Source organism: Caretta caretta, chromosome 11, assembly GCF_965140235.1.
Source record: "Caretta caretta isolate rCarCar2 chromosome 11, rCarCar1.hap1, whole genome shotgun sequence".
Taxonomy (NCBI): domain Eukaryota; kingdom Metazoa; phylum Chordata; order Testudines; family Cheloniidae; genus Caretta; species Caretta caretta.
Window position 1 is genome coordinate 45,249,916 of NC_134216.1, and position 495,953 is coordinate 45,745,868.

Sequence of the window (495,953 nt, forward strand, 5' to 3'; positions counted from 1 at the left end):
GGGAGGCTGTTGCAAACAGAAGGTGCATTTGCTCTCTACCTTCATGCGGCTAACTAGAGTCAATGCTTGAGGCTTAGGTGTTCCCTGGGAACCAGGCATTGGTGTTGTGGCTGAGAGTCCTGAAAGACAGGAATGCCTGTGTGAATACCACTGTTCAAGTTATATTAAGGAACCCCTCCTCCCCCATTCCTGCAGCCGTAATCTTTTTCCTCCCCAAAATAAGGCGGCTGCAAGGCCCTGAAAGCTGCTACTGTGACAGTGTAAGATGTGGCTTCTCCTGGTCTCTGTCATAATCATATAATTGGCTAAATAAATTTGGAAACCAAATGCACTGAAGAAAGCCCTTCCCGCCTGTAGCGGTTTACCTCATCCTACCCTAGCAGATAAACAAGGTGTGTTTAGAGAGGAACAAAGCAGGCCGGCCACACTGGGGGACTCTGTCCTGGGAAGCAATGATTGAAAAAGATTTTGGAGGGGCATGGTGGATAATCAGCTGAACATGAGTGCCCACTGTCGCCAAAAGCACTAATGTGATCCTAGAGAGGCATAAACGGGAATCTGGACTAAAAGCAGAGCAGTTATTTTACCTCTGTGTGCCTTAAGTGCCTATAAGGCATGTTTTTTTAATCCTTTAATTATTCCCTAGTTCTCCTCTGAACTTCCTTTATCAACATCCCTCTTGAATTGTGGACACCAGCACAGGCCACATTAGTCGAGCAGTTGCACCAGTAGCAAATATAATTTATTTATCTTAATAAAGAGAAGGGTGACTTGAGGAAAATGTATTTAATAAGGGGCTCTTCAATTTAGCAGAGAAAGGTATAACATGATCCAGTGGCTGGAACCTGAAGGTAGACAAATTCAGTCTGGAAATAAGGTGTAAATTTCTAGCAGTGAGAGTAATTAACCACTGGAATAATTTACCAAAGGTCATGGTGGATTTTTTTTTTATGAAGATACGCTCTAGGAATTATTTTGGGGAAGTTCTGTAGCCTGTGTTATAAAGGAGGTCAGACTAGTTGATCACAATGGTCCCTTCTGGCCTTGGAATCTGCAGCCTTGATCTCACCAATCTCCCCTCCTCCTTCTCTGTTAAAAGATGTGTGTGTGCTGGGAGGGGATGGGTATAATAATGAAGGAAAGTGGGCTATGATCAGAAAGAGAGAAGAATCTGAATTGTTTGTTTCCTCTCCTTTAAATCTATTTCTGGGGTTTAACTGTAAAGACCAAATGACAAGAAATCACACATTGTAAAGTGCAGGTAGCATGCTTTATTTCAAATGAACAATACTATCTCAAGGAGGTTCAACAAATACAGCTAACAATAAAATTGACTACTATGTTAAGAGAACTAAATCAAATTGAAGGTGAGGGCACTATTGTGGTCTTAGCAACAGTTCTTTGGATTTTTTTTAAAACTGTGGTTCAGTGCTTAGTTGCTTGGCAATTACAATACGTAATAGATTTCTAATACTACCACACAAGCTCACAATCATTGCACCTCGGAACCTCCGAGAGGCTGTACTGCTGCTGCACTTGAGTACCTAAACAACTTCGTTGAAGGAGGGAATGGCCAGGTGATGTTACTTCTTAAAAGCTATTCAGGTAGTCAATATGCCAGAAACAGCACTCAAACAGTGAGTGAACAAAGTGCTGGCCGCTTGCACTTTGCTCAAAATATTGTAAGTCAGTCCGGAAATAAAAATTAGCGTGACAATCAGAGTCAATGTAAAACATTAAAGTGCTGATTACAGGAGGGTAGATGCAAACATCACCAATGCCTTACACTTCTGATTCAACATATATATTCGTGCACGTATAAGTACAATGCACAGTATCATTTCTTAGGTGTATGCAGTCTTCAACAGGGAGCCTCTCTACCTGTTGAGGCATTCTTAGACATCAACACTGTGTTGAGGCACAAAAATTAGTTAAATGTTGAGCAGGGTATTCGTTTCCTTAGAAACTTTCTCCTACCAACCGTTAGTTCCAAAAATTACATTTTAAAAGTCGTAAAATAAATGGTACAAAACTCCATAACCGTTAACTTCGGCTATATACAGTATGTACATGTCATTGAAAAATGTTTAAAATTCATAGGTCAAATAATAACTATAAGTCAATGTATATCTTTGAACTTTGTCTCATTCAGGTAGGTACAAAAATATGTTTTTCCTATTTACAGATCAGATATTTTAGTCTATATGACACTTGTAAAAAGTCAAGTGTAAATAAAACAGATAAGCCCTCTAAACTGATCGAATATTAATATTCACAGTGGCAGAATCAGTACCGAATTCATTTCCTAAATTCAGTGTATAAAGTCCGCCATCATTCTTCTGGACATCCATGATGATAAGAGTGGTTAGATCTTCACTAGTTTCAATATGAAATCTGCCTTGCTGTTCCTGACTAGTAATTTTTTCCCCTTTGCAGTACCATGTTACTTCAGGAGCCGGTTCACCCGAAAAGGCACAGGATACTGTGAGAACCTTTCCTTCATCAATGCTGATATCAGATGGAAGAGCTTCAATTTTGGGTGGTACTCCTTTGCAAAATGGGAAAGTAAGTTTCAAGTTAGTTATTTTCATTAAGAACTATCTCCCTGCAGCAGAGGTATTCTAAGTAGTACTCCCGGGTATTTGATATTCTAATTCTACCAGTAATTCTATTGCTCACCTCTCAAACCGGATTGAATCATTCTACTAGCTGAACTCTCCAGTTGTGTCAGACTAGATTTTCCCATAATACGGCTGGAGCTCATCTCTACAAAGGATTCTTTCATGGAAGAGGCCATGCTTTGGGCAGACATGCTTGCGAATTTCATTTCGGTCATGCTACTACTGCTGAACGAAGCCTCTTGTTTAGAAGCAGACATTTGAAATGACTGAGAAGAGAAACTTTCCTGCATGCTTGCATCACCACTTGTCCTCAATACTACCTCTTTTGGAGGTTCTTCAATTAGAGCTGTGGAGCAGAGCAAACATAAAAGGAAAAAGCTATGTCATCTCCTTAACTGGTCAAGTAATGTGATCCTATGTTGACTTCACAGAAGGGAGAAAAGAGTAAGGGAGAAAGGAAAACTTCAATGGACCATAAAAATGTTGCCAACTACTTGATCAAATCATGGCTAAATCACTAATAATAATTTATATAATGAAACAGGAAGCAGACATTTTATTAGCCTATGACATGTATGAAGAAAGGAAAATTACAGCTGCGGCCAGAGATATAATTCTGCTGCTTTTTAAAGAAGTTTAGTATTTTTTTCTGGCAGTGGGTATTTTGATTTGGTTTTTGATTCCTTTTCAGACTAACCAGAAAACGCCACCCAAAATGTACCTAAGAAGAGCTATGGGAACTCCTTGCTATTCCTTCAGTCTCTAGCTGCAGCTCTTACTTGCCAATTTTAAGACATATCATCCGAAAGCGTTTCTTGTCAGATTTATCACTAGAATCATAGAGCAAGAGATTATGCATTTGCCTAGTTCATATCAGTAGAAATTCTGAAACATTTTCAGGTACTTTTAAATACTGTTTTATAATTTCTCTTTGTTTGACCTCTGGTTAAGTGAATTGTTCTGTAGTCATCTAACAAGTAGTAAATATCACAGCTGCTTTCTCTTTAACATAAGCACAAACATACATCAGCAGCAAAAATACAATAACCCCTTGATTCCAGGAATCAAGATATTCTTGAATTGCTAATACTTGAACTAAATTCTTTTGCTGGCAGTTCAATACATTTTTAATGGTAGAGTAATACACTTTTTTAAAATGAACTACTTTGATGTTCGATGAAACAGTGATCACAGGCACCCAGAGGGTAATGGCAAGATCACAGTTAAGAATGTTCACTGCTTGCTATTGACACTCATCTGGTAGGAAACTGAACACACTTAAATAGGTATTCAAATAGCATAAAAGATCCCTCATATTTGTAAAATATAAATTATATTGTACTTTGTATAACAAAAATAGAAATGTGTTAAAATGTGTAAATCAGCACCACTCTACAGATTTTGTTGCATCTAATTCTACCAGGCGAGAGTTCTAGTCATTCAAAACAATAAGAATTAAACAACAAACTTACTGAGTACAGTCAGGGATGCTGTAGCAGAGCATTGTCCATGGTAATTTTTAGCTTTGACTGTGTATTTTCCACTGTCACTCACTGCAGCATTTTGAATATTAAGAGAATATATGGTATTGGAGCGACTTACATTGATTTTGGATGACATAGCAATCTGAGGGGCAAAAAAAGATTTTTGATTATGATCAACTTTAACAAGAATTTTTAATGCAATTTTTAAAGCTAATATGTAAGCGATTACTTACAGGTTGGTTATTCTTAAACCACTCAATTTCAGGAGAAGGATCCCCAGAGATTTCACAAGTCAACAATACATCTTGTCCTTCATCAATGTTTTGAGATTTGGGCTGTGTGATGAAGGCTGGTGCATTTGAGCGCTCAGGAGAAAAGGTCATATCAAACTGGCATCTGACAATGCCTTCGTCAGTTTTACCTTCACAGGTAAGTATTCCTTCATCTTTATGACTAGCTTTTTTGATGGTTAGAGTGTGATCACTTCCAGATACACCATATCTGTAATCTTCTGAGTTAGGTAGCTCTATTCCATTCAGCACCCATTTCACTTCAGTTGCACCATCAATGTTAGCTTTCACAGTAACTTTCTGACCATCAGACACAGTCATTTTAGTGGAGGAAGCTTTAATTTCTGCATGTGATCTTTTGGCTTCTTCAGAAACTACTGACTTTTTAACAATTTCTTCTTGGACCACTGCTTTTTCTTGAGTTATCACTGCTGATTTCTTCTGGGTAGAAATTTTAAGTGCCTCAGCCTCTTTCTCAACTGATTTAGACTTTTCAGTCATGCTTGACACTTGGGAATGGATACTTTTAAAAACTTGGCCAACAAATTGGAAGTTAGTTTTAGATACACCACCTTCCCCAGTGATTTCACAGGTATATGCACCTTGATCAGACTCTGTAAGGTTATGGATTTTGAGTTCATAGGTGCCATCTGCTGAATAATGAAACATGAAATGGCTGTCTTCTTTCAGTTTGTTGCCATCTTTATACCAGGATACTTCTCTGACACTTAAGATACTGCTTTCAGCTGCACAGGAAAACCTTACCTTATCTCCACACGCTTCCACTTTCAGCTGCTGAGTTATCCTGGGAGGAGCAACAGTTGGTAACTGCACTTTCTCCACTGGAGTTGTCCTGCCTTCTGCTGCTGATTTAGCTTTTGCATGAGCAGTAGGTGGTTCAGGGGATTTTACACGTTTAGGTGATTTAACTGGCTCTGGAGACTTCACACGAAGCTCAGGAGATTTGACTTTTGGGGGTGATGTAATTGCTTTTTCAGGAACCCTTGCACTTTGTACAGTCAAAGTAAAGTGTGCTTCCTGTCTTCCTTCAGAGTTTTCTACCACCAAAATGTAACTTCCTTCATCTGATGTCTGGACAGAAGAAATCTCAAAAGTAGATTTGTATTGTGTTCGTGTAACTTGGAAGCGCCTGGAAGAAACAATGGCTTGACCTGCACGTAACCATGTTACTGTTGGTGTTGGTTCACCATCAATATCACAAGAAAATCTTGCAGTTTCCCCTTCAGAGACAGTGATGGATCGTGGTTTTGTTAATATTGTTGCTGGAAGAGTGGTCTTAAACTTCTTGAGTGAAGCCCTTTCCTCCAATGATTTTTCTTCAGCTGCAGTGATTTTCTTTTCAGCAGAAGCATAGCGTTCGTATGACGAGAGTGATTCTCTAGTCTCTGTCATTTCTGATTTGACCTCTCTTACTGAAGAACTAGCCTCTATTGCAGATGTTTTCTTAAAAGAGGAAACAGCATAAGCCTCTGTCTTTGTCAAGTCAGGAAAAACTGGTCTTGGTACTTCCTCATCTCTGCGCTGGGAAGAGTAGGTAGTATAATCTCCTCCCGTAACATCTAATGTCGCATAGTCAGAACATTCTCCTTTGTAGTTTGTGCATACAACACGATATGTTCCACTGTCATCAATATGGCAGTCAAGAATCTCCAAGGTTAACACACCACTGGTATTAGTGAAATGTATCTTACTGCTCTCTTGGATTTCAATACCATTATGGTACCATTTCACTTCAGCTGTTGGTTTCGACTGGACGTTCAGAATGAACCTGGTATTATGATTGCATGGCACACGATGAGAGCGCATTCTCAGAGTGATGCGAGGGGTGTGGTCCAAAGTGAAAGGCTGCTGAGTCAGAACTTCGTATTTCCTTTCCATTGTTTTCTGAGTTTTCAAAGCAGCTTTTATGGAGTCATACCTGGAGAAGATATCAAATCTGGCCATCCTTTCGAATCGAGAGAGTGATCTTTCACTAGTCACCGGGCTTGGTGAGCGTGGCCGAGTTCTCTCTGGGGTAGGGGATCTCCTTTCAGTTTCTTCTGCAGGCCGTGAATGGGGCCGAATTAATTCAGATACTGGGCGCATTAATTCAATATAAGTTGGAGAAAGAGATCTTCTCCTCCTTAATAGCCTTGAGGGTGGTGAAAATTCCCTGTGAACACGTTCCACCATTTTTATTTCTTCTTCTTCTTCTGATGTAATCTCCGTTATTTCTCTCTGTCTCCTCCTCACTCTGCTCTCTTCCTCCTGTGCCATACGCTCAAGCTCGCTCTTGTATTCAGAGAGTCGCTGAGTTGTGATAACTGGACGAAGCAATTCTTCATCCTCTCTTTCATCCATTATTCTCTGTCTTTGCTTTGGTGGCCTATAGACAGCCCTGTCATGGCGTTGACGAAGTTCTGCATAACTTGCTCCAGTTTCAGCTTTAGATGGGATGTGATAGGTTGAGTACCTCAGCTCTCTTTTTCTGGCTTCCTCTGTACTGATCTGCTCCCCTGCTGAAGAATAACGAAGGGCAGACAGCTCAAAACGTGGAGGGCTTCTGCTTGGTGGTGAAGCAGAAAAGCCTAACTCAAGTTCTTCTTCAAGACGCAGTCTTTCCTCTTCAATTCTCTTCATGGCTAAATAGTCATCAATAGGTAGGAGTAATTCCTCATCTGATAGGTCACTGAGTGATCGCCTTCTTGGTCTGTAATAAAGCTCATAATCAGGAGATGGTGTTCGACGGCGTGCTGGTCTCACAGTTTCAAGGTCATCTTGTGACAGCTTTGGTATGCGCCATTTAGGTTTATACTGATCAGAAATGCGTGGGAGTGGCATCACATAGAACTGTTCCCATCTAGACAGGCGAATGCGCTTTGGCCGTTTCTGAACAATTCTGTCCAGTTTTCCTGGCATTTCATACTGGTCTCGCAGCTTCTTGTACCACTTCATATCTGACATAGGCACAAACTGTTTAATTGTCTGATCTTCTTCAAGAGCAGTGCGTACATGCCTGCGAGGCTCTGGTATCTCGTACGGCATGCGAAGTCTCCTTTCTTCCTTTATTTCTTCCTTCTGAATTTCATATACACCTTTAACAGTCTTAGTACTCACCGCTGGCTTATACAGCGTGGCAGCTTCTCTTAGAGCTTCCTGTGCAGCTTGTGTTAGTGGAACAGTTTCAGTCCCAGAAAGGATTTCTGCCATTCTTAGTGTCTTGTCAATTTGTTTTTGTACATGCTTTTCCCGCTCTTCTTCTGTCTTGTACTCGTGCTTGACATATGTCAAGCGTTCTACTTTCAGGTAAGCCTGACAACTTGCAGATCCAGCACTGTTTGTAGCAGTAACTCTATAATAACCACTGTCTTCTGGTAAAGTATCTCTGATGTGCAAAGCATAATAGTCCAAGCCTTCATAAACAACTTCAATGTTGGGACCACATGACAGAGGTTGACCATCTTTCTCCCATTTCAATGTTGGTTTTGGTACACCAGATATTCTTATCTCAAAGCACACACTTTGGCCTTCTTGGCACTCTGCATTTGCTAATAGTCTTTTGAACATCGGTCTTAATGTGGTGTCTGCTGGAGGTGGGTGTGGAATTACAGTCAGCTTAGCTTTGCAACTGTCTTCACCATATTTGTTGCGTGCCAAAACACTATACTCAGCATCATCGTCCTCAGTAAGTTTATGGATGGTAAGTTGATAAAGACCTTTGTCTGATTCAAAAGTATACTTCCTATCGTCATCACCTGGTTTGATTTTCTGACCTGATTTGAACCATGTTACTCGAGGTTCTGGGTGGACAGTTATAGTTACTCCAAACCTGACATTTTCATCAACATAGGCAGTGTGGTTATACAGAGGCAGAGTAAATTCTGGTGGCCTCTCTAGAAGTCTCATAGTATCCACTCGGCGTTTCACTTTCTTAACTGTTCTGTATCTATAATACTCAGAAACTTCTCTCACACCTTTCACAAATAGTTCTGCATAGGAACTATCTTCACCATAGTCATTTACTACCTTGCATCTATAGGTACCATCATCTGATTTAGTAATGTCTTTGACATACATGGTTGCCACTCCTTCCTGGTAGCTGATTTCATACTTCCCATTGTTCTCCAGTTGCCTGATACCAAAGTACCAAGTCACTTGTGTGGACTGATCGTAATTTTCAATCTTACATGTGTATTTGGCATGCCCTCCTTCTTCTACAACAGCATGCATTATCTGCCCAGAAATGGGGCCAATGTCAATTGATGCAACTTTTACTTTGGCAACTGTAACCCCTTTCTGAGATCTAATTGCACCACCACAGGAAATGCGAGCTACTGACACAACCATATTCCACTCTTTCTTCACCAGGGTCTGGTAGTACCGCCTATGTCTTAATGTTTTGATGACTTTAGTGCTTATCTTTTCCGTCCTCTGTTTCAGCCACGGATGACTAAGTGCTTCTGCTGCAGTCATACGACCTTTCCTTTCCTTTACTAGTAGGCGATCAACAAAGTCCATGGCCTCAATGCTTATATCTTTGAATGCTTCATCATCAAAGTTGTATTCAGCACTGATGATATTTTCAATAGTCTGTTGGTTTGTTTCAGCAATGAAAGGATTAATACCACTTAGAAGTATATATACCAGGGCACCAAGTGACCACATATCAGTAGCTGTGCTGACCACATCATGTTGATGTACTTCAGGTCCATAATATTCAGGAGAAGTAAACTGAAGTCTGAAGTTGTCACCAGGCTTCAGCTGTCTAGCCTGACCAAACTCAATAATTTTAATTGTGGAGCTTCTTCTTGTGAAGTAAATGATATTCTCTGGCCTGATATCAAAATGTCCAATGTTATGACTGTGTAAGAATTCAAGTGCTTCACAGACCTGATGTACATAGTTTACTATTTCTCTTTCACTCAGTTCAAATGAGGTTGTACTAATTCTTTCAAAGATGTCAACTCCAGATATGAACTCAAAGATCATGACTAATTCTTCTAGGCTTTCAAATGATTCGTGAAGATACAAGATATTTCTATGCCTAGCAATGTTTAGGATGGAAATCTCTTTCTTTACTGAAACTTGGTCAGCTCCCTTTACTTTAACAAATTTGGCCAGGAAGGTCTTCTTGGAAACTGTTTCAACACAGCGGTGAACAATTCCAAAATGCCCACGCCCAAGCTCTTCAGCAATCATATATTTATCATAGAGTTCCTTTGTGGAAGAGTGAGATGCTTTAACTGTGGTGACTTCTCTGGTCTCATCAACTTCTTCATCATAGTTCAGCATTCTTGTCTTATCTTCCTGTGTTATAATTGGCTCTGTAGGTTCAGAAGGCTGACTTTGCCCAAATTTATTTTCTGCAATTACACGGAACTGGTAGCTTGTCTTGCCAAATAGGTTTACCACAGTGTATCGGGTATCACGAGCTTGTGCAACACGAATCCATCTCTCTGCTGTAGTAGCACGTTTCTCAATGATGTAGTTTGTGACTCTGCTTCCACCATCAGCTGCTGGAGCAGTCCAGATCAAGTTAACTGAATCCCTTGAAATGTCACTTACTTTCAGACCCCTTGGTGGATCAGGTACATCAGCCACATCTAATTCAACTGTTTTTTGATCAATGCCAAATCTATTTTTAGCACAAACAATGTAGAAACCTGCATCTTTTCTGTCCACACCATTTGGAAAAACTAGAGAGGTGAATGATCTTGTAACAATAACTTGGTAGTGTCCATTGTTATCAATGAGATCTTGTCCTTTCTGCCATGTGATCACTGGATCCGGCTTGCCACTGAATGGAATCTTGATGCTGACCACTTCACCTCGGAGAGCGTGAACAGCTCCCATACCTTCAAGATTTTTGGGCAAGTGAATCTTAGCAGGAACTGTAGCAGAAAGAAAGAAAGATCCCATCAGTACAAACAATATTTTAACTAAAACACAGCAGGAGAATTCTAAACTTTGGAAAGTTAAATAAGAATTTGACTAAAGCATCAAAACACTTTATTCACCTTCAACATCCAAAGAGGCAGTGCCAGAGACAGATCCTCCCTGATTGGTAGCTCTAACTTGGTAGACAGTGGCATCATCGTCTGTTGCATTTGTAATGACCAGCTGGTGATATCCACCTTTAAATTCTTGTATCTTAACCTTTTCACCATCTGGCAAGATCTCTTTACCCTGTCTAAACCATTTAACAATAGGCTTAGGTTGACCGGTGACTTTGCAAACAAATGTGGCAGTGGCTCTGAATTTCACATTCAAGTTTCTTAGTTCTTCCTTGAAATGTGGTGCTTGAATTGGTACATCAGATTTTGGAATGACTGGTTGTGATACTTCACTCCATTCACTTTCACCTCCTAGATTTTCACATTTTACACGGAATTCATATTCAAGGCCTTCAACAAGACTTTTCACAGAATAGACTGTTTCACGAATTTCTTCTGTTGTTACTGCAATCCATTTGTTTTGTTTCTTTTCACGTTTCTCGAGGTAGTAATTTCTGATCTTTGCACCTCCATCACTAGCTGGTGGTTTCCAGGACACAACACAAGAGTCCTTTGTAACAGCAGTTACTACAGGTTGACTAGGTTGCCCTGGTTTTTCTGTAAAGAATAAAAAGATTCAAAACGTTAAATGAAGTTAGCTTAGTAATTCGCAGATATATGTAAACTCGTATTTTGGTGCACACTTACCAAATGGACTTTTGATAACAACAACTGATGAAACCTCTAGTGCTTTGCTAATGCCATACGTATTCTGAGCAGACACACGGAAATAATATCCTGCATTTTCAGTTAGGTTAACAATTCTGCACGTCGTGCTTGAAATGCTTGAAGATACCAGTTGCCACTCTGTGCCTTCCTTAGCTTCACGTTTCTCTACCACATAGTTTGTTATCAAAGCACCTCCATCATCCTCAGGTGGCTTCCAGCTGATTACCACAGAATTTTTCAGTAGGGCTTCCACAACAATTGGCCCTGTTGGTTGATCTGGTTTATCTATAAAAGGAAAACATAGTATTTTAGTTATCTGCCAGTAAATATTTTAGAGAATATTATTCAGCAGAATTATTGGAAATAGATTAAATACCTTGTATTTCCACATTAAGTACAGTGTCAACTGTTCCAAATATGTTGCTTAGTTGCACTTTATACTTCCCAGCATGGGTCTTATGCTGGACATTCTTAATGACAAGATGAGTATAATGCTCTGTGTTCTCAATAGTAACATTTTCTGAGTCTCTCAAAGGTTTCTTATCATGGAACCAAGTGATAGCAGGTACTGGGCGACCAATGTATACAATATGGAGGCGAAGGGTGCCACCCACACCTGCATAATATTTCTCTTTCAGTGGGAAGCCAGAGTGGAACTGAGGAGGAGCCTGCAGGAGTAGCTTGCCACTAGTTTCAGTCTCTCCAACATCATTGGTAGCCATGCAAGTGTAAACACCTTCATCTTCTTGTTCTTCTGTTATTACAGTCAGTGTATGGGTGCGTCCATCTGATGACATTCTGTATTTTCGGCTTTGTACCAGTTCTTTGCCAAAACGATACCATTTAATGTCAGGAAGAGGTCTCCCAACAATCTGGCATGTCAACTGAGCTGCTTCCCCCAGTTTAGTTGTAACATCCTTCATTGCTTGTCTTATGCCTGGTGCTTCTCCAGCTATAACATTGAAAGGTTAAAGATAAGAAAATTATTAAATGTTCCTCCACTATTACTTTATCTATACACATCCTTCACGTATACCTGTCACCAATTTACATTTAAACTTGCAGGCTTATTCTTTAAGACCATATAGCCAATATATAATGTTCATGAGCACAACATCATAGTTTACCAGGACATAAAATACCATTTAATCTGTCACATAAATTATAGTGACTAGGATAGTACATCTAAACTTACATGTTAATTTAGTCTTTACTGTCATAGCTGTTCTTCGAGGTCTGCTGACTCCAGTCTCATTTTCTGCAAAAACCCTGAATTCATATTCTGTTGCCTCCAGTAAACCTCCCACTGTGAATTGTCTGTCTTTGATACGTTCTTTATTGCACTTTTTCCATGCACTGTCTCCAGACTGACGATATTCAATCCAGTATCCCAGGATATCTTTTCCACCATCACATTCAGGCCGTTCCCATTCTAAAGTAATGCTATCCTTAGATGTAGAAGTGATCTCAATTTCTCCAGGTTGACTTGGTTTGTCTATAAATTACAGAGTATTTACAAAAGTTAAATTTCACTTCTCTAAGAACTTCACTAAATTGCTTTCCAAAATGTCAACTAATTCAAAGAGTTTTCTTACCAAATGGATCTTTGCACACCACTGGTTCAGAAGCAGGGCTTGGTTCACTCTCACCAATGTCATTTTGGGCAATGATGCGGAACTGATATTCAGCATCTGGAACAAGTCCTGTGACTGTGAACATTGTAGTTGTGATTTGAGTCTTGTTATGCCTGACCCATTTCTCTGTAGATGTCTCTTTACGGTCAACATAGTAGCCAGTGACACGAGAACCACCATCATCTTTAGGTCTGGACCAGAATAAGCTAACAGAGCTCTTTGTGACATCAAGCACTTCTGGTGGATTGTTTGGAGGCTCTGGAGGATCTGTTAAAAATAACATAATAACCATGTATTTTTAAAGCTCGTGTGTGTGTGTGTGTGTGTGATTGTACTTTTACAAACATAAGAGATGATAATTAAAACAGGAAGTTGATTGTACAAAAATCTACTCACTCAAAGGTGTCTTTGGTACAACTGGTTCTTCAGATTTCAGGGACTTGCTAATACCAAACTGGTTTTCAGCAGAAACACGGAAGTGATACTCCACATTTTCTTTGAGTCCTTTCACGACTAATGATGTTCCCCTCACTCTGGAGTCAACAGTGTACCAGGCAGTCTTAGGTACTTCTCGCCTCTCAATGATGTAACCAATAATATCCGCCCCACCATCGTCAGTAGGAGGTCTCCAGCTTACTCTGACTGAGCGAGTCTGTATGTCATCATACTCAAGTGGCCCTTCAGGTGGATTTGGAATTCCAATCACTCTGACCTGTATATAAACAGCCTTCTTTGCACATTTGTTTTCAAGTGCCAAATCATAGGTACCAGAATCTTCTCTTTCTGCATCTTTGATCACAAGTTCAGTGTGTGTCTCAGAAGTTGCTATCATTGCTCTCTTGCTGATGTCATGGCCTTCTTTAGTCCATTTGCATATCGGTATGGGTTTACCCTTAATTGGTACTGTAAGCCTGATAACTCCACCTTGTCTCACAAACAGACCTTCCTGGTATTTTTCAAGATCACAATCAGGATATTCTGAAAATAAACCCAACATGTTATGTTACATCTATTTTACAGATATTCTGTTATATCTGTTTTATGCAAAACAATTGCTTATGTCTATTTCAGCAAGAACTAAGACCTAAAACATCTTACCAAGCATTTCTGTTACTTTGATTGTTCCCGGCACATCAGCAGGTTCTCCAGGCCCACCAGCATTACAGGCCATCACACGGAATCTATACTCTGCGCCTTGTGGTAGATGTGTCAAGGTGTATTCATGTATCTTGGTTGGAGTGGTGTTACATTTGGTCCATTCAAACTGATCAACCTTTTGCATTTCAAGCAGGTAGCCAGTGACTTTAGAACCTCCTTCTTCTTCCGGTGGACTCCAGGCCAGGGACACTGATGTTCTTGTAGTATCAGTAACTCTTGGGTTCTGAGGTTTACCTGGGGGAGCTGGAATAGAAGATCAGATAGCAGGTAAATATATTTTAAGATAGTTCTATGTTTAGTTTGAATATGTAAAAGGCAAAGCAAAATGTTAACATGCACCATTTGATAAGTATTTAGTAATAGTGATGTTTACACAGGAAATTAATGAAGAAAAAAGATTTTAAAAATATTATTTGTATATCAATTTAATTAAAATATCTGCTGCAGTACATTAAGCTATCCAGATGAAAAATTTTAGTTTGTTAAACATAACAGCAGGTCTTAACAGTGACATTCCCCTCTGCCTCAAATGTTCTTTTCTCCATGTAGGAAATTATTTACCAATTGGATCCATAGCAACAGCAGATTTGGAAGGACGGCTTGGTTTGCCTGTGCCTCTGGCATTGATAGCTGTGACACGGTGTTCATATTCTAGTCCTTCAATCAGTCCAGTGGAGCGATAACGTGTCATAGTCACTGGAATTTTATTTACACGGACCCATCTATCTGCTCTGACTTCTTTGCGTTCCACAATATAACCAGAGATCTGTGAGCCACCATCATCTTCTGGCGGATGCCAGATAAGTGTCATGCCTTCGCGAGAGACATCTGACACTTGTAGAGTGTCAGGAGGACCAGGAAGACCTGAAACAAAAAGACACAGAATTAAGAAAGAAAATATGAGAATGCATTTACAAATGTAGCTTCTGGGGACTAATCCATAATACATGCTACCTACCACCTGCAGTGCTTTTCATCACCAGATCACAAAGGAGAAAGCTGAGGCTGAGAGAGGTGAAGCGATTTCCCTAAGCTCACCCAGCAGGCCAGTGCGTACACCTGGGAGTAGAACCTAGGTCTCCAGAGTCATAGTCCAATACTCTATCCAGAGCATGTATATTATGCATATACAGGGCAACATATTAGTTTTAGATGTGGCATTTTTCTCCACAAGTATAACATGATTAGTATACATGAGAGTATAGTGTGTTATTTGGGCAAAGAAAATAATAGGATATATTCTAGGGGATCTAGCCCTGTTGTATCAATACATAGGCCCATGTAAACTGTTCTCCATTTTTAAATGTAGAGAATTGGAGAAAATGTAGACTTACTGATTCTACTCTTGCATTCTATAATGTCAGACTGAAGGTATGATCCAATTCCAAAGCGGTTTGTAGCAGCCACACGGAACACATATTCAGAACTTTCAATGAGTCTAGTGAACTTAAAGGTTGTCCTTGTTACAGATTCAGAAACTGGTAGCCATCCAGGACGGTGTGCATCACGCTGCTCCACCACATAACCACTTAGTGCAGCTCCACCATCCAGCTCAGGTTGTTCCCAGGAGATAGTAACAGAAGTTGAATCAATATCATCAATTCTGATAGGTCCAGTAGGTGGTCCAGGTTTGTCTAGAAAAATTAAAAAGGACATAAGTTACTGTTTTAAAAAAGAAGCTGGGTTGCCATTGTGATAAATTTCATGATGAAGGAGGAAGGATTGTGGACAATCATATCTTAATAATAAATCCTTACCAAGAATGATAACTTTTATAGTCTCAACAGCAGTTCCAGTTGTGTTCTTCAGTTCAAGTGTGTACTCCCCAGTGTCATGTATTGTGGTCTCACGCACACTTAATTTAGCTACTTTGGCTTCAGTTTCAATCTTGGTGCGTTCTGATTCTCTTAGCTTAGAACCAGCGAAGAACCAAGATACAGCTGGAGGTGGTCGGCCACCAATTGGAATAGCTAACTCTATGGGTCTGCCAGCTGGCACATGAACTGTCTTTTGAGTTATTCCAGCAAGATCAATTGTGGGTAACACTATTAAAAAAACAAAACAAAACCTTTTTAATATCCATTTTATAAATAAAATGTCACATATTTTGAGTAGTCCTCAACCTGTCCTTTTAACTATTATACCTACCTTTTTGGTCTTGTACGGTTACTGCTGTGACAATCTCTCTTGGTTCCGACACACCCTTCTGATTTTGTGCTCTGACTCTGAACAAATACTGTTCACCTTCATTTAGTGAGATGATTATGTGCTCATAGACTGTAGGCTTCAGTGTCACAACCTTCATCCACTTCTCTGTTCCAGCTTTGCTGGCCTCAATAACATAGCCAGTCAGTCTGCTGCCCCCATCATGTTGTGGTTTCTCCCATGCAAGAGTTACAGTTGATTTAGTGATGTCAACTACCTCCAGTTTCTGAGGCACCATAGGAACATCCGACACCAGTACTGCATCAGATGTTTCACAAGGTTCACCAATACCATAAATATTTTCTGGCAGCACTCTGAAATAGTACATAGCTCCTTCTATAAGTCCTGTAAGTCTATAAAATGTTTTGCTGCATTTGGTAGTTACTGTCTTGTATGCTCTCATGGTAGCCTCACGTTTCTCAATTATATAATTGTTAACTGGTGCTCCACCATCAATAGTAGGAATTTCCCAAGAAATTGTCACGGAATCTTTCGACACCTCTTTAACCCTCACTGTGGCAGATGGGCCAGGTGTATCTAAACGCAAAATCAAAATGGATTATTTCCTATTTGCTCTTTTCCTGATTTGGGTAATTACTGAATTTTGGCTAAGTAAAGACATCAGGATTTGAACTTCATAGATGAACTCATCCTTTAGAAACATATTTCTCTTTGATTTCTACTGTATCTCTTCCTTCCTCCTCCTCCCCTCCTCTCCCACCTCACCCGCCATGGTCTTTTATCATTATTTTCTGGGTTCTACTTAAATTGTAAACTCCTTTCAGCAAACACCTTTTTCCTTCTGTCTGTAAAACACCATGTTTAAGTACAGTGCAATATCAATATGTAATAGTAACAATACTCACCATATACTTTAACAACGACTGTTGCGGATTTCTTGCCTGATTGATTTTCAGCCTCAACCACATATTTGCCAGCATCATACCGATTAACTTTATCCACAATAAGCAGAGTGTAGCTCTCTGTAGTGTCTATAATAGACCGATTTACAAGGTCAACACCCTCTTTGCTCCATGTAATTTCTGGAGGTGGTCTGCCAGATACAGACACCATTAGGCGCAAAGAACCACCAGCTCTGACAGTGACAGTCTTCTTTAGATCATCAGCAAGTTCAAGGTTTGGTATTTCTGATGGGGAGAGGAGAGAAATACAGAATGAATTCATCTTTGAATAGTTTTAAAGAAAAATATAACCTCTCCATAAAAAAAATGTGGGTTTTCAAATTACCTATTCTTTCTACAGGTTCGATTTCAGCTGATGATTCACTGAATTCACTCATACCATTCACATTTGTGGCAGCAACTCTGAAACTGTATTTCTGGCTTGTTTTAAGAGCAGTCACTGTGAATTCAGCATTCCTTAAGGTGGTGGTAGTGTGTGGTCTGTACCACTGTTCAGTGCCTTCTTCTTTCATTTCAAGAACATAGCCTAAGAGGTCAGCACCACCATCATACATGGGCTTTGTCCATGCCAAGCTTATGCTGTGCCTAGTAGTATCCACAACTCTTGGAGCTGAAGGAGGTGCAGGAGTGTCTTTGGAATAGAGGAACACACATTTCATATTATTGCAGGGAACATTTTACAGTTTAAAAGACCTTATTTAGTAACAATATTCTAAATAATTAGTGATTAGAAATTTATCTGAAATTAACTATAATCACTTTTATTTTAAATTCATTGCAATGCTGGTGATCATAATGAATTCAAATATTCTTTTGGATCCCTTATTTGGAATGTCATTGTGGTTAATTATGAGGCACTATGTTTAATAAGTATTAAAAATATATTTTGAATTTAACTACTTACATGATGGCTCCTTGCACAGGATAGATTGAGAAGCGTCACTCGGCTCACTGTTCCCAGCAGCATTCACTGCAGTGACACGGAACTGATATTCATTATGTTCCATTAGACCTGTAACTTTCAGTCTGGTATCATAAACAGTGTAATCTCTGTTGACTCGTGTCCAGCGTAGACTTCTCTTTTCACGTTTGTCTACAAGATAGTTGCTAATCTCACTGCCACCATCTGATTCTGGTTGCAGCCACTGAATAATGATGTGTTCCTTGCCAATACCCACTGCTTCAGGTGCACCGGGTTGTGATGGAATAGCTGTTGGTGTTCAAAAATATGAAAAAAATCAGATTTTTTTTCAAATATGAGAAAACTCCATAAATGCTGGAGCTAAAAGATGAAAGCACTTACTGAAAGAGTTTCTAGCAACAATGGCTTCTGTTTCAAGTGGAACACCTGACCCATACTTATTGACAGCTCTCACACGGAAGATGTATTCATTATTTTTAATAAGTCTTGTCACCACGCATGATAATGTTTGGCATTCAGCCTCAATAATAACCCAGTTGAGCCTGCTGGTTTCACGTCTTTCTACAATGTAGTGGGTGATTTCTGCACCTCCATCTTCATGTGGAACATTCCATGCCAGAGTGCACTTCTCTTCGGTTACTCTGCTAATTGTGATTTTGCCTGCACATGGACCAGGTGAATCTGAGTAGGGATGAACAAAGGTGTAATTATAGTAGTCAGAGAAAAGCTTCTCTCTCTTTTTTTGTAACTATAATTGTGAAATCTAATGAATGTTCACAGCAAACCATTATCTATGAAATACATACCAAGCACTTTGACAAGGACTGAAACTTTCTTTGTTCCACTGGCATTTTTAACTGTTAGTGTGTATTTTCCGCTATCACTTCTGTCACAATACTTGATAACTGCAATGGCCCGTTTGCTGGTGTACTGCAGAGAGATCTTTTCACACAGGTCCAATTCTTTGTCACCTTTGGACCAGAAGACCTTTGGTTCTGGTTTCCCACCAATGGCTGCATCAAGAACAAGATCAGACCCAGCCCTTATGGTCACAATTTCTCCTTGCAATCTGGCATCCAGCTCAGCCTTTGGTGGTGCTATCATAAAGAGATAAAAACATTAATATTATAGTATTAAAACTGCAAGCTATACAATATTTTAAATGACCCAGGAGAATGTTTCTTACAATATTCATCTTTGCAAGTGACAGCACCAGTAGATTCAGATCCTCTGCTGATTACACCAGCTGCATTCTTGGCTAATATACGGAATTCATATTCTTCTCCTTCACTAAGAGCTGTCACAGTAAAGCAGTTTTCTGAGACAATGGTATAGTTGCATTTCAGCCAGCGTCCATCTCCAGCTTCGTTATATGGTTTGCGTTCTATAATATACCCAATAATTTTGCTGCCGCCATCATAAAGTGGCGGAGACCAGCTCAATGACACTGTAGACCTTGTGACATCTGTTACTTCTGGTCTGCCTGGTGGATCTGAAAGAGACAATGTAAAATGAAAAATCTAATTCCGTTGTTGCTTAAATAGTAAAGAACAAATATACTCTAAAAGATACACTTACCAACTGGGTTTTGAGCCACTACTGGTCTGGAAGCTTCACTAGCTTTGCTCACACCAGCAGCATTTAGGGCATAAACTCTGAATTGATATTCCAGACCTTCCACTAGTGCTGTGACTTTGTAGTTGCATTCAAAGAATGGCACGTTGTTTTCCTTCACCCAAAGAATGGTATTGCGCTCTTTCTTTTCAATCCAGTATCCAGTGATTTTGCTGCCACCATCATGATATGGTTCCTCCCAGCGAATGGCCATGGCATTGGCAGACACAGAATAGACCTCTGGCCTGGTAGGTGGACTTGGTGGGACTGATTGTAAAAACCAAGAGAAAAAAGTTAGATATTGCCACTAATTACATAAACCAGAAAAAATAATTTCTTAAAATATGTATGTGTGTATGTTTGTTTTTACCGAATGGATGCTCAGCAACTATTGGTGTGGATTCCACGGGCTTGCTGACACCAAATCTGTTTTCTGAACTGACCCGGAAAGCATATTCCATGTATTTAGTGAGATGAGTGACTTTGATCTGTGTACGTTTGACACTGGAATTTATCAGCTGCCATGCTGTTGTACCAGATTCCCGTTTCTCAACTATGTAGTTTGTAATATCAGTGCCACCATCATCTTCAGGTTCTTTCCATGACAATACACAGGATTCAGCAGAAATGGATGATATTTCAATAGGGCCAGTAACTGCACCTGGCCTTCCGATGACAACCACTGTGACAGCAAATGTTTTCACACCGGCTGTGTTCTCAAGTGTCAAATAATATTTGCCAGAGTCACCTCTCATGCTGTCCTTCACAATCAATGTAGTTCTATCCTTTGTTATCTTGATGGTCACTCTATCAGTTTCCTTGAGTCTCATTTCTTCAAGTTTCCATGTTACTTTTGGAGTTGGTCGCCCACTAATTGGTATATCAATAGCAAAGGTGCTTCCAGCTTTGCAAGTTATAAGTTGTCCAGTTATTCCACTAAGATCTGCTGTTGGTTCAATCTGAGGCTCTTTAATAATAACAGAAGAGAAAGCTTCTCTTGGCTCACTGTAGCCTGCATCATTCCTTGCCCTGACCCGGAACTCATATTCATTGTTCTCTAGAAGACCTTCAACTGTGAAAGTAAGTTGTTTAGTTTGACCAGCTTCAACCCAATAGTCAGATCCCTTTTGTTTCATCTCAAGAAGATATCCAGTGACACGGCTTCCACCATCATGGTCAGGTTTCAGCCAAGCTAATACTGCAGAAGATTTGGTAGTATCAATAATATCTAGTCTCTTTGGTGGAGCAGGCTCCTCGGTGGCTACAACTGGATCTGTTAATTCACATGGTTCGCCTACACCATATTCATTTTCTGCTGAAACACGGTAGTAGAATGGCACACCTTCTGAAAGATCAGTGACCTTAAAGATTTGACGGGTACATTTTGAACTCACTACCTGCCAACTACGACGGCTTGCTTCCCGCTTTTCCACAATGTAGTGATGGATGCGGGCACCTCCATCCAAAACAGGAGCATCCCACATTAAAGTAATAGAACCCCTGGTCACATCCTTAAAGGTAATAGGACCTGGTGGGCCGGGAGTGTCCAGTACCTTGACAGTAAATGTAATAGATTTGCTACCACTGATGTTTTCTACAGTAAAGACGTATTTGCCAGCATCATTTCTATTGCAGTTCTCCACAGTCAACGTGCTGAATGAGTCAGTTATGTGAATGTCAGCACGCAGGCTAAGGTCTGAGTCTGCTTTAGACCATGTAGCAGTAGGAACAGGTTTGCCTAAAAAGGCAATAAACAGCCGAATAGTTGCACCTGCTCTGACAATGTGAGTCTGCTTGAAGTTTGCATCAATATCAATTTCAGGTGAAGACAGTCTGTCAGTTGTTTGGATTGTAGCAGGAACTTCACAGCTTTCTCCCTTGCCTGCACCATTGACAGCACTCACTCGAAATTTATAATGTTCACCTGCCTCTAAGTCGGTGACAGTATATTTGGTAGCAATACAAGTCTCTGCATTGACTTTATGCCACTCTCCTAAGTCAGCTTTACACATTTCAATGATGTAGCCAATTATTTCCATGCCCCCGTCAAAAACTGGCTTGGTCCATTCCAAGCTTACACTTGTCTTTGATGTATCTGTCACTTTTACAACAGTAGGCGCACTTGGTGGGTTTACTGGCTCTCTACATTTAATCAGCCTTGAGACAGCACTTGGAGGTCCTACTCCTGCAGCGTTTTCAGCCATAACTTGGAATTCATATTCATTGCCTTCAGTCAGGCCAGTTACTCTGTATCTTGTCTCAGCAATGGCTCTCTTACTGGATACTTTGACCCAGCGGACACTCTTTTTTTCTCTTCTTTCCAGGATATACTGGTTGATCTCATTTCCACCATCGGATTTTGGCCTAGCCCATGTGAGTGTGATACTGTCTCCCGTTACATGGGTAGGCTCTGGCATACCTGGTGCATCAGGAACAGCTGCAAAATGAAAAACAGCTTAGAAAACATGCAACAAAAGTTGGTATTTGCGTAATTTGTTCAAGACATAAAGGAAACTTACTGTATGGTATTTGTGCTATAATTGGATCAGATTCTAGTGGCCTGCCAACACCAAACTTGTTAACTGCAGAGACACGGAACTGGTATTCATTGCCCTTTATTAATTTAAGTGCTGTGTAACTGGAGGCTTCACAGTTATCTTCAACTAATGCCCAGGCAATCCTACTGGTTTCACGTTTTTCAATCACATAGTGGGTAATGGCAGCACAGCCATCATTAGCTGGAGGCTCCCACCATAATGTCATCTTCTCTCCAGTAACATTTGTGAATCGTATTGGTCCACCAACTTTTCCTGGGGTATCTGTGATAATAAAGCATCAGAGTTATAATTTACTTGTGCTGCCACTTACAATGTAAATATTTAAGAATAGCTTACTAAAAATATCTACAAAGTACCTTGTACTCTGATTGTAATGTCTGCTTTTTTGGTGCCTGATGCATTCTTGGCTTCTACGGTGTATATACCACGATGGTCCCGAGTGGCATCTCTAACAAAGATAGTGCTATATCCAATAACGTTTGTTATTTCAATATTCATCTTCTTTTCAATCTCCTTTCCATCCTTAAACCAAGTCACTTGAGGTACTGGACGGCCTTTGATAAGAACCTTAAGTCTAATGCTCTCTCTAGCTTTAACAGTAAGGCCTTCAAAGTGCTCAGCACCGAATTCAATTGTTGGAGGAACTAAGAAGAAAGATAAAATAAAGTATATACATTCAGTCATATTTATCAAGGTATTCATTCCTACTAAACAAACAATAATAAAGGCATATATAGACTCTCTCTTCTGATTAGAAAATTCAGAATTTTTAAAATGTAGGGATCAATATTATATTGTAAACTGTCCTATCTGAAATTTTATATCCTAGGAATTATTTTTTCTATGTTAATCCACTCGCCATCATATTAAACCATAGGTTAAAATATTAATTGAAATGTGTTGGTGCAACATGCTGAGCTATTTTAGCAATTTGCATTTCTAAATTCTGCATAGCAACAAAACCATTACCTAACCTAAGACAGACATATCTTTGCAGCTGCCACTTGTAAACCACAGAACCTCAAATTAAGACCTTTGGCTCTATTTTAAAGTTATCTTTAGTCCCTGTATTCAGGCTTAATTACTGTGAACACCTGTAAGGCACCACAGCTGTTAGAAGCTCCTGCCTGACTCAAAAGGGAAGAGGAATTGCAAACCCCTATCCACAGTGGCTCAGTCAAACCTCTGAGGTTACTCAAACTCACCCCGTGAGTGATCTAATCCCGGCCTACACCCATTCTCAAATGTGTCAAAATGTTTTGGAGCAATGGCTAAAACAACACAATATTTCTGCAATAGACTACTGCCAAAGTTGCAACAAAGAAAAATAGCGAAACCATAACTAAATGTTAATACAGTAGCATAGACAGAGCAGGACCCCACTGTGAATTCCAAGATGCATTCAATAGCAGAGGAAGGCAAACAACTCCTCATAAAATGCTTAAGGAAAAACTCCTGTGTGGCCCCAAATGTAGCAACTGGTTAAATCCTATGGATCCCTGCTGGATGCTGGTCTTGCGTCTAACTCTGCTCTACCTCTGCGTGGAGTGGGAGGGAGAGGTGGGGAAAGCCTGTTGCTCCTGGGAGGAGTGGAATATACTCCCTCTCCAGTCAGCAGCTCATATACCAATATAAGCTAAAAGGTGCCAGCCAGGTGCTTAGCTGGATTTAGAACCTACCATATAAAAATGCAAGTGTAACATACTAAAATATTAATAAATAATGCTTACCACATTCATCTCTGGTCATGATATAGCCTGAAGATTGTGATGGTGGGCTGACTGTTCCGACAGCATTTCTTGCAATCACTCTGAATTCATATCGGTCACCTGGGCTAAGTCCTGTAACTGTATATTGACATTCACTGATATCAATAAAATTGCATCTGAGCCAGCGGTCATCACTTCCTTGCCGTTTCTCGATGCTGTAGGCCACAATCTTACTGCCTCCATCATGCAGTGGTGCAGTCCATTTAAGGGTGACAGTTTCTCTGGTGATATCAATATAATCAGGAGTGCCAGGTGGGTCTGAAAGGAAAATAATTGCATACAGGATTATTTTTATTATAAACCTTCATGATGGCTAACAATATATGACAATATATACATTGTCTTAGTGAAGTGCATGTTTACTCACCTACTGGAGACACAGCCAAGGTAAATTTGCTTGGCTCGCTAACTGGGCTTACACCAGCAGAATTTTCAGCATATGCACGGAATTGGTAATCCAGGCCCTCAATCAATCCAGTAATTCTGTATTCTTTACCAGATATTGGTGAAACATTAACTTTCTGCCATAAGATGCTATTTCTTTCTTTCTTTTCAACATGGTATCCAGTAATTTCTGAACCTCCATCATAAACTGGAGCATCCCAAGATATTGTCATTCCATCAGCCGTTACATTGTACACAATAGGTTTGCCTGGTGGGCCTGGTGGTCTGAACTGGTGTTTTGCTACAACATCTGTTGAGACAAGTGGTGGGCTTACTCCATATCTGTTTTCAGCACGAACTCTAAACTGATATTCAGTGTCTTTAACTAGGTTAGGAACTTTGAAAGTTGTCCTAGCAACACTAGAACACACCATTTTCCAATTGGTTTGTGAAGTTTCTCTCTTCTCAATGCTGTAGGAAGTGATTTCTCCTCCTCCATTGTCTTCAGGAGCCTCCCATGACATAACAACACTGTCTGCTTTGATTTCATCTAGTCTTATGGGTCCTTTGGGTTTTGATGGAGGACCAAGAGTTATGACTGTGATGGTAAATGACTTTCTGCAAACTGAATTATCAAGAATTAAGGTGTATTTGCCACCATTGTCTTTTTTCACATTCTTGATACTTAAACTTATTTTGTTTTCCGTTTTCTTGAAGCGAACTTGTTCACTTTCTTTAAGAGGGATGCTGTCCTTGAGCCAGCTCATAGTTGGTCTGGGTTTACCTTTATATGGCAATTCAATGTGCATATTATGGCCAATTCTTACAGCAATTTGTCCTCCAAAGATATCAGAAAGGTCAGCTTCAGGTGTTATTACAAAGTCTTTTACTGTAATGGGTCCAACAGTAACAGCATCGCTCAATCCTTTTTCGTTTTTAGCAGATACTCTGAATTCCATGACAGAAAGCTCCTTAAGTTTTTCAACTTCAAATTCACATGTCTTACCTATGCCTGCATGTGACCATTCTTTTTCTTCAATCATTTTCTTTTCAATAACATAGTCTGATATAATGCTACCACCATCGAAGTCAGGTTTGCTCCACTGTAAGGTAACAGAAGTCTTTGTAGAATCTTTCATGGCCAGATCCTTTACAGGTCCAGGTACTTCCGCAGGTTTCACTGGTTCTGAAGTCTCACAAGGTTCTCCCAATCCATTTTCATTTTCTGCAAGAACTCGAAAGAAGAATGCAGTCTTCTCTGATAGGTTAGTTACCTTAAATGTTGTATGAGAACACTTTGTTGTAATAGTAGACCAGGCTCTTTTGGTGGCATCTCTTTTTTCAATGACATAATTTGTTATTTCAGAACCACCATTAATGAGCGGTGGCTCCCATATAAGTGTAACAGTGCCACGAGAAACATGTTTAAGCTGCAGTTTCTGGCAGGCTGATGGTGTATCAAGTACTTTAACATTCACAAATGAAGATTTTGGTTCACCAACTCCATTCTCGATTGTGAGAATGTATTTTCCTGTATCATTCCGAGTAACTTGAGGAATAGTAAGTAATGTGGATGATTCTGTGTTCTGAATGTTGTATCTTTCATCAGTTCCAAGATTCTTTTCACCCTTTCTCCATATGACAGTTGGAGGAGGTCTCCCTTTGAATGGAATCATTATCTGTACATCTTCACCTGCTTTAGCTACAATGGAGGTTCTGAGAGCAACATCCAGGTCAATCTCTGGCTCCTCTGCAGAAATAAATAATAATAAAATATGAATAATCTGGAAAACAAAATATAAAATTATTTGAAATACCAAAACCCTAAAAAATGATAATTAAATCAATTAAAGGTACATACCAAGTATATCTTTAGCTTGTACATATTCTGTCATTTCAATAGGCTCTCCTTGCCCAGCACAATTTATAGCAGACACACGGAAATAATAATTGACTGCAGGTTGAAGCTGGGATACAACATACTCAGTTGTTCTCACTTCTCCTCTAGCACTGACTACAGACCATTCTTCCTGCTCTCCTTCTCTCTTTTCCACTGCATAGCTGGTAATTGCACTTCCTCCATCATAGGCAGGCTTAGTCCAGCCCAGGGTGACAGATGTCTTAGTAGTATCCACAACCTTTAGCTTAACTGGTGGCCCTGGTTTGTCTGTAAAATATATTAAAATTCAATCATAACATTTATCCTCAGTTATTCCCAGACAATCCCATGAAAGTCCGTCCATTATAACTTACTTGGCCCTTAAACAATGAGATGTGTGTGTCTAAGTTATTTCTTACCAATAGGATCTGCAGCTTTGTAGAAGTCAGAAGCTTCAGAGAATGGACCTTGTCCAGCTGCATTGACAGCACAAACTCGGAAATGATATTCACTGTTTTCAGTTAGTCCTGTTACTTTCTGTCTGGTGTCACGGATAGTTTCTTTAATAACCTTGAACCAACTTAGACTCTTCTTGTCACGTTTCTCAAGGTAATATCCACTTATTTCACTACCTCCATCTACAGTTGGCCTGTTCCAGACAACTGTCATTGAATGCTTGGTTATCATAGTGACCTCTGGTACACTAGGTGGTCCAGGAGTAACTGAAAAAAAAAAAAGAGAGAAAAAATGACAGTAGTTCAATACCATTAAAACTAAAACATTCAGTACTATTCAGTTGTATTAGTTAATATACATGTTTCTCACCAAATGTATTTTTAGCTATAACTGGTTCAGATTCCAGTGGATCACCAACTCCAAACTTGTTCACACCTCGCACACGGAACACATACTCATTTCCTTTGATGAGTTTTGTGGTAGTGATGACACATTCCTCTAGTTTTTCAGAAATTAAAGACCATACTACCCGACTTGTCTCACGTTTTTCAACAATGTAGTGTGTTACAGTTGCACCACCATCATCTACTGGAGGTTCCCACATTATGGTAATTTTTTCAGCAGTGACTGTCTTGAACTGTATAGGCCCACCTGGAGGTCCTGGCTTGTCTGTTGAGGACAGGAGAAATGAGTCATATACATAGATACATACATACATACATACATATAAATTACATTTTAGTTTAATACAATAATACTATTATTCTAATTCAGTACATACCAAGTATTTGCACTCTAATGTGAGCTGATGCTGAACCCATGGCATTCTTTAATTTTAATTCATAGTTTCCGCTGTTAAAACGAATTGCATCTTTGATGAGTATTGATGCAAAGTCTGTTGTGTTTTCAATAGACACTTGTGCACTGGTTTGTATCTCTTTGCCATTTTTGAACCATTCAATTGTAGGTATAGGCTTTCCTGAGATGCCAAGTTTCAGCTTAACTGCAGTACCTGCTTTGTATTTCACCACATCTGTGTATTCTGGTTGTACATCAATTTCAGGTGCACCTTAAAAGAGGAACAAAAAAAATCAAAATGGTATAAAGATTTCAAACCACTCAGAGGACTCAAAACCATACCAATATTTTTATTAAGCAATAATAATAGTGTTAATTAATATAAGGCATTGTGTAATATACACTGTGCAAAACTTGGCAGTGCCTAGATACTATGGTCATAGGTGTTTTAGATATGCAGATAGGAAAAAAAAAGACAGGTCATAGCTATATGTCACATTTCAGTCCAAAAAATTCTCAAACTCTTTGCAAGTTAAATAATACATTAATTACATCACTACTAAAAATCATCCACATCTCTGGGGGAGGACTGCAGGTAGGAGGACAAATGGTGCAGCAAACACTGCACAACATTTGGGGGAAAGGACATTTTAGCCAAGGACACTGGGGCAAACCTCTGCTCCTATGAAAAGTGTCACGATCTTTAATGTCCACACACAGCAAAAACAATCTCAATTTCTCAGGTCTTGTCCAAGTGGCCCAAACACAGTCAATTGTATGGAACTCAAGTTATCTACATTGGGAAGATGAAGGGCTCAATCAGCTCTGTTCAGATTGAATCTTTGTCCAGAGAGGCTAGATAATGCAAACCCAGTGCTTAGAGCATTATGCTAGCCCTCCAGTTTTTAAACTCAGCTTCTTACAATTGTTTTCTAAAGACTAGGATTCAAGCACTAGTTATACGAAACAATTCTGACTTTAAGCCCTGAAGTATCACAAAATATTATTATGTAATTGCAAAACTCTTACCATATGTATCAACACATGTGATAGGACCTAAAACATCTGATGGATTGCTAATGGAACCAACAGCATTCTTAGAACAGACACGGAATTCATACTGAGAATTTTGCGTTAGTCCAGATACAGTAAACTGAGTCTCAATGACATTGGTGAAACTGCCCTTTGTCCATCTGCCATTTGGAAGATCACGTTTCTCGACAATATAACCAGTGATCTTACTACCGCCATCATAGGATGGTTTTGTCCAAGAAAGACTGACAGAAGTCTTGGAAATATCTGTGACACGAACATTTCTTGGGGGTTCTACAGTAAGAAAAAACAACAGTATTAATAATTAAAAGCAGTACTAGCATTGTCTGTTGGCTTACTGTATAGGAAAGAACATTAAGTGAAAACATTACTGAAAATGTTGATTTCCCCCCCTACAAAGTACACACCACAAGCATCAATTGCAAGAACTGGATCAGAAGGATGGCTTGCTTTTCCAATGCCAGCTGCATTTTCTGCATAAACCCTGAATTCATAGATAAGTCCAGCGCTGATGGTGGTGACTTTAAAGTGAGTTGTGCGAATAAGGGTCTTGTTAGCCTTCTGCCATAAAATACTGTTCCTATCTTTCATTTCCAAATGGTATCCAATGACTGCACTGCCTCCATTAGTGACTGGTTCATGCCATCCAACAGTGATGCTCTCTCGGGTGACATTGGTGACCCATGGTGTGGAAGGTTGTCCAGGTGTTGCTAGAGACATTAAAAGAAGCAGTTAATATATCATTTCAAAAAAATTAAAAGCAACAACAAAATGTTATGTGAGAAACTGATGACTTACTGTATGGGAGCTTAACAGTTACACATTGTGAATCAATGTGGTCACTGATTCCAAAGCGGTTTTCAGCTTTGATACGGAATTGGTATTCTTCTCCTGTTGTTAGCTTCATTACTTTAATAATGCTTCTAGCAACTGTTGCAGACACCTCAGACCAAGCAGCAGTACTTGTTTCTCTTTTCAGTACAATATAGTTGGTAACTTGACTTCCACCATCATTATGCGGTGGCTGCCATTTGAGAGTTACGCTTTCTTCAGTGATATCACTAACAACAACAGGACCAACAGGAGGACCTGGTCTGTCTAGCACTACAATGTTAATGAATGATTTAGTGGTTCCACTGGAGTTGGCAGCAGTGATGTCATATCTACCAGCATCACCAGCCATACTTTCTTTAAGGTTAATGATGATACTTTCTGCTGTGGTTTCTGTATTAAACCTCATGGTTGCTTTCAATGGAACACCATCTCTGGCTAATGTCATCTTTGGCAATGGTTTTCCAGAAATTGGAATTTCAACCTTTAGGTTCGATCCCGCTCTAATGTACACAGTGTTATGTGGGAAGCCCTTCATATCAATCTCAGGAGATTCTGAAAAACAAAACGTTTCCAAAACATTACAAATGTGAGGTTTTAAAATTGATTTTTTTTAATGTGGGCAAACATTTCATCATGTGTTTTAATGTCAGCAGACTTACCCAGTTGTTCTCTCACTGTAATAGGGAGCAGGAGTTCTTTAGGATCACTTAGACCAGCTTGATTTTCTGCAGACACTCTGAAGAAATAGTCAACATTCTCTTTGAGACCGTGGACAACATGATGAGTTGTCTTTACAACTGCACATTTAACCCATTTTTGCTGTCCTTTCTCAAGAGCTTCAATGAGGTAGCTCACAATTCTGCTTCCACCATCATGTTCTGGTTTCAGCCATGACAGAGAAATGCTGTCTTTAGTGACACCAGTTACTCCAAGCTTTTCTGGTGGGCTTGGTTTTTCTAAGATAAAAAAGATTCAACATAACAGGATAATTAATACAACATACATTTTCTTTTTTACTTTGGCAAGAATGTCATTTGAATTGAGAAAAGTATATATTTTACTTGGAATCTATATGCATAGATTTTTTAATACTTAGATAATTGCAATATTTAAAGTATAAATTATTAATGGTTTTCTCTTATATTTGTAAAACCCTTAAGAACATCTTTGGTGCTGTATAAACATTAACAACTTCAAAGTAATTATTACAACTAATAATTATTTTATGTTAAATATTTTAAGCATATATATGTAATTTATGCTATAAGTATTTTTATTGTTGAAACAAACCTGTTATTTTAACTCCTTCTTTGGTCTCAGTGGATACTCCAACACCAAATTCATTTTCTCCAGAGACTCTGAAGTAGTAAACAGCACCTTCTTGAAGACTGGTAACTTTGTAGGAAAGGCGATGGCAATTGTTGGTTATAGTGACCCAAGCCTTCTTGCTAGCCTCTCGTTTTTCAATGTAATAGTTCTTCACAAGAGCACCGCCATCATTCTCAGGAACATCCCAGGATAACACTGCAGATTCTTTTGTTACATCTTTTACAGCAATATTAGATGGAGGTCCAGGGGAATCAAGAACTTTGACAACTAAGGTCAAGGTAGCTGTGCTCAGGATATTTTGTAATGTTAATGCATATTTTCCAGAATCATTTCTTGTTGCTTTCTCAATGGTCAGTGAGGTACAATAATCTGAAGAATCAATAGACGCTCGTGTACGGAGATCTGTCTCTGGTTTATTCCACATTACATTTGGGACTGGTTTTCCCCTGAAAGGTACGGTCATTGTAAAAGATTCACCAGCCTTTACAATTAAAGTCTTTCGCATTTCACTATCAATATCAAAGGCAGGTTCTTCCTCTCTTTCCTTTGCTACCTGAGGTTCTGAGACATCACTTGGATCACTAGCACCAACTTTGTTGATAGATCTTACTCTGAAGACATATTCAGACCCTGATGTTAGCCCAATTACAGTGTACTCTGTGCCTCTTAAATTTTGAATAGCTATTGACCAGTCAGTTTCATCAGTTTTCTTGTATTCCACTGTGTACCCAGTAACTGGGGCACCTCCATCAAATAATGGCTTTGTCCATCCAATTGTTATATTTGATCTTGTTGAGTCCAGAATCTTAGGTTTAGATGGAGGAGATGGTATGAAAACTGGATCTTCTGCCCGAATCAATGGTGAAGTGTCACTTGGAAGACTGAGACCAGCAGCATTTTCTGCATAAACCCGATATTCATATTCACATCCGTCTCGAAGACCTAATGACTTAACTCTTAGATCATAAACTGGTTTTTTGTTTACACGGATCCATCGTAGGCTATTTTTCTCACGTCTTTCAATTATGTATCCAGAGATCTCATTTCCTCCATCACTGTCGGGCCTTGCCCAGCACAGGGTCATGGAATCCTTTGTCACACTGGTTATCTCTAAAGATTTAGGTGGATTTGGAACTGTAAATGGATCTAGGGCCTTGACTGCATAGCTCTCCAAAGCTTCACCAACACCATATTTGTTAACTCCCATCACTCTGAAGATGTATTCGTTTCCTTTAAGTAGTTTTGTTACTTTACAGGATGTTGTTCTAAGCTCTCCTTCACAAAGTGTCCATGCAATTCTACTGGTCTCACGTTTTTCTACAATATAATAATCAATATCTGCACCTCCATTTTCTTGGGGTGGTCCCCATGACAGGTGACACTTTTCAGCAGTAAGGCCAGTTATTTCTAATGGGCCTGCAGGTGGGCCGGGTCTATCAAGTACTTTGCAGTTAACAGCCAAAGATCTTGTTCCTGCAACATTTTGTAGTGTTAATACATACTGACCCGAATCCCGTCGAATGCAATCCTTCACAGTTATCGCAGTAGTGTGATCTGTTGAGACTATTTCAACTCTTGCTTTTTCCTCAATCTCTTTGCCATCCTTTGTCCATGAAATCACAGGTGAAGGTCGTCCTGCAATATCAGCATTGATTTTAAGGACCTCTCCAGCTTTAACAACAACAACGTCCCTAAATTTGACATCCATCATGATTCTTGGAGCATCAACATCATCTTTTACAGTCACAGGTCCAGTTGATTCAGATGGCTCACTAAAGAGTCCAGCAGCGTTCTTTGCAATAACATGGAATTCATATCGCTGATCTTCTGTAAGTCCAGTCACATCAAAGAAAGTTTCTTGTATGTTTGTGAAATTGCATTTTAGCCAACGGCCATCTGGTAGCTCTCTGCGCTCAATAATATATCCTGTAATCTTAGCTCCACCATCATATTCTGGTTTGGACCATGACAATGAGACACATGTTCTTGTAATATTAGTAACTTCTGGCTGACCAGGAGGATCACATGGATCTCTTGCAGCAGCAGGTTCACATGATTTACTGCATTTGCCTATTCCTGCAATATTTTCAGCATACACACGATATTCATACATTAGTCCTTCTTCAAGGCCAGTGACCTTCATTTGTGTATCACTTATGAGGCTTTTGTTTACTTTTGTCCAAAGAATGCTGCTTCTTTCTTTCCTTTCAAGATGATATCCAATTACTTTGCTACCTCCGTCATTGACTGGTTCCTGCCAACTTACAGTCATGAAAGTTTTAGCTGCATGTACTACTTGAGGAGTTCCAGGTGGACCAGGTGGCTTAAATGGATACTCTGCAACAACAAAGGGAGACTCAACATAGGTGCTCCTACCATAGCGGTTTTCTGCACACACACGGAACTGATATTCAGATCCTGTGGTTAGACGCACTACTTTAATCGATGTTCTTGCAACTGCTGCAGACACTACATCCCATATTGTTGTGGTAGTTTCTCGCTTCTCCACAATGTAATTGCTAATATGGCAGCCACCATCATACACTGGAGGTTTCCAAGATAAAGTTACATTATCTGCGCTAACACTGTCAATATGTACATCAGATGGAGGTCCTGGTCTGTCAAGAACAATTACAGTGATAGAAAATGTTGTAGATCCAGCACTGTTGGAAATACATAATTCATAATTTCCAACATCGTCCTTTGAAGCTTCCTTGAAGGTCAGCAAAGTTGAAGTCTTTGATGTTTGAACATTTACCCTAGTTGTCTCTTTTAAGGTCTGTCCATCTTTCCTCCAGCTAGCTGTTGGTGGAGGCCTACCTCTGATCGGCACATCAATCTTAAGATCATCTCCAGCTTTAACACTGAAAGTATTGAAAAGAAGTTCAGCAGAAGGCTGGATTTCAATATCTTTTGCAACTACTGGAACTCCAAGTTGTCTTGGATCACTCTTCCCTTTTTCATTTACAGCAATCACTCTGAAAGTGTATTCCTCTCCCTTACTTAAGCCTGTTATTGTTGCTTCTAGTGTCTTAACTTGGGTACAAGTGCTCCATTTTTCACTTCCTTTAGTTTGCATTTCCACTATATAACCAGTAATTTTACTGCCACCATCACTCTCTGGTTTCTCCCATGTAATCGTAGCAGTGTTGCGAGTCACATCTACAAGAGTTACTTTTCCAGGTGGATACGGTGGTTCAGAAACCTTAACTGGTTCAGCTGTTTCTGCTGGCAAACCAACCCCATATTCATTTGCTGCCAAGACACGGAAGTAGTAAATGCATCCTTCCTGTAGTTGATCAATTTTGAAAGTATTTTTAGTGCAGTTATTTGTAACAGTGGCATATGCCTTTCTAGTAGATTCTCGCTTTTCAATGATGTAGTTTGTAATTTTAGCTCCACCATCAATAAGTGGTGGTTCCCAGGCTAATGCTACTGAATCTCTCTTAACTTCTCTGATTGTCAAGTTAACAGGTGCACTGGGGGAATCAAGGACTCTGACATTAACAAAAGCTGATTTTTTGCCACTATTATTTTCTAAAGTCAGGTTGTATCTACCACTGTCAAATCTGTTTACATTATCAATGACCAGCATTGTATATGAACTGGTAACCTCAATCTGAGCTCGGTCACTAATGGTGCCTTCTGCTTTTTCCCATTTGACTTCAGGTTCTGGTCTTCCTTTGATGGTAACAAACAGACGTAATGTACCACTCGCACGTACAGTGACTACTTTTCTGAGATCCGCATCTAGTTCGATTTCAGGAGGTTCTATTTTGTCAGCTGCAATGACTGTACCAGGTATAGTTGCAGGTTCCCCGACTCCTTCAGAGTTAATGGCACAGATGCGGAAATTGTATTGATGGTTTTCTTTAAGTTTTGTTACAGTGAACTGTTTTCCTTGTAGTCCTGTTGGTGGTGTGCAAGTAATCCATTCATCAGCAGTATCTTCTTTTACTTCCACAACATATCCCTTAATGGGAGCACCACCATCATAAATAGGCTTGTTCCATGCAAGTGACACTGATGATCTGGAAGTGTCTGTCACCTTTGGATTACTTGGTGGGCCTGGTGGATACAGTGCATCACATGCACGATAGAAAATGGATGGCTCACTAGACTCACCTACACCAGCTGCATTTTCAGCAGAAACCCTGAATTCATAGAAATGCCCATCTGTAAGTCCAGTTACTCTGAACCGCAAGTCTGTTAGCCTTTTCTTATGGCACTTGGTCCATCGAATACCATCTTTGTCTCGCTTTTCAAGTATGTAACCTTCAATTTCAGCTCCACCATTGTCTGTTGGACGACCCCATGTTACAATCATAGAATCTTTTGTGATTGCTGAAACGTCTGGCACTGAAGGAGGACCCGGAGGTTTGTATGGATTACAAGCCACAACAGGCTCAGATTCCAGTGGTTCTCCAATTCCAAATTTGTTCACAGCCATTACACGGAAAATATATTCATTGCCTGGAAGGAGTTTGGTTACTTTGTGGTTAAGAGCTTGCACATCAGATGCCACTAGTGTCCAGGAAAGTCTGCTTGTCTCTCTCTTCTCAATGATGTAATGTGAGATGCTAGAACCGCCATCATGTAAAGGTGGGGCCCATGCCAAGTAACATTTTTCTGCAGTGACACCTGTAATCTTCAAAGGACCCTCTGGAGGTCCTGGCCTGTCAAGCACTTTTACTGTGATTGGTATAGATTTTGTACCCCCAACATTGCTGAGTTTAAGTGAGTAGTGACCTCCATCAATTCTTACACAGTCTTTGACCGTGAGAGTTGTTCTCTGAAGTGTAGATTTAATTTCCATTCTTGCAGTTGTTTCTTCAAGCTCTTTTCCATCTTTTGACCATGTAATGTCAGGAATAGGTTTACCATGGATGTCAGCCTCAAGAACAAAGGTTTCTCCAGCATGAACAACAATGACATCTTTGTATTTTGGATCCAATGACGCTCTTGGTGCTTCAATTTCGTCTCTAGCAGTAATTGGCCCTGTGCTTTCAGATGGTTCACTCAAGCTACCAGCTGCATTTCTTGCGATTACTCTAAATTCATATATTTGGTTTTCAACAAGACCAGTTACTGTAAATTCTGTTTCCAGTACATTTGTAAAGCTGGCTTTCATCCAACGACCTTCAGGTAGTTCTTTCTTTTCTACAATATATCCAGTTATTTTGCTACCACCATCATACTCAGGTTTTTTCCAGTTCATTGTGACATAATTTCTTGTAATAACAACGGGATCTGGGCGGCCAGGTGGATCACATGGATCACGGGCAGCATACAGTTCAGATACTTTGCTAACTTTACCAATGCCAACAATGTTTTCAGCAGAAACTCTGAACTCATATTCAAGACCTTCTTCAAGGCCATCTGTTTTATATTTGGTGTCTGGAATGAGGGCCTTGTTCAACTTTGTCCAAAGAATGCTGTTTTTATCTTTACGCTCAAGATGGTAGCCAAGAACCTTGCTTCCTCCATCATTAACTGGTTCGTTCCACTGTACAATCATATGGTCTTTGGAAGCTGATGTAACAAATGGCGTTCCAGGTGCCCCAGGTTCTTTATATGGGTATTGCACAACAACTGCCTTAGAATCCAGTGGAGGGCTCTTTCCATATCTGTTTTCAGCACAAATTCTAAACTGGTATTCAGAACTTGTTTTAAGATTTGCCACTTTGATTGTTGTTCTTGCAACTGTTGCTGATACCATCTGCCAGGTGGTAGTGGTTGTGTCACGTTTCTCTACTATGTAGTTGGTTATCTGGCAGCCTCCATTATAATCTGGTGCGTCCCATGATAAGACAACAAAGTTTGCGCTAACTTCATCAAAGCGAACAGGTCCTCGTGGAGAGCCTGGCTTTTCAAGTACAATTATGCTCAGGTGCTCTGTAGCCGTGCCTGCTGTGTTTGATGCTGTTACTGTATATTTGCCAAAGTCATCCTTATTGCTTTCTTTAATATGTAAGATAGTGGATGTTGGTGTGTCATGGACATTTAACCTGGTTGTCTGTTTAAGTGACTGCTCATCTTTTGTCCAAGTAATCTTAGGGGTGGGTCGGCCTATAAATGGTACTTCTATCTTAAGATCTTCTCCAGCCTGGACACTGTAAGTATTAAACATCAGCTTGAAACTTGGCTCAATTGTCAAATCTTTAGCTATCACAGGAATTGCAAGTGCTCTGGGATCACTTTTGCCTTTTTCATTGTAGGCTATCACACGGAACTGATATTCTTGATCTGAACTCAAACCGGGTACAACTACACTGCACACTTTGGTCTCAGTGACAACACTCCATTTTTCTATTCCTTTAGGCTGCATTTCAACTATGTACCCCAAAATTCTGCTACCTCCATCATGTTCAGGTTTCTCCCACATAAGTGATGCACTTGTGTGAGTCACATCAGTGAGACTGACTTTCCCAGGAGGCAAAGGTGGCTCTGAGGCTTTCATAGCATCTATAGTTTCAGCTGGAATACCAATTCCAAATTCATTTTCAGCCATAACTCTGAAATAATAAGTTGCTCCTTCTGTAAGGTTTTCAACTTTAAAGCTTGTTTTGCCACATTTAGCACTCACATTTGCATATGCCTTTCTGGTTGACTCACGTTTGTCAATCACGTAATTCTTTATTTTTGCACCACCATCATTAGCGGGTAGTTCCCAGGATAGTACTGCATGATTTTTCTTAACATCTTTTACTACTAAATTTTGTGGTGGTCCTGGTGTGTCAAGGACTTTTACTGTAACAAATGCAGACTTCGATCCACTGCTGTTCTCTAACTTAAGAATGTACTTTCCAGTATCATTTCTATCACAGTTATCGATGGATAGTTGTGTGTAGTTTATGCCTTTTTCAATTTGAACCTTATCTGTAAATTCACCTTCTTCCCGAGACCATGTGATTTCAGGTGTTGGTCGTCCTCTGAATGGTATGTGAATCCTAGCAGATCCACCAGCTCTAACCAATATTCCTTTCCTTAGTTCTGAATCAATATCAAGTTCAGGAGCTTCAAGCTTGTCTTCTGGTTTAACAGTTCCAGGAACTGATGCAGCCTCTCCTACACCAACTTTATTGAGGGCACACACTCGTACTTTATATTCCTGATGTTCAATAAGTTTTCTAATCTCAAATCGAGTGACACGCAGCCCAGTCTGTGGAGTAGCTACTGTCCATTCTTCTTCCTCTGCTTTACAGAGCTCCACAATGTATCCTTGGATTTCACTACCACCATCATAAATAGGTTTACCCCAACCAAGTGTAATTGAATTTTTGGTGGTATCTACAACATGAGCATTAGTGGGTGGACCAGGTTTGAACACAGGGTCACAAGCTTTAAAATAAGGAGAAGCTTGGCTCGGTTCACCAGTTCCAGCAGCATTTTCAGCAGATACTCTGAATTCATACTCATGATCTTCTGTTAGTCCAGTGACTCTTAATCGCAAATCTGTAATTCTGCGTTTATTACATTTTGTCCATCTGATGCCAGCTCTGTCTCTCTTTTCTACAATGTAACCAATAATTTCACTGCCTCCATCACTATCTGGCCTGCTCCAGCAGACAGTCATGGAATCCTTTGTGATGTTAGTAATTTCCAGTGCCTTTGGTGGACCAGGAACCACAAATGGATTTTTCATAAGTACTGGAATAGACTCCAGAGGCTCACCAACACCATATTTGTTAACTGCCATTATACGGAAAATATACTCATTACCTTCCAAAAGTTTTGTTACTTTCAGCATTGTGGCTACAGCATCTGAAGCAACAACAGTCCAGGCAAGGCGGCTAGTTTCTCTCTTCTCAACAATGTAATGAGAAATGTCACTACCACCGTCATGGAGTGGTGGATTCCATGACAATGAACATTTTTCAGAAGTAATTCCAGTAACCTGAACTGGGCCTTCTGGCGGACCTGGTCTGTCCAATACTTTTACATTTATGGGTACTGACTTTGTTCCTGCAATGTTAGAGGCTTGTAAAATGTACTGTCCACCATCAACTCTAATGGCATCTTTTACAATAACTAATGCCTTGAAATCAGTGTTCTTTATCTCACATCTAGCAGTTTCTTCAAGTTCCTTATCGCCTTTGAACCACTTAATGGTAGGTAGTGGCTTTCCATGGACATCAGCCTCAAGTTTGAACATTTCTCCAGCATTTACAACAACTGTATCTTTGTATTGTGGATCCATTGAGATTCTTGGAAGCTCAACTTCATCCTTTGCTGTTATTGGTCCTGTACTATCAGAGGGTTTGCTTATTGCACCTGCAGCATTCTTTGCAATGACTCTAAATTCATATCTTTGATCTTCAGTAAGCCCTGTTACGGTGAACTGAGTTTCAATGACATTTGTGAAGCTAGCTTTCATCCAGCGACCATCAGGCAAGTCACGTTTTTCTACAATATAACCAGTAATCTTGCTACCTCCATCATATTCTGGTTTGATCCATTGTAGAGTAATTGAGCTTCTTTTAACAATTATGGCTTCTGGGCATCCTGGAGGATCACAGGGGTCTCGGGCTACATAGCACTCTGAAACTTTGCTTGCTTTTCCTACACCAACAATATTTTCTGCAGAAACCCTAAATTCATATTCAATGCTTTCTTCAAGGTTAGTTGTTTTATAATGCGTGTCTTGGATAATGGTCTTATTTATTTTTGTCCATAAAATGCTGTTTCTTTCCTTTCTCTCAAGATGGTAACCCAAAACTTTACTTCCACCATCATTAATTGGTTCATGCCACTGTACAACCATAGAGTCTTTTGTTACTGTTGTCACAAATGGTGTGCCAGGAGGACCGGGTTCTTTATAGGGGTACTGAGCTACAACTGGTTCAGATTCCAAGGCAAAGCTCTGTCCATACCTGTTTTCAGCAAATATTCTAAACTGATATTCTGAGCCAGTTTTCAGTTTAGTCACTTTTAGGGTAGTTCTTGCAACAGCAGCTGAAACCGTTTCCCATACAGTGGTTGTTGTATCTCTCTTATGAACAATGTAGTTGGTGATTTGGCAGCCACCTGTATACAGTGGAGGATTCCATGATACTGTAATGCTTTCAGCACTAATATCATCAAACTTTACAGGCCCTCTTGGAGGATCAGGCTTGTCTAGTGTTATAATTTCAACAGATGCAGACTTTTGTCCAATAACATTAGCAACTGTGATTCCATACATGCCACTGTCCTCTTTGTGTGTTTCTTTAATATTCAGTACAGTGAGATTAGGCAAATCATTAATATTAACTCTTGTTGTCTGCTTTAACAGTTGGCCATCTTTTGTCCAAGTAACAGTTGGTGTAGGTCGACCAGAAATTGGTATTTCTACTTTTAGATCTTGTCCCACCTGGATACTGTAACTGTGGAATGCAGGTCTTACATCTGGTTCAATAACAAGGTCTTTGGCGACCACTGGAACCGCAAGAGATCGTGGATCACTCTTGCCTTTTTCATTTACAGCTATTACTCTAAATAGATATTCTTCTCCTTGAGTTAGGTTAGTAATCAGTGCTTCAAGTGCTTTTACACATGCACATTCTGACCATTTGTCACTGCCCTTAACTTGCATCTCAACAATATATTGTAAGATTTTGCTACCGCCATCATGTTCCGGCTTTGACCAGTTTAGCGATACACTATTTCTTGTGACATCATCAACTGTTATTTTCCCTGGAGGTTGAGGAACTTCAGCAACCTTAATTGGGTCAATGGTTTCTGCAGGAAGGCCAATTCCAAATTCATTCTCAGCAGTGACTCTGAAGTAGTAATTGCTGCCCTCCTGAAGTTGGTCTACTTTCCATGAGGTCTTGTGGCAATTTGTTGCAACAGCTGCATAGGCCTTTCTTGTTGCTTCACGCTTTTCAACAATATAATTTTTTATTTTAGCGCCACCATCCAGTAAAGGAGGTTCCCATGAAAGTGAAACAGAGTCTTTGGTGATCTCCTTAATTTTTAGGTTAACAGGTGGACTTGGGGTATCCAGTACCCTTACACTGACAAAGGCAGACTTTATTCCACTACTGTTTTCTAAAGTAAGAATGTATTTTCCAGTATCAAATCTGTTAACATTGTCAAGAACAAGGGAAGTGAAGCTGCTAGTAATGTCAATAATAGCTGCCTCTCTGATCTCACCATCCATTTTACCCCATTTTACTTCAGGGGTTGGACGCCCTCTAATAGGAACAAATAATCTTAAGGAACCACCTGCCCTTACATTTACAATTTTCCTTAAGTCTAGGTCAAGATCAAGGTCTGGAGCTTCCAATTTTTCTTCAACAATAACAGAACCAGGAACATCAGCATGCTCTCCAACTCCAGCTTTATTAACAGCACAGATACGGAATTTATATTCATGTTTTTCTAATAAATTTTCTACTTCCATATTTGTTTTCTTGATTCCAGTTGGTGGGGTACAAATTGTCCAGTCACCAACACTTACATCACATTTTTCAACAATGTATCCCTGGATTTCACTGCCACCATCATAGATTGGTTTGCCCCATGAAAGGAAAACTGAAGATCTTGTCACATCTATAGCTTTGGGATTATTAGGCGGACCTGGCTTGTAAATAGGATCACAAGCCTTATAGTAAGTGGAAGGTAGGCTTGGTTCACTAAGACCAGCAGCATTTTCAGCTGATACTCTGTACTCATAGTCATGGTTCTCTATAAGTCCAGTCACCCTGTATCTCAGTTCACTAACCAAACGCTTGTTGCATCTTGTCCAGCGAATGCCTTCTTTATCTCGTTTTTCAAGAACATAGCCCAGAATTTCACTACCACCATCTGAGGCTGGCCTTTCCCATACAACAATCATTGAATCTTTGGTAACGGCTGAGACTTCTGGGGCATTTGGTGGAAGTGGGACAACAAATGGGTTCTTTGCAATTACTGGTTCAGATTCAAGAGATTCACCAACACCATATTTGTTTACAGCCATGATACGGAAGACATATTCATTTCCTTCCAAAAGTTTTGTAATTTTGCAACTAAGGGCTTGCACACTGGAGTCCACTACAGTCCAAACTAAGCGGCTGGTTTCTCTTCTTTCAACAATGTAGTGTGAAATGTTACTACCACCATCCTGTAGTGGGGGTTTCCAAGCTAACACACATTTTTCAGCAGTAACTCCTGTTATATCAACAGGCCCTTCAGGTGGCCCAGGTCTATCAAGAACTTTGACATGAACAGAAGCTGTTTTTTCACCTGCAACGTTCTTTGCCAGCAATACATAATGACCACTATCAACACGAATGGCTTCTTTTACACTGAGGCTTGTTGCAAAATCTGTGCTTTTTATTTCCAAATGAACCGTGTTTGCTAATTTGTGATCACCTTTTAGCCAGTGAATGGAAGGTAATGGTTTGCCATAAACATCAGCATCAATCTTGAATGACTCACCAGCATTTACTATAATTGTTTCTTTATATTTTGGATCCATACTTATACGAGGTGGCTCTACTTCGTCTTTGACTGTGATTGCCCCTGAGCTTTCAGATGGTTCACTGAAAACACCTGCAGCATTTCTTGCTATGACACGGAACTCATACCTCTGATTTTCTGCTAGGCCAGTTACTGCAAACTGAGTCTCAATGACATTTGTAAAGCTTGCTTTCATCCAGCGACCATCTGGTAACTCCTTCTTTTCAACAATGTAGCCTGTGATTTTGCTTCCACCATCATATTCAGGTTTCTTCCACTGAAGGGTTACTGAGTTCCTTGTGACAATTACTGGTTCTGGACGACCTGGAGGATCACATGGGTCATGTGCTGTATAACATTCAGATACTTTACTTGCCTTTCCAATACCCACTATATTTTCTGCGTAAACTCTGAACTCATATTCAAGTCCCTCTTCAAGGCCAGTTGTCTTAAATTTAGTGTCAGGAATAGATGTTTTGTTTAGTTTAACCCAGAGGATGCTATTTCGTTCTTTGCGTTCCAAATGGTACCCAATGATCTTGCTACCTCCATCATTGACTGGTTCATGCCACTGTACCACCATGCTATCTTTTGAGTGAACCGATACAAAAGGTGTTCCAGGTGGACCAGGAACTTTGAATGGATATTGGGCTACAACAGACTCTGATGTGAGATATGTACTCTTTCCATATCTGTTCTCAGCTGCAATTCTGAACTGATATTCACTTCCAGTCTTTAATCTACAGGCTTTTATTGTTGTTCTGGCAACAGTAGCTGACACAATGTGCCAGACAGTAGTAGAAGTGTCCCGTTTTTCTACAATATAATTGTTGATAGAGCTGCCACCATCATATATTGGTGGTTCCCAGGAAATGGTGATACTATCTGCTGTTACTTCATCTACCTTTACTGGTCCAGTTGGAGGCCCTGGTTTATCAAGGACAACAATATTAAGAGTTTCAGTAACTTCACCTGCAGAATTTGTAAGTTTGACTAAATATAGTCCAACGTCATCTTTGCAGGCTTCTTTTATTGTTAGCAATGTGCTGTTTTCTGAACTTTCTGCATTTACTCTAGTAGTCTGTTTCAGTGGCACATTGTCTTTATGCCATAATACAGCTGGTTTGGGTCGCCCAACAAATGGGACGTCAACCTTTAAGTCCTCTCCTGCTAGGACACTGAAAGTGGTGAACAACAATTTGAAAGCTGGTGGAATCACAAGATCTTTTGCAACCACAGGTATGCCCAGTTGTCGAGGATCGCTGATACCTTTTTCATTCTGAGCTGAAACACGGAAGGAATATTCCTCCCCTTGTATCAGTCCAGTTATAGTGGCTTCAGTAACTTTTACCGTAGCACAAATTGCCCACTTTTCACTGCCTTTGCTTTGCATTTCTACAATATAACCCAGAATTCTGCTACCTCCATCATGTTCAGGTTTTTCCCATGACAAGGATACACTATTTCTTGTCACATCTAGCAAAGTTATCTTTCCTGGTGGCAGTGGTCTTTCTGACACTTTCACCGATTCTGGAGTTTCAACTGGAAGGCCTATTCCATACTCATTTTCAGCTAGGACTCTGAAATAATAGTTGCAACCTTCCTGCAGGTTGTCTACTTTCCAGCTGGTCTTGTGGCAATTGGCAATAACAGTTGAATAAGCTTTTCTTGTTGATTCACGCTTTTCAACGATATAATTTTTTATTTTTGAACCTCCATCTATGAGAGGAGGCTCCCATGTGAGTGTAACAGATGATTTCGTTACTTCTTTTATTTTTAAATCTTGTGGTGCTCCAGGTGTATCAAGAACCCTGACATTTACAAATGCTGATTTACTGCCTGAACTATTTTCTATTGTCAATATATACTTGCCACTATCAAATCTGTTTACATTTCCAACAGTAAGTAGAGTATAAGAGCTTGTTGATTCAATGGTAGCTTTATCTAAAGACTCTCCATGTTCTCTTGTCCATTTCACTTCAGGTGCTGGTCTTCCTTTGATTGGGACAAAAAGTCTTAAAGTACAGCAGGCTCTGATATTGACAACTTTACGTAGTTCTGCATCCAGTTCAATCTCTGGAGGTAGCATTCTTTCTTCAGCCTTTGGTGATCCAGGAACAAGGGCAGGTTCTCCAATGCCTTCAGAGTTCATGGCATATATTCGGATTTTATACTCCTGGTTTTCTTTGAGATCCGTGATGGTAAAGGAAGTAGCCTTCAGTCCTGCTGATGGAGTTACAATTTTCCATTCATCTTCTTCAGGTAGTGCTATCTCAACCATATAACCCGTGATTTCTGAGCCACCATCATAAATTGGTTTATTCCAAGCTATTGTAATTGAGGACTTGCTAGTGTCTAAAACACGAGGATTACCTGGTGGACCGGGCTTGAACACAGTATCACAAGCTTTATAGAATTGACTGGTTGGACTTGGTTCACTAATTCCAGCAGCATTTTCAGCCATTATTCTATATTCATACTCATGACCCTCTGTCAGTCCAGATACTTTATAGCGTAAGTCCGTAACAACCCGTTTGTTACATTTCACCCAGCGTAGTCCAGCTCTGTCACGGCGTTCTACAATGTAATTGGTTATTGGGCTTCCACCATCAGAATCAGGACGTCCCCAACAGACAATCATAGAATCTTTTGTAATTGCTGTAACTTCAGGTGTTTTGGGTGGATCAGGTGGCACATATGGATTTACTGCAAGAATAGGCTCTGATTCCAGGACCTCGCCAACCCCATATTTGTTAACAGCCATGACACGGAACACATATTCGTTGCCTTTTAATAGGTTAGTGACCTTCTGTTTAGTTACTGGAACTTCTGAGGCCACGTTTGTCCATGCTAGTCTGCTTGTTTCTCGTTTTTCAACCACATAGTGGTCAATCTTTGCTCCTCCATCATCCAGTGGTGGTAACCATGAGAGTAGGCATTTTTCACTTGTAACCTCAGACACAGCCAAAGGCCCTTCGGGTGGACCAGGTCTATCAAGAACTTTAACATTGAAGATATGCTTTGCAAAGCCACCAGGATTAGAAGCAGTAAGTGTATATGCACCGCCATCTCTTCTGGCAGAATCTTTGTTGATCACAACAGTAGAGAAATCTGCCTTTTTTATTTCTAATTTTGCTGTGTCTTCTAGCTCTTTTTCATCTTTTGTCCATGTCAGGGTTGGTGGAGGTCGACCTGCAACATCAGCCTCAAGTCTGAAAACTTCACCTGCTTTCAGTACTAAAGTGTCCTTGTATTTGGCATCCACCATTATCCTTGGTGCTTCAATGTCATCTCTGCATGTTATTGCATCTGATGGCTCAGATGGCTGGCTAACTGCACCAGCAGCATTTCTGGCAATCACACGGAATTCATAAGCAGCATCTTCTGTCAGACCACTGACAGTGAAATCTGTCTCTAGTATATTGCTAAAGTTAGCCTTTAGCCAGCGACCATTAGGAAGGTCTCTCTTTTCAACAGTGTAACCAGTTATCTTAAAACCTCCATCATATTCTGGTTTAGTCCACTTAAGTGTTACTGCATGTCTTGTAATGTTGAGAGGTATTGGTTTACCAGGTGGATCTATAGGGTCCAGAGCAAACACTGGATCAGATGGTTTGCTTGGTTTACTTTTGCCAGCCATATTTTCTGCTATAACACGGAATTCATATGCAATGCCATCAGTAAGTCCACTTGATTTAAAGATATTGCCTACCACCAATGCTTTACTTACAGTCTGCCAAAGAATGCTATTTCGTTCTTTTCTTTCAACATGATATCCCAAAATTGGACTTCCACCATCAGTAATAGGCTCATTCCAGCTAATGGTCATTGACTCTTTTGTGACTGCAATCACCTGAGGAGTACCTGGAGGCCCAGGAACCTTAAATGGATAGTTGGCAATTACAGGCTCTGAAGAAATGGCTGGTCCCGTTCCATATCTGTTTTGAGCTTTAACACGGAATTGATACTCAACTCCAGTAGTAAGATGAGTAGCTTTAAACATGGTACGTATAACAGTGGTTGCTAACTCAGTCCATGTGGTACTGTCAGTCTGACGCATTTCTACAACATAATTACTTATTGGTACCCCTCCATCATTCTGAGGAGGTTCCCATGAGAAAATTACAAAGTCAGATGAAACTTCATCATATTTGATTGGTCCCATAGGAGGGCCAGGAATATCATGAACCTGGACAGTGATCACATCACTAACTTCTCCAACAATATTTTTAGCTGATAGGGGATAGCGGCCACTGTCATTTCTTGTGCATTCATTGATGGTTAGTATGGTCGCAGTTGCAGTGTTTTCAAAGTTTACCCTTTGTGTCTGCTTAAGCAGCTGGTCTTCTTTTTTCCATGTCACAATTGGTCTTGGACGACCAAGCACAGGGATCTCAATTTTGATGTTGTCACCAGCTCTGGCAATTACTGATTTCTGGTAAATTCCACGGAGGTCAAATTCAGGAAGCATCATCTGCTCTTTAACAACAACTGGTCTGCTTTCTCTTGGATCACTTCTTCCAGCACTATTAACTGCCATAACCTGGAAAGTATATTCCTCATTTTCAGTTAGATTCTTCACGACATAGTCTAATGTTTTCACAGTTGTGATGTGTGTCCACTGAGTGGAACCTTTTTTCTGTGCTTCAATTATATAACCAGTGATCTTGCTACCACCATCATGTTCTGGCTTTGGCCAAGCCAGGCTAACTGTGCTCTTTGTTATATCCATAATATTGAGGCTCTCAGGTGGTGATGGTGCTTCAGAGGCTCTTACAGGTTCTGCAGTTTCAGCTGGTTCACCAATCCCGAACTCATTTTCAGCCAGCACTCTGAAGTAATATTCACATCCTTCAACCAAATTAGGAATCCTAAGGGAACATTTCTGGCAGTTGGTGGTGACGGTTGAATATGACTTTCGTGTTGCTTCCCGTTTTTCAACAATATAATTTGTTATACGTGAGCCACCATCTAATAGAGGCATATCCCAGTGCAGGATGATGCTGTCTTTAGTTATTTCCCTAGGCTTAAGATTTATTGGTGGTCCTGGTGTATCCAAGACTTTTACATTTACAAAGCCAGTTTTCTTACCAGCAGCATTTTCAAGGGTCATTACATATTTTCCAGCATCGTATCTATTACATTCTGTCATAATAAGTAGAGTAAAAGAGTCTGTATTTTCAATGTTGGCACGTGCTTTAAGTGGGATATCATCTTTCGTCCATGTAACTTCAGGAGTTGGGCGACCTTTAATTGGCACAAATATCCGAATACTCAATCCAGCTCTAACAACAAGTGTTCTTCTCAGCTCAGCATCTAATTCAAAATCAGGAACCATTTCCCGATCTTTGATTTCAACGCTTGGAATCTGTGCTGGTTCACCAGCACCCACAGCATTGATGGCAATGATTCTAAAATTGTATTTGGCTCCTGGCTGGAGATTAGCAACAACAAATTCAGTGATTCTTAAAGCAGTTCCTGTTGTGTCTTTTACCCATTCTTCTTCTCCTTCCTTTTGATGCTCTACTGTGTAGCCAATGATGTCAAGTCCACCATCATAATGAGGCTTGCCCCATGTTAAAGAAGCACTGGTCTTTGTAGTATCAATCACTCGTGGGTTTGAAGGTGGACCTGGTGGATCTGTAGTAATGAAAAAAAGACAAAATCCCCACATTATATTAGACATGAGTTTTTATAGGTAACCAAAATATTAATACTCTATGGTGAACTCTGCAGTAAAGACATGATACTAACATGCAGCATCTTTAATTAGTACTGGGTTTGAAGCATCACTTGGTGGTCCAACCCCTGCTCTATTTTCTGCACTGACGCGGAATTCATATTCATTTCCTTCTTGGAGTCCAGTCACTTTGCATCTAAGGTCTGAAACTGGTTTCTTCGTTACTCTGACCCATCTCAAACCTTTCTTTTCTTTCCTTTCCACGTAGTAGCCTGTGATCTCACTACCACCGTCATCAATTGGCCTTTTCCAGGTAACAGCTGCACTATTTTTAGTTACATTTGTTACTTCTGGTTTTCCAGGAGGACCTGGGGGACCTAATAGGGAAAAAATACAGAGTTTTTGAAACATACATGAGCCTTGAAATACTATAATGAGCACTTGGTTAAAATGTTAACCTTTTCTACTTACCAAATCTATCCACCATTTTAACTGGTTCTGACTGTACTGGTTCACCCTTGCCGTACTGGTTCACAGCTGAGACACGGAAGATGTATTCATTTCCTTGAATGAGCTTGCTAACAACATGCCTGCAAGTTTCAATATTTTCAGCAATTAAAGTCCACAGGAGTCGGCTAGTTTCTCTCTTTTCAAGTACATAAGACTTGATGGGTGATCCACCATCTTCTGCAGGAGCTGACCACGTAAGAGTAGCTTTTTCAGCTGAGACGTTGCTGACCTCAATAGGCCCAGGGGGTCCAGGTACATCTAAAACTTTCACATGCACATGCTCCTGTTTAGTTCCAAAAGGATTGCTTGCAGTGATTGTGTATTCACCAGAATCTTTCCTGGCTGCATATTTGACATTAAGTGTGGAGGAAGTTGGAGTTGTTTCAATGTGTACAATATCTGAAGGCTTATAGTCTTTTCCTGCTTTGGACCATGCTGAAGTTGGAAGTGGTTTGCCACGGATGCTAATAGCAGACATTGTAATGGTATCTCCTGCTTTGACAATCAAGCCTTCTTTCAAAGTAGGATCAATAACAATAGTTGGTGCCTCTGTAAAAGAAAAGCACGTTTGTCAGAAAAGAGAGCAAGAGAGTATGTTTTAAACAATAATTTAACAAACCAACCGACTCCCCTATATTTTTGATAGGGTCTACGCACCATACTCATCCTTGCATATTATGGTTCCTGTAGGTTCTGATGGAGGACTGATAGCACCAGCAGTGTTCTTTGCTCTAATTCTGAACTCATACTTCCCACCTTCAAAAAGGTCAGTTACAGTAAATGCACAGTCTGGAACATTCACATGATTAGCTTTTGTCCAAGACTTTGAAGGCAAGTCACGTTTTTCAACTATGTAGCCAATTAACTTATGTCCACCATCATACTTCGGTTCTGTCCAAATGAGAGTTACTGAGTTCCTAGTTATAGTGATAACTTCAGGTTTCCCAGGAGGATCTTAAAAAAAATCAAAATAAAACAATAGTAAAACAAACGCCAATTTTTTCAACCCGCAGAATTTTCTTTTTTCTTCTGATGACTTACCAATGGGATCAAGTGCCACGATTGGTTCAGATGGCAGGCTTGGTTTACCTACTCCTGCCAGGTTGATTGCCATCACTCTGAATTCGTACTCCAGACCTTCAGTTAACCCTGTTACTCTGAAGTCTTTCATCCTTAATGGAGTCTTGTTAGCTCTCTTCCACAGAAGGCTATTTCTTTCTTTAAATTCAAGGTGATAACCTACAAAGATGAATAGTAAAATGGAAAATAGCAGGTAATATTATAAAAATTTTCATTTTCACAGTCAACTGCCCACCATACTATGCTGTATCTGTATGAAAGATTGGATCAGCTACTGTTGCAAGAACATTTAAAGGTAGATTAAGGAATAGATATGAATGTAAATTATATATATATATGCAGTTACATGATTTGTGAATGCAAATGCTAATTTATGCATGCAAATATGAATTTATATAGGTGCACCTATTGTCCCTTCCTTACAAGATTTGGCCATATGCGCATGAAACAGCTATAATGTCACAAGTCCTCTTTTTTTTTTTTCTAACTTTCACTGAATCTTAATTTTTTTATTATTATTTTAAAAACAAGCATATATACTAAAAGAATGAAAAAGAAGTATAATTCTAAAAATATATAAGTAAGGGGTACATTAAAACAAATAAAGTAATAGTTTTATTTTACTTTTCAATAAGAAGAAAGAAGAGCTAGAGGGAAAAATGGTGAGAAGGTTTTAAGGCAAATACCTGTGATTGGTGAGCCGCCAGTTTTCTTTGGGTCAGTCCAAGTTAGAGATGCAGAATCATGCCTAACATCAACAATTTTGGGTGGTGGAGGAGCATCTGGCACATCTAGAAAATATGTTAAAAATAAATTAGCATAAAAAGGAAATATCAAGATTATATCATTTTTAATGAAAAAGATTATAACTTATGATTACCAAATGGATGTCTTGCAACCACAGGGTCAGATTTAAGGCCTTCACCTACTCCATATTTATTTTCAGCACTGATCCTGAAAGTATATTCATTTCCCTCATGAAGTCTTGAAACTCTAAATGTAGTTTTCTGGACAGCAGAAGCACATGTCACCCATTTATTGTTTATATTATCTCTCTTCTCTATGATATAATTAGTGATTTCTGAGCCACCATCATCTTTTGGAGGTCCCCATTTTAAGGTTATAGCATCAGCTGTGACTTCTTCAAATTTCACAGGTCCTGTTGGGATGCCAGGTTTGCCAACAACTTTTATGGAAATAGTGCCTTCCTTACTGCCAGCACTGTTCTTCAGAGTGATTGTGTATTTTCCAGCATCACCTTTCTGGCAGTCACGTACCAAAAGACTGGTGTTAACTGCTGTAGACTCAAAGGCAACTCTTCCAGTCTCAGTGAGTACCTGGTCTTCACCTTTCTTCCATGTTACAGTTGGGGCAGGTTTTCCTTTAATTGGGATTTTAAGATGGAAACTACTACCTTCTTTAGCTAAATAGCACAAATCAGGTAGAGCTCTTAAATCAAGATCGGGTGCCACTGCAAAATAAAAAGTTATCAGTTATTCTTTTGAGCATAAAAACCTTTATTTTAAAATGTTAATTCAGTTCTAAACTAAACTGATATGTATACATGCATGATGGGCACTATGTATAAAGCATCATATAATTTGGATAAATGAAAGAGAGTAGTCATGAATTTGGAGAAATACTTACCAACATCATCTCTTGCCACAACTGTAATCTCACTTGGAGTTCCATATCCAGCATCATTCTGTGCTCTTACTCTGAAAGTATACTCCTTCCCTTCCGTCAAGTCTTTCGTTGAAAACTGGAGGTTCTTTGACCTCATAACTTCTTGCCATGAATCATCAGAAGTCATAATCTCAACACTGTATGCAATGATACGGCTTCCACCATCACTGATAGGCTTTTTCCAGGCTAGACTGCAGGATGACTTTGTTACAGCCAAAGCTTTTAGGTCAACAACTGGGCCGGGTGTTTCTAGAAGGAATAAAAACATTGGTAAGTCTCAATTACAAATTAAAAACAAGCTCATTTTAAAAGTAAAGTAGGAAAACAATATTCAGTTTTCTCACCAGAAGCTTTAATAGCATCCCGAGTTTCACAGGGGTCACCAATGCCGTATTCATTTTCAGCGAGCACCCTGAAAAAGTATGATTTCCCTTCCTCTAAATTAGTTATCCTGAAACTTGTCTTTGGGCATTCCGTTGAAACTGTGGACCATGATTTTCTCTCCGCATCTCGTTTTTCAACAATATAGTTTGTGACTGGACTGCCACCATCAATTAAAGGAGGCTCCCAGGAAATAAAGGCAGAGTCCTTAGATGCTTCTTTTACAATCAGATTAATTGGAGGTCCGGGAGTATCTATATGAATGCAAAATAAATATTTGATTTAATAATCAAAATACAGAAAATATTAACTGGTATTACATTAATTTTAAAAATAACTAATACTTAAGATTAGTAATAATTCTGGCACTTACCAAGTACTTTCACAACCATGGTGTATGATTTTTTGCCACTGCTGTTCTCTAGACTCAAGACATATTTTCCAGCATCATATTTGTTTACATTTTCACAGCGTAGGAAAGTGTCAAAATCAGTTGACTTGATATCTAGCCCTTTCCTGTCTCTTATGTTGGCATTCACTTTAGACCAATTAATCTTTGGAGGTGGACGTCCTCTTACTGGCACATAAATCCTCATTGTGACTCCAGCACGTAATATAAGTACTTTCCTCAGTTCTGCATCAAGATCTCCCTCAGGAGGAACTGCATTGGTAATTAAAGATGCATACATTATAAATTCAATATTTAAATGTAGCACTAAAATTGCTGTGAGCAGAAGTCCCAGTTTCCTGGCATTGTACTTGATTGGAAGGCCTGTTCCTGTGTCTCAGCTGGTGTTATTTAAACGGTGGTTTTGACCTAGATTCAAGATAATTGATAGACTGAACTCCTTCTGCAGTGCTTCCTCCTCCTCTCATCAACTACATCTCTTTTTCCCCCCACCCATCATGTGAATCAGTCCCTCTTCCTCCTTATCTTGAAAGAACTTGTAACTCAGCTGCCTGTCCTGTACTTTTTAACCCTGCACAAGCGTAACTATTACTGGGTGGTGCTACATTTTTGCTTCATTTAGTTGTGTATGATGAAGTAGCCTGAATGTCAATGGGAGACAACAGCCCCATACAATTAAATCAGGCAAGATGCCCCAGAAAACCACAAGGTCTTAGTATAGGCAGCTGGGCTCCAAATTCCTTGAAAGGTAGGAGATACTGAAGGCCTGAGGAAGAGGAGAGAGAGATCTGGATAGTCTGAATGAGGGCTGGGTGGAAAAGGGAAAAATCTTGAAGACCCAAGAAGGTGGCAGAATTACTGGTGAGGAGACAGGAAGAGCAGGCACTACCTGCCCTAAAAAATGACTCCAATCTCATTCCTCTTCTGTTGCCAATCTTCCCACACTCTGTAAAACAAGCTCTCTCAGGCTCCTAGATACCAGACCGTCCTGTGTTCTCTTGCTACAAGCTGTGACAAGCCCCTCCTTTAAGCTTCTAAATCTACTTCATAAATCTTCACTGAAAGCAGCAAGTTCATTTATTTTCCAGAATACTTACTTAAAATGTCTTTGGCAAGGTGTTTGTCAGGTACATCACTTGGGTCACTGTATCCAATCTTATTGACAGCATAAATACGGAACTGATATTCTGTATTTTCTGACAGTCCAGTTACCATGTAATGGGTATCCTGTAGGTTTTTCGGCAGATTGCATCTGACCCAGTTATCTGTGTCAGCTCTTTTTACTTCAACTAGATAACCAATAATGGGGCTTCCGCCATCATATGCTGGTTTACTCCAAGACAGGCTTATAGAATTGCGGGTTGTGTCAACCACTTTTGGGAAGGCCGGAGGGCCAGGAGGATCTGAGAATGAAAACAATAGGAAGTTACATAGAATATATTAAACAATAATACTGAGCAAAAGCATTTGGACATTTCAGAAGAAAATCAAAATAAATGTTTTTAACTTACACTGAGGATCACGAGCATATGCTGCCTTAGATGGTCCACTAGGTTTGCCTGGTCCAGCCTTATTCAGTGCTGTCACTCTGTACTCATACTCCGTTCCTTCTTGGAGTCCAGTGGCCTTTACAGTTCTTTCTATGACAGGCTTCCTGTTTACCTTTGTCCAGTTAACAGTCTTAGTTTCACGTTTTTCAAGTATGTATCCAGTCACAGGGGACCCACCATCATCAGCTGGTGGCTTCCAGCTAACAGTCATAAAATCCTTTGTTATATTACTAATTACAGGTGGATCGCAAGGCCCAGGTACATCTGTAAAGATTTATTGAAAATTATTTTCATATTCTTAAATGTGCATAAAAACAATTAATCACAAAACCATGCTGAGCAACAAGCTTACCATATGGATTTTTAGCAACTGTTGGCTCAGTGAAGATGGGATCTCCCACACCGTATTTGTTTTCAGCACAAATGCGGAACTGATATTCATGTCCTTCTATCAGTTTTTCTACACTGCAGCTCGTAATTGGTACATTGGCAGTGACTTGGGCCCAATTTGGTCTGCTTGTTTCACGCTTGTCAACAATATAGTTAGTAATTTCTGAACCTCCATCTTCAAGAGGAGGCTCCCAAGAAAGCATTGCACGATCTGCCCACATATTGGTGATTTTAACTGAGGCAGGAGGACCAGGCTTATCTGGAAAAATTAATGATCAATAGTTATATCTCTAGCTTTTGCTATATTATCCAAGTTATAAATATGGACTAATAAATAATCTTTAACCTACCAAGTACTTTAAGCTTAATGGTTGCTGATCTGGAACCACTTGCATTTTCAGCGGTAATAGTATAGTCTCCTGTCTGCTTCCTGTTAACACTGAACAACTCCACAGTGGACAGATTTCTTTTAGTGGTGATCTTAATGCCTTCAGCTGGTTTTAAAACTTCTCCTTCTTTCTTCCAAGTAATTATTGGCATAGGTTTGCCATACACATTAGCTTCAAGACAAACATTAGTTCCAGCTTTTACTGTAAGCAATGATTTCATAGATACATCTAGTTCTATTCTGGGAGGAACTGAAAAGAAACAAAAAGAAGAGAACTTACCAACCTAAAAGATTTAAACATATCATATGAATACCAGGTAAAAAAGCATGATTGAACATTATCAGAGTTTGCAAATACTTCACAAGTATACATTCCTTACCATTTTCTGCCTGAATGGTCACTGGGTCAGAAGGCTCAGAAGGCCAGCTAATGTTAATTGCTGTCTTGGCAATTGCTCTAAATTGATATTGAGCATTTTCTTCCAAATCAGTAGCAGTGTATTCTTCTTGAGGAATTTGATGCGGAGTAGAATTGCATCGTACCCACTTATCACCAGGCAGTTTGCAGGCTTCAACAAAGTAGCCAATAATTTTGCTTCCACCATCATGCTTTGGTCTTGTCCATACAAGTGACACAGTACTCTTAGTGACATCAATAACTTCAGGTTTACCAGGAGGATCTAAAAACAAAGAAGACCATCATAAGCTTACCCTCATCAAAACATTTGTACATTTCAGAAAAATATTTTACAGTGGTGGATGGTATTCATAGCACATCCCTCTAAAAAACCACAAAAATGCTAGATTACACAATATGTAGATACAGTGTATTCATATTGCATATAAAACATTAAAGAAATGGGAAAAGTGATGATTATAAAGTTGCAATTATTATTAAAGTAAATGTATTACTACTAGTTGTAAGTAAAATTAAATAACGTAAATTGACCATAAATATTAATGACATATAACAAATCATTTAAATGTTTTGCTTACCAACTGGGGATCTTGCCGTAACAAAATCAGTTGGCTTGCTAGGTTTGCTTGCTCCAGCTTTGTTCAGGGCATAAATTCTGAAAGTATACTCGAGACCTTCAATTAGACCTGCACAAGGATACTCTGTAGAACGCACAAGTGTATCATTAGCCTTCACCCACAGCAAACTATTTCTTTCTTTACGCTCTATGAGGTAACCAGTAATTGGACTGCCTCCATCACTGTCTGGTTTGTCCCAAGCCACAAAAATACAGTCCTTGTTGACCTTGGTAACATGCGCATTCTTTGGTTGACTTGGAACATCTGTGGAAAAACAAATCAGATAACATTACCGGTTCTTTTACTGTTAGAAGAATTAAAATCAGAGAAATGCCATCATTTAAAACTGACATACCAAATGGGAACCTTGCAACCATCTTGTCAGATGTGAGTGGCTCAGAAATGCCAAAACGATTTTCAGCACGAACACGGAACATATACTCTTGTCCAGGGATCAGTTTTCCAACTCTGCAGCTTGTCTTTGTGACAGAAGCTACAGCTGTTATCCAGTCTCCCCGACTTACATCACACTTTTCAACCACATAGTTTGTAATGTTACTGCCACCATCTTCGAGAGGCATATGCCATGCAAGTGTGCAAGCATCCGCATCTATATCAGAAATGTCAAATGGAGGCTGTGGTGGACCCGGGGCATCTGCATAAAGATGTAAGGTGAAAAATTTAAGAAAATAGTAGAGCATGAAATATCTTGTATCTAGCTGTGTAGAAAGTTAGGTTAAAAATGAAAGTTACCCATGACTACCACTCTGATTCTTTGAGTGGCAATACCCGAGCTGTTTTCTGCAGTAAGGGTATAGTAATCACTGTCTTTCCTAGTCACATCCTTAATGATGAGAACAGAAGAGTTTTCTGCTTTATGCACAGCCAGACGACTGGATGTAAATACATCTTGTTCTCCTTTCATCCATTTACAGATTGGCTGAGGTTTCCCATAGACATATGCTTCAATTCTGAGTTTCTGCCCAGCTTTAATATTAACATGATCTGGCATCAGGATCTTAGGTGGCACTAAAAAAGACAAACAAACACAAATATTTGTAACTCCCTGTGAAAAATTATTTTATTTTGTCATGCAAGTGTCCTCTGCATGTCTGCTGGAGCCCTGAGGATTTTATAGATAGTATCCTTAGTCTCAGTTCAGTAGGGATGTTTTAATAGTCTGAACTACAGATCTGAATGATGTAAACACCCCTGAAAACAGATGCTCCATAGCTGTCGGTGTAAACGCTGACTTTCTATCTTTATATTCTGATTTAGAAGGTAAGTGAATGTTTTTGTGTTCAGATTGTCTTCTCATATATTTGAACAGTGCCTAAGACACTAGCAGCACTTAAAAACCATTATCATCCTTTTAGCCAAGGGTAACTGGATGGCAATCTTTGGAGCATAGCTATGCCACTTAATCATCAGGAAGGGTCACTGTGAAGTGACATGACACACACTCTCTGACAGGGGGTTGAGTATGCTGCTTTCCTGATGCCATCTTCAAATCATAGAAATTTGAGAGCTGGAAAGGACCTCAAGAGAACACCTAGTCTATCGCTCCATGCTGAGGCAAGACTAAGTATACCTAGTCCACCCCAACAGATGTTTGTGTAACTTGTTCTTAAAAACATCTTAGACTTCCTGGGATTCAGGAGACTGGTGACTTAAAGTTTGATCTTCTACAGAAGTGCAGAAGAGATCATTTAAAAATTGATTTCCTAGGACTCCATCAACCAAAAACCTTGTTCATTTCATTATTAAAATAGATTTTAAATGGTATATATAGTAATAATTAGTTACTTACTGAGTTGTTCTTTAATTTCAAACATTCCTTCAGTTTCTCTTGGCAAACTTACTCCCACAGCATTTCTAGCTGCCACTCTAAATTGGTATTTCTTTCCTTCTTTCAGGCCAGCTACAACAATGTTCAGATCTTTGACAATGGAATATTGTGTCCAGCGATCCTCAGGTTGTTCTTCTTCTTTGTAGCTAATAATGTATCCATCAATTTTAGAGCCTCCATCACGCAGTGGTGGCAACCAGCCTAAAGTTGCACTGTTCTTTGTAATTTCAGTAACTTCAAGTTTTCTTGGTGGATCAGGCTCACCTTAAGAAAAAACAAAGCAGATATATTACAACATCATCACTTTAACTGGGCATGCTTTGGTAGAATTACTAAGAATTCTGATTGCTTAATTCAAAAAGGACTTTATTTAAAAGAGACATTTTTTTGATTTAGAAAACATGTCACATTAGAAACTACCAGAGTGATTAAATTAATATAGAGTTACAATAAGTATTCAGGGTTTTAATTTTTATTCAGCAAACATATCTGCACAGGAATATTTATTCCACTGTCATTGAGAGGTTAGCAGCAATACAGAATTTAGACACATCCACATTCATGAAAAATCAGAAGCTTACTGGAGATTAAAGCAAATAAAGATGCAAGAATAAAAGATCTACATTAAAAAATACTTACTTAGTGGATCTGATGCCAAGATTGGTTTTGGTGCTTCTGTTGGAACACCTGGACCATATTCATTGACAGCAGTTACTCTAAAGTAGTATTCATTTCCAGGTACAAGGTTAGCTACTTTGAAACTAGTTTTCTTTACATCTGCAATGATTGTTGACCAGGTCTTTCTGTCAGCCTCACGTTTCTCCAGGATGTAGTGAGTTACTGGACTACCACCATCATTCTCAGGCGGTACCCATGAAAGCTGACATGACATTTTTGTGACATCTGAAACACTGAACTTGGCCACAGGTCCAGGAGTATCTATAATGAAACATTAATTCATATATCAGTCCTCTCTTAAAAATCCTTATTAAATTACAATGAAAGTTTGGTTAATGACTTCCTATACATGTGGAATTAATATTAGCCATGTACAGTGATACTCAAATGATATTGTGAAAGGAGCCATAAAAATCCCTGTAATAAATAATTAAAGAATAATAAAACTGATGTGTTTACAAAATTGTTTGTGGCGACTCACCAAGGACTCTGACATTCACAAATACGGCCTTTTCTCCAGCTGGGTTAACAACTGTCAAAGAATATTTTCCTGAATCATCACGTGTAGAATTGGGGATGACAAGGAAGGCCATAGTGTCAACCAGATCAACCTGTCCTTTTCTGACCACATTATCAATACCCACTCTCCTCCAGGTGACTTTAGGTGCTGGTCGCCCTCTAACAATGCCAAATAGTCTAATGGGACATCCTGCTCTGACTGTGACTAATTTTCTTAGGCTTGCATCCAAATCAATCTCAGGAGGTTCTGAAACAAACGTTAAAGAAAAACAACAACAAAAGTTCAGAATGTGAAATAAAATCTAAATATAGCAAATAAATGATGCATGAATTCATAGATAAGATAGAAAAAAATCACCAAGTATTTCTTTAGGAGACACTGCTTCCTTCAATTCAGCTGGTCGGCCAATGCCAACCTGGTTTTGGGCACAAACCCGGAACTCATATAGTTGTTTCTCATCCAGGCTGGTAACTGTAAATTCTGTATGAATAACTTGTGCAGTAACATTACATCGTTTCCATCCTACATCAGGAGCTGCACTTTCAACTTTTGGTCTCATTTCCACAACATATCCAATAATTGGTGCACCACCATCATAAACTGGTTTTCCCCATCCGAGAGTGATGGAACTCTTTGTGCTGTCAACCACCTTCAGATTAATTGGAGGACCAGGAGGTTCTGAAAGACACGATAAAGGGCAGGAAGAAGAATGCATCTAAGCAACTAAGCAACCTGTTAATTAAATGTTTTATTTTAATAACAGTAAAATATATCACTACAGTACCTATTGGGTCTTTTGCCACTACCGGTCTCGATGGCAAGCTTGGTTCTCCAAGACCAATTTCATTTTCAGCCTTAACACGGAATTGATATTCATGTCCTGGAATGAGATCTGTAACCTTCTTGCGTCTCTCTGGGATTGCACTCTTAGTAACAGGAACCCATCTTAATGCTCGTTTCTCTTTCTTCTCTAATATATATCCTGTAATTGATTTGCCACCATCATATTCTGGTGGGTTCCAAACTACAGTCATCTCATTTTTACTGACTTTAGTGACTTCGGGGGGATCAGGACGGCCAGGTCTGTCATACTTTGTTTTTGCAATAATTGGTTTTGTTTCTGTTGGAGGGCCAGTGCCCATCTTATTCTCTGCTCGAACCCTGAAGATATACTCATTGCCTTCTATGAGGCGTGTCACATTTGCATGACTTGTTAGAACAGCGGCAGAGTATGTAGACCAAACCATACGCTTGCTCTCACATTTTTCTAAGATGTAGTTTTGTATTTCACAACCGCCATCATCTTGAGGTGGGTCCCAGTTGACAGTACACCTATCACTTGAAATGTCAGAGATCTTCAGATTTCTTACAGGACCAGGTTTATCCAAAACATTAACAGTAGCATAAGCTACAAAACTACCAGCTGCATTAGTTGCAGTAATCACATATTTACCACCATCACTACGCTTAGATTTTGTGAGAACAAATTTAGATGAATTAGAAGTTGTTTCAATTGTGACTCTTGGAGATTTGGTTAAATCTGTGGCATCTCTGTCCTTTGTCCATACCACTTCTGGTTGTGGCTTGCCTTTAAGTCCGGCCTCAAGTCTAATAGAGTCACCTGCTTTTACAGTTAGCACACCACTTAACTTCAGATCAAGGACTGGTTTCTGCAGTTCTTCCTTCACAACAACTTCACTTGTCTTCACCCAGTCACTTTCACCTCCCTCATTCTTGGTCTGAACTCTGAATTGATATATTTTATTTTCAATGCATTTATCAACCATGTACTGTGTTTCCTTAATACTGCCCTTGTGCACCCTTTCCCATTCATCTGAATCCTTCAGTTTTCTTTCAACGTGGTAAGATAAATTGGGGCTTCCACCATCATAATCTGGTCTTCTCCATTTCAGATACACAAATGTCTTTCCTGTTTCTGCAATGTGAAGGTTTTCTGGTGGACCAGGCCTATCGACAGGATTAATGGCAAGGATAGGAGTCTTGGTCTCAATGACAGGGCCTGGCCCTACTTTGTTTTCTGCACAAACTCTGAAGAAGTATTCATGGTTTTCTATGAGACTTGCCTTTACTAATCGTTTGGTAACATTAGAAGAGAGAATTGACCATCCTTTCTGGTTTGGCTCACGATACTCTACTATGTAATTTGTAATTTCTGAGCCACCGTTATCTACTGGGTTTTCCCAAGTGAGCATACAAGAATCTTTTGTAACATAGCTTATCTTCAAGTTCTGGCATGGTCCAGGTCTGTCAAGTACATTAACAAGGGCAAATGCTTGAGCATGTCCACTGCTGTTCTTTGCTGAAATGATGTATTTTCCATGATCGTCTCTTGTGGCTTCTTTCACCTGCAGTTCAATGCGAGGGAATTCATGAACCATCTCAACACGCTTATCTTGGACTAATACTTTGCCATCCTTAGACCATGTTATGTCAGGGTCTGGTCTGCCTTTTACTCTACCAGTAATATGGATTGTTTGGCCTACTCTGATGGTGATTAAGTCACGACAGGTCAGATCTAGATCTATTTCTGGAGGAGAATGAATATCCTTTACAAGAACAGTTTCTGGCAGTTCTCTGGGCTCTCCTTCTCCAACGATGTTAGCAGCTTTTATACGGAATCTATATTCATTTCCTTCAATTAGCCCAGGTACCCTGAAGGCACACTGTTGAATGAGTTCATCTTTATTAATCCTATTCCACTGTGTAGTTCCAGTTTTCTGACATTCCACAACATATCCCAAAATAGGGCTGCCACCATCTTTGAGAGGCTTTGTCCACACCAGGTCAGCTGTTTCTCTGGTCTTGTCTTTTAGTTTTGGATTAATGGGAGGTCCAGGTGGTCTAATAGGGCGTGAAACTTTTACTGGGTCAGAAACTGGGGATGGTTGGCTTATGCCAACCATGTTTTCTGCAAAAACTCGGAATTCGTATGTGTTGCCCTCAAAAAGACCGGTGGCTCTGAACTTCAGTTGAAGCACTGGTGTCTTGTTGACACGTACCCATTTGCCAGATATTTCCCGACGCTCAAGAATGTATCCAGTTATTGGACTTCCGCCATCGGATTTTGGTAGGGTCCAAGACACTGTTGCAGCATTTTCTGTAATATCTGAAACCACTGGTTTACCAGGTGGGGATGGTGGATCAAACATATGTTTAGCAACTGTTGGTGTTGAATCGAGGGGTGCACCAATGCCTATCTTATTCTCTGCACGGACACGGAAAATATATTCACAACCTTTCTGTAGACGTGGAACCTTAAGTTTTGTTTGATTGATTCCTGAACAGACCACTCCCCAAGATTCTTTTTTGGATTCTCGCTTCTCAACAATGTAGTTCAGCACAGGGCTTCCACCATCATCTTTAGGAGGACGCCAGGAAATAATCATGTGTTCCGGTGTGACTTCAAGAATATTAATGGGGCCAGTGGGTGGACCAGGAACATCCAAAACAGTAAGATGAAGACCAACAGTTTTGCTGCCAGCTGCATTAGACACTGTGAGAAGATATTCTCCAGTATCTTTTCTTACACAGTCTTTAATGGTAAGTACTGTTGAATAATTGTCAGTATCAATTTTGTAGTTGCCTTCTGTTTTAATTTCATTGCCATCAGTTACCCATTTTGCAGTGGGCACAGGTACACCTCTCATGATTGCAGGAAGTCTGACTGTGCTACCAGCTTTAACAACAAGACCTTCCATTAACTTCACATCTAGTTCCACATATGGAGGTACTGGAATTAGAAAAAAATATAGAAATTACAATATGATTTTTTCATGGTGAACACTAAAAGTAAGAAATGAAAGAAATCATACAAATTAAAAAGGTACCTAGTTTTTCTTGACACTCTATTGGTATAGTTGTATCTGGAAGACTAAGACCCGCGATATTCTGTGCTTTCACACGGAATTTGTAAGTCTTTCCTTGCTGTAGACCAGTTACAACACACTCTAGCATGGGTACAGTCTTGAACTTAATCCATTCCTCTGCACCTTCTTCTTGATACTCCACCAAATATCCATTGATTTCAGCACCACCATCACGATCTGGCCTATTCCAAACAAGGGAAATTTCTGTTTTGTCAACATCTACATGGTGCAGATTCTTTGGTGGCCCTGGAGGATCTTTTAAGAGCAAAAAACAAGAAGTGTAATAGGGTGAACAACCTACGCCCAATCAACACACATACACTATATTGTATTTGTACTAACAAGATCAGTTAATCAAAGTTCAAAAAAGACTCAAAATAAAACTCATCAATGAAAAATACTTACATAGTGGGTCCATAGCCTTGATTGGCTTGAGACAGTCAACATATGGACCTCGCCCATACTGGTTCTCAGCAGCAACACGGAAGAGATACTGAGTGCCTTCCATAAGATGTTTAGCCAGATGACTGTGTTTCTTGGAAGATGATGAGATGGGTACCCACTGGGCAGCAGCTACATCTTTCTTTTCCACCACATAGTTGGTAATGACAGAACCACCATTGTCCTCTGGTTCCTTCCAAGTGAGATAGCAAGAATCTTTTCTAACTTCACTTACTTGCAGATTTCTAGGTGGGCCGGGTTTATCTAATATTTTTTTTAAAAGTAAAGAATATTTATTTAATAAACAAAACTAATTTTACAAAATTTAGCACATTTCAATAGAAAGGAAATTTTTACTAAAAGTACTGCTTGTCATTTACAGTCCTTTTCTCATACAGCTCTTATATTATGTTTCTTTATTATTGATAATTTCTGCATTGAAATTATTCATTTGTTCTCTGCAGATCCAATTTCTTTGATCGCCAATAAAATAATAAAAAGCATACAGTATAAACAAAGTCAAAAAATAATTACCTAGTACAATGACTTTTACTGAAACAGTCTTTGAACCAACGGGATTCTCAACAGTCAAAGAGTAAATTCCACCATCTTCATGGACAGTGTTACGAATTTCCAGCTTACTGCCAACTCCCGTAACCTCAATATCTGCTTTGGGTGAAACCTCTTGTCCTTCTTTCTTCCATGACACTTTTGGGAATGGAATTCCTTTAATTACAGCACTAAGTCTTAGTGTATTTCCAGCTTTTATGTGTTGCTCCCGTGCCATATTAGCATCAAGTATCAGCTCTGGAGGTTCTGGGAGAAAGATTCCAGTTTTAGTAAACAAGCACATTTTGACAATATGTTTTATTCATAAACTTATCTGAGTTTATTTCACTTACCAAGCCTGTCCTTTACTTCTATTGGATCAGGAACATAAGCTGGTTCTGATTCACCTGCTGCATTGACTGCCATGACTCTGAACTTATAGGTCATACCCTCAGTAAGACCAGTGACCTTGTATTTTGTTTCAGGGCAGGAGTCTGCTGTAAGATTGGCCTTCTTCCAATCTTCATCTCCAACTTTCTGATACTCAACGAGATAGCCAATGATCTTGCCTTTGCCATCATGCCGTGGTGGTTGCCAAGACAAATCAACTGAGTTTTTTGTTTTATCCACTGCTTCAGGGTTAATAGGTGGACTTGGTTTGACTATTAAAAAAATCAGAAACCATTAAAACCTATCTGAAAAAGATTTTCAGGAACACACAGAATATGAATGGATTTTGTTTTATACTTTACCAATTGGATCTTTAGCGAAGACTGGCTTTGAAGGTGGGCTAGGATCACCAACACCAATTTCATTTGCTGCTGATACACGGAATTCATATTCACAGCCTTCAAGGAGATCAGGTACCCTGAACTGAGTTTCTGGGAAAATCGGATCTTTGGTGACTCTGGCCCATCGATTAGACATTGTTTCCTTCTTTTCCAAAATATAAGTAGTTATTGGCTTGCCTCCATCATGTGGTCTGTTCCAAATTACTATGGCAGAATTTTTGGTAACATCTTTAATGATGGGTTGCTCCGGTGCAGAAGGAACACCTGAAGAAATAATATTTTTAAATGAATTTATAGTATAACAAGCATTCTGATGGTTAAATTATTAAAATAAAGTAGCAGATAAATAACATACTGAAACGATCCTTGGCCTTCATTTCATCAGATACTAGGGGATCACTTATGCCATAAAGATTTTCAGCATAAATTCGTACAACATACTCTTTTCCCTCAAGCAGTTTAGGAATTTTGCATGTTGTCTTGACATTGGCAGATGTTACTGGCATCCAGAGATCCCTGTGTGCATCTTTCTTCTCAATAATATAATTTGTAATTTCACTGCCACCATCATCTAATGGAGGTTTCCAGGAGACGATCATATGATCTTTATGAACTTCATCAAAAATAACTGGACCTACTGGAGGCTGAGGGCGATCTGTTAAAAGAAACAATGAACAGAAAAACCCGACAATACACAGATTGAACAGTGTCACTATTCTACTGTAAATATAACTTGGAATAACCTAATTGTTAGAACAAAGAACTGGGAATCAGGACACCAACGTTCTATTCTTGGCTCTGCTGTTCTCTCACTATGTGATATTGAGCAAATCACTTTCCTTTAGTTTACCCATCTGTAAAATGAGACTAATACCTATCTTATTGGGCTTAATTAATTAATGCTTACAAAGTGCTTTATCATCTTGCATTGAAATTTGCTAAAATAGTGCAAAATATTATTATTAGAGCGTGTCAAATTATTCATTGTAAATAAACTTAAACCAGCAATTAATTGAATACTCAAAATCAATGAATAACATATCACAAATAATAAAGGAGTGAATTCACAGTATTTCTATAAATAACTCATTTTAATATTCACTCTTTCTTCTATTTGATCAGTTCTAATTATTATTAAAAGCAAGCATTCTTATGGCTCCGTTACACTTACCAACAACAGTGACTTGACAAAGACCTTTTCTTGATCCGGCGCTGTTCTCTATGATCACACAATATTTGCCTGAATCTTCTCGGATAGATTTTAATATCCCCAAGCAAAGGGTTGTTGGAGTGGTCTGAATCTTTGTGCGCTTATCTTCTTTAACTGTAATTTCATCCTTTAACCAAGTCACCTTTGGTGCAGGCTTCCCTGAGTAACGTCCGGTGAGGCTGAAAGCTTCACCAACCCGAACAATTAGCTTGTCTCTACAATCAAGTTCAAGTGTTGGAGGAGCTAAAAGATATCATTGGGGAAAAAAAAGGTAAGTAGCAATATTAATAAAAAAATTATATACCCAAAAATTGTTTTCAAACTGAATTATGAAAAATAGAACCATACCAATTTCATCCTTGCATGTGATTGGTTTTGTGCAGAAAGATGGTTTTCCTTGTCCCACAATATTGCAAGCACTCACACGATATTCGTAAGTGTCACCTTCTTTCAGTCCTTCAACAGTGTATTTCCGATCAAGCATTTTCTCCTTTGTAACCCTGTGGAATTTCTCTTTTCCAATGAGACGGCTTTCTAGGACATACATAGTTATGTCGGAACCTCCATTATATTTAGGTGGGTTCCAAGTCAATGTAACAGAATCCTTGGTAATGGCTTTTACCTCCAGATCTTCTGGACGCTCAGGTACAGCTGTAAATAAACATAAACAATGTGGTGAATACATTTTTTTTTGCCAATCTCCCTTCTATTACAATAATCTATAAAACAAAAATGTACTTACATATTGGTTCTCTGATGACCAGCTCTTTTGTTGTCTCAACGAATGGGCCCATGCCAATAATATTCTCAGGTGCAATTCGGAAAAAGTATGCCTTGCCTTCAATCAGCCCTTGAACAGTAGCATTCTGTCTTGTGACTGTATAGGTTACTGGGGTCCAAGCTTTACGGTCAGCTTCACGCTTTTCAATAATATAGTTGGTGATAGGAGAACCACCATCATCCTCTGGAGAAAACCATGTCAGTTTGCAAGAGTCATTGGTTAGGTTCTCAGTAAGGAATGGAACACCAACTGGCCCTGGTACATCTAAGATGGAAAGAAAAAGTATACATTTAGTTTTATGTACTGGATTTTATGAAACCATATTTTTAGAACAAAATTGTATGCAAATTCTGAACTTCCGATTTACCTAACACATCAACAATAATAGTCTTCTTCCGTTCTCCACCTGCATTTTTGGCAAAAAGAGTGTAGAGGCCTTGGTAACTTCTCTTGCAGTTCTTAATAACCAGAGAAGAGCTGATGGCTGTTTCTTCAATTTTAGCTTCTTCCGGTAAAGCTCTTTCATCCCTGCTCCATGTGACTGTTGGAGGTGGCTTTCCTGAGACGTAAGCTATGATCCGGATCACTCCCCCAGCATGAACAACAATTCTGTCTCTGACACTAGCATCCAAGTGAAGATCAGGGGGGACTGTAAGAAATAAACAAAATGATTCAATATATTTTCTGTTTGTTCACTTTGATTGGTAAAAATGTTAAAAATAAAAATTGTAAAATACCAATTCTATCCTTCATTTCAATAACTTCTGTAACTTCGCCAGGCTCTCCGATACCAGCAGCATTTATTGCTCTAACTCTAAATCTGTAGAAACTTCCTTCTTTTAATCCTGTCACAACAAACTTGGTTCCTCTTATTTCTCTATCTTTTACCTGGAAAAAGATTATAACATCAGTCAATATCAGAAAATCACAAACACCACAAAGGAATTGGCTATTGGTGGCACTCATGCATCCGAAACAACTGTTATGGTATAACTGTCCAACATCCACAAGTACAGCAGGCTCTAAATGCAGTGACACCAGCACTGTTCAAATACAAGGAATGGGCATTCCACAGAGAAGGCATTCAGGACATCCTGGTGCACATGAGTGATATGCGGATTGAAGGGAACATTGTGAGGGGAATATAGGGTAATGGAAATGCAGGAGAGTGACTTGGAGATGTACTATCATGCAGATTCATCAGTTTGAACAATTCCTCTAACTAGGGAGTCATAAAGGAGCCATAGCAGTTACAACAGAGTCCATGATCTGAGGCAGACGAATGGCTGCATAGGGTTCCTGTACACCAAAATGCCAGTTTGGAGGTGAAAGGAGGAAAAGTGGGAAAAAATCCCTTTCTCATGAGCCTTTCTGGATCTCTTGTGCATAGCCTGTTTACATGGATTTTATGCACAGGTTGGGGCAGCATTTGGCTTATAGCAAATATGTGAAGAGGTGCAAAAGTAGGCATACTGGACAAGTGGCATGTATTTATGACCAAATTGCTGGTTGGGAAACATTAACTTCTGTTCTATATGCACCAGTGAGATTTTCAGTAATGTATTATTGAAAAGCAGTAGGAGAACGTGGAGGCATTGTTTGCAAAGTAACTAGGAATAATTTGACATTCCATTGGCTCCTTTACTTATGTACCTAATATCCACTTTCACATGAACCTTCTGCTCCTTTATTGATAACTATAAACATACTTTGCTGCACAGAACTGTGAAGTTTAGAGAACCTGAGTTTAGGAAAATACTGAGGTATCTTAGACACCACAGTGTGGCAAATATTAACTTTTGAATTTGGCCATATATTTTAAAACTACGAAGATAATTATTGTACAAAGAAGACATGATAATTTGTCCCATATAGTTGGTGTAATGAGAATATGTACAAATATACATTAGCGAAAAATATTGTTTAAAGATAGAGGAAACCCAAATCCTATAATAGTATTTCACCTACCTTTTCCCATTCTTCCTTTCCTTCCTCTTTATATTCAACTATGTAACCAGTGATCTTAGAACCACCATCCTTTAATGGTGGAGCCCATTCCAGATCAACAGATGACTTTGTCCAGTCAGTAACTTTTGGAATTGGCGGACCAGGGGGGGCTGGAAAATAATATGATATCATTACATTATAACAATACATTTTTTCTTCTCAATGGAACATTTTCAATATGAAAAATATAAATTTAACATATTTACCAATAGGGTCTCTAGCAATTGCTGGGTCAGATGGCATGCTTGGTGGACCAACACCAGCTGCATTAATAGCCAATACACGGAACTGATATTCTGAACCTTCAATAAGACCAGTTACTTTGTAAGAAATGCCTAGGGTCATAGGTTTGATAGGATCACGGTTAACCCTTGTCCATCTCTTTCCAGTGGTCTCTTTACGCTCTAGCCAGTAACCTGTTACAGGAGAGCCTCCATCATATTCTGGTTCCTCCCAGTTGACAATCATGGAGTCATATGTTATGCTGCTAACCGTTGGCTTGTCGCATGGTCCAGGAACACCTGGAAAAAAAGTTACACAAATTTTGTAACAAAATGTTAAAATATAAAATGTCTGTGTCTCATTTAACTGTCAAGGTTAACATTCACTTGCCCTCTGTGTACCTTTCTGTGGCCAGTGTGTGTAGGAAAAGTTTGTAATATAGTCTTCTTTTCTCAGACCTAGCATTCCCTTTCTGTTAGACCAGCAACTAAGAAGCTAACTCCCTTATTCTTTATTGTCTTTTTCCATAACTCAAGTTAAGGAAATAACTCTTCCATAATGGTAAGGTCAGTATTATCCCAAATATAACTGTATGATCCAGTCCAGTTTCAATAAAACCAAATATAGCTGTATTTTAAGATATAGCAAAGAAAAGAGACAAAACATTAACATTTTAAACGTTAACTACCTAACAGGATATCTATGGTAAAAATCTTTCAAACTATTCTAGAAATTTCAGATATGTGGTAGACATAAAAGCAATTGGTAATTTACAGCTTTGCCATAATAGATGAGCTGATTCTTTAGACTCTGCATTGTCAAAGTCACTACAAAGCATGAGAACAACTAACATTTGAACACAATATCATACTTACTGAAAAGGTTTCTTGCTGTTTGTGGTTCACTATCAAGAGGCTCCCCAATGCCAAATTTATTTTGTGCCATGATGCGGAACATATATTCATGGCCTTCCAGCAATTTGGGCACAGTGAAGATGCATTCCTTTGGCTCGTTGGTAACAGGTACCCATGTTCTTCTATTAGCTTCCCTTTTTTCAATAACATAGTTTGTAATCTTAGAACCACCATCATCTTTAGGAGGAAGCCAAGACAAGGTCATCTGATCAGTTGAAATGGATTCAAATTTAATGGGTCCCTCTGGTGGTCCAGGACGTCCTGAAAGTTAAATTTTAAGAATTATGAATGCATAATTAAAATACATTTAAAATAAAGTATCATATTCACAGAATCAACACATGCAATTGTACAAAACCCCTTGATAGTTACCAAGAACATTCAGCCTCATCTCCTTTGAAGCAGTTCCCAGATTATTTACAGCAGTTAAAGTGTACAAGCCTGTATCTCTTCTGCGAGACTGTTGGATTAGTAAGGTGCAAGTATCTTCGCTCACAACCTTATTGACATGTTGATCATACAGTACTGGTGTTTTGTCATCAGGTTTCTTTGGAGTAGCTTTAAACCACGTTAATGTGGGGAATGGCACACCCTTTATCTTGGCTATAATGTTAATATCTGTTCCCTCCTCAACCTCCATAAATTCTTTGAGTTCAATTGATGGTGGACCTAGTATGAAACACAAAAAACATAAATTGCCATTAAAAGGGATACAAAAGCAAATATACTTTTAAAGTTGTATAATGAAATGTTCTGTTTTCCAGCATTGTTCAGTACTTACATGTTTGGTCTTTGACAACAATTGGGCCAACTGTAGCAGATGGTCTGCTGGGACCCGCTTCATTTACAGCTTTGACCCTGAATTCATATTCTTCACCTTCTTTCAGGTCCTCAACAGTAAACTTTGTTTCCTCTACATCACGTCTATTGCACTGTTTCCAAGACTCTTTCCCTTCCCCAGTACGATCCCAGTGAAGACACTCAATATTATAATGTGTAACAGGGGCACCACCATCATTCTTTGGAGGTTTCCATGTCAAGCTAACAGTGTTTTTAGTTACAAGACCAATCTTGAGTTTGATAGGTGGATCAGGAGGATCTTTAAAAATCAAATAAAAATTGGAATCAACCGACATTATAGTAGCATTTGGTTATCAAAGGAGATGTTCCATTTTGATTTAACTTACGGATTGGATCCCTGGCTGTGGTCCGTTGGATTGTGTCTGCAGGCGGCCCAATACCAAAGCGGTTTTCTGCACGTACACGGAAGAAATATTGTTGCCCGGCTATGAGATCAGGTACAATGAAGGAAGTGCTTCCACAGTCTGGATTAACTTTTGTCCAGGCCTTCCCTTCAACAGTCCTCTTCTCTATAACATAGCCTTTGATTCTGTCTCCACCGTCATTGTCTGGCATCTTCCATGAAAGTTTGCAACTACATCTTGCTATATCACTCACTTTCAGGTCTTTTGGTGGCCCTGGCACATCTGTTAGCATAAAAGCACAACAGAAGCAGTTTTAGATAAATACCTAGAAAACATGAAAAATTCTATATGAATACTCCAACATGTATATGACGTACCAAGGACGTTAACTCTAACGTTTACAGTTTTCTGTCCTGCTTTATTCTTTGCTGTAATGCTGTATCTTCCAGAATGGCCTCTGTTACATTCTGGGATAGTAATTATTGAAGTAGTATTGGTTACTTCCAGCTGCAAATAAAAAGAAATATATATTGGTTATAAATAATTACAAAATGAAAAATTTAGCAATATAGAAACAATTTAATTTTTTTACATTACCTGAGCATCTTCAGGTATATTATTGACTCCATCCTATAAATAAAGAAGAAAAAGTAAACGTAACAGAGATTTCTTTAAATAGTTAGCAACAGATTAAAAGAACAGAAAGAACAGAAAAGAACAGAAAGTAATCAGTTCTTTTAATAACCTTTATTGCCTTCTTGGCTTCTCCTTCAAATTCCCAAGATGTTTTTGGAACTGGACGCCCCTTTATAATGGCTGGGATCTTAATTGTTGTACCAGAACGAACAGAGAGAAAATCTTGTGCTCCAATATCAATAAAAACTTCTGGTTCCTCTGCAAAAAGATTTAGAAATATAATTGTTAGATGACTTATTGAAATTAAAATTCAGCCAGCTATGCACGAAAACCTCATGATACATTCCAAAGCATGCACAGTATACATCAGGACAGTGGCTCTTAACCTGGGGTGCGAGATGCCCTTTCTGGGGGTGCGAGACATGCCGGATTTTTTTAGAAGGTAAATCATCGAAAACACAAATTAAGCACAGGCATGTAGGTACAACTACTTTGTTTAATCAAATCTATGTATTTATTAACATTAGACATTTTTAACTATTACTGTAATATACAAACAAAAATATATCTAGGTTTGAAGAACTGACCTACTTCAATGATTTTTGATAACGGCTGCAAGAATATATTTTGAGAACCAAAGGGGCACAGGCTGCAGTAAAGATTAAGAACCACTGCATCAGGAGGACCCCAATGCTCTGTGGGGCACTTGTTGCTGTTGCTTTTTCATTGGGCACAATGTAACCTTTATGTCTAGTTATAACGCTTGTCAGATTTCTGGTTGGTGATATCCTATTCAAGGTCACCAGGTCACTTTCTTAGATTTCCAGCTTCTTTGTTGATGTTCTTGAATAATTCTGTGTACTGGGCTAGGTCTACCATGGTGGGCCCTGCTGTTTGAACTTGGTCTTTACCCCTCTTTGTCTCCTAATGCACATGCACAGCAAACGGTAGGATTTATCTCTAAATATCTAAATTAATTCCAAGACTCTTACCTAGAATTTCCTTGACAGGTATTTCTGATGTTGGAAGACTTGGTTCAGATTCCCCAGCAGCATTTACAGCTTTCACTCTAAATCTGTACTTTCTAAGTTCTTTCAAGCTGGGTACAACACATTCGCAAGTAGGGAATAGTTTGTCTAGTTCATTCACCTTCTTCCAGTCGGTACTACCTTCTTCTTGCATTTCAACAATGTATCCTTTTATAGGACTGCCACCATCTTTTTGTGGCGGTTTCCATTTAAGAGATATAGTGGATTTGGTTCTATCTGTGACCTCTGGGCATGATGGTGCACCAGGTACAACTTGTAAGAAAATGCAAAAAGTTTTGGCTGGGAGTTAGTGTCTATGTATTTTCAATTTTACATTTTAAAATGCTGTAATGTCAGCAAAAGAAGTATTTTTCTATACATTTGTCAAAAAGAATGGTAGTAAAAATTGAGAATACTGCAAATATGTATATTTACAAACATGTTATGTATATGACATATATTATATGTGAAATTGTTATACATGTTTTTTATATTTACAACACATATAACAATTATACATACACTTAAAGCAAAAAATATAAACATTATTCTACTGTAATAATATTTAACAACAAAGAAGAATAAATCACTGATTCTGAACTCGCTTACACCAGCTTAAACAGGAGTAGTCCATTGAAATCATTGGAGTTAAACTGATGTAAAAGTATGGCACGTGAGATCAGAATTAATTATCTGAACTAAAATAAAAATAATTAATAGTTAATCAGAAAATCATTACACTGAAAACAGAATGGCATTATGTAGGCCCCAGTCCTGCAAACATTTCATCAGTCTAGTCCCACTGAATTCAACATCAATAAGGGTTACAGAATGTAGTTTTTATGTATTATAACCTTTAAAGCAACTCATAAAAACTGTATACTTACATATAGGATCTGCTGCTAATGCAGGATCTGATGGTTCACTGGGAGGGCCAATTCCAGCAATATTTACAGCCATTGCTCTAAACTGGTATTCAACGCCTTCTATCAACCGCAAGACATTAAATTCCAGCCCTTTCATTACTGGTTTTGTTACTGGAGCTCTGTTAACACGTGACCAATAGACACCTCCGACTTCTCTCTTCTCCAACCAATACCCAGTGATTGGGGCTCCACCATTGTCCAAAGGAGGCTCCCAAGTCACCAGCATTGATGACCTAGTGTGATCTAAAACTTTTGGTTTTCCAGGAGGTCCAGGAAGGCCATATGGATCCTTAATGACCACTTTCTCTGAGAGGCACTCATCACTTGTCCCATATTTGTTTACTGCCCTGACTCTAAACTGGTATTCACCATTTGTTGCAAGTTTCCACACCTGAAAAACAAGATTTAAATTAATAAATAACTGTTTCCAAAATAAGTATATGTTAAATTTTCCCTCTTTTGATGCTGTTTAATTAAACTCTTCCTTAGTTATCCCAGTGAATGGCTACAAGTACCTCTATATGCTGCACCATAGAAACTTGTATATCATGCACACAGAGCCAAGATTCAGAGTAACAGCCGTGTTAGTCTGTACTCGCAAAAAGAAAAGGAGTACTTGTGGCACCTTAGAGACTAACCAATTTATTTGAGCATGAGCTTTCGTGAGCTACAGCTCACTTCATCGGATGCATACCGTGGAAACTGCAGCAGACTTTATATACACACAGAGAATATGAAACAATACCTCCTCCCACCCCACTGTCCTGCTGGTAATAGCTTATCTAAAGTGATCATCAAGTTGGGCCATTTCCAGCACAAATCCAGGTTTTCTCACCCTCCCCCCCTCCCCCCCACAAACTCACTCTCCTGCTGGTGATAGCCCATCCAAAGTGACAACTCTCTACACAATGTGCATGATAATCAAGTTGGGCCATTTCCTGCACCAATCCAGGTTCTCTCACCCGGGTGTGAGAGAACCTGGATTTGTGCAGGAAATGGCCCAACTTGATTATCATGCACATTGTGTAGAGAGTTGTCACTTTGGATGGGCTATCACCAGCAGGAGAGTGAATTTGTGTGGGGGGGTGGAGGGTGAGAAAACCTGGATTTGTGCTGGAAATGGCCCAACTTGATGATCACTTTAGATAAGCTATTACCAGCAGGACAGTGGGGTGGGAGGAGGTATTGTTTCATATTCTCTGTGTGTATATAAAGTCTGCTGCAGTTTCCACGGTATGCATCCGATGAAGTGAGCTGTAGCTCACGAAAGCTCATGCTCAAATAAATTGGTTAGTCTCTAAGGTGCCACAAGTACTCCTTTTCTTTTTACAGAGCCAAGAGTGAATGAGAATGTCATAATGCTCTTGGTCTTTGAGGTAGGTGCAGACATCAATCCACTTATTTGTTCCTACCATTTGGGCTGTTTGCCCTTTCAGCAAGAGGGCAATATACTGGAGGGAAGCTGGAGGCTAGTGCTACTAAGAGATACAGCAGCAGGTCAGAACAGCAGGGTAAGCAAAAAACCTAACAAAATTGACCAAATTGCCAAGTGGTCACATACTTTTGTCAGTGTCTTAAGTTAGTGAGAATTACTCTGACGTATATCAGTATGATTAAGTTTTAAAGGAGGGTGAGAATGAATCCTCACTGAGATGCTTATAACAATTCAAAAGCAAAACTGGAAAAACAATTAATAAAAGAACCACTGGATTTAAAATGTCTGTATAGTGATTTTTTCAAAATGAGAGAACTTGTCAGCTACTGTACCTCTACTGGGTCATATGAAATTGTGATCACCCTTACTCTCTAAATACAAAATTATATTTCTGATATAAATTAACCTAGACGACACAAAAGGGATACATCTCCTTAATTCAGATATTAACTTCTTTATAAAATAAATGACATAACTGAATATATTATTTTCTTTTTGGGATTTAAGGAAAATACACAATGGCAATAGCGATTATCTAGAAATTCTGGTCATGGTCAGTGTACCACCTGCTCAGATAACTATGTGTTCTGTAATTTTTCATTGTATTGATAATTCATTTTATTTCAGTATTGTACGTGTGTTATTTGTGTTATTTAAGCATGTTGAATTACATAATAAAGACACTTTGTAAAGTACAGAAAAGTTTTCAGATAACTTTACCCCAAATCGTCTGTCAACTACTGTGCTGGAGACCTCCTCCCATTCAGATTTCTTCCTACTGGCATCACGTTTTTCAATAATGTAATGAGTAATTTCACTGCCACCATTATCAAGGGGGACATCCCAGGTCAAATAGCATGATTCTGCTTTAATGTCAGAAACGGCAAGATTTCTTGGTGGAGAAGGACGATCTAAATAAAAACAATACAATATAATATTATGTTATGGAAAAGGCAAAAACATATTTGCTTTTGTCATTTCATTAAAATAAATCAGATCCTTACCATACACTTCAACATAAGCATTGCGATACGCTGTGCCGAGACGATTGGTAGCTGTGACCGTGTAAGTGCCTTTATCGTCCCTAAGTGCAGCAGGCATACTAAGTTCAGTTTTTGCTTCAGATCTAGATATTTCTTGTTTGGTTATCTTAAGTGCATCTGATGGTTTGTCAATTAAAACTTCATTTTTGGCCCATTCAATCTTTGGCATTGGTAGACCTGTGACATCAGCTGGAATATTAACTGGCTCTCCTGCCCTCACTTTGATAGTATCTCCTCTGACAGCCAGACGTAATGTGACAGTTGGAGGTACTGTAAAACAAAACAAAACAAAAATAAAAGAATGAAGGCGGTAACAAAAAGCAAAGAAACTAGCTAACAGAGTTTTGAAAGCCGTTGTACGTGTTTCTAATAAACAGGTGTACCTTCATCATCTTGTATAACTACGTTAAGTGGTAGTGATGGTTCACTTTCACCAATAGCATTGACTGCTTTGACACGGAATTCATACATATGAAGCTCAGCAAGATTGTCTACAAGAAGAGATGTAGTTGGACAGAGTTGCTGGTTAACTCTTTCAAACACATTTGAGTCATGTCTTCTCTTATCAACGATGTATCCTATGACAGGACTGCCACCATCATTACGGGGAGGCTTCCAGTCAAGTGTAATGGTTGACTTTGTCCTCTCTGTGTACATGAACCTCTCAGGTGCTGTTGGAGGACCTATTATCACAAGTAATTCACAATGAAAAATATAAGTCATACATATACTTAAAGTTTTGTTTCATTTCTTATCCTATTAAATAAAATAGATTTGGCATTTTTAAAGCAGCATCTTTCATATGCAAGGTATCCAAATTATTATAATGTAGTGTGAAGTTTCTCTGATAGTGAAGTGACTATGTTGGCAACAGGGCAACAATTAGTGTCTCAACAATAGTTTAAACACAGACTTGGCAATGGAAGCTGCCTGACTGAAAGAAGGAGAGACAAAGTGGTTATCTCCTACTCCTTTTCAGAAATGGTCATGGTAATTTTACATAAGTGAGAGATCTAACTTCAACAGTTACTCTGCTGAAGGTCTGAAGCCTTAACTCTGTAGCAGGTAAGTATGAAAACTAAAAACCCCCATTAATATGTCTATGTACATTGAATATACAGTGTGCCATCTCAGCATTAATTAAATAACTGTGCAGTGATCTAGATCTCCCTTTATTTAATAATTGACATAAGCAAACGAATAGTTATTTTACCTAATGGGTCAACTGCAAGAATTGGTCCAATGTCAACAGGTGGACCACAGCCAAACTTATTCTTGGCAATAACACGAAACATATATTCCTGTCCTTCAACGAGACCTGTAATATCACACTTAGATCTCTCAGTATCTATACACTGTCTCCAAGTATGCATTTTGGCATCTTTGCGTTCAACAAGGAAGCCAGTGATATCACTTCCTCCATCATCTTCAGGATCAGACCAGTTAAGCAGACACATCTTTCTGTTCACAACCACAGGTTTTAGGTCAAGCACTGGCCCAGGAACATCTGAAAAAGAGAACATGTTGTATAAGAAAAAAACAAAGATTTCTTGTATCTAGGTATACTTGACAATTGGTTTCACAGCATGTAATATTTCTTACCAAAAACTTCTACTCTGGTTGCTGCAAATTTGGAACCACTCTCATTGGTTGCAGTAATCACATATCTTCCGTGGTCTTTTCTCAATGCATTCTGAATAGTTAGTTCTGATCTGGTGCCAACATTTTCAATAACAACCCGCTCTTTGTCTAATTCACCTTCCTCCACAGTCCACACAATTGTAGGTGTAGGGCGCCCAGTTACAGTAGCAGGAATTTTAAGAGTTTTCCCAGCCATTATCTGAATGCCTGCTTTGACAGAAACATCCAATTCAACATGAGGAGGCTCTGCAGAAAAATAGAAATTGTGTGTTAGTTTAAGGGAGATAAAAGAGTCTAACATGCCATACTGGCTACTATATGTTAAATGACATTTGCACAACAACAGTACCTTGAGGTTCTGAAACTGTTATAGGTTCAGTTTCACCAGGTGGTCCTTCCCCGGCTGCATTAACAGCGGTAACACGGAGTTTATAGTCAGCACCTTCTCTAATTTCTTTAACAGTGTATTTTCTAATCTTAATGGATTTCTCTGTGCAGCGTGACCATTCATTTATGCCCACCAGTTGTTTGTAAATGAAATAACCGATGATATCACCACCACCATTGAATGCTGGAGGTTCCCATTCTAGCTCAATAGCAGTTGAGCTTGTATCAACAACTCTTGGAATTGGTGGACCAGGTGGCACTAAAGAAATAAAAAAGTGTAAATCAAAATTCATGGATACTTAACCTACTCTTGTCAGCCTCCAACCATTATCTTCTATTAAAATACTTACATATTGGGTCCTGAGCAGTTTTTGGATCTGAAGGTGGACTAAATTTGCCAGGGCCAGCTGCATTTTCAGCACACACTCTAAAGATATAGTTAAGTCCTTCCAAAAGTCCATCGGCTCTTATTTCTAGGGTGTTCAGGAGGCTTCTGTTGACACGAGCCCAGTGAGTACTATTGATTTCACGTTTTTCAATCCAATAACCCAAGATGGGGCTACCGTTGTCTTTTGGTTCTTTCCATTTAACCAACATACTATTACTGGTAACATCCTCCACTTCAGGTTTATCAGGTGCATCCGGTGGAGCTAAAAAAATTAAAAAGAAAGAGAAAAATGAAATTTTGGCATCTATGATTTCTTATCCAGATCTCAAATTTAATTTTATGTATGTAGTGAGGCATTATGGCCTAGTGGACTAAGCATGGGGAAATAACCTGTTCTAACTGCAGCTCTATCATTTTCTTTCTGTGTGATTTTGGACAAGTCGGTTAAACTTACTGTGATTTAGTTTATTAATCTGTAAAACAGAGATAATAATGTGGAACTCCTTCACATGGGCCATGATTAATTTGTTAATATTTTAAAGCGAAAAGTACTATATAAAAGAGTGCATTGTAATACATTTGGCCTTTGTTGCTATCTTCAAGGTACTCAGTGGGTTGGGCCCAGGATATCTAAAAACTGGGATAAAGACTGTGGTCAGCAACTCCTCTGGCACAATGGGACTTTCCAACATAAGGATAAAGCTTGTCTGTGCTGGAGACAGAGCTCTCTGAGGGACTAATCCGAGACTGTAGTATGAACCCCTACAGGAACTAAGGACCAATACAAACCTCATCGCCTTCTGCTCCAAGCAGAAGGTGCAATTCTTCAACCTTGCATTTTCTTACATAAACATACAGTCGCATGTACATTAAAAAAAAACCCGAACCCCAAACAACACCCTGCCAAAACAAAACACGATACTCCACATACAATTTCTCCCCTAACAGGGGGACAAGATAAAAAAAAATGAACCACATTTGATAGATGCTAGTTACATTGCTTAATGCACTTCTGGAATGCATTCAGATACTAGTGATGCGGATAGTATAAAAAACCCCATATAGAATAGAATTTCTCCAAAAGTATTGTGTTTAAATATCAACATAAGACTTACTGAATGGATCTTTGGCTACCAGTGGTTTGGAAACACATGGTGGTCCAGGTCCTAACCGATTTTCAGCTGATACACGGAAAAGGTATTCCTTTCCTTCAATCAATTTTAGCACGTGGTATTTGCAATGCCTGAGTGTTGAAGTGACAGTAACCCAGCCTATTTCAGCTTTTGAGTTGTCTTTCTTTTCCAGGACATAGTTCAGGATTTCACTTCCACCATCATCAAGAGGAGGCTCCCACTTGCAAACAACAGAATGTTTTCTAACATCTTCAAATGTAAAGTTGATAGGAGGTCCAGGCGTATCTATTTTTTAAAACACCAGTAAAAAATTATTAGTGTCTTCTGGTGAGCATCTGCTCTGACATTTTAAACAATAAACTGTTTAAGCACATACCTAATACGTTTACTTCACATGAGGCTTTTGCAACACCATGATCATTTTCAACTCTGATTGTAAATGTGCCATGGTCAGGTCTAAGTGAGTCACGAACGGCTAACAAGGACTCTCCAGGTGTGTGGTTGTCAATATTCAAACGTTCTGGCAGTGAAAGGTAGAATGGCTCCTCTTCTTCAACTTCACCCTTCCTTCTCCTAGTAAACTTTGTTACTCTCTTTTTTATTTCCTGTGGCCTAATAGTTTCATCATTCCTTAACCATGTAATAGATGGGTACGGTGCTCCTGAAATATGTGCTTCCAGTGCAATTTCATCACCGCGCCTCACCTCAAGGCCAGCCTGCAGATTAGCACTAAGGAAGACTTTTGGAGCCTCTGTAATAACAAGAAATGTATTTTTAAGCTGCATTTAGAAATGAAGTTAAAAGTAGTATTTTCTGGTAGGTTTAAGAATTGATGGTAGTAAGAAAAATAAGCAATCATACCAATGGGATCAACAGCTTTCACTAATGGAGTGATACGAGAAGGTTCACTGACACCTGCAGCATTCTCTGCACGAGCACGGAATTGGTATTCCTTGCCCTCCTCAAGACCTTTTACTGTGTAAGTCAAAACAGGTATCAAAAATTCATTGCACCTTTCCCACTCGTCTTGACCCTTAGCAATCTTTTCTAAGATATAGCCCATAATCTTGCATCCTCCGTCATACAAAGGTGGCTTCCATGTAAGTGTTACTGACTTGGATGTTGTATTAGAAATCTCAAGATCAACAGGTGGATCTGGACGCTCTGTAGAATAATAACAAAAATAGAATTTAAACAAATAGAAGATATAGAGAAATTATTTTAAAATTTATCTAGTCGATTATCCATTGATATAAGAACTTACGCTTTGGATCTTCAGCAATGACTGGGTTCCTTAGTTCAATGTATTCACCTCCTCCAATTTTATTGACAGCCTTAACACGGAAGTAATATTCACCATTTGGTATAAGATCCTTGACATTCCACGAGAGTTTGTTCTCACCAGACATCACTGGAATATATGTTCTCCGACCAGCTTCTCTACGTTCCAGGACATAATGTAAGATGGGAGTGCCACCATCATACTCTGGAGGTTCCCACGATATCTTACATGAATTTTTAGTCACTTCACTTGCTTTAATGTTTTTGCATTGTCCAGGCAGACCTGTTTCAAATAATAATTTTTATATAATTACCCTAACAACAACAAGAAACTAGGAAACTGCTTTAGTACAAATGTGAAATTACATTGTATTTTTTACTTCTGTTTTGCACAAAGCAGACCAAAAGGACAAATATTGGTTGCACAACATAGACATGAATTTACATTTCCTTATGGCAGTAGACATGAGACTGTTGACTTAGTTTATTTGTTTTATTCTCCATACTAATTGGCTTATTAAGGGATTACAGATCTATTAAAGTGTCAAAATTGATCTTTCTTTGAGATTTTATGCTTAATTAATATTTTAAATATAAATAGTTGGCAATACTGTACAGGTTTCAGAGTAACAGCCGTGTTAGTCTGTATTCACAAAAAGAAAAGGAGTACTTGTGGCACCTTAGAGACTAACCAATTTATTTGAGCATGAGCTTTCGTGAGCTACAGCTCACTTCATCGGATGCATACCATGGAAACTGCAGCAGACTTTATATACAATGGTCACATAAACACCACCCTATACCGGAAACCTACTGACCGCTATTCCTACCTACATGCCTCCAGCTTTCACCCTGACCACACCACACGATCCATCGTCTACAGCCAAGCTCTGCGATACAACCGCATTTGCTCCAACCCCTCAGACAGAGACAAACACCTACAAGATCTCTGTCAAGCTTTCTTACAACTACAATACCCACCTGCGGAAGTGAAGAAACAGATTGATAGAGCCAGAAGAGTTCCCAGAAGTTACCTACTACAGGACAGGCCTAACAAAGAAAATAACAGAACACCACTTGCCGTCACCTTCAGCCCCCAACTAAAACCCCTCCAACGCATTATTAAGGATCTACAACCTATCCTAAAGGATGACCCAACACTCTCACAAATCTTGGGAGACAGGCCAGTCCTTGCCTACAGACAGCCCCGCAACCTGAAGCAAATACTCACCAACAACCACATACCACACAACAGAACCACTAACCCAGGAACTTATCCTTGCAACAAAGCCCGTTGCCAACTGTGCCCACATATCTATTCAGGGGACACCATCACAGGGACTAATAACATCAGCCACACTATCAGAGGCTTGTCCACCTGCACATCCACCAATGTGATATATGCCATCATGTGCCAGCAGTGCCCCTCTGCCATTTACATTGGTCAAACTGGACAGTCTCTACTTAAAGAATAAATGGACACAAATCAGATGTCAAGAATTATAACATTCATAAACCAGTCGGAGAACACTTCAATCTCTCTGGTCACGCAATCACAGACATGAAGGTCGCTATCTTAAAACAAAAAAACTTCAAATCCAGACTCCAGCGAGAAACTGCTGAATTGGAATTCATTTGCAAATTGGATACTATTAATTTAGGCTTAAATAGAGACTGGGAGTGGCTAAGTCATTATGCAAGATAGCCTATTTCCCCTTGTTTTTTCCTACCCCACCCCCCAGACGTTCTGGTTAAACTTGGATTTAAACTTGGAGAGTGGTCAGTTTGGATGAGCTATTGCCAGCAGGAGAGTGAGTTTGTGTGTGTGTGTGTGTGTCCCCGGGAAAAAAAAGAAAAAGGGGGGGTGGGGTGAGAAAGCCTGGATTTGTGCTGGACATGGCCCACTTTGATTACCATGCACATTGTAGGGAGAGTGGTCACTTTGGATGAGCTATTACCAGCAGGAGAGTGAGTTTGTGTGTGTATGGGGGTGGGGGGGTGAGAAAACCTGGATTTGTGCTGCTGGAAATGGCCCACCTTGATTATCATGCACATTGTAGGGAGAGTGGTCACTTTGGATGAGCTATTACCAGCAGGATAGTGAGTTTGTGTGTGTGTTTTTTGGAGTGGGGTGAGGGGGTGAGAGAACCTGGATTTGTGCAGGAAATGGCCCACCTTGATTATCATGCACATTGTGTAGAGAGTTGTCACTTTGGATGGGCTATTACCAGCAGGAGAGTGAGTTTGTGTGTGGGGGGGTAGAGGGTGAGAAAACCTGGATTTGTGCTGGAAATGGCCCAACTTGATGATCACTTTAGATAAGCTATTACCAGCAGGACAGTGGGGTGGGAGGAGATATTGTTTCATATTCTCTGTGTGTATATAAAGTCTGCTGCAGTTTCCACGGTATGCATCCGATGAAGTGAGCTGTAGCTCACGAAAGCTCATGCTCAAATAAATTGGTTAGTCTCTAAGGTGCCACAAGTACTCCTTTTCTTTTTGCCAATACTGTACAGTTATAGTGCATATTTATATTATTTTAGAATGGGTATAAAGGGTAAAATTCTGTGCTATGCCTCTGACAGAAACAGCATGCAACTTGTAGCCCAGGGGAAAGGGGGCTATGATGGCTTTAAGTCACCTTTGTATTCTCCAGCTCCAGGGCTATTCTGGGGAGTGGGAGGCCTCCAGTGCAAGTCAACAGCCTTGAGGGCTTGATTACGTTTTGGCAATCTCAGTGAGTTTCCTTGGGCGCCACAGTGCCACCTAGAGTCTCTGAAGTGTTGTGTGCTAGGGCCCTAACATATACCTCCCTCCACCAAATCCTTCCCCTGGGATGCCTCCTATATCATGGCTCACAATGGGTCCTTGAGATATAACCTTATATCTGTCTCCTGAGTGCCTGCACCAGGGGAATCCTCCTTGGCCAGATATGGGACTTTCATTGTGATTTTATGCCATCAATGGCCCAAAACAGGGGTAAGCATCTCACCCAAAGAGTTTACCATCAAAAAAAGTTTTGTTACCTATGACTTTGACATTGACTGAGCCAGTTGTTGAGCCCAGTTTGTTCTCCAGGGTGATAGTGTAAACACCTGCATCAGCATGAACACTGTTTGTGACTTCAAGCAATGCAGATGTGTAATCGCTCTTCATTGTTGTTCTGTCCCCTGCTTTAACCTCCTTGCCACCTTTATGCCATGTAATGGTTGGTGATGGAACAGCTCGAAAGGGTACAGGGATACTTAACTTCTTTCCTTCAATAACAACAATGTCTTGAGTCTTTAGGTCAATAGTAGGATTGCCTGTAAAAGTATCAGTATATTATTATTAAAAAGCTTCAAAATGCCCAAATCCTTTTGCATTTATAAATTACAAATAGTTTTTAAAAGAAATATATTCTTACAGTCTGGATCTTTAACAACAACATTTTCTGATATGTCTGATGGATCACTAGCTCCAATAGCATTGACAGCTCTGACTCTCAGCACATACTCCTTGTCAGGAACAATTCCCTCTTCCACTTTGTATTTCAAGTCTTTTACTGCACGAGAATTGATTCGCATCCATTTTTCTGTTCCTGCTTCACACAGCTCAACATTGTATCCAATAATAGGGCTACCACCATTTTTCTCTGGTGGTTTCCATGCAATGGAAATGTGCTTTCTGCTTGCATCTGTCACATGTAAATCAAGAGGAGGTGATGGAGGGCCTGCAAAAATGCAAAAGTATTACAGTACTTTTTGCAATATCAGTCCATCAATATAGTATTTTGACTGCATATTTCATACTTTAATTATTATATTATGACTTACTTGTTGGGTCTTCAATAGCAAGGAGGTCAGTTGGTTCACTTGGATGACCACAACCAGCTTCATTTTCTGCACGGACCTGGAACTGTACCTCTGTACCTTCAATAACATCAGTCACTCTGAAATGACAGTCAGGTCCAGCTGTCTTTCCAGCTTTCACCCAGCGTGTGCCTAATTTTTCTTTCTTTTCAATAACATATCTATGTAAACAAGAAAACATACCATTAGAAATATGGAATCATAGGACATTCACAATTTCATACTAACTGAAAATAGGTAAAGAGATATTAAAACAAAAACAAATAAAAACAGCATATCTGTATATCTACACATCACCTAGCATGCAGCTAGTGCTATACAAATCTGTAATCATCTTACCTTTGAATTGGTCTGCCACCATCATTCTTAGGTGGTTCCCATTTTAGGTCAACATGTCTCTTTGTCACTTCAACCACTGCAAGAGCATATGGTGGTCCAGGAGTAGCTAAAAACAAAATATCCGTATTAGGAGAAAAGGAGTTCAAAAACTATGTCTTTGTGTATACTAACTTCTAAACATGCAAATGTGAAAACTTACTGAAGGTATCTTTAGCAAGAACTGAATCTTCAATTTCACAATAGTCACTTTGTCCAACTGCATTTTCGGCAGCCACACGGAACACATAGAGAGAGCCTTCAGTGAGTGGGGTCACTGTGTATTTAGTGTCTTTTACTGTTGTATCAACTGTTTGCCAGCCTTTCCGTCTCACATCTCTCTTTTCAACAATGTAGTTGGTAATTGGGGAGCCCCCATCTTTTTCTGGTACCGTCCATTTAAGATCCGCAGTGTTCTTAGTAATGTTAATAACCTCAAGCCATCGAGGTGGTGAAGGAGGGTCTGTAAAAATAGTAAAACAAAGAAAAACAGTTTTATCTGTTTATCCTCTCAGATGCATAGAAGACAGAGAATAACATGGGGCTTATTAAAAGGTTACATTTTTACAGTGAATGTGGGATAGATTTCAATGTTTTATAAGCTTACAAAAGTTTACTTGTTGGCTAAACATACAGGCATGGTTTAGACTGTTTTAGTTTATATTTTAAAATTGTAAAATATGTATTTTAGTAATATATTTTAAATGCTACTCACGCAGTCTCTCTTTGCATAGCACAGGGTCACTGGGCTCACTAGGCTCGCTCTCCCCAGCCTTGTTCACAGCTCTTATGCGGAATGAGTATTCTTGTTTCTCCATAAGCCCCTTGAGGAAATGTTCAGTCAAGGGAATGCCCTCAGCCACTCTTACCCACTCATCTGTTCCGGTTTTTAGTAACTCAATGACATAAGACTCAATCTTTGCACCTCCATCATGTTCTGGCTTTGTCCACTGCAGGAATAATGATGTTTTGGCAACATCTTTCACAGTTGGCTTGCCAGGGGGCCATGGAGGATCTAGACACAAATTAAATAACAATTTAGATTTTAGAACAAATTATTTCCTTGGTTTTATTTTAAATTAAATTGTGAAAGAAATGTATTCATAATACCAATAGGATCCTTCACTAGGATTGGCTCTGTCTCCTTGCTTGGTTTTCCAGGTCCTGCAAGATTCTCTGCCAAGACACGGAACTTGTACTTCTTCTTGTTGGTAAGACCTTTAACTCTGTTAATTGGGAATAAAATATTTAGTAATAAAGCCAAACCCACACATTTATGCATGCTTAGCATTGTGTTTTTTAAGTCATTATACTGCTACATATGCAAAAAAAACCCAAATTCCTAGCTACTGATAAATATGTTATATTAAATGGGATTGATTTAAGATACTAAATGGTATACTGGCAATAGCATCATAGACATGTAGGACTGAAAGGGACCTTGAGAGGCATCAAGTCTAGTCCCCTGTGCTGAGGGAGGACCAAGTAAACCTAGACCATCCCTGACAGGTGTTTGTCCAGCCTGCTCTTATAAACCTCCAATGATGGGGATTCCACAACCTCCCTTGGAAGCCTATTCCAGAGTTTAACTATCCTTACAGTTAGAAAGTTTTTCCTAATATCCAACCTAAATCTTTCTTGCTGCAGATTAAGCCCATTACTACTTTTCCTACCTTAAATGGACACAGAGAACAATTGATCCTGGTCATATTTATAGTAGCCCTTAACATATTTAAAGACTGTCAGGTTTCCCCCACCTTCCCAGTCTTCTTTTCTCTGGACTAAAAATACCCAGTTTTTTTAACCTTTCCTCATAGGTCAGGTTTTCTAAAACTTTTTTTTATTTTTGCTGCTCTCCTCTGGACTCTTTCCAATTTGTCTACATCTTTCCTAAAATGTGGCACCCTGAACTGGTCACAGTACTCTGGCTGAGACCTCACTAGGGCAGAGTAGAGTGGGACAATAACCTCCTGTGTCTTAGATATGACATTCCTTTTAATACCCCCAGTATGATATTAGCCTCTTTCGCAGCTGCATCATACCGTTGAGTCATATTCAATTTGTGATCCACTATAATCCCCAGATCCTTTTCAGCAGTGCTACCACCTAGCCAGTTATTCCCCATTTTGTAGTTGTGCATTTGATTTTTCCTTCCTAAGTGTGGTACTGTACACAGTCTTTATTAAACTTCATCTTGTTGAATTCAGACCATTTCTCCAATTTGTCAAGGTCATTTTGAATTCTAATCCTGTCCTTCAAAGTAAACCCCCCAGCTTTGTGTCACCTGCAAATTTTATAAGCATACTTTCCACTTCATTATCCAAGTTACTAATGAAAATATTGAATAATACCGGAACCAGGACTGACCCCTGCAGAACCCCACTAGATACACCCTCTCAATTTGATGGTGAACTATTGATAACTACTCTTTGAGTACAGTCTTTAAACCAGTTGTACATCTACCTTATCGTAATTTAATCTAGTCCCCATTTCCCAAGTTTACTTACGAGAATGTCATGTATGACTGTATCAAAACACTTACTAAAATCAAGATATATTACATCTACTGCTTCACTCCACCCCTCCTATCCACTAGCCCAGTAACCCTGTCAAAGAAGGAAATTAGGTTGGCTTGGGAGGATTTGTTCTTGCCAAATCCATGCTGGGTATTTCTTATAACCCTATTATTCTCTGTGTGTTTACAAATTGATCATTAATAATTTGTTCCAGTATCTTTCCAGGTATCGAAGTTAGGCTGATTCATTTATAATTCCTTGGGTTCTCTGTTTCCCTTTTTCAACATAAGTACTACCTTTGCCCTTCTCCAGTCCCCTCGAACTGGCATGAGTTTTCAAAGATAATTGGTAATGGTTCTGAGATTGCTTCAGCTAGTTCCTTAAATACCCTAGGATGAATTTTGTCAAGTCCTGCCAACTTGAATACATCCAACTTTGCTAAATATTCTTTAACTTGTTCTTTCCCTATTTTGACTTACATTCTTTCCCCCTCAGTGTTTATTAATTGTATCGATTATCTGGTAACCATTAACCTTTTAAATGAAGACTCAAGCAAAATAGGTATTGAATACTTCAGCCTTCTTGAGTTAATATCTCTGCTTCCCTGCTAAGTACAGAATCTACACTTTCCTTTGTCTTTCTCTTGCTTCTAATATATTTAAAGACCTGCTTCTTGTTGCCTTTTATGTTCTTTGCTGGGTGTAACTGATTTTGTGCATTAGCCTTTCTAATTTTGTCCCTACATGCTTGTGCTATTCTTCTGTACTCCTCCTTAGCAACAGCAGAATGTTATACTATCATACAGAAGACTAATGTTGGAGATCTGCCGAATGCTTTTGCTACCTGGATTGGAAGATTGTTATCTACATACAAGTGTTGACAAAATGCCTGTGTCGTGACCTAATGCATGGAATGGCAATGGCACCAACTTTGAGAATACTCATTGGCAATCACAGAGAGTGTCCAGGGATGCAGCAGAGAAAGTCACTATTCTATTCAGGGGGGAAAGGAAAAAGAATATAAGACTCTTAGTCTTCCATAAAGAAATTCTTGATTAAAATTAGGTATTGAAAGAGAAAGCATGCCATCAGACATTAGTTTGTTCTACATTTAGAACAGCAAAAAAGAGAACAAGAAAATGATATATGTTGAAAAGGCCAGTGCTACATTTATCTGTATTTATAGCCCCATTTACAAGCTAAATTGATAGTAGTCATACTTGAATACTGTATCTGTCACTGGTATCTTATTGCATCTTATCCATTTATCGTGATCAGGATCATATCTCTCAACCCAATAACCAGTGATTGGACTGCCACCATCTTCATCTGGTTCAGACCATGTTAAGGTCACAGAATCTTTCGTGACTTCAGAAGGTGTGACACCTGTCGGAGGCCCTGGTGGATCTGTACAAATTTATAATTATAAATTTAAATATATATACACACACACACATTTGTATATTTATACATTTTCTGTAAAAGTACACAGTAAACTGAGCATCAAATTAATTAGCTTACCAAAGGAATATTTAGCAATGATGGGGCTGTGTTGAACTGGCTCCCCAACACCATACATGTTTTCAGCACTGACTCGGAAGATGTATTCTTTATGAGGGGTTAAGTTCGTCGCTTTGAAGTTTGTTCCCTTAATAGTCGATGACATCTTGTGCCATACTTCACTGTCTGTAGCTCTTCTCTCAACAACATAGTTTGTGATTTTAGATCCACCATCATCTCGAGGAGGATTCCATGTCAGGAAGCAGGATTCATTTGTAATATCCGATATATCAAATGCAGCTGGGGGACCTGGCTTATCTATTGATGACATAGATGAATATTAATTTCTGACACTTATATGGTTGGCTACATTTATGTTGATTTAAAATAAATATAATAAACCTAATATACCTAAAACATTAACTTCAACAACAGCAGTAGCACGCCCACTGGAATTTACAGCTTCAATAATATAGCTACCGCTGTCACTTCTCTTGCTGTCTGTAATCGTGACTCTGGAATGCTTAGGTTTGGTTTCAACTGTAATTCTGTCGTCAGGTTTCAGGACTTTATCAGCCTTGGTCCAAGTAATCCGAGGCTCAGGCCTTCCTTTTATTGTAGCTGGTAGCTCTATTTTAGTTCCAGCTTTTACAGTCAGTCCAGCAAGAAGTTTCACATCTAGGAAAATTTCTGGGGCCTCTGATTTATGAAAAAATTAAAACATTGTTACAAAAACAGTGTTATGAAGAATGTCAGAAAGAATATAATGGACTTAATTCATTCATTTAAATAATTACCCTTTGTATCCACGGCCTGGATCTCGTCCGTTGGCTTGCTTGGTTTGCTTGCTCCATGTTTATTCAAAGCCTTAACCCGGTATGAGTACCATTCACCTTCTTTAAGTTTTGGTACTTCCATTCTGTTAATTATAACACAATTCAGATATTTAAAATGGCAAGAATCGAATATTTTATTTAATTAAAATGACAGTCCTTCTGATTTTCGTGCTTAAAATGCTTACTTTGTTTCAGCAACAGGTTCGCCACAGGGCTCCCACTTATCAGTACCACGTTGGCATTTTTCTACCAGATAACCCTTGATGCGTGAACCACCATCAGACTTAGGTGGATCCCATGTTAGGAAGATGCTTTTAGATGTTGGATCTCTCCATTTCACATTCTCTGGTGGATCAGGCACCGCTGTAAAAACAAGAGATATAGAGGATCTTAGAAACCAATCGGAGAGACAGATTTTTTTCAAAAATTATATAAAAGCAAAAGCAGTAAAATAATACAAACATAAAGATGAGTACTTACTTGTTGGTGCTGACATATTTACAGGTTCATCAATATATGCAGGCTCTCCTGGTCCACATTTGTTGCGTGCTGAAACTCTAAACAAATATTCTTTTCCTTGGATGAGGTCAGGTACAGTGAACTCTTGGTCAACAACATAATCCAGAACCTGAGAAAAAGAAATGTTCTAATTTATTTCTAGAATTCCTTCCCAAAGCAGCAAATGACCAAACTTCTGCGGTACAAACGGAAACAATATAGAAAGTGACAACAAACTGTAATCACAAAAACAAAACAAAAAACTTACTTTGGTCCATGTTTTCCGGCTTATATCACGTTTTTCAATAAGATAGCCAGTCACTGGACTTCCTCCATCATTTTCTGGTGCTTCCCATGTCAATTGCACTGTGTTCCTGCTCATGTCTATCACTTTTAGTTCTCTTGGTGCACTTGGGCGAGCTGGAAGTGACACATATTGCATTAATTTGTCTTTCCATCAGTAGTTTGCCATATTTTCTATTCCATCTATTTATTAAAAGACTGGGGCTACTTAGACCCTCTCCCCTAAATTATGAACTGTAGGATACTGAAAACTGTAAGACCACCACAGATGGACTTCAGTAAAGTTATTTTTGTTAGAATTATTGTTAAATATACCTCATTTGCTGAATGTTATATGGTTTCTCATAGTATAATGATCTAAAGATTTTTTGCCAGATATTGGTTAGAAGTTATTGCTATAATTTAAATACCCAAAAGGAGGTTTGTGCCTGCTTACCAATGACATTAACATCAATTTCTCCTGAAACAGATGACACAGGGTTTTCTAATTTCAAGGTATAAATGCCCTTGTCTGGACGTTCACTTGGAGTAATAACAAGCTCTGCAAAGGCTGCAGTAGTCACTATTTTCACACGATCACCCTTTTCTAAGATTTTATCACCAACAGACCACGTTGCAGTTGGCACAGGGTAGCCCGTGATAGGAACACGGATCTTGAGTGGCTCTGGGACAATAACTTCCAGTCCATCTTTAAATGCACTTAAGTCCATTGTCGGTCCAACTGAAAAAGGGGAAAAATTGATTCCATTAAATACTTTCAGATTTTTTGATTTTTGTATTGTTGTTAATAATACTGCAATTGGCAGACTGCTACTTGACTCCACTTCCACCAGCAGCAGCCAGTTGGGAGCCACCTGGGCCTGGCTGCAGCAGCTCACTCCTGCCCTCTATCTACCAGTGTGCTCTTTAGAAACCCTTAAGATATCTAGTTAGCTAAACAATAACAGGTGGGACGTTTAACTTCCATCGATAGTAAATGTTTAAATGTATTTTTAAAAGTTTTGGGCCCCATTCTGTAGGTGGCTAGTTAAAAGACCATCCTCCCTCTTCAACAAAACTGCTTATGCTGTTGTTCAATGGGTCTCCCAACAGTAGAGCTAGCCCACCTGCAGAGATGGTTGTAGTAAAGAATTTATCTGGGTTAGAGGCCCTGGCTGTTGGCACTCAGTGCTGATATCATAGGTCTGATGGAGCCATGCACAGTAACACTGACAGCTAGTACTGTCATGAAAGCCTGAACAGATGCAGCTTTATGTCTTACCTGATTAACTAAACTAAAAAGAAAACTGCTTACCGTGAGTGTCATCTGCAGTCAGTGGCCCAATAGCCTCAGCTGGATCTGATACACCAGCTGCATTTTCTGCAGAGACTCTGTAGTAGTAACTGGCTCCTGGTTTCAATCCAGTTACCTAAAAAGGAACAAATAACCATTTGCAAATTAAAAATCATGTTAAAAATTGTAAACACAGTGACATTGCACTCCATATGTTTTATGGAAATATGCTAATGAGCGTGAATATAATGTAACTGGAATATGCTTCATGCAAAAGATCTCTTGTCAGGTATCACTACAAAACTTATAATCTACTGATTATAATCTACATCCTATTTGTATGTATGTATTATTCTTGTATCTAAAACTAGAAATACGATGTATTACTCTGAAGTCCTATTGTAATTATGAGAAGTGTGAGCCATTAATGGTGGTTTAGAATCTTGATGACTCCCATTGACTAGGACAATTGGTTGTAAATAGCTCTGTTTACTTGCAAACCTTCCTGCATTTCTGTGAGTCAGGCCCAGATGAATGGAGGCTTGGGGTCTCACAGGACATGTGACCATGTCACCTGGTAATGGAATCCATCTTAAACCTGGTGCTTTTCTATTTAGAAGGAGGGGTGGGGACCCAGAGAGACAAAAGATTCCCGCCTTGTGCCAAAGCTATAAAAGGGGGTGGAACAGAACAACGGGGGCTGCCAGTCATGAGAAATCCCCTAGTTACCACCTGTCCTGGAACTAACAAGGACTGTACCAGGGGAAAGGATTGGGCCCAGACTAGGAAGGAGTCTAGTCTGTGAAAGAAGCTTATTGCAACATTTCTTAGGGTGAGATTTATCTGTAAACGGTTTCTTAATGTATTAGGCTTAGACTTGTGTGTTTTGTTTTATTTTGCTAGGTAACTTACTTTGTTTTGTCTGTTATTACTTGGAAACCACTTAAATCCTACTTTTTATACTTCTTAAAATCACTTTTGTTTATTAATTAACCCAGAGTAAGTGATTAATACCTGTGGGAGCAAACAGCTGTGCATATCTCTCTATCAGTGTTATAGAGGGCAGACAATTTATGCGTTTACCCTATATAAGCTTTATACAGAATAAAACGGATTTATTTGGGGTTTGGATCCCATGGGGAGCTGGGTGTCTGGGTGCTAGAGACAGGAGTACTTCCTGAGCAGTTTTCAGTTAAGTCTGCAGCTTTGGGGGCATGGTTCAGACCCTGGGTCTGTGTTGCAGCAGGCTAGCATGTCTGGCTCAACAAGGCAGGGTTCTGGAGTCCCAAGCTGGCAAAGAAAATGGGCTCAGAGGTAGCTTCAGCACATTGGGTGACAGTCCCGGGGGGGTCTCTGTGACCGAACCTTTCACAAACACATACTGAATATTTCATTTAAGAATGAACCACCTTACCTTATAAGTAAGATTAGGGACAAGTCTTGGATTACAACGGATCCAGTTATCTGTTCCCTCTTCACGTCTTTCAATAATATAACCCATTATTGGACTTCCTCCATCTTTCAGAGGAGGCTCCCATGTAAGCTGCACGGATGACTTAGTTTGGTCTGAATGACTGAGGTTAATGGGAGGACTTGGTTTTTCTGAAAAGAATTTGAAGAACTTAGACATTATCAACTGGAAAAGGAGATTTGGTTTTACTATATGTAAGTTGAACTGTATCATCCATTGATACCTTAAATATTATCTAATTTATTTTCCGGTAGTCCTACTAAACAATTTTTTTTAAAAAAGAGATTGGTTCCTGTAGCAGGGTGGTCACCCGCTTCTGCCTCAAAAGGCTTAAAATAGCCCAGGGAGAGGGCTGTGGCAGGGAAGGAAAAGAGGCGCTGACTGGGAGAAGCAGCCTCAGCTGGGGGCCATGCCCCAATCGGGCCGCAGCTGGCTTAATCAGGGCCCAGCTGGCCCTTATAAGAGGGCAGTGGGCCAGAGCACAGAGAGTCTCCTCTAGCTGTGGAGAGAGATGGGCCTGGCTGCTGGGGACTGTACCAGGGCACCTGAGGTGAAGCAGGGCTGGGGAAGGCCAGAGGACCTGGGAGGCTCCAGACTGGAAATGCCCCAGGCTGCAGGCCTGGCAGACAGCCTAAGACAGGGTACTGAGGTTGCAACAGGGCAGCCCAAGGGTAGGCGGAGGCAGCAGATCCAAACCCCCCTTGCTTATGATGACTGGCTTATACAGACTGCAGTCGGCCCCAGTGAAAGGGGACTAAATTGTGACTGTCAGTAGCCCATAGGCTGAAGCAAGGTGGGGATGGGGGGGGTCCCCCGGGGAGGGCAGACCCAGATCTGTGGTGTATTGCCTGGAGGGGCAGCACCCCAAGTAAAAGGGCACCAGGGTCCAGGAGGGACACTGGGTCCAGTGACGGCGAGATACCAGCAGAAGGCACTCCGGAGCTGGTAAAAAGAGCTAATTCCCAGACAGCCAGCAGGAGGCGCAGCTGGGTGAGTCTGCGCCTCATTACAATTCCCAATTTCAGAGCAGAATTATTTGGAAGAAGCTCTGTCATTGTTCTTAAGAGTGACTAATTTACCGAATGATCGCAAAATATTGCTGATGAATTCAAAGAAGAAAAGTAGGAAAAGCTAACTTGGCTTACACTACTTTCTCCCCACACATCTCACCCCTCTCTACTCCACTCCTGGTCTTTTCTGTACATATGCTGTACGAATGATCACAATTTCCTTATATTATAAAACAATCAACACTGCTAAAACTTTCATACTCACCAATTGGGTCCATAATTTTAACAGCTCGAGTAGCAGCACTTGGTTTGCCAACTCCAATCTGGTTTTGTGCTCTGACTCTGAAGTAGTATTCTTTGTTTTCCACAACATCAGTCATGGTAGCAGCTAATTCATGTGCTCCGGTGGTCATGGCTGGCTCCCACCTGATTGAACCTTTGTCACGCAATTCAACAATGTAGCCAGTAATTGGAGAGCCTCCATCATACTCTGGTGGCTCCCAGGTAAGTGAGGCACCAAATCTGTTCACATCAATAACTTCTACATTCAGAGGAGGACCAGGAACATCTGCATTTTATTTTTTGTGGGGTGGGGAGAGAACAATAATGTATGTTGGGAGAAAAAAATGCAAAAACTAACTAAAAACATTATTTTGAAATATTTTTCAAAATTGTGGCTTACCAAATTTGCTCTTTGCTTCAACAGGGGTGTCCGTTTCCACTGGTTCCCCAGTGCCCACTCTGTTTTTAGCACTCACTCGGAAGAGGTACTCAACTCCTCCCCTCTGAAGTCCAGTAACGGTATATTCACAACTGTCAGCATGGTCAGTGGCCAAAATCCAGGTTTTACGTTTGATATCACGTCGTTCAACGACATAGCCAATGATTTTACTTCCACCATCACTTTCTGGTTCCTCCCAGGCAAGGCTAACTTCACCATCATATGTTTCAGTGACTTCTAAGTTTCTAACTGGACCTGGAACATCTGAAATTTATGTGAAAAGTATTTTTAGTATACCTCATCTTTGTTTTTACTTTGACCTACAAACAAAGAGTAAGCTGCAATAGGTTACGAATTGCACTGAGGTAGCTTATTCCTGCTTGATATGAGGGTAAAACTCCACCATTGCAAATGATGGCATTTTCTTTCCTCATGTTCCATATAGCTAAACTGCTATATTATAGCAATAGCTGTAAACAGAGCAAAATGTAGACAAGGCCTTAATAAATGAAGAGCTTACCAATAACATCTACATTGATGTGTGCTTCAGCTTTGCCATGTTTGTTTTGGAGTATAATCTTGTATCTTCCTTTATCGGATTTCTTTGCTTCCAAAATTTTGAAGGTGGTGCTGTCAGCTGTTGTATCAATTGTGTGTGTTGGCAGGCTTTCATCCTCTTTTAACCAATCGGCTTCTGCTTTTGGGTAGGCATCATATGGAACAACCATGGTCAAAGGCTTCCCAACATCAACCACAAGGTTCTGGTCAGCAGTCTTGATTCTTGGGGCAGCTAAAGACGACCAGCGAAGCAAATAAGCATTTAATGTTTTCAAAACTATTTGATATACTTCTTGCATATTCAATACATATTCTAACTTGGAAAAAGTAATGGGAGTGGCATATGAATCTGAAACAAACTATTAATGTATTCATGGGGTTGCCCCAAAGGGACAAATTCACGCTGGCCAGTGTACATTGAGCACCTGATCCTGCACTCAAGTCAATATGAGATTTACCACTGATTTCAATGGGCACAGGACCAAGACCTGGCTGAGTATAAGGGAGAAACTGTCCTGCATATATCTGGCTCACCCAAAACACAAAGAGGTCACTGCAGAGGCCTCCCCAATAACAACCACAGAAGTATATTACAAGAGGGGACTAAAGGCCACAAGGCAAAATTCATGTATTTTTGCATGGTACCCTGAAATGCACAAAGTAATAACAACAGCTAGTTCTCATATGGACGTTTATTTAGTAGATCTCAAAACACTTTACAAAGGAGGTCAATATTGTTATCCACATTTTACATCTGGGGAAACTGAAGTACAGCTGTGAAATGACTTGCTCAAAGTCACCCAGCAGACCAGTGACAGAGCCTAAAATAGAACCAGAGCTCCTGAGTCCCAATAGTCCCAACAGTTCTCTATCCATTTGGCCATACTGATGTGTGTGTTTGTGTGTGTGTGTATGTATATAAAAGTAGGGAGAAGGGGGCTGCTGTTGGGCATTAACTCAATGCACTTTCATGGTCTGATGCTGCAAACTGGCAAATGAGCAACTTTACTCAAGTAAGTAACCCCACTGAAATGACGACTTTTTTTTTTTTTAAGAGAACTGCAGCAGCACACTATGTATGTTCCAGGTGGTCTTTACGGCATAATTCTTTCTTTTCTTTGGAAAAAAACTGTGTACGTTTTTCATAAACAAATAGAAACTTCAGTTTGGCAATTTTATTTTTTGACTGAATTATAATCCCAGTGGTCATGGAAAAATCGTTTAATGAGATTCCAGATTGTCTCCACTTTACTACACATTCTAATCCAACCTTCTGAAAAGGTATATGAAATGTTACATAGCTAGTGACAATATCTTTATTAACCCTAATCTCAGATTTTATAAAATATATACAATAAAGTAGATGACTTACCAGCCAATTCAAGTTTAGCTCTAGCTTCTTTATCTTTGGCAATAAATCTGTATTCGCCTTGGTCACGAGGCCTTATCTCGCATACCTGCAGCCTATGGACTTTTCCTTCACTCATCATCTGATGTTTGTCACCCTGGACTACAATCATGTTATTTCTTAACCACTTGACTTCCACTCCATCTTTATTCAACTCAGCCATGAAGATGACATCAGAGCCTGGAGCTTCATAAATATCTTGTGGCGGTCGGATGATCTCAATAGGGATTTCTGAAATAAATACCCATTAATTTGAAGAGTGTTTAATCTTTCTTCTGATAACTAAGAACTGGCAGAAACTCCTTTTTAATTTTACATTTACCTTCAACAAAAAGTCTTGCCCTTGATTTCCTGTCATCTACTCCACAGGAATATTCACATTCGTCCTCTAGTCTACAGTCTTTTATAATTAACCTGTGCAAATTTCCATCCTTCTCAAACAGATACCTTATGGGGATAAAGGATGGTGAGAGAAATAAGTGAATTAAAACACAGAACAAACACCAAAACATGACAAACACATTTTGAAGCTTAACAAGAGAAGTGTGATAAAATGTGCATACTTTTTGCCTTCTCTGATTTCTCGTCCATTTTTGTACCATTTTACACTTGCTTTCTCTTTGGAAAGCTGGCAGGTAAAAACAGCATCATCAAATTCAGTGACAGTCTGGTCCTGTAGATGCTCAATGAAATCTGCAGGTGCTTCTGTGATAAGGAGTTCTGCAACAGATTTGTCTTGTCCAGCAGTGACTGTGTATTCACCTTCATCTATAAACCCGCAGTCTTTAATGATAAGTGAGTGTTTGTATTTGTCAACTTTGTACAAAATGCGTCTGTCAAATGTAACTTCCTCGCCATTCTTTGTCCACTGAAGGGTTACATTGAGACGATTGACTTTGCACCAGAATGTGACAGATTTCTTCTCCATTGTCTCAATATCTTCAAGAGGCACAACAATTCTGAGATCCTCCTCTGTTAAAATGAAAAATAAAATATGGTTCATTTACATCCTTATTTAAATCAGCAGTTGACATGATTAAACGTCTAACTTTTAAAATGCAAGTTACTTACCCAGTACTGTTAAGGCAGCAGAGCTCTTGACGTGTTCCCCTCTGGCATTTGATAGTGAGACAGTGTAGGTGGCTTGATCTGCAAAGTGTGCATCTCTGATTCTGAGAGTGTAAACTAAATCCTTGTGGACCATGATGGATTTTGCACTATCGAATATTGGCTCCTCATTTTTGTACCATTTAGCTTTGGCACCTTCTGTATTGACCTCACAGTTAAAGACAAGTTCTTCTCCCTCTTTAACTACTTGATCCTTAAGTGGAGTTATAATCCTGAGTTTTTCTGAAATTGCGAAAAAATATTGCATCTTTCATACTATAAAAGAATAAAATAAAATGTGCACACACACCTTACTAAAATAAACAGAAGCTTACCAATCACTTTTAAGTGTGCTGTTGCTTTGATTCCACCAACCATGATGGAATACTTTCCTTCATCTCCCAAAATAGAGTCCTTAATGACAAGTAATCTCTTTTTGCCATCTGAAATGATGTCATACTTATCACCAGCCTCAAGTACCTTATTACCCCTCAGCCACTGTACTTCAAAGCCATCTTTGGATATTGAGCAGACAAATTCAGCTTTTTGTCCTTCTAGTACTTCAACATTTTGTGGTCGGGTAATAAATTCTGCTGCAATTTCTGTAAAAATAAATGTTAAACATATATTTATTTTTTCTGTATAAACAGAGCAAAAGAAAATTGTATACCTTTGTCTACCTGATTTTTCTATGAAAAAATATACCAGAGTAATTCTCTTACCATGTACTTTGAGGTTGCCAGTTGTACGAGTACTTGGAAGCCTACAGCTGTATTCGCTAGCGTCGTCAAGGCGAGCATTATGAATGACAAGAATTCTCTTACGGCCATCATCAATTTGTTCATATCTACCACCTTCAGGTAATTCCTTATCTCCTTTAAACCAAGTTACTTCAGCCCCAGGCTTAGAGACTTCACAAATGAATTTCACAGTGTCAGTTTCATTTACTTCGATATTGGGAAGATTTTTGGTGAAAACAGCTTCCTCCTCTAAAATAAGAAATTTAGAAGCATTCGATTAAAACAAAATGATCAAGCAATTCTTTTTTCACATGAAGTATATTTAAGAGTAGATTTAGTTTTACCTATAACTGTTAGGATGCCCGAGGTTCTAGCTGTTTTTGCTTCACATGCATATTCTGCTTCATCTTCAAATAGACATTTGTTGACCACAAGAATACGCTGGGCACCTTTGGAAATTATGTCATACTTTTTGCCCTTTCTTATTTCAATGCCATCCTTAAACCACCGTACCTGTTTTTAAAGCAAATTGACATTGTAGTACTGTTAGTTATGTTAATGCATTGCATCATTAATCTTAGCATTGTGTTACTTAACAATAACATAAGATTGAGATTTAAAAAAAAACAACAACCTCACATTAAAGTGTTATTTAGATAATAAGAACATGATATTACAGACCGTGACATTTGGGCGCGAAATTTCACATTCAAACCGAGCAATCTCTTTTTCTTTCACTTCAAGATCAGTAAGGGGCTTTGTAAAGTCAACACGAAGAGCTATAAGAAAAAAATATACATACATGTAAATATCTCAAAGTTTTTAGAATAACCATAGTTATGCAAGAATAAATCATTACAGATGATAGCATTATTAATAATCATATTAATATAAACAAAGAGGTTAAATTACACGACTTACGTTCCACATTCAAGAAGCAAGAGGTCTTGAAATCCTTAGCATCACAGGTATATGTTCTAGCATCATCTAATGTGCAGCCACGTATGATCAGTTTTCTGACCCTGCCCTCAGCTATGATATTGTGCTTTTTTGTTTTGTGAATTTCATGTCCATTCTTGAACCATTTCACCTCTGCATTCTCTCTGGATACTTCACATTCCAGTACTGCAGTGGCTTCCTCCTCTACTGTCTGGTCCTCAAGTGGTTTAGTAAATTCAACTGGGGGTTCTAAAAGAATCATAGAAATTACAGATGCAGAACACCATAATTTTAGCCATCCAGCAATCAATACAGGATTATTCCCTACAATACATTCCTGAGTGCTATGTCTAATCTAGTTTTAAATTACTCTCAAGTGATGTGACTGCGACAATAATCCACAAGGATAAAAGATTATGCTGTTGGAAAATTCTTCACTATATTCAGTTTATTTGTTCATTTTTTCAGTTTTAGCCTATTACAGTTGTAAGAACATAAATGAGGATAAACAATTTCCTTGTCTCCTTGGTGCTTACAGTTTTAGATACTTGTAAATCATTATCACAAGCCCCTGTACCTTAATTAGTTTAGCCAAGCTGTATATATGTATTGTAGTTTTCATCTTTTCTTATAAGTAATTCCCTGCAATCATTGCAATTGTTTTTGTGTCTTTTCTCTGAATTTACTCCAGTTTATCAACTCCTTTCCAGTACTGAGATAACTAGAAGTGTATGCAGTATTTTAGGTATGATCTAACCAGTTTAATATAAAGAGTGTCCATAGACTTCCTAATCCATGATGGAATAATAATCACCAGACAGATGTAATTATGCTAATCAGTTTACCTTTTACAAAAAGATTTGCTTGTGTTCTGAAATCCTTTGCAGTCAGTGAGACTTCTCCAGCATCTGTTAACTTGACATCTCTGAGAGTAAGCGAGTGTACTCTTCCTTCAGCACGTGTGACAACCTAATTAAACAAAAAAGCATTTTGTAAGTATCTACACTTGAACTATATGAAGACTCTTCAATTCAATGTCATCTATTCTTTATTATTTTTATTGGGTACATATTTAGGACAATTTCCTCCTACATATGCATAGTGGATCAAGGACACTTTCAAGATTTTTGAGATATATATATATATTTCCCCCTCTTATCTACATAGGCGCTGGTATTTAAGTACTCCCACATGTTCCAATGGGAGGAAGTATATGTCAAAATCTAAAGAAATTACATCATATATATAATAATAACTTAAAAATATATGTTTCAGAGTGGTAGCCATGTTAGTCTGTTTCAGCAAAAACAATGAGGAGTCCTTGTGGCACCTTAGAGACTAACACATTTATTTTGGCATAAGCTTTCATGGGCTAAAACCCACTTCATCAGATGCATGGAGTGGAAAATACAGTAGGCAGGTATAAATACACAGCATATGAAAAGATGGGAGTTGCCTTACCAAGTGGGGGGTCAGTGCTAACGAGCCAATTCAATTAAGGTGGAAGTGGCCTGTTCTCAACACTTGACAAGAAGGGTGAATACCAAGGGAGGGAAAAAATCACTTTTGTAGTGCTAATGAGGCCAATGTGATCAAGGTGGCCCATTTCAAACAGTTGATAAGAAGGTGTGCGTATCAACAGAAGGAAATTAGTTTTTGTAGTGACCCATCCACTCCCAGTCTTTATTCAGGCCTAATTTGATGGTGTCCATTTGCAAATTAATTCCAGTTCTGCAGTTTCTCATTGGAGTCTGTTTTTGAAGCTTTTTGTCGAATTGCCACTTTTAAGTCTGTTATTGAGTGTCCAGGGAGATTGAAGTGTTCTCCTACTGGTTTTTGAATGTTGTAATTCTTGATATCTGATTTGTGTCCATTTATTCTTTTGTGTAGAGACTGTCTGGTTTGGCAATGTACATGGCATATATATGCCACCATGTGCCAGCAATGCCCCTCTGCCATGTACAGTGGCCAAACCGGACAGTCTCTACTCAGAATAATAAATGGACACAAAGTGTCTCCTAAAGAATTATTTTTAATTATTTGTAGGAAAGTACAAAGTCAAGCAATAGAAGTAGTTCTGGTAAGGTGAAGGCAAATGGGAAGTCTAAAGTGAGAAGAAAAACAGAGGAGATGAAGTTGTTTCTGAGCATACTCATTATGCCCAAAATAAATATTTATGTCCTTGAAACATTTCGTTGAAAGAAGTTCAGATGAAGTAATAAATTTGGTTTGCCAAGATAGTTTAAGGTAAAGAATAGTCAAACCTCAAATCCCATTTTCTTGTAGAGTCTGTTTGACTCTTGGAAACAATGATAACAGCGTTTAAAGAGGTTATTTTAGAGGAAGTGATGAATCAATTAAACTTGGAGCACCTGAACGTGTATTCCTGTGCAACCAAATATTTTGCTGAAGCCAATAGGAGCTGTGAGTGTGTAGGGGAAATCAAAATTAAGGTATAAAATCTCATTAAGAAGTTGAAATGAGTCAAAGTGGCCCAAATGGACAAGAATAAGATGATATCCCTTAATGTTTAATACTGAAGTTTCAATATCTCTTACTATATTTTGCAAGTCAGTAATCATGATAATCCACTTCATTGACTCAAATCCTTGCACATTTTTATTTCAAAATATGAAAGTGAATTTTACCTTGGTTTATTAAACCTCTAATTGGCAGAATTTCAATTCTATTTACAGATCTTTATGAAAAGCAATATGGATGACAATTCTGAGTTTGGTTAAACTGAGTAAAACTCAGAAAGGTCTCACTGAAAACAAGAATCCTCTTATTAATATATGAAAAAGCTATAGTAAAAATTAAACTAAACTTCAATTTGAATTAAAGAAACATCTACCAGCATTATTACAAATTCTGAAATTTCATTAACTTGTGTAATTCCTTAGACATTTACTTGCGTTTCCCTACAAGGCAGCTCTATTTCGCTAGAGATCTGAAGGCATTACACACAAAATGAGTACCTAATAAAGAATGCATCCGAATAACTGCATCTTAAAAATTGTAACATACATTTTATATTATTTATAATATATTCCCTACTGTTGGCAAACTTCAAATATTCAATTAACCACATTCCAGGCAGCTCAAATCTCAGCGCTAAGAGCCAGCACTTGAAGAAGGGTTAAAAATAGCTAGTGAGAAATGCTTGGCAAGCAAACCTGCCTAGAAAGTTATCTGGAAAGCCTGATCAAATGCCTGAAATGGAATTTCAATCTTCTTAATCCCCATATATGCAGAACTGGACGGCAGCTCTGCATTCAGTGGAAAGAATCAGGAACTTCATTTATTCACAAAACTCACTCAAACTGCAACACACCTTAGCAGGAACCATTTCATATCCCTTGTGGCTGCGATTGCCAACAATTCAGGCACAAAAAGCTTTACTCTTGTGGCCAGTGTTTTGAGACTTTTAAACTTTTCTTTGTGTGATAAATACACATGCTATTTCAGATCCACTTTATTTACAGAAAAATACAAATTTATGTTTAAGTGAGAACACTTTATAACTTAAAATAGAAGCAGCGCATTCTTGTGTCTTAGTGCTTCTGCTGCTGGAAGGAGGGAGGTAAGACATAAAGGAGAGGGGGGAGAAAGTGGGGAGGAAAGGAAGAAAGGGGGAAATGAGGAGTGGAAGAAAGCAGGTGGCTAGAAGTCTCTTTACCTTGTCACTCGGTTCCAGTTTCTGTCCACGCAAGAACCACTCCACCACGATTCCCTCATAGGAGAGCTCACAGTCAAAGGTGGCTGATTCACCAGCTGTCACTGTTACATCCTTGAGCGGTCTGAGCAGGCCAATTACTCGTGCTTGGCGAGGGGGAGAAATCATCTTCACATTAGTCACTTCACTCAAGAGAGGGCTTCTGCCCTACCCACTAATCTTTACGGTGGCTTCTCCCAAGAGAGAGAGACATGGTAATGCAAAGCTATTTAAATTCCCTAACTAGAAGGGGGCCACTTGGGTTTCTTAGGGGAAGGGTTGGGCACTGGAGAGTCCCTGTTTGCAGAGCCTGTTTCTTTAAAATGAACAAGGTCAGCAGGAAAGTTGCAGTGCATCTGTCTCCCTGCCAAGCCCTGCGTGCCTCTTGCTAGATAAGGCATGTGCCTTCCAAAATAGCGAGTGCTAGGATTGGAGGGAGAGACAAGTGGTCTCCAACCATGTGCTCTGTCCCTGTCCATCAAGAGCTTAGTTCTTTCCCCAAATGTTAGTGTGGTGGCATCCCAGCAACTGAAAGCAGAAATGTCAGCACAACAAAGCTTTTGCTTGTAATACTTCAGTTGCATAACAACTGATGATGCAAGACCACCCAGAAGCCTGAAAGTCAATGTCCTTTTTCTTGTGCTCTAATAAAAAGAAACTATAAAAATTATGTTTAAAAAAATTCTTAAACTAACAGGGATCAAGGTCATCGGTGTCACCGATACTTCAGAATCACTGTCCCTTCAAGGAGTGACCATGGGCTTGGTGCAGTTTAGTGATTTAGCCACTCATTCCAAACAATCAGCTGTGTGATGTAATGATTCAGTTAATTTCATTTTAATTCATTTCTTCTAGTTTTAAAGACACGGCATTAACTATCTATTCATTCGTATACTAATAAGACACTTACGTTTCACTCGAAGGTGAGCACTGGATTTGGCATTTGCTGCTTGGAAGTCGACTCCACCAGCTTGGTCCAAACGTACATTGTACAATACGAGGAAGTGCTTTTTGCCTTCCTCCTTAATTTCACACTCCTTCAAGAAGGAAAACAACAAAGTATAGAAGTAGTGAGCTGCATTTATAGAATTTCTGCAGACACACAAAGGATATACTGTGTGTAAAACACCACTCATGTGCAGAATATTTTTTAGAGATATATGTAGCCTTGTTAACACCTTTCTCTCTATATTATTTCTAAAATATCCATAATGTCTAGGCAATAGATACTTTTGAAATCTGAACTGCTACTAAATTGCCTAGTACAGCCAACAATTCAAATGCTGTGCTTGCTCATAAATCCACTTAAGGACTATTTCCATTAGCTCTGCTGAAGATATAAATTTATTCATGAACAATGCACTGACAAAGTGGGATGTTGGGAAGAACTTAGATATATTGAAGACACTGGCTTGTAAGCACTAGCAATAGCAGGTGTCTGGCAATGCTAATGAACATATCAGCGGTCTCTCATTACAAAAGATGGTCCTCATTTTAGATCCACATTTCTTTCTCTCTCTCTTGCAGACACACAGACTTACAACTATCTCACTTTTCCTATTGTTTATTTATTTCCATCAGGACTGCTGAATTCAGAGTTGCCTACTCTTAGGTTTTTATAGTTAGTCTCTCAATATTTGGTGGGTTTTTTTAAATCACCAAGAGCCATGCAAATATGTAAGACTTTCAGCCTCAGTTTTGTTTTTAAAAAGTAAGTTTCTAGCCTTCCTGGTTGTGGAGAAAAACTAAAAAATCAGAATCAAGTGCACCTAAAATCTCAAAAGTTAGAAGATAAGTTAAAAGAGTATAAAATGTATTTTTTTATCTCATAGTTGTTATGAATCTCTATCCACACAGAAGTCTGGGCTTGATCAGCATTATGCTTACAGGTGATTGGTTCAGGGTTTCTCCTTTTAGTTTCCAGCTGGCGTGGACATCTTCCTCAGAGATTTCAGTATCAAAGCGGGCAGTCTCTGTCTCAATTACCTCCACACTGTACAGGTGGCGCACGATCTTAATATCCCGCTCTGAGAGGTGAGAAAAACAAAGGAACATTTGATGCCATCAGCCTTCAACAGAAACTCACAAGAAGAGTTTTACAACAGAGAGGCACTGACAAAACTACAGTACCTTCAATGTTGAGTTTGGCAGAGGTTTGGTCAGTGCCACAATCACAGGTGTATGTTCCAATGTCTTTCTTCAAAGCTTTCTTGAGGATTAGGATTCTCTTTTTGCCATCAGCCTTGATAACAACATTTTTTGATGGAGTTATTTCTTTGCCATCTTTCATCCATTTCACAGGAGCATCTGCTTTGCTAATTTCACATTGTAAGATCACTTCATCTCTCTCTACAGCAGTATAATCTTGAAGCTTTGAAGTAAAGTAAGGATCACCCTCTGCAAATACAATTTGAGATAAGCATATGACAGTTTTAATTGTTTTAAAAGCACAAAAAGCACAGGTCTTTTTATAAAGTTTGTACCATCTTAGGCCATGCACAATACATAAGGCATATTCTTAAAGCTTTTCATTCCTGTGAAGTGTCTGAACAGAGGAATAACAACAATAAAAAGTATAACTGTTATTTTTCTGAGTGTCCCAACATTTTGCTATATATTAATATTGGATGTGGTGGTTTGATTACAAAAACCAGCAAAAACCTATTAGCATAGCTATTCAAAAATAGCACAGGAAGAAGTACATTCAGAGTAATAATTGCTAACTTCACTGGAAAATATTGTGTTGGCTCTCCAAAGAATATAAAATGCTTAACAGCTACAAAGCACTGTACACATATTAATCAACGAATCCTCACAACAGTTCTGAGAAGTTTTTAAATAATTAGTATTATCTTTGTAAACATAGAAATGGAGACACAAAGAGATTCAGGTGATTTGTCAAGAGCACACAGTGAGTTTGTGGCAGAGCAGGGATTTGTAAACAAGACTTTCTGATTCCCAATAGTGTGTTCTTTTTTTAGGAATATATAAAATATCCAACATGTGAATTCATACTGAATAAAAGTAAGATACACTTACCAATAACTGTGAGTTTAGCTTCAGAAGATTTGCTCATAGCTTCTGCTCTGATCTGAGAAGTGTCATCAATAGAGAGATCTTTAAATGTGAGTGTATGGAATTTGCCATCGTCTTTCATTGAAACCACCTTACTGGTATGCAGTCGTTGGTCATTCTTGAACCAAGCAACAGGGATATTATCATGAGACAGTTCTACAGTAAACTCTGCAGTCTCACGCTCCTTTGCTGTTACATCTTTGAGAGGAGTAATGAATTTCAGACGAATGCCTAAACAAACAATGTGTCTCATTAATGATTACATTTATGTAAAAAACAATTGAAAGACAATTATCAAGTGCATTATCCATAGAAGCATCAAGTCAAACAAACCTTCAATGATCAGCTTGGCACTTGTTCTTTTATCTTCAGCTTCAAACATATATTTAGCTTCATCCTCAAATGCAACTGTCTTAATTACCAGGGCATGTCTTGTGCCCTCTGAGATAATTTCAAACTTCTCATCACCCATGATCTCTTGTGTTCCTTTCAACCAACGGAAAGTCTTGGGTTCCCTAGACACCTCACATTCAAACTTTGCCTCATCCTTCTCAAAGACCTTGACATCACTGAGTGGAGTGATAAAGATGAGAGGTAATTCTGAAATCAGAGCAGATCATTATAAGTTCAGAGATGCATTTATGCTGGCTTTTTTATTGGTAGATTTAATAAGAAAGTTTTGTATGCACGGAGAATGTTGCCACTATACCTTTCACTTTCAGATTAGCTGCACTTTTAGCATTTGCAGCCTGGAAGGACACTTCTCCAGTCATATCCAGTTTGCAATTATAAAGGATAAGAACATGCTTCTTCCCATCTTCAATTATTTCACAGTTCTGGTTTGAAGGGGGAAATAAATATAATTTTTCTAAGCCATCATCCATCACAGGTTACGCTGGGGAATTTTTATTTTTAAAATTATACACTGTGATTTTAAAAATAATGAAAGAGCCTTACAGGTGAAGGTGTTAAAGTTTCTCCCTTTAACTTCCATAGGGGGTGGACATCGGGCTCAGAGATTTCAACCTCAAAACGAGCTGTTTCACCAACAAATACCTCCACTCCATACAGGGGGCGCTCCACTTTTATTATACGAGCTGGAAGCACAGAAACACAGGTCAACTTTGCTGTATTAAGCTATATGTTACAAGGTTTTCAGCTGGGGTCCAGTTGGGAAGGCGTGGCCACTTACGCTCAATGTGAACATTAGCTTTTGTCTTGTCAGTTCCACAGTCACACTCATAGTTGCCCTTATCACCATCTTCAATCTTCTTGATTTTTAGGATACGGCGCGTGCCCTCAGCCTTTATAGAGATTCTCTTGGAAGCTGTAAGCTCTTGGCCATCTTTGTACCATTTCACTGGTACATCTTTGCTAAGTTCGCACTCCAGAATGACATCATCTTTCTCTATAGCAGAGTAGTCTTGTAATTTCACGGTGAAGTATGGATCGGCCTCTACAAATGGCATGTTGGTTGTGAAACAGTTAGTAAACTTGAAATCAATATATAATTAAAGGCATATTGAAATGTAAAAAGTTATTAAAACAAATGTTTTGTCACTGTTCCTTTAAGAAATTGTTTATATTAAGTGGTGGTAATACTTTACCTAAGACTTGGAGCTTAGCACGAGTGTGCAAGCCCTTGACTTCAGCCTTTATCTCAGAGATATCATCAAGTGTTACTTCTCTCATTTCTAATTTGTGAGTCTTGCCTTCTGCATGAATCAGAACCGTTCTGCTTGTGTGGAGTTTTTTGTCATTTTTGAACCAGGTCACTAGCATATCTTCATGAGAAAGCTCGAACTCAAAGTGAGCCGTTTCCCCTTCTTTCACTGTTTGGTCTTTTAGAGGTGTGATGAACTTCAACCTGACACCTATAATGAAACACTGCTCATCAGTACCTTAACATTACGCTAGTGAAGTTCTAGAAGATGTGCTCTTTAATAATCTTCACATAGTCTCTGCTCATAATGAGATACTTACCTTCCACAAACAATCTTGCTGTACTCTTCTTCCCTTCCACTTCAGCAGTGTATTCTCCTTCATCATCAAACTCTGAATCATTGATTACAAGGATATGTTTCTTTCCATCTGCAATGATATCGAATTTGTCTCCAACTTTGATGATGTCAGTGCCCTTAGACCATATAACATTGGCTTCCCGGGTGAGAACACATTCAAATCGAGCCTGACGCTTCTCAGGAACAGTGACATCTTTCAGAGGCACAGCAAAGTCAAGTTCAATTTCTAGAAACAAAACAGAATTAATTTTTTTCAAGCACTCAATGTGAACTTGGACTAAGTGATACTATTCTCTATTTGCTAGTATAGTGTACCTTTCACTGTCAGGATGGCTGTAGTAAGCGCATTGAGTGCTTGGTAGAGGATTTCACCAGCCTGTTCCAACTTGACTTTGTGTAAAGTTAGGAAGCGTTTTCCTCCTTCAGCTTTGATTTCACAAGTCTGAAAAAATTACGTTTTTAGTAAGGAAACTGGTATTCTAAATACACAATATTGGACTCTGTTCATAAAAAAGAAACACTCCAAATCTTGTTTTACACACACAGGGAATAGTTGCCTGTTAGAGAACAGTATTGCTACCAAATCAAAATGATTTTATTCTAAAGGAAATCTTAAAGTAAAATAAAATACATTTCCTTAACGCTCAACTCCTATTTTTAACTTAGGCGCCACTCTAGCAATTTACATGGGCCTGGATATTTTTGTTGTGATATGAAGCCTTGCAAATTATTTTATGTTATTTGCTGTGAAACATAGTTCCTTGAGGAGGACCACATTTTTAATCATCATAAAACTTAACCTCTCTAATTTCTGTGCCGGAGCACTGGATGACTGCAGAGATAAACAGACCAGCAAAAATTTTACAGTGTGACTAACATAAGTTTGTAGAACTTGCTCACAGTATTCTCATTTTAAATGAACTGCATTTTTAAATGGGAGGATGCTTACAGGTGAGGGCCTCAGGATTTCTCCTTTCAGTTTCCATTCTCCAGGAACATCTTCCTCAGAAATTTCTGTGTCGAAGTTTGCTGTTTGTTTCTCATAAACTGTAACATCCTCCAGCGGTTTAAGCAGCTCAACCTCACGCTCTGAGATGCACAAACAAACATGTGTAACATAGTCAATGAAAGTTTTGATACAACTTTACAGCAGTTCAAGTTTTGAATATTCTTGTTTTGAAAGGGTTGAAAATACTGGCATATACAATAATTACATATAATGTTCAGAAAACCTTCCTTACCTCCAAGGGTCAGTTTAGCTGCATATCTGCGACCTTCAACTTCCACTGCATATTCACCAATATCTTCAGGTGCAGCATTCTTAATTTTGAGGTAAATGAGATTTCCTTCTTTCAAGATTTCTGTCTTTTCAGTTGGTTTAGCTGGAATTTCTTCATCTCCCTTGTACCATTTAAAATTTGGCGTCTCCTTGGCAAGATTGCAAACGAAAGTAGCTGTACCCTTTGGTTTCACATGCTGGTCTCTTATAGGTTTCACCAACCAGTCTCTTATCACTTCTGCATGAGAAAAAGTTAAATAAAAATTAGGGTTCGTAGGTTATTAATACATATAAGTGGGTTCATAAATGAGAGAAATAAGGGCTTCTGAAATTTAGTTTATTCCACTCTTTGAAAAGACAAAGCCTATAAAAAAACGACTTGCCAGTTTATATTGGTTTATAACTTGAAATGAGCACACATGATTCACAGGAATCACTGTAATAATAGAAGTTGTCATATGCAACCAGAGTAGAACATTTCCCAAAGACTTGTTTGCAATTTATGGAGGGCAGATGGCTAGGAGTTTCTATATCAGGATCGCCAAAAAAACAAAGGCCCTCCAATAAATCATAGCAACTTAGCAGGGAGCTGAGAGCAATCCATACATTTGCCAAAATTATCTACTAATATTCAGCAGATAAAATCCCCCAAATGGGAGTCTACTTCTAACAATATTGATGAAATCTGGTTAATTCTGGCATAGTATTTTGAGCACTACTCCCCACTGATCCTGACTGGGAGTTCCACATGAGGATCAATATGACCCTAATCCTATAAATGGTAATTCTGATTCATCCCCCTTTGAGTAGCAGCTTTTCCTATAACTTCAGTGGGAGTTAGGCCCTAAAATACCAAGAGTGAACATTTCAAAATGTGTTAAACAAAGGTGAAGAATAATGAACCCATTACCTAAGGAATAAAAACACGGTGACCACCCTTTTGTGCTCCTTTTCAGGTACCAATCAAGTCAAACTTTCCTTATTTTAAAGCACCCCAAACATGCACACAAATTCAAAGGAGAGAAATTAGAGTTTTATTCTGATTGCTTACCTATTACTTGAACAACAGAGTCACATTTGAGGTCAGTATCTTCCACTGTCACAGTATAAGTGCCAGCATCAGTGTCATCTGCATTCATGATGGTGAGGGCTCGTTGCAAACCAATAATATTCAGAGCGTACTTTCCAGGCTTGTCTTTTATGATCTTTCCATCCTTCCTCCACACCACATCTCTCTCTTTGTTCAGCTCACAGCTCAGATAAAATGGCTGCCCTTTGACCACTGTGACTTGTTCCTCAAGAGTTTTCACAAAACGCACTGGTATTTCTGGGGGAAGAGGGAACCATATTTTGATGCATTTTATTTTTTATACAGCATAGAGACGCACTGCATACAGAATGAAAATATGAAATGATCAATGGAAATGACGATAATTACTGAAAACTCGCAATATACAAACATATTTAACACTGTAAATTATAGCTATTCTTTAAGTTGCTGAAGAATCTAAAGCATATTCAGGGTGCAAGGAAATACCTTCAACAATGAGTTTAGCTGTCGAGGTCTTTTCTTTGTTTCCCAGACGTAGCACACAAGTGTACTCGCCGGAGTCTGAAAGCTGGACATCAATAATATGCAGCTTCCTGTCTTTGCCATCTGCAATAAACCTGTGCTTTGGGCTCTCTCGGATGTTATTTCCATCTTTCATCCAGCTGGTACTTGCAGTAGAGGGAGAGATAAGAACCTCAAAGATTGCAGAAGAGCCAATAGATTCAGCTTCTTTCAGCACTATGTCCTTCATTTCTTTAACAAACTTGAGTGGCACAGCTTTAAGTTGGTAGGTGAATGGTGGCTCTTCAGGAGGTTTTTCACCACCACTGCCTGGCCTTAGTTTCCTCCTCTCCAGTTCTGCAGGGGATGGTGTCTTCTTGGCTATAAGTCAGATGTAGAGATGAATAAACTCATCCCAATTTAGAGTTTTGCTTGTTTGCATGCTGTAGCAACTGGGCTGAATGAGGTTCATGAGCCAGACGCTTAGTTGCCAATTTGACAAAATTTACAGTGATGCAATTAGAGCACAAAAACTGCACAATCAAGCCTAGATTAAAGAATTAGTCCACAATTCTACCTGGACCATGTTAAAAGCTGGGGTGCCGTGCAGTTTTTCATGCTCAAAGTCTCAACTGGGTTAAAGCATCCATTCACTTTTGTTATGTCTAAAACACCCATACTGAGATTTGATATGCCCTCCTTTACAGTTTTCCTCTTTGATTACAATGTATTCATAGTAAATCTTAATTTGCTTTGTCCAGAATGAGTCAGAACATAATCAGAATCGTAAGTCTATTTATTTAATCTGAATGGCAACATTTTAGAGATATTTTATTTAAAGTTTAATATTAATCTCTATTCTAAATTTGTCCATTGTTTGAGTCAAATATGATAATATAAGCAAGGTTAAGTTTCATATCTTGTGTTAGTGGCTGAATCAGATGGATTTTTAAAGATGATTTCATTAAAAATGTAACTTCAGAAATAGGAACAGCCATTCCTTTTAACAAATATTGTCTTGGCAAAAAAAAAAAAGGCAGTTTAGATTAAACTTTAGCTAATCCTTGTCATTCTAAGTCATATTTGGGAAGTCTGCTGTCCAATAATTTACACCACAGAAAGCTGAAAGCATTCATTATAATTAGGATTTTACACATGCAAACTTTGCACTGTTTGTATTTTATGATCATTTCTCTTACCTTTAATAGGAGTTTTAACCTTGCCAGGTTCCTCTTTTGATGCTTTTGGCTCTGCAGTAAAACAGCAATAGTATTAGCAATGTATTAAGTCTCGGTAAGTAGATGTATGTATTAACATTAAGATAAAAATCTTTCTAATAGTGACATTTTCTCTTTCTTCTGTCTCCATACATACATATACTCATACAGCAAGGAGAAGGGTGTAAGCATATACATTTTTATACAACATATACTGTCAATAGTTAGATTGACATTGAATATTTTGAAATATAGCATCTAAAACTGCATATCCTGTGGTAGATATTAAAAAGTGGAGCTTAGGAACCCTCCCTTTATCAATATTTTGTTCTGCCAAAACTCTGTTATTTTTTAAGACTCGCTGTGAAGTAGCCATTCACTAAGCCTAAGCTCCCAGTTACGGGTTTTTTAATTAAATATAATCAAAAAAGCTGTAAATGATAATAAAAATGGTAATCATCAGTTTTGGGCAAAACAATGAAACTTTGTAAAATGATGATTTCTCAAAGGACAGTAGTGGAAGAAACTGCCACTTAGCATGCTAGAACCTGTCTTTCCTGTTCTAGTGAGGCACTACACAGAAGTGTAAGTCTAAATACCACTTAACAAGAGACATACATAAACTACTTCATGACTACCCAACCACCAATTGAAACGAAGGCCATGTCAAAAAAATCACAGCCCACACAAATGTCACTGCCTCCAAAGAACACGGATACCTTGACTATTGAGTACCAATAATAAAAAGCCATGTATGACCCACCCACCAGTAAATTGGGGTAGCAAAGCTCTCTTTTTCTACCTGTTTTGACAGCTTTTAAAAGGTAACACACATACTGTAAAAACCAAACCAAGAAATATATTAAGCTATTCATGAAATACATGTTCAAAGGCAGAGGGCTATGCTCAAGAGTTAGGGATTATTTATCATAATTCATATGTGTTTCTGCTTCACTCTGCCATTCAAGAACTATTGTTTGCAGTGTTGTTGTAGCCATGCTGGTCCCAGGATATGAGAGAGACAAGGCGGGTGAGGTAATATCTTTTATTAGACAGAAGTTGGTCTCCCCCACCTTGTCTCATTCATAAATTATGAGAGGTCGCCCCTCACTTTTCAAAATATTTCCCACATCACACTTCCTATTATCCTGCATTCTGTATATGTGTGTACAAAGACTGTTTTATATGGTTGAGCGATATGAAATGCAGGACACAGAATGCAAGAAATGATAAAAAAGAGGTGTACATATGAAAAATCTGTGTGAACCTCTCTGCAATTTTACAGTAACAACATATAGATGATTTAAACTACCATTTAAAAATAATGTAAAAATAATACAATGAACACAAAAGTATGTTCAGATGATACACACACAGGAAGACAAACTAGTGACAGATGTTTGAATGCCTATTCAGAGAATTGATGCATTAGATGGAGATACAAATAGTACTGAAGGATACAAGCAGACTGACAAATAAACACAAGCAGATAATGATGAGAAATGGTGTTTTCTTCCAAAGCTTATATGATGAGCTCTCTGAGGAGGAGTTTGGCAGCAGCCTTCTCACCTTTCCACCAGACATTCCACAGCTTCTTTCAGCTCCTCAAATTAATCCAATTGCCAGTCATCTTCTGAAACTCTACCATGCTCATCGAGATCCAGTCCCCAGACTTCTTTCTCTTCTGTAATGGAGTGATAACTTTACCTAGGCTTTTGGAGACTGGGACATCTTCTTTGCTGGGCATTCTATTGCAAGACAGCTTTTGGTTCAAAGGCTTTGTTTTCTTCTCTGTTTTCTTGGTGACAGGAGTAAATTTTTTACTGCCACATTATGTTGCTATTTTATCTGACGTCTTCTACAACAGAGAATTCTCTTCCAGAAAGCTTGAGTTCCTCTATATTTAAAGGAGATTTATGTCTTTCAGTTTAAGATTTGCTCACTGTTTTTAAGAGCTAGGGTTTCTCTTTTGGGAGATAACTTTTTAATATTGTTTTTTGCCCTCATTCTTTGACATCTAACAGGACTTTCCTTTACTGATTCAGTTCCATCACTTTTTTCAAATTGGGCTATTTTGTCAAGGTCTCCTAAGGAAATCTCAGTGTCTCTGCCATTTCCTGGAATCACCATTTCGAATTCTTTTCCTACAGACAGCTTTTCAGGGGTTTTAGTCTGTATCTTTGTCTTTATCTAAGAAGGTCCTAGAAGGCATTTTAACTTTCTTAACTGGCATAATCCTTTTTCCTGCTTGCCATTTAAAGTTGTCTGTTCCATCACTGATACTTCTGAATCTCTCTCCTCATATGGGTTTCAGTGGACTCTCTTTAGCCTGCAAAATTTTTTCCTTCTATTTTCATTTCTGCATCCTGTGGCTTGAGAACTGAATCTGTAAAGATTCTATTAGCCTTTTTGTGGGAATCACCTCATCTTCAATGAATTTTCCAATGCCCCCATCATTTCTCACTACTACCCCAGTATCCTCAGAGGATTCCTGGGAACCTTATTCTGCCATTTTACAGTCAAGATTTTTGTTAATCTCTTCTTTTTGAAAGATATCTATTTTCTTTACTTGTTTGGTGGGAACCATGATTTCTTCAGCAGTAGGAACATCAGCTTTCTTGAAACTGAATTTCCCCACTTTCTGAGTTTTCTTGTTTATGTCATGAATTTACCCAAAGGGACTTTTTCAGACCTCTTCAGAGTAACATCTTTCTTCTCTCCCTCACTTGTTATCAGAGGTATTTCAGGTACTACTTCTTCAGTGGCTTCTGTAGTATCCATCACATAATCTTTTATGGCAATTTCTTCAGTTTGCAAACTTATTTTATCTTTTTGGAACATCTCTCTTCTTCTGAATCAAGATATCAGACTTTCTTGGGGCATCTTCAAGGAGAAAAATTAATGCACTTCCCTTTTTCTTTTTCATATGTAGGAATCTTTCCCCTTCTTTGGATGGAATGCTAGACTCTTCAGGGAATCTCTCATTTTCATCCATCCTATGAACCTCTAATTTAATTGTATTCTTCTTTTCTTCTCTGGTACTTCTTTCAATGTGTTCAGATGCTATATAAATGGGCTTTGGTTCCTCATGGGGTGTTCTTATTTTAGCCTTTTCAAAGGCAACCTGACCTATTGCAGGCTCTCTCTCCTCATCTTTAACCGTAGGATTCTTCCTTGAAACTACAGTTATTACTTTTGGTTCAGTTTCTTGGGCAACCATCCCAAATTGTTTAAGAACCTCTGTCTCTTGTTTATCTTCCTCTGGTTTTAATATTCTATCAACTGTTTCATCTGAGATGTTTAGCTCAAATGCTTCTTCTGCTCAAATGTCCCTGCAGCTGCCTTGTGGCTCATACTATCTTTTACATGGATGTGTTTCTCATCGGTAGCAGACACTTTCAACACAGGGGATTTAATCTTGCCTTTTTCCACAGGTGGCATTTGACCTTTACAACACAGGGTCCTAGTTATCTCAAGAGTTGGTGATGGGCAATGGAGTCTTTTGCCTTTAGGTTGCCAGTTCAAATCCAACCCACACTAGCAGTAGCTGAAAATTGTTATTCTGTGATGATGCCTGGCAACCTACGTGGAGTTTTTGAATAGCTGTCCACATCACCAAACCAATATCACAATGGACACTGATTGCATGCTTCACAAGTGTTCGAGGATTGAATAAAGAGAATTAACTGCACTCTCATTTTAGAATGGGTCCCCTCTGGGTCATGGTTGGGACACAAAGTGATGGGGAAGATTGTGTTGCTGCTGCTGCTTGTGCTATAGCCGTTCCATGGATGAAGCTCCTAACCTGTAAGCATGTCAGAAAGGGACAGACTATTCCGATGTGGCTGTACACAATGGGTCCCTGACTCTGGCTGAAGCCGCTGGATGCCACCCTATATGAATACTAAACAACAACAGTAGTGCCAGAGAGCTTCAGTGCTCTTGGCACCTTTGCCAGCACTCAGCAGATAGAAAACAAACCCCAAAACAGCGAACAAAACAACACCGTCATCCCTTCCCAATATGTACAACATAAATATATTTTTTGCAATACACATAATATAACAGGCATACAACATATACAGATGAATGTCTGAACATACAGAACAAATATCAAGAAATTAACAGAATACATACATTTAATTAGACATGTTAAGTACGTCTCATCTCCCACACTGAAGAGCATAGACTAAACCCCAATTGTATAGCTTTGGGGCAGGAATTATCTTATTATGTGTGTGCATCAGTGCCTAGTACAATGAGAGCCTGATCCCCCCAATGAGGGGGGGGAGGCTTTAAGTATCTGGGAAATAATAAATGATAAGATCCCACAGCCCTTAGGTGTCATGTTGTCTTCAGTGTGTATAGTCACGTGAGAAATGGCTGCAGGATGGTACTGCAAATTAGCAAACACTCTACAGAATCAATGTTAATACCTGCTTTCTTTCCAACCACTGGAGTTGTCACTGGAGCAGCAACAGGGGCTGGTTCGGCTGGTGGTTTGGGAGATTTTAGAGCTGTAGAAAGAATTAAAATGTATTAATTAATTGATTTTTTGTATATGTTTATTAAAACTTATTATGCAGCACTTTCTCAAGTGCCCTATAAAGCATACATTTACTAGATCCTCACTCACAACAAATATTCAGAAAATATCCTTCACTCCTGGTAGCATGAAAAGTTAGCTGAGATATTTGCTTAACACGCTTTTAACCGGAACCAACTCAATGGTAAAAGGCAAGATGTACAGGGAAATGTGTGTACAGTTATTCATGTTGAGAGGTCTCTTACCTACTGCGGGTTTTGGTTCAGGAAGTGGGATAGCTGCTGGCTTAGGTTCTGGCACTTTAAACACACAATAACCAATAGGTTAGTATAAATATTTTATAACCTTATTTAAAAATAGAGAAAAATCATAAAGGAGAAGTGCAAAATGTTAGTGAAACTTTAAAACACAGACAATTAATAGAAGACCGGCTTTTTAATTTTATTTTTTTAACTTGCAAAATACACTGATGAAAGACAGCAGGGGCAAACACATATACAGCAAGATGCAGAGATCTCAATGGAAGAGAGTTGAATTCTTTAAGCACTGAAGAACTAAAGAGGAAATAAGACCCAGAAGAATGCAAAGAGGCTAAAAAAGGACACTTTTTATGGCTGAATGATATTAATGAATTAGTTTAGCCTACATAAAACGGTGTTTACTGATGGATGCAGTTTAGTTGCAGGAATAAGGAAAAGAGAACCACACATTTGGTACCTTTCTCTGGTTCAGGCTCAGGTTTCTCCTCTTTTTTTGTGACAGGTGGTATCTCAATTTTCTTCTTGGGAACTTCTGGCTCTTTAAAAATATTATTTTTATTTTGGAATATATGTTTAAATTCCTTGACTACCCAGATACATTAACTGAAGTAATTTTAATATAACTAGAGTGGTTTAATATGACATTAGAAATTTAGTCAAGTTCTGTATATGTGATTAAGATTTTCAGTTGACCTTAGGTTTAAGGTATATATATATTGTTAGCAATCACACTTAGATAAAACTAGAAACAGAAAACAGACAGTAGGACATGCAGTTACAAGACCATAACTGAAAGGATAAGTGGATCAACCATGGTTTATGCTTTGTTACTTTTTAGTTTACATTATAAAACATTTTAAAAGTTCTCTTTTACATAAAATGAAGACTCAGAAAGAGAAATAGCCACCAAGGTTCACAATTCCAATCTGGACCTAGATTTTCCCAAAATTTGGGTATATTTTTAGTAGAAACTTAAACTCAGCATATTACAGGCGTGGAGGACATTTACACAATTCTGATCTTGAATCCAGGTTTAGATACTAAGCCGAATAAATTGCTAATCAGAAGTAGGATTTCGGTTTGGGTCTCTCCATAATCAGAAGCAAATGAATGTGATCTTGACTTGTACCTTCAGGTTTCTTTTTCTTTTCTACTGGTTTAGGTTCTGGTTTAGTTTCTACTTTAGGTTCTTTCTCTGGTTTCGGTTTTTCCTCTTCAGGTGTTTTTCTAGGAACTTTGAAAGAGAAATAATTTCAGTTTTTAAAGCCCTATCTGGATGAAGATGATGGTAATTAAGATAAAGATTTAATAATTATCTGAACAGAGAATATATATATGAAACACCCAGCATATTGTACAGGAATATAGCTTTTATGTCATTATTATGGTTATTATCATAAAGGCAATTTTACATTGTCACTTGGAGCAAAAAAAATGCTTTAATTTAAAGTGGTCCATCTGCTGGAAAATGTATATTTTAACATTCAGACTTAGAATAAAATTAGTTATTTAGATCATTTGAATTAAAAAGCCACTGAATTTACACAGAACTATAATCCAAGAATATTTTAGAACTCAATATAATAATGAAGACTTGTAAGATCTTCAGTTTGAATAAATCTATACATCAAGTAAAACATCTGTTAATAATGAAATTACATATCAAGATAATTTTAGTCTTTCCCATAACAATGACATATTGGATCACAAATGTTTTATCAGTAACAGATAATTTATTTTTGGAGACATAAGAGAGAAGCTTTTAGGAATCCTTCATGACATTTCTGGTATTCTGAATATATAATAGATTCACCAACTGAAAGCCACACTACCAGTTAATTTTCAACATTTTTTGGTGAAGTACCTAAACTACCCTGTAAATGCTTACTGTACTTGATAATTTGAATTACGGTATTAATGCCAACATTTCTTGTGAGCACAAAAATGATGTATTATGAGTTATTTTTAAATGATGAATTAGAGTGGATAATTATGCACTAACACCTGAAATTACAAACGAATTTCCGGGCCAAAATGGTAGATTCTGGACCAAACTCCAATTTACTTCAAAAAGAGCAGGTTTGAGCTATTTTGTTGTTACCTTTTGCAAGGTAAATTGTATATCTTATAGATCATTTTTAGTCTACTCGTTTTTAGTCTACCATAAGTAAAAATATCTCTTATAATCATTACCTAAAGAGCTAGAGACTTTTAAAAAAGAATTATACATCTGAAATTCCACTTTGATTTCAGTTAATATAAAACAGCAGGAAAGATAATTCAGTGGAGCTATTGGTTCCCCTCTGTATAGCATGCTAAAAAGCAAATGAGTGCATTGGGAAAGCCCCAGTCTTTGCATGAAAGGAGTGGCCAGTGCTGCCTGCCCTTCTGAGACCATGGAATGACCCCAATATGAACTCTGCATGGTCAGATATTCACAGGACTGGAAAAGAGTGCCAGACTGGAATAGGAAATAATTGATCAGGCCAGCTTCCCTCCAACACAGTGGATATCCAAGCAGAAGTCCCATTGGGGAAGGCCAATCAGTCATTGGTTGCTAGGTAGCCACCCACAACATGGCTCCTGAATTAGTGCTACTGTCAAGATGGAGGGAATGGGGTCCAGAGAACAGCATGAAGAGGAAGAGTCTCCCAGGGGATGTCCTGATATTCTCAGTGTTTTGCTCTGCTTTCCCTGTAGATCCTTTGGATCTACTGGATTTTCAACCTATTCCTCCTGCATGCACCCACAAACTCCTTCACCAGGAAATGAGCCTCAGGCAGCATTTAGCTCATGTAATTTCTCATATAAGTTTCTCTGGGAGGGCATAATGCAGTCCTAGCGCAGTGTTCCTTTGGAATACTTAGGGAATGGATTTGTGTGCTTATATCATGACCAATTACTGTACCTTTTTTAAGAACAACTTCTTCCTTTGGTGGAGGGGTAACTTCAGGAAGTATTCTGCGGCCTTTCTTTTCAACTCCGGGCACTTAAAAGAACATCATTTCAAAATAAGTTCATAGCAGTAATAGCAGCCATCCAAATACACAAACCAAATGCTGCTTTACAATAGAACATTCAAAACAGAAGATAAAACAACTGAAATGGATGCAGATTGTTTTACTTAATCTTTTTTCCTGGAATATCTGTATATGCTTGTTTTATGGATCCAAGACTAGTAAGAGATTTTCACAAAAATAACAAAATAAATGTACGAGTCTGAGAAACCCACAAAAGCTAAGAAATTCAAAGTTAAGGGTTAAAGGTAAAATTCTTCTCTCTGTCAACACCATGGATCTCATCCCTGATATTCTACACTCCCTACAGTTGCAGGTCCTCCTTACCTATCTACCTGGACTGTCTGTCTATGGTATTTTTATAAGATGCCTGCCACCTTAATTTCTAAGCTCTGAATAAATTTAGGAGGAAGAAAAAGAGCCCAATTTTTTTTTCTCTCACGTTCTCTTGCAGAGATTTCACTTTTGGCACTGTACCTTTTAATTTCTGTTTCACTAACTTCTTCATTTTTGTGTAGTCCCCCTTTCTGAAATTAAATGCTATGGTGTTGGGCAGCTGTATGGTTTTCCCTGCCACAAGGAGTCAAATTTAATTATATTATGGTCACTATTACCAAGTGGTCCAGCTATATTCAGATCTTGGACCAGATCCTGTGCTCCACTTAGGACTAAGTCAAGAATTGCCTCTTCTCTTGTGGATTACAGGACTAGCTGCTCCAAGAAGCAGTCATTTAAGGTGTCAAGAAACTTTATCTCTGCATCCTGCACTGAGGTGACATGTACCCAGCCAATATAGGGATGTTGAAATCCCCCATTATTATTGAATTTTTTATTTTTATAGCCTCTTTAATCTCCTTAAGCATTTCACAGTCATCATCATCATCATCCTGGTCAGTAATATATCACTATTTTTATTACCAGAGCATGGAATCACTATCCATAGAGATTCTATGGTACAGTTCGGTTCATTTAAGATTTTACTTCATTTGATTCTAACTTTATTTCCCATATAGTGCCACTCCCCCACCAGCATGACATGTTCAGTCCTTCTGATATATTTGTACCCTGGTATTACTGTGTTCCATTGATTATCTTCATTTCACCAAGTTTGTGTGATGCCTATTATCTCAATATTCTCATTTAATATGAGGCACTCTAGTTCATCCATCTTATTACTTAGACTTCTAGCATTTATATATAAGCACTTTAAAAACGTGTCACTTTTTAGCTGTCTGCCATTACATGACGTAATTTAATGGGACTCTTTTTCATTTGACTGTTTCTCATCAGATCCTACCCGCATTTTATCATCTTCCACCCTCTCCTCCTTACTAGGACATCTTCATTAAAAGATCCTCCCCTAAGGGATGTCTGTGTCTGAAACACGTTCCTCTGCACCTGTTGGCTTTCCCCCAGCCCTTAGTTTAAAAACTGTTCTACGACCTTTTTAATTTTAAGTGCCAGCAATCTGGTTCCATTTTGGCTTAGGTGGAACCCATCCTTCCTGTATAGGCTCCCCCTTTCCCAAAAGTTTCCCCAGTTCCTAATAAATCTAAACCCTTCCTCCCTACCATTGTCTCATCCACGCATTGAGAACCTGCAGTTCTGCCTGTCTAACTGGCCCTGCGTGTGGAACTGGAAGCATTTCAGAGAATGCTACCATGGAGATCCTAGACTTCAATCTCTTACATAGTAGCCTAAATTTGGCCTCCAGAACCTCTCTCTTACCCTTCCCTATGTCGTTGTACCATGACCACCGGCTTCCAGTGGTGAAACACTGGAATGCGTTACCTAGGGAGGTGGTAGAATCTCCTTCCTTAGAGGTTTTTAAGGTCAGGCTTGACAAAGCCCTGGCTGGGATGATTTAACTGGGAATTGGTCCTGCTTTGAGCAGGGGGTTGGACTAGATGACCTTCTGGGGTCCCTTCCAACCCTGATATTCTATGATTCTATGATTCCTCCCCAGCACTACACATAAGTCTATCTAGAAGTCTCAAGAGATCTGCAACCTTCACACCAGGCAGGCAAGTCATTGTACGGTTCTCCTGGTCATCGCAAACACAGCTATCTATGTTTCTTATTTATTTCAACTGCAGTAGAGCTTTATACCCCAAATAGAGTAGTGTGGATCCCCATAATTAATCCCACTTTAATATCCTTCCCTAACACAGCTATCTAGCACATCCACCAGCTCCTGAATTTCACAGTGGGAAAGGAAGGTGCAATTAAATCTAGCAAAACGAAAGACATTGAACACAGAACAACAAAGACAGATGACATCTGGACAACATCTTCCAAACATTTAAAAGAGAAGTTCTTAGGAGCGTACTACAGAAGATGAATTTCAAGAACTACAATCTAGTGCCCACCAGAGACAGGAATGAGAAAATATGATTCCCCTCCCTCTCCGACCCGTATACTAGATACCTTTAGCAGGGGTGAGCTCCACTTTCTCTGGAGCCTCAACAGGTTTTTCAGGCACAACTTTCTTCCTTGGTGTGGGAGCTTTAAAGAAGACGACAGTTTGATTTTTACTACCTACATCCTTAGAATGAAACTAATTTAAAATGAGAAAAAGAAAAAATCCTTGTGCTAAAACCCACCAAACACCCCACCACCAAATAACTGATTAACACTAGCAACATAACAAAAGAAAACAATGGACACAAACTACAGAGTTCTTTCTAAGCAGCTGTTCCAAAGGTGTAATGGGATCTTTAATGACCACATTTGTATAACAGCTCCAGCAACATACTACCCTCGAGAACCATGGTGGGGATAAGAACATAAGAACAGCTATACTGGGTCAGACCAAAGGTCCGTCTAGCCTAGTATCCTGTCTTCTCACAGCAGCCAATGCCAGGTGCCCCAGAGGGAATGAACAGGACAGGTAATCACCAAGTGTCGCCCATTCCCAGCTTCTGGCAAACAGAGGCTAGGGACACCATCCCTGCCCATCCTGGCAAATAGCCATGGATGGACCTATTCTCCATGAATTTATCTAATTCTTTTTTGAATCCTGTTAGTGTCTTGGCCTTCACAACATCCTATGGCAGAGTTCCAGAGGTTGACTGTGTGTTCTGTGAAAAAATACTTCCTTTTGTTTGTTTTAAACCTGCTGCCTACTAATTTCCTTTGGTGACCCCTTTTTTTCAGTGTGAAATAATGTACAAATATGTTATCATATTGTGCTAAGATCTTTTTCAAAGATTAGAACAATTTAAAATAAAGCAACTTTTTCATAAATTTCTTCATATTAACTGAAAACCACACAAACTGACTGGACAGATATTTCTGAAAGCTAATAACAGATAAACAATTAGTAAGGAACATCATTAGACTGAAAACAACAGAAACAAGCCCTGAGTTAGGCTAAAAGTAATATATTAAAAAGCCCACTTTTCAAGAGGAGCAAATTATAATTAAAATGCGTTATATTGAAGCATTCAGTAAAACTGTTAATACTGATTTCAGTAGCTTCTTATACCTTTCAGTTGAACTTTTTCCATCTTAAATTCCTCTTTTGGTGGAATAGGTACCCGTGGCTTTGGTTTTTCAGGAATCTTCTTTTCAGGTTCTGGCTCTTGAAATAATATTGTGGCAGATTTAGAATACATCTACTATCATAAAGTCATATGAAGAACATATAATGTACCAAAACCTCCATTCTGCTTCCATGGCAAAACTCTCATTGATTTAAATGGAAGCATAAAAAGCCCTAAATAAATGTTTGTTGCTTGCACATAACGTGAATGTCCAGTATGAATTATAAAAGCACACTACTAACACGGGAACAAAAATACATGAGGAAAACTGAATAACGGGAAGACTATTATAATTAAATTACAATGAATTGAGAATTTAGAACATATTCACACATACAACAACACAAGGAGAAAAACTGGGACTTAATACAAATACAACATGGTTGTGGAGAACTATGAAGCAAGATGTGCACAATTTTGAAACGAAGGTGTGCATTTGACTATGGCTACTGTATATACCTTTGGCTGGTAAAACCTCTTCTACTACAGAGAGCTCTTCTTCTGCTGGAGAGAGCTCTTCTTCTGCTGGAGAGAGCTCTTCTTCTGCTGGAGAGAGCTCTTCTATTTCTGAAATAGAAGCAGGTTCTGTTTCTTCAGGTTCAATCTTCATGGTGACTTCAGGGACTTTAGAGAATATTGACAACTAGTATAAGACTACCGTTTAAGACTCGGTCATATGAAGAATTATACAAATATCACAAAGATACATACGGCAGGAAAACTACTTCAACATACGCATTCACAGAGATACAGACACACGCACTTCAAACTAAGTACATGTACAATATTTGTTCCATGGTTAATTTGGCTGTTTATACATTTCTTTTTAAATTACTGGTGCAGTCATGTCTTAGTGAATGATCTGTGTGGGAGGGAAGATTTTGATCTCTAAATAATCTGGGATTAGTTATGGCTCTCAGAAGAATTTTGGTGCACATTTCTGCTTCTGAGTAGCAGCCGTGTTAGTCTGTATCCACAAAAAGAAAAGGAGTACTTGTGGCACCTTAGAGACTAACAAATTTTAAATTTGTTAGTCTCTAAGGTGCCACAAGTACTCCTTTTCTTATTTCTGCCTCTGTATAATGACAGTTTTATGTAACATTACATTGGCAGGTGATTTGTTGTTGTCGTCACTGGAAAAAAATGAAGAATTCTGAACTAGATAGGACACAAGAGCAAGAAATAACTTCATGTTTGCAAGACAAAGAAATAACAAAAATGAGAATTGGAATGCTGCCAGCATACAATGTTGTTAATGATAGTTTTTATGAATGGACAGATTGCATCTTTATTGGGGGGACCTTCTTTTTTAGCCATCATTAAGAATGCTTTTTCTTCAACAACAACTTCCTTAGGTACATTTGCCACTTGAAAAATATTTAGTAATTTTTATTATGACTGATATTTCACTGTGACAAATGCAACTATCACAGCTGATACAGAAAATGCACAGAACATGTTTACTTCAAATTGCACAGAGTACAATTTACAAATCTCATAACATATTTTGTTCTATCCTTTTTCTGTTAAATGCACTGCTCAAGAGAACAAGACAGATTCCTCTTCATGATGATGTCGATTATTACCATGTACCTGTAGATGGTGCAGGTTCTGGCATTTTAAGTACAGCAACAGATATTTTCTCTTCTGGGGCAGATTCCTTTGGCACATCAGGCACTTTAAAGGTATTAGTATCTTTTACTTGCATGAATATTAAGGATATGAACAAAACATTAAAAAGAACAATGAAACATAGGACACTGGGATATCAAACATTCAGATATTATAGTCTCTCTCTCTCTCTGTAACTAACACACACACATGTATAATTTACATGACAAAGATTCTTCTTTATGAAGATGTCAGTGATGACAGTACCTTTAGCAGGTGCAGGTTCTGTTTTTTTAGGCACAGCAACAGGTACTTTCTCTTCTGGGACAGCTTTCTTGGGCACCTCAGGCACTTTAAAGATATTAGTTCTGTTTACTTTTATGATTGTTAAAGATGTGTATGAAACATTAAGGAGAAATATTACACAAAAGTCATGGATATCAAAATGCATTTACGATGTAACATTCAAACACTGATTAGCTACTTACACAACAAACTTTCATACACACTACAGTTCACATGAAGATGACACTTTACATACCTCAGACAGCTGATAACAGACAGGAAAAAGTATGTTAAAATGCTGTTTGAGAAGAAGATGAAGAAGAAGAAGAAAAGGTTCTATTACTGATCTGTACCTTTTGCTGGCGGAGGTGCTGGTTTCTTTGGCACAGCAGTAGGTTTTGGTTTTTTAGGCACAGGTACTTTCTCTTCTGGGACAGCTTTCTTGGGCACCTCAGGCACTTTAAAGATATTGGGTCTGTTTACTTACATGACTATCAAGAATATGTACAAAACATGAAAGAGAATGATGAAACAGAGGACACTGAGACATTAATGATGGCCTCAATGTTCAGATACTATAGAGCCTCTCTCTCACACACACACACACATTCTGTATCAATTACACAATGAGTACAAAGTCCATAACTGAAAAAAGGACAGGACACAATATATTAAAGAATGTTCAAAAAAAGAGGACAAAGATTCTTCCTCATGATGACGTCGACGATGACATGTACCTTTAGCTGGCAGAGGTGCTGGTTTCTTCCGCACACCGATAGGTTCTGTTTTTTTAGGCACAGGCACTTTTTCTTCTGGGACAGTTTCCCTGGGCGTCTCAGGCACTTTAAAGACAATATTTCTGTTTACTTTTATAATTGTTAAAGATGTGTACAAAACAGTAAGAAGAACAAATAAACAAAAGTCACGAATATCAAAATGTATTTAAGAAGCAACATTCAAATACTGATTAGTCACTTAACATAACACACACGTACACACAGTACAGTTCACATGATGAATACACTTTACATATCTCAGATAGCTGATCACAGAAAGGAAAAAAGGTGTTAAAATACTGTTCAAGAAGAAAAAAGTAGTAATACTGATCTATCTGTACTTTTAGCTGGTGGAGGTTCTGTTTTATTAGGCGCAGTAATCGGTTCTCTCTCTTCTGGGGCAGCTCTTTCCAGTATCTCAGGTATTTTAAAGATATTAGTTTGCTTTGTATTAGAGTATTCAACATATGTACAAAACATTAAGAACAATGAAACATAGAAGATGAGATATCAAAAACATTAGAGATTCAATATTCAAACTTTGATTAGTCACTCACACTCTGACACTCAGCACGATCTACTCAATGAGTACAATTTCCAAATCTCAGATAGGAGAAAATGTCAGTGTTAAAATTAATATGTTAACATAATGCTCAAGAAAATAAGACTAAGATTTTCTTCATGATGACATTGAGGATGACATGTACCTTTAGCTGGGGAAGGTTCTGGTTTTTTAGGCACAGCAATAGGCATTTTCTCTTCTGGGACAGTTTTCTTGGACACCTCAGGCACTTTAAAGATATGAGGATCTTTTACTTTTATGAATGTTAAAGTTGTGTATTTTGCAGAGAAGACAAACAATGAAACATAAAATATGGACATATCCAATACATTAATGAGGTCATGTTCAAACAAGGAGTCTCTTTCTCTTTCTCTCTCTCTCTGTCTCACACACACGGTACAACAAGGGTATCAAAGGCATTTTGTGAAAAAGCTGAACTGCATTTTTAATTATGATACCTCTGTCTGGGTATGAATTAAGGTACATCTACCCAGTCTATGCACAGCAGTACTCAGATTGGAAGGGACTGCTCAAATATCAATCGTGAAATCTGACCTTTATGCTGTAAATAAACTTTAGTTATCAGCATTCACTGCGCACTAATCTGTCTACACATTCCACATGGGAGTGGGGGAATAGAGGACATTCTACACTCCCTTATTTCTGCCCTTTCTTTCTATTCCTTCTATATCTATCTCTGTCTCATTCTTTTCTTGTCTTTGGATGTCTCCTCTTTTCTTCCCACTGCATTTCCTTCCCTGTATAAACTTCCAGTTTCATTGCTATCCGTTAGACTTCACTATCACCCTTTCCTCATTACATCCATTAAAATGAAAATTGCTACATTAATGTGTCATCATTATGCTTTAGAATTAATGCCGAGAGACTTCAACTGTGTATGTGTGTGTGCAGAGGGAGCAGGAGAGGAGAAGGAGTTAATACCTCTCAGATACATTGCTTCAGGCTATCAGCAGACTCACAAAGAGAGCACAGCAGAAGTTAAGGGCATGTCTACATTTCCCTGCAGTTTGGACTAGGGGGAGTGGGTCGCAGTGCAGACCAAAGTGCTGCACTGTAACTCCCCTGTGTGGACACTGCAGACGTGGACTTAAAAGTCTTGAGTTCACATAGTGCAAACTCAGGACCTTTAAGTTTGCGCCTGCAGCTTCAATACCGGGGAGTTACAGCTCAGAACTTTGGTACATACTTCTACTCTTATCCCCTAGTCTGAACTGTGGGGCAGTGTAGACACACCCTTAAACTGAGTTCAAATTTGGCAAGTTTTTCTCATAACAATATTTTCACTTTTTAAAAACACAAAATCTTAGATTCTGGGCAATCTGAATACGTGAAGCAGACCAGAAAAATATTTCCTGTGACCAGATACAGTAAATGAAGCACGTATTTGACACCCCAGCCGTACAATTCAAACAAGTAGAATTTTCAAATCTCCGGTGGCAGAAAATGGACAGGAAAAAGTATGTGAAAAGTAATGATGGTCAAGAAAATGAGACAAAGATTTTTGATGACCTGTACCTTTCGCTGGCGGAAGTTCTGTTTTTAGAGGGACTTCCTCTTCTGGGACAGTTGTCTCAGGCATCTCAGGTACTTTAAAGATATTAGTTTGTTTCATTTTACAGTTATCAAAATGTGTGCAAAACATTAAGAAGAATGAAACACAGAAGACAGAGATATTAAAAACATTGATGATGCAATATTCAGGCTTTGATTACTCATTCACACTCTTATACTAAGCACTGTTTGTTCAGTGAGTACACTTTACAGATCTCAGATAGGAAAAAGTGGACTAGACAAAAATGTTAAGATAAAGCTAAAGAAAATAAGACAAAGATTCTTCTTTAAGATGATATCCATGATAACATGTACCTCTAGCTGGTGGAGGTTCTGGTATTTTTGGTACAGCAACAGGTACTTTCTCTTCTGGGACAGCTTTCTTGGGCACCTCAGGCACTTTAAAGATATTAGTAACTTTTACTTTTATGAACGTCAAAGTTGTTTATAAAACAATAAGATGAATAATGAAACAAAACAAGGATGTATTCAAGACATTAACAAGTTCATATTCAAACCACATTTAGTCTCTCTCTCTCTTTCTCTCTCTCTCGCATACACACACACGCACACAGAGCATAGCAAGGGTATCAAACACATTGTGTGAGGAAGCTAAATTCCATTTTTATGTCTGATCCCTATGTCAAGGTACAAATGTAAGAATCTATGCCTCTCTCTACACAATGGGTAACTCCCAAATGGAGGATGAACACAGATCAGTCATGGAATCTGACCTTTATGTCGTAACTAAATTCTTAATTATAATTATTCAGAGTTTTTTCAGTACTCTGTAATTACATTCAGCATCACATGGGGGAAAATAAACTCCCCTTTAGGATTATCACTATTTCTACCCTTTGTTTCTATTCTGTTCATGTCCCTCTACCATTGTTTTGGTGAGACTCCTCTTTTCTTCCACCTGTAATTCCTTTCCTGCATTGCCTTCCCTACTCATTGGGCTTCCCTCTCACCCCATTCCTCATTTCATCTGCTACAATGACCCCTGATTAAATAATTAATTATTTTATTAAATAGCTACCATTGGGTTTTGGTCTTAATGCTCAAGTCAATGGAGGATAGGGAGGACAGAGTTGTTTACATCTCTCTGATCTATTACTTTAGACTGCCAGCAGACTCAGAAAGACAGCACTGCATTAGTTTACATTGGGTTCACATTTAGAAAGTTTTCTGCACAATCATAAGTTTTTTTAAAAATATCAGGCCTTGAGTGTTTTGAATATGTAAACAATCATGACAAAAAATATCAAATGGCTAGATATATTCAGTGGACCGGATGTTTGACACCCCTGGATTACATCTCACACACTGAGTAGAATCAACAAATCTCAGATATTAGAAAATGGACTGGACAGTCAGCTAAAAATTAGGTTTACGAGGACAAGACTAATGCTCTTCCTTATGACGATATCGCTGAGCACTTGTACCTTTAGCTGGTGGAGGTTCTGTTTTTTTAGGTACAGCAACTGGTACTTTCTCTTCTGGGACCCCTTTCCTGGGCACCTCAGGCACTTTAAAGATATTAGTGTCTATTATTTGTATGAATTTCAAAGATATGTTTGAAATTTTAAGAACATTAAGGAAACATAAAACTCAGGGACATCAAAAACATCGATGATGTCAGATCTAAGCATCAATTTCTCTTTCATTTCCTCCATGAAATTTCCCCTGTGCATTGGTCTTCTTCTGGAGCTCTGTGCGTGGCTGAATTTCATCCTCTTTCTATTCCCACCCCCAACACATACCACAGCTTACACAACAAGAACAATTTACATATCTCATAGCAGAAAGAGAACTGTATGTTCAAACAGTACTCCAGAAAATAAGAAAGATTATTTATGATTTCATCAGTGATGACATGTACCTTTAGCTGGTGGAGGTTCCGGTTTCTCAGGCTCTTCAACTGGTACTTTGTCTTCAATAACAACTTTCTTTGGCACCTCAGGCACTTTAAAATATTAATATTAATACCTTTCACTATGAGAAATTTCACAAATACGTTCAAAGTATTAAGAACAGAAAAACATAAAACACAGAGAGCTCAACAATGTTAAAGAACCTACCATATTCCACAATCAGTTTGTCTCACTTACATGTAATAAGTAGGTTTTACAAATCTCAGCCAACAGCAAGAGACCAGAGAAAGGTCTTTGCTGTTGTCTTTAAATAATGTTCAGAAGAAAAAGACTATGATTTCCTGCTATTGTTTTTTTTTCTTCCCATAATGACAGTACCTTTAGCTGGTGGAGGTTCTGGTTTTTTAGGCACTGCAACTGGTATTTTCTCCTCTGGAACCACTTTCTTTGGTACCTCAGGCACTTTAAAAATATTAATTTATTTTTCTGTTAAGAATGTCAAGTATACATACAAAGAGTTAAGAACAGAAAAGCTGCAATAAAAACACGAAACAGCATCAATGATGCCTGGCTTAAAAGTCTGATCTTACAGTACACATAGTACATGTTACACTACTTTACTCCACTGTTGAATGAGAATGATTTAAGTATAAAGAGGAGATGAGAATTCCCCCAAAACAAAAGGTAGAAAATTGCAGATTACAGTGGGGAAAAAGATGGCTCAAAATTAATATTTAAAAAGTTACAACAGAAGGAACAAGATAAATTCTTTCCATGATTTTATCATTGACAATGTGTACCTTTAGCTGGTGGAGCTTCTGGTTTTTTAGGCACAGCAACTGGTACTTTTTTCTCTTCGGGGACAGCTTTCTTGGGCACCTCAGGCACTTTAAAGAAAGAATATTTGTTTTGGTTATTATAAGGAATTTTACAGATACATATAAAATGTTAAAACTAAGAAGAAAACACAAATTATGGAGATCATCAACGAAGCCATCAGTTTGACACACATTTATTGGCATTATCCTCCCTTCCACTAATATAAGCATTTTTCACTGTTATACCCTGTACTCTTCAGTACTTGCTGGATTTTCTTCTCTTTCTTGGTTAAATTATTCTGTCATTTTAGATTGCCATTTGGCTATGGCTGACATTGTCCATTCCACATATCTGCCCTTTCCCCCTAACATTTCTTATCTCCACAACTTCTTTCCATCCACACATTGTGGGCCTCATCCTACCCCGACTGAAGCCACTTGGGCCTCGGTCATTCAGCATGTGCCTTGAGATTCTTTAAATCCTCTTTTGATCTGACCCTCTACTTGACATCAGAATTTCAGAGACAGTCGTCAGAGTCTTCCTGGAAACTTCTAATGTTTCTAATGCCTCAAGTTCCACCCTCTTGCCTATTTTGTTCAGCAAATATCCTTAACAACCATTAACACTGATGAGAGGTTTTTTTAAACAACAAAGAGATTAGAGCCCTCAAATGAATAGGTTTCTCACAATAAAAAATAAATAAGGCATGGTGATGCTTACTTAACATATAACATTTGCAAGAACATGGCAAAGGTCATTTTCTTCCCCACCCCCTGTTGTTTTAGCTGTGATGAGATGTACCTTTGGCTGGCGGAGCTTCTGGTTTTTTAGGCACAGCAATGGGTACTTTCTCTTTTGGGACTTCCTTGGGCATCTCAGGCACTTTAAAGAAACAGCATTACTTTCTGTTACATTTCAAAATTTCCAGGGTATGCAAATTATTAAGAACAAAAAGAGCAATCATAAAAGCATATCAGGAACATTAGCAGTGTCAAAGAGTGATTTGTTATACACATATGCAGCGTGTTACTTCTATTTAAGAAATCTTTAAATGAGAAAGAAAAAAAAAACCCAGCAACCATTAATTTCCAAGAGAAGAAGATATTTTTTCTTTATAACATCCCCACTGTTAATATGTACCTTTAGCTGGTGGAGGTTCTGGCTTTTTAGCAACTGGTATTTTCTCTTCTGGGACAGCTTTCTTGGGCACCTCAGGCACTTTAAAGATATTAGTGTCTTTTACTTTTACGAATTCCAAAGATACATATAAAATATTGTGAACAGAAAAGTAACAAAAAACAAGTGGACATGAAAGAACATTAAAGATGCTAAATATAAATACCAGTTGTTAACACAAACATTCTGTACAAATTACAAAGAGATGTTTTCATCACAAAATTTTCATTGGCCCATCATTCTTACTCGCCAAGGCCTGGTTGCCAGAGCTATTCACAGGAACTTCAGTTGTTCTTAGTTAGCCAGTTCGTGGCACACCATCCAAATTGGCAACTCCAGAGACTCTCAATTGACTGGAGGAATCATAGCAACTGGCCCAAGGGTCTTCTGTTGCTCCCATGCAAATCAATAACCAAATATTCACTAATATCAATGTGAGCATTATCAAATGGGAACTTTGCAATATTATGATCTGCTGGTTGTGGATGGATTTGATGGACCTTGTGAAGGTATTTACAATGACTGTTGTTGGGGTACCATTAAAAACAACTAAATAGCAAATCCGTAAAATTGAGGCACCCCTTGAAATACAACACAGGAAAATTTGTAATGAAGTTTTTGAGTTATGAGTCACAAACAAAACCGGACTCTAGATGAAAAAGGCCTTTGAAAATACATGTTTAAAAAAAGATAAGAAATGCTGACATTAAAGAATCATTGTGTTTTCCATAACTCCCCCGACTTAATAGATTAAGTTCAGGGGACGATAACATACATGTTCTGACATGATACTGAAAAATAAAAATGAAGAATTGTTAAATGGTAAGATTAAAAGATTTATTTGCTATATTAGAATGATTTGTAATTAAGGATAGTGAATGAGTATAGATAAGATGACAAACACTTAGCACAACACCTTGCTTGTCATAAATGGGGTTTTGCCAATTACTATTTTACATAGAATTTCTGATTTGTTTAAAATGATATTATTGCTGGCACAATAAATAATATGTTTTGTTGGAAGATATAAATCAGAGGTACACAAACATGTAATGATAAATAAAAACATCCTTCTTCTGGTAAGGCTAGGAACAGGGTGACACAGAACCACATGACCTAGAAATTACAAAACCAGCAGAAAAAATGCAGAAGTTGGGTAATTGAAGCTTGGGCATGCGTAACCTATGATTTACATAAAAAAATAAAGGGTTTATGTGGTAAAAGCCAATTGGATAAAGGTTAAATAATCTGGAATGTGGAAATGTATAAAAAAAACTCAAGAGAACAAGCCTGAAATTGGAGAAACACTGGACCAGAAACTGAAAAACAGGAATGAATGACGAGACCAGGAGATCAGCGGAGGTGACAACCATGATGGAAGGGGAAGAACTTCCTAGTGCTCCGGAATGTGGTAACTTGGGCCACTACTAATTCTGTCTTGTCTGTTATTGTCTGGCATAAACATATGTTCAGACACTATAAGTGACAATAATTCTATCTAAAATTGTACAAATAAAGGAAAAAAATTGATTAAGCCTAAACTGACTTGTGACTCAGTTTCCCTATTTAAGCCCCAGTAGCTGTGATATTCATTTGGTGGGAGTATTTGCACTGTAAGGATTGCCTGTGTGTGGGCTTAGCTTATTTTTTATTGTTTATGGTATTTAATACAATTTCATCCCTTTCTTTTTCAGCCAGTTGTCTGACATCCTTTTTTATGTCTTGGGAATGGGAGTTATGCTTGCATATCTAGGGGACAAGAAACTGGCAAATGAAAAGACTTTAATGACTATATGATGAGAAAAAAAAGAAAGAACAGGACAGGACAAACTTCAGGAAAAAATAATGATTACAGGAGAAAAAGAAAAGGTTATTTTTCTTCATGATTTCATTTATGATGCTTTATACCTTTAGCTAGTGGAGCTTCTGGCTTTTTTGGTACAGCAACAGGTACTTTCTCTTCTGGGACAGCTTTCTTGGGCACCTCAGGCACTTTAAAGATATTCATTTATTTTAATTTAGGAATTTAGAAATTCCAAAGACATATGCAAACAATTAAGAATAGTAAAGAAACATAAGAAAGGGACATACATAACATGAATGATGCCAAATCCTGACGACAGTTTGACACACAGAATTTACAAATTACCAAATGATTACAATTTATGAATAAAGTCCTAGACAAAGAAGATTTTTTTTTCTCAGCAAAACAAGACTCTTTATAAAAACTGCAATTTTATCAGTTAACATATACCTTTGGCTGGTGGAGGTTCTGGTTTTTTAGGCACAGCAAGGGGTTCTGGTTTTTTAGGCACAGCAATTTGCACTTTTTCTTCTGGGACATCTTTCTTAGACACCTCAGGCACTTTAAAGATATTAGGTGGTTTTAAGAATTTATAACATATAAGGAACAGAGATGCAACATAAAACAAAGAGACAAACTGGTAAAACAAGCAAGGAGCAATTAGAACCAACACAATGACTGAACATATTGAACATGAATTAAACCATGTGCATTAATAATTGTATTTTTCTGGAATTCATTCCTTTGTAAATTCCTTGAAGAGGTGATGTACCTTTGGCTGGTGGAGATTCCTCTTTTCTAGGAATAGCAGCAGAAACTTTTTCTTCTGGGGGAATTTCCTCATAAACCTCAGGTACTTTAAAGATATTAGTTTTCTTTTAGAAGTTTCATAATTACTTACAACATCTTAGAACAAAAAGACAACATGACAAACAACAAATGTAAGGCCCTATCTTGCAGTGGGATTCACAAAGCTGCTCTCTACTGCTTTGCAGAAGTAGGCCAATTGCCAGTAGGTTACCCCATGAAACAAAGTCTACTGTCTGGCTATACCAAAAGAAGGACAGGAGACACCTGATATGGATTAAATCAGGCTTTACTATACTGTACTATACTTTACTATATAGATTTCTGGGACTACCTGGCAGATAAAGGGAACAGTGCAGGTAAATCCATGTTTATTCCAAATAACTACCTGGGGCTTATTTTCCATCCAGGTCCCCCAGCCAACCCATGCCTTGCACCTTACCATCCACCCTCCCTTGTAGGAGGGTTAAGGTGGCCTATAAGAAAGAGGGCTTGGCTCCCTGCCATACCAATCATAGGAGTCCCCAACTCCCCTCCCCCTTTCTGATCCTTTATCCAGCACCTCCTTTTAAGTCCTTTACCAGGCCATTTATTTGGTTACTGGATGCCTTCCCTATGGAGTACCTGCACTGGACATCTGCCCCACACTTACAAAATAAGTGGTGACATATAGCCTACCACTTTTTCTCCTCACCAGAAAAGGTCCTCATTGACACCCGCTGTGGAAAAGGCAAAAAAACCTCCCTCCACCACAGCCAACATGGTGGTGAGGGAAAAAACCCTTCCCCCTCCCCCCAAAAAGGAGCTACTAGTGCAATGGCCACAGCAGGGTTTATATCAGACAGAACATTAATTACACATTAAAAGAGGTTAGAAAACAATAAATGAAGAGATTTTTCTGTCCTTGAAATTCCAGTCAAAGGTTCATGTACCTTTAAAAGGTGGAGCTTCTTCTCTGGGTGCAGCAATATGTACTTTCTTTTTGGGGACAGCTTTCTTTGGCATCTCAGGCACTTTAAAGATATTAGTTTGTTTAGGAATTTTAAAAATATCTATATAGAGAATTAAGAAACAAAATACACAGCTTTTATAAAATAACAAAAAGTTAATAGAACAAAAACCTAAATGAATGATATTAAACTATGAAGAATAGTGACTCAAATTTTCTGGAATTCACTGCTTTATAATTCCAATGAAGAGTTGATGTACCCTCAGCTGGCAGAGCTTCTCCTTTCCTTGGGACAACTCTAGGTACTTTTTCTTGGGGGACAGTTCTTTCAGGAACCTCAGGCACTTAAAGATATTAGTTTTCCTTTAGACAATTCAAAATTCTTACAAAATCCTTAGACAAAAGCCAAACACAAACTACAAACTATGAACAAAAACAATACTAACAAAACACAATATTATCCAAGGTTCCTAGCATTCTGTAATACTGGAATTTTATTGTTGCAGAATCATAGAACCATAGGACAGGAGGGGACCTCGAGAGGTCATCTAGTCCAGTCCTCTGCACTCATGGCAGGACTAAATATTATCTAGACCATCCCTGAGAGGTGTTTGTCTAACCTGCTCTTAAAAAACTCCAGTGATAGATTCCACAACCTCCCTAGGCGATTTATTCCAGTGCTTAATCACCCTGACAGTTAGGAAGTTTTTCCTAATGTCCAACCTAAACTGCCCTTGCTGCAATGTAAGCCAATTGCTTCTTGTCCTGTCCTCTGACATTAAGGGGAACAATTTTTCTCCCTCCTCCTTGTCACAATCTTTTATGTACTTGAAAACTGTTATCATGTCTCCTCTCAGTCTTCTCTTCTCCAGACTAAACAAACCCAGTTTTTTCAATCTTTCCTCATAGGTCATGTTTTCTAGACCTTTAATCATTTTTGTTGCTCTTCTCTGGACTTTCTCCAATTTATCCACATCCTTCCTGAAATGTGGTGCCCAGAATTGGACACAATACTCCAACTGAGGTCTAATCAGTGTGGAGTAGAGCAGAAGAATTACTTCTTGTGTTTTGCTTACAACACTCCTGCTAATACATACCAGAATGATGTTCACTTTTTTTTTTACAGCCGTGTTACATTGTTGACTCATATTTAGCTTGTCATGCTCTATAACCCCCAGATCCCTTTCCGCAGTCCTCCTTCCTAGGCATTCATTTCCCATTTTGTATGTGTGCAACTGATTGTTCCTTCCTAAGTGGAGTACTTTGCATTTGTCCTTATTGAATTTCATCCTTTTTTTTTCCAGACCATCTCTCCAGTTTGTCCACATCATTTTGAATTATAGTTCTATCCTCCAAAGCACTTGGAACCCCTTACAGCTTGGTATCGTCCTCAAACTTTATAAGTGTACTTACTCTCTCTGCCATTATTCAAGTCATTGATGAAGGTATTGAATAGAGTCGGACCCAGCACAGATCCTAGGATACCACTCAATATGCCCTTCCAGCTTGACTGTGAATACTGATAACTACTCTCTAGGAACAGTTTTCCAACCAGTTATGCACCCACTTTCAAATATGTTACGATTACAGAATTTGTTTTTTTAGGTCTGACCCTGTATTACTCATTCATACAAAGCATAAGGGTTTGCGGCAAAAATCAATTATACCAGAGAATGAACTTGTTGCAGTAGCTTGTACCTCAGAATTGTATCACTATAGAGTCTACCTCTAAGCCAGTGCAGTAAACTGGGGCCTGGGATATCTCACACTGAACATTAAATCAACTTTAAAAGAGGCTAAAACAGAATATGGTGAAGATATCTTTTCTTTCATTAAAATTTCAGTCTGAGCTCATGTACCTGTAATTGGTGGAGCTTCTTCTTTAGGTATGGCAGCAGGTATTTTCTTTTGCTGAACAGCTTTCTTTGGCACTGCAGGCACTTTAAAGATATTAGTTTCTTTTAAGAATTTATAAAATACAAAATGTAAAGAACAGAAGGGCAATGGAAGACACAGACGGACAAGACAATCAAGGAGAAGTTAGAACGAACACATGAATTATTTGCATGAAACCTGATACGTATCATGAGGATGAGTAACAAATGTACTGGAGCTCTTTGCTTTATGAATTGCTTGAAGATGTGATATACCTTTAGTTGGTGGAACTTCCTGTTTTGTAGGAGCAACAGGAACTTTTTCTTCAGGGAGAATGTCTTCATAAACTTCAGGCTCTTTAAAGATATTAGTTCATTTTAGACGTTTCAAAAATATTTGCAAAACAAAGATTAGAAAGACAATTTATAATGCAAACGTACAGACTTGTAAAGCAACATAATTCTCTGAACACATGCATAAATTAAGGAGACATCGTCAATTTAAATGGCACACTTCTATCTGAATTTTTTTTTACCTACTGTTGCTGCAATACCAATTAAGATTACTAAAAAAAGAGTGTGTGAGTGTGTGTTTGTGTGTGTGTGTGTGTGTATATAAGGTTATAGGGTATATATATATTCCTCTGCTTTTCCAGTTATTTTAGTTTTTATATTGGACAGCACTCTTGTATAGTCAATTTCACAGTTTCTCCTGTGTATTCAGTTATGCCCAATAAAGCACAGAGCACTACTCAAGACAGCATTTAAGCTGCACCTACTCAAGTCCCATCAAAGTTAAAAATTGCATAAATGCTTTCCTGAATCAGAACCTGAGCCTATTTCTTTGTGGGTCTTTCCCAGAAAGTAACATGGCAGAGAAGAAGATTTTAAAAATAGAAAAATATGATTGGAAACAAAACGGCATAGAGACTCAAGAGTGGTGATGGGGATGTATTGAAAATAATTGTAAATCATTTTTCTTTAAATTTAAATTTGACAATGTCCTTCTGATTATATTGAAAATAGACTGCACTATGAAGCTGATTGACTAATTCTCTGTATTTCATTGCTTTATAACTTTAGTGAAGAGTTGATGTACCTTCATATGGAGGAGCTTCCTCTTTTCTAGGAATAACAGTAGGTACTTTTTCTTCAGGGACAACTCTTTCAGGAACCTCAGGCACTTTAAAGATATTAGCTTTCTTTTAAAACTCTCAAAATTATTTGCAAATAATTTTGAAATAAAAACCCAACATAAACAAAGACAACAAAGAATAACTAATAAAAAAAGTACTGCCAAAGTCTCCAGTACGCTGCAGTTCTGTAGGAACTGATATTATTCAATTACAGAATTAATACCACAGATTTAAATGACTTGAAGATTTTTAAAATATTTGCTTTCATTTTGTGCGGTCCCATATGGAATAGATTCCATTCACTCTTTTCCATTTGCCCTCCTTTCTTCCCAAGATACAAGGGACTACCTTGAATTATTTCACCTTGATATCTGTGGCACAACCAGTTTTAAATAAATATTGAAATGCCTTCTTTACAAATATTGTGTATAAGTTATTCTCTAACATTTTCAACTTAAACAAAATTCACTTATATATTTCTAGAACTAAAAAGTTGGGGGCCTAATATACTTCTAGCACTAAAAAGTTGGGGACCCCTTCCCCCTTAATTTTAAGAGAGTAAAGTTCAGTTACTTTCCAGTTCACTTGCGTCATGTAAGTGAAGTGTTTTGACTCAGAATTTCTTACTCCTCATTACAGAATCTAAGGTGCTGCAGGATACTAGGGACCTTGGCTATATCACAAAGAACATGAATTGCACTTTAAAGGATGTTAGTTAGGAGTGAGATAAAGATGAAGTCTTTCCATAAAATTCCAGTCAAAGGTTCCTCTACCTTTCATTGGTGGAACTTGTATTTCAGGAGTAGGAGTGGGTAGTTTTTCTTCAGGGACAGCTCTCTTGGGTACAGCAGGCACTTTAAAGACATTTTTTAACTTTTAGAACTTTTAAAGTTACTTAGAGGAAGTCAGAAAAAAGAAGAACAAAACCCAGAAAGACACGCTTGTAAAACAAGCGAGAATTAAATGCTTCTTGCAGGACATTCATGCTAATGAAGATATGAGAGAACAATAGGTCTGTTAACTATAGTTTTCATGTACCTTTAGCTGGTGGAGGCTCCTTCCTTTTAGGAACAGCCACAGTTACTTTCTCTTCCTGTACAGCTCTCTTATGTACTTCAGGCACTTTAAAGATATAGCATTTTTTTAGGAATCTTACATATACAACTTCATAAATCATTACGAACAGAAAAGCTACGTGAGACACAGGATCATACTTAATTAGGACAAACAAAGAATCACTGAGACAAAGTATATTTCTGTCTTACGCAACAAACAATGGAAGATCAAAGACTTAAGTAAGAGTTCATTGTTCTCTAATGACAACAAAGAATAGATATACCTTTAACTGGGGGAGCCACTTCTTTTTTAGGAACAACGACAGGTACTTTTTCTTCTGGGACTGGTTTCTTACGCAGTGCAGGAACTTTAAAGACATTGCTTTCTTTTAGGAATTTTGAAATATTTATATTATTTAAGAATAAAGGTGACACAAGAAACCAAACATAAAACTTTAATTCAACAGAAAAATCATAGAAATTAAAAGAACATGAGCACAGAGCATCCTACATCACATTTATTAACTTGTGACCTGGCTGGCCATGCTTCTGCTTCCTGATTCTTGGTGTTCAATCTCCTTTCAATACACATGACCAACTCCTTATTGAATTAATTTCAAATTGGGATGGACTTTTAAATAGTCCTTTTAGATAGATTATGAAATATTGCATGAACTAAGAAGTTGTACCCTCCTATTTATATGCAAGCAAAACTCCCATTCAACTTTAGGAGGCAAATCCTACACTCTTAGTTTTGGCCTCAATTTGGCCCCATTAAAGTTAATTGAGAGACTCTCAGTGACTTCAATGAAAGCTGGATTCAAGCCCTAAATCCTTATCCAAAAATGCCTCTCACTGACTTCAATAGGATAATTTGTATGAATAAAGACTAGCAGATTTGGCACAGAGGGTGTTTTGTACAAATACGGCCCTATAGTGAGAACAATATAGAGCTCTGGTCTACAGCAGAAAGTATGCTACCCTGCCAATGGCAGTACTATCCATGACCTTCTACTGTATTAGTAAAGCATGATATAGGGAACAGAATAGAAGTGAAATCCTGTTCCCATTGACTTCAATGGGGCCAGGTTTCCCCCCTAGAATTATAGCTATAGTTGAGAAAGATCATCACTGTTTTTGAAGATATGGGTAGAAACTGTTCATTCATTTGACATGAAGACGGGAGGGGAAAAAAGAGGCTTATCAGATTGGAGGTTATTCATCGGCAAGAAATAGCTGAGTGGACCCTTGTTTCAATAAATTCCCTACCATTTTCAATAGGTTATGTTTATAAATCTCAATAAATAAATAAAAGTAATTCCATTCCTTATATGTCATACAAGGATCCAGAGGAAAATTGCCTTTTGAGAAAGGAGATGCAGGGCTTTGTGTTTTAAAAGAAATATTGTTGATTTGGTATCTTAATCCTAATTGTTACTCAATTGGCAAATAAAAACTCCAGTCTTAATGGTCAAATAATAGGAAGGACCTTCATTACTGGAAGCTGAGATTCTGGGGAGATAGAGGGCTTCAGTTTTAAATGTATCCAGTAGCTGATGTACCTTTAGCTGGCGGAGCTTCTTTTTTAGGAACAGCAACAGGTACTTTTTCTTCTGGCACAGCTCTCTTAGGCACTTCAGGCACTTTAAAGACATTTTATTAGGGAGTTTTTAAGTTACTTGCAAAGAAATAGGATCAATATAAGACATGAAGAGCAAAGATCACATATTTGTAGAACTTATCACACACACAAAGATAGACGAGAACAATTACTGTGCTCAAAGTTATGTAAGCAACTGAAAGCTGAGGAAGATCCTTTTTCAGCAGGATGGGGAATGATCATTGTCAAAGCACCATCTGCCTGGTATGGAGAATTTTAAATTATAATGATGGGAAGAAAGGTCCTAACTAAGTTTTAACTGCTCTGTTGTTGAAAATTATCATGGGGCAAAATGTTTCTTAAAAGGAAATAATGCTGCCACCCATAATTATACTGGATGTAGACCATAGTTGAATTGCATCAGAAGGCTGCCATTTATGCAATGTGAAAATTGCTCTAGTTACAGTGAAACAAAGTTGTCTTTGCTTTTGAAGGATCAGTGGGAGTCTTCTCATCCTACCCCCAAATAGGTTTTCTGAGGGAGGGGAAATGGTTCTCAAGTTGATTATCACCATCAATTACAGACGCAGAAAGGAGGACTGAAGACAGGAAAAACACAGACTTGAGCACTGAAAGGAGGACTGAGCATGAGGGGGAAACTTGACACACATAGTTAAGAATGAAAAAATCATGAGCTGGTGTACCTATAGCTGGTGTGACCTCATAAGCCTCCTCATAGATCTCTTCAGCCTTCTTAACCTCCTCATGCTTCTCATAGACCTCTTCAATCACCTGCACCTCCTCATATTTCTCATAGACCTCTTCAGGCTCTGGAACCTCCTCATACTCCTCAATCTCTTCAGGCTCCAGAACCTCCTCATAGATCTCTTCAGGCTCCGGAACCTCCTCATAGATTTCTTCAGGCTCTGGAACCTCCTCATACTCAATCTCTTCATGCTCTGGAACCTCAAACTCTTCTATAGCCTCATAGGTCTCATACTTCTCATACTCCTCATACTCATATTCATACTCCTTTACTGCAGGAACAGGGGGAGCAGCAGGAACAGGCACTCTCTCTTCCCGGGTGGGTTTCTTAGGTACCTCAGGAACTTGGAAGATAGTATTATTACTGTTACTACCTTTAAAGTATTGGAAATGACTTGTACAGAGTAAGACAAAAAGAGTCAACAGAAAACTACATCTTATAAATACAACAGCAAGAAGTTTTTATAAAAAGGAAGAGAGATTCTATGAAAAGTGATCACATTCCAAAATATTTTAGGAACAAGTAAGAGGAATAGATATTTTGAAGAAATTCAGTAAGGCATGTCTCTACCTTTGGCTGGAGGAACTTCCTTTGGTTTAGGAACAGCAGCTGGCACTTTTTCTTCAGGAACAGATCTCTTACGTACCTCAGGGACTTTAAAGATATGGCTTTCTTTTAGGGATTTTAAATGGTTTAACAAAGCAATACAAATAAGAAAGCAATACAAAACACAGTCTCACGATTTTATAGTGCAACAATTAATCTTTGAGACAAGAATACACAGAAATTTGACAGAACAGTCAGAAAACGCTGGTGTTAGAAAGAATAAGATCAACTATTTTAACATATATGATAGCTGTCAAGAATGCATGTACCTTTCACAGCTGGAGGCTCCACTTTTTTAGGAGGAGCAACAGGTATCTTCTCTTCAGGAATAACTTTCTTAGACACCTTAGGCACTTTAAAGACATTACCTGGTTTTAGTATTTTTGTTACACAATATCAAAACCAACGTCCAAGTACATAAATTTACAGACAACAGAAATATAAACCCACAAACAAATATCAAAACACAGAAGTAACACAAGGCACATATATTAAAATGCTTTGTACTAAGAAGTTGAACAATTCACATTAATTAGTGTCAGTGTTCATATTTTCATTATTAAACTATTGTACCTTTAACTGTTGGAGCCTCAACCTTTTTAGGAACAGGTACTTTCTCTTCAGGGACAGGTTTCTTAGGCACTTCTTGCACTTTAAAAGACATTTGATTTTTAAAATTTCATTTTCAAGCAACATCAGAAAAAGAAAGAGGACATAAAATGCCAGGACACAGTGAAAGCAAGAACTGAACTAAAGAACATACTGTAAGTGTTTTTAAGCTGGAATCAGGTTACAAACAACAGACACTTTCTCTACAGGGACAGATTTTTCAGGCAACTCAAACACTTTGCAGATGTTATCTTATGTTAGCAATTTGAGAAATTGTATACATCAGAAACAGAAGGGCAACACAGACAAAAGAATACAAATGCATAGGACAAAATTATAACTGTATCTTGTAAGGCCTACTCCCAGTGAAGTCAATTTCAAAACTTCAGTGGATTCAGGCTCAGCCTCAGATTGGATGTTAGTGCGGTTATTGAAAATGTAAGGGAATAATAACACTGTTTATTCGCCTTGCAATTAATTCATGTACCTTTCGCTGGTGGAGGCTCCATTTTTTTAGGAATGTCTACAGATATTTTTTCTTCTGGGACAGGTTTCTTTGGCACCTCGGGCACTTTAAAGATATTATTTCATTTTAAGAATTTCATTTTCAAGCAACATCAGAAAGAAAAACACAACATAAAACACAAGGACACAAACTTGCACAACAATAACCACTGATATAAAGATTATTCTGTATGTGTATTTCATGGTAACGTTACAGTGGAATTGGGATGTAAGGATCAGCTTGGGCAACTTTCCCGCTGATGGTTATCTACGACACATAATTACCAATCAAACACTATTTGCAACACATATTCACATATTACAAAAAGGGAGTACATAGAAACCCCTTTGGCATCTTATTTTGCATACTAAGAGCTACCAGTGTGTTTGCTTTCTAGTTCAGTTGTAAACCACTCTGCTGAATGGGCATAAAGTTCAGCATCATCGGGTGCTGTCTGTACTCAGTTGCCTTCATTTCTGTTTCTACACAGTTAGGATTTGAGTTCTTGTTACCCAGGCAGATGTGTTTGTACCTTTTTCTGTAGTAGATTTAGCAGTGCATGCTGTGAGATATTAGAATGTACTTCAAATCTCTCAGGCTAAGTATCGGAGATTCTTCAGGGCACAGATCATACCACATCCTTGCCCAAGGGAAAATCAAAGAGAATTCTACCAGACATTTTGTTTAAAAGACACTTTATGCCACACAAACACTATGTGCAGGACACTGCTGCTTTGATTAGCATACAAAAAGCCTCTTAGTTTTGTTCTTGGCAGATCATTATAATTGGAAACCAGTTAATCATTAAAGGTCTGATTCTGAGCCCATTGAAGTCAGTGCCAAAGCTCCCATTGATTTCAATGCTGCAGGATCAAGCCCTGTCTGAGCCCTACTATTCCTTAATAATGAACACTGGGGTATGGAAATGAGGATCTAAATTGTGATCGCCACAACCAAATTCCACTGAAATGTCAACGTCCAAATGACAGAACACTCACTTCCATATACCCCAAAATGATGTACCTTTAGCTGGCGGAGCTTTCTTTACTTTAGGAACAGCAACAGGTACTTTCTCTTCTGGGACAGCTTTCTTGGGCACCTCAGGCACTTTAAAGATATTTTGTTTGAACAAATTTAATTTTTGTACAACATCAGAAACAGAAAACAGAAGATAGCAAACACTTAAAACAACACATAAGAAGGGAATTACACAAATTTATCTGGGTGTGAAAGATTCAATGGAACAAAAAGCTGTATATTATACAAACCCATGCACACACACATATATACACATGTAAACAGTAAGTGTATACACACACACACACACACTTTGAATATGTATAATTACTCTCAATTTGAAGGTGATATACCTTTAGGTGGTGGAGGTTCTGGTTTTTTAGGTGCAGGGATGGGTTCTGTTTTTTTAGGCCCAGCAACAGGAACTTTCTCTTCGGGAACAGCTTTTTTCGGGACAGCAGGCACTTTAAGAAATATTATTTTGATTTATGAATAATTGTTATCCTTTCCACGGCTCCAAAATAGAAAGACAACTTAAAACATAAGGTACAAATGTGTAAAGCAAAAACCAGTTTTCTAAACGCTGCATTATAAGAAACATTCACAGTGTGGGGCTTGATCCTGAACCCAGTGAAATCAATGAGCGGTTTTGCTATTGAGTTCTTTTGGAACAGGATCAGACCCCCTTACTTGTAATGTTCCATATGTGAGCAAGCAATGACAGAATTGCGTGGATGCGTCGCAAACTGATGTACCTTTAGCTGGCGGAGCCTCCACTTTTTTAGGCACTGGAATGGGCACTTCCTCTTCTGGGACAGCTTTCTTGGGCACCTCAGGCACTTTAAAGATATTATTGTACATTGAGAATTTCACTTTTGAACCATAAGATACAGAACAGTGACATGAAGCATAAGACCACAGAATAACAATTCGCAAGAACAGAAATATGTTTCTCCTCATGATGCCCTGAATGATGAAAAGGCGAGTGAAGGGTGAAAGATCAGGATGCACACATTGAATCACACACGGTTGTACCTTTGGCTGGTGGAGCTTCCTTTCTTTCGGGCACGGGAACAGGCACTTTTTCTTCTGGCACAGGTTTCTGTGGCACCTCTGGCACTTTAAAACATGATTTTGGTTGAGAATACCTCCCACATGCCATTCCAAACAGAAAAGCAAAAAGACATGCTCACAAAGATTTCAAATGAAGATATGCCTCCCGAAGAACAAGATAATAAATGTTTATATCAAACATACAACAAAAACACCCTATCACTCCTGGGCAAACACTTTTCAAATCACTTCATATCTTCATGAGCTTGGGAGATTAAATTCATAACTTTACTAGATACTAAAAATCATGGACTCAATTAAGACACTGGATTTATGGCTCATTACAACAATTTGTAACCCGCTAACCCTCCTTTGTCCTACAACTCCAGAGATGCTAATTGCTCATATCACCTTGAATGGTCTCCTCCAACATGTGTTAACTCCTTATGCTCAACTCCTTATGTTCTACCTTATATTTAGCTGTGACACACTGAGTACCTTTTCCAGACTTGAAGAAGAGTTCTGTGTAAGCAAAAAAGCTTGTCTCTTTCACCAACAGAAGTTGGTCAAATAAAGGATATTACCTCACCCACCCCATATCTCTAATATCCTAGGACCAACATGGCTACAACTACGCAGCAAATATACAAGAAGTAGTAAAGTTAATTAAATATTAAACAAAGTTTGATAACTTCAGAGAAGAGGTGATGTACCTTTCACTGGAGGAGCTTCTTTTCTCTTGGGAACAGGTACTTTTTCCTCTGGGATAGGTCTCTTAGGCACCTCAGGCACTTTAAAAATACCATTTTTGTTTTAGGAATTTACTTACAAAACAACAGGAACATAAAGTACAAGAACTCAATTGTAATGCAAGAAAGTTACTCCAGCACAAACAGGTAACACTCAACATCAATTTAATATTAAAAAGACAGGAAACAGCACAATAAAGGGATGTGTTTATTTGTAATGAGCCAAATCCTGCAGTTCTTACTCAGCCATTGATCTGGCAAGGCAAATTTATCTTAATGTCAATGTGGTTTTGCCTTATCCAAGTCTGTAAAGACCACATGGTCTGGCCCTTAAAACTAGGTTATTACAGCTGGTCAGAAATGGCGGTGGTAATGAGGAAATTTGGGGAAAAAATCAATTTTTGGTCAAAATTTAAAAAATTGATGAAAAATTTAGCGCCAATTACTATATCAAGTATCTTTCAGTTGTGATTCTTCTTTTCCTGGTACTAGTATTTTTTTCCTGAGACTACTTTCTTACACTTATTAGGCACTTAATACATTAAATTTAAGATGCTGAATGGCCAGATTTAGAATATATATTAAAGGTTCCATTCTTTTTTCAGAAATTTTGAGTATATTGCTAGTACTCTCTACATGACAAGAAAACATAGGATTTTATCAACTACCTTGCTCACAAACTGGAACTCTTAGCTAATTAGAAGCATCTACAAATTTAATGGTGAACAGCAGAATGTACCAAGACCATTTTCTTCAACGACAAAGGATAAAATTCTGGCGCTATTGAAGGTCAGTGACAGTTTTCTCTTTGGAGCAAAGATTTCACCCAAAGAGTTTCTTTAAAAAAATTGTATTCAACAACCCTGAAACCTCAATACAAATTGAATGATGGGATACTTGGTAGACTGGAAGAAATCACTGACCACCTCCCTGGGTAGGGTAACTGGCCTTGTCATACATTGATTTTCACACATGCTTAACTTTAAGCAAGAGAATAATCCCATTGGCTTGGTCTAGATTAGGAAAAGAGGTCAAAATAAAAGGGAAGTTAACTCCAACATAACAATTTTTTCATGAGTAAAGGCAAGCAGCAACTTTTAGCTTCGTTTAGATGGTCAAGGTAGATATTAAGTAACCTCAGTCTTTTTTCCTAATCTAGACAAACCATATATTTATTTTCAGAGAGCATAGGCTGACCTAGTTTTCACAAGGAAAAAGGCATATTTGTAAAATGTGTTTACTAATGTGTTGAAATCCTTGTGTAGACAATTCAAAGTGTAGTTTTGATATGTATTAGCTGATCAAAGTAAACCCTAAATTCACCTTTAGGGTGGAGCCACTATTGGTAAAATATAAAACAAGAATTTTGATAAGTCCTTAACTTCCTTTTGAAATTCGGATTTCTCCTAAATCACTCAGGCAGTTCTGGATTTTACCCTTTGTCTTTGTGTTATGATGTAAGGTGCTGGACATAGAGTTGGATGGGGAAAGGTTTTTCTGTCCTATGAGAAATGTTGAGAGTTTGAAAAATTTCCCGTCCTCAAATTAGGGCAAAATGTTGAAATCTCAAAAATGTTGATGAACCAACCATTTTAAACAGATGGATTAAGTTGATTACAATGTTTAATGTCAATTTCAACCTTTTAAAATAAAATTTTTAGTATAAATTAACTAACATCTTTTAAAAAGTTGTTTCAAACCAAACATTGAAAATTTTTGTTTTGAAAGTGTCAAAACAGGACAGTTTGAAACTTTTTTTTTTAATATTAGGATTGGGAGATTAGTGGAAGCCTAACATTTTCTGTGAACGGTTTCAGAATCAACAAATAGGTATATTCTTACAATACAATGTTTTGTTGAGAAGTTATGACCTGATTACCCTGTCAGTGGAGATTAATATGTGAGGGTGATGGAGACTTCCAAGCATCCTCACCAACTGTTCTCCCTATGAAAATATTTAAACACTCTGAGAGATGGACTGGATAATCTAATCAGCCCTTTCCATTTCTGGCTTCTGTGATGTTAAAAAAATCCCACAGATGATTTAGGATTTTCCAAAATGCCAAAGTGAAAGTCAATAGGATTTGTGTTCCTAAATCACTTAGGTGCTTTTCGCCACTTAGGCTACCCATCATCAGGATACAAATGCCTTTTCTTGTGATTGTGGACTTGCACTAAGTCAACGGGAATTTAAAATATGGACTGATAACAAGATAAGGCCCCAAACCAGCATGAGATAAAACTGACTGGAACGTTCATTGCCTTATCTGATTACACAGACTCCTTATGCTGCCAATTGCTTATTTACAACATGGAACACTGATTATAGTTACAAAAAATTTTAATGAACAGTAAGCATTCAAACATGCAACACACTTTGAAACACACACCAATAATTAATTATCATAACAAAGGAAAAATAATGTACTGGAGTAATTAAAAGAAAATCATATTTGCAAAACAGAAGAGTTCTATTCTGATTTTATCCCAAAATTTCATTATACCTTTCACTGGTGGGGGAGCCTCTTCTTCATACTGGGGAACTTCCTCCTCCTCCTCTTCCTCGTATTGAGGAACTTCCTCTTCATATTGGGTAACATCCTCCTCCTCATAGTGGGTGACTTCCTCTTCATAGTGGGTAACTTCCTCTTCCTCCTCATAGTGGGTGACCTCTTCTTCATAGTGGGTGACCTCTTCTTCTTCCTCTTCATATTGGGGAACTTCAACATATATTTTTTCTTTTTGGACAACTGTCTTACGTTCTTCAGGCACTTTGAAAAGATATCAATTTAAAGAATTTTAAAAGCCATCACAAAAATACTCATGAACAGAACTATAAAGCTATGAAGCATTGTAATGTAAGAACTAAATCAAATCAAGAATGTTCAGTAAAAATACAAGGCAGAATTCACGGCACATTTACAACACTGACATGCAAAGAACATATGTTTTAATACTACAGAACTATACTACAGTATCTAATGCTATATCCAATGTACCTTTAGCTGGTGGCCTCTTCACTTTTTTAGTAATAGAAATCGGTAATTTTTCTTCTATGACTACTTTCTCAGGAACATCAGCCACTTTAACGATACAGAATATTTACATTTAAAAACTTCAAAAAACACAAACACTAGAGGCAAGAAGCACAAACACTAGAGGCAAGAAGAAAGATATATAAAAAAGGGTATCTAACATAAACATGGCTCACATATCGCCAAGGCAACTGTGCAGCCTGACAATGGAAACATTAAACCATAGTTTTATACAACAACAAAAAAGACATATCATGTCTCAACAAATACATATGAGCAGATGCTCTTTGCTGTACCCACTTCTGCCAACAGTGCATTTATACACATTCCAGGTCAGAGCTCTGGTACAAAATCCAATCAAATCCTGAGAAAATTCAGCCCCTATGTGACCTCAGTGACTGTCTCCTTCCATATGAGGAGAGCAGGGTCCTTCACACAAATATGCCTCTGTGGCTCTCTTTGAGCTTCTCCAGTAAAATCCAGCAAGAGCCCTCTGACAGCCGCTTGAAACAAAGAATTTGTACAGAACAGATAAACGTTCCAACCTCATCGTCCTTGTGTAAGATGGGAGAGAGGGTACAAACAAGCCACTTGCACAGATGGAAGTAGACAGTGATCTTGTGCTTGCAGTAAATTAGAAGTAACTCATGTCCACATGTAGAAAATGACAAGATTTTAACTGAAAAGACTCCAAAAAGCTTATTATGTAAATTATGTTCAGTTTTGCAGATTCATCCAGGAGAGAGTGCACACTTTGTTGGTGGAGTTTCTTCTCTTTTTGAAACAGTACTGGGTATTTTTTTCCTTCTGACTCTGAAATTGCTGGTTATTAGTGTGTGAAGTCATCCAGGAAAAACTACAGTGTGCCCTGGCATTTGGATGACCTTTTAGGATCTCTGAAATAGCAAAGAAGTTGGGAATTTTCTTCTTGGTAGATGGAATCTACTTGGCAGTAATAGGTCTAAGTATTTCTACCTGCATTCTGCAAAGAACAACCTAATCTTTGCTTGTCGCAGCAATTTGCTGTGAGGGTCTAGTTCAAGCAAGTGGATGCTTTTTTTAGATGCCTGAAGCCACAGCCTGAGAAACTCCCACTTCTGGTAACAAGTGTTCTTTTTAGGGCTGTGTGAAATATGCCTAGTATCTTTGTAACTTTCTGGCAGGGCTGGTGCATAAATTTTCAGTGCCTCAAACTTTAATCTTAAGTGTCAGGTAAGTTCAGGTAAATTCAGGTAAGTCTGAACCCATAAACTCAAGATGAAATTGATTGAGCCTGGCAACTTTCATTGGTTTGATTACAAAACCAGCCACATTTGGCCCAAATTGCCCCAGCCAGGAGACTCTGCTGCCCAAGAAAGCTCTGTCCCACTTGCTGCACTTCTACTTGCCTTCTCGGGGAGGCCTGCAGACCTTGACCTCCTCTCCCTTTGGGGACAGCTGGCTCACTCTTCCTTCACAGGCTTTTCTCCGAACTGCAGGCTGGTCTTCTCCCCCATCCTGTTATTTGGGAGGCCAGCAAGGAGCCTCTCCTGCAGTTCTCCCCTTCTCACAGCTCCAAGTGCAGGTGTCCTGTCCATCCTACCAGTTATACTGCTGCACTGAGGCCAAGTCTCACTGCTGTGGCTCTACAAGCCTCTTAATTCACCCAGGGCTGAAACACCCAGAGTGCTCAACAATGGGGTTTCTCAATAGCTTGGAGCACTCTGGGTTCTCTCAGCCCCAGAGTGAGTTCAAGTACTCACAGGGCAGCAGAGGAAGGGCCAGAGGAGCCTTTCCTGTATCACTACTTCCGGATGTGCTGGCTTCCCATAGGAGAGGCAGAAAGGAGGACAGACAGCACAGAAGAGGAAAGCACTTGCGTATTTAGTAGGGAGTTGGCCAGGAAGTTTCCCCTCAGAGGGCAGAGAAAGACAGGCAGCACACTGGTTGCATCCAAGAGAGGAGCTAATTAAATAACCGAGGCCACGTCTATGCTTACTGGGGATCGACACTGCTGCAATCGATGTAGTGGGGATTAATTTAGTGAATCTAGTGAAGACCCACTAAATTGACAGCAGAGCACTCTCTGGTCGACTCCAGTACTCCAGCTCACCAAGAAGAGTAAGGTAAGTCGACGGGAGAGGATCTCCTGTTGATGCAGTGTGGTGTAGACACCCGGGTAAGCTGACCTAAGTGATGTTGACTCCAGGTACGTTATTGACATAGCTGGAGTAGCATAACTTAGGTCAAATTATCCTGGTAGTGTAGACATGGCCAAAGCTTCCCCCAGGAAAACAAAAGAAGTCAGGAATCTCAGGATGGAAGATTTAAGCCTCTTGAGAGCAGAGAAATTCAAAGGGCTTCACTTTCAGGAAAAACATTGGCCTGCCCCAGGTGTAATACAAACTTTTAATCTACACTCATCTTGAAATCCTGAGTTTTGCTTGCAAAACAAAATAGATTTAAAAAAATGGTGGCAAAACTAAAAGATTTCATTCAGGCCTGAAACTCTTTTAGTTTAGTTCATACCTGTGTATGAAACCTCCTCCTCTGTGTGAAGAGAGATGGACATTTCCTCTGACAAAGCCCAATGCTCTTCCACTGTTGGTACATTAAAGATAGAGTCTAGTTTTAGTATTGTTCCTCTGAAACAATATTTGGGGTAGAGGTTATACATTCCCTATCCATTCAATGTGGTTGTTACAGAAATATGACATTTTAATTGCTTTCCTGCCACCTCTGACACCAGATAAAATTGAGGGAAATGCACCCCTACGGCTGCCACTGTATCCCTTAAGGTTCCTAGGATTTTGGTGGAATGTCAGAATTCAAGAGAAGTTACTGTGGCAATATAGTAGTCAGACTGGAGGACCAAGAGCCAGGCAATTATTTCTTTTATAATTTATTCTATGGATGTGGGTACCTTTTGCTGGTGGAGCTGCTTTTCTTTTTGGAACAGCAATGGACACTCTTTCTTCTGTGATAACTGTCTTTGGAACTTCTGGTACTTTAAAAATAATAATTGTAAGAATACTAAATTGCAAAATTCAGATGCTCTCTGTTAATTTATGCTCATGTTAAAGAATTATGGATGAACAAGTACAAAATAAATGCACATTTACAACGTAAGCTTGTGTGTTTAAAAATAGACATGGACTTGAAACCAAACAACAAGCAAACAAGAATTTAAGTTCACAAAGACAACAGGATATGCATTTGGCTTGTGGAATATATATTTTCTGAAGAATAATACCAGATATTTTTCTTCATGGTAAGCTCCTTATGAATTTCAGACATTTTAAATTATTGTGCTGTTTTAGTAACAGCAATGATATTAATAAAAGCATGAAAAGAAAAACAGAAAGAGACATATGCACATAAAAAAGAATGACTAAAAGATATTTACATGACACATTAAGGGCTCTAGAATTTAATTGTTCAGTGTTGCTGGCACCTTCCAGTACATGTAATTTAACTACAAAATTTCACACACCGAAAAAAGATAAAAGAGTTTTTTAAGCCCAAAAGAAAATGAAAGAAGTTAAGGACACAAAGGCATCTTTGAAATAAAAATGCTGATGATGTGAAAAGTCATTGACACTTTTTTAAAGAGAAGACACAGTGAGCTTCTGCATATGAATGATGCTCAATTTATCAAAATTAGTGTGCACCCAAAACAATGATTGCAATTAATAACAGTTTTGAATACACAAGAAATGCAGGGGATCAGCTGTTTTACATAATTTTCTAAATTTTTTGCAGGGCAGAAACCGAAATTCCTTTTAATTTATAACCAAATTAGTATAAACTGTTTGTTTTATTTTAATTAAACCATTCCCAGGTTCAAGGCCTTCTGGTTCCCACTGATTTCTGATATTTGGCAGCCTCCTGTATCACCAGAAAAGAGCTGATTTACCTTTAGCTGGGGGAGCCACCACTTTTTTGTGGACCGGAACGGGCACTTTCTCTTCCGGCACAGCTTTCTTGGGAACTTCTGGCACTTTAAAGAGATTTTTTACTTTTAGGAGATTTGAATTACACACAAACAGTAAAAACAATCAGGCAACAAAAGTACAAGCACAGAGACCTGACATTTTTGTAAGTTAAATAAGGAAACAAAAGCATACACCAGAATCTACATTTTATGTAATGGAACTAAACTATTCTAGATACAAGACATTAATAACAGACAAGCATCTATTGCATAGTTTGAAAAGGCAATGTACCTCTTTTTCGTGGAGCCTCCTCCTTTTCAGAGATGGCTACTTTTTCTTCGGTGATAATTTTCCTGTGCACTTCAGTCACTTTAAAAATATCAAACGTAGGAATATTTAATTGCAATATTTGGAAGGTGCTTTAATAATAAGCAGCTAGAAATAAATCTTTTTAATCTTAATTGATTTTTGATGAAAGAAAATATACATGAAATTTCACTGAATACAAAAATGAGATAGTAAAAGAAGAAGGAACAATTTACAAAAACAGTATAAAGGACACAAGTGATAGTTTATACATAGTGAAGATCTAGACAGAGGTTACTGTCACTAAAACACAAAATATCTACATGAAAAACATTTGAAACGAACAAACAAACAAACATAAGGTGTAAGATAAAGCAACAGATAAAGACATCTAGAGAATATTATTTTCATTAGTTTACCTTTGGTGAATTGAGGTTCTTCTATTTCAACAGCAACAGGAGGTATCCATTCTTCTGGTGGTTTTTTCTTAAGTACTTTAAAAATATTGTGTAATTTTAGAAAATTGGAATGATTTCAATACTAAACTAAAAAGAAAAAAAGCAACATAGAAATCTCACTATGAATACAACTGGCAATGGACACAAACAGGCACATGTACTTGTGTAATGCTAAAAAATTAAAAGCATCTAAACTACATTTTACTCAACAAGGTAAGAAGTTAAAGACTGAAATTGAAAGAAAGACATTTTTCCAAGTTATAGGAAGCAAAAAACTGATGTACCTCTAGCTGGCGGGGCCTCTGCCTTTTTAGGAACAGGGACAGGCACTTTCTCCTCAGGAACAGCTTTCTTACGAACTTCAGGCACTTTAGAAAGAAGAGTTTTAAGAATATTGATCTCTAGTATTCTGAATATATTTTGTATGTAACATTAGTGTTTCCTTCGTTTAATAATAACCAAAGTGTTTATGTAAGGAAAAACAAATAATAGTATACAGAACACACCGTTGTAATGCAAACAGTCAGACTGTGATTTATAAGAAACTCACATTTTTATTAACAGACACTAAAACCAAGAACATGAGAAGAGAAGACCTGTGTCATGTCTTTCAAGGTAAGGAAGAATCATTTTAATTAGTAACTTATACCTTTCACTGGTGGAGCTTCCTCAATTTTAGGAGCAGCAGGAACTTTTGGTGGTGGGACAACTTTCTTAGGCTTCTCAGGCACTTAAAAATATTACAGTGTATAGTTTAAGAAATAGGAAAAGTATCAAAACAGTAAGGAAACACTTGGTTAGTCAAAAGAGAAGTTTGTAACACACATGTAATAGGGACATACATCAAAAACAACAAAATCAGAAACACTGAGATGTAGAACAATTGACATTTGATATTTAAGAGTTGATGTACCTTTAGCAGGTGGGACTTCCACTTTTTTGGGAACAGGGACAGGTACTTCCTCCTCTACATAGAAAGGCTCTTCTTCAGTCACTTTAAAGATATTAATGTTAAAGATACAGAATTGATGTATTTGGCATGTTTGATCTAGTCCTTGGTTAGTGTATCTATGGAATGCTTGATTTAGGAAATCTAATTAACCCAGTCTCACCTGCACTAGGAGTACTGCCTATCCCCAAAATAGTAGCAAGATCCAAACTGTGTAGCAATTTACTGATATCTGAGAACCGGGACATACAATAAACACAGCGGGTGTGCCTCTGTGAGTGTAAAATGGAGTCTTAGATGGAGAGACCAGTTCGTAGATTTGGGTTTGGGATGTAGACATTTATGTCAAGCAGTAGTCTTTTGTGGTGAGCCAAATCCTTTCTTATATTATAGTCTCTGTTGAATTTGTTTTAGATAAACATTAGGTGGTTGAAGGAAAGGTAGCTAATTTACTGAAAGGTTTGGCTCAGATTTCAAAACATGGTTTTCATTTGCCATATATTTTAAAGTCAGTGCTGTCATTTTCTAGGAACTCTGAACAAAAAGATTGGGAAGAAAATCACATCAGGCTAATGTTAGCTTCTTTTTCATGATGCCTTCTCCTTTTGGACACAATCCTGCAAAGGGCTGAGCTACTGTAGGTATGAAGTGCCCTCAAAGACTGATCCAACTCCCCCGGAAGTCAATGGAGTCACTGTCAATGACTTAAGTGGGAAATGGACCAGGCCTGAACACTCAATACTGCTAGGAGATGCTCAGTGCTTTGCAGGGCTAGATCTAATGCCCACTGAAGCTAGTTGAAAGTCTCCCATTGACCTGAGTGAGACACTAGGAATACATAAATCTCACTGGAATTTGTCATCTTGAGAATTCAGCTGGATACAGACAGATTCAACATGTCACGTGCAGAGGGAATTCAGGCAATGGCTTTGTGTTCTTTGCTCTATGCAGTGTGAAGTTACCTGTGTTACAGATCCACCAGTATATTTTTAAAGGTTACAGGTGTCTCCATAAGTTTGCTCATTCTCACAAAACAACAAACAAACAAGAATTTAAGTTAACAGAGCCAACAGAGCAACTTAAACTTTAATGCACCAACAGCGGGATGTATATTTGGCTTGCAGAATTTCTACTTTTTGGAGAGTAGTAGCATGTTTCCTTTTCTTTTGGGTAAGCTCCCTAGGCACTTCACTTTATATTATTGTGCAGTTTTAGTAATAGCAAAGATATTTATAAAAGCATGAAAAGAAAAACAGAAAGAGACATATGCACACACAAAAAAAGAATGTCTAAAGCATATATACATGACACAGTAAGGACTCTAGAATTTGAATGTAAGATTTTTCAGCATTCCTGGTATTTTCCATTACATGTAATTTAATTAAAAAATTTTACACACAGAAAAAACATAAGAGACAGCATATTAAATCCACAAGAAAATGACAGATGTTAAGGACACAAGACCATCTTTCAAAAAAATGCTGATGATCTGAAAAGACGTTGATACTTTCTTTTCAGAAGAGACAATGAGCTTCTTCATATGATTGATGCTCAGTTTATGAAAATTAGCGTGTACCCAAAACAACTACGCATTCATAGCAGTTTTGAATGCACAAGAAATGCAGGAGACTGACCGTTTTATATAATTTTCTGCATTTTTTTGCAGGGCAGAAACAATCAAAATTCTATTTAATTTATGATCAAGAAAGTATAAGCTTTTTTTTCAAAAAAAAAATCAAACAATTCCCAGGTTCAAGGCCTGCCGGTTCCCACTGATTTCTGATATGTAGAAGCCTCTTATTTCACCAGAAACAGCTTATGTACCTTTAGTTGGTGGAGCCACCACTTTTTTGTGGACCGGAACGGGCACTTTCTCTTCTGGCACAGCTTTCTTGGGAACTTCTGGCACTTTAAAGATATTGTTCATTTTTAGGTGTTTTGAATTACTCACAAATGGCAAAAATAATAGGCAACAAAAATACAAACACAGAGGCCTGATACTTGTGTAAGTCAAATAAGGAAATTAAAGCATAAACCAGAATCTATATTTTATGCAACATAATTAGGCAGTTCAGGACACAAGACAATATTAAGAGAGAAACATCTGCTGCATGGCTTCAAAAGGCAATGTACCTCTCTTTGGTGGAGCTTCCTCCTTTTCAGTGACAGCTACTTTTTCTTGGGTGATAATTTTCCTGTGCATTTCAGTCACTTTAAAAATATCAAACGTAGGAATAGTTAATTGTAATATGTGGAATGCACTTTAATAATAGGCAGCTAGAAATAAGTCTTTCTAATCTTGACTGATTTTTGTTGAAAGAAAATATACATGAAATTTCACTGAATACAAAAATGAGACAGAAGAAGAAGGAACAATTTAGAAAAACAGTACAAAGGACACAAGTGATAGTCTATATACAATGAAGATCCAAACAGAAGTTACTGTCACTAAAACACAAAATATCTACATGAAAAACATTTGAAACAAATAAACAACAAAATGTGTAAGATAAAGAAAAAGATTAAGACATCTAGAGAATATCAATTTTCATTAGTTTACCTTTGGTGAATTGAGGTTCTTCTATTTCAATAGCAACCGGGGGTATCCATTCTTCTGGTGGTTTTTTCTTAAGTACTTTAAAAATATTGTGTAATTTTAGAAAATTGGAATGATTTCAATACCAAAGAAACCAAAAGAAAAAGGAACACACAAATCTCAGTATAAATACACTGGCAATTGACACAAACAGGCACATGTACTTGTTTAATGCTAAAAAAATTAAAAGTATCTAAGCTATATTTTACTGATCAAGATAAGATTGAAAAGATTAAAGATTGAAATTGAAAGAAAGACATTTTTCTGTGTTATAGGACGCAAAGAAAGAATATACCTTTAGCTGGTGGGGCTTCCACTTTTTTAGGAGCAGGTACAAGTACTTCCTCCTCTATGTAGTAAGGCTCTTCTTCACACACTTTAAAGATATTAATGTTAAGAATACAGAAGTGACCTATTCGGTATATTTGGTCTATTATTGCATATATTACCTTCACAAGTAATGAAATGATTAAAAAAGAATAACCAACAAAGAGTACTGACACCCACAACACATATATTTGCTGCTTCGTTTTCCAGATTGTTTCCTTGATAACACTTGTAAACTTTCAGAAAAACTATGGTGTGAAAAAGACAAATGGAGTCCTTGGTTAGTGTATCTATGGAATGCTTGATTTAGAAAATTTAATTCACCCAGTCTTCACTTGCACTAGGAGTACTGCCTATCCCCCAAATAGTAGCAAGATCCAAACTGTGTAGCAATTTACTGATATCTGAGAACCAGGACATACAATAAACTCTAAGGGTGTGGCTGCTTAAATGTGAAATGGAGTCTTAAGGTATATTTACAGTGCAAAACCCAAACAAACAAAACCCGTAGGAAGGAGTCTCAAGGCTTGGTTACACTTGCGAGTTAGAGTGCATTAAAGCAGCCCCAGGCGCCCTAGCTCACTACCCTTCCACACTGGCAAAGCACGTAGAGCGCTCTGACTCCACGGCTAGAGCTAGACACACGGCTCCGCCTTGGTGAGAAGATTAACGCTATTGCGCCTTGGCTGAAACGCCCGGGCGTCAGTGTGAAAGAGGTGTTGCATTACTGTGCTCTGATCAGCCTCTGGAAACGTACCATAATCCCCTTAAGTCAAGTGACCACTCTTCCCAATGTTTTGAACTCACTGTAGAAATGCGGATATGCCGTCTGAAAGCTCCATTTCCGACAGCCGGCTGCTTATCTGCTCCGAGACAAAGCAACCATTAGTGTGGAATGTTGTGTGTGAGAGAGAGAGAGGCGGGGGGGGGGTCTGCTGCTATCTGAACTTACAAGACAGCATGCTGACATGCTCTCAGCTCCCCCCAAAGCCCACTCTCTCTTCCCCCACATACACACAACACACTCCCTGTCACACTCAACCCCACCCCTGCCCATTTGAAAAGAACATTGCAGCCACTTGCCTGCTGGAATAGCTACCACAATGCACTGCTCTCTGTGGCCATTGCAAAAGCTGCTAATGTGGCCACACCAGTGTGATTGTAGCTGTCAGGGTAGACAGACTGCAGTGCTTTCCTTACTGCGCTCTCCGAAGGCTGGTTTAACTCAAAGCACTCTACATCTGCAAGTGTAGCCATGCCTTCAGAGTCAGGGTCAACATACGTGGATTCTCACTACAGGGATTTAAAATAGCAGTTTAGACGTTCCTCCTTGGGCTGGAGCTCAGAAACCAGTGATGGGAGGGGTCTCAAAGCCTGGGCTCCAACCTGAGCAGAATGTTTACACTTGTATTTTTAGTGCTGTAGCCTGACCCTCACAAACCAGAGTTAGTTGACCCAGACTTTGAAACTCACTTTTTTTTTTGTTTTTTGTTTTTTTTTGCAGTGTTGATGTACAACAAGATAGTTTCTAGCCGCAACAGGGAAATGGGCAGACCACCTGGTAGAGTTAGGTTGGGGATATATGCATTTAATTCAAGCGGAAATAGTTGTGCTGAGCCAAGTCCTTTCTTTTATTACAGCCTCTGCTGAATTTGTTTTAGAGAAATACTGGCTGGACAAAGGAAAGTAGGCTAATTTACTGGACGGTTTTAGCTCAGATTTCAAAATATAATTTTCATTTGTCATATAACTTAAGATTAGTGCTACCATTTTCTGCAAAGTCTTAACAAAAAGACTAGGAAGGAAATCACATCACAATAATGTAAGATACTTTTTTTAAGGTGCCTCCTGCCTCTGGACATGATCCTGCAACACGCTGAGCTACTGTAGGTATGAAGGGCCCTCAGAAACTGATTTAACTTCCCCAGTGTCAATGACTGATTTAACTTCCCCAGTGTCAATGACTCAATGACTTATTTGGGAATTGGGTCAGTCCAGAACACTCAGTACCTCCAGGAGTTGCTCAGCACTTTGCAGGGCTAGATATAATGCCCCCTCAAATCAATTGAAGGTTTCCCATTGACCTCAGTGAGACCCTAGGAACACATAGATCTCACTGGAATTTGTCATCTTGAGAATTCAGCTGGATACAGGCAGACTCAACATGTCACATGCAGAGGGAATTCAGGCAATGGTTTTGTACTTGCTGCTCTTTGTTACCTGTGTTATCTGTGGTACAGATCCACCAGTATATTTTTAAAGGTTACAGGTGTCTCCATAAGTTTGCTCATTCTCACAAAACAACAAGCAAACGTGAATTTCAGTTAACAGAGACAGCAGAGCAACTTAAATTTTAATGCACCAATAGCTGGACATATATTTGTTTTGCAGAATTTATACTTTTGGAGAGTAGTAGCATGTTTCCTTTTCTTTTGGGTAAACTTGCTAGGCACTTCAGACATTTTAAATTATTGTGTAGGTTTAGTAACAGCAACATGAAATCAAGAACATTCAGTAAAAACACAAGGCAGAATTCATGGCACATTTACAGCACAGACATACAAAGAACATTATATGTTGGATCAAATGCTATATCCAATGTACCTTTAGCTGGTGGCTTCTTCACTTTTTTAGTAATAGAAATTGGTAATATTTCTTCTATGACTACTCTCTCGGGAACATCAGGCACTTTAAAGATACAGAATATTTACATTTAAAAACTTTAAAAAACAATGTACAGAAGCATAAATGCTAGAGGCAAGATGTAGAACACAAATACACAATGGTGTAATTCAATAATACAGAAGAAAAATATATAAAAAAGGGTAACATAATTATATGTGGCTCACAGATCACCAAGGCAACTGCAGATTGGCGAGGTATTATGGAAGCATTAGACCATAATTTAATACAACAACAAAAAGACATATCATGTCTCAACATATACATATAAGCAGATGCTCTTTGCTGTACCCACTTCTCCCAACACTGCATTTATACACATTCCAGGTCAGAGTTCTGGTACAAAATCCAATCAAATCCTGAAAAAATTCAGGCCCTCTGTGACTTCAGTGATTGCCCCTTTCCGTATGAGGAGAGCAGGGTCCTTCATACAAATGTGCCTCTGTGGCTTCTCCAGTAAATACAGCAAGAGCCCTCTGACAGCCACTTGAGACAAAGAATTTGTACAGAACAGATAAACATTCCAATCCCATCGTTCTAGCGTAAGATGGGAGAGTGGGTACAAACAAGCCAGTTGCACAGATGGAAGTAGACAGTGATCTTGTGCTTGCAGTAAATTAGAAGTAACCCATGTCTACATGTAGAAAATGACAAGATTTTAACTGTAAAGACTCCAAAAAGCTTATTATGTAGATTATGTTCAGTTTTGCAGATTCATCCAGGAGAGAGTGCACACTTTGTTGGTGGAGTTTCTTCTCTTTTTGAAACAGTACTGGGTATTTTTTTCCTTCTGACTCTGAAATTGCTGGTTATTAGTGTGTGAAGTCATCCAGGAAAAACTACAGTGTGCCCTGGCATTTGGATGACCTTTTAGGATCTCTGAAATAGCAAAGAAGTTGGGAATTTTCTTCTTGGTAGATGGAATCTACTTGGCAATAATAGGTCTAAGTATTTCTACCTACATTCTGCAAGGAACAACCTAATCTTTGCTTCTAGAACCAATTTGCTGTGAAGGTCTAGTTCAAGCAGGTGGATGCTTTTTTTAGATACCTGAAGCCACAGCCTGCAAATCTCCCTCTTCTGGTAACAAGTGTTCTTTTTAGGCTGTGTGAAATAAGCCCAGTTTCTTTGTAACTTTCTGGCAGGACTGGTGCATAAATTTTCAGCGCCACACCTTTAATCTTAAGTGTCAGGTAAGTCTGAACCCATAAACTCAAGATGAAATTGATTGAGCCTGGCAACTTTCATTGGTTTGATTACAAAACCAGCCACATTTGCCCCAAATTGCCCCAGCCAGGAGACTCTGCTGCCCAAGAAAGCTCTGTCCCACTCGCTGCACTTCTACTTGCCTTCTCAGGGAGGCCTGTAGACCTTGACCTCCTCTCCCTTTGGGGACAGCTGGCTCACTCTTCCTTCACAGGCTCTTCTCCGAACTGCTGAAACACCCAGAGTGCTCAACAATGGGGTTTCTCAATAGCTTGGAGCACTCTGGGTTCTCTCAGCCCCAGAGTGAGTTCAAGTACTCACAGGGCAGCAGAGGAAGGGCCAGAGGAGCCTTTCCTGTATCACTACTTCCGGATGTGCTGGCTTCCCATAGGAGTGGCAGAAAGGAGGACAGACAGCACAGAAGAGGAAAGCACTTGCGTATTTAGTAGGGAGTTGGCCAGGAAGTTTCCCCTCAGAGGGCAGAGAAAGACAGGCAGCACACTGGTTGCATCCAAGAGAGGAGCTAATTAAATAACCGAGGCCACGTCTATGCTTACTGGGGATCGACACTGCTGCAATCGATGTAGTGGGGATTAATTTAGTGAATCTAGTGAAGACCCACTAAATTGACAGCAGAGCACTCTCTGGTCGACTCCAGTACTCCAGCTCACCAAGAAGAGTAAGGTAAGTCGACGGGAGAGGATCTCCTGTTGATGCAGTGTGGTGTAGACACCCGGGTAAGCTGACCTAAGTGATGTTGACTCCAGGTACGTTATTGACATAGCTGGAGTAGCATAACTTAGGTCAAATTATCCTGGTAGTGTAGACATGGCCAAAGCTTCCCCCAGGAAAACAAAAGAAGTCAGGAATCTCAGGATGGAAGATTTAAGCCTCTTGAGAGCAGAGAAATTCAAAGGGCTTCACTTTCAGGAAAAACATTGGCCTGCCCCAGGTGTAATACAAACTTTTAATCTACACTCATCTTGAAATCCTGAGTTTTGCTTGCAAAACAAAATAGATTTAAAAAAATGGTGGCAAAACTAAAAGATTTCATTCAGGCCTGAAACTCTTTTAGTTTAGTTCATACCTGTGTATGAAACCTCCTCCTCTGTGTGAAGAGAGATGGACATTTCCTCTGACAAAGCCCAGTGCTCTTCCACTGTTGGTACATTAAAGATAGAGTCTAGTTTTAGTATTGTTCCTCTGAAACAATATTTGGGGTAGAGGTTATACATTCCCTATCCACTCAATGTGGTTGTTACAGAAATATGACATTTTAATTGCTTTCCTGCCACCTCTGACACCAGATAAAATGGAGGGAAATGCACCCCTACGGCTGCCACTGTATCCCTTAAGGTTCCTAGGATTTTGGTGGAATGTCAGAATTCAAGAGAAGTTACTGTGGCAATATAGTAGTCAGACTGGAGGACCAAGAGCCAGGCAATTATTTCTTTTATAATTTATTCTATGTATGTGGGTACCTTTTGCTGGTGGAGCTGCTTTTCTTTTTGGAACAGCAATGGACACTCTTTCTTCTGTGATAACTGTCTTTGGAACTTCTGGTACTTTAAAAATAGCAATTGCAAGAATAGAAAGAGACATATGTACATTAAAAAGAATGACTAAAGCATATGTACATGACACAGTAATAGAATTTGAATGTAAGATTCTTCAGCATTGCTGGCACTTTCCATTACATGTAATTTAACTACAAAATTTCATAAACAATAAAAACATAAAAGATAACATTTTAAACACACAGGAAAATGACAGATGTTAAGGACACAAAGGCATCTTTGAAAAAAATGCTAATGATCTGAAAAGACTGATAGTTTTTATTGTTAAGAAGAGACAGTGAGCTTCTGCATATCAGTGATACTCAGTTTATGAAAATTAGTGTGCACCCAAAACAACTATGCAATTCATAGCAGTTTTGAATACACAAGAAATGCAGGAGTGTGACTGTTTTACTTGATTCTCTGTATTTTTTTAGAGGGCAGAATCAAAATTCCTTTTAATTCATAACAAAAAGTGAATATAAACTGTTTTTTAAAATCAAATAATTCACAGGTTCAAGGCCTGCTGCGTTCCACTGATTTCTGATATGCAGAAACCTCCTGTATCCCCAGAAAGAGCGGAAGTAATTTTAGCCGGTGGAGCCACCACTTTTTGGTGGACTGGAACAGGCACTTTCTCTTCCGGCACAGCTTTTTGGGGCCCTTCTGGTACTTTAAAGATATTGTTCGTTTTTAGGAGTTTTGAATTACTCACAAATGGCAAAAATAATAGGCAACAAAAATACAAACACAGAGGCCTGACATTTGTGTAAGTCAAATAAGGAAATGAAAGCACACACCAGAATCTATATTTTATGCAACATAATTAGACAGAGATACAAGACAAGATATAAATATCTGTTGCGTAGCTTCAAAAGGCAATGTACCTCTTTTTGGTGGAGCCTCCTCCTTTTCAGAGATGGCTACTTTTTCTTCGGTGATAATTTTCCTGTGCACTTCAGTCACTTTAAAGGTATTAAGTGTAGGAATAGTTAATTTTAATATTCGGAATGAACTTTAATAATAAGCAGCTAGAAATAAATATTTTTAATCTTGACTGATTTTTGTTGAAAGAAAATATACATGAAATTTCATTGAATCCAAAAGTTAGACAGTAAAAGAAGAAGGAACAATTAACAAAAACAATACAAAAAACACAAGTAATAGTTAATACACGGTGAAGTATCAGACAGAGGTTACTGTCACTAAAACACAAAATATCTACATGAAAAGTATTCGAAACAAACACAAACAAACAAAATGTGTGAAATAAAGGAACAGATAAAGACATCTAGAGAATATCATTTTCATTAATTTACCTTTGGTGAATTGAGGTTCTTCTATTTCAATAGCAACCGGGGGTATCCATTCTTCTAATGGTTCTTTCTTAAGCACTTTAAAAATATTGTGTGATTTTAGGAAATTTCAAAACAAGAGAAACCAAAAGAAAAAGCAACACACAATCTCACTATGAATTCACTGACAATAGATAGGTGTTTCTGTGGGTTTGCTTGTTCTCATACGTAATGGAATTGTCTAAGGAAGTCCACAGAATGTCATTATTGATCTCTGAGTTGGTCAGTCAAACAACAGGAAAGGAGGAATAATATTCTCAGAAACAAAATCTGCATAAACACTGAGGGACAGAGGATCCTCTTGATATTTAAGATTAGATTGATGCTTTTCACCTGTTTTCTGTAAGCAACCAACTATGCTGTTTTGTAGTGGGTTGGGCTGAAGACTGATCGTAAGAAGTGGCAGAGCTGTTTAGTAGTGGCAAAATGTCATAATATATGAAACTTTACCAGCATTTAAACAAATGGTGTAATGAAAAATGTTCATCTACACACTGAGGAAAAACTTGATTTTTTTTTTTTATAAAAACCAAAAAATTATTTCAAAAATAGCAAGATTCCGAGATAGTTTTTATTTTAGTCTACACTCCTTGAATTGTGGTTGTACCTGTAACTGATGAAATCTCCTCTTCTCTGTGAACAGAAATGATTGCTTCCTCTTCCTCTTCTTCTATCCATTCTTCCAGTGTTGGTTCTTTAAAGACAGGTTCAGTTTTAATGTTTTTTGTGGAACAATGGTTATGGCAGAGGTATAACAATTCTGATAAAATCAATGCGACAACTACAGCCATAGACAGGAAACATAAAATGCTTTGTATGTGTATGTTTGCCTTGCATTAAATTCTGTTCCTTGCCCATGTGCTAGGGACAGGGGTCAAATTACATCTATGGTAACTCTCAGAGTTCAACTGTGTTTTCAGTGGAGTGCCACAGCTTCCCAAACATCCCATCACAGCAGCTACAATGGAGGGCCAGCAATAAAGTAGTTAAATAATTCTTTTTACTCTTTTGGTGGGTGGTAAAGAAAGACTAGTACAAAATAAGAGGGCAGGTTATGTGCTGGACAAATAAACTGAGAAACCAGCATATTCTTTAGAACTGTGTCAGGGAAAACTCAGCTTGTGATGGGGCAAGAGGCCAATTTGCCTAGGTACAAGCAGAAAGGAACATGTTTACATGAACAAATACCTTTCCGCATATTCATATTTCATAGGGGTAACTTAGGTGTTGACTTTAGGAATTTTGGCCCTTTTGTTGTTATCTTAAATATGTGTTAACTATCCCAATCTGACTGACTATTCATTAATGTATTACACAAGTGGGGAATCTTGGCTTGGAACACTATGGGGGAGATCCTTAACTGGCATAAATTGTTATAACTCCATTGAAGTCAGTCTCCATTCAAGCTGAGAATCTGCCCCAGAATGGTAATAAGTTATAGTGCAAAAGCAAGTCAGTGTTTCTCATCTGTAGCACAATGAATAGTTCTTTTGTATGTGGGGAAGGAAGTGATGGATACAACCCTCATGTGTGTACCCATACCTCATGGGCCAGATCCCTCAAGGTGCTTACTATCCAATTATCCTTAACTTTCATTGTGTCTTCATTAGGAGTCTGATCGAAAGCCCACTGCAATCAATGAGAATCTTTCCATCCACTTCAATGGGTTTTGTATCAGGGATTAAAAGTACAAGGGCTGGGCACCCACCCCACAGAAAGCTCTGAGCAACTGGGAAGTTATGGGCTCTACATGTAAAAAGTTGTAATGCAAAACCTCACATATTACAACCAAGGCACATTTCTGTATTAGGAATTATGCCTTTAAACAACAGATTTGCACTCTAAGACAACAAGAACAATCTACAGAATTGATGTTTCTCACATGTATCACTACTTGCAATATATTTTCAGGTGGTGGGACATCACTCCTTTAGAGATTATAACAGATACTCTTTCTTCTGTAATATAGACTTTTTCTCCTAAAACTGCTTTCTGATATACCTCAGGCACTTTGAAAGGTACTAATATAAAATTTATGAATTTCTAATTGCAATGTGTAGATAATATCCCATATTGCTATGACTAAGTTTTTGAAGATTTAAGAACACTGATGCTATATAACAAGAGCACAAATAGTAGATGACAGAGTACTACACAATACACACAAAATAAACTCATGATCCTCTGTCAATAACACAGTACACTAACAGATAACTCCCAACAGCAACACAAATCTTACAAATACAGTAAGAGGCCAATAACAAAACAGAAGATAAGAACAGATGCTATTTAAGAATCAGCATGATCTGTCACTCCATCGGGAAGTGTACCTTTAGCTGGGGGAGCCTCCACTCTTTTAGGAACAGCAACAGGTGATTTTTCTTCAGGGACAACTCTCTTAGGCACTGCAGGCACTTTGAAGATATTATTTCATTTTAGGACTTACAAAATGGAAAAAGCAACACATACACAAATGGAGACTTTAAAGACGAGATTACATCCAGACACACATTTCCACAACACAATCAAAACACTAAAGGACAGTCTTTTACACAGTAAACTACAAGGTAATGTACCTTTTGCTGGTGGAGCTTCTTCTCTTTTAGGAGCAGCAACTTCTTCTTTTGGGACAGGTCTTTTAGGCACCTCAGGCACTTCAAAAATATCAAATAGAATACTGAATGCTAGTTTTGAAAAGGATTACTGGGTACGTTACTATAGAAGTGCATTCATCCATTCATCTGAGGAAGATAAGCCATTTAACACACAAACTGTACACCTTAACGTACAGAGATGGGTTACCGAAAGAAAAGGTGTCTTTGAAGAAATCAGACCCGAACTCTGACATTTGGAATATGCACACAAGTATTTTAAGACTGCATTCTTTAAGTCAAGAAACTAGAATTGTTGCTAGTTAGCATTAAGTGGTGTTATATAAAACATACAGTTATGATGCACAAATAATCATTGTCATTGAAACACAAATCTATTTACATATACACTGCATGAAAGACATTTAAAACAGCAGCATTAAAGAGGTGCATATAGAATGCAATCTACTATTTGATATACTTCTAGCAGATGGAGGTACGACTTTATTGGGAATGGGAACTTGAACAGGTTTTGTAGGCACTTCAAGAACTTTGAGGATATTAAAAACAGATTTAAATAATCTTTCTAAAAAGATTTTGAGAACTACATAGACAAAGAACAGACAAACAATAGACTGCATATAAAAGTATATATAACATATTGTTAGATTTAGAAGTAATCAAAAATTATTAAGACAAACATATTGTTAATGTTCACACTCGAAAGGTGATGTACCTTTAGCTGGAGGAGTTACTTCTTTCTTGGGAACAGCAACAGGTACTTTCTTCTCTGGCACAGGTTTCTTAGGCATTTCAGGCACTTTAAAGACATCATTGTCAAAACGGTGGTGTTTTAGTTTTTGGAACACTTATTCAGAGTACAGTGCTCGAAGAGTCCTTTATAGAACCCATACAGTTATCCAGTACAGCTAAGGATGTGAGCACTGCAGCACGTCACAACGTGTAGCTATATAATATTAAGATATGTAGATAACTATTTATAAATTACTGACAGGTAAGCACAGTGCATTGTTATATTATTAATATAGCACTATACATTTCCATGGTAATTCACAGAAGTAAAAAAAAAAAAAAAGGCCAGCCCCTTTTCGCCAAAGAACATACAATTTAAATACAGATAGAAAAAGGAAAGGCTAAGAAAAGGAAGGACAAAGTTTAAAACAAATAAAGTGATTATGGGCTGTGTTCCAGCAAAAATGATCCTTGAATAAATCAACGTAGTATGTAGCAGATAAAGATAACACAAAAACAAAGCTGTATAGTTAATCCACAAATGTATTTAAGACAACAACAAAAATAAGATAACAAAAACCAAAAAGATCTTGCTTTTCTCATGATAGCTGGAGTACCTTTAGCTGGTGGAGCTTCTACTTTTTTAGGGACAGGAACCGGTTCCTTCTTTTCTGGGACAGTTTTCTTTGGCACCTCAGGCACTTTAAAGATACAGAGTTGTGAACATTTAGGAGGTCACTAAATTATTTAGTAAAACACTGAAGACAAGTTTCAACATGTACATATACAAATACTAAGGAATCAAAAAAGTTTATCTATGTTATTAAACATACATTATATATTTTGTGCATATCAAAGAACATACAAACTACTTATCATTTAAATAGTTAAGAATATGGCTTAGCTTGAGAGAGAGACTCATGTTTGTGTACTTGTATGAGAGCACATAACTTCTGAGGATGTAGCCATTAGTTGAAGAAATCTGAGCAAGTCTGGCATTCTAACCTGTGGTGAGAGGATAGACACCTGAACACCGGGGCACAGATTTTATTTACCTTTAACTGGAGGAGCCTCCACCTTTTGGGGAACAGCAACAGGTATTTTTTCTTCTTTTCTCTTACGTGCCTCAGGAACTTTAAAGATATTAAATGTAGGGATATTAAATGGTAATGTTCATAGTAGTTCTGAAGTTATTTTAAGAATACTGTATGTGTATGCAAACTGTCTAAAATACATATATAAGCACATTCAGAAATTTGGAGCATAATCTGAAGAGGTGAAGAGTACTCATAATGAATAGGATTATATTTTTAATAATTAAGAATTAAAGGTTAATAAATATATAAGATTTTAAAAATCTACCTTTAGCTGGGGGAGCCTCAGGAATTTCAACATGTACTCTTTCTTCTATGACAGTTTTCTCATGTACTTTTGGCTCTTTAAATAAAATCATTTTAATAATGTTGTCATGTCGTATTCAAAGTTTGTCTCTCAAAGAATATCAAAGCAATGGAACACAACAACAACAAAGAAGCAATGTAATATGAAACATAAATGTACAATGTGTTTAAAATACATAATTTGTCAAAAAAAGTCTATAAAAAGAAACTAGTAAGATTGAAATGTTTTCATTTGGGTTTACAACTTTTTCATTTTGTACATACCTGTAACATAAGAATATTCTTCTTCTGCTTGAACAGAAACAGACATCTTTTCTTCTGAAATAGTCCACATTTCTACTGTCGGTACTTTAAAAATAGGATTTCATTTTAGCAGTGTTTTTCTGAACCCATATTTGTGGTAGACAATGTATCAGTCTTTATCAAATCAGTAAGTCTATTGTACATTTAAGTCTTAAAGCACAGAATTAGAGACTTAGTATGTATGTGCTAAAATAGTAAACATGAAAGTAATAAACATGAATTTAGTATCTATTAGAGGTCAACGAGATAGACAGTGCAAAAAGCTCTTTAAAACAAAAGAGCATGTAGCCTTTTAAAAATATTACACAGAAGGAGCACATAGAATTTGCCTTCCCAAAGAAATTGCAGGATGCTAAGACCATTCATCTTTAGATATAAGCCAGCAAGCAGAATACATGAAGGAAGAGCCACATCACACTGCAATACCATGAACAGAATTTAAACATTTGAAAGCTACCCACAGAAACCATTCAACACAAAACCAAATTCTATGCTACTCTGTAACAGAACAAATTAAACGTGAAAGTATGCATGTTACATACTACTAATTAAACAATGAGAGCGGTCACTGCTGGGCAATGTGAAATTGACACAAATACTAGACACATATATATCCACAGGCAGCACAATGATACATGCGCTGGAAAGAGTGGAATAAGTAATTGAGAGGTCAAGATCTGTACCTTTCTTTCTCATAACTTTCTCCTCCTCGACTGGCACCCGGGTAGGTTTTGGTGGCGGAACCTTCTTGGGAACTGCTGGCACTTTAGAAATATGAATTGTGAGTCCCGTATGTAGTGAGAATACCAAATTAATATTACAGTTAGTTAATGTTTGCAGCACACTTTGAAAATGTAACAGACAAGACAAATGTACTATGATCCAGTCCTGCAGCTGTGCTAAGCTTGCATGGGACAGCACAAAATGATATAAGGACAGTGGATGTTTCTTTAGATCCCCTACCACAGTCCATATCTTATTAGGGGGTTATGAAATTTGTGACCACTGCTGCATGGATGTTCATGACCTCCTCATTCTGTTGAGTTTTAGAATCCAGGTGAAAACAACAAGGAGTCCTTGTGACACCTTAGAGACTAAAATTTATTTGGGCATAAGCTTTTGTGGGCTAGAACCCACTTCATCATCCACAAAAGTTTATGCCCAAATAAATTTGTTAGTCTCTAAGGTGCCACAAGGATGCCTAGTTGTTTTTTCTGATATAGACTAACATGGCTACCACTCAGAATCCAGGCGAGTCACTCCCATTATAGAATAGAAAATGCTGAACTGGAGGGGCCCAATCAGCATAAATTTTAAGCATAAATAAAAGGAGCTGGGATGCATATGTATCCATAAGCCTAAACAATGGTGAAGATACCCTGGTTGATAAACCAGTATGGAGAATTGGAGGTCAGACATGAGTGGGTAAGGGTGAAGGAGATACTCCTCTCCAAATGTAGTTTATCAGCACTCCCTACCCTCAAGTATTAGGTGTTAGCTCTACAGGCTCATGTATTTCTCAGAAACTGCTGCTTTTATCTTCCTTTCACTGCAGCTGGGCAATGGTTGTTACCATCATTGTCTCAAAGATTGAAAATTGGTCAGATCTATGTTAAATGTAGTACATTTGTTTCTGAAAACACATAAAGTGGCAATATTCCAACTACTTTCATGTCATAGTGGCGTTAAAATCATGCAGTAGGTGGCAGTACCTTTAGGCAGTCTGACTTCTTCCTCCTCAAGCCTTTGAGTGGTTACCTCAACTTCTTCAGCTACAGGTTTCCTAACAACTGCAGGTGATTAAAAGACATTTCACAACATTTAGACAACCTGGCAAATGATCACTCAGATAAAAATTGGTCAGAGCTGGGAGCTGTAGCATTTAATGCAACTTTGATATGTTTTAATCTTTGCCAGGATTCCCTCTTGCACATCCATTCATATGGTTCACTGGTGGTGGTGACCCCTGTGGAATGAGCCATACAGCTTGCACCCAAACCTGGTGGATCTCCAGGGGCCCACTGAGAGCCAGGGGGATCCTTATGAAGGACCTGGTGACTACCACTTCCTAGTAGTGCAGCTCCATTGCTCTACCAAGGACTTCACCTGGTCACAGCTGTTTGAGGACTGGTGCATGGTGGGGGAAGGAAGATAACAAAACCTTTGCCTGAATGATGTTTGCCCAAGAATCTCTGCAGTATCCCTCAACCCTCCCAGTCTCTATTTTATTGCACAGGGAAGACCCCAGTCTTCCTGAGCACCCTGACCTTATGCATTCTGCCGGAGTGGGAAGATAGGCATGCAGTGATCTGGGGGAGGATCCCACTGTCTAGATTTACATCAGCGTGAGAGAGATCTGAAACTTGCTCAGTGTAACCATGACTCTAGTTATACAGATATGTCTCAGTCCTGTACTTTTATGTATGGTCACTTCTTTCTTTTCAGCTGTAATTGCTGGTGTTATATGCTCAGGCATGGGCTTCTGAGGAACTCCAATCACTTTGATAAAAACAGCATCTCATTTAATGAAGAGGAAATACACACCCTGAAGAAGTACACCTTACCTCAGGGTGGGACAGGCCAACATTAGGTGATGATATAATATTTCACAAATAAAACACACAATTGTGAACATTCAACAGTTGTCATGGGGGATTCTGTTCATTTCCGGTTTTGTTGCTAACCCATTGACTTTAGGACAAAATTCTGTCTCGGCTACATACGCACTTCTCCCACTGAAATAATTGGGAGGCATGCTCTTGACATATATGACTCTTAACGCTCCAGAAAGATTTGTGGAACATTCCACCCAAATCAGCCTTGTCTGGGGGAAATGCAGGGGAAATCCTCTCAAATAATTAAAAACATGCAACTGTCTAAACTATGGCTAGTTCATGGTGCATTTGAAAAGCTCCCAAACTTCAAACTCCACAAATTAATAATCACACTATAATGTGTCACTTTGAGCTGTGTCCATAATATCCTAGCCCTGCTCGATGATGGGCCATGATTTGCCACTGATTTGCAATCATAACTCCCCTGTACTTTATTTGGGAAGTTCTACGTACAGATTGATAGCACAATATTCCCCAAAGTACTGTAATAGAAAATCTCAACATGTACCAATTGGGGAGAAAATAAAGAGAGACCAGGGCTTACTTCTGAACACAGAGGAAAAATACATAAAGAAACAATATAGATTAAATAAGGAATAACTGCTACTGTCAAACTCAAAATCCTGAAAAGCTACTCTAAACCTTATACTACAAGACTAGTTGGGATAGGTCTCACAGACTGCAGCTGTAATGCACCTGGATAAATGGAAATTTATTACATTACAGCTGACTTTAGATCCCTGACAAAGATAAATGTGGATGTACAGTGAGTGGGCTTGAGTCTTCCTTCCCTATATGCTCATTTCTCCTTTTATACAGGCAGCCACAAGCTGCTTGGTGCCTGATCTTGCTTTCATTGAAGTCAATAGCAAAACTTCCATTAAATCAGCAGTGCAGGTTCAGTTCCATAGAGAGTAGAAGTGGGGATGAAGAAGACCTGCCCCACCCCACTGCAGCATGTGAAGCTATATACACACTGTATACACATGTATACACACTGGAAACCCCATGTATCCTTGTTATGAAAGCGTCCCAAAATGAAAAAAAAGTTTTGTTTGTCCTTAGAAAATCCTGGTGGCTGTGGAAATGTTAGCTCTTGTACATCACGGCCTCTTTAATAGGTAATTCTAAGATAACAGGTCAAGAAAATGGCACAAAATACTAATTGTAATTTCAATATTTATATTCCATTGTATTCGGCAGTAACATTTTTATACATCCCAAACCAAATGGATTATACTGAGTATGGCCAAGAGAGTAGAGAGATGGAGAAAGTGAAGGGGGAAAAAAGAGGGAAAAAAGATTAATAAAATCAAGAAATTCTAATATACCTTCTTCATGATAAACATGTTTTTCTTCATAAGTTTCCCATTCCTCTTCCCCTTCTTCATAACCTTCTTCCCTTTCATAATATTCCTGTTCTCCTCCATAATCTTCTTCCCATTCTTCATAAGGTTCTTTTTGTTCTTCATAAATTTCTTCTTTTTGTTCATAAACCTCTTCTCTTTCTTCATATATTTCCTCCTTTTCATGAACTTCTTCCCTTCTTGCTACAGAAGTCACTTCGATCTCTTGTGGCTTCCTTGGCACTTTGGGAACTTTAAAAGATTGCTCATATTAAAATATAGAGTTTGCAAGGCATAATGGATGTATATAATTTAAGAAATATACCTATTTATGGAATTCAAGTAGCATATTAAACATTTTACACAGTAGTATTAGATTGCTACTTTATTGTTTTTTGCTACTCTTGATATTGTCCAAACTTGGTTTGTCTCATGCAGACACAGTTATTCAATTTACCAATAGATTAGCTAGGTCAGAGCTATCACCTCAATATATAACTATGATATTATTATTTTGGGTTATAGGACCCATATTTCAATGGCAATTTTATCATATTTGTTCACTGGAAGACCACCACATTGAGTTCATTATATATCAACAGCAAGAGAAAGTTGGAAAAGAAAAAAAAATTCAAATTAGTATCATCAGCACATGCTGGTACCAGGGTGAAATCTGTCTAATGAAGTTAAGATGAATGAAAGAAAAATTAAGAATGAATCTGTATTCTTCTGATGCAGATTACCACAGGGTAGGAAAACTGAGTGGCCTATTCCTCCACAATGGATTATTTTCTCAGTATACATGTTTTATACAACTTCTTTTGTTGAAATAATATCCTGTTATTTTGGGGGCTGGGGCCAGGATGCTGGTTTCTTTACAACCTCTGAAACTTTAGAAACGTTATGTTTAGCATTCTAATCTCTCCTTGATATGCACACATAGCTCCTTGATATGCACACATAGTCACACTATAAAGGCAGATATAGATGCATATTGAAGCGGTATATATCCTTGACCAACCTCTAGATGGTAGGCACACTGTCCCAGATTTTCTCACCCATTGAAGTCAAGTGCAAAACTCTCATTAATTTAAAACATCACAGGATCAGTTCTAATATTACCCTCAGAAAAAGGAGAAATGGAGCATGAAGAAATTAGCACCTTTCCTAAATTCTGCATTTAAGGCCCAGTCCAACCCCCACTGAAGTCCTTAGTGCATTGTCATAAGCCCACTGATGTCAAAGGATGGAATCCCATTGGGAGTTTTTTTCCAGGTTGCATACTGTCTACATACTCATTTTTTCTAGATAGAAATAAAGAACTAGCATCTTGAAAATATGTTATTTTACCCAAGATGTTTTTATTCCTGACAAAGTTTAACAAAATAAAATAAAATGAAATAAAATAAAGTAAAATAAAGTAATAATAATATTCACATAAAATTAATTTAAAGAGAGGTTTTTACATATGCCTCATCAAAGCTGCTGATAGCAATGTTTTTTAGATATATGCTAGCATGATGAGAAAAACACTGAAAAGACTACTGATTCTAACTGATATAATCTACAAGATCAAGGCCTTTGGGTTGACTAAGCAAGAAGCTACAGTGTTCTCTACATCTTTTTAAAGCTGCATCCCACAATTTCATAAAATGACACTATAAGAGAACAGTCACAAGTTTACAGAGTAGCTTTTGTCTTTGTTTTGCTTGTCTTTTTACTATGTTTTTATTATTTTTATCTTCAGAACTTAGATTCTTGTATGCTAGTTAATGCTCATTTTTTCAATCTTTATCTTGTATCACTAGGTTACAACCTTTAACTAGGATCACGTGAGAAATTACTTCTGCCTCGATAATCAGTGTTCCAGAACATATTTTTGAAATATCCTAATGAATGAGAATTTGGGCTTTAAATATGCATATTTATAACTTTAAAATAAAAAAGTCAAACACAAAAACCTCTCATCATTCCACATTAAATAAAATTACTTTCTTAAAAATACCTCTTAAAAAAATAATGTAAAAATCCATTTTACCTTTAGGTGGAGCAATTTCTTCAGGAGCTTTTGAAACCACCTTTCTGGAGACTTTCTTTACAAGAACTTTCTTGGTCTCTGAAAAAAAAAAATATATATATATTTGCATTTAATAGCTACCGGAAAAAAGTTGGATTTAACATAGTGCATTCTGTTTGACAACATTTTCAGTTTTAAATCTATAAGCTTTTACCTTTCTTCTCTTCTGGTGGTGGAACAGCAAAAGGCAGCAAAACAGGAATAGGAATATCTTAGAAAAATAATGAATATATTTTATTACAAATATTTCAATGCTACATTCTTAATAATATGTAAAAAAATTCCTAATATGCTTTGCATACAGGCATATAAAATGACTGTATTACAATTAAAAAATCAAAAGTAACTTGTGGTTGGGGTTGGAGCAGTCAAGAGCAGTCATAGTACTTTTCATGGGTGGGAACTGCAAATCCATCCTAATGTAAGGGGGCTGTTGGCCTCCTTCTGAAAATTAGTGCGGGTTTTTTTTTTGTTGGCCCTCTCCCAATATCAGGGAAAGGGGGAAGGGCCAAAGAGAAATCAGGATCCTGAGACTGACAGTTCCCAAGGCCAATGCTCTAAGTCTGCGAATTGACAGGGTAGGCAGGTCAATGAGGGAGTCTAGAGCATGGGGCTCATCTTCCATGTGAGCTGGAGCTGCCTGAGTTAAAGTAGGGCAGGGGCAGAGCTAAGGAGAAAGCAGCAGCCAGAGTGGAGCTGGGGAAAGAGCAGGAGTCCAGAGACAGAGAAGGCAGAGCTAGGCTGGAAGAGGAGCAGCAGCCAGAGCTGGTCTGGGAGGCAGAGCAGCAGCACTGAGACAGAATAGCCAGAGTTGGGGAACTGGAGCAGCCCAGAGCTGGGGAGCTGGAGCAGTGGAGACCAGCCACGCCGACAGTGAGCCAGGCCTGAGCTACTTCAGGGAGCTGCAGGGCCAGAGCCGGGGTGTGGATGCCTTCTGTGCTACAAGTAATACTGCAGCCAAGAGTGGTGAGCAGCTGGGGAGAGGGAGGTGGGGACCCTAGGCAGCGAAGGCCCAGTGGAGGGAGATGTCACCAGGCAAGAGGGCCTTGGAGGCTGGACTCAAGGGGCGAGGGAAACGGGGCCCTCTACCACAGGAGGGCCAATGCTGTGGAGAAGGGTCCTGCCACCTATAGTTAGAGAGCATGTAGCTTCCATCTGAGTAGGTGTTTTACCCACTGTATCACCATAGCACAGCCAGATCCTGGGCAGGAGGCCTGGGGCATGTGAAGAATAGGCTGTGAACTTTTCTTAAGTAGCTGAAACTGCTGTTTGTGATATTCCCTATCCCCAAAGGGGGGGCCCCTTGTTCCTTTAACCTTTTCCACACACACCCCCATTTTTTTTAACGTTGCTGTTTAATAAGTTGTATTTGGTTTAAGCTTAAAGTAGCGATCAGTGGGTCAGGGAAGTGGCCAGTGTAGAGAGAGTACCCTGGAGTGGGGACACCCAGATTCCTGTCCTAAGTGACCCTGCCTTATTGGGGTTATGAGGACTGCTGCACAGGAGAGTGGAAGAGGAGTCCTTGAGGTCAGGCAGGCATCTGGGCAAAGGGAGTTAGAGCAAGGACACATCTTTTCTCTGCCTGATTCCCCCAGGGTAGTGCAAAAGCCAGGAAAGTTCCCCATGATGGTGGGACCATTCCCTCGCTCATACTTACTTGACCAGTCTACCCTGACAATCAGTGGGTGCTATTGGACACCCAGCACCAGAACCAACAGTGCCACTGCCTCCCCCAGAAAACCCTGATCATTCAAGCTTTGCACAGAGAGGGGTGAATTTGAACACTGCTCAGTCCTAGATTTTTTCTGAGGTTCCCGAATCTCCAAAATTCCCACTGCACCTTTGCCTAGAATCTAAAGAGAAATCCCATTATAAAAATCTGGTTATTCATATTACCTTCAGTTGGTGCTTCAATTGGAACTGCAACTCTGGCATCAGGAACATCTGGAAAGTCAAAATATATAGAAATGTATAAAGTAGAAATTCTGATGAACTTGTCCAATCCCTAGGACTGGGTGACAGTATTTTCTAAGGAATAATTTTAAACTACTCAAGAGATGGGACCTTCACCTCTTCCCATAGGACACTGTTCTACAGGCTGTTACTCCTCAGCATTGGGAAACATTCAGACTATATCTCCTCTCTTCAGTTTCACCCATTACACCTGTTTAAATCCTCTTGGACCACCTTGTGCAATTTTTCCTTCTCTTTTGATTTAACATCATAGAAATACATATGGATCATTATCATGTCCTCCTCCTGAGTCATAGTTTAGCCAAGTTACACACACCTAATTCTATTACCATTTTAATTGCATCAAACCCTAAATCCTTATATTCTGGTGTGTTTCTTTTTAATTAGATTCTAGTATTTAGACGGTTCTCTCTCTCTGATATATCCCCCCCCCCACACACACACACAGAAAGGAAGATTATTAAGTATAATTAGAATGATCACTTTCCTTGTCTATGATATGTTGTTTGTCTATTTGATTGGTTGTTTTTTTACCTCTTCCCTAATCTTCACTATATTGCATTGGAAGTCCATGCCCAATTAACTGTCCACTCTCAGCCCCAAGGAAAGAGGGGAAGTTGGCTTCCCTTAATGTGCAAGAGGACCCCAGGCCCAGAAATTCCTCACTAATTGTGGAATCGTCACAACATTCACAATTGCTGCCTATGGGAATAATCTTCCTTTATAGATCTGGAAATTCCTTCTCAGCATATTAGCCTTGGTGTACTAAAACCAAATCCAGAAATAAGGGTTTCAAAAGCAAAAAATAAAGGAGGACACAAAATTAAATCAGTGCCAGATGATTCATAAATATGTTCTCAATTTTTTCTTTACCTGGTGGCTTCACTTCCAGTTTCATTTCTGCAAAAAAACAATAGATTTGTATTTAGAATGTTTTCGCTCTCCAGCACACAATTTCAGCTCTTGTCCATAGCTACACTCTCAAACCTGTTTACTACATGCACTAACCTTTGGTTGTCAGATAGAGCTCTGCAGTGCTTCTTGCTTCACCTCTTGGTTCAAGACGAGCAATTACAGAATACACACCTGGAATATGAAAGCATTTTGATATATACCTCATGTTGATCATTAAAAAACACAAACAATGAGAAAAAACAGTGACAATGGAAACATCCCATTAAGGTTACCTTCATCTTGTGCAGTGACATTGTGGATAGTCATATAATGACAGCGACCTTCACTTCTAAAGCTGTATTTACGACTCTCCCTCAGTTCAATGGAGCCTTTGTACCATGTCACAACTGCGTCATCAAATGAAACCTCACACTCAAAGGTTGCAGACTGGTGTTCACTCACCACTATATTCTGTATGCTCTTTGTGAACTGAATGGGCTCAGCTGGTTTGGAAACAAAACAAAAATATATTAGTTAGCCTTGTTGCAATAGACCTTTGTTTGTACAGTAACTCCTCGCTTAATTTTGTAGTTATGTTCCTGAAAAATGCGACTTTAAGCAAAACGATGTTAAGAGAACCCAGTTTCCCCATAAGAATTAATATAAATGTGGGGGTTAGGTTCCAGGGAATTTTTTTCCACCAGACAAAAGACTCTCTCTCTCTCTCTCTCTATATATATATACATATACGCGCGCGTGCACACACACACACAGTATAAGTTTTAAACAAACAATTTAAATACTGTACACAGCAACGATGATTGTGAAGTGTGGTTGAGATGGTGAAGTCAGAGGGTGGAAGAGGGTGGGATATTTCCCAGGGAATGCCTTACTGCTAAATGATGAACAAGCAGTTGGCTGAACCCTCAAGGGTTAACACATTGTTGTTAATGTAGCCTCACACTCTACAAGGCAGCACAATTGGAGGGAGGGGAGACAGCATGTCAGACAGAGACAGAGACACAGACTCACACCCTTGTGTGTGTGAGAGAGATGTGCATTGCCCCTTTAAGTACTCTGACCCCACTCTAAGTACATTGCCTTTTTAAGTAGATCAACAAGTTGAGACAGCAGCTGCTGCTAGCAAGCTCCCTCCGTCCTGAGCCCTGTCGTGTTCCCCACTGCTGTATGGAGATGGGGTAAGTGGGAGGCAGGAGCAGGGGGGAGGGGGACACCCTCATCCCCCCCCTGCATAGCAAGTAGGAGGCTCCCGGGAGCAGCTCCAAGGCAGAGTGCAGGAGCAGCACAGGGCAGTGGTGGGAGGGACAGCTGAACTGCCTGCAATTGATAGTCTGCTGGGCGGCTGCTGCACAGGGAATTTAGGGGAGTCGGGAGCTGATGGGGGGCTGCCGGTCCATCCTGGTTCCAAGCCCCCACCAGCTAGCTCCAACAGGCTGCTCTTTCTGCAAGCAGTGGACAAAGCAGGTGGCTGCCAAACAACATTATAAGGGAGCATTGCATAACTTTAAATGAGCATGTTCCCTAATTGATCAGCAATGTAACAACGAAATAACATTAATGGGGCGACTATAAGTGAGGAGTTAATGTATATAATATTCTGTAAAACAAACAACAGACACCTACTAGGATACTGAAAAAGGAAATGAAGAAAAAAGAAATACAAAGAAATGTGTATTCATCATTCTATCTCCTGTGAAGTGCTCCATTTAGGAGTGAAGTTAAGAAGACACAAGAGTATTGCCACAACACGATTATTGTGAGAAGTATTCAAGAGAAGTCATTAAAGCAATTAAGAAAAGATAAAGAATGCTTGGTGTATAGGCATATTGGAAGTTTGAAATCTCAGGAAAATATGAACATCTCAGAAAGAGGAGACTAAAGAGGATAAACATAACTCAGATCTAAGTGTTTCAGAGTAATGGGTCATATTAATTACACAGATAAAATATTATTAGGTTATCCTGGCAGTGGTATCTCCTTCAAAGGAATGGATCAGCAGAATTTCCCATCAGGTCCATCTTCTGTTAACGGAGCATCCAGAAACTCTTTCAAGAAACCATAAAATAGAGATTTCCATCTGTTTACAAACCTTCAATGGTTAGATCTGCAGTTGTTTCTATATTGTGAAGCTTGCAGGTATACTGTCCTTGGTCTTCTGTTCTAACATCCTTGATGATTAGTTTGTGGATTTTCTCTGAGACTTGTGTTGAGTATCTTCCTCCTATCTTAATGGCTTTTCCATTTCTATACCACTGAGATTTGGCATTTGGGATAGAGAACTGACAAATCAGGGTGCATGTGCGTCCTTCCTTGAAAGCAGTATCATGAAGATTCCGTTCAACTGCAGGTGCTGTTAGCATGTTAAAATACATATTTTAGCAGATATCTGAGTGTTAAATTAAAGAGGATAAAATACTTTCAAATAGAAACTTTAAATGTACACTTACCAATCACAGTTAGCTTTGCATTAGCAATATGTGGACCACAGACAACTCTGAAATTCCCCTGATCTGCAGGTTGGCAGTTCCTGATTCTGAGTGTGTGCCGATCACCTTTAATTTTTATTTCATACTTGTTACTAGAATCCAATTTTTGAGTTCCTTTGTACCAGGAGAGTTTGATTTCTGGATAATTAATCTTAATTTCACATTCAAAGACAGCGTCCTCATCTGCTAAAATGGTCTGGTTTTCAATATCCCTGATGAGTGTGATAGGCTGAAAAATATGAATTTAAAAGGTTAAGTCATCATTCCAAGATCACACTTCCTATTATGTGATTAAATACTTGACTATCAAGTCAAAGCCATCATGTCACCTCTGTCTGTGTGACTCTTTGATGAATAAACGATACAAGTTCGTCAAATTCCTGGTCTCCTTTTCGAACTCTCTCTGTGATTTCAGTTTCCTGTGGAAAGACATGACATGATTTAACATGAAGTAACACTATTGGGAAATAGCTAGGATCCATGTGTTTATATCTGTCCCTCCCTCCCTGATAACAAATCTGGAGAGTCGTGTGTCTCTCTAACTGAACCTTCTGCAAACCCATAGCTCACTTTAACCTCCTCACCAGCCCATCTTACAGGTTCCGTGTCACCAAGATCCTCTGGGCAAAGAGATGGGGACAGGACTTACTTGGACAGAAGGGTCAATGTTGGTAGCAACACTGCCTCTCCCAGTGCTTGAGCATGCTGGGAGTTCGGAGAGTGAGACAAGATAGAATTGGAATCTGAATCTCTTATGCATACAGCAATGTCACAGCTAGGATATCAAGCCTGTTGCCAGAAACCATGTTACTCTTAACATTCCCAATGCCACAGTCTGACTAGGTCTTACCAATCTATGACTTTCTTCCTCTTGGCTTTGCTTTAGCAGCTCAAAGGCTTGCAGGAGGCCACGGAAATCTGTAATTCCATACATGCGAGCATACTTCTCATATTCTTTGGGATCAACATTTTTGAGAAGTTCCATGATATTAATGGGCTTCTCTTCCTCCTCTTCTTTCTTTTTGGTTGGAGTACTATTTAAGTAAGGAGAATAATTAGAAAACATGCACAATATTTCTTCTTTCTAGGAGAATCCCTTGGGTAACCAAGTCTGCTTAAAATCGTTTGAGCCTTCAGGTTAGCGCTGGAGGGGCTTTATCCGACAAACTATTAGGCACACAAGTGCTCGCTGCTCATGACTTCAAGGGGATTCTTAGTGACTGAAAGACTACTGATATGAATAAGTCTTGGTAGGATCCTTGGTAGGATCCTTGGTAGGATCAAGGCCTATATATAAATGGTGTCAATCTGTTCAATATGTTGTAAATATTAATTAATTGCCTCTAGATCAGAGATACAATTGCATCCCCTACTGTAGAGACTACAGAGTGATCGAGAAAAGGTTCTTATGCCTACCTCTTCAGTTTTGCTCTCAGATCTCCTTCAATTACTTCTTCCTTTCTTCGTTCTTCAACTTGAAGTTCAACGCTGGTCTCAATTTCACCATGTTCATTAAAAGCTACACATCTGTACATTCCAGAATCAGTTTTTGTTGCATCCTTTATTTCTAGTTTGGCTTCGTCTCCTCTCTGCTGGATGAAAATACGACCTCCCTGGTTGAGTTGTCTCCACTTTCCCTTAGTCCATTTAACATTTGGGATTGGATCACCTCCAACTTTAGCAAGAAACGTTGCAACACTCTCTATAGAAAAATACAAAATCAAGCAGCTCATCTTTCACATGTGTAAGACAGCAGGAGATATCGTCATACAACTAATACAACAAATAGAGAAGATGACATATTTTTGGAAGAACAAGCTTACTTTCCATAACTTTGAGATTCTGAGGCTCTGAGATAAAGTACAGCTTTCCATCCACTGGTGCTTTCTTAGCTGCTGGTGCAGCTGCTGGTTTTTCTGGAAAATAGGTTTAAGGAATTAAGATTTTTCAGTCCCCTGAATGGGAATATTTTTTATTGTAGCTGAATCCATTTACTAAAGCAGCATATGCAGTGCATGTATGAAAGAAAAAATGCCAAGTACTTTCCGTTGACTTTCAATAAGTTATCATCTGATTTCCTAAGATGGAAGCAGACACTGTAAGGCTTATTCTTATCTCTGTCACACCGTGTAAAATTTATATGGAAGTAAACATAATCAGAATCAGACTTTAAGATTTTCAAAAATGGATGACTTTAATTTAGGCTCTTAAATCCACAGCTGGACACATAAATAAGTGGCCTGATTTTCAAAAGTTCTCATCAGCTATTATCCAGCAGCTTCCACACAGGACAGTAACAAGGGGCTTCTCTTTGGTGTTCATTTCTTCAAGGCCTGGTCTACAAGGTGTCTTAGTTTTATCATCAGCCTACAGCTAGAAGATTAAAGTGTCTGAGCGACTTCTAGGCCCACTGCTGCCTCTGTTCCAGGGGTGGTGCTACCTTAATATGTTAATTACTGTGAAGAACTCAGATGCAATAGTGATGGGGGTATAAATATTTGAGAGAGAGAGTCTCATCCCCAAACTGTATTAATTTCAATTGAGTGAGGGGGCAGTGTGGGTTGAAGCTGAGATAGCCCAGCCCAATTAATTGCACTGCTGCCTCTCAGCTGGGCAAAGAATTTGTTCTTAATGCGCTCCCCAGCCTTCTTCCTTACTGTACTATCTTTCTGGCTGGCTCACTCCAGACTTTGCTGTATCTTATGGTGACACATAGACCTGGAGCACTCTCCCTGACAATATACCAAATTCCCTTAGTAATGTCCTACAAGACATACCTAAACCCCCATCTTCCTCATGGAGCATGCATGGTCTAGGGACTGTGGCCCACTCTTTCAGCTTGGTCTTGCCTCAAAGGCTGTGTTTTGTCTGCAAGGTGTGACAGGGTCGGGCCAGATGGCTATAAGAGAGTGATAGAAGGCCGATATATCAGCCGCAGGTTGAGTAGGTCCCTTTTCCCTGGGTAAGGTAACAGGGAAGGTTCCAGAACTATTAGGAACTTTCTGGAAACAATTAAGACAGACAGGCTGATTAGAACACCTGCAGCCAATCAAGAAGCTGCTAGAATCAATTAAGGCTGGCTAATCAGGGCACCTGAGTTTAAAAAGGAGCTCACTTCAGTTTGTGGCGCGTATGCTCTGGGAGCAAGAGGCACTAGGAGCTGAGAGTGAGAAGGCGTACTGCTGGAGAACTGAGGAGTAAAAGCATTATCAGACACCAGGAGGAAGGTCCTATGGTGAGGATAAAGAAGGTGTTGGGAGGAGGCCAAGGGGAAGTAGCCCAGGGAGTTGTAGCTGTCGCAGAGCTGTTCCAGGAGGCACTCTAGACAGCTGCATTCCACAGGGCCCTGGGCTGGAACCCAGAGTAGAGGGCGGGCCCGGGTTCCCCCCAAACCTCCCAACTACTGATCAGACACAGGAAGATTTGACCTGGACTGTGGGTTCACAAAAACGGCCAAACTGAGGGCTGCTGTGAATCTCTGAGGTGAGCAAATCCGCCAATAAGCGCAAGACCCCCCAAGGTAGAGGAGGAACTTTGTCACAAAGCTTAAATTCTAAATCCTCAGGGTGGGGATCTACTGTTCATTTGACACAGGCTCCCTAATGTATACATTGTATATTTGTGGTGTTATATTAATTATCATTAAATATAATGCTACAATTAGGCCAGTATTTCAGATTATGTAATATTTTATGAAGTAACATAGACACTGGTTATTTTCTATTTGATTATGAACCACTTAATTCACAGAAACCAAAGGTGTGATCATTGTAGTTTTGGTTTGAATTGCCATCGCAAGCTGATTTTTCTCTTTTACTGTACCTTTCACTGCCACTTTTGACTTGCAAGAGTCACTTCCAGCTACATTTGTAGCTTTGCACACATATTCGCCTGCGTCAGTCTTAGTAACTGCTGTGAGTTCCACAACAGCTGTTCCATTAGCAAAGCTAAAGCTGCATTTATCTGAAGCTCTTATTTCTCTCCCAGCCTTCAGCCACTGAATCCTGATTGGCTGTGATCCCTGGACGTGGCAGCTGAGCTGCAAAATATCTCCTTCCGCTATTGTCGTGGGTCTAAGAGGTTGGTCAAACACTGGTGGCTTTTTTGGTTCTGGAATTGGAAAATATTTTAGTAAATAATCAAGAAAGAAATGTGTGTTATGAACATGAGAGAGAAACACAAGAAATAAATGAAATCTTGACTCTAACAAGTCAGTCATATGTACAAATAAGAGAATGATAATCTACGTGTGTTGATACATACAGGTCTGGTTTCAGAGAATACTAATACTACATAGTATTAGAAAAGATAGTATGGAAAATGTACTTTTTCACAAGCATGCAAGAAGAGGGTTTTTCTGTATTCCATCTTCTTTCAAAGCAGTAGTTTAAATTTGTACTCCTTCTTTAAAGGATACTAAAGCAACTAAAGCACCACTGCTATTCTTCAAATATTGCATAAGCACTTTTTATAAGACCAAACAATGCAATATACTACAAAAGTAATGATTGCTCAACTCATTTTACCACAGCAAACTGCCCTGGCTGTACAAATTTAGATATAGATTCATTTGTTCTGAACCTTCCAACAATGAAGGAAAAGCTGCACATCTTGCATCGCAAAACTGCCATAACATGAAAAGAAAATGAGTAGAGATTTGACGGATATTACGGGACCTCACATTTTTATATCACTAAATGTTCAGGCTGATCTGTTTTTACAATCTGAATTCATAGTTCACACCAGATATAACTAGTTACCTCATCATCGTCAAAATCTTAAAGCAACATTAATCTGACTTTAAGCTAGAAAGTCAAATTAATTACTTGCTTTTGTGGTTTAACTCAATCCCATCCTGGATGCACTCAACTGCAAGAGTGTGGACCAGTGACGATCAGTTTGGTGGAAAAGATACGAGAGCAAATTTATTGCCATTAATGTAGGCAAAAAGAAACCAGTATTACAGGTTTTAAATTTCTACTGTCTGTTAAATGTATGTCTTGGGTGACATCACATAATATCTCACAATATTGTTTGACATAATATAAAAGGCAAAATAATGGGAAGAGTAGAAGATCAATCCATCCTGATCTTATACATTAGCAGATGAGTTTGGAAAATCAGGATTGCAAATACAGGAAGATAAAATGGCCTGAGGTATTTTTGGCCCCAACTAGAGATCAGCCACATGTAACTTGGCTACTCCTCAGTTTGGTTGTCCTATTTGTCAGGGACAGAAGGTTTATCCCTATGGCTCCTGATGTATGGAGGAGCTGAGCACCCACGATTCCATATGAAATCACCAGGCAATGCAGGTTCTCAGCACCTTTGAAAACCAAGCCAGGGTGTTGGACCCACTAAAATATTTCTTTGCTTAGGGGTAGGCAATCATGCATTTGCAGAGCATGTGTGTCACAACTCTGCCCTCAGGTAGGCATGAACAAAATAGTTAGTTTTAGTGAGAGTTGCACAGGTGTAAATATGGGCCAAAACGAAACCATCTCATGCACATTTTACTTTGCTCATTCCATGCAGCTCCCTGCAAAACCCCAATGGAGATTCAAACGAAGTGTCAGCATAGGCTCATTTTTATGAGTAATCTAGATATTACTATTTAAAGTATGACACACATCATATTGCATGAGGGAAAAGAGGAAAAAAACAAAAGTACAAGAAAAAGACATACAATGGAGTAGACAGTGTGTTTGCACGACACTTGTTAAGAGCTAGATAAATAATTCACAACATGCTTTCTAAACACATTATGTACTATGCTCAGAATGCATATTAAGGGTATGGACTTCCAAAGATATATGATAAATCAGGATTATGTATGCAAAATAGGTCCCAAAGGACAGTATGCAAAAAGTAAAAAACAACAAAACCCCCCCAAAAGGTTCTGGCTCTTGCATTAATAACTAAATATTTTCAGCTATTTTTGAGAAGTGTTGACATTGTCCCCCAAAAAAATCTGTCACACTTTAGAGAACAAATATTCCAGGTGTGGTCTGGAATTTGTTTAATTACCAGGAATTATGTAAAAACGTAAAAAAATTATGTTAAAAAAAGGTAAAAAATGGCATATTGCAAACCTCTAACCATTCATAGCATGCACAGTGTTGGGTTATTATTTGCAACAAATATGTATTGATAACAGCAAGGTTTGTGTAATACTGTTCTCTAAATAAAATATAGAAAGCTACAGGAAAGCAGTCACTATTTTGTTGTATACTATTTGTGCTGTATTCTAAGGTGAAAGGAATAGAAACACTATGCCCAAATTCTATCCTGAAATACAGAGCTCAGAGTTGTGCTTGTGTATCTAAAGCAGGAATTGGGGCCATTATATCATTGTGTAAACTGTACTGAATTAATATTGTTCAAACACAATTATATATGGCCTAAAGACTCCTAGAGAGAATTATCTGATTAGCTACGGAAGGCATATTTTGACAGCTAACATGTTGATAAAGAAAACTAACACCACAGTGAGGCAAAATATGAAATTAACTAACCTTTAATAACAACGGAAGATGTACACAATACACTTCCTGCTTCATTGGACACTTTGCAGGTATATAAGCCAGCATCTGCCTGCCGTGTGCTCTTAATTTGCAGAAGTATGGTGTTGTTTAGGAATGATATTTCACAATTAGGACTCTGATAGATCTCTTGATTGTTTTTATACCAAGCAACGGTCAGAGGCTGAGAACCAGAAACACGGCCCTCAAGTTTAAGGATGTTCCCTTCTGTTTCTTCTACTATTTCAGATAGCTTCTTTGTAAAACTAGGTGGAATTTTTCGTTCTGCAAGAAATGAACATACTCCTTAAATTAAAAAAATAAATTTTAAGATCAAATATTCAGTAGAAGACTTTTCAAGAAATACCTTTAATTGCTATATGTTGTTAAAAAAAAACCAGTCTGCATACACAAACAGTGCTTTTTTTTTTTTTTTTTTTTTTTTTTTTTAACAGAAAGTATGCAGAGAACACCATTCTTGGAACAGGAAAATACCACACTGTGTAAATGGATGTAGAGTTTTACTATTTAAAAAGTTATAAAAAAAATACTTGTACTGCTTTTAAGAAAAATGCCTTTTTTAAACAAAATCAGGACCCTATATATAAGTTACAAGGAGCAAAGCAGATTTTGTACAAACCATTTAAAATGAAAAGGTCTGTAAACTTTCAAAGAAAAGTAGACTAAAGAAAACATTATCTCCTCTCCACAATTCTCCCCACACTTTCTTTCAAAGACCTTTCAATTCCTCCAAATAGATACTTCAATATACATTTTCTAATCCATATATTGAAAAGATGGTCTCAAACTTATCTAGCAACAAGATGACTTATTTATTTTAGATATAAAGGAATTCATACACATGGATCAGGCAATACCTTTAATACTAAGTTGAGCTGCGCAAGAGTCCTTTCCAACTTCATTGCTAGCATGGCATGTATAGGTTCCAGAATCTGCACTGTCAATGTTCAGAACTGTCAAATAAGCTATGTTGTCTACATAACTAATCTGGTACTTTCGTCCAGTCCGTATCTCTTGGTTATTTTTTGCCCAAGTGACCTTAATTGGTTGTGTTCCTGATACGTGGCACTCAAAGTCAACACTTTCCCCAGCAAAACCATCCACTGGTGCAATTGGGATGTCAAACAATGGAGGATTCTTCCCCTCTAAGGATGAAAGAAACACAAAAACATGTATAGCTTTTAAAAGCTCAATTAGTTTAAACCATATTGTTAAACAAATGTTGCACTTATTGTTTCAAGTTAAGATGGAAATTTTAAATGACCTGGTGACATTAAAGGGAAATTATTTCATAACCAACCAACCTGTAAGCACGAGCCTGGCACTGGAAGAAACAGTTCCAATAGCATTGGAAGCTGTACAAGTGTATTGCCCGGCAAGGCTCTTGTCAGTCTGCAAAAACTGGAGAGTTGCTACATTATTTAAGAAGGAGGTTTGCACATTGTAGCCATCTCGGATATGTACACCATCTTTAGACCAGGATACTTCAATAGGTTCTGAGCCAGTTATGCCACAATCAAATGTAACTGGTAAACCAATAGTTTCATGAATGTCTCTCAATGTTCGAGTAAATGAAGGAGGAAATTTACGCTCTGCAAGGAAAGAAGTATTACACAATGAAAGCTTTGGGAAGTTATCTAGCTTTGGTGAACACTCCAGTAAGCACTGCCTAAGAAGATACTCTATTGTGATTTAGTTTGGGTAGATTTGCAAGACGACACTGGACCATCCAGTTATTGTGTTTAACCAACTTGCCTAATATAAAACAGTAAGAGGCCCACAAAAGATCAAAGAGATTATATGCTAGACCATTTAGTTTGGGGATTGGTGTGAAGAGAGGATTCTGCCCAGGGATGCTAGTAAGAGTACAACCACTTGCACCCTTCCTGTCTCATTGAAGTCCATGTTCCGAAGTTGTAAATGAAGGCAGAACTTAGGCTTAATGTTTGAACAATGGTCTCACATTTTCTACATTGTAAAGAGCTAGAAGAATAACTCGGGACATGCCCTAAACTGAAAGGGAAGACACAGACGCCTCTATGTCTTAGAGAGAGCACAGGATAATTTCATGGGAATTTCTTCCCAGCCAGTCCTTTGCTACTGAAAGCTAATAAATGCTGCAGGGCCTCTTGACATGGGTAGTTTCTAACTGGCCGTGTAAAGGCACTGGGTGTTTCTGAAAAAAGACTTTTCTTTCCTGAAATACCACACCCAAAGAAAGTAAACTTTTATACTTTAACATGAAATATTCACCTTGAACAGAAAGCAAAGCTGATGAAGAAGCCTCTCCAACACTATTTTCTGCTTTGCAGGTATACTTCCCGCTATCACCACTATCCACCTGGCTGAAAACCAAAGTGGCAACGTTGTTCTTAAAGTACATTTTAGAGGTAGGAGTTGCTCTTAGTTTTGTATCGCCTTTGTACCATGATACAATAATTTCTGGTGTGCCAGCAACTTGACATTGTAATGATGCAGAATCCCCAACTGTCACCTGAACAGGTTCCAAGCGTGTAACAAAATAAGGTTGTTCTAAAGAACAAAGACACATCATTAGTAACAAAATTTAAATACCACAATGACCATTAGTATAAAAAAGATTCTTTGTGGAATGAGGACACACCTAATACTGAGACTGCAGCATGACAATTATCTTGCCCAGAATCATTCTCAATGTGGCAAGTGTACTGCCCCTGATCTTCTATTTTACTTCTGGGAAATTCCAGAATGGCAGATGTTTCTGTGGTGGTGATGCTGCATTTTGCAGAATGAACTACTTTGTATCCATTTTTCTTCCATAAGACTGCAATCGGAGGGGTACCAGAGTATGTGCATTCCAGAATTAATGGTTTTCCTTTCTCCACATTGAGATTATTCATTTTTTTCACAAATTTGGCTGGTTCTATAGTGAATGATATGAAGATAAATGTTAAAAGATGACACCAAGAGATTTTTTTAGAGGAACGTGTGAAATTTCCAGCCTGACAAACCTTTTACAAAGAGCTGTGTTGTGCAAGAAATTTTGCCAGCCTCATTAGTAACCAGACAGGTGTAATCTCCACTTTGTAGTGGCTGTACATCAAACAGCTCCAGTTCTGCAACCAAATTTTCCAAGGAGATGTTGCATCTATGTCCTGGTACTAGCTCAATGCTACCTTTGAACCATTTAACATCTAGTGGAGGGGTGCCTTTTAGGATACTGGTAAAAGTTATATTTGCCCCAGATAAAACTTGCAGGGGATCAGGTTTCTTCATGAAAGAAGGAGGTTCTAAAGACAAACATAAAAGAGAAGTGCACTTTGATGAAGCGTAAAATATTCCTGTACAAAATATCGGTGGTTAGAATCATGTGACAGAGCCAAAAACATAAATTGCCAGCAAAGAAAGTATTTTATATCTTAAACCTCCATCTTGTCCTGGATACTAACCTCTAACAGTCAAATATGCACTGCATTCATCAGATCCAGCTATATTAGTAGCTGTGCATGAATAAGTTCCCATATCGGATTCCTCTAATGTGTTCACTTTCAAAGAGCAAGTATTGTCTGTAAGGGTCGTCTGATACTTGTCTCCACTAGCAATCTCATGTCCGTCATGGAACCAGGAAACAGAAATAGGTGGTGACCCAGACACTTTGCAATCCAGCACAACAGAAGAACCAGAGAGACCATTAACTTCTTTCAGTTTTCTTGTGAAAGAAGGCGGTATAATGCGATCTGTATAGGATAAAACACAGCTATAAATATTACAGCATTATAACTTAAAAAGAAGATGGTTTCCAGGCATCTAGCAGAAACATCACAGTTTCCTTTCACACATCTGAATTGGTGTCAGCGAATACTAAGAAGCGTATAGTCCACACCCCGCTCCCCCCTCCCCCCAAGACCTGAGGTACTGAGAGAAGATAAGAACGGGTTGGAGGATACTCTCTAAAGCTGTTGCTTACCCCTTTTGAGGGTCACCTCTCTCCTTTTAATTTTTTCAATACTTCCTCATAAGGAGAAGAACAGTACTGCACCATCTGGGACAGGCAGACTCAGTTGATGAGACTGAGCCCAAGCCACAGCCTCCTCTTCGTGACGGGTGAAAAATGGTTCAACCGACTCCCTGCCTCCATGATCTCCACAACATTAGCGGGCCCACATAGGGTGCCTAAGGTCATATTAGCAGTGAGTCTTCCCAGAGTGGCAGCAGCATGACATGACACCGAAGGAGGCAGCGTGCTGTGTAATACGTTTTAAAGAAATTGTAAGAATCGAAGATAATTCACATATTAATCAACTAACCTGAAACACGCACTGAAGCTGTGCACCTGCTTTGACCAACACTGTTTTTCACCTCAAAAGTATACTCCCCACTGTCTTCTACTCTTGCATTGAGGATCTTAAGCCCAGACACTTTGTTGAAGAAGCTAATTTTGTATTTCTGATTAGTAGACAGCTCTTTCCCATTCTTAAACCACCTAGTAGTAAGCTCCGGTGTGCCGTCCACTGTGCATTCTAGAGTACAAGAGTCTCCAGAGGTGACTTTCATTGCGCCGGGCTTCTCTACAATGACTGCAGGTTCTGAAATGAGATGCAAATCACAGCCATGTTTGATGACAGGACAGGAGATGCAATCAGTTTGTTAAGTGAGGTTAAAATATCATTCTGTATTGTTTTGTTTCCTTGTTACCAACCTAGAACTGACAGAGTGGCAAAGCACTCCTGAACTCCAGCGTCATTTTTGATCTGACAGATGTATATTCCAGCACTGGCTGGTTCCACATTTCCAATCTGTAGAGTTGCAATGTTTTCTGAATAGGAAATCCAAAGATTTTCGCTTTCTCTAATGATTTCCCCTTTGTCTTTCAGCCACAGAACAGAAATGGGCTGGGATCCTTCTAATGTGGCCTGCAGCTCAACTGGGTCTCCAACTACAGCAGTGAAATCACTGAGCTTCTTCACAAAAATGGGTGGTGCTGGTGAAGAGAAGATACGTCATGTTAAAACCACAAGGAGAGTGCGGAGAATGAGAGGATGCTAGGAATATAACTGATGTGTAAATCATTATACCAACCTTTTAGAGTTATAAAGCCAATGCAAGTGTCACTTCCCACATCATTTACAGCCTTACACTGATATTCGCCTACATCTGCGGCATCCACGCTAAGGATGTGAATACTAGCAAGGTAGTTCTCAGACATGATTTTGTACTTCTTGCTACTTTTAATTTCTCTTTTGTCCTTATACCAGGAAATCTGGAACGGAGGAGTGCCCCGAAGTTCACACTCAAGATGGACATCTGAACCTTTCAAAGTCTCAACTGGATGGGGTTTCTTGCTGAAAGCAGGGGGTGCTATGAAAACAGAAATTTGGGTTTCTGTTAATTCAGTTCAGGACATAATAGAGAAAAGAACATTTAAACAGTAAATTGTATCACTATGTTGGACTGATAATGGAAGAGTAAAGATATGAGTCACAATAAGAGATGGCTTTCATGTCATAGCACACTGCTAAGATATGTTTCCTGCATTCCGAGATGTTTGTATTCACCTATCTGACTAAAGATAATAATTTTACTCTGTAACCGCAAGTAAAGTGGAGAAATCATAGACAGAAAGACAGACAGAGGTTCTGACCTTTCACTTTTAATGAGGTACTGGTGCTTGCACTACCCGCTGCATTGCGAGCTTCACAAATGTAGTCACCACTGTCTTCTACACGGAGATTGTGCATTTCAATGACTGCCATGGAATCAATGAAGGACATTCTGTATTTTTCACCATCATGGATTTCAGTTTCATCTTTGTACCAGGTGACTTTGATTTCTGGAGAGCCGCCTATTTTGCATTCATATCTAGAGGAATCATGCTGTTTCACAACTCTAGAGGAGTCTAGCTTTGTTATAATGCTTGGTGGTTCTATAAAACCAAAGAAAAGGATAAACATGATACATAAAATTGCACTGATCCATTAAAATGCTTAAATGAATGAACTATCTAATCAAAAGCACAGACTTTGGGGTGTGGCGAGTGGTAGAAATATCTACAAAATGTGAATTTACAGTAGCCAGTGATGTACGTGGTAGCAGCATGACAAAAATGAAAACATAGCTTGAAAAAGAGAGTATTTTAGAAAACAATCAAGAAAGAAAATTGTGTTGTGAATGCAAACAAAGAAGGTAAGAAATCTGAGACTTGTATTGAGTATCTCCCTCCTATCTTAATGGCTTTTCCATTTCTATACCACTGAGATTTGGCATTTGGGATAGAGAACTGACAAATCAGGGTGCATGTGCGTCCTTCCTTGAAAGCAGAATCATGAAGATTCCGTTCAACTGCAGGGTCTATTAGCAGGTTAAAATATATATTTTAGTAGGCATCAGATTAAACTAAGAGTGTAAATTACTTTCAAATAGAAACTTTAAATGTACACTTACCAATCACAGTTAGCTTGGCACTTGCAATATGTGGACCACAGACAACTCTGAAATTCCCCTGATCTGCAGGTTGGCAGTTCCTGATTCTGAGTGTGTGCCGATCACCTTTAATTTTTATTTCATACTTGTTACTAGAATCCAATTTTTGAGTTCCTTTGTACCAGGAGAGTTTGATTTCTGGATAATTAATCTTAATTTCACATTTAAAGACAGCGTCCTCATCTGCTAAAATGGTCTGGTTTTCAATATCCCTGATGAGTGTGATAGGCTGAAAAATATGAATTTAAAAGGTTAAGTCATCATTCCAAGATCACACTTCCTATTATGTGATTAAATACTTGACTATCAAGTCAAAGCCATCATGTCACCTCTGTCTGTGTGAGTCTTTGTTGAATAAATGATACAAGTTCATCAAATTCCTGTTCTTCTTTGCGAGCTCTCTCTGTGACCTCAATTTCCTGTGGAAAGACATGACATGATTTAACATGAAGTAACACTATTGGGAAATAGCTAGGATCCATGTGTTTATATCTGTCCCTCCCTCCCTGATAACAAATCTGGAGAGTCGTGTGTCTCTCTAACTGAACCTTCTGCAAACCCATAGCTCACTTTAACCTCCTCACCAGCCCATCTTACAGGTTCCATGTCACCAAGATCCTTTGGGCAAAGAGATGGGGACAGGACTTACTTGGACAGAAGGGTCAATGTTGGTAGGAACGCTGCCTCACCCAGTGCTTGAGCATGCTGGGAGTTCGGAGAGTGAGACAAGATAGAATTGGAATCTGAATCTCTTATGCATACAGCAATGTCACAGCTAGGATATCAAGCCTGTTGCCAGAAACCATGTTACTCTTAACATTCCCAATGCCACAGTCTGACTAGGTCTTACCAATCTATGACTTTCTTCCTCTTGGCTTTGCTTTAGCAGCTCAAAGGCTTGCAGGAGGCCACGGAAATCTGTAATTCCATACATGCGAGCATACTTCTCATATTCTTTGGGATCAACATTTTTGAGAAGTTCCATGATATCAATAGGCTTCTCTTCCTCCTCTTCTTTCTTTTTGGTTGGAGTACTATTTAAGTAAGGAGAATAATTAGAAAACATGCACAATATTTCTTCTTTCTAGGAGAATCCTTTGGGTAACCAAGTCTGCTTAAAATTGTTTGGTGTAGAGCGAGCCTTCAGGTTAGTGCTGGAGGGGCTTTGTCCGACAAACTATTAGGCACATAAGTGCTCGCTACTCATGACTCAAGGGGATTTTTAGCTAACTGGAAGACTACTGATATGAGTAAGTCTTGGTGGGATTAAGGCCTATATATAATTGGTGTCAACCTGTTCAATATATTATGAATACTAATAATTACATCTGGATCAGAGATATAATTAAAGTATCCCCCGCTGCAGAGACTACAGAGTGATCTAGAAAAGATTCTTATGCCTACCTCTTCAGTTTTGCTCTCAGATCTCCTTCAATTACTTCTTGCCTTCGTTCTTCAACTTGTAGGTTGGCACTGCTCTCAATTTCACCATGTTCATTAAAAGCTACACATCTGTACATTCCAGAATCAGTTTTTGTTGCATCCTTTATTTCTAGTTTGGCTTCGTCTCCTCTCTGCTGGATGAAAATACGACCTCCCTGGTTGAGTTGTCTCCACTTTCCCTTAGTCCATTTAACATTTGGGATTGGATCACCTCCAACTTTAGCAAGAAACGTTGCAACACTCTCTATAGAAAAATACAAAATCAAGCAGCTCATCTTTCACATGTGTAAGACAGCAGGAGATATCGTCATACAACTAATACAACAAATAGAGAAGATGACATATTTTTGGAAGAACAAGCTTACTTTCCATAACTTTGAGATTCTGAGGCTCTGAGATAAAGTACAGCTTTCCATCCACTGGTGCTTTCTTAGCTGCTGGTGCAGCTGCTGGTTTTTCTGGAAAATAGGTTTAAGGAATTAAGATTTTTCAGTCCCCTGAATGGGAATATTTTTTATTGTAGCTGAATCCATTTACTAAAGCAGCATATGCAGTGCATGTATGAAAGAAAAAATGCCAAGTACTTTCCGTTGACTTTCAATAAGTTATCATCTGATTTCCTAAGATGGAAGCAGACACTGTAAGGCTTATTCTTATCTCTGTCACACCGTGTAAAATTTATATGGAAGTAAACATAATCAGAATCAGACTTTAAGATTTTCAAAAATGGATGACTTTAATTTAGGCTCTTAAATCCACAGCTGGACACATAAATAAGTGGCCTGATTTTCAAAAGTTCTCATCAGCTATTATCCAGCAGCTTCCACACAGGACAGTAACAAGGGGCTTCTCTTTGGTGTTCATTTCTTCAAGGCCTGGTCTACAAGGTGTCTTAGTTTTATCATCAGCCTACAGCTAGAAGATTAAAGTGTCTGAGCGACTTCTAGGCCCACTGCTGCCTCTGTTCCAGGGGTGGTGCTATCTTAATATGTTGATTACTGTGAAGAGCTCAGATGCAATAGTGATGGGGGTATAAATATTTGAGAGAGAGAGTCTCATCGCCAAACTGTATTAGTTTCAATTGAGTGAGAGGGCAGTGTGGGTTGAAGCTGAGATAGCCCAGCCCAACTAATTTCACTGCTGCCTCTGAGCTGGGCAAAGAATTTGTTCTTAATGCGCTCCCCAGCCTTCTTCCTTACTGTACTATCTTTCTGGCTGGCTCACTCCAGACTTTGCTGTATCTTATGGTGACACATAGACCTGGAGCACTCTCCCTGACAATATACCAAATTCCCTTAGTAATGTCCTACAAGACATGCCTAGACCCCCATCTTCCCCATGGAGCATGCATGCTCTAGAGACTGGAGCCTACTCTGTCAGCTTGGTCTTGCCTCAAAGGCTTTGTTTTATCTGCAAGGTTAAATTCTAAACCCTCAGGGTGGGGTTCATTTGACACAGGCTGTTAGGATATAGATATTCGGGCCTGTCTGTAAAGGCCTATACTCTAAGAATTTAGGTGTATTCTTATCACTTAGCTAGTTATAGAGGTATAAAAGAAAGAATCAAAATCACTGTCTGATGGTGTAAGGGTCTTCTCTTACTGTGACAGTCTGAGGCCCTGTTCTTAGGCTAAGATCTCTGGCTAAGCGGCAGAGGCAGCCATAAGCTGGGAAGCGAATGGTCACATCCTCACATTCCAAAGTAGTCACATTGAAATAAGGCCATCTGGGGCTGTTAGAAAGGTGATCTGATCTATCACCTCCAGAGAAAGGGAAGAGCCTAGAGGATGTTTAGTTTGATAGTTTTCTGTTCGCTAAGAACTCACTTATCAATAGACACAGCTGGGAAACCCGTATGTCTTTATAGATGTAGTTGTGAAATCCTCACTTCTGTATTGTTTTGTCATTATAGTTCCCCCTTTGCTATTGTTTATTTGCATGGTCTCTGTCTGGTTCTGTGATTGTTTCTGTCTGCTGTATAATTAATTTTGCTGGGTGTAAACTAATTAAGGTGGTGGGATATAATTGGTTAAATAATCATGTTACAATATGTTAGGATTGGTTAGTTAAATTTCAGGAAAGTGATTGGTTAAGGTATAGCTAAACAGAACTCAAGTTTTACTATATAGTCTGCAGTCAATCAGGAAGTAAGGAGGGTGGGAATGGGAACAGGCAATGGGAGTGGGGAAATTGGAATCATGTTTTGCTAAGCGGGGGGGGGGGGAATGGGAACAGGGACACAGGTAAGGCTCTGTGGTGTCAGAGCTGGAAAGGGGGACACTAAGGAAGGAAACTGGAATCATGCTTGCTGGAAGTTCACCCCAATAAACATAGAATTGTTTGCACCTTTGGACTTCGGGTATTGTTGCTCTCTGTTCATGCGAGAAGGACCAGGGAAATGAGAGGATGAAGGAATAAGCCCTCTAACACAGGCCCCCTAATGTATACATTGTATATTTATGGTGTTATATTAATTATCATTAAATATAATGCTACAATTAGGCCAGTATTTCAGATTATGTAATATTTTATGAAGTAACATAGACACTGGTTATTTTCTATTTGATTATGAACCACTTAATTCACAGAAACCAAAGGTGTGATCATTGTAGTTTTGGTTTGAATTGCCATCGCAAGCTGATTTTTCTCTTTTACTGTACCTTTCACTGCCACTTTTGACTTGCAAGAGTCACTTCCAGCTACATTTGTAGCTTTGCACACATATTCGCCTGCGTCAGTCTTAGTAACTGCTGTGAGTTCCACAACAGCTGTTCCATTAGCAAAGCTAAAGCTGCATTTATCTGAAGCTCTTATTTCTCTCCCAGCCTTCAGCCACTGAATCCTGATTGGCTGTGATCCCTGGACGTGGCAGCTGAGCTGCAAAATATCTCCTTCCGCTATTGTCGTGGGTCTAAGAGGTTGGTCAAACACTGGTGGCTTTTTTGGTTCTGGAATTGGAAAATATTTTAGTAAATAATCAAGAAAGAAATGTGTGTTATGAACATGAGAGAGAAACACAAGAAATAAATGAAATCTTGACTCTAACAAGTCAGTCATATGTACAAATAAGAGAATGATAATCTACGTGTGTTGATACATACAGGTCTGGTTTCAGAGAATACTAATGCTGCATAGTATTAGAAAATAAAATAGTATGAAGAAAGTACTTTTTCACAAGCATGCAAGAAAAGAACTTTATGTATTCCATCTTCTATCAATGCAGTAATTATTTGGCACTCATTCTTGAAGAATATTAAAATAACTAAAGCACAGGAGCTAAGACTTCAATAAAAGCAGACTTCAACAAAAAACTTAGAGTACTGGTCGGTATGGTCTTATGGGAAGAATATCCAGGGGAAAAAAGAGTTGAGGAGAAATGGCAGTTTCTCAGGGAGACAATATTGAAGGCACAACTTCAAACTATCCTGATGCGAAGGAAATATAGGAAGAATAGTAAGAGGTCAGTATGGCTCCATTCAGAGCTCTTTAATGATCTGAAAATCAAAAAGGAATCATACAAAAAGTAGAAACCTGGACAAATTGCTAAAAGGATAGCAGAAACATATAGGAACAAAATCAGAAAGGCTAAGTCAAAAAATGAGTTACACCTAGGAAGAGATATCGGTTCTATAAGAGGAGAATAATTAATAATTTAGGATCAAGAGAAAGAAAAAGGAAAGTGTGAGTCTTTGAGAACTCCTGGAGGATTTGTGAGGTCCTAGAAGACTAGAGAAAGGCAAACATACTCCTTATCTTTAAAAAGGGAATAATGAGAACCTGGGGTATTATAGACCTGTCAGCCTAACTTTGATACCTGGAAAGATAATAGAACAATTATTAAACAATCAATTTGTAAGCCCTTGGAAAATAATAGGGTTATGAGGAATGGATTTTTTAAGAACAAATCATGCCAATACCAGCCTAATTTCCTTCTTTGACAGAGTTACTGGGCTAGTGGATGGGGAGAAGCAGTAGATGTGATACATCTTGATTTTATTTGATTGATTTGATACAGTCACACATGATATTCTCCTAATCAAACCAGGGAAATGTGGTCTAGATGCACTTACAATAAGGTGAGAGCACACCTTACTCAAGACCAAACTCAAGAAGTAGTTATCAGTGGTTCACTGTCAAATGGGGAAGGCCTATCTAGTGGGGCCTGCAGGGGTCAATCCTGGGCCCAGTACTATTAAATATTTTCATTTATGACTTGGATAAAGGAGTGGAGAATATGCTTATAAAATTTTCAGATGACACCTGGGGAGGAGTTGCAAACACTTTGAAGGACAGGATAAGAATTCAAAACAACCTTGACAATTTGGAGGAATGGTCTGAATTCAGCAAGATAACATTCAATAAAGACAAGTGCAAAGCACTTCAATTAAGAATGAAAAATCTAATATGCAACTACAAAATGGGAATTAACTGAGTAGATGATACTACTGCTAAAAGGGATCTGAGGATTATAGGGGATCACACATTAAATATGAGTCAACAATCTGATGCAGCTGCAAAAAAGACTAATATTCTGGGGTTTATTAACAGGAGTGTCCTATGTAAAACCTGGGACCTAATTGTCCCATTCTATGGGACACTGGTGAGGCCTCAGCTAGAGTAGTGTGTCCAGTTCTGGGCATCAGACTTTAGGAAAGATGTGGGCAAATTGGAGAGAGTGGGATGAGAGCAACAAAAATAATAAAAGGTTTAGAAAACCTGACCTATGAGGAAATTTTTTTTAAAAATGGGCAAGTTTAGTCTTGAAAAAGAAGACTGAGGAAGAACCTGATAGTAGTCTTCAAATATGCTCAGAGCTGTTATAAAGAGGACAGTGATCAATTGTTCTCCATGTCCACTGAGGGTAGAACAAGAAGTAATGGGCTTAAGTTGCAGCAATGAATATTTAGGGTAGATATTAGGAGAAACTTTGTAGCTATAAAAGTAGGTAAGCTGTGGACGAGGCTTCCAAGGGAGGTTGTGGAATCTCCATCACTGGAGAGTTTTAAGAACAGACTGAACAAGTACCGGTCACGGATGGTCAAGATTTACCTGTTCCTGCCACAGCACAGGGTGCTGGAATTGATGATGTCTCAAGGTCCCTTCCAGCCCTAAATTGCTATGATTCTGTTCTACAACAACAATTACTGCCCAATCCCAAACTACCACAGCAAACTTCTCTCACTGTACAAATTTAGATATAGATAGATTTGTTCTGATCCTTCCAACAATAAAAGGAAAAGCTGCACTCTTTGCATAGCAAAACTGCCACAACTTGAAAAGACGAGTAAATATTTGATGAATATAATGGAACATCATATATTTATACCACTAAAGGTTTGGCCAGAACACTTTTTCATTGTTAAAAACTTTAATTCTCATTTTTATGAGTAATCTAGTCATTACTATTACTTTAACATAGGACACACATCAAATTACAGTGTGGAAAAGAGAAAAGAAACACAAACACAGAGAAACACATGCAATGGAGTAGGGAATGTATTTGCACTAGGTTTGCTAAAAGCTAAATAAATTATTCAAAAAAATACATTTTAAGCAGTAAAATGCTAGGAATGCATATTAAGGATATGGACTTCCACAGACATCTAATTAATCAGAATTAGGCATACAAGATAAGCAAGAAAAGATCCCAAAGGACAGTAAAGAGAAACTCTTGCATTAGTAGCTAAATGTTTTCAGCTATTTTTGAAAAATGCTGACATTGTCCTGGAAAAATCTGTCACACTTTAGTAAACAAATATTCTGAGTATGGTCTCAAATTTATATAATTGCCATAGCATGTACAGCCTCGGGTTATTATTTGCTACTAATATGTATTGATAGCAACAAATTTTCTGTACTACTGTTCTAAAGGAAATGTAGATGTCTGCAGGAAATCATCACTATTTTGTATTATATTATTAGTTTTAAGTTGAAAGCAATAGACCTATTGGGCTCAATTCTGTCCTGAGATACAAAACTCACATTTCAGAGTAGCAGCCGTGTTATTCTGTACCCGCAAAAAGAAAAGGAGTACTTGTGGCACCTTAGAGACTAAGAAATTTATTGAGCATAAACTTTCTTGAGCTACAGCTCACTTCATCGGATGCATGTAGTGGAAAATACAGTGGGGAGATTTTATATACATAGAGAACATGAAACAATGGGTGTTACCATACACACTGTAACAAGAGTGATCAGATAAGGTGAGCTACTACCAGCAGGAGAGCCGGGCTGGGGGGCGGGGGAATCTTTTGTAGTGATAATCAAGGTGGGCCATTACCAGCAGTTGACAAGAACGTGTGAGGAATAGTAGCTCACACTGAAACTCATGAGAGTTCTGCCTGAGTATCTAAAGGAGAAGTAGCTGCCATTATCTCGTGTAGGCTGTACAGAATTTAATATTGTTTCAACACAATTACCCATGGCCTAAACATAAGACTCCTAGAATGAATTATTTGATTAGCTGTGGAAGACATATATTGCCAGCTAACATGCTGATAAAGAAAACTAACACCACAGTGAGGCAAAACATTAAATTAGCTAACCTTTAATAACAACGGAAGACGTACACAATACACTTCCTGCTTCATTGGACACTTTGCAGGTATATAAGCCAGCATCTGCCTGCCCTGCGCTCTTAATTTGCAGAAGTATGGTGTTGTTTAGGAATGATATTTCGCAATTAGGACTCTGATAGATCTCTTGATTGTTTTTATACCAAGCAACGGTCAGAGGCTGAGAACCAGAAACATGGCCCTCAAGTTTAAGGATGTTCCCTTCTGTTTCTTCTACTGTTTCAGATAGTTTCTTTGTAAACCCAGGTGGAGTTTTTCGTTCTGCAAGAAATGAACGTACTCCTTAAATTGTAAAATTAAATTTTAAGATCAAATATTCAGTAGAAGACTTTTCAAGAAATACCTTATATGACTATATGTTGTTAAAAAACTGTTTGCGTACCTTTAAACAAGATTCTATTTTTTACAAAAAGTACACAGAGGGTAGCACTCTTAGAACAGCAAAACATGACACTTTAAATGGATGTAGAGTTTTACTAGTTACAAAGTAATTAAAATATCACTTATCTTATACTGCTTGTAAGAAAAATGCCTTTAACAAATGAACAATTTATGTATAAACAAGGAACAAACTAGAATTTTCTGTAAACCATTTAAGATGACAAAGTCTGTAAAGTTTTAAAGAAAAGAAGATTGAAGAAAACATTATCTTCACTCCTTAATTCTCCCCTCACATTCCTTCTAATAGCTTTAGATATTCCCTGACAGAGATTTCAATACACATTTTCTAATCCATATATTAAAAAGACGGTCTCCAATTTATATAGCAACAAGATGACTTATTTCTTTCAGATATAAAGGAATTCAATGTGCACATCATACACCAGAATCAGGCAATACCTTTAATACTAAGCTGAGCTGCGCAAGAGTCCTTTCCAACTTCATTGCTAGCATGGCACGTATACATTCCAGAGTCTGCATTGTTAGCACTCAGAATTGTCAAATGGGCTATGTTTTCTACATAACTGATCTGGTATTTTCCTCCAGTCCGTATCTCTTGTTTATTTTTCGCCCAAGTGATCTTAATTGGTTGTGTTCCAGATATGTGGCATTCGAAGTCAGCACTATCCCCAGCAAAAGCATCCACGGGTACAATTGGGATGTCAAACAATGGAGGATTCTTCCCTTCTACAGAGTGAAAGAAACAGAAAAACGCGAAAAGCTTTTAAGAGCTCCATTAGTTTAAAGCATATTGTTAAATAAATAAATGTTGCACCTATAGTTTTAAGTTGAGATGGAAATGAAAAAATGACCTGGTGACGTTAAAGGGAAATTATTTCATAACCAACCAACCTGTAAGCACGAGCCTGGCACTGGAAGAAACAGTTCCAATAGCATTGGAAGCTGTACAAGTGTATTGCCCAGCAAGGCTCTTGTCAGTCTGCAAAAACTGGAGAGTTGCTACATTATTTAAGAAGGAGGTCTGCACATTGTAGCCATCTCGGATAGGTACGCCATCTTTAGACCAGGATACTTCAATAGGTTCTGAGCCAGTTATGCCGCAATCAAATGTAACTGGTAAACCAATAGTTTCATGAATGTCTCTCAAAGTTCGTGTGAATGAAGGAGGAAGTTTACGCTCTGCAAGAAAAGTATTGAACAACGAAAGTTTTGGGAAGTTATCTAGCTTTGGTGAATTCTCCAATAAGCACTGACTAAGAGGACACTGTATTGTGGTATAGATTGGGCAGATTTACAAGAAGATACACTGGAAGATCCAGTCATTATTTTCAACCAACTTGCACGATAAAAAACAGTAAGAGGCCCACAAAGAATCAAGGAGATTATTTGTTAGATCATTTAGCTTGGGGGCTGTGTGAAGGGAGAGCTCTGCCAAGAGGTGGACTACCAGTCAATGTGGCTACAAAGTTATACAAGAGGGCTGAAATTTGCCCTAACATTTGATTTATAATCTCACTTTTTCTGCACTGGGAAGAGCTGGAAGAATAACCATATTCATGACTGCCCTATTCTGAAGGGGAAGAATCAGAAGCCTGTCTCCCTTAGAGAGCGTGCTGGTTAACTAAAGATTGGCATTAGGAATGAATTTCCAGCCAGACTTTCACTGGTGGAAGGTAATTAATGATTAAGGGATTCTAGACAGGGGTGATCTCTAACTGGTCAGTTAGAAGAACAGAATGTTCCTAAGAAAATACTTTTCTTTACTGAAAAAAACAACCCTTTAGTTATGAAACCATTTAAATGTGTTAACATGAATTATTCACCTTGAGCAGAAAGCAAAGCTGATGAACAAGCCTTTCCAACACTGTTTTCTGCTTTGCAGATATACTCCCCACTATCACCACTATCCACCTGGCTGAAAACCAAAGTGGCAACGTTGTTCTTAAAGTACATTTTAGATGTAGGAGTTGCTCTTAGTTTTGTATCGCCTTTGTACCATGATACAATAATTTCTGGTGTGCCAGCAACTTGGCATTGTAATGATGCAGAATCCCCAACTGTCACCTGAACAGGTTCCAAGCGTGTAACAAAATAAGGTTGTTCTAAAGAACAAAGACACATCATTAGCAACAAAATTTAAATACCATACCAAATGACCATTAGTATATAAAAGATTCTTTGTGGAATGAGGACACACCTAATACTGAGACTGCAGCATGACAATTATCTTGCCCAGAATCATTCTCAATGTGGCAAGTGTACTGCCCCTGATCTTCTATTTTACTTCTGGGAAATTCCAGTATGGCAGAGGTTTCTGTGGTGGTGATGCTGCATTTGGCAGAATGAGCTACTTCAACTCCATTTTTCTTCCACAAGACTGCAATTGGCGGGGTACCAGAGTATGTGCATTCCAGAATTAATGGTTTTCCTTTCTCCACATTGAGATTATTCATTTTTTTCACAAATTTGGCTGGTTCTATAGTGAATGATATGAAGATAAATGTTAAAAGATGACACCAAGAGATTTTTTTAGAGGAACGTGTGAAATTTCCAGCCTGACAAACCTTTTACAAAGAGCTGTGTTGTGCAAGAAATTTTGCCAGCCTCATTAGTGACCAGACAGGTGTAGTCTCCACTTTGGAGTGGCTGTACATCAAACAACTCCAGTTCTGCAACCGAATTTTCCAAGGAGATGTTGCATCTATGTCCTGGTACTAGTTCAATGCTACCTCTGAACCATTTAACATCTAGTGGAGGGGTGCCTTTTAGGATACTGGTAAAAGTTATATTTGCCCCAGATAAAACTTGCAGGGGATCAGGTTTCTTCACGAAAGAAGGAGGTTCTAAAGACAAACATAAAAGAGAAGTGCACTTTGATGGAGAGTAAAATATTCCCATACGAAACAAAGGCGATTAGACTCTCATAAACAGACCCAAAAATGTAAGCAACCCACAAAGAAAGTAGTTTATATCTGGAAGCCCTGCCTTGTTCTAGATACTAACCTCTAACAGTCAAATATGCACTGCATTCATCAGATCCAGCTATATTAGTAGCTGTGCATGAATAATTTCCCATATCGGATTCCTCTAATGTGTTCACTTTCAAAGTGCAAGTATTGTCTGTGAGAGTCGTCTGATACTTGTCTCCACTAGTGACCTCAAGTCCGTCATGGAACCAGGAAACAGAAATAGGTGGTGACCCAGACACTTTACAATCCAGGACAACATGCGACCCCAAGAGACCACTGGCTTCTTTCAGTTTTCTCGTGAAAGAAGGAGGTAAAATGCGATCTGTATAGGATAAAACACAGCTATTTACAACTCTATAACTTAAAAGAGAGATTTCAGAGGAACAGCCGTGTTAGTCTGTATTCGCAAAAAGAAAAGGAGTACTTGTGGCACCTTAGAGACTAACCAATTTATTTGAGCATGAGCTTTCGTGAGCTAGGTAAACATCTGATGAAGTGAGCTGTAGCTCACGAAAGCTCATGCTCAAATAAATTGGTTAGTCTCTAAGGTGCCACAAGTACTCCTTTTTTTTAAAAGAGAGATGGTTCCCAGGCATTTAGCAGAAACATGGCACTTTTCTCTGGCACACCTGCGTTTGCATGGGAGAATCCAAAGCAAGCCTGCAGTTCAAAACATTGAAGCCTGAGGTACTGAGAGAATATAAAAAGGATTGTAGGATACTCTCAAAATCTGTCAGCTCACCCCTTCTGAGGATCACCTTTCTCCTTTTATTTTTTCAATAATTCCTCATAAGGAGAATATCAGTACTGCACCAGCTGGGACATGCAGACTAAGTTGATGAGACTGACCCCAAGAAACAGCCTCATCTTTCTGATGGCTGTAAAATGTGATGCAGGCTTCAACCTATGCACCCCGTCCATGATCCCCGCAACACTTGTGGGCCCACATAGGGTGCCTAAGGTCACATTAGCAGTGAGTCTTCCCAGAGTGGCAGCAGCATGATGTGACACCAAAGGAAGTGGCGTGGCGTGTAACACGTTTTAAAGAAATTGTAAGAATCGAAGATAATTCACATATTAATCAACTAACCTGAAACACGCACTGAAGCTGTGCACCTGCTTTGACCAACACTGTTTTTCACCTCAAAAGTATACTCCCCACTGTCTTCTACTCTTGCATTGAGGATCTTAAGCCCAGACACTTTGTTGAAGAAGCTAATTTTGTATTTCTGATTAGTAGACAGCTCTTTCCCATTCTTAAACCACCTAGTAGTAAGCTCCGGTGTGCCGTCCACTGTGCATTCTAGAGTACAAGAGTCTCCAGAGGTGACTTTCATTGCGCCGGGCTTCTCTACAATGACTGCAGGTTCTGAAATGAGATGCAAATCACAGCCATATTTGATGACAGGACAGGAGATGCAATCAGTTTGTTAAGTGAGGTTAAAATATCATTCTATATTGTTTTGTTTCCTTGTTACCAACCTAGAACTGACAGAGTGGCAAAACACTCCTGAACTCCAGCGTCATTTTTGATCTGACAGATGTATTTTCCAGCACTGGCTGGTTCTGCTTTTCCAATCCGTAGAGTTGCAACGTTTTCTGAATAGGAAATCCAAAGATTTTCACTTTCTCTAACGATTTCTCCTTTGTCTTTCAGCCACAGAACAGAAATGGGCTGGGATCCTCCTACTGTGGCCTGCAGTTCAACTGGGTCTCCAACTACAGCAGTGAAATCACTGAGCTTCTTCACAAAAATGGGTGGTGCTGATGAAGAGAAGATACGTCATGTTAAAACCGCAAGGAGAGTGCACGAGGAGTGTGACGAGAATGACACCATGCTGGGAATATAGCTGATGTGTAAATCATTAAACAAACCTCTTAGCGTTATAGAGGAAATGCAAGTGTCACTTCCTACATCATTCACGGCCTTACAGTGATATTCGCCGACATCTGAGTCACCCAGGCTAAGGATGTGAATGCTAGCAAGGTAGTTCTCAGACATGATTTTGTACTTCTTGCTACTTTTAATTTCTCTTTTGTCCTTATACCAGGAAATTTGGAACGGAGGAGTGCCGCAAAGCTCACACTCAAGATGGACATCAGAACCTTTCAAAGTCTCAACTGGATGGGGTTTCTTGCTGAAAACAGGGGGTTCTATGAAAAGAAGAAGTTTGAGTTTCTGTTAATTCAGTTGGGGACATAACAGAGAAACGAACATTTAAACAGTAAACTTTATCACTATGTTGGACTGACATGGAAGAGTAAAGACACAAGTCACAATAAGAGCCATGTCATAGAACTCTGGTAAAATCCATAGTCTGCGTTCTCAGAAGGCAGCACTCGCCTATCTGACTGAAGAGAAGATTTATTAACCTTCCACGGCAGATTAAACGAAGGAACCGACAAAAACGGGAGGAGCAGGGTTCTGACCTTTCACTTTCAACGAAGTACTGGTGTTTGCAGCCCCTGCTGCATTGCGAGCTTCACAAGTGTAGTCTCCACTGTCTTCCACACTGAGATTGTGCATTTCAATGACTGCCATAGACTCGACGAAGGACATTCTGTATTTTTCGCTGTCGTGGATTTCAGTTTCATCTTTGTACCAGGTGACTTTGATTTCTGGAGAGCCGCCTATTTTGCATTCATATCTAGTGGAATCATGCTGTTTCACAACTCTAGAGGAGTCTAGCTTCTTAATAAACCGTGGTGGTTCTATGAAACCAAAGGACAAGAGTAAACAAGATTATTCACTAAACTGCAGATTCATTAAAGTGATGAAATCAGTGAAATATCTAACCGACAGCGTATACTTTTTTGCGTGGTGGGGGAAGAGTACAAACATCTACAGAAAGTGAATTTGCACCAGCCGGTGATATGTCTGGTAACAGCATGACAAAAACGAACACATAGCATACATAACAAACAAAAGCAGGGGAGTTTCTTTGAACGCCTTTGCCAGTGGTCTGTGTTATATGTAGAATGATTTCCTGAGTTCCTTGCAAAGATTCGGACATATTTATTTTGCAGGAAGATTATTGCTTACTAAATTGCCATATATATAACTTACAAGAGCATTTAGATATAAGAATTACCCTCAGCTACAATTCAGTAATTTATATATCATGTACCGAGACTTTCAAACAGCTACTGCAGACAAAACTAGATATATATTGACTGGATTCACTGAAATATTCAACTCTTACTGTGCAAGACAGCATCTTAAAATGCCAAATTTACATCGGAAATTTTCTCTTTGGAAGTTCCATGCTAGATTTCAGCTGATCTGTGACCTTGACTATGATAGAAATTTATATTGAATTCTGTCCATGTTATATGTATGGAAGAGAATTTATATATTTGCTATATTTAGTGTATAGATCCCTGGTGTGTATGTGCATGCTGTGTAGTTTAGTCCTAGCATATATATATATATATATATATATATATATAGCTAAAGTCTGTTCCCTGATTGACCTTTTGGGCAAAAGTGTATGTATAAAGTATTTATGTTTAAAGTCTATGTTTAAGCTTTTTACATTTACCAGTGTTTAGCACATGTGGCATGTAAATACCTTGCAATGCCGGCTACAACCGTGCCATGTGAACACGTGTTCTCACTTTCATGTGACATTGTGAATAAGAAGCAGGCAGCATTAGCTCCCTTAACTGTAAACAAACTTGTTTGTCTTAGTGATTGGCCAAACAAGACGCAGGACTGAGTGGACTTGTAGGCTCTGAAGTTTTACATTGTTTTGTTTTTGAGTGCAGTTATGTGAAAAAAATAATTCTACATTTGTAAGGTGGACTTTCACAATAAAGAGATAGCACTACATTATTCCTAAGAGGTGATGCTATTTATTTTATCTTTTTTTACAGTGTAAATATTTGTAATAAAAATAATATACAGTGAGCACTGCACACTCTGTATTCTGTGTTGTAATTGAAATCAATATATTTGAAAACAGAGAAAAACATCCAAAATATTTATAATAAATTTAAATTGGTATTCTATTATTGTTTAACAGTTCGGTTAAAACTGCAATTAATCAGGTCTATTTTTTAAAAACCAAGTTAATTTCTTATGTGTTAATCACTTGAGTTAACTGCAATTAATTAAGAGCCCTAACAAATAAGCACATGTTAATACTATCTACAATTATATTTAAGGGGAAAAGGCACACACTTTTCAGAGGCTTATCCTACACTCATCCTGTTTAAGAACCAATGGGAATTACAGAGCCATAACAACTGTTATAAACACAAAGGCCCTGCCCACATAAAGGAAATCGCAATGGTGAAAATCCCTAATGTACCAGTGTAGTTTACACCAGGGTAGATTATTCTGATCATAAAATGTGGAGATACATAGGTTGAAGAATCCACATACTATACTATGAGCAGAGTGCTGGTGGGGAAAAAATGTGTGTGCCCCAGGCTACCGTCAGCTGCTCAAATTTCATATTCTAATAGACTCTCGGTGTGGGAGAGGAGAATTTGCCTTTAGGAGGTAAAGGAATTTTGTTCAGCCATCGCGTCAGCGATCAAGATGCAATATGATTAAGTCATAAAATAACCATCAAGGTGAAAATTACTGCTGTCAAAATCCTGGACAACGAGTTTGCTCTACCTCATCACATTGGGAAAACAAAAGGGTCTCATTTTAAGTCGATTGAATGCCTTCAGTTTTATATCGTTTCAAAGATAGAAGAAAAAGCTTGGCATGTTTTGTTTCTTTAACATGGTAAAACGCTTAGCTGGAAGACGACAAAGCATTGCATTTCTTAAATACCTTTCACACTTAGCTGGGCGGCGCAAGAATCCTTTCCAGCATTGTTGCTCGCAGAACAAGTGTATAGTCCAGAGTCTCCTTTGCCTACTTTTAGAACCGTCAAGCTGGCTGTATTTTCCACCAGGGTGATCTTGTAGTTGCCCCCAGGACGGATATCTCTGTTCTCTTTTGCCCAAGTGACTTTTAGTGGCGCCGATCCGGTGACGTGGCATTTAAAGGAACCACTTGCTCCAAGAGCCACCTCAATAGGTTCAGGTTTCACATCAAAGACAGGAGGTCTCAGACGCTCTAAAATGGAAAGAAACAACATAACTCTCACAGCTGCTGCTTCACCGCCACGGAATCCTATCGTTTGGCATTACGCAACAACGCAGGGTCTTCTGCTTCTTTACAGCCAATGGCCAGGACAAGATTTAGCAGCTACCAACCTGTGAGAAGGAGCTTGGCACTGGAAGAAGCAGTGCCAAGAGCATTGTGAGCTGAGCACGAGTATTGGCCGCAGTGAGCCATGTCGGTCTGCAAGATCTGAAGAGTCGCTACGTTATTTAAGAATGTTGCTTGCACGTTATCATCATCGTGTAATAGCACCCCATCCTTATGCCATGACACCTGAATAGGTTCCGAGCCATTTATGCGACAATCAAAGGTAACGGGGGAACCAACAGTTTCCTGAATGTCTTTTAGTTTTCTTGCAAAGGTCGGTGGAAACTTACGGTCTGCAAGAAAATAAGTAGGAGATAAGGCATCCTGCCAACCTGGAAACAATTTGCATTTACGATAAGCTTGTTACTATAAAGAGTCATTACAGAAATATCTGAAATGAACCCATCACCTTTAACAGTGAGCAGAGCTGTGGAAGAAGCAAAGCCAACACTGTTTTCTGCTTTGCAGACGTATTCTCCAAGGTCACTGCTCTCCACCCGGCTGAAAACTAGCGTGGCCACATTATTTTTGAAGTACATTTTATAAGTAGGAGTCGATTTTAGTTTTGTATCTTCTTTGTACCAGGAGACTTTGATTTCCGGGGTCCCAGCAATTTGGCACTGAAAAGATGCGGGCTTCCCGACTGTCACCTCCACACGTTCCAAGTGTGTAACAAAATAAGGCGGTTCTAAAGCACAAATGATCGCAATCAGCATCACAGAAAAGAGAGCAAGTCTTATAATGACCATTATTAATACAAGAGTGGTTATGGAATCTGAGATAGCAACACACCTAGGATTGATATTTGTCCCTGGCAAATATCTGCTCCAGCATCATTGGCAACCTCGCATGTGTATTGCCCTTCATCATCTTTTGTGCTGTTAGGAATTTCCAGTATGCCCGATTTTTCGGTAGTAGTTATACTACATCTCGGGGACTGTGTTATGTGGAAGCCATTCTTCTTCCATGTCACTGAAATAGGAGGAGTTCCTTTGTACGTGCTTTCCAGAAGTATGGATTTCCCTTGCTCTACACTGAAATCGCTTAATTTCTTCACAAAGGTCGCTGGCTCTACAAAATGGAAGGCAAAAAGTCAAATAGAAGAGGGGGGAAATATTCACAAATCTTTGCGCGCGCACACACAAATACATAAGAATAAGACCAATAGCAGCAATCGAGACAAACCTTTTACAAAAAGATGAGTGGTACAAGACACACTGCCAGCATCATTAGTGACTCGACAGGTGTAATCTCCACTGTGGAGTGGTTCTACTTCATACAATTCCAGTTCTGCAACTGTATCCTCCAAAGAGATGTTGCAGGTACTATCTGACACAAGTTCCCTGATGCCTCTAAACCAGTTAACTTTGAACGGAGCCGTTCCTTTTATGAGACTTGTGAATGTTACACTCGTCCCAGGTAGAACTTCCACGGGATCGGGTGTCTTCGCAAATGAGGGTGGTTCTACATATACATAAAGAAGTTAAGATACAGAGACAAATTAGTATGCCCGTTACGTTTGAAGATGAAAACCAAATCAGCGTTTGGCTGAAGATTTATAGGCGACCCGAAAATTGCGAAGGAAGAAATAGCAGCAGATGGAGGAAGCATTTTGCCTACGGCACCTTGGCCATCTTTTACTGACCTTGTACGATCAAAAAGGCACTGCATTCATCAGATCCAGCGGCATTTGCCGCGGCACAGGTGTAAGGTCCGGTATCTGATGAGTCCAGTGCATTCAGTTTCAAACCACAGACGTCGTCTGAAAAGGAGACTTCATATTTGTCTCCAGTAACAATCTCATTTCCATCTTGGAACCAGGCAACTGAAATGGGTGGTGAGCCAGAAACTTTGCACTCCAGCAGCGCTGAGGAACCCAGCACCCCGCATGTTTCCTTTAACTTCCTTGTGAAAAAAGGAGGGACAATGCGATCTGCGTAGAAAAAGGCGACAAAACCACGGGTTGGTTGGTTGGTTTTTAATTAAAAAGGGAAAGGTCTATTAAAAGAGAAGACAGCACTAAGTGACAACGAAGGTAGTAGCCAGCTAACCTGAAACATCAACCGAAGAGGTACAGCTACTTTCACCAACTTCGTTTTTCACTTCAAATGTATACAGTCCCCTATCTCCCACGTCCGCAGAAAGAACTTTCAGTGTAGCTACTTTGTTGGAAAAGGTGATTTGATATTTGCGGCCGCTCTGTAGTTCTCTTCCATCCTTAAACCACTTTGTAATGAGTTCCGGTGTTCCACCCACTGTGCACTCTAATGTAAAAGAATCCCCAGCCGTAACTGACATCGGTTCTGGCTTCTCTAAAATTAATGCTGGTTCTGAAAGAAAAAAAAACCCGTCTAATCGGTTAAATCTAATTGTAAAGTCGAGAGAACAGAACAGGAAAATATTTAGTAAATAATCAAGAAAGAAACGTGTATCATGAATATAAGAGAAAGGCAATAGATTAATAAATTCTTAACTCTAACAAGGAAGTTAAATCTACAAGCAAACAATGATCAACAATTTATGTTAATACATACAGGTCTGGTTTCCGGGAATACCAATTGCACACAGTTTGGGGAAATAAAAATAGTACTAAAAGAATACTTTTTCACAAGCATGCGCGAAGAAATCTAGACGTATGCTATCTTCTCCCAATGCACTAGTTATATTTGCACTCCTTCTTAAAGAGAATTAAAATTAAAGCACAACTGCCATTCTGCAAAAATGGTTTAAGTAGCTTTTAAAAGATCTAATATGCAATACACTACCAAAGCAATTAACCGCTAAACCCAGTGCTACCACAGCACATTGCCCCAGCTGTGCAAATTTAGATGTAGATAGATTTGTTCTGATCCTTCCAAAAGTGAAGGAAAAGCTGCACATCTTGCATAGCAAAACTGCGACTCCATGAAAAGAAATTTAGTAGAGATTTGATGGATATTATGGGAAGTCACATTTTTATATCTCTAAAGATATGAAACCTGTTCTGTTTTTACAACCTTAATTCATAGTTCAAACCAGATGCCACTGTTTACATCATCAGTCATCATCACAAATCTTAAAGCAACTTTTAGTCTGACTTGAACCCATATGAAATGAATTTCTTGCTTCTGTGTTTCAGCTCGAGTCTTGATCCCATCCTGGTTGCCCACAGACAGCAAGGATGAGGGACAGAGAGGATGCGATTGGTGGAAAAGGCAAAAGAGCAAAGTTATTGACATTAATGTAGGTAAAAAAATACAAACGTTAAATGTTTCAAATCCCTGCTGTGTTTTAAATGCAAGTCTGGGGTCAAGAAGAGCACACCATAGGCATAATATAAAAGATAAAATAACGTGGAGTGCAGGGACTCAATCCATTTTTATGAATAATGTAGTCTTTACTATTACTTTAACGTATGACACACGTCATATTACAGTAGGCGAAAGAGGAGAGAAAAACAAATGCTAAAGAAAGAGAAAGATATGCAATGAAGTAGACAATGTGTTTGCACTAGGCGTGATAACAGCTAGATTATGATAAATAATTAACAAACTATGTTCTAAGCATATTATATAATATGCTAGGAATGCCTATTAAGGGTATCGACTTTCACAGACATATGGTTACACAGAATAATGTATGCAATATAAGCAAGAATAGATCCCAAAGGACAATATGCAAAAAGTAATAAAATAATATAAAATAAAATAAAAATAGATTATGTGACTCTTGCATTAGTAGCTAAAGAGTTTTCAGCTGGTTTTGAAAAATGCTGACGTTGTCCTGGAAAAATCTGTCACACTTTAGTAAGCAAATATTACCGGTGCTGTCCTGAAATTGTTAAATTGGCAGGAAAATTAATGGCTTATTGTCGAGATCTAGCCACTCATAACATGCACAGCGTCGGGTTATTATTTGCTATGAATACGTATTGAAAGCAGCAAGATTTGTATAAAACCATTCGATAAACGAAATGTAGAATTCTGCAGGAAATATTAGTATGGCGTTCTAATTAGTAGAAAGGAATAGACATATTGTGCTCAATTCTCTCCTGAGATACAGAAGTCCCTGAGTATCTAAAGGAGAAATAGCTGCCGTTATCTCATTGTGTGTGCTGTACTGAATTTAATATTGTTCACACACAATTATATATGGCCTAAAATAAGATTGACTGTGAGAAATATTTGATTAGCTATGGAAGGCGTATATTGACAACTAACACGCTGATAAAAAAGCTAACACCACAGATAGGCAAAACATGAAATTAACTAACCTTTAATAACAACGGAAGAAGTACACAATACACTTCCTGCTTCATTGGACACTTTGCAGGTATATAAGCCAGCATCAGCCTGCCCTGCGCCCTTAATTTGCAGAAGTATGGTGTTGTTCAGGAAAGATATTTCACAATTAGGACTCTGATAGATCTCTTGATTGTTTTTATACCAAGCAACTGTCAGAGGCTGAGAACCAGAAACACTGCCCTCAAGTTTAAGGGTGTTCCCTTCCGTTTCTTCTACCGTTTCAGAAAGTTTCCTTGTAAAACTAGGTGGAATTTTTCGTTCTGCAAGAAATGAACGTAATCCTTAAATTGTAAAAATAAATTTTAAAATAAAAAATTAAAAGACTTCTCAAGAAATACATTTATGACGATATGTTGTTTAAAAAACTGCTTACATTTTAAAAAGGGCTCTATTGTTTACAAAAAGTACACAGAGGACACCACTCTTAGAACAGCAAAACACCACACTGTGTAAATGGATGTGGAGTTTCACTAGTTAAGAAAAATGTCCTTTTTTAAAGAAATCAGGACTTTAGGTATAAGCAACAAGAAACAAACTGGAATTTTGTATTAATCATTTAGGATGGCAAAGTCTGCAAAGTTGCAAAGAAAATAAGATTGAAGAAAACATTATGTCCGCTCATCAATTCTCCCTACACTATCCTTCAAAAAACTTTCGGTTTCGACCAATCTTTTAAAATGCATATATTCCTAATCCACAGATGGAAAAGACGGTCTCCAATTTATATAGCAACAAGATGACTTATTTCTTTCAGATATAAAGGAATTCAATGTGCACATCATACACCAGAATCAGGCAATACCTTTAATACTAAGCTGAGCTGCGCAAGAGTCCTTTCCAACTTCATTGCTAGCATGGCACGTATACATTCCAGAGTCTGCATTGTCAGCACTCAGAATTGTCAAATGGGCTATGTTTTCTACATAACTGATCTGGTATTTTCCTCCAGTCCGTATCTCTTGTTTATTTTTCGCCCAAGTGATCTTAATTGGTTGTGTTCCAGATATGTGGCATTCGAAGTCAGCACTATCCCCAGCAAAAGCATCCACGGGTACAATTGGGATGTCAAACAATGGAGGATTCTTCCCTTCTACAGAGTGAAAGAAACAGAAAAATGCGTATAGCTTTTAAGAGCTCCATTAGTTTAAAGCATATTGTTAAATAAATAAATGTTGCACCTATAGTTTTAAGTTGAGATGGAAATGAAAAAACGACCTGGTGACGTTAAAGGGAAATTATTTCATAACCAACCAACCTGTAAGCACGAGCCTGGCAGTGGAAGAAGCAGTTCCAATAGCATTGGAAGCTGTACAAGTGTATTGCCCAGCAAGGCTCTTGTCAGTCTGCAAAAACTGGAGAGTTGCTACATTATTTAAGAAGGAGGTCTGCACATTGTAGCCATCTCGGATAGGTACGCCATCTTTAGACCAGGATACTTCAATAGGTTCTGAGCCAGTTATGCCGCAATCAAATGTAACTGGTAAACCAATAGTTTCATGAATGTCTCTCAAAGTTTGTGTGAATGAAGGAGGAAGTTTACGCTCTGCAAGGAAAGAAGTATTGCACAATGAAAGTTTGGGGAAGTTATCCAGCTTTGGTGAATTCTCCAGTTGGCACTGCCTAAGAAGACACTGTATTGTCGTATAGATCGGGCAGATTTACAAGAAGATACACTGGAAGATCCAGTCATTATTTTCAACCAACTTGCACAATAAAAAACAGTAAGAGGCCCACAAAGAATCAAGGAGACTATTTGTTAGATCATTTCGCTTGGGGGTTGGAGTCAAGCGAGAGCTCTGGACGACCGGTCAATCTGGTTTTAAAGTTTTGATTAATAGTCTCACATTTTTTACATTGGAAAGGTCTGGAAGAATGCCCTGTTCTGAAGGGGAAGAATCAGAAGCCTGTATCTGTTAGAGAGAGCGCTGGTTAAAGCTGGTTAACTAAAGATTGGTATTGAGAATGACTTTCCAGCCAGACTTTCACAAGTGGAAGATAATCAATGCTGAGGGAATTTTAGACAAAAGTGGTCTCTAGCTGGTCAGGTAGAGGTACAGAATGTCCCTAAGAACCTTTTAAATGTGTTAACATGAATTATTCACCTTGAACAGAAAGCAAAGCTGATGAAGAAGCTTCTCCAACACTGTTTTCTGCTTTGCAGATATATTCCCCGCTATCACCGCTATCCACCTGGCCGAAAACCAAAGTGGCAACGTTGTTCTTAAAGTGCATTTTAGAGGTAGGAGTTGCTCTTAGTTTTGTATCGCCTTTGTACCATGATACAATAATTTCCGGTGTGCCAGCAACTTGGCATTGTAATGACGCAGAATCCCCAACTGTCACCTGAGCAGGTTCCAAGGGTGTAACAAAATAAGGTGGTTCTAAAGAACAAAGACACGTGATTAATTCCAAAATTTAAATGTCACAATGACTAGTAGAATAAAAAGGACCTTTTGGGAATGAGGACACACCTAATACTGAGACCTCAGCTTGACAAAGATCTCGTCCAGAATCATTCTCAATGTGGCAAGTGTACTGCCCCTGATCTTCTATTTTACTACTGGGAGCTTCCAGTAGGGCGGATGTGTCCGTGGTGGTGATGATGCATTTTTCAGAATGAGCTACTTCGAATCCGTTTTTCTTCCACCAGACTGCAATCGGAGGGGTACCAGAGTACGTGCATTCCAGAATTATTGGCTTTCCTTTCTCTACACTGAGATTATTCATTTTTTTCACAAATTTGGCTGGTTCTATAGTGAACATTATGAAGATAAAAGTTAAAAGTTGACACCAAGAGATTTTTTTTTAAGAAATGTATGTAATTGCAAGCCGGACAAACCTTTTACAAAGAGTTGTGTTGTACAAGAAACTTTGCCAGCCTCATTAGTGACCAGACAGGTGTAGTCTCCACTTTGGAGTGGCTGTACGTCAAACAGCTCCAGCTGTGCAACTGAATTTTCTAAGGAGATGTTGCATCTATGTCCCGGTACTAGCTCAACGCTACCTTTGAACCATTTAACATCCAGCGGAGGGGTGCCCTTTAGGATGCTGGTAAAAGTTATATTTGTCCCAGATAAAACTTGCAGGGGATCAGGTTTCTTCACGAAAGAAGGAGGTTCTGAAGACACACATAAAAGAGAAGTGCACTTTGAGGGAGAGTAAAATATTCCCATAGGAAACACACGCTATTAGACTCTCATAAACAGACCCAAAAATGTAAGCAACCCACAAAGAAAGTAGTTTATATCTGGAAGCCCTGCTTTGTCCTAGATACTAACCTCTAACAGTCAAATATGCACTGCATTCATCGGATCCGGCTATATTAGTAGCTGTGCATGAATAAGTTCCCATATCAGATTCCTTTAGTGCATTCACTTTCAAAGAGCAAGCATTGTCTGTAAGGGTCGTCTGATACTTGTCTCCACTGGTGAGCTCATATCCGTCATGGAACCAGGAAACAGAAATAGGTGGTGACCCATATACTTTGCACTCCAGAACAACAGAGGAACCCAACAGACCATTGGTTTCTTTCAGTTTTCTTGTGAAAGAAGGCGGTATAATGCGATCTGTATAGGATAAAACACAGCTATTTATAACTCTATAACTTAAAAGGGAGATGGTTTCCAGGCATCTAGCAGAAACACCGCACTTTCCTCTGGCACACCTACTTTGGCTTGGGAGAGTCCAAAACAGGCCTACAATTCAACCCACTGGGGCCTGAGGTACTGAGAGAAGATAAGAACGTGTTGGAGGCTACTTTCTTATGCTGTCGCTCACGCGCTCTGAGGGTCGCCTCTCTGCTTTTATTTTTTCAATACTTCCTCATAAGGAGAAGAACAGTACTGCACCATCTGGGACAGGAAGACTCGGTTGACCAGACTGAGCCCAAGCCACAGCCTCATCTTCGTGACGGGTGAAAAATGGTTCAACCGACTCCCTGCCTTCATGATCTCCACAACACTAGCGGGCCCACGTGGGGTGCCTAAGGTCACATTAGCCATGAGTCTTCCCAGAGTGGCAGCAGCCTGACGTAACACTGAAGGAAGCAGCGTGTTGTGTAAGGCATTGTGATAAATAAAGGGGGGGGGCAGCTTCCTTTTATGGACACCCAGCTAGCCAATTAGCTATAAAATCCCTGTTAGTAGCTGTTCTTCCTTTACCTGTAAAGGGATAACAAGTCCACAGGTAAAAGGAAGAGAGTGGGCACCTGACCAAAAGAGCCAATGGGAGGACTAGAACTTTTTATAATTGGAAAAACTTTCCCTTTGTCTATCTGTGGTTGTTCTCTGGAGAGAGGAGCAGCAATGCTATAGCAAGCTTTAAGCTAGGTATGAAAAATCATCAGCTCATACCTAGAACTACTTATTTGAAACCGCAGATATGTAAGTAGATCAGGAAATGTTTAGGAAACATGATTAGGTTTATTTCTTTTATTTTGTAAGGCTCCTGGGCTCCCCTGAGCTAACCCCAGGTGCTTTTGTTTTGCTTGTAACCTTTAAGTTGGACCTCAAGAAAGTTATTTTGATGCTTAATCTTTATAAGTGGTTCTTTTCAAATCTAGCAAAAAGCCTAAATTCCAAATGTATTTTCTTCTTTTTTGTTTTTAATAAAATGTACCTTTTAAAGAAAAGAATTGAATTTTTATGTACTAAGAGGTGTGCCTAAGTTCTTTAATTAGCTGGTGGCAACAGCTGATTTCCTTTGTTTTCTTTCTCAGTTCTTCCTGGGGTAGGGGAGGGGAAGGACTTGAGGGTACCCCACAGGGAGGAATTTCCAAGTGGGCCTTTCTGGATCCCAAGGGGTTTTTTTGCACTTGAGTGGTGGCAGCATCTACCTATCCAAAGTCAGAGAGAAGCTGTAACCTTGGGAGTTTAATACTAATTTAATAATAATAATACTAGTTTAATAATAATTTTTAAAATCCTTGGGGGTCCCCCACCTTCTGCATTCCAAATGCCAGAGTGGGGAATGATCAGCCTTGACGCCTTCTAAAGAAATTGTAAGAATCAAAGATAATTCACATATTAATCAACTAACCTGAAACACGCACTGAAGCTGTGCACCTGCTTTGACCAACACTGTTTTTCACCTCAAAAGTATACTCCCCACTGTCTTCTACTCTTGCATTGAGGATCTTAAGCCCAGACACTTTGTTGAAGAAGCTAATTTTGTATTTGTGATCAGTAGACAGCTCATTCCCATCCTTAAACCACCTAGTAGTAAGCTCCGGTGTGCCGTCCACTGTGCATTCTAGAGTACAAGAGTCTCCAGAGGTGACTTTCATTGCGCCGGGCTTCTCTACAATGACTGCAGGTTCTGAAATGAGATGCAAATCACAGCCATATTTGATGACAGGACAGGAGATGCAATCAGTTTGTTAAGTGAGGTTAAAATATCATTCTATATTGTTTTGTTTCCTTGTTACCAACCTAGAACTGACAGAGTGGCAAAACACTCCTGAACTCCAGCGTCATTTTTGATCTGACAGATGTATTTTCCAGCACTGGCTGGTTCCGCATTTCCAATCTGTAGAGTTGCAACGTTTTCTGAATAGGAAATCCAAAGATTTTCACTTTCTCTAACGATTTCTCCTTTGTCTTTCAGCCACAGAACAGAAATGGGCTGGGCACCTTCTACTGTGGCCTGCAGTTCAACTGGGTCTCCAACTACAGCAGTGAAATCACTGAGCTTCTTCACAAAAATGGGTGGTGCTGGTGAAGAGAAGATATGTCATGTTAAAACCGCAAGGAGAGTGCACGAGGAGTGTGACGAGAATGACACCATGCTGGGAATATAGCTGATGTGTAAATCATTAAACAAACCTCTTAGCGTTATAGAGGAAATGCAAGTGTCACTTCCTACATCATTCACGGCCTTACAGTGATATTCGCCGACATCTGAGTCACCCAGGCTAAGGATGTGAATGCTAGCAAGGTAGTTCTCAGACATGATTTTGTACTTCTTGCTACTTTTAATTTCTCTTTTGTCCTTATACCAGGAAATTTGGAACGGAGGAGTGCCGCAAAGCTCACACTCAAGATGGACATCAGAACCTTTCAAAGTCTCAACTGGATGGGGTTTCTTGCTGAAAACAGGGGGTTCTATGAAAAGAAGAAGTTTGAGTTTCTGTTAATTCAGTTGGGGACATAACAGAGAAACGAACATTTAAACAGTAAACTTTATCACTATGTTGGACTGACATGGAAGAGTAAAGACACAAGTCACAATAAGAGCCATGTCATAGAACTCTGGTAAAATCCATAGTCTGCGTTCTCAGAAGGCAGCACTCGCCTATCTGACTGAAGAGAAGATTTATTAACCTTCCACGGCAGATTAAACGAAGGAACCGACAAAAACGGGAGGAGCAGGGTTCTGACCTTTCACTTTCAACGAAGTACTGGTGTTTGCAGCCCCTGCTGCATTGCGAGCTTCACAAGTGTAGTCTCCACTGTCTTCCACACTGAGATTGTGCATTTCAATGACTGCCATAGACTCGACGAAGGACATTCTGTATTTTTCGCTGTCGTGGATTTCAGTTTCATCTTTGTACCAGATGACTTTGATTTCTGGAGAGCCGCCTATTTTGCATTCATATCTAGTGGAATCATGCTGTTTCACAACTCTAGAGGAGTCTAGCTTCTTAATAAACCGTGGTGGTTCTATGAAACCAAAGGACAACAAGATGTTTCACTAAACTGCACTGATCCATTAAAATATTCCCTCAGTGAAATATCTAACCAACAGCGTACACTATTTTGGGTTGTGGGGGAAGAGTAGAAATTTCTACAGAATTTGAATTTACACTAGCCTGTGATATATCTGGTATCACCATGACAAAAACGAACACATGGCATACATAACAAACAAAAGCAGGGAAGTTTCTTTGTGCGTCTTTGCCAATGGTTTGTGTACGTAGAATGATGTCCCGAGTTCCTTGGAGAGATTACTACATATTTATTTTACACAAAAATTATTGTTTATTGAATTGCCATATATGTAACTTACAATAGGCTATATATCACATAACCAGACTTTCAAACAGCTACTGCAGGAAAACTACATGTATATTGACGTGATTCACTGAAATATTCAACTCTTACTGTGGGTGACAGCGTCTTAAAATGCCAAATTTGCAGCTAAGTCTGCTCTTCGGAAGTTCCATACTAGATTTCAGTTGATTTGTGACCTTGACCATGGCAGAAATTTATATCGAATTCTGTCTACGTTATATGTATGGAAGGGAATTCTATATCCGTTTCTGCTATATTATTTAGTATATCGATACCTGGCGTGTATGTGTATGCTGTGTAGCTTAGTCCTAGCGTATATGTATATGGCTAACCTCGGTTTCTTGATCTGCCTTTCGGGCAAAAGTACATTAATTCTGTATAAAGCCTCTGTTTAAGCTTTCACATTTAGTTTATCTTATTTTACTTTTCTGCTATCGGTCTCTTTCTGCCGCTTTTGTACAAAACTGATTTGTAAGTAATGATTAGAGCTATGAGGGCAAGAAAATAAATGTGCAAGAGACGCAACGTGTTCGAAACAACTAAGCTAACACCTATTATTAAGACAGGTGTTTGCACTAAATGGCAATTGACCAAGATATTTATATCTTATTAATTCTGATGCCATCGCTATATTGTGTAGGGAATTCAGCATGTATATCAAAGACGTGTCTATTAATATAAATACATTTCAGCAATACATGTATTTAACCAATCTTTATTGCAAAATTTAGAGGGTGGTAATGTTTCTGTTCATGGTAGCCGTCTCGGCAAATGGAAATAAATAATGCGCTTTGTCTGCAGAGTGTTTAACACTTGGTGTAAAAGAAGAACACTATCAGTATTAAGGACCTGAGTCAACAAAGGTCGAGCAAAGGTCAAGAATGTGAGTTTCACTGAATGCGCCTGTTTAAATTTAGACATTCTCTTGCGCTCCTGGTTGAACTGGGGCTTATATTTGCCATATAACAATGCATTTTCCTGTATGATTGTTATTCATTCCTTGAAAATTATAAATCAAAATAATGTCATTGTGTGGTAGTTTTGATCACAGAGGAGTTTCAGTTACTCATTCTGCAACCAGATGTAAATTCACTAAAGTGCCTTCCAGATACACATTTTTAAGGCAGAAGATTAGAACTAATTACTTGTTAATACTATCTAAAATTATCTTTAAGGAAAAAAATACAACGTCCTTATGAAGACACACGAGAATCTAAACTCATCCTGTCTAAGGATCAATGGGAATTACAGATCCAGAACATAAACCCAAAGGCCCTGCCCACATGAAGGAAATCGTAGCGGTAAAAATCCCTAATGTACCGGTGTAGTTTCCACCAGGGTAGATTATTCTGATCATAAAATGTGGAGATACATAGGTTGAAGAATCCACATACTATACTATGAGCAGAGTGCTGGTGGGGAAAAAATGTGTGTGCCCCAGGCTACTGTCAGCTGCTCAATTTTTCATATTGAGACTCTCGGTGTGGGAGAGGAGAATTTGCCTTTAGGAAGTAAAGGGATTTTGCTCAGCCATCGGCGTCAGTGATCAAGATGCAATATGATTCAATCCTAAAAAAATATCAAGGTGAAAATTAGGAAAACAAAGGGTCTCATTTTAAGTCGATTGAATGCCTTCAGTTTTGCACAGTTTCAAAGATAGAAGAAGAAGCTTGGCATTGTTTTGTTTCTTTAACATGGTAAAACGCTGAGCAGGAAGACGACAAAGCATTGCATTTCTTAAATACCTTTCACACTTAGCTGGGCGGCGCAAGAATCCTTTCCAGCATTGTTGCTCGCAGAACAAGTGTATAGTCCAGAGTCTCCTTTGCCTACTTTTAGAACCGTCAAGCTGGCTGTATTTTCCACCAGGGTGATCTTGTAGTTGCCCCCAGGACGGATATCTCTGTTCTCTTTTGCCCAAGTGACTTTTAGTGGCGCCGATCCGGTGACGTGGCATTTAAAGGAACCACTTGCTCCAAGAGCCACCTCAATAGGTTCAGGTTTCACATCAAAGACAGGAGGTCTCAGATGCTCTAAAAATGGAAAGAAACAACATAACTCTCACAGCTGCTGCTTCACCGCCACGGAATCCTATTGTTTGGCATTACGCAACAACGCAGGGTCTTCTGCTTCTTTACAGCCAATGGCCAGGACAAGATTTAGCAGCTACCAACCTGTGAGAAGGAGCTTGGCACTGGAAGAAGCAGTGCCAAGAGCATTGTGAGCTGAGCACGAGTATTGGCCGCAGTGAGCCATGTCGGTCTGCAAGATCTGAAGAGTCGCTACGTTATTTAAGAATGTTGCTTGCACGTTATCATCATCGTGTAATAGCACCCCATCCTTATGCCATGACACCTGAATAGGTTCCGAGCCATTTATGCGACAATCAAAGGTAACGGGGGAACCAACAGTTTCCTGAATGTCTTTTAGTTTTCTTGCAAAGGTCGGTGGAAACTTACGGTCTGCAAGAAAATAAGTAGGAGATAAGGCATCCTGCCAACCTGGAAACAATTTGCATTTACGATAAGCTTGTTACTATAAAGAGTCATTACAGAAATATCTGAAATGAACCCATCACCTTTAACAGTGAGCAGAGCTGTGGAAGAAGCAAAGCCAACACTGTTTTCTGCTTTGCAGACGTATTCTCCAAGGTCACTGCTCTCCACCCGGCTGAAAACTAGCGTGGCCACATTATTTTTGAAGTACATTTTATAAGCAGGGGTCGATCTTAATTTTGTATCTTCTTTGTACCAGGAGACTTTGATTTCCGGGGTCCCAGCAATTTGGCACTGAAAAGATGCGGACTCCCCGACTGTCACCTCCACACGTTCCAAGTGTGTAACAAAATAAGGCGGTTCTAAAGCACAAATGATCGCAATCAGCATCACAGAAAAGAGAGCAAGTCTTATAATGACCATTATTAATACAAGAGTGGTTATGGAATCTGAGATAGCAACACACCTAGGATTGATATTTGTCCCTGGCAAATATCTGCTCCAGCATCATTGGCAACCTCGCATGTGTATTGCCCTTCATCATCTTTTGTGCTGTTAGGAATTTCCAGTATGCCCGATTTTTCGGTAGTAGTTATACTACATCTCGGGGACTGTGTTATGTGGAAGCCATTCTTCTTCCATGTCACTGAAATAGGAGGAGTTCCTTTGTACGTGCTTTCCAGAAGTATGGATTTCCCTTGCTCTACACTGAAATCGCTTAATTTCTTCACAAAGGTCGCTGGCTCTACAAAATGGAAGGCAAAAAGTCAAATAGAAGAGGGGGGAAATATTCACAAATCTTTGCGCGCTCACACACAAATACATAAGAATAAGACCAATAGCAGCAATCGAGACAAACCTTTTACAAAAAGATGAGTGGTACAAGACACACTGCCAGCATCATTAGTGACTCGACAGGTGTAATCTCCACTGTGGAGTGGTTCTACTTCATACAATTCCAGTTCTGCAACTGTATCCTCCAAAGAGATGTTGCAGGTACTATCTGACACAAGTTCCCTGATGCCTCTAAACCAGTTAACTTTGAACGGAGCCGTTCCTTTTATGAGACTTGTGAATGTTACACTCGTCCCAGGTAGAACTTCCACGGGATCGGGTGTCTTCGCAAATGAGGGTGGTTCTACATATACATAAAGAAGTTAAGACACAGAGACAAATTAGTATGCCTGTTACGTTTGAAGATGAAAACCAAATCAGCGTTTGGCTGAAGATTTATAGGCCGCCCGAAAATTGCGAAGGAAGAAATAGCAGCAGATGGAGGAAGCATTTTGCCTACGGCACCTTGGCCATCTTTTACTGACCTTGTACGATCAAAAAGGCACTGCATTCATCAGATCCAGCGGCATTTGCCGCGGCACAGGTGTAAGGTCCGGTATCTGATGAGTCCAGTGCATTCAGTTTCAAACCACAGACGTCGTCTGAAAAGGAGACTTCATATTTGTCTCCAGTAACAATCTCATTTCCATCTTGGAACCAGGCAACTGAAATGGGTGGTGAGCCAGAAACTTTGCACTCCAGCAGCGCTGAGGAACCCAGCACCCCGCATGTTTCCTTTAACTTCCTTGTGAAAAAAGGAGGGACAATGCGATCTGCGCAGAAAAAGGCGACAATACCACGGGTTGGTTGGTTGGTTTTTAATTAAAAAGGGTAAGGTCTATTAAAAGAGAAGACAGCACTAAGTGACAACGAGGGTAGTAGCCAGCTAACCTGAAACATCAACCGAAGAGGTACAGCTACTTTCACCAACTTCGTTTTTCACTTCAAATGTATACAGTCCCCTGTCTCCCGCGTCCGCAGAAGGAACTTTCAGTGTAGCTACTTTGTTGGAAAAGGTGATTTGATATTTGCGGCCGCTCTGTAGTTCTCTTCCATCCTTAAACCACTTTGTAATGAGTTCCGGTGTTCCACCCACTGTGCACTCTAATGTAAAAGAATTCCCAGCCGTAACTGACATCGGTTCTGGCTTCTCTAAAATTACTGCTGGTTCTGAAAGAAGAAAAAGCCGTCTAATCGGTAAAATCTCATGGTAAAGGCGAAAATTCATAATGAAATAGCAAATTATCGAAAGCTGCTTTTATGTCCGGGAAGTATGATTACACGGAGCACACGATTTTATTTTTTATTGTGGGCTAGAAGCTTTTACCAACCTAATACTTGTAAAAATGCCGAGCACTCCCTCATCCCTGCGTCATTTTTGATCTGGCAGATGTACTTTCCAACATTGGCTCCCTCCGTGGTTGCGAGCTCTAGGGTAGCAATATTATCCATAAAGGAAATCTGGATATTTTCGCTTTCTCTGATGATTTCGCCTTTATCCTTAAGCCACAGAACCGAAATAGGTTGAGAGCCTTCCACCATAGCCTGCAGGGCGGTCGGTTCCCCCACAAAGGCTACAGTATCACTTAACTTCTGAACAAATCTCGGAGGTTCTAATGATGGGAAGAGAGTCATAGTAAATATGTCAGTCAGCTTGAGAGAGAAATAGCTACAATGCCAAGAAAAGAAAACGTGAATGCTGCGTCTGCTCCTTTATACAAACCTTTGAATTTCACAGCGCAAACACAAGTGTCACTTCCCACCTCATTCATGGCTTTGCATTGGTACTCCCCAGTGTCTGAAGCTTCAAGGTTAAGAATGTGAACGCTGGCTGTGAAGTCTTTAGATGTAACTTTGAACTTCTTACTGCTTCTGACTTGCCTCCTGTCTTTGAACCAGGCTACTTCAAATGGTGGGGTTCCCGAAATTTCACACTGAATGACAACGTCCGAACCTTTAAGTGTGTCTACTGGGGTAGGTTTCTTGCTAAAAACAGGAGGTTCTATAAAAAAAGAATAACATCAGAGCCTATAGTGTGTCCGGATAGGTTTCTCGTTAACAACAGGAGCAAAGATTTTCAGAAATAGGAGCCTAAAAGGTTATGCTCGTAAAGTCATATTTAAACCTCTAAAAGTGGCCTAGCTTTCCAAAGTGCTGAGCGGCTAACAGTTCACATTGAGGTCATATCTATTTCTGCATCTGTAAATTCCTAGTATAGAAATTTGATACCTATGCAAATACTTTGAATTCAGAAATCCTATTCAGTTTCCCAAACAGAGGATGTTAATAAGGATGGGCTTGTCTTAGCCTGACCTTCAAGACACTTCACATCAGCCCGCCCTACGATCGGATCTATTAACTTTGTTCACTGCAGCTTCCTCTCTTCTAGAATTTCTGGACCTTGCTGCCAGTCCGCCTCTCCCAGCCACGCCTACGTTCTTTCCCATACTGCCCTGATGCATGACACAGCTCCCCAAAATTGATAAATCCGCTACCCCGTGAATGCCTACTCACATTCCATTTCTGCCACGATACTCTCACAACTCTGACCGCTTACAGAGAGTAGGTAGAGAGCTGGCTACGAGGAATACCCAACTACTTTACACCAAAACAACGTGGTGGTCCTACTCCTGTTTTTTTCTCCTCCTTGTCCTATCATCTCATCTATCTGTTCGTTCCATTCACCTGTTGCATCTTGTCATTAGCCAAGGATCGAAGGTCTTTATGGAAGAGACTGTCTTCTTACTGAGTGTTTATACAGCCCCTTGCACTATGTGCCCCCGACTGGGTTCTCTAAATACTGCAGCTACTAATACCACCAATGTGTGATACACACAGTCATTTGGGTTAGGATGGGATCTTGCTCCAAGTGTTTTGCTATTTACTGCGATGGAAGCAGGACTGAGCAATCTTTTGAAGCCGTTCTTTAGATTGATTTTACTATTACAGGGTGCACAGTAGCTTAGGTAAAGGCGCTGCGTAAGAATGGAAGGAAATAAGAAAAGAAAAGTGAAATAAAGGCTTCTAACCTTTTACTGTGACGACAGTACTGCAGCTTGCAGTACCAGCAGAATTGTGGGCTTCACAAATGTAATCGCCACTGTCTTCAACGTTCGCATCAGTAATGGTGAGAACTGCCACAGAGTCACTGAATGACATCCTGTATTTCTCACTAGCGTGGATCTGAGTGTCATTCCTGTACCACACAACTTTGATTTCAGGGGAGCCACTTATTTTACATTCAAGTTGAACTGAATCCCCCTGTTTCACGAATCTTGAAGCTTCTAGTTTCTTAACAAACTTTGGCGCTTCTATAAACGAAATCAATAAATATAAATAAACAACAACGTTCAACATTCAGTTTTTCTCATTTGTCAAAAGGATTGTGCAGAATAAGCGCCCTGGAGAGGATAAGAATTTTGTAACTTGCTAGAATACCATAGGGACAAAAGTAAATTAGGCTTGCCTTCCAATGATTAAAGGAAGGGAGAAGAAGATAGAAACAATATCTAGAGCTAAATTATGTTCCCAGCTACACAGGTGGAAATGCGGAAACACTCCACTGAGCCCAAAGGAGATGCTCCAAAGCATGAACGACATCTGAGGTGAAAATCCAGGCCGCAATGAAGTCAATGGGAATTTTGTCATTGGCTTCAGCGGGGCCAAAATTTATGTGAATATAAACGTGCAGGCTCTCCCTCTGTATACATATCTACACAATTTTAAACCTAAAAATAATTCCATGCAGGTTTTGGGGTGAAGAGCCTGGATGGTTCATACTCCAGTGTAGTTCACCCATCCATAAAAGGTAAGTGAAATATCCCATTAAAGTTGAAGACTTAACTGGCGACCATTTACTGCCCTAAAATATAAAATAAAAATGACACTACCTTTTTTTAATTTCTATGTTTTATCAGTTTGCTATTTTATCTACAAAAATATTCCAAACATCGCTACATAAAAGTGTCACCATATTCTAGATTAAAAATGAAATCAATAATCAAAGAACTCCATCAAACTTAGAAAAAGAACACGGAAGATAATAGGTAAAACTACATGTAACATGTATAATATCAAGAGGAATTAAGGGAGAAATTAACGCGTTTGCATATATACAAAATTTACGCTCTCACACATTGCAGCATGAAGAACAAGATGAAGACTTAAAATCTATGATAGCCACAGTTTAACGTTTGTAGTTTGAAAAGATCCTCTCAGTTTACCTCCAACATCTGAAGACTCAGAAGGTATAAAAATAAAAAAATCAACCACTTTTCTCCCAAGAAAACCACACTAATAAGGCCTACTTGATACCAGTACCTTTGACGCTAAGTTGGGCCGAGCAAAAGTTTTTTCCCACTTCGTTGCTAGCTTGGCAGGTATACTGGCCAGAGTCTCCTTTGCCTGCTCTCAGAATTCTCAGGTGAGCTGTGTTTGCTATAAAGGTAATATTATAGTTTCCTCCTGTTCGGATCTCTCTGCCATCTTTTGCCCAGGTGACATTGATTGGTTGGGCTCCAGTAACATGACATTCAAAATCAGCACTTTCTCCAATAGGAACTTCCATGGATGCAGGTGTTATATCAAAGAAGGGAGGTTGCTTGGGTTCTAGAAATTAAAGGTAACAATAGAATACGGATTGCTTTGTATTCCAACGGAAAGAGTCATCAAACATTGTCGATATCAGTTCACGTACAAAGAACAAAAAATTAGACCGTGCTTTAAATATTAAAAGATTCAAGAGCAAACGAACCTGAGACTGTGAGCCTAGCGCTAGAGGTAGCAGTTCCAACGGCATTGGTAGCTGTGCAAGAGTATTGTGCCGTGTGACTCATCTCAGTCTGAGACAGCTGGAGAATCGCTACATTATCTACGAATGAGCTTTGCACATTGTGGTCATCTCTTAAAGGTACACCATTTTTATACCAAGTCACGCTAATAGGTTCTGAGCCATTTAGACGACAGGTAAATTTAACTGGTAAGCCAACCGTTTGTTCAATGTCCTTTAATTTCCTTGCAAAAGAAGGCGGAAGTTTGCGCGCTGTAAAAAAACCCAAGTATGTTATAAATATGCTTTGTGTGATATTTTTCTATACTTAAAGTTTTGCAAGAAAGAGCTAAAAAAGAGTAGTTTTGAACAAGCTAACATAATAATCATCACCTTGAACTGTTAAGACAGACTTTGTAGTTGCAGTTCCTACACTGTTTTCTGCTTTGCAGATATATTCTCCACTGTCATTGTTATCCACTTTGTTAAAAACTAGAGTAGCAACATTGTCTTTAAAGAACATTTTATACTCAGGAGTAGATCTTAGTTTTGTATCTCCTTTGTACCAAGACACTGTAATTTCGGGTGTTCCAGCAACTTGGCAATGTAAAGTTGTATAATCTCCAACTGACACTTCCAGAGGTCCCAAGTGTGTAACAAAATAAGGAGGTTCTAAAAAAAACAAATAGAATGAGTAAGGAACATTTATACCTTAGAAGCGACGCTCTGTTAAGAATGATGAAGAAAATTTAAATAACGTGGTAACACACCTAATGTAGACACTAGTGCTTCACAAACATCCCCTCCCGCCTCGTTCTCAACATGGCAAATGTATTCTCCTTCGTCATCTTTTGTACTATTGAGAATTTCCAGAATGCAAGATTTCTCCGTTGTGATGATGCTGCATTTTTCAGACTGAGTTATAGTTTTGCCATTCTTCTTCCATACAACCGAGATTGGGAGGCTACCAGTGTATGTGCTTTCCAGAACTATGGACTTTCCTGGCTCAACACAGTGATCGCTCAATTTCTTCACAAACACTGCGGGTTCTGATGAGCAATAAGAAGTCGAAAATATTGAGTGCAACTGCACGAAGATGTATATATTTTAGAGGAAAAAAAGGGAATTTTCAATCTGTACAAACCTTTTACAGAAAGATGTGCTGTACAGGATGCTTTTCCAGCATCGTTAGTCACTAGGCAAGTATAATCTCCGCTTTGAAGAGGACCAATATCAAACAACTCCAGTTCTGCAACCGAATCCTCCAAATACATGTTACATTTATCCCCCAGCACCAGTTCATTGACCCCTCTAAACCAGTTCACCTTCAATGGAGGGGTTCCTCTGATAACGCTTGTGAAAGTTACGCTTGTGCCTGGTAAAACATCCAAGGGTTCGGGCTTCTTCACAAAAGAGGGTGGTTCTAAATAAATATATATTTTTTTAAAAAAATCAAGTTAATATCAAATAAACTTGATATTTACATGTACAATTTGAAGATGGAGAGCAAAACATTTTATGTTCGAATGAAAAATTTTCCCCAAAATATGCTCAGAAAAGAAGAGGCATTTCCAAGAAAGAAGGACTGTTATATAGAAGAAGATTTACGGCAAAGTGCTAATTGGCCATCACATACTGACCTTGTACGTTTAATACGGCTCTGCATTCATCAGACCCGGCTACATTAGTAGCTTTACAGGTGTAACTTCCCGTATCTGATGAGTTCAGTGAATTCAGTTGCAAAACACAGAGGTTATCCGAAAACGTGGTTTGATGTTTTTCTCCACTAACTATCTTATTTCCATCTTGAAACCAAGCGACTGAAATAGGTGGCGATCCAGACACTTTGCACTCCAGAAGCACCGAAGAACCCAGCACACCATTTGTTTCTTTTAATTTTCTTGTGAAAGAAGGCGGAATGATTCGATCTGTGTAAGAAAACGTAACAAATCCACAACGGTTTAAAAGGCAGGAACATTTCCTAAAGAAAAGCTTGGCGAAATGCAGAAGAAAAACTACCGAACCAACCTAATACATCAACTGAGGCTGTGCAGCTGCTTTTCCCAACATCGTTCTGCACGGCAAAAGTGTATAATCCGCTGTCTCCCTTTTCCGAATCGAGAATTTTAAGCGTAGATACTTTGTTGTGGACGGTAATTTTGTATTTGTGGCTGCTTGTCAGTTCTTTCCCATCCTTAAACCAGCCAACTGAAAGTTCGGGAGTGCCCGCCACTTTGCACTCTAAAGTGCAAACATCTCCCACCGTCACTCTCATTGGTTCTGCCTTCTCTACAATGATTGCCGGCTCTGGAAGGAGATGTGAGCAACCGTCATTGTAAACAACTCATTTTACTCGCTAGCTTTCTATACATTGTACCACCGCATTAGTACAAATAACTGTTTTGACTGCATTTAATAGAAATTGAACTGCAACCTATTGAGTCAGGGGAGTTTATGAAACTTTTTTTCTCCCACCGTTTGTCTGTCTTACACTGTAAGTTTGGGGGCAAGGACTATTTCTTACTATGCGTCTGTGCAGCGCCCAACCCAATGAGGATCTTGGTTCAGGACTTTAGGTGCTGTCCTAATATAAATAAAATAAATAAATACAGAGGAAAAGAATAGTATGGACTCCACATCTAACCATATGTGTAAAACAAAGCGGTGACATTTTCTCCCCTCGTTTTCAGCAGTGTCTCTCTCTCTCTCTCTCTCAGCTGGAATGAGCAGAGGATAAAAGTTCAGAATGGTGCCAAATTTTGAAGTGGTTTCCTGACCAATAATAGCTGGGGACAAAGAGGAGGTCACTTTCATTTCAGTTTTAAAAATCACACTCAGAAAGGTGTGTTGACCCCACATGTCACCTAGCACCTTGAACTTTATAAAGAGGGGCAGGGGATGCATAATTTGAGGATTACCTGTTCTGTTCATTCCCTCTGAAGCACTTGGCATTGGCCACTGTCAGAAGACAGGATACTGAGCTAGATGGACCTTTGGTCTGACCCCCTATGGCACTTCTTATGTTCTTAAAAGGATGCAGGTATCCTCCCAACCCCCACGCTCCCCACCATCACCTTTGTTACCAACCTAGAACTGTTAAGGTAGCCATGCACTCCCGAGTTCCTGCATCATTGCTGATCTGACAGATATACTTTCCAGCGCTGCCTGGTTCTGCATTTGCCAGCTGTAGAGTTGCAACGTTGACCGCAAATGTAATCCTCGTGTTTTCACTTTCTCTAACTACATCTTCCCTGTCTTTAAGCCACTGGACAGAAATTGGCTGAGAGCCTTCCACTGTTGCTTGTAATTCTACTGGTTCACCAACCACAACGGAGATACTGTTTATTTTCGTCACGAATTTTGGTGGTTCTGAACAAGAAACATGTGATTGTAGTAAAGATCTCCAGCATTCGCGTAAGAAAGCATCAATAAGCGTCTTCTATGCGGGACCTGTCACAGATTCTACGCAAATAAACTCACCTTTCAGTTTTACAGTGCAAATGCAAGAGTCACTCCCGACCTCGTTCTGTGCTTTGCATTGGTATTCGCCAATGTCTGAGGCGTCGACATTAAGAATGTGAATACTCGCATGGTAATTTTTGGATGTCACCTTATACTTTTTACTGCTGCGGATTTGTCGCTTATCTTTGTACCATGTGACTTCGAATGGGGGCGTTCCAGAAATTTCACATTCAAGACTCACATCAGTACCTTTGAGCATGTCTACTGGGGAAGGCTTCCTGCTAAAAACAGGAGGTTCTACAAAAAGAAAAGCAGTTGGCATTGTTATAAAGTTATTTGGCTATACGTAAGAAACATTAAAAGGATTCTTACAAAGCTACCACAGTAGCAGCAAGATTATGGTTTATGGGGAAAATCCGTGTAGTGGATTTGTATTCTCCGGATTTTCTGGGCACATACTGTAATGAGTTCTGTCTATTTTGGAGGCTGATAAGCAGACAGATACTTGCTTTTATAGCAACTCTTTTAGCGAGTGTAAACAAAGGAAACAACAGAATTACAGAGTAGGAGCTACTTCCATATGGCTGAACGCAGAAACACCAAATACTGTTGTGTAAAATTAAAAATAATCAGATTTCTATTTCTCGTCCTGAAAATTTCTGCGCCATGAGGCAGCAAATTTTAGGATTCTGAGAGCCAGGTTGCAACTGAAGGAGTAACTTAGGAATAGCCTCCACATCCGTGAAGGATGGTGCAAGGGATACATCTTTAAAAAGTCTTGCCCATGCCCCGATGAAATACGGTAGAACATGGGGAAAACTGGACAGGAAGAAAAAGACTGCCCCACAAAAAGAAACAAGCAACGTTCACTTGTGAATGTCTGAGTGGAGAATCACAGAAAATTAAGTACAAACTAGTACGGGGAAGAGTGATTTCTAACCTTTCACTATAACCTTAGTACTGCAGCTCGCCCTGCCAGCAGGATTGTAAGCTTCACATATGTAATCCCCACTGTCTTCAGTACTGAGATGGTTCATTTCAATCACCGCCACAGAATCACTGAAAGACATCCTGAATTTTTCACTGGCAATGATTTCATTGTCATTTCTGTACCATACCACTCGGATTTCTGGAGAGCCACTTATTTTGCATTCAAATCGTGCTGCGTCGCCGCGTTTTACTACTTTTGATGCTTCTAGCTTCTTAACAAACTTTGGAGGTTCTATGAAACAAAACAAAAAAAAAAGAAAAAAGAAAAAAAAAGAAAAAGAAAGTGGAATAAATAGGGCAGAAAAAAGAGTGATTTCAGAATATTGAAAAATAAAGAGAGAGAGAGAAAAAAGAACAAATGAAAGAAATCCGATACTAAACATGAGTTAAGAGTTTCTAAAATCAAGAAAGCACAAAAAGAATGAACTTGGAACTATTTATAAGAACAATACTTGGGATCGACAAAAGACAGACGAGAAGAGAGCAGCATAAAACAAGTAAATGTGCACACCTGTTACCAGCAAGGTTGCAGTACAAGAATCGCTACCAACGTCATTGGAAACTTGGCAAGTATAGTGTCCACTCTTTGAAATATCCACCGAATAGAGAGTTAAGAAACCTGTTGATCCTTCTATCCCAATAAAACAATTAGCTCCAGATACAAGTTCCAAATCTTCTTTAAACCACTTTATTGCAAAAGGAGGCGTCCCTTTCAACACAGCCTTAAACTCCACCATAGAATTCGGGACGGCTTGCTGGTTTTCAGGTTTTACTAGGAAGCTTGCTGGCTCTACAGTTTTCAAGGGAAAGAAATATGTAGTTAAATCCTTGGAAGAAAGAATGTTTGAAAACCAAAGTGAACAATCAAGAACACTAAGAATTCTAAGTACTCAGAGAAAATGATGGGTCACATAAAGAGCAAAAAAATACATGGTAACTTTTCGCAATATTATTCAAAGACGTAAGATGGCAATTATTTTTTAAAAGATGTATTTTTCAATATCTACTACAGTTAAGAGAAGACGTAAAGAGTTCCAAACCTTTCACTGTTAAGACGGCGCTGCAAGAGTCACTCCCAGCAACGTTAGTCACGCTACATGTGTAATTTGCAGTATCTGTCAACTCTAGATTAGAAACCTCCATTGATACGGTATTTTCATGGCATAGGCTCCTGTATTTTGCACTATCATATATTTCTTTTCCATCCTTGTACCATTTAGCAGTAATGGGGAGTGAGCCAGAAACCTTACACTCCATATGAATAGATGATCCCAGAACTTGATCTAGTTTCGTTAACTTTTTGGTAAATGATGGAGGGATTGTTTGATCTGCCCAACAAAATGGCAAAAACATAACAGTTAACGTCGTGCACCTCCAATTGCCTCCCGGAATTTGTGAAGCTATTCCTCCCTCCCCCCCCCCCAAAGAAAGCAAAATGCAATGAAACAAAATACAAACCTAAAACTGTCAAAACAGCTTCACAGGTGCTGCTTCCAAAATCATTTTCAACCTTAAAAGCATATGTACCACTGTCCTCTTTCATTACCGATTCAATCCTGAAACTGGCCACGTTACTGTCAAAGCTCATGGTGTAATATCTACTGGGCAGAAGCTGTTTGCCATCTTTAAACCATTTCATTTTGAGTTCTGGTGTTCCAGCCACAGTACATTCCAAGGTCACTGGGTCTTTTTCAGTCCCTTTAACTGATTTAGTCTTTTCAATGATCTGAGCGGGTTCTGCAGTAAGAATTAAAGTGTAGATTCGTTATAGTTCTCTCTACCGGTGGGCACGTGTCTTTTAAACTACTTCTACGAAATAGGCTTGAAAGTGCATAGCTCACAAACCTTGTACTAAGAGCAAGGCAAAGCATTTTTCAACTCCTGACTCATTCTTTGCCTGGCAGGTGTACCTCCCCCTGTGACCGATATCGATACGTTTTATTTTCAGTGTGGCCACATTGTCCTCGAAAGTAATATGGAAGTTCTCATCTTCCTCGATAATTTTTTCATCTTTTATCCATGACACTGATAAAGGGTGAGCACCCGCCACCGTGCATTGAAAAACAGCGGGACTTTTCAAAACGGTAGCGACGTTTTCTATCTTCTTTATGAAGGAAGGTGGCTCTGGGTTTTACAAAAAGAAGCCATGACAAAATATATTGTTTTATCCTTGTTAAGCTACTAAAAAGTAGTTAAGAAACTGAATGTTTGGAGTTTTCCCCCCTATCTTGGTAACTGAACTGACCTTTCAAACTGACTCTTGTGCTGCAAGAACAACTACCCCCATCATTGGATATAATGCACTGGTATTCCCCAGCATCTGAAAAATCGCAGTTGGTTACGACAAGGGTGAATACCGATTCCCTGTCGCTCATGGCGTATTTTTTGCTGCTGCGAATCTCCTTGTTATTCTTCAGCCATGTCACTTCAAATGGAGGAGTACCGGAGACTTCACATTCCAACATGGCATCAAAACCCTTCACTACTTCAGCAGGTTTCAACTCCCTTATGAATGTGGGAGGTTCTATTAAAAAAAATCAGGAGGAAAAAACATAGCAGCTTAGTAAAACACAAAAAGAAAAAAACCGCGCATGACTGTGCGGGAAAAAAAAAAAAGAGGTGGGTGGGAAGACTAATAACTAACCTTTCACTTTCAGTTCAATGCTGCAGCTCTCACTACCTGCGTGGTTGTGAGCTTCACAAACATAAATCCCACTATCCTCTATTTTCGCACTGGCTACTTTGAAAGTGGCAAAACCGTCTACGAACGCAATGCCATATTTAGAGGGGTCAGTGACTTCATTCCCATCCATGTACCATGTAACTTGGATTGCGGGCGTGCCTACTACTTGGCATTCGAAACTGGTGGATTGTCCTTTTCTCAAAACTACTACGGGGCTAGGCTTCTGAATAAACCTGGGTGGTTCTAAATATGAACAAAAAGGCAAGGCTTTATTTACTCAGTTTACATTCGAGAAATATTTTTTCTAATAAAAAAGAAACAGAATCCAAGAGATTAAGGGCATAAAAATGCACACCTTTCACAAACAGGTTTGCTTTGCAAGTTGCTGTCCCAACATCGTTGCTTATTTGACAGGTATAGTTCCCTGAATCAGAAGTCTTTGCTGAAAACAGCTCTAGCACACTTGACGTATCATCCTTCCAGACAGAGCGAGTGGCTCCTGAGAGAAGTTCTTTGCTGTCTTTAAACCACTTTATCTGCATAGGAGTGGTACCATTCACAAGAGCTTTGAACAGAACTCTAGCATTGGGTATAACATCTTGTGACTGTGGTTTTTCAACAAAATACGGGGGTTCTACAAAGAGTAAAGGAGAGGAGGAAAGAGAAGGGTAGGAGAAGAATCATTTTATGATCAAAAAGTCCAAAATAATAAATTGAAGGTCTTGTTCTTGGGAAGGAATAAGAAGCTCCAACCTTTGACTGTTAGATATCCACTGCACTGGTTACTTCCTGCTTTATTTGTTGCCGCACAAGTATAAGATCCACTGTCTGAACCTTCCAGCTGGTTGATTTCCAGGAATGCAGTGTTATCATGGAAAGAATATTTGTATTTTTCACTAGCTGGTATCTCTTGGTCATCCTTGTGCCACTGGATACTTATGGGATGTGAACCAGACACTATGCACTCTAAGTGAATGAAAGAACCCTTAATGCTGTCCATTTTCTTTAGCTTTTTTGTGAACTTGGGCGGTATGATAAGATCTATCCAACACAGTAAAAACAAAGTGTCAGCTCATTTGGCCATACTGCTAGTTCTGGTATCAAAAAGTAAAGCACAAATATAATTTAACCTCCCCCCCCGCCGGAAGAGAGAGACAATACAAACCTAGCACATTAATGCTAGCGGTACAGCTGCTGAGTCCAACATCATTTTGAACCTCAAAAGTGTATTCTCCACTATCTTTCTTTTCCGTATGAACTATCTTTAAGACGGAGACTTGATCCGTAATGCTGATTTTATATTTCGGGCCCAAAGTCAACGCCTTTCCATCTTTGAACCATTTGGCTGCAATGTCTTTGGTGCCTGAAAATCTACACTGCAAGGTTGCTGGGTCTCCCTCAGTGACGTCAATTGACACGGCCTTGTCAGTTATTGTTGCGGGTTCTGTGATAAATAAAGGCATACATACGTGTATGTCAAGTGTATTTTAAAATATTCACCGTACACATTAAAATGAGATTGTTCTCATTCTCTGAAAACATTCAGTGCTGGACCAACCTTTCACTGTTAGTAAAGCAGAGCATCTTTGAAGTCCCGCATCATTTTTAGCCTGACAGAAATATTTCCCGTCATGCTTCACTTCAATAGACCTGACAAGGAGCGTTGCCATGTTGTTCACAAATGTCATTTTGATATTGTTATCTTCAATGATGTCATCGTTATCTTTCAACCAAGACACTGTGATCGGCCAAGAACCCTTCAAGGCGGCCTGAAACACAGCGCTGCCTCCTCTTAGAGAGCTAATGTTTTCAATCTTCTTCACAAATTGCGGGGGTTCTATCGGGAAAAAAAACAGACTCTTGGTAAGTTTCAGCTGGAGGGCAGAACGGTGTAAGGTAGAAGAACATACTTCAGCTCTATTTCCCCCACTGATACCAACCTTTTAGGGTCACCCCAGCGCTACAGACGCAGCTTCCTACCGCGTTAGTTACTCTGCACTGGTATTCACCAACATCTGAGGCATCAAACCTGAAAACGTGGAGGCTAATCAATGAATCCTCAATGCTTATTCTGTGCCTCCTACTGCTTCTCACGGGCTTGCTGTCCTTCAACCAAAATACTTCAAATGGAGGCGTACCCAACACCTCGCACTCCAACGCAACATCAGAATCCTTCAGTACTTCCATGGGTTCAAACTCCTTGCTAAAATAAGGTGACTCTATAGCGCAAGAGAGAGATTGTGGTTTGTATTAATTAAGCTTTGGCACCTTTTAATGATGCAACTAACTTGGAGCGGGAATTGGGGCTGGGGAAATTCGACACAAACCTTGGACTGTGACAACACTACTACAAATATCTTTGCCGGCATCATTTTTTGCCTCACAGATATATTCCCCACTGTCTTCAATCGCCACACCCATAAGTGTGAGAGTCACCTTGGAACCCACGAAGGACATCTTGTATTTGGCACTTTCCTGAATTTCCCGGTCCCCTTTGAACCAGGTGATTTTTATTTGAGGGGTGCCCGTTACTTGGCAATCTAATTGCGCGTAATCTCCTTTCTTTAACAGTTGTGATGGCTCTGGCTTCTGGACGAAGGTAGCAGGTTCTAAGGATTTAAGAGAGGCATTAAGAATACAGAAAGAGGTGAAGAGTTTAAAAGGCAACAATGGGCCAACTTCTCAGTTCACCGGCACCTTGAAGGCTGCGCCAGTGTGACTGAGAGCAGCCCAATAACTCAAAGATGTCAATAAAGAAAGGGAATGCAAACCTTTCACAAACAAGTTTGCACTGCACGCAACTGAACCAGCCACGTTGCTGACTTTGCAAATGTAGTCCCCTGAGTCAGACGGCTTTACTGCGAAGAGTTCCAAGTAACTCGCTAAAGCTTCAGTCATAATATAGCAGGCTCCGCCGGTTTCCAGCTCACTGGCACCCTTAAACCACTGTATTGTGAGTGGCGGTGTTCCTTTTAAGGAACTCTTCAAACGCACCGTCGATCCGGGTGCCACTTCTTGGGACTCTGGTTCTACAACGAAGCTGGGTGGCTCTAAATGGGCGTTTAAAAGAAATAATTGCAAAGAGTAAAAAGTGTGACCTGCGTGGTGGGGAAGAATGAATCATTAAATGACACGTCAAGAAGAAAATACAAAACGATCCGCCAAACCTTTTACAACCAAAGTGCTACTGCTCTCTTTACTGCCCGCAGAGTTTGTGGCCCTGCAAGTGTAAATGCCAGAATCGTTCGTGTCTAGATGTTTTATTGCCAAAGACGCAGAACCTTCCGCAAATACTACTGTGTATTTGGCACTGGTGGTTAGCTCGCCGTCATGCTTAAACCAGGAAACACTCATTGGAAGGGAGCCAGAGATTTTGCAGTCCAGGAGGCAGGAGGCGCTAACTACGCTGTCAACATTCCTCAATGGTTTAACAAAGAACGGAGCAATGGCTCGGTCTGTTCAGTACACAAAAAAGAAAAAAAACAAACAAACAATACGTGCAATGAGCATTTCAAGGTGCAGCCTGATTTCTGCCCTATCTGGGCTTTAAATCTGAACAGTGTTGTCCTTTGCAAAGAGCAAGATACCAACCTAACACAGTGAACGTGGTGGAGCACGAACTGCGGCCAACATCGTTCGCAATCTCGAACGTGTACTCTCCACTGTCCTGCATTTCGGCGCTATAAAACTTTAACTGGGCAACGTTATTCTTAAAACTGAATCTGTACTTTTTACTGGAAGCCAGAGGTCTGCCATCTTTGAACCATCTCGTTTTTAACTCTGGAGTGCCTGCAACAGTATATTCCAAAACGGCTGGGTCTCCTGCAGTCACCTCAATCAACTCAGGTTTCTCAGTAATTTGGGCAGGTTCTATAACAGAATTACACAGTGGTTATTAGGGTCAGAATGGAATCGCTTTCCTTTATGTGTGGAACGCTGCGAAGGTAAAGTGTTCCTACACGGACCTTTGACTGCTAATTCTCCAAAACACGTCTGACTTCCGGCATCGTTCTCCGCCACACATGTATACTTGCCACCAGAACTGATCTGGAGACCCGTGATCTGCAGCGTTGCAAGACCATTTTCAAAGGTCACTTTGACTTTGTTATCTTCTTTAATAATGTCTTTTCCCTTCATCCACGTTATAGAAATAGGAGCGGACCCTTTCACAACGGACTGTAAGGTGACTGTGTCTCCAACAAGTGCAGTAACATTTTCGACTTTCTTAATAAAAGATGGTGGTTCTAATTCGAAAGAAAAAAACCTTACTTTACTACATCTTTCCCATATTCATTGTTATTTTAAAAATCAACTTGCCTAGTATACAGCATCAATGCACTGGTTAATTAGCTACAGCAGAAGGGCCATTTTGGGATGGGTGGGGGAAATGTATTTCCAAGCTGGATAAGCGAAGGTTTGAACACATCACTGGCCATAACGTGTTCAGCCACCATGTTGGTGAGGGTGAATGGTAACTGAATTTCTGTCACTTCTTGCAGCCTAGTATAAGAGTTTGCACTGGTAGCAATTCTAGTAAAAATTTGCCTTCTGCTTTCCCTTCCAAATTCAGAAGCACGATGGCAGATACACACAAGATATAATGGTACATTAAAGAGAATAAGAAAATAGAGGGGAAAACAATTAAGAAGCAGGTTTTTAAGAGACAAGATTTCTTCTACCTCTACAGTATGTTAGGAGAGAGTTTTCCTTTGCTCACTGACCTTTCAGTATGAACGTTGCACCGCAGAAGCATTTACCAACTTCGTTAGCTACAACGCACTCATATTCACCAACATCTGCACTATTAAAGGAAGAGATCTCCAGAAAAACAAGAGATTTCTGAGAGATCAATCTGTATTTTTTACTGCTGCGAATCTGCTTCTTGTCTTTAAACCAGCTAATTTCGAATGGTCCAGTACCAGCAACCTCACACTGAAGTATAGCGTTTGTTCCTTTCACTATCTCTGCCGGTTCAAGTGTTTTGATGAAAGAAGGAGGTTCTATAAAAGTATTAAAGCACCAATAAAAAATTAGTTACTGACACCAAAACAGAAAGTCATTTCTCAAATAAAATTGCCAGAGAGTGTCAGAACAAACCTTTGACAACTATTTCAGAGCTGCAGCTATCACTGCCAGCATCATTAACTGCTTCACAAGAGTAACTTCCACTGTCTTCAACTTTCGCGTCGGAAATATCTAGCACAGCTACAGAGCTGACAAATGACATTCTGTACGTGTTACTCTCTCTAATTTCTTTGTTATTCTTGAACCAAGTAACTTGGATTTCAGGAGACCCTTTGATTTTGCACTGAAGGTGTGCTGACTCTCCCGGTGTCAGTAAATAAGATGGATCCACCTTCTTCAAAAATGATGGTGGCTCTAAAGAAAGATTTCAAAAAGAAAGAAACCTGAAATCTGAAGCTCTGAAAGATTGATTAAACACATTAACATTTAGAGGTGCTAAGAGGAATCTCAACCAAGCCACAGTACTAGTGATTCCTGTAAAATAAATAAAATAAAATAAATAAATAAATAAATAAATGCTTATGTAAACAAATTGAGATTACTTGTTCCCCACCCCGGAATAAACTAAATAACTTCTTGGTGAATATGCATGTTTATTTAAACAAACAAACAAAGAAAGATTAAAAAACCCAGGAATAAACTTAAGAATTTCTTGGTAAAAAGAAATATTAGGCGACACGGAATACACTGAGAGCTAAAAAAGGAACATTCATTAATAACAGTCACAATAGGTTCAATAGAGACAGGAACGCGGAGTACATACAGTGTACTCTAAACAGAATCCTGAGAGCAAGACTGAGGAAGAACAGTCTACCTGTCATCCTATGCATTCTATCTCCTGTATTTCTAGCCTGCGGAGATTTAATAGCTATTTCAAGAATTATAACGTTCAAAATACAGTAGATGAACAACTTTCTTACCTCTGATTGTGACAGTTGCAGAACAGGAGCTGCTTCCAGCCTCATTCGAAACAGTGCACACATAATTTCCTGAATCTTTAAGTTTAGCCAGGGGGATTTCAAGTGATGCTATTTTGTCTTCAAAATAAATTTTATAATCTTTTCCTGGGGGTATTTTCTTCCCATCTTTATTCCACGCTACGATTACTTTCCTATCTTCATCTACTTGGCACTCCAGACGTATCTTCTTGTTGACAGCAGACTGCACCGACTGTAACTCCTTAATGAAATGTGGCTTATCAATAATTACCATTTCCCCCTGGCAGGTGTCGGCTCCAAACTTGTTTGAGGCTTTGCAAGTGTAAACTCCTCGGTCGTTTACTGTAACATGTTTAATCTCTAAAATATGCTTATTATCAACGGTTGAAATCTTGTGGTGTTCTGAAGAAGAGATGGCAGCGCCGTCTCTCTGCCATACCGTGTCGATCACCGGAGTGCCTGACACTGTACATAGGAACCTGGCACTTTTACCCACAAAAGTAGTGATCGATTCGGGTCTGGTTAGAAAGGTTGGAGGAAACGCTTCTGCAAAAAGAAATGATTTCATGGTTATATTGGGCTGGCACCAAAGCCACTCTTGTCTCTATGTCTGCCAAGGGCAGAGAAAAGGAGAAGCATAGTTGGTCTTCGGACACACGTTTCAAACTTGTTTAAGCTAAGGGTTGAACAATAAAGAAACTGGAAAGTGGGAAAAGAATGAAAACATTTTGACCGTCTGAACCGATATACAGCAATGATCATTGTAGAGCCAAAAACCAGTATTTCATTTAGCAAGACTGGCCAGAATGCCAAATGCTTGTGATTCTGTTATTAATTTATGCTGCGTTCATAATTTAACCAGTAATGACTGATCCAATAAGGAAAGGAAACCGAAAACCAAAAACCCGGTACATTTAAACCACAGCAAAATATAGGGGGAAAACACAGAAGATTATATATATGTTGTTTTTAACATGTTCATAAAATCGCGTGTATTGAGATATGCCTGTAAACAGCTTTTATTCACGACACGATCACTCTACCCAACCATTCAGTAATTACTGTCCAAGCACAGTGCTTGAAAGTTAAATAAAACAGAGTACAACTAGAAAATGAATGAAGGTAAGTATATACTGAGCACTACATCGAAGAAGCTGGATCCGATACAAATCTTCAAGACGACTGTTGTCATATATTAAAAATAATTTGAAATTCTTCTCCCAGGGCTGAAGACACTGAATTCTTGCTCGACAGCTCAGAGACCACAGTGACTAAACAAATTAATTGGCATTTAAAAAAAATGTATATCCACCTATAATTATTTTCTGGAGGTTAAATTATGTCATCAAATAATATTATCGGTTTAAAGTGGATTTGTTTCCCCTTCCCCACCCCATGACGTCTCGAAATCCTTTGAATCGATTACCAACTGGTAGATGGTTTTTCCTTCGCTGGATGCAGAAAACAAGGGGGAAAAAAACAAACAAAAATCCCTGACACTGGTGTTGCCAACATTCACTTCTTTGCCGTCTTCAGGCCTGTCAGATGAAAAGACTAGCTATCTGGGCCCGTGTGCAATATAACAACAACTCGTCATCCTAAAATAAGCATTTTAAAATGATAAAACAGTGAAACAATCAGAGGATGTTAATGCAAAAATAAAATGAGCATTAAGATGCCGTACTTACCAGTCACCGTTAAAACAGCTGTAGAGCTTACACTACCATACTGGTTGGAAGCTTTGCAACTGTATTCTCCACAGTCAACTACTTGAGGTCTTGGGATTTCCAGCGTGGACACGTATTTAGTGGTGCGTATGGAGTACTTGTCGCTGTCATATATTTCTCGGCCAGCTCTGTACCACTGGAATCTTACATTAGGAGCAGTCTCAATCTCACAGCTAAACTTGGCCAGGTGGTTCACAGCTACTTCCTGCGACTCGAGTCTCCTCCTCAGTATGGGCGCAACTAGAATTGGAAGCATAAATTAATTCGAACAGCCGCTCCTCAGTATAGGTACCCCAAATAACTGTTAATGACCAACTGAAATTAGGTGGGTGATTTACTAGCAATCCAAGGAAAGTGACTGTAAAGAAAACAAAATGACTGTCAAAAATGGAAGCAGACGATAAGCAGTGCTAAACCTAGTGAATGGACTACATTGCAGTGCGTAATGAAATCAGAAAAAGTGCTAAGAGGTGATACTACTAGACATGCGTAACAATGTGATATAGAAATATACCACGTTGTACTGGAAGAGTGGAAAACGAAACAGTGTGTGCTAAAAATGGTGCAATGATTATAAAGACCTGTTGCAATGATGAGAAGGATAAAAACAAGAAAACCGATCGCCGCTTTGTGGATAAGGGGATGAAAGTGTCGATGCATGCGCTGTTAAGAAATTCTGATGCAAGCAGAAGTGTAGTCGACGCTATTACACGGGATTGGGTTTTTATCATTTATGAGACGAAATCAAAAAGGCAACTAACTGTATTACAGAAAAGTGAAAAAGTGCGAATCACTTTAGGGAAAAAAGTGGGAAGGAAAAACGAATAATTGACAGAATGTCAAAAAGGACATGGGAAGTGGAGAAAGAATAGGGGAAAACTATGGTTAGTTCTGTGATTACATTCATGAAGTCTAATTACTTTTCATATCCGTATCGATATGGAGATACAGATATATATGTTCTATTTAATTAGAAAATTAGTGAATATTAGGAGGCAATATTTTATCCCCATAATCCAACCTCTTTTTACAACTGTGAGTTTCGCTGATGTTGTTGTTTTTCCACCTTCATTCAGTGCCTCACAGGCATACTCTCCTTGATGCACTTCCTTGTGTACTTTGTTGATTACTAGTGTGTATGTGTCATGATCTTGTAAACACTTGAACTGTTTGCCTGAAGACACCAGTTTACCCTCAAAATACCAATTCACCTTTTTGACGTTTGTTATAATTGATATAAGACTTAAGCTATCACCTTCCTCGACAACAGTGTCTACAAGGTTTCTGTGAATGACGGGATAATCTTCTCTAACTAGCCTGTCCTCTGGCTTCCCTGCCTGAGTTATGAGACCCTCTCCACCATCTTCCTCAGGTATTTCTTCCTTTTTCTGTTTCATTGTCAGTGTCTGCACTGGTTTCTCCAATGGCACAGCTGCTAACGCAACGTCGGCAGTGACTGCGGTTGCACCGACATCTCTGATCTGACTTTTGACAGCAACGGTGCTGACTGCTGGAGCAGGCAAAAGCCGATCCAGCTGCGCTTTGGATTCTGTGGTTATTTCAGCCTGCTGAGGCTCCAGCGCATCAGAAATAGGACTCGCGGATTCCCGCTGCACTGGCTTATCAGCTACAGTAGCAGATGAGATTTCTGCGAAAGGTGCATGAGTGATAAACAACTTCTGAGGCTCAGTTACTGACATAGCTCTGGGTTGTTCTGCGATCAAAATATGTTTTTCTTCGTAAATAATCGAATACAAAGCAGCCTTTAGTTCAGTTTTCAAACCAGCTGTCTGAGGGTATATTTTTTCTAGAGAGACCGTTATTTCTATGGGACTGGAACTCCCTGTGGTTATAAGGTAGGTGCACATTGTATATTTAGGTTCCTTGTTGACTTTCACTGTCTTTACTTCAATATTTTTTATATCACCCAACCGTTCGGAAGACAAGAGATGTTGTTCACTCGTCATTGCAGCTTTCAGGGCACTTTTGATCTGAGTCTTTATGTCTAAGCTACAGCCCTTGGGAACTTGAACAACAAACTGGTTTTCTTTGGAAAGGACTTCTCTTTCTTGGATTTCATGTACGCTCAGAGTCTCCTTTGGTTGCTTCTCTACCTTTACAGTTCCAGTTTCTGGCCTCGTTAGTTCGACTGCATATTCTTCCTTGAGAGGCTGCTTTTCTTCCAGTATTAATGGAAGCCTCACTGACTGTCCTTCTTGAATTCTTGCAGCAAAATCGTGTTCTGCGGCTTCTAACACATTTGCACTCTCTAGTGGAACACTTCCTTCCTCGGTGCAAACAGATTCTGAAAGGAATCTGGGTTCAGATTTCACCTCACTGCTCACAGTCTGAATCTCCTCAAATGTTTCAACGTGACCCAGGTCTAAGGCCCTGCTCTCAGTCACGTTCGATAGTTGCATAACTGTTTGAGAGTCTTCTTTTCTCAGGGCAGCTTTCTGCTCCTTTTCTGCCGCACTGATAATTTGTTCTTTTGGCAGAGGTATATCCTCAGCCACAGCGGTAAGACAGGTCGGTAGCTGAGGTTCAACTGTAGCTGTGGAGTGTAATCCTTCGGTACTGCTCCGAAAAGCGTCCAGTTGTTCTGCAAATAACCTGCTCTTCTCTTCTGTTGTTGCTGCCCGATTAAACATTTTTTCTTCTCTCTGGAAAGCCACGTGGGATACAGGTTTTTGAAAAGCCAGCATGTCTTCCTTAGGCAACACATGCTCTGTCTGGGTTGTCTGGAGATGGAGGGCGGAAGGGGGCTCTTTGACAGGCTGAATGCTAACCGCCCCATCCAGGGCAGGAAACTGACTAGTGCTTTCATAAGAGAGGGGGGTTTGTTCTTCTGAGACTAAAGCGTGAAGCAACATTGGGGTTTTCCTAGAGACTGCTTGATCCTCGGGCAGCGCCACAAAACTAAAATGTTCTTCTCTAGGGAGTGTTGTTTGCCCATGTACCACCGGCAAATTCAATAGCTTTGCGCCTTCATTTTGGGTTTCTACAGTTACTGTCCTGTCTGGTCCGGGGACTTGCTGCGCGTGCTCACCCGCGAGCTGCTGCTTTTCTTCTGTAACGAGAGCAGCTTTTACAGCTCTCTCCTGCACCAATGCACCCTTTTGCTGAGCTGCTGAGGGGACATCAAAGGCGCCCTCTTTTGGAAGCATCCTTTGGGAATCAGTTATAGGCATGTGTAATTCCGCTGGCAATTCCAGTATTGGTTTCGCTTCCGCAGGTAAATCCAGGGCGTCTAGCTCCTTGGCATGAGCTTCGCCTATTTGCTGCTGTTCTACAGCTAAGGCCAGTTGAAATACCTTCTTCTCGCCTTCCAGCATCTGGAGACCCTTCTGGCGCGTCGGCGTTTCTAGCGCGAAGGAAGTTTCTTTAGGCAGCTCCTGGATATCTTCAACTCTGGGGGTGTGTAACACCTGCGGGGGTTCGCGGACTGAGGTCCCTGCCTCAGTCTCTGCGCGCGGAAGAGGCACAGCTGTGCTAGCGGTCACTGCAAGCTGCTCTTCAGCCAGGGCAGAGAGAAAGGTAGATTTCTCTTCTCGGGCCGCCTGCAGAGCTATCCTCTCCGGAGGGTGAATCTGCAGTTCTTTTTCTTTGTCCTCTTGGCTGCTTTCTTCTATTAGTGGCAAACAAACAGTGGGGCCCACGTGGAGTTCAGGACCAGGCAACTCAGCTACTGGAGGGCTTTTAATTGGCTCAACACATTGCTCCAGCAGGCTCGGGTGCTCCCGAACCTCATTCGTAGTGAAAGCTGCTAGAGGAAGCAGCTTTGCTGATGACACCCCCGCTTCTGCAGCATGAGGAGAAACATCGAGGCTCTCCGAAGCCGCACGAGACTCCAGTACGGCCGCTTGCTGAGTAAGAACCGGCTCCGTCTGCATGCTAGCGGCTGAGTGAGAAACCTCAAGCAACGAGTCCACCTCTTCGCTATGTACCGAGGGCCTGCCCTCTGTCCCGATTGTATACAACACTTGCGGGTCCCGCTGCCCACCCTCGCCTGGCAATTTACCAGCATATAAACGAGACTCGGTAGTCTGCTCACTGACGGTTTCTTTGTCCGATTTCGTAAGATGTTTCTGAACGACTTTCTGTTCCTGATACCGAAACACAGCAGCGGTGTCCAGCGCAAGCAGTTCTGCAGAGCAAGTGGCTTCCCCCAGGGGATTTATGGCTTTACAGGTATATAACCCACCATCATCTCTCTGACATTGATGGAGCGTTAATGAACCCGACCCGTCAGGATTATGAACCGTAGTGTAGTCTACATTAGAGAAAATCTGGTGATTTCCCTTAAACCATTGCACCTCGGGTACAGGTTCTCCAAGCACTGTATACTCAAATACAACAGGGAGACCTCTAACACCCTGAACAGGTTCCAGTTTCTTCAGAAAGCAAGGGGGGTAGGGGTTTATTTTCTTTTCTAAGGGTTTCTCCACCTCTAGTTCTACAACCGATTTTTTGTAGACTTCTCCAGTCTCGTTTGGCTTCACCTTTAGATAGGCACTACATGCAGTCTCTCCATACTTATTACTGGCGATGCATGTGTACTCACCGTCATCTTCAGATTTTGTATAGAGAATGATAAGACTATAATCACTACCATCAAATACAAATTTGTGATCCGCGGAAGAGGTTAACTTTACTCCATTAAAAAACCACTGGATTTTAGGTTTTGGACTGCCAGTAACAGTAACTGAGAGCCTAGCTACATCTCCTAGACTTATTTCAACATTTGAAACGTGTTTGAGGAAAACTGGGACGCTGCCCTCCTCCGTTTTCATCTCTAATTTGCTGGAGTAAACTGAATTTTCAGGCATAAATTCAAGTGTTTTATCTCTGTCAGACAATTGAAGGCCGCTGCTGTAACTTTCGGTTCTTTCTTCCTCAGTAGACACAACAACAGAACTAGAAAAGTCTGTATGGGAAAAAATTAATTATTTAGATTTACTAAAACGTTTTGCTGAAAACTTCCATTTAGTAATCACTAGAGAACATGAATAAACCAGGTCTGTTAGTGTAGTTATTTTTTGTATACCTTCTAGCATTCTCAATACCATACAACAGCTAAACAATGAACCTGAACTCCTTTTTCTGTCATAACTCAAACTATATAATTCCACTAAATTGAGAGCCATATCATGCTATTAATTTTTATGGGGAGAATTGTTAAAAAGCTGATGGAACCATATGGCCCAAATATTTTTGTACAATTCATTTAATTTAGAAAATATTAATATGAATATTTCAGTTATTTATGCATTTTAACAAGTAGAATCAAAGTTGTGCGTGTTTATGCATATTTTGCATATTACAGATTAATAAACAATTACATAAAATTTATGAAGAGAGTCTAATTAATCCACCCACTAAGAAACCTTATACTCTGGTCTCAATACATTGGCTTAACTGGGAGCCATATGGGACACTGCCTTTGATTGTTTCCTGTTAGGCCTAGATACTTCCAAGGATACAATAACGCTATGATGCTAAGTGTCACAGTTCCTTCAATATCTGGAGAGAAGGCTAACTCTGTTTCCTGGGTTTTGTGGATTAAAGAAGATCCCTCGTGTTAATTTAATGTTTATGTTATGTTGTACTTTGTTTTAGTGGTGGTTTAAAAAACGAGAGGAAGAAGATCTTCAGAGAAACCTCTGTTGCTCTTTGTGGACACAAAAGGCAGTAATGGAACCTTTGTTACAGCGAGGTTGTTTATCGGGAATATTTCCCTTCCCCCCAGCAGAATTTTCAAGCTAGTCAGAAACAGTGCAACATCTAGAGAGTTTGGAAACCAAATCCTGCAGTCCTTACCAGGCAAAACTTCCACTGAATTCTGTGTAAGATCTGCAGTATTTGGCCCTAGAAAAACTTGGGATGTTTCAACAAAATCAAAAGCAGTTAGTAGAAAAATATCTCCTGGTTGTCTAATAATTAATTAGATGTTCACAGTTATATGAGTTAAGTAAAAAAAATCTGAGAAAATACTGCATTCCAACCACAAAGCAAAAAAGCAGCAATAAAATGCTCCTTCAGATTCATTCATATCCCTAGAAGTTACTAATCTTCTCCCAAATCAAAAATGAAATAACATTTTAAAAATCGCAGGAGGAGACAGGTAGACTAAAAAGTATTACAAGCATTAGAAAAACATTCATGCCGTTATTTAAATATTTTCATCTTTTAAAAAGGAGCGTATACTGTACAATTTGTGAGTTTTTCTGTAAGAAGGGTGCTATAGTCCTGATGTCCCATAAACTGCTATGGCCAGTACCTTGAAGGGGACCGATTTTGCCACCTTTACTATCGTTGAAAATTACCCTTAAATCCCATAGCAATCAAAGGGCCTGCTCCCTTAGTAAGGTGCTAGTCAATGTGAGTACAGGTGCCCCTTAGACTCTGTGAAGACTACAGTAGAATTTCAATCCACAGGATCAGCTACAGTGATAATCACAGGAAAGTTACAAATATATTTTGTCTGCTTACTTCCAAAGTGTATTCCTTTGGGAAAAAAGGAAAAGTTATATTATAAATATCTGAGAAGGCTTTGCACCTTGGCTTTGAGACTGTGTGTCTGTGTGTGTGTGTGTGTGTGTGTTGAAAACCACCGAACAAAATTGTAAACCCTGTAGATGATGGAAACTTCAAGCCAGGGGGTGCTGCCAGACCCTCAGCACTCCTAGTTCCAGCACTCCTAGCTTTGCATAAAGGAATACAATAGAATTCATGCAGTTTTGTGTGTTTCAGGATCGTAAATTTTACAGGAAATCCACAAAAACCGTGTTTAAAATACTTTACCAACACACAAATAGCAAATTACTAGAAACAACAAATGTAAATATTTACATGTTTATTTCACAAATATCATCTACATTAATATTTAAAATATAATATTGATTACAAGTAAACATCAATTACCCTCTTTTTAAAATACCTTGTCTTTATGAATGAAAAAAGACATTTCACTTGACAATGAAATTACTATTTTTCTTAATTTCTATTTAAGATCTACCTTTAAAGGATATAGGGTCAAATACTGATTATAGTTACACCAGTAATTCCGGAATAACTTTACTGAAATCAAGAATAGCTCCGGATTTATGTTAGTGTAACTTAAGTCATACCCTGCCACATAATATTTTTATTTTAGTGTCTCTAGCCAAAGTCATACAGTGCATGAAACTGACAATTTAAATAACACTTTTTATTTTATATTTATTTTACTGCTTGTATATATAAGCAGTAAAAGTAGAGAGAGACTCTGAGCTATAAAGTTCAGATCTGGATTTGAACTTTCCCAGAGTTTGGATGGTTTGAATCTAAGGTTTCAATTTGAGCCAATTTCTACCAGAAGAAGTATGCCAGATTAACATATTTAACACCTAGGATAATTGTTTAGGTTCCTATATAAAGTTTATTAAAGTCAACAGGGCCCATTCCTTTCAACGGGCTTTGGATCAGGCCTTTAACATCCTATTTAATCAATATATTTCATGCAAACTTCTCTAGGGAGCTCTGCTGTCAAATAAATCAGTAAATGCTATGCATCTGTACAGGGAATGAATATGGGCACAGCACAAAACCATTCCTAGCCAGCTCAATGTTGGAACAAACACTCTCATTTCTCTTATCCTCCAGCATTTTCAACAGAAACTGGTTTAATGACAATGACACTTACTACTTAAATACATATGTACTTTAATGTGTACTCATATTTATTTTGTGGTCATCAGTGGTAATAATAAAAATAATTTTACATAATACTTAGCAGGGTTTAGCTAAGGAAAGTGACACCGTAATGGACTTCATCCACTCGGTTTCATTTCTGAAGGTGCCAACTCATCACTACTTGGCACCTGCACTGTGTAATGGTAAGTAAGGCTTTCCAAACTGCAGCACAGTCAGGGATATAATTTGTCGATAATAATATCAAATATTTTATTGAATATATTCCGAATTTGTAATGCGTGACTCTCAAAAGGTTTGTAAATTTGGTTCAGCTAAGCACCAAAAGGTCTAATTCCCTTATGGACACCATCTAAGCAAACCGAGTCTATAAAATGAGTTTGGAAACAACACAAAAATAGTTTGACTTGTGAGATTTCCAATACTTCCTGTTTCGTGTTGGACAGGAAATACCATGAGAATAAATAATCTCTCTCTTCAAGTATTTTGCCACTTCTGTTTCTGGTCTAAACAGAATAAGGAAGCGCAGTTATTAATGCAATGGAGAATTTTTAAAAAAATTAATCAACATTTTCCAAACCTCAAAAAAATTGATTTTTTTCTTTAAATCCAAGTCCTTTGTCCTATTCCCATTTAAAATCTGCATTAATAGCAGTGCTGATGGGAGAACTTTCCAAGGACGATTGTCCTTGTCTCTCTGTGAGAGAAGAGCCACACAGAATCACTGCCACAAACAGTCAAGCTTTAAAAATGGAAATATTTTATAAACACTTCAGTAAATCCTCATGTGTGGCACTCTGCCGATTTTCTTTACCATCTTTGAGGGCATCACCAAAATATTGAAGGATTTCAGTCGAAGCATGCCCACCTATTAGGAGATGTGTCTATTGAAACATCCTCATGTCTTCAATAATATTTGCAGAGCAAATACTGCTGTTTGATTTAATGGAGATTTAATAAAAATGGATTTTTAAGTTTTCCCATATGCGCTATAGGTTTTTAAGACGAGTACCACTGGACCCAATTTTCTTGGGTACATTAGGATTCTCTGAGAATGCTGAGTTCAGAATGAATCCCTACTAATGCAGTGACACTGAATAGCTTCTGTGGTGCCTACATCAACATTTTGAGAGTACAGAAACCATACAAGAATACATGTCAATCACAGAAATAAGAACGTGCGTGAAAACAATTGACTACACAAAAGCATTATTTCGTTTAAGTTTAAAATAATCATGCCTCTTAAAACATTTTGAAAGTCGAGTGACAAAAATTAATAAGTAGCCTTAGCATTGTGTAAAGAGGAAGCAAAACAATAATTATTCATCTTCAAAACAACAGTCCAGGGTTGCTGAATTTAGGGTTTCATCTAAATTCACATGTATATATTTGTGTAACCAGAAAGCACTCACATACATTATAGGGTTTTCCCTCTTTTTCTACAAATGAATTATTAAATGTAGTAAAATTTAAAAATAATTGTTTTGTTTTTATCAGTGCGTACATTTTTGTGTAAGCTAGATAAGCTTAGGTCTGAACTGATCACTTCACCCTGAATTGACTCTTCCATCTAAATATTTTTTTATCTTTCTTAGTTCAGACCCTAAAATATTTGATTGCATAAAAAACAATTAATCTAAAGGACAATAGCTGTGCTTATACTGAAAAAAAAAAGCTTCATATAGAGTCTGAATCCATTTGTTTCTGTCAGTTCAGTATTTAACATTATATGTTGCTGGTAGAACGATGACTGACAGAAGAAAAACGAATCCCTGGAGACTTAGTTCTAATCTTAAAATGAAAATGTTCAGTGAAAGTCTCCTGCTTTCTTACTGCTGTGTATTTTTTTATTCACAGCACAAAAGTACAGGGAAAGAGAGATTTTATTCTTATAGTTTTATAGTTACATTCTGTCTATTGATTTATTGAATGCCTCATCTTTTCCTCTAACTCTTAAAGGTACAGTACACAATATATTTATATCCATGCTTATTACAAATCCTGAAGTCCCTACTCAGTCTTTACTGCGGGAAAACTTTAACTGGGTCTGTCTGATTCTGATCTCACTTGCATTGCTTTTGCAACAGAGTAACCCCATCGACTTCAGTGAAGTTATTCTTGGTTTACCATCAAGCTCAGTCAATGGCCATTTTTCTGGAATAAGTACTGTATAAAATAGAGATAAGGTGCATGAGGTAATATCTTTTACTGAACCAACTTCTGTTGGTGAAAGAAACAAGCTTTCCATCTACACAGATCTCTTCTTCAGGTCTAGGATAGGTGGAAAGGTTAAAAATTTGTAAGCACTTCAGGATTTGACTGAAAGGTGTACTGTGTTCAGACTAAAAGAAAAGGAGTACTTGTGGCACTTTAGAGACTAACACATTTATTTGAGCATTTATTTGTAGCTCAGGAAAGCTTATGCTCAAATAAATTTGTTAGTCTCTAAGATGCCACAAGTACTCCTTTTCTTTTTGCGGATACAGACTAACACGGCTGCTACTCTGATACCTGTGTTCAGACTGAAACGTATGTCTAAAGTAGTACTCCATACACTTAAGTTACAAGAGCACCGCGGATTTCATATTTCAAGATGGTTGCTAGGCCCTTTTAACACAAAGATGATTGCACTTTTAAATAACACAAGTATATATACGCGCATAGGAAACGGACAAATGAGTTCTACCCACGTGAATAACAGCGATAAAAAGGATGTGCAGAATGTACAAGGAATGAAATTCCACCCTGTGCAGAACGCCTGCACAAGCCTTCTGCACCGCTTAACTCTCTCGCGTTCCTAAAATAGGGCATGTGGGTCTCGAGGGGTGTCTGCCCCTTGTGAATTTCACTTCTCAATGAGCATTAAAATATAGGAAGCACCTAAAGTGAATGATACATGTTTACAAACAGAATTTAGGGACAATGCAAACCTATTGTGTGTTTAATCCAAACATGTATTTGGAACTCAAACTTGGAAATTTAACATATGTTTAACACAGCGCTTGTATCAGCAGTTCCTGCTCTGTTTGCAGCTACACATCTGTATTCCCCTTCATCGTTTTGGATTAAATTTCCAATAATTAGATTATAATAGCCCATCTGCCTTTCCTCCATACAGTACCTATCCCCTTCAAGCAGTATCCCATCTTTGTACCAACTGATACTCGGGTTTGGAGCGCCAACTACAAGGCACTGGAAACACGCAGAAGCACCTACTGAGGAAGTGCAGTCAAAAATATGTTTGATAAACTTTGGGGGGGCTTCTGTGACTTGGAATTCAAAGGAACAACTATCTGAGCTCTCCGCTTTAAATTCTATCTCCTCTTCTTTGGATGGCTCAGCGAATACATCAAAATTAATATTGACACATTTCTCCCCTTCCTCTTCACACTCTTGTTCTGTGACAGCTACCAACTTGACAGCTTTCTGAGAATCATCAGTGTCGCGCTCAAATTCAAACTCCAGCTCTATTTCGGTCTGGTTGCCATTTGGAAGAGTACTGTCTACAAGCAAATCAAACTTCTGTGGCCTACCCGTAGCGCTGCCTAGAACTAGACCAGTCATTCCATCCCCACTCCTGCTAGAAAGGGCTCTCTGTGAATCTAGCACAATTAGAGAACTTTTGCATACAGCTTCTCCGACACTATTCGCTGCTTTGCACTGATATGTGCCACTATCAGAATGACCTACATTCTGAATTTTAAGACTATGACTTCCTTTCTCAGCAGTCACAATGTAGCTCCCGACATCTGCGGTAATGCAGGTATGTTCTTTAAACCACTGTACTTGGGGAGTAGGGGAACCTGTCACTGTACATTCAAACACTGCCTCTGAATTTTCTAGAATTTCCAAATCAAAAAGGGGAGTGGTAAAGCGCGGGGGCATTTCAGTGACTTCAAAGTCAATTTTCACATCTTCATCTCCTTTTGCAGTCAAGCCAGTGGTTTGCTCCACCAGAGCGAAAGGGAGGACATCAAGAAAAACAATCATACATTTGTTGTCAGGTGTAAATTCCGGAATTGTGACTATTTTGACCTGCTTCTCGAATTCCTTAACCTCATTTTCGTCCAACTCTACTTCCAGAAGTATTTCTTGAGGAGAAGGAGAGCTCGAATTTTTATTTTGTTCCAAGTCAAACTCTATAACATGCTGATGTGTTACTGGAGGAGGTAAGGCCAAAGACCTTCCATCTTGAGGCAAAACTTCTACTTGGGTGATACTTTTAGCTTCCCCTATGATGTTTACTGCATGGCATATGTATTCTCCTTCTTCCGATTTCAGAACATTATGGATTTCCAAAATACATTTATCACCCTCTTTTTCTATTCTGACTCTTTGATCTGGTTCAAGCAACGACTTATTTCGATACCATTTCACATCAGGAACAGGGAGGCCTATAACTTCAGCAATTAAACCCAATGAACTGTTTTCATAGATCTTCCTCTTGGGCAAGGGTTTGATAAATGCGGGAGGCATTTCATTTCCCTTTGGTTCCACTGCTTCACAAGGTGTGCCAAACATCTCTGAGCGCTGCTCTTCGTAAGGCGACCTCCTTTCTTGGAAAGGAGAAGGTAATGTTCCGGGTTCAGGATATTCACTGGTGGGGGTTGTGTAGCGCTCTCGTGGTGTGCCGTCCCTTACCAAATCGGAAGGGGACTTTCTGTTGAAGGATGGTTCCTCGGAAGGTGTTGAGTACCGTTCAGGTGTGCCAGCTGGAGTGTGGTAAGATTCAAAAGACATGGGAGATTCAAAATTCTCAACTGACGATGGAGGTGTATAGAATCGCTCAGATTCTGCCAATTCATCCCCGCTTGTGCTTGTGATTTCTATTGACATTTCTGATTCAGGAGAAAGTGGACGGGTCAGCAGCTCCTGCTGCTGGTTATAATAGTCGTAAACGGTGCTGAAAGTGACGTCTTCAACTTCCAAAGAAGTGATACATTCCTTCTGGTCAAAGGCCTGGAAAATGGTATCTTTGAAATCTGGAACCTCCTGCTGTCCGGCTGAGAGTAAATACTTTGAGAGAGACACACATGGATCAGGTTCTGAAACTTGAGCAGCGTTCAGCTCTTGAAATTGCAAAACATTTTGTGATAGGCCCTTTTCATCCAGATTTCCTTCAGCAGCATTTACAATGTCTTTAGTCTGAAATGAAATTTCATTTTCAAGCTGATCTTCTAAATTACACTTTTGTTTCTTCAAGGCAATTAATTCTTCTCTTGATTGCCTTTCCTGGACTATGGATTCTTCATTTCTTAACGAACGAAGGAACTGTGCAAAAGAAATGTCCCTGTCCTGTGTATCTGATTCCCGCTGAATAGCATGATGGTCTTCAGGAATTACTTTGGTACAACACACAGTTTCAGTTTTACTTCCATTAAAAGTAGACCTGCTTATTTCTTTCATTGTGACTTGCTCTACCTGAAGAACGTGTGTTTGTTCTTGCTCCAGTTTACATGCAGTGGGTTCTTTCTCCTTTGCAGCTTTTTTCAAGTCTGTTATGAAGTTGTCTGTTTTGGAGTCTATTCTCTCTAGCGATTCCACACCCTCAGAAACATCTGTTTCTTGCACTACATTTTGAAAATATTGACTTACAGACATTTTGGATTCTGCAGAAGGCCTACGCTCAGTCTGCCCCAATATCAAGTCTTTAATTTGTTCCTTAAATGATTCTTCCACACAAACATTTTTCTCAAATTCATCAATTCCTTTTGCAGGTGATCGCTGTTCACTAGAAAGAGGAATGTCAGCTAGGTCCCTTTTAAATATTTGCATTTCAGCCACTCCAGTTTCTGTTGACAGAGTCCGTTCTTGAACATAAACTCCCTCCAGTTGCACCTTGTAATTATGACGAAGTTCTTCACTTAAAGAAATTTCTTCTACAAGTGCGTGATGTCTTTGTAGATGGTTTATGGAGCTTTCGGTTTCTGTTTCCATGATCTCGGGAGATAACACTCGGTTTAAGGAACATATTTCTTCCGGTGATATGCTGCCAGTCTCTTTGGAAACGAATTCTTCTGAGAAAATCACTGAATGCTGTTTTAGATTAAATGCTAATCCCTGGATTTGGGGTTCTACTTTTTCTAGAGATAATTCTTGAGAATTATCATCTTTGTCCTTTATAGCTTCACTCTCTTTGGAAAACTCTTGACAGGAATAAATTCCTTGTCCTGTAGGTGATGTAGTTTTCTGTACATTTTCTTCCATGTGGCCTGTATCAGGTTCCATTCGTTCAGAAGCAGAATGTTGATCTTTGAAATACATTTCATTCTGCAGCAGCCTCTCTTGTTCTTGATCAAGATTTTGTATAGCAGAGTAAACTTGTTTCAAATCAAATACAATATTGGCTGTATCAGGTTCAGAGGCCGGATATTGGCCTTTTAAATGTGTTTCTTCTTGTTGCCTCCTAATTTGTTCTTGAAAATTCTGATCTACATTTTCTATTACAGAAGGAGCTTGTTTTAAATCAAATAAAATGTTGTACGTTTCAGGTTCTATTTTTCCTAATGTTTGTTCATTCTGATAGGTTTCCTTCTGTTCTCTCTCTCCAAAGTCAGATAATTTTTTATCATGAAGAAAGACATTTTCCTCTATGCCATGCGCAAAGCTTCTGTAATTTTGTTCATTTCCTTCTATGTTTTTTTCTTGTTGCTCTAGGTGTTGTTCTTGCTGAATTACTTTATTTGGATCATAAAACCCAAGTTGTTCTAATTCAGGTGTACCTTTGAATTCATCACTTATCGCATGCGAATTGGGCGCATCTTTCTCTTCTATGGCAGTTGAATCTCGAAATGTCCTATTTAAGTTGGTGTCACATATGTCCTTGTCAGACAGATCTCTATCTTCTTGTACCATCGTGGATATAGGACTGAAAAAACTATGATCCTCAGATTCTTTCCTCTTTGCACTCAGCTCCTGCCCGAAGACATGGATCTGATAATTTACATTTCTAAATGGTGTATCTAAATTGTCAGTGAAAGAACATGCCAGAGGTGGTGTTCCAAGAGTTCGCTCAAGAGCAGGACTCTCTTGCTCGGGCTCTAATTTCCCTGAAAAATGCCCTGTGCCCTTGATTTCCATTTCATTACCGTTACTAAACGATTTGCTTGGCGTGCTTCCCCTGTCAAGATGGGGCAGATCAGTAACACCATTGCTAAAGTTATATTCTTCTCGACCTGTTTTTTTCAAGTACTGCTTCTTCTCAAAAGCAAAATCTTTATCCTTCACACTCTCTACTTCACCATCTGTGTCCTGACCTGCAGGAATTTCTATATTAATACATGTAGCTTTCTCAGTATGGCTTTCAATGATCTTTTCAAGTTGGTTCCTAGATGTAAACTCTGTGGTTGTAATTTCCGTTTTTATTTCATCTGTTTTGTCAGGCTGATCGCTTAGCTCTTCAGAGAGTGGAACCTGGTTGAGATCTCGAAGAGAAGCGAGTACTTCAGCTTCTTTTATCTTTGACTCTACTTGTTCACCCACGTTTATTTTCTCTTCTACTTCACTCGGGAGCTGGAAATCTGGACTTTCAATTATAGACTCATTCTCAGGGCGTGGAACCTGGTTTAAATTGCGAACGAAAGCAAATACTTCGGCTTCTATCTTTGACTCTACTTGTTCATTCACTTTTATCATCTCTTCTTTTTCAATCTGGTGCCGAAAATCTGGGCTTTCCAGTATTAACGGTTCTTCAGGGAGTGGAACCTGACTTAAATCACCAACAGAAGCAGGTACATCAGCTTCTTCTATCTTTGACTTCACTTGTTCACTCACATGTATTTTCTCTTCCTTTAGAATCGAGAGCTGGAAATCTGGGTTTTCAGATATTGATGGTTCTTCAGGGTGTGAAACCTGTCTTAAATCACTAACAAAAGTGAATAATTTGGCTTCGTCTATCTTTGACTCTACTTGTTCATTCACGTTTATTTTATTTTCTAGCTCACTCGGGAGCTGGAAATCTGGGCTTTCAATTATTGGCTCATCCTCAGTTTGTGGAACCTGGCTTGAAGCACCAACAGAAACAGGTACATTAGCTTCTATCTTTGGCTTCACTTGTTCGCTCACATTTATTTTTTCTTCTGTTAGAATCGAGAGCTGGAAATCTGGGTTTTCAGATATTGGTGGTTCTTCAGGGTGTGAAAACTGGCTTAAATCGCTAACAAAAGTGAATGTCTTAGGTTCTTCCATCTTTGACTCCACTTGTTCACTAACATTTACCGTCTCTTCTTTTTCAATCTGCTGCTGGAAATCTGGGGTTTCAGTTATTGGATGATCCTCAGTAACTATGGACTTTCTAACGTCACACATAAATCTTGGGAGTTTGGATTCTGTTTCTTTGGAGGATGTATTTTGTTCCTTTTCCGTGAGCGCTACCTGCCTCAGAGTACTGAGGTTATGAAAATATTGACTTACGGAATATTCTCTATCATTAAGCTTGCCAGCAACTGAGGATTCATAAAGATTGTGCAACGGTTCCTTTGCAACTTCTTTCTGGATTTGTACACTCTGACCTTGAACAGTTTCTTCTTCAACATCACTAATTTGTTCTACGTGGCTATAAAAGCTCTGCACACCAGACTCTACTGTAAGATTGGAAACAGTTTCTATTACTCCTACTGTGTTCTCAGCAACACATTTGTATGTGCCAGCATCTGACACAGAAACTTCATCAATATGTAACCTGTAGCTACCATCCTCTTCCTCCTCAAATTGAAACTTCTCAGTAGGAGTTAAGATTTTGCCATTTCGAAACCAAGTTACAATCGGTTGAGGTTCACCAGATATTGAGCACTCCAGCACGACAGAATTCCCTTCTCTACAATTAATATATTTTTGTGTTTCTTTCACAATTTTTGGTGGTTCATTTACCGCAAAGGAAAATTTAAATTTATGTTTTATTGCCTCAGAAACTTGGTCCTGAGGTGGTGGCTCAGGTACAAATTCAGCAGGTTGAACTGTTTCCTTCAGTTCTTCATCTTGTTCTAGAGTCGGAGTAGGAGCAGTTACTTTGATTTCTACAGGAAATGAAAGCCGGTCTGAGTCAGAAACACAGGGTACGGGCAGTTTACTCTGAGGAACGCGAAGGGTGGCTCTACTTTCACTACTGAAAGCTGGTTGATTTTCTTTCATTTTGTCAAACAGAAAACTAAGTTCTTCTTCCTCTTCTGTGTCATTCTTTAACAGTTCAGCTTCATCGGTGGTGAATGGTTCAGCCTCAATCCTCTCTTTAATCTTCACTTTGAGCATGCCTGATGTTGTGGCAGTTCCGTATTCATTAAATATCACGCAGGTGATGGAGCCTTCGTGCTGAGGGAGAACAGAGCGGAAAGTTAGGGTGGACCGGCTCCCTGCCGTGTGAATGGCATAGTCCTCCTGGTTACGAGATATGGGTTTGTCATTGTTATACCAAGTGACAATAGGTTGCGGATGGCCACGGAAATGACAGCCAAATATGCAACTCTCTCCTTCCTTTGCTTCCCGAGATTCAATTTCATGAACAAACAAAGGGGGGCCCGGTTCCAGAAGCTTTAGAATAGGGCTCTCAGACCTGGCAGGCTTTTCCTTTATTTCACAGACTTCTACCAATACAGACTCTCTGATTTCTGCCGAGTCTTCCAGTCCTAACATTGCATTGTCTTCACCCTTTTCTGTTTGGGTGCCTTCATAAGTATCAACAGGCTCATTGATGTTTATTGTGATTGTCTCGGACAACACATTCTCCAATTTCCTAGTTTCGCTTAATCCGTCGCAGAGAAGCACATAGATTATAGATTCAGGGCTTTTCTTCTTGGCTGTCATTGCTTGGAACTCCTCCAGCTGTTCGTTTGGCTGTGTACCTATTCTTGATTCCTGTGGTTCCTTGTGTGTATAACTATGGCCGATGTAGGTAGCTTTGGCAATTGGCTCTGGCTGCGCTACTGGAGGGTCTCCCAGAAACTGCTCTCTCGTTGGTTCTTCCAGTGTTATTACTGATTTTGTTTGGAATGTTTCTGCCTCGATGCTTCCTTCAGGAAACTCCCGAGGACTCCGGGAGGGTTTGGAAAGCCCCAGGATTCGTTCCATTCGCAGGTGAAAGTCCGCCGGCATCTTAACAGGCTCTGGTTTAGGATGATGCGGGGCACCCTCCTCACCGCTTGGCATTTTGGGTGAAGAGGTGCATGTATGGATTGGCTTTATTATCTGGAAGTCAGAGCGTATCGCCTCACTCTCAATTGCCCAATGGACTGGAGAGGTCCCTAGGTCTTTACCACCTCTAAAGTCTGTGGTTCGCACCGATTCAAGGACTGATTCAGTGTCTCTCTGTGACGGGCGCAGTTTCTTCTTTTCCAGCATGGTTCTTTTGGCCTCCCGCAGTCGTTGCAGCTTAATTTTTATTTCCTCATCAAGCAAAGCATCACTGCCATGATCCCTGTCCCTTGCGGTGCGTTTGCTACCTACCTGGTCTTTATCGTACGCGAACTCCGGTCTCCTTAGGAGTTTTGGAAAGCTTATGGTTCGCACCATCCCCTTTGCAGGGGGCAAATCTCTTAACATCTTTTCAGTCTCCTGCCTTTTATCGAAAGGAGAGCCAGTGCACCGCAGGTAAACCTTCAGCCTATCTTCTTTCCTCTTCTGAACCAGACATTCAACACTCTCATGGGTTCGTTTGGACTTTCTCAGGAAATCTAAATATTTTGCATTTTGCTCCTCTCGCTGTGCAACTAGCAGCGAAGCGGTTGACTCAGCTGAACCCTCACTATTAATGGCAAACACTTTATAGCTCCCAGAATCCCTCTCCCGAACATCTCTTACCTCTAGGCTGGAGCTGTGAATATGCATATCACTCTCTGTCTTTATTATTCTACGCAGATCTTTAGGGACAGGCCTATTATTATGAAACCATGTCATTGCGGGGGTTGGACAGGCAACGAGTTTACACTGGAAAACTGCGGGATCCCCCTCTAAAACAGATTTAAATTTCAGCTTTTGAGTGAAAGAAGGTTTAAGAGTCTCAGACCAAGACGAGGTTCTACTTGCAGATCTCTGCGCAGACACAAATCCATGGTCTAAGTAGTCTTCAGAATCGGAGAAAGCGTCTCGCGTCTCGCTCTGCTTTTCAGGACACCCAGGCTCTTCACTGAAGAACAGTTCTGTAAGAGAACAACATTACATTACAGCGTACTCTGTTGCTTCTCTCATACGTTTGAAAAATGAAAAGAAATGAAATGGCAAGATATTAAATTAAATTGGGGACATGCTACAGATTTCATCACAAATCCAGAAAAAAAATTCACTCACCATATTTGTTCGAATAAACGCAATGCCTTGCTCTGTTTTAAAGATTCTGACACGAAAATCGTTCGTTGTCTGTTCTTTCTTCAAACTGTGGACATTTCTTCTTGAACAAGCAAAAATGAATTTCAAAATAACATGTTCCTGGGGGTGTATGGTTTTGCTGCCCGAAAAGCTTTGTGTCTTTTGTTGGCAAAGAAGAAAATCTTACCTGACTTGCAGACAGTAGAATAAACGCCCTTTCTGATCCCTTTGATTATGGTAAAATGTTCAAACAATTGAGAAAAAATATTTTGAAAAATATATAAAAAGGTAGCTGTAAGTAATTAGCTAAAATGAAATGAGAAGGCGTTTATTCGAACTAATACAGCCACTAACTTCACAACGTTATGCAAAAAAAGCAAGCAACATGGACCACATATGCTATCTGCAAGCCAGTGTAAGAAATGTATAGTGACGAATTAATGTATGTACATGAAGTGCGAGGATACAATGGGAATGTGTAGCTTTCACATGTCCTAAATAACATTCATTTTCTATTATATTCCATTCTTTGAATGATTGTTAGGTTGCTTACTAGTTTAAAAATCATTTCATTAAGATTTTTATATCTTCGTTTTGATTTAAACCATCGCATGCACTAACAAGAGAGTTTAACAAATAAAAGCTCACGCAGTAAACAGCTGCATAGCATGAAGTAGAAGTTAAAAGTACAGCTGCATAATTATAAATGTAAAGTTTTAAACTGATTTTAAAACTTAAACCTTGTAATGTGGGTAACCCTTAGCATATTAAAACAAAACATGCAGCATATTCAAATATGCTCCAAAGTGTGTTTTACTTTTGCTGTCATAGGCTGTATGTAAGCAAATAAAAGTTTCTAACGATTTACTAATTTTTTATGATAAATCAGTGCTTCAGCGTAACATCCATTTGTGACTGTACCTTTCACTTCCATTTCAATCTGTTTTTTTATCTTCTCTTGAAGAACTTTTTCTGGAGCTAGAATAAAATAGAGATTATTGTGATCAATTAACGCATCAATTAATGGGTTGTGAGGTTGAAACTATGAATATCTGTTGCAAAAAATACGCACACACATACATGAGTACATGCCACAACAACTCAAACACCTGATAAATTTGTCGAAACAGTGATCAGATGCTTCAAAACCTATTTGTATTGTATACGTGTCTACAACTTTTTATGATTTTTGCCTGTAATTTACCATGCCTTTAACATGCCTGGAACACCGGGAGGCAAACATTCAACAATCCACAGACAAATGACATTTTTCTTTCTTTACTGTTTCCCATGGGCTGAATGTACTTGAATGCAATGATGGTATGCAGGAGGAATTTAGGTTTGGAAAGAACATGCAGTTGCCAACCTGTCACTCTCAGATGAGTGCTGCACTCGGCTTGTCCTGCAGAGTTAACTATTCTGCACTTGTATATACCCCTCTGATTCTGAACAACTTTGAGTAATTTTAAACTGCACAGTGGCCCATTGTGTTTTAAGGAACATAATGCAGACTCCTCAACTATTAGCTGATTGTACAGCCAAATCACACAAGGAGTAGGCACACCCTTTATTAGACAAAAGAGTGACACATCATCTCCTTCTTTTACAATAGTTTCTGGGAGCAGCGTTTCAAGAAATACTGGTACTTTGGCACCAGTTTCTATGCTCTCTTCGCATGGCACAACATCAGGGTAGTAGTCTCCGTTCCTTTGTTTTTCAGTTCCTTGTGATCTTTGAGCTGAAGTGATTAACATTCTTGATGTTTCCTTTGAAGACTCTTCCTTAACTTCGGAGGTTGTTTGAATCTGAGACTCTTTGACTGTTTTAGTGCTTTTAGTGTCTGAGTCAAGCGTAATTTTTGTTACTGCTTTGGCGTGTGCTTCTTTAGCTAGGTAAGAATAAAGTTAGGAAAAGCATTAGATTAGATGGTTGGCAGGAATAAAACACCCTTATACGTAGAGAAATAAAAATAAAGGGTTTAGTATGGAAAAGGAATGTTCAGCATGTTAGTGCTCAAACTAAAAATATACTATGAAATATATGGGTTATGACACATTTTAGGGCTCTATTCATGCTAGGCTAAAAGAAGGTCCCAATTAAGTCAGTAGGCTGTTTACCATTGACTTAAGTGGGACTAAGACTTGGTCTGTAATGACTAACACAAGCAAGCACATCTTTAATTTTAATTAGGGCTGTCAAATGATTAAAAATAATCACAATCACAAGATTAAAAAAATAGTTGCGATTAATCTCAGTTTTAATCTTGCTATTTAAATTGGTATTCTATTGTTTCTGTAAAAATTTTGGATGTTTTTCTACATTTTCAAATATATTGATTTCAATTACAACACAGAATACAAAGAGTACAGTGCTCAAGTCTAAGCATGAAGGGACATATGAATTTTTAGCATATCTGGCACATAAATACCTTGCAACACAGTCTACAACAATGCCATGAAAACACCTATTCTCACTTTCAGGTGACATTGTAAATAAGAAGCCGGCAGCATCATCTCCCATAAATGTAAACAAACTGTCTTAGCGATTGGCTGAACAAGAAGTAGGACTGAGTGGACTTGTAGACTCTAAAGTTTTACATTGTTTGAGTGCAGTTATACGAAAAAAATAATTCTACATTTGTAAATTGCACTTTCACGATACAGAGATTGCACTACACTACTTGCAAGAGGTGAATTGAAAAATACTATTAATTTTGTTTACGTTTTTCACAGTGCAAATATTTGTAATAAAATAATAATATAAAGTGAGCACTGTACACATTGTATTCTGTGTTGTAATTGAAATCAATATTTGAAAATGTAGAAAAAACATCAAAATATTTATAATAAATTTAAATTGGTATTCAATTATTTAACAGTGCAATTGAAACTGTGATTAATCGTGACTTTTAAAAATCTAGTTAATTTATTTTTGCATTAATTGCTTATGATTGACAGCCCTAATTTAAATCAAAGCTATTTCCCTTTAATGTTGAAGGTAACTGCAGAAGATCATGTAGAGACAACACTTAACGTAGATCGACAGCAAAGAAAGGACTTAACTCGTGTGTAAGAGCCTGATAAATGGTGCATAGCAAATTGCTTCATGGAAGAGCATGAGACAGTTTTATCTTATGTTCATGCTGCTATTGCTCCTGCGTCATCTGAGTTAATAAAAGCAGCTATCACATTATCTAAGGTGAGCAGTGCCAAAAGAACAAGAGGCCCATTCTGGGTCTACAGGAGTCAAGGATATCAATGTCTATACGCCAAAGATGTTATTACATGTGCAGAAACTGCTGATATTTTAATGCACTGGAATAATGGCAAGGGGGAAAGGAATTCTACAAATAAAAAACAATCCACAGGTATGGAGGAAGACTGTGTAGGTCATTAATATAGTCTTGGGAAAGAGAGGCTCCTAAATCCAATAGACAAGTTAGGATTTTATAGCACTGAACGAACAGACGTGTTCAGGAGTAAAAAACAGACTTGTATTTAGGGTGTTTGAAGAAAACATGCAAATAAACTGCTTAAAATATTAACCCTTGCAAATATGTAGCACCTTTTGTGTCACTCAAGATGTAGTCAGATTGAGTTATTGACAGCATGTGGCCCTGTGCAAGCTGGGATGGCCTAGACTCTGGGTTAATTTGCTCATCTAACGTTACCCCCTTTCCTTTATTTAAAAATAACTCTTTCAAATTCCAACTTCAGAATTCTTCATAAAGTGCAAAATTAAATTGGTTCCTTCTGTCCTGTTCTTTGTTTTGTTCCAAGTGGACACTTCCCACCAAGTCAGTGTCTCACTGCATATCAGTGGCTTACATTGATAAATTGATGAGTACAAATTCCATTTGGCTGCAACTTGCTGGGAAGAGCCATGATACACTTCTCAAGCAAGCTATAAAACTCCCTGCCTGGTGCTGCAAAAGTCATTTATGAATAGAGTCCTAAATGTGAAAAAGAACTTAAAATATAGCTTTCTAAATTAAATACCAGTGTTAGGAAATGTGAGTGAGCTATACACAGAGATGATTAGGTTGAAATGAGGTAAGTCATAATGTTAAAAATCAAATAACCACCTTCTACTGTTAGTACAGCAGCAGTTGTCGTCTTTCCATGATCATTACGCACAGTGCATCTGTATAGTCCTTGATCTAATAGTTGGACGTTTATAATTGTGAGTAATAGGATAGTTCCATTTTGTGATAGCTTCACTCGTTTTGACTCTTTTATCCTTTCACCTTCATGGGTCCACAGAACCTCTAAAAAGTGTTCGCTTTCTAAAGCACAAATGAACTGTGCAGTATCTCCACATTTCACAGTTTGGTCACGGAGTTCCAGGAGAATATTTGGGGAAGCCTTTCTCATTTCCTGAACAGAAGCAGCGGATACTTTCATTGTGCTTTGTGATGTTTGTGAAAGGACTGTTGTATGGAAGGTTTCTGTTTCTTTCACTGATGTAGCTTTCATGGTTAAACTTTCTGATAGAGTTTCCAAAACCTGCACACCCAGTTGGTACGATGGTTCTTGCACTGTTTTAATTTCTTTTTTATAAGCCTGGGTCTCCTTCTTTGCGAAAGGGGAAGCAACATGAACTTCTGATATTGCCTGTGACTGGATAGACTCTTTTACATCTTTCCCAGAACTTTGCCTATCTATGGCTTGCACTGTGTAATCAAGTAACAAAAAAATAACAATATTAACAAATAATGTACTTTAATGGGCCAACTTAAGAACAAAATAAAATGGTAGGGATAATGAGAATGAAAGATATCTTCATGGGAAAACTGAGCATGCCAGATGCATTATGCTCTTGACACAAAAGAAAATTCATTCATGTAGATGAATGGAAAATGACTTGTACTCATGCAGTTGATACACAGCTGATGTTCGTCTCTTCTTTTCACCGAAGCTGTCCATTCCAATATCAAATAATCTGTTATGATACTGTTTAAGGATGTATTTTCTGTTAGCTTTTACAGCCCAGTGTTGAGTATATGAGACAATGGTGTGACTATCACCAGCTCTCTGGTTTAAAGCGTGTACTTGCTTAGTGTAGTAAAATGTCTATATTTTCTATATATAGGACACAGTTTTGTGAGATTTGAAATTATATGACATTTTAAAGTAAAGGAAATGACAGTGGTTTATTGGTTACAGCTAATACTACCAACATTAGTGAACTAGCTGCTAACTAAAAGGTGTGAAAAGAGGAAAGGAGGTAATTAGTAACAGTGGTATACAACAAACTGAATCCCTTTGAACAAAAATGGGGCTTTACCTTCGGCTGTCACTGTAAGTGTAGCTGTGCAAGTTGCTTCTCCAGCACTATTTCCTGCTTTGCAAGAGTATTGGCCAGCGTGCTCTAAAAAAGCATCTACTATTATCAGCATAGCTGTGCCTGTAGACTCATCAAAATGGAAAACTATATCTTTTGTTGGCAACATTAGCTGTTGGTTATGAAACCATTGGATTTCTGGTTTTGGCATGCCAGAGACCCTGGCTTGAAATCTGACTGATTCCCCGCTGCATACCCTGCAGCTTGAAATAGGCTGGATAAAGGTGGGCCTTTGGCCAACAGGCTCCTTCTTAAGTGAAACTGATGAAGAAACATGCCATTGGGACTTTGATGTAACTTCTTCAACCTTTTTAAATCCTGAAAAGAAGCATGCCAACTTTTAATTTCTTACCCTATGCTACAATCAAAGTTCTCTCTCCTCATTTTTTTTTCTTTTTGGCCTGGCAATTTTACAATATGAATCACTAATTCCATAGTTTATAAATTATGTTGCAAAAATAAAAAATAAATATATTTCTGGTTAAACAACACTAAGAACCGCAAGATTAAAATAACAAACCCTCTAGACCATTTTCTGTTCTGAAATTTGTGATCAATATTTTCAGAATGCATAATAGTGCAAATTTATTTTCTCATTTGCACAAATCTGGGGCATGCCCTTGTTTAAGATTTTCTAATGTTTCTTAAATGAAAACATTTTATCAATACCAAAACTCTTTAGAGATCTTTACAAGGCAAAGGCTTGTTAACGGAATAAAAATCTGTTTAATAGACTTAGGTTAGGGACAAGGAGTCTACCTTGTTTGAGGCATGCCGGATGCTGCTAATGAAAAGAATTGAAAGGTGAAGTGCATGGAACGTTGAAAAACTGTGAAAGAAACTTCACTGTGCATAACCTATGTCTTGGAGATGCAAGTGGATGTTGTGGACATTGTAAGATGATACTGATTAATTGAATTAAAGACATGACATGACAGTGACTCACATATATTTATTAATGAATATTAGTATGGGCACACAACTGGTTTTAAAACATCATTTATTTTTTAATTGCACATTGTACCTTCCAACTTCAAGTTAGCAGTACTTGTCACTTGGCCTATAGAATTACTAGCAACAAAGGTATAAATTCCTTCATCTTCTGGATAGGCTTCTGAAATCTCCAACTGGCAAGTGTCTTCAAAATGAGTCATTCTAAAGAAACGGGATGGCTTGATCTCCTTATCTTTGCAATACCAAGAGATTTTCAGATCTGATCAAATAAAATAAAAAAAGAAATGTAAGATTAAGATTCGTCTGTAGGTAAATACTTTAAAAATACATAAAGTACAAATCACTTATATCACAGCTTTTTGAAGTTGAATATTCCTTGATAATGTACAATAAGGCTAGTTTAAAGACCTGTAGTTTATTGGTTATTTTATAGTTCCGGCTGGGTAGTACGTATGAGGGAAAACTTATTTTGTGACTGCGACATTCAGTGATTAACTGGAAATCTCGCTCTCTCTTTCTCCCTCTGGATACCTTTGAAATAGCAGAGGCAGAGTAGGCTTTCAATGTTGTCAGTGAGTATGAAAAATGAAAGATCCTAGCAACTATATCTTGGCATCACATTTTAAGTAGAACTCTCCATTGAGAATTCATCTGTGAGGATAGGTGAAGAAATATGGAAGGATCAGCTCAGATGCAGGAGCTTAGCTGATGGCTGTAGGAGCATGAGGGACAGCAGAGGTGCTGTACATAAGAGGAGGGTAGCTTCGAGTCCGTGCCTGGGAGCGGGGTGAAGAGGTCTGGTGGCTGCTGGAGGTGACTGAGGAGGGGATGAGTTGGATACTGGCGTAGGGAAGGAGCAGAGGAAGTTGTAGGGAGTCCATTTCCCTTTCATTTCCAAGCATGCCCCATTTTGCAGAATTCGATGCACGCTAAGGCACATGAATATAGGTGGCTTTTTAGGGCTGCATCCACAGTATCCTGGATAATTTCACTGTATTTTGTTTTTTTAAAAAGTGCCACAGCTATTAATTATTATTATTAATGGAGAACTGATTTTATTTTATATTTATCTTAAATCTCAAATTCCCATTTAAAACTGATCATCTAGTAGGCTACAAAATGACTCAGCTGATCCAAACAATCCAAACAAATGACCATAGTAATCTGTTTTCTGAGGAGGGGAGTGCATGGCTTATTTTTCTACCCGAGTTCTGAGAAGCCTCCAGGTTTTATATCCCTAAATATCTAGACCATTGGTTCTCAAACTTTTGTACTGGTGACCCCTTTCACACAGCAAGCCTCTGAGTGCGACCCCCCCGCCTTATAAATTAAAAACACTTTTAAATATATTTAACACCATTATAAATGCTGGAAGGAAAGCAGGGTTTGGGGTGAAGGCTCACAGCTCGCGACCCTCCAAGTAATAACCTCGCAACCCCCTCAGGGGTCCCGCCCCCCAGTTTGAGAACCCCTGCTCTAGACCTTAAGGCCAGATCCTTAGATGGTGGAAATCATCATAGCTAAGGATCTGTTTTAGTTGTACTGGCCTGTGTGACGCTTATTAATGTCCGTCCTTAACTGACAAGAAAGGTCACTGTTGAGTCCAGTGAGACACTTTCTTGTCTCATGCATGAAGCCTGCTGTTCTTTCCAGATATCATACACCTTGCCAGCTTGGGGAAGAAGAGGTCAGCGCCAGTCATCAAACCTGGCAGTGAACTACATCACTAACCACACTGATCTGGCATATATAAATTATTTTAATTGTTTTTGCTGCTGTCCTAATAAAGATACAATGTTTTCAGGAAACAGTAATGTAGTGTAAAGAATTTGAAAATATATTTTCAATGCTAGTATATTAGCTAAGCTAGTATAAAATATTTTCATGCTGTATTTTAGAAATATCCAAATTCATTCATATACAATACGAAAAGAACGGGAACTGCAGGGATAACGCCCCATGTGCTGTGCTGCAAAGGTACCCCACAGTGATCAACATGAACATAGAGATAATGTATGCACACTCACACACAAAACTGTGTCATGCTTTGCATAGCTGTAATTAAGATGTCGATAGTTCCAGTATAAACTCCCATGTGTATTTTCTGAGTCTTACCACAATTTTTATCATGGAAGCAGATTTGTTTTCTAATCTTTTTCCAATTCAAGAATTTCTCTTTTAAGTGATAGGAATGCAAAAGAGTAGATGCTACTCATTTCATGCACACTTTTGCATTTCTATAACCCTCAAATGATTTAAATCTGGACTTTGGTCTGCCTATAATCCAGGGGTTCTCAACCCTTTTCTTTCTGAGCCCCTCCCCCAGCATGCTATAAAAACTCCACGACCCACCAGTGCTACAATAACTGGTTTTCTGCATATAAAAGCCAGGGCTGGCATTTGGGGGTAGCAAGCAGAGCAGTTGCATGGGGTCCCATGCCACAGGGGTCCCTGCAAAGCTAGGCACTAGGTATCTCTACAGTAATATGTGAATATTTTATTATTATTAACAGTTCCCAAGACTATGTGGGGTAATAATAATAATACTGTAGTTTAATTTATCAAACGAATTACTATGGTGTCATGGGCAAAAATTTTAGTTATAAGATGGTATTTATTTAATTAAAACATGGTAAATTTATATAAGGAAAGTCTATTTCAAATAAGTATAAATTAAAAAAATCTCTGATACTGGGATAAAACAAAAATGCTAATTTTGATATAATATTTTTAGTTTAATGTTTCCATGAATGGCATTGAAAATGGTACATTCTGGGGATATTAAGGGCTTTGAGGTGAAAGTCAGGGCAGATTTTTGACCTGTATCTTTAAAATGGTGTGTCAGTAGGTGGCACCAGAAGCTTTGTTCATTGTTCATGCTCATTTATAGGACAATGCTTTCTCCAGCATTGCAGTTAGGGCTTCAAAGCTCTGCCATATCACTGCACTGACAGTTTTAAACTTCACGTAGTAGTCAGTACTCTGAAAAGCATTATAAAGGTTCACATCTGATTAAAAATGTAAGAACTACTGAGCCCATGACCACCTATTAAAAAATTGCTTAGCATTAGGGGACTCCTAAATTTCATGTCTGCTGGCAGCTATGAGATAGTTTTTAAAATTGCTAGCTGCCAGTCAATTATACAGCCAACACTACTTCGTACATATATCTGATAGTTACACAATCCTCAGAAAGACTGATTTCAGCTCATGTGCTATTAGATTTGCTTTGAGTATCAGCTGAACAATTCTGATATAACAAAAATTGTATATAATTTCATTAAACTAACCTGTCCCTGTAACTCTGCACTGAAAACAAGCAGATTGTCCCTCAGAAGTAACAACATCTTGAAGTGGTGTTATAAGAGTAGGTGGATAAACTGGCACTTCTAGATCAGGAGAAACAACTTCTGGGACTAAAGAAAGAGACCAAAAGGTTAGACCATATGGAAGAGCGCACATCACAAAATACTGACAATACCATTTCAAATACACTTTAAGGAACTTGGGAAACTTACCTTCCACTGAAAGCGAAGCTGAAGTAGTGGCAACTCCATAGTCATTCTTCGCTTCACACGTATAAACTGCTGCATCTTCAGGGAAAGTCTCAATCAACAATAGAGTGTATTCTTGTGCATCATGAAGAAACTTGCATTTAAAGCCTGCAGAAAGCTGCTGCTCATCTTTATACCAGGAAATTTTGGGCTGGGGTCTACCTGATATTACAGCACAAAAGCGGGCGGGTTTACCAGATTCCACGGTGGTGGGCTGAAGCTCCTGAATAATATGGGGTGGCTCTGGAGCTGCAGATTTAAAAAAAAGGATCTAAGTATGTGTTGCTTATTGAAATTATTAAAAATTTAGTAAGATCTCTTACTCTGCCAAACAAAAATACTATTGCCAAAAGTGGTCAGAATCCACAGTCCTTATTCATGCAAAGTTCCCAGTGACTGAAGATCCAGTTCAGTATTTCTCACACACAACTTGACTGGGGGATTTTCTTGGTCAAGGAATACTGAATTGGGGCTGGAATAAAGACGGCTCAAGAAAAATTGTTTTCGAACAAATAGCTGTTTTAGTGTATAAGATTTTTTGAAAGATGAAATTGTAAAAAACATCTCTGAAAACTGTTAGGTTGATCCCTCCGATACTAAATATTTGAGATATCAAAGTTAAGGGACTACTTTATTTACTTTACTTAGAAGTAAGAGGGTTGACTGGCTTAGGTAGATGTAGATATAAAAAGTGCTATAACATTTTAATCAGTTATCCGTTTCAATGGAAAGAGTGGACAGGAAGCAGTGATGTAGAACAAGCAGCCCCAACTGTTCCAGGGTTCTCTCTCTGAAGTTATGCCAAATTTACAGTATTATAATGCCAAGAAGTTTTCACAGAGATACAGAAAACACAGGATAGGAAATGCAATAATGAGCAAAATGAGTGTCCACGCATACCATTAGAGGCGCAAAGTGGGTGAGGTAATATTTTTGTCTCTGTCTCACCAACAGAATTTGGTCCAATAAAAGATATTGCCTCATCTACCTTCTCTCTCTAATATCCTGGGACCAAACACGGCTACACCAATATTGCAAACATACGTACCGTTAACATAGAGAATAATAGAGCTTCTGTTTCTTCCTGCTACAAAGGTGTATTCCCCAGCATCGTTATATCTTGTTTCAGTGATGCTCATCTGGTGGATTCTTCTTTCCACGACATATTGATATCTTTCCTCAATCTGGAAATTGATCTCAATGCCATCCTTATACCAGTGAGCATCAACATCATCTTCATTGACTTCAAATTCAACTACAGCTCGTTGTCTTTCAATGACCTTTTGCCAAGTAGAATAAATATTACAAATAGCACCTGCTTTTACAGCTGCCCTCCTGCTTTACTAAACCTTAAGGGGGAAAACTCAGGACGCTCTGAATTCTGTCTCTGCAGCAGGACACAGGATGGCCTACCACTTAGTGCACTGACTCAAAGTAACTATATAGGCCTGAGAGCTGCAGATGTGGTCTCCTCCTCCCACTTATTAACGTCCTATTTGGATCAATGAGAAGAAAGTTAACTGTCTGGTGAGAAGTATGTGTCTTTGGAATCCCTAAGGCCTATACCATGGTGATGGGGTTGGCCCATCAGAACATGGTGGGAGGCCCTGACTGCACGACTATTGCTGGGGTTTTTGGGGGGCGGGGCGGGGATTATCTTAAATAGTTTAGGTACGCTCTTACCCCTGGCTCAATATATCCCATTCATAAGCTATTGCTCCTTCGAATGGTAAAACAACAGAACTATCAAGAATTTATTCCCTATGTATATACAGTACCTGAACATCTTTATGGACACTTCTAATACGAATATCACGACCTTCCACAACTAAGTTAGCACTGGACATGTTTCCTCCTGCTACTACAGTGTACTGTCCAGCATCAGACATCTTTGTGGAAGGAATGAGGAGGCGATGGACAAATCTCTCCCTCTGAACTTTCATTCTAAAGACAACAGAAAGACAATGAACAGAGCTACTTTTCTGAAAAAAATATAAGGAATACTAGCGTCTTGTTCTGGAGAAAAAGATTACCTGTCACCAAGCTGGAGTTCCTGGCCATCCTTCATCCACTGCACTGAAATGTCAGGTTCTGAGATTTCACATTCAAAAATGGCTCGTTTCTTCTCTACAACCTTAATGTCTTTAATGTGCTTCCTAAATTCAATGTGACGAGCTAGGGAAATACCATGGATATACGATGAGCACTGTAAACATATATCAGGAGGGCCATTAACATTCCTTAAATATACAGACTATGACAACAAATACCTTCCACATATAAAGTGGCTGAAGAAACAGCTTTCCCAGCAACAAAACTGTATTCTGCAGCATCACCAAAGTGGACATTCCTTATGGCAAGAGAATGTGTAAGCTTTTTAGTTCTTATCTGGCACCTGTCAGTTGATTTTATCTCCACCCCATTCTTTAACCACTTGTATGTGATGCCTTCGTAGTTGACAGTTACTTCAAATGTTATTGTATCTTTCTCTTCAGCATTGATGTCTTTCAACATGGATGTAATCAAGATAGCTAAAAGAAAAGAAATAGCGATATGATATGTCTTAACAGGAACCTGAATTGCTTCACAATCCTTTAATCAGATTGCATTTAAACTAAGGTCCTTCCCTCATTGCTTTTTGCAAAATATTATAAAATAAGCCATTAATTGAAAACTGGACTTCTTGCATTTAGCACAAAAATTACCAAAAAGAGAGTGGCCTTTTCAGCATTTTATTTGGAAGTTACCACTTTTTAATAAGAAGTGTCTTTGTTTTTATTACATATTGTTGTGAAATCAGTAAGAAAAAATAGATACAAAGTGACCTGAATAATCTTATTTTCTGGAACAAAAAAAAAGTTTAAAACTCAAAAACCAAACGCCAAAAACAAACCATATCATTCTGTAGTTGTATAGAGTCTTTCATTCAAGGATCTCAAAATAATTTAGAAAAGGGAATATTCCCATTTTATAGATGGTGAAACTGAGACACAGAGCAGCTAAATGACTTGTGCAATGTCAATGAGGCATTCTGTGTCAGAGTCAAGATTCGAGAATCGAATCTAGGAATAACATTTTCAAATGTTTCTAAATAATTTAAGAGACTAAGTCCCATTTTCAAAATGTGATCTAGCCACTTAGAAGCCTAAGCCTTAATAAAAATCAAAGGGACTTTGAGCTCATAAGTGCCTCAATCTCTTTTGAAAATGGGATTTAGGCTCCTTAGGTACTTCTTTTGAGAATTTTACCCCATGTCTCCTGATTCCCATATTCCCACTCTAACCAGTAGATGGGGTGTGTTTCAGTTTATATTGAACACAAAGAAGCTTTAATCATATATTAATATCATAACTATTTTGGTAATAGAAAACACTTTGGTTAATTTTTATTTTCACTTACGGTTTACTGTCAGAGTTGCACTGACTCTGTCATTCCCACAGACAAATGTATATTCTGCAGAATCTTCACTGCTTGTGTTAATGATATTGAGCTGATGGAGTTTCCCCTGAACCACTATTTTAAACTTTTGACTCATTTCAATTTCCACCCCATTTTTTAGCCATACAGCAGGTACATTGAAATGAGATACTTCACACTGAAAGGAGGCAGTTTTGGTCTCAGGAACCTCAATACTTTTCATGGTCTTTGTAATATGTACGGCTATGAAAAAGCAAGAGAATGAAAAAAAATCAGATAGTATTGTCTTTTAAATTCTGTTTATAAAATTGGAAATGCAAAGAGTAACAGATCATCCTGTGTAAGGACTAGTTATAATACATGAGCTAGTGTTTCATGAAATACTTACTTTCCACAAACAGCTTTGCTTTGCACTCCAGCTGTCCTACTACAGCTGTGTATTCTCCAGCATCAGAGGGAGATATATTCTGCAGCATCAGCTTGTGAACTTTCCTTTGAGAGATCATACTGTACTTGTCACTTGACTTAATCTCAACATTTTTGTGGAACCATTTGATCGGTACGGTATCATGGGAAACACTCAATTCAAAGGAAACAGTGGCATTTTCCAAAGCAGTCACATCCTTTGGCTTTTTGATTATCTTAACAGCTTAAGGAAGAGAATCACAACAGTTTATTCATACTTGTGATTTAAATTCTAAATCAGTCATTAGACTAATTGCTGAAATGATCACAAATTGACTTACTTTCAACGTGGAGTCTGGCATTGGCACCTAACCTTCCAAGCTTAAAACTGTAAACGGACTCATCAGTGATAACACAATTTTTCACTTTCAGTGTGTAAACAGTTCCCTTCACTGTAATCTCATATTTGTCATCTGATTTAAGTTCAATGCCATTTTTGATCCACTGAACTCCTTTAACATCAGAATGGGTAAGTTCCACAGAAAAAACTGCATCTTGTGTTTCTGTTACAGTTAGGTTCTTTAGTGTCTTCTTTATTTTAACAGCTAGAAAAACAATGACCAATAAAGCTGAAAAAGCAAACTGAAACTCAAAGAAAGTTAAACATGGTCATTTTACAAAACATGTTATGATCCTCTTTTATTTTAAGATCCAAAGACATACACTTTACACACATCTCATGGTCACCAATGCCTCCGCCTCCACTAACCCCACCCCCCAAAACAAAACAGCATTTCCCAGCAGCTATCAGTATCTAAGATTAACATAGTTTTTCTATATTTAAAATGCTACTACACAATTGGCAAATGTTGACTTTTTAATGGCTTACAGCATACACCAAATATGTTTTTATCAAAATATTACCGTTATGTTAAATTCTAACATGGAACATCCAAAAATTGTATCCATTTATCGCCTCAATTTTAAATACAAAAGACAGTTTGTAATAATGATGACGTATATCATACTTAGGGCCTGAGCAAAAGGTGAATCAAGCCCTTAAACATATCAAATCAGGACAGAATTACTGACCTTCAACGTTCAATTTGGCCGATGTTTTTGAGGATGCCACTTTGTAGGTATATTCACCCATATCATCTAGCTTGGTGACTGGAATATTAAGTCTCCTCTTTAAACCATCTGATTCGCTTTGGAGGTGATCGGTCATAGATAATGGTTTACCATTCTTCAACCACTGACCATCAGAATCAGGATTTGCCACTTCGCATTCAAAAACAGCTTCTTGGGATTCAGCCACTGTTAGATCGCTGAGAGGCTTTGCAATGGCACCACCTGTTGGGAAGCAAAAGCACGAGTTATTTGTTCAGTGTTTCAGCTCTCTCATTAGATTATTTTTTCCCCTATCCTGAAATGCAGCTTTGCTGAAATCCACCAGCTACGCAGATTCTGAGGACAACATACTACCTTCATTTGTGCATCATTCTACATTATGGTCCCGATTTAACAAAGCATTTAAACACCCACCTAAGAGCTGCTGAATCAAAGCCAAAAAGAAGACAGAAAAAATAAGATCGAGAAGGAGAGACAAACCTCAGGAAAAAGGAGAGAAAAGAAAAGAGTGGAGAAAGGTATAGCAAGAGCAAAATTGCCAGGTGCTGCTTCGAAATATGTAAATTGCTTATTATATTGGGCACATTTTTTTAAAATCAAAGTCAGACTCTTTTTGGGATTTAAGCCTACTAACCTGCTACTATAAGCTTCCCAGATGTTTTCTTTTCTCCGGCGTAAAATGTGTATTCACCTTCATCATCTTTCATCATGGTGACCACTGTCAGTTTATATATTTTGCCACATGCTTCGATTTTGTATTTAGGACTAGGCTTGAGCTCTTGGTCTTTGAAGTGCCATAAAACATCAATACCTGCATGAGATAGCTCAACCTCAAAGGACACATTCTGAGTTTCAGTGCATGTGATGTCATGAAGGCCTCTAATAATCTGAATTTCTGTAAAACAAGTTCATTAGAAATATTAGTCATGACCACTTTGTTATATTAGCAAGAAGTGTTTTAAGAAGTACTGTGCATCTTAACGAATACCTACTTTCAACTGTAAGATTGCAACTGGTTTCAACTTTGCCAACCATCAGTTTGTACTGTCCTTCATCTGATGCATGGGTCCTAGTAAGCACTAGCCTTTGTTTAGTGCCTTTGCAGACAGCTTGCATACGGTCATCAGGCTTTATCTGTTGATCGTTTAGGTACCATTTGGACGAAGACACATCAGGGACTGAAACTTTGCATTCAAAGACAGCTTTTGTTCCTTCAATAGTGTGAACATCTTTTAGTGGCACCACTATGTCCACACCTGGCAAGTCACAAAAATATTAATGTAAAAACCCCCTTAAATTAACAAGAAATAAAGCAAACAAATGACCACCCATGCCTTTGAAAAAACATTGGACTGGCTAACAATAGTCACTTACTATAAACAGAGACTCGTCCAGTGGTTGAAAGAAGAAGACTGGGAATATTAAAGGAATAATTGCCACTATCTTCCTTTGTTACATCTTCAACTAACAACATATGTGACTGCTTGTCCAGCACAATGTGCACACGGTCATTTGGCTGAATTTCGATACCATCCTTCATCCAGACACCTTCAACATTTTCTAGGGAGACTTTAACTTCAAGTTGCACAATATCACCCTCGCAGACTTTCTGATCAGTAAGTCCTTGAAGAATGGTCACAGGACGAGCTACGAAATAAGAAAGAAAAACAAATTAATCCTCACAACAGATAAACAAAATAATTATTATTAAAGCTGTAGGAAAGAAGGGATATGTGATTAGAAAGGCTTACGCTTCATCTTCAGTTTGCAACTGGTCTTTTTGCCATCTACAACAAAGCTGTACTCTCCTTGGTCTTCCTTACTAACATCTTTAACAGTGAGAATTTGGCGACCACGCCGGGACGTAATCATGTATTTACTATTGGATGTGAGCTCCACGTCGCCACAATACCATTTCCCCTCCACATCTTCAGGGGAAATCTCACATTCAAGCTCGCCTGAGAACGACTCTGGGACTTCAATATCCTCAAGTTCTTTAACAAACTCAATAACAGCACCTGCATTAGAACATATATACATTCACAAATGATTTTTTAAAGAGTTTTATGAAACATTTCTTATAAAAATATTTGGTTTTAAAGAAACAAACTTGCATCTAAATTAAATATTATTTTCAAACCCTGAACATAAAATAATTTTCAGGCTTTCATGTTGCATTAAAAAAATATAAACATCAGTGTAAACATTTCTGCAATGTTCTATACAGCAAAATGCATGCTGCTATGTTCATTGGTGATAGCTGATTTCTTCCTGGAAGATTTTACTATAAAAACATTGAGTGATAATAAAGCTTGCATTCCTACCTTCAACAATAAGCTTAGCAGTTGTTTTTACAGTTTCATCTTCTACCAATGCACAGCTGTAGTCCTCAGCATCTAACATGTCAATCATTAGCACAGAAAGAAAGTGACCTTTTCTGTCAGAGTGCATCCTGTATTTGTCTCCGGAAAATATTTCGATTCCATTTTTATACCATTTCACTTTGATAAAGGGTTCTGAGGTTTCACATTCAAAGGTTGCCATGGAATCTCTCTCTTTAGCAACAACATCTTGTAAATTTTGCGTGAAATTTATCAATTGTTTGGCTGCAAAATAAAAAAAAATATTGAGAGTTGATAACCTGTGGACTACAAAGACAAACACATTTTGTTAATGAACAGGATACATTAAAGGGATTTACACATTACCTTGTACTAGCAAGAAAGCATGGCTTGAAGTTTCACCAGCTATATTGATTGCTTTCACCATGATGCTGGCAGAGTCCTCAGCTGTTACATCCCTGATGACCAATTCACAAACATTATCTTCAGGCCAGTACCAATATATCCGATCAGACCGGTCAATCTGTATACCATTTCTGAACCATTGGCATTCAGGGTCTGGTTTCCCTACTACTCTAACACGGAAATGTGCATCACTACCTTGGGCTACTGTCCGGCTTTGAATTCGTTCAAGTATCTTAGGAGCCTCCATACTTGGACTAAGCTCAAGCCTCTCTGGTTTGATAGCTGGAATGGTGAGTTCGCCTTCAGCAAGAAGCACTTTCTTCTCTTCCTCAGTTAAGTCTTTGGTCCAGTGAAGAAGTTCCTCTTTTGTCTTTTTAAGCATTTCTTCATATGATTCATCTTTTTTACGAGACTTAAGCTCCACAGCAGTAATGGCTTCATAATAGCCCTCCTCTGTCCTACGCTTGAATTTACTGCGCAGCTCTTCAGTCTCTTCCGTTAGCTTCTCGTGAGTAATTCTTTCAGCCCTTTTTAGCTTCACCACCTCTTTGGTAGTTGTCTCAGCAGGCTTGTCTACCTTTTGTACTGCAAAGAGAAGTTTGCCAGGCTCTGTTGCTGCTGGCTCGTGCCTGGGTTCGGGTGCCCGGCGAAGGACAGACCTGAAATCTTCCCTCTGCTGGATCTCAAGTTTCACTTTGTGTTCCGTTACTCCCTCTGGATTTTCTGCCATAACCTTCACTTCACCTGTATCGTATGATTTGCAGTCCACGATGTCCAGGTAGTAGATACCATCATAGCGGAGTCTAAATCTTTTGCTTTTACGAATGAGCTGCCCGTTGAGATACCAATTGACTTTGGGCTGTGGATAGCCAGTAACACGGCAGCGGAACCGCGCAGTTTCACCCTCCAGAACTCTTGCAGGCTCAGGGACCAAAACAATATCTGGCGTTTGCTTCTCTTTTTGATCCTCTGTTACTCCAGCAAGGGCTCCCTCATGGGCCATTCTTTCCATCTCTTCAATTCGCTGTAGTCCCTTCCTGCCTTCTGGCAACTGAGTTTCTTCCACAAGGCTTTTCTCATCTTTTACTATAAGGGTAGCTGATGTGTGGTCAGTACCGTATTTGTTACTTGCTCTGCAAGTGATCACTCCACTGTCTCTAGGATAGGCTACTCCATAATCCAGACTGCAGTATCCAAATTCATTAATCATACGTAGTCTATTGGCTGCCTCCAGGGGCTTGCCATCATGTAGCCAGTCGACCACCATAGTGGGGTCACCAATTGGTGTCAGTCTGCAGTCAAAATGAGCTGGTCCAAAGCGCTTGAGCCTTAATGAAGTGAGTTTCTTCTTAAAGAATGGCTTTTGTTGTTTTTCTTTGTCATAAAGGTCTCCCTCCTCCCATTGCTCTTGACCATAACGCAAATGGAGAGGCTCAAGCTCAGGTGCTGCAATCTCCTTTGCTCTGTATGTTCCCCTTGGAATGATTAATTTCCTTTCTGGTTCAGGTTCTGCAAACTCCACTTCAACATTTACCTTGCACCGTGTAGTGTCGCGCCCCGCTTTATTGATGGCAGTAGCGGTATACCATGCAGCATCATGCTTGACAGTGGACTCAATTTTAAGTGCAGCTTCTCCTTTAGTTCCCTCAATTCTGAAATATTAAAAAAAAATATACATTATTTTCTCACATATCTCCTTCACAATTAGGTCCCATCCCTATAACCTTTAAGCAGGCAAACTTCTGGTGGAATCAAAAATAATACTTAATCATGGTAGTGCCTAACGACCAACCAAGAATGTGGCCTCATTGTGCAAGGCACTGTATAAACACAAAGTAGCAATCTTTAGTGGTCTTGAAATCAGTACAAATTTCATCTACTAGAGGACTGCAGATACAGAAAGCTAATGGAGGTTCTTTTACAATTTGGTTTTAAGTTTTATTGAAACTTACATAATAAACATGTACAGAAACATGCAAAAGGCAGGCCTGAGCCTGTAAGTTATTGCACACTTTTAGGGCCAGATCCAATCCCCATTGAAGTCAGTGGAAAAACTCCCATAGTCTTCAAAGGCCATGGGATCAGGCCCCTAGTTCCCATTGTTCCCACTCTCAATTCTCATCTACTACATTTTTGAGGAGTTGGAGACACTCAGCAAACACTAGGAGGCACTTAGTACCTTGCAGGACCAGGCTTATTGAAATCTTTACTGTTTTTACCCATTATCTTTTTAGGAAGCACTTACTTGATCTTTGGGTATTTATGAGGTACAATGATATCACTGTTCTTCAACCATACAATATCAGGATTAGGGTTACCAGTAGCTTTCACTGACATTTTCAGTTTAGTACCCTCCTTGACACTAACATTCTTCAGCCTTTCTACAAAATGTGGTTTCACTAGATGTTCTTGAGCTGAAAGAGCAAGAAAAAAGTGGTCCGACACAGAAATTGAAATAACTGTTTCTATACATAATAATGATGGAGTTTTTTCCAAAATGTGCAGAGTAAATACCTTCCACTGTCAAGGTCATAGAGATCGTAGTTTTGCCTGCCCTGTTCTGAGCAACGACAGTCCATTCACCAGAATCATCAGGACTAGCATGGACAATGATCATTGACTGTGTGCCATCTTCTTTAACTACTATTTTATGAGTATAGTCATTAACAACTTGTTGACCTGCAGAAATAGACAATTTTGTTTACACCCAGTACTGTTTCCTGACATGGAAAATACTATATTTTTTCTAAATAATTATATTATGAAAATAAATTGAGATACCATTATGAAACCAGTATGTTTCTGGCATGGGTCTGCCAACTACTTTTAGGTCAAATCTCGCCGTCTGCCCCTCTGCACATTTAAAGGAACTAGGTTTCAACACAAAAACTGGCTTATACAATCTCTCCAGTTGTCCTTCATCAGTTTCATCTAGTCTGCGAGCAGGAGAACGAGACGGAGAACTACGGGCTGGAGAACGACTTGGGGAACGGGGAGAAAGAGACCTGAGGGAGGGACAAAAAAGCTGTGCTGTAGCAATGACTCCTAGAACCAGGCTAAAAGCAATACATAATTCATCTCCTGTGCCTAGTATTTTAAAACAGGTTAAAATCAATTTACCTAGGGGAAAAGGTGAGGTAAAATTATTATTTGTAGTTTGTTTCCTGTTGTCTAATCAATATGAAGAATCTGTGCAATGTCAAATAATATTACAGTTCTCTATACTTACAGAAATATGTATTTTTCACATACACACAGAGTATCTATCTATAACTGGATGAGTTCTCTGACCACTGAAATGTAGCAATCTCTGTGGTGGAAAGCAAAAGCTGTTTAACAGTGCAGCGCACAATAGGTAAAATCCCAAGTGAGGAGCAATACATTCTCTAAATTGAGAGGACTAAACCAATACCTTGTTTACACCTATCATCTAGAAGGTGATACCTTCAGAATCACATTGCCCTGTAGCAATGGGGATTTGGTTCATAGTGAGCCACAGAACAGAGTGCCACTTACTGAATCAACATCAGCATGGAGGTATGCCAGGACTGATGGTCTAAACTTGTTTAGCTTGGACTACATGATGGGATCACTGGACACTGTTTATTTGTAGTGGACTGGAACGAACACAAGACTTGCATATTACCCTGTACTTACCGATATCTTTTCATAACATCTGGTGCTGGCATATAACCTGGAGCTCCAACTGGTGCAACAGGTTCAATGTATAGCTTTGCAGAGCAAATGGCATTTCCTTTAACATTGCTGGCAAAGACTGTATAAATTCCTTCATCTTCAGGCAACACAACAGGTAAATGTAGACTAGCGCTGCCATCTTGCAGAACTTCCATGTGGTAGCGCTCTCCATGCTTAATGCGTTTACCATCCTTGTACCACGCAATCTGCACAAATAGTAAAAAGTAGAGTGAACCCTCATGGAGATTTGAATACAGTATTGTGTACCCATGTATGTTACTTAAAACTCTGCTAGGTCTTTCCCACTACTTTTCAACTATTGCATGGCCATAACCAACATGTAGTTGGCAAACAATTTTACCTGAAATAAGTAAGAGTAAAAAACAGCTTTTTGCAGATATGAAAATCAGTATCCAATATAAAATTCAGCATTATGATACATAAAGAATGAAACAGAAACAAGCCAGATTCACTACTATATGACCGCTTCTCTGTGACGCATGAGTAGTGCAATACTTTGCCATAGCGTATTGGTGAATCTAGCACATTTCCTTATCCAGGACTATTGTACAAATCTACAAAATGGAAACTCAGCTTGATGGGAGAACAAAGGACTGAAAAATGTACATTGTTTTTGGAATTTGTGGTTTTCTAGCTGAGTAGGATAAAGAAGGGGTTCTCTGGCAGTGAGCTACCACATCCAGTAAGTTTCCACATATAGAAGCAGGCCTGTTTCATAGGTAGATATAATTAAAAACAATATCTGTATGGTTTATATTATACATTTATAGATGTTGGTATACCTTGGGTAATGGATATCCAGTCATTTTACAATGGAAAGTAACAGCCATTCCCTCAAAGATTCTATAATTCTTTAATCTTAAATCAAATCCTGCTTCAACTGTTTCAGATTCAGGAATATCAACCACCATCTCTTCTCTGTCTTCCTCCAAGAGTTCTTCTAGGGTGGTCTTAATAATTCTGTATTCAATTTCTTTGATAAGTCTTTCTTCAAAGGAAGAAATGTGGAATTCCTATACAAAAAGAAAACAGTTTTGTGATAGATTTTGTAGAACAGACTTTACAGAGTTTGTAGAATAACTGACTTCTTACATTTGTGAAAATAAATAAAAAGACTTGAACTGCTCCCATCACAATTTAAAATGACAGAAATACTTACGTGTTCATCTACAAAAGTCCGGATCTGCACAGTGTCTTTTGCCATTTTCTTCCTAATTAGAGCTTGTTCTTTTTCATATTCTTTTTCATAGTCAGCATATACAATAGCTGGGGCTATCTCAGCCACTTTAGGTTCTTGTACATATGCAGTCACCTGAGTTTGGTACATCATTTCTTGTTGCGATTTTATGTAGACCTCATAATCAGCTAGGAGTTAAGCACAAATTCTGATAAGTCACTGTCCATTTTTACTGGCATAAATATAGAAATAAGCTGCAGAAGTTATCAGTTAGTAGGTATTATTTTAAACAGCGTTTCAGATGGTTGTGGAACAGGTGCATATCCTGATGCTCTGTGAGAATCATTACAACAGATAGACACTCCGCCCAGTCTTGATTAAAATGTCATAATTTATATGTTCTAGAACAGGTTTTCTTAAGTACGGACCACTTCTAAAGAGAGAGCTCATCAGCTCTCAGCCTCCTAACCATACCTTCACACCTTCTCTCTGGGAACTATTGTACTTGATGAATATCTACGTGGATGAATATCTAGTCTAAATTAGTTTCTTTTTCTAAAGCACATATCCCAGCTCCTTAGTTAGTTTCCTTTCCCCAGAACCCCAATGCCAAACTTCAAAGGTCATATACTGTGCAGAGCATTAAGAGCTCTCCAAGAGGAGAGGCTCCTGTAGCTATGCTGAATAGGAGATTCTAAACTCTGCATGAGCCTATGGTTAAATATTCTCTCCCTCCTGCAGAAATCCTCAGTGCCACAGAAAAGTAGCTGTAGGCACTCTTCCTCCTGCAGAGCTCCCAGTACCTTCTCTTTCTCTGGGGTAAGGAGAGGAGTGTGGAAGGGAGCTAGGCCTTTGTACCATTCCTTACCATGTGCTTCTATAGAAGTGAACACTTTGGGTGAAATCCTGGCCCCACTGGAATCAAAGGGAAGCCAGGATTTCACCCTGTGACCTGCAAGTGGTTCTGTACATCATCGTGGTTTGACAACTGCTATGAAAATGCCCACAGATTCATGACCTCCTTTAAGAGACTCACTTAAAAGAAGAATGCTTCCATTTTGAAACTAGTTAATGGCTCAGAAAGAAAAAGAAGCTACTGCAATACCTCATCGACCATTGTGACCAGTCGGTTTTTATTATATCAAACAGAGTGGCACCAATTTGCTAATCTTAAAGCAAGTTAAAGAAACTCCAGTCTTATTCTTCCATATTTTTATCACTGACTTTTTTGTTAATCCCTCCTCCCCCATTATCCATGCACCTACATATACCTTCTTCCAGTAAAGAGGCTGATGCAGAAGCTTCTCCATGCTTATTGCGAATAACAATAGTGTATTCTCCGGCGTCATCAGCAAAGGTCATCGAAATTTCAAGTCTGCATTCCCCAGTCTCTTTTTTGTAACTCAGTTTGTGTCTTTAAGAACATAGAAAACACAAATTCTCCATAATTCTGATCAGCAGAACTCTTCACTTATTTACTTTTTGAAAGATCTATGACTATTACTCCTTGAAAAAGCCAATGCTTTGATAATTTTTTAGGCCAATATCAACTCAGTGGAATAGTAGAACAGCATAAGAGAAATAACAATACTGCAACCAGAGCTCAATTATTCCCTATATCTATAATAATAATTGAACTCAGAGACAAAAGGCAGTACTGAAGTCTTGAGGATTCCATTATCATATACAATGTAACCTTCCCAATATCAGAATTTTTATATTCAGGGAGCTTTATGCCTGGAAACATCATTTCCATCATTTTCTATAGGTGATTATATCATGATACATTTCAAGAATGCCAGAAAACGTACTCAGATGGCTCCTTCACTAAATATTTCCTCAATTCTACAGAACACTGCAGAGAAAATTCAAACCAAAGTCTCTCTCTCTCTATATATATAAATTAATGTGTATGTCGATTTTTAGTTCAACCTTGTATTTATAATTGCTTTTCTAGCCTTTTAAAATATACATTTTATAACCCACCAGAGCAAACATTGCATCCCATAACAGAGAAGAACAGCCAGATGGGTTCAAATACCTATATGTTCAGAAACTTCGGGCCATATTAATTCCTGATGACACCCCACTGAAATCAGTGGGGTTACACTAGGGATAGATTTAGTCCAAAGCAGATAACTGAATTCTAATGTGTGTCAAATCTATGGAAGTATCATTTGCACATCAGAGAAAGAACAATGTTTAAGTAACTTATATACCTGTAGCCAGTAGTAAGAGGTACCCCAGCTTTTTTCCAGTAGATGTGTGGCTTTGGGTTGCCCCCAATTTGGCACTCAAAAATTACACTTCCACCTTCAACTAACTTCTGAATTATAGGTTTGGTTATAAAAAAAGGAGCTGCAGCTTCTCCAAACACTTCTTGTTCTGCAATAGTGGTATCTACCATTACCACATCTTTTGACTCCATATAGCTGGAAGAAGATTTCAAAGAAGGCAAATGAGCTGATGCAGAAGGAAATCACAAATAAATAAAATGGAAGTAACTAATAATCACAGTACAAGCAGTCTTTCTGCTTAGAAAAGTAACATTACCGTTTCTCTTCTGTGACAGCCTTCACAGAAACGGCTTCTCGGCTTTCAATCTCCTCAGAAACTGTAAGAAAAGTATGATAATGTTGATGCCAAAATATTTTAAAAGTGGACAAAGCACCTAAGAGGGAGGGTAGTTTTGCTGGCTGAATTTAAGGGTCAGGTACTTGCACTGGGACAGTGAATCAGGAATCTTAGCTTGCTCATAACTGGCAACCAGGTGACGTGGGATGTCTCCTTCCTGGCCTCTTCAAACCAGCCTAGCTGTATTAGTCATAATCAAATGTTCCTGAGCTATTTAGTACCCTTCACCTTTAATGTTTTTCTCTCTTGCATATTATTGGGCTGTGCCGTTGTTGTTTCTGTGGTATTTGCCAATCTGATAGGACCTATATGGCCACTTGCCCTAGTGGGGCACGGGATGTTGGGTGTGCCGTAATGTTCCTTTGGTATGTGGGTTTTGAATAGTCTTGAATATAGCTCAGTAACAAAGCAAAGTCTCTCTCCCCCTCTCAGATACTTGTGATGATCCTTGAGTATGTTCATAGGGGCCCTTACCATTTATTCCTTCCATGTAGGATTGCATTTTTAGGACACTTACTAGTGCATGATGGTCTTGACACTGGAGGCTGAAATATTTCTCACTGATAGGAGTAGGGGGACCCCAGAATAGTAGGGAGATGGGGAACATGTCCATATCTTCCTCAAAATAGGCATCAACTGAGCCATTATCTGTACTGATAGGACTAATGTGAAGGGTGGAAAGCCCACGTATCTCTGAGTGAAAACAGGGATGGGGGATGTTGCAGGTAGTGTACAATACTAATGGATAGTCCTTGATTTTTGCCCTAGGCAACACAAATCTTTTATTAGGTGAAGAGACTAGGTGGGAGTTGCTGGCAGGTTTAGCAGCCCTGGAGGCTGCCATGGGTAAATCAAGACACCTGCAGCTGCCAGAAATACTAGCTCTTGGGTATAGAGAAGTTGTAATGAAGCCATTTTGACTAAGCAAACTGTTCGTATTCTTGTTGTGAGAAATCTACTTGCCCTGCACATGTAAGTGGCATGAAGTGCTAACAGTTCCAGCTGCATTGGTAGCAGTGCAAGTAAATCTTCCACTGTCTTCTGCAAAGGCTTCACGAATCACAAGGCGAGCAACTCCTGCTTTGAAGGTAATCTGGAAGTCTATGGAACTCTCAATCTGATAGTCTTCTCTGTACCATGACACAGTCGGGGCTGGATGGCCAGAGATGTAGCACTCCAAAGTGACAGATTCGCCTTCAATAACAGTCATGTTTTTTAGACCCTGTATCACACAAAAGTATTTATACAATGAATATGACTCTTCACTAGTAAATAAATCATTTCAACCGTACAATAAAACAGTCCTGAAACTTACAATTCAGCATCTGTATCAAAATGAGGCACTGATGTGCAGTGCCCCAAATAAATCAGAGAGAAGAGACATTTTCAAACTACAGCTTTTGAAGCTGGAGTTGGGCTGTCTGAATATGTTACTCTTCACAGGGAAAATCTAGAGGGAATTTGATCTTTGTGAGATACTTGTGAGAATTCACTTGTTCAGTTCAGCAAAGATCATTCTGATAGGTCACACAGCTACAGAGACTGGCAACTGACAACAGACATGAGAGATGGTGTCAGAGCTCCAGAGAGCAACTGAATGTATTAAATACATGACAAAAAGGGGGTGAAACAAAGCGTATCTTAAAAGGAATGAAAGGCAAAACAATGTAACCTTTATCTATATTTTCACTACTTACAGAGACTAAGGTTGGTGGGGTAGCAGGGACTTCTGCTGGCTCAGGAACTCTAGCCATTTCTGTTACCTATGACATTTAAAGCAGAGTTACTAAACATCCCACAAAGTGAAGGAAATAAATGGCAGACACACCATAATTGATGTAGGAAAATGTTTCCTTGCAGACAGTGACTGCTGCTTGCTGTGACAAAGTGATGTTAGGATCTTAGAAATGCTTGTGCTACTTGTTTTGCACAACCTACGACAGACAAAGCTCAGCAGGGATATTTTAAAAGAATAAGCTTGTAATGGGGGGGAAGAACTGTAAACACATTGGGTTACTCTCTATTGTTTCTAAGATGTAAGTCAATCAAGATGATTTTGGAATTCACTTAATGACAAACCTTTGCTTCACCTTCTTGCATTAATTCAATGTGTTCTTCCCGTACCACACCACCTGTAATGCTCACACTTATGTCTCTTTTGGTCTCAACATCATAACGGCTCTTATAGGCATCTGCTGCCTCTCCAAAGGGAAATTGTGGAGAGATAACCTTCTCTGCCATCACTCTGGTTTCAGGTGGCTTTACTTGTGGTGATTTCACAGGTCTCGTGATCTTTTGAACAGAAGTTGCTGATAACTCTTTTTCCAGGGTAGCCATAGCAGATCCTGCTATTGAAACCTAACCAATCCAAGAGAAAGAAAGTTACAGTTGTGTTACTCTTATTTTCAAAAGATGCACTATGTATTTCCCAAGCAAGTCAGTATGACAAATTACATAATAGTCTGTTACTTCCTTATTCGCATATTAGATAAGCTACATAAAGCTACATAAGACACTTTCAACCCTCCTATGCTGTAAAATAACATAGTTTTTAAAATATATATACTTGTATGCAGACTTAAAGTTGTATATAGCATTTGAAAGTGTTCTATTATATTGTGTTAGAATTATGGTCTTTAAATAGCAACATAGCTCTTAAAGGGAATGTGCTCTGTTGCTTTCTAGGCTTGAACTTAGATTTTCACTAAGGTATCACAGAACTAATTATATGCCAGGAAGTGATTAAAATACCTGAAGAGATTTCAAAGTGCAACCTTTATGCATAACTAAGTTGGATTGTGTCCCTAATTTAAAAAAAAAAAAGATGAAAAAAACTCCTCAAACAGTAGAAAGGAAAAAATAACATGAAATGAATACAAACACACATGGTTCTTTATGAGGCCATAAAATATAGTTTGGATTAGGGATGTAGAGCATGTTCATTCCTGAACTGGTTTAGTATGCAGTAAAACAACTGCAAAGAAAGAAAAAAAAGTACTGCTACTGAAGTATTTCTTTAATGCGAGATGTTGAGCACGAATCAGGATTTTTTCCTACCCTTTAAACAGGGTGAAGGTGTATGCCAGGCATGTAGCATTTTATTGTAAATACCACATGTTTTAGCTGCATTCCAAATATATGAAATGGTTGGGGTTTTAAAAAAACCCCAACAAAATCACGTTTTGGCAGGATTTCACAAATAAAGGGCATACATTTATCTGCACTATTATATTTTATTTACTAGGGAATAGGGCAACACAAATCAAAGATAGCACAACCTCTTCCCCCACTTGGGAGTAACACAGTATTGTATGGGGAGGGGGAAGGAGGGGCATCAATATAGAAAAAATGAGGTATCAGTTATTTTGACTGAGCTTGCTGTTTGCCCAGCACCCTTCCTCCGCTCTTACCTCATAAGTATGATCTGGTTTAGGAACAGTAATTTTTGAAACTGTAAAATGAGGACTTGCTGTCCGGGGACGTGTGTGTTCCACAAGGGCTGCTTTTTCAGTTCTGGTTTCTTCTGTTCTTTTAATCTACATTAACCAAGAAAATGTTTGGTGAGTATGTTGTGCTAGTCACCAAACTGCAAAATAAAAAGTTTCATTTAAAAAAAAAAAAAAACAAGACAGCCAGAGAAAGAGTGCAATGTAAACCAAGTCTAACCTGTGTTGATATATGCATTCCCATTTTTTCAGTGGTAGAAACTTTTGTTTCAGAAGGAACATGTACTGGTTTGGTGACAACATGACGTTCGGCTGGCACCTCAACAATGTGACCTGTCATAGTACGCTCTTTATATCCATATTCCAAAGCTGTCTGCTCAGCATAGCCTTCTTCATCATGCTCTAGCTCCCAGGGCTCTCTAACACGTGCCTGATCAACTGCAGCAACAACTGTAGCTACAGCTTCAGCCTTTTTGTAAGCTCCAATCTAAAGATAACATTTACAGAATTCATACAAATACCCATGGTGATGACAAAGATTTGTCTATCTGGCAAATACAGAGTACATACAAGTTAGAGAGAGACAGAAAATGTACATACATTATATAGTATGGAAAATATGCAGACTGTATTTATCCACATGTGCATTTCATAGTCACTCGCTGTAAATATATATTTATACTGAATAGATATGTATACACATTGTGCACATGCATATTTCTACATATAGTACACAATGTATATTAAATACTTTGCTGGCACATTTGTGACTATGATACGGTATGTATAATATTTAAAAAGCTGTAATTTCTGACAGCTGCACATTATTCTATATCAGACATTACTAAGAGAAATGGTCAAAGTATGTATATGATGTTTGACGTGCAAACACTGCATGGTCCATTTGCACACAATGAGCCTTAGTAAATATACAGCTGTAACTTCAATGCAAGGAAAAATTGTGCTAATGTATTTTACAAGTTCTTAATAGGGAAGGATAACTGAAAGAGTGTTTTGGTAAAAAGGAAGTGGTGCTTTTGTGCCAGGATGTAATTTGTTTTTAACTTCCTGATCCATAATTGGTTTCACATTTGATGTCAGTACAGTTTGTCCATTATCAAGCTCTGGCTTTGTCAGGAGCAGATATTTGAGTAGTGACTGCTGCTGTTTTTTCAGTATTATAATTTACCTGGATACAGTATATAGTAAAAGAGCATGTGAAAAAATTAACACTTTTAAATAATAAATTGCCTTCCTTCACTCAGTTTACATACAGCTTTAAAAATAGTTCACCACGTGAAGTAATATCTCTAAGCTAGGTCAGACAGATTGTCTGCAAAAGTTTGTTTTACTATTGATAAGGCTTTGCACTCTAAGGACTATATTATTCAATGCTAGTGCTAACTTCAAAGGAAGTGCTTATGGCCATAAATTCACACACCAAAGAACTGTGAACTCTGTACACACTGAACCCTTGGTGTGTATTTTATCTGATTTTGCTTTTTCCATTGAAAATTAATCAAAACATTTTGTAAACATACCAGTGATGTTTTCAATTAATTAATTACATTAAGAAAAAAGTGGACCATATCCTGTAGTTCACAATTATGTTACTCTCTCACTGATGATAGGACTCAGCCCTATTACATTAGAATCCTCTTAACTGGCATAGATACCAGTGGAAACAGAAACAAACAATGTTCCCCTTTATCAGAGGCTTATAAGAATATACTGGGTGGAACTGAATTGTTTTAAACGTATGCATTGTACGAAGAACAAAAACAATACAAATCCTGATAAAGTGAGATCAGCTGGTCAATTAACCATAAAATTAAAGGGGAAATAGCCTATATACTAAATGATTTCAGATACAGAAATTTACATAAGCAAACACCAGTTCAGCGTTATCTACTGAGACCAGGCTTTCAAAGACAATCATAGGTGGCTCCAGTTAAAGTGATTTTTTATAAATGGATGGGCCATTCGTTAATTTTCTAGAATTATTGAGATTCATTACACTGAATCTGTTCCTTGTCAAATCACCTCAATCAAGCAAGCACATTAAGGGGAATGCAGTTGAGTGGATTCTAGTGTACACAAGTAGCTCTTAACTGATGGTGAAGCATAAGGAGGCTCGCAGAGAAAGTAAGGTGGAACAGTGTATTTCATATCTGCAACAGCTGTATTCACCTGATCACGAATTAGATGCATTTGTTCTTGTTTGGTAGTAATTCCTTCTCTGGTTCTTGGTATTGTTACTGGTTCCTTGGATTTATCAGTGGCAATTACTGTCGGAACTACAGTAATTTTTTCAGCTTCCTTTCTTATCTGATTATTATGGTAGAAACAAAAAAAGTTTCAATTACATATGGTCTTATGAAAAAAAAAAGCATTGGAATGGGGGAAAGGGTTAAGGTTTTAGATCCCTGTACACTGCAGTCTCCGAGTGACTCTGTATTAGCTAGCTATTGATAGGCATTAGGATGTAACAATACTCATTTAAATAAAATATATTATTTAAAAAAAGTTAAAATGCTCTTTACTGCAAAGAAATCAAAGTCAGTCAAAAGAGAGTTATGGATATCTTATTAATGCCAACTATTAGGAGTGAAGGACAAAGTGGGAAGAACTAGATACTAATTCATAGTTGATACAAGTTTCTAGTTGGAGTAAGTTTTAGAAAAAAAACAAACCTGGAAATATATAGTTAGTATTTGTAGGAGAAGTATTAGTGTGCAAAGGGAGTATCACAGGAGAGTGAATATCACATTTATAACAGTTCTATTCACCTTTTCATCAGTTACTCGTACTTGTTCTTGTTTGGTAGCAACTTCTTCTCTAGTTCTCGATACTCTGACTGGTACTTTAGGTTTATCGGTGGTAATTACTACCTTAGGCACAGAAGGTTTCACAGTTTCCTTTCTTATCTGTTTTTTATGATAAAAAAAGTTTCAATTATATTTGTTCTCAAACCAAATTACATGGCTTTTCAGGACAGCGGGACAGGTTGATGGAATGTTATGTAGACAAGACAGTGGCAGAGCTAGGAGTGGAAATTTGGGAGGGTCCCAACTTTTGGGTGGACAGGCAATGACAGACTGTGCTAGCTCAGCTTCTCCCCTGACGCCATGCCCTCTTCTTAGTCCTGGTGCCCCCAGACATAGGGCTTCACCTGCCGAGCTGAGCATGTGCATGGGGCGGCTCAGAAAATGGGAAGGCAGAGCTGCCAGAGCGTAGCTTTCTGAAGAGTGGGTGCATCACTCCGTTCTGGATTTCAGGTGTCTGAGTGATGTTCCGGGCTGCTGTGGCAGCACTACACCCCTGCTTAGATTTGAGTGGGCCTGGATGCTAAGTGGGGGACGCTAAGTAGGGTCTGGATGCTAAGCTGAGGCCCACTCAAGCCCACCCATGGCTACACCCCTATGACAAGGGGAAAGAAAGGAAGATGAAATGCCACTTATAGAGTGTAATGACCATTGTATGTAAGCCAACTTCCATTCCATTTTACACACTTTGCAACTCAGTTAAATTCAGTAGAGTTACACTGTGTGAGAAAGAATCAGGGAAGAATTTGGTCCCCTATTGGTTACATTTAAATGATCATCATTGTATCCTCCGGATATAAACTCCTTCTAGCAGCTGCGTAGAAATGAGTATTACTATGACCTAACATTTACTCTCATTAGTCAGTGGGGATACTCAGTTAAATAAGGGCTACTCAGTGTGAGTAAGGGCTCCAAAATCATCTGATATTAGCTGTGAGACCGATTAGACAGTTTGTGATCCAGCAAAACTTCAGCAAACCTCATTGGCTCAAACCCTTTATGGAAGTCATTATTATTCTGATGGCTAACTGAATAAAAACTCTTTAAAAGGTTCTCTTAAAATCCACCTTCATACATCAAGTAAAGGTCACTAATCATCAAATGAGAATTATGAGCATGTTAGTAATGACAACCACAATACTTAAATAACTGATGTTAAGAGCTCAGTCTTGCAGTTCCTGACTAGTCAGAACTCCTATTAAAGTCAGTGGGAGTTTTGCCTGGAACTGTAACACCGGGCCTCTTTATGGAACAGTTACTTTATAAATGTTTCTATTGTTGGAGCCTGCAGCTCATAAAAAACCAAAGGCAAAGTACATAAGGAGCATTTGATAGAGATTGTTAATGAAAAAGGGTGTATCGGTGAGCTACATCTATAACAGCTGTATTCACCTTTTCATGAGTGATGTGAATTTGCTCTCGTTTTGTAGAAATTTCTTCTCTAGCTCTTGATACTTTTTCTTGTTCTTTGGCTTTATCAGCAGCAATTATTACCTTGGGTATAGGAGCTTTCTCTGGTTCCTTTCTTATCTGATTTTTACAGTAAAAAAGTCTCAATTACATATAATCTCAAATACAAATTACATGACTTTTATATAACATTGGAGAAGAGGCTGGTCTAGTGGAGGGAAAGGAGGTTAAATTTCACTGGAGGTCTTTGTAGAAGGAAGTAATTGTGAGTCATTCTGTTTGTACCCTGCAGTCACTGTATACAGGTGAATATCATTGTTTCATGATGCCTACTCTTAGGAAAACTCCAGTGTTTTATATAGATTTTAAAAATTGATTAGACTGGCAACAGCAGCATCTGAACTTCTTTTATGAAATATACAGTGAGAAGAAAAATAAAATAACTTACTCCATAGACTCTGTCATTTTCCTACTAAAAGGCAGTATGTAACAGATACTGGAACAGGAAGAAATTTATCTGCATTACTATCAATGGGGGAAAAGCCATGATTTTGAATGCATATTTTTTGGTAAATTTCACTCTATCCAGGAGGTTCAGATGAAAATACAGAACATGCTCCTCCCCGTGTAATGGCAGTTTTCTGATTTCCATCCCTCAGTATGGTAAAGTTAAATTACTCCTCCCCTTGCCCAGACTATTTCTCACCTTGAACCTTGATATTTCACTCTAGATTCCATCGTCAGGATTAGACTCAACCTTAACTTGGATTTAGACCCACCTACCCTCACAACTAGATTCCTTTTTACCCTCTCAATTTGAAACCTGACCTCAGCACTTGACTGATCTACTTTCTGGAGGAGTAGTTTGGTCTGGATAAGCTGTAAAGGGTGGTGGACTGCAGAAATGTACCATTTCTACGGGAGGGAGGCATAAATTACTCTAACTTGGTATGAAACTCCTGGGGACCATCCAGAAATAGAATGAAGAAATACCAACAGGCCCTGATCCCGCAAACACTTGCACATTTGGTTAACTTTGCTCATTTGAATAACCCCACTGACTGTAATAGATCTACTTATGAGTAAGGTTAAGCATATGCGTATTTGCCTGAAGAATCAGGGCTTAAGTTAAAATAAATGTATCTGAAAATTAAAAACAAAACATATGCTGAAAGTTATCTGAAATTCAGTCACCACTATTTTGTTTCACATTGTTTTCAGTGCAGAATGTTCTTCTTAATGTATCTTGCCTCCTATTTGTTAACAGGAAAATGCCACGTGTATGGAATAAGCTCAGAAACAGCCACAGAAAAATGGAAAATCCAAGAAGAGGCGTGTGGGTGGTTTTTTGTTTGTTTGTTTGTTTTTTTTAAACAAACACGTTTGGGCTATTATCTAGCTATACAACAAATGGTAGGAAAACAATGGCATTTTTCCTGGAAGTCATTTTTTCAAAAATTTCACTTTAATCTATCTATAATATTCATAGACTACTAGCCACAGTAGTATCTAAGTATCTTATGCAAAACGGTCAGTCATCAAGAGAGAATTATGAAAATGCTAGTATTGAAAACCCTGGTGAGCAAGTGAGTTATATAGTGACACTTTGTATTGCTGGGCTTTTCAGTTCATAAGTTACAAAAAGAAAAGGAAAGAAAAATATATACATAGTTTGTCTTTAAAGTAGAGTTCAACTGTGAATATTACATCCGTAACAACTGTATTCACCTTCTCATGAGCGATGTGTACTTCTTGTTTGGTAGCAATTCCTTCTCTAGTTCTTGATATTATTGCCTGTTCTTTGGATTTATCAGTAGTAACTACTACCATAGCTTCCTTTCTTATCTGATTTTTATAGGAGGGGAAAAAACAACAACCTTAAAATACATCTCAACACATAGTAAAGATCAGTTATCAAAAGAAAGTAGTATAAATTAAGGGGAAAATGCTGGGGAATAGTTATTTTAAGCTCAGCTGGGAACATTCAAGTTAAATATTAGGAAATTTTTTGTCAGTATAAGAACAACAATAGGTAATGGAATAAGCTGCCAAGGGACATTATGGGATCACTTTCACTGGAGTTAATAAAAACAAGACATGATACCCATTCCTCAGGAATGGTGTAAGAATAATTAAGTCAATTCAGTCATGATGTGAGGTGATTGATGAGATGACCACGAGCAGTCCCTTACAGTCCAGATGCTTCTGCACCAATAACGCATGCTTATATGAAGCACTTAGTATCTTGTTAATTTTGCACTATGAAATACATGCTTTGTTTGCATGTAGGATCAGGGGGTAAGGAGGAAATTATATAAAAGCTGTGTTTTACTTCTACCTGCTCCTGAACAGGTTGAATGTGTACCGCGGTCATTGCTGTCCTTTTAGAAATCTGCTCTACAGGGCTTGGAACTGGTTCTCTCACTCTAGCCAGGTCAACTGCAGCCACTACAGTAGCAACAGCTGCTGTTTTATCAGCATCCTGTAGGACCAAAATTAGTCACATTAGAAGATATTGTTTTATAGGGTGCATACACAGAATAAGCATATGACAAATACATGCACAGAATATTGCTGTCAAAGGTCAATTTAAACATTTCCAGGGGAACTCCCTAAATAGCTGTTGTAAGCAAGTGTTTACATGCAAACTCTCAAATTACATTTAGCGGCTCTCTCAGCATAAGCAATGTTCTTTCCAAATTTAAAGACTCTTTACCTCTTTAGCACCAGCAGCTATACCAGCAACAGCAACACCAGCAGCAGCACCACTGATGGTCACCTGGTCTTGGACACCATATCTTCCTTCCCATCTTTCTTCTGTCCTTATCTGGGTACCGCTTGTAGTTACTCTAGTTTCCTGCATCCGTGCCTCGGCTGCAGAGACATAACCTTCCAGTTTCCAAGGAGGAACAACCTCAGCAGCAGTGGCTACCGTTGCCTGTGCTTTACGGATCAGCACTGGAGATTTCACAGGCCTAATAGGTGAAGTGGAGAGTCTTCCAGCAGGAGATACTGACCTAATGAATAAACATAATATTACTGGTATTAAATTTAGCATCACCTAATAAAATAACCACACAAGTAACTTCACACAGGATTGACATTCATTTCCTGTTTACGGTACGATCAATACCTGGACACTGAGCTAAATGAAAAACCAACAAAAACCAAAACAAACCAACTATCCCCTTTCTTGTCCCTCTCCCCCCAGTTGGAAAATTTTGAATTTTTTTGACCAAACTTTACTTATAAACTCCAGGGCTACAAGAAACCAACCTACTAATAGCGATAGGCAGCATGGCAGTTGGGAACACTGGATTTATTTATTTAGAAAAGGAAAGCAAAAGTTCTAGTTGATTTGTTACCTTAAAATTGTGTAAATGGTTAGATTGTGTGATCTGCTTACCATTCCTCTATTCTCTTCCTTCCTTCCTATTGTTTGTTACACTCACTTGTTCTCTCATTTGAAATTATGCTCCTCAAACAGTCTTTCTATGTGTTTGTACAGCTCCCAATACAGTGGGGCCCTGATCCTGACTGGGTCTTTTGGATGCTATCACAATGTAAATAATAAATAGGAAAGGAGATCTCATTGTTTTATTATTTATTTACTGAACGCCATCAATGTGCTTGACACTGCAAGAAGGAAAGGACTTGAGGAGCTTTCCTCCTCTTGTAGGTTTGTCCGATCCTTAAATTATTGAAGGATTTTTAATGACTTAATTAGCTTTACAATGAAGACATTAAAGAGAACACCACAATGTATTTCACTCAAGAATGTACATTTAATATAAAAGTACCAGCAATGGTAAGTTCACATTGGGTCAGAGACTATATTCTTTACTCAGATAATGGGAGTTTTGAGAAAGGACTATTGGATCAGGGTCATTATGTATTAAATTAGGCCCCAATTCTGCAATGAGCCCCACTGAATTCAGTGCAGTGTCATGTGGGGGCACAGAAGTCTGCCTTTGATCCGTTCATTTCAGGATTGGGGCCTAATTTCCTTTTACCAATTACAGTAGCATTAATTGGTGTCTGCTGTTACAGTGATAAACAGAACTTTTAGAAAGACTGACATTTTAAAAATTAATTGAGAGTATTAATATGTAGTTTTAAAGCACTTTCCAAGTTGCTACAACACCACGACTAAATACATCTTTTTCCCCCAAGTTCTGGTATATCAAATTTCTAGCACCATGCAAATGTTTTAACATTGCCACATTCTGAACCATTGCAGCATTAGTGGTGGTCACCAGCAATATACTTTTATTTTTTACATTTATTTTCACATCTAATTTAGATGTAAATGTTATTTTTGAGTCAATAATGTATTTCACGCAGGTCTACCTAGAGGATAACATTTTTAGCGCATTATGCCCTCTAGATGGCACTATTGTATTATCCTTGCATTTACACAAGTGCTCATAGATTAATTATCCTTGTAAATTATTACATTACTACCAATCCATTGCTCCTTCTTGAATATACAGCAATAGCTGTTTTCACTGTGATGAAATTCACCACAAAGCAGAGCTGCCACAAAGGTTTAAATGGGGCCTCATTCAGCTCAGAGACATTTCGCTTTTCTGGCCCAGTGCTTGGTGCAGTCGGGAGCAGAGGCAGCAGAGCCAGAAGAGCCTAATAACTCTTCATCAGTGCCTCAGTGCAAATGAATTTAGCTCTGCCACACCACAGCTGTGGACCCTGCACTTCAAATCACTCCCTTTCCCTCCTGAGGCCCTACACATATCAGAGCTAAACCCTCATTTCCCCATAACCATGCTCATTTTTCTTGCCTCCACAGCCTTAACTCTGGAATCATTACCCACATGTCCAAATATACCCATGTCCACAGATATATGCAGTCATTTTTCTATTGATCCTTCCATTCTGCATGCAACTCACCAAATGCTCTTTTCTTTTCCCATACAGTAATTACCAAAGGCCAGATTCTGATTGAAATTAATCACGTATAGCTGGAGCAAAAAAAGTGTTACTCCAGCTTTGTGTGGCAGAACACAGTGCAGAATCTGACCCTACACATTTTCTAACAATTTCCTAAACCTATCTCAGAGGATGGAGCATTTGCAGACGGCTGCCAAAAACCTCCTCCTGAACTTTGACAACTATACACAACCAACAGTCAGAACAAGTCCATGTTCTTCCATTCTATGTTGGGCTTTCAGTTCACATCATCACCATTTCATTTTCTCATTTTACTGGTGGGAATGACTCAAAATTCAATATTTCCTTGATAGTTAATATGATTTACCTGACTGGTGATGGTGTTGGTGCTCTAACATGTCTCACAGGTGACAGTGACTGTCTAATGGGAGATGGTGACTGCTGTCGTGCCATTTGTACTTTTGCTGCACTTATTGGTGGAGTTGGTGATTTTGATGTAGGTTTAGGAGGCATTCTTGGAGGTGCCTTGTGTGGGAGCTGTTGTCCTGTGGCACTCTCTATGGACATTTCAATAGTTGTAAGTGATCTGGCATCAAAGTGGGCTTCTATTTTCTATAATGAAAGAAAGAACAATGGTGAGACACTGCAATGCCAAGAATCAATATCTAAAGTTTTTAACACCATTAGCTTTGAAAAAATGTACCTTTTCAATTCTGGCTTGTCTTGTTTGCGAAATCTGAGCAGTCGAAACAATCGTCTTTGTCTTTTTAGCGGGTACTACTTCTTCCTCGCCTATTAGAAGGTATAAAATGAATAGTCAGGAGAATTATATGTGGTAAAAAACAATAATAGCTTTTTAGAAGGAACTAAACATGCAATGCCAATTGTATATCAGCATGTGTAAACACCAGAGAAAGAATTAATCAGCCATCTGTTTTTCTTGCAGTATCTATAGGCAAATAATTGTGGAACCAGTTGATATAAGATTAGCCTTTTTGTGTAACTATGTAATTAGGCCAAAAAATTTAAAAGCATATTAATTATACAAGACTTTGAATGCCTGCTTCAGAATCATTCCAATCTGGTGAGCCAAGAAAGGTTGTCTTGGCTATAATGGCATTATGAGTATGATTGAAAGGGCTCCATTCAACCCGAAACTGCCTTCATAGCTACTGGGCTCATTCTCATCTGCACTCTCAACAAGGAGTCTACCCTCTCTTGTGAGGGGGTATTGCTTCCAAGAAATGGCTGCATAATGCCAATTACAGCCTTATACAGATGACCAAACTTCTATTAATCCTTTCCCCATGATTAAAGTCTGTGACCTTACTTCAGCCATGTATGGCTTGCACAGACTAGAAGGGCTCATATATTTTAGTCTGGTCAGGGCCCTAAGTATATAATGTTGTTGTAGCAGGAATAGTAAAAGCCCTTTATTGTCTTTATTTATTATTTGAATTTTAAACTTTAATGTCTGGGTAGTTTTCAATTTAAAAATATACAGTAAATGAAGTCCAGACTCCTCTACATATGTGTATGTGAGGAATAAGCTGATCAAAAAGGGCAATTCTGCTGTGCCTCATTCTGGGCTACTCCCATATTCTTGGAGTTCACACTCTGCAGATGCGTTGTGAGAACAGAGGCCTGAAGTTAGTGAGCACTGATTTGTGAATGTCAACATGAACATTCTGCCATTCGTTTGCTGTGTGTGTCTCACAAATTCCTCTAGTGAGAGAAAGTTCTGATGGGGCACAGAAATGGGGCCACGTTAATGTTGTTCTTGCAGTATTAGCATATACCCATCTTACTGCAAAAATCAAATTGTGCCTTAATCTGATTTTGCAATGACAAATAATCATTTAGCAAATTAAAAACAGTCCTGTTCCTACTACAGTCAATAAGAGTTTTGCTCACTTAAGAACTGCAGAATGTGGCCCAACAGCAGTAGATAAAAGGCCTTGGTTTTAAAATTTAATTTTTTAATAATTCTGCAAGAGCAAAACAAAACAACCTCTCACAAAAAAACAAAACAAAACCAAACAAACAAAAACAAAAAAAATTACCCTTTTGTGATGCCTATACTGTACTTAGATAATTCAAAGAAGTCCAACTGAGGGAATTGTTTTATGTTGAAAATGTACTTTTTGTTACCAGCCTGGAGCCTTTTATGACATGTTTCAGCTTGGAACGCATTTTTACAACCAGTTTACAAACGCTTGAGAAATGGGTTATTAATGAAATTGCTGATCAACATTAATTGCAGCAGTGCCCTTTATACCACAACAAGAATGTACATGTTCTTATTTTCATGGCTTACAACCTCAACTCCATTACCTTGAACCAGCAATTCGGCTGTTGAAGTAGCTCGTCCCACGCTATTTGTGGCATTTACTGAATAGGTTCCGGAGTCTTCAGGATAAGCTTCTGCAATTATTAAACTGTAGAGGTCTCCTTCTTGTGAAATTTGAAAATCGAGGGAGCTTTGAATTTCTGCTCCATCCCGATAGAACTTCACCACAGGTGTAGGGATTCCAGTCACTCTAACATCAAGTCGAACTTGCTTTCCTTGCCTTATAGTTATGCTCTGTAGACGTTGTGTAAAGTTTGGTGGTGCTGTTTCAGCTACAATTTAATTAGAAAAATTAAAGTTCAATCAGTAAAGACAACTTCATAAGTCCTAAATATTTCCAATTCTAGAAGCATTCACAGCCTTTAAATTCTTTACAAATACCCTTTATAAATAAACTACGATCTCCTTATTTATCTCCCAGTTGCTATTGATTTAGAAGAGGGCCACCTTGTCTAACATTAAAATAAATTAAGGCCTCCTTCCTGCAAACACATATACATGTTGTTAACTTTACCCACATGAGTAAAGCCCTGATCCAGCAAATGCTTACACACATACTTAACTTCATGTGAGTATTTCCATTGCTGTCAATGGGACTACTCACATGAACAAAGTTGAACATGTGCATAAGAGTTCGCAGAGTCAGGGCCTATATTGGTAAGAAAGGGCCAGATCCATTCTATATTCATGTGAGTACAGTGCTACTGAAGTTAATAAGAACCCTATCCTTCAAACCCTTATTCACAGGAATAATCTTTACTTACATGACTAATTCCATTGAAGTTGGTGGTGCTACTTGTGTGAGTAAAGATTACTCTTGAATAAAGGCTTGTAGTGTTAGGACAGGCATCTGGAAGGACTATACTCGTAAGTGTTTGTACAGTCTGGTTTATACTGCTGAAGACTGTTGTAATAGTAATACTTGAAAATTCACCATGAAGCGATGAAGAATCCTATCTACATCTATAAGGAATCTAAGTATATATTGGAGTTTTTTTGGGGAAAAAAATCTAGCTCGCTTTACTAGTCAGGAATTTAATTTGTTGTTGCTATCTTGTATGGTGTTTCCATCTCATATTTTTGTGTTATTTTTATCCAAGTTTCATACTTATCCAAGTATATATGTATAATTTTTATTTTAGCTCCCTCACCTCTGGTGACAAGGGGAAGTGCCAATAGTTTGCTGTCCCTCCTTAACAATACTGTACCTGTGACAAGTAGCTCAACAGTACTAGTTGCTTGCCCAGATCTATTGGTGGCTTGTATGCTGTATCTTCCACTGTTGTCTGCTGTCACGGCGGGGATCACGAGTTTAGCGCGGCCATCGCTAAATGAGATCTGCACGCCGGGCAGAGTTGCAGCGGAGATAACCTGGCCATCCCGAAACCAGCTCACCTCAGGAACTGGGGAACCTACAGAAAGCGGTAGATAAAGAAAGCAATTTCAGCATCACTATAGACCAGGAGCCCCAAAATACTTCTGCTAATTAAAAAATACGTATGGCAGTTTTCAACCATCTGATGGAATTGCGGCGTGTGCACAGGTCTGCAATTACACCAGTAGCATAAAATCACAACATTCAAGGTATTTCCCTGATGCAGATGTCTTGACAATACATAGGGTTTTAGTGTAATTCACAGGCTGCTAGATTAAGAAATTCCTCAAACAGTGTCCTGTGCCATTTGAAAGCCCTGTTAAGGGAGTTGACGTTAGTCTCATTTAAGAATTATATGAAAGATTGAGAAATTCATGGTGGTCAGCCTTTGATTCATTCACTAGTATAAAAAAAATAAAGTACAGTTTCCTTGTAATGAAATTATATAATCCAAGCATTAGGCAACAAGAAGTAAATTGAAAATGCAGCCTGAATTACAGTATTTCCGCTAATAATGAATTTATTAAATAAGCTACCACTGAAAGTGATTGTAGCAAAAAGTAAAATCAAGAGTTATCTTTATATCTTTCTGGAGAGGATGATGGCAAAGCCTCATAGAAGTGAATGAATGAGGGATTCGTATAAATTAGCAGAGAGCAGCCACATTGGATCAGATATTTTACTGTTCAAATATATTATGTTCTTAGGAGCCAATCCCTCAGGCAAAAACTCCCACTTTCAGTATAGACTCCATGTATAGTCATAATTGGCCTCCAACTTCAAATGGTAATTTAAACATGACAGGGAAAATCCTCTTCCAGTACTCAGACGGCCAAGAGGAATCCTTGTGAAGGGAGAAGAATCCTACTACCCATGTCACAGAGCAGGAGACAAGTGGCTCTGTGGGGCCTATTCCAGCAGAGAGGATTCTTTTTGGTCCCAGGAGACCCCTTTTCTAAGATGGAGGGACCCAACTATCTGTTAAGTGGTGGATCTCCATCCTCACCCATGTCTCTCCATCCACCCCTCCATTTCCCCGAATCCCTTTTATGAACAGCCATGCAGAAGCCCCATAATGTTGGGTTCTATTCATGGCAAGGTTGTGAAGTTATGTATGACCTCTTCCAATAATGCCCAACTGCAGAAGTGGACCAGTTCCATTGCGAAAAGGCCCTTTATAGCCTCAGGAGGCAGCCCTGAGGCTGCACTAGTAGAGTTGCCCTACAGCTGCTACTACAGTCTCAAAAGTCTCTACCTTTGTGTGCGCCAAAGGCCCTAAGGCTGCAGAATTCTGCCCCCTAACACTTTCAAAGACTCCCTAAAGAACCCAGTTACTTATTTGAACTCTATATGAGGCCAAGAATATGATGGTATGAGAATACAGGCTGTGAGGGAGAATGCAATCACTCTAGACTTGTTTCAAAAAGTTGCAGATTTTGCTATTTTTCGTGGCCAAAAAAATAAGCTGGAGTTATTTTGTTTTATATTTATATATAAAAATCAAATAATTCAGACATTATATATAAAAGTATGTGACCAGTCTGGGAAAGAGAGAGACTTTTCAAACCAAAAATAGAAACACCACATTTAGGTGCTTATAGTTTCATAGATGTAGCTAAGCAAATACCAAGGATTAGGGGGTTGCTCAGTTTTCAAGGGACCAGTTTGAGACGCTTTGGGTCTGAGTTTCACAAGCATAGAGCATACCAAGAGTGAAGCCTGTAAATGCAGGCTTGCTGTTGCTCAGTATTTGGAAGGGAATAACCCAAATAAACTAACAGGAGTGCAAGCTAAATCTTTATTAATGAATGCAAAATCCAGATAATACTGTGGAAACAGACACACACACACACAAGCAATTCACAGTATGGTTCACATGTATAATTTAGTTTATTTACTCTAGTGTTATAGGCTGCATCCTGTAGTGTTTATTAAGCACACTTTTAGTGCTCTCAGATTAATTGTGCTCTTCTTATTCAATCTAGAATTATATATAATATTTGACTTGTATATAAAATGGCTTTATTCAAAGGTAAAGACAAGGATTGAATTTAATATGCACAATGATTGATAAAAGAGACCACTATCCGGTGACAAAAATAAAGTTACACTGTCCGTGATTGAGAAGGTCAGATTCCAGGAAATAAAATCTTCACAATTTGTTGTACGTTAGAAAAACAGAATACTGAATCACTGCCAGAACTGTCAGACCTGATGAGTGGCTTTGGGGAGGGAGGGATGTTCCAGTATCCCACAACATGAATAAGAGCTAAGAAAATATTGGTTCACATAAGGTTTGGGCCTAAAATAAAAGAATGGTACATGCAGTTATAAAACTGATGTGTCTCTTATCAGTATTAAATTAAGTCGCACTCACAAATATTACAGGCTATTATAAATGAAAAGAAAATAGCTGAAATCATCCATTCATCAAGAACTTCAGCATCATAACTGGTTTTAATGATACATTTATCTATTTTACTTTTATGGTTAATGGATTTATTACAAGGATGATTTTCCTCAGCATATCTATATAACTTCATATGAAACCTACATCAAACAAAAATTCCGCCCTGTTACAGAAGGCTGGGATGGCTAACACTGGAGTAGTGGATCAAACCCTGAAAAGTGGGTACAAAATAATCCACAGATGTAAATGGGCGTATGGAGGTGTTCATATCATCCTATGTTAATCAAAGGGTCCAAAATGTTGGTATAGGTCTGGGTGCAAAAGTATGATTGGCAGCCACACTTTGGACCAGGGCAATGATCATCAGCCACAGCAAATGTCAAAGGTGGCTACGGTGCTGGACAGACAACATATCTGCCAGGGGGTAATTGTACAACTTCAGTTCATGTATGCTTTGTTTTATAGTATGTGGTAGTCACACTGCTAACACCAACACCCTAATACACTCCCTTAACCATGTCATTCTGTGCCACTTCTCCTTAGTACTGAGAATGTGTTAAAGCTACTCCTGGAACAAGGCATTGGTTGCTCTGACACTTTTTTTTATTGACTAATAGGGTTTGAGTTGGGCTTTGTACATTCTCTGTGTTCATGCTGACTCATTCACTATTTTTGTCATATGTTAAGATTTGATAATATGGCACTTCATTTAAAAATGAAGGTGCTTCTTTAAGTTGCCCCATGATCTTAGTTATGTTTGGACAATCTTACACTACCTCTAAACAGACGTTCCTATCATTCTGAGTGGGCACAGAAACCCAAATTCGGTGCTTACAACCCATATGACTCCACCAAAATCATAGAGTCAAGGGGGTTGAATGGGGCGTAAGTCAACAGAAAATGAGCCAGTGTGCCCAGCACAAAAAAAATGGTCCCCTTTTGCTTTGGATCAGCAATGAACCTTCTGCTGCTTGGCCCTCACTCTGTCATGTCGTCACAGACTCTGTGCATACATCCCTAGATCTCTCACTAGCTCAGTTTGCACTTTTATCCCTATTTCTTCCTTTGATTTGTAAACTGGGGCCCAAGTCTGCTCCTATTGAAGTCAATGAGAATTTGACCACAGACTTAGGTGGTAGCACAATTGGGCCTGTCCTTTGATCCATCATAATTCTGCACAGTATATCTGCTGGAATCCGATAACACTTTCTGAAGTAGGCTAATCCATTGAAGAAATGGCATTATATTACTTGACCTTTTCAGGGCTGTCAGATTTGGATATATTCATGTACTGACAATCTTCACTCCATCACATTACAGGATTATCTAAAGCACCAGCAATTGTATTTGTGGCACCTTAGAGACTAACCAATTTATTTGAGCATGAGCTTTCGTGAGCTACAGCTCACTTCATCGGATGCATGCGATGAAGTGAGCTGTAGCTCACGAAAGCTCATGCTCAAATAAATTGGTTAGTCTCTAAGGTGCCACAAGTACTCCTTTTCTTTTTGCGAATACAGACTAACACGGCTGTTACTCTGAAACCAGCAATTGTATGTTTGCCTTACATTTCCACAACATAAATAATTCAGGACCAAGAAATGAAGGTAGTCAGAAAGAAATAAGTCTTACCACTAATGTGAGCCTCAAAGGTTGCGGCACTACCCTCCAGTGCCACAACACTTTGTAACGGCTGCGTAAACGTTGGTGCTTTTGTCGTCATCTTTACAGGCACTCTGAAAGAAAGAGGAAAACATAATTGGATGTCAAATGCCAAGCTCTTTAAAGTTCTTACTGTACATATTTCCTCTCCTTTCTTACTGTACTGCCACTTTTTTTTTTTGTACATGGTATGGAATGATTTATCCTTCTCAGCCTTAAACCATATTGGCCTGACTATGCTTTAATATTGGAATTGTTGGAATATAATAATTTCACTTGTAGGGCCTGCTCCTGCTCCCACTGAAGACAATAATACAACTCCTATTGACTTCATTGGAGTGAGCTGTGTTCTAGTGGATTAAGCATGGCACCAGGAGACTGGGTCCTACTGTTGATTCTGCCCCGACTCATTGTCTGACCTTGTGTAGGTCACTTAGCCTCTTTGCTTCCATCGCCCCATCTGTCATAAAGGGAAAATAATCCTTATTCATACAGGTCCAAAGTGTTCTGGGATGAATTGAAAGTGTTCTGTAAAACATCATTAGATTCACTGGGAACAGAATTAGGCTTTAAATAGCAGCTTAAAAGGAATGTGGTTGTCTGCAATCTAGTTGGCCTTTAATAATTAAAGGACGGCTGGGAGGCTTCCCTTTTTTAAGGTATACTGTAAGAAGTGAATAATCTTATGCAGAAGCATATTGGCATTAAAGATGCAGACAAAATTCAACTATTTCTCAGACAGTAGCTCAGTGCAATCTGGAATACTGAGAAACAGCTACCTTTGAAACATGAGTTAGGGTATAAGGTAGCCACTGACATGGATGACTTGAACAACTGCAGGAAGGTGTGAAATCTGAAGGAAAAAAAAGTGTGTCCTCTCTTCCTATGCATAATAATTCTTTGCATAAAAGAAACACACTGAAAGCCATGGAAAAGAATACATATTAGAGATATTTTGTACTTTATTTTAAAAGGGCTTATTTTAATTGTATGTTGAATTTAAATGAATTAAGTTTGAATATTTCTAATGCTTACACACCCATCTCCTTAATAATAAGGTCACACTGTTTTAAACTGAAGTTATAATTTCCTTGATTAAAAAACCACCATGTGAATATAATGTTATCATCATGATTTACCAGATAAGAGATATCTTGATAATCTTTTTTTCGGTGTCTCGACTTTGTAGTGATACATTCCTGTATACTCCGAGTTGTGCATTTACTTTTGATTCTGCATCTGATATTGCCACAGTACCAGACATAATTATAAATATATAAAAAAATAAACCTTTATTCAAATCTAACTATGGGCCAGCTCCTGCCATCCTTAAGTGGGTTGAAAAATATCTTACGCTGAGGAGCAGACCCATTGAAATCAGTGCCTGGCTCTTCAAAGGAGCCCAGACTTGTTTGGAGCCTGACTCCCATTCACTTTCAATGACATAAGGGCACCTAACTCCTGTAGGCTCCTTTGAAAATCCTACACAGTGTGACTAAATGTGCAGTAATGTACTATTCAAGGTGAAAGGGCAGCATCTGATGCTCTATTGGGTTGTGTGAAACTTTACATGAAAGGCACTATGTGTATTGTCTTCATGAGTTGTACTGACACTTTTTGTAACTTGGTGTATGGGGTGATTTTTTTGTTTCTGAAATTTTTCAATTTGTGAAATAGTTTAAACAAATTAGGTATAACTGACATTTAATCTCCTGATGACACCAATTTCCAAAAATGTGCAAAAGCAAGACAGTACAAATTACTTTAATGTATACTTATTCTTCTCATATCTACTTCAATTGTGGATTAATGATTTGACAGTCATTTGAAAGAGAAATAATTTAGTATTTTAAATAAACAGTATAAAAACTATACAGATTATTTCCAAACTCCAGAATATGTTGGGTATTATTTAATTAAGTATAATTGATGATGAATTCATTGAAAGTTTAAATCTCTCATTGGATAGGCAAATTGCAATGATTAAGATTTTGAGCTTATAAGGCTTTTGTATAATTATGATTAAAAGGTATGCATCTGAAATATCAGGCTCCAAAAATAACTTCCCCAGCTATGACTGACAGCAGACAAGTGTTCCAGAGCTGCTGTGTAATTGATACCTTTGCAGTTGATTCCCTTAAAAAGTCATTGGTGCTTAGCTGATACCATATGCATTTTATCAGAGCTATTCTTGGAGCTTCTTGGTTTATCTGTGAGTAATATAACCTTGAACACTCCCAGCATACATAAAAAAGTTTGTAAGTTAACTGACATTTCCATATACATTTCAAAGCCTAATTTAAATGTTTCTTTAATATCAAATGTACTTAAAGAACTATTAATTTAATTTTATCAAAACTCACATTCAGAAACATAAGACGACATTCTTGACAAAGAACTTTAATGTTCAGTGTTTATAGACTATATTTTTATTACATACACATACACCATATGCCCATAAATATACATTTATATTGATGTGTTCTATCAAAACGATTAATGACTGACAAAGAAATATGGTTTTACTATAAAAAAATGCCACTAACCTGATTTCTCAAGAGTGCCTAAAAGGAGTGGGCAAAGCCCAGCGAAAGTTTCGTAAACGACGTCCTTATCCAGAGCAAGATTTTAGACAATCCCAATATGAGAATCGTTGAGCCTCTAATCATTGAAAACAAAACTACACAGTCTTGACAGTGTAGTTTTGCTTTTCTTTGCAATCCCTACACCCGAGGCGAGGCTGGGAATGCACGACTGCTCAGAAGTGCTCACATAGTTGTTTTACTTTATATACCCCTGATCTGCTGACAGCTCTGCATCATCATGTCAGTGCCACTTCTGATTGGTTTTCTAAAAAAAAGCATCATGGGAGATGCAATCATACACCACCTGTTGGTCTGATGGAGAGTGCTAATTTTGGCAGCACAAAAGGGATTCACTGAGAAAATGAACCAGTATATTCAGAGTTTATTCTGCTTTAAAGTCCAATCATTTTATTTGCAGTTGCTAATTAGTTACATCACAAATTTAAGAAGAAATTATGAGGAAGGATTTTTATTAAATAGCACAGAACACAGTCAAATCAATACTGGTCCTGCCCGTCAGATCCAACCTTACAGTCTCTTCCCCTACAATGACTAAGTAGCTACCAAATGCATCTGTCAATCATCAGGTCACATAAGTAAGTGGACCTAATACATGAGCCTTATATTGGTTATTTATATGTATATTTTTAAATTACAAGTTGAAAGTTTGTGTTTGAAACCAGGTAAATATGACTTTTTTTGTTACAGTTAAAAATCTTTTTACAGCTAACTAATTATTTCTTTCAGTAGGACTTGTCAAAAGGAATGTCTGAAATGCAGGAACATGAATGTCAAGAAGGCGTGTACATAGCAGCAACTTTTGCAATGGTTTAAAACCCAGTCTTTAGCCCTCCCTCCTGACTGCCCTTATTAGGGGCCTGTGTAGGACTCATGCAGCCCCTGCACCAATGAGCTATGCCTTTCCCATATTGCTTGCTGAGAGGTCTTTGGCTGAGCCAGGCCCAGCTTTACCAGGCTGTGGGGCTAGCTGTGTCACCAGCTGCATTTGCCTCAAAACCAGAAGTCAGAGGCAGAAGGGGCCTTTGTGCTGTCTTCTGCAACTGGGACAGCCACTGTTCTAAGATACCTGTGTGCACCTGTCTGTCAGGGTGCTAGTGCTTCCTTATGCAACCTTCATTTTCCTGTCTGACAATATGGTACCTAACTAAGCTCCTATTTAGCAAACCACTTAAGCACGTGCTTAACTGGCTCCCTGAGACTTCTCAGTCTTAAAGTTACATGTCTGCTTCAGTGCTTTATTAGACAGGGGGTGTAGGGCTGGCTTATGCCCCAAGGTACACAGTGAAAAGAGGTCATCTGTGCACAGATGCTCTTGCAAAAGGGCTGGGGAAGGGGGGCAGGCGGGAACCTCTTCTGTGGTACCATCCCCACCTCCTTAGACTCTGCAGAAGAATCTCTGCAGGCACAAAAACTCAAATGTGAGGAAGAGAGGCTGATGTGGAAGGCAGGGCAGGAAGAGAAGGTAAACAAAGTTCCACCATGAACCTCACATGGAATACTTAGGAGAGCAAATACAAACAAGTTTTTCTATGCCAGCCCACTTCATGCTCAAGAAGCCCTCCTCCTCCCATGGCAGCCCCATAACTGTGGAGTGCATGGTCACATTTCCAGGGCGCTGAAGGAAAGGAAGCTTCTGAGGCACAATGTCTCTCCATGGATGGAGCACCCTGCAATGTGCTGTTTTGAAGGGAGCAGGGGAGAGTACGTCACTTCCCCTTCATAGACTGACCTGAAGAAAACTCTGTGAGGAGAATCTTAGAGTTTTACACCCTCTAACCCATTCCTGGGGTGGTTTCCATAGACGGGATTGATCTAACCTTTAGTTTACTTTTCTGGTTAAAAAGGTCATCTTTAAGGGCATTTTTGCTGCACAAGGGTCAGGGGAAAGGAGCAGCAGCAATTATTGTAATCTCCCACATTGGTGCAGTGTCCACTTGACAGTGTTGGAAGACCGGTATCATACCCCATTCGTTAGTCTATGGTCTGGACGGGGTTAGTCTGAGAGAAAAGCTAGTCTATCCGCATCAATTTACTGTCATAACAAGAGGCAGGCCTTGACTGCAGCTAGGATTTACATTTACATTTTTCATAGTGAAAGGAATTTACTCTACAACAACCACATTAGCAGGCAGTAAAATTTTCTCCAAAGTAGTGCAAGTGGTAAAACTGGTGAAAAATCATGTCTGCAACAGCATATTGACTTCAAATTTCTCTTTCAAAAAAAAAAGTAAAAGTCACTGGTGTTATGGAGACATAAGTAAAATGAAGAGAGTAGCATAAAAATCATAGGATTAAATTAATCATTTTTAAAATCTCAAAAAAGCTGACATTTTATTACCTTTCCAATATGTGTATTTTGGTTAGGAGGTCAAATGTTACTATTTCTTCTAGAAAAGGGGGATGAAAATCCCACAAATGGCAACATTCCTTTAAACCAAGTCATGAAGTATCACAGAAAACTAAGGTTTTGTATCCAAACATGAAGCAAAAATGGAAAATGTTCTGTAAGTGCTAAACATCACTACATGTTTAAAGCTGCATTCACCAACTCCAACCTTTTTGCATATACATTGTGGTTTGTAACACAGGCACGGGATTCCACCTGCACAAAGTTCATTGCAGGATAAGGGTGTTGGGGCAGATCCTCAGCTAGTACAAATTGGCTTAGCTCCATTGTCCTTAAAAGATAACTCTTATCCAGTGCTTTGCATCTTTAGATCACAAAGAGCTTTACAAAAGGTCAGTATCTTCATCCCCATTTTCCAGATGAGGAAACTGAAGCACAGGGAGGGAAGTGACTTGTTCAAGTTCACCCAGCAGGCCAATGGCAAAACTGGGACTTGAAACCAGGTTTTCCTTGTCCACTAAGCTACATTGGCTCATAATATATCATATCATATATACAAGTTTCACCTCCCACAAAACCCTTAGACACATTAGCCCTTGGAGAAATGGGTACTACAATGCACATACTATTTCTCAAAATATACACTATGTCAGATATAGAATATGATCTTTAGTGTAATAAAATATTATAGGCCTGATACTACAAATACTTCTATATGTGAGTAACTTTACTCATGCAAGTAGTCCTTTTGACTACAATGAGTGAAGGTGCATAAGAGAAACAATTACTTCAATGCGCCTGCATGTGGAAGTGTTGCAGGATCAAATCTTTAGTCATAAGAGCGTGGAACATTAACTTCACTGTTTCCTGACTTTTGAATGCTTCACCATACAGCTTTAACAGGCTCTTAATGTACTTTTAAAATGGGGTTTCCCTAGTTTATTAAAAAAATTAAAAATCAATAATATGCACCTATTTGCTTAACAGCAGTAGAGTGCACTGTACTGCAAAATATATGCAGTCGATAGGACAGGAGCCCTGTGTTCTTTCCTGCTCCCCTTCCCGCTACACATTCATTCACTAAGGCTTTGTCTACAATATGGAGACTATACTGGCATATCTATGCCAGCAGAGCCATGGAGTATAGACTCAGCCTACACCCAACAGAGGAGCTTTTCTTTTGGTGTAGGACCACTACCTCCTTGAATCACATTAGTTACATCAATGGAAGTTGTATCTACGCTGGGGTTTTTGTTCACATAGCTATGTCAGTCAGGGGTATGTTTTTTCATACTTCTGACAGATGTAGCTATTCCAATATAACTTTTCAGTGTAGGTCAAGCCTAAGTGTATGGAGAGAGGTAGAGCCCCACCTCCTCTCCTACATGCCTTTGTTTTCTTTACACACCTTCTCTCAGTGTGAAAGAGTAGGTTGTGTATGAACTTTCTCTAACGCGCACACCCTTTGCAGAGCCAACAGAACTTGACAAGCAAGCAGTTACTGGATCACAGTCAACAAATCAAAGCACATGTACAAAGTGTTTTTCTAAACCCTTATAAAACTGACAAACCAAAAATCAATTTTCACCGAATTGACCTAGAGCATAAATCCCTGTTGAGTTGCTAGTTTGCTAAACTCTTCAAAACAAAACATTTTTATAATTCCCCTGCTTCAGCCTGGAAAATGGCTGAACTGCTCCTCTCCTCCCCCACAAACTTTCCAAAAATATTTTCTCCTGGACTGAAAACAAACATGCCAAGTTTCAACCTGAAAGACAAAAATGTTATAAGCAACAGAAAACATTTGCAATGACATCTGTGCAACCATATCCACATAATACCTCTAATGAAACAGTAAGTATGTTTGGCCAGACTGATGGCTTGGGATGCTTGCACTCCATTACACAACCATGTGAGAAAGCCAAGTTCCACACTAACCAACCTCAGGGCCCTTAATGGAACCTGGAAATATGACAAAGATAATGATAGGAACCTGGAGAGAATACACATACTACGCTGATCTTCTCCACTCATAGCACCTCCTAGGGGTCAGCTATTGAGTGACAGGGTCTGTTGGAGGATGCCTACATTTACAGTTGAAAAGTTGATGCTGCTGTCAGGTGCTGGTGCTTTCTGAGATAGTGGGATAAGATAAACAAGAACTGAGGCTTTGAATGAAGAAGATACCAACTAGGAATGAACCTTCCCATCTCTCTCCTGAAAACAGTCTTAGCTGTAGTGCTCTATGTGTGCCAGTGTCATAAAATAGCAGGCAGATGGTCTCCATAATGTATTACATCTTTTCCATTTTTAATTTCTAGGATTCTATGAGTGATTTAGGTGTGCTTATTGTCAGAAAAGTGAGTATGTAAACAAAAGACACCTTAACAGATCTGTTCCCTGTATGCATTCACAGTTATATCTATTTGCCTTGCTGACAACGACAAATCATAGCAGTGTCACAAAACTATGGGAGAGTATATTGAATTCTGTTTCATATATTACCTAACATTGTTAATAAAAAATCCACAGCTGGAACTTAATCAACAGTCAGGACGGTAAGCCAGATAAGGAGTAGGAGGGAAACAAAACAAAACAAAACAAAACCACCCAAAAAGCAAAAACCGAGCTTGACTTTCAAATCCCAAGCCGTGTCTGAAGGTCTGGGAATTAAAAACAAACAAACAAAAAAACCCACTGTTTTTTCAATGAGCAAATTGCCTATGGAATCAGGGACAATAGACATAAAACCCCACAATTTCATGTTCACAGAATCACTTTTTCAGAGATTTAGTTATCCTGCAATTTCTAACACTACTTCTATAAACAGTCCAGCTGAAAAGAGATATTACAGAACTAATGTGTTTATCAATTTTAATTTTACAGTCTATGTGTGAGACATGTAATTAAATAGCCCATACTCCAATTCCCTGGGTTTAAAGGCTATTAAAAATGAAATATTTAACACTGGCCTTTAACCCACTGTCAATACCTGCGTGAATAAGATGTACAAGTGAAGTATTTACTGACTGAAGATGATTATAGGGGACTCACAGCATATAGGTTTTGTCTTTGTTGATTTTTATGTTCATGGTTTTAGACTGAGAGTCAGCTGCTAATGTGTTATTTGGGTCCCCATTTGCAAGGGTGAAGTTCACCCCCATGCGTAGAGGGCCAGAGCAAAGTCTTAAACTTCCAAAACAGGGCTACAGTGGGATTTAAGTGGTGCATAAGCCTAGTACTCACCTGGGCACACAGGACATTCACTTAAAGTATCAATTTTCCAAACCTTTGCACCACAGACATGCTTTACAAAATGCACATGGCATCAGCTATGTTGGCCAAATAACACACAGTAGTATAGGAATAGGAGGCTGTGTTGCATGAACTGTCTGCTGCATGGGGCTTTGAAAATTTGGATCCGACCATTGAGGAACAGCTATTTTAGAGTCTGAAAGTCCTGCTGGTTCAACTCCTTCTCAAATTGATAACCAAAATATGGCTTTTACTGTTCCTCTTCCTCCAATACTTCCACTGCAGGTGTGAAGTGGCTTCTAGAATGTCTGCTGCTGATCTGGTGGAAGTCTTGGAACTCTTTAAGGACAACTGTAGGAGCGTCTGCAATCCAAAGGAAGAAACCCAGTTTTCCAACATAAGTGAAAGTGGCAGGTGGCCTATCACCAGGCACTATAATCCAAGTCTTGCAAACAACATGCATATATGTATTAAGCTGCCTTAAAAAGTTTCATCTGCTCAGAGACCATCTTTGTAGCAATCCTGAGTAGGCCCCGCCTTCCAGTTGCCAGAAATGTTTCCTTGTCCATGCACAGGCTCCCTAGGAGCATTGCCAGAGACCCTGGGAACTAATCAGCCCCCCACTCCAGGTTTTAAATACATAGGATTAGCCAGCCACAGAGACAAAAATTTATTTCTATCATTTCCTGATTATAGAAGCCATTAACTCTTGCCTGTATCAATGAAAATTGAAGAACTGAAGTCCTCCATTAGCTACTTAAGAGGAAAAGGGGGAAAACTTGCTCTTCTCTCCTTCAGTTGCTTGTGTACCACACTTGATATTTGTTCTCAGTCTTGCTGACAGAATGGGTACAAGAAAACTGACCTACCAACAAGGATCACTGTGGTCTTGAGAGACCTATGAGAAGGTACTTAAAAAAGTAGAGGGAAATTTATTAATATCACTTATAAACACACCTCAAAAGAAGGTGTGTTTTCTAATTTGTCTTACAAGCCAGGATAAAACAACTGAAGTCGAAACCACAACATTTACATCAAGTAGATTCTGCTATGCATGTGACTTTATTAATGAAATATAGAGAAACAAATTACAAATTCTAATTACTAGCATGTTCTTAATGGGTATTAATTAAGCAGTACTCAGATTCCCTTCCCCCCTCCTCCCCACAATGTCAAATCTCCATGAAGATTCACAGCAAGCAATTAGTCCACTCATAAATTGGGCATCCTGAAGTTCAACCCATCTTCTTAATTAGATTTCCCCTATAATATCCTCTGGAGTATCCAAGAGAAGTATGGGATCATGCTTCAAATCGATGTTAACCTCTTGCGACTCCACATTTGAAAAACAGGTACTCTGCAGGCAGTGTTTATGTTTTAACCTGTGCAAGCAAACACATTTAAATGAATATCAGCTACATTTTAATCTGGTGTAAATTACAGCACTCTTCATTCACTATTCTATGGGGTTTGACAAAACTGCTCCTAAAATATCCAAGATCATGGACAGAAATATGGAGTAATCACATCCCTAACAGATTACATCACTGGCCTAAAATTTATATTACGGGTGAAGAGTAAGAAGTAGCAGTGTTATGTACAAGCAGAGGAGTCACAACAACAAAACAAAATTTTACCTGCTGCTTCTCCTTAACAAAAATTAAGGTAGTCTTCAGGTTTTTGTTTTTTCTTTGGAACAGATGACATTTCAACATGATGCACAAAGCATGGACCTTTGCCTTCTCAGCTGGATTTGAATAGGAGCACCAAGGGAGAAAGGATTTTTGAAGAAATATAAGAGCAGTTTTTGCAACCAATGTGCTGCCTATGGCATATGTTCTAGTTCTCTTTCCTGTGTTATGTTCCTGTTCCTGTTGATTCAGATCAACACATATCTCACAGGAGATGGGAAGAGATTCCAAGAATGCTGGTTCTTCACTCTCATCAACATAGCACAGCAGATCTTTTAGAGGATATGAAGATTACAGAGAAAACTCAGATATTTATTCCTTCAAGAGAAATCATCAGTCCAAATGAAGGAGCAAGAATACCACAATAATAATGAAAGTTCTGGCAGCAAATACACAATGATCTGACCAATATAAAGGTAAGATCTTAGGTAGAGTGTTGAAGGCTATTTAGTGGCATGTTGGCTGTCCTACAGACTCTCAACCACTTTCACAGGGAACAGGAACAGTCATTCGCTTCTTGCTAGCAAGATTCATGGAGATGTTTTTCTATTGAATAATCCTAAATGGAAATAATCCTAAATCCCTTAGCCTCTCACTTTAGGTTCTCAGGGCATTTTAAGACAAAAAGATGTCCAAACAATCTACCTTTCACAGAGTTGTAACATGCTTCATTAGAAGAACTGTTCAGGAATTTTCCATTGTTTTTGGTTTTGACAGAAAATGTGGTTTGAGGAAAAAATAAAGATTTTCCACAGGGAAATTTTTATTTCGGAAAATTTAATAAAAACTTTTTGGCATCAGGAAATAAAATCAAAACAAAATATTTAATTTCAGGTCAAGTTGATCCAAATCATATAATTTTGGTTTGTTGAACTGCGCCAAAATGTTTTGTTTTGCATCATTAATCTGTGTCCACTTTAGCTTCCCCTGCGCCTCACATTTTTATTTTTCCCCTTATGGGCTTGGCTCCACAGCCAAGTGACATCTTCCATAATGCACCATGGTCTCACCTGAGACTGAACCCCAATGTTGCATTAAGAGAGCCCCACACCCCTACAAAATGTTTCCTTTTGATACATTTCAAAAAATATTTTAATGTCTTTTTCTTTTAGAACATGTTCCATTAAAGTTTTGATATTTTGACTTTTCATTCTGATTTGGGCTGAAAACAAACATCAACATACCAAAGTTTCCCATTGGATGGAAATTCCAAGTTTCTCTCAGCTCTCCTTGTTCGATACATCATCTTGAAATCATAATATTCATTAGCATGAATTCTGCCTTCTAATTAGTGTAGTCATCCTTCAGCAGCCTATTCTCCCCCTGCCTCCACCAGCTTCTAGGCCCAGTCTCCTTGCCCAACCAGTCCCAGTCCTCCTCCAACCCCCCATCTCCTTGTCTGATCTGTCATCACAACTTCACCCCCAGGTTTTTCATCCAGTCTCAGTCTCCTCCCCTTGTTTATGTTTCTAAACAAAGTAACAGTGAACTGATACTAGGGAGAAGTCAGTTAACATAGACCTAGAACAGTGGTTCCCAAACTTGTTCCAGCAGCTCCCATTGGCCTGGAGCAGCGAACCGCAGCCAGTGGGAGCCACGATCGGCTGAACCTGCGGATGTGGCAGGTAAACAAACCGGCCCGGCAGGGGCTTTCCCTGCACAAGTGGCGGAACAAGTTCGGGAACCACTGACCTAGAATATAAAATGATTAGGGAGAAAAATACTTACCCCATAGCACTTTGCACAAGAAAGTAGAATGTAAATCAGAGGGTGAAATTTAGCCTTGTGTAGGAGTGGTGGGTGAAATTCTGTGGCCTGCATTGTGCAGGAGGTCAGACTAGATGATCATAATGGTCCCTTCTGGCCTAAATATCTATGAATCTAAGACATTTCAAGGGTTATGCACCACATATGTCCCACATACTTAAGTTCTCAAAACTGATCCTAAGTAGGACAAAAGCTGTGCATAGGCCCTGCACTGGGCCATTGAACAGTTGTGAATTTATCCCAAATCAATCTGAAGAAGTTGATGACACCTCTTTTTCTCAATGTGCAGGTTAGTTCAATTAAAAAGTAGCATCTTTTGTCTACAGTTCGACTATGACAGATAAAGAGATGCTTTCCTAAGAAAAGGTATAATCAAAGTTCTCTTATTGCAACAAACTTCCCCTTCTAGTAGTGCTTTTCTTCACTCTCAAGTGAAGTCCACTCTCTTTTATAAGAATATTCCATTTGTTTTATCCAGCATTCAAAATACTGTAAAATACCTGCCAAATTCTCCTTGATGTGAGCGGTTAAGTATTTCCTGTACCTTGGAAACCTCTGTACCTTATCCTGAAGATCCAAGTGTCATTTCAGTTATTGATCTGTTTTAATGGTCATAATTCTGTCACTTTTGCTTTTTTGAGGATTGTAAAAAGAGGGTCAATGGAGCAAATTTACTGATGTAGCCACTATCAACTTTAGCTTAATTCTGCCTTCAGAAATACAACACACACAAATCGCATTAACTTCACTGGGGTTGGTGCACATATCCAAAAGTATGGTCTGACTCGTAACCACAGCAGCGAATGCTATACAGCCAGTGAAAATGCATTGGATCGCTATAATGTGGCATGAAGTCTTCTGTGAGAGCTTTCAATTTTTTTACAGAACTTTTGGGATGAATTTGCTAAGCATTTCTTAAAACCCACATTCCAAACCCTGTAACTTGAACACGTTCATACTCCTAGCAACAGTCACTGTGAACCCAACATTATTTTTCAGGATAGCACTAAACTGATCTTGTGTGTCAGCCAGATATGATTAGCAAAGATTTCAACATATACGAGTGATAGTCATCACTTATGGATCTAATATTTTGATAAAATACTGACCTTTCTGGCATAAGACATTGGCTTATAAGTAGGAAATTATTTTTGTCCATTTTAGTGTCACAGTAAGTGCTAATGCCCCAGTGAGAATATGACCACTGTCTCCTCAGAATCTAGTGACGTCATTGATGACACTGAAGAATTCTATCACTCCTCTCTCCCGCCTTCATGTCACAGTTTTATTCTGGTGAAAACTTGGTAACTAAATGTGTAGACATAGGACTTAAAGAAACTGAATAAGGTACCTGGATGGTAAAGGAGGTGTCATGCGTGGCATCCTTTGCTATGCTTAAAAAACCCTTGTGCTCCTGCTAAGTTAACTTGGGACTTTTTGCAGAACACACCACTGATTTTATTTTCCAGCTGTTGAGTAAAGAGATCATGTATAGATAGCACCTTCTCTCTCTTCAAATGAGAGTGCAGGATGTACTACTGTTCACCTAATATGCCCAATTCATGAATGAAATAATTTCCTTGGGAGAGACTTTTAGAATGAGGAATGATAAAATGTATGTAACAAATTGCCAAGCCTGTGACCATTTCACTTACAAAATCCTATGCCTGCTTGGCACCGGTTAGTAGTGCATCCTTTTGCAGCAATAGTGTTGATACCTTGTTTCAGCTATACCAGCATGTAATAGAAGCTTAGTTGAATTTTTACAACACTCTTTATTCCAAAGTGCCTTTGCGCAATTCAGTCTAAGAGGTTGTTATACACAACATAAGAATAGCCATACTGGGTGAGACCAATAGGTGTTCTAGCCCAGTATCCTGTCTTCTGACAGTGACCAGCGCCAGATGCTTCATAGGGAGCAATTTATCTAGTGATCCATTCGCTATTATCCAGTCCCAGCTTTACCGACGTCCAAAACATGCATTTATGTCCTTGCCCATCCTGGCTAATAGTTGTTGAAAGACCTATCCTCCATAAACTTAACTAATTCTTTTTTGAACCCATTTATACTTTTGGCCTTCACAACATCCCCTGGAAATGAGTTCCACTGACTAAATGTGCATTGTAGGAAGAAGTACTTCCTTTTTATTTTTTAAATCTGCTGACTATTAATTTGATTGGGTGACCCCTAGTTCTTGTGTTCTGTGAAGGGGTAAATAACACTTCCTTATTCACTTTCTCCACACCATTCATGATTTTATAGACCTCTATCATATCCTTCCTCAGTCATCTCCTTTCTAAGAGGAACTTTCCCAGTCTTTCTAAGCTCTCCTCATATGGAAACTGTTACATACCAGTAATCATTTTTGTTGCCCTTCTCTGTACCTTTTCCAATTCTAATATCTCTTTTTTGAGATAGAATGACCAGAACTGCATGCAGAATTCAAGGTGTAGGCATACCAATGGATTTGATAGTGGGATTATGATATTTTCTGTCATATTATCTATCCATTTCCTAATGGTTCATAACACAACTTTTTTGACTGCGGCTGAATATTGAGCAATGTTTTCAGAGAACTATCCACAATGACTGTAGGATATTTCTTGAGTGCTAACAGCTAATTTAGATCCCATCATGTTGTATGAATAGTTGAGATTATGTATTCCAGTGTGCATTACTTTGCATTTATCAACACGGAATTTCATCTGGCATTTTGTTGCCCAGTCACCCAGTTTTGCGAGATCCCTTTGTAACACTTCAGTCTGCTTTGGACTTAACTATTTTGGGTGATTTTGTATCATCTGCAAACTTTGACAACTCATTGTTTACCCCTTTCCCCAGCTCATTTATGAATATTTTATATATTCATAAATGATAAGTTACATTTACAGAGACAAGGTGGATGAGGTAATAGCTTTTACTGGATTAAGTGAGACAAGCTTTCGAGCCACACAGACCTGAAGAAGAGCTCTGTGTAGCTCGAAACCTTGTTTATCTCACCAACGGAAGTCAGTTCAATAAAGATATCACCTCACCCACCTTGTCTCTAATATCCTGGAACTGACAAGGATAGGGTGACACTACATACAAGTTACACTTATGTTCTACTGTATAGTTAGGTATTGTAAGATTTTATAAATTGTATATGGATCTATATCTTCTGATGGAAATCTAAATGCAGATGATAGTCATGTTATGATTTACAATACACAAAAGTGAGTAAGTGAGACAACAGAGTCCTGTGCATGCTTCATAAATGAAACTCAGTACAGCCACTACAGTACATTACAAGACACAGTACTCAGAGTAAATCTGAATTTACCTCACTGACAGATGTTTAGCCATTGGCCTTTGACCTTTCATACAATATGTGTTCTGACCTTGTCCCACTTCAGTTGTAGGGACACTCATTTTTTCTGAAAAATATCCTTGTTCCTGTTTTGATTTTGTCTCAGTTACAGAGAGAATTTCTGGTTTTTCATTTTTCTCTGAAACAAAACATATATGTCAGTGAGAGTGGTAACAAAGTTCTCTTTAATTATATAATGTGCATTGGATGAGGGGCATTCACCTGTAACTCTTATGAAAGCTGAACAGTATGCTTCCCCAACTTCATTGCTGGCAACACAAATATATTTCCCAGTATCAGCAAGGACAACATTTCTTTTTAAAAGGTAATAGGAGTCACCTAATTTCTCAATCTGTAAAATAATAAAGTATGTGCAGACAACAATTAGTAGCACACAGCAAGATATACTACGTCCCTCCCCAAGGAACACTTTAAAAAAGTTAAATCATACACTGATGTTTCCAGCTACCAGTCTGATATCATCTTTAGTCCAAACAACATTTGGTCTGGGTATTCCATGTATAGTGCAATGCAGCACTAAATCTTCTCCTTCTTGTAGAGTTGTATGTCCAAATTTCTGTATGAAGTTTGGTTGTTTTCCTTGTACTGCAAAAAAGTGTACACTGTACTTGAAATGGCACAAGCAAAAAAACTCTTCTGCTTTCATAATTTTTTGATTATTGCATGGAGAAAAGAATCCATGATTATGGTTGAATCTCAAAAGTACTAGTTTACACAGCAGTGGAGGACAGACATTTGAAATTATATTCCTTTTATTTAGCATGGATATGGAGTGGGAATGGTGAAACTCTCCTTTGCACACAGGGTGGCGAGCATCATGATCTCCATGCATCAGGAGAGTGATATTAATTTCAAGGTAGCATTAGATAATCACATTCTTTATGTGAGTAATAGATAAATATATGGTGGATTACCTTACTGCAGTGAATAGTAAAACACATTTCCTACAGAAGTTTAAGGAACAATGTCAAGACTGGCAAACTTTTGGGCTAGGCTTACTGTTGCATATCGTGCTTTTCTTTGCTTTTCTAGTCTGTTCCATCCTTCCAGGTTAGCAGTTTAGTGAAGCACACAAGAATCCTATTCTATAAAAGGGTCAAATTCACACTAACGCTGAAGGACAGAACAGAATTTATGCACTCTTAAGTTACCACTTAAGCCCCACATGAAAAACTAAGGTAGATTGCTACAAAGTATAGGATTTTTAGAGCAGCCCAGACACTTAAATCACATCTTGCTTCCCCTCCACATCAGAAATATATATTCTCTTTTTCTCCTTCATTATTTCATAATGTACCATAGCATACAGATTTATTAAGAACAATACAAAGCAAACCCCACTGTATGCATGCTAGCTACCTTATTGTGAGGGTAAATCCTTTAGGTACATACAAGACCCTCATATAATAGAGCTATTAGGGTTTAGTAACCTTATCCAAAATATTTCACTGATTTAAATTTCACAGACTCTAGGGTGTGATTCTGCTCTCACTTATACCGGGGTAATTCTGTTCAACAGAGTGATTCCTGCAATACACAAAAGTGAGAGCAAAATCAGTATATCCCTCAAGAGTGTGCAACAATATTAACAGCAAATGATCGTTAGTCCCCCATACAAAAGTCTCTGGCAGAGGTGCATGTCAGGGGCCAGCAGGGAGTGAGAGCAAGCATGGCTGGGACAGTCCTGAGCCCTTACTATCTCCCCTGGCTACCACAAAGTCTATAATTAACCAGTGCCAGAGGCCAAAACTATGTCAACTCCTCAGGCCACCCCCATTACAAACTGTTAGCCTGAGAGAGGCATATCTTTAGGTGTTCCCATTGAAATGAAGCAACTCCACATACACCCCTTATTGCAGGCCATGGCTTTAAGCTACAAATAAGAGGTATTTGATGTGGCTGGCATAGAAGAAGCAGCAGATCTGGGGAGAGGGAGTTTATATCCTCAAACAGTGCTCTTATATTAATGACTATGAAGTTAGATCCTATCCAATGTTGCTGTGTAGCTGGAAGCAGAGATAGTTTTGGAATGAAAAGCTCTTTACAATCACCTACTAAATATATTCAATGGGAGTGCTAAGGAGAGAGGGTTATTGGAAACTATTTAGACTCCAAACTGCCATCCACCAGCAAAGGGCAAGTTAAACTATAGGCAGACACAGGCAACACAATTTATTTGGATTAAATGAGCACTGGAGAAAAACAGGAATGGTCCAGGGAAAAAGTTAAGTATACTGAAGGTTTTGATTTCCAAATCAGGTCAGAGGCAATCTCCCTGGAAATGTAAAGAAAAATTATGCAAACTAGAAGTATTTTAACTGAGAAAAGACATTTTAAGTTTCAAAATGTTCCATGTGGGCAAAACCCCCAGATTTTTTATTATTTTTTTAAAATCAGAACCTTTGCTAATGCTTTTAGTTTCAATAAGAAAGTTTTGAATGAAAAATTTCAACCTGTTCCAGTGCCAAAAAATTTTAACTCTCCTCATTTATTCTCCATTTGTCTTTTAGTTTCATATTTCCTACTTTGCAGCAATCAATCCTGTGGCAGCAGCTCCTCTCCATGAAGCACAAGCAAGGTTTCTGGCAGCATGGATGAGCCACTCCTCCCCTGCTCCCCATTTTCTTCTGTCTCTAAAATTTCTCTTTTCCACCTATTTGTCTCCCATTGTCCCTCCCCTGTATCCTCCCCAACTCCTATTCCCTCCCCTTTTGTTTCTCTCTTGCATTTACCTATTTGTTCTACATCACCTCCCCTCTTGGAGCATCCATGTTTACTTTTTTGTGACCGGTAGGTGATCCTGCAAGGTAACAAGCCCCACAGGGAAAAAAAAAAAAAAAAGAATTAAAGGGTGTTCAGATTAAGCCATTAATCCTTGAAGTTTTGCTATTTCCTGATACTAATGGGGAAACCTCTCCTGTTGCAAATAAGCTGATACACCAAAATGTCAGAATGAATTTCTGATGCACCCATCACAATACAGTTTCACGAACCACCACAAATGCCTGCGAGTTCCTAAGGAGTTGTTCATTTTCTACATTACTTCAGTGCTATTGTTTTTTCAGTAAGGTAGAGCCAATGGCTGCGTTGAGGTAGAATGATTTATGTGGTACCAGCGTTGGCACAAAAAGTTTTCTGATGAAAACCTAGCACTCAAAGAAGCTGCTCATCTTTGCTACCCTTGTGTATCTAAGCAATAGGAAGGGCCCACACCTTGTAGATGGGCACCTTCTAAATTATTTTAAAAATAAAATTCAGAATGTGGTTTAGGGCAAGTTTTCAGTCAACATGCTCTGAGCAGACATTGTGCCATCCTACAGACTGACGTGACTTTAACCAGCCAAGAGACCATATACCATAAATGATTCAAGTGTATGAGTCAAAGGGTTGCATCCCAGCTGAGAATATTAAAATGGGTGTCTGCCTCTGGTTTCTGTGACTGTCACTAAAGAGATTAATTTGCACCAGTAAAAACAAAACCCAATCACTTTCCTAGCTGTAGTAGAAGTGTTTGTTTAGCACTGTGGAATTATGTTGGACAAAGGTGGTGTATCACATGAAATTTCCTATATCTTTCTGACTCAGTGGGATACTATGATGCAGAGTCAATCTTTTGCCGTCATAGAGATTTCTGTTCTGTAAATCAGGAGAGTGTAGAACCAAATGCTCCTTATTTTGAACAGAAAAGGTTTAAACATCTGTTCAAATACAGCCATAATGTGGCAAGGATTCCAGATTTGATCTGGCTTCCTGTTGAACGTTAGTATATACTACAAAGTTTGCAGCGACAACAAAGTTCATCTAACAACAACAATAATTTTAATGGACATAAACAGATTGCTATAGGCAATCAAGGCTTTCCATCCCTCCCTGCTTTCCCCCATCCCTCAGCCATTATATTATCTTGAAACTGCAAATGGATCTAAACTGGTTTTCTAATTTTATATTAATATTTCACGATCTGCCATCATAGACTATCAGGGTTGGAAGGGACCTCAGGAGGTCATCTAGTCCAACCCCCTGCTCAAAGCAGGACCAATCCCCAACTAAATCATCCCAGTCAGGGCTTTGTCAAGCCTGACCTTAAAAACCTTTAAGAAAGGAGATTCCACTACCTCCCTAGGTAACCTATTCCAGCGCTTCACCACCCTCCTAGTGAAAATGTTTTTCCTAATATCCAACCTCAACCTCCCCCACTGCAACTTGAGATCATTACTCCTTGTTCTGTCATCTGGTATCACTGAGAACAGTCTAGATCTATCTTCTTTGGAACCTCCTTTCAGGTCATTGAAAGCAGCTATCAAATCCACCCTCATTCTTCTCTTCTGCCGACTAAATAATCCCAGTTCCCTCAGCCTCTCCTCACAAGTCATGTGCTCCAGACCTCTAATCATTTTTGTTGCCCTCTGCTGGACTCTTTCTAATTTTTCCACATCCTTCTTGTAGCGTGGGGCCCAAAACTGGACACAGTACTCCAGATGAGGCCTCACCAGTGCTGAATAGAGGGGAATGATCACGTCCCTCGATCTGCTGGCAATGCTCCTACTTATACAGCCCAAAATGCCGTTAGCCTTCTTGGCAACAAGGGCACACTGTTGAGTCATATCCAGCTTCTCATCCACTGTAACCCCTAGGAACTTTTCTGCAGAACTGCTGCCTAGCAGCTCGGTCCCTAGTCTGTAGCAGGGCATGGAATTCTTCCGTCCTACGTGGAGGACTCTGCACTTGTCCTTGTTGAATCTCATCAGATTTCTTTTGGCTCAATCCTCTAGGTCCCTCTGTATCCTATCCCTACCCTCCAGCATATCTACCACTCCTCCCAGTTTAGTGTGATCTGCAAACTTGCTGAGGGTGCAATCCAAGCCATCCTCCAGATCGTTAATGAAGATATTGAACAAAACCGGCCCCAGGACTCACCCTTGGGGACTCCACTTGATACTGGCTGCCAACTAGACACGGAGCCATTGATCACTACCTGTTGAGTCTGATGATCTAGCCAGCTTTCTATCCAGCTTATAGTTCATTCATCCAACGCATACTTCTTTAACTTGCTGGCAAGAATCCTGCGGGAGACCATATCAAAAGCTTTGCTAAAGTCAAGGAACAACATGTCCACTGCTTTCCCCTCATCCACAGAGCCAGTTATTTCATCATAGAAGGCAATTAGGTTAGTCAGGCATGACATGCCCTTGATGAATCCATAGTGACTGTTCCTGATCACTTTCCTCTCCTTGAAGTGCTTCAGAATTGATTCCTTGAGGACCTGCTCCATGATTTTTCCAGGGTCTGAGGTGACGCTGACTGGCCTGTAGTTCCCGCCCCCCCTTCCCTTTTTTAAAGATGGGAACTACATTAGCCTTTCTCCAGTCATCTGGGACCTTCCCCGATTGCTATGCGTTTTCAAAGATAATGGCCAATGGCTCTGCAATCACATCAGCCAACTCCCTTATCACCCTTGGATGCAGTGCATCCAGCCCCATGGACTTGTGCTCGTCCAGCTTTTCTAAATAGTCCTGAACCACTTCTTACTCCACAGAGGGCTGGTCACCTCCTCCCCATCCCATTAGCCACCAAGGCTGGAAGCAAGTTTAGAGCCTCTTTGAAAAGAGCTCCCCACCCCCAGGTCTTCAGTAGTATAACACTCCCATTTCAATCTCTAAAGGTCTAGAGCAGGGGTTCTCAAACTGGGGGTTGGGACCCCTAAGGGAGTCATGAGGTTATTACCGGGGGGGGGTGGTCACGAGTTGTCAGCCTCCACCCCAAACCCCACTTTGCCTCCAGCATTTATAATGGTGTTAAATATGGTCACACTCAGAGGCTTGCAGTGTGACAGGGGTCACCAGTACAAAAGTTTGAGAAACATTGGTCTAGAGGATAGTGGACCTGAAATCTGTCCCTTGTTCCAGGTTGTCTTTTGCCCATCTATCACCCCAGATTAATGTACAACTCTTGGATGTGAAAGGGATTTCACATTTGGAGAAACAAATTATTTCTGCAACAGGTTGCTTAAAGAAAAAACAAAAACAAAAACAAAACCAGCACAGCAGCTCTTTAGGGGGGCTGGGAGAAGCATAGAGGTTTAAAATGTTTAGATATAGGCTCAACAGAGAGGATTCATCACATGGGTCATCAGGTACCCCACTTTCCCCACCGCAACTTTAGTGATAATAAAAGTATATGAAATTGCATTTCACATTCCAGTTTGTCCATCCCACCTGCTACATCACTAATCTCTCCTGCCTGGGACTAACATTTCAGATCTGTGAACAGCAGCTCCAACTGCTAGTTAAGAAACAAAAAGTTTCTCCAGCACTCAGCACATGGAAATTCCCTGAGAAATTATGGTGTGCTGACTCACTGCTGAGGTGCTGCTCAGCCAATATTCAGTCATGGGGGAAATCCCAACCCAGGATGCGTTTTTGGCTAGTAACAGAAGCTTTATTCCAGGAACTATACAAAGGAACGCTAAAACTGCTATGGCCACCTGTTCTGGAGCACTCTTAAAACTCAGACAGGCTCTGGCACTCAGGATAACAAGGGTCAGCCCTGCATGCAATCGTGGAACTTTTTAGTGCTCAACGACACATGACTAGAACTCCTGCCCCTTGTCTATAGCCAAGCTCTACGATATAACCGCATTTGCTCCAACCCCTCAGACAGAGACAAACACCTACAAGATCTCTATCAAGCATTCTTACAACTACAATACCCACCTGCTGAAGTGAACAAACAGACTGACAGAGCCAGAAGAGTACCCAGAAGTCATCTACTACAGGACAGGCCTAACAAAGAAAATAACAGAACACCACTAGCCGTCACCTTCAGCCCCCAACTAAAACCTCCCCAACGCACCATCAAGGATCTACAACCTATCCTGAAGGACGACCCATCACTCTCACAGATCTTGGAAAACAGGCCAGTCCTTGCTTACAGACAGCCCCCCAACCTGAAGCAAATACTCACCAGCAACCACACACCACACAACAGAACCACTAACCCAGGAACCTATCCTTGCAACAAAGCCCGTTGCCAACTGTGTCCACATATCTATTCAGGGGACACCATCATAGAGCCTAATCACATCAGCCACGAAATCAGAGGCTCGTTCACCTGCACATCTACCAATGTGATCTATGCCATCATGTGCCAGCAATGCCCCTCTGCCATGTACGTGGATCAAACTGGACAGTCTCGATGTAAAAGAATAAATGGACACAAATCAGATGTCAAGAATTATAACATTCAAAAACCAGTCGGAGAACACTTCAATCTCTTTGGTCACTTGATTACACACCTAAAAGTTGCAATTCTTCAACAAAAAAACTTCAAAAACAGACTCCAATGAGAGACTGCTGAACTGGAATTAATTTGCAAACTGGATACAGTTAACTTAGGCTTGAATAGAGACTGGGAGTGGATAGGTCTTTACACAAAGTAGAGCTATTTCCCCTTGTTTATTTCCCCCCACCGTTCCCTCAGACGTTCTTGTCAACTGCTAGGAATGGCCCACCTTGATTTTCACTACAAAAGTTTTTTTCCCCTGCTCTCCTGTTGGTAATAGCTCACCTTAAGTGATCACTCTCCTTACAGTGTGTATAGTAACACCCATTGTTTCATGTTCTCTATGTATATAAATCTCCCCACTGTATTTCCCACTGAATGCATCTGATGAAGTGAGCTGTAGCTCACGAAAGCTTATGCTCAAATAAATGTGTTAGCCGCTAAGGTGCCACAAGTCCTCCTTTTCTTTTGGGGACTAACAGGGCTGCTACTCTGAAACCTGCCCCTTTAAAAGCAACCTGCCTTCCTTCCGCCAAACGCCAGAGCCCGGTTACAAGCAGAGCCCCGCTGATAAGCGCGGGATGAGCCATACCTTTAGCAGCTTCCGCCCTGAGAGGAAAACACACCTCCCCCCCCCGGCCCGCCAGCCCCAGCCCCAGCCCCAGCCCCAGGCCCCTCTGTCTCTGCCCCCGCGCCAAGGAGAGCCCTGCGCCTTCCCCAGCGCTACTCCCGCGCTGCCTCGCCCCGCACCCACACCTGGTCCCGCTGACGGCCGAGAGCCGCGGGGCGCCTTCTGGAGACATTAACCCTTCCCTCCCGCCCTCTGGCCACGGGCTGACCGACCTGTTTCAACCCCACAAGATGCCACACAGCCGGGCAGTCTCTTTCACTCGCTCTTTTAATGAGCAGAGGGTTTGGGTGATCGCTACGTTTCGTAATTATAACATTGCTGGCTCAAACCCACTTTTCAGGGGGCAGGTCTAGCGTTACACGGGGGTCAGGTTTAAAACAGTCGCTCCCCCAGCGTCCGACCCTTCTGCTGCCTGCAAGTGGTCCCAGAGCGGGGGCGGGGGGCCATGCAGCCTGCCCAAAACCCAGTTCCCGAGGGAAAGGGCGGAAAGCAAAATGGTGGGTTTGAAATGCTGGCTGGGATGTTTGACGCGGCCAGAGTAAACCCTTCTGCGACTAGGAGGGGTAACAAGCAATCAGAGCCTGGAGCCCTCACGCTGTTTGTCCTGAACAGACGCTAGCTGCGGTTTCCAGCAGACAGTTTTCAGAGCTCATTAGGCTCAGTGAACAGAGAGTCTCCACAAGGTCTGTTTGCCATCAGGACATTTGGCAACAATCAGCACGTATGACACCTTTGCTTGGCAATCCCAGTATTAACAGTTGGAAGAGGCCCTTCAGTGTCCCGCAAAATGCGGTCTCTGTTCATTGGCAAACAGCCACAGAGAGCCTGAGTACCAGGCAGCGATTAAAAGAATCCTATCTGTAAAATTAATTGTGATTTAAATATCTTCACTAAAATAAAAGTATTTTCAAAATTTTTCTTCATCTAAGTTGCACTTCAGTCTGCCCCCATGCAGCAATACTGTAACTACCATATCGCCCAGCCCATCTATTGTGTACTCCTAAAAAATAATCATGTATTTCAGGTTTCAGAGTAGCAGCCATGTTAGTCTGTATCCGCAATAAGAAAAGGAGGACTTGTGGCACCTTAGAGACTAATAAATTTATTTGAGCGTAAGCTTTTGTGAGCTACAGCTCTCTAAGGTGCCACAAGTATTCCTTTTCTTTTCATGTATTTCAGTTACTAAAGCTGGCTTATTTCTCTCTGACTTTTCTTTTTCTGGGCCAAAATTTGAAGTATTTATTTAGGCAAAAATCTCATGGAAAGCTGTGTGAATTTTGGGTGAGAAATGACCAAATAAGGACTCCACAAGTTAGTTCCATATCTAGAATTATTTTTATTAGGGCTGTCAAACTATTTAAAAAATTAATCACAATCACATCCTTAATCACTTTTTTTAATTACACTGTTAAACAATAAAATATTTAAATATTTCTGATGTTTTCTATATTTTCAAATATATTGATTTCAATTACAACATAGAATACAAAGTGTACAGTACTCACTTTATATTTATTTTTGATTACAAATATTTGCACTCTAAACGAAAGAAATAACATTTTTCAATTCACCTAATACAAGTACTGTAGTGCAATATTTTTTATCATGAAAGTTGAACTTACAAATGTAGAATTATGTACAAAAAATAACACAATGTAATAAATAAAACAATGTAAAACTTTAGAGCCTACAAGGCCACTCAGTCCTACTTCAGCCAATCACTCAGATAAACAAGTTTGGTTACAATTTGCAGCAGATAATGCTGCCTGCTTCTTGTTTACGACACCTGAAAGTAAGAACAGGTGTTCGCATGGCACTGTTGTAGCCATGCTGATGACGGGTTCTGCTCAATAACTATCCAAAGCAGAGCGCACCAGTGCATGTTCATTTTCATTATCTGAGTCAGATGCCACTAGCAGAAGGTTGATTTTATTTTTCGGTGGTTCGGGTTCTGTAGTTTCTGCACCCGAGTATTGCTCTTTTAAGAATTCTGAAAGCATGCTCCACACCTTGTCCCTCTCAGATTTTGGATGGCACGTCAGATTCTTAAACCTTGAGCTGAGTGCTGTAGCTATTTTTAGAAATCTCACATTGGTACTTTCTTTGCCTTTTGTCAAATCTGCTTTTGAAAGTTTTCTTAAAATGAACATGTGCTGGGTCATCATCTGAGACTGCTATAACATGAAATATATGGCAGAACGCGGGTAAAAAACAAAACAGGAGACATAGAATTCTCCCCCATGGAATTCAATCACAAATTTAATTAACGCATTTTATTTTAACAGGCATCATCAGCATTTAGGCATGTCCTCTGAAATGGTGGCTGAAGCATGAAGGGGCATATGAATGTTTAGCATATCTGGCAGGTAAATACCTTGCAAGGCCAGCTACAAAAGTGCCATGTGAATGCCTGTTCTCACTTTCAGGTGACATTGTAAATAAGAAGCAAGCAGCAGTATCTCTTATAAATGTAAACAAACTTGTTTGTCTTAAAAAGAAAAGGAGTACTTGTGGCACCTTAGAGACTAACCAATTTATTTGAGCATGAGTTTTCGTGAGCTACAGCTCACTTCATCGGATGCATACCGTGGAAACTGCAGCAGACATTATATACACACAGAGATCATGAAACAATACCTCCTCCCACCCCACTGTCCTGCTGGTAATAGCTTATCTAAAGTGATCATCAAGTTGGGCCATTTCCAGCACAAATCCAGGTTTTCTCACCCTCCACCCCCCCCCCCCACACACACACAAACTCACTCTCCTGCTGGTAATAGCCCATCCAAAGTCTCACTTTGGATGGGCTATTACCAGCAGGATTTGTGCTGGAAATGGCCCAACCTGATGATCACTTTAGATAAGCTATTACCAGCAGGACAGTGGGGTGGGAGGAGGTATTGTTTCATGATCTCTGTGTATATATAATGTCTGCTGCAGTTTCCACGGTATGCATCTGATGAAGTGAGCTGTAGCTCACGAAAACTCATGCTCAAATAAATTGGTTAGTCTCTAAGGTGCCACAAGTACTCCTTTTCTTTTTAAGACAAACAAGTTTGTTTACATTTATAAGAGATACTGCTGCTTGCTTCTTATTTACAATGTCACCTGAAAGTGAGAACAGGCATTCACATGGCACTTTTGTAGCTGGCCTTGCAAGGTATTTACCTGCCAGATATGCTAAACATTCATATGCCCCTTCATGCTTCATCGGTATGCATCCGATGAAGTGAGCTGTAGCTCACGAAAGCTCATGCTCAAATAAATTGGTTAGTCTCTAAGGTGCCACAAGTACTCCTTTTCTTTTTGCGAATACAGACTAACACGGCTGTTACTCTGAAACTTGTTTGTCTTAGTGATTGGCTGAACAAGAAGTTGTACTGAGTGGACTTGTAGGCTCTAAAGTTTTACATTGTTTTGTTTTTGAGTGCAGTTATGTTACAAATTACATTTGTAAGTTACACTTTCATGATAAAGAGATTGTACTACGGTACTTGTATGATATGAATTGAGAAATACTATTTCTTTTATAATTTTTACAGTGCAAATATTTGTGATAAAAAATAATATAAAGTGAGCACTGTATACTTTGTATTCTGTGTTGTAATAGAAATCAATGTATTTTAAAATGTAAAAAAATTCCAAAATATTTAATACATTTAAATTGGTATTCTATTAACAGTGCAATTAATCACGATTAATTTTTTTAATCATGATAAATTTTTTTGAGTTAATCATGTGAGTTAACTGCGATTAAGCAACAGCCCTAATTTTTATTTTATTTTATTTTTATTTTTATTTTATTTTATTTTTTGGTAGAAAGAAACATAAGAAGGGCCATATTGGGTCAGACCAATGGTCCATCTAGCCCAATATCCTGTCTTCCGACAGTGGCCAATGCCAGGTGCTTTAGAGGGAATGAACAGAACAGGGCAATTAGAGAGTGATCCATCCCCTGTCATCGAGTCCCAGTTTCCAGAAGGTGGATATGCAGGGACACCCACAGCATGGTGTTGCATCCCTGACTGATTTGCATGTGTTTGATTAAAAAGGAAAGCTGATCTTTTGACAAGGAAAGCAAGCATCCTGGGCCCAATCTTGCTGCCTTTAAAGCCACCGGCAAGACTTCAGGGGCTGCTGGACAGGCGGCCAGCTCGTCCCTTGGCCCACAGCGCTTTCTGTAGCCCCCATTGGCCAGTGGGAGCCACGATCGGCTGAACCTGCGGACGCGGCAGGTAAACAAACCGGCCTGGCCCGCCAGGAGCTTTCCCTGAACAAGCGGTGGACCAGAGTTGAGAACCACTGATCTAGATCCAAGTATCTAAACATAAATCTACCTCAAATTTATTTTCTATCCCATAGGAGTGACAGAAGAACTTAACTGCAAGCCCAGGTCTCCCATCTGCATGCACCTTCCTTTCCGCAAGGGGTTTGCACTTTAGCTGGGATCCCATACCAGCCAGGGCTGGTCTCCTAAAGCAGTGTTTTTTAACCTTTTAATACCAGGGACCAGCTTGCTGCCTTCCTAAACTGTGTCTCAAGAGATCTCAAGGACTGGTGCCATACATTCTTGGGCAGTTAGCCTGCCTCCCTCCTCCCCCACCACCCACTGCAGCTATGCTGCTATTTTTAGCATGCTAGCTAGATCAAAACTAACATGTGTACATCCATCCGAGCTGGAAATTACAGTTCCAGCTGCAGTGTAGACATGCTCTAGGAGACTCAACATGTTTGCCCATATCTGCACAGAAAATGGGCTGGTACAAAAATAAGCCCATGGGTTTCAGTCTGTGGGGAAAATTCATGGTGAAAGTCAAATTACCCTCTTGGTGGGGTTTTGACTTTAGAATCCACTCAGCAATGCAATAATTCAATCTAAACCAGTATGATAAAAAGTGCTAAAAGAACTGGCGCTGAATGAGACACAGCACCTTTTCATGTAGTGATTGCAAAACTGCTGGCTTTCTGCTGGCCTCCAGAATTCTGTTTATTGTAAATGGAGATCAGGCAGTCAGGCACTGATATTTCAACAACAGGCAAAATGTGAAATGCATTACATCATGTTGGAGGGACACTTTGGTTTGTTTTATCTCAGTGCTTATTATAATGCACATGCAAGTTGGATTCTCAACGTGGTTGTTTTTTAGCAATGAACATGGATATAATCACATGGAAACAAATACAAAACTTATTTTTTCTTCTGTAAAAATTCAAACATTCAAGAGGTTAGTGATTATTAAATTAGTTTATTATAAAATGAAAGCTACATTTCCTGAAAAGTACTAAAGGGTATGGCTTGCTTACTTAGAAGAATCTTTATGAAACAACATTTACATGAGATGGCTGGACTTAGGGGTAATATAAATTCTATTCATAGTATGTTGTCTTCCCAACATAGTATGTTGTCATAGTATGCCAGCTCCCCCTTTCCCTGCTGCTAGGGTATGTTGTCTTGAGGACATCTCCTGTTTCAAAGTTACAAGATTTTAATAGAATTGCATCCACTGGGCCAAAAATCCAAATGTTTATCTCTGGCTTCATTGGCCCCCTGGTATTTGAAATATAGATTCTGTTCAGATTATGTTGTACAGTCAAGAATGTAAATTTTGTAAGAGATTGTAAGTCTCCCTCCACCCCTTATAAATTTCCCACACAAGCAAATTTATTATGTGAAAGCAGTAAATTAAGGATAAAAGAAAAACATTCAAATGTTCACCTACTGCTTTTAGTGTGTGGATAGATGTGCCTGAGTTTCATAAGAAATAGCAGGAATTAATAAATTGAATATCTCACCCATTAAGTAGGCTAATAAATTATGGGCAAAGTCTTCCAGTGGCATAATTATTTTTCTTGCCTTTGTCAAAAACCTTAAATAAATTATTCTTTGAATCAAAGCTATTACACTGACACAACTATGTTTATAATAAAACAATATTTTGCTTGTCGTTATCAGAAGTGAAATGTAACATATGCAAGCAAATTCCTCTTTTGAATGTTACAGCTTTAAAGTTGCAGCTCATTTCTCATTGCAGTAGTTAAGTGAAAACTCACAGAAAAATCCTTCCTTTTCGTTTTATCGTTTATCCTACTGCACACACTAGCCAACCCTTTGAGTATATCCCTTGATCTCTTTGAAAACAATTTATTAAAAATGAGCTCAAGGTCCAATGCATAGAAGATTATCTGTCCCTTTTCATGTTAACAGGTGGAAGTATAAAACATCTATATCTTTCATTTAACATTTTATAAGAGAAAAAAGAATCATAAGAATTATGCCATATATGGAGGCAGTGGGTATATAGGATAGCTAAGTATATTGAAAAAGTCTTACTTTGAAAAGATCTGGTTGTCATGGGAATATTGTAAAAACAGGGGCTACTTCTCTTACTTAACCATCACTGACAACAAGGGGACAGAGCCTCAGCTGGAGAAGGTTAGCAAAGCTTCACTGACTTCAGTGGAACTATGAGAATTTACAGTAGCTGAGGCTCCATCCCCTTGCTTTAAAGTCACTCAAACAAGGCACATTTTATTAAGCAGAGCCCTTGTATTTAAAACAAAAGGTAGCCATCTGGTATATGCCAGTGCAGCTATGAATATTACAATGATGTACTGTATGGGTTTGAGTAGCTACACCATACCAAGAGACATTTAAAGTGTACATGAGAAAAATGTCACCAGAAACAACACATTTTGATATAATAAGCATCATACTATATGCATTGATTTGAGCACCATGTTCCTGGATGTGCTTTGACACATGATCTCTACAAACAGCACAATTTGTAAGATTTTTTATTAAGTCTAAGACATCTTGTTTTAGAGTGCAAAACTGTGTCCATCATCCCAACTAAATTTTAAACTAAACATTAATATGCTAAAGGAAGATGAACATCTGATGTAGCAGTGGCATTAACAAAACATCCAGTGTGACACAGAAGCAGATTGGTACAGTTTGTGAAAGGTGCAGTGGAAGATAACTGATTTATTGTTGCCTCAGTCTGTGAGAATTAAGTCCCGGTGCTAGTATCACATTTACTAGTGAATAGCCAGTACATTAGTGATACACTAATATAGATAACACACAGCATTGTCCAGTCTATTCTTGTGATAGGTGGCTTGTTACCTTTCACATGGAGGATGGCACTTGATGAGATAGTGCCGCTAGAATTTTTAGCCCGAACAACATAGAGGCCAGCATCTGCATCACACACCTTCTGAATGAACAAAGCATGCTTTGTCTCCTTTTGTAAAAGCTTTAAGTGCTCATCTGCAGTCAATTTCTGGCCCTTCTTGTACCTGAAGCAGAGAGTCAGTTTTCAGGTCAGATTTACATCAGTGTTTGCTGAAGCAGAATTTGTTGATTTCAGACAACCTCTACAATAATGTTAGCAGTAACAGTAATTGCTAGTGGCCACTCCCCAATTCCCCCCATTTATACCAGTTATATTTAAATGAGAGACACAAAAGAGCTATCATGTTGTGTAATGTTAGAAAAGATACAAATGGGAGCCCTGATCCTGTGACCTGCGCTTTTACAGGCTGACACTACTATGCTGCCTTATTGGCGGCAATGGGGTTCTACAGAGACCAGCTTGCAAGATTGGGTGCTAGGTTTCCTGTTTGAGAATTTTTGGTTTTATTTTTAAATAAAACCTTGCTAAAAAAGGGTTAAATTCACCTATGTCTAAAGGGCCTGTAGAAGATCCTATGCATCATGAAAGCCTTGTAAAGGCTGAAGTGAGTCTTAAATGATGCCCAAAGCGTCACGCAAGTCCTCCAAGGAAGGATGGTTTGGTGGCTAAGCCACTGGATAAGGACTTGGGAGACCCAGGTTAAATTCCCTGCTCAGATTCCTGCGTGAACTTGGGCAAGTCACTTAGGCCCACCTCCTCAGAAGCATTTAAATACCTAGCCCAAAGAAATCAATGGAAGTCAGGCACCTTTGAGGATCTGGGCTTTAGTCTCTGTGTGTCTCAGTTCCCCTCCTGTAAAATTGGGATAAGAATATTAAAGACAGTGAGGCACCCAGATAACTATGGTGAGGATGTAAGTACCTTAGATAGATAAGACAGAGACACATACATAGAAATTTCAGCCAGAGAAAACAGAAAGAGAACATATGAGGCTGGTGTTCCTCTCACTTATGCCAGTGTAAAGCTGGTGTAATTCAATTGGGCCAGGTTCTGAGCTAGTGAAAATTAGTGTAGCTTCACTGACTTCAGGGACCTATGCCAATTTACACCACCAGAAGATCTGGCCCACTGATTTCAATGGTGGTACTGCTGATTTACTTTCTGTAAGTTAGGCCCTAATTGTCTGATTCTGTAGTTTCTACATATACTACATTTAACATTGCCAACATGCAAAACTGCCATTCCTGTTATATGTCTGTTAAAATATATAAATCTGCGCAACCAAAATTGGATACAATGATTCTGGACTGACATTTTATTGTAAAAAAATCCACTTTCACTATTTTCATAAAATTGTGGCTTAAGAAATGTTCAACTTAAAGTTTATTTTGAAAAACAAGTAAAAACCCCAGCAACATATTCTTTTGTGTGTGAATCAATGTTTAAAAACTGAATTGTAAAGACATCAGCAATACCTTTTCAAAGTGTAGGAGACAGGGATTAAAAACTGATGACTGTGTTACCGATATAGGCAGAATGTACTGAGTGTTTCAGTATTTGATGTGTTTTGCAATTCTTCAGGGAAAAATTCAGATTATTAAGACTTCCAAAAATAAATTGTACTTGGTATGTGATAGTTTATGGTACGTGGTAAACACTCTCTCTCTTTGCAAATGGAAAAATGTTTCTCTATCGGTCCTGCTTTCCATTGTAGTGCTAGGTATTGCAAAAACTTGGACTAAAATAGCTCCAGGTGCATGGACCCCCATTAGCAAATTAAAACAGAGGTTCTCTATGGGAATTTGGAGAAAATAAGTGGATGATATAGCAAGGGAAATTAGAGTTAGGTTTTATTAAAATAAACCAGCACATAAAGTTCTAAAGATTACTTTATTGTGAAATCTTCTGGACCCTCCATCACTCTCTTACAATCTTTAGTAAAGGATTTATCAAAAGATTTTTTTACTCTGAAGACATATTTATATTTCTCACTGATAAAAGTTCTTACAAATGTAATAAAAACAACCTACTTTTGATTGTTAAAAATTGTGCATAGGAAATGTGCAGCAGACAGAGCGAATATTCAGTGAAAAACTGGACTTCCTAGTGTATAGGCTTATTTGCATTCAGTCTCTCCATTTTTTGGGAAGAGGGGATGCTTGCAAGTAGCAGGCACACTGATAAGGAATTCACTTACAGTAAGTTGGCTCTGAAGGGGGAATTTTCTTTCATAATCATTTTAAAAAGTGGAATGTTATACTGAAAAATAATATAACAGAAAAAAGTGTTTGATGTGTTTGCATTTGAAAATAAATGTTTTCTGCTCTGATTATTCATAGAGTTGACAGCAGCGATATTATTTCAAGTGGGTTAATTGAAAACAAAATTTTCTTTGCAAATGGAACCATGCAGAAGTGTGGAGTGATATGGATAACAAGCAATGCTCTCTAATTTTCAGATTAGTACACACAGTTATACATAGTGCAATGTGTATTTCAATAGGTATATTTAGTTTTTCTCATTATAAGCTACCCACCATGTCAGTGAAGGCTCGGGAAATCCTGCTACTTCTACTTCCAAAGTCACCGGAGAACCTTCCATGACAGTTACATTGGACAGCAGTTTGGAGAAGTTAGGCGCCTGTCCAGATAGGCTGACCATGCTTTTCTTTTCTGATGCACTTTTAATCTCTTCTTGGGGGACCATCTGCCTTTGACAGCTTCTGGTGGCGTCTGATTGAAACATGAGACCCGAGAATGCAACAGGCAAAGCATGCAGCCTGTCTTGGGTTTTAGTAAAGTTATTAATGTCATGCAATTGTTCTTGTGTTTCTGTCATGCTTCGGTGAGCTTCATTGTGTTGTATATGTGTCTCACACACGTCACTCATCATGCTATATGCAGGCTTTGCATGTATTGTGCAGGAAGCAGTCATGTTTTCAGGTATTTCTGGTGAACTACAAGTCAAAGGAGATTCCACTCCAAATTTTGCATAGTGATCTATGGTAGATGGGAAAAATCTCTCTAACTCATCTGATGTGGTTTCCCTTCTATGATTTGAAGTGTCAGCATAAGCAACAGGTGTTAAGAGATCAGACTTATCAATCATTCTTTTACTGCCAGTGTTTATCTGCATTTGCAAGCTATAGGAGCTGACATGCAGACTATGAGAACTACAGCAGGGTTGCTCTTCCAGATCAGCTTCAGAATGTAGGAGGTAGGATTCAGGCATCTCAGAAAGCAAGGGCAAAGAGATATCATCAGGTGATATACATTTATATTCTTCCCTGGAGGGCATTTCTTCTGCCAGGAGCTCAGTCTGTAAATTATCCTCTTTGGCAGAAGGAGACAGCGCCATATCCTGTGAAACAAAATCCTCACCAGCTGGGCAGACAACTGAAATATCAGCCAGTCTCGTCTCTTCCTTAAAAATAGAACAAAAAGAGAGAACAAGTTACTGTAGCGCACATCCATATTTTCATACACAAGTTAGTAAAAATATTTGGAATATTACTTCTTATTAAACTTAATCCGCTCTGGGAAGCAGGAAGAAATTCGTGTGGCAGAGAATCACTAGCAGAAAATTTGCAGTTAGGTAACAGGAGCTCCAAACAGCATGCATACAGTCTGAAAGGAAATACAATCTGAACACTTTATATTTTTATTGATATAGCACCTAATATCATAGAATCATAGAATCATAGAATATAAGGGTTGGAAGGGACCCCAGAAGGTCATCTAGTCCAACCCCCTGCTCGAAGCAGGACCAATTCCCAGTTAAATCATCCCAGCCAGGGCTTTGTCAAGCCTGACCTTAAAAATGTCTAAGGAAGGAGATTCTACCACCTCCCTAGGTAACGCATTCCAGTGTTTCACCACCCTCTTAGTGAAAAAGTTTTTCCTAATATCCAATCTAAACCTCCCCCACTGCAGCTTGAGACCATTACTCCTCGTTCTGTCATCTGATACCATTGAGAACAGTCTAGAGCCATCCTCTTTGGAACCCCCTTTCAGGTAGTTGAAAGCAGCTATCAAATCCCCCCTCATTCTTCTTTTCTGCAGGCTAAACAATCCCAGCTCCCTCAGCCTCTCCTCATAACTCATGTGTTCCAGACCCCTAATCATTTTTGTTGCCCTTCGCTGGACTCTCTCCAATTTATCCACATCCTTCTTGAAGTGTGGGGCCCAAAACTGGACACAGTACTCCAGATGAGGCCTCACTAATGTCGAATAGAGGGGAATGATCACGTCCCTCGATCTGCTCGCTATGCCCCTACTTATACATCCCAAAATGCCATTGGCCTTCTTGGCAACAAGGGCACACTGCTGACTCATATCCAGCTTCTCGTCCACTGTCACCCCTAGGTCCTTTTCCGCAGAACTGCTGCCTAGCCATTCGGTCCCTAGTCTGTAGCTGTGCATTGGGTTCTTCCGTCCTAAGTGCAGGACCCTGCACTTATCCTTATTGAACCTCATCAGATTTCTTTTGGCCCAATCCTCCAATTTGTCTAGGTCCTTCTGTATCCTATCCCTCCCCTCCAGCGTATCTACCACTCCTCCCAGTTTAGTATCATCCGCAAATTTGCTGAGAGTGCAATCCACACCATCCTCCAGATCATTTATGAAGATATTGAACAAAACCGGCCCCAGGACCGACCCTTGGGGCACTCCACTTGATACCGGCTGCCAACTAGACATGGAGCCATTGATAACTACCCGTTGAGCCCGACAATCTAGCCAGCTTTCTACCCACCTTGTAGTGCATTCATCCAGCCCATACTTCCTTAACTTGCTGACAAGAATACTGTGGGAGACCGTGTCAAAAGCTTTGCTAAAGTCAAGAAACAATACATCCACTTCTCAATGTACAGGCTTTTGTGTGAACAGGTGTCAGCCAGTAGATTCCCTGTGCCCTATGTTTACATGGGTGTTTGTTAATCTGCTACTGCTTTGTGAGTGGTCACCATAGTAACATAGTATAGTATCTCTTTCCTGCATGAGTTTGACTGTACCATTCCTTCTTTATTATAGTAAAGTTACTGGGGCCTTGATTCTCTTGGGAAGAAAGTGGCTGGTTGCAGTTTGTGGGTTTAGGAGCTAGAACAGCAGGTTTAAGGAATTTTTAGAACATTTTAAATCTTTTTGTTTTCTGGTCAGTTGACTCAGACCTTGCCTGAATCATTACTGGGAGCAAAAACATTACTATTATTTTAATATTATAAGCTCAGGTCCAAATATAGATGAATTTTCTCTAATCATATTCACATAAAGTAGTTGCACATGGCACATGATTGCACAATTGCAGCTGCAAACCAGCATGGATGTAGGCCTGGTCTACACTTGAAAATTAGGTCGGATTAGAAAATCCACACCCTTGAGTGACATAGTTAAGCTGACCTTAGTCCCTGTGTAGACAGCACTAGGTTGACAGAAGAACTCTTCCGTTGACCTAGCTGCTGCCTCTCGGGGAGGTGGATTACCTATGCCAATGGAAGGAGAGCTCCTGTTGGTGTAGGTAGGTGTTTACAATGAAACTGTGCCACTGTAGCATTTCAAGTGTAGGTAAGCCCCTAATCTGGTTTATTTAATTGCTTCTGTGCCTGGATCTGGCCAGGACTTTGTACAATGGCAACTGTGAAAGGTGCAATCACATACCCATCCATCCCAATAAAGTACATTTGAACCAAAGCTCCGGGAAGGTATTTTGAGAGCACAATCCCTTTCTTGTTGTCCAGTGCTGCTGTTAAGCTCTGTACAACATATTTCATCAATCAGCCAACTGTATTAATTGAATGTATAGGTCTCCAATTTTCTGTCACCTATCTCCATCCACCACACATATTGTCACTAACAAAGGAGCACATGAAGTTGAAGGCTGTGGTGATTCACTACACAGACACATCAGTCTCTTTTGGTGAACTGACTGGAAAAAGCAGGAGTTCTACTGCTTTTATTCTGCCTGAAATGATTAATTTGGTCATGAAATGAAGTGGGCTTGGAATTCATTTTCTATAAACATCCACCATTTGATGAACTCTCACCTCACAAATATCATTTAAAAGAGAATAGAAAATGGGTGTGAACATGGCAAATAAAAATTTCAGTTCTTAATTTGCTGAAAAGTATGTGAATGGATTGCCCCTGCTATTCACTCAGATCTAATCAAGACTACAACATCAAGCCTAGATGTTAGGGTTGGAGATACTGTCAATTGTTTATTAGAGTGGTGATTAATTGCTAACTGGACATATCAAACTCATTTGACCTTCTGATATTGTCACATATACCTGTTTCAGCTTCAGTCCTGCCCAGGCTTGCACATCATTAAGCCCTGAGGCTGTATCTGGGGTTCCAGAGACCAAGATCAGATTCTATGTACTCTATGTAGTACTTCAATAACAAAGTTAGACTAACTGTATTTATTAGACCAGAGTGAGAACCTCCTGGAAGAATATTAAAGCCTGAGCAGGCATATTTTAAAATGATAGGGCTAAGTAATTTCTAAACAGCTAGTCTCCAAGCTCTGAATGAAATCAATGGCCCAGGTCCTTCACCATAGTAAGGCTGCTTTGTTCCACTCCATCTATATGAAGTGACCCCAAAGTAGATATAGCCTACCATGGAAAGGCCACACCAACAAAGAGAATCTTTCAGTGGCATACAGCAGTTAGCCTAAAAGGCTGTGTAGCATCAGAAAAGAGGGTGTATATTGGGCTTTCCTGAACCCCAGCAATCTCCAGCTGCTGTAATGGCTGGTAGATGGGTTGACTGGCAACTGGAGTAAATTTGAGCATCCTTGAGGCTGCTCTAATTTATAGCGGCGATTTGGGCCTGGTGTGCAACAGATCCAGGATTGAGGAAGTACGAAGGTGTGTATGCCACAGCTAAGGACCAAGAGCATTATTTGGAAGGCTGAATACTAATACTGAAATAACTGAATGGAACTGAGTCCCAAACTTTAGGTGAAATCCTAGCTCTATTGATGTCTATAGCAAAACCTCCCACCGATTTCAATTGAGTCCCTATTTCACCCTGTAATTAAAAAAGGGAGCCCAGGCAACACTTGGTATTGGAAGGGGAATAACATACAGTATGTTAATTAAGCTTATTTCCAGTTCATCAGCAGAAAGGAAGCCTTTTGTTTTTAAACAAACAGAGCTTATTGTTAGCTGTGTTGCACCAAGACTTCACACAAGTTAGCTTGTAGCATTCTTCATCCATATTGTCAGATTGCCAAACAGAAATCTTAAACATTATCCATTATCAGCTATCCTGGTTTTCTTCTTCTTTTTTTTTTAAATTTTACTTGAATTTACCACCTCCCACCCTGAGGAATATTTCACATTATTATGGTGCTTTATTTACATGTACTTAGATGAATCAGGATCCTGGGGTTCCAATCTGTTCTTTATAGTAAAGAAATTAATACCAGTAATTTAAATATTTCTCTTGTATTGCTTGTCCCACTAAGTCCCATATTTAGGCACTAACAATTTGGGAGTTTTCGTATGCAATTTCTGTATGTCCACTGAGTAAAAACAATTTAGCCCATTAAGATGCGTGAGCATGTATTGTAATTCTTTGAGTCAGTCCTACTTAGTTCCATCATGCATTATCATCAGCATGCACAGTATTATTTGGTTATTTATTTCTGATCTCTACGGCATGTAACTCAGACAATAAAAAGGTGACTGAACTGTTTTCAGGTGAGCATGAAGAGCAGGCTGATTTAGTGTTGTTGCATATTTGATATAGAGCCTTGTACCAATTGCACCACAGATTATGTATGACTTGTCACCATGCTGAACTGCTGACAGCTGTAATTGTGTTTCATCACATTTTCATTAGAAGCCTGCTCTGCTATCATTTACACTGACACAAATCTGGAGTAACTCCTCTGACTTACTGGAATTACTCTGGACTTACATCAATGTAACAGAGCAGAAACTGATCCTAAAGATCAGTCTGTCAGCGTTTCAGCATCCTCTGTTAATTACTCAATTGTAGGGCAAAAGTCTTACTAGGACTTTTGAGACTAGGGCAGTGTGACAGGCTGTACCTCGGGGGAAAACCCTACACCCCCATGTTCATCTTTATAGAATGGTTGTGTGGTATCCAATGCAAAGTTTGTCATGTTGGGTGTCTTTGGAAGGCTCATAATGCACTGAGCATGGTTGTTATAGTGATGTTATAGTAATTGTTACAGTAATGTTATGGTAAGGTTATAATTTCATGTATATAGTTATGAGGCTGAAAATGTAACCTCATGGCTTAAAGCAAGCCCATGCAAAAACTCTCCAAGAACAAAGAGGCAGTTCACACCTCGGCAGGGCATGGATGCGACAAACCCAGCCCAGCCTCACAGGAACAATGGACACTTGCTCAGGCAGCAACAAAAGAATCTGTTAGATCCTGGAGGGAGTCACCCCCTCCCTTGGACAGTTTGGGATTGCAATGAGGTAATGCTCACCTGACTCTGAAGGGGCGGAAGGAGGGAGCCAAGAGGAAAGAAAGGACATGATAAAAGGGAGAGACATTTTGCCATGCTCGCTCTCTTCCGCCTACATCTACAGACATCACTACAACCAAGCGACTGAACCACTGATCAAAGGGGAGAGCCTGGCTGAAGAGCCAGCCTCTGGTGAGAAGCATCTAAGTTTGTAAGGACTCTGAAATATTAAGATCAGCTTAGAATGCATTTTGCTTTTATTTCATTTGACCAAATCTGACTTGCTATGCGTTGACTTATAATCACTTAAATCTACATTTATAGTTAATAAACCTGTTTGTTTATTCTACCTGAAGCAGTGCATTCGGTTGCAGTGTGTCAGAGACTCCCCCTGAGTACATGGCTGGTACATATAAATTTCTTTGTTAAATTAAGCTTGCAGCGTCCAGTGGGCATAACTGGACACTGCAAGACGGAGGTTCCTAGGGTTGTTTCTGAGACCGGAGATATTGGCTAGTGTCATTCGCTTGCAAGTAGGTGGGAGCAAGCTTACATGCCAGAGGCTGTGCGTGAACAGCCTAGGAGTGGGGGTTCTCACAGCAGAGGAAGGTAAGGCTGGCTCCAGAGTCAAGGATTGGAGTGGCCTAGCAGATCAGTGGTCCAGACAACACCAGAGGGGAACGTCACAGGGAGAATTTGCTTACGTTTTGATTTTTAAAAATTAAATGTCAGAATGAACCACAGATACCTTTTTAAGATGGGCAGTGAGAAACATACTGTTATTTTCCGTTTTAATTCTGATTTCTGGACTTTCAGTGAGTGTATCTGACTCCACCTACAAGGAAAAAAAATTAAAGCAACATAAATCATTTAGGTCTCCAGTACCCAAACATTTTGATAGATAAAAGCACTAGTCTTTCAACTTTCAATCTGGTTCAAATCTAGCCTGAGTTATGAGTGAAATATTTATATCTGCAATAATTTATTACATTGTCTGTTAGGAGAAATAAGAATGTGAGGATATCGGGGAATATTAAGAGTAGGGAACTAAAAGAGTACCTTTAGTATCATAATATAAGAGGAACCCCCCTAATATTATTGCCATGAGCCTTACGGTATTGTAAACAACAGGGCAGAGTGAGACTCTACTCATGGGAAGGTAGAATCCTGCAGATACAGTCCCATGGAAAATAGGGAGAGGAGTAAGAAGAAACAGATGGGGATGGGAGTGGCAAGGAATAGAAATGGAGAAGAGGGATCAGCTGACTAAAATTGGATATTACAATTCCACTGAAGAGGATGTGACAGTCTCACTACTACACAGTGGTTGAGAAGAGAAGAGGAACAAAGGAAAGGAAGAAGGGAGCAGAGCGAGTTGGACAGCAGGTAAGGGGAGGAAGAGGAGAAAATGGAAAGTGAAGGGATGGGGAAGAACTACACTGATCATGCCCATGTTGAGGGAGGCTTCCAGCCATTCAAAGCGATAAAGTACAGACCTTTTAGCAATGCACCAAAAATTTTAGTTTACACAAAGTTCCAGTGCAGAAAACTTTACTAACCTCTCGCTTTGCTTTGGTAACTTCCTTATATGTCTCCTGCCTGTTTCTTTCTTGTTTTCTTGGTATAGTGACTGACTCCTCAACAAAACCAGCTGTATCAGGTGTTTTTTCTTTTAATGCATCTTCCTGTTATATAAAGAGAAACTTCAGGGACAGAGCACTACAAGGTAATAGTTGACTGTGTGTTACACTAACATCCTGTACATGGTGGTAAAGTAAACATTTGAAATATATACTACAATCTGTTACCAGTACAGTATAAATTGGTTATAGCAGACCTATTAGGCAAAGTCTGATTTGTCCATCTTACACAATATCCAGGATATGTATGGACCAAAGGTGATAGAAGCTTTTCTAGGGTAGGGAAACTGAAAACAGTATATGGAACTGTCTGGAGAGCTCACCTGTTTGGCAAGGAAGCTGGGAAACTTCAAGGAGACTGTTCCCAGAAACAGGGGCAGCAAAGGGAACATAAAATATTATAGAAGTGGAACCTTTAGAAAGAGTGGATAACTAAAACGTGGGTATAGACTTTGGGGAGCTTGTTCTGGAAAGGAAGGTGCCATTAGAGAATCTCCAAGAAGTGCAATATGATTCTAAAAGTCTAGAGGATGGAGAGGAGAAAGTTCTCTCTTTCTCTAAAGCAACAGCCACATAGATGATCTGTTTGGCTTGGGAAACTAACTTTCTCCCTACTGTCTGGGCCCATATTACACAGAAATTTTACATTGATGATGTATCATTTTATTTTGGCTGACTGATTTGCATTTCTAGAATATTTTGTCATCTGAATACCTCTTGGAAGACTGCACAAACTCTTATAAATAGGCATGTGCATAGCATAAATTCAACCTACCATACTGTATTGTCTTAAGGCAGCATAAATTCTTTAGGAATTGGTAAGACAGAAATCTAGACTTTAGCTTCAAAGGACACCAACATGCTGCAAACCAAGGAAAGCCAGAAACTCTATAGTTACAGTTTTATACTTATCACTTCAGCTGAGTGGAGTAAAGTTACAGTCCTGAATAAGTCTCTCTAGCAAAAATGCTGCCTTATCATTTTTCCATTCAACTAAGAATATCATCACATGTAGAAAACTGCTCTAGAGTGCACTGCAGTGCTCTTCCTAGAAGCCAGTTCATTTTTCCAGAAACAATCTTTTATATTTCCCTTGAAAAAAACCCAAAGTGATTTTTCTTTTAATATTCGACAGCCATGTCAGATTACTTTTGACAGTGTAAGGTGACCTTGGTGTGTGTGTGTGTGTGTGTGATTTTATTGCTTTTTAAAAAAAAGATTAAAAAGGAATCAATCCTTTTGGCTGAGAACACTGTGTATATATTCAGACACTTTACTGAATGACTTATTCATTAAAAGATGCAGGTGAAAGCCAGTCAGACATATTGTGAATGGACTATACAAGTATTAGTTTAATCTTTGAGAACACAACACATCTCAGGAAAGGAATATCTTCCATTTGGTGAAGAGTACAGGTTGAGGAATAATCCTCTCTTTCTCTCTCTTTCAAAGAAATTTCACCTCTGGTACTATTCCTTTTGACTGGTTAGAACTTATTTCTCTGAACATTCTAAGAGTGTTATCAAAATAAAAGGTTACAATGATCAGTTAAGAGCATTTGATGGTCCCTAGCTGAGCATCTGACTTGATGTGCATTTGTTATGGTCATAAATATAAAGGGAAGGGTAAACCCCTTTAAAATCCCTCCTGGCCAGAGGAAAAATCCTCTCACCTGTAAAGGGTTAAGAAGCTAAAGGTAACCTCGCTGGCACCTGACCAAAATGACCAATAAGGAGACAAGATACTTTCAAAAGCTGGGAGGAGGGAGAGAAACAAAGGGTCTGTGTCTGTCTGTATGCTACTTTTGCCAGGGACAGAACAGGAATGGAGTCTTAGAACTTTTAGTAAGTAATCTAGCTAGGTATGTGTTAGATTATGATTTTTTTAAATGGCTGAGAAAAGAACTGTGCTGAATAGAATGACTATCCCTGGCTGTGTGTCTTTTTTGTAACTTAAGGTTTTGCGTAGAGGGATTCTCTATATTTTGAATCTAATTACCCTGTAAGGTATCTACCATCCTGATTTTACAGAGGTGATTCCTTTACTTCTATTAAAAGTCTTCTTGTAAGAAAACTAAATGCTTTTTCATTGTTCTAAGTTCCAAGGGTTTGGGTCTGTGGTCACCTATGCAAATTGGTGAGGATTTTTACCAAACCTTCCCCAGGAAGTGGGGTGCAAGGGCTGGGAGGATTTTGGGGGGAAAGACGTGTCCAAACTACGTTTCCCAGTAAACCCAGTTAAAGTTTGGTGGTGGCAGTGGAAATTCCAAGGGCAAAGGGTAAAATTAATTTGTACCTTGGGGAAGTTTAAACCTAAGCTGGTAAAAGTGAGTTTAGGAGGTTTTCATGCAGGTCCCCACATCTGTACCCCAGAGTTCAGAGTGGGGAAGGAACCTTGACAGTTATTTTATTAATGTATTCATTTTTAGAAAACAAAGTGCCTACAGGTAATAGGTTCTCGTCCTATGCACTGGGTGCCTAGTTTTTACATGAAAACACATAAGAAAACAAAAAGGACTGCCCATCAAATAATCACTCCAACTCTCAGTCCATGTCCTCCATAATAGTGTGAGAAAAGAGAAAATATAAATAATTTATAAATGCATTAAAAAGTTAGGACTGTGTTTAAAAGCAATAGACTAAGTTCACAAAGCAGTCGAAACAAAGAAATTTCATGTGGTGAAGACACTATTATCATCTAATGAGTTTCATCCTAAAATGGATGTTTGCTCAAACATCGCCAAGGCACATTTTGAAAGATATCCAGATACAAAGGAGGGATACCTAGGAGGAATTAACTGTCTTTTGAAATATATACAGAGAAGGCAAGTTACTTGTACATTTCACTTTTCCTTATCCATGATCAAAATAGTTATTTGAAATAGCCCAACTCCCTTTGAAATGCCCATATGCAAATTAGGAGGAAAACTAAAAGACTTCCTTGTCAAGAGACAAGGAATAATGAGCTGAGGCAAATATGCTTTAACTTGGAAAATTATTAACTCACTAATAATACACAATCACAACAATGTCCAAACATCATAATTAAAAGGTTTAGACATCTGAACACAGCCTCAGAGGGAATATTAAGTTATAGGAGGAGTAGAGGGGACAGGCAGCTATCTGGCCCACTGCCCTAGCTCTGGGAAAAAACCCAAAGAAAAGCCAAAGATAAATATGCCAGGGAAACAAGCAGTCAGCATGGGAAGTGAGTGAATTACTCAGATATAAAATGTATTTGCCAAAAAACTCTTTGTTAAAAAGAGCTATGCTAGAAGCTTCATGTCACTTGGGTCAAGCTAACACTAAGAAACAATATTACACTTTCTTTTACAACCATTCTATACCTTTCAAAAGCACAACTGTCAGAACATCTGGAAAGGAATAGTTACAGGATCCAGCTGGTTTCCCACTGCCACATAATCTTTTCACCACTCTTGGTCACCCACACAACCTCAATATTGTCCCCTAAAATTTGCAAAAATAGATGCAAGAAATAAAAAAAAATTGCTAGGATTTTAAAATCCCATTTCTCATTCAAAGGATCCAATTTAAATTGAGTTGACACTTACAATCTTCAGGAATGGAGAACTGCTCTGACAGATCCTATAAGGCCCATGAAAGTGAGTTCCTGTCCTAAAGACAAGGAGTACTTGTGGCACCTTAGAGACTGACCAATTTATTTGAGCATGAGCTTTCGGGCCATCACAGAAGGCTTTAGAGGGGAAGACTTATCTACATTGACAGATCTAAATCTCATTTACATTCATTTATACTGCAAAAAGGTGTTAGTGTAAATGAGAACTAGGGCCTTAAATCTTTAAGAACTTAAAGTCCTAGATCAATAGCTTGGCGTTTACATGGATTAAAGCTTCTGCCTTTTTATGTCCCCTGTCCTCTGTGCCTCCTCTAATTCCCTGCACCTCTTTCCCTTACCCTCATTTTCCCCCTTCATCCTTTATGCCATGACAGTTTCTTGCCCACCTTCTCCATCTGCCTCCTCCACAGATCCCAACTCCATGCCTTGGCAGAGCTCAACCATCCCCTACACTTCCTGTCCCCCTGACCCCGCTCTCCTTGACTCTTGTTCCTCCATGTTCCCCCACTTCCACAGCCATGACTGAAGTCTATAGCAGACCAATTAATAATTATGAAAATTGTAACATATCTTTAATCATTCCTCTGTTTACATATGGAAATAGCTCTGCATAAGTAAGGCTTAAGTTGTAGCCCAGGTAATGGGATAGGGTGAGAAGACAAGGAAACATGAAACAAGATTTAGGATACATGCAAATTTGAACAGAACAGAGCATTTTACCACCCAGCTACATTTATAAGAAATCAGAGCTGGGGCTCTCTTCAGCCTGATTCAAAAAAGACAAAATATAAGTTTCTCATTTGCTCTTAATTTGTGGTCTGGATCTGGGGAAGGAAAATGCTGTTTCTTTCCCTCAGGGCCTCTGTCCATACTTTGTATGCCTCTTCTTTATACATTGGCTAACAAATTTCTAGTTAATCCCAACTCTGCCTACCTCAGTGCGCTTGTCTTCACTACTGGGGTAAGTCAACCTAATTTACTCTACTCCAAATATGTGAATAATGCAGCGGGAATGAACGTAACTTAAGTTGACTTACTGCGGTGTCTTCACTGCACTGCATCAACGGGAGATGCTCTCCCGTCGACTTACCTTAATTTTCTTGGAGAACTGGAGTACCAGGGTCGACTGGAGAGCGCTCTGCCATTGATTTAGCAGGTCTTCACTAGACCAGCTAAATCAACCCCTGCTGCATCGATTGCAGCAGTGTTGATCTCCCCGTAGTGACGACCAGCCCGAGGTGATACCCCATCATAAGCACATTTATATGATGTATCTTTTAAATTCAGGGGGCCAGGATCAGTAAGGGGAATTACAAAGACTCTTCAGCAAGGCCAACAAAGCAAAACAAATCTGGAAGCAAAGGTATGAAATTTTAAAAGTTAAGAAATTGCTCAAAAAGTCAATAACAGGGAAATGTTTTAAGTGCCTTAACTTCAAACTTCTCTAAACTTCCAAGAAAATTTTCATCATGAGATATGATTTAATATGTGCAATTTTTGAGGGTTTAGTTTCTTTGGGGGAAAATTGGGCTTTTAATAGGAATCTAGCTTCATTCTTAACTATGGAGCGGCTACTGCAATTCCATAATTCCTGCTTAATCAATATATTGTAACTAAATGGTTATGCATAAATATATATGTTTATCAGAGTGTTAGGTTAGAAATACTATTATTCTGCTTTAGCATTTATTTTATGATTCTGTTTTCTAAACTGAAATTACTCCTTTTAACACAATTTGACAGCAATTTTTCGTGGCGAGTGGAGAGAAGCCAAGACTGGCTGTTTGACATTCCCAGAAGTAAGGCACCAAAGTCTTGTGACATCAAAGGAAGTGGAAACAGGAGAAGAAGTACTTGAACTGTGAATTTCCTCCTCAAAAGGTTGCTGGAGGGCTCTAATTGCAGTGAGAAGGGAGTACAAGGAGTGTTTAAAAGGCCAGGAGGATTAGACACGGCATTATGTCTGTGCTGTAATGGAAGAATAACTGGTAAGAAAGAGCCTGTTTTGCTGTAAAAGTCTATGTCATTAAGAAGTACACTGTCTTCCTCAAATTGTCTCACTACAGTTTCTTAACACAAAATATTTATCAAAATACTAGCATTATATAAGCTATTTTAAATCTGTCATGATATATTCCCAAATAAAATGAAATTACCGCAATCTGTTCTTCAAGTTCTCTTAAAGAGATACACAATTCATCAACAGAATCAAGAACTTCTTTGTGTCTTGTTATTGTTCTCTCAATATATTTCCTTCCTTCTTCAAAACCTGCAGACAGAAAACAAACAGCACAACAATGAAATCAATACAATATTATATCAGACAAATAATTGCACTTTTCTGTAGGTTCTGTTTTGTTCCATTAGTTTTACAGTATAGGGTGAAGTCCCTCCTAACTTAAAGCTTTCTGGTTACTGACCCTCACAATCTATCCAAGTCTTTTGGGTCAGTTCCTCCCTGACTAAACAATGTCACTGACCAGCTGACAAATGATTTTAAAGGGAAAGTGGACCCTACAAGTCTCTCTAGGGCTAACAGCTCTTTTATTCAGCCAGGGGAGACTTAAAAGGGGTTTTTCAGTCCAAAAATTATGCTGACCTCCCAGGCAGGGGGGGAAAAACAGTTAAGGGGATGAGGAGGCATTTCCCAATATAAGGGTGTACAGAATGTGAAGGAACCCCCACCAGCATTTCTGGCTCAAGAGGAGTCTGTCCCCACACCGTATTCTACAGTAGTTAGGCTTAAAATGGTGAGCATGGCAGACAGACAGCGGCTACTGGCCCCTCCACACATAATTTTCAACACTGAAAAGAGTGTAAGTTAGGGAGTATCTAAGTGTACATTAAAATTGTAATCTCACCATTTGGCTTATCAGTTTTCACTAAGCAGCCCAGGACTGGGAATGCCTCTTTTCCCAGGAGGGGTGACACAGCATGAGCTCCCTCTAGTGACAGGGCTTTAACACTAACCCACAGGCTACATGGCAGATGATTAGGTGGCTTAACTAAGCAAGGACTGGAGAAATGAATGACATCATTAGTCGTTGTTCTCCATACATAAACCTGCCCCAGTGTTTATTTTGTTGGGTTCAGGGCTTGTACCCTGGGCTGTCCTTTTCTTCTGGGTATGTTGGCCAATTATGCAGTTAGGTTCCCCAGCCTTCTTGGAGATACTACACTAAAGATATTTTCTGACAAATTGGGTTGTAAGTTAATAGCACTGAATTTATAAGGAACTCAGCACCTAATTTTAAATGACCTTCTGATTCTGTGCACTCAGTTCGTACGTGTGCAGCCATTTGCATACGCACAACCTGCACTTCTACATGCAGCTGTGCAAATACAGGTTTCATTTGCATAAACTGGTATGTATACACAATTTGTACTCTGAAAAATGTGGCCCTCAGTTCTGTGACTACCAAAATTAGTTATGAATTTCTTGAGCTTTCATGGGCACTTAATCAAGTTTTATAAATTATGTAAATAATTGAGCACAGGTGTGATATGTTCTATCTAGCCCACAATATTAAGCAGAGGGCAGCTGCATTCTGTACTAGCCAGATTTTCTGAGGGGCTTTCACAGTTTCCTCCAGTTAGAGACTGTTAGATAAAGTAAATAGAAAGTCACTGGGAGAGACAGGAAGAGAATTCAGATCTTCTGACATCAGGTCTGTGCTTAAACCACAATCTTCCCTTCTGTCAATATAACACCTACAGAGCAATCTGCCAGCTACTACATCAGAGAGAGAAGATGGGTGTGGTAAATATCTTTTACTGGACCAATTTCTGTTGGTGAAAGAGTCAAGCTTCTCTCTCTAATATCCTAGGATGGACATGGCTATACCAACACTGCATACAGTTATGTACATGACATTTATAAGGCAATAATCAAATACCCCTAGTTATAAAGAGTGTTAATGTAAAATATGCATTCAGCTCAAAGATCTATAGCTATGAAATACTTCATAGATTTTCCAGTTACAAAACACAGTTAACCATAAAGTCTTAATTCTAATCTCATAAAAACTTCAAGGACATTTAATTTAGACTTCAGGGTAACTCAGAGTGCAGATGGAAAAGCAAATGCCCAATGAACTTTTCAGAACTTAAATTCTGATTTATGTTTTTTAACCCTTAGTTCTGCAACATCTCATATTTCTCAGCCTCAGAACATTGTGTTCCGCACTACCTTAAAGGTGGGGGGCTTTCTCTAGCCAGTGTGAGGAACAGCAGTTTTGGCTACTTTAAGGCTCCCCATCTCCTTTGGGTTAAGTGGGGAAGGACAAGAAGGGCAATTGCTTGAGCAAAGGGCTGAACGGAAGGGGCTCATGTGGTCCACTGGCCCATGCACACCTCAGATTATTTATACTTTGTTCCCTCCAGGGCATCAGCATTGGTGGCTTCTAGATAATTGGATACTTCTAGAAACAAGTGCCCAGTCAATACTTAAAAAAGCATTTGATTTTAATCTTGTGGGATTTTCTTTTAAAAATAAATAAATGTAGGAATTAAACAGTCCCTTGCTTTCTCCTGTCCCAAACTATTCAATTTGCATTTGGTTAACAGCACAATCGCTAGGCAGCTTAAAGGAGTCCTTACCATATATGTGTTTAGCAAGGTCAGTAATCTGCTGAATTCTTTCCTCTTGTTGAAGCACCATAGGCTTGATAAATTTATAGAACTGCTTATAGAGAATTGCCACTGCTTCCTTCGTTTTACACTCTGCAGAATACTTCCCAACTCTAACGACTGTAGCATTTGCTTCTTCATACCAAAACTGACACTGGCATGTATTAGAGAGGGAAAAACCATGGCATTTAAGTAATGGATACAACAAAACTTTATAAAAACTAAACAAATATTAACAATAAGAGCTTTTGGTGCAGTAGGTTTGTCCTATTCTTATGTGTCTTTGAATAACAGCAGTAAAGATGAGAAGTGACACAAATAATGTTCAGAAAATATGTGGTGATAGCATAACCTGATGAATGATAACTCATTTGCAATATTATTCCTACAATCAAGAGTTGATGATTTTTCTGTTAAGTTGCATTGGACTCCATACAAATGCACTCTCTTTACAAGCAAAATGATATTATTTTTTAGTTACTACCTTTCGAACCTCAGTTTGGGCTGGGAACCAAGTCTGTGCTCTTATGCATCAATAGAGATTCTGCAGGACAAATCAAACCCTCAGTTACACCTGTTATAACTCAATGGACTTCAAACTATGACTTCAGTTACATCTGTGAAACCCAATGTCTTCTATGAGGTTGCATAGATTTAACTCACTGGAAATTACAACTTGATCTAACGACCACGGAAATCTTTGAGGGTCTTTCTATTGGGCTCAGTGGGCTTTAGAGCACATCCTCAGTGAACAATTTAGAGTGATGCACAAAGTGGAACAGAATCTGGTGCTCACTCAGTCTTAGCTACGTTGGCTCTGCAAGGCTAGTAGGAGTAAAGTTCACTCATTTTTTTTGTCATTAAGATCAGAACTGATGACTCTGCATACATGAGTCAAAAATCTGTTGAGTGAGATGGTGCTATTTTTACAGTTCAGTAAAACAGAATAGTTACAAAACAGTTTTTCAGAATAAAATCATTCTTCAAAGTTTAGCATTGGGAAATCCCATCTTTTTCCAGGGGGTGGGGGGATTAAACAAATGTAATTGCACAATTGCTGCCAAATTATTCACCTCCTCAGGGATGAACTGGATTTTGGGAGTGTTTATTGGCAGTGGGGAAATTGTTTTGTCCAAGGATTAACATTTTGATCTGTCATGAAGGAAATCTATTAGTCATGTATTTAGATTAGAATGAAGAACTGAAACAGCTTTATTGCTAAAAATAAATGACCATGATGATAGGAATGTGCTTGATTCACAGCAGAAGCACCTACACAAGAGAGTGTGGATGGGGGGGAGGAAATCATATATTTAGCTGATTTAGAAATTTAAAGTATTCTGTTTTAACCACAACAGATTTGAATCTTTAAACAAGATTTCATTTTGCAGCTGTACAAACCACAGACAGTACACAGTGACCGGCAGGTAAAGGTCATGTTGATTTGGGGAACATAGAATCATAGAATATCAGGGTTGGAAGGGACCTCAGGAGGTCATCTAGTCCAACCCCCTGCTCAAAAGCAGGACCGATCCCCAATTAAATCATCCCAGCCAGGGCTTTGTCAAGCCTGACCTTAAAAACTTCTAAGGAAGGAGATTCCACCACCTCCCTAGGCAACGCATTCCAGTGTTTCACCACCCTCCTAGTGAAAAAGTTTTTCCTAATATCCAACATGCATCGCTTTTTGTTGTGCACTGGAATACATTGTGGAAAACATAATCAAATGTATGTTTCAGAATAGTCCGAGTCACTGTGATTAACACTTATTGATGGAAACCTTGTTCTTACATGAAGCAGGGAGTGGACAAATAGCATTAACAAAACTAAGATACGTAGGACACACTGACAATTTACTGTTTTCCATCAGAACAAGACAAGTCAATTTATTAAGTGACAGATGTAATACTGCTGGAAGTCACTGGATGGTGCTACTGGAGATGGCCTTACTAATTCTGTTTATCTGAACGTTTAGGAGATCGATCTTGGGGAAATTCTGATTTTCAGCTGAGGTACAGCTCTTTTTAGATGCTAAACATATCAGCAGTGAAGTCCGTTTTGCTCTTTCTAACTAAAATATTTTTCTTAGGTTGCAGTTGCTGCTTACAGGCTATACACATGAAAACAAGCCAACCAATACATTAATGGCCAAACTCAATCAATCCAGGGCCCAAAGCACAACCCACAGGGACTCCCCAATGGTCCCAAACCCATGCCGTGGTCCTGTACAGGAATCATGGCCCCTCCTCTTCTTGGGTTGCCAGCAAGTTTCAGAGGTAAGACAAATGAAGCATCTCAGAGCTCTTGGAGCTAATGTTTCAGGCTCTCTGCAAACTTAGACAGGCATCAGTTACAAACCAGTCACAATTTCAAGCTTTTCTTTGCATCCATGATGCCTACAAGCAAGGTTTTTTTTTTAAATGAAGGTTGAGTTCTGATTTTGTGACTCCAGGAGCTGGTTCTAGGAATGGACTTACAGTGCCCATGCAGAGGCCACTCAAGACACTCTGCTGCCCTACACAACACTTTAATGTGCCATCCCCCCTCACCACTCAAATTTGGCCTGACTGCCCCTCAGTCATGACGGATGGGTGGTGGGTGAAATTTGAGCACATGGCATTACGACTTGGCACATGGGGTCGCAACTGCCCAGAAATCTGCTGTCCTTGCAGCTGCCTACCTTGCCTATAGCTAGAGCAGCCTCTGTGCCTATGTTTTAATTCCATCCTGATTCTGTGGCATCAACATATTACAAAAGGGACAATTGCATATGAGCAATATCACTACCTTGAGTAACCTCTCCATTGTCTCTCTGAATAGGATATAGAGAGATCTGTCCCTCTGAGCCAATCAGAACAGTGCTACATACCTTGAAATGATGGGAAATAGTATCACAAAGAAATCACCCTACTTTATGCAGATCCAGTGTTCAAGGAGCCCAGGGTAGGATGTATGGAACTGAAGCTGTAAATCCAGCTTGTTGGTTGGAACAGCAGCCACAGAAGGGCTGTGTTGCGGCCCCAGAGGCAAAGGTGGGTGAGTTAAATGTATCCCCCCAAAAACTCCAGGGTGTCTTCACAAAGGCAGTGTAGGGACTTATGGGTCCAAGAGGATTAATGGCACAAAGTCGAACTATAGAGGAGTATGCTTTTATCTCCCTTTGCAGGCCCCATATCAGAGCTACAGAGTGGATTTCAGGTTTTATTAATACCTCTTCCATCATCTGCTGCAGATGCTCAATCAGATCCAAATTTTGCTTGTAATCCTCCACAACTCTGCCAAATTTGCTCAGCTGTTTCTGTAACTCGTTGACTGACTCCAAGAGGACACCAGCTTTACCATCAGGATGATTTATTACACAGCCAGTAACTTTCTTCTCTAAATTATCCATCTTCTTTCTCAGAATCTATTTTGAAAGGTGCACTCTTGTTAACAATGATGACAGAAAGGTCATGGATGTTTTTAGAAATTGAATAGTAGGGAAAATTTGCAAGCCTCCCTTCATAGCCTGTTGTCTAAAAACTACAGTTAAGAATACTATACATTTTCAAAAGCAAAGGCAGAAGGCTCTACCCTTAGATGGGCATGGACAACTCCTATTGCAGTCAATGGAAAAAGCACACATCTCCCTAAAGGTAAATTGAGTTAAACATTTACAACTTTTTAACTTTAAAAGAAATAGATCTTTCTATAAAATATAGGCTCTTATTATATACCCTTGAATAGAATGATCTAGATGGTATCTAGAAAAAGAGCAAAGGAAGAATTTTAGCATCTCATTTTGGCTAAAAACAAATTAATTTCTTTAAAGCATATTCTGTTAACTTCTACAGAATTAATTTCAACATACAGGTCAAGAATCTGATGTCAGTAATATCAGTGCAAATCTGGAGTGATTCCACTGATTTGAAGAAATAGGAGTAACTCTATATTTACACCAGTATAAATGATGTCAGAAACTGGTGTACACATTGTAGGTTGTTATTCATAGATTGGAAGGCCAAAATCATGTAGTCCGATCTCCTGCTTAACAGAAGCCATACGATTTCACCCCAGTAACATCTACATCAAGCCCATAACTTCTAATGTTATTACCTGCATTTTTTCAGCATACACTTCAACCTGCTGAATCTGTATCTTAAGAACTTTCAAATTTCGAGCTTTTTCTGTTTTCTTGGTATAGTTAAATTTTAGGTTGTTGAATTTCTTTTTCAGATCTTTAAATGACTCTCTGAGCTGTAAGAAAATTAGCATATTTTTCAATAAGAAACACTGGATCACATTTTAAAATTGTTAAATGGCTGCTAAGACAAACTAACTACAACAGGAACATTTAGAGCTTCTCCTGGGGATTAAAAACACTATAGATCATAAAGGAATCTTTGTGCCCTCCGTTCCTCAGCAGGTAAAACTATAAGTCAATGTTTCTTTTCAGTAGTGGAAAAATCTTGCTGAATGAACATGAAACAATATTACACATAAATCCTTGAAAATATACCTGTAATATAAGCATTCTTGTAATGAGAAAAATTTGCTTAATTGCCTAAGGCCAGCATAAAGCCCTACATACCATTTAAGCCATGTGGGCATAGAGGGAATAAGGAGAACGATTGTATAAGGGATGCTTTGCACTTCCTGCATGTTGAAGGGGATCTATGAGTCAGCTAGCACAGAAAGGGATGTTTTGGTCAAGGTAGGAGCCAGTGGATACTTGCTTAGGGTTAAATCCTGGCCCCAAAACTTTCATTGACTTCAGCGGGGCCAGAATTTCACCCATATGAAGTATGCAGAGGAATTTTGTCTGATATTCCAATTCAAAGGCTGAAGTAGTGGCCATGGAGGTGCTGTAAATCCCATGACCTGCCCATATGTTGAGGGACATGAGTTTCATACAGTTCCTGGATAAATAGTCTACCAAGGCTTGGATGAATTTCACCCATTGTGACTTTCCCCTACAAAATTTGATTTAGTTTGTATCACCCTAGTTTTTTAAAGGTAGGACATTATCATTATACTCAGAACTAGTCTTTGGCAACCACTCATGGGAGAGACAAAAATTAGTTACTTAACAGGAAAGGTACTTTAATAAATGTGGAACAACCTCTTAATCCATTTGTTTGGGGATACTTGGGGAGATTTTCTCCAGACAGCAGGTTCCCTAATAAGAATAATTTTTTGTATAAAGTTCATTCTAGAGAAAACAAGCATTATGTGTTACATAATCAGAATATTATTGCAGCTGCAGGCAGTGTATTAGTTGTATAATAAGGAAGGTAACATTTAAGGCCCTAATACTGCGAAGAGCTACACAAGTGCTTAATTTTATACACAGTGAGTAGTCTGATTGTCTTCAATGGGACTAACAGTGTGTAAAGATGTTCAGAACTCTTTGAAGGATTGAGGCTTAATGTTGTGTCAGTGCTGGAATTTTGGTGAAATTTTTCAGATCCATAGTTTATTTGCCAAAAAAATGCAGTTTCAGGGTGACCAAAACAATCTGAGAAGTCGGCAAATAGTTTTAACCATATCCAAAATGGGGGGTGGAGGAATTGAAATAGTTGAAATGGTTCATTTCAACATTTTCTAAATGATACATTTTGACTTTGTTTTAAAGCAATGTTTCATTTTGAAATTTAGCTAGATTAATTTTTTAAAGGATAAACCACACCTGAAAAACAAAACAAAATGAAAAAAAATTAATTTCAACTCAAACAAAATGATTTGTTTTACCCAAAATATTTTTGTTTAAGTGAGAAAACAAAAAACATTCAGTTTTGGTTCAACCAGAAACAATTTATGTTAATATAATTTAAATATGCACAAAAATCATGCATACTATATTATAATATCAATTTATTTTGTAAATAGTGCTCAGTACCATGGCATCTAATTGTCTAGGCCTGTTATGGTTTTATTTATATATTTATTTTTACTTTTTCAGTGTTGCTTTGGGTTCATTTTAAATGCTCTGTTATAAAATATATTTGGGGCTTTGTACAATCCTGTTTGGTTCCCTATATAACAACTTGCCCTATATATTCAGTGAGATTAGCACATCGAATATTTTGTTGAATTCCACTACTATTTTTTTATTGTTTCAGAGTTATTTTTCCTTGAATCTTATATAATTCTCTGATTTATTTACAACTGCTAAAATGTTTTTTGCCTATTAACTAAACTATATAACTTTAAAATTTTTTTAAGGGATAGCCCACAAGAGACATGAATGAACCATTTCTGTTTATGATGTGCTATTATAATTATAATAAGACTGCTTAAAATATATTTATGGTACCTTATAAAAGACATTATTAGAACTAAAATTTAATTTTGAAATAAAAAATTCTAACTATGTATAAGTAATACAAAAAATCTAAAATGGAAGAACATAACAGAATTTAAATGCTTTTTTAAAATGGGGGATCCTCCCACAAACTTCATGTACCTTCACAGATTAAAGACTTCTGCTTTTATAAGATCTTGTACACTATGGCTGTATGAAATAAACTGTTATAAAATGATTTTTATCTAGACCAAGCGACACAAAGTAGATGTATAAAATTCATTTACCAGTCTTAATGATCTAGTTCCTGATCTTCGTCCTACAAACACTTATACTGGACAGTCACTTTATTCACTTATGTAGTAACAGTGGGCTCAGGATCAGGCCCCCAATTTGGTATTTAACATGTTTGAGTTTTTGTGTATTTAAGAGTCAGTCAGACATATACTCAAAATCCAAAGAGTAACGAATGCATGTTTTGTAGTTACTGTAAGCACAGTGGCTACTCATACATTATTATTATTACTTACTAATGTTAATCCACCAAGGGACATATTTTTCATTTGCATTTTATCTAGTAGGAGAACATTCCCAGCTAGCACATGATATCAGCAATGCACAGACAGATGGCATTGACTCAGTCTGAGAGAAAGGAAGGGAATTCTATCATCGAGTGTGAGCTCCAATTAGTTAAGCTGTTCATCCCTCCTAATTACAAAGAATAATACATCTACGGTAAAGCACCATTTCAATAAAGGCAGGTGTACGGAACGACATTTTGTCTTCAAAATATAAAATCTTCATTTTAAATCTAATTTGGAGGAAAATCCGCAGGACTGACATACAGATGAGTAAGAGTTTATTTTGGTTTACTTTCAGAGCTTATACCCATACACTACTAATCATTTATAAGGACAGAGGCTCTCCTCATAGCACTATGGGTATGTGAAATGCGATCGCCTTGTTTCAGATAAGATGGTTCATGTGTCAAAGGTCTGCAGCTGCTGTCACTCTTCTCTCTCAGCCTCAGTGGAAAACCAGCTCAAACTCAGGACCATACACTGCTCCCTATCGATACACGCAAACAACTACTATTGACATCAGCAACTGCATGCTCTCATTGAGGGCAGTATACAGCTCTGAATATTTAGAAGCAGAGAAATCTAACCTTATCTCAGTTCTTCACCCATTTACTGCAAAATGTAATGTGAAATTGCTAAAAGAACTTTTCCTCCAAATACCTACATGATTTCAGCCTGCTGGTTTAATGGAACTTTATCACTTAGTGATCTGACCATAGTCTCATAGTCCTTATTCATGCAGCTGTTCCTAACTATAGTCTCCTGTGTCATAGGTGGAGAATGATGGTGGAGGAGGGGGATGGCTGCTACCACTTGCTAAGACTTATCACACAAGAAGCACAAAACAAAAACACTAAAAGCAGGACATAAAGCTACTTTAAAAATGTTTTTGTTAACTGTAAAGTTTAAGAAAAACATTTTCATCCATGTGCAAGATTCTTCCGGAGGCACTTCAATGAGGCATTCTCCTCTCCTTTTTCACTCCTGTAGTCTGGGTATGAAAATAGGCAAGAGGGGAAGGTGGTTGAAAAGAGATTTTCAAAGGGATAGAGACAAAGGAATAAACAGAAGCAAAGCTGGCTAGAAGGTGGGGAGAGGAAAAAGATACCCTTCAATTTATCATTGGAATCTTGTCAAGTAGGCAAGGTGCTGAGAACCCTCAGCTCCTACTGACTTCAGGAGGAATTGAGGGTGCTCAGTACCCCTCAGGAGTGCTAAGCACCTTGTAGGATGAGCCCCAAGCACCAAAGTATACCTTCCTATAAATTTGAGGAATATAACAAAATGGGGGCTTGGGGAGGGTGAGGCTCAGTTCAAGGTACATTACAGTACAGATTATCTGCAAGGTGGTTTGCAAAATTATTCCCTGCTGAGAAAGGTCTTTTTGTTGCAAAGGTCAATTTGCAAAAAGAATTAAGTCATTTTTAATTTCATGTGCATTAGCTAAACACAGGGCTACATCCTGGAGTTATCACAAGGTCTGAGTAAGGGCAGCACATAGTTGCACTATCCTAGAAGCATATCAGTGAGTCACAATTCGATCCTGGCTCTCCTTTGTTGAGGGTAGCCCTATATCTAGCACAACTTACTTCCCTGGCTGGACTGGCTCAACTATACTGGCTGATGCACTTGGGAAGTGTGGAGGGGTGCGGATGGGAGACAGGGCAAAGCTCTGCCTGTATCCTTTCTCTGCCCCCCATGTAGACAGAAGAGCAGTAGCCCTGTAGGGGCTGTGCCCCCTTCCTGTGCACGGTAGCCCAAGTAGGCAGGTAAGGGGGATAAAAGACCTTGACACCTGCTTCAGACATTACAAAAGCATACAGGGCATGAGCTCTTGTTTTTGCCTTTGCAAGCGCTCTTTAAAAAGAAACAGAAAAGAAACAAATGTCTTTGTTTTGTCTGCAAGACTGTTGCATATTTTACACATCTGAACATAAAATTGTTTCCCTGCGTTTTAAAGGAGCATTGATCCTTTACTAGTAGACCAGAGTCTAGCTTTACACACATGGTTAAACTTGTCACACTAAAATTAAGCATGTGCATAAGTGTTTACAGTAGGGTCTAAAACTGCTGATCACAAACTGTTTTGAATTTACATTTGAAATGTGATGTTGCCGATTGGTAAACTGCAAATAATTAGGTTAGGTGGTTGCTGTTACTGTTCTGTTTGACAGGCACTAACAACTGCTTCCTGCTACTGACAGATTAAGTGAAATGTTTACTGACTTACATGTGGTAGATAGCAAAGGAACTAGTATTTGTTCATGTGTGCTTGTTGTTAAGAATAATATCAGCCTTACTACTGATGTTTAATAAATACATTTTAAAATAATAAATTGCACTATTTTAAAACTCTTAAGAAAAAACTCACAACTTTTACCCTCTTGAACTAATTCAGTGCCATTCATTTACTTGGTATCTATGTAGATTTAGTTTTAAATGTTTAATGAAGAAAATTGGCAATGGATTAACATGTATTCAGGTACAATTATCTAAGCATTTGTACAGGAAACATCCTCTGAGCTAAGTAATAACGGAAATGGAAACTGATTAAAGACAAAGGCATCAAAGGGGCTATTTAGCATTAGTTCAGTTATATTAAAATCACCATTCAGTTAGGCCATTGGGTGATTGACTGAGTGGGTTAATGCCTATCTACTTTCCCAGCTACTTTTATGCCTTAATTGAAAATATACCGTGTAATTATTTTTACAGGGGGTTTCCATTAGGTTTGAGAACCTAATGGGTTGACTGTATTTTGCAAAGCAGCTGCTCAAGAGTACTGGTGAGTAACAAAACGAAAAGGAGTACTTGTGGCACCTTAGAGACTAGCCAATTTATTTGAGCATAAGCTTTTGTGAGCTACAGCTCACTTCATTGGATGCATACTGTGGAAAATACAGAAGATGTTTGTTTTTATACACACAAATCATGAAAAAATGGGTGTTTATCACTACAAAAGGTTTTCTCTCCCCTCAAGTATGCATCCGATGCAGTGAGCTGTAGCTCACGAAAGCTTATGCTCAAATAAATTGGTTAGTCTCTAAGGTGCCACAAGTACTCCTTTTCTTTTTGCGAATACAGACTAACATGGCTGTTACTCTGAAACCTGTCATTATGCAAGGTACTGCATTTAGCTGTATGGAGTGGAAATCTATCAACTGCATGAAAAAACTTGTACAGACAGACATCATCTTCCTTTCCCAATGCAAACATATGGACATCGTACCAAAAGGACTGAAGGTAAAAAATCCATTACAATCTACATACCACACAGACTATGCTGACAGCTTGTGCCACACGCTCTCAAAGAAACTGCGGAACCACCTGATCAACATCCTCTACAGCAAACAGGGAAAGATAAAGAATGAGCTCTCAAAAATGGATACTCTCATAAAAAAACAACCTTCCACACAAAATTCCTCATGGCTGGATTTTACTAAAACTAGACAAGCCATTTACAACACACACTTTGCTTCTCTACAAAAGAAAAAGTACACTAAACTTTCTAAACTACTACATGCCACAAGGGGCCACAGCAATGGTTCCCTCAACCCACCCAGCAATATTGTTAACCTATCCAACTATACTCTTAGCCCATCAGAAGCAGCTGTCCTATCTCGGGGCCTCTCCTTCTGCCCCTCCACCCCCACGAACATGATACAGTTCTGTGGTGACCTAGAATCCTATTTTCGACATCTCCAACTCAAGGAGTATTTCCAACACACCTCTGAACAACATACTAATCCACAGAGACCTCCCTACCAACACTACAAAAAGAAGGATTCTAGGTGGACTCCTCCTGAAGGTCGAGATAGCAGACTGGACTTCTACATAGAGTGCTTCCGCCGACGTGCACGGGCTGAAATTGTGGAAAAGCAGCATCACTTGCCCCGTAACCTCAGCCGTGCAGAATGCCATCCACAGCCTCAGAAACAACTCTGACATCATAATCAAAAAGCTGACAAAGGAGGTGCTGTTGTCATCATGAATAGGTCGAAATATGAACAAGAGGCTGCTCGGCAGCTCTCCAACACCACTTTCTACAAGCCATTACCCTTTGATGCCACTGAGAGTTACCAAAAGAAACTACAGCATTTGCTCAAGAAACTCCCTGAAAAAGCACAAGATCAAATCCGCACAGACACACCCCTGGAACCCTGACCTGGGATATTCTATCTACTACCCAAGATCCATAAACCTGGAAATCCTGGGCACCCCATCATCTCAGGCATTGGCACCCTGACAGCAGGATTGTCTGGCTATGTAGACTCCCTCCTCAGACCCTACGCTACCAGCACTCCCAGCGACCTTCGAGACACCACTGACTTCCTGAGGAAACTACAATCCATCGGTGATCTTCCTGATAACATCATCCTGGCCACTATGGATGTAGAAGCCCTCTACACCAACATTCCACACAAAGATGGACTACAAGCCGTCAAGAACACTATCCCCGATAATGTCACGGCTAACCTGGTGGCTGAACTCTGTGACTTTGTCCTTACCCATAACTGTTTCACATTTGGGGACAATGTATACCTTCAAATCAGCGGCACTGCTATGGGTACCGGCATGGCCCCACAGTATGCCAACATTTTTATGGCTGACTTAGAACAACGCTTCCTCAGCTCTCGTCCCCTAAAGCCCCTACTCTACTTGCGCTATATTGATGACATCTTCATCATCCGAACCCATGGAAAAGAAGCCCTTGAGGAATTCTACCATGATTTCAACAATTTCCATCCCACCATCAACCTCAGCCTGGTCCAGTCCACACAAGAGATCCACTTCCTGGACACAACAGTGCTAATAAACGATGGTCACATAAACACCACCCTATACCGGAAACCTACTGACCGCTATTCCTACCTACATGCCTCCAGCTTTCACCTGACCACACCACACGAACCACTGTCTACAGCCAAGCTCTGCTATACAACCGCATTTGCTCCAACCCCTCAGACAGAGACAAACACCTACAAGATCTCTATCAAGCATTCTTACAACTACAATACCCACCTGCGGAAGTGAAGAAACAGATTGATAGAGCCAGAAGAGTTCCCAGAAGTTACCTACTACAGGACAGGCCTAACAAAGAAAATAACAGAACGCCACTAGCCGTCACCTTCAGCCCCCAACTAAAACCCCTCCAACGCATTATCAAGGATCTACAACCTATCCTGAAGGATGACCCAACACTCTCACAAATCTTGGGAGACAGGCCAGTCCTTGCCTACCGATAGCCCCCCAACCTGAAGCGAATGCTCACCAGCAACCACATACCACACAACAGAACCACTAACCCAGGAACCTATCCTTGCAACAAAGCCCGTTGCCAACTGTGCCCACATATCTATTCAGGGGACACCATCACAGGGCCTAATAACATCAGCCACACTATCAGAGGCTCGTTCACCTGCACATTTACCAATGTGATATATACCATCATATGCCAGCAATGCCCCTCTGCCATGTACATTGGTCAAACTGGACAGTCTCTACATAAAAGAATAAATGGACACAAATCAGATGTCAAGAATTATAATATTCATAAACCAGTCGGAGAACACTTCAATCTCTCTGGTCACATGATTACAGACATGAAAGTTGCGATATTACAACAGAAAAACTTCAAATCCAGACTCCAGCGAGAGACTGCTGAATTGGAATTCATTTGCAAATTGGATACAATTAACTTAGGCTTGAATAGAGACTGGGAGTGGCTAAGTCATTATGCAAGGTAACCTATTTCCCCTTGTTTTCCTACCCCGCCCCCTCCTCAGACGTTCTTGTTAAACTCTGGAATTGTGCTGGAAATGGCCCACCTTGATTATCATACACATTGTAAGGAGAGTGATCACTTTACATAAGCTATTACCAGCAGGAGAGTGGGGTGGGGGGAGAGAAAACCTTTTGTAGTGAAACCTTTTTTTCATGATTTGTGTGTATAAAAACAAACATCTTCTGTATTTTCCACAGTATGCATCTGATGAAGTGAGCTGTAGCTCACGAAAGCTTATGCTCAAATAAATTGGTTAGTCTCTAAGGTGCCACAAGTACTCCTTTTCTTTTTGCGAATACAGACTAACACGGCTGTTACTCTGAAACCGGTGAATAACAAGTGCACCAACATTTATTTCATTTAGGTTTTGGGGACAGAGGAGCATGAAAGTAATTTCTCTCTTGCTCATGCTCTCTCTGGGTAATCCAAAGAGTAAATAAATAGAAATATCATTTTACTTAGCAGGGAATCACATCCCCTCTGCCATTACTATGATCACTGCAGAATCCTAGGAACATAAGAATGAAACCAGACGTCCATCTAGTCCAATAACCTCTCTCTGGCTGGTCTTAGATGCAGAGCTGTTTAGAAAATGTTAATTTTTCCCCTGCAGATAATCTTCAGTTTTCAGTCGAAAACTGAAATCAGAAAAATTTTGGCTGAAACCTAGAATATTTTGTTTGTGAAATGCTGCTGCGATGCTTTGTGCTCCCATTCTCCTCTCTAGAATGGGCTCCCTGGTCAGACTACATCTCCCATGAGATACCCCAGTTTCCCCTGCCCCACAATGAAGAGAGGTGGTTCATACTGGCAGTTGACTGCAGTGGATCATGGGGGATGAAGTCCAGGGGGAGAACCTGACCCACAGAAGAGACTGGGAGCATGAGGCATCCAAACTACGACTATTATGAGGCACCACAGTGTTACTTCAGAATCAAAATATTTCAGTTTGGGGGCATTCCGTTTTTCAATAACACCACTGAAATTCTCCCTGAAAAGTAGGCATTTTAAATAAAAAAACCCTGTTTAATCAAAAACCCAATTTTCTGCTGGAAAAACAGTTCAATGGAAAATTTTCAACCAGCCCTTCTGAGAAATGTACACGATTCCCTTAAATGGACAATAATGGATTAACCTATTTCAATTAACCTATTTCAACCTATGTCAATTTCTTCCTAATTTTGATTTTTGCTCTGACTGCTACCCAACGAACTGTGGATGTTCTCATTATCTACATTAAGTGGCTGACCCATTTTTAAAATCCTAACCTTCTTGACCTCTATAACGTGTAGTGTCAAAGAGGTTTTTCATTCATTGGTTTTAAATGTTACCATGTTCCTGTTTGATGAGAACAGGGTAAATATGAGTGCCCCGTTTATCTTTTCTATACCATTAATTAGTATGCATACTCTTTCTTGTCCCCTCTTATTCATTCTCAGTTTAAACTAAACAGTCCTTTCAATCTATCTATCAAACCTCTATTCATTTTTGTTGTTTATAATTGAACCACTATTTCTGCTAAATAGGCAAGGATATTTTATTGTTATTATTTATTAGTGGTATTTGTATTACCATAGTGTCTAGGAGCCCGAACCATGGAATAGTACCCTATTGTGCTAGGTGCTGTACAAACATAACAAAGAGCTGGGCCCCTGCCACAAGGAGCTTCCAATCTAAGTAGGGTGCCCAGAACTGAACACAGCATAAAAGTTTTCAAAGCAGCATGTATGTTATTTTAAAAGAGCTAACTGTAATACAGCACATTGGAAATGTGAACCTTAAATTTGTTTTGTTGACTCTGTTAAAGGTGACCTGCCAGGGGAAAATACATGGATCTTATGTCCCTTTAGTTTCTTTGTGGTGTATAAAGAAAGCCTGAAAGGTTTTGTTAAAAATAAAATGAAATAATGAAAATTTGCTTTTTATGTTCAAAATCCAAGATATTTCTACCCTGGAAGATGCTATGGTGACTGGCAAAATAATGACATTCTGCTATCACAAGAGATAAAGATTAAAAATGGATCAATTGATAGGCTAAGTGACTTTTAGTCAGACTGGTTAATGGTTTTTTTTTTTTCCTCCTTTCTATGTTTTGATTTTACTTCAGTGCCTAATGAACACTTGGTTGAAAGGATGTCCTGTTAAATTCTCAACACTGCTGCAATTTAAGGTGTCAAACCACATAGCCGAGGCCCCCAAAATTCCTCCAAGACCCAGGGAAGATCAGATGTGACATTCTGATATTTCTAAAGTAAAAAATGACTAAGTGTTTTGTTTTGTCTTTTTTTAATGAATACCTTCTGGTCTTGTTTATACATAATTAAAAAAGGAGGGGTTGGTAAAAAATCATTTAAAAAATCCTTTGCAGATCACATTTAAACCTCTAATTAGAATGCCGATAACTCTTTTTAACGTGAGGAACAACAGTAAAGCTACATGATACATAAAATACTGCATTTGCTTGAGGCTTTACTTTAAAGACATTTATAAACCCAAGCAACTGAACTGAACCAGATTTAGATAAGAGCTATGCTGCACATCTGAACCTGAGAAAGTGCAGATGCTATATTTGCATCCCTCTTTTTTTGTGTGAAAGCCATTAATGTCAGCATGGTAGCTTCACGTAGATTTGAACACAGGCTTGGATTTTAAACATAGGCCATAGATTTTACTGCTTGTATGTGGATCAAGGGCTGCTGGTAAGATGAAAATCTACTTTACTGTATATGTATGTGGTATTTGTGGGAATACCTAAGCCGTAACACACATTATAGCACACAACAGCTTTTAGTAATTTAATCTGTTCTTTTCACCAGACCTCATTTATCTCTTCTCTACTTGTGCAGTACTGGAAGTTGTGTGACAGTTCCTCCTCATACTTATCCGCTTTGGTTCTCCAGTTAATGCTGTCACACTCCAGAGTAGCAAGCTCCTGCTGTAGAGTCTTTACAGAAATATTAAAGCAGTTCTAAAAAAAAAAAGAGAGAGTAGAAAATGAAATAATTATGAGCTGGATGTGCTGCCTACACAACATAGCAAATGTCTAACTCTTATGACATTGCTTAGGGTTTAAAATATGGAAAATGTTTCTGCTTTATCTTAGACTTAGTCAATTGAAGTGGGAAAGTTTTCTGAGTTGATTTAATAGGGTGTCATGGAGGGAGGAACGGTTATTACAAAGGGGGTTAAAAATCCACTCGGATGTGGCAAGGGGCGCAGGTTTTGGGGTGTTTTATCAAGGCAAACAGTGTGCACAAAAATGGTCCACTGCCTGGACACAAAATGGGGTTGGGTGACATTATCTTCTTCGAATTTTCCCCCATTTTAGTTGCAGAGGTGATCTGGGGATTGGAGCTGGCTAATTAAAGGGTGTGTTTCTGGTGCAACATCATGACAGTGGTACAGGTTATCAATCGCCAAACTTCCAGATCACACAGGGTTATGAAGTTGGTAAGGGCATTTGTTCTACAATGCTTAACCTTCAACTTCTGTTTTTCTTCAAAGCACGTGCCGGGCATGGATAACGGCATAGCAGACGCCTTGTCTTGTTTCCAGTTTGACAGATTTTGTGAGCTTGCACCAGACACTAGCAGTGAACCCGAGCAGATGCCACTGGCTCTCTGGAACCTCGGAATGTGATGTGGTCAGCAAAATGGAGATTTTTGGCTCCAGCTTACAAGTTGTTTATTTTGTTTTCTTTTCAGGAGTTTTGTCAGTTTCAAGGATCCAGAGAAGGGGTTGCCTATGCAGCCCTCCGTGGAGGGTGGTTGTTGCAGTACTGGGTCAAGGCCAAAGCAGCTGCTGGTGCCCCTTGATGATCATACATAGGACAATGGGTTCTTTCTCCCCAGTAGGGCTTCTAGGCAGGAGGCCCTTTGGAGATGTCTGGGAGCCTGGCGGGGCTTGGGGTGAGGCAGCCAAGCAAATTGCTGGTGTCTCCTTTTGGCAGATGTTCAGTGCAGTTACTCCATAGGGAGGGCAGCCAGTGACCAGATAAATGGCCTGGTAAAGGACTTAAAGGGAGGTACTGGATAAAGGAATAGAGCAGGGGAGGGGGTTGGGGACTCCCCTGATTGGTACCGCAGGTAGCCAACCCCCCCCCCCCATTTTCATAGCCCTCCTTAACCTTCTTATGAGGGTGATGGATGGTAAGGTCCAAGCCATGGGTTGGCTGGGGGACCTGGATGGAAACAAAGGGGGGCTGGTGGAAGCCCCGGAGAATTGATTTGAATAAGCATGGATTTGCCTTCACCGTACACTTTATCTGCCAGGTAGTCCCAGACATCTATATATAATAAAGTTGCGGCCTGATTAAAACCCATAAAAAGTCTCCTGTCCTTCTTGCGGTGTACCCAGACAATAGAAAATGAAATAAATTATGAGCTGGATCTGCTGCCTACACAACATAGCAAACGCCTAACTCTTATGACATTGCTTAGGGTTTAAAATACGGAAAATGTTTCTGCTTTATCTTAGACTTGGTCAATTAAAAAGATACTCTTTCTCTGAAATAATGTTATATCCCAGTGTGGGTAACATTAACCATTAAGGGCTAGATTAAGACATTGCTCCTAGCCTATAGAAAGGGGAAATATGGTTGCACCACCCCATAAACAGTCTAGGACAGGAACTGTGGTTCAGAGTTGCAATTCCTGCCCTGGTGCCCCCAGGTTCTGGCCAGTCCCCTCTCCTCTGTTTATGGGGAGTAGTGGTGCCTTAGAGCCTGCTCCCTCCCTCCCATGTGCAGACTGGTAACGTGGACAATGTGTGGAGGGGGAGCATGGGAGTGCTTTGTGCTCCCTTTCTTCCCTTGCACAAATATATAGGGCACGTGACAATCTTGCTAGGAAGGAATAATGCTTTCCTAAAACAATACCCAATTTCACTGGGAAAATGAGTCTCTGGAGGAAGGCTAGAATCCAGTAATAGGATGACATTTTTATTATAGTTCCCTGTTTGTTCTTTCACCATAATTTGTTTATAAAAGAATACGGATGCAAAACCACCTCTAAAAAGTAGCAGGAGTCTAAAACTTACATACTTTAGCAGCTGTCAAGAAATCAGCTATTAGGACCAGATCTGCACAAAGAATATCAGGGAGCAGGAAAGCAGATTTTCCGTCTCCTCCCTCCAACATTGACTGTATTCACAGAACTCATAATTTAAAAACAAACCAAAAGCCAAAAACAAAATAGTGAGATTTCTGAAAAACTAAACATGTTTTCTCTGCACCACAATGATTCATAAAGTTAGTGGGACTGCTGAACAGTAAGCTCCACTGTTGAAGACTTCTTTTAGTTTGATGCAAAAGAAAAATCTGCAGACAAATCAGAGTCACTACATTAAAAATACATTTTAAAAACATAAGTGTGAAAATGCTTAACCATTTTGCTTTCTATTTTTTCTGCCCTCTTTTAGAAGAGTTATTAATGCTATGAATTAGTTTTTTTCCCAGGGCATTAATGAGTTGTATGCACATCAAGAAGTCAGTCAGATAGCTCTAATGCTTCAGGCTATAATATGCAATGGTAAATTTACTGATCATTCAGATATTACTTACAGAATGCTGCACTGCAGAAAGGCTGTCCACTCCTAGGGTAAGAGCCAGTTTATATAGATGTCCAATATGTGCATGTTTTTCCTGAGTATTAGCAAGGTGGGCTTTAGCTTGGTGTGCATCATCAGGGATCTCACTTGTTTCAGGAATCTCCAGTTCTCCTGATTTTACGAGCCATTCCAGCTGGAATATGTTTGAAATAATTTGTTAAAGGAAGTTACACGATTCCCTTCCTCATGATCATATGCTGACATAATAAAATGTGTAGGGATAGGTCCGAGGCACAGAATTTGTGATTTAGATCCAGAGTTTGAGCTCACCAGGTTTCAGAGGATTTCAGATCCAGAGTTTCAGTTCAGTCCCACAGGTGGGTAAATGTTTTTAGTTTGGGGCAAAACAAAGATGACAGGTAGTACCAGAAACAAAAAGAAATTAGTTGCAACAGGAAAAAAGGTATATATTTTTAAGGATAAAGATTATTATACTTACTTGTTCTTTGACATGATGGAATTTGACTGACTTGTTGAAAATTTCATCATATTCTGTCAACCTTTCTTTTATCCTCTGCTGAAGATGAGTAAGCTCATTTACCTTCTCAGAATTTTCTTTAACAGGAACTCCTTTTAGGCTCAGCAATTCTGATAATTTTACTGTGTATTCAACCTCAGCAGTTAGTTGCTAGCAAATAAATGCAATAAATTACTCAGATTTGCAGGAATTACTTTTCATGTATTATTTCATCAAATGTAAATTAGGGATGGGGAAACTGTCTTGGAAAAAAAAATGCCATCCTCTTCTCCATGCTTTTCTGAATCTTTCCTCATTTCTAGAAGTGAACCTGAACTTTTTAGAAATGGATCCGAACCAAAACCTCAGATCCATAAACCCCTACAGTTAGGAAAGTCTGGACCAGATCTGCATTTTGAGCTGTGGACAATCAAGTTTTTTGTTCCCCACATTTTCAATTTCCCCTGTACTTCAGGATTCTAGCAAGGTCAAGAACTGTAGCGAACAATATACAATGAAAAGGGATCTTCCTGTAGTATCGACACTCCTTTCTCATTGTCAGATTGATATTAACTCATTGGATACAAGAGACTTCACAGATGAATGTCACCTAGGATCTGGAGTTTAGAGGTGGCAAATAGGGGTGCTGTGCTAGGAAGCATGGAGGTCTTCTGGATGCTGGAAGGCATGACAGGTGGGACTCAAGCCTGCAGAGCATGAATGAGAGGAATGGGAGACAGAGAGACTTTCCTGGAATCAGGAGCTGTAATGTGGAGGAGGTAAGAAGCTCATGTACAGAAACACCCCAACCAGTTCTGCTACTCCCCAAGCACGGAGCTGGGATGTCCTTTTTTTGCCCTTGTGCACTGGACTAGTTTTTCTTCTGTATATCCAGCCTTTCCTTGTGCATCATTCCCAATTTGCAGCTAAAATTGTAGGTGACATTCTGAGGAGTTAACGCACCACAAAAGACAGTTTGCATACACAACCCTACATAGAGTATAAAATGTAAAGCCTAATCCTGCAAAGACTTTTTCCTGTGCGCAGCCCCACTGAACTCAATGTAAATGTAACTCTTTGTAGGATCAGGGATTTGCAAAGAACTTTCTTTCACTTTGGATCTCACCAATTTCTCACCTGAAACTGTTGTTTCATTTGGTTAAATTTTTGTTGTAGTTCTAAGAGAATCTGAAAGTTACTCCCAAGGTCAACTGCTGCAGCAGGTCTGAGACCCTCCTCAAGAATCATTAACTTATGAGCAGTCTAAAAGAAACAGTGACACAACACATGAGTACATTTTTATCTGCATTAAACAATTTACATTCCATTGAAAAGTTCATTTTTGTAAATAAAGTAAAAAAAAAATTCATCTAAATTCTGTCAGTAGAATTCCATAGAGTGATAGTACACCTGTAAAAATGGTAGATCCTAAAGATAATGTAAAGGAAGCTGCCGCCTGTCCTAAATTTGTTTTAAAATGATAAATCTCAATCTGGTGCAAATCCTCTGACATTCTGAAGGGCTACTGAAGACTCTAAGCACAGTGTAGCTGGAGAGATTCACATGCACTGGGGTGAAGGGAGGCTGGAAAAGCGACGCACAATGGAACCCATAGTGCTTTCTCTGCAAGAGCTTGTAGAGTGGTTTAGCAATAACTAGGTTGGGGGTATCAGTGGATAAACAATTAGTCAGATGAACTGAATGCATCTGATCAAGGGAGCTACAGCTCACGAAAGCTTATGCTCAAATAAATTGGTTGGTCTCTAAGGTGCCACAAGTCCTCCTTTTCTTTTTCCGGATACAGACTAACACGGCTGCTACTTTGAAACCTGGCTAAAACATGTGATACTGGTTGCATAGTGGACTGCAGCCATCACTGCAGCTGCTGAAGTAATCTGCAATCTGCCCCTGGGCTAGAGAAAATCCTTTTCTCATTAACCACTCCATAGCCCATTTACTCTGGCTTTATTCACAGAACTAGGATTTGGTTTACTGGAAGTAATTAATACAGCTGAAGTAACTATTCAGCCACAATCATGCCAGAGAAATAAATGTGTGCTAAAGGTACATTTAAATGCTCTTCTTTTCAGTACAAATACATGATTAGAAAATTGTAACGTGCTTGTAAAAAACTAAGAAGAAACCCATAACATTTATAAGCATTCTACTTTTTTTCCCTAACACTGGCTCTTTCAACAAAATATTTGTAAGCTTAAAATTCGGTAGCGGTGTCAGAGTCCTTCCCCACACCCAAAGTTAATGCTATGCAGTATATAAAGCAGTGGTTCTCAAAATGTTGTCTTCAGCAGCATTTTATGGTGTGCATGACACAAAAATGTTAGAAAAATCAAGCAGTTTAATGCAGCAAACAGAACTGGCTGAAACTGTTTCAAAATTTGAAATTAGGACCAATTAAATATTGCAAAACAATGAAAAAACAGGAAGAGTTTTCGGCATGTTTCATTCAACAGTAGCAGAAAATAAAGTTGGGGATATTAAAGGACCTATTCCATAGGGTGATCTCTCTTTCATAATCTGCAGAATTACATGGTGAGAGAACCACTGACAGGTGATAATTTCAGACTATTAATGATGCAGAAATGTTTGCCAAAGCCGTCTTCTTCAGATATGTTTCACTTACTTTTTTAAATTGCTCTTTAAATTTCCAACATTTTTGTTTGATGGACTTTACTTGATTGATATGGAGTTTCCATGTTGTCCACAGGTGCGTCAGCTCTTCCTTTTTTTTATTTAGTTTGTCAATAGTATCTTCAGTTACTTGCACAACGTTTTCCAACTTTAATATAAGATTCTTATTCACCTGGTAAATAAATGATAAATGCATTTTCATTTTCTCCAAAGAGAATAACACATTTTTTACAAGAATACAAAACAAATTTAGAGTTTTTCCCTCAACAAAATTTAAAAGAGAGCAGAAAACAATCAGTATAATCCAGCATAATCATTTTGGAAATTCCTGGTTGTTTGTGTGTTTATAAATGCAGTGGTTATAGAGGACTGGGAGTGGACATTGGAGGCTGGTTCTTTGGTTCAGCAGTGACCAAGAATTATCACCTTTTGATGACTGCTTGATGGCCATGCAAAAATCAGGTGGAGTCTTCAAGCCAATGCTTAATGGACAGTGTTCAACAACAGAAAAACTACCAGCTGTGACAAAGTTCCTCCTCTACCTTGGTGGGTCCTGCGCTTATTGGCGGATTTTGCTCGCCTCAGAGATTCACAGTAGCCCTCAATTTGGCCACTTTCGTGGCTCAAATCTGCTGTTCACTCAGATAACCTCATCATTGGCCAGCATGGGGAAAAGGAAGGAGAACAATCCCCACAGTCTCTGCTGGCCTACCTAGTGGATCGGGGAACAGACCAGAGACCTTCCCCTCTGGTGGAACTCACAGTCCAGTTCGACTCCTCCAGTATCAAGGAGGGATGGGGGGAACCCGGGCCCACCCTCTACTCCGGGTTCCAGCCCAGGGCCCTGTGGATTGCAGCTGTCTACAGTGGCTCTTGTAACAGCTGCGTGACAGCTACAACTCCCTGGGCTACTTCCCCATAGCCTCCTCCCAATACCTTCTTTATTCTCACCACATGACTTTCCTCCTGATGTCTGATAATGCTTGTACTTTTCAGTCTTCCGGTAGTACACCTTCTCACTTTCAGCTTCTTGCACCTCTTGCTCCCAGCTCCTCATACACACCTCACTAACTGGAGTGAGAGCCTTTTTAAGCCAGATGTCCTGATTAGCCTTAATTAATTCTAGCAGCTTCCCAATTTGCTACAGGTGTCCTAATTAGCCTGCCTGCCTTAATTAGTTCTAGAAAGTTCCTGAGTGTTCTGGAACCTTCCCTGCTACCTTACCCACAGAAAAGGGACCTACTTAACCTGGGGCTAATATATCTGCCTTTTATAACTCTCCTGTAGCCATCTGGCCCGACCCTGTCACACAACATTGGCATTAATTCACACAGTTGTTGGAACTTTCAGCAAAGAATTGAATGGGACTGAAGGAGGAACTACTTACTTATCCTTAGATGTGGTTCCCTTTGCACAAGGCTGAAACACTTGTGGGATAACATGAGGCAAACATATTCAGTACTTTTGGGTTTTTTGTCTTTGAGGGTTTTTTTTGGAGGACTCACCTCAGTGACATCATAGAAAACTTGATAATTCTCTTTACTCTTTTCCCAACTCTAGCACAGAATTTTTCCTCTGACGAAGGCGGTGTGTGTAAATTATATCCAGACACGGATAAAGATTTATAATACACCCCCCAAGAATATACTAGGACCACATTAGCAGAAGACATGTTGGCAGCAATAGCTAAGCCTTGGAAGAGGCAATATCTGAGAGAACATCAGCAAGGATAAATTGTGTGGAGACAGTTCTATCATCCATTTTTCTAAAAAGTCCTTTTATATTTTCCAGACTAGTACAGACTGCCTCTTAGTGGATGCAGAGTAAACTGTATATTGCACAAATAGAAATATGTGAGTCTAATGGGATCTACAGAAGGCCAGGGTTATCTGCATGGAGACCCTGTGCTTCCATAACCCCAGATGGCACAGCTCCATTAAAATCATGCTAACAGGGATCCTGACTGTGGTGGCCCCTGGGACCCTCAGAAGGCACCTCAGTAAAAGAAATAATACCATCCCTAGCTATATAATTATTTCTGCTTAAACTCCATCAGGCTGGCCTACTTGCTCCTGCTCCTGGCTTCCAAGTGTCCAGACTACTCATGCAGATCCCAGATATGCTGACTGCCCTCCACAAGGTGCAGAAGCGGAGTGAGTGGTGCAGAGCTAGCTTTCCTCACTCACATTCTGCATGGGATGGGAGTGATCCATGAATGGAGACTATGGGAAGGATGATCTCGCCTTTAAATGGTCTACAAATGCATTTTATCCTTATATGCAGCTGGATCAGCTGGTCACTTGCTAGCAATTCCTGCATGGCCTGAAGAGGGTTATATATCCAGGCATGCCCTACTGCACTGTAATGGAAGGTTTTCATAGGTTTTCAAATTCTGCAAGCTCAATCGACAAGAAATAGAAGGTGATAAAATGTTTAAGCTGCCTTAACTTCCTTTGAAATTTCAAGTTAAAAAATAATGTCACCTAAGAATTTCCTCCCAATTTAACCACATTACTGTGATTTTTCTGATGAGAAAATCAGCATGAAATATTTTGTTTTGGGTCAGCTCAGTCTGAATCAAGATATTTTGTTATATTGAGTTGACCCAAAACATTTAGTTTCAAATCGGTTAAAAAAAATAAAGGGCATTTTACTAGCATTGCCTTATGGCAAGTGTGGTTTGGGTCCCCTACTGTCTCCTTTGAGCCAGTCTCCCTGAAGGAGTTCATCCTCCACAATGCAGCATGGACACACAGATAGTCCTCCAAGGAGACTGGCTCATAGGAGACAATGGAGACCCAAACTATGCCTCTCCTAAGGCAATATGCTAGGGAAATGCTGTGTAATGTTGAGGAGCCTTTGGAGTGAATTCAACAAAACAAAATGAAACATTTACATTTCAGAAATGTCAAAATGTTTTCTTTCTATTGCAAATGTCAAAATGAAATGTTTTGCCATTTCCAAATCAAATTTTTTTTACAATTTCTTTGCTGCCAAAAAAAAAAAAAAGAAAAGAAAAGAAAAGAAAAGAAAAGAAAAGAAAAGAAAAGAAAAAGAAAAACATTTTGAAATGAAAAAAAAAAAGTCAACATTTCCCACAGGTGGAAATTCCAAATTTTGCTCAGCTCTAATTATGCCCCCTCCCCACCCCGAAACACATTAGAAATACTGTGCCCTGGGCAAGCTCCTCGGGGCATGAGAGTAGGATCCATAGATCTACTCTTAATTTGTCAGTAGTTATTGTAGTTTAGTGCATATTTGAAGTTATGATTGTGAATTTAACAATTAATCCTTGCTACAGTGATAACTCAGTGAACTACAGTCTCACCATATTTAATGAATTAATAAAATCATGCCCCATATCTTGAGTAGAAAGAATCTTCTTTAAAACCATCAGCCACTGAGTATCAGCTGACTCCATCACAGTCTTGTTTTCAGCTTCACTCTCTGTTTGCACAGGTTCAAATTTATAGAATTCCTTCAGACTTTGAGCCTGGTCATTTACCTGCAGAAAAATGCAAGAATAAAAATACAGGCCTCAATCTCTCAAATCAGACATGGTGGTAGATTTGAGTAATACATTAATGAACGTTTTCCATGTTTTAAACCGCATCCTCCTCTACAGAAAACTGGACAATCATAAAACAAGCAGAAGTGTGTTAAGTAACCTGGAAACCTATTTTAACAGCTGGCAAATAGGCTCGGGACTGAAGTGAAAAGTTTATTATGCAACGAGAGCTTCTAAGCCCACAGCAATACGTTTTTAAGTCAGTAGCAATGTGTTCCATGTCCGTCATCTATTATACAAATATTATAAGTTGTTTAGCTCCATTTAATGTGAAGTAACAAAAATTAGCATTAGACAAATACAACATGTGACAAACATAAAAAAACACTGAAAGTCAAACATTAGGATATGAACAAGTAAATGTGATATTGTTCTTAATTAGCGTCACTAGAATTGAGAGCTTAATTGCTATGGCCAAATTTATATGAAATATCCTCTGTTCTCATTTTTAGTTTAAAACGTACAAGGAAAATATTAGTGAATAGTCTTTAAGTATTTAAAAACAAGGATCCAAAACATCTAGTTCTATTACTAGCCCAGGTTTATCAGTTACCAAAAGCATGTTAGAAATGAAGGGACTGATTATGGTCTCAACTGGGGTGGTTTACGCTTGCATCATTTTAATTCAATTTTTGCACCAATTTAACTGAACTGTTTTTTTTTTCTACCAATTTAATTACATTGGTAGAAAAACCAGACCCTAGTGTGGACACAATTATACTAATCTAAAGAAATTATATCAGTATAGCTTGGTTTTGGTTAATTTACTAAGGCAAGCTGTACCAATGTTAGCACTTTTAAAAAGATATTCACGTGAGGGGGGTTGCACTGATTTAACTACATTGATGTCTTAAACCAATGTAGTTAAATCAGTGCAAGAACTGCATGCATGCAAATCCTTATGCTTGTGTAAATTAACTGATGAGGGCTGGACTACACACAGTTCTTGCACTGATTTAACTGAGGCCCTTTCTGAGGAAAATTACCTCATTTGGAATAGACTGCAGCCTATAGGCTGTGTAGCTAGGAGGCCTGCACAGCCTTCCCTGGGATAGCAGCCCTAGATGCTATTTTAGGCTAGGCAAAACCCTTGTTCTCTCTCCATCTTGTAAAATTACAGAGTGAAGTCCGGTAATTCAGTAGGGAATCTGTACCTCCTTCGCTGACTTTAAAAATGCAACATAAACTTTTAGAACGTCTAGTTTTGAACTAATATTTTTGTTAAGTGTTGCCAGTTCTTCATTTAGAAGGTCAGCTTTGCTAGAGAAAGCTGCCACCTCTGCAGGTTCAAATTCTTCCACTTCATTAATAATTCTCACAGCTGCTTCCAGTTCATGTGACGTTTCCTATGAGGACATAAACATAGAACACAGTATATGGTGATTGGAAAGGGCTCGTGAAAATTCACATCCTAATGTTAATTTCTGGCAGTATTGGCTCTGTTTAACCCACCCACCTACATAGCAAAGGAACAACTCAAAATGTACATTAAATGCCAAAGCTAAACATCCCCCTCCTGTGACAGTTTTGAAACCAAACACAGAGCCTGAACATAATAAAATTTGCTAATTTTAAATGGAAAAAATGTGTGTCTGAATATTTAAAATCAGTGTAGCCACTTGACAAAAAAGCAAGGGAAATTCTCCACCTGGGAATGCTGATAGAGGAAAGGGATGTGCCATCCACAACAAAGAGCATGGTCAGTAAGTTCCCATGCAGTGCAAATCTGCAATCCCCCAAAATCAGAATAGGGGCCAAACAGCATATCCTGTCTGCTTACTGTCTCCACTCCCCAAACCCAGTAGTATTTTACTCTGGGTTGGTTGTGCAGATTTCCTGGACATTACCACCACACTGGTAGAATCAGCCAGGATTCTGTTTTTCAACTCTACTGTGTTAGCTCACAACTCTGGGCAAGCACAGATGTTTTACTCAAGCGTTACACCTACTTGTTCTAGTGGGCCCTATAAAATCGGAAACACCTCTTCCTGAAATTAGATGTTGCTTTGATTTCACATGGAACCTAGTGAATAAATTGCCAGAAGGGACTTTGACAGCAACACTTTGTTCTCAAAAACACATAAGAACAGTCATGAATAAAATCCAACCCTAGTGAAAAGCCTAGCTACCATTTACTGCCCTAGTATTGAAAGGATCCAGGGTTTCATTTAAATGTGAAAAGTCTGGTAAACATGATGGTAAATCATTTCAGGAAACAAGACAGAGGTTTTGCTTATGTGTTTTTCAAATGACTTCTGGATCCCAAATTTTCTCAAAAAATACATAAATACTTTAAGAAGTGAATTTATGGAATTACTGTCCTGCATGCATAATGTTCTCATCCAAAACTGCACCTGTGAGGATGGCATCAGAACTAGGAAAAGTATTTGATGCATATATTTCTATATCTAGAGGCCTAAGATAGCTTTGGATACTTTAGTCCATCTTTTGGATTCATAGCACATGGTATATTTATCTCTGACACTCAGCCAGAATGCAAGCTATATACCCTACGAAATTCCATAGAAGGAAAGGGTACGTGGCGAGGATACTGTAATCAAAGCACATTATACAGTTTCTAGAGAAAGATCACAACAGGCAAAGGAAATATCCGCGTCAGAATAGTGTTACACAAATTGAGCAGAAATGTTGGCAAAAATTATTTCATGCTCATTTGCCACAAAGAATGACTCTTACAAAGCTTCTGTTATTTTTATATTCTTGCTGAGTGTTCTTCAGAATTGCTTGTACGTGAATTTAGTTTCAGTGCTACTGCACAAACCAAATGATTTGATTATATAAACTGGTATAAGACAACAAGGAAAAAGAACAACAAAGATACTGAGTTTTCAGATATATGCTCAAATTGGGACTAGTTCTGAAGAGAATACATATAGCTGCATTTTTAAAGAGCTCCCAGCTTAGCCTTGAAATATGAAGCTGGGGTGAGATTTCAACAGATTAGCAGAAAGTGGGCAGGTGGGGGGTGGAAGAGCTAAAGTAGCTTTAAGGCCCTTTTGCATGTTGTGGGGCCTATCTGGGTACAACAGCCTCCCTGCAATGATTCATGCTGTGGTGTTCTTAGAAGGCAGTCTTACGGCTGTCTCTACAGTACCTGTGCATGGACCTGGGCTTTTACACCATTCCAGCCCTTTTACCCAGCATGAAGGAACCTGAGTGGGAGAGAATCTCACAACTGGAATTTTGATGACCACATTCTTGAACATGTAATTTTTGACATCCCAAAAGTTGGTGGATCAGTGATATACATCAAGAACATGACGCTTCCAAGGGTATTAAAATCTGACTGTGTTTGGGTCTTGAGATACTAACAGAGGATAGGATGATACTAAAAAAAGGTAGGGCTGAGATGAGAATGGAGAGTACCCTAACTGTAAGAATTACCTGCTTGCAGTTTTAGTTATATTATTGTTGATGGACTATAAGATTTAATAAAAATAAAGACCTATTTTCCTTCTAAGGAAACATGCCCATCCCCAGCTATTACTTAGGGTAATAGCATATGAAAAGGTTTTTTTGTTGTTTTTTGGTTTTTTTTACCTTAGCTTGATTAGACAGTTCTAGGTATTCACTCAAGACTTTCTCCGACTCAGTCAAACAAGAACCAGGATCCATACTGATTGCAAGTATCGGACTGATTTTTTTTATTGACAATGATACCTTTAGTTAAAAATATAATATATACATAATTATATTAATTTACATCATTAGGCATAATAAAAACATAAACTTGCATAGAACAAAGTGAGGGAACAGACATAGCTCTTGGCATTGTACCACTTTGATTTCAGGAAATACAGAGGATGCCAAAAACATAAAAGCCAACCAACCAACCAAATTATTCTATTTCAAATCTAATTAAAAGGTCTGGTTTGCACTTGGGACAAAGGTTCATGCCTGCTCTCTCTCATTTTATCTAAATTGTTTTTTCTCACCCTAATTAGTCCAGCATTGTTATTTTAATAAGTTTGGAGCTTCACAATGTTATAATCTAGAATTTACTACCTTTAACTGAATACTTTCAAGATACCTCATGTTTTAAAAAAGTTTGTTTTATAGACTGGGCCATTTAAAAAAAATAAAGCATCTTTAAAACTTCTCTAGCAATCTAAAAGGTCTTTTTTCTGCAGATACGTGCACATAACTTCTCTTAATGACAACAAGAGTTGTGCATGTATGCTGGCAATAGGATAGGTCATGAAGAGCAGCTTCAGATGACTCTATATGTGGTATACATAGCCACCGCTAGGAATGTGAATTCATGTTTACCATCCATTTTAAAATGGGGCTTCTGAATTTGGTCCAGGAACTGTATGATTCAAAGGGAGCCTAATTTAGCACCAGATCCTTCAGAATGCTTGGCTTTAATGGGAGGTTGCAATGGGAAGTGTTTTACTTGGGAGGGTGAGACACTGGGAAGCATTCTGTGAAGAAAGCTGAGACCTTTTGGCTCAAATGTTCAAAATGTCCTCCAATTCTGGGTGTCTGGGTGGGGGTGCCCAAAACTGAGGCACCCAGAATCAGAGACCACATATGAAAATGTGGGGCTAAAAATGATGAAGTTGAAAATAGTTACATTTAGAGAATTCATTTGATTTAGATTCACATTTTCCTAGTGAGGCCTTTTGTGCAGGACCAACAGAAGGTACCAGTGAATCTTTTCTTCTCGACTATTTAAACTATGCAGTATGTTCATCACGCTCCAATATCCTGAAACCTCATTTATAGAAAGTGTGTGTAAAGGGATCCATGGATAGCAAATTGACTTCTTCCCATTTGATTCAGAATAGTTACCTGTAAGCATCACATGTACATTATGAAATGTCAAATTGCATATTGAATAATTATTGAATCATTAAATATTATTTAATAGTTTTGGTCTGCACTTGGGGATGTCTTTGCTACGAACCTTGCGACAAATATTATATTGCATTAGAGGTAGAACAGGCACATAGGCTCAAAGGGAAGCCCTAAACGCCTATTCTAGCTCTAATGCAAAATAACAGAGGTCAGAGAGAGCTGAAGACACACAGAAGGCTTTCAGTACCTTTCAGGATCAGTTCCTTAATGAGTAAAAGGAGCTGTTATTGTGAATGTGATACACTTTCCTTTGGCAGCACAGAGAAATCACATCACCTGTGCTGTGGTTCACAATCCCCATTCCTGTTGTCCCCCGAGTTTGCTTCACCTCCTTTCTCATTGTCGACAAAACAAAATATGGAAAAAAATATAAAGAATGCAGGAAACTTACTTGCAAGTCACAGTCTAGGATTGCTTGCTCATCTTTGCCAAAACAAAGGGCTCATTATCAAAGCAAATTCATGATTTTTATTATTTAATAGGTATAATGTGTTTGTAGAATCAGCTTCATTTTCAGAGCAAGGCATTTAAATATACTGGTGCCTACGGCTGCACTCAGCATTTCATAGGTATAATTCACCTATCCTCTCTACCAGCTAAGTACATTATTTGGCATTATTCAACCAGAAGCGAAGTCTAATGTTCTAACAGCTATAGTACAGAAATTCAATGCAGTGTGCATGAATACATTAATGAGGATGCCTTTTATAATATACCTTCTTTAGATAATCTTCTAGTGAGGCAGTGAGCCCTTGTTTCTTTAAAGCAAGTTCTTTGTAAGCAGGACACTGTCTGATTAGTTGATCCACTCTTTTCTGAACATATTCTAGCATTTCCTGAATTCCAGTCATCCAAGAGCTAAATTGGAACAATACAGCTGTTAATACTTCTCCTGGCTTGTGCACCAGCAAGACGACAGTAGGTGAATAAAAATAGCTCTTCAGTTTCATATCAGAAATGATTTAGCAAGATTTTAAAAACTCAAGTCTTAAAAAAACATAACAGTAATAATGCAGATAAAATTCTTAAGGAGCAGGGCAGAGCAGAGAAATGACATTTCCTGACAAATTATTTCACATTCAATGCACTGTTAATCCCAATGACTTTAGTTGCACTACCAATGGAGTAAGGTACTACTCAATGCAAGTAAGGGTATTCGATTCTGGCCCTAGAGGAACTAAGCAGAAGGGAGAGAAATGAAACATGAACAATTGAAAATATCTGACATACCAAGTGGCTTAGATTTCTATTTTTAAAGGATATTTCACTTTACCTCCAAAAGTTTCAAATTTTCTTACAGTAAATGCACAAAACTTGTCATCTCATTCCCTCCATGCTCTAAGATAACATTTGTTTAAAGATGCTGTTTGAACAGAAGTGCAGAATTAATCAATTGAGAAAGCACTGATCGTTTCATAATCTGAAACATTTAAGCACTAGGGTGCCAATTCGCAATAATATGAATGCTTGAGGTAGTTCTCTCCAAATTGTAAACAAGTCATCACATAGTATTAGGATTTGAAGATGGTGCATAAAAAAGAATTAATGCTCATATTAATTAATTATTGAAGTTGTCTCTGACAAAGATAAATAAATACATAAATAAATCCAAAAATTAGAAGATGAATTCTTCTAAAGTCTGAACTTTGTCAATTTAATCTCTGCTGATTTATCTTGATTCAAATATTTATATACAGCCAGTTCCAGTGATTCAGAAGACCAAGATCAGCCATCCTGACTGAATTTGAGCAATGCCCGATCAACCATGCCTATCTAATGCCATGGAGTATGGCATTAGACTGAATCTGGTGAGAAAATGTGGCCCGTAGAAAATCCAAGATCACAAAAAGGACGTTATTTATGGAATAAGTTGTTTAGAATTTTGAGAATTAATATTTCATCATACCTGTAACCCTTATTTTTCAGTGCAACCTTAAATTTATAAAAAGTTGTCCCTCTGTTTCAACATTTCTTAAAGAAGAGATATTCCTTTTAATTTATCAGTGCACCTCCTTCAAACACTAATAAAGATTAAGGTTATACCTTTTGTAGATGGTTACTTAGAGCTTAATAAAATCTACTGATTCTGCATACCTTTAATACAAATAATTAATTTATGACATGGTGAAAATGAGTTTAATCAGCAATGAAATGAGTGCAAATCTTAAACTACCGATAGGCAAGCAGACTGGCCAGAATGATAATGAGGGTTTTCTTAATAGACAAAAATCAATTGATTGAAGAAATTCTGAGTTAATATAAAATGCATTTTCTACAGCGCAACTGTATCTTCAACAGGCTTTAATTTCAAAAATGGAAACTCACATGAAATCAGTAATTATGTTTGTCCAATAGTCTCATTTGAAACAAAAATCTGAATTGGATTTTTTAATCTATTTGAGTATAGTAGTAGTGAGAATATAATGAAGAACTGCCCACCATGGTCTCTTCAAAATCTACACATCTTCTAATATGAATCTTTTTGCACTCATTCATTTATTCTGATCAACTTTTAGCAGATTAGGAATATTATGTGCTATCAACAGCTTTAAGAACTAGTTAGCACTAACCCGGTTACCTGACTAAAGTCCCAGTCCTACAAATCCGGTGTGACGGGTTCTTACTCACACAGATAGACCCAGTGAAATCAATAGCACTTCTCTTGAAATAAACTGCTAATCTGCATAAGGGTGGCAGAATTGGGCTCTATTTTGTAAACTATTCAAGGCAGGAAACCACCCTACACATACGTATGTTAAGTGCCTAGCACATTTTTGGCTTTTCTATAAATAATGATAATGAAACTATGAGGATGACGCTATTCAGTGGTTTCAGAGTAGCAGCCGTGTTTATCTGTATCTGCAAAAAGAAGAGGAGTCCTTGTGGCACCTTAGAGACTATTTTAGTTCTTCCCCTAATTTTCCCTGCCTTCGTCTACCACATACATAAATTTAGACCATTTCAACTATCAGTAGCCAGTCACAGCCTTTTGGATATCACATTTCTGGGCCAACATCTGATAACTTTACTCATGCTGAATAGTACTTTGGAGCAAAGCAACATTTTTCAGATGAATAGTTTGTTCACTGAAAGATGCAATATTGGGTTGGCTGAAACTATTTGAGTTTGACACAAATTTACCAAATAGTTTCAGACAAGAAAAAATCTTACGAACTCAATTCACCAGGGAATTACACACCATTCACAAAACTAGAGGTGTACCCCAAAACCTGGCATTTAGGGCACTCACCTGCAGCATGGAAGACCTGAGTTCAAATGCCTGCTCTGACTCAGGCAAAGTGGGGCTTAGAACCTGGCTTTATCACCTTCCAGCTAAGTGCTCTGGATTTGATCACTTTGGTCTCAGATAATGGACGATGATAGAACATAAATGAAGGCTGACTCGTTGCAGGGGAAGGTTAAAACTAGGCAGTGAGTGAACTTGTCAGGATTGAAGGGAAATCAGCAGGGGAAGGAGGAAAACCAGAAAACGTGTGTGTTTTGTTTTCTTTCTTGGAGAAGTGGGAGGTGTCTGTTTTTGTTTAAAAGCTAGGGTATGGGAAATTTCAATATTCAAAATGTACATATTTTGTTAAACTATTAAGACGTGTATAATTATGGAATGACCTTGTGACTCTGTTGCTTTAATCTTCACTACACACATTGTTTGTTACTCTCAGTTGTTGCGTTTTATCATATTTAAATCATAAGGTCTTCTAGGCAGGAACCATACCTTTCTTATTTGTTTGCAAAATGTCTAGCACAACTTTGGATACTCAAAAACTAAAGTATTAATCCTGTAAAGGATAGTTAACTTGGGTATGAGAAGTTTTAACTAGAGGTCACTGGAAAAGAGTTTTTCTTCTTTCAGCAAGGGTACATGCCTACAGCAAACAGCAGAACATATTAGCACTGCTGCTGTCAGTGTTGCCTAAACAGGGGGATTTTTATTTAATTTCACCACAAACCTCTAACACAATTACTTCATGTCAATTTGTCACTTTCCTTCTTGACCTGCCCTGGGGTTTCAATATCCCAGCACTGCGACATAGGCTTCTAGTCTGAAGCAGAGTACTCAAACACAGCGAGTATGGTTAAAAAAGAGAGAGAAAGTTAATGGCTGCAGTGATTTTATGGATCCATTCTCACAAGGTCTGCAGACTCCATACCATCGATCAATGCTGTGTTAGACAGCCATGCAACGTGGAATACAGTTTGCATTGTATCTGCTGCCACTGTGGTCTGTGATTGCTGCTGGCTTAAGGAAACCAATTAAATGAAAGCAAGCCGAGGAAAATTCTCTCTCCTATTCTGCTTATCTGTTTAAATACCAGTAGGTGTTAAAGAACAATACAACCAGCTGCGTGTGTTATGGGTAAAGTCACTGAACTTATTATAGGCCCTCTTGGCCTGGCTCAAAGCTTTAAATAACTCCAGTGGGAGCTACGCATAGAATGCAGTAGGACTAGAGGGCCCCCTTTGTGTGAAAGTCACTGCATGCATCTGATGAAGTGAGCTGTAGCTCACAAAAGCTTATGCTCAGATAAATTAGTTAGTCTCTAAGGTGCCACGAGTACTCCTTTTCTTTTTGCAGATACAGACTAACACGGCTGCTGCTCTGAAACAGTGCATGCAATGTTGCTAGGGTTTTTTGTTTGTTTGTAAGTGATAGCACAGGATCCTGAAGAGAAGAGAGTTCCTAAACAGATTTTGAAGTCCCCTACTGAAGCAAAGCTTTCTACAGCCCTGGAATGACTAATTACCATTTCATCAATCTCCTACCGAGTTGTGAAGAATAGGAGACAATCAGCCTGATTTTGATCCAAATTACACTGGTGTAAATCAGGATCAGGTCCATAGAGTTACACCATTCTTGCTATTAACAATAGATATGGAAAAAGAAAGGCTATTTTATTAATAAATCAAGGTCACTAAGAAGCATATTCTTACATTTAGCTTAATATGTATTATGTTAATCTGTTATATTAAGTTATTAATTATTAAATTTAATATACAGGTAGGCTTTAAAAGGTCTTAAAATGTGCATTCGGGGTTGTAAAAATGACCATCTGTTGACATTTTATTTTATTTTATCTTGACCAGACTGTCTTTTCCTAAATATTTCCCTGACATAACTGCAGCCACATGCACTAATATAGCATTTGATGTATATAATTTATGTTATAATGTACACAGTTCTAAAAAAAAACTTGTGACAGGAGACAGAGCAATCTATTCAAATGGTATTAGTGAAAAATAATAATGACAAATTTTGCAGACTCAGTCATGTCACTGAGGCCTAGCCCCATACACAAAGAGTTACTGGGCACAGACTGGTCCTCAATGAGTTTTTATCCTCGATCAGGTTAATGGAAGATCTGAAACAGCTGGAAAATACGGAGAAATAGAGCACTCTTTACTCACCTGTGGGAATCTCCTTTACTAACTAAGGCTTTTCCCTTCTGCAAAGCATCAACTGCGCAGTCTTTAATTTCGTCCTGTAATTCCTCATGCTTCGCTGCTAAGATAGGCAAACTTAAACCCTCCGAGTTAAGGAGCTTAAGGTAAGCTTCAGTACCTCCAAGAACGTCAAATGCCTGCCAAATGAAACACAACCTTTTTCAGTATTTCTATGTATAATATCCATTTATTTGGTACAAAGCAAATATATTAGATTGACACAATATTTTCTCAAAAATGATCATCACTAACTTAATTTAGGGCCTGATTCTGATCTCATTTAGAGTATACAAAGGAATACACAGGTGTAACCCTGCTGAAGTCTACAGAGTTATGTGGGAGTACATGAGAGCAGCATCAGATTTTGAGTTTAAAAGCAGAATTCGTTTTCTAGAAATAATCAGACCAGTGTGATTCTAAGCCTCAGCCAAAGTGGCTTGAGCAATACAGATGAAAATATTTTAGAACCCCAGGTATTACTGGACCTTTGGCACACTCATCAAAAAGTGTATGAAACATAGACCCAAATTTATGACAAATCCTATGGTTTTTGTGTTTAAAATTCATCCAGGGTATAGACAAGAGTTAAGTCCAACTAAACTCTTATTTTGAGAAACAAGGGAAACATACATTTTCCATATCAGGAAGTTGGTATTATTATTCATATTCTCTATTTTCCCATTACACAAGTAGATGTTTCTATTCCACAAACAAGGAGCAAATGGGGCACAATGACTTAAAGACAGCAGACACAGGCAAGAAAAGATTACGTTAATGCCCAAATATTATTAGATAAATAGAAATGTGCCAAGTCCAAAATGCCCATAATTGGCTTCAGTGTACCAGGGAAATAGTCTCTGCTAGTAGATATTTTATAGTTGCGCAACCTCAGAAGAAACTCAGTTAACAAAGCAGAAAAAAGTGTAATTGCTCTAACACTAGGACCGAGGACATGATCCCAGGATTAGGTTGTAGTGACCATTATGAAGAAAACGCTTAGTGCAGTACTACAGAAAGTGATCCAAGAGACCTTATGTTTACCCAAGAGATGTTATTGCATTGTGTATTGAGTCATAAGCTGCCTTTAGTAGCAAAACTAAGTTTTTACTACTTTTTACTTATGTTAGCAGTGCAGAATCAATGCAAGTATCAGTCTAAGATCTAAACTCTGTTCTAGCAAATTCATTAGCAACAGAATCGTTAACTAAGTTCCACATGTAAAGACCAAATTTAAAGCTGGGTGGGAAACACTTTTTCCATCCTGTGAAAATATTTGAGATTTCAAACATTTTCCTGTTCCACAATGGGATAAAAGCAAGACATTTCTTCTTTTTAATGTTAAAAATGAGAGCGTGCACCCATCCCTAGAATAACCAATAGCTGAGATGTCAGACACCCAGGTTCCAGTCCCTGGTCTGAAACAGGCCTAGTCTCCTACATGAGTGCCTAAACACTGGGTTATTTACTCAGTCTCTTTCTTTGGTGTGATGAATGTTTTATTATTTATATAAAGTGAACAACTCCAACAACAGACAGTGAGAGACAATAGCTGGTGTTTAGGACATTCATCTGTCATGTGGGAGGCCCGGGTTCAAATCCCTACTCTGTCATCCTCCCACATACCAGTTCAGTGCCCTAACCACCAGATTCTAGTCAGTCTCAGTCTCCTCTGTTGGTGCCCTTTGCATAATTAAATATGCATTGGGCTAGTGAGAAAAAGACTTACGCTATAGCCCAGTGGTGAGGGCAATCACTAATGGGATCTGGGTGATGCAGCTTCAAGTCCATGCTCCAGTGAACATTGAATTAGCTATACAAAGCAGAACAGCTTCAAAAGAATAGATTGAGAGAGACCCACTGCCTGATTCAGGCTATAGGCTCAAACCTCTATCCCCCAGGTGAGGGCCCTAACCACTGGGCTATTGGTTATTCTTAGCTGGGTCTCTCTCTTTTTGGTTTTGATCAGAAATTCCATCCTCAATCTGAGAAAATTTTCCTGCTGAAAGTTTTGTTGAAACTGGTATATTCCCCGCAAATACCATTTTGCCAGAAAATTCCTGACCAGCTCTAACCAAATCCTGTCCCCTTTTATCTGAAATAATGATTCTGAAAACTGACTATAAATAGTGTTGCAGCATTCCATGCTGTTTTCCTTTTTATAGGCTTTTATATCTAATGTATCAAGCAGAGAGATCTGATTTTTTTCTCCAAGTCCTGTAAATTTAGACTGGGATCTTAACGTTCTTTCAGTTCATCCATTATAATCAATAATACAGACTATACAGGTCAAATTCTGTTCTCAGTTACTACTTTATGTTCCCAGACTAATACAGTGAGTATTCCCACTGTTCTCAATTTTTGCTGGCAAATTTTGTTTGCTGTGCAACACCATTATGTTCAAAATATTCAAAAACAGTGTATTAGGTCTATTATGATCTCTTCTATTGTGTTTCTCAGGTGGAGAACTTCCAACAGAATTAATTTCCCATTTAACATGTGCACAAAAGGAAAAAGAATAATATAATGGGAATGGAGAGGTGTATATTTGTTAAAAGGAAAATTAACTAACTAAATTGCATGTTTATACAATGCTCACCAAACTAAGGCCCTGATCCTGCAAACACACACATACTTAGCTTTATACAGGGGAACAGTCCCATTGGCTTTAACTGTCTGAAGAATGCTGCTGATTCAAGGTTTTAGAAAGAAGCAAGACAATTCCTGAAGGATTGTTTAATAAAAGAAACTACTTTTAAAAACATTATTTTAAAATATGTAGACTTCAAAGTGCAATATCTTAAAGCAAATAGACTTTGATACAGGCTAACGTTTTACTTGTTTGAAAGAGCTCTGCAAAGATTCTTAAAACATTTATGGAAGTGGAATGACATAAAAACAATGTACTGAATAAAATTTTTAAAAATAAAACTTCACAGAGATTTCTAAGAGCTATCTCAGCCAGACTGCTACAGCATATCATGCATGAACTAAAGAAGCAACTGAGACCAGTTCATAAGGTGCTGAGTCAATGGAGAAATGACAAGCCCTGATACTTGAATTCACCCAAACACCTAAGAGATAAGCTCTCCATCATCACTGAAGTTGAGGAAAATAGTGGACAAAAAGTTCTTGAAACTGAGGCAGTCTTGGAAAGACAAATGAGAGGGAACAAAAAAAGCAGCTCATTCCATAATGAAGAATGGAAAACACTAAATGCAAAACAGAAGATAAATTCACAGCATCAGAAGAAACCCACAGTAACAGAAGCAGCTTAGGCACAAAGCAAGCACCAACAAGGTGGTCAGAAACAGTCCTTCATCCTCAGCACTGCTGTGCAAGGAGATGCCATAATCAATCCTTAAGCTTCAGTTGGTGAGATAAAATTTTGTATAGGCACTGCCATGAAATTGAGTTAATTTTCTTACTGAAAATTATTTTAATGCAGTATTGAGATATTATAATAAACCTTAAGAGATGTATTAACAGTTTATCTTGTTTAACTCTGATTAGCAGGACAATGTATACCTGGAGATGTCGTGCAAACTGACTGAGGTGAAGGAATACAGAGCTACAGGAAGTGAGACTCACTCTTATAGACGGTTGGAACCTTCATCAAAAGGAGCGCAACAGAAAAGATTGCAATTGAACAAATACTGTTTTACTGCCTCTTTTCGACAATTTTCTTTGCAGAATGAACCATTCAACACTAATAAGTTGAAGTTACCATGATTTAATTAAGAAAACTCGCTATGAATAAACAATTCAATAACCTCTTGCCCCATCTGAAGGAAGTGAGAGTAGGTACTCAGGAGGCCCCTTGTCCTAAAATGTGAAATCCTTTTCACCTGTGCTTCACTACAAAGAAGTTCATTTGCCACTAGCTCAAAGCAATAATTAAGCACAGTTTGGGCACTCTAAAGACATATTCAAGATTCTTCTGCAGAACTGAGCACCTGGTATGGGCCCAGGAATCAATGGGATTTGCTTAGTGTTTGTAACAGGCTTTACATAAGGAATTTTATTCTTGAAGACCGTATTAAAGAGATTACATTTAGAGACCAAAAGGAAAGGTATACAGCACTCCAGAACAAACATAGGTAGTTAAAAAGGCAGAAGGAAACGGCCTCTCAACATCAGATTTTATGTAAGTATTGAGACCCTGTATAACTAATCAGCTGATATATTTGTTTCTTGGTAAAGATCAATGGGGGGAAATATAAAGTAAAGAATATATATTATCACTATCATGTTATATTTCTCAAGTTGGAATTTGAACAGAATGGCAGTGGGGTGGGTGACTTTTTTGAAAGAGGACCAGCTGAAAAATCAGTGGTCTCTGCAGATCCCTTACTAGCCAGATTTGAGTGCTGTAAGGGTCCCTCAGTCTGACTCATCCAGGCTGTCAGAGAATCCCACGGGGTTGCGCTGTCTGCATTGCCAACTCCATCTCATTAACTAGATCAAGTTATGGCTGCTATATAGAGATTCATATTTATCCCATGTTCAGTGTCAGTCACAAGTGGGAAGCCATGGTTCACTCACATTATCTGGGCTGATTGTTCCTTTTGTTCCTATACCCTTCCTATTCTGCTGTGGTTTCAAGAGCTTTGCAAATCCTTTAAATTAACTGCGCAAAAGCAACCTCTTGTGTCCATTGCAGTCTCTTTTCAAACATTAGCATTAACGTTAAACAGTTAGATTAGTAATAATTCACATATTCCTCTAGCTCCTTTAATTAAAGGACTTCATAGAGCTTAACAAACATTAATTAACCCTTGCAAGCCCCTAGGAGATGTGTAACATTTTATCCCTATTTTTGAGATAGGAAGAATGAGGCACGGACTGTTTAAGTGACTCCCATAAATGTTAGTGGCAAAGCTAAGAATAAAAACCCGGGTCCCATGATGCTTTGTGCTCAAGAGAAGATACAGAAGCTGTTTTGGTTAGTGAGAACTGCTGTATTACTTTTTATCCTCTTCCCACCTCAGCTGGTGGATGCAAATGTATTGTGCTATACAGGCCTGGAGAAGTGCAGAGGAAAAATACAAACATGAAATATCCAGAGTCTAAACGCATATGACAACCTTCAGGTAATTTGCAGTTGTTGTAGCCATGTTGGTCCCAGGATACTAGAGAGACATGGTGGTGAGGCAATGTCTTTTATTGGACCAACTTCTGTTGGTGAAACTGACAAACTTTCAAGCTACATAGAGCTCTTCTTCAGGTCCATGTGGACATTTGAAATGTGGACCTAAATATGATTCCCTAGAGTATGCTCAGATCAGTTGTATAACAGAAATCTGTCTACCCGACAGTTTTGTTCTGAATGTTGTCAGAGATTTGCACAAATATTTTACACTTGGGGAACTGAGACACAGAGAGATTAAAGCCAAATGTTTCCTCTAATTTGGAGCGCCCAATGAGAAACATGTCGGGCCTGATTTCTCAGAGTACTTATCATTTCTGTAGCATTTCAAGAAATGTAGCTGTTATAATCTAAAATGTTTCGACTGAGCATGTGTAAAGTGTGATTTTTCAACAGCTTATAAATTGGCAAAACTTGTGTAGATTTTCACAAATAGAAAGGGAAATCCTTGCCACAAAGGCCACCCCCCTGCCCAAACTGAAATCCCTGCTCCAGCGCATGGGGTCACTCGAACTTTTCGAATACAATAGGTTTTTAATCTGGGCAAAACAACTTATTCTTCCCTAGCATTTTTATTCTTGGAAATGGTGGAACTGTTTGGATGAAATAATAATTTAAAAAAAAGCAGATACCTGGCACCTAAAATTTCAGCCCAAACAGGTGTTATAAGCAACTGAAAAGAGCATCCTATAATGGGAAGTGTCCAGTAACCTTAATAATAGGTGACGCTACCAGCCGTGCCTATAATACACATGCCCACACAAACAGAAAAAGAAAAGAGGGAGAAAAACTAAATATGGTCTATTATCTCTGTCACACAGTAAAAACTGAGATCTCCCAAACTAGTGTTTGTAGAACCAGAGACAATCATCCAAAGGACAAATGTTTCACTTTCCTGGATTTTAACTAAAAGAGACAGAGTTAATAATAGCCTGCTGTACGGCAGAATCAGAGACAATATCAGCCGTGAAAATGTATAACCACTTAGGAAAACCATTCAAGATCTGTTTATACTGCCCTTTGTTACTGGAGTAATTCCAATGCTTATTTTACCTGCAAGCAACATAGATGGAGAGAAAATAATCAGCTTACACCACTGTAGACACAATGACTGCATTGACTATGATGACTGAAAATAAATTAAAGGGAGCTGTCATACAGTAGTCTATCATCAAACAAACCAACCATCCGTGCACTTGAAGTAACTAGTAGAAAGATATGCATGTAAAAAAATCCAAAATAAGTTCCCAATCTTGCTTCAGGACCTGCTAGTGCAAGCCAGTGTGCCTGGAAAGAGTCCAGGTGAAGTAAGTGGGACTTTACAGGAATCCTTATGAACAGATCCTTATGCAAAATTGAGTCCTAAATTGCTAACTGTATATAATCCTCTCAAAATACCCAGAATGGAATAATCCAATCTATGAACAACCTTTGCTTAGTTTTAGAAGTTCTTGAGTACCACATAGTGCCACAGGTTGCTAGTGGTGAAGGTTTCTGAAAGATTCTATAAGCAGCCAAAAGGCGTTCAGGTGGGGATTTCGGGGTGGACAGTTCTCATTTGTGGAACTTGCTCATTCTGACAGGTTTATGCACAGCACAAGATTTCTCAGCAAAGCTCAGCTATAACTTGGTCCAAGCCTTTGGAGGTTTTTATCCTATACGGTAAGCAGCAATTATTGACAAGGTTAGGACTAAATAAGCAGATGGAGTTTCCACCCTGCCTTTGAAGAGGGTATACGCACACTATACATAGTTGTAACTTATCCCCTTCCTAAGGTTAGGCTTTATTATTAACAACAAAAGCAGAGTATAAACCTCAGCCTGAGCTTTCTCCTCAAAGCTTGGCTGTTCCTAAGGCTTTCTCGGCAGGATCTCCTCTGTCTCACCAGTATACTTCAGTATACTCTGCTTGGATCCAGTGAGATCCATCTGCTAGTATGACTCAACCGTAATTTCACTGCTCCATCATGCTGAGTTCAAGCACCTGACATCAAGGATACGTCAAAACTGAAGAACTGTCATCCTGTGACACACTTTTCTCCCTAGAGCAATGCCCAGGATTTACTCTCCGGTTTAATTTCTTCTGAGCAACCCATTCATGACCCAGTAACCAAAGTCTCATGTTACTACCAAATGATCTGACCTCTTCATTACCTCCAGCAATCATTTTTTTCATGGCCATGGGCAAGTTCAATGCACCTCATACTTCTGTGGAGCCCATGGGGGAACAATTTTTTTTTTATCTCATGCCAAGACAGAGGTAGGTGGGAGTCAGCCAATCTGAATCCTACTCCTCAGGGAATTAAAAACAAGCAGTATTGTCTAGGAGTCCCCATCGATGTAGGTGACCTAAATGGGTTCGATTCTGTCTAAGCCCTCCTGCAATGAAGTCTGGATACATCCTGAGCCCCATTAGCCAGATACTGTTGCCACCTCTAGCCTGCCTGGAGCCCTGGACCTCAGGATCTCTGCAGTAGCACACATTTCACCGTAACTACACTCTATGGAATGACAGAATTGTTGCATGTACTCCTGTTGACCAGTGAAACAGAGAATGAGATAGGTACATATCTTTTCTTTTTAGTTAAGAATAGTTGCATGGAAAAATTGCATAACACAATGCACATTATGAATACAGCTCTATCACTGTTAACTCTTGCAGCATCATTTACTTTTCACAAAGGCAGGCCATTCTCCCAACCACTGCACATATGACAAGCCACACATCCATCCCCAACCTTCTGTTCATTCACTATATTCATTCATTTCAGTGTGAAAGATTAATGTGGAAAAACAACAACAAAATTAGCAAAAATGACAAGAGATTTACAAAATGTAATTAAAATCAATGTCTGCAAACAACAACATGGGCAAGATATCTGTGAGCATGGACAACACTCCTGTCTCTAGAGCCATTTTTGGCTTTTTGGAAAACAAATATGAAAAAATCCAAATGTCGTACAGAAGGGAATCCAAATGTGAGGACCTGTGTATGTCTTTACACCCCCTAACCTCTCCACTTCATGGTCACTGTTCATTTAAGTACCTGGTGCTTCAGATTCACTTTGAGTCACTCATATTAAAAACTGTATTTTATTTTTTTAAATTCTTTGATCCGTCTTAGTTCTTCCCTGATCCTGCCTCTGTCTTTCCTAGCTGCCCTCCCTGCGTCAAGATCTTTTGACTATAAAGGAAGATATTCCCTGGACACATCCTCTGCCTCGGTCTACTGCCATCTGGCTCTTCCCAGTGTTTTTGCTCTCAGGAAAGCTCTAGGGCTTGTTCCAATTGTTTCTCTGTATCTGTTTAGTCACGACTAATTACAATACTGAAATAGGAGCGGGGATTTCATTAACTATGTTTTTTTTAAATAAAGCAACATGTACAACTATTTGTTTATTTTTAATTACATCCATTAGAGTCTCTGGGAGTGTGTACAATCAATACTAAATCATAACTTACAACACGCACAAACCTGACAAAAACGTCAACTAAAATACAAAAATAAAATTCCTCTCATTCAAGCTGCCATCCTCAGATAAAAAGCTGAACTGGAATAGCTAAGTTTTGCAACACATCCTGAAGGATAACAAAACTGGGCTTCACTGGACCACAAGGAGGAGTGAATTCCAGAACACAGCCTCCACAACTGAGAGCACCTTGCCTCCAATCCCCTCCCAGATATCAAATCAGGAGACTTGTAGCTAGAATGACCTAGATGATTTTAAATGTTGGGATGATACATAGGAAAAGAGATGTTCTCCAGAACCATACTAGCTAGAACCATACTATGTATGGCTTTATATATAATGATATATATGATTTGCACTAGAAAACAAACCGGTAGCCCAAAGTCTATAAAGTGCAAGTGTAAAATGGTCCATACCAGAAGTACAGCTAAAGAAGAGTATGATCCTTCAAACATTTACTTATTTAACTCAATGGGACTAGTATGGTTTGTAAAGATACTCATGTAAGTAAATGTTTGTAGGATTTCCCCCTACATGAGCAGCCTCATTGTGCCTTACTTGTCCTCTCCTGGGGTCTTCAGAGGGTAGCCCAACATAAAAACCATTGCAGAAATTCAAACTGGAAGTGACCAAAGAACAAACAACTGGGGAAGAGTAGACATGTATGAGAAAAGGCAGCAAGACACACATAGGCAACTGTGTCTTTGCTTGTGTTTGTGAAGTACCTAGCACAGTCAAAAAATACAAAATAATAATAATAGTTCAAGCCAATCCAGGTTTAGATTTGATCACACAAGGTCACAAAGGCCAAGGGTTGTGATGCATGTGAATATTTTCTGAACTAGGGTCTGGTCCTTCAGTCACTTGTGCAAGTAGCCTTTACTCATGTGAATAATCTCATTGGTTTAAATGAAACTATGCATGAGCAAGGATTACTTACACGAGTAAGGGTTTGCAGGATCAGGTCCTCTACATACTGGGTCCCAATCCTGCTTCTACTGAAGTCAATGGGACATTTACCTTTTACTTCAGTGACAGCAGGATCAGGCCCATTGTGTGCAAGAAGAGATAGCAGTTTTGGAGGTTTTTAATAATTTTAATTCTAATTTTAATTCAATGCATTTTATATATATATATGAAAACCAAGAGAATGGGTTATAGGTTAAAATACAGATGTGATAATAGCACCCCCTGGTGCTCAAAATATAAATAACCATGGACAAAAGTCCTTTTTTAGTTCACTGTGCATTTATATGGATTTTTTTTTAACAGGGTGGATATAAATGTTATTGGAAATAGCCGTCTTCTAAGGCTTCTGTAAACAATTTGTGGAAAAAATACAAAACTATGTTATCAAAAGGTTGCATCTATGGGCACCTTAAAATAAACACATTTGTGTGCGTATACACACACACACTCTCTCTTAAATGACATTTTGTATTTAGATAGTGCCTTTTAACCAAGAATGTTAAGCAAGAACAAGTATCAATGGATGAAGACCCAATGCCACTGTGAAGGTACTCTTTTCTCCATCTGTGAAATGGGGCCACAGAGAGAGACTGTATGTTTTCAAAAGTGGCACCAAAAATTGCCAACGATGGAGAATCCATCACAGCACTTGCTAAGTGGTTAATGAACTCTGTTAAAAAAATTGCACCTCATTTCCAGCTTGTACCTCATGTCTAGCTTCAGCTTCCAGTGACTGGATCTTATTATACATTTGTCTGTGAGACTGAAGAGCCCTCTATTATCAAATTTCAGTTCCCCATGCAGATACTGTACTAATAGACTGTGATCAAGTGACCCCTTAATCTTCTCTTTGTTAAAATAAACAAACTGAGTTCCTTTAACCCAGGGCCAGCCAAAGGGTAGGTGATCAGGGCAGTTCCAGTGGATGCTAAATCAGCATCTGAGAGGGTGACACATTGCTCAGCTGCTTATTTATGTACTTATTTACCTATTTTATTTATGTGCTTGGCCAAACTGCACTCCAGCCTTCTTTTTATCCTCAGCTGGTGAATGTGCACACATGTGTGGGCGTCTAACGTGGCTGGCAGAACAGCGATGGCCAGCCATGCATAAGCCTTTTGCTAGAAGGCATCAATCAATCATTATCATAACTCTTCTCAGAACCCTCTCCAATTTATCAACATCCTTCTTGAACTATGGACACAAGAAGTAGACATAGCATCCAGCAGTGGTCGCACTGCTGCCAAACACAGAGTAATGTAACCTCCCTACTTCTACTTGATATTCCCATTTATTCATCCAAAGATCACATTAGCCTTTCTGGCCAAAGAATTACACTGGGGACTCATGTTCAGCTGATTATCCACCATGTCCCCCAAGTCTTTTTCAGAGTCAAGGTCTAGTGATTAGGGCACGAATCTTGGAATTGATGATGATTCCCTTCACTTCCTCAGACTTCCTGTGTGACTAACCTTGGCAAGTCACTTAGCCTCTCTTTATCTTAGTTCCCCTCTGTAAAATGGAGACAAATTACTTCCCTGTCTCACAGGATGCTGTACAGATATACATTCAAGACTGTGAAGTGCTTTGAGATCTACTGATGCAGTGCGCTATACAAGAACCTGGTGGTCCTGGTTCCCAGGATGGATTCCCCCATCCTGTAAATATGGCCGGTATTCTTTGTTCCTAAATGTGTGACTTTACATTTGGCCATAATAAAACATATATTTGTCTGCTTGCACCCAGCTTACCAAGCAACCCGAATCACTCTGTATCCATGACCTGTTCTTTTCATTATTTACCACTCTCCCAATCTTTGTGTAATCTGCAAACTTTATCAGTAGTGATTTAATATTTTCTCCCAGTTTATTGATAAAAGTATTAAATACAGCAGGGCCAAAACCTGATCCCTGTGGAACATACCTTTTCAGTGGTGATTCCCCACTTACAATTACATTTTGAGACTTATCAGTTAGCCAGTCTTTAATCAATTCAATCTGTGCCATCCTGATTTTCCACCTTTCTAGTTTCTTAATCAGAATGTCATGTGGTACCAAATCAAATTCTCTACAGATATCTCTGTATATTACAACAACGTTACCTTCATCAACCAAATCTCATTAAAAAAAATCAAGTCAGTTTGTCAAGATCTATTTTCTATAAACCCATGATGATTGGCACTAATTATATTTTCCTCCTTTAATTCTTAATTGAGTCCCATATCAGCTATTCCATTATTGTGTCCATTAATTTGCACACTCCCTTGCATACCAGACTTCAAGAACAAAGTAGCAGTCATATGATCAGATTATAATTATAGACTTGGCCTCTAACTAACCATGTTAGCAGCATTAAAGAAGTCATTGGCCTCTTGTAACAAGGTTTTCCTTTCTTCCATACGATGGCACAACTCTTCTTGCAACAGATTTATTTTCTGATTTGAAAGCTTCAGATGTTCCTTTTCTGCGTAGTCCTCTGAAAACAGAATCTTGAGTGCTTCTGCTTTTAATTTTTCCACAGTGGAATTCCATTCCTAGAAGGAAAAGTACTGATTTAATTAACTCCATGTATCTAAAATGATCCAAAGGAAACTGTTGCATAGTAACATATTACAGTTATTGGCAAATATACTGATTTAATTTTATATGAGTGAAGGTTATAGCCAACTAAAACAGAATTTCTCTCCAATGATTTCTGAGCAAAATGACTGCTTTAATGAATACGAGTCTAGTGGCAAAATTGCCAGAGGATGGTCCCACAAGCAAAAGTAGTATAGACTACCTACAGCATGCCCACTGGGCAAATTGGTCTGGATAAAATAAAAAGCAGTCCCAACCACACAGAAACCTGACTTGTTTTGATAATGAACACTTCTAATCCCTGCTAAGGGCCAGTTCAGACCACACTGCCATTGCAGGCTATTTGGGGGCCTCATCCCGCCAAAGACAAACTGAAATGTTGCCATAATGCTCGGTGTTCATGCTTCAGTGCCACATGGTAGGGTGTATATTAACTATTTTTGCTGAGAGCTCTGTGATGAATGATCATTTGAGTCAGGATGCTACCCCATTTATCATGGCCTGGAAGGGACACATCACAGGTTCCTCTCCAATGGCCTCCATCAACTATTGCCCCATTCCAACTCCACAAACACACATGCCAGTTTTATTCTTTAAACATAAAACTTAGGCAAAACATCCAAACAAAGAAGCTCCTCCACCCATCGTGGGTTACCGATCCCACGGCACAACCTTCCTTTCAATCCCCCTGCTGCAGGGCCTGCTGCCGAAGCCCATCTCTCCCCTTTTATAATCACTTTGAGCTCTTCTCCAGCTCTTCCTGAGAAGTAAACAGGGCTGGCAGGCTCCAGGCCGTCAAAGGGGCAGACCATCCTGTTACAAGCACTTTTCATCCATAGATCTCAAAGCACTTTGCAGAGTGAAGTAAGCACTATCCCCATTTCACAGACAGGAAAACTTATTCTGAGGCACAGAGTTGTTAAGTGCCTTTCCCAAAGGTGCACAGAAAGTCCATAGCAGAGCCAGGAATAGATGCTTGTTTGTTTACAGACATATCTATAGCACTCATTACTATAGTATCAGAACACTAGAACTGGGTTCTGATTAAACATTTTTCATTGGTGAATGCAGATGCATCAAAACTGTTGGACCAATGCAAGTTTGTGTGGACACTGCCTACATGCAGAAGTTCCACTGATTTAATAACAGCGGGCTGCCAGATCGACTATAGTTTAGGGCTAAACCAGCTTTCTATTTAAAGCTTGACTCTAAGTGCTTTGAAATCTATGTAGTTACTTGGATTGCCTTGAAATGTAAATCAGTTTAAAAAACAATTTAGTTAATCCAGTGTAAACCCATATCAACATCTTATATCTATTTTAAAATGATTACATTGGCCTAGCTTTTGCTGTGAAGTTACTGATGCACGATATACACCAGATTTAAAGCATTATAGAAATGCCCCCACAGGGTTTAAACTTATTCAACTTTCTCATTTAGACAAGTTCTTCACTTAAATTTTTCTACCTATGGTAAATTCCCTCATTTCCATCTTAATCCTAACTGACATTTTTAATTTTAAAAGGGGCATTTTGGTTTTCATATGCAATGTAAATTGAAAGCAATATCTTATTTTAAAAGGGTAAAGGAAAAAAATGTTCCACCATTCTTGATTTCAATAGTACTTCCTGTTTCAGTACTAATGTTTTGTGGTTTGTTTTTGAATGGACAATCTATTAAAAAAATCAATAAAAACATTTATTTCATCTACTGTTGTTCCTGTCAACATTTGACATTAGAAACCTATTGTGTTATTCAAAACAAAATCAATATCTATTATTATGCTGCAAACCCTCCTGCCTTAATTAGCATCTTTCTGCTACTTTTTCTGTGAATGAATTAAATACATTTTGAAACAAGAAAAGAGAGTTTTTCTGTTGCAGTTTCTCCCACTACAAGGAGAAAGAAAGAAAGAAATGTTTGTGTAGACTGACAAATATTCTAAAGTGAGATATGACAAAGGAAAATGGGTTTTTCAGAAAATGCTGTGGTGTATACACATGGCACAATAATGGCATATGGCTCTGTTTTTTCCAAGGGTGCTCAAAAAATGCTGGGAATTTGGCTCTCTTTCTAATCTGTATTTTATTTTTTAGTGAAATAAGTGTTAGTGAAAGATGCTGTGTTGATAGGCTGTCAGAAATAATCTGATAATTTACAGAACAGTTATAATATAAGCAGCCCTAGCGTAAGCTTCTTCACACTATCCCATTCCACTGCCTTAAACCTGTCCCTAAGGTACAGGGATGAGGAGTTTAGCCTGCGTACTTCCATTCATTCCTTGACCTCTTTTCTGAGGCTGTCCATTGTTGTGGCAATGGCTTTGTGATAGAAACTTGTTCAAAGAGATCAGCAGCTAATTTTACATAGGCCATCAAATAGTGATGAAGGTAGTAACTTTCACTCACTACTGACTTGGGCTGGATTTGGACCAGCAACTAAGTGAAAGGCTTCCTCCAATCCCCTGAAATATCCAGTCCTCTTCTTACTTGTTTATAAAACGTCAAGCCTACTTAAGATAGATCGGTGTTGATAAATGCAAGGTAATTCACACTGAAAGGAGTATCTGAACTACTCATACACCTTACTGGATTCTAAATTAACTGGAACAACTTGGGAAACAGACCTGGGCGTCATTGTGGACAGCTCAATAATGCTCAATATGCAGCTGCAGCCAAAGATGCAAACAAAATGTTCAGAGGCATAAAGAATAGGATGGAAAATATGAATGAAATTTTATCATGTCACTGTATCCTCTCTCTTCGAATACTATATTTTGTTCTGCTCACCCTATCTCAATAAAAGCAGAGGGGGTTCAGAGATGGGTAACAAAAATAATTAGAAAAATATGGAGGGAAAATCCAGATAAAGAGAGAATGAAAAGATTGTGACAGTTTCGTTTACAGAAGGGACTAATATGAGGGGACACAACAAGTATATATAAAATAATCAATGGTAGAGAGGAAGCAAATTGGGTTCTCCTATTTACACTTTCTTATAAAACAAGAACAAGGTGACATTCAATGATAAATGGAATATTTTTACTTGGACAATTAGCTTGTTGTTCTCACTGCCACACGATATTATTGAGACCAAGAGTTTAGTGGGATTCAAAAAAAGACCAAGAGTTTAGTGGGATTCACACATTTAAATGGATACAGAGTTACAAGGGATTTGGAAGGGGAAAAAAAAACATTTGTAAGAGATATGCGCTCTCATGCTTCACCAGCCTCTAACTGAGGGGATTAGGAAGAAACTTCTCTCTGGATAGGTTATCCCATTTCTACCCACTTTAGGGTTTCTTGCACCTTCCTCTGAAGCCACAGTAATGGCCTCAGAGACAGGACTGGACTTGCTTGATCCAGTATGTCAATTCCCATGTTCTTATATAACCAAAGTCCAGATGATACCTATACGTGGAAGAACCCATGTGGGGGACAGGAGTATTTGTAAAAAGAAACTTTGCAGTGTGTGCAACAAACTCTGCAACTGGGGTGAGTGTCGTCTTCCCTTCCTCTACAGAAGAATCAGAAAGCTCGGCCCCAAGAACCTGAGATCTCAGGAAATCTGCTGAAGACATGGGTCATCTGCAGAGTGACCTTGTATCTCTGCATAGAATCTGGGGACCAGTGCCACCTAATCATAGAACACCCCTCCACAGCCTGCAGCTGACCCATGGAAAAGTTCATATAACCATAGGTTGTATTAGTTTTACAGCGGAATGGCTGCTATTTTCTGAAGTGGGGAGGAAGACAAGGCACGTACATTACAACTGGTTGAAAATTTTCCAACAGAACATTTTGCTGTTGGAAAATGCAAGTTTGCTGACAGCAAAATGTATGACAGAAACATGTCAATTTTTGATATTTTATTTAGAACAAAAGCCCCTCCCCCAGCATTAGATAATATCAACACCTTCTGTTCAGACATTTCCAGAATGGAACATTTTTATTTTTTGTTTCAAAAATTGGAATTAAATGTTTTGAACAATTCCAAATGAATTTTTTCCCCCAGAATTTCATTTTTCAGGAAATTTTGAAATGTTTATTTTCATTTTATTCTGAAACAGACAAAAATTTCTAACTCAGGGAATGTCTCACTTAACAGAAAATTTGATTCCTGCTTTGCTGAAACATACATGTACCCTCTCCCCAGGTTTCCTCACTCCTGCAAACTTGGCCTCACAGCATGAGCTATAAGGGATAGTGTGCCCAAAGGGCAGTCCTCTCATCCATACAAGAACCCTCAGAGCACAGTCTGGTCCTAGGTTGTTAGTGTCCAGTTTTGCTCTACAGGAGGACCACACACAAGCATCCCTGGCGCAAACTGAGCTCATTATTTTTAAATACACCCATTCTGTACCCTAGACAATATGGCTGTTTTTGGATTATTCATGTCCCTTTTCCATTTACATGTGCCACCAGGGAATTGTTTAAAATTGCACAATTCCCCCACCCTTCTCAGAAATACCATGCAAATAGTGCAGAACTTTGGACCCTAGAATTGGACCTTTTCAGGTCCCCAGACAAAAAAGAAAGGGATTAATATCTGGGGACAAAAGACAACAATCCATTCAATTGGCCTGCGATTGATATAAAATTGTATTGCAAAATCTGTTACTTGCTTTTTTTAAAAAAAGCTCTGTACAGGAAGCAATAACCTTTAGTATGTATATTTTACCAGTTAAGGGAACACTGAAATATATTCTCTAAAGTAAGACTTTTCTTTCATAAAATCATGACTTTGTCCCTCATCTCTAACTTCTGCTTGGCAAAAATGAGAATTTCAAGACTGCCTACATTCTATTGTTCTTTGTACATTTCCTTTTTTATTGAAAGGAATTGTTTTTGTTTTACAAAACAGAAGGCACAGTCCCTGTGCAGATAGAGGGCACAGACCCTTACATATATTGCACTCTAATGGGTCTACTTGTATGAATAAATGCTGCAGGATTTGCTTCATAGGGCCACTCCTGTGAGATACTCAATTCCACCAGCTCCCATCAACTGCAGGTACTGACTGCATTTTATGATGAGATCCTACATGACCTTTCATTTATATTTCAACATACTGATATCGGAATAGATAGTGTGAATTAATTTAGAAAACAACAATGAAATACATTCCTATGAAGCTAGCATCCGTTAACAGGGCCTGCCCTAGTGGCATTAGTAAGGGTAAAGTGCCAAGAAAGTTCAGCAGCAGATGTTTTTGCTGATTTTGTAATGGAAGAAATAGTTAGATCTCAAAATAAAAATAAAATATTACTTTTGCAAGAACAAATGATATTTTCCTAATGCAATAGCATGGACTCTGCTTATGATTAGCTCAGATATGATAAACTCTACTTACAGAGAGGTGCAATGAATGTTCTAAATTGTTTCAGTGCATTGTGATGAGTAAGTTACAACTCCAGCTAGTGAGGCTCTGGTTATAAGGAAATGACTCCACTTACAGTGAAATGACTGCACTGTAGCTGGCTTTCGCTAGAATAACATTCATACCTTTGCCTTCATTGTTGGTTGCCCAATATTCACCTTCTAGATGATTTTTAGGCAACAGTTGATTTATTTGAAGAACCACATTAAACATGTGCCTCTTTTACACCTAAAACAGTTTATGCTTTAACCTTTCAGTCAAACTGAAAATGGCAATTTATTGCAATAATTAAACATTTTAAAAGAATTCCATACATATTACATCCCTGGACACTTTCTAAAGGCATTAAATGTAGCTAGATCCATTTGATAGCCTATATGATTTTGTGATGATCAGGTTCCAGCTCATGCCAAGGTCTCCATCTCTCAACTGAACAATATATATGACAAATTGACAAATATATGGCCGGAATCAGTCTAGCTCTTATCTGTGTTAGTATTGTTAAAATATGTATTAGAATTATAAAAATGAGTTTAGTGCTTAGATTTTCCTGAAGGCTTGTGAGTTGCTGTATGCATTAATCTCACTTATAACAACACATGTATCCCACATTGTAAGGTAATATTTGAGCAGTTGTATTGTGAGCCTCTGATTGTGTGTAAATCACCGGACATAAGAGAGACATTATTTAAAGTGAAGGGAGGATCTTCAATAGAAGAACATAAGAATGACCATACTGGGTCAGACCAAAGGTCCATCTAGCCCAGTATCCTGAATTCCGACAGTGGCCAATGCCAGGTGCCCCGGAGGGAATGAACAGAACAGGTAATGTTAGATGAGGTGGGATCTGAGTTACTACAGAGAATTCTTTCCTGGGCATCTGGCTGGTGAATCTTGCCCATATGCTCAGGGTTCAGCTGATCACCATATTTGGGGTCGGGAAGGAATTTTCCTCCAGGGCAGATTGGAAAAGGCCCTGGAAGTTTTTCGCCTTCCTCTGTAGCATGGGGCACGGGTCACTTGATGGAGGATTCTCTGCTCCTTGAAGTCTTTAAACCATGATTTGAGGACTTCAATAGCTCAGACATAGGTGAGAGGTTTATCGCAGGAATGGGTGAGAGAGATTCTGTGGCCTGCATTGTGCAGGAGGTCAGACTAGATGATCATAATGGTCCCTTCTGACCTTAATATCTATGAATCTAGGTAATCATCAAGTGATCCAGGTGTTATGCCTGTCCCAAAAGGAAAGGTCCACTGATACCAGACAGACTGTTGTGGAATGTTGCAACTGGAATTTCCCTATGTACTGTCAACAAGAGGACAAAAGACTTTTGTTATTTTGCCTTCTTCCCAATGAAGATGAGTCATGCAAGTGTACTTCTCCTATCAGCTGAGCTTGCCGCTCAGAGCACATGATAGGAGGGGAAATAAAACAATAAAGAACTAATTATCTCTCTTGGGCGTGGACTCTGGGAGGCAAAGTGTTTCTAGGTATAAGCAAGAGATCCCCAGCAGCTGAGCCTGGGTTAGCCCTAAAGGACACATATAGCTTGCTATAGAAGCATATATTATCTTTCAAAACTTAAGACTGTGATTCATGTATGTATCTATGTTTACCTGCTTTAACCTTGTAAATAAGTCTCTGGTTTCCTTTAAATAGTTTATGATAGGATTGGCTACAAGCATTGTCCTTGGTGTGAGGTTTAAAGTACAACTGACTGGGGGTAACTGCCTGGTCCTTTGGGACTTGAAGTAACCTGAAGACTGCTGTGATTCTTGGTGTAAGGGATCATCTATTACAAAGACACACTCACCTGGGTGGTGAGATAGATCAGAGTACCCAAGAGACTGTCTGTGACTCCATGTTAAGGCTATTATAGTGCCTGAGGAGTTTACACTTGATATTTGGTTGGTGAAATCTAAGTATAGCACTCACAACTCATTTGGCGTTTGTGCCCTGGTTCCGAACAGTCTGCCCTGAGGTTGGTACTCATGGTCTTGAGTCACTACAGGCAGCAGTACAGATCTCAACTAAAAATTCACTGCGTTTTCTTTACAGTCCCTACAGTGAGTTTCTGAAGCATTTATATACTATTTTTAGTATGCAATTTTATAATTTTCTTTTTTATAAGGAAAAGTTTATCAAGGGCATGGAAACTCAGTGGAGAAAATCCTGGTCAGTTCTGTCTGTTCTTCAGCCTTCTAAGTGTTAACGCTATAAAAGTCTGTCACTTGGCAATAAAATATTTCTGTTACTTGTCACCACCAGAAAGAACACAAAGCTTGCCATTATCTTGACTTTTCAGTTTGACAAAGATATGTGAATATCTCTGACCCATTAAAGACACATGGCACTGTATACACCTGTGCACAGTGTGTCTCCACAGGTCATGCCATTATTCTCATTTTTCTTCTCACAGTAGTAGCCTTTTAAACTGTAGCTTTCACTCTTCCATTTGGAAAGGAAATTGAGCTCCTTCTGGATCCCTTGATTGATTTTGTTCTTTTAAGAGGATTAGAGCTGATAGACAAGAACGTGAAATTATTTTGTTATTTTTAAGATAAAAGCCTCAAACTTTTTCTTCACAAAATGCTGTGGGTTTTCAAAACCATCTCACGTAATTGCCTGAAGTAAGTAGATACACCTACTGCTTCAACTGAAGGAAAATATAAAAATCCCTAATGCCATGTCTATACGTACAGAGCTGCAGCTGTACCGATGCAGCGTGTCTGGCGAAGATGTTCTCCTGTCAGCATAATAAAACCACCTCTCTGCATCTCCATCTGTGTACCACAGCAGCTCCTCTGGTAGCTGTACTGCCCCCGGCCTGCTCCCCCCCAGCTGTGTCTTAGGCACAGCAGGAGGAGGACAGAGCCCCCCCGCCCCTCCAGGTAACATGGGATGGATTTGGGGAGGGGACAGGGAGAGTGTGGGAGCCCCGGGCTTGGGGGTGAGGAGTCACGTGAGAAGGTCATGTGCCCCTCCCTTAGCTGGTGGCTCCCGCACCTACTGGTAAGACATGGATTTTACTTGCACCTCTGGTCCTGCCCAAACAGAAGTTGGCAAATAGGTCTGTCCTAAACAAAGGACGGTGTGCTTGCCTTAATTTGCATTTAAGCAGTGAACAGAATCATCAAGCAAGAAGGGAAAGCAAAGAAAGTTCAAACAGGTTAAAAAATTCAGCAGGGAATATCCTTCCACATGGACTCTTGGTTCCCTGGATCTTAGCTGGAAATGCTTTTCAAGAGGGAGGACTGAAACTAAAAAGGAGAGACAAACACTCCCAGGCACCCCTCTCTCTCCCTTTCCCTGCCCATTACATTCACTGCACCTGAGGAAACAAAGGCAGCAGCTGTTGGATGCTCTGTGGGAGGTGTCCTGACCTAAAGAGTTTGGTCAGTGTAAGTCTGTTGAAAGCATGTGGTGAGAAAGCTTTTTGCTTTGAATTTAATGTAGTTTGTTGAAGTTAGGCACTAGTAACCATTTTACCTTTATTTTTCTTGTAACCATTTTTTACTTTTATGGCTCATTACTTGTACTCACTTAAAATCTCTCTCTTTGCAGTTAATAAACTTCATTTATTGCTTTATCTAATCCAGTATGTTCACGCTGAAGTGTCTGAGTAACTCCATTTGGTATAACAAGTTGTGTGCATGTTATTCCCTTAAAGGAATAATGGCCTCAGTATATTTGTACAGTCTAGGAGAGGGCTGGGCAGTACAAGACATATGTTTCTGGGGTGTGTTGGTAATATTGGTGATCATCCTGCAGTATAACCAAAGCTGGTAAGAGCCAGAGCATGGCTGATAGGCTGCAACACACAGAGAGACATAGCTGGGAGTGACTTACATGCTGGTGGCTGCCTGTGAGCAGCCCAGGCCGGAGGCTACAGCAGCAGAGCATTCTAAAGGGCAGCCCAGGATACAGGGCAGGGGTGACCCAGCTACTCATTAGTCTGGATTGTACCCTGGTTTGTCACAGACAGTGACAGAGTCTTGTCAACCTCTTTGGGCCTGTAAATATAATCTAAATACAACTGTGCTAAGGTGCGTCAGAGAGTTTTTTTAAGAGCAAATGAACTCTACACCACTCTTGCAGTGCTCCAGGATGGGCCTACGTATAAATCATGCTTGCATAGCTGGGGAGCTGAGGGACTGAAAACCCTTCCAAGAACTAAGGTCTCTACCACTAGAGCCAAAGGAGAAGTACTGATGTACGTATTTTCAATAAGTACCATTATCTTCTCTGTAGGCCCACACAACATCACATACTTGTAAAGAGCCCAATCCTGCAAATACTTATTAGATAGCCCATGCATAACTCTCTCTTCCCCACCCACTGTAGGGGACCCTTTAAAGGGGCAATGCCCCTTTTCTTCCAGCTAGCTGGACAAAGACCTGCTGTATGGAAGGATGCAGTGAGCACATTTTATTCTTGAGTTGATGGAATGCTATGATTTTTTCCAGGACGGTAACTAAGACAGTCTAAGTTATTGGTGCCTTTTAAAGGACTATTCAGACATTCTCCAGTTAACCACAAAGCTACAGAAAGTACACTTCTGGGTCTGATGTAACGTCCCCCTTACAGTATTTCTCCAACATGAACTGAAAGGATCTTCCCGCACCTTCCCCATATTATCTGACAGGAACTGGCATTTATGACAGTTCATACACTGACTTCTGAGGTGATAGAAACTACATTCTGAAGTTAATGCAGAACATTGACCATTTTTTAATTAGAACACTAATTGGACACTAAAGAGAGTTCCAGAGGGGGAAGTAATTCTAACTATAGTTATAATGATTCCAGAAAAATTCAATTTTATTTTTTTTCCTATTAGTAATGAGACTGCTTCCAGTTTATGTGCTGCAAAAACTGGTGCCGGCTTTTAACTGTGTAGAACATTAAAGAATCAGACACATAAAACAATCTGTTCATTAAAAGAAAGTAGAAGAATTTTGAAAAATTAATATAGTTGTTTTACTATTTGGAGACTTAAATAATTTCTGCTTTGAGAATTTTCAGCTTCAGAAATCATCTTTTTGTTTAAATTAGATGATATGCAGCAGTGCCTTAGTCTTATATAGTATTTTATAGCTTTCTTGGTTCATCTAGTTATCATCCCAGACAATGTGAGCTTGATTTACGAAAGCAATACTTTCTATGGGTGTTTTACAATTTCATTACGTATCACTGGTAAAGCAGTCATGATACATAATAAATGTTCAGTTCAAGCAACAGACTGGTCAGAGACTAGGAAAAGAATTGCACGTAGCAATAATTTTATCAGTTTGAAAACAACCCAGGTAACTTCAAAATACAAGGTGCCCAGCAAAGATAGCACATTTTTAATATAGTTTCTAAGCACGTGCTCCCAGCTGGAATTTACAACAATACAAGGTTCAATTCTGCCATTCAAAAAAGCAAACTCTCTTTGAGCATCTTGTAGCAGGCTGTGCTCCAAAATAGTTCTCCTCAGGTATGCTGCCATCCTCTCAAAAGTGTATTAGGCTGGATAGTTGTAGCACTTGAAAGTGTTGATATACATTCATATTCTTTCATTGTGAATGTAGACTTAATTCCTTTAGAGAAAAATATTTGTTCTACAGAAAGCAGTGTGAAATTCTAGTGTTCTATTTTTCCACTACTCTATTTTTTGGCTCAATGCTATTCAATATCTATATCAATGATTTGGAAGGAAATGCAAAAAAATTGCTTGATCAAGTTCACAGACGATACAAAAATTAGTGGACTGGTAAATGATGACAGGTCAATTAGAGACTGATATGGATCTCTGCACAAGCTGAACTCATTTGAATAACATGTATTTCAGTATAGCCAATTGCAAGTTCATACATCTAGGAACAAAGAATGTAGATCACATTTAGAAGGTGGAGGACTGCATCCAGTGAAGCAGTGACTCTGGACTTAGGGGTCATAATGGATATTATTTACGTCTATGCACTGGTGAGACCATTAGTGGAATAAAGTGTCCAGTTCTGGAATTCACACTTTGAAAAGGATGTTGAAAAATTGGAAAGGGTTCAGAAAAGAGAGACAAGAATTATTTGAAATAAGGAAAAGCTGCCTTAAAAAGCAAATGAGTTTCCTAAGTCTATCTAGCTTATCAAACATCAGGGTAAAAGGGATCTTGATCATGGTGTATAAGACACACATTGGGAAATTTCTGACAGTCGAGGGCTCCTCAGTCTAGCAGAAAAAGGCATTATCAAGATCTAAAGGGCTGGAAGATGAAGCTGAACAAACTCAGACAAGAAATAGGGCAAAAAAATGTAAGGGGAACGCTGATGGTAATTAGCCATTACAATAACTCAAAGATATGATGGACTCTCCATTGCTTGACGTTTTAAAATCAAGATTGGGTATCTTTTTGAGAAATAAACTGTAGCTCAACCACGAGATAAGGGACTGATGCAGGAATTACTTGGTGAAATTCTTTAGTATGTTGTCAAGGTTCCTCCCCCACTCTGAACTCTAGGGTACAGATGTGGGGACCTGCATGAAAACCTCCTAAGCTTACTTTTACCAGCTTAGGTTAAAACTTCCCCAAGGTACAAATTAATGTTATCCTTTGTCCTTGGAATATCCACTGCCACCACCAAACTCTAACTGGGTTTACTGGGAAACGTAGTTTGGACACGTCTTTCCCCCCAAAATCCTCCCAAGCCTTGCACCCCACTTCCTGGGAAAGGTTTGATAAAAATCCTCACCAATTTGCATAGGTGACCACAGACCCAAACCCTTGGATCTGAGAACAATGAAAAAGCATTCAGTTTTCTTACAAGAAGACTTTTAATAGAAATAGAAGTAAATAGAGGTAAAGGAATCACCTCTGTAAAATCAGGATGGTAGATACCTTACAGGGTAATTAGATTCAAAACATAGAGAATCCCTCTAGGCAAAACCTTAAGTTACAAAAAAGACACACAGACAGAAATAGTCATTCTATTCAGCACAGTTCTTTTCCCAGCCATTTAAAGAAATCATAATTTAACGCATACCTGGCTAGATTACCTACTAAAAGTTCTAAGACTCCATTCCTGTTCTATCCCCGGCAAAAGCAGCGAACCGACAGACACAGATCCTTTGTTTCTCTCCCTCCTCCCAGCTTTTGAAAGTATCTTGTCTCCTCATTGGTCATTTTGGTCAGGTGCCAGCGAAGTTACCTTTAGCTTCTTAACCCTTTACAGGTGAGAGGATTTTTCCTCTGGCCAGGAGGGATTTTAAAGGGGTTTACCCTTCCCTTTATATTTATGACATATGTACTATGCAGCATGTCAGCAGACTAGAGGATCAGAATGATCCTTTCTGGTCTAAAAATCTATGAATATATGTAATTTTGCTTCTAGCTAAGTTCCAGGAAGTAAGACATGTTTTTCTGCAGAGATTTGAGCTTCCTGTAACACTTTCATAGAGAGGTTTTATAAACATACATATTTTAAATTTGTAAAAGTACTAATAAAGGATACTTGATGAGGCAATCCCCTGAATCTGCGAGTGTAACAGCTGGCAAACCAAGCAGGAGAGCCCGAACTGTAATGATGATGGAACCTAGCACAGCATTTGCTGTGAACTATACCAGAAATGATGATCAGACGTACATCTGGAGCTGCTACAATGTAATGACCACCAAAATGTGATTTAGCATGAAGATAGCTTTCTCCAGTAACAAACGTAATCAGAACAGGATTGCATATACAGTGCAGAAATTTAAAATGTGGTGATCTCATCTGGGGAGAGCATCAGATTTTGGAGGCTGTCCTAAAAGCTGCAAAATATTGCAGATTCAAAATCCTGCAATTCAAGGTTGAGGCAATAGCTCTTCGGGGACATTTAAATAAGGGTTTAAAAGGTGGTAAAAAGGCTCATATTTAGGGTGACCATATTTCCCCGTCCCGCCCCCTCCCCGACTGTCACTGGTCACTTGAACCCTGCCAGCCCCCCACTTGAGGCTGTCGCTGGAACCCTGCCTGCCCCTCCTTCAACCCAGCCTCCCCACTGCATGGGGCTGACATCTTCACTTTCCCCCCTGCACATTCCTCCACACCACACCACACTTTTTTTTTCTTCTCCAAAAGTGGGTATTTGTCCCATTTGCTCTTGCCAACTTGATTGGTTGGCAACAGCAAATGGGACAAATGCCCTCTTTTGCCAAAAAAGTCGTGATGGCTGGAACAGGGCTTAAAAAAGGGACTGTCCCGGCCAAAACGGGATGCAGGGTCACCCTATACAGATTCATATATATGTGGGAAAGAGAGATGAAAGGGGAGGGCAGGAGCACATTTCAGAGACTTTCCTGACAGAGAGAGAGAGAGAGAACGAACGAAAATTGTTTTTGAGAAGTCCATTGGAGCTGGCTTTCATCAAACTGAGTTATGGTGTGACTAGTGGATCCTGAGATACAGAAATGAGGCTGCTACATCACTAAAGGGACATCACTGCAGTTTGGAGACAAGAGATGATAACCTTATATAAGATGGAAGGTTTCACAGAAGACTAGGGACTGGGGACTTACATATGCAAGGACATGTTCCACTGTGGAGTCACCAACAGGGAGGTGCTGTAGAAGAAATTGGGCTACTGAATATCTTTCTGCTGATATTACTTAGTCTGAACAGGGAGCACCTCTGAACTTGGTATCAGCTTATGTTTCAGTGTGCTTCTGCCATCAAGGCAAAACACCAGTATGTCTAGTGATGACATTTACTATGAGCCTCTACCATTCTAGCAAATTTTACAGAAACACTCATTTGAATACTCAAGCTGGAAATAAAATGTAGCAAAGTGTCAAATTTCTCTTTCCCACTGCTTGTAATATTATCAGCTTAGTACAATGAAAATGTAACAGATACACAGACCTGTAGCTCATCTTTCCGCAGTACATTTGCTGTGTGCAGCTTAAGCTAGCTTCTGTGTCTACATTTCACATCAGAAGCATGGCATATATTCCACAAGATCTACTCAGTGAACTTGATTTCCCTGAGCTAGAACATGCTGCTAACAATAACAACAGAAGGATAAAAGTAAGCTGCACCAAGTTATGACTCTGTACGGAAAGCTTCCAATGCTAATAGGCACTCTAAAACAACATTATATGAAGAATGAGATACTGTGGGATGATTCAAACAACCTGATTAGCTAATATATAGGGGAACAGTTATTTAGATAAGCAATAAATAAAATTATTTTATTGTGATAGTTCCTTGAGGCCCCAGCCATGGATCAGGGTCCACTGCTGTACAGACTGAAAATTCATACTTTATTATTTTTTAAAACATGGGTTATGGTATTTCTTCAACTGATATAGTAAATTGCAATAACAACTTCAGTGCATTAATGACTAGCTGGGTTTAGTGAGCCTTGATGGCACTCCAAACCATCAACTTCTCCCAGCAGGTTATAATATTCCTTTGGAAAGGCCTTGTGACTCAATCATTATTGTTTAACCCCATCACTCCTAGTATTCACAGCACTGTTCATCCTGCAGCAGAATGTGGTGATATGCCATTAAGAACCAACGTTTTCTAGACAAAAAACCTGTGACTTCAAATAGGATATATGAGGCACTTGGGATGGCATTAGGAGTGCATTTTTCCCTGCTTACCTGGTAGCACTGAAGCAGTTAACTATAAATTATAGAAACAAATTGATGGTCTATTAACCATCAAGCTTAAAGAAGATATAACTCCAGCCATTCAGAAACCTGGTCAGTCTTCAATCACCCTGACATCTGCTGGGAGATCAATATTGCAGTGCACAGAGAATCCAGAAAGTTTTTGGAGAGTGTTGAGGACAATTTCCTGGTACAAGTGCTGGAGGAACCAACTAGGGGCCATGCTCCTATTGACCTGCTGCTTACAAACAGGGAAGAATTGGTAGGGGAAGTAGAAGTGGGTGGCAACCTAGGCAGCAGTGACCATGAAATGGTTCAGGATCCTCACAAAAGGAAAAAAGGAGAGTAGCAAAATATGGACCCTGGACTTCAGAAAAGCAGACTTTGATTCCCTTAGGGAACTGATGGGCAGGATCCCCTGGGAGGCTAATACGAGGGGGAAAGGAGTCCAGAAGAGCTGGCTGTATTTTAAAGAATCCTTACTGAGGGTGCAGGAACAAACCATCCCGATCTGCAGAAAGAATAGCAAATATGTCAGGCAACCAGCTTGGCTTAACAGTGAAATCTTCTGTGAGCTTAAACTCAAAAAGGAAGCTTACAAGAAGTGGAAATTTGAACAGATGACTAGGGAGGAGTATAAAAATATTTCTAGAGCATGCAGGGGAAGGCCAAGTTACAATTGGAGTTGCAGCTAGCAAGGGATGTGAAGGGTAACAAGAAGGGTTTCTACAGGTATGTTAGCAACAAGGAGGTGGTCAGGGAAAGTGTGGGACCCTTACTGAATGGGGGAGACAAACTAGTGACACATGATGTGAAAAAAGCTGAAGTACTCAATGCTTTTTTTGCCTCGGTCTTCACAGACAAGGTCAGCTCCCAGACTGCTGCACTGGGACACACAGTATAGGGAGGAGGTGAGCATCCGTCAGTGGTGAAAGAACAGGTTAAGGACTATTTAGAAAAGCTGGACGTGCACACGTCCATGGGTCCAGATCTAATGCACCCAAGGGTTCTGAGAGAGTTGGCTGATGTGATTGCAGAGCCATTGGCCATTATCTTTGAAAACTCATGGCGATTGGGGGAGGTCCTGGACAATTGGAAAAAAGCAAATATAGTACCCATATTTTTAAAAGGGAAGAAAGAGAATCTGGGGAATTACAGACCAGTCAGCCTCACTTCAGTCCCCAGCAAAATCATGGAGCATGTCCTCAAGGAATCCATTTTGAAGCACTTGGAGGAGAGGAAGGTGATCAGGAACAGTCAACATGGATTCACCAAGGGCAAGTCATGCCTGACCAACCTGATTGCCTTCTATGATGAGATAACTGGCTCTGTGGATACGGGGAAAGTGGTGGATGTGATATATCTTGACTTTAGCAAAGCTTTTGATACGGTCTCCCACAGGATTCTTGCCAGCAAATTAAAGAAGCATGGATTGGATGAATGAACTATAAGGTGGATAGAAAGCTGGCTAGATTGTCGGGCTCAGTGGGAAGTGATCAACGACTATGTCTAGTTGGCAGCCAGTATCAAGGGGAGTGCCCCAGGGGTTGGTCCTGGGGCTGGTTTTGTTCAACATCTTTATTAATGATCTGGATGATGGGATGGACTGCACCCTCAGCAAGTTTGCAAATGACACTAAGCTGGGGCGAGAGGTAGATACACTGGAGGGCAGGGATAGGGTCCAGAGGGACCTAGACAAATTGGAGGATTGGGCCAAAAGAAATCTGATGAGGTTCAACAAGGACAAGTGCGGAGTCCTGCACTTAGGAAGGAAGTATCCTATGCACCACTACAGGCTGGGGACCGACTGGCTAAGCAGCAGTTCTGCAGAAAAGGACCTGGGGATTACAGTGGATGAGAAGCTGGATATGAGTCAGCAGTGTGCCCTCGCTGCCAATGCCAACAGCATATTGGGCTGTATTAGTAGGAGCATTGCCAGCAGATGGAGGGAAGTGATTATTCCCCTCTATTCAGCACTGGTGAGGCCACACCTGGAGTATTGCGTCCAGTTTTGGTCCCCCCACTACAAAAAGGATGAGGACAAATTGGAGAGAGTCTAGCGGAGGACAACAAAAATTATTAGGGGGCTGGGGCACATGACTTATGAGGAGAGGCTGAGGGAAATGGGGTTATTTAGTCTGCAGAAGAGAAGAGTGAGGGGGAGATTTGATAGCAGCCTTCATCTATATGAAGGGGGGTTCCAAAGAGGATGGAGATCAGCTGTTCTCAGTGGTGGCAGATGACAGAACAAGAAGAAGTGGTCTCAAGTTGAATTGTGGGAGGTCTAGGTTGGATATTAGAATCATAGAATATCAGGGTTGGAAGGGACCTCAGGAGGTCATCTAGTCCAACCCCCTGCTCAAAGCAGGACCAATCCCTAACTAAATCATCCCAGCCAGGGCTTTGTCAAGCCTGACCTTAAAAACCTCTAAGGAAGGAGATTCCACCACCTCCCTAGGTAACTCATTCCGGTGTTTCACCACCCTCCTAGTGAAAAAGTTTTTCCTAATTTCCAACCTAAACCTCCCCCACTGCAACTTGAGACCATTACTCCTTGTTCTGTCATCTGCTACCACTGAGAACAGTCTAAATAGTCTATTAGGAAATATTATTTCACTAGCAGGGTGGTGAAGCATTGGAATGGGTTACCTAGGGAGGTGGTGGAATCTCCATTCTTAGAGGTTTTTAAGGCCCAGCTTCACAACGCCCTGGCTAGGATGATTTAATTGGTATTGGTCCTGCTTTGAGCAGGGGATTGGACTAGATGACCTCCCGAGGTCTCTTTCAACCCTAATATTCTAAGTTCAGTCACCTTTCAAAAACTTACATTTTTATATGAACAAAGGTCTTGAGCAGAAAACAGGCCTGCCCCGTGAGACAAGTTCTCTGAATGCAACCAGTCTAAAATGGCACACCGAGCAATTTTCACTATATTGTACCAACACTTTAGAGAACTATTACATTTATATCAAAATTAAGTAACTGCAAGAGAGTTCTAATATTTATGCGCTCTTTCTTTACATTTCTACACATTTCTTTTTCATATCAACATAATCTTTAACTCTACCCTCATCATTTATGCAGCAGAGGAATAAAATTGTCCCATCATGTTATTTCAGACATATTGCTACAAATTCCTGTTGAAACCTACGTTATACCCACTTTGTTGCCAAGTGATCTGCAGATTTCAGTGACAAAGCGTTACAGTAATAGTGACTGGCCACCTATTCTTACCATTATCAAAACTCTCCCAAATTGTTTAACTACTTCCCTTAAGCCCTTGCAATGTTGTTTTTATTTCTAAATGACTCATCTATTTATTTGGCAACTATATTGAAGGGTGGTAGATAAACAAAATGTACAATTGCTTTATATTATCATGAATATAGGAAATAGCTATGCTGAGAAAAACGGTACCAAGAACATTGTGTGTGTAATACTAGCTGTATTTAAAATAAAACTTTTCTTTCTCATATACACAAACATATAGACTGTACACATATATTCTGTGTGTGTGTGTGTGTATATATATATAAAATATAAATGTTAGTTTTTTCGTTTAATATTTTGAATATTTCTTACCTTAGCTTTGAATTCCATTTCCTTGTGCTCATGAAGTAGCTCTTCATTTTCTGTTAAAGATGAGCCTAGATTTTGCTTATGTAGATAATCACTGATATCTTTCCTGTACCAAGATGTTACCTAGATAAAAAACAAAAATGAGATTTTCAAGAGTTGAGAAGAGTTTCAAAGGTTGAGAAATAATTGTCCAACCTTTTAGGTGTATTAAGTGAACCAATTTAGTCTTTCAAACAAGCCCCAATTTTAGATACATAGCACTGTGTTTTCATGTTTTAATTCAGAAGTTCATATACCTATATGAAATAGATCATGGGTCAAAGTGCACATATATGGGAATATATGTAACAAAACAAGACTTGTTTTCCATAAAGTATGTCAAATGATTTATCAATCCATACAGTGCGTGAGACTGAAGGAAAAGAAAAATCAGGTAGTAGTAACATGTGGAAGAAGACATACATAGTCTAAAATGGTAAAGAAATCATACATTTTTCCTAGGAAAAACGCTTTCATGTACAGCAGGTGACTATAAATTTGAGCATATTTACAATGACGCATAAAAAGCAATGACTAGATGACCTGATAGATCTTTTCTAACTATAACTTCAATAATTCAATGAAGCTACTGTACTGCATTATAGAGTAATCTTTTGTATTCCAAAAAATAATTACAGCTTGCTAGATTGACTGTAACAAGAATATTCAGCAAACAAATGCAGTAGTTAATGTATCTCATAAATTGCCCAGAATGACTTGCATCTACTTCTTCTGGATTCACAGTAGGTACTTTATACATTCCTTGTAAACAACACATGGCAAAGATCCCTGAGTGAAGCTTTGCATTTTAAAATAGTACTGGGAATCAGTTAGTACCTACGAGACTTGCTCCAATCTTTTCCAAGTTTTGCAAAGCCACCACCATATTCTATCTATCACATTTAAAACTCCTTTGTACAATAGGAAGAATGTAGACTTGAGAGCATGTCTCTAAGAATTTCCTGAGATCTGCTTCGGCAGAGGCCTTTTTAAAATTTTATTTTATTCTGTATTTTTCTAAAAACCAAAAGAACTTTTATAACAAAAAATGCTTTCAACACATCTGAAATAATACAGTGGGCAAATTACCTAAGGAATTCAATGGAGCTAGGAAAGTAAACAGATTATTAATGTAATTAAATTTTAATTTGATGGCAGAGTCTCAAAACTGTTTTCTAAAGTGCCTCTAAGTTATTTATTTATTTATTGACATACAGGGGACCTCGTTTTTCTGAACACTATGCTGGTGATACAAGTTACAAACAAAAGCATATGGGAGTTTTGTATGTGCCCTGCTTCAAAAAAATACAATTCATAAAATAATTCTCTTTTAATTATTTGAACAAAAACCAAGGCAGTGTAAAGTGAGAATGACTGTCACAAAAGCCATTCACATTTGGGAACGCACATGATATTTTCATTTTCAAGGGAGGATGAGCTTTCACAAGCTCTCATTCTCAGTGCAAGGTTTGTGGTAGAGGGGGACCCAAGTCACAAAGTTCAGATTGACACTTTGATCAGCATTTGGACCAGGCCCATCTCTGGAATACAGCATGACACTGGTTAGTTTGTCCTCCCAAAAATGGGGTTAGAGTTGTACAAGTCACCCTTTGATGAAGACAGACCTATAAGGAGGAAAGTTGATTATGTAGAATGAAGAGATGAGTGGAAGCCCAATGGAGTCTTGGAGTAATGTTGACATATCTGATCGAATCAAATCAAATTTAAAACGTAGGGATCAGACCAAAATTTTGAACCATGAAGCCTTTCCTTATCCCCCCAAACATACACTTCCCAATGCAAAATTATGAAAACATTTATACTGGAATAAGACGTACAAAACATGTACTTCGCATCTATGGAAATGAAATTGAAAGTGTATGCTACAGGGGAAAGAAGAATTTCCCTGTCAATTGAGGCAATTTTCTTTTCTATGGAAAATATTGGCTGTTTGCCAAAACAAACTCATGCTTCTATAGACTTGAGCAGAGGAGTAATAAAACCTTTACCTCTGTTACAGTAAGAAGCTCACCCCTTAGCCACTTGGCAATGTCTATTTTAATTATCAAGAGTATAAGCAGTTGGGGTTTAAGTACTGCAGATGTCAATGAGTGATATTAGCAGTGTAAGATCAACTCTTATGCAAGAGATATCTTTGGTGTTTTTTAAGACAGAAGCCCACAGAATTCTACTTTTTCAGAAATTTCTTTTTGGTAAGCTTTTATTTTTTGTGCACAAGCTACAGGGCATGTTGATTGTCTGATAAACAAAACCACTAATTTTTTTAAAACCCTGAGTGCATGACTGCCTTACAGCATGCTATTGACCACAATATTTGCTGTAAATTACCCATGAAAGTAAGAGTTAAAGGCATTCCTGTCGGTACCTGGAAACTGTTATAAGTTAAAATATGGTAAAATATGGAAGCAGCATCACTTGCCCCATAACCTCAACCATGCGGAACGCAATGCCATCCACAGCCTCAGAAACAACTCTGACATCATAATCAAAAAGGCTGACAAAGGAGGTGCTGTTGTCATCATGAATAGGTCGGAATATGAACAAGAGGCTGCTCGGCAGCTCTCCAACACGAGTTTCTACAAGCCATTACCCTATGATCCCACTGAGAGTTACCAAAAGCAACTACAGCATTTGCTCAAGAAACTTCCTGAAAAAGCACAAGATCAAATCCGCACAGACACACCCCTGGAACCCCGACCTGGGATATTCTATCTACTACCCAAGATCCATAAGCCTGGAAATCCTGGGCGCCCCATCATCTCAGGCATTGGCACCCTGACAGCAGGATTGTCTGGCTATGTAGACTCCCTCCTCAGACCCTACGCTACCAGCACTCCCAGCTACCTTCGAGACACCACTGACTTCCTGAGGAAACTTCAAATCATCGGTGATCTTCCTGATAACACCATCCTGGCCACTATGGATGTAGAAGCCCTCTACACCAACATTCCACACAAAGATGGACTACAAGCCGTCAAGAACACTATCCCCGATAATGTCATGGCTAACCTGGTGGCTGAACTTTGTGACTTTGTCCTTACCCATAACTATTTTACATTTGGGGACAATGTATACCTTCAGATCAGCGGCACTGCTATGGGTACCCGCATGGCCCCACAGTATGCCAACATTTTTATGGCTGATTTAGAACAACGCTTCCTCAGCTCTCGTCCCCTAAAGCCCCTACTCTACTTGCGCTATATTGATGACATCTTCATCATCTGGACCCATGGAAAAGAAGCCCTTGAGGAATTCCACCATGATTTCAACAATTTCCAACCCACCATCAACCTCAGCCTGGTCCAGTCCACACAAGAGATCCACTGCCTGGACACTACAGTGCTAATAAACAATGGTCACATAAACACCACCCTATACCGGAAACCTACTGACCGCTATTCCTACCTGCATGCCTCCAGCTTTCACCCTGACCACACCACACGATCCATCGTCTACAGCCAAGCTCTGCGATACAACCGCATTTGCTCCAACCCCTCAGACAGAGACAAACACCTACAAGATCTCTGTCAAGCTTTCTTACAACTACAATACCCACCTGTGGAAGTAAAGAAACAGATTGATAGAGCCAGAAGAGTTCCCAGAAGTTACCTACTACAGGACAGGCCTAACAAAGAAAATAACAGAACACCACTAGCCGTCACCTTCAGCCCCCAACTAAAACCCCTCCAACGCATTATTAAGGATCTACAACCTATCCTAAAGGATGACCCAACACTCTCACAAATCTTGGGAGACAGGCCAGTCCTTGCCTACAGACAGCCCTGCAACCTGAAGCAAATACTCACCAGCAACCACATACCACACAACAGAACCACTAACCCAGGAACTTATCCTTGCAACAAAGCCCGTTGCCAACTGTGCCCACATATCTATTCAGGGGACACCATCACAGGGCCTAATAACATCAGCCACACTATCAGAGGCTCGTTCACCTGCACATCCACCAATGTGATATATGCCATCATGTGCCAGCAATGCCCCTCTGCCATTTACATTGGTCAAACTGGACAGTCTCTACGTAAAAGAATAAATGGACACAAATCAGATGTCAAGAATTATAACATTCATAAACCAGTCGGAGAACACTTCAATCTCTCTGGTCACGCAATCACAGACATGAAGGTCGCTATCTTAAAACAAAAAAACTTCAAATCCAGACTCCAGCGAGAAACTGCTGAATTGGAATTCATTTGCAAATTGGATACTATTAATTTAGGCTTAAATAGAGACTGGGAGTGGCTAAGTCATTATGCAAGGTAACCGATTTCCCCTTGTTTTTTCCTACCCCCCCCCCCCCAGATGTTCTGGTTTAACTTGGATTTAAACTTGGAGAGTGGTCAGTTGGGATGAGCTATTACCAGCAGGAGAGTGAGTTTGTGTGTGTATGGGGGTGGGGGGGTGAGAAAACCTGGATTTGTGCTGCTGGAAATGGCCCACCTTGATTATCATGCACATTGTAGGGAGAGTGGTCACTTTGGATGAGCTATTACCAGCAGGATAGTGAGTTTGTGTGTGTGGTTTTTGGGAGGAGGGTGAGGGGGTGAGAGAACCTGGATTTGTGCAGGAAATGGCCCAACTTGATTATCATGCACATTGTGTAGAGAGTTGTCACTTTGGATGGACTATCACCAGCAGGAGAGTGAATTTGTGTGTGGGGGGGGTGGAGGGTGAGAAAACCTGGATTTGTGCTGGAAATGGCCCAACTTGATGATCACTTTAGATAAGCTATTAACAGCAGGACAGTGGGGTGGGAGGAGGTATTGTTTCATATTCTCTGTGTGTATATAAAGTCTGCTGCAGTTTCCACGGTATGCATCCGATGAAGTGAGCTGTAGCTCACGAAAGCTCATGCTCAAATAAATTGGTTAGTCTCTAAGGTGCCACAAGTACTCCTTTTCTTTTTGCGAATACAGACTAACGCGGCTGTTACTCTGAAACCCGTAATTGCAGAGTTATCTTAAGCACTTCCATGAGCGTTATCCCTAATCTTCGCCCATCCACCCACAAAAACATCTCATCCAAGTTTAGTGGTGCTTTAAACCCAGGATAGCTGGCTTGGCTGGGGCCATAGGCTAAAATCCAAATGGGGCTTTCACTTGGGATGGAAATCTGCCCACTTTGCAATGAGGACACAGACCAAACCACTCAAGTGTAGACAGTCCTCCAAGTACCTCCCCACAATTCCCTCCTTGTGCCCAGGACAGACAAATGCTCCCACGAGTCACTGGGAAAGCATCACAGAGTGGCTCAGTTTGCTACAGGGTAAAGAACCATGGGACATGCCCCCAGAAGTCTTAGTGACACAGATGAGCACAGCACTAGTAAGGATATAATATCCGGTAAGGCTTTGCCGTGTGGCTGCTCACACCTGGGCTAGGCTAATCCAGCTGTTCAGACTTAGGTACCAATCACCTGAGTTAACCCTGTAGTGAAGATAAAGATTGGAGACAAATAGAAAATATGTGAACAGGGAGGAGATTAGCTAGTTTTCTGTAACTGTCTAAAGTAAAACATGAAAGAGTGCTTTTGTTGAACAATTAGAGCTTTATACGCTGGGACACCAACAAAAATATACTGTTAGAATAATACCACTGTAGTTATACCAGTATAACTGTAGCGATATAATTATAGCAGTACAGTTCTGCCAGACAATTTCCCCATGTAGATAAGCCCTAAAATAATGCCAGCTAGAACAGGCGTTGTCAAACTGTGTCCAAAAAGGGCTTTTAGGAAGATCACACGGTGCCTGGACTTTCCCTGGTACAAGTGTAAATGCACTGGGGGTCCATGATGTTTTCAACAATTAGAGAAGGGGTTCATGGCATCAGACAATTTGAAAGCCAGTGAACTAGAACAGTATTGATTTTCACTTCATTGGAGTTTTGCAACAGGACAATTTTGCCAATACTGACCATAAATAAATAAATGTGATTGATTTTGTTCCATTATTCCACTTCTGCAAAACATCCCCTCTCTCCTATAACATAAAGAGCTGACTTGTTAAAATGAAAAGAAAAACTATTTTCAGGTGGGTCCTACCTGTTTGATTTCAAATAGAATAAGGAATCCAGCAGAGGGACACACAAGACCTAGAGCTCTTAGCTAAGAAGTTCTGAGCTTCACTCCTGGTTCTGATACTGACTCTTCTGTCATCCTCAAGTCTGCCTGTATTTCCCCTTCTCTAACGGGAAGACAACCTGTCTTGCTGTCTCTCACAGGAGTGTTGGCAGGGTTTATTAGTTAATGTTTGAAGATGAAAAGTCCTGTGTATTATTACTACTGATCCCAGTCAGATGATGATATGCAAAAAATAAAAATTGGTCTAGAATACAAGCTTCATTTTCATCAGTGATGGATCCATGAAAGGGGTGTTCTTGCATGAAACGTTTGCGTATGCATGAGTATGATCTCCTACAATTTAGTGCACTTCTTGGGAATCTGTCATTATACTCAAGGAACTGAGGCACAGAGAGTTTAAGTGACTTCCCGAGGTCACACATGTCTGATGAAGCAGGGAATTTACCCCAGGTCTAATTCCTAAGCTATCACCTTTACCTTGGGACCAGCCTTCCCCTCTGAATTTGGACGGGGTATCTAATAATTGTCTGGCTGTTCGGCTTTGCAGCTGCAAACCAACAGCATTGTACAGTAGCTATTTTTTCCATATAAATGTAAATTGATTTTTGGTACAGGTGCCAAAGGAAGACACTTGCTCTGATCCTGCTCTGATTTGAGTCCATGGGAGTTTTGCCATTCACTTCAGTGGAGGTGGGAGGAAGTCTGTTGTTGCCAAATCACATGTTTAATGCAAATGTATGGTACAGACATGCAGTAGTGACATTTAATCAGAATTTAAATAAGAAAAAACAAAGACGGGACAGGGCAGAAGCATAAAGGGGTTCTGCTCGGATTTTATCAACAAAAGGGATCTTTTTAAAAAGATGCTTAATTTTAAGACGAAATTATTTGATGTCACCATTCTTCTTTGTTACTCTGCAGCACTTCAGAAAAGTAATATTGTTAAGGAATTTCATTCCACGTTTGTGGGGTTTCTTTTGTTTGGATGGCAGAGACACTAAACCTCAATACTGCAGTGCACTGTGGCTGCTAGTGGCTTGTCACATAACTGTTGCGAAGGACCATAAAAAGATTGCAGAAATCAAAACCTAAAATCTGATCAACACACTAGTTGCTAAAAGTAATTCAAGTTATATATATTGTAAAGGTCCTGTTGTTTCCTGAACAGTGTGTGGAATCTTCATTTGACTCTGCAGGCAAAAGTTCAATGTGTTTTTCTGACCAAGAAAATGTTGCACATTTTAGTGCACAGTTTGATATTCTAAATTCAGAAGTTAACTATCAGCTAATGAGAAGAGCCTTTGACATTCTGAAGTGAACATTTCCAAACTTTTGTGTAAATTTTATAAATATTGGCTCAAGTAGCCTACCTAGTCTCATGGTGCTGCTCTTACAAGAATATGATAATTCTCAAGAAGATCTATGCGTGTATGCAGAGCTATGGGGTTACTCTGAAAAGGTCTCAGAGTTTGGTTTGGATTCAAACCCTTCCTATGCAAAGGACTGAGATCTGGAGTTAGTATTGCATAGATCCATGTTGCAGTCACAGTAAGGGGGACTAAACCACCAGTAGAAGAACAAATGACATCACAGGAGATGAGACAATTATAAATACACCAGTGTGTGTGTGAGTGTGAGTGTGAGTGTGTGTGAGAGAGAGAAATCCTGGCCCCAATTAAGTCAATCAGAAAATTCCTATTAACTTCAATCGGGCCAAGATTTCACCCCAGGTAGCTCACAAAGGATCATTTTAAACAAATCTGACTAAACAGATTTTAATAATTTAATTATGTTCAGGTCTATATATTCCTGCACTCAGGGTAAAAAGTAATCAATTTTTCATTTTTATGAAAACCATTTACAGAAGGCGCAGGGAGCACATCTGAAGACATATGAAGGTCCACTCAGGAATTTTATGCACATTTTTAATTGCTTATGAATGAGGTGAAAATGTCTAGGTTTGTCTCCAACCTGCCAATGTTGAAACTCAGTGTTTTTCCTTCACTCTAGTGGGCAGCAGCAGCAGAGAGCATAGGGGAGACAGCTTTCGGAAAATCAGAAAAGAGCCTATCAGGAGCACACAGATTGTTTAGACAGTTCTTCCATAAATCCAAGCAGTTCTGGTGCATTAGTCACCGTTGGAGATTCCCAGTTATACTTGTGCATGCTGACATTCAGGGTTTGCTCAGCTTGTACTCTGCCTGATACTAAAAATGGAAACCCCTGTGCCTATATTTGAAATCAGCTTCCAAACACAGCTATGGCCCCAAACTGTATCGTGAGGACAGTAATGGTGAAATCGCTCCCCCAGTCTTGCATGCTGAACATCTTTCAGTAAAAAAGAACATACAGCTATTAACCCAGCCCACTGTGTAAAGATCAGCAGGAGAAAACATTCATTCAGGTAAAGATCCCACAACAGAACCTTTAAATGACTGCACTACTCTCCTTATTTTTACATCAATTAAATTGCTAGTAAATGAAATCCAGAACCAAGGGGTGACAGGGCTGTTAATCCTACCTTCTTAATGACACAAGAACCAAAAACTACAGGTGGTTAATGTTTTTTCTTTAAAAAGAAGGATCATTTCATGATTTTCTGTGTGTCTGCATGGACTTCAGATGAGGGTGTGCTATGCTGTCCCACAAATCTGACGTAGCTCTTATCTCTGCCCTTGACGCAACCTTTTACCCAGGGACCATGAATATCTTAAGTTTAATTTATTTGTTTGTCTCATATATGCATGATTGGCACAATTGAGAAAAATTACATTCCTAAATCTTCTCGCCGAGAAAATTAATTATGCACAAAATAGCCCAATCTGCCTCTGATTTTCATTAATGAAGGAGATTATCAGCAAAATAAGATGCTGCTGTTTCTGAAAGGAAGGTCAGCTCTTTAAATGTAAAACAAGGTACATTTTTACATATTGAAAATACTGATAAAGAAAAATATGTTATGATTATGCTTATCAGACCATCGCATTCCAATTAGAGGCAGAACGAAGGTGCTGCATTTTTAGTTCTTTGGGGCAATATATTGTGATCTTTACATTTGCTTAGTTTCTCTTTCAAAAACCAGATCAGGGAGACTTCTGTGCTTTATACTTATCCTTTGAAAAACACAGGCAGTATTAATGGTAAAAATCTACTCTCACATCTTCACAGCAGAGCTTGACTCCAATATGCTGCTCTCCCTATGTCTCCCAAACTTCCATTTGCGTCAATGAGAGTTCAATAGGCTGCTCTCCTTAGATGTATAGGACTCCACTTGACACTAATGGGAGTTCAGCACACACAGGGAGAGCAAAATATTAGGCTTCAGATTTGCCGTTAGGCTATGAGAACCAGTACTTAAAAATGCATATGTATAAGTCTAAAAAAAGATACTTTGTCACAAAGTTTCTACTAGTTCATTTTCCAGAGTATTTATTGTTCCATAATTGTGCATGAATGTTATGTAAAGTGCCTGACTGACACCTGTCAGGTCCATAGTTAGAACCATATTGCAAGGACTTGACTCTGCCAGCTAGTCTGCATCAACCTTGGACCACAGCTGGGCATGAGAAGGCAGGTCGTTGAATAAGCATTCTATCTGCGCTACAGCCCGTCTCCTCAAGCAATCACCAAAGTTGCCAGTAGATGTCAGCTGTAATGGTGGTGTTTGTGATGTCAACACCCATTCTGCAGAAAATGGACATACACACACATGCCACTAAACAGCAATCAGATTAAAATGACCCGATGTCCTGATATTATTGGGATCATTCCAATATTATCAGGATCATCCCAATATTAGGGGCTTTGTCTGACATAGGCACCTCTTATAGCCTATTACCCCCTCTCCTGTACCATTTTTTCACACTTGTTATCTGGTCACCCTAAACCAGGTAGTAAAGATTTTCCAGATGTTCCCAAACTGGGCTGGATTCAACTTGGCACCCTGTAAGTGAAACATAATTGTCCTTTAATGTTTAGGGCAACTAGAAATCTGTGGTAAGTTTTACCAAATTTTCATTCTCCCCCACCCCCGAGGTCTTGGGGAGATTCTGTAGTACGGTTTTAAATCAAATTCATTCAAAGTATTTCCCCCTTCCTTACCCAACCTAAGATAGCAAAGTATTTTGCAGAGATTCTTCTGTTTTGCACTCCTCTCCCTACTTGTAAGTTATTGAAATAGCTGGATAAAGCTGGGATGACCATGTAGTTGATGAAAGCATCACAGCTAGGAGTACTAACTCCTGGTACTTCCAAGCTTTGAAGGAGGATTTAGAGAAGGACCCTTCTTCTTGGAAAGTGAACTTTGTGATAAGATACATTTCCAACCAACTTGGCTAAATTTGTTTTGAAACTTCAGTTGTAGCCACTGAGAATTTATCACAGATACTGAGAATTGAAATAACATTACTTTTTAAGGTATGTTCTTTTGCTGGACAGATCCTGGTGATATAGACAAAGCAGCAGCCAAAGCAGAATTGAATAGCATCATGCCTCTCAAGTGTTAGACGATATTTCATGATTTTCATAGTAAAGGCTGTGGCCTCTTATTTAGCAGTTTCTCTTTTTACAGTATCTTGGTTAAAAAAGGGGATTTGTTCCAAGCGATCACTCTATAGCCACAGACTGGGAAGATAACACTTCCATAGGAACACAGGATTTTTCATAGAGGATAGTTATCCATCTAGCCATGATGATACCAATAAATCCAGTTTTGCCTCTGGCAATTACTAATACTTGATGCTTCAGAATAAGATTAGCAGCTCCCTAGAGTACCTAGTCAGCTGTAAAATGTTTTACTTGGGGGATCATATACAGACTACGCAAAAAAAGGTAGAGCTGGTTTTGATGTATAAGGTACATAGCCCTGCAGAATCAATATTATAGGCAGAGCTGGAGTGCATAGCACTGCCTACAATTAAGGTTGCCCAACACCTTCCATTAACTTTAAACATTTAGACTGAAATTCTGATGAGTGCCTGCCTCGGCTGAATTTTTAGGAAATTTTCAGTTTAAAGGGCTTAGCTATTTCTGAGAGTTTGTCTACATGGTTTTTTTGTTTTGTTTCGGTGGATTAGGTCTGGGTGCACTAATAGTTGCAGAATAACGATTTCAAGATAATTGCATCCATATGGCTGCTTTTACCTACTTCCCACTGAATCAGAGTGTATATCTGGAACCGACTTCTTTTGGAATATGCACTAAGCATTCTTGGCTGGGATCCCATGGTGTTTTGTCCCACTATTGGGCTCTGTGCATTCTAGGATTATTATTATTTTTCTTTTTGGTGGTGGTGTACTGTAAGATACTTACTGCAAGCTCCCAGAATTCCGGGACTTGGGGGTCACAGTAGCAAATTCTCATGATTCCTCTCCTGTGATCTTATAATTCATTTGTATTTTGCAAGCAGGGCCAACTACAAAACTGCTGTCAGCCAGCCTGGAGGGAATTCTGCTTTGTGCCATGGTCCAGGCACTCGTTAATACACAGAGGCAGCTGCACATGTATATGCGATCACATACCTGGGTCATTTTGGAAGCCAGCCACTGCACTGTCAACCTAATTTCATTAAAGGAGGAGGAAGAAATCAAGCAGCTAATTGTAGAAAAACTTTGCCTGGAGCAGCTTCACTTGACTGAGTGCCATTTCTGGACTCATGAAAGCAGCATTGACTGGTGGAAATGGATAGGGATGTAGTCCTGGGATGACCTGCAGTTGAGGAAGAATTTCTGGGTGACAAAGGGCACTTTCCTAGAGTTCTACGCTGAACTCATCCTCAGGGTACCAACGTGCGAGCTTCCTTCAGAGTGGAGAAGCATGTGGCCATCACCATTTGGAAACTTGCCAACTCAGATTGCTACCAGTCAGTAAGCAAGCAATTAGGTGTTGGTAGATCAACTGTCCGGGCTGTTGTCATGGAGCAGTGTGCTGCTACAAAGATGCTGCTAGCATGGGTCAATGTTTGGCAAAGCACAGGAGGCTATTGGTGGATTTGCATGGCTGGAATTTCCAAATTGTATAGGAGGCATTGATGAAACCCATGTGCCTATTCTTTACCCCCACCTCAGGCCTCAGAGTTCATGAGCAGAAAGGGGTGCATCTCCAGGGAGCTCCAAGGCTTAGAACAGAGGTTCTCAAACTGTGGCTCGTGAACCACCCATGGTCCATGAGCTCCATTCAGGTGGTGCGGGGATAGTTCCCTCTAAAGAGTGCACTTGGGCTGCACCCTAGCAGGTGTGGCTCCACTAATTAGGTGCCTGGACTCTGGAGAAGACGCACGGTGAGGTGGTGGCCTTGGGGGTGGGGGGATAGGGAGTAGGTGGGAGCGGGCAGTAGTGTGAGAAGAGGGGGTGGTGGGAATTTGGGATGTGCAGGGCTGTGGCAGCCAGAGAAAGAGGTGACTTTCCCCAGCTCCAGGGCTAGGGCTGCAGCTGCTGGGGAGAGATGGCCCTCCTTCCCAGCCTCAGCTGTGTGGCTGGGGAGAGATCCCCCTCTTTCCTAGCCCAAGCTTGGGGGCTGCGGTGTGGGGGGAGAGAGGAAGAGACAGCCCAGCTCGGGGCTGCTGTGGCGGGGGAAAGAGAGCACATCCATCGCATTCGAAAGGTAAGACTAAAGATATTAAAATATGAGTTGTGTGCTTTTATTTGTAGAACAAAAACACATTAATTATTAAGGTTTTTTTAATCTAGCGCTTTTATCCAAAGTGCTTTACAATAGGTAGCTAACAGTACCAACAACATTTGGAAAGATCATTAAGTGGTCCACCGAGACCCTCAGCAATTTTCAAGCGGTCCATGAATAAAAAGTTTAAGAACCACTGGCCTAGAAAATTCATCAGTGTTAATGTGGGGTGGTCTTGAAAAGGTCCCAGTTTCTAGGATCTTTTGAAACTCACATCTGTTGTCTTTAATAAAATATGGAAATTTTGCTCCCATGGCTACTATGGATATAAATGGCAGTGTCATTCTTCTGGTCATTCTAGGAGACCCAGCTTACTGTCTGCTTCCCTGGCTTATGAAGCCATTTACTTGACACTTGGACAAGAGGAGGACCTGTTCAACTACATACCCTGAGAAGCTGTAGAATGACAGTGGAGTATGCATTTGTAAGGGACAGGAGTTACCTCATGATGAAGCTGGAGGCTGCTGAGAAATATCTACCTCATGGGATAACTTCTTGTTGTATTTTGCACAACTACTGCGAGCACCTCATCAGTGGGTAGAGGGCAGAAGTGAAGAGACTTTCTGAATGCTGTGATCAGCCAGAAAGGCTTCCTCTGAAAACTGCAGCAAATCTTCAGGGCCATAGGATCAGAATCCCCCATGCTCCTACTTTGAAGCTAAAGGCTGAAATGTGTCAATGTAATTTGATTACACATTGTAACAGAGTTTCTTTACTCTATGTGTATGAATTTAGTGAAACAGAAGTGTATTTTGCTTTTTAAAAATGCTTTGTGCAATGATTTTTTGGAGAGGACATTTTATTTGGTCTCTGGGACATGTATTTTATGAAACTCTGGTGAGTCTTGTCAAAAATAAACTGTATTGATCAAATCAGTCCAATATAAAAATCATGGATTGAACAAAACTGTGCAAATTTTTATTCACTGTTACATAAACTAGTGCAAATGTCAGACGAGATTACAATGAAGATTTGGGCCCATGCCATATAGCGTGGAGTACACATATATGTGCTGTACTAGTCACAAGCATGTGTTCATGCAAGATTTCTGACGGTTGCCTCTGTACGGAGATGTAGAATAGTGCCAGAAGAAACTATAGTTTGTATTGTATTGTATTATTGTAGGGATGAAGGAGGGATCCCAGAATTCACTGTCTTCAGAGAACTACCCATAGCAGGAGCATTAAGAATGTACTGCTGCTCCCAGTATCCATTGTTCTCCATGGGCTACAGGACATGGCTTGAGTGGACATACTATGTCAAAACAACAGTCCATCTAGCCCACTATCCTATCTACTGACAGTGGTCGGTGCCAGATGCTTCAGGGAGAATGAACAGAACAGGGCACTCGGGGTCGTGGTGCTGTGGCAGAACATTGTCCCAAAATGTTCTCCATCAAGACAGTCTGGTTTTGCATCGGCTTCAGGGGCGGTTTCTGCATGTCCATGTCTGTGTTCTTCCGTCTCTCCACAGAGAATTTCCCTCCACTCCTCTCTCTTTTTATCCCTCTTCTGGATGCTGTCACAAGGTCCCCAAACATTTCATCTTTGGTCTTCCTTTTCCTGCCCTGGAGATTAGTCAAGTGCTCTGCAGTTAAAGGTTCTGTTCTTGGTGGCTGCAGGTTGTCAAAGAAGCCGGGGTAGCTGACAAACAGAAAAGGCAGTTATTGAAGTAATTCAGGTCTTGAGGGCAGCAATGATGAAATTACTCTTTCCTCAGTTTTGAAATTCCATTCCTATAATCTCTTCCCAGTCTGGGGGCAACTTGCAAATGTTAAGACGTTTCCACATTACTTCCCCTTTGCCTAGGAACCCTGTTCTAATCCAAGGCTGCTGATATGGTGCATGGCTGGTGACTGGCAGCAGGGTTTGGAGGTTTAGGCTTGGGCTTCACCTGAGTTAGGGGTAGGCAGCAGGATTTGGGGGGTTGGATGGGCTGGAGGGTTTGAGAGGTAGGTGGGTGGGTAAGGGTTTGCTGGGGGGCAGGTTAGTAATTGCATGGACAACTCTGCAGGCAGTCCTTACATTGGAAGATGTTCCTCTGATCTGAGTCACCAAGAGGCAGTCAAATGGCTTATTCAAAAGGGCAACAGACAGACGGAAGATATGCAGTGATGTTATTCACCAGAATGGTCCCTCCAGAAGTGCTGCAGGACGGGAAGGGTCACTCTACTTATAAAGGTAGCCCTGAGAAGGCTGCTATGTCTTGCAGTGTTTGTGCCAAAATAAAGCATTATCTTTGCCTTAAATTCTGTTTTCTGTTACCTGCACTCGATACACAAAATGCACAGCTAAATAAGTACCGCTCTGCTGTATATTTTCTGAACCTGAGGGCTTAATGTTGTTGCGACTCTGATTACAACTAGCTGAGTGCCTTACAATCTCTGTGATTTAGTGTCTCTGTCTTTGGGAAATATACCTCATAAAATGCTAAGACAGAGGAAAGCTCAGGGCATTGTGAAGCGAAGTATTTTTTATATTATATTATTTTTTCTGTAGCTGGTGTTTCAGTAAACATGGCTACATTACAAGGTTGTTTTACAAAACCATTGTGGCACAACTGCTTTCATCAAGGCAATGGAGGTGAAATGTCCTATCCCCCACCCATGGTGGTCGATGGGGAAAAGAAGGGAGAGGGAGGTTGGAGGGTAGATACCAGCATGCTGGAGGGCTGTGGGAAATGAAAATATCAGGGAACCAACCCCTGCAGAGCTGGAATCCCCCATGTGGCCACCATCTTGAGCATGCTGGGAGCCAGGGTAAAGCTGAGCAGGCTCGGAAAGGCTCCTAGCTCACATTTGCCCAAAATGCCCATGTCCATCAGGCACTTGGACCAAGCATCTGGTAAAATCACTTATACAGTTTTATAGTAATGTAGCACATAATACTTACTGGCAGAGGTCCCCTTCTCAGCACTATCATGCTGGGAGTCCATCTGGGTTTCAGGTGCTGTTTGTTTCTCTGGGTCTGGCTTCAGCTCTTAGATTTCCCCTGGCCTTCACGGGAAATCTCCTCCTCAGAGTCCTGGTCGGGGTCCTCCTTGAGGCTTTCAGCACTTTCCACAACATACGGGGGCTCGGTGGTGGCCTTCCTGGCAAAAATCCAACCCAGCTCCTCAAAGTCGTGGAGCCCTGCCAGAGGTCCTGTTTCTGCCCTTGGTCTTTTTTGTAAGCCTGCCAAAGGTCCTTTCCTTGGCAATGGCATTGAGCTGTACCCTGAGAGTGATACAGCCATACACTTTGCTATATGCTCATGTACTTGTGCATTTTGGCAGCTGCTGTTAAGACAGGAGTGGACCATCTACTCTCCCTAGATAGCAAGGAAACCCATGACCTCTGCGCCGCAGCACCACCAGGCATGGCTGCTACAATGCTGATTACACGGAAAAGGATATACAGCTCCAGTACCGTGTAATTGCAAATAGGGATCTCCTAGTTGTGAGCCAGCATTTAAACAGGGCGGTAACGTCTGGCCAACATGACCCCAGAGCACTAGAGAGCACACAGGTAAACAGACAGGGCAGTCCTAGTGTGAAGCAATGCAGTTTGGGATACAAGTGGGAGGACTGAAAAGTTAATCCGAAATACAGATGCTTCCTTTTTCTGTACAAACTCATTCTGAAATGAACCTAATCCATTTTCAAAGTGGATTATCCAATTCGCACTAATTGGCCACTTGATTCAGAAAAAGAGTCACACTGTGTGAATGCGAGCCCATTTTAACTGGAAAAAAATGCAGTTAGTGTGAGATAAACCCCACTGTGTAGACAAGCCCAGGAAACTTTTTTTGCCCATGTTTAAAAAAATGTCGTATAACTGTTTTATTGAGAAGCTCTATCACCTCTGTACTTTGGAGAAAGGGTTTGAAATTTGGCAGGGAGCTTGCTCTGGTATCAAGGATGTGTTGTTTGCTTTTCCTTTGAAAATTCACCCAAATTTGACCAAGTTCAGAGCCTTTAAAAAACTCAACTTGCACATATTAAGTAGAGACTTGTTAGAGTTTGGCAGCCACATTGCCCAAAGATTCCATCCTCACTGAGCACACTCCACCCCAGCGATGCAGGAGTTGAGCAGGACTTGCCCCTGCCTGATTTGAATGCAAAGGGGTGGGAGGATAGAAACAGAAGTGGGGAGGAAGCTGAGGAGGCAGGTTGAGCAGAAAGGGGGGGCTTGGGTATATATAGACACAGAGGGGAAGGAGGGCAAGAACTGGTGTGTGTGTGTGGCGGGGAAGTTGGATAGGAGCAGAGGGGGATGGAAATAGGAGCTGGGGGTGGGTTGACTGCAAGAGAAGGGAAAGGGACAGGCAGCGTGCACAGAGACAGAAGAGTACCACTAGAACACATTCCCCTCCAGAAGCTGGCACTGAACTGAGGAGTCCTGAGTCTCTGTATTCCTCTGCTTTTAGCAAATAGCTGTGAAACCACTGGCAAAGTATCTCTTTCTCCTTCTATTGACTGGTCCACAAAGAAGATGATAGTCTACTGCAGCCACCAGTTGCTCCATTAACTCATGTGACAAAGGTAAGTGCAGTGAAGCTAATGGTCTGAACCCTGCAGATAACCCATGTGTGTAGAGGTCAATATGATTCCATATGATAGGATTTCTGTGGGAGAGTTCAGGTTTTTTTAACTTAGAAAATTACATTAAAAAAAAAACGACATTAAAAGAACAGAAAGGTTGCAAAATCAAGCTGCCAAAAGTTAGGGAAAGGCCAGAAATAAGGTTGTGTAGGGAGACATGCTTAAAATTTAAATCAAAGTAAACAAATCAGTGTACCAAACTATCATCCAAATACACTGTAACCCCTTCTCCTGTAACTCTCCCCACCACATATAACAGTTTCCTGATTTTACTGTGGCTGGCCTAAGTGTTGGATATCATACCTGGTTTTCTTGGTGATGCCAATGACAAATTTGCAGAACCTGCTCTAGTCCTTGGCATTGCTGCTTCAGATATTTGTCCAGTTGCCTTCTCCTGTCTTGTAGCAGTTCAAGGAGACTGTCAATTTTCAAGCAGCTGCTGTGTGCTCCTTGAATCAACTCAGGGTTTACATTAGGCCCATCAGATTTGAATTCTTCTATGAATTCAGTCAGCTCGTGGCTTTTGTTTAAAAGAGCCAGTGACTTTTCCAAGAGCTCTGTAAGAATAAGATTACTCATGAAAAAACATGCTAATTTTTATTAATATACTCAATCTATAACTCATCTTTTAGCATATTTAAATATATATATTTAAATACTGGAAAAATGGTAAGTGATCAATATGGCTTCATCAAGCGCTCTTTAACTGAAAATCAGAAAGGAATCCTACAAAAAGTGGAATCATGGACAAATTGCTGACAATAAGTACGAAAGAATAGCATAAGCATATACAGACAAAATCAGAAAGGTGAAGGCAAAAAATGAGTTACACCTAGCCAGGAACATAAAAGGCAATAATAGGAGGTTCTATAAATACTTCAGGAACTGGAGAAAGATGAAGGAAAGTGTACTCTACTTCACAGGGAAGGAGAGCTAATAACATATGATATCAATAAGGGTGAGGCATTTAATGCCTGTTTTGCTTCAGTCTTCACTAAAAAAGTAAACTGTGACCAGATGACCAACACAATTAATATTAATAATAAGGAGGAAAGAATAAAAGCCACAATAGGGAAAGGATGTTTAGATAAGTTAGATGTATTCAAGTCAGCAGGGCCTGATAAAATTCACTGTAGGGTACCTAAGAAACTAGCTGAAGCAACCTTGGAACCACTAGCGATTATCTTTGATAACTCATGAAGGACAGGTGAGTTCCAGGGGACTGGAGAAGGGCCAACATTTAAAAAGGAGGAAAAGGAAGACCCAGGGAATATTAGACTAGTTAGAGTAACTTTAATTGTGGGAAGATACTGGAACAAGCAATTTGTAAGCACCTAGAGGATAGTAGGGTGGTAAGTAACCGTCAACATGGATTTGTCAAGAACAAATCATGCCAAACCAATCTAATTTCCTCTTTGACCGGGTTACTGAGCTAATGGATAGCAGCAGATTTGATATATCTTGATTTTAGTAAAGCTTTCAATATAGTCCTGCATGACATCCTCATAAGCAAACTAAGGAAATGTGATCTAGATTAAATTAGATTGAAAAACCATACATTAAGAATAGTTATCAATGGTTCGCTGTCCAACGGGAGTGTGTATCTGTCCTGGGTCTGGAACTACTAAATATTTTCAGTAATGATTTGGATAATGGAGTAGAGAATATTCTTATGAAATTTGTGGATGACACCGGGCTGGGAGGGGTTGCTACCGATTTGGAGGATAGGATTAAAATGCAAAGTGACCTTGGCAAATTGGAGAATTGGTCTGAAATCAACAAGATTAAATTAAATAAAGATAAGTGAAAAATACTACACTCAAGAAGGAAAAAAAATGTACAACTACAAAATGGGGAATAACTAGTTAGGCTGAAAAGGATTTGGGGGTTAACAATGTGATGCAATTGCAAAAAAGGCTAATATTCTGAGATGTATATACAGGCATGTCATATGTAAGACAAGGGAGGTAATTGTCCCACTCTACTCAGCACAGGGATCATCATGGCAGGTTGGATCAACATACTTCACTGACTCACAAGCTGCATTTCTGCTATTGTCCAGTAGCACGAGATCCCTTAGCAGATGTTTCAATGAGGAGAGGACTAGGGCTTTAGGTTTTTTTGGAATAAAGGTATTTCCAGGAGGGATTTGAAGGAGATAGTGATGTGGTGACTGAGGAAAGGAGTCTTAAGCATGCAATAAGGTGTGTAGATGAGAATTGCAAAAGTACCTGCAGGGGGTAGTTATGCATAGAGCTTGTGAAAAACAGAAAGTGAGAGTTCAGAGCATGAATGGAGACAAGAGCAGAGATGGACAGAAGTCGGATTATGCAGGGCCTCGTAGTCAAGGACAGGAAGCTTGAATTTGATGTAGTGCATATGGGGAAGCCAGCACAGGGGTTTGGAATGTGTCTGAACAAAGTGACAGGCTAAGTATTATGGAAATGATTTTGTTGTCACTAATATGGGTGTATTTGAGGGGGACTCAGTGAGAGTCCAGTTCCTCAGGGTAGAGGTGGTGAGAGAAATACTCAGGCATTTCCAAGGCCAATCATAGTTAGCTATGAAGAAGCTCCACTCTCTAGCTGAGCCCAAAGAACCTTCAGTATAAGCACTAGAACTGTCTGGAAACAAATTCCCAATCCAATGGAAAACTCTAAAAAAAATATCAGAATTCTCCATTGAATGTAAATTCCAAAATTTTATTTTGAAAACAGGTGAAATGACACTTTATTTTGACCTTTTCAAAATCTTTCTGAGGCTCCCTGAGCTGTCTGGAGCCCCAGGAGTCCACTAGAAGGATTGCCCCAGTGTCTGGGAGTCTGGAAATTCTGGCAGGCCACCTGAGAGGCCTCCAAGGGTCTGGGAGCCTGTAAATTCGGGCTGCCAAGCCATCAGGAAACCTGCCTTGTTTCTATCTGTATTTCACTGAAATCATCACATACCTGTGGAGCGTTTTGATTTAGGCCAATTAGCATTTTCCAACAGAAAGATGTTCCATCAGAAAATTTCCAACCAGCCCTAATAAGCATCTGAACAAGTCTGAAACAATCCATCTAGCAGAGGACAGTAGTACACAAAACGTTTATTACAAGATGACATCCTGCACAAGCTGTCCTAGGTCTGCTACTACTTTTGGATGAAGTGACCAACCCTTTGTTTCTTAGGTTTCTCCATAAACGTTAGAATAAAAACTTGGAATTTAACAGGGATAATTCTAAAGCAAAGTCGCTCATTTCCCCACCCCCAATCAGGTGCACTCCCAGCACACAGCTAAGTTTCCTTTTTAAACTTAAAGACACTTGTCACCATAGCCTGGTAGCTCCAACACTTTGTAAAGAAGGTCATTCTTTCCAGCAACTTTACTGCTGAGTAAGTAGGCTGTGCCTTTCTCATAGAGACAAATATAAACATGATTTTCATTAATTATATGACCATTTATCCTCCAAATTCTTAGCACTTTGGAAAGATATAAACAAAGAAGAAAGGGAGCATTTGCTACCTCTTCTATCCCTCTAGGTAAGAGTCATGCTTCTCAAGCCTATCTTTCCTCTGGCAAACAATTTCATTTGATTGTTTCAATTATGAACCCTCTTGTCAGCAATGACAATCAATCACTGTCAGGTATTCCAAGCTAAAATTGCTGTGTGATGAGCACTTCAGCCCAATAAAGATTGAATTGGGACCACCAAGCCCATATTAAAGTTACCTGAGCTCCATTCACTACAGTCTCTTGAGTAGAATTGCATCTGATTCAGAGTGCCAGCATTTGAAGCAGCTAGATTTCTTATACGATGCAAAAATGTTCAAGGTGCTACTCTACTACTGAACAATCAACTACAGTTTATATTTTCTGCCAGTTGTTAGGTTTCCTATAACAGGTTTCCATTAACATTTAGTTAAAATTACACGGCTGGAGTGTATGGATTTGTGAAAAAAAAAAACAGATTTATGAGGGATTACAGTCTTTTACAATAGATTGCAATTGTACTTAGTTGTGCAAAGAGATTGCTTCTGAGATGGTGGGAAGGCACCTGCCCCCACTTTTAAAAGATTAGTGTGTTGGCATGGCAGAAAATGCTTCATACAAAGACCTTGATTTTAACATTAATGACCCATCTGCTGCATTTCTTGTAAAAATTTGTCTAGCATCGAGAAGAAAACATAGATGTGCAACTGAGAGATACATGAGGTATTGTGGGAGGTGAAGTGGGTGGAAGACTATTTCCTGGCTGCGATCTGACTGCCTGTAACTTCACTTTAGGCTGTTAATGGAACCTCCCTGCACATGGTGACAAGACAATTCAGCAGGGGAGTTATACAGAGGGCAGCTCTACAAAGCCAGAAGCAGACATCAGGGAAGCCAGTACAGACAGCTGGAGTCTGAGGTTGTCTCGAGGCCAGCAGTAGCTCATTTCCCAGCCCACTCCACTCCTCTTACCCCATACACTTCCAAAAAGCTCAACTGTTATGTAGGAGCCTGCATATGTCACACAGTGTTCCACGGTGTGCACGCCCAAGAGGCTGTGGGATGGCTATGAGAGATTGGCACCAATGCAATATCCCCTGCCCCAAGCTTCTAGAATAGCTCAACCCTGGGGCACAGGATTATAGCAGGCCAGCTGGTAGCCACCGAGAATGCTCCCACCTCCACTTTCACCCCACAGGAAAAGGCAGCTGGACGAAGTAGTAGTGTGGGGAAGCCAGGAGGGGGAAGAGTTAGAGGAGCCAGGAGAAGTAATGGAAACAATAGGGAGGCAGCAGAGGGGAGAAGAGAGAGAGCTGGAACAGTTGTTTAGGGAACCATTATTAATTAACAGTGCTTGGCAGATCAGTATTTAGCAGGTATGACGTTGCCGAGCACTGAGCAAAACTCTCTCTCTGAGCTCTCTTTGCAATTAAAGAAACTGCCATAGCAAACATGATTTCATAAAAGAAGAATTTATTTGGGGAAACCAAAAATATGCTTCAAAGCCTAGAAATTCAACCGACTAACCATGTGACTGTGAGCTATTGGCCAAAGAAAGGAACCCGTGCCTTACCTTTCGTGTGCTGCTCATGCTGATGAAGGAGCTTTTCCAAAGACTCAGTGTTCTCAAACTCCTGGGCATTCTGAAGGAAATCCTCCACTTGGTCAATTTTAATAGCAAACTGCATTAGGAATACAAAGAGAGAAAAAGCATAATACAACAATCCTTAGAGCCCAGTATGTTACAGTACATCTAACCTATGCCTCTGGGGACAACTTCTCAGACTAGCAAAGAACGGTATCAAATATTTCTGATGACTTTCAATTACAACTTCCCAGTATAAATTTTTGGGAGCAGCTGTTTGTCCTCCTATGGTCTCTTGGCCTCCAAGTTCATTGATAAAGTGCTCTTAAAGGCCCGCGTGAATTTTAAAGATTTTTTTTTAAAATCCTCCTAATCAAATATTGAATGAAGCTTTCCCCATCACAATCAATTTTTATCCAAGGCTCCCCTCCAGATCCTCTCTGGCATATTAAAATCCAAATTCCAACCATCTTCGGGGAAAACTTTGGAGGCAGAAACAATCTTCAATCTGATTTTTTGAAGATAAAAATTGGTAGTCAATTTAAACCCACTAATGTTATTGTAAAACATTAATAAGCAAATTACAGTGAGGTCATAGCACCATGATTGTTAAGGTTGAGACTAGCTTACTGCTGAACAGCTGGTTTTTCTAAGTGCTCTAAAATCCAAATACTTTCTCAGATTGTCCTGAAAATTTCTGGGTCTCCTGGGGCTGCAGGGTAGAGTTAATGGTCCAAATCTGAGGTTATTTGATCTAGGGGTTCTGGAGATAGAGCCACCTATTATGATGTCAACATTTTACAGTTCTTATAACTTTTTGTACACAGTTGGGACTCAAACTATAGCTCTGAACTTCTCTAAACTGGAATCACCTGCTTAGGACTGATCTCAGCTATAGGAAGCCATATTTAAAAAGTTATTTAGAGTAAAAGTTGGAATGACAATGCGGCTCAAGCCAAGCTGACAAGGCATAGAAACTGATGATGTTTGCTTTAAGTCTGTATTTTTTGGGTTTTGTACAGGTGCCTTTGATGTTCTGGAAGGGTACGAGGCACTGCTGGTCAACCTTAACTGTGCATTAGCAAAGATCTGTGACAGTGAATTAATATTACAGCTTACATCAAGTTATTCTTTTGGCTAATTGTATCCTCTATTTCTGGTGTCATACTGTTCCTTCGGTGGGATAAATGCTTAGTTGTAATTATTAGAGCCATTACTAGACCCTGACTCGGAACACCCCTGAACTTTGGATCAGCATCCAAACCCAGACCAGAATCTGAATTCTGCAGATGACTTCTATCCTTATAAGTGTGACCAGCACCCCAGACCTGAGCACATCAAACACTGGGTTGTTCAAAATCTAGACTTGAATTTTGCATCTTTGTGCCATCTCTAGTAACTGGATTGCTAAATTAAGGAAGACCAAATCATTAAAGTTCGCACTTGGACTTCAGTGTTATCAAGAATATGATGAAATTAGAAAAGAAGGTGAAAATTAAACTCCCTGCTTTGCTTGCCTATTCTCACATTCTACCCTTTTACTCATGATCTTTATGCTACACAACAAATCCATTATGCTTCAACATTTGGGATCTGAATTTGATTTTCATTAAAGAATATCCTTGATATAATGTTTGTGCTTTATCATAATAAAGCAAAGATTTCACAGAATTGCATGTTGTCAAGAAAAACATTTCAAAAATAGGTTTCAGAGTAACAGCCGTGTTAGTCTGTATTTGCAAAAAGAAAAGGAGTACTTGTGGCACTTTAGAGACTAACCAATTTATTTGAGCATAAGCTTTCGTGAGCTGCAGCTACATGTGATGAAGTGAGCTGTAGCTCACAAAAGCTTATGCTCAAATAAATTGGTTAGTCTCTAAGGCGCCACAAGTACTCCTTTTCCTATTTCAAAAATAAAAGTCTAGTATTGTCATTTAAGTCTATAAGACAATTGATATTTGTGTCTAACTTAGGCATGACTAAACATAATGGGCCAGACTTTGGCCCTGCTCCAGTTGCTTTATAGTGTTCCCATGGCACAGAGCAGCCTAAAAGGCAGCTCAACCAGTCCGTTAAGGATTTCCCCTGCATTGGGGAACACTATAGAGGCAGTAAGTTACCATAGTGGCTCCTATACCAATCTCTTCCTGGCTCCTTGATGTTAGGACTTGACCTGGGCATCTCTGCATCTGGCTGATCCCTGGCTGCTGGAATAGCTTGTGGATACTACTGGGAATCAGCAGAGTTTGCCTCAGCCCTGCTGCTGTTCTAATTTCTACCAGGCATCAGGACAGTACAGAATCAGCCTCAGGATCTGGGGTCCAAGAAGGTGGATTAAAACAACCCTTGGTCTCCCACTCTTGGTCTTGTGCCACATGTAAACTTTTTGAAACAAAGGCTTGAAAGTCCTATGTAATTGTGCACTCAACTTTTGGAGCAAATCCAGCCCACTCCTCTGCAAATGCAAAGGCAAGGGATAGTTGAATTCAGTGGGCTGTGCAGGGAGTGTGTATATCCCTGGGTTCGGAGTCCCACCCTGCATGAGCTGCCTGTGCAGAAGTGAGTAGGGGTGGGATGTACAGGGGCATGGGCAGGCTGGGAGAGGGATAAGACTGGGAAAATTGTTGCTAATCTCCTATCTTCCAGGAGTTGGACGCTGGTTTTGTGCGGCTGTGCATGCTTTTTGCATGCTTGTGCATGTGGTTCTTATATTTGTCTGCGCTCAGATGGCTAGACAGTCAACTGTCTTATTTGCAAGCACAACTATGATAACTACACACACATTTTAATACACAGCCTTGAGTCCTGGGTTTAAGAATTTGGCCCTCAAAGAGTCAAATAATTTGAATCTTAGATCTATTGGGTTATGTCCATGCCCAGTGCAGTACATAGGTACAGCCTAATTTTGAATGATTTTTCATTATTACAACTTCTTTTTTAAGTAAAACATTAGTAAGAGATATCACATTTTTACAGATATTCCTTCTAAATGTTCTGCTCATTTTCATCCTGGAATACCCAAAAACAGGAATGCAGCTGAGGACTTTTTAAAAAAATTAATTGGCCCTTTGCATCAGTAGAAATAGAATGTAACAAACTCTTGGAGGAATTGGGATTTGTTTCAAATTAAGCGGCATTTCATTTTAAATACAAACCTCCAAAGCATTTTCAAAAAATACTGCAGTAAGTTTCAGAAGTGCTCTTCGCTTTTCTAGCATAATGATGAGCGCATCCCAGGCATCCCCCAGAGTCTGTGCCATGGCATCATACACCCGGCTTTGCTCTTTGTTTTCCTCTGCACTCTTGTCTGCTTCACGTAACAGGTCCCATATTTGATCTTCCAAAGACTGTATGCAGGGGTGGGGAAAGAGATATAGACAAATTTGTTTTTTCTAAGCAGAATTCCAAATAGCACAATGATATTACTTTGGGATACATTTTCAATATGATATCTTTTCAGTTATCCACAACTCTCCTATTATTGGCATATTTTCAACATAAAGTATTAATAATAATGGAAGTGTGGCTATTCCTGGATAGTGTATCAAAAATTTACCCTTTGAATTCAGTTCTGTACTTTGACACTCTCTCATAAAATTCTGGTGAGAAACAGTTCTAAGGGGATCCATCATTCCATATTTAAAATTTACATTCAAATATGCTTAGCTACTTGAATGTAAATCTCTACTGAAACTAGTACATGCTCATGTAATTTGGATATTCATTTGTTAGAACATTATACAGCTAATCAACGCATCCTCCTGCAATGTTGGAGGCAAGTAAAACAAACAAACAAACCAACCCAAATTAAAGCCCTAAAGATATAGCATACAACTCAAATGTAATTACTTCACAACACACCTAGAATCCAGGGGCTAATTAGATTAAACTATATATGTATTGTCTAAGAAAGGCCATAGATTGCATGCAGTATTTCCAGCTCTGCCTGCCACAGTGTTCAAAATGAAACACAAAATTACAATGTTCGGGTTATCACAAGAACGAGTCTAGAGTGTTTCATGCCCTTTACCACAAGAAAGGTTAACTATTATGCCCTTTCTTGTTCATGTTAAAATCTTCAGAGTGTCTAGAGAGTTGATTGTTTGTACTATACGTGTTTTTCATCTTGGGTCTTTATCATGAGAATAGATTAATAAAGTGCCAATTTTTGCTGTTATTACAGGTATTATCACAAGAATGTATAATGAGAAGAGGAATCTAAATAAGGCAAATTAAAATCTATAACTACTCATTCTCATGACACAGACTAATAAGAACAGAAGATAGGAAACCTTAACATTCTCATGACAGAGATCGAACTGAGAATTGGAAATAACAGAAAACTAATTCATTATTGTGCTAAGCGCAGGATCATAATCTCAAAAACTTCCCTAGATGCTTCGCACACATTCTCTGTGAATGTGATAGTCTGAATCTGAATCAGGTGTTAATCTCTCCTGACTGAAACAGGGCTTTGGGAAACACTTCAATACACAATGGAACCATTATTCCTGACTCAAAAATTTTTAAACAAAAACAAGCATTTTAATCTATCTCAGCACAAGACAGACTAAAGAAAAGATCAGTAATTTTTACTCAGTATTCAAAATAGGAACTATGTATAATCTGATACTGCAAAAATAAAATGATTAGACACGGGAATAGATCCAACAAACCCATTATTTGAAACAAATATTGCGCAATACATAGACAAAGTGTGGTAATTAGCTTTATGTTCTCAGCAGTTTCTGTGCTAGCCTTATAGTGACAAACCCATCTCAAAGGACACACAAAAAGTCAATCTTTTTAAACAACTATTTACATTCCCAATTTTATCTCCTGAATGATAGCACAGTACTGGAAACTGCATTCTAATCTTGACTCTGAAAATGACTCCTTCTGTGCCACTGCGCAAATCCCCATCTTTTTCTCCTTAGTTTCCCCATCTAATGATAATAAAAGACGAAACCCTGAAGCTCACACTACTCTTTATTTAAGCAGAAGCCCCACTGATTTCAATAGAGTCTTGCCTGAGTAAGAACAAAGATCCTGATTCTGATGTCAATTACACCAATTTTACACATGTAATGCTGTTGAAATCAAAGGAGTGGTTCCTTAAATGACACAGATGAGAGATCAGAATCAGGCCTGGAGTAAAAACTGAGTAAGGCCTTGAGGATTTAACTTCATCATAATAATACTTCCTTTCTCTTCATTTCATTAATGCTTAGTTATCTACCTCACTGGGGTGCTGTGGGGACTAATTAGTTAACATTTGTGAAGTTCTATATTCAGTAAGTGTTAAGTACCATTATTATTAGTCGTAAAAAGAGAAGTACTGGCTCATGATAACTTTTACACCACAGAGATTTTAAGGCTGTATGATTAAATGAAATTTAGAAACCAGCTTTATCAAACTAATGTTAATGGTTAGGCTTAACGAGCCATTACCGAGCTCATGCAAATTTTAAAAGAAAATTCATCTTGCAAGACAATCTTCAGTGTGTGTTTTTTTAAAACTGCTTCCTTTGTTTTCCTTTTATGGGCTTGCATCATTATTTCCTACATTATCTTTTTATAGTGGCATAGCTATATAAATAATGTTGTCTATGTATTCAATTTGCCTAGGCATATGCACAATCTGTACAAAGTCAAGGAGACATTCTAATGCCTAAGTGTTCTATTTAGTCTAAAATATAAGCTATCTTCTGAGTGTTAACTCCAGATTGCCACAGATGCTGGACAAGTGCCAGGCCAATAAGTCTCGGAGAGAAGTTAGCTTGGTTCTTCAAGTCAAAAGGAAGAAGAGTAACTCCATGCCAGAAACTTGTGGATCTGAGAGGCCAGAGTAGGAGAGAAGATAACATATGTGAATGGTGGGAGTTGCAACTCCATATCCTTTCTTCACTGCTGAGGCTACTCAACCCTCAAGCCTGTGGTGTGACATCTTTAATTATCTGGGAACAAAGTGATTACTTTCTGCCCTCCCACTGGAGTTTGGGTGCTGTGGAGAGCATCCTCCCATCAGGTCTGCTGCTATGCAGGGAACCATCCCATCTGCTCCTACTGATGAGGCTTTGAGAGTTCTCATGACCGAGGTCTGGAGAGAAACATCCTGCTCTCATCCTCCACCCCATGACACCAGCACTTGGAAGGGCAGAGTCAGAGAAGAGATTTATATCAGAGTATATGTAGGGTGGGTTGAACATTTCTGTCAAAACATTTTGATGGAAAATTGGGTTTTTGACAAAATGAAATTTTTATGAGACGTGTCAGCTTGCTGCAGAAAGTTTTGACTTTTTGTTGAAAAACTGAACTCCCAAAATCAAAAATATTTTGATTTGAAAATGCTGCCATGGTGCCTCCTGAGACTTGTAGCTTAGGAACCTCTTGAATTCTCTCTCCTCTATTGATAAGCCCCTTCGTTTTCAGTTTAAACTGATTTTTACTGAACAAATCCCGTGTTTACAAACAGTATTATTCCTTCCCCCCGGCCTCTCCCTCTGCCCCGATATTCACCCTACTTTTCTCCAGAGAGTCAAAATTTTCTGCAGGAAAAATAACTATTTTCTGACCAACTATAGTACATGGCCCTTCTGCATCTCCCCGGTGACAGCTGCAAATTGTCATTGGGAGTCATGACCACTTTAAAATTCCCTCACTGTTAAGAAGAGAAATGTGTCAGGCAATGCATTGAACAGGCCTGTAAAGCCAGAAGAGGTAGTCTGCGAGGCCAGTTACCCCACTCAAGGTGTCCAGAATAATCAAAATGGACACTGGGTGAGAGGAAGATGGTCCCTGGGAACAGTTAGTGTTTGGGAGGGGGAAGATCTAGGAAAAAGCCAGGCTATTGTTCCTTTGAGGGCCTGGACCCAGGAGCCTTGGAGAGTGGAAGGGGCAAGGCTCCTCTCTCTCCCAGCTGCCCCAACAGGTGTTTGTTTTTAGGCTCACCTGGGAAGAGGACTGGGTGTGTGAATCAAAAAGGAGGCTCCAAGACCAACAAGGGAGAGCTCACTAAGAGGAGGACTCTGCCAGGACACACACAAAGGGCTGTGGAAACCCTGAACTAATGGGGTAGGCCTGCAGGCTGTGGAGGCCAGGCCTTGAACCAAGCAATCCCAGAAAGGAGGGCTGTGGAAACCCCAAACCTAGGGGTGAACAAAAAGGGGGCTCTTTTGGGAGCTGGACTATGCTGAATAAATTGGATCCCAAGAAAGGTGGAATCTTCTTTTCAAGACGTGTGGCTGTGAGTAGATTATTTCCAGCAAGCTGCAGGGACACTAAGGACGGCATGGCAGCGGCACACCATGCGGCAAGAGGGCACGCTTAGAGACGGAACCCCTCTAAAAGGCCACATTTGACAGCTGGGCTGGAAATAGTTATGACTTCAGCATGCTTCCAAGTGGTGGTGAAGGAGTCCCTTGGAATAAGTAGGTAGCAGGCTCTATGGCTGCACAACCCTGTTCCACATGTAATTAAGTTGGCCCCTACAAGGCACCTCATGCAGCCATCCATGGTACTGCTGGCTGGTCCCACCTCCCTCTCTGGCTTTAAAGCTCCTGAACGGAGACTCCATAACTCTCTTATGACAATTTTCAGAGTAGCAACCGTGCTAGTCTGTATTCGCAAAAAAAAGGAGTACTTGTGGCACCTTAGAGACAAACCAATTGGTTAGTCTCTAAGGTACCACAAATACTCCTTTTCTCTTATGACAACACCACCCTTCTGGGCTTGTTTCACTGGCACAATAGCATCCTGAAGGTCCAATCCAATAGTGTCCAACAAATTAAGAATAATGAACACAAAATCTTCTGCCCCACCTGGGCTCCTCTTCAAACTCGGGCTCCAAAATCTAAAGTAACCCTCTGCAAAGGATTCACCCCTACTTGGGCCCTGTGGCGTCCCTTTCCCGCTCTTACAGAGTGGTGCCTTTCAGGGCTTTCTCCTCTGGAGACCTCCCCAAGCTGTTAATCCTGAGGGCTTTTTCCTCCCTTTTGGCTGCCTGCCCGCCTGCCCTGCCTTTTCAGGGCTAGCCAAAGGAGACACCACTCCCCCTCCCCCAGCAGTTTTCTTCAACCAGATTAGCCTGCCTCCTCATCTCCAGGGGATTCTGAAAACCTTTCCCAGGGAACTCCCTCCCTGCTTTCTCTTCTTCCTGTCTCTTTATCAGACCCTGGTGTCCTCTATCCAACCCCACTGGGACGCACTTAACTGATCACTGATCCAAGTCCCCCTTACAGACCATGTTCAGTTCTACACGGAGCACTGCAGTGGATCACAGGAAAATTTCCACTTGTCATAACTATATATACACACAAGAGGAGTGCTGCTCTTATCCAGCCCCTCACATACCAGCCAAGTTACCAACGTAGGTCCTTGGTTAGGTTAATTTCAGGCATCCCTGGTATTCCTAGTAAAAGATTAAGCATACTGAAGGCAAGCTTGCATTATTAATGTAGTCACTTTGCCAGTGTTGTTATATAATGCTGGTAAAATCGGTGGTTAAATGCATTTTGTGTTTATTTCTTTCTAATGATGCTAATTATTCTAATACATTTGTTTCTTAGCTTTTGCATGCTGAATACTAATGGACAATTTTTTTTAATTGAAACCATTTGCCAATAGGTAAATGGGCACACTTGACTATTATACGCTTCTCTTTTTAGATAGAACAGTTTATGCATTCAATAATATATTTTAGTCTGCCAATTAGTTTCTAATGCCAGCTGTTCCAGTTATCATTCATTACATTTCACAGACAGAGTAAAGATAGAATCTGGCATTTATGTTCCTTCAAAAACAGACCTAGATATTGATTCTTAAAAACTATCTTGAAACCACAGCTGGCCTGTTCTCACAGTGATTTTACAAGGCCATCCCAGTAAAAGTATAATATAAATTTTGGAGCCTTTCGTTACCATGAATACATATGCCAGGACAATTCATTCCTATTTCAGACTAGCACAAATGAAAGAGAAAGTTGCAAGTACTTATACATGTCATGCTGCTGTTCTGCGTAGTGCTAAATTTCACCTAAATAATAGACACTTAGTCCCAGATCCCCAAAAGTATTTAAGTTCCTAATTTCTTAATGGGGCCAAAATACCTGTGAGGATTTGGGCCTAAACTAACTATACAGGGTAACGTAACATTAAATGCCCAGAGACTGATGTGCCTATGGTCACACAGTTTAAATACTGTCTTCCTCTTTCAGCTAACTCAACAAATTCAAAGCAATAAGAGACTACAGTTTAACACTCAAGCTATTTTATTCTTGGGGGGGAAATGGATCCAGGGAGGGTCACGAGCCAAGAAATAAGACATGAATAAGAAAACAATTAACCTGGGGAATGGTTTATGGTTTTTACTCATACTTTCCATAGGCTCAGTTATTGCTAAGTGACGGAATGTGAGGAGGACAAAGGAGGGGAAAACTGGCCAAAAGAGACATTTCATTTAAAGATTGGATTGGTGTCCATCCCTCCCTTCTTATCATTTCAAACCCAGCCACCAGAAAATAACTGCCACATCCTACAAATAGATTACTTAGGTACAGTAATTGCATTGTCCATGTGTAGCACCTCCGGTTTAACGATAATTAAGTCAAAGTCTCTCTGCTAATATCAACTTGCACTTGCCCTTGTAAAATGTTTAAACAGATAATCTGAGAGTGCTACAGAATTTGATTCTAGTTAACTGTGTGTTCCCCCTCCCCCAAAGATTCCTGCTTCTTTAAGCAGTAACAGAGCCATGTACAGGACAGCACCTTAAGCAGTGGGTAAATCAATCACAGGACTGTAATATTTAGGGTTTGATACCAAGGGTGAGATCCTCACACTCCTCCCTTTACACCGGAAAAAGGGCTGGAGTGGCATAAAGGGTCCCTGAGAACCCCATATCCAAACAAGGGAGCATTCCCCCAGTGCAGGAATGAAGACAAAAAACCTTAAGGCTGCTTCATGAGGATGCCCTTCAAGCCCTGGCCTATGGAGCATGCTGAGGGTGAGAGAGGGGGTAACAAGGGGTCAGGTCCATCGCATGAAGCACGGTGAAGATTCTGGGCAGCTCTGTAACTTGTAGAGCAGCCCTGGGACACTGATGTAACTTGAGACCCAGGGCTATCCAAGTTACTCAGGGGGAGGGTGTCTCTCCAGCCCCCAGCTTGGCCAGGGATCAGGAAGGTGCAAAAATGGCTTAAATCCACCATAGCCCTCCTCCCTCTTGGCTGAGGGTTCTGGGCTGCATCTTAAAGACGCACCACAGGTTCTCACCCCCCAAATTTTTTTTACTAAGCCAAAGATTGTATGAAAGGTTGTGTGATTTCTTGCTACTTCTATAAACTAGATTTCATATTGCAAAATAGTTTCTCCCCTATTTCTAAGCAGGCATTATGTGATGGGTCCTGTAGTCTCCAAGGATACATCTCTCTATTAAAGATGCCATTAAGCTTGTTGAGATTTTTACATAAGGTTTTTTCTGGCATAAAACGATTCCTGATTTCAGCAAAATTACACATAAAATAGAGTCATATTTTTGTAGCAAACAGTGGCTTTAGTGACATGTTTTATTCTCCTTTCTCCTGCATTTAAAGAATGCATATACACAGACCTGTACATTTGTGGCAAAATTTTGGAGGAGACAAGGTTACAGTATCACAGTTCAGGAAACTATTAAAAAATTAAAGAAAAAATGTGTACAGTACGTACCAAACTACCTGTGCAGAACAAGGTCTCTGAAAGTTCCCTCATGACCTCTTGGATAGTTAACAACTACTCCTTTACCCAATTCATGCTGATTGTCCTGTAGTTTCAGGCTTCTTCCAGCTCTGTTTTTTCTATCCATATCTTACAGCTTGGGCGGGAACAGGGCTTGCTGCTTCCTATTTCTCTTTGCCTCATTGAACTACACTAAACAGGTGTTCTGGAGACCCCCGCTGCAAGATTATCTGTCTGAACCTTTGTTTCCTTGAAGTTTTGTCACAGATCTCCTCCTTTACCAATCTCCTATAAACTCCATCTGCTGTCAGGTCTCAGAAGTCCTGGTCTTGCAAACAGTGGATTCAATTGAAAAGGAGTACTTGTGGCACCTTAGAGACTAACCAATTTATTTGAGCATAAGCTTTCATTCGCTACAGCTCACTTCATCGGATGCATACTGTGGAAATTGTAGAAGATCTTTTTATACACACAAAGCATGAAAAAATACCTCCCCCCACCCCACTCTCCTGCTGGTAATAGCTTATCTAAAGTGATCACTCTCCTTACGTGTATGATAATCAAGTTGGGCCATTTCCAGCACAAATCCAGGTTTTCTCTCCCCCCCCCCCCCCGCCCCCGACACACACAAACCCACTCTCCTGCTGGTAATAGCTTATCTAAAGTGACCACTCTCCTTACAATGTGTATGATAATCAAGGTGGGCCATTTCCAGCACAAATCCAGGGTTTAACAAGAACATCTGAGGGGGGGGCGGCGGTAGGAAAAAACAAGGGGAAATAGGTTACCTTGCATAATGACTTAGCCACTCCCAGTCTCTATTCAAGCCTAAGGTAATTGTATCCAATTTGCAAATGAATTCCAATTCAGCAGTCTCTCGCTGGAGTCTGGATTTGAAGTATTTTTGTTGTAATATCGCAATTTTCATGTCTGTAATCGCGTGACCAGAGAGATTGAAGTGTTCTCTGACTGGTTTATGAATGTTATAATTCTTGACATCTGATTTGTGTCCATTTATTCTTTTACGTAGAGACCTGGATTTGTGCTGGAAATGGCCCAACTTGATTATCATACACGTTGTAAGGAGAGTGATCACTTTAGATAAGCTATTACCAGCAGGAGAGTGGGGTGGGGGGAGGTATTTTTTCATGCTTTGTGTGTATAAAAAGATCTTCTACACTTTCCACAGTATGCATCCAATACAGTGAGCTGTAGCTCACGAAAGCTTATGCTCAAATAAATTGGTTAGTCTCTAAGGTGCCACAAGTACTCCTTTTCTTTTTGCGAATACAGACTAACACGGCTGTTACTCTGAAACCTGGATTCAATTGGAGATTTTTGCATCAATTTCAGTTTGCAAAAAAGTGTTCATCTGGGTCCCTTCACTTGCATGCACACAGCCAAGAATATCACAAGTGATTTACATAATTAAAAAAAAAAACAACAACAACATAATTAGGATCCACAACTGGCATGATTAATGTGCTCATTATGGCCCAATCCTGCTCCAGTCAAAGTCAATAGGACTTTTTGTTGCTTAATTCAATGGGAGTAGGATTGGGCTGTTATTTTTCTACTGTTAAAGAAACACGCTTTCTGCCTAGGTGAAAGGGCCTCACACTGTAGCTGACAACAACTCTGCTTCTTTCCAGAGCTGATGAGATATTTGTCAGATAATATATACTACTAATAGAAGTGAAGACAAGTTCCTTCCTGGCTCCACAGCCAAGGGAGCTGCTTTGCTATGCTTTCTACAGCATATTTGAGAAATCATTCCAATATATCAAAGCAGCACTGGAGTGAAAAGCTAATTTTAAATGCATTTTTAAATGTACATTTGTGTTGCTTTAGAACCAAGAGGTTGTTTAGATCCAAGAGGAACTGAATTACTTTTACTATGTCAGAATAGCCAGTTCAAGCTGCCTAAACAACCTACCCACAAGACCAGGAGTTCTCAATTCTCATGTGTGCCTGCCTGTGTGTGTGTTAGAGCTACACAATTCAGAAATATTTTGCAATTTCACCCAAACCTATAAAGGCACAGTAAAGAAAAAAAAAGTGTTTAATACATTGCATTTCACTCACCTTGGATAACAAAAATAGCCTAGTGAGTTTTGCTTTCCTTGTGGTGGCAAAACTTCACTCTGGAGCTAATTAGTAGTAGCCTTCGCACAGGGACCAAAGATGGAATGGGCAAGAGAACAAACCACCTGTTCCCTCTAAAACTGGTCACAAGAGTATAGTGTTGAGGACAGAGTAGAGGAGCAATGTGGGAGAGGGTATGCATTGCTGCTGCCTATGCCATACCTGTTCTGTGGATAGATGATTATTATTTGTTTACAATAGTATCCACTTTCCAAACACTAAGGAGGATTGTCTCTGTACTGCAAAGTTTATAATCCAAGTATGGCATAAAGGATGTTAAGTCTCCAGGACTTTCAGTCCAACATCTTTCATGAGCACTAAATTTACTTCAATAATATTAAAGAATTAAAAGAAAAGGAAGAACCCTTCTGAATTCTTGTGATCACGCACAGAAACCTCCATTTTGCTATGTGGCCATTAGTCAGGTGAAATTTAATGATTGCACAGACATTTCCTGTTTGTGTGTTGTGAATAAGGCTGAAAAAAACCCTATATTTTTACTTTGCAGAATTTAGCCAAAATTAATGTTTAGCAGCTCATGCAAATCCCTCCCCCAGTATTTGACAAGACAGCATGCAGCCCAAGCCCAGGCAAACATCTCGTCAAAAAGCTTCTCAAGTGGAAGAGAACTACTCCTCCTGTGCCTCCATTGTCTGATCTGTATGTCTCTGACTTCCAGGTATGGTAGAGCACTGTAATACCCTGAAGCATTTAGCCAGCTGGTGATCTGCCACAAATGGAGATGCCTAGGACAATGCTTTACTGCTCCCAGAAGTTGTAAATGACTTCACTTAAAAATAGTTCCTTCCGTAAAACATCTGTCAGCAATCTTTCCACCCCACTACAAAAGTTTTGATTGCTGGCTGCCCACCAAATATAAGCTGCTGCCACAGGGAGGAGGAGCAGTTTAAAATTATGGCTAGGCTTCATAAAATCCCAGTTGGTGGAGCCTGCTGACAGGGAACATGATGAGTCAGCACAGCACCATCTGCCCTGGGTAAAGAGAGAAGGTAGTCACGACTTTGTACCACTACAGCCTTCCACTGTCAGGCTTCCTGCTTCTGGGGACCTGTGTCTGAGCTTACTCTGGAAGAAACTGGAAAAACCCTAGGCCGAACCTGGTCCTGGTGCTTTTCCACCTTCATGTTAGTGGAGTAGCTTTGAATAGCGATTAATCAAAATCCTAGGTACAGCGTCAAGTAGACATTTTGGGGGAGGGATCCAGCGCCTGAGGTGGGGAATGGATGACATTAAAATATCTTTGCCTATGTGTGTACCCCTACATATATCACCGGAGTACCCTGTTCTCACTTACCAGGTTTACCTGCTGATTCCAAAGCCAATCGGGTATACTAATATTTACTCACCAGCCTCTGTATTACAAGGTTAAACGTCTTTAAATAAATTAGAGCAAAGTAACTAGTTAGGTAAACACAGCTTGGATGTGAAGAAAGAGTGTAGCTTGAGGCAACAATGCCCATTATCATGCATCATCAATCATTTAGATAGTTCCTAGTATTTTTGTTAAACAAGCTGTAGTGCAGTAATGAGCATTTTGTCTCCACTATGAGTGGCATTAGCAATGCTGCGTGTTTGGGAAGGGCTGGAGGAGGAGAAGGTGAATGCAGGCAAAGTGTGGAGAGCTGTTATTAAATACTTGTATATATAACAAATACATTCTGCTTTCGTAACAGTAGTTTCAATATTACTCGTTTTAAAAGTTTATGGGAAGATGAGTAGTAACAGAAGGGAATATTATATATTTCCTTTTTATCCGGACATAAAATGGTCTCCTGCACAGCAATTTTCTAGGAATGGTAGCATTTATTATCCAGCATGAGGTTTTGCTAACATTCTGGATCAGCTCTCTAACTAATGTAGTGTAAAAAAATTAAATGAACATTTGCTATTCATGGTTTCTGTACTAATTTAACATCTTGCAGTACAAAAGTACTAGTTGAAAGAGCAGGCATGATTTAAAACTACAGGTAAAATATTACTTTCAAAACTTCTATATATGCGATAAACCCATGCATATACATTGCTTTGACATTAAAGTCAGAATTTGCAACAAACCCTACACAATTGCCATAGTTACATCTCATTCTTAATACTTCATTGGGAAAATACTGTGGCGATTGAGATACATACGGCAGAAACTGTTGGCAAATGCTGATGTTTTAAAAGTGCTGACTGCTGCATTTTATGTTTTGGAATAAAACAAGAAAAGCTGAAATAAGGGTAGAGGGGCAAGGGAAGGCCTCTCTTTCGGAAGTTTCCTTTATGGTTTTCTCCCTCCCAGTCACATAAATCGTGTCACCCAGTGGGATTAGAATCAATAGGTATGACTAAGCCAATTATTTGTAATCAGCCGCAAGGAAGATTTAGGTTAGATATTAGGAAACACTTTCTAACCATGAGGATAATTAAGCATCAGAATAGGCTTCCAAGTAGGTGGAATCCCCATCAGCAAAGGTTTTTAAGAATAGATTAGACAAACACCTGTCAGGGATGGTCTAGATATACTTTGTCCTGCCTCCATGCAGGGGGCTGGACTAGATGACCTCTCGAGGTCCCTTCCAGTCCTACATTTCTATGATTCTGTGTGTAGTCATCTTGATTTTATGTCAGCCTCAACATGAGGACTTCAATGGCACAGATATAGGTGTGATGTTTTTTGCAGGAGTGGTGGGTGAAATTCTGTGGCCTGCGTTGTGCAGGAGGTCAGACTAGATGATCATAATGGTCCCTTCTGACCTAAAGAAATATCTATGTTAAAGGGAAGCTCCAAATACTAACAACTTTTCTGATGACTTTAGACAGACAAGTTGAATATTTAGTGTAGGCCCCTTTCTTCTAAAAAGGCTTTTCACAAATCTAATTGGCTCAGTAGTTTAAAATATGTAATTAATAAGCAAGAGGTGACTGCATGCCAAATTTGTTTCATTGTCAGAGTAAAATATGAAAATGTTTGAAAGAGAGTATAAATGGTTAAAAGTAAATGAAAGAATTTTTTTAAAAACTATCTCTGATGTTTAAATAACCCAAGGTGGTATTAGTAACAGAGAAAAAAGTTTTGAAATATATGGTATTGTAATACTCACTTATAAAAATCACAGAGATTTATTGGGACACTGCAAGTACCAACTCCAGCACACACAGGCAGGACTGAACTTTCTGCTAACCTCCCTCTTCCCCACTCCCAGGTCAGAACAACAACATACAAGACAACAACTTAACACTAAGATATAGCATATCAACTGGTGGAGTTGCTGTCTATATTAAACATTATAGCCTCCCCCAGTTACATAAGAATCTAAACAATAACTCCCAGGAATCCAAGTAGTCTGCCATCCACACAGGTTTCTATATTGATCTCTTCACTTGAGTCCTATATTCAGTCATGGACACTTCACTCATAGTTGGATCTAGATTATCAGAGAGGCTGATTATCATAGAGGACATGAACGCTGTACTCTCTGTTGAAGATGGCAGTGTGTTGAAATCCTGAAATACCATGGCAATTCCTCCTCCACAGGCAATCTCCTATTACAATCCATGGTAACTTGTTGTGGTACTTCCAAATCCTCTTCTGCATCCCTCTGGAATACTTGCAGAGCTTCCTCAGTGTTTGCCTCCCCTTTCTTTCAATGAATCTGTGCCTTAGTTCTCAATGCACTACAAAGGGGGGGACTTCTTGCTTTTTATATCATATTATTTTTGTGTATTACCTTAGTGGGGGATATAAACATTACAAGTAGGTTTAATGCATGCAGCAACTTACAATCATTTTATAGAACCTAAAAACATCCTTACAAGTTTAACACCTATCTTGAACGATACTAACAGAGGTGAGCTGGTCTGGTTTCCAGCTATGAATTTGTCCGTTCTCAGCTGATGCCTACAGCCTTGGAAAGAGCTGGCACCTGGTCTCCAGCTTCACGCACCCGATCATATTTCCCAAATTTGTCATTATAACTGGAGAATACACTGCCAGGTAGTCCAATAGTTTCTTTTCGTTGCCTTCTGTGGCTGCTTCTGTCAAGTCAATCCCTAGCTCTTTTACTCATTGGGCTGCTTCACAGCTATTGATCTCTGCAGTACAAATTTTCTTTCTTTTTCAGCACTGGATTGTTCTCCATGGATCAGACTTATTTCAGATCCTGGGTCCAACAGCATTGTGGTTTTCCAGCTGTCAATGTCTCCAGACAAACGACAACAGGCAACTGAGCAGCTCTTCACAGGGGCCGTTTTAATAACTGCAGATGGTGGCCTTATTTCATTAGCAGCTTCTAGTTTGGCTTGGTGTGGCTTTCTTCTGCTTGTGCAAGTCCATCTCCAGTGATCTTTTCCTCCACATTGCCTGGGATCCACTTGAGAAACAGTCTCCCTCGTATAACCCAGAAGACATCTGTGAATAGCTTACACCCGTGCCTTGAAATTTTTTAGCCACTTCCCTAGCAATAATTGCTTGAAGTGCTGCATATAAAGGAATCACCCTGAGGCTGGGAATTAACAGCTGACACCTTTAAGGAAACCCCAATTTCTGCTTCCACATTTTGAATTCTGTGTAGAATGTGGTCCATAGGTTTATCCAGTATGGTATCTTCTTTCACCAGAAGGTTATGACGTTCCCTTGCTAAACCATTTATAAACTGACTTTTCACATAGGATTCTCTCATAACTTGTCATTGGCCAGAGGCCCCTCCCTGTACTGCTAGTTCCAGATTTGGCACAACAAATTCTGCTTCACTTGAGCCACCGCCTGACATGCTGGCTCAGGGAAAGACTTACTGAACAGTCTCCTTGGTGTACACAAATAATTATGCAGGGCTTCCCCATCCTGCCTATTCCTGGCTTAACATTCCTTCTAGTATTTCAAAAGGGCCAATCCCCCTTCCTAACGGTCATTTAACTATTAGCACAACTGTCTAGATGATGGATGATCTGCACAGGGAAGCTGCTGGTAACATGCTTTGGCATTACCATCCAAAAACACTGTGCTGCTTATTCATCAGTCCACTCGTTCACAGACAGCAACAGCTCAAAGTCTGTCAAGTACTCACCGATTTCAGTCTCATCTGCTTGACCAGCAAATTTCTTCTCAGGCGAATTGCTTTTGCCATCTTGAAGCTGCTGCCAGCAGTTGTAATACTAACTTATAGAATCACAGAGATTTACTGGGACACTACAAGTACCAACTCCGGTACACACAGGCAGGACTGAACTTCCTGCTAGCCCCCGAAGACAGATCAACAATCTAACAACATACTAGACAACAACTGATACCGGTCAAGGTGCTGTCTGCACTAAACATTATAGACTTTATCTTGACAGTTTCTTTTTCAACTTTCTCCTTTAAATATGTACCACTTCTATGAAGCAGCTAAAGATTAGCTCATTTCTATTTTCATTTTTTTGAATTGTGTCTTCTGTACAATTACAGACACCTAATGTATCTCCAAAATATGTTTGACATTGTCCATTTCCCGAGGAACAGAGTACAGTAGTATTTTCAAAGGCTAAACTAGATATAGTACTTAAAGGAACCATTTGCAGGATATTTTACCCAGAGAGGAAGAGTGGAAATACATGATAGTCTTGTGTGTATTATGGTTTTATTGACATGAGTTTGAGATGACCCTATTACTCATTATTGGCAAAGCTATGAATTAGTGATCCCATATCACACCACTGTATTCTGTATATGCCAAAATTATTCAACAGAAAAAATATTTTAGGAATAGTTTCACTGGGGGACTGCTATTGTTCATATCTGATACTATTTTTCATATCTTTCCAACTGTGAATCCAAGCTCCCTTTGTGCCATGAGTCCAACTGTTCAGGCCTCATAGGAAGAGAAAAGTTATAACAAATTTTGGAAACTTCTAAAATTATCTAAAATCACTTCATATAAATCATATCATCTGATTTTAAGGTCTGAAACCTTGTGATTCACCCAGGCTAGAAACAAATACCTTTGGAAAGGGGGGACATATTGTGTTCTCCAGTGATCCTGTATAAAGCAGCCATTTCTAATCCTGACAATTCATGAGATAACAGACCTTCAACTTGTCCTTGATCCAAGACCAGATGCTAGCAATCTTGGGCCCCAGACCAGTGTAATTTGGGGGAGGAAGTGGGGCAAAGTGCGAAATTCTATTTTGAGGGGAAAAAGAAAAATATTTTATGGCATCTTGTTTTATTCCTTTGCCATCTAGCGAATAGCTATGAAACCCATGGGCAAAGTCTATGGCTCCATCCCTCTTGAGTGGCACTGTCCACAGAAAAGATAAGCACCTTCAGCTACCAGTTACTACATTAGCTCATGTGGCTAATGATGGTGCTGTAGATCTAAAGTTCCCAACCCAGCTGATGATCCATATGGGGGTTACAGTGGTTCCACATAATGAAAAATTTATTTTTTCCATTTTGGAAAATTACATATAAAAATCTCTACATTAAAAGAACATTAATGTTGTTAAGTCAAGCACTCAGAAGTCAGGAAATTGCAGATTAAGGTTGTCTCTGCAACTTTAATTTGGCCCTTATGGGTGCCTGCATTATGATACAGTCTTCAATTACATACTTTTTTTCCCACAGGACTCCTGCCTTATTCAGTGCACAGGGTGGACATGCTCTGGAGAAGAATCAGGGGTGAGGAGTGAATGGGGATGTTGGGTATAGGACCCCAACTTCATTTATTGCAGAATTTGAAAGGTGTGTAGTGAATGAGGCAGGGGATTGCAGGAAGAGAAAGGATGGTCTCCTAGTTAAGGCAGATGGTTGCCACCCTGAAGAACTGAACTGAGTCTCTGCCTCTGCCACAGAGCTCCTGTGTGATGGTGGACAAGTTACATAAACCGAAACTTCCACAGGTGGGCACTGGGTGTTTCAAGTTCTGGGTGCCCAACCTCAGACACTTGAAGTTGGATTTGCGGAAGTGCTGAGCACTCAGAACTGCAACTGAGATCAATAGGAGCTCTGTTCTGAGCATATGAAGTACTATAAGATACAGGTGCTCTGAAACATCGGGTGTTAGGCTTTGCAAATTGGGAACACAAAATTAACTGATGCTATTGACAATTTTGGCTTTTAACTCTGTACCTCAGTTCCCCAGATGTAATACGGGGATAATACATGCTATCTCATCTCACAGGGCTGTTGTGAAGATAAATTGATTGGTGTTTGAAAAGCACTAAGATCCTATGATCAGAGCACCATAGAAAAGCCAATGAGCAAATTAATAGTGCTGTTAATGTACAGTAAATAATGATGGCCACACATTAAATTATTAAGATAAAAAGATATATTAAATAGTTACTCATTCAGTGAGCACCATCAATCTGTGCACCAAAGGAGGCAAGGGTCCTGTGGAAAAAAATAGTATGTGATCATGTAATTAAAGACTGTATCATCTTTAAGGGGGCCAAATTAAGGTTACATGGGTATCCTTACTTTTGACATTTCCTAATTTTGTAATTGACTTTGCGACCTTAACATTCTTTTTAACATAGTAAAAGATGTACTATGGATGTAATATGCATATAAACTGATACGTAGATTACACTCTTGTTTAATTACTGTTGAGATAAAACGTGCTGTGACAACCATATCCGGATACATAGTTTAATACATGCTGTGCTCAAGCCATAACTAAAATTAGGTCCTTCAGATGTAGCATACTGTGTACTTATAACAAGTATTTACACTGATTACATGATAGAATAGGAACAAGAAAGATTGTGTGTGTTCTATGGGCCAGATTCTGCCACTTATTCTTGAGTCTTGAGAAGTCTGTGATACCACCTGTGCCCCCGCTAAAGGGCATATCCTGGTCCATGTCTCCAGCCTGAGTAAAGTGTTGTACTCGAGTACTGGGAGCAGAATTCTGTCTCCAGCTCCAGAGCATCAGCAGAACCATTCGACAGGGGCTACCGTAATCTCAGAACTACAGAGACTTTAGGTCTGCTGCATCGCAAACACACACAGGAAACCGTTATGTTGATGTATATAGTCACTGCTCACTCTGCTTTCCCCAACACCCAAACCTGCCCTGTCCGCTACACAAATGAAGACCCTTTAGAGGCCCTTACTTAGTCCGAATATTTAGCCCACAGGAGCCTGTATTCCATTTATCTGCATACTAGGGACAGGGCCCCCTGTGACAGATATTACAACACGATGCAGTATATTTAGGGACCACTGTATTACAGTTATGAATGGTTTCTCTAGGATTGTGTTCTGATCCATGAAAGATGATTACCACAGCTCTTCCTGGAACTAAAAACATGTGTCTGTGTGATTACCCCTAGGATGGTAAACACCGCCAGAGAGATTCAACACCCTGGGGGTGGTTTGCATAGATTGCTTCAGGCTGGCTGTTCCAGAGACAGAGAGCTAGTCTACCCTAGAACCGCTACAGCTGCGGTGCTGTAGTGCTGCTCGTGCAGACTCTCCGTGCCGGCGGGATAGAGCTCTCCCCATCCGCATAGTTACTCCACCTCCCCAAGCAGCAACAGCTATATTGGCGGGACAGCTTCTCCCTCCAACATAGCACTGTCCACACCGGTGCTTAGATCGGTGTAACTTATGTCTCTCGGGGGGGGGGGGCGCCTAGCTTTTCCACACCCCTGAACAACTTAAGTTATACCAAAGTAAGCACTAATGTGTACAAGCCCTAAGGGACAAAGAAAGGTCTTCTGGGTGAGCTTGAACTGACACAGGGCCTCCATTTTGATTCTGCAGGCAGGACTTTTTGTCTGGGCGGGGAAAACAATCCTTGAGGAAGGGTTGGACGAGATGTTGGCCTACTAGGGCCCCATAAGGAAGGTGGGCAATTCCTGGTATGTTTATTAGTAAGCATGTAGGAACTATTATTGGTTTATATATGTTTTCTCCATGATGCTTTACCCTAAGAATAAATGTATTCTGCCAAGAAAGAGCTGTGTGGTAACTGTAACTGCTGTTCTTAGCCCTAAGAGGGAAGGCAACACACAGGGGCTGGCCTTTAGGCAGACTGGCTTGTTGGGACAATACGATGTATGGCAGAAGGGCTGTGAAGCCTTAAAACCCCCAATCAGAAGGGAGTGAGACAAGGGCCCTGCCCAGAGACAGGTGACAACTGGAAGCCTGAGACCTGACTGGGCTCTCCTGGAGTGCACCACAGAGGAAGGATGCAAGTTTAGTTACCCTGAAGCCCAGAATAGTCCAAAGGAGTTTTCACTGTATTTATCAGTGTAAGAGCTATTCAGGTTAGGGACCACCACTTACTATGTGCTTCCACAGCACCTAGCACAATGGGGTCCTGATATGACTGGAGCTCTCAAGGCACTACTACAAATTATAAAATAATAATGACAAACTTCCAGCAGAAATGGGCTTAGCACAGCTCCTCATATCCTGGCCAAAAGGCAGCCTTCTTTCAGCTACCCTGGGAAGACTGGTGTTGACCCCAAAAGTACCAAGTTTGAGCCTCTGCTCTCGTAGTGTGCAGAACATGTATTCTGAGTTCAGGCCCTGAATAGGGGACATCAGTTAATTAGATTGTTTGCTCTAGGGTCCCATAAGTATTTTGCAGCCCCCACAGCCGACATTCCTTGTGCTTCCTCACGGATTTGCCTCTCTAAGTCTGTAACATCGTATATCTAAAAAACTAGAGAACATTACTATTGATGTCCTTTTCCCCTGTTCTGCTTGCTGAATTACCAAATGATGCAACAGGGAGATCATAAACCACCTTCACTCCCTGAAGTGCTATCTCACTCCTCTGACTCCACTCCTGACTCTTAATTCTATGTAATATACTACACAGAAAAATAAATGAAACAATACACGTCTAATTTAAGCCTGTCAGAAGCAAAAGATACAGAATTAAATTATTGAATATTATTGTTGAGCCCTCAGAACAGTGGGTGACCTTGTATAGAATATATGTCCTTTAATTTTATTCTCAGTTAAGGTAAGATTGAAAACTCTGAATTTCCTTAATGTTATTTTAGCACATTTTTAATTTAATTTCCTCAATTTTATCAATAAAAACATATATATATATATATATATACACACACACACCACAACACACTTACAAACCTAAATGTTCTAAATTGTTTGTGCCAAAGGGCACTTACCCTGCTTGCACATATGCAAACTCTTTTGTTACACGCAAACTCCAAGACATGGAAACCCATATATGCCCGTCAGAGTTTGCACTTGTATATATGCCCAAAAGTGTGCCTACAATTTAACATGTAGTTGAAAGTATAGTCCAAAATTCCTTCCACTGGAAGCTCTATTCACTGGAAAAAACTGTAGTCAACCCATTAGGTCGACAGATCAGGAGAGCAGCAAAATGATTTCCTCAAGGCAGGTGGGCTTTGTCTGAACTGGCAGGAAAAAAAGACAGTGGCTCCTTTAAGGGTCCCCCCCTCAGGATTTGGGAGGGGAGAAAGCATCACCTGAGCTGGTGTCAGGCCAGTGGGACTCAAGTAAGCCTTTGGCCCCTGCACACCTGGGGCAGGGCATATAAACCCTGTCCCTCTGGCCTGAGTCATCTCTCTTGCCTGGTGAGCAGCTATAAGGAGGCAACAAAGGGGCCTGCCGTGGTTACACATGGCCAGGGACAACCCGCCCACCACCATGTGGGGCTAGGAGTCCCCAGGAGCCTCAGGGTGACCAGCAAGGTCCCAGTGAGGACAGATTGGAATCACCCCAGGATCACAATAGAGGCAGCGAGAGAAGCAGCAAGGCGCAGAGCAAACCGAGAGTGTAGGTGTTTTCCCCCCAGTGGGAGTCAGTCAAGCTTATTGCTGGTGATCCAGTGCAGGTGCTTGGTCCATAGGGGAGTCTAGTTATGTGATAAACCAGAATCGGAAGTAGACTTAGGGAAAGGCATCCCCTGAAGAAACTGGAGAATGGGCTTGGGCATGCAAATGTCTGGTAAAATGAGGATATCAGCCACTTTATCCAGCCCCTTAACCATCATATGAGGAAAGGGCAGAGGGGTCCCGCCAACAAGCTAGCACCAACTGTGTAGAGTGGGGGGAGAGGGGGCTGCTGCTGGCAGCCCTTCACCAGGTAGAAACAATTAAGGAAGGAATCTTGACCTGCACTGTATGAATTATTGCCAGACAGTTGAAAGATGAGTTAAATAATAAAACTGAGGCCTAATTAAACCACATCCCTTGCACCTTCCCCCCACCCCCTGCCCCCATGTGTCCTCAGCAATGTACTGGACAATTGTATCGAGTAATTAGATTCTTTAAATGCAATTGAATAATTACAGAGGCATTATGGTTCTCTTTCCTCACTTCTCAGTTCCCCCAGATTCTTCGCAGGCAAATGAACCACAAATACATTCTTCAAAGACGGACTTGCAAATAATTCACCAGTCTTGTATTTCACGTAATACCTCAATAGTCTCAGATTTCACCAGGTTTAGATGCTGTGTCTTAGAAGCCTACAGTGGAGGCTTGTGGCCCAACATTTTTGAGTGGTTATCTACACTCTTCACTGGTACTTTTCAGATTAATCAGTGTTTACATATCGGTTTTGAAATGGTCAAGTGCTAATAAAGCTGTTCCCTGGAAGCCCAAAATATAGTAATAATGCATTATTTTGGTGCTCAAATATTATTTCAGTGGGAATTTGGGGTACGCAAGTGTGAGGGCTGGCTGGTGAACTGAGCCTAAAGTTATCTGAGGAAACCACTGAAACCTCACAATGTCACTTTTACATTCGCTTTTCTGACTACAACTGCACTTTCAACCCGAGAAAACAATTTTATAATGGAAAACAACTGATCTTTTCTTTTAATGGCATTGCTGAGCATCTCTGTAATTAAATGTAAATAACGCAGAAAACAGAGATTAACAGATAATTTGCCCCATATCTAATTTACTGAAAAATAAGCATTATATGAAAATATTTATTTTGTATGAAACAAATAAAAGGCTCATTTTAAAAAATTTCAAATGCAAAAGATGAACATATTACTTTTTGAGAAATATATTTTTCCAATTTGTTCCTCTTAGATATTTGCATATAAATGACTACTTTGCACTTTATGCTCTGTGAATTGGAGTAAATACAGTAATTAGGAGCAATCTACAGGTAAGTGGACCAAATTATTAATGGTGCTTTTGTTTTAATGAAAGTTAAATTTGCAGAATGGATTTATTTATATTTTTCAGTCTCTCTGCTCCAGCTCACTGTGGTCTTTAGCATGACAAAGAACAGAGCTTTGGAGACAAATCAAGAATGCCAGTGTTTGTCTTACTGGGGGCTGTAACACTGTCATAATCCAAAGATTGGCAACACACTCTAAACCAAAGCACTAGTGTTGTGAAATCTAAGATCAAAGGCAATATTTTCTCCAGACAGGATTTCTGATTAAGTGATTGAATTAGGAACCTGTGGCGGAGGGAGGATGGCAGAGCTGCGTTGCAATAAGTGCAATTTTGTCCCTTGGAAGCCTTGGCTGAACTTTCCCCTCCATTTTAGAAACTAGAGTGTGAGTAAAGCTTGAAAAAAATTTCAGCCCAGAAAAAAAACAAACTCTTGCCGAAGCAGGTCAGCCTAAAGCTGAGGTGTAGCAAACCATGAGGAGGAGAGGCCTATGATATCACAGAAGGAGGGGTGGAGTTTTCAGCAAGACTTTCTGGCCATTGCTGGTTCTGGCTAGTTTAATGAATCAGCAGCAGGCCTGTAATTCTTGATTATTGACAAGTCATATCCCAGAAAAAGAGAGTTAAGGCCCCGATCTAGAAAACACTGATGCATGGGCTTAACTCTGCTCATAAGAGAAGTTCGGTCAAAGTTAATGGGACTATTCATGTGCTTGGGGTCAGATATGTACATGAGTGTTTGCAGGATCAGGGCCAAATGTTTTAAAATGAATCTACCAATAGAAAATGTGCAATGACTTCGCATTTCCAGACACTGAATATATGTCCCACTGAATGCAAAACAGATCCACGCCCTGGTATATATATTCATAACACAAGTGACAAATATATACAAGCTTTCATGATCAATTAGCTATCATTAGACAAAATTAAGTAACTGCACTATATCCTAATCTCTTAAATCATTGTTTCCCCACAAATTGCATTAATCTTTTCATGTTGTTATTAGACTCTATGACCATGCTATAAATACAAAATACAAGCAGTAAATATTTCATCTATAAACAACTATGTTACAGATATGAATGAAATGTACAGTAATATTAGAAGGAAGTTTAACTAGATGATTTAATATCATATGCATGTTCATATTTTCTGTTTAGTCTAACGTTTATCATTTTCTGTTTAGTCTTTCAGCCTGGTTAACAAAATGTTCCTCTTCAGAATCCATTAATGTTTAAAGTGGGGGTCTTTTTAAAATTACTGTACTCAAGTTTTTCAGTATAACATAATAATGGGCCACATTCTCCGCTTCAGTGGAGCTGTGCCAATTTATACCAGCTGTGAATATGGCCCAATATGGTCTATCAAAGGAAACATATTTGGATATTTTTTGTCTAATACATTTTAAAATATACAAATGATTATTTTTACTGTATGATTCATAATTAGAAAAATGACTGCTGGTTAAAGTTAGAAAAGTGGCTATATATATCTAAAAAATCCAAACCTTCATGCTCAAGACAACTGCTTCCTCAGTGTCTTGAGTCTTATCTGTTTATATTCGCAACAAATAGGTTGGCATTATTTTTTTAACTCCTGTTAGCACTGCAGAGCCAGTAGCTCTCTGGAACAGCAAACTGGATTTAAAAACTGTTCACGCATCATCAGAAGTATTGTAAACTGAGTTTCAGTGGCAATGCCAAATTCTGTCCTCATTTACACCTATGAAATCCCACTACACATGTAACTGAGGGAAGAATATGGCTTGCAGTATCTTTGATCAGACTAACAATGCACAAACCAGAGGGAGGAGAAAGAGACTAAAATCAAACAGCTTGATGTTCAAATCTCAGGCTGAGATTTCAGCACAGTTAGATATAAAAAACACACCAGCATAGTCACATACATATTCAAAAATCTATCTGAAATACTGCACAGATTGTTAGATCCCAATCCTGCAAAGACTTAAGCAGGTGGGACGGCTCAGGTGCTTAACATTAAGCAGGTGCTTAAATCTTTGCCAGATTGGGGCGTTGGACCCCATCCTGCACTCAGTTACACATGCGCTTAACTTTCATTTCAATGGGACTACTCATGAAGTACATGCTTAAGTGTTTGTAGGATCAGGGCCTTTAGCTTAGGGTGTGGAAGTGTGATTTTTATTGCAAAGTTTTAAAATATCCAATTTAGTAGAACAGCAGTAATAATAGAGAAAATGGCAAATTAAACCACATTTATAATTAACATGAACAAAGTCCTATTAGAACCTTAAAACTAGTGAAACAAAAATTCTTTAAGAATGTAATGCAAAGACAATTCAAAACAATCTCACAGTGTTACATAAAATTGAAAGTAGATTTGGTCAAAAATAGGAAAAAATTTCACAAAAAATTCAAAATGTCAAAGTTATTTTCATTTCATGGAGTATGAAAGGATTTTTTTAAAAAAAATTTCATAAAATGTTTTCAAAAAAAGTCAAAATTTTGACTCATTTTCCCCTTTTTATCTTTTTTCTTGTTGACACTGTGTGCAGTAAAATATTGTTTGGTTTCTTTCCCCACTTTTTCCTTTTGCTACTCTGTAACTTTCAAAAACTAATACAAGTTGACAGTTTGAACCACAGTTCATCTGTAGAACCTGATATAACCTCACATAACCTCAACATAATATATGATAAAATGCAGAGTGTTTTGAATTATGAGAACTTTTGCTAAGTATCCTTCAAGTGCCTGTGTTTTCATAAATTTTAGGATTATTATTGATTTACTATAAATGTACTTTTATTAGATTATTTTCCATTTTATTTCTACTGTTATGTACGAAACACAAATCTGAAATACAATGGCAGAATGCTGCCATGATTTAAACAAGGTTCAGGCTCAAATGGTTTGAACTGTAGGGCACATCAGGCCTTAGCTTTGCCATTATCTTGTTCAGTGTATTTATTGTGCATTCCAGACTACAAGATCTATCAAACTTCAAAAATATATGTGAGTATGGGCTATAGTGAACTTTCTTTATATCAACAAATTGGAGTCGGTAGGAAGTAGAGAACCAATGGAGTTGTCAATTTTATAGTTCATGAGAGAACAGCTAAAACACTATATTGCAAGAAAAAAAACTGAGCAGGGGTATATTATTGCGTTAATGTGTTTGCATAACCCTCGTTTCCAAAACTGATGGTGTAAACTGTGATCATGGAGAGGAAAAAGAACAGGGAACTGACTAAGAACTACAAGGAGTTTGGTGGCACCTTAAAGACTAACAGATTTATTTAGGCATAAGCCATGCATCACTCCATGCATCTGAAGAAGTGTTTTTTTACCCACGAAAGCTTATGCCCAAATAAATCTGTTAGTCTTTAAGGTGCCACCAGACTCCTTGTTGTTTTTGTGGATACAGACTAACACAGCTACCCCCTGATACTTGACTAAGAACTGTGTATACAAGATTTTACAAAGATAAGTACAATCTAACAACTGTAATTGTGTGACTTTCTTTGGACTTCTGTCCTTACAGTTCCATATTTCTAATTTTCCATTTTTTAATCTTAATGTAAATAAACTTTGGAATTAAATGTTAAAGTCTGTGAAACATTACTGGCTCTTTGACTTTATCTATCTTCACAGAGTAAAGGTATAATTCATAAACAAATAAGTGCCAAAGATTATTGTAATAAGTACTTCAAAGGTTGAGAATCATTGTCTTATACAAACCTTTGATGACAGGGTCTGGTAATTTATAAATAAATATCTTCCTATGATAAGTGTTATCAGCTCACTACAGGCAGAAAGTTTCACATCTGTTAAGGAATGAAGAGTCATTCAGAATTATGACATTTGTGGCCATGTAATAGAGCTGGCTAAATTATTAATGGGAAATAATATCTATTTTGAGTTTACTCTTTTCCTGTGGATTGTTCACTATTCAATGTTGATTTCGGCAACAATATTTGTTACTCAAAATATTCATCAAGAGTTTACACAAAAAGTCACCGTGTGTGGATCAATTGACTGTTCACTATTCATTATTAGTGGTATATGATTGGTCACTTAAGTCATATGATACTGTTTCTGCTTCCTGACTGGATGACAGACTTTTTAAACAGGAGACTATAATGCATATTGAATGACAAACAACAAATTGCCCACTTACAATATCAATTTTCAAATGTATAAGCATATCAAATATCAATTTTCAGATGTATAAGCATTTGTGAACTTTTGAACAAATTCCACTGCATACACCATATTAGATTACAACTCTGCATATACCTTAATTTATTACTTCACATATGGTTGAGACATACCTTAATATGAGCGGTGCAGCACCTGAAAACAAATATTAAAAGGAGGAAACATCTTTTCCAGTTCATATGTGCTCTGTCTTAAAATATGAACAAAATCTGAATTTAATAAAAATACATAATGACATCAAGAAACTTGAATGGAACCTGACAAAGTACAATGTCACAATGGTCTTGCGCACCTACAAGAATCTAGAGAAATTCATTTACTTAAGCCTATATGCAAGATGTATCCATCCCTTCAGATCAGGAAAGTGAATGCTCATCTCATGTCAGCAAAATAGGAATAATTTAATGTGACAGTATATTACTGTACTACCTTCTTGTCTCTGAAATATCCTTGAATAATATTCTGCTCCTAAGAATGACCTTTATTTCCTAACACTGGTTGTAGTTCTATGATTGAGCTATTATCTTTCTACCTCAAGCCAATCACTTGCTTAATGTTATCACCTTATTCCTACCTTAATATACATTGATCACAACAGCAAAAAAGTGACTGGAATGTTAATTTCACATTTACAAAACACTTGATTGTTTTTGTAGTTGTTACCATAGTTATGAACCAGTCTAACATCTCACAGCCCAGCAATACAAATGAAAATCTTGAAATTCCTCTGTCTCTAGCAGGTACGGCTAGTTTTTATTTTATTTGACAATAATGCATAAAGTTGGAAAATATGATATTTTTACTGGTTCTGCCAGAGAAACAATTACTACTGAACTTAGTTTTCCATTGCAGAACTATGGGGCTGGGTAGGGGTGTCTCTTATTTTCATTCTTTACATCAGCAAAGGTTGGACATGTTTTTTCATTCTGGCCTTTTGCTGACAAACTGATCACAACAGAAGCCCTGTGAACCTAGAGGCTGATTGTCTATATCAGAGCTATAAGGAGACCAGGGACATCTGCGTGCGTCCATATCACACACCTTACCTTAAGTTTAGCCAGAAGGAGTTCATGATCCTGTAGTAGTTTTTTGGTCTCATCTTGATTGCTTCCAATTTCTAATACATTTGGAATTGACTCAGTCAGCTGAAGTTGCACCCATTTCCCACACTAAAATGCAAACACAGGCAAACACCCAGTGTGTGTCATCCTGAAAACACAAGGGCTCTTTATATCCCTTCCCCAAAACATACCAGTTAAGGCCCAAATGGATCTTTGCAGGCAGACCTCTGTATCCAATGGGCATGGGGATCTACTTACATGTATCCAATTGCACAATCAGGCCCCAAAGTAAACAAAATCTAGTGAATACAAACTTCAATAAAGGGATGCCATTAAAAAAAAAAAAAAGGTAAATCAAGTATCATTTGAGGCGACATACCCAGGCCCCAAATTCTTGCTTCATCCAATTTCTACCCAAACAGTTGTCAAGATGGTATTTAAAAAGGAAAGAAAATCATACCAGGGACTAAAAATAACATTTTCCCCTTCTCTGTCCTGGGAATTGATAACATATTTTTAGCTGCAGTTTTCATAGATCTCTCAGAGCTAAGGGGCATGGTGAACTTATTTCCTAACCTTCTCACAGCAGAAACAAATTATGGCAGACATGAGGGCTGTCATTGTTACATAACCCAGCTGTCCTCAGCACCCAGAGTTCTTCGAGTACCAGGTAATCCATCACAGCATTTTCTCTAACAGGTGGTTTTTGGGGTTTTTTTTGTTTTGTTTTGTTTTTTAAAGGAACACCAAAAGGCCTTTACATAGCTGGGGGAGAAAATGACAAAAGGAACATAAACATTAGAAAGTGATGGACCCAATCCTGCAAATCCTTACTCCTGCAAGTATGGCTCATTATGTTTCTTACTGAAATGAGAGATTTCCAACCCTATATGAAGATACTAGCAACACTCATTTGTTCAAGATTTGTTTAACGCAGCTGATATAAATATATAATGTTACTAAGCACTTAACCCACAATCATGTCTGCAGCAGATAGATCATGAGCCAGGCTGTGTGTTGGAGTGAGCCTCCACAAGGAGGAGCCAGGAATCTTGCACAACAGGCTGGGCTGCCACTGCATAACAGCTACTTCAGCCTCAGGGTTGGAATAGACTCCAAGGTACCTGTGCCTCCATCTCTATGCTGGGAGAAATGCCAGGTGGATTAGCATGGTAGCAAACCCACTAGCTTGTTCCCACCAGCACTTCCAAATCCCCACTAAACTGCAGAGCCACTCATGAACAGATGTTCCATGGTGCACAGGGGAGCAGTACGTGGCCTCTCCAAAGTCCTGCCCTTCCTTGCAGCATTTCTGCCGCAGATGGGTCTTTCTAGATCTGCTAAGGAGGGGGAGAAATTTTCTCCTGGGAGGAAAAAGCCCTCTGCTATTCTAAATGCAAAATCTGACCCCCACTGATGTCAGTTCACACATAGTCACTGTCTTTAATTTGCTTTACAGTTATCAAACTCTAAAAAAAATCCTAGCCTGAGAGGTTAGAGGTATCTAAGGGAGTGAGATGCCCTACTTCCATTGCATTCCAACTGGTGGCTGGTGTTTAACTCCCTTAGGCAGCTTTGAAAATCCCAGCCTTATTTAGTATCCCAAACTGCATGCAGGTTGTGTGAGCTGGAACTAGTCACTGTAATGGTCCTTCAGGTCTTTATAAACAAGAGGACATACATAAGAGCTACTACTAAAAATATATGACAAAGGCAATTAACTTTTGGTTTTTAAAGGATGACTACAATTTTAACTGGTATTTTTTTCAGTTAACACTCTGAACAAGACGTGGCTAACTGAAATGGTTCTTTGTGCATTTGTGACGAATGAAAATTGTACAGTGAACAGAGGTGATAAATACATTTATATAAAAAAAAAGACTAAACTCCCCAGAGAGATGATGTTCACATATATTATGATGATAAACATTTTTATAGCATCCTAAATTTACACTGCCACGTTTTAGAATCAGACATATTATTGGCCCCTAAGAACTTACATAGTTCAGCTGAATAGTTTTGGTTCATGTAAAAAAAGAAAAAAAAAGTGATATACTGTAAGTAACATGAACTTCTTAGGATGTTTTCTACATATTAGCTTAAGCAATAAAATAAATGTACTTGCCTGGTCAACATTATATGCTGAATAGATGCTAATATGACTAGAATTTGGAATAGACTGTTACTAAATACTATGCAGACCAAAGCCACAGAGCTAAGAGCAAAACTGTTAGCAAATGTTGTCTTACCTTAAGTATAGCGATAACAATCCTGGACTCTCCAGCCTGAACAGCAACTGAACTGACTGTTGTTGTAGAAAGGGGCTCACCGGAGCTGCTTTCGTTGGACATGGTGTTTCAGAACTGGACTTCATACAGTACCACAGCCTCAATACACTCGTGTGCACTGGTCATTTCAGAAGGCAACAAACAGGGTTACTTGGATTCATTCAGCAAAAGAGCTCAGCTAACACTGATTACTCTGCCAAAAGGAAAGAACAGGAGGTTAAAAATAGACAACCCCATTGAGTTTATCATTCTTGAGAGAGAGATTTGACACACCCCTAGTTTGATAGCATTAAGCTGTCTGTTCTTTTTTGTCATTATCTGAAGTGTAAAGGGCTGCCTCTGTGAACATCATCTGACTCTGGATAAGCAAATGGAAAAAAGACAAATCAAAATAGATGGACTCAATTTCAAAACTAATGCTGTATGGATAGATCCAAATATTATAAGGCTTTAAAACAAGCAAATAGCAGATCTAAATATTCAACTTGTACAACTTCTTGTTATTCTCCCCATTTATTAGTTAATGAGCTGCATACATTTGTTTAATATAATTTTTTCTCCGAGTCAGTGTACACATTAAGAAGTACTATTTCATTATATATATATAAACGAACAGTATGACATATAGAACAAAGCCCTGTGAATGGAACCAGACAATGGATTCCTTACTAAAAACATTAAAATGTATAGCGACCCTATTAACTAAGAAAGGACTCCAAATATCCTGTGTAGGCTTTTGATAGGCATTTTATCACTCGGTATTCCACTTCATAGGAAATTGTTCCTATATTCTGTTTAATCTTAAATAATCCTTCTTTAGTGATATGCTTGTAAGAGGCACACCTCCCAACTCATTAAAATGCTGCACTGTACATTAGCTTTTATTCAGTGCAGGGAAATCACAGACAGTTTTAAATTGTGGCACAGGGTCAGAACATTAATTCTATTGCTAGAAACTCAGAGCATGCTGCAAGTAGACTGTGGTATTAGACAGCTGCTATTTGATTCCCTGTGACAGAACAGCTGAGAAAGTGACACTGGAGTGTACACAGGTTGCTCAGATGACACAAGTACATTGGAGAAACCTCAGACTTAACAGGCTTAAAAGCATCTGCTTGCTTTATTTCTTTAAAATTGCATAACAGTTTAGATCAATTTAGAAGAAAATCCAGGCTCAAAACTTGATAGCATTAGAGAACTAGGAGTATTAAGTTATCCATGTAGTCAAGTATTCAAAGATAAAAATCAAAAGAAAAAATTACTTTTGTATTCAGCAAAAATTCTGGCTACTCTAGTACTCTGCAAAAAAGCTCTGCAATTCTCTGACCAGGAAGTGTCTCTTCCAGTTTCTCCTCACATGGAAGCTTCTTGTTGATGTGTGAACTGATGCCAATGGACATCGTGAAACGTGTCTCGGAAGTTCCAGCAGTACAGACAGATAGGAGCAGAGTACAATGCTGACTCCACTATAGACTGGCTGAATTTTATTTATGAGATTATTAATTATTATCACAAACAATTCAGACAGCAGTGAAGCTAAAATCTGAAAGAAAGTGATAAAATATTTCGTATTGAAGGAAGGGGAGGGCAGAGCTACAGTGGAAGAGCTGATGTGGTGACTGGTGGCCCTCTGTGCTAAAGCACTTGAACATTGAGCCCACTTGTAACATGGATAGCAAGCAGTCTTAAGCTAACTGGGCTGAGGAGGGCATAGATGACCATTCTTTTAAAAGAATACCCAGGCCCAAAGCCAAAAACCAATCACGAAGCAGCAACTCTTCAGCTATGTGCTGCAGAGAGCCCAAAAGAGCATATATCACATCCTTTCACTCATTCCCAACACCCCTTGACGTACCTTGCAGAGACTCTCCTCAGTAAAACAAACACTTTATACAGAAACTCATGAGGCTCATAGAAGAGGAAAAGTCAACAAAACTTTAGATTAAATGGGTACTTGTGTAACAGGTGTGGCCAAGTAAAATGTTTGGAATGAAGAGACTGAAATGCAACAATGAACTGTACAAATAAAATTTTGTTCCTAAACAAAGTTGGACCAACTAGAGGATTGAAATATTGTCTATCTGGCAGAATTAGTATGTTTGACTAATATCCCAGAAGATAGGGATTTAGTGCAGCTTCCTGAACCTGGGCAGGTCCAAGTGCAGGATATAGCTTGTATTGGGGACTCTGACTTTTAGAAAATGTGATTTCTGAATTACTGAAAGGGGCATGATCAACTTGACTTCTAGTCAGTCTCCTCAAAAGGTGTTTCAAGTAGTTTCAACTACTCTGCCTGAGTCTCCTTGCCAATATTAATTGTTTCACCATCACATTTTTCTACTTTTAAAAATATGGTTAAAAGTATTGTCCTGCTGGGGATGGACAATCACACTAACTAGTTGAAGCTGTTGTGTGTGACAGAAACTTTGCATTAAGGCTAAGCAAGGGAACAATTAAATGTCCCTTTTTTTCATGATAGCTGAAACAATGAAAAACCAGCACTCGAGGACTAGATCACATTAAAACCTGGACAGTGGCTGGGCCATTCAGTTGAAGGGGTTCCTGGGATTTGATAACAAATGCAGAAGTGGGGGAATGATTTGATTGCAGCTGTGTGTGAAAGAGAAGTAGGAGACATACCACAGAAAACACATCAAGGAAACCTCAGACACTGCCAAAAAAGCCCTTGCAGCATGGTCTGGAGAAAATGCTCGCTCTGAATTGTGATCTAAGACATTTTCTTCTGCTGTTTGAGTCCTGCTGTGTTTTGGGAAATGAAATTTATATACATTTGCTATAAATAAATAGGATTGTATCAAAGATATACCAGACTCCATCACCAATATCTCCTCCTAACAGAAGCAACCCACAAGATCCTGAATATTTGCTAACTGCTTGCATCAAAAAGAGTAGTAATATTTTCCTCACTTGTTGCCGTGTGAAAGAACTCCCCACAAACAGGGGAAACTGAGGTACTCACTGACTATACAAGGGAAACAGTGAAACTAAACAAAGAGCACTCTCAAATCCATAAGGTAAGCAAACTGAATGAAACAGAGCGAATTAGTATAAAATATTAGTTTCAGTAATCTCAGGTATTAATTATAACTACAGTAGGTAACAAGTTTTCAGAGAGAAGTGTGATTAAGTGCCTTTATATTTAAGACAAAGTTTATTTTTATTTCTTTCATTTTCAACATGTAAACATAAAAATGGCCACATAGCCCAGACAGATAATTAAAAGTACAGTACAAGACAAAAACTGCAGTAACAAATCAAAGGCATCTCTGAACAAAACCTTCATCGTCCCTCAGAAAAATCCACACTTCAGCCTGAGCCTTTAAAATCTAGGCCTTCCCTCAGCACCCGCCCAAATAGACAGACTATCATCACTTTTTTGCCTAGGACAGTGGCACCAAGGAACCCCTGTTAAAGATCAGGGTTCCATTGTTCTAGGTGTTCAGGGGTCCTCATGGAGAAAAACCTGCTAGATGTTCCGTCTCTTGAGCCAAGGGACTTCCAAGCTCTAGTGCCTCCAATGAGGTCAGTTTTGACCATAGCGCACGGAAGGGTTCATGCACCCGGAAGCAGGCAGGGCCCACCCTGACTGTTGCGTAGGAGCGATGCACACGTTGCTCTGTTCCGTCCAAGGACATGGACCATGGAAACATGGACCATCTGGGAAGTCAAAATAAGGACATCAACCGTGGGAAGCTTCCTCGGCCGAAGCTCAAGGCCTGAGAGCAAAGATTGTAGCCGATAGAGGCTAGTAAATAGGAATATTAATCAAGTCATATTTCCTTTGTTGATGCCTTTTGCGGTCGGCTGGGGTATGTGATGTGCAGGGGGGAGAGAAATAAAAGAGAGGTGGAAAAGCGGACAGGGACGATCCCGTCAGCAGACCAGCCTGCTTGCTTGCCTAAAGCCGTGTCCTGTCTTGTATTGAACCGCCACAACTGGCGCCCAACGTGGGGCCCTCAGCACTCACCTCGCCCGGCAAGGGATTCAGACGCGTCACTCATCCGCTTCGTGGATCCCGGTGAGTATTTTTCATTGTGGTAAGTATGGGAAGCTCCCTCTCTGCTTTGCAAGTGCAACACCGCAGTGAGCTACAGTATTTGCTGCGTAAGGCTCAGCATGATTGCCCCACTCGAGAGCTCGCTCTCCTGCTACAGGAGGTGAGTGCCCAATGCCCGTGGTACCCTGAAGCCGGAACCCTTAAGCTAGAGGACTGCAAGCGGTTGGGCCAGACATTGCACAAGGAGCCTCGGGCACCCGTGCAGGCTTTACACACCTGGCACCTCTGCCGCGACGCGATACAGCGTGTCGCTTCGGACAGGCCCCCCCCCACGCCAACAGAGGGGCTGCCGATCTCGCCACCCCCGTCCGCTCCTGCAACCATCCCTCCCCCTGCTTCGCCCTCAGGGCCTCTATTACCACTGCCTCCCTGGCCTTCCCCACCGGAGCCGGTGTGCGATCACCCTCCTCCCGTGGGGCCCCATGCTCCGGGGCCCCCCAGAGGGTCATCCGCGTCTGCTCAGGGGCTTTCGCTGGTGCAACAAATGGTCCATGCAGCGAAGACTCGCTCAGATCTTACAGCGGAGGAGCTGGCTGAGCTGGTCTCAGTCTGTCCGGTGACCTGGCAGGATGATGGCCAGGGCAATCAGGTTGCAAACTGGGTCAGTTTGCCTTACTCGGTGATCAGAGAAGTAAAGAAAGCGATTCGCAAGTTCGGTCTGACTAGCACGTATGTGCGTGGTCTCATTGAAGGGCTAGGTTCTGGGTATTCCCTGGTCCCTGAGGACTGGAAGGCGCTGTTGCGCATGATGCTGACACCTAGTCAGTATGTTATTTGGCTTAGTGAATTTCGGCAGATGGCAGAACGCCAAGCCCAGGTATATAGAGAGCAAGGTATCATTTATGAGCACTTGGCAGGGGAGGGCCAATTTGCTCCTGTCCAGCTGCAGTCTCAACTCCCTCAGGCCGTCTTCCCCATTATTTCCACCTGCGCCCAGCATGCTTTCCGGAAGGTCCCGGATTCAGGCAAGCCTACCAAAAGCTTTGCCAGTATCCGTCAGGGTGTATCAGAGTCCTTTATGGATTTTACCAACAGATTGCAGGAGGCTATCCTCCGGCAGATGGATAGCCCTGCAGCAGCTCAGGAGATCCTCTTAAAAATGGCAGTTGAGAATGCGAACGAGGATTGCCGCCATTTCTAGAGCTGTCAGACATGCTGCGGGCGTGCCAAAACATCGGCACCCAAGCCCATAAGGCTGGAGTTCTGGCTGCCGCCCTGCGGAAAAGCGGGAAGGAGGGAAAGCGTTGTTACCGCTGTGGTAAGGAGGGTCACTTTCAGCGGGAGTGCCGCTCCTCGGCGGCGCCCGCTCGCCCCTGAAAGAAGTGCCCCAAGTGTAGGAAGGGCTATCACTGGGCTAATCAGTGTCGTAGTGGGTCGGGAAACCGCACAACGGGTCCCCCCCGAACCCAGGGCCAAATGGGGGTGTTTCCCACTCAGACAACGGTTCCTCTGCTTCAAAACCCATAGACTCCATGAAGGCGGCGACTGCCGGAAGTGCAGGGCTTGATTTGATTATGCAGGAGGATGCTGAATTTCGGCTGCCGGGGGAGGTTTGCGCCATACCTACCCAGGTGACGGGACCTCTCCCTGCTGGATTTGTGGGCCTGGTTCTCCCTCGCTCACACGCTGGGAAACAGGGTTTTTTTGTTATTCCAGGGGTCATTGACGCCGACTACACTGGCGTTATTAAGGTTCAGGTATAGACCCATCTTCCACAGTCGCTCCCGCGTGGACGGTCAATTGCGCAATTGATTTTAGTCCCCTATCAGGTGCAGCTGCGGAGGATCGAGCCCGGGCCGTAGGCGGCTTTGGATCGATGCTGGCTCAGTTGCCATCTCACAGCACGTCCTCTCCACTTGTTGCTCTAACAATGTCGGTCCGCCCCTCGAAACCTCAGTTAACACTTCTCTTAAACAATGTTCCTTTTACAGGGCTGGTGGACACTGGAGCTGACGTTACGGTGATTCATGATCCGGAGTGGCCGGTCAGTTGGCCAACAGTTCCTTCTAAAGAGTTGTGGGGGATTGGGAGTAGTAAACCCAGGAGCCAAAGTTTGTCTTGGGTCACAGTCTCTAAACCAGGAGGCCGTGCCCTTGCTACAATCCGCCCTTTTGTACTCCCTGTCCACCTCAATATTTGGGGCCGTGACCTGCTTACAAAGCTGGACACCACCCTCAATATTAATATCTAATGGCCCAAAACCCTCCCGCACCCACCTTGCCCTCAGCATTACCCTTGGTGTGGCAATCCTTAGAGCCCGTATGGATTGACCAGTGGCCCCTCCCTCTAGAGAAGCTAAAAGCACTTCAGTCGCTTGTGCAGCAACATTTGCATGCACAGGGCTTGGAACGCTCCACTAGTCCCTGGAACACCCCGTATTCGTTATTAAGAAAAAATCGGGTGCATGGCGGCTGTTACATGATTTAAGAGAAATAAATAAACGCATACAACCCATGGGCCCCTTACAATTTGGCTTACCAAACCCAAATTTAATTCCTCAAACCGATCAGCTTTGTGTGTTAGATTTAAAGGATTGTTTTTTCACCATTCCCCTTTGCCCACAAGACCGCAAAAAATTCACGTTTACGGTGCCACAATATAATAATCAGCAACCCTCTCATAGGTATCAGTGGAAAGTCTTGCCCCAGGGAATGCAAAATAGTCCGACCTTGTGTCAGCTTTTTGTGGATTGGGCCCTTGCCCCTTTTCGTGCCCGATATCCCACACTAAAGGTCTACCATTATATGGATGACATTTTGCTTAGTGGTCCCCAGGTTACGGCAGAACAGCTTGAATCTCTGTCCCAGATTCTCGGCCAAAATGGCCTATTAGTGGCACCAGAAAAAATCCAACGCTCTTATCCCTACCACTACCTCGGGCATAAGGTTTTACAAACCTATGCGGCCCCTGTTCGCCCCGAACTGGTTCTACCTCAACCCCTAATCTTTGTTAAATTACAACAGGTTTTGGGTCATTTAAATTGGATTCGACCCTACTTCCGTCTCCCCACATCAATGCTGCGGCCGTTGTTCGAGCTCCTACGTGGAGCTCGGGCACCGGGCGCAGTTATTGCCGTCACTGAAGAGTACCTTGCCTGCATTCAGCAGATCAATGCAGTGTTGAGTCAGCAGTTTGTGGATAGACTCACTGAGATCCGTCCTCTACAGTTGGTTCTCCTTGACACCCCTCATACGCCTACTGCGGCTCTGTTTGTTCCTCGTACGGACACAGCCGTCTCTATCATAGAGTGGATATATTTGTCATCCACTCCTCCTCGAAACATTTATCCTTATTTAGATGCCTTGTCCATCTTGTTCGTAAAGCCCGCCACCGTGCAGTGCAACTCACGGGTACCGATGTAGTTGCCATTGTGTTCCCCTTGTCCCGTAGTGAATTTGATTCCTTGTGCCATACCTCCTTGGCCTGGCAGGTTGCTCTTTGTGATTATGTGGGAGAGATCTCTTATAATCCCAAAAAGATCCCCGATTGGTAATTACCCAACAGGTACCCCTAGTTGTCCATCGTCTTAGCCGCTCTCAACCCATTGTTTCAGCCGTCACTCTTTTTACTGATGGCTCTCCACGTCGAGGTGTTGTCACCTACCAATTAGGTGACCCCCCTCGTTGGCATTCTCGTTTTACGCTGCCTCAGCGTTCTGCACAGCGCTCAGAATTGGCTGCTGTTGTTTTGGCCTTTCAACTTTTTGTTGATTGTCCCTTTAATTTGATTGTGGACACCCATTATGTTTATCAAGTAATTGATCATTTACCCCTTGCCCTCATTACCCCTCAGGTCGATGCAGACCTCCTTCGCCTGTTTTTGTCTTTACAGTATCTCATCACCACTCGTAATTTCCCTTACTTTGTTGCTCATATTCGCAGTCATACCCCTCTGCCTGGGCTACTTACTGAGGGCAATGCGCGTGCCGACCGCGCGTTACGTGGTGAGGTAAATTCCCTTTTTTCTGACCCCATTGAAAGCCATTCCTCTTTTCCTCAGTCTGCCTCTGTTTTAGCCCGCCCATTTCACATTCCTGCTGATCACGCACGTTCTATTGTTCGTTCCTGCCCCAACTGTGCCGCTGCTGCCCCTACCTTTTCTTATGCCGTTAACCCCAGAGGCACCGCAGCGAATTAGCTGTGGCAAATGGATGTCACTCACGTGCCACAATTCCGCCCCTATTCGTTTTTACATTGATACCTATTCAGGATTCCTTTGGGCAACCCCACAGCGTGGGGAAGCCACTCCTAAAGTTATTCACCATTTGCTAGCCTGTTTTGCTGTTATGGGTCGCCCGAGCCAAATAAAAACAGATAATGCCCCAGCCTACTGCTCCACAGCCCTTTCCGCCTTTTGTGTCCAATGGGACGTCCGTCTCACACACGGGATCCCTTATAACTCCACGGGCCAAGCCATTGTTGAACGTGCAAATTGCACGCTAAAAACCTTGCTTGACAAACAATTAAAACAAAGGGAGCTGCGTCTCCGAACCTTAAGAGACATTCAGCAACAATTGTATATCCTTTTGTTTACTCTAAATAATTTAACACTGAATGCAGATCAGCAGACCCCAGTGAATCGGCATTTTCATAAATCCGAGGTGCTGGAAAGACCACGTGTCTATTACCGTCAGCTGCCTGATCCGCAATGGCTGGGCCCAGTACCTCTAATCACTTGGGGTCGGGGATATGCTGCTGTCTCTCCCCCTGCAGGACCGTTGTGGGTTCCGGCCCGGTGTGTGCGACCGGCACTGAAGCAGCATGGCGTGGCACCAGGGACTATCAAACCCCATACCGGAGTTTCAGCTGACCCTGGAGGAGAGCGCGGTGCCTCCCGGGTCGACAACGAAGGGACGGAAATGGAAGAGGCGTAGTGTCCCAAGCCAGCCCGTGACATGGGGAGCAGTAAAAGCATTGGTCGCCGCGGCTCAACGACAGCTGGCAGCAAACCAACAGCCAGAGACTCCTGAGACTTTGTTTGTGGCAATTCTTGCCCAAATTACCGCTAATTCTGTATTGATTGTATGCCTTTTGTGCCTGCTATTTCCTGTAGGGGTTGGCTCGGGAGCGCTTTCTCCGTTACGAGCCCGAATGACACATAACCTATGGGAAAGATTGGCTTCAATAGCAAATGTTACCCACTTTTGTTTATCTAATTCTGTAGCAGCCGGAGAATTGTTAGGTACATGCCTTATCCCAGTATGTCATCACCCTGAGGAAATAGGGAATGAGACGATGCTCGCTGCTTACGCGAATCTCTCTTCCCAATACTCTGGTATGGCTAATTGGGGCCCGGCCAACTATACTGTGTCTCACACGGCCATATCCCTCCACACACCGTACCTGGCCAGGGCCAACAATGTCACCTGTGCACGTGTGGTTAACTGCACTAGTACAAAGGTGCCCTTGGGCTGTCGGCAAGTTTCTCAACCCTTTTTAAATTGTTCCCACGCCGTGAATGTTTCGTACAATTATGGCCATATCATCCTACCATCAGGGTGGTTTTTTACCTGCGGCTCACACACCTTTAGTTATATTCCCGCAAATTTAAGCGATGGCACCCTTTGCTGCCTCAGCAGAATGACACTCATTCTGCCTTTTGCCGGCCAAAAGCGCAGTAAAAGAGGTGTACCCCTTTCAGACAACTGTGTTGCAGATGTTGATCTCCTTAGCCGCGCTGAGTATACCGCCTTAGCGGCCTCTATTGTTGGAGTTCCCGGGCTTGCCACTTATACAGCCAGAACTTTAAATAACCTGGCATGCTTTGCGGCAAAGGCAATTAATACAACATCCCAGGCAATTGCCCTACTTAACACAGAGCAACACGAATTAAGGGATGCAATTTTGGATAACAGAGCAGCCATTGATTTTCTGCTCCTGAAACACCATCTAGGCTGCTCCACATTTCAGCATATGTGTTGCTTTAATTTAACTGATAATAGTCGCTCCATAGAAACTAGACTGGCCGAATTGGCCAATCTTACGGCACACATATGCCAAGATCTGAGGTTACAGGATGGCTGCCCTCTCTAGGATGACTGTGACAACTTTTTGGTTATGCTGTGTTTGGAATTGTTGGGCTTATATTTTGCTGCTGCTGTATACAATGTATTCCCTCCTTGCTAAGGCTTTGCAGAGATCCGCCCTGGCAGGCTCCCCGAGTTATGTCCTTGTCTGTCCGGGAGTTAAATCACTTGCAAAAGCAAATTGATGGCTACCATGAGATGGCCGAGCACAAATAATAACAAAAGGGGGGATGAAGGGTTCATGTAGCGTTCATGCACCTGAAAACAGTCAGGGCACACCCTGACTGTTTCATAGGAACAATGCACACATTGCTCTGTTCTATCCAAGGACATGGACCATGGAAACATGGACCATCTGGGAAGTCAAAATAAGGACATCAACCATGGGAAGCTTCCTCGGCCTAAGCTCAAGGCCTGAGAGCAAAGATTGTAGTAGATAGAGGCTAGTAAATAGGAATATTAATCAAAGTCATATTATTTCCTTTGTTGATGCCTTTTGCGGTCTGTTGGGGTATGTAATGCGCAGGGGGGAGAGAAATAAAAGAGAGGTGGAAAAGCTGACAGGGGCAATCCCGTCAGCAGACCAGCCTGCTTGCTTGCCTAAAGCCGTGTCCTGTCTTGTATTGAACCGCCACCTCACATGGTGAAAGAAAGTGTCTTTTAGGGAGGTTCCACACCATACAGGGTTTTAGAGGTCAAAACCATCTGTTCCCCGGTTGCTACTAGGCACTGTGCCAGACGCTCAATTGCATTCTATGGATTAGACAAAAGGATAGAACTGTGTGTCATCAGCATATTGGAAACACTTCAACACGTGCCCCTTCACTAACCCTCCATATACACATTGAGCAGAAGGAGCAATGAGAACGCCCACTGGGCAGAAAATACTATTACTTAGAACTTCCCTCTGAGATTACATCAAAAGGCAGGTCTATTCACATTGAATCCTTTACCAGAGAGCAAAGCTATGAGTCTAAAGCACCAGTTGTGGAACTAAATTCTTCCTGTACATCCAGAACCTCAGTGAAGACCTCTACTGTGTGGAAAGCAGCTGTACAATCTAAGAGAGAAGCAAAATCAAAGAAAAATAAATCTGCTAACTGCTAATACCCACTATTCTGATGGCACCCAGCATATGATATAGGAAATGCGTACGAAATTCAGCAAAAACCTTTCAGCGGATCACTTCCAAAGATCGGAAAATTGATCTGGCAAGTAGCCCCTATATCTTCAGGTATTCAGTGTACTAACTCAAATGGAGTCTACTGTTTGTTTGCTTCCAAGGACAACCACAGCATAAAAGCCACATATAGTAAACATACCTGGATCCCAAAGCAAAGGCAACTGAGGCTTTTCCAGTCCAATGGCCATCATTTTTTCTGTTCTGTACCTTCTCCACTCACCCCTTCCTTTGATCCTGAAGAATTGCAGGGACCAAATGTAATCTTAGTATCTGGCTTGTGCCCAGAAGTGCCTGGGTCTCTAAAATTTCCAAAATTATGGAAGAGGTCCAACCAACAAACAGCTTCTAATCCGGGACTCACAATTAGACTTATTTTATATCACCGCAGGGTCTAACTCTGATTTTAAGGAGGCTTTTCTAGCCTCCTTTTAAATGCAGAGCTTCAATTTCTCTTCTTGATATCCCCTAAGGAAAAGGCTGTTATTTATGTAGCTCCAAATTTTGTTCCTGATGTTACCTGGAAAAGGTTTGTTCCTGATGTTACCTGGCCCATTAATGAGGTACTATAAAATGACAATCTCGCCCAGTATTATTAATTATAGTGTTCAACATATATTTAAAAAGTAGATAGCCATATGAAGGGGTTGTTCCCATGTAATTATTTTTAATATTTATGAACAGCACACAGATCTCTGTACTCAACTTGTGCTACAATAAAAAGAAAGATTAAAAATCATATGGACCGTGCACAGATACATTATTGCTTAAACCCTGGCCACAGGACGTGATTAAAGATTAATGTTTAACCTGATGAAAGCAATCAGTCAGCACTGACACAAAAATACAGTATGAATCAGTTAACCAGGGATAATAGCTCATATAGGTATAACCACATTAGCCTCACTAAACAATGAAGCCATGTTGTTTTTATAGTTAAAAGGCTGTTGAAGAGAAAGGGATAGCTGTCTTCATGGACCTGAATTTCAGAGGCTAAATTTAGAACTTATTAGATAAGCAGATGGCACCACTGAACTCTTTAACAGCACATCATTTCACATATGTAACAGCAACAGCTACTTTATCCAATGAGTGGAGTTCAGCAGGAGGAGCTAAAGACTGCAGCTCCTAATTAAAACACTGTTAAAATACCCAAGGACTACAGAATTCTCTTTAAAAAGCTTACTGCCCACTTACTTTATCATTTACCATGGGAAACTGAAAAAGATTTATATATATATAAAACTAAATCCATCTTGTTCAGCATGACTGTTGAAAAGCTGATACCAGTGAGAGGTACCTCAGTGTCTGTTTTATGCATGTTTTCCTTTCTTTCTTTCCCTCTCCCCATATCCTTGGATCTCAAGCAATAACCAACTGCAAATCCCTGCTCCACCCCCTTCCCTGAGGTCAGTCATCAAGTTGCATGACATAATTTGAAGAGATGAAGGTGCATCAAATATTAATATCTCTTTTTCCTCTGCCCACTGAGTCTGTTCCTGTAAGTTACAGTCATCAATGAGCTGTGCTGTACTTGTTCTCATGAAATCTAATGCAAAGCCTATCTCCCAAGGATAAAAAGATCTGCTGTGACACTTCCAAACACATAGGGAAGAACCCTCATACCATAAAAATGTCGGCTGAAGACATGTACACTTGTATTTCTTTCACACATGCGCACATTTCTATGTTGGTGTACAAATGTTAGGATTGGAGCTGTAAACCTCCTGAGAATTTTGTTTAATATGTTTTTTAAAAAAGAGAACACTGTTAGCAGTAACACACTGTTTACAGAGGAATATATTCTTAGACTGAATTTCCTTCTTTGTAAATGTAATGGTTTGGGAATAGTACTCTGCCACTATCTCTACTGGCAAAGCACATTGAGCAACAATAATATTCTGTTGCAGCACTGAGGCAAAAGTCACATACTGCAAAAACTTAAAAGTCACGGTTTTGTCTGCTCTGTGTTGACATTAAAAACTCCCTGACATTTCACATAAGGTTGCCCTCATGTCTTTGGCCTAAATTTCCTCTCCTCCTCCCTCCCCACCTCCAAAGCTGTGCAGTATTCTGCCTGCCAGGTGGTTGCTACCCTCCGCTGCAGAGGTGGCTGCAGATCAGTGGTGTTGTATATATATCATTTATAAAGTGCCTCAGGAGCCTCCAGCAGAAAGGTGTTATATTTAAGTAAAATAATAATAAGCCCTTTAGAAAGTGTGGGGAGGTTTACAAAATACACCTAAAAGACTTAGAAGCCCAAGTCAATGAGACTTAAATTCCAGCACATTATGCATACATTAGATTTTGCTTCATTACAGTATTCATAACACGTTACCTTAGCATAACCATGAAAAGTCTGATGAGAAAATCGGAACTGCTTCACACTTTCTCTTTTTTGTGTTGGGTCTTTTATTTCAGCCAATTGCTTTATGGCACTTTACTATCCTGAATTTTAAAAAAAAAAAAAAAAAAAAGGCCAGTCAATTATCCACATAAAAAAAAAAAAAAGAAATTTGAGAGAGAAAATCAGCTAGAGGCAGATTTATTTTTCCCCGCTTGCACTGGCTCTGCAGGCTTTTCTGTTCCTTTAACCAAATCAGATTTACAGCTGTAACACAAAGCTATTATTTCACCATCTCAGCTGCAACTCTTCTATCTAGTATCATAGGAGCATGGTCCATCATAAGCTAGTGACAGAGACTATGAAAGGGTACAGATATGCTCTTTAGTGAAGAGCCCCAAAGTTTGTCCAAACTAATAGAAACTCTAGTGGAGTCCCACTTCGACACCTCACCTTTATGGTAGGAGCACCCTTCATCAAATGTAAAGTTGGATAATATGGAGGGTTGGAAGGAATATATTTTTTTTAAATCAGTAAATGTTGTTAAATGTTGATTTCACCATACACACAGACAAACCAACGAAAAAATATTTCCATCGATGATCATCAAAATTTACAGCTCGGTAAAGTAACAAAAATGCTGCTTTATAACTTATGCGTATGATTTAAGGATATTGCCAATTAGTGTTTAATGGTTATAAAGCTTTAACTTTTTGAATCTCAACATCTATTGTCATTGAACCCTGTTGTTGGACACATCTCCACAACTTAGAAATTTTAAATCAGTAAAAATTGGAACAAAATTCTTAAAAGCCATAACTTTGTGCAACTGTGAACATTTACTGATAAAGAGAAACATTGATATTATCCATCAAAATTATAAAAAGAAAATTATATTCTGCCAAGCCAACCAATATGCATTAAACCACCTAGTTTATCCTCCTGCTAATGCAGTATTGTTCCCTCTGACAGATCTTCTAATAATATGCCCAGTCTAATTTTAAGTATCCCAAGCAATGGCACTTCCATGAATTCCTGTGTAAGACTATTTCACAGGTTAATAGCTGTTTAAAGATTTTACCTGCTGTTTAATAAATATATTGCTTCATTCATTCATTATTCTCAGTTATACCATCCTAAACTATGATAAATATTTCCTTGTGTATTTATTTACCCTTTGGAAATATTTATGATCAGTTATATCTTTCCAAACTTTCACGCCAGTCCACACAGTCATCACTAAAGCCAGGCTATAAACATTTTAGTTTTTCATCATAAATTAAACCCTTCCAGACCATTAACTAGTTTTGTTGTTCTTCCTTGTTTTCCTTCAAGTTTGACTTTGCCCAGATCTAAGTGTGATATTCCAATTACAGTCTCATCAGTCATACAGCAAGAATCCAGCATCTCCATACTCTGTGTTGATGCCTGTTTATGCAGCTCAAAAGGACATTGGCTTTTTCCCTTCTTACAACATGGTCTCCATCACCATGGCATCAGACTGCCTCCCAAACAGTAATGAGTTTACCCTCACAACCACCATGTGAAACAGGAATTTTTGTCTGCCATCCTTTCCCTTTCCCCCTAATGTCCCTAGAAGCAGCAATCACAGGAGCATTCTGAAAGCAAAACTTTTTTGTGGAATGATCCAAGCTATATCTTTAAAATATATATCAGATAATTTGTACCGTCTGCCACAAAATTGTCAGCTGGGGAGGAGAGCAGTCATGGGAAAGAGGAAATTCCTCTTATGAGGAAAACAAAGTGGAAAGGCCAGAAAACAAAATTTGCAAAGTCAAGAGCTCAAATAGCGATTAGACAAGAGAATGGATCCCAGTCATCCTGGTTATTCACATACTTTGTATCACTCAGAGTGAAAATCCTGTCTTCTTTATGAATGCTATTAGCGGTAACATGCCATGAAATGGTGCCTATACATGGCAACTACCTAGCAAATTGACCATTTATATTGGATGGAAATAAAAACATTACCACATTTTTCAAGTATGTGGCTTAATATTGCCTTTTAATACAGTTTCTAGCAATGCATTAATACAAATAATGGGTACAGCTGACCTGGTTGCTATATTTCTCTATATGCATTTGATTTGAAAAAAAAGGCTATGTCCTGAGAAGCAGGGAGTGATATAAGGCAGGCTGCTAGGCCTCATGTTCAGATCACCACAGATATGTGGAGTAGAGGTCAAATGTGTCAGAGTACATTGCACAATCCTTCACCCTGCCAAGCCCTGCTCCAAGCTATCCGTCGTCCAAATGGAGGCCTGCCAAACTACCCATAAAGGTTTAGAGAGAGAGAGCAGATGTCACCCAATCAGTACTAGTTTACCATGTGACTCATTCCCAAGTCGCTGAAGGCTGGACTCACTGCATCACAGTGTGAAGTACCAAATCCTTACACTGTTGTTTGTGTATGAAAAGATGGTGGATAAATACACTGAATACACCGCTTAAACTTGGTAAGAAAGGCTCTCTTCCAGGAACAGCAAAATACCTCAGGAGTAGAATGGGATATTTATGGACACTGAATATTTGGCCCAGGGTCTGAAAAATCCTGTTGTAGCATTAAAAGACTCTTGCTGAGGCTGGAGCACATTAGAGCTCTGCAAATTATATAATCCAGTGAGGCACCGGGATTCACAGCCATCCACGCGTGCCTGGAAAGCCAGCAATGATACTGTCACTTAACCAGTATCCAACACTTGCTAAGAAAATGAAAAGTGATTATGAAAAATTAAAGGACAAAAACTCCATATGACAATCCAGGGACTGCAAATACACTAAAAATCAGTTTTATCTGAAATATGTCACTTAAAATAATGGGAACATTTTTACTTCTTCAGGAATGAAACAGATAAAAGTAGGGTATAGCAGTAGAGTACAGAATCATGGATAGAGGTAAACAATCTTTTTAGATCAGCTGGGCCTGTTCCAAATGGGACTGCAATGTTATTTTCTAGTGCTTTGTTCTGGTGTATATTTGAAGTGTCTCAAAACAATGGGCCTTCCACCTATGGGAGGCTGTTCCTACTACTAAAAGGGCACTACAAAACTTCCGGCCTAGATTATTTTCTCAGATTTTCATCCCCAGTGTTAATCTCTTTT

At 39.4% G+C, this 495,953-nt stretch overlaps 3 protein-coding genes and 1 long non-coding RNA gene across 8 annotated transcripts; all 4 read right to left on the bottom strand.

Annotated features, from left to right (window-relative positions):
* Nucleotides 1-1,248: 1,248 nt before the first annotated feature.
* Nucleotides 1,249-312,515, bottom strand: TTN (titin). Its single transcript, XM_075117654.1, has 323 exons — nucleotides 312,317-312,515; nucleotides 309,741-309,844; nucleotides 305,532-305,735; nucleotides 304,308-304,595; nucleotides 302,677-302,765; nucleotides 302,341-302,585; nucleotides 299,782-300,082; nucleotides 299,404-299,547; nucleotides 298,794-298,910; nucleotides 297,048-297,185; nucleotides 295,620-295,757; nucleotides 295,021-295,158; nucleotides 293,051-293,317; nucleotides 292,795-292,920; nucleotides 291,464-291,742; nucleotides 291,082-291,147; nucleotides 290,348-290,606; nucleotides 289,304-289,364; nucleotides 288,970-289,182; nucleotides 288,022-288,164; nucleotides 286,733-286,938; nucleotides 286,356-286,586; nucleotides 285,514-285,758; nucleotides 284,638-284,861; nucleotides 284,371-284,535; nucleotides 284,102-284,270; nucleotides 281,818-283,508; nucleotides 281,434-281,715; nucleotides 280,861-281,127; nucleotides 280,484-280,756; nucleotides 280,102-280,365; nucleotides 279,744-280,004; nucleotides 279,071-279,331; nucleotides 278,320-278,583; nucleotides 277,962-278,222; nucleotides 277,556-277,816; nucleotides 276,427-276,687; nucleotides 276,190-276,331; nucleotides 275,935-276,100; nucleotides 275,205-275,436; nucleotides 274,121-274,405; nucleotides 273,893-274,018; nucleotides 270,673-270,861; nucleotides 265,227-265,283; nucleotides 246,340-250,245; nucleotides 245,280-245,558; nucleotides 243,574-244,137; nucleotides 242,726-243,007; nucleotides 242,350-242,628; nucleotides 241,594-241,872; nucleotides 241,220-241,498; nucleotides 240,796-241,083; nucleotides 240,400-240,678; nucleotides 239,956-240,237; nucleotides 239,569-239,847; nucleotides 239,187-239,465; nucleotides 238,794-239,072; nucleotides 238,382-238,669; nucleotides 237,984-238,262; nucleotides 237,590-237,871; nucleotides 237,191-237,469; nucleotides 236,791-237,069; nucleotides 236,404-236,682; nucleotides 235,986-236,273; nucleotides 235,457-235,735; nucleotides 234,896-235,177; nucleotides 233,974-234,252; nucleotides 233,581-233,862; nucleotides 232,522-232,800; nucleotides 232,134-232,421; nucleotides 231,638-231,916; nucleotides 231,264-231,542; nucleotides 230,887-231,165; nucleotides 230,479-230,766; nucleotides 230,046-230,333; nucleotides 228,755-229,036; nucleotides 227,449-227,727; nucleotides 227,057-227,338; nucleotides 226,617-226,895; nucleotides 226,211-226,498; nucleotides 225,751-226,029; nucleotides 225,358-225,636; nucleotides 224,975-225,253; nucleotides 224,571-224,858; nucleotides 224,142-224,429; nucleotides 221,764-222,045; nucleotides 221,209-221,487; nucleotides 220,816-221,097; nucleotides 220,424-220,702; nucleotides 218,665-218,952; nucleotides 218,226-218,504; nucleotides 217,858-218,136; nucleotides 217,489-217,767; nucleotides 216,642-216,929; nucleotides 216,189-216,476; nucleotides 215,356-215,646; nucleotides 198,606-198,893; nucleotides 196,312-196,404; nucleotides 195,908-196,190; nucleotides 195,354-195,537; nucleotides 194,833-194,922; nucleotides 194,465-194,732; nucleotides 193,665-193,946; nucleotides 193,103-193,381; nucleotides 192,723-193,004; nucleotides 192,331-192,609; nucleotides 191,473-191,760; nucleotides 191,035-191,313; nucleotides 190,668-190,946; nucleotides 190,298-190,576; nucleotides 189,349-189,636; nucleotides 188,902-189,189; nucleotides 188,018-188,308; nucleotides 185,325-185,612; nucleotides 183,326-183,418; nucleotides 182,919-183,204; nucleotides 182,353-182,536; nucleotides 181,832-181,921; nucleotides 181,464-181,731; nucleotides 179,289-179,498; nucleotides 179,110-179,187; nucleotides 178,975-179,001; nucleotides 178,024-178,071; nucleotides 176,282-176,338; nucleotides 176,089-176,166; nucleotides 174,036-174,302; nucleotides 171,802-171,879; nucleotides 170,773-170,853; nucleotides 170,051-170,134; nucleotides 169,749-169,823; nucleotides 169,442-169,519; nucleotides 169,004-169,087; nucleotides 168,370-168,453; nucleotides 167,619-167,696; nucleotides 167,373-167,456; nucleotides 165,650-165,736; nucleotides 165,007-165,081; nucleotides 164,575-164,652; nucleotides 163,613-163,696; nucleotides 163,219-163,290; nucleotides 160,806-160,931; nucleotides 158,212-158,292; nucleotides 157,881-157,955; nucleotides 157,454-157,531; nucleotides 157,145-157,228; nucleotides 155,285-155,365; nucleotides 155,021-155,101; nucleotides 154,656-154,739; nucleotides 154,333-154,407; nucleotides 153,899-153,976; nucleotides 153,589-153,672; nucleotides 149,658-149,741; nucleotides 149,163-149,429; nucleotides 146,623-146,700; nucleotides 145,892-145,975; nucleotides 145,612-145,695; nucleotides 145,210-145,320; nucleotides 144,863-144,946; nucleotides 143,822-143,905; nucleotides 143,299-143,376; nucleotides 142,995-143,093; nucleotides 142,690-142,791; nucleotides 142,058-142,492; nucleotides 141,316-141,396; nucleotides 140,038-140,139; nucleotides 139,737-139,820; nucleotides 138,662-138,745; nucleotides 137,839-137,919; nucleotides 137,548-137,646; nucleotides 135,672-135,791; nucleotides 134,705-134,788; nucleotides 134,383-134,493; nucleotides 134,037-134,120; nucleotides 132,093-132,170; nucleotides 131,754-131,834; nucleotides 130,934-131,020; nucleotides 130,512-130,595; nucleotides 130,142-130,225; nucleotides 123,396-123,491; nucleotides 122,336-122,413; nucleotides 119,800-119,880; nucleotides 118,021-118,125; nucleotides 117,349-117,429; nucleotides 116,877-116,930; nucleotides 116,522-116,602; nucleotides 112,068-112,118; nucleotides 110,854-111,249; nucleotides 110,368-110,643; nucleotides 109,279-109,554; nucleotides 108,987-109,126; nucleotides 108,353-108,479; nucleotides 108,000-108,263; nucleotides 107,624-107,890; nucleotides 107,209-107,472; nucleotides 106,974-107,113; nucleotides 106,726-106,852; nucleotides 106,350-106,616; nucleotides 105,981-106,247; nucleotides 105,072-105,338; nucleotides 104,829-104,968; nucleotides 103,852-103,978; nucleotides 102,906-103,048; nucleotides 100,072-100,195; nucleotides 99,209-99,475; nucleotides 98,969-99,066; nucleotides 98,632-98,800; nucleotides 98,270-98,536; nucleotides 97,883-98,149; nucleotides 97,512-97,790; nucleotides 97,004-97,412; nucleotides 96,763-96,887; nucleotides 96,405-96,671; nucleotides 94,995-95,264; nucleotides 94,436-94,738; nucleotides 94,019-94,321; nucleotides 92,687-92,874; nucleotides 91,294-91,408; nucleotides 90,436-90,720; nucleotides 89,965-90,116; nucleotides 89,679-89,826; nucleotides 89,384-89,561; nucleotides 89,160-89,281; nucleotides 88,774-89,061; nucleotides 88,384-88,680; nucleotides 88,083-88,269; nucleotides 85,458-85,573; nucleotides 85,063-85,362; nucleotides 84,511-84,810; nucleotides 84,312-84,417; nucleotides 83,937-84,133; nucleotides 83,528-83,833; nucleotides 83,148-83,426; nucleotides 80,105-80,404; nucleotides 79,702-80,004; nucleotides 79,217-79,591; nucleotides 78,823-79,125; nucleotides 77,670-77,969; nucleotides 77,282-77,578; nucleotides 76,894-77,178; nucleotides 76,505-76,798; nucleotides 75,675-75,974; nucleotides 75,253-75,561; nucleotides 74,969-75,159; nucleotides 72,775-73,204; nucleotides 71,852-72,160; nucleotides 70,969-71,117; nucleotides 70,821-70,853; nucleotides 70,601-70,730; nucleotides 70,206-70,505; nucleotides 69,800-70,117; nucleotides 69,391-69,687; nucleotides 68,980-69,279; nucleotides 68,089-68,403; nucleotides 67,844-67,992; nucleotides 66,613-66,763; nucleotides 66,243-66,524; nucleotides 65,837-66,139; nucleotides 65,443-65,745; nucleotides 65,056-65,337; nucleotides 64,240-64,539; nucleotides 63,846-64,148; nucleotides 63,447-63,755; nucleotides 63,079-63,360; nucleotides 62,509-62,808; nucleotides 62,065-62,358; nucleotides 59,001-61,967; nucleotides 58,574-58,894; nucleotides 58,178-58,462; nucleotides 57,658-57,957; nucleotides 56,980-57,282; nucleotides 55,923-56,198; nucleotides 55,525-55,824; nucleotides 55,131-55,433; nucleotides 54,515-54,814; nucleotides 54,097-54,384; nucleotides 53,709-54,005; nucleotides 53,318-53,620; nucleotides 52,904-53,209; nucleotides 51,771-52,058; nucleotides 51,361-51,651; nucleotides 50,978-51,265; nucleotides 50,211-50,801; nucleotides 50,017-50,121; nucleotides 49,292-49,489; nucleotides 48,908-49,204; nucleotides 48,212-48,799; nucleotides 47,815-48,117; nucleotides 30,595-47,700; nucleotides 29,964-30,260; nucleotides 29,269-29,856; nucleotides 28,878-29,180; nucleotides 28,447-28,743; nucleotides 27,401-27,688; nucleotides 26,989-27,288; nucleotides 26,583-26,885; nucleotides 26,146-26,451; nucleotides 24,268-26,034; nucleotides 23,862-24,158; nucleotides 22,488-22,775; nucleotides 22,093-22,392; nucleotides 19,944-22,010; nucleotides 19,538-19,840; nucleotides 19,146-19,451; nucleotides 18,766-19,056; nucleotides 18,341-18,640; nucleotides 17,942-18,247; nucleotides 17,363-17,668; nucleotides 16,981-17,262; nucleotides 16,058-16,651; nucleotides 15,667-15,954; nucleotides 15,244-15,543; nucleotides 14,471-14,773; nucleotides 13,850-14,152; nucleotides 13,148-13,729; nucleotides 12,713-13,018; nucleotides 12,313-12,612; nucleotides 11,494-12,069; nucleotides 11,097-11,402; nucleotides 10,413-11,006; nucleotides 4,339-10,286; nucleotides 4,094-4,247; nucleotides 2,680-2,967; nucleotides 1,249-2,548 (listed from the first exon to the last, which is right to left on the bottom strand). Exons 2-323 carry the CDS (start codon nucleotides 309,829-309,831, stop codon nucleotides 2,250-2,252), a joined length of 107,097 nt encoding a protein of 35,698 aa, XP_074973755.1. The 5' UTR covers nucleotides 309,832-309,844; nucleotides 312,317-312,515; the 3' UTR covers nucleotides 1,249-2,249.
* On the bottom strand, nucleotides 202,486-210,990 carry LOC142068490 (titin-like). The gene is made up of 12 exons (XM_075117636.1): nucleotides 210,681-210,990; nucleotides 208,322-208,603; nucleotides 207,767-208,045; nucleotides 207,374-207,655; nucleotides 206,982-207,260; nucleotides 205,926-206,213; nucleotides 205,487-205,765; nucleotides 205,120-205,398; nucleotides 204,746-205,024; nucleotides 203,814-204,101; nucleotides 203,361-203,648; nucleotides 202,486-202,802 (listed from the first exon to the last, which is right to left on the bottom strand). The coding sequence occupies exons 1-12, from the start codon at nucleotides 210,988-210,990 to the stop codon at nucleotides 202,486-202,488; spliced, it is 3,450 nt and encodes a 1,149-aa protein (XP_074973737.1).
* A 6,506-nt stretch (nucleotides 312,516-319,021) lies between the features above and the next one.
* On the bottom strand, nucleotides 319,022-479,397 carry CCDC141 (coiled-coil domain containing 141). 5 transcript variants are annotated; one of them, XM_048870030.2, is made up of 30 exons: nucleotides 479,165-479,397; nucleotides 476,901-477,023; nucleotides 449,825-450,016; nucleotides 446,658-446,766; nucleotides 441,919-442,172; nucleotides 424,201-424,320; nucleotides 405,364-405,558; nucleotides 393,405-393,577; nucleotides 388,697-388,838; nucleotides 386,661-386,780; nucleotides 384,254-384,445; nucleotides 382,860-383,036; nucleotides 379,524-379,703; nucleotides 378,020-378,145; nucleotides 376,865-377,053; nucleotides 376,379-376,558; nucleotides 373,637-373,786; nucleotides 362,265-362,405; nucleotides 361,381-361,575; nucleotides 358,140-358,323; nucleotides 355,697-355,809; nucleotides 349,863-349,988; nucleotides 349,052-349,138; nucleotides 343,128-343,278; nucleotides 342,392-342,587; nucleotides 339,846-340,018; nucleotides 325,238-325,392; nucleotides 325,009-325,138; nucleotides 324,760-324,925; nucleotides 319,022-319,360 (listed from the first exon to the last, which is right to left on the bottom strand). In XM_048870030.2, exons 1-30 carry the CDS (start codon nucleotides 479,264-479,266, stop codon nucleotides 319,231-319,233), a joined length of 4,671 nt encoding a protein of 1,556 aa, XP_048725987.2. In that variant the 5' UTR covers nucleotides 479,267-479,397; the 3' UTR covers nucleotides 319,022-319,230. The 5 variants fall into 5 exon arrangements, with proteins under 5 accessions (XP_048725987.2, XP_048725986.2, XP_074974086.1 ...); XM_048870029.2 differs by having other exon boundaries at nucleotides 342,392-343,278; nucleotides 479,165-479,396; XM_075117985.1 differs by lacking the exons at nucleotides 476,901-477,023; nucleotides 479,165-479,397 and adding an exon at nucleotides 475,375-475,497 and having other exon boundaries at nucleotides 342,392-343,278.
* Nucleotides 437,931-439,238, bottom strand: LOC142068554 (uncharacterized). The gene is made up of 2 exons (XR_012664392.1): nucleotides 439,059-439,238; nucleotides 437,931-438,677 (listed from the first exon to the last, which is right to left on the bottom strand). It is a non-coding gene; the product is annotated as an uncharacterized LOC142068554 (long non-coding RNA).
* Nucleotides 479,398-495,953: the final 16,556 nt, after the last annotated feature.

Bases quoted from the DNA above. Each gene is read 5' to 3' on its own strand.
- CCDC141 (XM_048870029.2), bottom strand. From the start codon at position 479,266: ATGTCCAACGAAAGCAGCTCCGGTGAGCCCCTTTCTACAACAACAGTC. The intron at 405,559-424,200 runs GTAAGAAATATT...TTTTCCTTCTAG, and splicing joins AAATGGAATTCAAAGCTAAG to GAATGGAATTCCACTGTGGA. The intron at 349,139-349,862 runs GTTAGTAAAGTT...TTTTCCTTGTAG, and splicing joins TTACCAAAGCAAAGCGAGAG to GTGGAGTCAGATACACTCAC.
- LOC142068490 (XM_075117636.1), bottom strand. From the start codon at position 210,990: ATGTTGTTTCTTTCCATTTTAGAGCGTCTGAGACCTCCTGTCTTTGAT. The intron at 208,604-210,680 runs GTATTTAAGAAA...TTGGTTTCATAG, and splicing joins CGCCCAGCTAAGTGTGAAAG to AACCACCACGGTTTATTAAG. The intron at 206,214-206,981 runs GTTAGTTGATTA...TATCCTATACAG, and splicing joins AGCTTCAGTGCGTGTTTCAG to ATCGCATTTTACCTCCTTCT.
- TTN (XM_075117654.1), bottom strand. From the start codon at position 309,831: ATGACGACAAAAGCACCAACGTTTACGCAGCCGTTACAAAGTGTTGTG. The intron at 97,413-97,511 runs GTAAGTAACTTG...TCATTTTAACAG, and splicing joins TGCTGCCTTAACAGTACTGG to AGGAGGATCTCAGAATTGTT. The intron at 64,149-64,239 runs GTATGTTATTTA...TTATTTCTTCAG, and splicing joins GAAGGCCAAGGATCGTTTCA to GTGTTCCTTCTGCACCGGAG.